The sequence below is a fragment of the Pelecanus crispus genome, chromosome 5, assembly GCF_030463565.1.
Source record: "Pelecanus crispus isolate bPelCri1 chromosome 5, bPelCri1.pri, whole genome shotgun sequence".
NCBI classification, from domain to species: Eukaryota; Metazoa; Chordata; class Aves; order Pelecaniformes; family Pelecanidae; genus Pelecanus; species Pelecanus crispus.
The window spans coordinates 12730244-13264839 of record NC_134647.1 but is presented as its reverse complement, the minus strand read 5'-3'; the positions used below and the strand labels follow the sequence as shown (position 1 = coordinate 13264839).

The window sequence follows — 534596 nt, the reverse complement described above, 5'->3', positions numbered from 1 at the left end:
AAAATGGGACTTGTAAGACACAGATTTATCCAAATGCAGTTTTACATCCTTGTGAAATAGTTACATGCTCTTCAGTGAGATTTGGGGGAACAATTTTTAAGGTGCTCAGGGATAAATAAGGAAGGTATCTGAGTTAATGAAGACATTAACATTGACCAGTCCAGATCTGTTGATTTCATTTAAATCTCTCTGGTCTTTAAATCAGGACTGTTTACATACCCTTACAGAATGCATTGAGTGAATTAAGCCAAGTATCAAAAAGCAGCAGAGCATGGGTAAAATTAAACTAAACCCTCCTCTTTTGGCATCGGTGTTGTCAAATGCATCTGTAAGTTGTGGCAGGAGTGATTATTGTGTAGGGGTATACAGTTACCCTTATAGGGTATACACTATCCCTTCAAATTATGATTGGGTCATATCAAATATGCGTGGGAAAGTGTTATGTTCAACTGTTTTGATAAATGCATAATACTTTTGATAATGCAGTAATTATGTATATTACGTGTTTACATTCCAAAAGTTTATCTGCATTTGTATGTGGGATTTTTCTTTTTTGCTCTTGAAGGAGTTACATAAACAATCTCTCTCTGACAAAATTATCACTGTAAAACCTGTATTAGCAGCAGTTGAAATGTGTTACACTCTTGATGCTTTAGAAAAAAGAGATATTTTGATCTGGAGGTACTTATGTCTTCACAGGCGGGGAGAGGGAGGGACAGGAAGTTGTGATTCACTTTGAACTAAAAATAAATTTTAAAAAAGACAACTATTTTTATCATTAATCAGCCTTGTTTAGCTTCTTCCCCACTGGGTGCATGTCCGTAGCTGGTGGTGGTTTAGGAAGAGCCAGCACACGCATGGCGGGTGCCCACCACCCCTTTGCTGGGGACAGCCCGGCGTCCAGGTGTGCTGGGCAGCACGGCGGGGTGAGGGTCGGCCTCCATCTGCCTTGGCACTCAGTGGGTGGACGAAACAGCTTTTTACAGTGGGGAACGCTGCCTTGGGTCTGAAATCTTCCCCTTGCTCCTCAGTCTGCCCGTCTCACTTTCTTTTGCTAGTTTGGACCCTCACTGAAAGCTGTGCTAATGGACAACTCGGTGCCGTGCTGCTCAGGAGGTGAATGGCATCTCACCTCCTTCCTGGATATTTTTTCCTCCTCTCTCGCCCAATTAATGGCACTGTATGTTTGGCACTCGTTAAGCTGCTGAAGCTATTAGTGAGTAATCTGGAATACTGGTAGCCTGATTGGCCTTGTATGGTAGCCAGCTTGTTAACCATGACATCAATTTGAAAAGTGATGGAGCTGTGCCAAGTATCTTCTCTTATTAGGCACCTGATGAGTCTTTTCACTCAAAAAATCAGCTGCCATAATATCCTAGTGTGAAAGTATCTTAATTTATTATGTCTCTTACTGTGGTTTTTTTTCTTTTCTGTTAGCATAGTTACTTCATGTTGTGTTTAGTACTTTTGCATAAGATCATGGTAATTCTTTCTTTCAAGCTATCCTTGCATTAGTAGCAATCATTCTGCCCTGCATTTAGGAAATAATACATACTGATGCCATTTGATTTCAAACAGGAATTCTTTTGCTTACCAGAAAACTATGAAGTATGATCAGTCCAGAACTTACTGCATTTTTTTTGATCTCAGAGTCAAAGCAGCTGGCATTAAAGAATGTTTGAGCATTTCTGTGCATAGGCTGTGCCTATGTTTGTGCTAATTGGTGAGAAAAGTAGACTTCTTAAAAAAAAAAAAAAGAAAAAAATCATAGCTTGCCAATGGTGACATCACTAGTCAGGATCATTCTGAATTATAGGCTTTACTAAATGTTTAGGATAGGATAATTGCACACTGTGCTTCAGACCAGTAATTCCTTACAGCTGGTTACACCATAATAAAATTAAAATTAAGGATTCTCGTTTTTCCCTTCAGTCTTTTGTCAGTTACTTCTTGGACTTGGGCATTCATTTTTTCTTGGCTAATCGTGTGTTAATGCACAAATATAAAATATTTGAGAACAGTTTACCTTCTGTTACAGGGTCATGACTCATCTGGTTTATAGTCTGAATGGTTTTTGAAAAATACCGTTTTGAACACCATAAATGATTACATCAAATGGCTGACAAAAGCCTTAGTTACTGTGAACTAGAGTGTACAGTGAGCTCAGAGCTTTGCTTCCAAGCCTTTTTAATTAGGAGAGCAGCTCTGGATCTCAGTTACACTGTTGTAATTCTGTTGCCTCCAGTAAAGCAAAAGTCGGTGTTTATATTTGCTAGTGAAGTCAGTTTATGTTTATTTGCATCAGTCAAGTTGAAATTGAAATACTTATTTTTTTCTACAAACTGTGAATGAAAAGTATTTTATGTGTAAGAGCTCTTATTTTGTGTAATTAAACGGTTGGTCATTTCACACATTCAGACTTTCCAGCCTGTCGTAGTAGATGCATAGCCCAGGCGTTCATAACCACATAGGAATTTCTGCCATGGTTAAAAATGAGTAATCTCGGCTTTCAAATCATGAATCATTTATCAGCAAGAAACTTAATTGCTGATAACAAATGCTTTGCACTGAATCAGAGATTCCACTCTTGGAATTATGGGTTTGGTCTTTCAGCCTTTTTAAGGTGTGATTCAAAGGTCTTGGACATCCGCTACACAGTTAACCCTAAGCAGATTAATTCTTGTTGAGGAAGGGTAAAACATGTACACAGCAGAGAGGCCGAGCAAGGTTTGTGTACCACTTTGTTCCTCAGGGTTGGCTTAAGCAAGATATAAATAGCCCACAGGTCTGTGTTAGTCCTGTTGTGTAGTTGGACCAAGAGACGAAGGGGAGCAGGACCAAGCGTTTTGTGCAGACTAGTAGCAGCTGGATAGGAAATGGTTTTCCCATCTAATGAAAGAGCCTGAGATGTTGGATTTGTTTCACCCACCAAAAGGAAGGAAAAGGGAGCCCGGACAAGATCCCAGGACAGTGAATACTCTGGGATATGAGAGACCCAGTCTGGAGTCCCAAGATGAGCATAAGCTTACATCCCAGTCCCCTGCAACCCAAGATGATAATTTGCCTTCTGTGGTAAAGGAGTTGTCCATCTATCTCTGACCCAATAGCTACATCCTCATTTGTTCAAACTAGAGCAGCTCCTACAGGAGAGACTGGAAGAGACTTGATTTCCAATCTGAATCAAGGAAAGCAACCTAGCAAATCTCCATTTTCTCTTTCCTCTCCCTGTAAAATTGCATTCTGGATGTGATAGCCCCACTGATCCCCAAGCCCCTCCTAACTTGTTGCAGTTGGGTGAAACAGCCTTGGGAATTTTTCTAAGCTCCCACCCAGACCAAATCAGGTCCCTGAATCTTGCTGACTTAAAATTCTCTCAATAGTCATCCACAAAGATGGATTGATATTAATGGTGAAAAAAGATTAGAGGGGTAAGGTTTATGTTCTTACAGCATTTGACAGTTGGACTACTCAGTGGATAAGGAATTGGCTGGATGGTCGCACTCAAAGAGTTGTGGTCAACGGTTCGATGTCCAATTGGAGACCAGTGATGAGTGGTGGTCCTCAGGGGTCAGCACTGAGGCCAGCACTGTTTAATATCTGTTGACAACATGGACAGTGGGATCGAGTGCACCCTCAGCAAGTTTGCCAATGACACCAAGCTGTGTGATGTGGTTGACACGCTGGAGGGAAGGGATGCCATCCAAAGGGACCTTGACAGGCTTGAGAGGTGGGCCTGTGCAAACGTCATGAAGTTCAACAAGGCCAAGTGCAAGATCTTGCACATGGGTTGGGGCAATCCCAAGCACAAGTACAGGCTGGGCAGAGAATGGATTGAGAGCAGCACTGAGGAGAAGGACTTGGGGGTGTTGGTTGATGAGAAGCTCAACATGACCCAGCAATGTGTGCTTGCAGCCCAGGAAACCAACCGTATCCTGGGCTGCATCAAAAGAAGCATGGCCAGCAGGTCGAGGGAGGTGACTCTTCTCCTCTACTCTGCTCTCATAAGACCCTACCTGGAGCATTGTGTTCAGCTCTGGGGCCCCCAACATAAGAAGGACATGGACCTATTGGAGCGAGTCCAGAGGAGGGCCACAAAGATGATCTGAGGGCTGGAGCACCTTTCCTGTGAAGAAAGGCTGAGAGAGTTGGAATTGTTCATCCTGGAGAAGAGGAGGCTGCGAGGAGACCTTATAGCAGTCTTCCAGTACCTGAAAAGGGCCTACAAGAAAGCTGGAGAGGGACTTTTTACAAGGGCATGTAGTGACAGGACAAGGGGTAATGGCTGTAAATTGAAGGAGGGTAGATTTAGATTAGGTACAAGGAAGAAATTCTTGACTGTGAGGGTGGTGAGGCACTGGAACAGGTTGCCCAGAGAAGTTGTGGATGCCCCATCCCTGGAAGTGTTCAAGGCCAGGTTGGATGGGGCTGTGAGCAACCTGGTTTAGTGGAAGGTGTCCCTGCCCATGGCAGGGGGGTGGGAACTAGATGACCTTTAGGATTCCTTCCAACCCAAACCATTCTATGATTCTGTGGTTTAATTTGGGAGTAAAAAAGCAGATGCAACTCCTATCATGAGTAAGCTCTAAGAGAACACTTCGGACTTGAGTCTTATTTCAGATGGAATTGCTTCATGGGTGATTTTGATTTTAGAGGCTAATTGCTTTTCAGAAGAAAAGTCAAGACCTGGCAACTTAGCCTACAGGTGTTTTCTTAGTCTGTTCTCCTTTTAAAAAATAAAAAGCAAAATCACTCTCCATATTCTTGATAGTGCTGTATTACGAGAAAGAAATGTTGCCTATATGGATTTCCTAGAATAATACTAAACCCCCGCCAACTGCATTTTACAAACTATGAAACAAGTCATTTGCTCAAAACAACACTCAGGGGAGTGGGACTGTTGTCCATGTGCACCTCATTTTAATTTAATAGGCTTACTTTAGTGTGATTGGGTCTGTAATGGTACACTGGGCTTGCAGGAGTAAATCCTGAAAACTGAGAGGGGGGAGAAATTAGCTTTTATCAGCAGGTGTTGAGCATCGGGGCCAAACGCTGGCATTTCCTTTGCCTTTGGCAGCCCAGCATCCCTGAGCGTTCCATGGCTCTGCTGGAATGGAGTGTGGAAGGGTGTGCAGCCCTTTGGCTAATCCAGTTGGGTACATAACTGTTCTGTGCTGGAACTGATTGGAAACCAGTTATTTTCTTTGGCTGGTTGTGAGAAGATGCTGTGCTTTCTCTGTGTATGCTGCTTTTATTTACTGATTAAGGAAGGGGGGTACCTGGGTGTTTCTGCAAAGGAAATGACTCCAAATGCCATTTTAGCTGCTGGCAACCAGGACTCCTGGAATGTCTGACTGACCGGTGCTGCTGAAATACTCCCTGCGAATCTCCCTTGACTGGCTCGGCTTTTGCCAAGGTTTTGGCAGGCACTGTATGATGTAATTCTGCAAAAAATCTCAGTATCTAAGGCAGCAATTTCCAGACTGTGGTTTCCGAGGAGTTAAGCTGAACTGTAAACTCTGTGTATTCATCAGCCCAGTGTAGCTGGTTTTGAGGTCAGAAAAAAGATGGTCTGTTAGCCCAAAATTTAGGGAATCACAGCTCCAATGCTGGCCTGTAATTAAAGCCAGGATTTCCTGGCTTTAAATAAATAATAATAAATATATAAATAAATAAATAAATAAATAAATAAATAAAGCCTGTAATTTCCACCCAGCTACTGGACCTGGTCCTTGGTTTGTAAGATTCCTGCCCCTGGATGTCCTCTGTCCTCCTGCCCAGAGCCACTCATGTGGGGGAACGGTGCTCCTTAAGGAACAGGTATCCTGTGTTTGCTTAGAAAGCATCATACTGCTAATTATTCTCATTAGCTTTGAGCCACTAATAAATTATCTTTCCTACTGCTCTTCCATCACTCAGTAATGAGAACCATTTAGTCAGATTTTGCAGATGCTGCTCCCTCCCTCTCTACAACACATGATTCCCTGCAAGCATTCATCATAGGAAAAAAGCTTCTACGTGAACAAAATCTTTTCAAATTAGTCTCTGGTGCCCCAGTTAAGTGGGTGTCTACATCGCAGGCATGCAGAAGAGCCTTCTTCATTAATATGTGCAGTTCTGCACAAGGTGATTAGCTCTTGCAGCTCATTTGGTAGCAAATGTGTAAATCTGTCACACTCCAAATGCCAAATATGCGCACAGCTAAATTACGGAGAAGTAAGAAACGCTGCAAGAGTTGGGCGTCTTTACTTGGGGAAAAAAGATCCTTATCCCATGCATTAAATTGGAGCTCTGGATTTATCTAGAGCATTTGTCACGCCTCTGCTTTGTCATTTTTCTGCTTGCAAAATAAATAACTCTTCCTGTCGTGTTGATGGTCCTTTCAGTATGTGTGGGTGTTTAATTTTGTGCCTAACATTTGTAACAGACTCCTGATATCTAGTCTCAGTTCCCATAAAACAACAATAGCCACAGCACAGTGCAATCTTCCTTGCATAGTACATGAAACCAAATTAATCGGTTACTAACTATGTATTATTAATAATCCAGTTACCATCACTTATCTTGCTCTTTTTTGTTTGTAAAAAACTTGTGAAGAGGAAGGCAGGGGGATGAATTTTTTTTCTTTTTAAATGACTCTGTTTTTTAGCCAGGGCAGCGTTGCACAACTAAATTAATATAATACTGTATCTGCCAGTACAAGGGAAGCACTAAAAAATGTCACCTGCCTATGGGGAGGGGCTGGTCTACTGCTGCAAGCATTAAGTGCACTCAGTCGGTTACTCGGGGACAACAGAAGGAAATTGGCCTCAAGAGCTCCTAATTTATGCATGTTTTTACTCCTCTTCATGCCAAGTAGCTGCAGAGCCAACCCAGCCTCAAGGCCTGGACTCAGCAGCGCAGGCCAGCCAAGCACTCTCCATTTTACTTTCTCACGGTGTGCAGAGAAATTGCAGCGCAGACCCAGCTTGATCTCCAACGAGAGCAATATTTTGGCATTATCTTCTGGCCATACAGGTTATGAAGACAGAGCTTCCCAACTCCCCAAAATTCTGGCGTGGGAAGACATCTTTTTCCAAGCTGAGCATAAACTCTCAAGATAACATTTCCTAGGGAAATGTGCAGTGTACTAATGAAGCTCCCATCCTGTAGTCGCCACGTTGCTGGTGAGGGGACGCTTATTACTGTAGCCCACCCCATGAGCATGGAACAGGGTGATCAGGTCCAACATTTCCTGTTGCACCCCGGAATGTACTGAGACCTCTCCAAGGGTGTAGGATTTGCTTACTGAGAGGAGGAGGACAGCTCTGTGCTTGGGCTGGCCTGCAGTGGGTACGCACTCCTCCCCAGTGACAATACGGACACGCCACTACGGGCTGAGGCCTTTTTTCTCCCTTTTCGAGGAAGAACAGGCTGCCTTCAAGGCAGACCTTCCCTGATAAAGCGGCAGAGAATGGGGCCACGGGGGAGCTGCTGCAGAAGCGCAGAGCCTCTGCGTGATGCTGCCCAGCTCCTTGCAAGTCCCTTAGGACTTTGGGGTCCATCACTCCTTCCACCTGCAGGAGACCATGAAAGGATAGCCACAGGACTCCCAACTTTCCTAAAACCCACCCCTCTGCCAAAGCCTTCCTTAGGCGAGAGAGAGCAGAACAAAAGGAAGGACTGCAGAAGTCACAGAAGCAGAGTTCACCGTGTAATAAAGTCATGTTTCTCTCCTGAGGTACCACAGTATTAGGTGCATTAGGTGTATTTTGGATAGATGTATAATCTTAATTGTTGTGTATTTTTGTATTGTAGTCCCAAGATCCAGGTCCTCATTATGCTAGATGCTGTACAAATATATGAGAGACTGTCATGCATGGAAAGGCTTTTATTATGTAAATTGTCAGGTTGGGAAAAAAGTAGTGTTATCTCTGTTTTACAGATGAGGCAGTGAGAGGGAAAAAAAAAAAAAAAGGAGAAAGCATTTTGCTCAAGGACACTCAAAGTCTGTGGGTCAGCAGTGGACTTGAAATTCAAGTCTCGATTTAGTTTCTTACCAGCTCTTCTTTCAATTTGTGTACTGCCCAACAACAAAATTAAAAATTAAGCCCAAAGAAGACAATACCATGTGTAATTTATCTCTATCTGGAGCAATCATCCAGTATGTCTCAGCCAAATCCTCCCCAACTCTTCCCTGTTTCTTCAAAACCTGTATGTTTTCCATGCCCAATGCCTGTGATCACCTTACAAGTCAAGTCACTGTACATGTTATCTGCTGATTTTCTGCAACATATATCATGTTTGAGTTGGACTACAAACCTGTTTGGGAACAGACCCTGTTCCATGTGGGGCCACGTCTCAGTCAGAGCAGCCTGTTGAATTTATACTCCAATCCTTTTAAAAAGTGGTGCTAGCAATATTTAGAATAAAAAAAGGATGCATATACATTTCTGCTAGTGAATATAGTGAGGCATCCAACATGTTCATAACTGCTGCTCAACCCTACCTGCTAGTCAAAAATACATATTTATGTAAATAACTAATCTATACCAAAGACAAATAAAACATGGATTTCACTCAAAAGGCACAATGTATTTTGCTTTGTGTATATCAATGTTTTATGTCAGGCTTTAGGAAAGAATGTGGGAGGACAGAATTATAGAAGTCATGACAGTCACTGAAAAACAGAATAAAATGGAATTGGCATTTACTAAGGCTAGATAAAACCAGACTAATTCAATAGCTTTCTTTGATGCAGTAATTAATTAGCTAGACAAAGAAGGGAAATCTGACTGTCTGGACTTCAATAAAGTAGTTGATGAGGAGCCGTGTATAAAATTATATCTCCTACCTGGAGAAGCCTGAGATTTATAGAGGAACTGCAAGGCATACACAGTGTTAGAAGAAGAGAAGCTGAGCTGGGTTGAAAGGGAATTATTCAGAGCTCCTAAAAAGTAAGTCTTAAGACTGATTATTATTATTTTCAATAATGACCCATTTGGAAAATAGAGGTGTCTAATCATTAAAATGTATTGAAGTCACAAAGTTAGCAGGTATCATTGGTGTAGAAAAAGTTCAGAATATCCCACAGCAAGAACTGAATGTCCTTGAAGCATGAGGCCACAGAAGTAGTAAGAGAGCTAGCAGCAGAAAAAATTCTGCAGGAAACCAGCAACGACACAGAAAGATTTCTAACTGTTTGGCCCAGTGTGGTGTGGGCATGGAAAAAGCAACTGAAACTCTAAAATGCAGTAGAAGAGGCATTTCCAGAAGAGCAAGGGAAGCATGAACATCCTTTTATAAGACCCCAGTAAGATTTTGTTTGGAATAAAACACATGATTCTGATCAATCACGTTAAAGCAAGCTGCATTCTTAATGAAACAGGTACAGAAAAGGGCTGCTAAGATGAGGAGACCGGAGAACCTTTCATGAGAGCTCATTTAGCCTAGCAGCTGAAGACCAAGATGCGGTTTGGTTACTCTTTGTAAATAAGTCAGGTGGGGAAATATTAAAGGTAGGCAATCTTGGCATATGAGCAAGTGCGTATGAATTGGCCATGAATAATTTAGACTATCAATTAGGTGTTCTTTATCCACCTGCACAGTAAGGGTGTAAAAATTATAGGGACAAAACCATACCTGGTTTTAACGTGAAGCTCACAAAATGTATTAAATGGATTATGTGATCCAGTTGCCTGCAGTACCTGGGGACTGGATTTGATAACCCAGAAAGTCCTGCTAGTCCTATGTCTTAGTATATTCCTATGTCTTAGTGGGTTTCTATTATAGTGAGCTACCACCTCCATCTTATAATCTTATTAGATATTACAGTACCTAATAATCCTTTCAGTCCTAAGAAACCTTTCTATCCTTCTGAATTAAATTTCAAATAGAACATCCTAACTGTGGATTACAAAGCCATATGTGGTTTTTTTCTTACTCAAGTAAGTTTGTTGTGGCTCTTACCATAAACAAAGACAGATTTCTTTAGGGACCAAGAGTTCCTTGAAGATAAATTATAGTGTTTATGGCACAACTGTACTACCAAATAATGATTTTCTTATTTATTGTAATTGTTTAAATGGCTCCTAATGAAATTTTTGGCCTCATGAAGTGATCAGCTTGGAATGAGTTTCCCTTCTATGAAAATATTTAAATACAAACAACGTCTGCCAATGTGTTCAATTACAGTCATGTAGGGAACTAAAGGGATTATGTGCACTAGGAGTATATTCATGTGGCTTTCCAGATCAGCTGCTTCTACCAGAGAGGGAATAAAGTAAGCAGAAAAGCCCCAAAGAGAGAGCATTACTGTTGGAATGGCTTGGGACACGATCATCAGAAAAGCTCACTTGTGTTATTTCCATAAGCCCACAATGCTGATGGCCCTGTAAATAAAAATGCATTAACAACATGTCGCTTTTCCAACTAATTGAGATGCAGTGTGAAGATTACTTTTCAGAAATATGATGTTCTTTATGCAGAAGATCATGCTGGGCCCTGCTGCAACAAGAGCCATTGGGATAATGCTGTATTTTGTTCTAACATCTGCATTTATTACCAGTGAGATACTTTATGTGACATTACGAGGTGGCTTCAGACTTGTAAAGCCCTTGAGAATTAAACACTATTGTTCCATGAGAGAAACTCTTCTGCCCAGCACAGGCCCTTATGACTGAATCAGCAGAGAAGGCTTTTACAAGAGAAGCAAGGAAATAAACTGGGTACTCTGCTGATGATTTTGATGACCTTGCTCACACTTCTGCTGATGCTGTGTTAGCAAGAACAGTTCATTCCAGCAAATATAATCTTAGCTCTTGTGATTATGGACACAGGTTTCTCTAAAACCTCTAAAATCAGATGCAATTTTTTTAGAGTGCAGAATTGTTAGAAAGTCACGGGTTCTTAGCCAGCGCCATGATTTCAGGAGCCTGATTCGGAGTTTTAAGCACTCGTGATGAGGCTGGGCTGCACTCAACATAAATTCACTGATTCAGCATACCTGTTTTTTCATGGGACGTGGCATTACCATTCCAGAAACAGGAAGCACACTAATGGATTATTCGTCTGGTTTCCAGCTAAAGTCCCAGCTTGAGTAACACCTCCAGCTTCAAGCACCAAACTTTAAGAAAGACAGAGGAAAAAAAAAAGGTCCAGAGAAAAAATAATAGAATTATAAAGATGTGTAGTAAACAGAAGTTTTTTTTAAAAAAGAGGAAAGGCTTTGGGTTTAATTAGTCTAAATCGGAGAAGGCTTTGGTTTTCCTCATAAAAATGGGTTACAAAGTGGATCAGCAATCTGATATATTCCACAGTTTGATGTATTGCAAAGAAAACTGAAGTTGAATTTTCTGAATGACCTTCTGAGGGTTCTTTCAGACCTTTACCTCTGTGCTTCTCCTGTGACTCCATCACCGATGAGCACAACTACTGCCAGCTCCTCAGGCTGGGTATTTTTTCTTGTGGAAACTTGATTTAAAAGTTGTGTTTAAATCCAATGAACAGAGCCTAAGGGTTTGTCTTCCCTACCATTAGTCATCTAAAACTGAGGCGTATAAATGTGGCTGGACATGTCCACTCCCCCTGCAGTGACTAAGGAGAAAGAGCAACAAAGAGTTTCTTCACAGTGGGCAATTTCCAGATCATTAAACTTTGGTGAGATAAATCCTGTCCTAACGTGTCTCTGAGTGTTCGCAATTGGGTTTTGGCTTCAGCTGGCTGATGACACATTAAGCAAGCATATGGCTTCATTATTTCGCTGCACTCATGAAGACGCACCTTGCCGCCATCTCTGAGGGGTCTGACACCACAGGGACTTCTTTGGCACCAGTCCTTCCCATTCAGCTCTCTCCTCAACCTCTGATGCTGTCCGTACCCTGTCTCGTACTCCACTTCATCTCTTCCCCTCTTCTCCTCCTTCTGAAACACCTACGTACCTCCACTTCGGTTTCCCTTTGCACTGACTGGATTTACTTCTTACGGATCTCAGTTTTATCTCTGGCTGCAGCTTTCACTAATTCATTCACTGCGTGGTGCCCCTCTAACAATGTTCTACTGCTCTCATGTCTTAGGGGAGTCAATGGCACAAGAAAAAAAAGCTATTTTAGGTGTAACTGGCTTGTTAGCCATGCAAATTCTTGAATAACAGATATAATTTAAGTTCACTGTGAGAGCTGGGAGCACTGGAGCTGTAACCCCACTTCGGACTCTGCCACTACCTCCTTCGGTGACCTTGTGCAATTTATTTAGCCTCTTGGGGCCAGGTTCACCTGAAAATAAAGAATATTATGATTTTTTTCCCCTAGGAATGTGTAAGTCTTAACTAATAGGTGTGTATATAATTTTTGAAGTCCTGTTTATGTAAATGTAAAATGCTTATCTTTTTTCCTTCAAAACATTTACGAAAGGTCAAGAGAATTTTAGGGTTGAAAGATAAACAGTTCACAAGAACCAGAAAAATTAAAATTACACACGTATGCACTTATCACAAACCTTTAGGCAGCCTCTAATTAAGCAATCACTACTTCTCAGCATTACAGTCGATGCTATCAGAGGCTGTTAAATTGCGTAGCAGCTTGTAATACTGTGCACTCTGTTTATACAGGATAAGGACTCTCTGGAAATTATTCAGATTAACGTATCATCTTCCGAATGTATGCTACAGTTGCGCCTAGTCAGTCAGGATTGAGTTGTTCCCATGCTGAGCTGTACAATAGCCTGACAAGGAACACAGTTTCTTCCCAACAGGCCAAGATACTAACTTGTAGATGCGAAGGAGCTTATTCAAACACGCAGACCCTCCATCCCTTGCGAGGCTTAAGCAAGACTTGTTCGTGGTGCACGTCTTTGGCAGCTCCCCGCAGCAACCAGCTTTCACTGTGAGAAAGATGCTCAGAAAAGGGACGTTTTTCCCTGGTCTCCAGGATATTACTTTTTCCTTGCCGCTATTATGTTCAGAGCAAAACTCCCTCACCAAGCACCTGCAGGTGACCTCTCCTGCAGTGGCCCCTCTGCTCACCTGTGCCTGCTTTCCTCTCCCACATCTCCATGCCACCCACATCTCCTGACCCCCGCCTCACCGTTTCCCCGTCTCATTTTGAGTCTCCTCTGAAAACAATTTTTCTCTTTTTGCCAGTCTTCCCTCCACCTCTGCGTCACTCAATTCTGTGACCACAGTTAACCTTGTACCCCTTGCTGCAGCCTTGTTTGACACAGAGAGCTCGATTCCTCAGCTTGGCTGAGCTTTGCTCGAAGCATGGAGGAGAAAGAGGCTGAAAGGGCAAAATTAATCTCCAGCACAAGCAACTTACACTTGGTTGAAAGATCCAAGAGATCATTTTACCACACTTGGATCACTGGCATTCACAGACACTCTCTCAGGGGTAGGGAGCGAGGTGATACCCCACCGGTATCTGGGGTCGCCATAGGTGTCCACTTAAAATAGTTTATGCTGCTTAGAGAAGGCAGACTTGAGGCTGGAAAGCGCTAATGTGCTTCAGTGCCATGCTCCTGATTATCTTGCTCCTGGGTGAATCTCAGTAGAGCCCCAAAGTCCAGAGTGCGAGGTATACTACCTCTACCCCAACAGTCTTTGCAGTACTACAAGCACTTGGATAGGGAAGCAGTAACAGATGGAAGGAGAAATTAAAAGGCGTTAGCGAGGAAATAAGCTGCTTTCATTTGAGATTTGAGCCAATGGACTAAAACTGTATGAGACGGTAGGAAAACAGCAAAGTTGAAGAGCAATACAGGGAGAAAATTATTCTTGTATCAGTAAAGAAAGTAGTTTTAAAATAGGAACCTCACTTTGGGATTAGTAAAGAGATTTGCAAAGTTTCATTTTTGTATTGCCATTTATTGTTGAAACATGCCCAGCTGATTTGTCTGGAAACAAGTGAAATTAGTCTAGCAGCCGGTGTCATCTCAGTGCACTTTTTCTGGTGACAACTACGTCACCGTCGCACATCCTCCCCACCAGCAGTCACGTTTGCTGCCCCATCAGAAAACACCTGTTACTCATACCTCGTCAAACGTATACCAAGTTCTATATGCGTCCATTAAACCCAGCGGAAATTGGCCCAACTACAGTCAAAAGCTATTGCACAGCACAACCCAATTGTTGTGGGGTTGTCCACATGTCCACATGTTGTAGAGCGCAATTACTAAACCTCAGTTCTTTTGCGAACGAGGCTAATTAACAATTCGCCAAAGATGCACGAAGCAGCGAACTAGCAATAGCGAGGCCGCCTCCCCGCCCCGACACACCGGGGGCTTTCTGCGACACGAGCGGCGTCGGGACGCTTCAACGCATTTGACCGACGGCCACAAACCCAACCCAACCCAACAACTCCCCAGCAGCCCAGCACGCCAGCCGGCATTTCAGGCCACGGGGACAAAGCTGAAAGAGGCGTCGGAGGTTAACCGGGCAGCCCTGCTCCGAGCGCCGGGGGAAGGCCTGCACCAAGCGACGGCGCCCACCGCGGGCTGGGGGAGGCAGCCCCTTCCCCTCAGGGGGCCCGCGCCTGAGGAAACGGCGGCTCAGCCGCAGCGCCGGGGCCGCTCCGCAGCCTCGCAGGCCCCGCCGGCTGCTCCCGAGAGCCCCCCGAGGGCGCGGCTCCAGCGCGGCCACCCCGCAGCCCCCTCAGGGCCGGCCCGGCCGTGTCGCCATGGCGACGCCCCAGCCCCGCCCCGCGCCGCCCGCCGAGCAATGGCGCGCCCGCGCCCGCGTCACGTGAGGGGCGCTCCCCCGCCGGCGGGGGGGGCGCGGGGCGGACGTGGCCGGTACCCAGAATGCCTGGCGGCAGGCGGCCGCCCTGGCCGCGCGCCGGTGCCGGTGCCGGTGCCGCCGCCGCCCCGCTCCGGTGAGCCAGGTAGCGCCAGCCCCTCCCCCGCGGGGCCGTTGCCAGGCGACGCGGCCCGCCCGGGGCCCGCCCGCCGGCGTGAGGGAGGGCGAGGGACGGACGGTGCTGGAAGGTGCTGCCGCAGGGCCCTGCGTCTGCCCGGTCTCCCCGGGCCGGGGTCTCGGTTGCCGCCTGCCTTTCGGTGCCAGGCCGGGGGCGGGGGGCTGCCGGGGCACCGCAGGGCTCCCGGTGTGGGCGCGGGTCTGGTCCTGCGAAGCGAAGCGGCTTGTCCCCGGTTTCTCCGCCTCCCGGGCCGCCGCCCTGCCGGGGGCTGCCGTGCGCTGGAGGGCGGCAGCCCGGCCGCTGGAGCCCCAGGGCCGCCTGCGTTTGCTCGTCAGCCGGGGCGGGAGAGGGCTGCCGGGGCGGGAGAGGGCTGCGGGCGCTCCCCCCGGCTGCGGCTGCCTCCGGCGCTGTCGCTGGAGGTTTGCTGCCGGCAGCGAGCGCGGGTGCAGCGGGCAGCTCGGGGGCGGGAGGCCGTCGGTGGCGGCTCGGGCCTGTTCGTAAGCGTCGTGCCGTGGCAGGCGCCGCCTGCCCTGGCAGGGATCTGTTTCTGTCGCCCTCCTGCCCGGCTGCGTGGGCATCAACGTTTTTCTCTCTAAAGTTTTGCAAGCTAAAGCGGTGCGAACCCGTTTAAGTCAGTGACCGCGTGACCTCTTCCTGCGCGGGCTGCCGTTGCGAACGGTGCAAACGATCGTGCCGAAGCCGCCGCGTAAGTAGGTGGTCGATGAAAGGGTCACGTTCCCGAACTTCGGGATGCAGCCTGTTCCGTTCCCTTAGTTTTTCAGAGTCTTGATCCTGTTTCTGAGGTGTCTTTTTCCTCTGCTTTATGGGAAGGATTATATGGGCTAGCAGTGGTTTAGGATTATTTCCTTGTCTGATCATACCTGATGATGTCAAAGTGGCTTTATTTGTTGTGTCCTTCTCTACTGCGTTAGTTTGTAATACGGATTTCTGAAGTATGCTGTTGAGTGGAAAAATTAAGACTCTTGTCTGCATAATGCAGCTGTCACAACGCTCAAAAGTGGGCAGAATAAATTGTCCAACACTATTATGTACACTTGAAGTAGGCACAGAAACTGTATCTTCATTCTGTGTCAAGCAGGTGTGCAGCTTGCATCCACTTCCAAATTTATATTTTATGGAAGACTATCATGAGAGGCCGACATCCTGGCAAGAAATGCCTTGATTAAGTTGGTGCTGAAGGCTAGCAGGTGCAGGAAGGTAGGCTTGCTGTTATACTAGATCCATGTAGAATCTTTCCATTTTTGTGAAGCTATAGACTATTCTGAAAAAATGGAAGTATCCTGAGCAAACCATATTCACAGCTCACTTTCAAACACGTACTTGTAAAACAAGTAATGAGAAGATGTCAGATAGGTATAAAACAATTACTGTCAGATCACAAGTTGGAAGACCGATTTGTTACAAAAGACTGGAAAGTATACCACTTTCTAGGACTTTTCTAGATGCTGCCTCAGGATCAAGTACCACCAGAATGCAAAAATAAATGATAATTGAATCTGTCTTCAAAAAAAAGTACAGTAAAACAGGCTCTGTTTCCATCATCTGAGATTTCCCGCTCGTGGGAGGAAATTAAACTGAAGCCACATGTGATAATTCCTATTTGTGAAAGCAGTGGAGGTTGACATGTGTATGATAAATTGGACAGCTTTAGGGAGCGTGGAGTAACAGAGGAATGGCCATTTCATTTGACTCTTTTCTGTCTGTTACCAGCTTTCTCCATGTTCCTCTTTTCCATGAGTTCTCCCAGCCCTTATTTGCAGGGAGGGCTGTGTAGTGTCGGTGTAAGGGGAAGTCAATAAAGGTGGGCCAGAAGTAAGTGCACACAGGGAAAGGTAAGAATAGTGCAAGCATGGAGTGATGCTTCCGTGGTGTGCTCTCCCTGTTGGTCATCGTTTGGGGCTCAGAATTTTCCTGAGCAAATGGTAGTGGTTTAGTTTCAATAACCCTTGTAGTTTTTCTGTGAACTTTTCCAGTTGCCTCTTGAATTCGCGTAACATTTTAGCATCGACAACATCCTGTGACAAGCAGTTCCACTGGCAAACTGCATGTTTTGTGAAGAACCATCTATGGTACCCATGAGCCTAACACCTGCTGGCTGGATTTGATACTCCTCAGTTCTGTCATAGAACATTTCTTTGCACCTGTAATGGATTTATACACCATTTGTAATGGAAGTGCAGTCTTTTGTCATCTTCAGGTGTTTGATGGATATAGAATTTTTGGAGGAAAACCTATGAAACTTGTAATGGTGTGGTGAATCACTTTGTACAGTTTTGAATAGATGTTTAAAAAAGACATTTAAAGGTAGTTCTAAAAACACTACAGTATCTTTAATGTTCTTTCTTCAATCTCTACCTATATAACTCTATATCAAATTTACCACTTGGCTCCTTCTGTAGAGCCTTATTGTTCTGAGAGCTGAGTAAAGTAGCTCTTTCATTTAGAAGATTTAGTAAACTTTTTTCCTATATTAACACATTTTCAAGTAAGGCTGAATGTTCTGTTACAGTATGTGTATTACACATCTCTTTGCATATGTGTGATCTTGTAACCAAAGTGACTTTCTTTTATTAGCTTCATTTTTTAGATAGCTTTCTGATTCCGCTGTTAGGAAGCTGAGAAAAAAGTACGTATTTTCACTGGGCGGGTTGTTAAGATGATGGTAACCAAACCTGGCTGACTGGTGATCTTGACTGTTCATCTAAACACAATTTTAACCTTGTGTGATTTGATAGCACATTAAGAGAATTGGCAGGTTTTAATGGAGGCTTATCTTCTGTTACAGAGCCTAATTTCTCTAAGTAGGAGTCTTGAAGAAAGTAACTGGTTTTGTTCTAGGTTTACACAAATATTTATTTACGTATAGAATAGACATAAAAATGGAAAGAATACCTCTAAAGGGGTCTTTATCCTTGGCTTTGTCTGTTGTCATAGAATCGTTTAGGTTGGAAAAGAGCTTTAAGATCATCCAGTCCAACCATTAACTTAACACTACCAAGTCCACCACTAAACCAATTAAGCATAGAGTAGCAATTTCATGTTTCCTGGCTAGGTGGCTGGATTATTTTTTAATGAAAGTAAAAACTAGGAATCATTAAGGGTGGAAAGGATCTCTAAGATCATCAGTCCAACCATCAACCCAACACCACCATGCCCACTAAACCATGTCCCAAAAAACCCTTGTCCATGCATACATGCTGTTGTTAGTGATATTTATATTCTTTGTCCTTAGATGTAGGAGTAAAGCAACTATTGTTAGATTGAATATTGAAGACCTTAATGCTTTGGAAATGAAGCTGTGGTTGTGTTGTATTATGTTGCTGAAGTGTTCGGGTTTCTGATCAGAGGAGATTATAGATTAATTAAGCTTAGTGTTTGAAGTGAATGATGGGATTCAGAGTCAAAGGTTGCGTTACTCTGAGTTACTCATCTACTGTGCAGACAGATAACATATTTTCCCATTTTAAATGGCTGAATTGATGGGACTTCCTCAACTTCACTTAAAGAACATAGAAACATTTTAATATTTCTATTATGCTAGTTTTCTAGTGCCTCTTGACTGGGGTGTGTTCAGGCCTTTCCAATAAGCATGCTCTCACAAAAAGAGCTGAAGAATATTGTTAGCCAGTAAATACATTTATTAACTTTTTCTGTTTGTTCTTATCTCATCAGATAGCTCAACATGAACTTTAACTATCAAGATCATTTAAAAAGTGAGCAGAACGATATTTTTTCCTTCTGAGAGCTGGCTACAGGATTCTGAGTTTCTCCTGCAGTGCTGTCCTATTCACTACCTTTTCCTAAAACAGGACATGGAGCTATGTTCCTTTCTTCATGCTAGGTGCTAATGAAGTTATTTGCTTCATCAGAGGAAATGCATGTCTGTGAAATTACATTTTGTGCAAGTAAGTTAACGAGGGGAATTTAAACTTTGCTGTCACATCATTGTTCTTACGGTTATATTGATACAGCTCCTGGAAGTCCCTTTCAGGATTGAGTTCCAACGGGTAGAGGTGGTTACCTGTGCCATTACAATTTAAAGCTCCTCTGCAATTTTGTCAAGCTCTTGAGCTGCTGCCGTGGTTATATGGTTAGCAGCATAGTTAAGGACACGGGTGCTGTGTGCATTCCGTGTGAATTGTCCTGCTGGGAGCACGTGCATGAACTCAAATAGAGATAGGTAAAAGTTTCTAGAACTACAGGTTTAATTTCTGGAATGCTTCACTCCAGCGAGCTAATCTAGAGCGAGTCCTCAAGTTGTTTTGTTTTCTGGTTTTGTGTCCAGCTGATCAAAACACTTTGTACAATAGCGAATTCTGTAGTGAAGCGCTGAAATAACAAGTGTACCTGATAAAAGCCCAGAGGTATTCAGCAGACTACAGGCAACAGTGACTTCTGCTGCTGTTATGACTTTGGTGAAAGTCTGATATGCTGTACAAGTAAAATGCAAGGGTAATAACTTGGAATTTGTTTAGCTACTATGATGCATCTCAAAGCAGGTTGAAGTTTGACTGCTGGTGAAGTTGAATTTCTTAAATTGAAAATTACAACACATTTTCAATGTTTTCATTATTATATGCCTCTTTCTCTCTGAGGAGTTGTCATGGTTTAACCCCAGCTGGCTAGTAAGCACCACACAGCCGCTTGCTCACTCCCACCCCCCCGCCGGTGGGATAGGGGAGAGAGTCAGAAGGGTAAAAGTGAGAAAACTCGTGGGTTGAGATAAGGACAGTTTAATAGGTAAAGCAAAAGTTGCGCACACAAGCAAAGCAAAACAAGGAATTAATTTACTACTTCCCGTCGGCAGGCCAGTGTTCAGCCATCTCCAGGAAAGCAGGGCTCCATCACGTGTAATTGTTACTTGGGAAGGCAAACGCCATCACTCTGAATGTCCACCCCCTTCCTTCTTCTTTCCCCAGCTTTATATGCTGAGTATGACATCATATGGTAGGGGATGTCCCTTTGGTTGGTTGGGGTCAACTGTCCCAGCTGTGTCCCCTCCCAACTTCTTATGCACCCTCAGCCTACTGGCTGGCAGGGCAGTATGAGAAGCTGAAAAATCCTTGACTAGTGTAAGCACTGCTCAGCAACAACTAAACCATCAGTGTGTTATCAACATTACTCTCATCCTAAATCCAAAATACAGCACTATGCCAGCTACTAGGAAGGAAATTAACTCTATCCCAGTGAAAACCAGGACAGGAGTAAATACCCTTGAAAAAATGGAATATTGATTATTATTCAATAAGTATCCTGATGTATATATAATCTTTGGGTAGTGGGAAATAGGGGAGGTGAGAGTTCAGGGATAAAATAGCTATTTCCTTGCTTTTATGAAGCGGCAGTGCTATTTTTGGGAAAATTTGGATTCCTAACATTTCAGAATACAGTCCTTTAGTTGCTAAGGCTTGTAAAGCACCCTTGATGTCATAGTTTGAAAGGTGCTGCAAACATGTCAGTATTGCACTCAAAGCATATTTCAGCTGTATTCAGAAATCTGTTTTCTTTTGCAGTAGTGAGTGTATGGAACTTGAGTAGCATCATCTGAGGGAGGCAAAAATATTTTTTTCATAATCTCTTAAGTGATAGGTGTAGTATATGGTAGGAGTCTGCAGAGCAATGTTAAGAGTTGAGGAAGTGTTTGTTTTTGGCTTCTTATAAATTCTAGCATTTCGCCCACTTGTAAGAGGACAAATTTGTGTAGCGATACTTAGCAGATAAGTGATCCTTCTTTTAATGCTTGTCTTGCTAAACTTTTGGATGTTTTGATTTAACGTAAGGTTTGAAGAACTTGAAGGTTTTAAAAATGTGTTTTCATTCTTGAAAGACTGTCTGCAGGCTATGTGTTTATGCTGTTAAATGCCTGCTATCAATTTTCTCCTTCTGACTGAGAAATGTTTAATACCCAACTTTTTAAAGTGACTGTATTCCACAAAGGTTTAATTATTATGCTTTGAAAATTAAATACTCTAAAAGCTGTAGGCTTTGCAAGCACCATTTCAACCTGCTCAGTATTTGTGTAATACTGATAGACCCATTTTGAAGATTTAAAGAAAGTGGTGACCCAGATAAGAAAAAAGACATTTCATATTTCAGAAATCGTTGTGAGTTGGGAGAGCTGGATTATACTCCTTGCTGTCCTGATCCTTGATTTCCTATTTGATAGTACATAAGTTGTGTAAGTTTCTGTTTGTCAGGGTACTTAAGCAGGTACTCAGTAACACAGTTTCATGAAAGCACATTAATATTATTGCTTGATCAAGACCTGGATCACTTTTCCATCTGGCATACCTTTACAGTACATGTTTTTCCTATTGTTCTTGTTTGTTTAGACAATCACTGTTGTCTCACTAAACAAGAAGACTCACAGCTTGAAGGGTGCAAGTGCTACAATAGTACTAAGGCTAAGTAATAGTGTTTCAATCTCCACAGGTATCTCTAGGTGAGGGCTTATGGCAATTCAGATAAAAATGTTTGAAAACATGACATTGATGTCAGATGTGCTGCTGCTTTGTGGGTTGCATAGGCTAACAGGTCCTATTCAGTTAGGACTCCAATCTGAGTTACGGTTGAAAATCTTCCCTGTGCCCCATTTTAAGCCTGAGACCAGCATACAGCTTGGGAAGTTTGATTAATCACGTTGACTCTTTTTGTTTTTGCTTTTGCCTTAATTCTGATTCCTCCTGATTTGTGTTTTGTTGTAGGTTGTCGTTAACTCTATTGGCAATGTCTATGATTTTATCTGCCTCTGTGGTCCGTGTGAGGGATGGACTCCCACTGTCTGCATCTACTGATTATGACCAGAGCACGGGAATGCAAGAATGTAGAAAATATTTTAAAATGCTCTCAAAGAAACTTTCTCAGCTTCCTGATAGATGTACTCTGAAAACTGGGCAGTATAATATAAAGTAAGACTTCTCTTTTGTATATTTGCAACGTCCTGGGTTGGGTCTGTTGTTAAGTTAAAAAGGTAACAGTTCACATTCGAAATGATTAATCAAACTAAGATTAATTCTTGGCAGTACTTACGTATCAGAAATTTAAAATTGAGAAATTGTAGAAAGATTTCAAACCTACTCAAACTTTGGTGGAAGTTCTAGTTTGAAATAGCACAGTATTTTTATAAATATCAAAGTCCTTGACCTACTAGAAATACTCCTTTAAATTTCAAGGTTGTTTCTTACATGAAAATGACCAGACTTGTTCTTTCTCATGCTAGTTGAACTAGTATTCATTTGTTTTCTCTTTTTAGTCTACACAAATTTAAAAAAGTACCCAAATACTTTTCATAACCCAGTATTTCTGAAAACTTGTGGTTAGGATGTTATGGAATTGGGCCCTTTTATTGTACCTTCAGGATTTCTGTTGACTTCAGAGAAAACATGCCCTGAAACCCAAGCATAACTCAATAATTATTTCATATGGCACACAGGGAGCGAGGGAGTGGGAAGGGTGGGAATGATTTTTCTAGTGTGAAGGCAGTGTGTAGTAGAGTCTTGAATGGTTGAGTGGAGCCTACCTATCCTACTGCTCCATCCAGCACTTTCACAACAGTGCTTTTTGTTTTCACGCTTCTGTGTGTTGACTTTTTTTTTTTAAATAACTATTCCTAAATTTTTTGAGCTAGTCAATTTGATAGTGTGTCTGCATGACAACACCGATGACGTAATAGTTCAGAAGATGCCCTTTTTTTCCATTTGCAGTGTGAAACTTAGATTATCGCGAAATAATTGAATCCATTGTTTACTCAGAATTTTGCTTTATATGTGACCTTTCTCCTTAGTATTGGTAACTAGGTGCACCTGTGCATAGTTGGTAATTCAGTTGCACTTCAGCTGACCTAAATTCTGATTCCCATTTAGATACGCTATTTTAAATGACAAGAGTAATTTCATCCTGACCCCTAGCAAATATGTAGAAGTTACAGTGGTGGAAAGTATACCACCTGAATGATCCTAGAAAGTGCTCAGCCTTCTCCATCTCCCATTGGTATATGTGAGTTTTCAGCATTTCTCAGATTAGGCCTAGCATGGGCTAAATTTTTCCAGTTGGTGTTTTTTAAAACCTCAGCTACAGTTGGCTTGTAAACCGATCAGCTTAAAAGAAACTTCTAAGAATGAGACATAAGGCTTAGTCAGGATGTTTTTTATTACTGTTGTCTTTGATTACTTTTAATAGTGTAAGTTATCCATCAAGATTTTGAAGAAATTTGAATGTGTCATGAAAATGTGAACTCTAATGAATTGCCTAAACGCAATAGGGACATGTGTATTGAAAACTGTCCCTTTCTAATTTCATATTTGCCATCTCTGGTCATCCTTGCAACTGTCTTTGGAGAATGATGAATCTTGTATTCTACAGAACTGTTTTATTTCCTCACATATTTTGGGAAGAACCAACTGTCCTCCCTCCCAATCTGAAGATAAGTTTTTGCATTTTTGGGATGCACCAGATCACATATTTTGCATTTGAGATGAATGAAAAGCTATTATGGGACAAACCTGCTGTGTTTCTGTATCCCAAAAATGTTATGGTTTTTTTCTGTTCCATGTATGTGAGTGCGTACATATGTATACACACACACACATATATATTTACATACACATAGATGTATAACACAGCTTCTCATATGATTGTACAACATGGTGTTAAAGTAAAACATTGCCTAAAAGTAAATTATTTTTCTTCTAGAATAGTGTTGGACTTTTCAGTAAACATTAATTCTTTTGCTAGCCCAGAGCAGTTTTGCTTTTCTGATTATAGAATATGAGATCAGACTAGCGAAGCCGCGAATTACCTGGATTTAAATTTGAAATTGTGAATTTGTTGTCTCAATTGTAGCTTTATAAGTTCTCTGGGAGTAAGCTATATGATGTTGTGCACTGAAAATTATCCCAGTGTCTTGGCTTTCTGCTTCCTGGATGAGCTTCAGAAAGAGTTCATCACTACCTACAATATGATGAAGACAAATACTGCTGTCAGACCATACTGTTTTATAGAGTTTGGTAAGGATCTGACTTTCTTTTTCCTTGATTGTCACTCTAAGACAAATGAGTATTTAAATTGATGTGCAACTTAATGCACACAAAACAGAAGTTCAAGGCAGTTTATAGCTGTATTTCACGTGGATTTAGAATCTGATTTAACTCCCGTTAGAGTCAATAAAGAAATACTTCTGTGGGCATTAAATTAGGCTACTAGTGTTTTATCCAAACTTGTTTATAACCTCTCTGTTCATTCCAGTAGGTTTTGGTTTAAGTGTTGTGTGACCAAATTTGTAGTTCGTCTTCTCCTTGTTAATAATGCTAGGAGTTGTTTGACTTCATCCCTGTTGAAATACTTAACCTGTAAAGGCATTGAGCTTCATAAATTTCTCAAGAAAAAGATTGCAATTTCATGTTTGCTCTTAGCTGTCCTGTAATTTTTGTTCAGTACATGAAAGGGAGAGATTTTTATTTGTCTTACGATACAGTGAAGCATTTAGTCTTCTGTCATGCAAGCTCCAAAATACAACTAATCTCATATATACCAGATAACAGCTGTTATGGATTCCATTAATATCTGTCGCTTTAATACTGTGTGTTAGGCACTCTTTAAAATATTCTTATAAAACACATTAGAGGGAAAAGAACTGTGGTTTTAGAAATATGGGGGAAGATATTGCAGTTGGATAATTCCTGTCTATAATTCAGTCAGGCAATTTTTAACAATTTCTGTAAAACATCGCAGTCTTCCTTGTGAAGATTTCTATGAACGCTCTTCCCCCCCTCCAATGCCTTCTTTGTTCTACTAGTTGTTAAGTTAGAATGTAGGTCTATTACAGTCTTTATATCTGTGTGATATGGTATTAATTTTCTCCATCTGAATATTTTGCAATCACGTTTCGTAAGTAAGTTTATACTTGAATGCAGAAGTTAATTTTTTCATAAGGATATTTACTAAACTAACAGAAAAGTTAGAATAAGGGCAGTAAATGCATTGTATTAGCAATGCATTCAGTCTCGTGCAGTGAAAAGTCATTAGTTTATTCACAGCTATTAAGTAATTCGATTTCTAGAGCTTAAATTTTTTTTTACGGCAGAATTAAATAGCCCATGATATATTAGTCACAAAACAGAAATAGTATTAAATAATCCAAGATAAATACAAGCATTTCAAACAATGTATTTTGATTTGTGAAGTATGTAGTACATAAAGCTGCATGGTCTTGGATTAACAAAAATTAACAAAAGTCCATAAGGATATACCTTTTTATTTTAAAATTTATACAGATAATTTCATTCAGAGGACCAAACAGAGATATAACAACACACGTTCTTTGTCAACAAAGATGAATCTTGCTGACATGCAGACAGAAATCAAACTGAGACCACCTTATCAAATTTCTGTGTCAGAACTTGGTTCAGCTAATGGGTTCACACATTTATCTGTGGCGGAATATAAGGGTACTGGTAAGATATCTGCAGGTAAGTTTCAGACTGTTGTTTTTGTATCCTTCAGTGAGACAGATGCAGGGTAGTAGAATTACTCTTTGATATTTTTTCTTTATAAAAACCTTTTCCACTGCTGCGATGTTCTTAAAGCATAAAGCTGCCATGACTTGTATTTTAGTATAGATGTCTGTTTTGTCCTCTGCTCAAAGTGCCTGTTTTCCCAAGATGGGGCAAGGGGGTCTATTCAATGGACTGCTTTGTTGCAGGGAAAAAAAAAAAAATGTGCATGAAAATAAGCAAATGAAGATGAGCACTTAACAAGATTATCTTCTTTCTTTTACTGACCTTTTAAGATTTATGAAAATTTTTATTATTTCTGCCCAGTAAGACCCAATGATGACATAAGCTAAGAGCATAGTGTCAAGAGTTAGAGCAGCTGGAATGAGAAGCATCACTTTAGGGAGCATCTGTGATGGTGAAAATCCAAAGAGCTGCACTGGCTAAAAGATGTACTCTCTGAAATAAGAGCCTTGTGTACGATGTTAATAATAGCAATTTTGTACATATGTGCCACATTCATTTAAGTGCTCATTAATTTTTAAACCTTTATTTCAAGTAGGAGGTAAACATGGAATTCATAGAATCATAGAATCGTTTGGGTTGGAAAAGACCTTTAAGATCATCCAGTCCAACCATTAACCTAACATTACCAAGTCCACCACTAAACCAATTAAGGGTGGAGTAGCAATTTCATGTTTCCTGGCTTCGTGGCTGGATTATTTTTAATGAAAGTAAAAACTAGGAATCATTAAGATTGGAAAGGACCTCTAAGATCATCAGTCCAATCATCAACCCAACACCACCATGCCCGCTAAACCATGTCCCAAAGTGCCACATCTACCCGTTTTTTAAATACTTCCAGGGATGGTGACTCCACCACCTCTCTGGGCAGCCTGTTCCAATGCTTGACTACCCTTTCTGTGAAGAAATTTTTCCTAATATCCAATCTAAATCTCCCCTGGCACAGCTTGAGCCCATTTCCTCTTGTCCTATCGCTTGTTACTGAGGAGAAGAGACTGACATCCCCCTCACTACAACCTCCTTTCAGGCAGCTGTAGAGAGCGATAAGGTCTCCCCTCAGCCTCCTCTTCTCCAGGCTAAACAGTCCCAGTTCCCTCAGCTGCTCCTCATAAGGCCTGTGCTCCAGACCCTTCACCAGCTTCCTTGCCCTTCTCTGGACACGCTCCAGCACCTCAATGTCTTTCTTGTAGTGAGGGGCCCAAAACTGGACACAGTATTCCAGGTGCGGCCTCACCAGCACCGAGCACAGGGGACAATCACCTCCCTGCTCCTGCTGGCCACACCATTTCTTATACAAGCCAGGATGCTGTTGGCCGCCTTGGCCACCTGGGCACACTGCTGGCTCATGTTCAGCTGGCTGTCGACCAGCACTCCCAGGTCCTTTTCCACCAGGCAACTTTCCAGCCACTCTTCCCCAAGCCTGTAGCGTTGCATGGGGTTGTTGTGACCCAAGTGCAGGACCCAGCACTTGGCCTTGTTAAACCTCATACAGTTGGCCTTGGCCCATCGATCCAGCCTGTCCAGGTCCGTCTGCAGGGCCATCCTGCCCTCCAGCAGAACAACACTCCCACCCAATTTGGTGTCATCTGCAAACTTACTGAGGGTGCACTCAATCCCCTCATCCAGATCGTTGATAAAGGTGTTAAACAAGACTGGCCCCAAGACAGAGCCCTGGGGAACACCGCTCGTGTGGTTGAACTGAGGTAAAGGTTTGTGCTGTTTGAGTGAATGCTCTGAATCAGTTCGAGGCCCACCTTTAGATGTTTCCCAGCAGGACAGAAAACTTAAAACTTGCCAAGTCCTTACACTAATACCTGGACTCCACACATGAAACTGATATAATCTGATTTCAGTCTTTCAAGTTTAGTGAAGCAAGATCATAAATAGAATAAAAGGAAGTGTTGATTTTAATTATTTAATATCTTCCCCTTTTTTCCCAAAAGTACCTCTGTCTCTAAGGCTAGTTATCCTGGGCAGACATACACTGATGCCGTTCACTTTACAGTGTCAAGGTGAAAATTGCAATTGTAAATCTAAACACCTCCTACAGTTCTGGAATATAAAAGATCAGGTTGATTTTGTGCAGTTTATATATATATATATATAGGATCTCTTTGTCAGTGTATTGTCCTAATTACTTTACTTATAAGGATTCCTCTAGAAGATTGAAAACTACTTTCTTCTGAAGATGAAAAACAAAATCACCAGAGTGCCCTATTTGTACTGCTGGGACCCTGGCCCTGAGAACTCTGGGTGCTATGAGACAGTGTAGAAGTAGCTTACGATCTCTGTATTTGCAATTTAACGGTATTAGAGATAGATTCTGGAAAATTAATAAAGGAAAAGTGTGAAGGTGTTTAAATTGTTTAGAAGAGTGGAATCTTTTAAGCAGCACTGTACATACTTTTAATCATCTACTGCTTATATGTGTGGGCTGTTTTTAAAGGTATGTAATGTACTGATATAATTCTTTTGCCACTTTTGATGCTTACATTGTTGTTACCTCCTAATGTTCTAGTGTAATCCTGGCTTGTGGAAACGGTTATAGTGACAGAAGCGGCAACTGGTTAACTCTGAAAATTGTCTAGATTCAAACTTCCTGCAACTGGAAAAAGAAAAAACGATAAGCATGAGAGAATTTGGCCTGTGACAAAATTGGCTGTATTTTTAAAGTTGTCCATGTAGTGGGCAAGGAGGTTTTTATCACTGTTCTGAGTAAAAGTGTTGAAAGATCGTATGGGCCCAAGTTAAAATGTGTAAGGACCATTTCCCTTTTTACTATGAAGTAAAAGTGAACAATAATTGGCAGATGATGTTCCAATGTTTTTTCACCTACCTCTCCACAACTTTCTTACAGAAGCAGTTCTGTTGTCCTCTTCTCTTTCCATGTCAACTTTCTTCTGGTTTTTTCCCTCTTTCAGTTACTTTAACTTCTTCCTCTGAGTTCCATAGATCTCTCTGTTCAGTTATCCGCTTCCTTCCTTGAATTGCTGTAGACACTCACCATCAAAGGGCTGTACATTGAGAGGTTTGCACTTGGCTGCTTCTTCAGCTCTTCAAATTTTAGGTGCTATTGAATAGCAGTGTCTTTTTTAGCAAGTCTGCTAATAGTTTTGTAATTCTTTGCATTCATCGCTTCTCTCCATCCTTGAAAAGAACTTTCTCTGGATGTTTGCTACCCACTCAGTTGGCTAGACTTCAGAGTTCCTCCTTTGCTCTGAGGACAAATTCTCACAAAAAGATGTGGTTTGCCTAGTGTAATTTCCTGAATATGCTGTCCTGTTAAAAAAAAGGACTTGCTGTAAGTGAATTAAGTGTGTCAAATCAAGTTGGATAGCATGCAGAGGTAGGAAGTTAGGTAGACGCAAATCTTGTTTTGTTACACAGAATAGCAGAATTTGATGCATTGGTTTTGGCTGTGCTGATGAAGCATTGTCTGTTACTTGCTTATACTTGTAATTGGATATGTATCCAAGGTGTAGTGTCTAGGCCTCTTATATTGTTAAAGTAATTGAAAAGAGCAGCCCTTTTTCTTTAGTGAAATTTGTGCTGTGTAGTGAGGAATAGGGGTAATTATTAATGTGTGAAGCAGAAATTGTGCAGATTATGGGTAGAATTTTGCTTCAAAGGTGAATGTAGGTGTTGGCAGGCGGTAGAAATAGGGCGACACCATGCTGATGTGTGATGTTTTAGGTATTTATTTGGTTAGGATAAACTACTTCTGAGCTTTTTTTCAACAAAGGAACAGTTCTCAAATCAAAGTTACTTTTGGCCTGATGGTGTACTTGATTTTTTTTTTTTTTTAACTTTTTATTTTTGAGTAAGTGTCATTACAAGTAGTGCAGCTTCTGATGTTGGGCAAATTTCCTAATTTTTTATTTAAATTTCAACATTTTAATTCACAGTTTGTGTTGTATTTGGTCCTTGTCTTGTGTTAGAGAGTTTTTGGTATGGCAGTTGTAATCTCTCTAAGATTTATGGATGTACTGACTCAAGGTCAGCTGTCCTTTACACTGCCTTCTCTGACGCTCTTTCATTCTTCTGGTTTTGACTTTATTTTTTTTGTATTCAAATGGCTCTTGTTGCTTTGATTGTAACACTAAAATTTATTAAGCACTGGAGAGCTTAATGACATCAATAGCAGTATGCAATGTTCTTTAAAGTTTTTGGGTTTGTTTTCGTGTTTTAATTAGGGAGAAAAGTTGCTATTTTATCATCCTTCATAGACTGTCTTGATTTAGCTGACAAGACTCTTTAATTTTCCCCTCATGGTTCTCAAAGAGGTGTTTTAAATACTGTTTTAACACATGATGTTTTAGAGTTACCCTGATACATGGGGAAAATGAGATTGCCTGGAGAGCTGTGCATGGAGAGCAGTGAACTAATTTTATCCATGAGTTAATGAAATGCAATGACTTTTGGCTAAAAACAGTCACATACACCTTCAGCTTTTTGACATTCTCTAGATGAGACGGCTTAAAAAAAACAACCCAAACCAAAACAACCAGTTACGAGTCACTGAAAAAGAATGGTTTGGTGGGCAAATGCTGTATCTAACCTTAACTGAATGATTGCTGGTAGCGTTCCTCTAACATGCACTATGGTTAGAAAAGCAATAAGCTCTAAAAGGTAAACGTGGGTTATGCTTTTGTTTAAAAAAAAATACTGATTACATTATTAAGTTCAGCACAAATGAGTTAACTGCACTAATTTTGTGTTTTATTTTTAAGTTATCACACACTCATAGTTAGACAGCCCTGTCTGCTTATCAACATGGAATAGCTTCTGTCGTTATTCTTTAGGTTCTGTAACTTCATAAACTGTTTGGAAAGCCTTTTTCCTGGATCTGTGCAATGCAAACAACCAGGATTGACACCCCTCTCTCTATTAATGTTACAGTTCATTAACCTCATTGTTCTCATCTTTACGCTTCGTTGATTTGAACAGAATGATTTAAGCATGGCACAGTAGTTCTATTGTTTTCCCAATGTTGCCTAGACTGTTAAGAGTTTTGCATTGTTTTTTCATATTTGCTTTTTGTTATTAGTTATGGAAAGGGATGATAATGAGGAACATACACAACTGTTATGTACTTCTGACCCTAGCTAAGCCCAAAAGAATGGGTGTGCATGGAAAGAAAGTGGTTTTTAATTTTAATGTGTTTTGTAAGAGACTTTCAAGCACTATCTGGAAGGTCTGTATAAGGTTGTAATAGAGACACTAGCTTAGTTTCAGAGCTGTATTTTTATTTGTGTCTTTAGTAGCACTCACTGGCTGTATTTTTTAAGGTAAGGGATTGTAATAGCTTTGCCTCATAGTGTTCCATTCAGCAAACAAACTAAATCAGTCTCAATAGCTCTGCTAATGCATTAGTGTTCAAAAAAAAAAGTGGAGGTTGTGAGAGGAGCTCTTAAGTATGTGACTTACTAGCTGGCTGTTAATTGTGGACAAATTTCACTAGCAAATGCATCATTTGCCATCAATTTCCTGGCATATTTGAGCAGCTTTCAGTACCATACTGAATAAACTGAATGTATTGAGTTAAAGGCTAAATATAATAAGATAATTATATATGTGAATTGAAGGGAAGTGTACTTCTTGTTAAACCTTGTGTTGAAGTATTTAAAATTTTTGTTCTTTTTAGAAAAAAAATTGACATTTTGTGGTTTGCTTCAGTGATCTTTTCTTGAGCTAGAAGCCACTATTTTACTAAATTCCTAAAGACATTGCTTTGACCTTTGATATCTTTTTTTGATCTTCTGCTTTGCAGCTCCTCATCAGCGTCTGGAACCTGTGACTCTGCCAGGGATTGTCTCATTTGTGCTTAGTCTGTTATGTGGGGCTTTGAATTTAATTCGTGGCTTTCATGCCATAGAAAGTCTGCTCCAGGTATTGTACATGTTTATGAATTTAAGAGTTATGCATCGTAGCAATCATTATATCAACTTAGAAGATGCTTGCTATATGAACTAAGTCCTGCTAGTTTTATTTTCAGAAATATTGTTTGTGAGGTCAGACCTCTGTTTATGAAACTTGTATTGTTTTGTGATCTGTGCATCCCTCTTGAGTGTGATGCATCGTTCATCAAGGCTGTGACTTTCAAAAGCAGTGGAAGGTGGGTGGCTGTCTTCTTCCCTAGGTACCTTGGTAGCAGTGAGTATGTGAACATAATGTTCTGTTTTCTAAATTTATGCCAGGATGTGAGACATTTAATTTTAATAGATGTTATTTAAAAACACTTGAGAGAAATGATGAACAGCTTTGAAAATCTGGCCAATTTTTTTGAAAGGTCCACAGAGCAGGGATCTTTAAACAGGTTTTGTAAAATTGTTTTGTAGAAACCTTCTTTAGTTTTTGTTTGTTTGTTTTTAGTAAACTTTCTTAAGTAGGATGCTTATTTCTCTTTCTGTGCTGAAAGGATCAATGTAAGGGAAACTGTCAAGTGATTTCTTCTAAACACCCCCCTCCTTCCCCCCCGCCCCCCCCCCCTCCAAAAACAACACCCCCCTTACTGAACAACCTCCCCAACATTTATTTGTTTATGTAACTCTCTGCTCTGACCCTCCCTGTAGCCTTTCAGTTTCTTTCTATTCCATTTCTTGTGCTAGTTGTGTTCTCATTGCTACAATGAAAATAATAGTGCTTAATGATATCAAGCAATTCAAGTGAATGTGCTGGTAGAAAGTTCATGTGTGTTACCATGAAAAAAAGACTTACTTAGCATTAAGTTGCTCTACTGTTGTGTTGATGGAGGTAAAAACTAAAAATCCCATGGAAGTTTTCTGAAAGAACATGAGAATCCTCCTGCTTGACTAATAGATAATGTTTTTATTCAAACATATACCTGGACTTTATAACTGCAATGATACTTTTGATACCTAATGGATTTTTTAGGGAGGTAAGGTAGAGAAGATGACCTGTATTCCAGTTGTCTTACATAATTGTTGATATATGTAAAGATCTAATAAAGCAGTAATGTTTGAGGTCTCGGCATTTCCCAAAGGCTGATGAATAGATGAACAGGGTTCATGAAAGTGTTCCGTGCTAGGTCTTCCTTTTGAGTTGTTTTTGGTTGTTTTTTTAAAGAAAAACCAAGAATGAAATAGTGAACATACATGTCTACTTTATCCCTAATTAGATTTTTCTGTGTTATGCACAATTCTCTCAGTTTATAAATAGGAATGAATTTAAAGTACCCTGTAGTACAAACAGTATTAAACAGATTTCTACCACTTAGTGTAATGTTTCTAAGCTTGTTTTGTTACCTTCCCGCAGCTGATTTTTTAAAAGGAAATGCCAATGTTAGATTAACCTATTTAAGTAACAGTAAGGCCAGCCAATTAATTTTATTCTACATGTTATTGCATCTGGAGGTAATAGATGGCAGTACAGATGGAAGATTTTTTTTCATTTCTGACAAATGAGGCACGCAAAAAATCCATTAAAGTTTCTCTTCATTTACTTTATTATGGAAAAATCCACAAGGTTTAGGGAGAAATAACCCAAAACATGATTAATGGAACTTCTTCTGAGAAGTCATTCAAAAGCTTTTGTCCGTTTCCTTTATGATAAGTGTTTTTATTTGGCTGTTAGCAAAACTCTTACAATCTGTAGCTGTGCTCCAGCAAATGTGCGGTGACACCGAGGCAAAGATTTACATATGGTTTAGGAGCGTAGTGCATTGCGTAGGTAAGTTTTACGTGCAGACATACAGACTTGTTCCGGCTCAACAGCGTAGATGAAAACGCTTCACGCTGAACATACCCTGAGCAGAAGCAGGGGGTAGTTCCTAGTGGACCACCTTCTTCTCAAAATTATATTCTCCTTCAGGGGAGAACATTTGCGCGAATACTCACTGCTTTCCTGGGAAGGTTGTTGATTGTTGCGGATGTTTGCTGGGGACGCAGTTGGGATAATCGCTGCGCGTGCAGATTTATTCCGCTCGGCTCCGTAGGAACTATGAGAACCTGTTTGAGTGAGTTAGAAGGCATTTTGTTTGGCTTTGTTTTTAAGCACGTAGCAGCAAGATCTATCACTTCGAGGGAGTTTTTCCAGCTTTTCCTTCGAGCAAACTTAATTCCCCACGGGCCTCCCTGAAGCCCGGTGCTCGGGCGGGTTCTCGCTGCCCCAGCGCCCGCGGCCGGTTCCGTGCCTGCGCGGGCCTCTGCCGCCCCCTGCTGGCCGGTGTGTGCCCCTCTCGCCTCGTTCCCGCCCGCGGCGCCGCGAGGCTGGCGCGCGAGGTGGCCGCCGGTCTCCAGGCTGGAACTGCCAGCCGCGCCCGGGGAAGGCGGGGATCCAGCGCGAGAGCTGCACTGCCTTCCCGGCGTTTGCAAATCTCAGCATCCGTTGCCTGTGCCGAATAAACATTTTGGCCAGGCGCCAGGCCACGGTGGGTTTTTTCCAGGCGTAAGCAAGCAATGATTCGTGCTAACCTTTTTTTTTTTTAGCGTAGTATAGGAATTATTATAAATCTCCATGTGCGACTATTTTAACATACAATAATTAATAACTTTCATACCGTAAATACCCGGTATTTCACTGAAACATTGTAAAATACCCTTTTTTGTTTTATTTTCGCAGAACGAAGGTGAAGATTTCAGCTACGTTATTGCATTTTTTCTTGGAACAGCAGCCTGTTTGTACCAGGTGCGTTCTTTTGCTTGCATAATTCACTGGAGTTTAGAAACATTACCCAGTCACGCATAAATGTCATCATGTTTTCTTAAATGTCACAGATACTTGAACAGGGTGATTATAAAAGTAATTTCTGCTCTGTTTTATTTCATTAATCATAAACTGTCATACAGTAGATTGATACAAAGAGCTTCTGTTTGCTGGCATTTTTCTCCAGTTAGTTAATTAAGAGATTTGGTGTACGTTTCTGTCTGGAGCGTACATTTTATCTCTAAAGTCACAAGCAGTGGAGGTTATATCATTTCCTTAAAGTAGTAGTTTCATAGTTCAAGCCAACTTAACCATCTGAACAGATGCCTTACTGCTTCTTTCCTTTGGGAAAGGTTTGGAGTAAACACAGTAATACCTAGGCACTACACCCCAGAACTTTCCTCACTTTGTACATTATTCTGCATCTCCTTCCTTTCCAAAGCTTTCAGCCAGTTTCCACTATGTTTTCCGTCTCCTGATATTTCACGTTGTGTTTCATGTCTGTAGGTTTTCCATTTCTGCATCTGAATTCAACTTTCCTGTATAATTTGTAGCAAGGTATTCTGGTGCTCATGGGCATTTGTCATTCAGTGACACTGCTGTTACGTTTAGCTATGACTATAACGTCTGTCATGCTCAATTGCTGTTACTACAATTCTTTCGACTTTTACTCTCTTGCACTTGTGGAGTGTGCAGTTTCTACTTGTTTCCGTGTGCCAATGTTTAGCACAGTGTCAGACCATAAAATAAAATAATATAAAATAATGTCTCCAGATTTTCCTTTTATATCAGCCTTCCTATCAGTCAGCCTTTTGTTCAGGTTACCTGTAATCTCTATTCTCTGTAATTTATCTCTAGCAAAATGTCACAGTACAACTTGTGTTCTTCACCGCTTGTTGACTTTTCCTCAGCTTCTGCCTTAAATAATTCTTCAGATCGTTGTTAATTTTCCATGCCAAGAATCTGCTCCATATCAGATAAGGTGGAGCTCCTCCATTCTTTTTTTGTGTGAAAAATATGCATTCTTCCCTCCTCTCCCAAATTAGAAACCTTATTCTTTATAAAGTGTTCATGTCTGTGCATTGAGACATAAAGACATATGTCTTTCCCCCACTGTCTGACTTGAATAGAGCTGTTTGAAAGAAAGAATCCATGCAGCTTGGAATGTAGGCTTTTTCTTAATATTCAAAATATATCTGTTGAGACTCTTGTTCTGCACCCTCTGGTGTCATTCCTACAATATGCAATTGGTCAGTTTTCAGAACTCAGAGGGCTGTCAGTTCTCTGGCATGTTCTGATGTTCTTTTGCCACGCTTAGGGGTTCAGGAGATTAATTCCCTATGTTACAGGACAGCACATTTCATTGTCATTCACCCACAAGGTGTCCATAATGCTGTATTGTCTTGTTCAGTTAATAACAGTGTAGCAGTGTGTTTCTCTTTCTAGTTTCCAAGAAAATGTTTGTAACCCAGGTGTGCAGGCAAAAAACAGGACTTACATGGAATATGATGGTTTAGCTTGCTGATATGTCTGGTGTTCCTCCATGGTTTCTAGTCTCTTCTGAAGAAGACAATGTACAAAAGTAACAACTGTCTCAGTTGTACCTGAAGTGTAAAGCATCAGGAGCTGAGCCTTCAGTCATTTCTTAACATTTATTTAAAAAAAAAAACAAACAACCACCCTTCTCTGAAGTAGCACATACATAAAAGCATGTTCAGTAATTGCCATGCTAACACTTCCCTTTATTAGAAGAAAATAAAAACCCTCAGGAATTTTGTAACAGCACTCGTTATAGCAAGGTGTTGAAACCACAGTGTTTTGGCCTTTTGACTGGTGCTCTGTTTTGTAAGTGGCAAATCTTCTAGCATCTCAAACCTAAACTAATGAAAAGATAAGCCTCAGGTTTCATCTAAAACAGATCTTCAGTAAAATTCACAGTCATTCAACATCATGTTGCAGTAACATTTTTAAACTTACATAGTATTTTTGGTTTTTAAACCCTTCATATTTATTAAGCATTTTGATGAGGCGTATCCTGACTATTATTTTAATCCTGGAAGCAGTTACACTAATTCATATGTTGTCAGTGGAGGCGGCGATGCTAGGAAATTAACTGAGTTCTTATTACTGAGATACTAGTACCAACTAATTGCTCTTTTAGATATGATTTGTAAAACTGTCAGCACAAGTAGGTTGCATTTGCTGTGCTCAAAATGGCCAAGCAGGTTCAAGGGAATTCCATCTAGATTCTGAAACACGCGGATTACTTATCTCTAGTTTTACTTTGCTTTGGAGGAAGGACATACAGATCTTACTGATGCTGTCAGTACTCGCATCTCTGAAGATATTTAGATATCCAGATATTACAAGTAGTTTTGTTAATCTCAGCCACACTTAGAGTGGAAATGCATGCTTTAGAAGAAGGTGGTTGACTTTTGAATAGAATATAAAGTAACCTCAATAAATTGCATGGTTTGGTTGCAAATGTACAATGCTTTGGCCCTCTTTTGAGGAACATGAAAAACGAAAAAAAATTAAGTATAGTTTCTCTGACTGATAAAATGTGGCAAATGCCCAAGAAGAACAGAAATGACACTTAGATAATCCGATGATGGATGCTGTTAAAAAAAAATTGTGAGCATGGTTATGTATCCACTGGGAACTGATTTGGAGCACAAAGTAAGTCCAAGTGATGTTGTTACCTACCTTGAAGCACAGCAAAAACTGTCTTCAGCAGACAGAAATGGCTAGAATCCAGAGGGGGGGCAAACAATTTTTTCTATAGAAGTCAAGGAAGTAGTTTGAACAATAGCTGAAGTAAAAATAATGTCTGTGTAAAAGCTGTGTCCTTTTAGAGATGAAAACTGAGGTGAGAGTCTTGAACAGATTTCTGGCTGCAGTAGGAAGAAGGCAGAGTAGGGAACTGTGGGCAGTCCTGACATTCTGTGTTGCACCATGGCGTGCACAAACTGACCCTTAAAACACGGTAGAATTACAGTAGAGATGTGTATTTCTGTCCACATGTGATCCATCTTGCACCAGCTGAAGAACGGCAGTGGGTATTTGTGGACCTCTCCGTATGCACCAGTTAATGGTCTGCATGAACCCTAGCAGGACACTGGGCTGGTATCTGGGGGATTGCCCTGTGCTGAGCATTCCCGGCTGCAGGGCCCTGGTATTTTCCCTGTCCTTTCCATTGCTTTGCCTGAATACGACAGCACTGGCTCTTTTTCCTTCTCCATTGCTCACATGGAACAGTGTATTTTGACCAGAGGTTGCCATGAACATCCACTTTCCTTTGTCATGGACCACTCGTTATTGCACGTTGTCATCAATTAATACGAAAGAAGTGTTCTCAGAGAGGGTTTAATGGAAACAAAATGTAACCTTGTATTGATGTTGGGTACTTTCCACCCTTCCTTGACTGCTAAATTGATACTGTTCTTACGTGTTTGATTTAGACTTTTACTTGGTTTGGGTTTGTAATTTCTTGATGACCAGATAGTGTTTCTTCAGTGGAGGTTATTTTCCATGCAGTAATCTGATTTCTTTTTTATTTCCTGACAGTGTTACCTGTTTGTATACTACACGGGCTGGAGGAATGCCAAATCCTTCCTGACTTTTGGGTTAATTTGCCTGTGTAACATGTATCTGTATGAACTGCGCAACCTGTGGCAGCTCTTCTTTCACGTGACTGTGGGAGCGTTTTCTACCTTACAAATTCGACTGCGACAACCACAGGGAAAGTCCCCTGATTACAATGTCTGACAAGTCCTGGAACATTTAGAGGCAGTCTTGTTCCAACAGTTATTCACTCTCAGGAATGTAAAGCTGTTCTCCAAAAGAAGAAGCTGTCTGGATGGGGCTTTTTTTTTAAAAAAAAAAAATAAAGCAATGTAAGATGTCTGTGGACATTTTTCACTTGATGGTTAAGCTTTTTTTTAAATTTTTTTTATTTTTTTTAAAGAAGGACCCAAAAGGATATGGGACTAGAGGAGGAAAATGGGTCATACCAATGCAGTGAAATGTATCTAGGGACACCAAGACTGGGGAATTTGACTGGTGGCATAAAAAAGCTTCATTTGAAAGTATGTTAATGGAAGGAATGTATAGAGTATGTTATGTGTTCTGCATATCATGCAAGCTCATGCAAGCTCTTCACTTCCAAAATCAGTTTTGCCTTTGTGAGGCAGTAGGGGATAGGCTAAATAAATAATAATAATGCTATTGCATATTAGCAAACTAGATTTGGAATATGTGAGAACTAAATTTTGGAATGTTTTGCTTCACATTGACATATATATGAATGTTTCCTTAATTAAAAAGTTACCTGGAAACTCGGTTTCTGGGGATCAGATCATCTGGGCACCTGTGACCCTCTGTCTAGTGCTATGAATACTTTAACATTTTTTCATTTATAATTTCCTTTTAATTATCCTTTGAAAGTGATCTATGCGGACAGCGTTTCTTTCTAGTAATCGTTCAAAACGTTCTGCCACTTAATCTGGGATTTTTGTACGCTTCCTGTGTTTTAACTCGGGGAAAGGTTGAAAGGAAATGGATTGGTGAGTAAATGGAGTGACTTGTACTTGTTGGACTATTGTTGTTCTTTTTATATACTTTTAGAAATGGATGAATAATTAGCTCAAACAGGAGATAAAACAACTGGTGACAGGAAAATAATAAATTGGTCTGATTAGCTTAAACAAGAAAAGACCAGGGATTTTGTTTATTCTTGTGGCTTTATGGATTGGGTGTTTTTGTGCTGGGGTGGAACCTCCTTGATCTAGACTTGTGTTTGAGGAAACCGTTGTATACTCCTGAAGTTGGGGAATCAACTAGCAAACCCCAAACACTTAGAAAATAGAATAGCAACCATATAGTACGACCATCAGTTACGCTGGGTTTTGTTACAATATGACACTAATTTATGATGTTTCATAATATATAAATAAATAGATATAGATTTTTTTATATGTGACCTGGAATAATGTAAAGCTTCACTTTACAAAGTGAAAAAAAACAAGCATTAATGGCAGGGAGGTTGCCATGCTGCATGTGGTCTTGGATTTGAGGATTGGCAGAGCTTTGCTGTGCTATGAAGTGTTGCTCCAGGCAAATTTCTTTGGGCACTTCATACCAAAATGTTATGTGTTTCAGTACGTTATTTAGTGTCAGATTGTGACCGAGAAGAAAGGAATTAGCTATTTTATTTTCTTTTTAAATAGGTGGTGTTAGTCAAGAAAATTATGCATAATACAACCAAGAAGAATTAGAGAATGAAATTGTAATCTGAAGTGAACAGCAGCAGTATGTATTATATTCTTCATAATGAGTTTCTCAGACTCATGTCTGAGATCAAGACCTTGCAGATGCCTTGGGGCAGCCTCAAAGATTGGTGTTGGAGGTGATGTGCTTTGCAGTTAATTGTCTTCCCTCCGCACTTTGAGACAGAGAAGAAGAATGCATTCATGAACATGGTCTGCTTCTGTTTTGGGAATCCAGAAGATGGGGAAAGGATAAAGAGGAGGACTGGATTGAAGCACACAAGAATTTTAGGAAATGTTTACGCTATGAATGTTTTAAAAATCCAGAAGAACAGAAAACAGCCTCTGTTTAGCACCGAGAAGTTTGCTTGTATTAGCATTCAGTGCACCTTTCTGAACTCTGGACACCAGAAAAGGTGAAAAGCAGTCCTTTACCATTTTCAGTCAATGATTGAGAAATATAGCTATTCATGTTTCAAGTATGAAAACAGGTTTTATCTTGCTTACAAAGGCTAGAAGCGTCCTTATACCTATCTTTTCACTTCACTTACATTGATAGGCAGGGAAGCTATTATGAATGCCTGAAGTACTGCTTAGTTTTCAACTCAGGCTGTTGTGCACATGAAGAATTTTCTGTTGCATCATTTTTTCAGTTGATATGTTGGCAGAGAATGTTGTTTTCTCTGAGACACCTTCCCTTCCCGCTATTCCTAAAGATGCATTTTTAAGGAATGAAAACTTCCTTTGTCGTAGCATCTGGAGCCATTAGTCCATTCCAGCTATGCTGGCATTAAACTAATTGTTGATTAGCAGGTATAATGAACAAATGCAACTGTGAGTGTAATAGAAGACAGTTGGGGTTTTGTTTGCTTGTTTTTCTGGCACTGATAAAAATCCCATTTCACAGTGAAAAGTTAATGAGCATGACTGTTCTTCATTACCTTGTATTACTAGGTGTTAAAAACATAGCTTTTGAACATACTACTTTATGAAGTAAAGAACTTATTATTAGAACTTATATTAGAACTTGCTGAAACTTTGTGTGAGATGAGAAACAAGACGTGCAAGGCCAAGTTGGAGGTGAAAATTTACTGAAAATTCCCAGGATTTCCCGTTTGCTTATACAAACTCAGCATTCAGAGAAATAGTAGGTGCTTCCCTGCTGATTTTACCAGATACACGAGTGATTAGACTTATGAAGATGAACTTCCGAAAGATGACTACTCTCTTATAAAACATGCTTTATTTTAGTTTGAGTTGCACAAGGCCATTCATAGTTGCTTGATTTTTCTGTGGGATTTAGTAGAAGTAGAGCCCGCTTTGTGCTGTATTTATAAAGCAAGCCCTCTTTAAGGTTGGAATGGGTCCATCCAACACCCACAATACCTTTTTTTCTTTTTTTTTTTTTTTTTTAAACAAGGTGTCAGTGTTTACATTCACTTTCAGGAAGGGGTGGCCAAAAGTTTGACTGACTTCCACAAGGTATATGTAATGCGTGAGGTTTGATTACCTCAGAGTCCCCTATTTGAGCTTCTAGAGATTTAATCACATTCTTGCTTGCATATTTTTCTTTAATATCTCAGGTTTTTTTCATAGTGGTCTGCTCTCTTGTATTCAGTGTCTGGGCCAGTAGCTGGGGATAAGAACTCATTTGTGATTTTGCTAGAAAATAACTTCTCAGACCCTGGAAAAAGACCCTGGAAAATGTGTAAACCTTTTCTTCTTTCACACTAATTCATGGAAGACTGACTCACACACGTGTATAAGATATATAAGAATGTATATAGAGTGGTGTAGAAAAGAATGCAGCCTTCTATGAGGGCATATATGTATGTGTTTCTCGGATTGATTTTTAGCTATATCAAAGTTAGCAGAGAACTAGATGATGATAGAAACTGGTTTCCTTTGCAGACATCGTGATTACTTAACATTCACTGTGGATTCTTTAATATATTGATAGTCTCTTTGTCAAAGGACTGAGGAACATCTGTTTAGGGCTGTTACCTTTCGGCCTCCTGCCTTTCATTCCCCATTTCCAGTGCAAGTACTATGGTATGATTGTTTTTTGCTTTCATGGTTTGTATTGAAAAAAGAAGCCCGTTAACATTTGCAAACACTAAACACACGCTATTTTGAGTCAGCTTTTTGTCAGAGTAAATGACATTCTAGATATGTGTTATGGCTTGCAAAAATCCATGCTTTCTGAATGGTGTTAGCATAAAGGGATGTATTGCAGGAGGGTTTTTTCCTGATTGGAGGTAATTGATGAGAAGGGTAGCAATAGGAGGTCTGCTTCAATGGCAGTCGCAGCCCTGTGCTGACCAGAGTCCAGCTGATCCCTCAACAGGGGTTGGAGGAGCCCTGGAGCATCCACCTGGGCATGCAGTTCAGTCATAGCTGGTCAGATATTCTGGGTACCGTTTATTTTGGTAAGGCCAAATGGTCTCACAGTGTCTGTACCAGCTTCTTAACAAAATTGTGGTTCATTAGTTTTATTGATCAAATTGTTTGCTAATGAACTTTACGGAGCACTTTTGTCAATTGGTACACCCCCGTTTGCTATCCTGACTTTACAGAGCTGTCCAAAAGTTGTTCAGACCTCTTGGAGCATTTACGGAGTCTCTGTTTTCCTGGATGACGTTTCTTCCTCAGAGGCAAAGCCTCCCGAGACAGGTCGATGACAAGCATGTGTTCAGAAGGCTTAAGGTACGCTTAGCGAGGGCTGCACAGGCACAGTATGGGTACCTGGCTCCGGTGTGGCATGCAAAGCTCCGACTGGGCGTCCAGCTCAGCTTGCACTAGGAACACGCGAGTGATTAGCCCCTAACCTGTATCCTGAGCAGAGCTTAAGAGCACACCCTAGTTGTCAAGCACCATGCAAACTTGAAGGCAAATGAGAACGTGCTCCATCTCTCGTGCTGAAGCTGCTGTGGAAATGCCACGAGAAAGGAGGGCAAGAGAGAAGGACACCATCAGCTGGGCGTTCCTGCATTCGCCTCATTGGGGGAGTCGAGGTGCCCACTCTCAACATGAAATGTGACATTAAATAATTCCAGAGCCAGCTCTAATCTGCCTTCTTCCTGCCCTTTTCAGGACACAAACTGCATCTCTAGTTCTAAGGCGACTTGAGGTGAGCCCTGTTTCCTAGCAGGTGTGTAGCATCACGACGGCACGCTGTGGCTCTCTTCCCGTGTTCTCTCCCCATCCCCACAGCTATGCCGGGATGCTGTGCTGTGCTCCTTGCTGAGCAGGCGGAAAGGAGAGGTAGGATGTCCCTTGGCCGGTATTTTGTTTCAGACTGAATGGCAACAGTCACTTGAAGGGCAGGAGAGCACCAAGCATACCTGAGTGGTGAGAGCAGGAGATTCTTGGCTCTTATCCCTTCAGGACGGAATTGAAACCATTGTCCCGATCCACGGCAGGGTCGCTGGTAACGGCTTCGTCCTGGCTTTGGTGGGACTCACGGTTCGCAGTGCCAGATTTGGCCGCTACAGAACGGGCATTTTATGGCTCCTGTTGGAACTTGGGCTGCACCATGCAAGCAGCTGTTCGCTGTTGGGCGGAGAGGCCGCCTCTGGAGCTGCCCAAGGGCAGCCTCGCAGCGGGCGCAGCAGCGTGCGTGGTCGGGTCTCGTGTTGCACCGTTGCCTGCTGCGCTGCCAGGATGCTGCGGGGGGTTGCGTGGTGATGCGCAGCCTGGGATGGTTGTTTTTCACTTACCTATGAGTTGCATTTCATGGTTTGTGTGTAATCGGTTACTTTGGAAGGAGTGGCTGCCTTTCGGTTGTGACGTGCTCGCCGCTCCCCGCCGTGATGGAAGGCGCTTTTGTGTCTCAGCCTGATCCCGTGGGGCTGCTCAGCAGCACTGGTGACAGCTGAGGCTACACGAGTGTTTCCAGTAGATGGCAATAGTTATTTGCAGCTGAAATTCTGTGTTTAAAGAAAAAAAAAAAAAAAATCTCCGGGGCCAGCTGCTTACAGGGGAAGCTTGCTTGCTCTCACTGTTCTCCTGCAGAGCTTTTTATTCAAATGGCACCTGTGGTGCGCTGCACCTCTGAGGCATTGCCTCGGAGCCGGCCAGCGCTGGGCTCTTGCCGTGCTGCGCCGCTGCTGTAACTCACCCCTCGTGCCCACCGCCTGCTCACCCCTCGCACCCACCACCTGCGTACCCCTCGCGCCCTGCTCACCCCTCGCGCCCACCCCTGCGTACCCGCTCTTCTCCGCGCCGGCTTTCGGCGGGAGCCGCAGGGGACGGGGCTGGCACCAACAGCGCGGCCGCGTCGCCAGCGCTGCAAGCGAAGTGCCAGGGCAGAGCAGGACGGGCGGGGACAGTGAGGTGCTCGGGGACAGAAATAAAAAAATATTACCCTGCTTTTTACGGCAAGCTACCCGGCTGCCAGATGGCAGGAAAATGTTGCTGCTGCCATTCCCCCATCCTGCCTGAAATTCAGTGTTCCCAGTCCTGCCCCCCCCCGCCCAGGCGCTTCTGGCTGCTTCAATGGAAAAGCCTGGGATAGACAGGGTCAAGAGAATGGAAATTGAGTTTTTGAGCTCTTTTTCAGGCTGCATCCCAAGGTATCTCTCCCTGCCAGCCCCCAAACTTCAGAAAGTGATGGTGCCTTGAGGAGCAGTCAGGAAAGTTAACAAAATGAAAATATTTGCCTCTGGGCATAGCTTTTGGCCAGACATTGGTGTCCATGCGTGCCGGGTAACGCACGGACAGCGAGGCCAGGGATGCTGGCAGTGCAGGACACACACAAGAAATTTGGTGCATCCCAAATGTATCATTTTAGTATGTGCAGGCAGATACTTGACGTAGCCAGCTTTGTGTTGGGCAGAAGTGGCTAAATACCTTACAATTCATCAAAATGCTTTCTGGAGGGGAAGAAGATGCATTTGGGGAAAATAGTTCAGCCACTCGGCGTGTACAGCGAGTCAAATGAGAGGGCACGGCACCAGAGGCTCCTGGCTTCCCTGGGGCATACCCTTCTCCAGATAGTTTCAAAAATTGCTTGCATCAGGGAATGTCCTAAATTGCTGTTTGAATGATTACGTAGGAGAAGATGTGAAGCATTAACTAGTTCTTTGCCATCTTTTTTTTTTTAAAGATTGATACTTTAAGTACTTCATGGCTTTTTGTTAATGCAGCTGTGTTCTCAGCATGCTTATAAAATCCCCCCAACAAATAACAGATTATAAGTCATTTGGTTCTTAGTTGCCTGTGTAATGTCTCCTCTAAAAAAGTCATTTGAAAGCTGCAGCTTTTTGCTGCTCAGTTTTACTTCAGGCTGCTGTTAATTGGTGTAGTTACACGTAGCATTTACTTTTACCTGTAAAGATTGAAAATGTTGCATTGGCAAGCACTGCTGCCTCCTTCCAGGTGTCCTTGAGAGGACGAGTACCGAGGTACCTGGGGAATTCTTTGGCAAAGGTGATGTACTTTTTAAAATACACACGATTTTTTTTTTTTTAAATAACGACAGAAGAAAATATTATTTTTTAAAAATTATTCCATTATACCAATATATTTAACCACTGCCACAGCAAGGCTTTGTCAGCTCTCCTGAGAGTAACATTTCAAGGCAAATGGGTGCCCTAGAGGGTCCCTGGGCCGTGCAGCCGAGCCCTCGAGGCTCTGTAACTGGGCACGGCGTAGTGCCAGCGTGGCCCAAAGGGCCGGCCGGCCACCGCTAGTCAAAACTGGACGTTTCTGTTTGCCGATTCAGTATGTGCTACGCAACTTATGGCTGTCTCTTTGCTAGCCAGATGCAGCTAAAATAAAACAGAGCCACTTTACCAGTGAAACAGTGTTTAATATAGTTAAATTACTTAAATAGATTTCAATTTCCATGGGAAATCATAACTGTATCCATTTTCGCAAGATCCAGAGTAAAGAGCGTGTGAATACCCCTTGAAATGATCATGACACACTGTCAACAATCACAGCTAGAGATACCGGGGACTTGAAATTTCATTGACAACACAACTTCATAAGATGAATCAAAAGGTAAGAAGACTGCAGACTTTTGTAAAGCAGAAAGCAAACCTAAAAACCGAGTGTATGGCATGAAGGTCATGAAACTCAGTGAGGGGGTAAAAGGGATGGAAGGTGGGGGGTAGGGGAGAAAGGCGTAACAGCGTGATGCAACTGAAGTATTTTGCAAACCAGGAAGGATGTAAAGGAGCAAAAGTATAGTACAAGGGCAGACTTGGCAGTTTTACAGAAGTCAATATACTATACTTTTCAGAGATGTTTCCTAGTGGAAGGGAGAAGGAAAGGGGCGATGCCATTTAAGCTTATGTTTAAATGGCTTAATGCTCGGGTTATGCTTAGCAATATGGCAAATTAATTAAGACAGGCCCATGGATTTTCACTTATTCTTGTTGTCAAGTAGGAAAAAATAAATCACCACCACCATAGTGCAATCATTAAGCTGTTAGTACTACAATAGTTCTGCCCTGAGAAGAGTGGAAAAGAATTTTATTAAATGTCAAAAGATTGGAGTAATTTTTAGTGCTAGCCAAATTCAATATCAAAACTCTCCCCTCATAGAATATAAAAAATATAGCTTTTTTTTTAAAACTCTTTTCTTTTTTTTTAATAAAATATCAAGGGAATTTTCTTTAATAGTTAAAAAAGGTACATAAATGATAACAGTGAACTATTCATAAACCCCCCCACTAGTGATAAAGATGTCCAACACAGTATCAATGGCACTGTATTTTAAGGTCGACCACCTCATACACACACTTGCCATCATAACCTTTTTTGAAGATCACCTAATTCCTGAAAATTGAAAATCTGTGACTCAGTTTAGATAAGTGCCTACTACAGGAAAGTCAACTCGATGCTGCAGTACATAGTTCCTTGTAACGTCAAATGGCAGTTACAATATCAGACAGCTCTCATATCAACAGGTTTCTATTAAGACCATCTATGAAAAACGATTTTTTAAAAGAAAAGTTCAAATGAGCTTTTTTTTTTCTCTTCTTATAAGAGCTCCTGTTAGAGTTAGTTAGAAGATTTGCTTAGAGCTCTTTTTGACATGTTTGACTGATACCGTCTCAGTAGCTAAAACTCAAAGGTCCTGTTTCCATTTGTTAAGATGCCACCCGCCGCTTGAATGCTGCATGGAACAACTGTGTGACTACTGCGTTTTTGTTTTTTCCTCTTCTTTGGGGTTGTAGATTTTTCTGGATTTTCATTTTAAAATGCATCTGATTCAGCCTGGAAACTCACCTGTTTGTTGTTGGTTGATTGTATAGTGATAATCTGAAAACTGCCAAGTCTGTATTCAGAGTATTATGCACAAAAAAATGACACAAAAGTCTACAGGTTATATACACCTCCCACCACACCTTGGTGTGGCCAGCCTGCCTTCTAATTTATATATAATTTACAAAATATAGAATTTGGTATATCTGTTAGATCTCCATGTTTTCAATATTACAAAATAAAAAATACAAAAAAAACCACAACAAATTTCAGGGGAGTTCCCCCCCACAAAGTGTCTCTTGTTTACATCTAGTCTTTCCCATGTAAACTGATATTTACCAAAGAAGAGCACAGAAGACTTTTTAATAAATACGGTTGTAGAGCCATCTTTCTTTATCTTGATCTTCCCCTTCATCAGATGTGCCAGCCCCACTCAGAAGAGCAGTCATTTAGCCACGTAGAAGAAGGGAAAAGAGGGGGCCAGGGCTCTAATGTCTTTTCACACTAAAACGTTACCGATGCCCTTCTAAAAGGCCTTTTTGTGTGCTGCAACAGTGGGTGTCAATTTTGAAAGCCCATTCAAAACAGCTAATAAAAGCACAGTGGTACACTTCAAATAGCTGGCAGTATGGGATGGAAACATTATGGGAGTGCAAATCCATTCCAAAATAATGCTTTGTAGTGAATCATACATTCCTTCAACCAAGTAAATGTTGTGTTGCGTCAATAAATACTTAAATAGCTTCTTATATCATCCTGTGGTAGCAGCCTTTTTTAAAAATTCCAAATTCATGTCTTATCTGTGAACTCTGTAGTACACATCTTTGGTCGACTTAGCACTCAGCCAGGAACAACTCCAAGGTGGTTTCTTTCGATTGCCTCTCGTGATGGGTGGCCAAAGAGCTTGCTGATATCAGCTCTAGAGTCACGGTGTGAAATTTCAACTGCGTTGCGTTTTCAGCTTCGCTGCCAAAAAAAAGTGATTCTTCTCCGATTCACAACCTCGTGTAATGCAAATTCCATCTTTGAGTGACACTGCAATCGGTGCTAACTAATTGGAGGCCCTTCATTTAGAAAGTAGGTGGTCATTTCTCCTTTGCCTTTGACCTTAATGACCCCTCGATATTCCAGCTGATAGTTGTTGGCTGCTAAAACCTGGTACATGTCTGTGGTTACCTGCAGAATAAACAAGAGGAAGCAGATGCTCGTCATGCCTTCCACACAAGTCTTTTCATTTGCTTTTGGAGTAATCCACAGACAAAATTGAAGTAGGTTCAACTATTTTGTTTCTAAGTCAGTCAACTTTTGCATATTGATCACTAACTGAAAGGTTGCCACAAGTTGCAGAACAAACACAACCTTTAGAAACTGAGAAGCTACAGAAGGTACACAACTGGGGGAAACCACATTTTTCAAGGAGGTCACAGGATAGAAAGAAACAAATGAGCCACGTTTTTAAAAACACACCTGGCAGTTCAGTCTACTCAGATGCATTCATTATATCACTGGAGTGGTAGCAGGAAAACAGGTTAAACATATGTTAAAAGTTCTCAAAAATTACATAGAAATTACACAGTGAATGTACAGTTTAGCAGGAGTCACTCAGGGGTTTGTTTTTATGAAGGAGAAGGTAGCGGGCAATGAGAAAGACTGAACAACTAGAATAATCTAGCCAGCATCCAAATTCTCTCTGCAGATGCCATTCAAAAATAATCACTTGTGCTGCAGAATAACGGAAGTTTAAAGACCAGCTTTCCTGAGATATTTATTTATTACAATGTATTTTCTCACCCTTTTTCAGGCGGCTTTAAATATTTCCATTTCTGGCTTCCTATTGCTGTAACATTGCTGTGCTGACTTGCTTAACTAGAATGAAAATTGTTCACGGACCATCTTGTAGGAAAGTTTAAAGGGTGTTGGATAAATATTGATCCAGTTAACTGACACCTTCATTGGAAAGAAACAGCATTGAAAAATGAAGAAAACCTCTTGGGTTTTACATCAGTTACTCTAACTATTTTTATATCCCTTCAGTACTTTCCCAAGGAATGACAAGCTGTTACTGTGGACATTGGCTCAGCGAAAGGCAGCCAGTGGAACTGAATCACGGGGAAGGTCACTGTCTGAAGGCCAAGGAGATGTTTGATTACAAGACAGTTCCCATCAACCCCTTAAACCATCCTCTTTCTCTAGTTACATATCCCCATCCTGCTGACGCCTGGATCCTTGCTAGCCTCACAACACATATGGCATTGTGAACAGAATTACACAAATACGTATCTGAATCAAGCCCTTGGAAAATAAACCAGCCTACAGTTGCACGTAGCCGAACAGCAGAGCTGGCAGCGTCACAGCAGGACTGTGCTCCTAGTGCCAATGAGGCACTCAGGGAAGGAAATTTAGCTCAACACTTCCACCCAGAACTGAACTGCAAGTTTCTGACCAAAGGTTGCAAAGTTGGTCAAGATTAAAAGGCAAAACACTAGCACAACCCAGTTGGCTTTTCTTTCAGTACTGTGTAAGTAAATGTATGGCATAAAGGAACAAAATTAAACCAAAATTCTAATTCTGATTAAGTTTCAAAACCCATAGGTGACACGGGGCTGGCAATGTAAGTTTTCCAGTGAATTCCTTACCTGAATCCTGTCAGGCACACCCGTACTGTCCATTCGGCTGGCTACATTCACCGTGTTGCCCCATATGTCATACTGGGGTTTGCGTGCTCCGATCACCCCAGCTACAACAGGACCAATATTGAGGCCTGGAAGGAGAGGAGAAATCCCACAATACTTAGATCCATCACGTGTGAACCACATGATGCTTGAGGCAAGTTATTTTTCAGACAACAAAAAACATCCTGAGGTTCACTGGTTCTAGCTGTGGGCCAAACTGTAGGGAAGGAAACTTTTAAAGAAAAGGGTTCTTTGATCCATTATGCCTGTCTGATTGGCAGCATGGGCTGGATCTGCTCAATTCAGCACTACTTTCCAGTACCAGATAACAGGATAAGGTTTATTTGCCAGCCGGCTGTTCACTTGAAGTCAGCACGCAGCCGCTGCAATGCTGAGCGCCTGCGAGGCAGCAGCCCGCCGGCCTTCCAGAACAAATACCACACTTGACATCCTCACATTTCTTCGCCTTCTCCTTTCCTGTCTCTTTTTATTCCCTGACTTGAAAGGCAATTTAATGTCCAAGAATGGCAGAACTGGGGACCACAGGGGGTGTCGGCAAGGAGCACATCACAGGCAAAATGAGCCCAAGCTCAACCACCATGTGAGACCATGCTGCGGTAAGAGCCTCTCTGCACCAAGGTTGGTTGCCCAACTGCTCCTAAGCTCCAGGGAGCTTCAGTAATAATGCTGCAACCCTAATAAAACTCCTCTGATGGTTCAGAGAGGGCAAAGTGGTCACCAGGCAACGAGACAATTAACATCACTGTACAGCTAAGGTAACATCTATGGTTTTTACTCTCCATAAAATCCCCAGCTCAGAATGACCACTACCTATGCTTAATCCTGTAAACACAGTGACATTACCTATCTTCATCTGGAAGTTGTTGAATGAGTGTTCATTAATGTATTTCATTTGGTCCATTAACCTCATGGCAAAATCAGCCAGAGCTTTGATATGTGTCTTCCCTTCCTTGTCGTAAGTGGAATCATTGAGGCCTGATGCAGCCATGTATGTACTGCCGATGGTCTTGATCTTCTCCAGCTGCCGAAATTGGTCTTCGCTTATTATCTGTTTCACAAGAGCAAAAGAAGTGAATAAACCTTGACAAATCCTTGACATGCTGGTAATGTCCTTGCCATGTGTCTTCCCTTGGTACAAGCACTACAAAGTACTGGACAGAGCCTCCACTACTCAAAGTATAGGAGGAAAGGGGATTAGATATTTGGAGGACTGACAAGGGAACAGAGGGATTTTCATGTGAAACAAAAAAAAAAGAATTAAAAGACTTCTAGAGTGAGAAGAAATGAACTATGGCACAAGGATTTAATAAGCCACCTTCCTTCAGGAGCTCAGCAAAGCCCCACTAAACTAATTGATTCAGTTCACTCTGTCCACCCAGATTTTCTGCGACTTACTTCATCAAAATCGGCAATGATCTCGTTGAGCAGTCTCAGACACTCCACCCCTTCGTTGTTGGCCTCCAGCTCCACGTAAAACTCTGAGAAGTTGCTTATGGAGGCGAACATGACAGCCACGCACTCACAGGACTGGTAGTACAGTTCATCATTTCGCCGCTCCTGAGCCAAGAAATGGGCTGCCACGTCCTTCGGCAAAATGTTGTGGAGGAGGCGTCTATTATAGGCCTGCAGCTCCTCCATTTCTTCTTTCTCTTCTGTGGCCTAGTTTAGGAGGGAGAAACAGTGATGTGCTTACTCTTTTGTAACTGCTCTGGGGAGGGAAAAAAAAAACCTGAAAATGAACTTGCAAGGAGGACAGAAACAGAAGAAAAGGGGAAACTGCAAAGGAGGGCAGAACCAGAGAGATGCAGAAACTTATGTTTTGCAGTGGAAGATGGTCTGTCTCTTTGTGTGCACATGTGTATGTAAAAGCAGGCACAGAATAATGCCAAAATCCAATGTTGTTATATTTCTGGGCCCTGAATTGGGTAACCTGTACAAGGTTTGTTCCTTCTGGGGAACTCCACTACCATCCACGAAAACACATTTGGCTTTCCCAGTCAAGCGCAACAGGTTTCAGGAGAACAAAGACAGCTCATCATTGCTAAAGTCTGACTGCATGAGTGGCACTGAATTATAATCTTCTCCCCGCACCCTCCAAATACTCATGTAGCTCAATAAAAGGACCCTCCTTTTCCACAAGGTCTGCCGAGGTGCAATGATGGTTGTGAAGTACAGTTACCATGGAGCCCATGAAACAGGCCAGTCCGACACTCTGGGGAGGACTTTTCACCCGCCTGTAAAGCCCATGTCTCCTGTGGTAGTGGGGGTATGCCCAGGCAAAGGGAAGCATGAGGAGGAGGGGTTATCTTGTTTCTGCACTAATGGGTGTGGATTTGGGTTTACTGTTCAGATGGAACCAGAGGAAGGACGTACCTAGGCTGTACCTAGGACACCTAGGATGTACCTAGGCCTAGGTGACTAAAATAAAACAAGCATTTAGAGTTCACTAGATTAATCAGACTTCAGAAACAGATTTTATTTCTCTTTGCAGACTTGCACAGTACCAGCATTATCTCAATTCATTGCTTCTGGTTTGTACGTAAAGGTACAGAGGTGTGTGTACTGATGACTTCTCTCTCCCCCATTACCTGATGGCACCAGTATTTCCCCCCCTCGTTTTACTTTTTGCCATTTTTAGTATTTCTGAGCAAAGGAAAAAAACAGGGTCAGGCAAGGACTAGGGGAAGGTGCAGCTGAGACAGGGGTCACGCAGAGCGGTTTGGCTTATGGGAGCCCTGAAGAGCTGTCCTGCGTACAGCACCCTCCGCTTCAGCAGAGGCACCAGGCACAATGTACAGCCTTTTGAAATGGGTCTTCTTCAAATCTTTTTTTTTCCAATGACTTTTGTCATTGCTGGAGAGCTGGAGCCAAAAAAAAGGAAAGACTTTGTGGGCCTTGGTTGGGCTAGATGATCTCTCAAGGTCCCTTCCAACCCAAAGCATTCATTCTATGAGATAGGTCTAAACACAGCTCAGCCATACTCTCCAGCCCTCACTTTGTGAGGGGAGAAAGTATAACCTCCCCACATCCCTTAAGTATGTGTTGGTAAAGGCACAAGCAATACTTGTAAAGCACTTAGGACTTTGCTTGTGGATGCTGGTTTCTGAAACAGGACATTGGAAACTGGAAATGACAAGGAAGCACCCTTTAGAAGGTGATATGTCTGGACAGAACAAGGAAAACACTTGGCTCTGCCTGAGGAAAGAAATGCTTCGGCCAGCTGAGACCTGTCCTGCTTGCTTGAGAATCACATATGATGGCCCAACATCACACATGGGCATAAGTAGTGAAAACATTAACACTGAACCCAGAGACAGGAGTACAGTGTGGCATTATCCGTAGTGTGTTGGTTATCCAGTACTGCTGCTATGAAGTAATGAAGGCTGGATATCAAGCCAGTTCCCCCTGCTTAACAAGAAAATGAATGAAAATGCAAATGTGAATCTTTCACACCCTTGAACACAGCAAACTAAAGCTCAGTGAACTCTGGGAAACAATTCATCAGTGAGTATGAGCTTCTTACATTTACAAATCATGTTATATTACAGGTTCCTGCAACAGTGACAGGCTCACTTGCCCAAATTCATTAACCTCGATCTTCAGATTTATAACCCTTTACTGCGGAGACTATTCAAAGTGCATTTACAAGGAAACAAGGGGTTAAAGTAAATAACCAGGCTGAGAAGCACTGAGTATGCAAAGTACCAAAGAAGAGCAGAGCATTACTAGCATGCCCAGTTATATGCCAGATGCAGATTAAATTCAAAGGCACTTTATAACACTCGACAGTGAATAGCTCAGTAGTTTTATATTAACACAAATGACTATGTGTATTCCTCCAATACAGCAAACACCCACTAACCTGGAGCTTCCAGAGGAAATCAAGCCTTGCAGTGGATTCCACTTGCTGCGCATGCAAGTACAGTGCCAGGACAAAGACAGTAATGATGACAGGGGTCACAATCTTCAGCGCGACTCGTGTCATTGCTGGAGAGCTGCAGTCAACAAAAGAGCAGAATTTCCCAGTTAGTCTCAGCGTGGAGGAACACAGCTTAGCCACACTCTGCAGTTCCCACTTTAAGGCTAACCAACCTCTGAAGAAAAGGCTTTTTTCTTTCCCCTCAAAGCACGTGTTGGTAAAGAGACAAACAATACCTGCAAAAAGCTGAGGACTTTGGCTTACAGGTGCTGGTTTCTAAAGCAGGACTTTGAAATTGGAGATTTAATCCAACTTCTTAAAAAGGGTTAACATCAATATAAAAGCCATTTTTCAGAGAATGACCATACATGCTCAGCCACCACCACTGCTTAGCAAGACTGAAATGCTGACAGCTCTTCAGACTGTATTATTCACTGTGTCTCCTGTACTGGCTTCCCCAGCCTCCTAAGTCTGGAACTGTTCTATATGTACTGCTTCTCTAATTAGTCACTTCTTAATGGCCTTTTGTTTGTAAGTATTCTGTAAGCTGAAAAGAGCACTAAGACACATTCCCATCCCTTCTTACAAGCAAGCAAATAAAAACTGTTAAATCTGAATTACAGAGTTATTCAGTATGAAAATATTATTTTGATAAAACCTTTGACTTGTAATTACAAGTAAGCTCTATGAGATGCTCTATAAAGCAAGCTGACATAAGTCCCACAGGGAAGAGGATGCTCTGAGAGTAGCTATACATACAAAAGGGCAATACTCAGTCCACTTAGGGCATTAGCACTGTGTTGCACCAGCTCACAGCAATGCACAGTCAAATGCCAGACACTGCTGGTAAGTCAACGTGCTGATATTGCACCTTGTGAACAGAAAATGCCTACCAACAAAACCCCATAAAAGTATTTCATGCCAAAGTGACTCACCATGGTAACGTTGCATTCGCAGACATGCTGAAAAAAACCCACAAACACAAGGTTAGCAGAGGGTTTGGCTCCCTCCAGCACTCGTCCTTTCGTACATCATGCAACAGCACCTCTGCAATGTGGCACTTCTGACACTGTGTGGGGCTATCGCCCTTTTAAAGCAGAAAACTCCAAAAAGATGGGGGGGGAACGTCGTCTGAGCTATACTCAAAAATCCAGAGTGATGGTGCAACATGGTTAATGTAGTTAAAGAAGCATTAAGAGCTACAGAATCATTTGGGATTTTGATGTCAGTGTGGGATGCTGACCAAATGCTTGTGCATCCATCACTACTTCATTAGGTCAGGCTGGAAAATTTGATCTAAAGAAGAAAGCTTTGGGCTAATATCTTGTTAAGGGATAGCTCCTCTTTTCCCCATTTATTGTAGCACGGAGACGCATTTAATTCCTTTAACTCTAGCACTACTCCCTTCTTCCACAAGTCGCTCATCTCCAGTGTTGTGCCTAGCCATGGGTACCACACACAAGTGCACTAAAGAAAAACCCTTATGCGGATTGCTATTACTATTCACAGTACTGCAAAGTACTCGTATGAAGCAGAGCTGCTGGAGAAGATGGAGGGTGTGCTTTTCTTACAGTGAAATGATGAAAAGGAGCTTTCTGGTAGGTAGTAGCTGTCTGAGTTCCTGACTGATTGATTACTTAATGCTGCTGGGTTTCTTCTCAAGTGTGGGTGGAGTATTAGGTGGCTGCGAACAATGCACAGGGATCTTTTAAAACACTATTTAAATGGAAAGAAAGAGAAAAGGTAATATGATAGTAGCTCTGTGCATCCAGTTATACTTCATGTGTCACCACGCTGGTGTGTCGCTGCAGTCAAGTCTAGCAACTCCCAATGTCCTATAATCAGCCTTTCAGTTGCTTGCATGCTGGACTGGTTTGTACACGGAAGTGTGAAGCGACATCTGTATCACTTCTAATTAGTCAGAGTACCATAATGGCTGCAGAGCAGACAGTAATTATGTAGCTACAACGGGCACCCAATTAAAGTAGTATGAGGTCATGTTCATTTTTTTTTAATATCAGCTGGACAATAAGGTACATCTCTGAACTATGTGCTACATGCTGACCTCCCATTTCCCACAACACACAAATGGACTGCCAGACATTGGGACAATAAATAGCTGTCCATGGGGCTCTCCGGACAAAACAAATATCATTTAGTGAGAGATAATATAGCATCACAGAAAGAGATTTCTGGGAAAACCTTCTCCACTTTATTACTGACATTTTGATTGTGAAGTGACGTAAATTATACTTCTAAATGCTGTAATTTTGCTTAGTGCTTGACTTACAAGAATGAAGTGATATTTGGGATATAAAATGCTGTTATTTCTCTAATTCTGTTAGAAAATGCTAAATAGGTTCTGCTGTTGGAACACCTAAAGTGCACAAAAACGGAGGGAAACTTCATTCGCCCCACACCTCCACAGAAAGCTCCATGGGGTTTCCTACATAATTTCGTTCGCTTGAGTTAAGAAAATAATTTAAGTGATTACTGTAAAAGTAATGTACAGTGATTACAGTAAAAGTAAAAGTATGGCAGTAAAAGCCATACCTCCATTAATTATTACTGGGCACACATGAATGCTAAAATCATGGAATATTTATGTGAAGGACAGAAGTAACCAGGTCCATCCAGCTTGAAGGTGTTAATGACCATCAAGAAATTTGAGCAACTACACAAGCTATTTCATAACCTACAAGATAGCACTGGGAAGGACCATGGGAATCTTCTCAACCGCCCTCCTGTCCAAGACAGGAGCAACCACAGCTATCATCTTTGACAAATGCTTCACCTAAATTGGTGCTTTCCAGATCTCTGATTGTTCTTTGCTGCTCTGGACTCTCCATTATCGTGAACTGCCTTCTTGCCCCAAACTGGAAAACATATTCCAGGTTAGGCCCTCCCATTCCTAATTAGAGCAATGGTCCGCTCCTTGTGTGTTACAGGCAACTCTCCTTATTATACATCCTAGCATTATGTCCACCTTTAGACAGCACCATGACTTTGTTGACTCACATTCAAATATAATCGTTGCCTACAAGGGGAAATCATCAAAACAAGTAGTTAACACAACAACGCAACTCCCCGTGAGAAATGAAACTTGTGGAGGAGGGTGGGTTTGCGGATGTGCCAAATTTCCCTCCCTGGCGTGACCTTCAGGAGAGGGGTAACCATGTCAGTGGAAGGAGGTTGTCACCATGATTAATGTGTGACCTGGTGATCATAAACTACCTTTTGTAAGTAAAAGGGCAACTGTCTAATCCCACTTAGCCCAGGCCCTTCTGCTGGGAATTGTGCTGAGACCTGCTGTGATACTGGCTTGTCAAATGTGGACAAGTGTCCAGCAGCAACTGTCAGGGGATCACTAACCAAACATCAAACACCACCATTCCACCACTCCAACCTGGGTTTGATACACCAGATAACATCTCAGTGGTTCATCATCACATCCCTGAGCCAGCTCAAGTTTGTTGGAGGTTTTTTTTTTCTTTTTTTGAGAAAAGACATTTCTACATTGGGAGTGTAATACCAGAAGAAGTGAGAATGACTAACTACAACTCCCCATTTCTGGAAGAAAAAGAAATACAGAACCACTCTGATTCCAGTTATATTATGTTATTAATAGATAGTTCATTAGTCAAGTTCCACATTAGTCAAGTTCCACATTAAAAAGGGAACTGTGTTCTCCTACTCTTCAGAGGTGAAGAGCAGCATTGACAAAGCCTTTAGTTTACAGCCATGCCTTCTCTGGTATCATGCACTTCCCTTGCTTGCACCACAGCCTCGGTGCTCCCCTCCACCTAATGCAACACTGAAATCATTGGGTGAAAGAAATTAGGTGAAGATTTCAGAAGTGAAAGGCACTTACTAGGTGTTAGCTGTAACCAGGAGATCTGCATTGTCAAAAAGGTTGACCCCTGGCACTTCCACAATGAGAACATATATAAATTCAATGATTAACATAAGGATCAGTTTTCCAATACAGCTGATCTGAAGGAACACAGAGCAGGCCAGGAGACTCAATAAGACACTGTAGGTAAAATACTGTATAAAGACAAAAAGGGGAAAAAAAACAGAAAACAGATGAACGTCAGCTGGATAAATCAAAACTGAAAACAAAGGAAACTAAACAGAGGGATAGAAAGGGATTGGGAATTATGTAGTTGAGCTGACCGGACATGTAAACCTGGGGCTGCCTGTGGGATTCTCCCACATTACAGGAGATTTAAGTGTTAAAACTGAACTGATGGAGAGGAAATCTCTTGCATTCTTCATCAGGCGTTACTTGCTTTACACTCAGGAGGCATAGGGCTCACAGCTGTATGCCCAAGGTTGTGATGTAGGTTTGCCCTGGACACGGTTATTGAAGTAGCAGAAAGCATCATCCAGTTACGCTGGAATACTTCATGCTTTAAGGTCAAATTCTGGACTCGAATTCGCACATCTGCACAATGCACAGGACCAAGGGTAGCAGCAATTCACACCACCAGGAAAGATACCCACTTGAGGCCAATTGGAAAGTATTGCCCCTGCTGATGTGACACACTGAATCCATTGGCAACGTACAGGCTGGACAAACTTCTACCAATGCCCAACAGCACGATCATTTTTTCTGCCAGCAGTCACAGAAGTGTGCGCATGTGTGGTAGTGGAGCCCTCTGCCACACCTGGGTGGTGGGGCAGCAACTTCTGCCAATCTGAGAGCTGAATGTTTAGCATGCCGGTGCTTTCAAATGCAATTGCAGGCTGCAGGTGCCATTTATGGCTCCTGGGAAAGCTAGGATGGATGTAAAATGAAGACAGGCATGTTATCCAGCTCATCACCTTCCTCCTATCAAATCTGTCAAGATTTAAGCTTCCACTCTGTCCGGACAGGCCTATTTCTGGCAAAAAAGCCTGTATCAGATGCCTGAGGCAATCCATCCTTTCAGTTAAAAGCAAGCCCTAGCTGAAGTAGAAATACACTTACGTTCTGAGCTCATTTATTAATAGTTCATTGCTGATATATTAAATTAGAGAAAATAACTTGTACAGCTTGTAACTTGACTCTTCAGTTTCCAGAAAATGGGTGGATGTTCCCTGTGGCTGAGGGGTGGGATCCCACCATCTCCTGAAAGCACACTGGGAGCAACAGACAACACCTGTACCAGATCCAACACCTGCCCTGCAGAGCACAGGGGAGAGACTCCTCACTTCTTAGCCCACTGACCAGCAGGACCTGCCTCAAGGCTGCCATAGCATCCTCAGCATGCAAAATGCTTGTTCCTCATTGCTTAAAATTCTTCTCTGTCCTGAACCAGCACTCCTGACAACCTCATGATGGGCACAGACTGTGTCTAGTTCTCCTTTGTGCCAGATTTTGCTTCTGGGTCTTTCTGCGGACACACTAAGAGCCTTTGCAGGATTGAAAGTCACAGTAACGGTGGTCTCAAAAACCTCACTGCATCAGATAGGGACCATATTCCTGTTAGGTTAAATGGAAATAGGTTCAGTGGGATACCAGGGCTTTCAGTAGCACCTTGGACATCTGGATGATAACAGATCAGCCATAAATCTGTCAGGTCCCCATAAACCCAGATGACCTTGACATAAATTCTGCCCCCATCCTAGACAGATTTTTTCCATTTTCAGTTTCCAGTAGACAACACATGTAATGGCCATGACCTAAAAACTCAGAGAAAGGTCTTGAATAGCTATGCAGAAAGATGATTTTTTTGGCAAAGTATTCTACCAGTGTGTAAAACATATGTTGGGGTTTTTTTGCCATTAGAAGTGTTTTGATTTTTTTTTTTAAACAAGTTATTCTGAGGAGGTAGGATTTGCATTTGCAAATTGAAGCAGACCACTATCAGGGCTGCTAACCCACCTGAGGCCAGCAAAGTTTTTCATCAGGATCTAAAACAATGGAGGGAAGGGTTAAATCTATGACTAGACACTGATTTTCAGTGAACTGATTTTCAAGTAACACTGAGCACCCACAAACTCCTTTGAAATGACTTGCAGTTCTGCATGCCATTAAGGACTTCATGGAGAAAGGCCATTTATCCTGCTACAGGGAGGATCCAGCAATTATAAAAGTCCACTGATTATTCAGCCCCGAAGGAACTTAAACATTAATGTGGTAATGTGATAATAACTTCAGACACTTCAGCTTGTGCATAGTAGCCTGTGTCAGTCCTATAACATCAGTCAGGAGCAACCTTGCTTTCCTCTGAATCACTGAGATTTATCAGAAAGGTTTTATAGCCCCTTCTCAGATCAAGCTCTGCAATCCATTTTTTTCAAGCAATACCTCTGGAAAGTTGCAGTTGGGCAAAGGACTGTCACAGAATCCCTGCAAGGTGCCCAGGCTGTAGTTGGAAGTCAGGTTGCTGATAAGGCATATGTCCACCCGGTCAGGAGTGATGTTGTATTCTGCAGCCATGCAGCTGGCAAGATCCACAGTGCTGCACAGGAACTGAAGAAAAAGATGGTATTAAACTCAATAGCATAGACAAGGAGAAGAAAACAAAACAGTTCACATCAAGTAAAAAGCCCCTTGAAAATGGCTGTAGCAATGTGCAAAATATGCAAAATGAAATCACTGGCTTACATTTTGCTGCATGTGCAATGGCTATGTTTTTTCTCCCCCAGAATATTAATTAATAAAGTCCAGGCTGTGCACTCTAGAAAGCTAGTTTCGTGCTCAACTTCACGTACAACTTTATGTCTGAAGGTTCACAGGCAGAGGGGCTGTAGATACTACACATACAAATATATCCTGCTGTCTGTGATGAGGTCCTGGTGTTGCTCTATTTCTGCTGATGGGAATTTCTGAGCTGATAACTTTCCCCTGCCATCTCTAAAACTTCTGCTGTGGGTCCTTCTACAGGGAAGACTTCAGCAGCAAGGCTTAAAGGCTGGTGGGCTATGTTATGCTGAGGAAGCAGCAGAGGCCCATTCTGATCTCCTCCATGTGCTGCTCTGTTTGTCCATTTTGCTAATTTTTATACTAAGCAGTTCACAAATGCAAAGAATCACACATTATGCAGAGAAACAAATCTCTAATTTCTGCATGGTGCTCAGCAACCCACACCAGCTCTTTGCAGGTGACTATGGGGGAAGGTGGTGGGGTGTCAATGCCACTGAGCTAGCGCCTCCCATTCAAGTACCTCAACAGAACATAAAATTGTTCCTAAACCTCCACTATGTGTATAGGGAAGCTGAGGCAAGAGCAAGTAGTGGTCTGATTTTTAGTTGTTTAAGCCTCTCCATGGCAGTGCAAATCAGCACTGCTGCAGCTGAGGCCATGGCTGAGAGGAGCTGAGGGCCATGCGAGGTCTTTGTAGCTACCACCAAGCTCAGGGCTTTAACACCAGGCCCATCTCTCCTTTTTTTCCCCACTCTCTTAAAAAAATGGAATAGATGAATGCAGGGTAGAGAATATTCAAGTGGTTTCTTTAATTTACATTCAGCCATCAAGCCATTTGTACAAGTGAGAAACCAGCAGCCACAGGGTCCTAGAGAACAGCCCGTCTCTCTCCAAGTCTGAAATCAGCAGTGGCATTTGAATGCAAAGCTAGACCACCCTGCTCCCAAAAATGCAACTCAAAGCAAAGTCTTCACAGTCCCTGTTAGGTGATCACTGTACTCAGAGCAGGATGCAGCACCGTGCAGAAGGCCGGCACAAAGCCTACGCAACATTAAGTCCCACTCAGTACTGTGGGAGTTAAATGACGCATCGGCCTTGTGCTGGCCCTTCACGCAGGGGTACGCTTCAGGCTTGGCTTATGTACTTGGAGCAGAAGCATGTGAAGAATCAGAAAAGAACATGGGCGCAAATTGGTGCCAGGTATATAATGGGCTATAGGGATGCAGCTGTCGGGCTCCCATTTCTTTTCTGTGCCTGAAAACCAAAAGGGAAGTGACCTCAGATACTATAAGCATTAGGCAGGATTACATTAAACCCAGTGGTTTGTAAGGGTTACGATGCTGCAGAGCACCAATGAGAAAACCATGCAGAAGTGAGTGGGTCAAAAGGAAATAATGCACATACCATGTTGACAAAGGCAGATAGAAAAACCAGGATAATGGCAAAGACTCCAACTAAGGTACTATTGGTCCTGGACTGTACAATCTTCTTAGAAAGAGTCTGGAGCGGAGCTGGGAAAAGCTGCATGTGTGGGGAGAAAAAAAAAATTAAACAAACATGTAAAATCATTGCTTGTTTTACAGATTACAACCTGCATTTGAGCTGCCCACATCCTTCAGAGCGGCATCTGTGCGGATGCTGCACAGGGGTTAGAGAATGGTGATGGGCAATGGCAGCTCCGGGACAGGGGCGAGCAGGAACGTGACCGCCTCGTGGCAGCAGGCCCAGCTGGCTCACCAAATCTACTTAGTCCTTCCTAATGGGGATGATGGCTCCTGAGCCAAGATAGCATGGCTTGCAGGGCTGTGCTCATCCTGTCGTGAGAAGCAAACCACAAGCCATCTGTAACTAAAATAGCCAGGAGCTCAAGCCTGTAAATAACTGGATCAAAAATTTAAAAAAGCAGAAATGAAAAAATACATGTCATCTCCCTTTGATCACAAAGGCATATTGTAGGATTTTCTGTTGCCATTTCAGAAACAGACTGTTAAAAAGCCCAGGCTAGTCTCATGATCTGTCAGACCCTCGGTGAAGGCTCTGGAGAAATCAGCTGGCCACGTCTGGTCTATGGCACTCGGCACCACAGGCACATGGGGCTAAAAATAACTGCTGGAGAGGGTGGTCACAGAGCTCCCCTAGACAGACTGTCCCAGTGATTCACTACTATCAGAGCCAGAAGCTTTCTTCTAATTGCTTTCTGACTGCTTTGCTTTAGGTGCTGCATCGTATTCCGGGTAGAAACAGTCTCTGTGTTGAAGCAGAGACTAACCAGGTGCTCTCTGTAGCAAGGGTCACCCCTCAGTATCGCATAAGGTCTCCTTCCATTGCATTAGCTACAAGAGAAGCCCAGAAGACAATGAAACCAACCCTTTCTCTTCATGTGCCACCACCATCCCAGTGCAAGCTCAGGGCTGGGGCAACGAGAGATGGATGCCAGGAAAACCTTGCGCACCGACACCCTCCTGCTGGAAATCATCAGCCCCGCAGTGTCCTTCCCCTCCACGCCACCGCGCTGGGGCAGAGGGGCTCTGCTGAAGACTGCTGAAGTTTTTTCCAGAACCCAACTCTCCTTTCCCTACCAGCACGCTGCATGAATAACCAAGCCACTAGAGGGTATTTTTAGAGACACAAAGAAGCTAGCAGCGCAGCAGCACGGCACTGCAATTTAACTATGACTAATGCTTCTATTAAAAGTCTTGCTTTTCCCTTTTATCCTTCACTCTTACATCTTCAGAGATTCAACATTTTGTTAGTGCATAGCTTCCCACACAGCAGTCCTAGTAATTACGAAGCATTTGAACGGCCAATGCACTGATTAGCCGGTGACTTTTGCAGAGGGAGAGAGAAGTTGTGGCAAAGAGTTTTGAAAGAGCTGATTTCACCTGCTACCAGCACACGCACAAAAATCCAGCTAACTCCAGGTGAGAGGAGAGGGCAAGGCTCTGTCGGGAATGGGAAGAAAGGGGAAATCAGGGTTGTGACTTATTTGCACTGAATGAGGATTGACTGAAATTCACTGAAAGCTTATGCAATCCTTCAGGCTCATGCAGCCACTGTAAAACAAAGCAAAACACCTCTCTCTCGAAATAAACCTTGCTGATATAGAAATCCTTGGCTCTGTTGATAAACCATGAACCAAAATACCTCTTTGCCCTACCATGTCCAAGCTGCTTCCACACAGACATCAGCTAGCAGATCCCTACCAGCACAGGGATGTGGGAAATGCCATGGGGCTTTCCCCTGCTCTAACCTTTATAGGATTTAGAGGGAGAAGGAGGATTTGTGGTGCATTTAGACAGTTTTCTCACTAGATTAGAGCAGGACAGGTTTTCCTGCCACCCATCTGTTTAGGCCTCGAGGCCAAGCTCCACAAAGGTATGCACGGACCTAACCTCCTTCTGTAATCTCTGGGAAACCAGGCACCTAAATAAAACTCGGGAGTGCTTTGTTGTGGATCTTGGCTCAAATCCCTGTTGCCAATGATCTCAAAAAAGCCTGACTTTGAACCAAGCCTGAGATATCAAGCAAAGCTATCAGTGGAAGACACTTAAATTGTAATGAAAACATGTTTTCTTTGTATTAATTTTGGTTCTCATTACTTTGCAAACTAGGGAATATTTTAGGTCAGTAAACAAGTACAGCTGGAAAAAGTCCTGAAGAGGCAACAAATGCCAAAACCCATAGGAGGTCAGGATTGCAATAGAGAGCGCAATGGCACAGCCATGCCGCATATCTGAGGAACCTCTTCCTTGTGAACAGCATTCATGGAGGCTCTATAACGTAGGTAATGCTCTCCCCATTTCACAGGGGCAGACAGAGACCAGGAATAATTGCAGCTTGGAGGACTTCTGTGACAGAAATGGGGGACCTGTCCAGCTCTGACAATTCAGCTCCACTCTAGCAATGTTCCCTCCATAAAAACATCCACAAATCAGGGGTATAACAAAACAGAAGAAAACAGAAAAGAAGATGACTTCCACTCCCATACTCCAACAAAATAAAATTGAATCCCTTCTGTCCTAGGAAAAGCAGCAGAACATCAGGACGTTATAGTACAGTGAAAATCCAGGCACTGTTGCTGCTTAGCCCATTGCTTTGTACTGTGCAACATCATTCACTCCTCCTAATAACACTCAGTCTTGCCTGAGTGAAGAACAGGACAAGGGAAGGTCTGATGAAATGACAACTCTTAAGCCCACACATGTACTACTGAGAACAGGGGCTGAAAGAAAGGCTGTGATCCATTTGGGTAGCTGAGATTAACATTCGGGTTGCCACACAAGCTTGAGGTCACTCATTAGCCCTCTTAAAATCCCCATGTAAAGAAAAATATCCACAGTGTAAAGAAAAACATCCACAGTGGGAAAAAGGAAATTGGATTGTCCAGCTGATTCCAGTTCATCTGAATTGAAATGCATAAATGCTGCTGGAAGACATTATCTCCCAGAAAAGAGAGGCTCTGAAAAGCATGCAGGTACTAATAAATATAGAAAGGGAAGGTAGGGCACTGTTGTACAGGTGAAAGTCCAAATTTTAAAAGCGATCCAACAAGTACACTGGTGTTATGCACCCTCCACGACCTCCAGTCATTTACATGACAAAAATACACTAAATAAAAACTGTACTTTGCAATAACAGCTGATCACACACAGAAGAGTAGTATTTCTCCTTTTTGTCTTCTTAACATACATTGTGGACATGGAAAACTGCTTAGATAATTGCTGTTGTGTTGTGAGATGAAAAAAACTATGAGGTCTTTAAGTTCTGATTTTTCAATTTGTAATAAAAGCCTTTGAGTCATTTTGAAGTACATTAAGATGCTTCTAGAGTAAAAGACAACATCTCCAGGCAACTTGATGTTGCAATTCCATTTATGTAACTTATTTCACAGTGATTTATTAGTCTAAGTAAAAAAGTACAGTTTTCAGAGGTATTTTTTCCCCTGCTTGAGAAGAAGAAAAAAAAAAAAAGCTTTAGTAGCATCTGGACCAGCTTTGGGAGGCAAAGAAACAGGCAGGCAAGCTGCAAATATGTAAAGCTACAGAAAAACTTATTTTCTTGTAAAGGATAACTTGAAATTTCTCTCATACATGCTCCCAGGAACATGCAAGAAGTTGAATTCCACACAGCAGTGCAGATACCAGAAGTTAAGGATTTTAAGAAGAAACACAAACTTGGTAAGTTAGTAGCAAAACAGATGTCTGTCAGTGGAGTATTTGCGAAGGGACCCTGGTTCCCATGACCTTAGACTCTAGTGGGAAGGAACACCATCTCACAGTGGCCAAGTCTTCATGGAGCATCAAAGTGAAGAACTGGAACTCTCTTGTTTATTACAGCTGAAGAAACTTGGAAAGCCAAGCTGGCTGCGTTGGCAGTTCCAGGATCAACTTCTAGTCCGTGGAGAATTTTATAGTGGAAGATAATAATGACAGCAAAAGAAAATAAAACATGATCAAGCTGTCCAGAAAGAGCCTGCTGGCCACTGTCAAAGCCAGAGATGGAGAGGCCAAAACAAGGAAGGAAAATCTCACATGAAAGCTGGAAAGAGGAAGAAAAAAGAGCCACTTAGCATGTAGCAGCACAGCAAACAGGCAAAAGTTATGCTTATGCAGATATCCTGGGGTGGACACCTGCTTTCCAACTTTGTGTGAAATGAACCATTGGTATGTAAAACACATGCTCTCCTATCCCACATCCAAGTGTGAAACAAAACAAACAACGTTGACCTGTGTCTTAAAATTTTATCTAAAGGATCTGTAGAAGTGCTTTCCTTGTGCATATACGTAAAAATACTTCCTGGAGCAATGTGGAGTACAGAAATAAAGTAACACCCCTTAACCGAGGGCTGGGTAAACCCATTACTTAAAAAACTCTTGACTTGAAACACCAAAATCTTTAATGACAGAAGCAGGTTGCAGCTACTGGGAGCTGCTGCCATCAGACAGTAGCTGACAAGCCAGAAGTACCCATCCCCTAAACAAGCCATCTCATAATCAGATGTTGTCAGCAGAGGCTAATTTGGAGCACTAAAAAAGGGGTAATCAAAAAGGTACTGGAGCTAGAAAGCCCGATATTTTCAATATTTGCAATCTGTGCACACAAGGTGCCGGCCACACTGAATGTTACACATAAGCACTTTGAGGGTCTGGGCCAACATGCTGAAAATTCACTTTTGAAATACCAGGAGCTTCATAAAATCCCATTAAATTCTGATGTTAGTCTGAATTCCCTCTGATGCCTTGTATTTCCATGGCCTGTGCACTGAGGCAAAGCCAGCCTAAAAACAGTTGCAGGCACCACTGCATAGACCTCTTCTGCAGGAATTTTGAAGATCAAGGCAAAGAAAGCAAGACTGAACATCTGCCTAGGGTCACAGGGGCTGAAAAATCCTGTGTGCCTTTTAAATTAATTGTTAATTAAGATCAGTAATAATAGTAAACCAAAAAGCCCAAACCAAAACCAAAACCTTTGAACGATGACAGAAGAAATGAGTGCTGCTGTCAGCATGTGGAAGCAACCTAAGCCTGTAAAAGCCAGTGGGCGACAAAACAGCTGTGCACCTTGAAATCCGTCTGGTTGCAAGTCAGCCAGCTTGAATGCTTCAGACGTCTGGGTCTGCCACACCTCTTCCCCCAATATTTGCACAGCACCAGTAGAGCTGGTGTGATGGTGTGGCTCTGCATGGCTGGCGGTGCGCTGGGATGTTGCTGCCAGTGGCACTGCAGCAGGAGCAGGCTCCAGCACAGCTCTGCACCGAGTTTCCAAGTCCTTTGTGGCTGTGACCAAAAGCTTTCCACATTGGTTGTTAATTAACTGCTAATCACATTAACTGCTGATACCAGTTTACAAACTAATGACAGTAGCATCCTCACATACAATGGACACACCATGTAATAACGAGGCATCTTTGGGTACCATTTCTCAGCTCAAGAGACCCAAGCCTTCCTATTAGCACTGTTATTTCTGACTCGTAATTCTCATTGCTGGTAAACCAGCAGGACCAATGGGATGCTGCGCTTATGAACTAGGCTCCCTTTAAAATTGTCATAAGCCCAAGGGAAGCCCTGTGAGTGAGTTGTTAAGTTCAAATATAACCTGAAGCTTCTTTCACTGGGAACAGTTTGTAGCTCTTATTAAATGAAGGCAAAGCTTAATTCTCCAAATCTAACTTTCAAAAACCAAAAAGACATGAAAGGTGCAAGTCTGTCAAGAGCACCCACATTCAACTGTTGAAAATGGCACAGAGAAGATAATTAAAGCGAGGCAAATCATCTGCCTGACATAATCCATTACCCCATTGTTTCTTCTGCAGGAAACATAAAGCTACTGAGCTATTTTATTCCAGACTCTGAGGAGCAAAGCTCAGCTTGGGCTAAGGAGCCTGAATCTGAACGTTTTCCACTTTCAGCCACTGCTAGACTGGAAAGATCCCCAAAACTGCAAATACAATCAACTAGCATCAACATTTTAATATGAATACCTTTGAGTGAAAAAGATGAGGACATCACCCTTCCCAAAGTGCTGACTGCCAATTTACCACAGAATACCAAGAACTAACTGTTTTCAGATTTCACACAACATATTTCTTCGCTTACCAAAACCAGTTACAAGAAAGAGCCCACCGAATGCTGGAAGCTCTGTACACTCATCTGAGAAAGGCTGATAAACTCCTATATGTTTACAGCTTTTATTTCCCCCCAGGACATTTTTCCTTGATGATATTCTGCTTCTGATTATCTGCCTACCCAAACATGCGTATGCAGCAGGGGCCAGTACACAGGCGACTCCGCAGCAAGTTTACAGGGAGGAAACGAATGGTCAGTGTTTTGTTCCACATTGGGAAATGTATTCTTCTTATATCAATATGAGAGTGCCTGCAGGGGACTTAATAGACATGCAGATCCACACAGTGATTACTTCTCGATGAGCTAAAGAGATGCCAACCCTAACATCTGTTTGCAGTTCATTCTGCCTTATCAAAGGCTTTTTCTGTAACCCTTATCGCATAGTGTGGAAAGGATGGCTATCAAAACACGCTCTGTTAGCTGAAGAAACAGATTGCTGATCCAGTTAGCTTAGGCAAAGGACTCTACAAAGAAACCACAGTACTCACCTTTACACAGGAGTAAATGACGGAAACAAACACCACCGTGGTCAGGATCAGGAAACAGGTCAGGTAAAAAGCCAGCATAAATGTAGAGCTGAAATCAAGGAGATAATTTTTTTTAAATGCACACCATAAAGAATAGCTACAGCTCTGCTCTCCAGAACATGACATTTGTACAAGCTATGACACATTGCACGGGCTTTCCAATTAGGATAGCAGTAGGAGATACGAGGTGCCTTGAATACCAACGGATACTCTGTCCTATTTCGAATTACTCAGGCAGGCTGCAGAGCAGAGAATACTGCATCTTTTATAGCAATCACCTTCCTGCCAGGGTGACAGCAGAGGGACTGAGAAATATTTAATGTGCTGGAGGAGTTGATAGAACAATTTGTTACAGCGGATCAGCCCCGGCTGGCTGTGGGCAGGAGACCCCTGGGAAGGAAAGCATGCTGAGTGCTGCAGTGCAGCTGAGTGGGAATAGTCTCAATAGGAATAGCTACCCATCCTTGCTGTGCACAGGGAACGTCTGTGCTGCACCATCCTCCGTGCTCTGTCTCGTGCATGGCATGAGAATAGTCAGGGAAAACGGCTTTAGCCTGGTCAGCTTGATAGGTTCCTGTTCCTCCCAACTTCGAAGTACAAACAGGACCCCAGGGCCAACTTTGTACTGTGCATTTTCATGTGTTTTGATCATGAAGATATTCAACAACAATTTCCCAGCGATTGGTCTCAGTGTGACAGGACAGGCCCCCTCCCAGGAGTTAGCCTTGTTCATAATTTAAAGGAAGTATTCTCGCGACGTGACATTGAGGCCAACCACACCAAAGCCAGCTGGTCTGTGTTCTCTCATGACTACTAAGATAATTGTACTTGCTAATTCACTGTTTGAGCCTTTGAGAAATTCATTAAAGCTATTCCTCTTTATCATCATAAATTATCGCTGCCATTTTGTCTCTATTTTCAGATTCAAATTCCATGTTGTGTCTTTCATGAAGCTCTCATGGTGACACATATACACCGGGGATTTCAGTTGCTGCTTAACTGTTACCTTCAGTAAAAGACCAAAACTAGGCAATTGAAATATAAGGAAAACCAAACCAAAAGGTGAAGGGAAGTATATCTGACCTGCAGTTAAAACATGAAATTTTATTTACTCTTGAACCAAATCATCTTTCAGACAGGCCAGGCTGCCTAAGGACGCTTCTGAACTTACCAAAACACCTAACCACCACCCTCATGGGTGGCGTGGAAGCAGACTGAGCAGCATGACATTTACACCACGCTGCCATAAGGGATTGGCTCCCGTGTAATACAAAGGAGTCAGCCATATGGTTGCCACAGATCAGAAATTGTCAGGTTGTCATTTAAATGTTAAACTGGGTTTTATGGAGACAGCTTAGTGGCTGCTTAGGGAGTTTGATGAGCAACACAAAGGCTGGTGGAGGACCTCTGCAGGTGTGAAGTCACAGCAGTAATATCCAGAGATCCGAAGTGTAAGCCCTCACTAAATCAATTACTCTCAAAGAACACTTTTGGCCATAATTAATTGTTAATTGCTGGGATTGATCTAGTTTCAATTTTGACCCTCTTCCAGCTTCGCTTCCAGTTTCCCAAAGTGGATCTGTCTGTTTACACAGTGCATTTGTTCTGATGTTATTTTGCTGATTCAATCTTTCTGTGAGCAGAAATGAATGACCTCTTGCCTGGGAGAGTGAGTGACCTCAAACATCAGACTATGCATCGTTTCTGTGACCTTCCAAATATCTGATCTGAACGGTACAAACCAATCTCTACTGCGAAAAGATCTGTGGTGCGAACAGAAGTAGAAAGCAGTTGTAATGGCATAGAAAAGTATTGGAGCTCTCTGTAAACAATTCTTTGTCTTCTTGTAATGAAGATGAATTTGGAGCATTTTCAGAGCTTCTGTGATCTTGTTCTTCAAATTAAAAATGACAAACTCTAAATTTATTTCCAACACAGGAGTACTCAGTGAATGCTATATTATTACTACTAAACGAGAGCACAGGAAATGCAAACTTGCTTTAATTTTAAGGGATTTTTTAATGAACTCTTTGAGAAGAAATACCATGTCTGCAGAGCTCACTGCTGGAAAAGATCCAATGGTTTACACTGTGCCTTTCAGAGAAAGCAATGCACTGCAGTGGTCCAAGAGCACTGTGCCCCACAGCCCTGAGGAGCTTATGCCGCTCTTGCCTGGGGAAAGAAAGGACTGCAGCCCCTAAACCCAGAACGAGCTACCCAAAGCGCAGGCATGTGTAGCTCAGCTCCTGTACCTTTCTTCTTGCACTGCTACTCTGAGTCCAGAAGAATAAATACATGAGAAGTTGTGCCTCATCTGTGAAGCATACCCTGAGACCTCAGTGCTCTGAGCAACGCGGCTGTGATGGGGTTTTCACCTCTCCATCTCACTGCGTTCAGACAAGAGGACAGCCTAGCCTCATGTTGTGAATGTGTACTATGCCTTAGGTGCATAGTACTTTAGGTACTTAGTCATATTTGTTTTCCACGGGCTTATAAACATGCTGAACTGAATTTCCTAAGATGGAGGTAAACGGTAAGAGAAATCATGCTGGGAAAACAGAAATCCTCACGTGCCAGTGAGGAGGTTTTAATCTGCACTAGAAATGAGTGAAAACAATAAGCTCTACACATCACTTGAGCATGAATTATTTAAAGATTTTTCTCTTCCCCTTGGTGCTCTGAATTCTCAAGAAAAAAACAAAGAAAAGTAGGCCAGAATAGAGGAGGGGAGCAGATGGGAGCAAAGGGATTAAAAGATACTCACTGTGGCACAATTATGATTTGAACAAAGCAGATGAAGAGGAAGACTAGGGAGGCACAAGCCACGTAGGCTCCAAACCTGTCATCCACCTGCTTGGAGTACTGCAAAAATGCAAACAGGGTTATGTTAGTGGGAAATTTCGCTGGCTGCCTTCTCTTCACAAAAACTTCTTTCTTGGCTTCTGTTTAGGTCCTTGGAAAGCAGCGCTGGTAGGAAACGACTAACATTACAAACTCTTCTTTTCCCTGGGCAAGCTGTAAGGGCTTGAACAGACCCAAAGGCCAAGGAACAAACCCGTACAGCTGGGTGGAGAGAGGATTCACCATCTGCCCCTTGCATGAGAGGAACATGAATGGATTAACTGGGACCAGGATTCTAGGTCACCATCGTCAGGCCTAAACTTCTTCCATGGGAAGTTTCCTCCAACAGGGATGAATGCTGCTAATGAGAAAACCTTGTATTTTGTGCAGACGGTTTGGCTCGTCCTAATGATAGTGCGAGGATGCTGCGGTTTTCACACAGTCACTCTTTCCAACTACTTGTCAACATATTGGTCACATGGGAGCTGCATCTGATTCCCAAAGACGCTTTATTTAGCTTGAAGCATGGTTCTCAGTACAGACGGTCTCAATATTTGAACCACAAAATAAAAGGTGCTCAGAACAGGTGAACCGCTAATTTCCCTAGCAGTTTTCAGCCATAAAATTGAAGGGAAGGAGTGGGGGAAAATTACATGCTTGAGCTTTTATCCTGTCCCACACTGATTCATTTGAATAGCTGTAAATCCTGCAAAGGTATGCTTTTGCAATAGGGTGTAATTCCTGTCATTGAAAGAGTGTTTCTAAATAAAATGCTAAAATAGTGCAAACTTAATTACTGAAGCTTTTTCTATGGAGTAATGAGTTTAACCTGAAAACCACTCAAGTATCCCAAGGATCTGTGCTTGGATAAAAAAAAAGAAAAAAGATGACTTTGACTTTCTTTGGGCAATTAAAAACAGCAGTTTATATAGTATCCTTAATAATAGCATCTGGGTACCTCTGGACTTAGCTGAATTTAACTTTGCAGCCATCTAGAGCCGATGTTGTCTCTATTATACAGACAGAGAAATTGAAAAGATCTTTGCCTCACAACAATGTTATTGGGAACAAAATCAGGAAGCAATCAGCTGTTCGGGAGCTGATTTCAGCTCACATTTGTGAGACAGAGAACTCGTTGCTTAAAATTGGTACCCTAAAATTGCATCCCAATGAACCTTAGTAGCACCTGGTGCTCCCTTGGGGGGCAAAGGGCATAGTAAAGCCCCTCCAAAGGTGATCTGGAGCTCAGGCATGCTGAAGCAGGTTTCTCCAGTGATTTGAGGGAGATAAGGGGTGACTGCAATCTCAGTTGGGACGGCTCAAGGTCAGAGAAACAAATCTGGCTTATTCTGGATTCCCTTTACAGCTCATCATTGTATATTCATGTGTGTCTGACAGAAATGGCTTGGTTTTCCTGGCAAGTGCTCCCTTCAGATGACTGTGGCTTTCTAGGCACATGGATGTTAAGGTTTCCATGAAGAAGCATGGATTTTTTAAGGTCACAACCCCACCTCAAACACCTAAAATCTAGCTTTATCTATAGATATAAAAGCTTGACCTTATGCAGGAGTATTAAAACTCAACAACAAGCTTGACTGACACGTTACAATGATTTCTAGACAACGTTACCTTTTTCTCCAAGTCAGGTTCCCTGAATGTTAAGAGGAACTTGCGCACATGCTCAGAGCGTAACCGATCAATACTTCTGGCATCGATGGCACGGCCCAGAAACTCATCCACTTCATCTTCTGGGTTCATACTTTCCTGTGTATTCCTGAGGATGTCACAAAAAGGGAGCGTAAGAGGGCAAGATAATTTCCCCCTCTTCACCATATGTTATCATTTCACTCTATAACAAGCTGGAAGTTAATGGCATTTTGCTTATGACAGCTGCAAGTTGGAAAATTGGATTATGAGCTGAGAGGAAAATGATATCGGCTCTAGAGCTCATTGTCAGTCCTGAGTCCACCAGTGAAAGGATTTGATTTACTTGCCCTTTTTCTATACTATAGCCATCTGTTTTCTTGCCTTGCAGTCTCTTTACTGTCCTTCATTCTCTAAAACCAGTCAGTAGTCTCCTTCCACTAGTCCTCTAACTTATTCTTCCCTGCACCGCTGTGCTGTCATAGCTGTTAGTGCCTGAACTGGCAAAATGATTTATGTAACCAGTCATATTTCTTGCTTCCCAATAATAATTTCTGTAAATATTTCTTTGAAAATATGCGAACTTGAAGAATTCTCCATTTTTGAGAAAAAATTGTTCATAGAACGAACATGTGGGGAAAAAAATGTGGCCTGATGCCCCACTGCCTCCTCTTCGTGTAGTTATTTATGAGTATAAAGCATAAATCAGACAAAATTTTCTGTTTACAAGATATTTACTTAACTCGAGGAAAGGTTGCAAAAGAAAAAGGTAGCAAAAGAAGAAAATACAAATTAGATTCTGCTTTCTGAATATGTGGAACAAGATTTCTAAATTGCTTATAATCTTTAGTATCAGTGTGTTTCTGATGCTCAGCTACAGCTTCAGAAAAATGAGGCTGATTTTCAAAAACTGTTGAAAAAAATGACACTGAAAACTTAATCACCCTGAGGCATTTTGCACTGAAGATCAGGAAACCTGAAGTACCTCCCCAGACTCTCTAGTTATTTTAAAAATCTAACAGGATTTTAATGACTTGATGCTGTCACTTTAATGGCCTGCCTTAAAACTAGCTATAGGCAGAAATTAGAAGCTAACCCTGAAGTGCTGTTTTTCTGCTCTGCTTGCCAAGGTTATCCACGGGATATACCAATAGTTACCCATTGGAATACGCCCCCCACTTGCACAGGGGCATATTCCAGTGGATAACTATTTCTATGTGCAAACCCCAGGACGGCACAGGAACTTACGGCTCATGTTGTGTGACCTTCACCTTAGGCGCTCTGGAGAAAACATCCCAAGGTCTGACAAGCATGATGAAAAGCAACACTGCTTTATTTTCTTTGTACTGCATAACAGTGCATAGTGCATACTGTCTTGCAGCCACTGGGCACCCTACAGGTGCTGTAGAGCAGAGACCGCTCAAAACAGCTTACAAAACAGAGTGTGACTCTGTTTTAAAAGTTAAAGGTCCCTTTCCAAAAGCTTTCTGCAAAACTGGACCGGATTTCAAGAAGCCCTCTGTACCCTAACTCTACCATGCACTTCTTGCCAAGAGAAAAATAAATCAGGTCCATCTACTCATTTCCATTCCAACTTCCTTTGCCCCAGCCAGCAAGTTGAATGTGTCTACACCTCAGCTAGGTCATGTTGACACACCATCGGCATCTATTTAGTGACCATATAGCAACTGCAAACCTAGTTTGTCTCAAGGTCTTATCTCTATTTTAGCCAATCTTAATATTTCAGCAGGGTTGGGGAAAAGAGTTTTTTATTTTTAGGCTCTAGAGTTATTTAATTCCTTGAACTTCGTATACTCCACTTTGAAATTAAAAGTGGTTTTGCCCCTAGAAGGACAGGACGTTCAATTTACTTCTAGATGCCTCCTTAGAGGACGCACAGCTGCTTGAGCATTCAAGACAATGCTGCTTATTTTCATTCAGTCTTCACAATGTCTTCTGGACTCATAAAAATGAGCAAGGAAATAATTAGGCTTTGTATTTACAGAATGTCTTCCAAGATCCTGCAAGATATTTACACATTTGGGTCATTCACATTTAGTCATTTCATACCACGTACAAGAGATGCAATACATTTTCCCCTAGAACCGAAGCAAAAGAGTTGGCTCAGCATCTTGGTGAACCTCAGTTAAATTTCAAGTTCTAGTCTAAAAGTCTCACTCAGGAAGATGCGAAGAGAAGAAGAAACTGCCTGCTTGGGCTTTCGCCTTGGCTGCCTCCAGTTTTGTAATAGGTCACGATACCGCTGAGGGTATCTCTAATACTACAGTAACTTCTGTGGTTGCAGATTGCGTAGAAATACCCTTGCAGGTTTTAAATTGCCTTGCTGGGATATTCACAGTGAGGCAGGCACCTTCACGTAGCCTGCAGGGAAGCTGTCACCTTGCATATACCTCGCTGCTTGGGTGACTTTCACAGCCAGTTGTACCCAAACTAAATTACTGTACAGCAAGTTTGGGACATTTGCATAAATGTTATTTTAAATTGAAACACAAAATTTCCCTGTGCTAAGGAGTGCCCTGGAGGCAGTGCCTGTAAGTCAGAGCTGAGGTACTGCCATAAACTAATGAAATTCATATGTGGAAACACTTATTGATATATTGATAGTGTGGTGGTGGTGGGGGAAACAAGGATTTCAGGCTGCCACGAAACACCTCTTAAAAGCACTGCTGAGATTTCTCCAAATGCAGCCAACAGAAAGTTGTTGCAAGGGACAGGAACAGCATGAACAGAGCTTGGAGCAACTTTTGCACTCTGCTTGCAAATGTGAAAGCAAGCAATTAACCCAGAGATGCTGGCTTCAGAGTAATCAAAAAAAGTTCTGATTTAATTACTTTCTGCAAAGGAAGAGTGTGACCACTGCCAAAACTACATGTATGCCATAATTTTAAATGCCTCATGCCTAGATTCAATAACTAAATCTGCGTTTAGGCACATAAGTGTCAGGTCCTGTCAGAGATGCGTGGTGCCTACGTCTTCCTTCGCTGTAAGAGAAAAGTACTGATGCTCAGTGTTTCTGCATGTTGCACTGGGTTGAGTACTTGACATGGTTTAGGTATCTGATTTTAACCAGTATCACCATGAACATTTTCTGCTAGAGATTTTTTTTGGCTAAATCTTTGTTCTTGAGTTAAACAGATTTCTGGATCAAGAGAATCTAAGGCAAATAGTAGCTTCTTTTGGTGCTGAACAGAAATGCAAAAATCCTGCAATCTGTATAATAAGATGGCGTCACACTGAATCAGCACTGTAAATACACAGCTCTTAGCATTGGCCGTAACAGCTCAGGTAACCTTTTCAAACTATAGGATGGAGGAGAGACATTATGGTCCTTGGAGCAACAGTGGAGATGCCGTTCCTTGCCAGCTGGGTGACTCTGTTGTGGACCAACACTGAGGGAGTTGAATTTATGTTTTCTTGCACAAACTATGAGGAGAGATACTATTTCATGAGGCATACTTAAAATTTCTGTACTCCTAAGAATTATTTTGTTGTTAGCTCTTTTCTGTCCAAAGCATATCTAACATCAACTGAGTTCCCGGCAGCCATGGATGCAACAAGAAACCCTGGTGACTTCCCCTAGACACCTTGTGGCACCAGTGAAACATCCCAGGATGCACGGACCTAAACGTTATGAAAATCAAGTTTGCAGTGAAGGGCGAGGGAAGGGGAGAATGAGTCTTAATATTGCTATGTTCAAATTTATCACTTCCCTTTACTTTTAGGGAGTTGCTCTCAATGCTCAACCATCATAATGTGAATTTTCCCAAAGCCAGATGCTTAAGGCCCACAGAAGCATCTACCTGTCCCAGCTCACAGAGGTATGCTTAGCCCTGAGACCAGCAGCCTGAGAAACGTGATAAGGAGCAACAGCAACATATTTTAGGCATCAATCTCCTCTACTGTCACCTATCTTGCTCTAAGCAAGCTTACAATTAATGGCATTCAGTAGGACTGAATGTGAAATTATTCCAAACACCTTCAATACAGGAAATGCTTTTGTTATGTCCAGCTGTATTAGTTAAAAAGTGAACACGGTTGGGTTTTTTCCCCTCCAAAAGCAATTTTTCAAAATACCACTCTTGTTATTTTAACCAATGTTTTTTAAAGTTCTATATGAAAAAAATGAAAATGCTGCTTTAATGTGGCTGTATTTTAGAGCATGAAAGTTTGAATTTACTTTTTCAAATAAGCTGTCATTTCTGAGTTCATTTTTATATATAGAAATAAGTAACATGTAATAATGAATAATATAAAATATATACAAATAAATTCAGAAACTATATATATTTCAGTACATATCTAATTTTTTCTTATCTGAGATGTTCAACACTTAGACATACTTTACAGGAAGATTTTGTTCTTGGGATATTTTCAAAGCAGCAAATAGCGAAGAATATTGGGGGCAAGGAGAAGAGCAGCAAAAGCATTTTAATTACAAACGCAAGTTAGAACCACACAAACGAATAAACGTTTTGAGGGCAGCGACAGTTCTGAATGCACATCAGTCAATCCCATGCCCTCAACTGGCCGTCCCTCCAGGAGAAACCTCTGGGGAGTCCAGGCATTATTCTTGGCTGCTGGGCATTAATTTTTGTCTTTTTTTAATGTGAGAAAAAAATCCCAAATGTGCAAACATAACAGTGAATGACAGAAGTAAATTTGCTTACTTGTCCTTGGGGTCCTCAAAACCCTGAAAGAAAGGAAAAGGACACAAGGGTTAGGAAACAGGCTGACCCTGAGAACACAAAGTATCCTGAGAACAGCATTTTGCAGAGGAATTTTCAGGGCGCTCATTTGTTAGGTGTGGATGGATAGCCTTACCCACCCACAGCTATGTTTTGTGCTGCCGTGTCATCAGACAGACCCAGCAGTTTTAGAAAAACACATACCTTCAGACATAAATTTATGGAAGTGAAGGTAAGGGAAATGCTTCAGCTGACTGCTGGCACACTTTACTTCAGATGTCTTCTTTTTTGCAGTCACCATTACAAATGATACAATGCAAATTATGCTGATATTATAACTGAGGATGTATTTTACTTGAAACAAAACTCAGAATGATAACACAGGTCAACTATTCAACAAGGTTGCACGTCTCTATGTCGGGGCTCGGCTAAGGGAGCTGGATGCATTTTGGTTTTCATCTCTTCAGGAGGAACCTCAAGGGGTCTCCTTCACTCACTGCATGCACACACAAAACATGTTTTCTTGAATAAGATTTCAGGAATTATTTATGATATTTGTAACAGCCAAAATGTTCACAATTCCTTCAGGGCCACCTGAACCGAGTAAGTGTATGTATTTACGGGTCATCCATAGTTTAAGTGGCTAGAAGACCTCAGAGAAAAATATGTACGGAGGCATAATTTTATATGTTTAGCATTAACATACCTAATAGACCAAATTGCATCAAAATGGCCATTTTGCATGGGCTGCATTTTGCATGCCCTTTGACATCTTGGCTTAAATTTAACTGAAGTCAAGAAGAGTTGTATATTTGACAAGTAGGGTCAAATACTCAGGCACAGAGTTTGTACCCTGTGTTCCAAAACATAAAAAAAATGTAGCTGGGAGATAGGAAGAATTCCTTTTGTTTTCCTCCCGGAGACCTCAGGCCAAAACTGCTCAGAGCACATGAAGATATTCCAGCTGCTGGACCTGCAGCCGCTACCGGGCTGGGGGCAGCAAACAGATCCGTCCTGACTATAAAAAAGTAAAAATCTTTGGGGAAGAGTCTTCCCACACCCGCCTTGTCCAACACCATCAGAAACAAGAACATTGACCAGGCACTAAATGAGAACAGATTTTGCCCTTGCAACTAGTTAGCAATGTGGTGACATAGCAAGAGGCAGAAATAAAGCCAACACAGTCTCCCTGAAGAGCATCAGCTTTGCAAGAGGGAAAAAGTGGCTCTCGTCACTCAGGTCAATGGCCAGGACTGTGATTCACTGAGAGCGCAATTTCCATTTTTACATAGTCCATTTTAGACTAAAACCACACTTCAAAATAGGAACTGCAACTCCAACTTAACCCATCAGAAAAGGAAGTCTCTCAGTCCCATGTAGCAACCACCAGCAGATCCAGTGGGAAGAAGGAAATAGTAATGTTGATTCAAAGTTAACATGTCGATTTATCCAAGCCAAAAAAAACATGTACTTTTTGATTTCACATTAAAGAGTGATGAAGCGATCATTCAACTTTTTTTGTTATGTGGCTTTTTTTTTCCCTTTGCTTAATCATTTTACAGTTGTCAGGAATATCTGATTGATTTATTTATTTATCCTCTAAGCAATGCTACAACACAGTGCCAAAACTGAAAGCTCACTGATTAATCACGGAGACGAAATGCTCACTAATTTGTCTGGTGTCATAGTCAGGCTGAAAAAAAAAGAAGAAAATCAGCTGAACATGAATAGCTACCAGCCAGAAAATAAGGAGGGAACCGATGAGAAAACAGCCAGTACTTGCTTATTAGATAGAGATCAAGTTCACATTTCCAAGCTTAGCCACATGGGAACTGGAAGACTGACTGCAGTGGGAGAGTCCCCTAAAATGGTCTGATTTTCACAGACAGCTGTGTAACCATTCATCCCACTGAAATCCTGAAACTAAACACAGATCTCATACTCCAGCCTTCTAGGTGCACAAGTTTGAGGATACAGGCCAACCAGGTCAAGTTACCAAAGCAAGCATATCCTCAAAAAATTCCCCAACATTTCAAGCATGGAAAAATACATAGGCTGCATATTTAACTGATCACTTATATATATGGGTGATCACTTGATCAACTTGGAATTTGATTCTGCTCTGCTTCTCTCCCCTAGCAAAACTGTTATAAGGAAAGTCTCTAAAATAATACAGAATTAATTGATCTAGTTTTTAAATTTAAAATACTAAATTGTGCTTGAAACCCTGGAAATTAGTCATGCTGGTAGCTCAAATCAAATTGGTGTTTCAAAATTAAAAACTCAAAAAAGGCATATTTCAGGTAAAGCAAAAACGGAAAAGATTATTACATTTTCTTTCCTGGATCTTCACTTAATGATGCTAAATATTTAAGAGTGACTTGAACTTTAATTAGAGGGAATCAGCTTAAAATTAAATGTAGGAACCTCTTTAAGTTAAGCAAATTAAATGATTCACTTCAAACGTTCCCATTTCATATGAAAGATTCTTCAAGCAGAATTGCCAAAAATGGAATTGTTAGGGAGAAAGGTCTGCAGGACTATTTTAGGAAAAAACCCCTCAAACACAGCTTCTTGAAAACTCGTCATTTGTTACAGATTTTTCTTATTTGCACTGAAAGACTTTACCAGGATACAGAGCAAATATACCTCTAGGATCTGGCTGTGACCAGAGATTTTCTTCCCTATCCACTAAAGCGTCCATGTTGCAATCACATACCATGAAACCTTTTAAGTGGAGAAGATGATTGCACGCACAGGGTCACGCTGCTCACCCTATTTTGGGTTGGGAGGGAAATTTCCCCCTGGGTTTTGGTTAATGTGTCTTCACCTCCCCCTACTTCATGGGCGTGCTCAGTCCATTGAAAAATCTGCACTTAAATTATTTCCTTCCCCTTGCACAAGGCTTGGGCACTAATGACACATTGGTCTTTTTTCTTCTCTGCAGCTGGCAAATAGTTTAGTTTCTTTAGGAATCAGATGCTTTGCTCCAATTAAAGCCCTTTGGCTCAGCATAAGGCTGCTCGCATGAATTGTAAGGGTCTGTGTTACACACAGGATAAACACTACGCACAATCAATCCTGCAGAAATATGGTCTATGCGGCTTTGCCTTCATTCCTAAAGGACTAACACACTCACGATCTAGTAGACAAATTTCCAGGCTCAAGCAGGAAAGTGAAATAATGGGGGCTGCTGTCTATAAAGCCACTGTCCAGCATCCCTGATCCCACCTGTGTGTGCTTGCTGCTGGAGGCTGGGTAGCTGGGCTGGGGCTGTACCCAGCCTCTTCGGGTATAGAGCAGGTTTTGAGCGCCACAAAGATATGTAAAGATTGGCATTTCTGCACACACATGTACAGAAATCTGAACGCCCAGAAAAAATAGCTGATAAAAGTGAGGTGCCTATCGTTTAGGAAAGGGGGACTAAGGGGGTAGGAAGAGAAGCAGCCAATTCCTGGAGTTAAGTATACAAATCCCCTCTTGACTGCTCATGGATTTGTGCCCAGCAGACTGAAGCAGTGCCGATGGCTTTCTAGGCTGCTATGAACAAAAGGCTGGGAATCGTCAGCAGGGATGAAAATGGCAAAAGTGGTGATGGCTCCAAGAATCAGACAGATAGGAGTTCACAGGAGTTCAAGAATAGCTCCATAATCATGATGATGAAGTAGCCCTTGCAAAGGCCAAAATTCCTTTTCTCTGGAAGGGAACATAAGGCATGAGATAGGTCTTATTGTAGCGCAGTACTAATGGACTGCTGCATATAGGACCTCATGCAATTTTTATTCGGTCTCATTTTAAATATCCCTGATACTGGAGTTTTTCCCCTTCCCCCAGGAGGCTGGATTCTTCTGCCATCAGATTGCAAATGTAAAGGTAATAGCATTTAATAATTGCTCTGAGACTAAGTTCTCTCTCTGACTTCAGGAATATTAACCCAAACTTAGCTGAATCAGCTCCTTCAAAGGCACTCGTACCTACCAAAGAACAGTCCTGCTCTTCCTTTCTACATGAGATTCTTAAAAACTGTATTTTTTATGGCACTTACTTTTAATGACCATCCTCAGTGGGAGTAGACATGTGCAGGAGTTAAAAAAGAGGGAATGTTATATTACTGCATCTGTCCCTAAGGCTTACTACTTTATGGGGGATATTTTATGAATATATATTGTGCTAAAAGCTCATATGACTGCCATCTCTCTGCTTGACTTCTAAATTAACTAAGCCCTTTTCTTTGAAGATTAAAACCGGTTCCTTAAATAGAATGATAAAGTGTTTGTCAAAGCCATGACAAGCTGACTGCTATACGATAATGCTTCAAATCAAGAACCATTAGAAATAATAATTCTAACTTTGAGAACATTAGGGGCAATTATTAACATATTGAAAATATGCAAAGGAAAGTGGAATAGACTTTACATCCTTCTAACTTTTCATTTTGCTCCAAAAATAAGACAGTAGAGGGGCTGATGAACTCTATGACCTTCTTAATGGCAATGTGGCTGGGAAGCACAGATTCTACCTTAAAAACTCGCTGGCAACTCCATCAAAGATCATAAGAGCAAAAATGACAGAGAAACTAATTTATCTCGCCCCTTTTCCATCTCTAGAACAAAGTGGAAATGGGACTTACATGATGTTAAAGCAGGAATTGAAAGAACTTTAGACTTAGGGACAAAATGAGCTTTCCAAGAGGTCAGGCCAACTTGCAAAGCAAAGGTGCTTCACAGAGACTGTCTCTGCGATCATGGAAAACAGAAAAGGAGAGTGACAGCCTGAGAGTGGATGTAGTTAAAAACAAACCTGGTTTGGCTCCACTGCAATGTTATACATTCTGCTTTTGTCCCTGTGGTCAACAAGACAAGGCTACGAAGATAGATGCCGTCAGGTGCAAAAGCAGAAACAAAACTGAAGGACTTCAGAGCACTCAAGCCAGAAATAATGCAATTTCTATACCAGAGTCCAGAAAGAACTGGCACAGAAAATACTAAGCCTGATAGGAAGGATATTTAGCAAGCATCTAAGTGTAGAACAACGAACTGGCAGAAAACCAGTTTATGAAACAGATTATATGACGAGTGTGTCTGCTATAGCTGGAACACAGACTAATGAGCTCCGAAAAGGAAAGTTGAAGTGCTCCCTTTCTGCAGCCCACACCACTTGATAAATAGAATTTCATTCCTCTGCACTGCTCACAGATGGTGAAACCCTCTACTTTGTTCTACTTGAAATGATTTTGTACACAGCCCCCAGCTGGTAGACCAGACCTGGCCAAACCCATGGATTTATTTGGCCTATCAGATTTATATCTATAGGACATAAGTGGTTGCTTTTGAAATAGGTATTCCCCCCTTACTTTTAATTAACTTCTGGCTCTGAACTCACACCTCTGAGAAGTGCAGGTTGCTCACACTTCCCAGTTTTCTGTGAACTCCTAATCTAAATTTCTTCAGTTCAAAGGTCACGTTTTCAAGTAAAATGGTATGCAGTTCTGCGCCTCGCTTGCGAACAGTTACCAGAACTTGCACAACAGAAAAAGACATAAAAATATGTAGTCATAGAAATGCTCTGAATCAGTTCCTGTCTCCCTAATCGCTGTCCTTTCATCTCAACACTCCAAACGATGATAAACATAAACTTCTACAGAAACTACTGTCAAATAGCCTTCTAATCAGATGAAGACAGACTGAATCCCAGCTTAACCAGCCTTAACTGAAACTGCCCACTGGCGCTGGCTGGAGCGGCTCACCCTCTCTGAAAATCAGACCCAAACCTGCTGACCTGCATCCTTTTGTCATTAAAGCTTACTGTCTGCTTTAGGAAGGTTTGGAAATTGTTCTGGTACGTGCCATAACTCCACCTCTGATGCCCCCCTGTGCAACACTGCCATGAACATCAGAGGAAACGTTTCTGTGAATAAAGGGGAATTGGTATCTTTATTTCTGTAGGATTAATTTAGTCCCACTCAGAACTGTCTGACACTAGAGTCTTGATCCAATCCACCTTTTCCCATATGACTATGATTTACTCTAGAAAAGGGTATTGAATGGTGGAAAAATTATCAGTGCAAGACTTCCAAGCAACTATTAAACTCTACCTAAATTTCACAAAAGCAGCTGCAGATCAGCTGTTGCATCTCACTGACTCTTATCCCTCTTTTAAAGAATTTAATAAAGGATGATTGCAAGCCCTGATCAACTAGAATAAAAGTTAGGTTTGCAGATCAGGATACAAAACTGTATGAAGCCTCTGACAATCTGAGCAATATACAATGTTTTATATGGCTCCCACTCATTTATATGAGATCACACAGAACATGTGAATGATGCAAATCCTCTTTTCAGAAGCACCAAAGCAATTATTTAGCATAACTGCAGGATAGGATTCCTCCCCTTGCTGTTTGTGAGCTATCTAAACCAAACTGGCTATATAAAACCCAGACTAGACTAACAATTTCCTCCCAGACCTATAGTAATACACGGAGATTACAGCAGAAAGGATTGCTCGAGGGTTTCTACCTGCTTGATTACAAGTTCAGGGGATTCTGCATACTACAACAGCAACAAAAAAATAGTGGGTCAAATTCTTCTCCATTGGGTGCCCCTGCCCAGCTCTGCTGATGTCAATGTTGCTATTACCAGATTTGGCAGATGATTGCTGGAAAAGAGGAGAATGGTGACCTTCAGTTAAATGAAACCTTTAGAAGGAGGGTGAACCTTTGGTGCCTCATTCATGGACTCCAAGCCGCTTCTCTTTGATGAGGCTGCGCTATTGACTGAGGAGAACTTGCCCTACTGAGCTTTATTTTAATTTTTTAATAATTTCTGATGGTTAAGTGGTAGAGTTGGCACAGCACCACCTATAGCGTCTGTTCCTCTGGTGCACCTGTTTCCCAATTTTTATTTCCAAGTAACAAGAAAATCTATTGTAAGGGCAACTTGGAGACATAAAGGGAGGAAGTGAGCTGTATTTGCAATGCAACATGCAGAGAATTGTTTGATTTAGGACAGGGTGAATAGGACAAAGCATTATATTTTATGGTTGAATGACCATGCTTGCAGATGAATGCTATTTCACTAGAAAGTAAACACCAAGCAATCAAATATCGTGTAGAAGACCATGCAGCGCTCTGAGCAGTGCCGCAAGGAATCAGACAATGCCTACCTGAAAGAAGAGCTTGTTCTTTATTGCACTGGCCATATCCAGGATGCACTTTTATAACCTTGTCTCACATGTTTAACATCTGCATGCAGTCATATTTCCTACATGTGTATAATCCCTATTTGATTTTATTTTGGTTTTTACTTTGTTACTAACATTGACATCATACACGATTTCATTGCAAATTAAATGCTTCATTAGTTGTACTCAGACTCATGACAAGCATGGTCAGACTGAAATCAGTATTGCAGATCTTCAGGGTTTCCTCTTTCTGTTCCTAAACTTCCTAATGTTAAACCTTTCCAGCAGCTGAAAAAACAAAAGGAAATCTGCCAGGCATCTACAACCGGGTTCAGTAATCACGTTAGCCACTCCACTTACATTTGATTATAAGGACTCAGAGGTACCTGTTTCTGAAGTAAAGCATGTATCAGTGGAACAAGCTAAGCTGCTCAGTCATGCTAGCCAGTGTGAAATAAATGTAATAGCTGTATGGCAGCCTTAAGATCCAACAGCAGGACTTTCCACAGCTGAGCAGATCTCATGACACAACTAATGCTTTTTTTTTTTTGGAAGCCAGACAGCATTAGGCTGTGTCAAGTCTGGTTGTAAGACCTCAAAAATGACCAACGTCTTCTGGGCAGCACTAATAAAACCTCAGTAGGAGTGCTGGGTTCAGTGCAGGCGCTGCCTCTTATCGATGAAATGGCAAGTGCTCAGAGGGAACAAGAACAACCGCTGGGCTGGAAAGCGCCAACTAGGGAACAAACTTGATGAGGGAATCAGAGCTGTGCAGAGACATGGTAATAGTCTTCAAACACAGAGAAGATAACTGTAAAGGAGAGAAAATTAAAATGTCCTCTGTCTACTGTGAATAGTTCGCACAGCACTGTGTTTTAGAATTGAAGTGAGGGAATACAAAGCGAAACATCAAGAAAAATAATCAAACTGTTGAAAAGGATGCCCGGCAAGACTGTAGGATTTTCATCCTTTGAGGTTTTTAAACAAGGGCTAGACAAATACCTGTCAGAAATGTTGTGGGTATAGCTGGCTCCTGTACAAGGGGGCAGATCGATGCCTCAAAGTTCTGTGCTGCCTAGATTGGAAACTTCATAAAATCTTTACATCTATCTCATATTATTCTTATATTCTTCATTCCATCCTTACAAATCTTCATGTATTTGAAGACTTTTGTTTCTATTCAGTCTTCTCCCTTCTAGACTAAACAAACCCAATACTTCAACGCTTCTTCACAGGTCACACTGTTGAAACTCTCCTAATTTGTAATTTTCTCCACTGGACTATCTCCAGCTCATCCACATTCTCCTAAAGGACTGTAATCCCAAACCGGATGTGGTTTTCCAGCTATGACCTTAATAATGCTGAGCAGGGTAAAAGATGCAAGAGAATCACTTGTCATCTAGAACAGCCCTGTTATTTTGGAAGGTATCAATATTTGACTTTTTATCGCTGTTTACAATAAACCTCTTTCAATTTGTAGTCAACTACAATCCCCAAATTGTTTTTTTTTTAATAGAAGTTTTGTTTTGCTGATGAAAACTGAGATATGAGCATTATTTTCAGAAGTCTAAAATCCATCGATATTTATAAAAGCACTCTGAAATCTATACTGGGAAAAGCAAAGTATTTCTTAGTGGTGTATAAATATTGTTATAGCTATAAATATACCTGTACTCTCAAGTGCTTTCAAGTCCATTTATTTTTTACCCTTTTGCAATTAAAAACTGGACCAGAGAGGCAGTGGGCAAGACAAGGCTGATGCACGGAGACTTGGGGGAATGCTGCTCCTTTGTGTACATCACGAGCAGTACAAAAGTCTGCATTTCCAGAGATACAGTCATTGGTCCTAGACTGACCGCTTTGTTTAGGAAACAAGAAAACATGCTGTAAAAAGCAATAAAAACAGAAAGCAGCTGTGCTGCTCTTCTGCCACGCTCTGTCTCTTCTCATACCCCGTATACAGCCACAAAGCTGATCCTGTCCAGGCTTCTCTGCCTGCCCAGGGCGAGCGAGGCAGCCCTCCGCCCGCTCCACGCCGGCAGTGTCACCCTGGCCACCAACACGGGCTCCCAGGGCCCGGGCTCCCAGGGCCCGGGCTCCCGCAGAGGCTGCCAGCTCAGAGCACGGCTCTCTGCCCTCCCACGCCATTTGTATCTGATCTTCCTCTGCTGCAAATTCACCAGATTTTTAGGGGCAGCCACTGACCCGGCAGCACAACTCAGCAAAGTCCCCAGGCCAGCTTTCTCTGGGCAGTGGCTCCACCAGCTAATGGGGGTCAGGGTCTGCAATGGGCAACGCCGGTGTCTCCTGCTTGCTGCCTGCCTGGAGGCTCTGCACAGCAAGAAAGACCACTGCTAAGCAATGGGAGGGGAAAAAGGAGGATGGGGGATAGTCTGGAAAGCAGACCAGTGCATGAGGGAGATGGAGGGGCTGTTGGGCAGGTCGGGATGAGCCGGCACAGTTGCAATCCCAGCTGATTCGGGCCCCAGTTAGCTAGGGTAGGATTAGGCAAGTAACTCCAGTTTTCCATGACATTTTAGATTTCTGCTGCATGGACATGTGTAGGATATTTTGTCTTACTTATATGTGTGTGCAAGTGCTTGAACAAACTCCTCTGTGCCCAGGGAACAACTTAGCCTAGGAGCACTGTGAAAAGTCAGCTGGACCCAGCAGAGGTTAAATTCCGAGCCACAACATGGAGAGAAGCAGGGACCAAAGATGTCCCCATGCAGCCAGCTGGGCTGCCCACCCCAGCAAGCCCACCAGATGCACTGCTGATGTGCCCAGACATGGCAGCGTGTTGAAATGCCACGACAAAAGAGGAGTCGGGGGGAGGAGTATACGGCTACCACTGATACTAATCTGTCTCATTCAGGACTACTCCTAACATACCCTAGGAATAGAGACAGGTACCAGAGCCAAAGTTCGAAGGAAAGAAAAATGGCCAAAGTAATTCTGTTTTCTATTAAATATAACAGTTCCCTCCCAAAAATGCAATTCAGGGAACTTTAATATTCTCTTTTGGGGAATTTTAAGTAGCGCCACAAAAAAACTCTCTTTTTTCTGGAAATATCGTTGTCTTCATAATGCAAAACGTTCTAAGTTTGTGACAAAAAACTGTGTCCTTCATAACCATCCATATTACTCCTTCCACACAAATGTATTCATTCATATCAAATGTATATCAATATAATGTAACTGCCCATCACTGCAACGTTACCTGGCTCCTGCCTGAGGACTATCTCACAATTATCCTTATAAATACCTGTTTTGAAATTACACAGCTAAGGAGCTTCAGGTTTTAAAGAGAAAGGCAATGTTGCACTGCCTGCCTTTGGCATACTACTTTGACTAATCCAACTTTACATGTTCATAGTTTCCAAGAAAAAAGGCTACATATAATTACATGCAAGAGGTCTAGGGGAAAGGTGGGTGATGTGGAAAAAAGAGCACATTTTCAGGAGCTTTGAAAGCTGGTGCTGTGTATGAAGATCAATGACATGTCATCCCAGAGGAGCACTGAAAAAAACCTTTGTAGTTCTGCTCCCCTTCTGTCTGTCTGTATTTTGTATTGCTAAGCAGGCACTTTGCAGACAGCGTGCATGTGCGTGCAGCCAGCATGCACTGTGCATGCATTTAAGCACACACAGCACCCACGTAACACAATGTTAAAGATTACAGACTATAAATAAAGTACTGTGCAAAGCTGGGTGGTACAAAGAAATGCATATTTAAATTAGAAGTTAACACAGAAATAGTTGAGACAGGAGACCGAGAATTTTTTCCTGTGATCTAATCAATAAAATGTCCATCTTGCAGATATTAAAATGGTCTCTAGGCCACAGAGCACAGCATGTTTTCATTTTGACTAATGCATCTCAAACATAAAGCAGTGGAAAATACTGTAAATAATAGACTTTAAAAAATAGTCCCCAAGAACAACAAAAAGTCTAGCTGAAAATAATACATCTGAATCAGGTTTAAACTGTTTTTCAAGAAATAGCCTGACACATGCAACATCAGCCTCTCAAAAAAGAGCTTAATACGAGAGGCAGTATGGAAGCAGGTTGTGTGGAAAAGATTTTTCTGAGCTGCTGAATTTATAAAAAGGTAAATACCATCCCAGGGAAAGGTTCAAGATAAGGTTTAAAAAAAAAAAAAGAAGCTTTTCCTCCTGCAAGTGAGGGGCAGTGAAGTTTTTAGAACTCAGCTTGATATTTCAATAAATAATTATGTTTTTCCAACTGAACAACCAGCTAGACACGACAAACTGTAATTAACACCAAGAAGCATAATACCGTTTGGCATGCTTACACCTTGTTTCTGAACAGGAGGCTGCAAGAACCCCTTAAAAGCTATTCAAAGAAACTTATAATTATAATTATGTGCTAGTGTGATTATGCTCTTCTAATAATGTCATGCCTATTGAGCACACCCTATTGAAAAGCCCACATAAAAAACGCACAGTTCCACTAATCTGTACGCTTATGTCAGAAGCCCTCATTTGGAGATCTGAGAAATGAAAGAAACATTACTATGGAGATTAAGAAATTTGGTTTAGCACTGCAAAACAATATTATGATTGAATAATATTAGCACCAACTATTAATAAATGTGCCAGCATTTCCTATTAGAAGACACCATGTGCGGTTGCTTATAGCTATGCCAAAAGTTTTAAGCTGTGGGAGTGAATCTCATGTTAAAAAGTTCTTTGAATACTTTAAGGCTTTGGTGATCTGGAGCAGAACTTTGATTATGGGCAACAAAGTGGGCAACAAATACACACTTCTGACTGTGCATGAAGGGTCAAAACAGCATTAATAAGGTCATAGAGCAATCTGATTACGCATGCAATTATAGAGGTGCTAAATATTTGTATTATTGTTACAAATAGCCATTATAATAGCAACTCTTTTCTTCATCTTTATTGCAGGAAACAAAGGTATCATATACAACTTTATGTTGTAAATAAGCCATAAAAGTGCTCTCAGTCCAACTGCATTGGTAACTAGCTCTTGTTCATTTTAATTTAGGAGGACTGAAAGGTATAAGCAAGAAGTGAAGATGCCTGCTACCTTAGGCCAATTAACCCATGTACTCAAGAATGCATTCTCCAGAGTTAAACACAGTGGCATGATTCCTTGGGACCCATGAGCATACATGGCCATGTAGCTTACAGAAGGTGAACAGCATCTGGCTGTTACAATGCAAGCAAGAAACCTTTGCAGGTGCTGAAGTCTGTAATGATCTAGTAGAAATGTACGTCAGCTGCTGTTTGAATGCTTGGGTTACTGACCAGTTTTTGTAGATAATCGCATCTTCTAGCACAGCCTGGATGAGTTTTCAGAATGTGGGACAAGTCAGACAAAAGAGCCTTCTTTGTGCCATTCAGCCTCCCTTCCCCTCTCAAACAACCCCGCGCCTCATCTCACAATCACCTCCAGATGTACCAATTATTATTTCTGGAGTCAATGTAGAATTTACCACCCCCATTTGGAAAATGCCCTCGGGGCTGCAAAAACCTTCAGACAAAGCAGGAAGGGATATATAATGCTGTATTAAGAAGAAAAAAAATTATGTCCATAAAGCAAGGCATTACCATTCTCTTCATCTCCTTGGAGACCTGGTGAGCTCCAAGGTGATTATAAAAGGGCCGGTCAACACCCCAGTGTGGAGGGTTATGGCTGATGGAGTTAGCACGCTGACGGTTCATCTTGGCTATTGTGGCTTTCTCATCTTTCTGAAATACAAACAAGAGAGAAACACAGAATAAATTTTGAAACATTTACATGGCAGTCATTCTCCAAGCATCTCTCACTTCTGATCTCTCACTCCAGAAGTTGACTTTGCGCCTTGAACTTTATGAAGTGGCCGCTGATCAGCAGCAGTCCCAGACCACCATTTCTTTTTCTTCTCATTTTTTAGAACACTTGCCCCTAAGTGGTGCCCACCATTTTACTCCTTTGCTTGTTTTGAATAACCACCATAACCTGTGTAAACACAGGGAGCATCCCAAAATGGAGACATCTATTTTCTTTTTTAGTAAACTGAATCAAACTGAATAATTCCAGATAGGAAATTGCAGTTCCAAGCTGAGATACTACATAGAGGGTCCTCAAAAAAAAAAAAAAAAGAAAAGAAAAAAGACTGGTGCATCTGCAAGAGAAATGACACACGGAGCAATCTGGTCGAAGAACAGGAGCCTTGAGGAGCCTTGAAGCTCCTTGAAGCTCCTTGAAGCTATGGGAATAAAGGACACATTTCTCTGTAGGTACAAGTAAATAATTTTCCACACTTGCAAAAGCATCTTCCCAGACATGCTATGCAAAGCAAGTAAGTCTTGCAACAACTTAACTGTGTATCTGTTAAGGGTAATGGCATTGCAGAGTGTGACAAAATGGTCTCCTCTACCCTAACGCCAGCTGAAAATTTTATCATTGACACTAACTTTCCTGAAGTTTGGACAAAGTATTTGGTTTTGTTATTAGAGCTGTTTTTGAATCTTGGTTGTAACTGGACCTTACTGCAAAGATTGCACAGGATCTGTCGGAAAGGTTTCATTCAAGCTCAGTGCCAGTTACAAGAGCACAGAGGTGCAGCATGTAACTAGGCTAAACAACAGGCTGATTAGTTCCTTATTTTGAATATATTCTCTAGCTAAAAAGACAGGCAGGTTTCCACGTGGAATGTGTTCTGCAGAAAGACAGGAGTTTTTTGCACAAGATCAAACCCTTTACTCTTGTCTAGAAAGGACTGCACTAGAGACTTGTTCAGTGAGGTCTGTGTGATTTACCTGTACTGACTCAGAATGCAGAGGGGTGGCAATTATTACATCCTTGCTTAAAAGAAGCAAACTCTGGAGAGCTTGAAAATTCAGACAGTAGGGATAGCTACAACTTTGCTCTTTATTACTTGAGAGATTAAACTTTTTCAAGAGAATCACTGCATCCACGAGATTAATGAAAAAATTAGACATAACAGTTAATTTTGGATTTCAGAAAGTGCTCAGACAACTGAATAATTTAAAAAGAAAGCATCGGTTATTTTAGACTCTAGAATTTTTGGTTCAAGTGTTGTATGACAATACAGGTAGGTCCGCATCTTTTTTTGCCTGGAGTCTGCTTTCCCTACCTGTTTATTTTGATTCCCCACTATTCATTGTAACTTGTACCTGTCAGGAGTTTGCAAAACACCTGGTGTTATTTCCATAGTAACCAGAGAGTTAAATGTCAAGGGTTATGCTGTCTTAAATTATTTTTTTTTAAAGAAATTTTAAAAAGCCTGCTAAAATACAGTGCTAGGGAAAGCTGCCTGATTGACGAGCATGGGAAATCATCACCTCTTTTGCAAAGAAGAGACAATGACAACATTTCCCATGAGACCACAAGCTCACCAGGCAGGCACCAAACATTCCCGGGAGTGTAGTGCTGCAGGCTTCGCGGCCACTAGCTGGAGACACGGTGCCACTTGCGACAGGAGCCCAGACAGTGCTGGACACCCAACTGGCCCCGTGACAGTAAGCAGCATTGGTCACTGCAGCCCCAGGCTGCCAGCAAAGATCGTTTTCCACCCAGCCAGGATGACAAGTGTAGGATCTCAAGGAAACTCAGTGGGAGCAAACCTAGGGGAGCTGTCAGCTCCCCTGGATGTTTGCTGGGGACAACCATACGTGCTCCCACATTGCACGCCCCCAGGACAGCAAGTGCCTCCCACATTGCCTCTTCCCTGCATCAAACCCACCACTGTTTCATCTGCAAGAGCTGAAAACTCCATCACTTGGCACCAGCTGAATTTCACACGAGCAATCATGACAGAGCCACTTGGATAACCTCCAGGAGAGCTGTGTTTTAAATGTTTCTAAAAATGCACTAATGTGATGCAACACTGATGTCCAGATTTGAGTCGGTTTGAGGTTTTGTTTTGTAAAAGTCATGCTCTTTATGGTCCCTGCCATCATTTGCAGCACTTTCTTGTGTTTTTTCAGTTATGCAATCTTTTTCATAGTTATGCTTCTTTCTTCTATGATGTGGTGCCAGCAAACTAGTAGGAAATAGAGTTTCATCATCTCTGAGCAAATATATATTGTTTTCAATAATAGAAGTGACACTGTCAATCCATTTTATAACAACTTAGTGAAAGGTTTTCAACCAAAAGCAATCAAAAAACCCAGACACTGAAACTAGTCTGGGGACCTATAAAAGCAAAGCTATTTGGTTGCATTACAAACGCTTTTACATCAACAGATGATAAAAGATACAAACAGCAGGTTTCCCCTCCATGACTTAGTAAATTTGGTTAGAATTTGAGAAAAGCCTTAATGCCAAAAATTCAAGCAGATGTACTAACCCCTCTCAGCCAGTGAGTGATCCTTCTACCTGCTGCTAGTGTTGGTGACTCTGAAACATCACTTGATTAATTTGAAGGGAATAAAAACCCTCATGTTTATTGATACATCTGGGTTGAGGTAAGGGTGGGACAAATGGGTAAATATATACTTCTGAGATCTTTTCTAACCATGAGGTCAGGCACCATAAATTTCCATGGCTACATGAACTCTGGCAGTATTTCCCTCCACCCCCTGTAGAAGGTTTCCACTGGATTGCAAATGATGTTTCAGCAATATTTCCAATCAGATCAAAACACATATATACAAGCATAGTGGATTTTTGGTTTCCCAAATTACATACTGTGCCACTACATTATCCTGCACAATAGGACTATTGTTAATATCAATACTTATTCAAAAACATTTTTTTAAACCTGGTATTTTTAAAAGCTGAGCTAATTTATTTTCTGAAAAATCACTTCTTCAGTGGCTGATGATAATAAACTTTAAAAATGAAGAATTAGAAGGATCACAGCTCCTCTGTGGAAATTCATGAGGAACCCTCCTTTGTTTCTTCCTGGCTAAGTGACAGCATGAGGACAACTTGCACACAGGGCTACCTAAGGCATAATAAGACTGGAAAGAAGGATAAAGAAAAGGAAGAGATGATACCTTTCAGTCCTATTCATTACAGGTACTACCAACAGGAGCAGGTACAAAAGTTTCTGACAGCAATGAATTCTTCAGATTTAAAGTGGCTAAACTCCAGAAAGCTGTTGTGGGAACTTTCCAAATCTGGACTCGCAAAGAGACTGTAAATCTTATTCCCAGAGGTTTTATAGTGTTCCCACCACCAGTTCCCACACACTGAGCTACAGTAATGCTATAGCAAAACTGCAGAAAAAGCTGGGATTTTCTTATACTTATCAATTGCATCAAGAATGCCTGTTACTTCTTTAGTGTGTGATAGCATTTTCCAACATATTGATCACTGCCAGTGCAGCAAAGCAGTGAAATCTGAGCATGGATCAGTCATTTCAGATTCAGCTACATATTATTCTTTAAATTGTCTTGAGGGCCTATTGACATGTGAATGATATTTCTTGCAGTCCTACATGCTCCAAACCATTGCCTTCATAAATCTACATGAGTGGAACCCTGCCGAGCTGTGATTAAATTTGTTAAATTGGGGAATCATCACATTAGATTGATTGTGTTTTAGGAGAGTCACATGCACAACATTTAAAGGACCGTTTTGTTTCTTCAGCTGGATGGAGTTCCAGGACGCTATTTAGAAAAGAATGAGAATTGTTTTTCTAGGAGTTATGGCCAAAGTTTTGTTGAGCTGTTTTAAGGCCACCATCAACAATCCTTTCTGAAACTGTTGTGTACCTGCTATTGTTAAAAGAAACACCCATGTTTACTGCAATTAACAGACATTAGAAAAAAATAAACATTTTTTCAGTTTGCCAACTTTGTGCACTCAGCACAGTGTGTTTAGTCAGCAGTATTGCTCATCTGTTGACAGCCACATTTTGTTTCCACTTGTGTTCAAAGTAAAACATTTCCCCAGACTTCTGACAATGCTGAGGACAGTAAAACTAGCTGTAAACCTAATGCGCTGTTAAAATCCTATTCACCTTAAGGTCTGTTTCCCACTCCTCCAAATACATGCTTTTCCACCCTTCTCAGAGTCAAGCTTTTATCAATGATTAAAAGTGATGAGAAGAGTAGCTGCAAATTAGTGCAGCACCTGATCTCAAAGAACAGCAGAAAGTTGCCAACAACCACCAAGTGACACTCTCCTGTACAAACTCCAGAAACTTGGGCAGCACAAGAACTGGGACTACTGGATACTACAACAATAATTAAACTGAGTACTGTTAAGAACAGCAGGGATGTGATAGGATAGCTGTATTGACTGGGACAGATGTTTTGAATAAAATGCGGAAGGACAGATATAAAAGCGGTGGAGGTACAGAGCTGTGTGTTAGGAACGCTACAGTCTGCAGGGTAAACTTATAAAAAAAAGTATAACAAGAATAAAACAAAACCACTCTATAGAAGGAGTAATGTTGGGTAGTTCACTGCAATGCCTTGGGGTTGAGTTTGGGAATCAGTAAAGATCTGGGTAATAGTATTAGTAATTCTAGCTGATAATTCACTGTTTATCTGGAAACACAGACTTTCAGATAAAGAATGAAGATGCGAAGCTAGTAATGGAGGAAAGGCAAAGATCTCCTTGGAGAATTCCTGTATTTCTTTCATGCTAAGGTTAAGTCCATTAGAAACACATATCCAAATGAATGAGAAAAATACTGAATAAGGACAGAAGTCACCCTGTGTAAGTCACCCTCTATCATGTGAGGATAACAGAAACTGAAAAATGTACATTACTCTAGAACTGCAGGAACAGATTATTTCTCTTCACATTGTCACTACAGCCACAGTAGAGGCAAAAGGGAAGAGGATCTTAAGCGTAGGGTTATAAATGGAAAACATGACTAAGCTGGAAGCAAAACTTAAGTACGATGTGCTGAAGTCAGAAGGACAACTTCCATCCCAGATGTGTGCAAAACTGCCAACTGCAATTTCAGTTCTGGTAACAGATACTTTTAATAACGATTTTGTCAGGGATCATGACACAGAACTTGTAGAGCAGCAAATGCTGGGCTTGGATTAACAGCCTTGAGAGCATCCAAGTTTTTCTAAACAGAAAAAATACAGTAGCTCTCACTGGCCTTGTTTTTTCCATAGAGCATTTGACAGAGTGCTGTGCTGGAGACTAATGGAGACAGATGGGGAATACGAAGATGGGCAAAGAGCTGGTTTCCAGTGAAATAGCAAGAGATGGTTTTGAATGAGAAAGTATTAAGCTGGATGGAAGTTACTAGGAGAGTTACTCAATGATTAGTCTCAGGGCATATTTTGTTTAATTTTTTTCTTATCGCATCTGGCACCAAGTGTGGCAATGACAGACTTTGCTAATGAGAGAAGCAGAGGTAGTATTTGATAGGAAAAAAAAGCACCTGACATTTGAGGACTGACATAGTAGAAATGGGACCTGAGACACTCAAGTGTACAAAATGCATGATCATTCACTTAAAGATTACAGTCAGAAACATCACTTAATTATCAGGAATCACATTAGTTCATCACAGAATAAATATCAGACATCAAGATAATGCAACTATGCAAAAGGTAGAGGTTTCCTTTGATGATCATGAAAATGAAAAGCGTGCTGTGAGAGCTTGTGTTTGTCTCTTCTTCATTGTGAGAAGACATTAGAAGAGTTTATCTTAGGGCAAAAAAGGCTGAGAGGGAGAGAGGGGATACAGTTGCTGTGTGACAGCAGACACCAGACAACCAGAGCAACCAGGCACCAGAGCAACCAGGTTTTAGAGCAGCCCACTGTTAGCATTAATGGGCACAAACAAACCACAGCAAAAGATTCAACAGACCTTTATGGTAAAGCCTGATAATTTTATGACAAGAATTTTTTTTTTTATATATATATACACACAGAGTTATATATATGTATATGTGTCTATATATGTATAGGTTCACCTTACAATGACATGCATGGCACCCTTTGTATCTCACACAGTTGAGAGTATTTTATATTTCAATTAACAAAACCCTGGCTTCAGGAATTGAAAGCAAACACAAGGAAAACAAATTTGGAACTTTGGATCTATGCGTTCAAGAAAACCCACAAAAACTTTCATCTAGGGGAACATAACACTGCAATAATAAAGTCACTCCTGCACCGTTCTGGGGTATCTGAGCACTGCCTTCTTCCCAGGCAAGTGCTCACCCACAAGAGCAGCAGCATTGCAGGAGAGGGCAAACAGAAAGGTGAAAGCAGATCTGGAGGTAAAGATGAGGAGAGAGAAACCTAAACAGACTGGATTTTAAAACTTTGCAGTTTATTGTCTTTCAACAGAAAGCAACTCTTCTGTGTACCAGATAGAAAACAAGGACTACATTTTCAGCTCCAGGGATGTTATTTAAAGACTGAGTGATCAGAATCTAGCTTTTTCGCCCCTAAAACTCAACTAAATATATTCCAGTTAACAGCATCCTTAACAAGGAAAAAAACTTATTTTCAAAGACGGAGCTAGTCTGAGTTCCTGGAACAAAAATATTAGATAAATGTTCCTCCCATTTACTCTGTGCCAAAGAAATGGCATTAACATGATGAAAAAGTCAAATAAACAAAAAAAGACAGGAAATTCAGAGTTATAGCTCCCCATGGCAACAGTAAGCAGAAAGGGTATGGAACAGATGCTGTTACATTTTATACATTCATCATAACTCCTGGTACTGTTGGGTTTCGATGGCTGTGGGTCTGATGGACCACATAATTCCAGGTATTCAGATAATTCCAGTCTGCCTGTGTGAACTAAGGAATAGCTCAGGTGAACAGTTACTTGAGTCAGCTATGCATCTGCTCTCAGGTCAGTGCAAATCCTGTGCCTTGTGTGTGAGGATAGCAGGAACTGAGACACGACTCACAGGAACCCGTTACTAACTTAGGTGAACATTTTATGGCCTTTACTAGAACAGACTGAACTGAAAACCTGGCTAAATACATCACAGGTCATCATTAAAATCAAGTAGAAATGGAAGGAAAAAGTGAAGTGCTAGACCTTTGCCTAGCATCAGGCAAAATAGTCAAGACTGACTGAGCTGACTATGATGGAGAGCTTTTCTCACTTCTGATCCTCACATTATGTGAAAATGAGTTTTTAAAGAGGGAGAGAACTTTAAACTATTCACAAAGGGATACAAAATGGCTACGGGAGCAAGAAAGTTGCAGCACTATGGGCAAACTCTAAACACTAACATTCATGACCTTGGGTAGCAGTTTCTTTATGTTTCAATTTAGCACAATAATTACATAGGCCACGCGCATGTCCCAGTTCTTAGCTACTCTGGGATGCAGTACGTTAGAGCAGCATTATAGTAGTGCCTAGAGACTTCAGCTAAGGGCTACACTGTGTAACAGAGCTGCAATAAATACATATAAAGCAGTGAAAGACTGCGGGGGCCGGGGGGGGGATCAATTTTATTTTACCATGGAAAATCAAGGCACAGAGATGCAAGTTCCTCAAAATCTGAGTCTGGAATGGAATCCACATCTCTCCTGAGTCTCTGTCCAGTCTCCTAGTCAAAAGACAGCCCTGTGTTCAAAAATGAAGTCAAGTCCCAAGTGCTCTGTGCCTCTGTTTTTTAGTTTTTTGTCTACAGGAGCAAGGAGCAGAATCCTGATCTTAGGTTTTTCTTTTCTCTCCAGAGAAACCTTCAGTTCTCCACAAGAACATGCAGACAACCTGGTGAGTGCATGATTTAAGAAGTCAATATAGCTTCTCCACCCCAGGAGATGAGGCCTGACCATGAGGGTATTTTGGTTTATGTTCTTAAATCTACCCAGCAAAGAAGAAGTGGTTTAGGTATAAAAATCATCTGGCCCACTAACAGGCAGTGATGCTCAGGAAACAATAATCTTGCACTGTAAGCTCTAATCCTCTTTTGAAGATTGACAATTGTTAATGAGATTTATCTTATGAGCAGATAGAAACCAAAACATCAGCTTCTCTCTTTAGCAGATGATAAGGGATTTTCTTGGAGATTTTTTTACACAATATCCATTAAGGAGATTCGAGGCTTCCATTCTCCCAGGAAATGAGGCAATGGTAGCAAAGTATTTCTGTACAGGTGTTATAGTTATTCAAATCAACCATGCTACTGGAACATGTCACAAACACTGATCCATTTAATCTCATGGTAGTCATATTTACAGCTGTGGGAAGGTTTAATTGGTCTTAGATTCAGAAATATTTGAAATGATTTTCAATTCAGGCCAATCTTTATATGCTTGCCTGTACTGTCAATAGAAAAGTAGTGTCTATAATGCAGAAATTACTTAGAGAAATATTATTGGCTAGGCTCAACTAGATGTTCAAAAAGGTCCTTTTCTAGTATTACAGTCTACCATGATTTAAAAGAATACAAACTAGTGATAACATCAACCTATTTTCTGTTATTGGCAGCATCACAAAAAGAAGATATATTGGCTGAAGTCCACTTGAGTTTGACTTGACTCAAGTTCAAGTCAGTAATGCCCTAATAGCCTTATTTTGTGCAGCCTGACCCGTGTCATAGCAGTAGGTATGATCTCATCCCACTGTCACAGTGGTCACCCATCATTACAGTGGACCAGATTTTCACATCTTCAGAAACAGAGGCTGAAAAGTAATGATAAGAACTGCTCTAGTCTTTATGTTCATAGTGATAAGGTGAGCAGGTGGACAGAAACACCTCTGTCTGAAATATGACAGAGAAGAGATCTTTGTGGTTTTAATCTATTACTTTAATAGCTTGTACAAGTATCAAATTTAATTGAAAAAATACGTATCTATATTAACAACATTCTCCCAAATGATTTTGAAAACAACTTACAACAGTTTCTTTGATAGAACGAGAGTACTTGGTGCAGAAACCTTCTATGCGTGCAGAAGTTCAGGAAGAGGAGAGAGAAACAGGAATTTTTGTTACGGAAGGTCAGGTAGTCAATTCACTCATCCATAAAGGCTGGCATTCACTCTACTTTGGTGTGTTGGAGACCATCTAGTTATCAAAAGTATCTAAACCTGCATTAGTTTGTTTGGTCTTACCCGTTTCTGGCTGCACCGTACAATCAAGAAGGTCTCAATACTGTGCTCTTTCAGATAAGCGTTGCGTTCTCCTCCAAAGCCCAGTTCCACCTCGTAGTCTCCGTTGAGATAGTTCAGGGTTGCTTTTGTTATGTGGATGCGCCTTGAATGAGACAAAAGACAAGCCAGTTTTGTAGGCTCTGAAAAATTGTCACCTAAAAAGCCAGTTCCTGTCAGTGACAGGTTCCATGTACTGGAACAAACAAGCAATAAAACCCAATTTATTTAGCCATGCCACTACTCTTACAGATGTAGTAATGGAGTTTCACCTATTTTAAAGGGAGCAGGCCAGGAGGCATCTTCTTAAAGAAGGAGGTGTTCAGATTAAGCATCTTACATATCCATTTATAAGCACCTCCTCAGATACAAAGCACTCATTCTTTTATTCACTTTGCTCTAACATGCAGCAGATATATTTTTTTGGCAAACACAGGCCCTTCACAAGGACATGTTTACTCAGTGGACACAGGTAGTATATACAGTAGCATGTATCTTTTTTGTTGTATCACATTAATCACTGTGGTACAAGAGTGCCTTGTAGAGGTATCCTATCAAGTACCATAGTCTTATGCTTTCTTCCAGAGCAGAGAAAGGATGGAAAGCCACATAGAAAAATTATCTCACGGAGTCAACTTGGCAGCAACTCTGTCTTCAGTTGGTCCACACAGTGGTGAAACAAGAACTGATTCTGCTCTCTCACATGAATGTTTCAAAACAAAAGGCTGGTCTGAAACAACGCTTCATACAATATCCATCGATAGCTGGGATGCTCTCCAGCAAACACTGTTAACACACAGTCACATCTCTTCGTAACCATGACCAGCTCTGGTAGCGTTCACACAGACCTGCTCATTTCTGTTGTATCTATCAGCTTTGTTTCACAGAGAAGGGATTCAGTTCTTACCACAAAATGATATGACCATCTTGGGATTTTGTAGACTTTCTGTAACCAAAGACATGTAGACAATGGAATGGAATAACCTTGCTAATGTTTGTACATGCTTAAAACACTACACTCACAGTTCATTTTACAGCAGACATATAGACTCTCTGAACCTCTGTCCTCCATTACCCCACCTCACTGTGACAAGTCAGACACAAAACAACACACGGATTAACACGACAGCTTTGATGAAGCAACTTACCCAGCTTTGCCCCCTGCTTCCATGTGGTTGGCTAATGTAACGTCGTTGGACCACACATCAAACTGCCACTTCCTAAGGCCCAAGACCCCGCAGTGAACTCTCCCGCTGTGGATTCCAACCCTCATGTTGACATTTACTCCTGTCACCTCCCGGACTAGTCTGAAAAGAGATATGGGAAAAAAGGATATCACAAAGAACTGCATGGTTGTAGTCGGTGGCACAAACTTGCACCCAGAACACAAAAATCCATAATGACCCATAAATTATTCATGCATACACACAGTGCTGCTCAAAACTAGACCAGCTGTACTGCTCTTGGATGGCCTGGCTGGACAAGCAGGGTACTAATTGGAAAAGGGAGCCTTTGGAGTAAATCCATGTACTCTGACCTCATAGTCAAGTTGAGAACTCATAAAAAAATCTTTGGGGCAGTAAAAGGAATAAAGTGCTGGTCTCTGATTTCCATACCAAAGCTGGACATAACCTGCCAGCACTCAGCCTCATTAAGAGTAATAGCATGTTGCAAAGAGAAAAAGGAAATGATTTCAGAGATCTTAATTTGTCTGTACGGCACCAAGCATGAGCTCTTCCACAGTTGAAATATGATATGTGTGTGAAATACCCCACTGCAGTTGGAAAGCTTGAACGGGGCTTACAGCTGCAGTCAGAGCAGCAAAACCAGAGAACCACATCTATTGCAGTCACTCCAAACAGGCAGCTACAAATACTCAAGCTCTGATTTTAATGAGGTTTTGGATGCTCTGTTTACTCCCAAAATGACTGCTGGAATACTTTGTGGGTTTTGCCCTTTTAGGGCAAAAGTTAACTTCAAGAGCCGTTCACATGGAAAATATATTTAGGAATGTGGGTAGGGGAAAGTCTTGATGAGGCCATCAGAACAACTCTGCTTCTCGTTATTGCTGAACATATCATTCCCAGAATGCCCATGTTTCACAGGCAAACTCACCTACATCACATAGCACAGTCCTTTCCTTTGAGTTGTTAGTTCCTTGCAACATGAAGTTGTACTTTATACCTGTCAGATTTCAACCTCTTTGGTTTTCAGGTTCATCTAGTCCTTTCTAGATAACATCCTTTGGACAGGTTAAGTCCTCCCAACTTTCTAACACCAACACAGATCTAATATTTATGCTTTAGTTATTAATGAAAATGAATGATTAAAGATAGACCAATTCGGGACCCTAGTTCACTCTTCACAGTGTAATATGACCCTTAAAAGACTGTTCAAGATGACCTCTTGTTGAGACAGCTCTTACCCTCTTACAGTTCCTATTTCCTTACAATCCTTATTCTACGTTTCACTACCTACTCTCTGAAGTGACATTCATTATTTTTATTAACAAGCAGCATAGATTCTCTAGCAGGGAAGGGAAGGGAAACTGCGTATGAGTAAGGTGCCACAAGCTTACGAACTGAAAGAGCTCCAACCACAACACTTGGGAAAACAACAAGAACTGGGATAATGAAAATGCAGCTGCAGCCATAACCCTTGCAAGGACAACAGCAGCTGCAGTGTGGGTACAGCACTGGGGAAGGAGGAAGAACATGCTGCACAAGTGCTACAAACCCTACTGCACCCTCTGCCAAGCCACGTTACTGACACAAGACCAGGGAACTTCTCCCAGTAGAGTTGTTGATGAGAAGATGACTTTCTCCAGACTTTGCAGCAAACAAATGAGTTTGGTTACCCTTCATAGACAAATAAAATATCCTTTGTTACCTTCCTTCTTTTTTAGTTCACTTATATCAGCAGTACAGTGAATATAATTCTCTATTTCTGATCTGGGGTAGTGCTCCCTGCTGTTATTGCACACAGATGAAATCAGCCTACAGACAAGGCCCAGTGTTGTGAAGCTTGCAATCAAATGTTTGGTAGCTATTGGTTACCTTAATTGTGAAACCTCTTATCTTGTTCCTTGGTGGAGGAAGAGGTGGGGGGGGAAGCAGGGGTAGTGAGAATAGAGTCACCTTCCAGACTTATTAAGAGATAAGATTGTTAAATGCATTCATCACACATCAAGTGGGAAACAAGTTTTAAAGGCTGCTGAAGAGCTATTTGTAAACAAACATTGAGTGCACTTCAGCTCCATGTTTATTTCAAGGTAAGGTGGGTTGCAGTTAATCAATGAAGTCTAGACATCCTGGTGTTACTCGGCCTTGTGGGGGATTACACAGCAACGTGTCAAGGTCTCTTGATTTCATCAGGCCAGCTACTGCAGAAAGTGAGACTTTTCTGGGCAATGTACACAGTATCTTCTTTGTAGGGCTGGTGGCTATGAATTGCTGCTTCTCGTGTTTGACAAGATATTTTGTCACCTGCCACTTAATTGTACTTCATGTGGAAAAACCAGCATCCTTTCAAGGGCTATTGAAAACTGGTTACTTGCAACTCCTTTTATTTTGCATTTTGCATACAAACCCCAAAAGGAGACTGGTGCAAAGCAACAGAGTTTAAAATGAGGAAAGTAAAGGTAGAAAGTCCTGACAGCATACACTATATATAAAGCAAGGGAATGCTGCTGCGCACTGCTCTTTGAATGGGGTCTCCTGGGTGGAAACACTGCTTTTCAAACTGTGGGTCTGTGTTATGAAAATGAGGCTGAAAAGTGTGGGTGTGTAGTCATGTCTTTGCAGAAGTTCAAATGGTAAGGATGTACTGCACAAAGCTCAGCAAATAGGTAGTTTTTATCAAGAAGGGCTCAAGCTGCGCCAGGGGAGGTTTAGGTTGGAAATTAGGAAAAATTTCTTCAATGGAAAGGGTAGTCAAGCATTGGAACAGGCTGCCCAGAGAGGTGGTGGAGTCCCCATCCCTGGAAGTGTTCAAAAAATGGGTAGATGTGGCACTTTGGGACATGGTTTAGTCTAGTCTACCCTTGATTGGTTTAGTGTGGACTTGGTAGTGTAGGTTAATGGTTGGACTGGATGATCTTAAAGGTCTTTTCCAACCTAAACGATTCTATGATTCTATGATTCTATAAGATGAAGTGGAAACTCCATCAATTTACTGAACAGGATGAGAGAAGAACTGCATAGAGATCTTCTACTTCTGTGTTGGTACCACTGATACTTTAGAAGATGCTTTCACAAAATAAAAAACTAGAAGAGAAGGGAAAAAGAAGCTGAGTCTCTGTGCAGCAGGGATGGTGTAGATAGTAAGGTCAGCTCAGTTACCATCCAAAACTGACTGAAATTTGTGCCTAAACTCGCATACACTCAAGATGACCAAAGAGATCTTCCCTCCATGAATTCTGAAAGAATTGGCCTGTGAAAGCTCATGTCCAGGCCAAATAATAATCAACATTGTCTGCAGTCCTCCAAGTAATATAACTAGATACAAGTCTCACATTTGTTACTCTCTGAAGACAGGAATTGTCTGGACAAACACAGGATTGCTAGTCTGACCTCAGGAGCAGGCAAAGCTTCAGAACAGATTTTAAAAGAAAAAAAAAAAGATGGGGAAGTGGAAATAAAGGAAAAAACACCATGGATCTGTCCCAGTCTGTGCCAGACCAACCTTATGGTTTTCTTCAATAATTAGTTAAACTAAAGTAAGAAAGTATTGAATCTGACCTTTGTGGCATAGGGACACATGGAGAAGGATTAAACTAGACAAGACAGACCTTAGCAGAGGAATTGTAAAGTGAGTAAAAAGCTGGTTTAAAGACAGATAAGTAAAGAGTGACTGAAACTTAATAAAGCTATTATTAATCCTCTGATTTCACATTTCTGTAATCCACTGGAATCCTCCTTTGGGAATGAGACTTCCAGTAATTACAGTAACCTTTGCTTTTCTCATCAGGAGATTGAGCTCTGATATTCATGTGGCTGTAGTGGACTCAAGCATTTGTCTTTCTCCTGTCAAACCTTTACTGCATTTTGTTTTCCTGTTCCAGCTGGTCTCCCTTTTTGCTGGCATCAGTTCCCTGGTTTGGCTACCTTGCTACTAATGTAAGGAAGACCTAATGGGAAAGAGCATCTACTTGCTATTTGTTCTGAAATTCTCCATGGGGAATATGGTACTTACGAGATGGCCTCTATCATATCCATTCCCATTTCAACACAGCAGTGTGCATGGTCAGCTCGTGCTTCTGGCAACCCAGACACACAGTAATAGCAATCACCCAGGATCTTGATACGTAAACAGTGGTTCTCCTAAAAAAATAATAACAATAATAAAGGCGAGAGAAGTACTCAGCTTATATTCATGCTTGCAATAGCTTGCCTTTTAGGGCAGTGAATATTTACAGAAATCCAGTGAACCAGCACAGTATGTCATTCTTGCAACAGGAAAAAAATATATCAGAATTATAATAGAAAACTTACAGCTGCTAGCTTATCAAATCTGGCAAAGAGTTCATTCAGCGTCATGACCAGCTCCTGAGCAGTGCACTGGGAGGCCAGACTTGTGAAACCCTCTATGTCTGCAAAGAGGATGCTTGGGAAAAAAAGAGAAAAAAAAATATGAAACTCTCACAAAATTTGTTGGTGATATTTGTCTAAGTTCTGGGGTAGAAGTCCAGGGATGGGGAGGCATGTAAGAGTGTCCCAGCTCTACAGCACCAAGGAGATGAGCACCTGTTAATGCCACCTTCTATGACAGCCTCTATCACACATAAAGCCCTGAGGGGCATGGCCTCATCTTCTCCAGAGATTAGAAAAGGCGGGAAAACTCGACAAGCCTTTCAACCCCCAACCCTGCCCCACATCCAGAAAACTTACAGTATGCTGGGAGCTGGTGGTGGCATGATAATGTTATCAGTCATCATTAACAACAAGGCACTCCCACACAATGACCAGATTAGCCCAGCTATAAAATCAACACTTACCCATTTTGTTCACATTCCCCAACCTCTCAGCTCAATAACATTGCCTGGGTCTTAACTCTACTGCAGAAAATCCACCCTCCTCTGCCCGCTTCCCCTGCTGCCAGAGGGCAGCCACAAAATAAAGTCCCTCTCTAGTGAATAACCTTAACCTGCCTACCACAGCTTTCACTCCCGCTTCGGTGGTCTGCTTCCATGCACCCACCCCAGCCCCGTGGCTGGCAGCACCCTGCCCTATACTGTGTTCTTGCAATGTTATAAATGCACAAAGCCAGGTGCGATGGCACCGCGTGCTGCCGGGGAAAAGGCTTGGGTGCAGCAGGGCTGGCTGGACGTGCCCTAACACACTCAGCTGTCCTGGTGAAGACTTACCATCAGGCTTTTATACTCTTCATTCTCTGGAGAAGGAATTCTACACTGATTTACTCTACTCTACTCATCTCCCAGCTGTGCATGCTTCTCACTCATTGCTTTTTTTTTTTTTTTTGCTCAGCTTCTAAAGAACTACAGAAATGAAACCTGCCATTCATACCACACCTTCTAGCTGGCTTAGCCCCTGAAACGCTCTAAAAATACACACCTACAGCATGCAGGAGCTCCTCTCAGTAAGGCTGCAATCACCCAACTTTCTGCCGAATGAGAAGCACAGCCCTTGCCAACTGAGGCAAACCTTTGCTGTTGTAACAGGGAAACCGAATCGCTCCCATCTGCCCAGGACGGACTGGGAAAGCCCTCTGAAAGCAGCCTGGGCTGTTTTGAAAGCACAATTATTTGAATCACAAGTATTAATAATGATTCCTTGATTTGAATTAATCAATTTTAATGTTGTACTGCAAAGATTTTTTTTAAACTGGAAAAAGAATCTAATTGATAATTACAACATTGAAAATATTGATTTGCAATCAAACACAGCCATTATGCTAAATTTAAACCTATTCAGTAAACAAGAACCAACTATGTCTATATAGATCTAAGATAAAATGTATATATGCACACACGTTTATATAAATATAAAATTCATGAGCTATACTTGTATATTGGAACATTTATCAAGTAGTTGGTTTCTTCTTTGAAGTTGATTATTGCATCAAGCTGTACTTGAATAGGAAGAGAAATTAAAAGTGTAAATAACAAGCACTTTGGAATTGTTTCTTCTTTGTAAAATAAAACTCCAACATGTTTTAGGCAAATTGCAGAGGCTATATTTTCAGTTGGAATTCCCTGCAATGTCTTCAGACAGAAAGCAAAGGCAACAAAAATATTTTCACAAGCATTTTTTGCAAAAATCCTGTAACACATTTCAATTCTAGCATGCTTTTTGTATTTTCCTTCTACATTTCAACTCCAATAAATCATCAGCCAAACATACTGTATTAAATATTTCTTTGTTAGTCAGACTGAAGCTAAAATGTATAAGAAAAAAGCAAGACAGGAATGTGGGGATGTCTGAATCAAAATATACTTTGCCAGTTTTGAAACACTTGAGAAAATACGCAAAAAATAAATGGAGATTTCACATATTTACAAATAAAAGTAAACCTCCCAAAGAAATACACTTGAAATCAACTGAAATGTTAGAGATGTCTGTATTGCTTGCTAAGCAACTTAAGTATGTGTTAACATGTAATGTACAAATAGGAAATGTCTCCAGTTCTTGCAGCAATAACAAAATATATCTTGTTGCAAGCATGTTCCTCTTCCAGCATGGGGCAAATTGCATATTCCTCACTTGTGGACACGTTCACACTCTGCCTGTGTGCGTGTTGTAACAGCCATGTGTTACAACAGGAGGAATACAGAGCAATTGCTGCTCTGATGTTCAGGTAGCAATGGGTATATCTGAAAATACTACTCATGGATGCCCTCAGCGTTCTCCTCATGTCCGATTCAGAAAATTAGTGCTAGCATAGTGTCCTAATAAACATGGAGAAATGACTGAAGGTTGCCCCCTCCATTCCCCGTTACTATCATGCCAGATAAATGGATCAGACATTCCTAGAAGTGAAATCGCAGCAATATTTTCAAGCAGGCAAATGAAGTATCAGCAGAGACCTATGGAGCCAACCTACGCACAGATTTATGCCTTTTCAAATTGAAACTACTTGATTACAACATTTTCTCAAACTTGTAACCTTCTATGGGTGACCAGCAAATTGCTTTGTTCAAATTCAGCAGCTATCTCCATCTCGATCCTTGTCTTGCACTTCTAAGGACAGCATGGTTGCAGCTCCATATGCAGCTCTCTGGACGAGTTCTAGAAAACTACAATTATAAGCACTACAAAAGGGTTTATTGTGTGAATAAAACCTGGAAAGGCTGCATGAGAGGAATCAGAAATGCATTCTGCACATGAGCTGGGAGCAATATTGGGAAGTTAACATTGTCTGCCGCCCCTGTTAGGAAGCCAACATTTACTACATGATATGCTTCTCAGAATGAATGTTTTGTTTGAGGAAAGAAGGATGCATGAAACAATTTCAACAAAGCCTGTTTGATAATTATGGAGAAGAAAGTCAAGGAAAAGGAAGTTTGGTTTTATCTAAAGTAAAAGAATGAATTACAAGTATTTTTTTAGATGCTTCAAGTCTCCTTTCACTCTTGAACATGGACATGACCCTCAGCAATAAGGGGAAGACCTTCACCTGGCGCATGCCTTTTCCTCTTTATATGAAAACCTACTCAGAATTGGTTTCATGTTAAGTCCTTTGGATGACTTAGTTTTTGCGCACTTCATGATTAACATGAAGGCATCTACCCGAACACTCCATCCCTTTGCCCGTCTTCCATGTCAGCTAACCAAGTAACATATGCGCCTCTTGCAGCACCTGAGCATATTCTATTACAGGCTTGAGACAGCTGTGTGACCTGCTCTGCAGGCAAACAGCTATGCCACTGAGCTATCAGAAGACACTGCCTGGGACACACACGATGCAGGAAATGGAGTGCCTCATCAGGGTATGGAAAGGATCACGTGGGAGATGGCAGAGGACAGAACAGTGATCTGGGAATTGAAGACAGAGAGGGGAAAGACACATTTGTGGCAGGAGACTGGAGAAAGAACAGCACACAACTGTCAGAGAAAACAGCCCTTGCAAACAGGAATCCAGCCTGAAGCCTCTCTGTCCTCTGCTCTCAACAGAGAGCTCTGAAAGCCACTAAATCACATTTTACTTCTCCTGCCTATTCTGTTCCCTCCACACGCTCCTGCTAGCACTGCAGCTCCAGCAGCAGAGACAACAACCGGGTTTATCGCTCCCAACCCTGCTAATGACCCGCAAGGGAGGAATGTGGACCAGTGTGCGTGTGTGCTGTGCCATGCCACTTCTGTTCCTTTTGTTATTAGCCCCCAGTAATCCTTAAATTCAGGCTTCTCCCTGTAAAATACCCAACAGCCCAGAAGCAACTAGGGAAAAAGTAGATTTCTCTTCCAATAGCCATCAGGGAATAGCACATGATTCTCATCCTGTGTTTAGTCAGGGCTTTTCTTTAAAAACGAAGCCTGCTATATCTCCTTACACACACAACACGCACACAGTGAGTTTGCAGGAGCATCCCCCAGTCCTGCCAGGGCACCTTATCCAGACTAGGAGTCTTAAGAGTTTAAACACACAGCTTCCCCACTACCCTTAGGTCCTCACTTGACACTTCAGTCCTTCATGTCCGACTACCCTTAGCAATGAAAAGATTTTTAAAGGATGATGGTGATGGATGATTGTGCTGAAGGGCACAACTCAAGCCAACTATTTGTCAGTGTTCAGAGGGCAAGGCACTTCCTTGCTGGTGGGAGCACAATGCCAGTAATAGGCCTTCCTTGTGCCAAAATGTGGAGTAAATGACAGTGGTCAACAAAAGGTCAAATGAAATAATTATTATAGCTATAAAATATCGTGAGATAAGTAAGGCAGTGGTTTAGAAGTACTATTAGCTGAAGCTGACTGGAAGGGATTGACCACACACTCTGCAGCCTGGGCATCAGCAACTATTATCAGCCCTGGGTCCCTTCATCTGGAAGGCTACTGCTTTGTGGAAAAACCAGTTTAGTATGTAATTAAAATGTTGTAATGGCTTCAGAGCTCTTGATATATTTTCCACTCTGTCACTGCCTTCAGATTTACCATCTGATTGGGTTTTGTCCAGCAGTAACCAGGGTATGACCTCAAAAAAGACAAAAAAATGATTTATTTCTGGGAAAGACAGACAAGAAAAAGGGAGTTATCATTCATTTTATAAGTTTTTTAAAAAATTATTTCTGTTTAATTTTGGTTGAAAAGTACCACAAATTGTGTTATGGGGTAGAGGTGAATACTTTCCTAAGCTCCTATTTCAGCTCCTATTTCCAGCAAGGACTGGCTCAAGATTTCATAGCTGTACAAGGCAAACTCAGTTTTGTGCCTGTTGCCCTATGAGGCTCATGGTGCTGACAAGGAAGAAAGATGAAAAGGAGCTTGGGTAGCTTCCAGACCCTTCCATCCTTCCCTCTGCTTAGGGGCCAGCCTGGTACTTACCTGCTCTTGCCGAAGACCCAGGCAGGGGAGCTGGAAAGGTGGATGCACAGACTGGAGAATCCCTGAGCCCAAGAGCTCGGGGCCACCAGGCAGCATAGAACAAGCTGGGCACAAAGGTCTAGCTGCTGCTGCCACTGGGATACCTACCTGTGCCTGAGTTTGGCCCTTACCAAAACCACCACCACCACTGTGGACTGCGAGACCTTCATGAGCAGGATATCTACGTGCTTTTTGCAGAGTGCTTTGCACAGCTGCAAAGGCAGAGTGGGGTGAAATGGAGAGAGGGGCAGCTAAGATGCAGAGCCAAGAGGAGAAAATTCCCAAAGTGCTGAGCTTAGCTTTCCTATTTTTTGGTTTATAATGCGTTCATAGAGTAGTTAAGATACACATGGACAGGCAGCTCAGATACCAGCAGAAGCCTCAGTGTAACACCGCAGAGGTCAGCAGCATGAGTCTGCTTGGCTTGGGCTGCTTTCACAGTCTGTGCTCAGGTCCACCCCACTACACCTTGGGTCCTACCACTGCAGGTCATTTAAAACTAGCTCCTGTAATTCAGGTGATCCTTGCTGTGACTGCACCGCTAACATACCCTGAGGCATAAGCATCACAGGATCTTTCGGATGGCAAATGAGAAGGTTCTTAGCAAAAGTGCAGGAAGGGGAGAGATCTTGGCAGAAAGCAAAGAACAATGTAAGGAGTAGGAATAGTTGAGGACAAGGTGGGAAGCAGGAAGCCCACATGAGACATTTAAAAACCACACACACCTACAGAGAGTGATTTTGAAGCGCAGCCTTAAATATCTTTAGTTAGTAGAGTTATCAAAGGAGGGACACAACACAGCCAGGTTTCCCTGCAAATGCAGGATTATTCAAAACGTTAAATTAAATCATCAGTGCTTCTAATGTAAAAACAAAAAAACAGTTGTGTTCTATTTCAAGACATGTGCGTGCATAGCACGCCAGCCACAACATAAATCAAGCAAGGCAAGAAACACAAACCCTATCACCATCACAACGGTAATGCCAGTCATGAATATAAACACCATGTGTTACTGGAAACCGAACACCACAGGCACTGCATGGGAAACAGAACAAAACCCCAGACTCGGTGAGCTTTAATGACTTATAAAAACAGCAAAGTGCATCTGACTGCATGTGAATCAGTCACGATATTTTACTGCAATGAACACTACCTACAAGAGAAGAAAAAGTTCATGTACCATAATAAAATAATAACTGTTCACTAAATACAAGCTCACTAATTTGCATTCACGAGCAAACGTGTAACAAGAGAAAGCTACTTGCTGTAGTCACAGTCTGCCCTTCTCAGTGAATTCACTAGGCTAATTGGTGACGACAGTGTCTCAGGGTGCTTCTTATTTTACAACACCATCCACTGCTATTGGTTGCATGTCATTAAGTCATCCTATGAACAAGGAAGAAGAAAGAAGAAGGATGGATTGGGATGAAGGTGACAAAACTCTCAGCTGAAGGGTTGGGTTGAGCCAAACTAGGCTTTCACAGAATCACAGAATAGTTGAAGTTGGAAGGGACTGCTGGAGGTCATCTTGTCCAACGCCCCTGCTCAAGCAGTGCCACCTAGAGCTGGTTACCCAAGACTGTGTTCAGATGGCTTTTGAGCGTCTCCAAGGTGGGAGCGTCTCTTGAGCAGTTTGGCAAATGAGTCAATTTTCACACTTGAACATCTGTTTAAAAGCCAGTTCCCCGCCAGCACTGTAAGCTCAGAAGTTATTTTCCCGCTCCAGCGGCATAAACATAGTGTTAAGTTCATCTAGAAGTTTCCAGAATAGACATGGCATCAAGACACACCCAGCCTCTCTTTCCTAGCTGTAGCCACTTGGGGATGGGATGATAAGGAGTTCCTCTGTGTGCTCTCTCTTCTACCCACCCTATGCACAAAAAGGATTTCTGCTTCCAGAAACACTAAGTGAGGACATCTCATAATGCTCTCTCCCTCCTGAATTTAATAGCAGCAACCACAAAAGGACAAACCAAACCAAGCTGAGGACAAGTTCACAGCCGTGGCATGGTGACTGCAGTCAGGCAGCATGTCTAGGTAAAGCAGCACAAACATGAGCAAGGGCAGCAAAGCCCACCTAAGGAGGGTGAAGTGGCCCTCACAGATCACCATGCTGAGTGACAGCCCAGTGACTGGTCCAGCAAAGGCTGCAAGTTACTTCCAGACTAACTCTTGCTCTCTAGGAAAGTCTATGCAACAGGCTAAGGTCTTAGCCTTAGCGATACAAAAAATGTCCTCCAGAACAGCAGGACATCAGACAGACCAGAGGTTAAAATATTTCCTTTTCCTACAGTCATGGAAAAAAAAAGAACCCAACAATAAAAAGAAACACTCTCTTTCCTAAACTTATATGGTCATTTCAGAGAAGATCCGTTTACTATTGGAAATCACCTATTGTTTCAAATGAGCGCTAGCACTTCTGTGACACATCAGCTACCACAGGTCCCTCTTGGGAAGCAGGACTCCGTTGTGCACTGTGACAGTGCTCCACCTTAAGATCAGTCATGCTGGCTCCCACTTGCACAAAAGGGTGGGTGAGAAGGCAGATACGTACACAAATGCTGTGATAAGCAAAGCAATACTTTTTAGAGAGAGAGATTAACACAAAATAGGAGGAAATACAAACAAAAACCCTACAAAACCAAAACTGCAGAAAACTGAGCCTTTTCACCTTTTTCTTTACAGCAAAAGGCAGAAAGCCTCCTGTCCCTCTTCCAAAGTAGCCAAAAATGTAAACCAAATCCACATCCCATATTTGAGAAGTTCACTCTGCAAGACCATACCAACTGAAACTGGTGACAGAGTAAAAACCGACAAAGAAGCAGAAGACCAGATGGCTCTCGGAGATTTTGGTGGCAACGTGCAGCCTGCCATCCACAGAGCCACTGCATGACGACAGCAAGGCTCATTGCAAAGACATAAACTGCAGAACCCTGCCTTTACTTGATTTTCCCATGTTTGCTCTCAAATGACTGTTACCAGAGGTTAGAACTGCCTGGGGGACGCAGCTGGGAGATGCACATCTCCAGCACAAACTCTCAGCATTTACGGTTGCAGCTCTGTCTGCGTTAGCAATGTGCTCCTGGGAATGCCCTGCTGAGAGTGTCTGACCCTGCTGGCACTCAAGAGCTGCTGCGAAAAATGGCACCATACTTTCCGTCATGGTCAGTGCTCCTCACCTCGATGCTTGTGGTCTGTCCTTCACTGTCAATGCAGGAAATGAGAAGAAATTAAGATCCTGAGATCACCATCCAGAAGGGGAAGACTGCACCAGTTACACAGGGAAAAGTTTTTCCATGATCTTTCTAGGTTTGCAGTTTACAAGCATAGTAGCAACCCCAGTTATTGGAACTTAGTTATAGCTAACCAGCATCAGTACTCATTTTTTATTTTAAACATGAAAAACTTGTTATACTCTCCCTCTAAACATCTTGAGTTAAAACATTTTCCTATTTCAGCAGGCTATATTTAACCAGATTGAGTCTTCACTGGAAACAGGAGTAATAAATAGCCTTTTGGGAAGAAAAACTATTTGGGGAAGGCAAAACAAATAAAGATAGACATGCAGTGGCTACCAGCCAAACCATAGGTGGAGCATGTTATAGATGTCTTTGAGATGAGTGGAAGGAATTTTATTACTCCATCATCACAAGCCAAATTAGATGCCGCTGTCTGTCAAACATAAAAAAGAAATCCAAGCAGCCTAAATGAGATTTTGGGTTATTAAGAAGGAGGGACTTCGGACCTTTTTCATGTATCTAAGAAGGGACTGATGGGAATGTGAAAATTTTTCCAATCACTCTGGTCAAGGGAAAAACCATGTAAGTGAGAAAGATGCCAAATCCATTCCAGCTCTAAGGAAGTTTAGGAAGGCAAAGTGGAAGGATATGCATGGCCTTTTGCAGAAAGGCGCAAAGGAACCATGCATACTGCTGACCCCGACCGTGTGTCTTTGCTTTCGCCCCGAGCAAGCCCAGACTCACCAGGGTCTGCCTGACCAGTGCAAAAGAGCTGGCAGGTCTGTCCAAACTGGAGCTGGATCTAGCCCACAACAAAACAAATCTCAGATTCATTTGCCTCACAAGACAGCTTGAAATCCAGAACTGCATACAAAACAAAAAGGAAAAGCCATGTTATTTTCTGGTTTTCAAACTTCAGGCATGCTTTTTGGTGTGAGCATACTTGGAATCTATTTTCTGGCATTAGAGCAATCTCTGATGTCAAAATCCTGCCAAAAACCAACAAGAAGGAAGACAGAGCTAAGAGAACTCTGCAAGAAGGGACTATCCATTACCACCACAGCTGTAGGAGTCTGGCACTATTCCTCCCTGCCTTCCTTCAAGGGAACGGCTTGCAAAAGTGACTGAAGCCATAGAAGCAGCACAATAGGGAAGAGAAACAACTAAAAACTTAAGCACTAAAACAAAAGACAACCTGTTACATAGATGCTGTGTGCCAGCAATCAATCAGTTGTCAGAGAAGGCAACAGAGTAATAAATTTTGGCACAGACAGTTAACAATTTCACATGTGTATCCCAGGTCAGGGACATGCGATAGTGATTGAGTAAGTTGCATCTAATCAAGTTTGGGATGCTTTCTGTTATATATTGCTCAGGTCTTTGTCTTTGATGGTGAAAGAATGAGCTCTTCATGGCTGTGCAAATTGCATTCAGTCTGTTCTTCACTGGTATGATGGATACAGAATCATAGAATCATAGAATTGTCTAGGTTGGAAAAGACCTTTAAGATCATCCAGTCCAACCATTAACCTATACTACCAAGTCCACACTAAACCAATCAAGGGCAGACTAGACTAAACCATATCCCAAAGTGCCACATCTACCCGTTTTTTGAACACTTCCAGGGATGGTGACTCCACCACCTCTCTGGGCAGCCTGTTCCAATGCTTGACCACCCTTTCGCAGTCAAACAACGATGTTTTTGTATTCCCTACCCAAAAGCTGCAGTTATTTTGCATGCAGCAGTCATTTCAACCTAGCCTTACTTCTTCCTCACTCTCTCCACTAGCTTCCCCAGTGTCCTGTCCTTTTGTGATTTATTTACTCTGCAATTTTGGTAAGTCAGGGTTTTCCCTCTGGAAAGTCACTACATAATGAAAACATTACATTAGTATATAAATGTCAAAAATTAAAACATTAAGGAGCAACTCTGCCTTTCTTATAGTTAACTCATTTTCCCAAGGAGAGTAGGTACCAAAATATGCAGACTGTTTCATGGATAAGCTGAAAATGGACAAATGATGTGGTGTTCTGTATACACAATTACCATTCGTGTTTGGGAGCTTACTAGATCAATAATACTGAAGTGGCCATTTGCTGGGAAAACTGATTGCTGAAGAACAGGAACATGAGTCTTACTGCCCTTTTTGGAACAGTCAACATGAATTGACTCGCTGCCTCCTCATTTCTATACTTTTAAATGTACCTGAGCAGTTGTGTTTTTAAATGACACTGATGAAACTGAAAAGAGAAATGGACTCAAAGCATATAGAGAAACTTAACTGTGCACACTTTGTAATCACGACTTTTCTGAGAAAGACCAATGCAACATCAGTGCACAAGAACATTAAAATGAAGACACAATCCTTTGTTAGCTATTCTAAAAGCTAAAATGGCTGACCAAAGGAAATGGTACAGCTCATTAACTAAGGGACCAACTTGTTATTAATTAAGAATCAAACCTGATAATAAATTTAATAATAAAACACATGATGTTTTCAGTGAGAAGGGAGATTGGCTGCAATTTCAGAATTAAATGAAAAGGAAAAAATCCTGCAGGAAATTGAACTTGTTATCTGGTTATTGTACACTACATTAATATTTCTTACCTGATAAGAACCAGTAATGAATAGATATGCTCAAGTCACCAGTAAAGTTCTCCCAAGTTTATAAGGGTTACAATTTAATGTTAAAGGTTTTCTTTCCTTTTTAAGATGTGATCTACCATCACATCACAACTGATCAATGGCACTTGAGCTGACGTGTATCTTTGTTTCCCTTTGGTGACACAGACAACTCCAGCTGCCATAGAGAAACAATGTAAATATAATGAAATTCTGTACTATCAATATCAGCAGTAAAACCACTCTCCCTTGGAAGGCAGCATAGGTGAGCTCACTAAATGAGTATTTCCATGCAAAGATCATCCTTGAACAGGGAATATTGAATTCTAAGCACCTCTTTAGTCCCTGACCTACCTCATATTCCAAATACTTTGCATATGTCCATTATTTCACAGACATTAAGCAGTGTTAAATCTACTTTATGGCATTCAGATTATAAACTGTAATATCAGAAAACATTTACACAATTTTTATTATATAGATCAAGAAACTAGGTATTAAGACACCTTGAGTCTAATCTTTGACAGCTCATCATTTGACTCTGTGATCAGTTACTAGGCTGGCTCTGTCTTAAATGTCTGTCTTTATAAAATAAAATGGACGACTGCATCTCTAGCTTTGTAAGCATATGAAGTCTTCAAAATGGCATTAAGCAATTGTTGAAACATCATTGGTGCTGGAGAATCAACACCACATTATTTTGCAGAGACAGCAGCACCATTGTCCTGGTTTCGGCTGGGAAAGAGTTAATTTTCTTCTTAGTAGCAGGCATAGTGCTGTGTTTTGGATTTAGTAGGAGAAGAATGCTGATAACACACTGATGTTTTTAGTTGTTGCTAAGTACTGCTTATGCTAGTCAAGGACTTTTCAGCTTCCCATGCTCTGCCAGGTGCACAAGAAACTGGGAGGGAGCACAGCCAGAATAGTTGATCTAAACTGACCAATGTTATTATTATTATCATTATTATATTATTGTTATTATTATTATCATTTTACCTTATTTCAATTATTAAACTGTTCTTATCTCAACCCAGAAGTGGTTTTTTTTTTTCACTCTTACTCCTCCGATTCTCTCCCCCATCCCATCGGGGTAGGGGGAGTGAGCGAGCGGCTGCGTGGTGCTTAGTTGCTGGCTGGAGCTAAACCACAACAACGGTATATAAAGAAAATATATAAGGGGCTCAAGGTCATGTAGGAAAACCATGGCAAAGCACAAATGTGAATCCTGGCCTCATAAATCCAGGGAACATCTGCACAAAACCTACTCCTGAGATGCTGGAGCAGGGAGCATGGTGAGGCAGGTCTGCCCACTGCATATGTAAGTCTTTTTAACTTTCCACTGAATCTCCCCTGATTTTTGCAATCAGTGGTTTCTTCTCATAATGAAGCAGGCACATAATTTTAACTTGATTTCAAGAGAATTACTCTAATTGCCACTACCAGAATAATAGATCTGTGTATAAAGAAATGGCTTTTCTCTTGCATTTTCCATTGCAAAATTTAATTTCTGTGTTAATGCATTAAGATATTTCACTAAGCCATTTGCTTGCTACTCTCAATATTCGCAAAGTATCATCTCCAAATGAAGTTCCTGTAAACAGTTATTAGTTTACCACTGAACTAATACCAATAAAATCAATAGAGTCTGACCAGATCTTTTCTATAGCATAGAAAGCCACCTTAGAGAGCACTTAAAGTATGTATTATGGTAATGTGTCTTAGATCATAAAAATAAGAGAAGAGTTACTGTGTCAGATCTTTCTACAATTATGCAAAACCATTCTAGCTGATTTCTGCTTACGTTCTATGCCACTACAGTAGCAGCAATTTTGGCTTGAAGATTAAAAACAAAAAACTGAAATAAAGTGCCTGGCATTTGAAAAGACGAGTTCAGTTCAGTTCAGAACAGTGGGTGTCATGACTTCAAAACACTTCTGTATATTCATCTGTTATATATTCCATAATCCCAACTGCTACTTCAAGCAAGGAGTGAAACTGGAGACACAGCTTGCTGGTGTCCCAACGTCACAGTGGCCTTTCACAAAGCCGCACGAAATGGAATTAAAGTGCCATGGAGGACACATGCCCATCTGAAGGCTAAGACAGCTGGCAATAAAATTGTGGCTAATGAGTCACAGGACAAACAGGTCGGGACTTTCCTCATCGGGTATTCGGGGAATCCAGAGCTAAATTCACTTGCAGAGCAGGAAGAGGTTTGAACAAACTGTCTCATGTGAAGTGTCTTAGAGAGTATACACGTTAGCAGCAACACAGCTCCTGTCCCTAGCACAGATGCCTTCAGGTTTCTAAACAGATGCCTTGGATTAGAACAATTTGCTCTTCCAGATATGAGTAGCCATGACTGTAGTAAAGTTTTTCTAAAGCAACATATCCGTGCTTTCCCTCAGGGAAGGCTGTACCACTGTAACTGCACCAACTAACACGGTACAGGTTTCCAGTGTGAACAGGGCCTGTCAGGCAGATCTGGAGCGATGGAGAGGGGAGCGGAAGGAAATCGAGCACGCAAACAAAACACAAGCCATAAAGATCTTTGAACAAACTGGAATTTGCAAGACGTGCATGAAGGCAAATAGCAGCTGTGGTATTTGATGTTTGTGTAGCTGTTTTTAATGCTCCTATAGTTCAGATATCAGAGATGATTCTCTATTCTTAAGTACCAAGCCACTCTCCGGAAGCCTGAAAATGCTTAGCACAGCTATTCTATTTCTTATATACCACAATAAACAAACTTGCAAAGGAGCTGGATTCTAACAGCCAGTGCAAAGAAAGAAAGAAAGGCGGGAAAAAAAAAGCAACAGCCCACACAGCATCAAATGCTGGTAGGCTCAGTGCTAAACAGCAGATGATTCTTACTGAATAACTGCCCTAGATTTTGCAAACAATACAGGGAACAAAAATAGAAGCCCATTTACATATTGCTGTTAATAACTTTCTTTATAGTGTCACAGCTAGCGCACAATAACTGCAGCCATGGCTTAACTTGAAAGCCATTCACTGTGGAAGAGTCAGACAGATATTGTTTTCTCAGTCCTTATGCAACTGAAAAAAAATCCTGCTGACACCAGCCAGTCACCAGAATCCTTACAAACAGAACCAGAAAGAAGATAACAGCAGTCAAAGGGAAAGCAAATCATCCCCAGGACCCCACTGGCCTCTGCCCCTCCTGGTTACTTCAGACATGCTGTGGTTAATCAAGGACCACTGACACTAGAAAACCTGGCAGATAAATTTTCACTTCAGTCTGAGCCTCCTGATAGCATCTTACAGGAATACTTGACTGGTTTTTTTGGTTTGTTTGTTTGGGTTTTTAATTAAGAAACAGAGACAGGGCACAGACTAAGTCAGCAGCTACAATAAAAAAGGATACGTGTCCAGCATTTAAGAACATCCCTACCACATCCACGCTGCCTGCTACATGACTGTAGCCAAATCTTTGCTGGGAGCTCATATTCCTGCCAGCTAAAATACCACTGGCCCGTCACAACAGACTGGCACATTTTTAAGGAACAGAAATGTACACATAAATTTGCATCCTTGATTCCTCAGTATTCCTGCAAATGCCTGCTATATATAAGTAAATGGAGTGAGAATGCAAGCGAGGAAGACCCTCCGCCTGAGAAGTGAGAAAACATGGATCTGATTTTTCCTCTGCCTGAATCCAGCCTGAACTGGACAATGGGCTATTTTGGACTAGGAACAGGGGTGCCCTCAGGACCTCATGCTGCAGCTGCTCATTTTGTATAAAATACTTAGAATAATTAGAGGCAGAGACAGCAAACGCCCTGCTCTGCCCTGCTGATTATGGTGCACTCTGTGACACGGGACAGTGCGATTCAAGCCGCTGCTCCAGGGTTTGCTTCTTTTATATAAAAAAATGAAACAGAGTTAACAAAAGAGATTGAGGATGCCTTCTTCAGTTAGGGCCTCTCCTAGGAGATGTGGCCTCAAACGCCCTCTGGCACATGGGAAAACTGAACCTGGATAACCTACACCGGCATGTGGGTCAAGCTTCTACGCTCCTGGATGAGCATGGCATGCCTCATCACTTGTGTCTCTCCAAATCTTCACCACCCCTGTGTTTTACTTTCTGCCACCTGGAATGTCAACTGAATTAATTAATTTCTCTGGGTTTTCATTTTAGTGAGGAACAGAAAGATGTCCATTTGGTGTGGCAGCCCAGCCAAAATGTAGTACTATTTCCCCCTGCAGATACAGCCAGTGGTCACGAGAAGTCCCCAGCACAAAGAGCGCGTGTGTTTGTGCACACTCCCTGCTTGTTCCTTCTGCACAATTCCTCTGCAGCACAAGCAGGGCAGAGCCTTCATGGTCTAGTTGTTAGGACTTTTCTGTAACGGGAGCCAGGCATTTCTGAGCTCTAATCAGCCTCACTACCAAGTCAAACTAAGGAAATCACTGCCAATCTCAGCCTCTCCATTCCCCTGCCCTAACCTCCCCTGTGGGGTTGACTGGTGGCAGTAGATACTTACACAAGAGTTTGTGAGTGTAAGGCACTAAAAATGCAAGGAGGTGTTTCTAGGCAGTGCCCATTATCCAGTGAGATGACTTAGAATTTGTTCAGTTATTAGTAATACAATAAATGCTGTGTCTGATATACATAATGGAAAAATAAAAAGCTGCAGGACATGACAGACCAACAAAATATAGCTTTTATGATCCTCCACTAGAAATGCTCCTTGAATCTGCAGGAAAAATAACCAAAAAGAGATGAAAGAATACACAAAAGACACTTAAATATATGCATTCACTGGCTTATTTAAGTGAAATACACTGATCTAATAAATGCTAATGAAGCCTGTATTTGGCTTCTGTATTACAAAAGTGTAGCCCTGGAGGATTCTCAGCAGACATGCCATTTTATAGTGGATGAACAAATATTTTCACTGTCCTACGCTGTTCTCCAAATCAGAGATTCTCCCCCCCCCCAAATCACACATTTCATCCTTAAACACAGCTTTAGTTTTGCACAATTGTTCTCTCTTTTTTTCAGTTGTTTTCAAGTTTTCAGAGAAGATACCATTTTCAATTTACTCCTTCCACCATTACATAATTCCAAGGAAAAGGAGCTCAGCAGGTAAGTCACATTTGCAATTTCAAGCTTTCTGGGCTTTGCAAGAAATTTGTAATCGCTTCCAATTTCAATAATAAAGTTTTATTCAGTTTGCAGCTGAAAATGACAGAGAGTACTGGATCATAAAAACTGAGTATCACTTACCATTTATATTCTGTAACACAACTTTGTCTCTAGGTTAGACCTGTCATCCTAAACTGTGACCTGCTGGCCACTATTCTGCAGAAGGGAAGATCCTTAAGGAAGAAAGGCAAGGACGACATGGGTTTTTTCTCCTTTTTAGTTGAAACGAAGTAGAACTATTAAATCAAAAGGCCTTTTTTTCTCTTGCCTGGAAAGAAAAAGAACCTCACAAAGGGGCTTACAGTAGTTTTGAATGCAATCCAGAACAAAAGGTTCCAAATGAAACAGAATAATTATACTTTTATGGATCAGCATTTGGCTTCTGTTGAAGCGTGATCTCTAACTAGTATTGCTCAAGTTCCCCTGAGCAGAAGCCAAAGTTTTGTTTGCTTTGTTCTACAAATTGATTCTTATTAGCTCATTCTTTGGAAACAACCACAGCAGAAAGCTGCACTGCATTGGTGTGCATACTCCCAAGATGGGAGGTTCTCCACCAGAACTGCTCTGGGACATAACCATCCACTGTCTAAAACTGTATGCATCTGTTTTCCATTCTCTCATCTCTTTTCCTCCAGTCACTACTAGCAATCGCTAAATTTGCTCCTTGCTTTCCAAGGTTTTTTGGTCTTCCCCGTCTTTTTTGCCTACATCCCCACCCCACAAATACCCCATCAGCTCTGTGACATAGGTCTCTCATCTCCTTCATGGTCCAGGATGTTACAAAGCATGTCTCCAATTTGATACTACATTCAGCACTGATGTATGGGTCTGCCAGGCCTTGGAGATAACTGTAATTAAGTAGTCAGAAGAAGGAGAGTTATGCTAGTAACGTCCTATTAGCAACACATTCCCCATAGTAAGTGGGAAATGGAGCCAATGTATTATCAGACTCTGCAAAGAATCCTCCTTAAAGTTAAAAAAACCCACCCAAAACAACAACAACAAAAACCTAAACAAATGAGCTGACATGGTGGATCAACAAACTGTCGCTACTCTATGCTGGAAAAATTCATCACTGCCTCACACATTTAGCCTTCCTCTTCATGTGGGAGGGCAAGTTGTGCTTCCAGATGCTCTGCACAGCTACTGATGGGGACAAACAGGCAGTTATGGAGGATCTTCCAACTGAACAAAGCCACCGTCATCCAGCCTTCTGCATGCCGCTTACTGGGGAGATCTCTGCAACGGCAGGCTAGAAGAGAGTATTTTGCTGACAGTCAACACAGATCCAAGTTTCATGAGTGGTCATTACATAGGTTTTTGGGCTTGGGGGTCAGCTCTGTAGAGCTGGAGTTGAGGGAGCTGTTTTCAAACCCTGATGATCTTCCTATATATTTAAGGGGTTCATTTAGGAGTTTGGCTCAAACAGGGACATGGTTGCAGGTCAAGAACATCCTGAGAATTTCTCAGTGCCTTTGAGAGCCTCAGATATTTGCCAAATACACATACAGCAGCCACAGACAAAGATCCGTGCTGGCCATGGTATCAGGGAAGATAATACCTATATTCCTGTATTTTGCTTGTGTTTTAAAGCGTATCATACGTACAATTCTTTCCGATTTCTGAAAACTATTTACAAACTTCCAAGTCCTCACAACCTACATGGTCTTACAAATTCTTATTCCCATGATTGAAAACTGGGTGCATCTTTCTAGGGCTTTGTAACAGAAACACAAATGGACACAGAAAAATCTCCATTTTCTTGAAAGAGCACCTTTATCATTCCACAAGGCCAATGCCCTGCCAACGGTGTGTGTGTGCTGAAATTAATTTAACCTCTTTGGTCTTTTTCCTCCTTTGCAGCTTTGTGCAGTTCTCTGTTGCTTCTCATTTCTGTTAGCTCTGTTTCTGAAGCGACCTGTTCTTAGCCTGGTTTCTTATAGAAACACCATTTGTGGAATCATGCAGTCTGCACAGTCAGTACCAGCCTCTCCCTAACTTTTTAATCACTTAGTATTAAGCAAAATTAATAAAAAAGAGGAAGTTGAAAAAATATACTATGACTTTCAGTGTCTGGAGGACATAGCGCATTGCTAACTTGAGTCACAGGATACCAGACCACTCGAGAGCTCTTCTCCACTAATTGGTTTCAGCTTTTGTCTCTTCTTCATCATTTATCCAGTGTCAAAATTATATATAAACCAGTAAGAACAGATGCACAAATTAGCAACAATTGTTGAGGGATATAAATTTAGTATAAGACAAGAGAAGTTAATCCATCCCCATCCAAAACTGTGCCTCTGTTTTACAGCTTCTGTAAGAGGGCTTTAAATAGTTTTGCAAAGTTCAGTGCATTACAGAATAAAAAGTTTAACCGATTTTTGCTTTTCAGCCATTATAGTCTAAGGAGGAGGCAAAAAGGTAGGATGATTTTAACAAGAACCTCTTCAAATGTTACATAAACTCAATGTTCTTAAACCCACTTTGCATGTTAACTACATGACAAAGTAGTTCGTTAACTGAAATTTAACCAAGTCTTTACAAGAGTAAAGCAAGTCTGTACAAGCAAGTCTTTACAAAAGTAAAGTTTTGGTCAGAGAAGACTCAATTTTTCTTGTCAAGGTTACTCCGGAATAGAGAAGACTGGGGGTGGATCAGTTTAATAAACATAATTTGATGCACTTTTTTACTGTAAGTTTGTTACTATTAGGCCAATCATCAGTCAGACTTACATTTTTTTTAAACTTTAATTTATTTTTAGTACTATCGAAGAAAAAAGAGAATCCAAATAACCTTGATGAGTTAAAATACTGCTCTGTAAACTCCTGCAGGCACCTTCAGTACTCTCTCCAAATTACTATTCACAGTATTTCATCATTAAAACATCTAACACTCTTCAATCCATCACCCTGTGAACTTTACAGACCCTTGTGTAAACTCAGAATAGCAGGGTGTGAATTATACATCACAGTCCCTTCCTAATTGCCGATGCCTTGCTGGTGGCTGCAGATCTGCAGTCACCTGGCATGCTGCACTTTTGGGATGTGATCTTTATTAAAACACACGTGTTTAAGTAATGCACCCCGCAGGGTGCCTTGCAGCCAGTTATTTATCTGTTTTGTTCTTCAGAGGGTACAAGGTGCTCTCATGCCCCTGAAGACACCAGGAGTTCCCAGTAGGGACCAAGATCACAATATATTCCCAGTTCAAAAAGAAAGATCTGCAGACAGTCAGATGAATACTTAAACAAGTTAGCATGCATTTGTTCTTCTTAAAGGGTGCTGTGCACATGCACAAAGAGGTAGATTTGATAAAATATATAAACCTGCTCTATTCTTTGGCTTAAAAGTTTTCAAGACTGCACCATCGATACACATGTATTGAAAAGAGGGAGTGATCCTGGGTCAAAACACCCCCTTTAATACCAACAGCCAGACTTATTGCACTGCTTTGATGTCAAGTTCAGGTGTAACAATGGCTGCAAAATAAGCAAATTCCTTTACACATGGATTTTAGCTTGAATGGCTTTCTCCAAAAGACACCGATTTTTCCTATCAAAAACAACAAATTGGCTAGGAAGAGTCAAGCGATTAGTGGCAGTAAGAGCAGAGTAATTCACCTTCACTCATGGGTGAAACCTACTTCCACACTTCCTACAAGTTATTGCTAACTTAAAAAAAAAAAAAAATCATTACACTTTCTGGAAAATTAAAAAGCCAAGATTCACTTCAGGTAGACACAGGTGAAGTTCGCAGGAGCCGGCTCTTGACAGGGAAACAGAAGAGTTCCCGTGTAGGTAAAATTCACTGCTTCATTTAGGGAAAGGCGTGGGAAGGCTGATCATTTCTCTCCTACTCACTTTTCTCAGCCTACAGCCTCAACCAGAATTTATGGCAATTAAATGCAGGGGGGCCCTGAACCCACATGAAACCCACACAGTTTCCCCCCACCTACTTGCAAAAAAAGCCTTCTACTGCTTGTGAGCACATGCCTTGAATGAAGAAAAGGAGGCAGAGGTCTTGCTAAGACTTGATGCTGAGAAACAACCAACCGACCCATGAACAAATTTTGGGAGGAGATCGAAGCTCACGGACTGGCAGCGAGAGCAGTACCAGGAAGCAAGACATGGATAAAACCTGCTCTTAGGCTTCCTCCTGCTTAATGGTGCTCTTCCTCATCCTCAAACATAAACCATCAATTTTCATTCTGCCTCGCCCCAAAAAGGGGAGAAGACAAGGAGGGAGATGGATTATTATGTAAATATTAGAAAGAGTTACTGTTCCTGCCCTTTCTTGGCAATGAGGCCTTCCATAGAAATTAAAGCTACATAAACTCTGGGGAATCTTTGAAAATATCCATGGAAGAACTGTCAGAAATTTATACATGACACACTGTAGTTTTATTTATTAAAGATGGTAAAATTATACTGGTTTCTGCTTAGCTTCAATAACCTCTCATGACAAAGCATTAAAACAGAATCGGGATGAGCTCCTGAACAAAACCAGCCCCTTGGCGCAACTACCTCCAACAACCTGCTGCCTGACCAGGGCTTGGTAGGATATGCCTCATTATAAAGCCATTTAGCATTTCAAAAGACACTGTTAGCAAGCCAGAAAAAACAGCCTCGTGCCTATACTCACCAACAAGAATATACCACTAAGCAGCACGTTGCTTTGGCAAGCCATGGCACTAATATGTCTAGTTACAGCTATATCCTGGGAACGCTCCTACCAGCTGCGATCAGAGCTCAGCTTTGTGCTACTATTTGTATTGGTAACTCCTTTAACACCAAGAAACATTAAGACTAGATGTCCTGTGCCTCAGGACAGTAGAAGGAGGAAGGAAAAGGATGTTTGCTTAGTTGAAATTTTCACAAATTTCATAGGGCACAATTACATAGCACCTTGCCATCTAAGAATTTAACACACTTCATAAGCAACTAATTAAGCATCACAACACCTATAAGGCGAAGAGGATAAGTTGACACAGCTGGTCGAATATCCTGACACTCAGCCAAAGCGCAACTTTGGTCATTTTTAAGGGGAGAATTTTTGGTGTTAGAACATAATTAAATCAGAAAACTAGTTAAAAATGTTACAAAGCTGAAAGCAAATGGACTGTTTTGTTTCTGCAAATGGTTTAGTTCAAGTTGTCAAGGTGTTTAAAGAACTTTGAGATCAGGTTAATGTTGTTGAGTACGAGACTCATGAGAATTATGTAAAGGGGAGAAGAGAGGAAACTGTCACTTTCACCGCACTTGGATGCCAGCCCTAAAATAAGCTTCTTGAAACAGTTCATCAAAGGAATTTCAATGACAAAGCCAACCTTTATCCCTTCACAGAGGACTTCAAACCTCTTTTTACGGCACAGAGATTACTATATTTGGCCAAACCCAGATAACATTAAAGCCATTATCATTGCAGTGAGATACTATAAATAGCAATAGTAATGTAAAACATTTAAAATTCTGCCTGGTAAGCACGCTAGATAAACAATATTATCTATGTGTATTTTAGGGTTTGTCTATCAGGCATAATCTCATTCATGATAACGTGAACCAATTTAGTTACATAATTCACCTTGTTGTTTACCCAAAATTACTTGCATAGTCTTGGGAACTCCTTTCCTGATTGCATTTGACAATAGACTTTATATTTAACACACACATGTGGGAAAGGTCAGATCATGCTCTAAGGTTGTGGATTTGTCAATGCTAATTCTCATTCAATAAATCAGGATGGGAAACCGGTTCATTCTCTGTTAAAAGGTGCTGTTCATTTGCATCAAAAAAGCGTGTATTAACCCCCAACCTCTTCATCTTAGTTTCGTCATCACCCTAAATTCTTCAAAGTACATAATCCTGAAACAAATTTTGCTGCCAAAAAATGACAGGAAATTCCATTTTAATTGTGGATAAATTAGTCTCTGAACTTTACTTTCCATAACAATAAGCAGGAGATTATGAACTCATTCACAGGAAGTCCTGATAAGGCTCTAAAAAGATTTGCTTTTACCCATTCAGGTCAGAAAGACCACTGTATTTTGCATAAAAACATCAGCTTTCCCTGAACAGAGAGATAACCCACCCTCTAAAAGAAGCGTAACATAGTCAGCAATATCATGGCAAAACTGCCTCATATTAAAGGATCATGGCTGTGTTTTACAGACCTACTACTTGTACCTGAGGAAGATGTCTTTTCTACATAGGTTTTAAATTCTTTTTTTTTTTTTAAAAAAAAAGCATGTAACCTTTTTAAAAGAAAAAAAGAAGCATGTAACCTAGTATCTAAACCCAAGCATATCACAGCAGAATGGGACATTTAAAGGCTCCTCATTTTAAAACAGAAAAAAATACCCCACACGGTAACTTAACATAATTTTAGAATAGCATTTTCTGCTGGTACAATGGTTTGGGTTTGTTTTTTAATTAAAATTAGAGGTGGTCCCAAAAGCCCAGACCCAATCATCCCTGAAAATTAAAATATTTAATCTTGTCTGGAACAGAATTTAGTAAACCACTTCTCCCACACAAAATGTCAAACCAGGATAAGTGCATGAAGCCTGCGCCTCCCGAGTTCAAACGGCCAAAGTTAAACCTGGACGGATGGAAAACTCCAGTGTCAGTGAGACTCATTATTTCCACGTTGACTGTGAAATCGGTCAGCAAGCTCATCCTGAAGATCCAGTAATAATGAAGATCTCATGCTCCAGGCATTACGATGGCAAACAAACTTTCAAATCAATGACTAGTGAAAACTCCCACCGATTATACTTTCATATATAATCTACCTTTTTAACTAATCTGGGAGAGCGGGGAAAAAAGAATCACTGGATACAGCTGATGGAGGAGGGAAACCCGCACCCCTGTGCAGACACACAGACCTTCCCACTTCTACGAACTGCGGAGGAAATGCTCCTGCTCATAAATCATCAACAGGAAGCCAGATTCAATGGCTGGGCACAGCACCCTTGCACTGACAACATACTTCTCAATTGCCTTGACACAATAACCTCTAGCTCATAAAAACTTAGATCTTATGACATTTTTGAATAGTGGCAAAAACAAAACAAAATTGCTTGGGAGTGTTTTCATCTCAAAAGCCTCCCCTTGAGCATTTCCCCATGAAAAGTAAAAAGCACGCTTGCTTTTATTAAGCCTGTTCATTAATCCACATCATTGAGATGCTACCCCCCACCACCAGTGTGTTTCTGTGTGCATGTAAATGCTTCAAAATCATCCACAGTCATTCCCACTAGAGGTGGTTTCAGTGTACCCAGGCAAGAGCAAAGGCTCCATGCTGAACTCCTAGTGTGAAATGAGTCATTTGTTCCAAACCATGTTTTCTTTTCTCAATATTCATACTTAGTTATTCATTTCCCTAAAGTACATGAAGATGAGATGTTCCTAAGTTACCTTCTATTTGCTCTCAGTACATATACTATTTTATTCATATTTCTTATCTCCCTTTTCCAGCCTTTTCCATGATCTCAGTGGGCTTTGATTTAGGACCTCATAGGCACAGGCAACAAAGTCCATACTTTGAGGAAGATACCATTTAAGTTGTTTCCCCTTGCAAGATCTTTTGAGACCTCAGCCCCCATTTGCACTGGAGACAGCACCTGCAAGGGCTTGATTGCTAAGCACTCATTACCATGAGGAACAAAGTTGAAATGACTTTTAGGCTGCAGAAGATAATCTATTATGGAAATGTTCATATTATTCAATAAATATGCAAGATGTGAAAATTAAATGTTTGCAAGCTTCCTGTTAGCTACCCATCAGGACAGTCCAAGGAACTGATTGGTGCATATATCCATTTATGTACACGTTTCACCTTTCACATTACTTTACAGCCATAACAGAAAATCATAGCAAACTGTTTTCTTTTTCTATACTCCGGGTCATGCATGATTTTTTGTTGTATTTTTTGACATCTCCATGTCTCCATACCAGTCATTATCTTTGGGCTATTTTTTCCCATCAAAATCGTTCCATCAGCTTCCCCTCTCCCTTTAAAATTGTTCATTGTAAATTTAGTTTATTATTAATTCTTTTTTGCTTATTCAGTGCTACCTTTGAGTACTGGAAAAAAGTAATTTCTCTATCAAGAAAATTCACAAACAGCATCTATCACAAGAAATTTACACACCTTCTTGAACAAGCTCAGTGCCATTAAGGAAAGAAATCAATGTAAAGACACAAAACCTCATCTAATCTACTGTAGCACATACTCTGCTGAGGGCACTCTGGATGACCTCTTCCCTTCACCTTCATCACCGTATGTATATTCTTGATTATTCATCAAAACTGGACACAGTATTCCAGGGTGCGGCCTCACCAGCGCCGAGTACAGGGGGACAATCACCTCCCTGCTCCTGCTGGCCACACTGTTCCTGATACAAGCCAGGATACTGTTGGCCTTCTTGGCCACCTGGGCACACTGCTGGCTCATGTTTCTGCCTTCAGTATTGCTAGTGGATTTTTATCTGTTTACTGAGTCACAACCAAAAATATGAAGGGCTGAACTGAAGTCCATCCAAGCCAGCACACAGACTTGCCCTGATTTCAGTGAGTTTTGTATCAAACTCTACATTCAACAGTGAGCAACCTCCTCCCAATCTTCTGCTTGTACATTACCTCTCCCCCCTACCCTCAATGCTAAGAAAATGTCTTCAAATGCTTCAGAATTTCATGTGAATTTCACCGCATCATCTATTGGAGATTATGCAGGGCGCAGTATATTAGAGATGGAAGAAATCCACTTTTATTTGTTGAGCACCAAATATCAGAAAATGTAATTCACCAACATACTTAAAGCTATGTAAGAGAGAAGGCTACACAAGCAGCTTACAGAAAAACCTCTTGTTGGAAGGGGAGATGGAGAGGGGAAGAAGGGAGCTCTCTGTCCCCAGTCCCTGTGTCTCAGCAGAAGTATTTATAGACTGACAGAGCTGTTACACAATTCCAGGACCTGGCTTAGCAGAGACATAAGTAGTGCCCAAAGAGGTCAAGTACAGCAGCAGAGGTAAAATGCATCAAGATTAACTTAAACTTAACTTTGTAACTGCAGCCCATAAAGATATCAAGCAACTAAAATACTATTTTATTGCCTCTTCCCTGGGAAGTGGACAGTAGGAACCTGGCGATGTTCAGAAGCTCATGGGGCTGGACTACACCAGCAACACGGACTGGGTTTGATTTGGCATGACTTGCCAGAGATTGGCTCTCGATTTCTTCCACTCATCCAGGTAGACCAAGGAGCAACACATCACTGGGTGACTAAGCAGGTGCCAATAGCTGTCAGTAATGGACCCCCTGCTTGTAATTCCAAACTGGCAAAGACCATCCCAGGTGATCTTAACCTCAGCTGGGCTCTGCAATTCACCCCATGGGAAAGCGTTGCCAATCTTTAACTTGCATCCCATCACGGATTATCAGAAGGGTGCTTGTAACTGTCAAAAAATGACTAAACCCAAATATACCACCTTCTCAAAACCACCAAGACTCACTCCAGAAAAGGAAGGGGGGGAAAAAAAAAAATCTAAGGAAAGAGATCAATTAAAGTTGCTTCTCAAAGGAAGATGTTGCAGGAATGTGGCAATCCTCCTGCCATCCTATAAACAAACTTTCAAAAGTCAACTGGTGACACTTTAGAGTCTTTACACTTATTCTGGATTACGTGTTGCTGTCATCTTCGTCCCTGGGTGTTAAGTGCTAAGCACTGGGGGGGGTCCCTCCACCCCAGCAGCTGGGAGACAGGCTGCTGTTCTTACCTGACGTTGTCATGCTTCTGGATGTAGATCTTATGAAACATCATATCTTCCTGTTTGGCATTAATGTCAGCTTTCATCTCCATGGCAACATGTCGAGGAAGCACAGAGAGCAGGAGACGCTCCTGTGGAGTCAGACAGATGAACCAATTAAAACACCTGCTGCCCAGTTAACAAACACACTTTGCTCCTTACTGGGGAGAAATGAGTCATCAGTTTGGTGAGAGATGAGTACAACCAAGCGAAACAGTCTCCATAAACCCAGCAGCTGATCCCCTAACAAGTCATATGCAATTCTGTCCCAACCCCACAATAAGAATTCAATGATTTTAGAAGAAAATTACGATTTTTCATCCCAGCTCCAGTGGGCTTGTGATTTGTGGTCGCCGGTTCTTGCAAATGAAGGAGCCATGCAATTCAAAAAGTGCCTGTGCACCATTTGTGGAAAGACTGATAAAATGATACTGTCTGACCTCCCACACAGCCTCTCCACATGACCATGAAGTCCTCCTTCATATAATACCAGAGGACTGATACCCCAACACCCTTGGGCACCATTTAAAATTCCTTCCTTTCCTATCTAATCATCTAAGCACATTCCCCCAACAGGCACAAACCTGTTCTTAGCAGCTAAAAAGTCAATAGGAACGCCCTGATAAAACTAGCATGAAAAGTTAGCCCAACTATACAATGCAGTATTACACTTCTACATTTAAAACTGCTATTAGTGCTCAATTGCATTAAGACCTGTAAACCCACCCACTCACCTACAAGAGTATTTTCAATAACCACCTCTGTCATCAACAATTCATGGCTCTCTACCCTCACCTGGCACTTTTATTTACTGATAATAGCTTTAGTGTGACTTTCATAACATTATTTTGTAAGCTGTTCCGAATATAGTTTTGCATGTTAGGCAAAAATTAGTTACATGACAAAATGAGGACTTTCTGGCAATTTTCCTAAAAACTCACACAAAAGCCTGTGCTTGTTATTATTCTAAATTTGGTGGCGATTTCATGCAGAAGCTATAGAATTTAAATCTGCAGGTAATATGCACCCCAGGGATGCATTTGTGTATTTCAGGAATCACACCTGAGAAATTCTGCCCAGACCTTTATTTTATTCCCACTCACAGTCTGCTCAGTTCAAAAGAAGTTTTTGCTACAGCCGAAGAAGGTGGGGAGCGTCTCCTTTGAGAGTGGCTCCACTGTGGTCCAACCTGCAGGCAGTGCTCTGGAATAGCTGAAGAATCCCAAAAGCTTGTGCTGCTCTCATCTTTATTATTTTTCTTTACCTGCAGTGAGCAGAGGAAAGAAAAGGGCCTTCCTTCCTGACGACACAGACGCAATATGGCATAAACGAAGGTCCCTAACCTTATCTAACAGCTCATTAATTCTCAACAACACAGGGAACAGTAGGGCTCAAACGCAGTCCTGACTCAGAGGGGTCAGCAATCCTGTACTAATTACTCACGTCACCAAACCTCTTGCCCATACTATAGTTATAGGCACATTCCTAATTTTTAATTCCTAGTTTTGACTGAAAGTTCCCCATTCATTTCTTCCTCTAAGGAGAGAGATGAACTTTGGGGGAACCAGAGGAAGATGAATTCACTGCAAATGTGCTCAGCATGCAGTGAGACATTTTATAGTCTGCGGCACTGCCCAGTATTTCCTTTTTTTCCACTTCAATGAGTACCTTAAAGAGATTGATTCTTGCCTCCAGTCTCTGAAGAGGTAGTAATAACACAGAATAAGATGTGTTGGAGGGACTTCCATCTCCTCTGCTCAAAACTGCGGTAGTCCTGACAAGATACCAGTTTTTTAAAGTACTCTCACCTTCACTAGCATACTGTAGGTGCTAACAGTTACATATCCACATCTTTTTTTAAAAAAGATCATGAATCATGCACATGTCCTCAGGCTTCTGCCAGCTATTAGTGTACTCCTTGAGCACAAAAGCACAACACATTTGTATGCTTTCCAGAGTAACTGGTGTATATGCTGTTGTCATTTGCATATTATAATAGGCATCCTCAAATGTGTGAAAGCTGCTATTTTTTGTGTGATTTTACACATCCTCTAAATAACTCGGAGCTTAATGGGAGGTTCAGGGGCACCCACCGGTTTGGCACATTCCCTGTAGGCGCACAAGCATGGAGGGATGTTTCTTTTTTTATTTGCTTGCAAAACGGGGACACATTCAGGGGACTGAATTTCTCTTACTAGTACTCCAAGAGATTTTCACATACATTTCTGGGTAACTTTTGCTTGAGAGCCCCCACCCCTACTCTTCCTGACACCACAGGCACTTGCCAGACTAAATCACCCATATTTTCAAGACACCTGAGATCTCCAGGAGATGAACTAACACCACTCTGAACTACCACTGACTGGGGAATAAGATAAGCTTATCAAGTGAAACAAATGCATGTAGTACCACATCCCTTCATGCAGCAACTAATTAGGAAGGTGAGCCATGTCACAGAGTTGGGCATTATCTTTATTCTGTTTGTTGGGATCACTGAAAATAACCTCTGATGCTAACAGGAGGAGGCTGTAACAGGTGCCTTTGTAAAGCACAAGCCACGTTAAAAGACCTTCAAAACAACAAAATCCCTACATTTTATTTCAAATGGAGCATGGAAATTAAAAGTCTCTGTTAGAGTACAATTTTCATTTTGCTATAATGACTAGAAAGTACTGCAGCCCTCACTGTAAAATCACTTATTATGCACCAGTGAGGTGACTGGGACTGCTGTTTTACAAGTATAACAAGGCAGCATTCCGACCTGATAAAAAAAGCAAGAGCAAATTCATATATAATTCTCACTTCAAAATAAGATGCAAGTATAGTTCCACTGAATCATACATTAAACAAATGCATCCTGAGGAGCACTAGTCTCTAGAATACGCACAGATGAAAGAGTACAATACCGATCTACTCTGTTTACGTACGTACACATAGATATATGTATACGTGGGCACACACATCCCTACAACTCTGTACTACATAGGAATTTTAACTATTTATGTCATACTCTCCCAAGATGACCTCAAAGCACTACAAATATTTAATGTCTTATGACTATTCATTTGTCCTCAGGTTTAATAACACTTATTTGTCACCACAAGTTAAGTGATGCAGAGATGAGAAAGAGGAGGGAACAACTTTTCAGAGACAAAAGACAAGCAATGCTAGAAGTAAAACTGTGCAGTCCCGATAACCCATCTCTTACTCAAATCCAAAGTATTTGCTCACTACAGATTGTGGAGAACACCTATTTTTTCATCCAAGAGTATTTTATTCTGGGCAAGCAACAGCGATTTCTGTTATGGCTCTGCCCTAGGTTATCTCAAATAATGAAATCACAAGAAGTGTCTCTTCTGCATTGGACATTCTGGATTTTTATTTACTTTATTGCTAATTTTGGGTGCTAGGAGATGCTTAATAAAGGAAAATCCACATTTCTTTGCTGGAGACAATCTCCCCACCTTTAATAGAGAACAGCACACAGGAGCACCATCAGATCTCCAGAAACAGGCAAGCAAAGGTAACAGTGTTGGGCTGTGCAGTTGTCTTTCCCTCCATCCCTGTTTGGAGACCGGCTCTCCCAGAAGCGGGCTGAGCTGCCTTTATTTGTGTCTGCCGTCACCTCAAGATTATCTCAATGCATTATGCATAGGGATGCATCTGAACTGAACCTGGACATCCACGTCAGCGCAGGCTGTAGCAGCAAATATTCTTATTAGGAGTCCCCAGGACCCACAGCTACTGCTGGAAGTACTAGAAGGTACTTCTAAGTGACTGGCTTTGACTCATGTTTTTCTGATGTCCTGGCTTTCTTCCGTATAGTAGAGTACTTTCTGGGGAGGGGGAGAAGAAAAAGGCATAAAGTTAGGGCATTTGTCAGGGCCTTTTTCATGAACTGCTTCTGACACAGAAGCTCCTAAACCCAGAACAGCACAAGCATTTGAGCCATGCTGCTAAGGCAGTCTCTCAGCAGGGAGGACAGAGCTGTAATCAATACGTAAAATGGGGTACTCTCTTGGCTCAATCCTTTCCTCCATTTCAAGGTGCAGAAGGAGGAGCAGCAACTCATTTTACTTTTCTGAGACTACATTCGTCACAAAGGAAAAAGGAGCCTTGAGCATGAATCTCCTTTTCATACGTATATTATCAAAATAAAGCATGTGTACACATCATTTCACAGTGGGTTAAACAGCAGGTACGTCAGCCAGAAGTACCTCACGAAACACTGCTGAAAGACAAATCCATAGATGCAGATGCACTGAGACATGAGGGAAAATTAAGCTGTGTCGCCACAGAGCTGCAAAGACACTCCAGTTGATTCATTCCCCTGACCTCTTCCCTAAACCCACAACCAAGCTCTGAGATACCTCCCAAGGAAGTGTGGAAGCCCCGTTCCATGACTCATTTCAAATTGGACTGGACAGACCACTATGAGATGTACTGCTGGGCAGAGATGTGTGTTAGCCGGGGAATAGTCAAGCTGTCCCAAAAGGTCTTTTGTATCTAATTCTGAGGACACAAGACATTCATTGCAAAAGAACCCACGAGTGAATGAGGGGAGCGGATACATTTGGTACCCTTGATGATTAGGCTGTATGCTGGCAGCAACAGGTCTTTTTATAACAAAAAAACATTCAAGTTGGTGATGAATCTTACTTTTTGAAAAAATACAATTCACTTGAGGCCTGTAAGGTATACAGAGGTGTGCAAGCAGGTAGGAACCTTCAGGAAAGGCAGGAAGAGGACCCTCTTTGTAGGCATCAAGGGACAGTACGTTCTGTGGGCCAGTTTCTACCTTTCACTTCTGAAACCTGCCTTACAGCTACCTGTTGGCAGTGCCTTTGCTGACAAACACACCACGCTTTGACCTTACAAAGAGGGTCAGTCTGAAGCCTGTATATTGCATCTGCATTCAACACATGGCTTCAATGATGGGTGCAAAAAAACTATGCGGACTCTCTGTGTACTGTGTAATTTTAATCCACTGAGCATAGACCACAGGATTTGTTGTTGTCTGCAGAGAAGTCCATCAGGGTATTGGGGAAGAAATACTCCCCTGAGCTCTCTTTCAAACCTTTAAAAATCCTGTCCTCTACCATAAGCCTATTCTTGCTTGGATTAGTCAAGAAGCAAGAGGCCTGCAAATCCCACCCTACAGGAACAATTTGCATGCTAATTTTGCTTCAGCAATTTCATTTTTTATTTCCCACTCTTGCACTTACCTGCTGCTGGTTTTCCCTTTGAGAATGCAGCCTGGCTTGTATGCATTCCCTGGTCTCCTGGAAAGCCTGTCTTTGGGACACCTCTGCTGGGTAGTGGGTACACACGCCTACAATGTTTGTACAGGAGAAGATGAGAATGTTGGAGACCAGCTGCAACAAAAGAAAAAAAAAAAAAAGAAAAATACTTGGTTACACTTTGGAAATCTGCCATCAGTAGAAAGCACCAGCCAGAACCCAGCCCTTTCCATGACTCCTTAATCCAAGCCACGCTTAAACCTCAAGCTCTTAATTCCAGTGTATTTTACCTCTCTAGTCTTTAAAATACAAAACTTCCATATTTGGCCTCAAATATATGTTCTTAACACTGTGTATTACTTCACTGGTAAAAAATACAAATCAACTGCTAATTCTGTAATCTTGCTTTTGAGACAAAAATCTATCTAAAAATGCATCATTGCTCTGTCAGCTAAGACCGTGCAGACAGATCTGACAGAGGAACACAAATATTTCCATGTTTGTGTACCTACATATCTGGCTTGAAAACATATCAAAGATACATTAAACCATTATTTTGAAATAGCACTTAAAATACTGAAGGGAAAAGTGTTGGTATTCACAAGGTTTAAGAGCAACTGAAATATTTTTTTAAAATCTAGTTCCAACTCAAAATTTTATGTTACTAGATAAAAAAAAATACATTTTTTTACATTTCTGTTAACATGACTACAGAAAGAGTTGTTAAGTCTGAAGCATATTTGGACTGGACAAGCATGAAGGAAAAGCTACATAGCTCATCTGCTTTGTCAGGAAGCAGTCACATAACTTTTGCTGAAAACTAGTGTTGCAATCTTTTATTTCCTAACTAATTTTTAATAAAAAGGAAAAAAAAAAAGATCCACACCCATTGGTGGCATTTGGTTCATGCAAAATGTTCAAAACTGCTTCTGATGGTATCATGTAAACATTTGCCTTGACAGACATCAGCCACAGTATAACTTTTCGAGAGTTGCACAAGCTGTACTCGTTCTCCCTTTGAGGACAGTCTTTTTTGAAACACCTCTTATCTCTTCTAGGGGGAAAGACTGTCAGACCTGCAAGATTCTTAAAAATAAGGATCTTTGGTCTATTCCCTAATGAGTCCAAATATACCCTTTGCCTTTATTACTTTTTTACTGCAGAATAAAAAAAGTAATTTCCAGACCAGCCCATTCTCTGAAAATACGGGGCCAGGCTCTGAAGGACAGGAGGGGTGCAGGGCACCCCTCAAGGCCTGAGCTCACAGGGCATGCTCAGGACACCCCAAACCAACTCGGTCACTGTGCACTAGAGAGGAGCCACCCCTGTGTCAAACATGGACCCACATCCTGAAGAGTAATAACCTCTCCGAGAAACTCCACTGGGATTACTCTAACTCTTTGACTACACCCATGCGCTATGGACACCAACAATTATTTTATGAGCAACTCTGCCTTGAAACAGGATTTAGGCAGAAAAACCTCATCTTTCAGCTCAAAATAAGCAATACCTTAAGCTACATCCAGCTGAAGGACTTCGCTCTGTGGACAGCTGCCAGTAGATGGCAACACGCCAACTTCCCAAGCTCCTGCATCAAAATGATGCATTTTGGGCTACATCCCCGCAGTGAATTCCCACACGTATGTATCATACTATAATACAATAACCTGCAGGTTATAGACACCCACTTGTGATTATCATCAATGCCAGCTATATGTGTTTGCAGATAACTGGTTTCCAAGGAGGAAACTATTCTCATCCCCTACAGATTGCTCCCTCCATCCAAAGGGTCCGCACTTCAGACAAATATAGGGCTAACAAAGGTGCAGGTCATATACATGAGCATGAAATAAACCCTGATCCTAAACTCACACATTCCCTTCACAATTATTCTCTTATTCAGCTCTTTCTAAGGCTGGCTGGATCCTGCCAGATCCAAGGTCCTCCATCTCTCCCCCAAGCCGATCAGACACCAGCCAGCTTCCACCCAGATCCTGCCCAGTTACCCCAACCCAGTGCTGCATCCAATGGGCATTTGATGGTATTTTTTTGCTGATAATGATAATTTTTAAGGGTGAAAAGTCCCCCCATAGTATAAAAAAACCCACTAGTGCTTATTATAATGAAGAAACAATTTAAAAAGAGAGAAGAAATAGGGTTTTCCTAGGAATTACTCTGATTCCTGCTCCACAGCTGCACTGATTGTGACTCACAGCCTGTGAACAACACTCCTACAAGTTCAATACAGTTACTACGTGCTCAAAGGGCTTAACAGTAAATGGCATCTTTTGCATGGCCAGATTACAGCAAGACTCCCAAATCCTCTCTATTGGAGCTATTCAGCTGAGTGCTTAAGTGGAAAATTTGTCAGGCCATATAAAACAGCATAAGCACATATCGTCTATCTGAAATGGATAAAACTGAGAGCACAGAAGATTTTAAGGAAATAGGCAGTTTTCTTTTTTAATCCCAAGAATCTGAGACTTCATTTCACTTACGGTCAATAGCGCAAACCCAAAACAAACTCCCCAAAACAGTGACTCAACTCTTGCACCAAGAACAGGAGCCAACATGTCATTTAGATGGCAGGCAACACATCAGGAGTTAACTGAGCAGAAAAGAGGAACACCTCAGTCCTGAAAACAAGCTCTTTTTGGGTATATCTCGGTGCCAACAAAAAGTCCACCCAGCGGGGCCCACCCATGAAGATACTGTTGTCGTGATGATGCCTTAAATAGCCAAGCTGTACCGTTCAAGGCACGCAGTTCATATTGTGCATCGAGACCAACATTGTCAAGAGAGTACACAAAACATCATCAGACTTGACATTATTGATAACATTTGTGGAACACAAAGCAATTTAACTTTTCAGCACTCACTGACGTAATTTTACACAAACCCAAGGGACTTCACAAACTGATTTACAAGACAGACTCAGATGACCATGCTTCATCAAGTAGGAACAAAAACTATATTGCAATGTAATTTTTAAGTAGCAGAGGACAGACATCCATATTTATTCTGTTAAACAGAAGCTCATTTAATTCACAGTATGACATCTTTGCAACACCCTGAAACATAAGGGGAGAAATTACAGTGTAATGTTGAAAGTATCAAAGATCTGCAGAGATTTAAAACTGAAGCTCCTACTATTTGTAGTAACACTTGTTATGTGAGCAAGAGCATTTTGTACAGTATCTGCTCATAATAATTTTCTTCACAGGTATTTTAAAATGTATAAAAGCAAAAAAAAAAAAAAAAGAAAAACTATTTCTGATCTGATTAATTTTTTTCACAGTCCTCTGTCTTAATAAAATAAATTTATATCTTGTTTGCCAAATGGTACTACTTGCTTATCAGCTTCCTTGCCATTTTGCTATGGTAACCAGCTTCAGTCCCAGGAGGAAAGAGATGATGTAGATATTAAAAAACTGATTCCCTAAGCTCCGTGGCCTGAAAAGTAAAAACATATTATGGCAACTATTTCAGACAATCTGTGCTTGAAGAACTGTTCAAGGCAATGGGAAAATATAGTTGTCTATTTTGTAGTTGATTTCCCTCCCCTGCCTAGCTAGAGATTTAGACGAAGAAGATTCCTACCTTTCTGATTTTGGAAAATAATAGTTCATAAAAGACTATTTCACTTACATAGAACTCCTAGGTAAGCTATTAAACCTGCCTGCAGTATTGCCATATTTGAGTATTTCATAAACTAATATGTTTACTCTTACAGCATCTGCATGTGGCAGAGAAATGCCATTATCCTGATGTTACTGAGGTAGAGTTCTTTAAAGGTAATTCAGTACCTAAGGAAAAGCTATGTACTATGAAGGGTTTTCAAAAACCATTGCAACTGCTTAGTTCCACTGAAATAATAGATCACTCAATCTCAGACAACAAAACAGACCAGACAGTTTGTAGTCACTTTGATTTCATCACACAAATAGAACACTGCAATGCTTTTGTTGAATCTCTTGTAGGAAACTGTTTTCAATATTTTTTCCCTTGGTGACTGAAGGAAAAAAAGGGATGGAAACATTTTAGTTCCACGTGTTCTAGGAGTTATGAAAACCTGGTATTAGAAAATCAAGATCAACAGCTATATTTGGCCTGACAATAGTGTTACAAAATTGATGTTTTGGGCATTTCAGGCCACGCTGAGGAAGAACCAGGATGGCTCAGTGACCAGGGGAGAGCCTCCAGACCACCATAAGCAGAAAAAGTATCAGCTTGCGTCAATATTGCCACGCTTCTCCCTGCTGTGTTTCTATTCAATTGTTCTTCAAACACCAGATGCTATTCAATATGTAATTAAGAGACAACAACATGCTTAAGAGGGATAGAGTCGAGAGAAATTTTGTTAGTTCCCTACCTCTGCCAGAGCAAACAAGGCCAGCTACTGACATGAGAAGGTGGGCCATATTCCTCAGAATATCACCACTTATTATAAAAATCATAGCTTCTGGTTTTTGCCAAATTACTCTGCTTTGGTCCACTTCTCTTGCAGAGGCTCAGGATTATTTCTGTTCTGAGATCACAGCCCTAGGCTATTCTCTGTTAGTTTCCAACGCCACTAAGCAGTATTTTGGTTTTCTATTTATTTTTCATTTAAATTGAAATATTGTTTTGATATTTTCATAAAGTCCCATTTTGAAAACAACTACATTTTAAGCTTTTACTGTGGGGCAGTAAAACTGTCACAAGGAGAAGGAAAGCACAGACATGGAGATGAAAAAGTCATGCAAAACTATCTAGAGCAAACAACAAACTACGTATCCCTTCTTTCCAGAGTGTGACACTGCTCTGCCTCTGCTTTCTATCTCACATGATACTCATCCAGTAGCAAATTTTTTGTTAAATCTATTATCAGTGCAACAGCTAGGTTAAAAGCAGATAACAACTGAGTTTCTAGATTACATTTCATAGTGGTTGTATAACGAATTGACAAATTAGTCCCATTATTAATTGCAGGGGCAGACACTGAAATTAGCTTTAGAGAGTCCCTTTTTTTAACCGTGAAAAACTATTATAAAATCTTTAATACTTATCTGAAACAACCTAAGAACAAAAATACGATGGACTACAAAAGCTCTAACTATCCAAGATATTTCTATAGGACCTATGTGTGCAATCCTGAATTGGAAGTACGGATAAATTCTAAAGATAAAAAGCACAAACATTATGAAAAAATGTTGTTGTTATAAGGTATAGCTGTTTTTTAAACACTTTCCCTGAACATCAATTAACCCTCTATTGCCTCTTCATATACTACTACCTAATAAAAAAATTGGAGCAGCTACAGAGCCAAAGGCATAATGAAAATTAAAACAGAAGACAACATCAGCTGGCTCCAAGATCAAATTACTCATGTATTTGTGCTGTATATACAACAACATCTTTCATTCCCAGAGCTACAACTAGCAGACTTCTAAAACAGTGAAAACTTGTAGATTATGCTAGAAAGATAATCAAACAGTTAAAGCCATATGGTCTTCTCCCAGTGTTTGACCAGTATAGAACAGGATAAGTACTGTCTTGTTTAATATCCTTATCAATGATCTGGATGAGGGGATTGAGTGCACCCTCAGTCAGTCTGCAGATGACACCAAGTTGGGTGGGAGTGTCCATCTACTGGAGGGCAGGATGGCCCTGCAGACGGACCTGGACAGGCTGGATCGATGGGCTGAGGCCAACTGGATGAGGTTTAACAAGGCCAAGTGCTGGGTCCTGCACTTGGGTCACAACAACCCCGTGCAGCACTACAGGCTTGGGGAAGAGTGGCTGGAAAGCTGCCTGGTGGAAAAGGACCTGGGAGTGCTGGTTGACAGCCGGCTGAACATGAGCCAGCAGTGTGCCCACGTGGCCAAGAAGGCCAACAGCATCCTGGCTTGTATCAGGAATAGTGTGGCCAGCAGGAGCAGGGAGGTGATTGTCCCCCTGTACTCAGCGCTGGTGAGGCCGCACCTGGAATACTGTGTCCAGTTTTGGGCCCCTCACTACAAGAAAGACATTGAGGTGCTGGAGCGTGTTCAGAGAAGGGCAACAAGGCTGGTGAAGGGTCTGGAGCACAGGCCTTATGAGGAGCGGCTGAGGGAACTGGGGTTGTTTAGCCTGGAGAAGGGGAGGCTGAGGGGAGACCTTATCACTCTCTACAACGACCTGAAAGGAGATTGTAGCGAGGTGGGTGTTGGTCTCCTCTCCCAAGTAGTTAGCGATAGGACGAGAGGAAATGGGCTCAAGATGCGCCAGGGGAGGTTTAGATTGGGTATTAGGAAAAATTTCTTCACAGAAAGGGTAGTCAAGCATTGGAACAGGCTGCCCAGAGAGGTGGTGGAGTCCCCATCCCTGAAAGTGTTCAAAAAATGTGTACATGTGGCACTTTGGGACATGGTTTAGTGGGCATGGTGGTGTTGGGTTGATGATTGGACTGATGATCTTAGAGGTCCTTTCCAATCTTAATGATTCCTAGTTTTTACGTTCATTAAAAATAATCCAGCCACCAAGCCAGGAAACATGAAATTGCTACTCTACCCTTAACTGGTTTAGTGGTGGACTTGGTAATGTTAGGTTAATGGTTGAACTGGATGACCTTAAAGGTTTTTTCCAACCTAAATGATTCTATGATACTTGTGAAGAAATTAGGAGGAGTTTTTTATTTTAAATGTGACAAGTACTTTTACTGAGTACTTGAAATAACTGCAACAACAAAAGATTACATCAATACACCAGAGTCTAAGAACAAATTTTCTGAAGTTGCTATGTGGTGCCTTCCCTCTCTGTCCTGCTGCCTCTGTGCAGCAACCACTTACTTGCATCTCGAGCAGAACAGAAAACTGGCTACAGCCACTATCTTTCAAAGACTTCTCTAACTGTGCTTTATGCACATGAGTAGTGCTACTGAAGCCAGCTCTGAAAATATAAATGCTTCCCTAAGTCACAGCATAATTTGATGATCCCAAAGTAGCAGAATTTATTAGAGAGTGATGCTCTAGATATGCAGTAAATCTCTTCAGTTGATGCTGAGAACAAAAAATTTCTTTGCAGAAATACTTCTGGAACTTTTTTGCATATTCCTTCTATTTAGGAAGCCTACAAGGAGCAAAAGCTGCCTACTGTAATCTTTCAACTAGAGTCTATATTCAGGATAAAGTTACTTGCTGAGAGCGAAGCAGTGGTATTTTGGCTGAAAACACTGAAAGAACCCTTATGCCACTTGTGAATGTCTCTGTTCAAGAATTACAGTCAATAAAAACATTACACTGAAGCTATCCATTCTGCGTATTTCAGTAACCATCTCACCTTTCCAGCCCCGGCATATATTGAGCTCTTACATGTGATGCTCTGTTCTCCCAGAGGAAAGCCAAACAAATATTTTGCGCCACATAAGTTCATTCTTTCTTTAGAATAAAAAATTATTATCTAATTTACTTTTAAATACATAGTTGCAGGTAGAGACATAGTACACTACACCTCCCATCCAGAGCAAAAAATTAAGATTTTCATATTTTTCAATTCTTCCAGTTGTTTCAGGGGACATCAAAATGTTGGATGCTGCTTTCTTAATTTTAATGCCTCACACCTTATTCTATACAAGATTTTAATTCACTTATTGATTGCTATAATTGCAAACCTTCCATACATATTTTTCCCACTGATGTTCTTGTTGTCATACAGAATACAGTATTTATGATTTGGGTTCTTTTTATAATTAAAACCTTTAAATCGTGATTTTATTAATGAACAAAATATTACCAATAGATGTATTTTTACTAAGCATCTCAAGAGGAAACACTTCTACATCAAACTGATAAATTCTACTTCCTCATCACTGTTTTATCAATTAATTTTTTCTGCTGGGTTTTTAGTGAGATCCTATTTTCTTTGGTTACTGAGTGATAAGGTTAAGAAGAGGAGAATACACTGTCCTGACCAAATCTTGGCATAACACCAGCTAAAAGAAGTATTTCTATGTCTAAATTTTCCTGGAACTCTATCTTGATCCCAGAAAAGCATCCTCTGCATGGTGGCACAGCCTGGTGGGGAGGAAGTGCTGCCCTTCACTAGCAATAAAATAGTCGGGAAGGAGAACCCTGGGTCTACCATCCATCCTCACTGAATCTCTGTGGCAACCAAGTTTCTGTGCATCTTCACACTTAACATACTTTACAAGCTACGAATCAGCACTGGTTTTCATGCAAAGATCCTTGATGGTGAACTGGATGAAGTGAGCTGACAGTCTGTGGCTAAGTGGGAGAGACAGCTGCGTGGGAAGCTGCCACTCGAGAGGAAACATCCAGTGGCCCTTGGATGCAGGAGTGAGACCCTGAAACAACTTAGGGGAAGGCTTCTTCCACTGAAGCAGGGACATTTCCCCTTTCCCCTCCCCTGTTAACAATTCAACCCCTACTTTATTATTTAAATTATCACCTCTTAAGTTTTTGCAACCAGGCTGTCTCCTTGAACTCCAATGGCTTCTTATCTTAAGAGATGGCACACCAGCCAGATGCCTCTCATCATCATGTACATAGCAGCAGAGACCTGAGCACAACCTCCAAGTCTGGCCGATTTGAAATCTGCTAGGGCAGCCTGCAGAAGGAACAACATGCTAGAAATGGAGGGCTGCAATTGCCACAGCTCTCACGAGCAATACTGCACAGCAGGTTAGTCAGGGCACGTTTAACACTCCAGCTCAATTAACCTGACCCTAGTGAAAATGCACATGTACCATGAGTGAATTCATCCCCCTGGAAGTGTGTTTATTTCTGATCCACAGAGGTATCTATGTGTCAAAGACTTCAGCAACCAAAGAGAATCTTCCTGAAATAAAAGCTCTTCAAACAGGACTTCAAACATTAGGTACATCTCTTTGAGATCACAAAAGTGGATGAAAGTTCCTAGTCTTTCTGTGCATGACTCACAGATGTCATTGGGTAAACATCTTCACACACAAGGTATGTCAAGATAATTTTGACAACTGTACAAAATTTGCCCAGATGCATGATAGCTTAGGCAATTTAGACAATGACTTTAGTTAAAGAAAATTAAGCACAGCTCTGATATTCCAGCAAAATCAGTTGTTCTGGAAATTATTATAAGCATATTTGAGTTTGGGTTGTCTTCATGCCAGTCCCACCTGCCTGTGTGGTCCCAAGGCAGGAGGAGCTGTTCAGATAAGAAGATACAATAGGTGTTAATTTAAAATGTGTTAATAGAAAACATTGTAATTGAATAGGATTTGGATTAAGAAGTCTGGTTATGCTTTTGAGATTCTCCACAATGCCTCTGAAGCTAAAGGAAGCGGTAATCAATGAGGAGAAAGGTCAAGAAATGTGCTTGATACATCTTTTATATCCTATTTTATTCCCTATCTGGTGGAAGGGATGCAAAGGAAGCCAGCCAAATGCTTAGTTTTCCTATCAGACCCTCTTAAAATTAGTCCACTACACTGAAACACACAGGAAACTCCATTTAATATACGCTAACTCACTCAACAGGCAAATACATATGCTGTTTTGACCCATGATGGGAGCAGGATTTTGTTTACTTTGCTTTTCTGCATTTGTGTGTGTTTGTTCTGGATCAGGTTGTGCCTGGCAGCCAGTGTTCATCTATATGATTTCAGCATCCCATCCTGCAGGATACCAGGTCTTCACAGCCACCTACACGGCGGCCACTACCTGCCCTCTCCATCCTCCCGGCAAGGGGTGGCTCTGCCTTTCCTACAGCCTACACACTGCCAGCAAACACACTTCACAGAGAAGTGCATTCCCAAAACCTGTGGTTGCTTTCAACAGCTATGAGAAAAAATATCTGTACTAAGTAAATAAAATCATGAAGATCAACACCCCTCTGCTTCCCCTCCATCACAGTGCACCCTGGGCCTTAGCATTTCTGGGAAAATTTCTGGGAGCCCTGGACTCAGATACATCCCTTATCTTCCATAGTCATTTGAGCACAGGCATCACCTCCAGGTCACTGGGAAAACAAAAATATTTATCTAGTTACATGAAAGTCTTACTTATCTGGGAAAAAAATAACGTTCTCCAATTGCTCAGCAGGCAGAAATGAGTGCTCTAAATATGGTCTGTAAGATATAAAAAATCATTATTTCCCAAGCATTTAGAATGTGTGTTTTTGGGAGGTGGTGAGTTAGGTTGGTTTTGTTTGTGTGGGAAGAAATGTAAAATTGGAGAAAGAATGGAATACAGATGGATTTTTTGGTTTTGATTTAAAGATTACCTCCTTTCTTCTTCTCTTGCAGGATTTCAAATCAAGCTGGTGCAGCTTGCCCACAAGCTATGCCACCTCTTATTAACAACCCTATCCCAACATATATTTTTAATAAACAAAACTTAGCAAGCACTACCAGCAAAATTTGAACTCTTGAAGTGAAGCAGTGGCTTGTACCAGATGAGATGAAGGAGCAGTATTCATAACAGATAGCAAAGATTGTGCACAGCCACCACTAATATAAAGTCAATCTATAAGGCATCTGACTGGATCACAACTGAATACTCTGCTTTAAAAAGCTGATGTGCGGTTTTGCCAGCTATTACAGTAAACTAAGCTTACTTTTGAATGAGAGGTTGCATAGAAGTCCGAGATTCATTACCATATCTTATAGTTTGGCTGCTTGAGCAGTTGAGCATACTGATCTCTAAACAGATTTGGTTTCAACAACACAAAAGCTATCAGTAGGCAAACTCCCAGCCAAATTTCAACTGAGCACAATGGACAGCTTGAAGGCACATTTCTTGGCTTTCAGCTTTGTCATACTGAATTTCAAAGGTCTACAGTAATACAATAAAGATTTTATAGAGAAGCTCTAAAAGACTCTTCAGAATTCTTTAGGCAGACAAGTTTAAAACAACTTAATGACAATGGTTATGACTGGCTCTGTTTATAACACAAATTACAGAACACAATTTAGCCTGCCTTTATTTCATTATACACAACCCCTCTTCCCTCTGCCTTTGGAGCTGCACTACTTCACTCTTCATGTGTCCTTCATTCCGCCTTCTTTATATGGCAACTCTCATTATTATCCACCCTGGACTTTCTTCTCAGCTCCCCAGTCCTGTCTTTCCCACTAACACACACAAAAACACAGGGCCTCATGATTCCAGGATCAAGCCAAATGAATATTTTTAAATTAGCCAAGATGAACCTCATTCTTTTCTGATAGCTCCAACAATTTGGTTACTCTGCTACTACATGAGCTTTTCACAGCATATATTACAGGGCACAGTTTTAATTGCTTTGCAGTATCTGAAGGAAAACATTTCAAGGCATACTTTCAAGGCATATGTATTGAAAACATTATCCAAGTCCCACACTGCAAGACTGCATCATTAATTTCTGTAATCATTAGGAAATGTCAGGAAGCTGGATTCCTGAATCAAGATATGATATAGCCGAAGGTTATTTTTGCTGGGATCCTAAACCTGCCTTTTCTCGCTGTCGAAAGTGTAAGATGAATACACTGAAAATATTGGTATTACGATACTGCAAAAATTCAAATGTTTAACAGAAACAAATAAATTAACCTCACTTCACTGGAGATGCACAGTTTGGAAGAGTCTTTGAATCTTGACAATTGAAATAAGCTGGGTCTGCTGAGAATTGGGCAGGATATAAAGAAAATATATCCAAAATTCTGTAGCTAGTGGAAAATTCTGAGCCTGTAATTGAGCATGTACTTTTATTCTCCCAAAGATCGTTACCAGAGATTATGCAGCTGAATAGGTTTTCTGAGGTGAACTTAAAATAGACCTAATATCATACTAACCTCCCCAAGAGGATACTGTACACCACAGAATTGGACTTTGAAAAACAGTGAATTACGAATAAAGTAACCTAATCTGAGGAAGACAAACAGAAAAAAATAGGGAGTACTTATTTTCAGAATTTTTTGTAATATGACAACAAGACAGCAAAGGACCTAAGAGACCTCACGGACTATGTAGCTCATTCCCCACTTGCCTCTTAAAAAACTGTTGTATCCAAAAATTGACACAACAGTTCTGTTGAAGTTTAAAGGGCACTGAATAGCACTACTTGCTTTTGTTGTATTATATACAGTATTTCTCTTAATATATCCCAAAGAGACACTTACTTTTCCTGGAGTGGACAATACTGATCACAAATAAATTAGCTTGCAACCTACTTTCCCTGCCATCATTGTCTGTTGCATCGCTGCTTAAATATTTAGTCAAGGCATTAGATTTTTCGTTTCCAATAATACAGTACCTGTGCACTTGGCCTTGCTTAGTAAGCCCTTCACAAATCAGCACTTGTATTATGTAGATATTTATTAGTATACTTCAAAACAAAATGAGTTTATGAAAAATACTTCAAATGTGGAAGATAACTGGATAAATAATTGCTTAAAGAGGAAAAACATGGCTGAGAGAGGTTTTGCTCTCTACTGAAAAACAGTTACAGTTATTGCCTTTATGTCTGGGAAATGACAGCCACATAAAAACAAATAAAGAATTTATCAAGAGATAATAATAATAAAAATGGTACAAAGTGGTGTAAAATCTTTCAGTATGTGATCATTTAGTTCCATGACTGTGGTTTGAAATCACAGATTGGTTCTTTGCAATGCTACCATAATGTGATAGCATTTGTCAGTCTAAATCCAACACGGAGATCCTAAGCCGCTTTTGATAAGATAAAGATATTGGATCCAGTTCTCTATTCTTATGAGTTTAACTCTATCAACTTAAGATAGATAGGATGGGAGAAAATGATTAATTTTATCTCTAAGATCTTATCTCATCAAATACTTGTCAGTGTTTTATGATAATCATAAGCAAATATGAGATATCCCTTTAAAGGCAACGTAAAGGTGGTCCTTGACAGATAGCAGTAAGAACTGATACATCATCTGGCGCAGAGAAGGCCCAAATGCTCTAATACGTATCCTGCTGCAGAGCTGGTAAAATAACAATAAACAGAAGAAAAAGCGAAAGGATGGTGAAAGTCATAATTCCAGACATGCAATGCGAAGCCAGGAGAATACGGAAACAGAACAGACTAGAACAGAAGACTTAAATGGGTCTTTTCTGCCATTGACTTCCCTCATCCATTGAGGTCTCCAAGACAGTCCTTAAAACTAGCCAACTGCTCTTTTGAGAACGTCAAATAACTTTCCTAAACAAAGAGTAGAAAAGTTTTTCAAAATGGTTCCATCAGAAGTTCGTCACATAACTCTTAAAAGACAAACCACAAAATACACTGACTCAGATGTATCTCGTTTGCTTATGAATAAAACCACCTCCAAACCTGATTCCTTTTTAAGAAACTATTTCAGAAATTTGTAGCAGAAATCAACTGATAAACCCAACTATTTCAACAATATGATGCTAAGCCATTGGCATAATGCCAGTCATCACATAGGCATCACAAAGAGTACCTATCACAGCTAAGTTTATCTAATACTTTTGTTATTATCAGAAGCTGGGCAGAAATTTCTCATGTGGTTATCTATCAGTTTGTTTGCTGTGTTCATGTTTCACTGAAAAGTTCACAATGTCTATGTAGTTTTGGAAAACGCACCCAAAAAAAAAAAAAAAAGGTGGGGAGAGAGAAGGGAGAGTGTGGTGGAACCTCAGAAGAGGCAGAATCCAAGCCAAACGGCACACAAGAGGGAAATGGAGATGGAGAAGCAGAGATCAGAACAGAGGGCCAAGACTAGTAAGTTATGGACAGAGAAGCACAAACATCTGCACTTCTTCTGGCATGATTACAAATGTCCTTCTTAAGAACCTGAAATCAAACCACTATTTTTTTCCCCACTGTTTTTTCTGCCTCCAAAATAAGTTCTGCTCAATAGCAAACTATGTGTACAGTCCCTTTACCTGGCAGGTCTGCAAGAACCAAATGGTCTCTGTTGCTACAGCTTGCTAGCAGAAAATATAAGTATTAAACACTGTGTTCGTCCTGGGGCTGCCTTAAACAAGGGAAGAGAATTGAGGCTGCAGAGGCCACCTAAATGCTGAATAATGTTCATCAGCTCACAGGCAAGTTTTTATCGGTTTCAAACAAGGCTCAGTAGGCAATCTGTCACATTTCCTAGCATGAGTGCCCAACTTCACAGATTCAATTTGCCCTTAAAATTACACTTTTACAGTGTAATATTGCTATATCTGATTATCAGCACTGAACAGATCAGGAAGAACTATCTTACAAATGGCTGTTTAATTAGTTCAGAGCAAGCTGTGCTCCCTTCAAAGAGAAACTAGTTGGAAAATCAGCACCAAGTTTTATTGGACTTTCAATATGTATTTGATACAAGTGAATATCCAGGACTTGGACTCCATGGAGCATATTTACCTTCCCCACTGTTTCCTGCCACTACAGATGGGTCAGTTGCTAGTATCTAATCATGATTTCATCCAACTATGCACGTATCAGGTCTAAACAACAGGAATTAAAATGCTAGAAGTTACCTATCCACAAGAATTACGGAAGGGAATTAGAGACTGAAAACAACAGAAACAGGAAAATAAGGCTGGGTTACTTCCCATACCCTTCTTTGATTCAAGGAATGCGAGCAGAGTGATTTCTCTGGGGGAGGGGAATGGTAGAGAAAGAAAGACCTAAAGAGTACATTGTCCTAAGTCCACCATCCTATATACTATCATAAAAGCTGCTAAGAGTGGAAGTCAATGTAGCTGACACTGAATAGTAAAGAAACTCGGTTGATCATGAAGTGCCTCTTTGCAAGCATGCCTTCTCAGCTCTGCTCCTGCTTCTCAATTTGAGTGTCTAACCGGCTCCAGCACCAAAGGAACAAAAGATGCACCTGGCAGTAACAGCTTCCACTTTAGGGGGAAAAAGGTTGGCCCTTGGTCTGAACACAGATAGAAAATATGTTCAAGTACACCAGTTCCTAAAGTGTCTGGAAGCAGTCAAAGATCCCCAACATCATAAATCGTCTTATTAACAGCAGGTGCAATTCCCTCAGGGGAGGTGAATAACTCTATGCCATGGCATCTCAACTTTCCCCCAGCTCTGCAGAACTGCCTCAGTCCAACTACAGTTAAATTTCACCCACCAGGTGTTCAATCAAGCCCTGTTTTAGCTACTCTGCCTGTAACAGCTGTATCAAACAGACAACACACATTTCTTCATGCTATCTCATGATTAAAAAGACAGGTAGTCTACATCTCTGCTCATCTAAGTATGTAACGTTTCTATTTCTGTACTCCAGTGTTCCTTGACACAGCTTATACAATAATTCACCACCAGCAAGTACTAGGCAATTAAATACTTTTGGTCCCTCTAAACTATTTCCAATTTCACCATGCCCAGCTACTGAATACTTGATAGAGGATGCAACACTGGAAGGCACAGCAAGGAGATGGACAACGTGGGAACTTACCCTATTAATGAGAAAGGTTTTAGGCAAGCAGACAGTGGTCCCTACCTTCACCTCTGTCCTTAATACATACCATGGGCATGTCCATCATATTTTTCGACACCCGTACTTGAAACCTGCTCAATGTGTGGAGATCACCACTGATCAAGGAACTAATGCTGCTTCTACACTGTACCATGGCTTGAAGCGAGGCTGATCTGAGGGGATCCCAAGGATGCAAGGCATTGCCAGAGCTCCTCCATTACCACTTCCTTTCCCCAGAAGAGGCATTTCAAAGAATTTACAGGGAAGTCCTTTCTCCTCCTCCAAGGAAGAAGGTTGAATTCACCAACTCCAAGCTTGAATCCTTGCAGCTGCTTACCCAAGGGAGGCTGGATGCCCTTCCTCCTGTGGAGAGCAGGTCTGATTTGCAGAACCCCCCTGCTGAGCCAAGAACAGCCTTGTTCCAGCTCATGAATTACATCCTAAGGCCCCACAAGCTTTTGAGAAAGGCCGAATTCTGCTATTGTTGCATCTGCACAACTCAAGCAAGGACAGCAAAGGTACATAGCTACTTAGATATTATGTTGACTTCTGCTGTTCTTATTTGGGACACTGGTCAGGACCACAAGACTATGTCAGTTCTTCTCAAAACAGGGCAAAAGAACTATTGAGTAGCTTATAATTACCAGATGTGTTGCCAGTATATGCTATCATTTTCCCCACAGTATGATTGCTATATGGGTCTTCAGAGTAACAACAAATATTTGATTAATTCTCTCTCTACCTTTTACCTCAGGTAGTCAAGCAGTTTGTGGTAAGACTCATTAAATATTGACACCATCACAAGCACTTTATTCATACAGAACAGAATTTATTTAATCACTGAAGCTATCTCCACTAATTTTTACAACTATCAGGTGTTTTTTTATCTTTTAAAGAAACTACTATGCTTCAAAAAATAACTTTTTTCACACATTCCCCCTTTCACCAGAGCCTGCTCTGATCTGTAGGCCCCAATTACACTCTTTTCTGCCTACCTGAGCGTAATTCTAGTCCTTCTTGATTTGGCAAAGCATACAGAAAGTAGAGGTACAGTCAAAACCTCTAGGATTATGATTCAGCCAGGATTTTAGCACTTCTAGGAGACCTTCTATTGACCAGCTATCATTAGAAGAGGTTCCTTTCCATTTTTATTTTGGTAAATCAGTCCTTCCCTTCTGTCATTTGGCTATTACCTCCCTTTCCACTGTGTGTATTACAGAACCCATTTTTAATTGCCCTTCAACACCTGATTTAAAACCATTTTGTGCATTTTCAAGGTATGCACATTGGATTGGAAATACTCTCCAGATCCTGTGCTGCAGGACTCAGTCACGAATCCATTTAGGCAGCATGAAGTGATAGGAAAGTCAAATGCAAATTCAACCGGGGGATAAAAAAATTGCTTTTTTCTCCTGGCCCCAGAGGGAAATCAATTTTTGGCATTTGTGCCCACACACTCAAAGATTTTCAAGTATATAGCTGTCACCAGTTCATTAAGATGCTTTGATGATGTGGTTTTAGGAGCTGAAACTCTGTATCTGTATAAAAAGTTCAATTTTTAAAAGCAGTTTAAGTAAATGAGCTGCTCCTACAGTAAACCATAGTCTTTGGGCACCCAAAATCAAATGTAATTCATGTACTTTTTTAAATTTCAGAAAATCTTAGTTCTTGTTCCCCTGCATGTTCTGGCCTAGCAATTATATCCTGCGTTTCGATGGAGACAGATACTGAGAGGAATTAGCAAACACAGTTGAGGGTCACTGTTCAGAAGTGGAGAGGCTGTTGATTTTATTTCCCACTGGAATCCACTGGGAATAAAAGAACTACAGGATTCCAGAGGAACAGCTCGTTCTCCAGGCTTTGCGCTGTTCAAACACGAAAAACATAAGTTATTAAAATACATACACAGAACACGAGGACTGAAAACGGGCTGTGAGGTCTTTTGCTCTCAAAATCACAAGCACAAATCCAGACTAGTGCTGGTCAAAGCAAGTGCCTTTATTCCTCTTACTGCTTTACTGCTTTTTAGTATTATGCTTATTATTAGCAGTGGCATGTCAGTATTGCTGTCCATACTGCCTCCCTCATCACACTATCAGAGACTGCCCATATCACAGATGTTTCCATTCAAACCAAGCCTTCATAGTGGTTCCAGCAAGGAAGCTAATGACTGAATAAATAAAGGGTGGCAGTCCACTTCAAACAGGCTCAGTCTTTCAAACCAGCACTCAAACCATCATGTATTGCTACCTCTACTAGATAGGCAAAACTCCAATCCTGATACTTCAGAGAAAGATACTTCAAGAAATCCTGATTAGACCAATCTATCACTAGGACAACCCACACAATTTTCCTCCAAAATCCCATTACTTCAGTATTGACTCTTCAGCATGAAGGCTAATGTTTCTTTTGCTATCCTAAATGCACCATGTAAGCAGGGGAGGAGGGAGCCCTGATCTTAGGTAGTCTTCTTGGTACTTATCTGCTACAATCTCTCCCCTACCTCCAAACTCTAGATTTAGTTTCTGATTTTAGCTGTAGAAAGCATAGAGTTAATTTTGTATCATCAGAAACCGCACTAACAAGTGTTATATGATTTCCTACTTGATCATTAACCTGTCAAACTCAGCATAATAAACCCTTCACCAATTTAAGGAAATACAAAAGACTTGTCACGGAGAGAATTTTAAGAACACGACAATCATGTATAAATTAAAAAAAAGTACTGATGCTACTTTCTACAGCTGAATCCGCAAGAAATCATTTTCCACCTTCACACTGTAAAAACAACTGCTTCTGCAAGACGTTTTTTTCTTTTTTTAAATTTCTTGAAACTTTCTGAGCTTCAGTCTTGCAAAGAACTCATCTGAATCACGGAGTCAAAGTGACACTTTAATGCTTTTCAGGAACCAGGCAATGGTCTGGTATACATTAAGTTTATGATCTATATTTCCTTGTAGTCTATCACAACCTAATAAAACTATGTCAACAAGCATTAAGGAAGGAGAACGAACACAGTAATTTTCCAGCCACATTATGCCAGCTCTCAAATGCCAACTTCTACTACCAGTGTATCTGCAGAGCCTGCAGAGGCAGTGCATTGAATATATTGCAGTGTAAGCTGTAAGCAAGTTACTGCTGGCTGATTTTCTAATACAGTGTTCAAATGCAAGAGATAATTCCAGGATCTCCACAAGCAGTAGGAGGACAGTATTCCAGGTGCAGTCTGCACTCCTGAGTTTGGAAAAAGCTGCATTATCAGATAAAGAGCCTTTTATAAGCAGTACCAAGTTAATGAACTTCTCCAAACTGTAAAGAGAGCCAAAGAACAGAGACCCTTAAGTGGTAGCACACTGACAAATGAGGGCTATAATTTTGTGGGAGGAATTGCAGTGTAACTGTTTTTCCCTCACTCAGTTGTTTCTTCTGGTGGCTAGCTCCACTAGCTACAGCTTTCCTAGAAAGAGGGCCAGGAGGCCAGCCAGGGGTTTCAGACTGCTAGGTCTACCTGACCATGCATCCAAGCCAGGCAATCAGTGACTGTTCAACATAATCTGCATAGTCTTTTACCAATATCCTATCCTGCCACAGGATTTAGCACATCAATCATGCTGAATCACCTAATAGAAACGGTGAGGTTTGGGACCCTGCTGCAGCAATGATAATTTTCAGTAGCCCAAACACTGTACGTCTTTCTCTTGAAGAAAGGTCAGTCCTCAGGACTTAAGAAGAGATGGTCTTTAAGGATATCTCTGAAGGCTTTCTCTTCTCCTCATTCTGAGTAACTGATAAAACTAAACTCTTTGGGTATTGATGGAAAAGAGGGCTTCTGGCTATGGACTGGGTATCCCCACTAAGCACATCTTTATACAGACAACAATTTCACTAGTGAAGTGAGCAGACAATACTTACAGTGGCCTTGTCTGATAGCGATGGACGAGACTGTCCTTCCTCGTTCACTCACTCCTTTGCTTGTAGCCCTGCTTGATTTATTTGTAGCAGCAATATGTTAATGTTATCTGACAGCTGCTATTAAAGTGTCACAAGCATGCGTATGCAATAACGTACATGCTACAGGGAATCCGCTGCAGGCCGCTATCTTCCTAGCACAGAAAGCAAGGAGAGCAAGGGAAAATACCTTACAAAACAGAAACGTTCTGCTACTCCCTACCACTCTTACTCAGAGGGAAAATTGTCAGGGGAAAAAAAGCTAAAGAGGCCAAACACATGCAGAAGGCATGGCAATGTTTGGACAAAATGAACACTGCAAGCTTTCCCACCTGTGTCCCGATAATTAAAAAACCCAGCAAAATCAAAATTAAACCCAACCACCCAAAGGGCACCACCCCACTCAAGTACCCAGTACAAGAAGCTGGGCAGACTGATGGTGGTGCTATATTGAGTAGATGGGTGATACAGGCTGTCTAAATTTTAGGAGACATAAGAAAAATCTATTATTTTTAAGCTTCTTCCTCTACGGCAGTATATGATATGGTGATAAAATGGCGTAAGTTTGGTTGATGATATTTCCTGCCTCCATGACCCCTCAACTACTTCCAGATCTATTCTTATGCCACCCCTGAAAATGAGAGAGATATTACCCTCATGTCTCATATATATACAGAGCAAGAAAAATATGTGTCCGAGGTCACAGAAGAAACCAAAGGCAAAGCCAGGATTTGCATACAGATTTCTCAAGCACCAGATTGCCCAACACTTCAACAAAAGCATTTACCACTTTCTTCTCTGTCTCAACCTCTGTGAGAACAGCAATACAGGAAGAACCAAGCAAAATATTCTTGCTATGTCCCTTGAAGTCAGTATTGTTAAAAGACAAAGAATTTGCCTTAACCATATGTTAACCAGATTATATAATCTTCACTTTATGAACTCTGAGAAGGGAAAGTGATTCCAGGTCCATAACTCATAAAGGGCTGGAACACTTGACAGCTGTAAAAATCTCAGATAAGGATAAATAAAGCTGTTTTGATCTAAAGAACAACTTCATAGAAAGAACCAGGGAATTATTTCTATTCTGCATGAGACAGAGCTTTCATCTGCAAGCGTGAGGAGGACGTGTAAGAACCTCACTGGCCATTTTTCATGGTCTCAATGAAACCATAAAGCAGTTTGTCCTCAGTATCCAAAGGACTATGGATCAACATGATTGCTATTATATTCACAAAAATTCAATGCACCAGGTAACACAGTATAATTCTGTGGATTTTTCAAGGAACACTGAAATTAGCCTCCAGAAAGTCAGTCTGAGCTGGGATGTTTGTAAGCTTATCTGCCACACAAGCACAAGTCCTGCTAATAACCTATGTCCTCTCTTTCCCTACTTTAAAAAGTTCTCACTGCAGATACTTTCTATCACTGCTTTCTATCACACAAATAAATAAATAAATAAAATTTAGCCTCCTTCTTGTTGCTTGAGTGAGTTGACTGAGTCAGTTGATTTGGCCTGCTAATCACAAAATGTAGCAACACTGATAATCAGGCAGGGAGTACAAAACAAGGACAAAAAAAGGTGCTGCTTAGTATTTATTAGTGCCTGTGCCACCAGTTCGATGTGGTTTGCTACAGATTCCACCACGCAGGGTCTACCGAATGTATGGCTGAAAAGATGACTCCATTTTCTCATGACAGAGTACTCTTAAACCCCACCTAACAGGACATAAGTGCAACAGAAGTTTTGCACAATGGTTAGGACAAGCCAAAAGGCTGATTCAGAACATTTACCCAGGAGAGCTGTACCTGTGTCAGCAGTGGTTCCTGCAGAAACACAGCAGGGAACTAAATCCTCCTAGAAAAACTTGCAGCTTAGCGCACTTTGCTTAGCCACCGCCATCGCTGTCGAAGCACCTTTTGTTGTACTTGGCACCATCAGCAGGAAGCCTGATGCTCCCAGAATCAATGGGGAAACAAGCTGTAACCTATTAACTGCATAATCTACCTTCTCTCCTTCCAACACCAATACGGTTAAAAAAAAAAAAAAACCCCTACGGGTCAGATTTGCACAAGTATTTAGGCCAGATGTGCAGATAAGCAGCTACACTATTTAGACATACATTAAATCACGTTATGTGCCTATCTGCACTTTTTTAAACTGAGCTTCTTCCCCTTTATCAGATTCATAGTAATTTAATAGGAGCTGATTAGAAATGAAGGTCTCCAGGCCAGCACATAAAGTTTACTTCAGTTCACACCAAGCCACAAAGCCAGCCACAAACTACTTGTTGCCATGTGAGCGGAGACCCAGTGCATGCAAAGGGATGCCAGGCGAGTAAACCGGGGAGGTCGGGAGACTTGTGTCATGGGGAACACAAATCGTGAGTGCTGAGCTCTGCAGAGAAACAGAAGATGAAGCTGATGATGGCTACGTTAGTGTGCTGCAGCCCGCTACATGTCAAGCTGTGCCTTGGCTTTGAGTCCCCCTAAGGGGAGAAAAGTGCACTAAAACCAAAGGCCAAATAAAACATGCTTTAATACTCAGTCATTAAAACCCCAGCTGCAAATATAACTGAAGCATGTTTCTTTTTAAAGAAACAACACAACACTTTCTCCCTGCAGCCTTGTTGGCTTCAAAGGCTTCAAAAGTAACTTGATGCCACGACTAGAGGCAAAGCTACCATTAAGCACCGACTCCTGCAGTCACGGAGATTTTGAGGTCCCGAATTGTGTTTTGATTCTTTACCTTCAAATGAATTAAAACAATAAAAAGAAATAAGAGAAATAAGATGGGATGTGGTATCCAACATGGCTGTTCAAATGCCTGCGTGTATGACAAGAGCTGTGGGGTGAGTAAATGCACAGAGCCCATGGTTGCAAGACATGATCTTACAAATACTTTGGGTACACTCCAGTGAGGACCATCTCTCCTTGCTGCTGCATGATTCATCACAAAGGATTTCTTATGTCCCTGTCCCTTCTTTTATCACAGTTTGTGCTACCAGGCTTGATCAAGTTCAGCACTGGCAGAAAACAAGCCTAAAATTCCTTTTAGAGTGACTTCTCCAACATGCATATTTCACAACCCACTGAGTTTAAGTCAACAGAGCTTTAATCCATGGCTTTGCACATCAACTTCAACAGAAACCGAGTTTCTCCATCCACATGACGCACGCAGACTCAGGACTCCCTGAATTCAGCTGCAGACACTGGATGGCTTGCCCTGATCCCTAATTTAGCCTCATGAAACCCTTCCCTTGACCTGGAGCCGCAGGCCAGGGTCCAGGTGAGCTGGTAACTTTAGGAGACTAAAGGCAAAGGGGGACATGGCACCCACCACATTGCACCGTATCAATACTGCCATGCCAGTGCTTCCACCTTTGAAAATCAACCAGAACACAAGTCCCTGCACTGTCAGTACTGCACCCAGCCTAAGCACTAGTGGCACGTCCATGTGCTCAACTGCAGAAAAAAGAGTTAGAGGGAACAGGGAGGGAAGGAAAAAATAACACCAAAAAAGGGATTGAGCCCCGTGGCTACCACATACTTGGATGAAAGATTGATTCCTTGCTTATGCTGATGATGTTCTGGTACAGACTGCACATGAACAAGGCATTCCCAAGCTTTTAATTTATTATGGTGTTCCAACAAGCACAAACGTAAAATTAACTTTTCAGGCTTTCCTGTCCCTGTGCACTTAAAACCAATGCAGCCACACTGAACCTCCTTGGCCACTGCTGGGTCTGTGGAAAGAGGGATCAATCCAGACAACAGCCCCTCCTTCCTTTCCAGTTCTTCATCAAACAGATGGGAACACAGGGACAGGAAAGAAACTGAGGAACAAACAGCTGAGCCGACTCATGCCTTCAAAGTGTCCATTTAAAAGGACCAAGTAACTATTCCTTAGGTCAAACCAGAATGAATACAAGTCCGCATATAAAAGTATCTTGCATAAATGCAGATGCTAATCACAAAAGCTTAACTGCAAAAGAAACACACTCAAGGATGCTTCCCATTCCTGCCAGTGCAATATCCAGGCATCTTGTAATCTTTCAGTTATGGTAAAAGGGATAGTAGAGGACTGAGAGTAAACAGTCTTGAGGGACAAGGCTGTAATCCAGCCACACTTGCATATGCATCTACACCATTCTCTGGACAAGAGCTGATGGAATAAATTGGAGCAGTTAAATGAGAACAAATATAATAAAGATTTTTTTTTTTTAGCACATAATGACAGCACAGAGGACTTCAGCCCAGTTTCCACCTCTGCAGCAGACCTACTATACAACCTACAGCTACTCACTTAATATCATCATGTGCCAGAGCTTGGTTGTGGATTATTTTCATTTCATATCCCTTCTCGCATTTAATCAGGCCGCTCAGAGAACAGTTTACAGTTTGTTACTATGCAGCTTCACAGCATCTAGCACAATGTGTCTCCAGTCCTGGTCCTAGGGAGAATAGATTAATAACAATTTATTATAAACAGCATGGCCCGCTGGTGGCAGCCCAGAAAGCCTGGTGGAAGGCACAGCATACACAGAGCAATTACTCTTCCTGATTTAACCCTGCGGTCCTTTCTCTCAGGCAAAGGCTATCTTAGTGACTTCAGTGGGAGTCTGGTCAGAGTAAACCCTTAATTTCTAAGAAAATAAATCAATGCACTTGCAGCAGCATAAAGAACAGTTGTTTCCTATCATCTACCTCTAAGACAAGCTGCTGAATCCACTCTACCACCCCACACCCCAAACAACTTGCTGAGTCGCAATATGCAGCCATGAAGGCTACCTTCAAATAGCAACCAGAAGTATTGTTTCTTCCTTCCAGGCCAGCCTTGTCTTCCCCAGAGACATATTTTCCTATGAAAATGAATAAAACCTGGTTTGTTTTGTGTTCTGTTTTAAAGCAATTTGTAAAAAAGAAGCAGTGAAAATGACAAACAGACAATGCTTTCTTCTTTAAATCTTTCCAACATAAAATAGGAAAGCATGGCTAAGGGTTTCCAGACCAGCAGAGTTTTCTTGTTTTGTTTGTTTATTTTAACAAAAGTAATTTGGAAAGCATGAGAGCAGGACGTAATGGTACCAACTATGTTATCTCAGCAGTGCTGCAATTTCCCATAGCCTACACTATCTGCAGGACCTCTGTTTCTTTCTGGTCATGAATTCAGAAACGACCGAGCTGAATAAAATTGTGTGCCTTGATGAATAGTAGACATAGAAATCCTGCATTTGACCAGGGCTTCCTGGCTGGTGCCTGTACAGAAAAAGCTTGGCATGGGAGATGCCTTAAAAACTCAAGTACTTAGTATTCAGAAGTCACAGAAAACCTGTACTGCCCTGAATCCAACCTTATCGCCAGTCTCAAATTTTCCTCAGTACCCTTCATCTGCAAAGGGAATTGAGGGTGATCAGTACATCTACAGGGTATTCGCAGGCAGAACAAGTGAGCATCACAGAAGGTGCAGATGGGCAGAAAGCCACGCAGGTGCCCTAATGATAGCAGTGACCCTCCTAAACGGAGCTCAGGAGCCTGTTAAAGCAGCCATGTGAATGTTAGCTGGCCCAGATGGGCTCACATCTGCCTGCAAAACATCTTGCAGATGTAGCCTAGTTCTCTCTGCCGAGGCCGGAGAGCTCTTCTGCTGTTGTCAGTTAACAGCTGGCCCTGAGCAGGACACCCTGAGCAGCGAGAACAAGAAATATCAGGGTCTGACCGGCTGAGCCTCCGCTACTTCAAAAACCAGTTTCGCATTGACTAGCAGCTCCGGATTGTGAATGAATGGCACAGCAGGGAACCTGGTGGGGAAAACCCCACAAGAATTCCCTTAGTTTTAAGCTGTAGTAGAGAAGTCTGCATTTCCCCAGATCAGGGAAAGGAAAATGTGAGGGGATGACCCTACCATACTCTATCGTTGCCCAAGTCTAGAAGACAGCAAGTTAGCAACAGCACAGTGTGGAGCTCACAGTGTAATTTCCCTCCGGACTACTCTAAACTTGGAATGGGGGTTTTTCCAAATTTATTGCTTCTCTGATTTCATAACAAATTAGCTCCATGTACCATTACAAGAATTGCTTTGCTGTCAGCCCTGCAGGCTTAATTTGGGGTCTGGGAAGAAGAGGGCTCTTCCCTTCTCACACATTGTCAACAGCCATACAAGGTTTTGAACACCAAGTTCCACCCACGCTTGTCCTTGTACAACCCCAGTGAAGCCTTTCACAAGGTTGGACAGGTGTAAAATGACAGAACTTGACCTAAAACAGCACTAAAAAGACAAAGCCGGGGAAGAAAAAAAAAAGCTGTTGCTCTGACAGTACATATTAGACTTGAAAAAACTGAGGGTTTTCAGGGTTTGTTTTTTTTTTAAAAAAAGAACATCAACATATCAAATCAGAATGAAGATAACCGAAGGAAAGAGGTAGGAGGAAAGAGAATTGCTGCCAAGAGTCAATGCAATACTACTGTTTTCGCAGAGCATGTGTTCCCTTTAAAAGTGGTCCGATAAACTAGTGCTACAGCCACCCTGCTACTCAAGCACTGCGAGAATGTAAAATAGATGGTTAGAAACTGGGACCATGATGTTGCAGGCAATCTTTCACAGATTTATGTAGATGACTCTTGAATCTAATTTTCTTTTTTCATTTACTACACAGATCTCTCACTGATCCTAAATACTATGCATCAAACTAGCACAGGAACAGCTCCTGGTGGGTGCCCATGCTAGCTGGGATAATGCTCATAGTGACAGGGAAACAGAAGCAAAGGCTCTATATTAAAATAATCCAAGTGAGACTTGGATTTAATTGCATACACTAATTGAAAAGATTGCCCCAAAGCTGCAGTAGTCCTAAATATGCTGAGTACACGTGCAGACAAGCATGTTGTCATGATGCTGACAGATGATGAATTTGTTTGTGTAGTGAATACATACAAGTAAGAAGCGGCTGGAAACATATTATAATGCTGCTCTGTACAAATTTAATCTCTGCTAATAGTCCCTGGATTCTAGCTGCTGGCCAGCTGGGTGCCACTGAGTGACAACTTCGGTATAAATTTCTGATTGTGGCTAAAGGACCAAGGAACTCTAGCTGAAGGTCAGATATTTGAGGAAGGGCCAGCATAGGCCATCCTAAAATAATGTTGTTTGAAGAGGTAAAAACAATACTCTAATCTTCACCTCAAATTACTCACAGACAGGGTTTTTTGGTTTGAACACTGTCCTCTTTCCCAGTTGTCTCATATTTATATGTGAAACAGGGTAAACAACTGTATTTTAAAATACTCGGCATTAGTTTTTTGTAAATAAGGAGAAGCTACTTTCTTTTACTTTCCCTATGTGAGAGAGTCTCTCCATTCTTTTGCTAACCCCAGAAGCCCTATTTCTTACACGCCTAGTTTCAGGTAATTAATTCCCAAGCCTGGCTAACCAGACCTGTATGCAGTATTCCCAACACCGCAAGGTCTCACTCACTGTATGACAGAGCTACTAATCCCCTCTCGTATTGGGAGCACTTCACCAAATGCATCCCAGGGTTGTACTTGTCTTTCACAGCTGCATCGCTACAGCAGCTTAGTCATTCTCAGACTGACTCATGCACCGTGGTCTTTCTCCTTTTCTGTCATTTCCAACTGATGAAGGCTAAGTGCGGAGCTGAAATTAAATCTAACATGATTTAACAGCTATCAACTGGTAAGACCCTACCTCTAAGAAGAAAGAGTGCACAACTGTAAAACAAGAATTAAGCCCAAGGTTTCTATTTGTCAATTAACATCACAACTGAAATCACCCAGGAGAGCATCCTGACAGTTAACTTAGATGAATTTGCTTTCTCAAATATCCATCTACATTTGCTATTCTTCAGACCTATGGCATCCTCTCCAGTATAATGCATTCATTAAAACTCCTTGCAATTTAATGTACCACTGTTTGCCTGTTTGGGGTTTTCTTTACTCATTTTCACCCCTCCCTCCATTTGAGCATGCTTAAAATTTGCTTACATTCAGATGTGGCAACTCCAGCATCACTTCTCCATATCTCTTAGCAATGTTGCTTTCACCTCTTCTCCCCTTCTCCCTCTCCCCTGCTGTTCAGCAGTACTGTCCCGAGGCAAAACAGTTATTCACCTTTAATCCATTCCTAGGTGGTCTTTAACTTAAACCCAGCCTTGGCAGCTGCTGTTCTTTCCTTGCTCTATTTTTATCTCTGTAAGTACATTCAGGCAGGCAAAATAAGAACAACAGAAGTGCTGCAATTAGGTGGGTAGTTAAATGACACAGTGCAATGAAGAAAGTAAAAGTTTGTAACACTTCAGAGCCTCATCTACTGTAATGCAGCACAGAACTGAACTGAGAGGCAGAAACGCTGAGCCAGAGACAGGTGAGGTACTGCTCACAGCTCTGCCACAAGCGTGGTATCATTCCTAGGAAATAACGGGGCACAAGTAGTGTGCTTGTATTGTGTGCAGTTAGAAATTACTGGCTGGCAGTTCACCTCGTGTTTTTGATTATTGCTCAGATCCATTTTTTCTGCTTCTGTAAGGTCAGTTCTAAGAAATAGTAAAAACTGATTCACACTAATGAACCAAACTTGAAGCAATCACAGAGCACAGAATCTTTTGGCAGTGTCTCTGGAATTAAGTATTTACTGGACATATTTCTATTCTAGGGACTTAGCCAAAACGAGAGAGGAGGCATGTGAAGCCAGCCTTTTCCAAAGCAAGCATAAAACTTCACACACATAATGCCACACATCCCCCGCTGAGAGATCACAGAAACCTGGCTGCCTCGGAGATCATTCATCTGAAAGGAAAAACAAGAGTGGACTGGTAGGCTGGGAGGCACATCAGACAGCCATCTCGGCTGTGGTGTGCCAAGGAATAGCTGATTTGACCCTGCCCCTTGCTCCTTTTTCTCTAGCAAATACTGCTTCTTGCTCCACCAAGGCAGAACTCCAGCAAATGTTTACATTATTGCATGATTAAGGTAAGGTTTAAAAATACCCTGTTGAAGATTTTACTCTACGTGTGATGAGAGCTTGTGATTGCCATCATGCTCTGAAACTAGCTGCTTACTTTTGTTATCACCTTCCTTCTCCCATAGCAACCCTTTGCAACCAAGTAATGCTAACTGATCTTGGAAATCAATCAAACTCCTATTATGTTTACATACAATAGACCACCATGACTCACTTTCATTTACAGCCCTTCAGCTCCAAACACTGGTTTAAAACAGGCCACAGATTATTATAATCATGTTTACACAAGGAATATAATATGCCAACCTGTCAAAATATTGTCAATATTTATTCCACATAAATTCGTCCCCAAAAACTGAAGCAAAAACTTAATGAAACATTAGAACTGAGGCAGGCTGGGAAAAAGGTAGAAGCAAATATTTGAATCAAATGCAAATAATTCATGGATGAAGCTTAAAAAAGGTTGAGTATCAGAGAGAGCATTGTCCCAAATAAATTGGGCAGCTTCACAACAAACAGTAAGGCACGTGAAATGAAAACTGTCATGGGCTATGGAAGACATCAAGGCCAAAGAGAAAGCACGGTAGATTGCCCTTTGAGTCAGGAGAAACTCTTTAAGTGCAGCGCAAACTTGTGTAACAAGAGAAAAAAAGGCTACCTATACAGAAAAGCAGCTGTAACAGCGAGTAACATGCCTTGCTTTCTAAGGATAAAAAAATGAAAACTAGATGGCCAAGCATCATGGCAAGATGAACTGTATTTCTATAAAACTGGAAACTGGACATACCTTTTTAACTACCACTCCTCGAGGAAAAATGCATGTAGAAAGGGGTTACTTTATGCCAAAGGGCAGGAAGGAATCTTTACAAACAGACTAAGCTCATTAGCGACTCCACGTTCCATCTCTCCTTGAGGAACCATTTTTTCTAATGCTACTGGGGAAAAACGGAGATGATACTTGTGTCATTTAGTACCTTTTCTAAGGGATTCTGCTCTGTCCTATGCAATGCAAGCTTGGATGGATTTCAGTGGGAGTTACCAAGTGAAGCTTGCAAACAAATGCCAGGAAGGAACTCCATGTTAGTTTTACTTAATCTTATTTTTCCCTGTGAAGTCATCTGGGGCAGATTTGTTCCTGCTGGAACCCTGTAGTCTGTGGGAGTTTCAGGTAATCCGTATCTCGAATTAAGCACTGTACAAACAAAAGGGCTGACACATTTGAAAGTTAAAGTCCCTACCCATTTGCCCAAGTTTCAATCTGTAAAATGTGGGATGATACAAAATGAACCTGAAGGTTCATGAGCCAGTTCCTATTTCTATAGCTAACTTTTTAAGGAAATAATCCGTACTCTCAGTTTTGAAGCACAACTTCTCTCAGTTCTATGTGTTCCCACTAAAACCCTTAAATCAGAAAAATCTGACACTAAGATGAATTCAGTGGCTCTCAAAGGTGTGTTCAGCACAGAACAAATAGAGATTAACACTACTTACTAGTCACCTCTTATCTTCCTATGTGCTAGATAAGGTGTTTTGTTAGGAGTTTGCACAGTACTCACTACATTAAGGTCCTGATCCCTAACTGCACACTTACAGTGTAATAGAAAAATAATGTCTGTAAGGAACTAGTTAATAGTTATCTCAGTCCCCACCACCTAACAGACAAACACACATGTTGTGGGGATAAGATTATTTCACAACATCAGTTATTCTTATGGCCATTCTCTGCTGTTACCTTTTCAATTTATCTACAAAAATCCTCTAAAAAACAACGTCTTTTCATTACCAAATTATTTTAATTGACTTCTGATCTTGTTCCCAGTTTCCCTCTCTAAAATTGTTAGGGTCTTCAATATTTGCACTGATGTAAACAAGCCTTTTACTGCCAAAAGAGTTTGCAGCATTGAATGCAAACCTCATGGGTTTTTTTACTCTTGCTTAAAGAATGCATGCAGAATAGCATCCATTTTTAATTTTTCCTTGTTTAGTTTGCTCCTTAGTATTCAATCAAGTTTCTCCAGATGGGGAGCTAAAGCATATACAGAACTGGTCACCAATGAAAGGCAGTTCGATTTGGTGTTGTATCAGATATGAAAATACTTGTAACAGAAGCATACATAATCAACACAAAAATCAATGCAAGTCTGACCAGTATCCAGTAATTGATCATGGATAGTAACAGATACAGTAGAAGGTGCAAGAAACAATTCAAAGTAAAATTAGGTGAAAAACTGTATACAGAAGGAAGCATCTTCCTAACCTCTACCACTTGCCATAATTTATGGTCTGAAGCATAGAAGTTTTTCTCTATGAAGAAAAAAGGGGGAACCTACCAGTGGACATGTTCCAAACCGTGGGTAGGCATTATTTTGTTCAGTTCTCATCACTTGTCTACAAAGGGATGCAGCAGCAGTAGAATGGGATCAGTGACAGAAAATGCCTACTAATAATAATGGGAAGTATTATTTGCTGTCCTCTTCCTTGTAATTCTGACATATGTTCTGTTAGAGCACCACGACATACTGAGCAGACATGTTCATTCAGCTTCCCACAGTGGAAGCTGTGGGAATAAATATTTGTATTCCCAAAAATATTTTTCCACCCACAAACAATGGCAGTTAATTTAAAATCCCGCAACACACACAAATCAGTCTTGTCACTCTTTGTTCTGTGCCTAGCTTGTGACAAAAATGCTTTTCATGTGCCATCGTGTCCATTCACCTCATTTTGCCCTAGTCTTCCTTAATCTTCATTAACCTCTACAATTCCCTGTCATATTCAGCTACTACCTCTCCTCCATCACATTTTCCCAGCTATATGCCAAATATCCATGGATCACAACATGAAATACCATACTGAAGTCCCAACCATTCACTTACTTTGTACAAAAGTAAGTATTCTGAAACCTTTGTTTCCTGTTTCTTGGCAGGATGGTCAAAGTAATCCCACCATTCGGAACAGCAGCAACTCAGAGAAGAGGATAATAATGGCAGTGAGTAATTTTACAAGCATATTCTGACCTAGGGGACTCCCCACCTGTGATACAGTTATTGGCTTCAGAGAAATAGAGAACAATGATGTTTGGAAGCCAATATTTAAGGAAACTTTATGCCCTCTGGCATCAGGGCCAGCTGGGTGATGAAAACTTCACTCAGCTTCCCAGTAGTTGGAGATACCTAAAGCATAAAGGAAACATAGGCCTTTTCCCTGACATAGCCTATCCCATAGGTGGAGTTGGTAATGAGTGGGGTGCTAAGATGGATACGTATTTGTAGAGGGGCTAAACTGGGTAAGACACTACATGAGCAGCTAAAATACACAGCAGTATTTCTTCACTGAACAAGAAAATATGCTGAACTTTCCACAACAACTCTGTCAGATACTGACCTCAGGTGTTAAGCTGACCTGGGAACAAAAACCTAGGATAGATTACATAGCAGTTTTCCCTTTCTCTCTCCCACCAGGGAACCCACATTTTCCTACATGCTATTTCATGACAACGTGAGCTTAGACTACTCCTTTTATCCTCTTTATTCCCAAGTGTTGGCTTTGGGTGCGCCAGCACTATTTGTGCCCAGCTATCTCCTGGTCACTTTTTCAGTGCATACCACTACGCTAAATAGCAACAGGCATGAAAGTGAACATCTTAAAATTCTCATTGCAATACAAATGGCAATTGCTATTCCTCCTGAGGATGAGACAAATTTTTTTGCCATGTTATTTCTCTCATCTCTTTTAAATTCTCATGTCAGTAGATTCTTTTTCACCAATAAATCTTCAGATACACTCTGAAGCTTTTCATTTCAGAGCTGGGTTCAACAATAAGGACAGCGGGTGCCTGTCTGCTTTTGCTTTGCTGCTTAAGTGGTAACATATTTCAAATTACACTGGATTGCTGGGTTCTAAAAGTCTTTTCCTTACAAAATGTCAGTACGATACATTACTTCAGCTTCTGAGCCTGGTTCTTAACCACAGTGTGTTCTGCACACATCCCAGAGCTTTACATCTCCTAAGAAACCTTGACAGCCTTCATTCCTGCAGCTGTTCTTTGTGAGGTTCAGATCTTGATAAGTGTTTTGGTCTCAGATGAAAGATTATCTGAATACCCTTTTCTTTGACTGTTTTACCAGCACACAGTACAGATCATAATTTGGACATAACTCTGAAACTAAGCAATTCTATGAAGCTTGAACACATGCCCAATTCTGTTCAAATTCTGTTTTTAATCTATAATTAATAATTAATCTATTATATCTATATAGTTTGTCCTATTTCAATACTCTCCATGTTGCCTGTGGTCCAAGACGCACTGTGAAGGAGAGAAGAGAAAACCTTTTTCGGTTGCTTTCAGTTTAGATCATGAGATCTACAAGCTTTTCAATGTGAACTTCAACTTGCAGACTTTTTCATTAGGAAAAGAGTATTAAATTAGAGGTGTCAAAATAGTTTTATGCAGAGGGATTTCTTATAGGCAAAGGAATAAATAAAATTGTAAAGGAATACCTTAATGGGAAATTTGAAGTCTGCTCTGTTTTTAAAAATTAACCATTTATAGCTATCTATGTTTCCCTTCTCTTGCATGTTTTAGAATTAAGAGGGACAATTGCATGATGATAAATTTTCAGTGAGATCTAATACAGAAGCACTGTTTGCAAATATTGAGATAATAAGGAAGAACTTTATTAGTCTGAACTTTCTCATTTCTTTCTCTGTTTTATTCTTAATCTATTTTTCTATGCAATTTTTATGCCTGAAACTGAAGTATTGTGGGTGTGACACCTTTCAGAGTGAATATGCTTAGGAAGTCACAAAAGTTGATGATTACCTGAGTATAAGCAACTGTGAAAGAACAGAGTGCTAGTCATGCAAATACCCTTTGTAGAGTTGGACTTCTTAGCACATGAACCTGAATGCTGGTTTACCTGAAGACAGCGTGTGTCACATATGTTCAAGATTGCATTAGATTAGCAATGCTGCCAAACTCTCCTGAGAGCTCCTTTTTCACAGCTTTCAAGCAGTCATTTATCTCCTTTAGATCTGCCATGAAATAAAAATTTATTGGAGTTTTATTCTAGTTATGGCAGTACATAGAAACCCTAAGTTGTTCATTCTTCTTTTAAGACATCTGTGAGGCAGTGGACAAGCTCACATGACAACACAACAGTGCAGAGATACCCGAGTTACTGCAGGCTCAAGACAGTATATCTGGCATGGCATAGTTCAAAGCCATGTAGGTTTTAATAGCTCTAGTTTAAGATACAGTGAGTTTATTAGGTTGCACTAATGCTAATTCTAAGGAGTTCATTTGTCAGTGACATTCAACCTGACTGCAACCAGCCAGCTCAAGTGTCTTTGCACTGAATTCGTTAACACTTTAGGTTGCAAGGTCAACAGAGACAAAGTAGTTTGGGTGCGTTTGCAAATGCTGCTATTAAGAGTTCAACCCATGTAGCTAGACTGCCTGCTGGGATCCTCAGCTTCGTCTCCATGTCAGGCTTAACAAGTGTAATTTGGGCTCCCTGATCGCCAAAGAACTACTACAGAACGTCCAACTGCACTTACTACTTATGGAGCAAAATGGTCACATTCACCACACAGCACACAAAAAACCTCAGTTTCTCTTCCATGTCAGACTTCTCCTGTTCTATCTGCACAAGCTTGTCTTATCCACCCTCAACCCATCCACTCCCTTACCTCATTATTTGTCATACTTTTCAAACAAATGTTTTTCTGCTTTTCCCTTGTTCTGCTCCTTGCTGTCTCCCACATATGGGCAGACACTTCCCAGAATGAACTGCAAAGCCACGTCACAGGCCTCCTTCAAACCCTCCCCTTCGGACTCTCCATTTTCAGATTTGGTTTGGTTGGCTTCCCCACAAAGGTTAACGACATGGGAGCACTCAGTACGCTACATGTCCAAAAAAGCAAGGCTGAAGTGTGTCTGCCCATCATACGGAACAACCTGACTGTTCCTTCACACTCACCATCCCACCTGTACCCAACTGATGCCTCTTGCCTTGGGTTTCAGGTAGAAAATCTTTGGGGCTGCAGCATTTCCTATCCTCTAGTCATTTTTATGTGTTTCTTATCAGGAACCATAGCACCTTGTGCTAAGAGCCAAAAATTGGTTAGGTGGGGAAACAAAGCATCTCCTCAAGGTTACAAGGCTCATCAATGCCTGAGTAAGAATTAAAAAAAATCATCTGTTGATGCCCAGTCCAGTTGTTCTACCAGAGCAGCACTTTCCAGCTCTTCCACGCTGATGCCCTTTTGGCAGGAATAATGAGAGGCAGATGGGGAAATAAAGCTATGTGGGACTCTCCCTTTAACTTCCATAGTCAAGGAACCAAGAAAGAAGATGACTGTTGTGTCCCTTAAATTCTAGTCCTTACTGACTCCCTGACAGCGATCATCACCTTAAAAAATGTGAAGACACATACACAGTTTACTAGGAGAGTGTGCAACAGCTATTCATTAAACTTTCATATTCTTCAGCTTTTTATGGCCATGGCACAGAATTCTTCTCTTTGTTGGCATCACACACAGAGAAAATACCAGCTCTAGTTCTGTTTTCTGCACAAACAGTGCGATTTTCTTCTAAATCACCTAGAATTAACTAATCTCATCACAAAAACAGTGACACTCAAGAGTTATCTTCAGCATCTTAAGCTATAAAACCATAACAAGATCAGGACTATAACTGACATTCATATTTCTTAGGCATGTTATAAAAATAACTTACCTAAAGACATTTCAGTTACCCTAAACACATGGTTGATGGTATGTAATTAACTTTCTGAAGTTTGGATCCTTTGAACATCAGCTGAACTTGACTACATAAATAACTCCCAAGACTAGATAAAGGAATAAATCATTTACCTATATGACAGTTTCTCCAACTAACACCACCCTGGCGTTCAACAGAAGCAAACTGTGAGGTCTTCTACATCTCCTGCTTGGACAGTGGCATATGACAGAGCATCCAACAGTTTGCAGCTTTCTGTAAAAATGATAATGATTGCTTAAATTAAGCTGTGGACTGGAATGTGCTAGATGTCAGAAGATGGCCACAAATAGACAGATGAAAGTTGTTGGAAGAATGGAAATGTTTCCTCATGCCTTCAGTGGCAGCACTGATAGGCAGTTTTACAGTTGATCTCTCTTCAGACTAAAAAGTCTTAAGCTTAAGTTTTTATCATTCTCTCCAAGTCAACGAAGTCAATCAACTCAGGCTGTGGTGCCTTCTGGGTTTGTATATTCTAGTTTAACACATCTCAGGAACATGAGAAATACTGAGCTGCCATAATACTAAATGACATATTCTATGACATCACAAAAATGTTCTGATGCTCAACAAAATCGAGGTCCAGATTTTTAGGCCAAGCATTAAAAATGTGCTGAAAACAATTCAGAGGTCATTGCTGAAGAATCACTTCACCTCATTAAGAATAACCAAAACCACAATACAAGACACTGTGAGTCAGTCATTTATAATTATTAATATTAATAAATTCAGAACTAATAAAACACAGCATAAACGGTAAAAAACATAGTTGCTACAACTTTTACTATCTTTCCTCTGTTCCAGCTCTTTATTGTTTCATTGTTCCCAGTCTACTTCCAACTTCATCTGATTTACTTTAAATGAGACTGGCTAAGCCTTGTATTTAAATTAAAGACTTTTTCCTGAAGACAAGGTAAATCAACCAATTGCAAAGTTATGAGCAGTTTCTTTGATTTATCTCAGTGGCCACAAGCAACTATCATTTAAATAAGAGAAGGTCCACATTTACCAATGTTCCCTATAAGAACTACAGCAAAATTGTAATGTTAGAAATAGCATTTAAACTACGAAAATATTCATTCCCCCTTTATATACCCAAGCCAAATATCTCCACCTCTTTTTTTAAGCACAACACCACGATGTAGTTGACATGTTTCATCACATAAAAGGAGATGAAATGAAGTCAAATAGTAATAAAACAACAGAGACTCTGGTACTGGTATATAAACAGGAATATGGTCCGCATGACATATATAGCAATGCTGTTATTCGCCCCAGCATTTGTTGCCCACTGCTCCAACAGGAGAACAACAAGGATGATTACAGAGATAGAAAACTCATCCTGTAAGAAGTACTACAGTTGCTTGGTTTAGGAAGAGGAAGCAAAAGCGGCATGATAATATATTCTTCAATATATGAAAGGCTACTGCAAAAATGTAAGGAAAATCATCTGTTCCTCATGTCACTGTTAGCCAGGACAAGAAGTTAATTGCAAAAAAAGCGGATTATCATTATCATTAGCTTTCTTTTCTTTTTTTTAAGGAACAAACACAACTTTCTAAAGGTGAAGATAATTAAGCAGTGAAATAGATTGCCTAGGGAAGCTGGGAAATCTCAAACTCCAGAGATGTTATGTAATAATTTAGACAGGTCAAAAATGACACGAGCAGATACTTAATCCTTCCATCTTGCTTTTTAAGTTATTATCTTATGAGCATGACTTTTTAAATGGCACAGTTTCTTAATAAATATGGTGCATCAATTAACGTGTCTCGGGATTATACATTTCAGTTGGCTTATGCTAGGAGAATGAAACAGACTGAATAAAAGCTCAAATTATTTTATTTATTAGAAACACTTATTTCCTAATTAAGATGAAAATGCACTCTTGCTTGTATAACTATGGGATTCAACAGTGTTCCCAAAGAGGCCAAAACTCTCACCAATTTCGATGAAACAGCAGTAATTATGAACATCATCATCTATATAAGGCTTTTTAAAACAAAATCAAAAGAAAAACCAAGCAGAACAATCTCTCGCTTAAGAAGAGAAAAAGCACCCTCGTGCTTTGCCAACAGAGGTTGGCATGGATGATGAGTTCCTGCTCTATGAGAGAGAGCAACGTACTAGCTCCTTCCTATGATATGCTTATTTTCTTAATTACATTATTCAAAAGGAATTTAATTCCATCTGCTTCAGTGGTGACAATTTGCTTGTACTATGGAGTTACTACGGAAGTCAATTACACAAACATAACATGTGAAACAATAAGACAAACATGCAAAATAAGAATGACTCTATTAGTTTAAATGTTCATGCTGTTTTTGATGTGCCAGTTTCACATTATAGTGAAAAACATGGTCATCTTCCTAACCACATAATTTATAACACTGTTTTTGTTCACTGCTAAAATGTAATCTCTTCAGACACAAAAGTTTTGATAGGCCAGAAGTCATTTACCTGGTTAAAGCAATCTCAGTCTTGCAATTTGGGTTCTGACCGGACTCCGCTTCACCGAGAACTTTGTATTTAATCACAGAACATCCAAAATGAGAATTTTATAGCAGCAGGGCTTAAGGACAGAGCTATGGATAAGGAAACCCATCTACCTTCCAACTGATAAGTGCTCCCTTTCCATAAAGTTGTAGCAAAGACTTCTATAAATCACTGGTTCACTCTCATCTATTAGACTGCGTGCCAAAGTATTCCCTCCATTAGAAGACACTGAAGAACTGAAAAGGATTCACAAACAGATGACAATGATCAAGGGCATGGGAGGAGAAGGGTTTCTCAACAAAATGACATGGAAAGACTGGAACTGCTTACTTGAAATAAGAAGGGGTGTCCAGAGAGGTGTCTACAGGTGTCTAGTTCAGGAAGGGTGAGTGCTGTAGGAGTTACATGTCTAACACTTAAAAGTTTATGTTAACTTCCAAGCTATTGGCTTTAAGAGGAGCAACTTTCTTGGGCAGATTAACTGCTTTCTTCTGTGTTCTGTAAATTGACCTCTGAAGTACCTGGGACTGGTTACTGTCAAACAGACTGCAGATGTAATACCATATGCTGCTTCCTACGCTTTGTTTCCAGAAACAGTGCCATGGAGATGCCCTGAAAACGCCCACTTACTTGTATTTTTCCTCAAAGAAGAAAGTCTTTCTGCTAAGTTTCCTCAAAAAGAAAGCTGAATCATTACCATTTGAGTAAACCTGTGGTTTTAAATCAATGCAACATTACAATAATCAAATGTTACTCATATTATTTAACCATTAAACAGAAAGTTAAGAAGCTGAAGTTGTAATAACATCTCCATTGTAAGCAGAGTTCACATGTCAAATGACTTAGTCCATTCTACTTTGTGACTGCATACTAAGTGGCGTTATAACATGTTTGGCTACGAACCTCAAAATTATTAAACCCTCACCACTTATTTCAATGTGGGATACTCAGCTGCATTCAAAATACCCTCTTTCCATGAATTTCAAATTGACTTGTGCTGTGTAATGCAAGTGAACTGCAGAAAGATTTTATGTTTTCTACTGGTAAGGAGAAAAAGGCTTTTCTCTCACTACCATACAGCAGATTCCTACACTTCAAGATGGAAAGGGTCTTTGAAAGGCAGGCCTGCTGCCTCCATGTAACAAGCAAATGCTACCTCACTGGAATTAGCAGTGAGCCCTTGATACCTAAGGCTGTGTATGGGTGAATACTATTTTAACTACCCTCATTAATTTACAAAGAGGTTTTCTGTCCTGTGGAATGAACAGATACAATGACAGACTGCCATCTGGGTTGAGTCCTTAAAACCTCACTGCAATAGCTTTTCTGACTGTCCATCAAAAGAAATTTTAATTCTGTCTCAAATTCATCTGTTTATCAAAAAGGGATACCACTTCCTTACTTTAAAAAGAAAGGGAAGAGTAGTGTTAATTAGTAGTACTCCTAACACACGAACCCTTTGCCCTCTCAGGTGCAATACTGCCACTGAAAAAGCAATGCAAGATGTTATCACTGCAGTAATAAAACCAAGAAAACATTTCACGAAAGCGGAGTGCCTTTATCCCAAAGGCCTTGCAGAGATACCAGTACAGGAACTGCGGCTCTCTGAAATGCAGTACACATACACTCAACCCGGTGCCATTAGATGAACCTGTTGGAAAAGGCTAAGGCAGCTCAACCATACACAGGACAGCAGAGAGGAGGAATTGAAGAGCACCATCTCAGAGGGAAATTCCAGTGGAAATTTAGGTAGGCTGAATGCAACCTGGTACTTAACCAGGTCTAACATCTCCCATTATACAATTTTATGAATAAATATACCTTGCCTATTCCACATGCCCCAGAACTCCCATTTTCCAATCTGTTACAGAATATATTGGTCTTGTATTTAAATGGACTCAAAGAGAAAGAAACCCTATCCACTTTGAAGGCTGGAAAAAAGTTACTTGGCAGAAAAAAACCCACTGCACAAACTCCTATAGCTGGTAGCTGGCCTTTCAAAGGTCATTAACTACTGGTATGACTGACAAGCTTTCAAACAGAAAAATGCCAGATGGAAAACTATCCGAGAATCAATATTTCAAAGGATATAAAACACTGTCTTCAGCTGTAAAATACATCCCTATCCCTCTAAAGCTTTTGTGTATGAATCATGGCCTTTTTGTTTGGTTTACTCGTATTGTAATGATGAGCTGGAAGACAGAGGGAGGAGACAGAAAAGCACAAGGGCTCCTGTACCAGCAGGCCCCTAAAAGAGCTCTCAGTTCATTAGAAAAGCCCTGGAGAGTCCCCTTCCTTCAAGCTAATCATCCTGGAGAGCTCATTTCTCTCAGCCTGTCTGTCCGAGACCAACTGAACGGGACTTACTTTGTGACCCTTTAATCTGTGCAGCCTAAATTGAACCAACGGGGGCTGGCTGAATCATTAAATTAATGAATCATTAAAGTCTGTTTTTTGTGAGAAGCAAGTGTCTTGAGTAGAAAAATAACAGTAAGAAAGGTAAGAGCCCTGAAGTGCAGTGGTCTCATGCTGGCTGCACAATATCCATCATCACAGGATTTAGAAATCCAATGCAGATCTTCATATAATGTTTCATACCACTCTCAGTAAGGCCCTGGATAGGTCCCATCTCTCAAAGTCACATAGGTCAAACTGTATTTATTACCAATTCAGCCTGAGCAGTGCAACAGTATTAACTCCAGCATGAAATACCACAAGCAGCAGATGTCCAGCAACAACTGTTTTCCTACAAATAAACAAACTGGTGTGTTGAATTCTTGAGCAGCATCTAAAGGACACCAAACTCACCCAGAGACCCAGCAGAGAACTAAAACAAAGCAAAGCATACTGCTGTGAGACGCTGAACTTCCTTATAGGGGCAAAAAATGTCTAAGAAAGTCAAATGAAGTCAAGTTTATGTCCTAGAAAGGGGGAGAAGGAGGAAAATATCAATAGATTGAAATTGCTTATTTTATTGAACTTTGTGTAAATAAAGATAAGCTTATGTAAGTACATCATTGTTCACAAAAAAGTTCTCGGAGTCAGTTAAGTAAAAACACTTGAATTACTGCTTTGAGTAGATGCTTTCTACATATACTCATTTCAAGCACTATTCTCTAAAAACAGAGGTATCAGCTTTACAAAAGGTTGGGATGAAAGACTGAAGAGTCAAATTATTCCCTTTGTTTAGAGCAATGTGCTAAACTCCCATTTTTCCCCAGCTGCCATGCATAGCTTTCCTATAGAAGGAAACTACTTTGGCTAACTTGAGCTCAGAAGTAAAAAAATCTTTTAGACCCTGACCTGAGAAGTACCTGCAGCAAAACTCTGAAAGAGTGGAACATGCTAGGCAATTTTCAGGATGAGACCTAATGTTCTCCCGATGATGGGACACCAGCATGGTGGGCTGAGCCGCAAAGAGGAGTTTTCAACCAACAGCACCCGGGTGAAAGCACTGCTCTTACAAAACCGCTCTGGGATTAACGCCACCCACGCAGAGCCTTACTGCATCCAAGTGACTCCAACGCACAGAGCAACAGGATTCGCTGCCACTTCAGCACCTCTAACGAAGTCAGGACCGATTAACCCTACTGATACTCTGTACCTGTGTGTCAGAGATCAGGTTTCTACAGTGTGCCCAGCTTAACCAGTTTGAAACATGGTGAGCAGAAAGCCCTATTAGTGCTGAGCTACCAGACAAGACCATAAAGTGCTCCTTGTTTTACACTTCGAGGTGCAGGGGATGAAGGACAAGGTTCCTCTTCTACCCAATTTTGCTACACGCTAAGCTCGCACACTTCATTGTGCCCATGTTTATCATGCTATGCGATGGAATAATCCTCACCTCCCATGGAGGATGGCACGTGCTTCGAGATGGTGAGAAATACAGCACATACTAAGCGCTATTGGCAAAGCTCTCTACAATCGTTCCCTGCTGATACAGTGTTTGGTACATTCATTGCTCGATACTGAGATGCACTACTATGATTAGTTCCCATGAGCAATCTAATGCTGCTGGTTAACCGTTTTCATGTTTCTGCCCTCACAAAAGCAAATATTTCCTTAAATATAATTCCTGTGTGTATTTTCCACAGCTGTCTTGTGAGCAAAGAAAACATTTGTCCACTCAGGAGCACTTTTCTTTGGCAGGCAAATTATGCAGAGCACTGTTCCTGCTACAAAGCCATCGCACACTACCATCTTTTCCCCCTTTTCTGCAAAAAGTGGGGTGGTGCTTTAAGTGTCAGCTGAACAAGCCAGTTCCTCACCATGCACTGTGCACCACTGCCACACACCAGACACAAACACTTTGTAGATGTGCCTTGCAAATTCTTTCTAGAACCGATGTCCAGCACCAACTCTCTCAGAAATTGCGCCACAGTTTTTTAACTTACATTTAGAGGTCACACACGAAAGGAGCATGTTCTACCAGTGGTACTGGTATCTCATTTAATACATGGGACTGCAGCTGAGTTAGACTTCCCTCAGCAACACTCACAACACCCGTTTGATTTCCTGAAACTCCTGTCTTTAAGGACTATGCTGAAGGCAAACTAGTTTGAAAACAGCATGTATTGTATGTACAATATGGCCAGGAAGAGAAGGAAAGAAACTAAGGGACAACATCCACAAGCTAAATGCTAAAGCAAAAATAATCCTATGCTTTTTATTTATTTACAATGAAGCCACTCAATTCAGAAAAGATAGCTGTCATCTACCTTCACAGCCTTAAAAATATATATTTAAATAAACAGTGCAGCTGGCAGCTGAAGTTATTGATTTTCTAATTCCTGTGGGACAATAAATCTAAATAAATTGAATTAGGTACTTTAAAAATACAGACCACTTTGTTCCTTTAAAATCAGTGCAGAGGACAGAAATACGAGCTTTTGATTTCAATTTAATCCTGGTTCAAATAGAAGAGAGATTTTCTATCAAAAAAGTACAATATGAGATGTGAAAGCTTCCTGCTGGAAAGCACTGCTAAAGGAAGAGATAGATCCTCTTAATTAAGGTTGTCTTGTATTTGTCTCCCTAAAACAGACATGATCAATAGGCGGCAGAATAAAATTGATTGCTGCAGCTCATTTCATTAGGTGAAGCAAATGTCTCCATAGAGATTAAGCATGTCTTTAATATCTGAAGGTGGTACATCTGTCTGGTTGAAACTGTGATCTCTCTGAGGCAAGGTTAAAAAAAAAAACCACCAACCAGATTAGTAGTAGCTGCAGAATTCTTACTGCTGTCTCCCCCACTCCAAATCACCGAACCCCGTATTACAGAAATTATCCTTAGGGCTCTTATCTAATTGACCCTCTGTACTAGCACTAAATGTCACATCCTTCCCTAGCAACAGCTGCTAGACCGAGCAAGGTCTTGTCTGTCATGCATATTTCTGCAGAGCAGTCAGCCGGGAGCTCCAGCAAGAAAACAGCTGGGAGGACGGGGGAAATGGCGCTCCTGCGCGGCCAAGACAGGAAGGCGAGGAGGGAAGCTGCAAGCTGGAGGAGCGCAGGGGGGAGCGTCTGCAGAGCAGCATTTGGCAGCGAAGGAACCATGCCAGAAGAAGACAAACGGCGAGGAGAGTTATCAAGTAAAAGGCTGAGCACAGATTTACTGCAATTACCGCTACGTGTGTGCCCTCTCTGCTTTTCTTCTTGCCCCAGTTGTTTGCACGTTGCCAAGCCCCCATTTTAAAAGTAATGCAGCCAAATGGTGCGTAACAAACCAGTGCGAGGGGATGAGGCAGGCAGGGGTGGATGGATGGAGAGAACACAACCCATTTCACTGCATGTGGGGAGTCTGACTTGACAAGCTTCACTGTCAGTTCTTGTTTCCAAAACGGGTTCTTGGTTACTCTTCTGTTTTCACCAACCACCTCACCTGTGCAAGCAGGAATGTAGAAGGCAGGAGACAAGATGCATCTGTAGTGTGGGAAGTGTTTTGCAGCAGTGTAGATGACTAACAGAGGATCTGAAGCCCTGAGCAACCAATCCCACCATTGTTTCATGTTTTCATTTGAGGAAGGGTAAATAAAAATGCTTCTTGGAAGCCAAACAATAGGAAGGGATTAGAATGAAAAGCAGCCAAGCCAGCATTACCCCTTCATCCTGCATCTTTGCTGAGGTGAGAAATATTATAGGAATCAAGCTACCTGGAATGGCATAATGCAATTTCCTGCCAGCAAGAGCCCCGAACTGAGGGATTACTCTGAACTCAGGCCCAGATCCTGCTAAAGCTTCCACACAAGCAAAGAGACATAAAACGTTCCCCCACCCGTGTTTAAGGAATTGTTTTCATTGTAACTACACTCGCACCATCTGTCCGAGTTGCCTAAACAGTACCATGTGTGCAGTTTGTGCTACCCTCTCTGTACAGATATTTACATACTCTTGCACAATACACTTGCTGAAAGATGGATGAAAAGAAAGCATAATCCCACTGAGGCAGCTGCAGGGAAAAATTAGAGGCAGGCATTCGGACTTGGCATGACTTGGGATGTTCAGCAATTTGGACTTGGCATGACTTGGGATGTTCAGCAAATCATTAAAATATTCTCATCAGCAACTCACAAACACATCCATGTACTCTGGGAAGGTAGGGGCCTGGGAAACAACATTCCCACTTCCCCCACTCCTCCTAAAATTTACATTTCTGTTGTTGTCAACTGAAATTTTACATCCTGCAAGAGTTGACTAAAAGGTGGTGGGCTCTTCATTACATGCAGACTTTGACTTGGGAAAATTTCAGTCAACTTCTGATATCTGCATTGAAAGAAACATCACTGTAAATCATTTTTTATATGGTGCCTTTCCAAAGTAAGGCTTGTGAGCACTTCACTCTTTTCATGAAGTTTCTCCTTCCACCTCATTTTGGGGGAATATCAGGGAAGAGAGCTGCTTGCAGTGATGCAGCGGGCCACCAGCAAAACCAGAAACAAAATCCAGGTAGCCTGCATCACAGTCTAGTCCTCTGCTCATCAGGACACACCATAAGCAATGCTTTATAGTTTCAAGAGAATTTCATCTTTGGGTTTCAGGTTTATTCAAATGAAAAGCCTCAGCACCAAGCTGCAGGGAGGCATCCCCCACTCACCCAGCCTACTCTATCTGATAACATACAGCTGTGTCCAATACTTGATAAATGTTTAGTCAAAGGTCCTGGAATATGGTACAACTTACAAAACAGGACATTTTTAAAGAAAATATGATGAGGTTTTTTTTTAAAAAAGCGTAAGTAAAGGCATATGACATGGAGGGATTGTATACTTTGAGGAGGAAAGTCTCAAGTCAGCAGCCAAGGTTGCACTGTCAATTTTTCAGAGGTAAAGAGAAAGTGAGTAAATTATTGTTGTTCTAAAAAAGAGTATGTTCACTTTTGTATGAAACTTTGGAAAAGCAGAGAACTAAATAATTAGGCTGGTGGCAAACGGGATTGAGAATAAGCCCAATCCTTGTGCATGACAGTCACCAGGCTCTCACACCAAAAAAAGTAGAAAACTTATAAAAATAATCAGGAAATATTACAAAATCAGCACTCTTCTCTTTCCTGGTTGGTTTTAAAACAGTTTTCTCTCTTTGCTTTCAACACAGAAAAAAAATTAATCCCATGAACAATTCTGAAAAACTCCAAACTTTTAGCTGAGCATTTAAGCGTGCGGTTCTGGGACAGGTCTCTCTGTGTGCATATGCCGTCTGCCCTTGTTCCCACACTGTTTCAACACCCCATATTCCATTTTTGCCGCGCTCTAGTCTATGGAGTAATACAAACTTAAACACCACAACCAACCTTTCAGCAAACAGTAAACGCTCCCCATAAGTTATGCAGATGATAACGAAGAAGCTGGTTTGCCTGATAATTTTCTAAGCCTGCTGTCAGATGTCTAAACATTTAAGTTCCCTCTGAAAAGGGAGCTTCAACAGGTCAAATGCACAGTGAAGGGCCCTGAAATAAGATCAAGGTGCAGGCAGACCAGCACTGAAAAAAACCACACACTTAAGCAAAATCCACACAACTGGCATGGAAAGACTAAGAGGGTAACTGTAAGCACCATTCACCCGTTCCTGGGGCTGAGGTTTGTGTTTCCACACTCTCAGACCTAAGAGAAATTCATGACAAACGTTTTCTGGGTTGTGACTAATCATTTCCAATGAGAGGAGATACTGGCCAGTCTTGTCTAAACAAACCAGATGAGGCATGTTTAGGAAAGGTGTTAGCTAACGTTTTAAACACCACTTAGCACCTACTGTAGGTAAACGATTTAGCTAAAGCAGTTGGTAAACACTAGCTGCTTCCCTCGCCTAGACAGTGGCAGAAGAAGCTGCTTTGTCGAGATTTTTACTCTGGTGGTTTATACTAACAGCTACTTTGCTTTAAACAATTCTTCAAATGGAATAGGCTACGATGTGCATGAGGAGTTTTCTCCTCAGGCGTCGCAGGGCTACACTACCAGTGTCAGTGGGCACATCCATGACATTCCCCTCCCCACCACCTACCCAGAAGCAAGGGTGTAGGCTGCTACAAGAGGTGGGATGAAGTAAGTCCATCCTCTAAGACAAAGCAAAGCTTGTAAATTGAGGTGATATATTTTATTAAACTGACACGGCAGAAAAAGCAGCTTTCAGACACGCAAACTGTTGTTCTTCACTTCTTCTGTCTCTGCCCTTGGAGCATCCCACCTCCAGCAACATTTCTTCTTCTAATGAGGAGACGAATTGCCCTACTGGTACCTGTTTCTTACCGTTGTCTAGATGACCACCCAGAAGCACTGCCCAGCCAGCAGCAAGACCTTAGGTATCTACAGTTTTCAGTATCTACATTTAAATAAAATTACTCTCAAACTCTTGACCATTTATTTGAAGGAGACTCACAATGGGACTAACTTTGTTTTCAAAACTGAAGGAAATTACAATAGATGTGATTGTTTTAGATCTAATTCTGATTTACTGGGAAGAACCGTCTGAGAGTTCAGAAGGGGAAGGTGACTGATACTGATATTATCCTCTGAGCATGGGGGGAAACAATAAAAGCAACAGAATGAGGACGATGGACTTCAAAAGGCTTCAGTAAATTCAGGGAACCAGCTGGCCAGGCTCCTGGAACAGAAACTTCAGCGGGAAAACACTCAAAAGCTGCCACGGGGGAAGGCTGGAAGCAGGACAGTAGACAAGAAGGCATTAGCTGTTTAAAAATCAGAATTTTGAAAATCCAACACAGAAGCAACTTCTTATGGCTACGAATAAATGTAAAATAACAGCAAAGTTCTCCTATGACAAAATCGGAACCTACGTCACAAGAAGAGCATCACAGGTATTGAGGGACATAAAAGATGAAAAGAGAATATTCTATAAATATATCAGAAGGAAAGTACAGCCCTACTGCTTAATAAGGAAGGAGAAAAAATAATTCATGACAGAGAGACTAAAGTAATCCATGCTTTCATTGCTCCACGTCTTCACAAAATAGGTTAGCTATGACCAGAAACGTCACACCATTATAAAAATGAGTCAAAACCACAGACTAGAATAAGGAAAGAAGCAGCTAAAAAATGTAAGACAGGTTAAATGTAGCCAAGCCCACAGTTCTGGTGAAATCTAGTACTGAATGAAATAAAAAAAACACAAACCTTTGAACCACTGCCAGTCATCTTCAAGAATCTTTTGTGAACATTAAAGACACAGCAAAGTGGGAAAGTAAAATGTTGCAAGTCTCTCTAGAAAATGAAGGCACTGGGGAATAATTACTAGAAGTAGGGGTGAAAGATCCAGATTAGTTTAGTTTAGGAAAAAGGAAAATGTAAGGAGTGCAGTAACTCTTGATCTACATTAGAGATATTTAAAGACAGCAATTAATTGCTCATCACATTTACAGAGTAAAAGACAAGCAGTTGGCTCCATTTGCAGAAGAAGAGGTTTATGTATGTCAGACCCTACGGAATTTTTCCCTAGGTATGGACAGTTGAGGATGGGAACATGTCCCAGGAATACTTGTGGAACTGCCCTCACTAAAGATGCTCACAAATAAGAAAATGCCTATCAGGAATGCCTTGGGATATTCAGTTGTGCCACAGAAAAAGGGAGGAAGTCATGAAAAATGAAGCTACATAGTTTCTTGAAGTCTCTTCCAGGGGTACATTAGGTTTCTGTGATTCCCTAGGGCTTCAGGAACAAACCCGAGGTGATACTGGAAGGGAGGGGAAAATAAGAAGGAATGAGCAAAAAGCAAAGCCCACCTCCAGGTTGCTGCTAGTCTCTCAACTTCTGGTTCTTGTAGGAAAGCTGAAATGACTTTGCAAAAGGATTCAGAAGAATATGCTTTTTTTGGACAGGGATTCAAAGCTGAAGCTGTGCTGTAGGTGCTCTGAATTGCCCCCAGAAAAGCCTCCCACTTGGCTCATTAGGCTGAGAAAACAGCCTTCACAGCTAAATCAACCCTCCTGAATACTGCTTTTGGCTCTTGATAACAACGACGCATCTTAGAACAATGTTAACTACTTCACTTGAAAAACAAGCAAAATCCTGCTTGCAATGCAGGATAATATATGCGACCTGTATTAGACATGGACTGCATACATGAAACCAAAGTTTGCTTTCTCTAAGCTGTCAGCAGCTTACAGACCCTTGCATTTAATCAACTACTGGAGCTGGGGAAAGGTTTCCTTTGCCTGAGCATCACTGAAGTAACATGCACTGGTGTGAAGAAGAAAATTTGCAGTGATTGCTACCAGCTGTTTCTGTGCCGTAGCTGGGGTGGCCTTCAGAACAACTGAACAGAAACTCATTTTGCCACGGAGAGGAATGACTTGCAAAATATGCTCCAAGATAGCCTTTGATCATTCACTGTGTGCCTTGTCTATCAAGGATTCTCATAGTCTGTCCTCCACTTGCAGAACAACTCCTGTAGTTAATAACCATGGAAGCAAGGACTGCCTTATAACACTCGCACACTAAGGGCAGAGACAGGCAAAATTAACCATGCAGCTTGTAAGGTGCAGTGCTAAAACATGGTGATTTACCACAAAATAACTCAATTGATAGAGATTTTTAAAGAAAGGAAGAGAGAGGAACATGGATGCTTTGTTTGTTTGGATATAACTAGGGACAAATGGAATAGAAATCCAGGCAAACAGCTACCAGGGCTAGAGGCGACAACTTAACCTGCAGGAATAAAATACTGTACATCAGATAACTACGAGCTTGCTTGTCACATTATTTGGAGTTTCTACAGGCCTCTCAGTATATCCTTGCCCTGAGGTAAACTTGCACCCGCCTACAGAAATACAGCCAGGAAAGCAGAAAAGTCTATACTTAAATTCAGCTCTTAAAATTTAGTAGGCATGTTGTTGAGAAGCTAGTGTCCTTTTAGCTTTTAACAGTATGACATTCCCAGAGGAGGCGGATGATGCAACGAAACAGGAAAGGCTATCTGGACAGAGATGTGCTATTTATTATTATCAGCCAGACAACAAAATTTACGGACACTCTCTTTGGTGGATGGACTCTAAAGTGTACCTTTTTTTTTTCCCTTCCCAAAATAAGAATGTCACCACAGTGAAGAAAAACTTTTCTCTTGCTTTGTGTGTAATAAAAAAAAGACAAGTGTTTTTGCAGGGGCAGGTTCCTGTAACAGGAGGAGGCGTATCTGTGTGCGACATTGTACCTTATACTATTACAGTAAAATTATCTGCAACAAGCAAGGCTTCTTGCATCTGAGTAAAGAACACTGCTTACACCACCAGCTCCTGCCTGCACTACTTGTAGGAGTCAAGGATCATCTTTGCTCTGCCCAGGACTAGTAAATGTTTCTAATAATAGCTAAACCCCCTCCCTGGTATGGGCGGGGTGGGGGGAGTCTGTGTCTGCTATAACATTTGTACTAGTAACACACATTAAAATGTTGGAGAAATACGATCTAGTGATATGGTCAAACTGGCTCAGCAAGAACTGCTGCAAGATTGCGAGGCCGATACAAAGATATTTTTGAGTGAGCAATTGAAACCAGTCCTCCAATAGCTCATTTGCTGCTCATCAAATAAATAAGGCATAGAAAGAAAAATCTTTTGGGAAATTTAACTTCAGGATTGCTAATGTGGAAAAAAGAACACACTCCAGATGACTGAGGCTTTGGTAAATTTATTGCTAGCCATGTATTGTAGATACTCTTCTATGAAGCCACACAGCTACAACACAGTGTGGTGAATACAGACTGTGTGCCAAGTTTGACATGTTTGGTTTGTATGCAGATAGAACATTAAGCTACGAGTAAATCTGCTTTGTGTTCCCTTTCTTCTGACGGTTCTTATTCTGAAACACAATGAACTGAAAGCAAAATTGAATTATAGGCTGACTCAAGATCTGTATCTCATTTTGGATCACTTAAGCTGCATCCCTAGGTTTTTACTATGCTACTCTACAGCCATTACAAATACAACAGATGCCCAGTATACTTCCATTGCCATCAGCGGCTCTGCATATTCCTATAGTTGTCCTGAAACACAAATGCGTAGAAAAGCTTCCTGAGGAAGCTCTCCAGTATATGGTTTGGTCAAAAGGAAAAATGAGAATTGCAAACATATACCTTACAAAACAGCATAACGGAAACCTTAAATCAGCAAACTGAATACCTTTGTCAAAGGAGAGAACCAAAGCCCAGCAAGGGGCCCAGTTCCTGCAATAGCCATTGGCTCCTACCTGCCTATACCATTATTTTATCTGTAGTATAATATTATCTTGAAGAAGTGCTTACCAAGAATTGAGCTCAAACTATAGTTTCTTGAACTAGCAGATATTCACAATTCCCACACATTGTACAAAACCCAACCACAGATATTCTGGGGGGACACTAGGCATTAAAGAAGCCCTACTCATGAAATTCAGTTCAATTCAGTGAGGAATGACGCCCTACAATCAACACCTTCAGGTTATTCCGTATGCTAAAATCTGTGCTAAAAATCCCTCAGGAGGACAAGTTGATAAATGCTGTTGTACACCTTAGGCAGGGACTCCACAAACATCATTGTGGGATCCACTGAGGCCATCCCTCAGTAATTAATCTAGAAAGTTTGCCAGTACAAAATTAGTCCATGCAACCTTTCCTGCAACAGGCAGCACACAGGACCTGCATCATATCAGCATCATCGTGGTGGCTTTGATACTAGAGTATTAGAAGACTTACAGCCAGATTTACTCTACTATTAATCACAATCTCTGAAAAAGTTGAACTTATAACAAAACTTTTATAAATGCTTTCTGTCATCAAATGACTTCCAAGTAGTTTACACACGTCTAATCTCACAGAAATCCTAAAAAGTTTAGGTCAATATAATTCCTATTTTACAGCTGCATATAAAAAAAGCATACCCCAGTGAAGAATTCAACATTGTTTTCCCAAATCTGTCAGCTTTGAGTGCTATAACTTAACCTTAAAGTCACACCACTGTGAGATGCAGATGCTCACTAGTTGTAAAGATTCAGTGGTAACAGTTATTTTAATTTGCATTTCCAAAATAAATTATTGTTTCTGAAAGCTTTCTGTGGATTCCTCAAGGTCAGGAAAAAAATTAGAAGTGAGCGTACAAACAAAATCTAGGTGAAGGTATTTTCAGTTATGCACTTCACTCACAAGACACATTGCTTATTTTTGCAAAAAAACCACTTAAGCTGAAGAAGAGACATTCCTCTCTGGCTAATGCAGTACACAGCAATACATTAGTGGAGTATTCTCTTCCCTTACGTTTGAAAAAGTTGATTTCACTAGCAATGCTGCTCATGGATGGCCCCCCATCACTTTGGTCTCAAACAACTGCCAGGTCTTTGCAATTTGGAGAGAATTTGATGGAAAACAGCTGCTAAAAGTTTCTGAAACTGGCAGTTAAAAAACACTTTCTACAAACTTGGCTTCCTCCTACTGCACCCTCTCCTGGAAGCCATGCTACTTGTCCTCAGGCTAGCAGGGTGCTTCCCTGTGGTGACACTTGGCTGAGAAGTCCCACATCCTTCACACAGAGCAAGGGAGTGTTACTTCTGGAGAAAGAGCTGCACCAAAGCAGCTTTGCAATGCTCAAAGCTGGGAGCCTCAGGAAAAAACTGCAGTGCCATCTCATAACATTATCGTGCTTCTGCACCACCACAGCATTTTTGGGACACATCCACCTTCCCCAGAGGATGCATGTGCATGTAGACCGACAGGGGCAAACTCTCCCAGTACCAAGGGAGCCACACGCAACACAACAAATGACAAATTTGCTTTCACCTTTCAAGGAATACGTGAGGGATGTTTCTGCTTGCTCTGCTAGAAATAGTGCCACAAACAGGGCTTGTACGTGACTGACTCATGTCCCAGGGAAAAATACTTTACCTTTTAGCGGATGTCATGGGAACAGATTAAGAGCAAGGATACCACCGTGTTCCTCCAATGCTCAGCAGAAGTTAGCTGCAAAGAAGCTTTCTGTACCTGAGTTATTGCGATACCCTTACCCGATTGCCAGCAGGCAACTGGGTAGCGAGGTGACACAGGGACCTCATTGCATGAGCTAGGATTTTTCTCTTGTGAACACAGGGGTCAGTGAGAGGCTGGCTGGGATCATGGCACTTTCCATTACTCGAACATGTTACCTGCCAAAAAGGCTCCGGTTATGTGAATTAAACTGTGACTGGAGAGGTGTGCACTGTGAGGTCCTGAGGTGGCTGAGCAGGACGCCAGGCCCCACTTCTCACCTTCTCCATCCCCTCATAAGGCCATGCCTCATGTGAGGTAAGCACCAAAGCCTGATTTTCAATAAACTCAGCTCTTTAAAAGCTCTGTATAAAAGAACAGCACAGACACTCACTCTGCGAGATGAAGAAGGGAGGGAGACAACCGAACTCCAGTACGCAAGGAGGGGTTGATCTACACACCTACACATAACCCCGTTTCCTTCTCTTACTGTAGCACCCCCATTCCTCTGCCTCTTGGCAAGGAAGGACCTGCTGGGCCTGGCTCGCAGCAATGGCCACTGGGCCACCGCCCTCCTTCCGACTGGACAGCCAAGTGCTGCTTCTGGTCCCAAGTTATGCCTACCTTCTCCTCAGCAGGGCATGAATTTGGGTCACCTTCCTCTACCCAGATGCTGTTTTACCCAACTGCTGGGAGCCTCGTAACCCTTGAGACCTCTTCTGCGTTGTCAAATGTGGTGGAAAACCAGTGGGCTAGTTTAAATCTATCCTGGTGAGGGAGCAGGGTGAATTCACAGACAGTGCAATCAGAGAGCCTCGCTTCCCTAGAAAATTGGGCTGAAAAACCCAAATATAAACGGCAGAACTTTACAAAGATTTTCCTCGTTTCTAAGATGTACTTCAAGGAGAGTGTCGGGTGTGAGGAAGAGCTCCAGGAGCTGGCCTGCTTCTTCCCCCCATCCCACACGCAAGTCTATGGCCAAAGGTAAATGCCTCTCCACCCTCACCAGCAATGCAGGGGATGTGGCCCCCCTGGCCTGCCCCCAAAACAGAGGGGTCTGGGTCCCAGAGGAGACTCTGTGCATTAGACAGAAAATGAGCAGACACAGGGAGGGAGTTGATGAGGCCCCTCCTGAGGTACAAAACCACATTACTTCAGATCCAAAACAACATGTTCTCCTCAAATGGTCAGGGATTCCCCCCCTCATTTATAAATAATCCACTTTCCTTCACCTCTCTAAAAGCAAAATTCAAACCAACACCCAGCAGTAGCTCATGATCCAGCAGGTGCTGGGGAGGTTTCGAGTTTTGCTTTCCCCAGCCCTCCAAGGTCACCCTCTGCGGGGTGGCCTCCTCCTCGCGCTCGTCTGTGCTCGGCACAAAAAGGCAAAAAGGTAACCCCCAGGGCCCAGGGGAGTCCCAGCCACCAGCACTGCTGCACCCGCGCTCCGGACGGGACTATGCACGAGGCACGACGACGATTTGTTTCCAGTAATGCACAAATGCTAGAAAATACCCCCTAGAAAAATCTCAAAAGTAGCACAGGGTGAAGCTCCAGGGATTCACAGACTATTTACAGAAATACAGCCACGCTAGCAGGGCTTCATACGCAATCTCGAATGCCCAAACTGTAAGCATTTTACTGGCATACAACTGACAAAACCACTCAGCCTCTTTTGCAAAAATTTCTAATCCTCCCATGATGTTCCAATTAGGTCTGCTACTAATAACTGTCAGCTTTGTGAATAATATCACATAATTCACTCGGGCAGAAATCTTCCCTACAAATCTGCAGCTAGGATTGAAGTAACCGACCATTACTCACTTTCACACCGTAATGCAGTCACATCTCATCCCATTTACTTTCAGCTTCAGTGCCCAACAGTGCTGCCCTGGTGACACTTTTCTATGCGCTGAATTACAATAATACACGGGAACACGTGTAAGTAGGTGGACCCAGAGCAGCAGCTAATCATCTTTGGATCCAATGCAACCTCCTTCACTGCTGAAGGATCTTCTGAAGCCTCTCTAAGGACTCTCTCCCATACTGTATTCAAGAGAGCATATCCACTTCTTAATGCTGATGTTATCAGAGTCTTTCTTCCTCCTAATATGAGGAAAATGATGAAGAGTTCCAAATCTAGCCTGGACCAGAAAAGCACAGATATGAAAGCATGTTCAGTGCTTCCATAAGCATGACCTGGAGCGTATTTAATCTTACTTTTTGCAATAATAGCATTTTTCTCTACTTTCTAATTTACTTTGACTCAGAGGAAATACGTGACGGTCAGCGCAGCATGCGAAATTAAATCTTGGCCTAGCAATCAGAGACAAAGCAGTCAACAAAAGCTGAAGAATTTCTTTCATCTTTTGTTTTTTGTTTTAAGAAATGCATATCTACTCTGAGTTTTAGATTGGGAAGCTTTTGATCTTGCAGTGCAATGGAAAGGAAACCTCTGCTTGAAGTTTGCAGCTAACACTCTGTTTGCAGAGGCCAAACTTTCCCCATAAGTCCTTATCAGAGCAGGCAGAGGATAGGAGCACCCATCTTTGGCGGCAATTTGTAGCTGTGGCGTGGTGTATACATATATTGTTACCTGACCTGAACTGTTGCACAGTGGTGCAATATGCTTCTAGTAAGTGGCTACATTCCTTTTCAGAGGTGGGGTGAAATGATTCATCTTCTATATATAGACCTGTTGAAGTACAAAATGATGCTGATTTTCTCCTTGCAGTTGTTCTCAACATTCCATTTCACATTATTATGATTTTGAAAGGGTATGTTGAATATTTATCAGGCTAAAATACAAACTAGCTGTGCCATCCCTCATAAATGTAGATTTTCAGTTTCTCATCTTTACTGTAAAATTTGGCGATTCAGAAATAATCTAACAAGAGCATTCCTAGACAAATAATTTCCTCTACCAGTTTGTCAAGTCCAGTTTAGTTGTTCAAGGGTTACAGGGTTTAAAAAAAAAAATCCATCTATGTTTATATATAGTAATACATTAGAATATAACGGAATACAGTCAACAAGGTAAATCTCTTTTGTATTATTTTCCACTTGTCTGTAAGCCATCTGCAGCTGGGAAGTTTCATTGTTAGAGGTCCATTAATGAGATCAATACAAGTTATATCCACAAGGGATTAGCTGGCTCACATGCTATTGAAAGACTCTTGGGTTCAGCAAACTGTTTTGGTTCTCACGTGCAGTTATGCCTAATCATGCCCCTCCTTTCCTCCTTTCGCAATCCAAAACCTGGAAATGAAAGCATTCCCGTTTTTCCCCAGTATCAACTTTCACACACAGAAAAATCATACAATAAATAGATTCAGAGATTCTAAATTTATCTTCAGTGGATGCTCTGGGAATGACGAGGGGTAGGTAAAAGGGAAGGGTCTCTGCCAGATATTTCCTCTCCTGCATTTATTAACTGACTTTTCCTCTGCTTTTCTTTGTGGCTTGTCTCAGGTTTAGTTACGGATTCATCAGTTTTAGTTTTGGTTCCTGAGCAAGCCCAGCTGCAGTCTCTGTCACCTCATATCAACAACATTTAATAGCTCTCTTGTACCCTCCACTCCTACCCAAGAAGTCGTAACTTGTATTTCTGGATAATAATGGGGCAGGTGAAAAAATAAATTAATAGACAGCAACAATAATTTTAAAGACACTCCCTCCACTTTCATCCCCTAGTATAAAGAAACAGAAGGACAATAAACACAGAGCTGCGGAGCACAAGAGTCTGGTTGTTTCTCTGGGGAACAAAAAACATCAAAAACGTGCATTTGCTACGGAAGAAAGACCGCCTTTCTGGTTGTGTCCATGCTCACATGACAGATACAAGTTGACATAACAGTGCACTTGTTTATCACACAGATGTTTAAAGATACCTCTTAATAAAAGATGATAATCACACACAGTGTCACAATCCACCAGACCATGAAAGCTAATATTTACTCAATACTAAATACCTAATGGCCATGCAAGCCTTTGAGGAACCAAATTTAGTTACTGCTTTACTACTTGGAAAGCCAGTGCTTCAGAGAAAATAGATTATTTGGGTTTTTCACCCAGCTATTCAGCCTTTACATTTTCCATCAAACACTCAGTCACAGCACACAAGTTTTCCACTTTCAGAAATACCGTGCTTTCAGCGCTTCAGATGCCAGTAAAATGGATTTTCACCTTTGCATTTAGTTTTGCATCAGTTTATTTTTAACACTGATACAGAAACTGGAAACAGAAAGGGAGTGATGAACAATGCAGCCCTTGAGCTGCAGGAGAGAAGGGTCCCTTGCTGCACCCTTTCTCCTGTTGACAAACTGCTTTTCCTGTGCTGGTGGCATTTCCTACCTTGCCTTTGTGAGGGACAGCATGAAGAAGCCTCCATCCACTTTTCATCGGTTTATTTAAGGAATGTATATGGCCATACTATGGTCCTATATGTGCCACATAAGCTTTAATTTTTTTTTAATGTATTGTTAACTGTAATTTTTATCACTGAGATAGGAGAGTGTTACTGAGAGAGTGTTTTCCTCTCTGACCAGTTTCTGTACAGGTACAGACATGCTAGCACAGTGCAGGGCTATGTAAGAAGTCCTGGGCTAGCCTGGGTACTAGGAAAGGTATAAACAGATCAGTGTGGTTCTTTGCCTGAGCAAATGTCTCATTTCCTCCTTACCATTTGATGTTGCTTTGTACAGCAATGGCAAAACCTGAATTTGAAGACTTTGCGATTTACTTGAAGCAAGCAACAACTGAGGCAAAAATCCTTCGGATAGGTTATTTGCTCATTTCCACCCATTGTGCAAGGATAAACGCTATAAACAGCAGAAAAGGAGAAAGCTGCTTTGGGCTGCTGGGAAGTACAGTGTCAGTAAATGCAACAGGCTGTACATGGATAAAACCCACTGAGTTTGTGTATACACAGCTATGTGATCTAAATCACGCATTATTACTCAGGAAAGATCTTGGAATCATAACACAGAGTTCTCTGAAAGCATCAAGTTGAATGCTCAGGAATGGTAAATGGGAAAAACAATGTCAGGGATGATTACAAAAGAAACAGAAAACATCATCTCTGCTTATAAACCAAAGTTTTGCCCACATCTTCAATACTATGCACAATTCTAAAATGGATTTGAGATAATAAGAAAAAGACAGGGAGAAGGAAGACATAAATAGCAGAGGTACAAAACAGCTTCTTTATGCGAAGAGATTATCCAGGGAAGGACTTTTCAGCCTGCAGGAGAGATCATTGTGGAGAAGAATATGATTATGGTCTAGTATCATGAATAGCATAGAGGTAGTGAGTGGGAACAACTGTTCTTATGATGCAAGAAATAGGGGGCACCAAATGAAATGGTCAGACAGTTAGCTTAAAATGAGAGGGGCCAATTTTATTTTTTTTATTATACACTACATAATTAAGTTGTGGAACTCATTGCCACAGGATGTCTTGAAGGCCAAAAGCATAAATGGATTAAAAGAAAAGCAATTAGAGAAATTCATGGAAGAAAGTTCCATCAAGGGCTACTAAATACAATGATGTGGATACAACCTCTGGCTCAAGTAGTACCCAAATGGCTGACTGCCAGAAGCTGGGAAGGAATGCTGCTGCTGCTTTACATCAGCTACTAGCAGATGCTTTGGGAAAACAGAGTGAAGGACTGAGCTACGGTCTGAGTCAGGATGTCGGATTAGATGGGTCTTTTCTCTGGCCAAGTATAGCTGTTCTGATGCTCTTCTGAAATGGACTAATTTGCCTTTGAGAATCTGATGCTTATTAATATCCAAATTTAGTTCCGTCCCTATAATAAGAGGGTGTGACCAGAAATTACGAGAAATATTACAAACAACAATTATTTAAAGTAATGCAGTTACCTATACTTCATACTTTTGGACCGTCTTTAATCTGGGAATTGCTATGTGATTTAAAAGCCACTCAGCTAAACTTACTGCTGCTTGAAAGTTTGTGACAAAAGCTTTACACAACACTGTGATAATGCTTCTGTATTTAAATACACAAGAAAAATACCTCATTAAACGCACAACAGTTATTGCTTGGGGGGACAGAGATGTATAAAAGCAACAAAAGGCCCCATCTTCTCTCACATTTATCAGCATGAACTAAATCAACTGCACTGAATTTCCATACATCAGCAGTGCCGTAGAAGAGCAGGATCACCTCATAAAAGCCATTAAAGATGTATTAGATTGTTTCAACAATACAAACTAATGTTTTCATTCTTGCAGGTTTCTCTAAGGTTGCAGAAAAATCAATTACTGAAATAATACCTAATCAATAATTCAAGTCTGTGCAGAAATGCACATGCACCAGGCTGCGCAAATCACTGTCAACTTTTTGAGATCATCTTCTGTTTCTACTTTAATATTTCCCTACCGTAGTTTTAGCATACTGAGTTATTCAGCTGGTTAAGGAACAAGATGAAGCAATTTCATCAAAGTGAGATTTGTTCCTCCCCTGCGTTTTCAAAAAAAAGGAAAAATGAGATTCAGGTAGGTGGACAGTTTTGAATTGAGAGTGTTTTGCACTAAACCTTTTACAACTTTGTAAAAGTTTTCAGTATTTGAAAAGCGTCCACTCCACTTCTTTCAGACACTCGTCCCAAGACAGGCAGGAGAGGGCCCTGTTCTGATGTATTCTACAAAACATTTGTGGGGGAAAAATACATACAAAACAAAGCAAAATGTAACATCACCATGAAAGCATAGCTCTTAAATTCAAGATTCGCATTCAAAAGAATTAACATGGTTGGTTTCTAAAGCAAGTCCCTAAAATAAGCTGTAATACATGAGACAGATGAACTTAAAATTGATCTCGACCCATGTAACACTGAAAGTTCTCACAATATAAATGTGGTCTCAGCAAAGTGATGAAGGGAGATGCAGGCAGGAGGGAAACGGATGCTACAATTAACATACCCACAAAGTCACATCTTCATTTGCAAAGATGCCAGAGGAATCCTCGTAAATACGATGTTCCTGACTGAGGTTGCATTCCAGGTGTTCACTTCTCATTGACGTCATCCCACCCCCCTACAGTTTTAATGGGAGTGGGTATTCATCTTTACTCCCCATCCTAAATTGCTGCACAGCAAACTGCAGCTCAGCTCTCCTAAATGAGACTGTCAGATCCCATCACACACAGCACAGTGTTTTGGTGGTGGGAAAGGAATGATTTTGGGGTGTGTAATCGGCACGTTGCCTCCACTGAGAGGGAGGATGACAAGTAAATGCTAGAACTGAACAACCATTTTAACTGAAAATGGATAATCCTGAAAAAAGGGATGAGAATCCCATGTTTCCCTGGGCCAGGTGAGTCCCCTCAACATTGTGCAACAGAATAACTCTCCTTTGCCCACTCCACGTCTCCATTCTGTTTTCTGTGAAGTGACATGCTCCAGCAGAAATGTGGAAATGTTTCCTACCACCCTGTTTCCTGCTTAGAGACAACTTCAACTCCACTGTGGCTGAGAAAGCCATTTCATGCACAAGTGCTTTATTAGGAGGTTCTTCACGTAAAAGGGGCAGCTTAACCCCAACTCTGCCTTCTTTGGTTCTTCCACCTGGAGTTTAAGGTCTGTGAAGGGATGGTTGCACACACCACTCCTTCAAGAGGGCTTCAAGCTGCAGACCTTGGATGCAAAGAGGAGTGTGTGGGCAGCCAGTTCCCAACCTCCAGAGGAAGGATGCTACTCAGACACAACACTATCCATAGCTTTTCGTAGGAGGTAGATGTCCCATACTCAGCATGACAATGGTGTAAAGCTCATTCTCAGAGGCCTCGCTTCCCAAAGTTACATGCAATATCTAACTCTTAATTCCTCTGTGGGCTGAAGTCCTGAAACATTAGGTGCACGTACTGCAAAATATTTTATGGTATCTGTAAAACAACATAATTGATTACTCATTAAAATACTGAAAGCACAATGCTAAAGCAGATAAAGGTCATGATGCAAAGTTCTAAAGACTTGTTCCTTCATAGTCTAAGCAAACGATCAGAAACGCATAAGCTGCATGCCCTACAGCTGCACAGTAAATACGGTTCTATTGCTAAAATCCCCAAAGCCCACAAAGCATCATGTTGTTTCCAGCAGCATCTTCACAGCTAAGAGAGACCAGGTTATCCTTCTTCCTCATGTTGAAAAATCCCTGCATCCAGATTAATATGATTCAAACATAATGAGCCCTTAATGTTGGGTGAAAAAGTTGTAGTAAGGGACCATAGGAAAGACACACCTTCAGCTTCCACTCCAGCTCTGGGTAAAACAGCTTTCAGTTACCATGGGAACACATCCTCCTGCAGTACCATAATCTCCCATCTACCATGGTAAGTGCAATCCAGCATTCTGAAACAACTCCTGCTTTGCGCAGTTCACCCTCTCCTCTCGCGAGGGCACACAGAAGCATGCATGCACACACACGCACAGACTGACAACAGCCTGACTCTCTTGCTTTTTCCCTGGGGCAGGTGTGTGCAAGACAGGCTGCCTTCTTCCACCTCAACTTTCTCAGGCTTGAACCTTTTTCAGGTTTGTGACAGATGAAGATAGATTAAGCAAAAGGGATGCTTTAGTAGTTTGATTCCAATCTGATCTTTGGAATAGCTGAGGCTGACTCCTTGCTTTGCCTGATACTTCCTTTCAGGTAAGTCATTTCAGCCTCTCTGTGCCCCAGCTGTGCACAACACAAACCCAGTACTTTTCCCTTCCAAAGGAGGCGGAGGGAAGAATAGCATTTCCTGTACACAGATGGAAGCTGCGAGAGCCCATCATCTTCTTATGTAAATTACTGCAGCGTTTGGGGTTTGTGGGTTCTGGGGACTTTGTTTGTTTGCTTGGTTTGGCACCACTGGCATACATCTGCCTTCAGATCCTGAGCCCCCAGCCACCCTCCTGAAGCCGCATGCCCAGAGAGCTGGGAACGATGTACCTAGAGACCTGGCAGACCTGATGAAGACAGCCATGGAAAATAAGCGGCACTTTGAACTACCGGATCCTTGCTGCTACTGGCTGGGATACATGAGAACAGTAGAGCCAGAGCTATGCACAAAGCAAGGGAAAAGGTCAGGGAAATTATTTATATTTTAACCATCTGACTTCGGCTTAAGGACACCACAACCACAGCTTCTCCAAAGGAAATCAAGGGGGTAATATGCTAGCTAAGGAAATGCAGCTAGATAGGCCTTTTTGCACATTCCAAACTTGTTTTCTTGCAAAGGAGCCTGAAACTTTCCCAACTGACCATCATCATAAGAATATGAATCGTTTTTTGAATCTCTAGACAACTAGGGCAAATTTATGGTATTTGGGAGTAGCAACTGTCCTCTGACCTTCACGTATTAGAGCAAGAATCAATGAAGTATTTAAATCCATACAACCTTCTGCTTTAAACACACATCAAGTCCTATTTGGAAAGAAGCATGGTTCACCTGGAATGGTTCATATGGAAATATGTGCTGGGGGTGGGGAGGAGAGGTTATCCATGGCACAGTGGATCTAGTTCATTTAGGACTGTACATCACACATTTTACTAAGCGAATTGGTGAGGGACAAGAGATGGCCCATCATTCCAGTTGTTCATCACAATGAAACTTTTTCATCATGCCACATTGCAATTAGGTGCATGGACAATTCAAATTGAAAAAGAAGCAATTTCAGGAATCCTTACAGAAAATGATTACTCAGTATCGCTAATTGTAGTGATTTATAGCTCATGAGCTATCTATCTCCAGACCTACAAACACTCAAATTATTAAGCAAGAAACAGTCTGATCCTAGACAATAAGACAGGAGCACAATGACTGAGGGAAATTATTTTATCAATAAACAGATGTCAGTATTTAGCACCAATAGTCTATGACCCCTTTTATCTCTGGGCCTCAGAGTACTTCACCAACATTAATTAGCCTTGTGAGATAGCTCTGATACCCATTTTATGGGCACAGAGCAATTATGCCTACTTTATGGGCACAGAGCAGTTAAATGGGTCTCTCAAGGTCAAAGAAGAGTTCCAGTAACCAGCCACCAAATCTGTCCAGCAACTCATTCCACTAGTAATATACTTAATCCTTATTTAGTAGATCAGTTCCCAGGCTTGAGTGAACCATCTGACTGAAGTTTAGATGATCTGGTATTTCCCACAGGTAGACAACTAGGAACTGCAAAGCATTCCCCATAGAGTAAATCTACACCAATATCCCACTGAATGGCAAGTCTCAGAACCAGCATTTGAAGCCTCAGAAATCTATTTTCCCGTAATTGCAGTCAATATCAGCATTTAATGGAGAACACCTGACACCATATAGATAACCATAGCACATTCATTCTCTTCCTAACCTGCAGCCACTAAATAGCACTGAGAGACTATAACCAGTCAACACCACTACAAAACTCAAGTTTTGCATAAATGATTGCCAATGCACCATGGCTGAGAGGAGGTAGGAGAGTTACCATAGCATGAGAAATGAGCCTTAATACAACCCTTCTACTAAAGTGTGGCACAGGCACGAAGACAAGTTCTGCTCAGTCTATCAGCTACAGATAGGTGTTTACTGCGAGAGGGAGCAGTGATCAAGACACTCAAATGTATAACATTTTCAGTTCTGTCACCAACGTGGTGCAACCTTTCATATACTGCTTTGCCTTTGTGTTTGTTCCTCCTTTAATAAAAACTGAGGGAACAACTCTTTTTCCAAATTCAGCCTCCTCTGCTTTTCAGTCTGGGAGATCACTGGCCATTCAGCCACTCAGTTATGCATGGAGCTGCATGAATCAAAGACTTCTCTTTTTTTGAAAAAGCTGTAACCAAATAATCAAAAATCCTACCCACAGATGTATTTTTTTTTCTTTTTGTTGAGGTTCACAAAGTGACTGCTTTATTATTAGCATTATTATTATTAGCTTCAGATATCCAGATCCCTTTTTAAGATTCAGGTCAATTTAGAGGTAAAGACACCACTTCAAAACAAAACAGAAAATACAATTTACATCTCCTCTCATGCCGTTTTTCTTCTTAGACAAACCTGAATGAATTTGTGGATGGGTCCAACAGCGCCAACTCAAAAGCTGCACTCCATCATCCTTTTGAGCTTGCTAAGTTCACTGACAGTTTCTGCCCAATTTTGCCTGTCTACTTTTGTAGAAAACAAATCAGCATTTAATTAGGTGCATGTGACTTAAGAGCTACTAGGTAGTTGGACCATGTTGAGACTAAGAGTATCTTAATGCATCACAGCTACCCAAAGCTTTCACAGAAACCCTTAGATTTGTAACATTTTGTAGTTGCAAATACATGACGTGCCACAAACCCCCTTCCACAAATACTGCCTGCAAGCACTGGCCAAATAAGAGGGTCTTGGGCACATTTGCAGGTATGCAGAGTACAGAAAGTGCTCTTTGACATGTTGGAGGGAGGACTAGATACTAGTATAAGAACAGAGCATCTTTTTTTTTTTTCCTTGCAATTGCATCCCAGGTTGCTTAAGCCAACAGCTTAAACCTGTTCTTTGCATAGGTAGACAATCTGTTTATTTAACCTGCTTAAATTCTGCGAGTGAGTATGTATTATAACTTCTTTTCTCCTCAACAAATGTATAAATCTATGGTCTACATACCAGCCAGTTTCTCCCAGAGAGGAAAGTCTCAAAAAGGGCCAAGGCTGGAACACAGCCTTTATACAGACGTAGTGACAGCCCCTCTTGGTGAAGAGAAGCAGTTCAGGAGCTCCTGGAAGCCATCAAGCTTACCAACACGCATGGAAGAGCAGCTGTGAGACCAAAGAGCTGAGGAAAGAAAGGTGAGAGGAAAACCCATGACAGTAAGCAAATACCACTTCCCTTGGGGATGCTCCACTCTGTCCTACCCCTCCTCACTCTTTTTTCATCCTGTGACCATCAGTGACAGCTCAGCTGAGCTGGGCAGGACAGCTCTGGCCTGGTGACACCGTGCCACGGGGTTCAGATGCCTTCCCGCTGCTCTCACCTGGCACAAGACACCAAACTTGGACTGCCATTTCCCCCAGATTAGAGAAAGACAGGTCAGCAGGTCCTGGGCACTTCCAGGATCTTCCTGTAGCCTAGCAGGTGGAGGGATTTTAGCAGATGAAAGCCATTCCCAGCTCTGCACTGTCATCTTCTACATCATGCACAAACAAGAGAACAAGAGATGTGTTTGTTCCAGTTCTATTAGAAACACAAAGGCATTGTTTTGGTGGATAATTTGTTTCCTCAGGAAAGCTCAGCTCAATTGCAGGAGTAGCAATTGCTGTGAGGTCCTGCAGCCGATTTAAACAGATAAAGTTAAAACCCCCACATTCAAAATTATGTTGAGCAAGACACAAAGATCATAGGCCTTATTTTTATCATGACACAGAAGTGACCCTAGTTTGCCTGCGCAACTACCTGACTTTTCCATGTAAGATAATGGAAATTAGAAGATGAGGCTTCCCCTTAGATTAATTTGTACAGTCACTAACTATGTTCATAAGCAGCTGCACCCACAACAGATACTCATCCTGCTTGGAAACAAGACTTGCACTAATTCTCCCAATGTTTTGTCCATGTACAAACAGCACACATTGGCTTTGCTTTGCCTATCTCGTGGATTAATCCTTAGATGACACATTATGTATGCATGTCTTACACCATTTATTTTTTATATTTCCAGACTTTCCAGATAAAAATGCATAAAATCTAGAAAAACAAGCACAAACAATTTTTTAGAAGTTGTTAGAGCTGTATTCACTTATGAAGAAAAAGCAGTCACATCTGTGCTACATAAGGATGTGTTGGAAGGCCAAGATACAATTATCTCATTGGTGGTTTAAATATAGCTTTCACCAGAGAGAGTTCATCTTCACCCATGCTGTAAATTGGGTTAATTTTTCAGCATGCCAAGTGGCAATTTGTTCTCTTAACATGAATGGCTTTTGTAGCATCAGCTGCAGCTTCACAATATTAACATCTACCCTTTAGAAGAACTCTGAAAAATGAATTATTCACCCTAACTTGAACAACTGCTTCATTCTCAAATCAAGCAAGGAATATTAACCCTAAATTATTCTGCATTAGAGTAAGCAAGAGCTGTCTGAAACAGGGATTAAGTTAGTATTTACTCCACTGAAGAATTAAGCATCTGTTTAGACATACAAGGCTGTGACAGGTGTTACCTACGAGAGTGAGAAGTGCTGAGCTGTGAATGCGTAAAATTTTGCAAAGGGACTGCTCAGCTAAAAAAGCATTGGCTCAGTCCTCGCAGGATACAGCAAAGTATGTATTTATTTAAATGAATTGCAAAACTAGTGATGGAGTAGTTGGCAGATACTTCCACATACGGAACAGAAAATGATGGAGAGTATGGAGAGACTCCAGCCTGTATCACTCCGCAGGATAATGGCTGCACCTGGTTGAGTAGTTTACAGGGAAAAAGATCTTCAACATCAACAAACCCCTCTCACCGCATTCATGCTGCCGGACACTTCATAGTTGCTAGACTGACCACAAAGAAAAAAAGAAAAAAAACCAAACCTCTCAAAATTTTACATTTCTTTGTGGGAGAGATGAGGGAGGGAAGTGGCTGTTTTCTAGTTGCAGAAACACTTGGCATAAACTGGCAAAGGCAGCTAGTCTGCATTGCTGACAAGGCAACCTTAAAACAAACTTTTCTTGATTTCAGTGAAAGTTCCATGATACAAAAAAAAAAAAATCCCAGAAGTGTTTTCCAATCTTTTTTTCTTCCTGTGGCAACCCAGATTCTAAAACACAATCTTCTAACGGGGAAAGATTCTCTTTATGTTTTTCATGCAGTTGCCCTATTCAGTTCTTCCAGTATTTTATCTTGCTTTTTTAGAATATATTTATATTTGAGGGCTAGGCTACTTTTATGTGCAATGAGCTGAGATGACTTAACTCTACAAAAAAAAAAGGTAATAATCCTACCTCTAGATATATAATGTCTTCAAAATATGTTTTCGAAATTATTTTCAAGGACAACCTTTTCCTCCTCAGAACCTCTGATGAGACTACACATTGTTCCAAAGGCATTATTTAGCATCTAATGAGCCTGAAAAGTGCCAGGTCCTCTTCCCCACATTTACACCTCCAGACTTGTACACCTACATGGGTCTGTACAAGTGTGGAGAGGCAGGTCAGGTACACCTGCTTCTCGGAAATCAGAGTTGAGAAAGGGGAATTACACTATTGCACAAAGGCTTTCCTGTCTTAACCCCAGTTGATACTTTGTACGTGCTACAATTGTAAAAAATTCCACGTCCCACAGATTTTTACATTTCATCCTCCCTAAGGAGCAGGGAGGAAATGAAGATCTTCTCCGAAGCACCCCTGACGCATGCACTTAAGACTTTTCCTGATTCAAGTATTTCTGACCTCTCAGACAGGAAGAGTCTTCCTCTGCAGGAGACAATGGAGGTATTCCAAGGATGTGATAGAGCCACCTGTACATTTCACACCTTGTCCGTCTTCCCCACTTGACAATCCAGTATTTCCAGTATGACCAGGCTCCACACGAATTGTGGGAAGCAGAGGTACTACCATCTCTCTGTTAGAAGGACTGTGTGTGTGCACCAGCCTCCCTTGAGACAGAAGCAGATGCAAACCTGTTGCCAACACACTGCAGCTGCCAGACCTGGTCCAGAAAAATTAGGATTATCTGAGGTATTCTGTTTTCAAAGCACCCTCATCTGGGAAGAAGGGGAATTAATTCTACCCAAAGCTGACTGATAACATGAGGTCAATTCAGTGCAACGCAGCAATACAAACAACTTTCAAGGACTACTGTTACTGAAGTGAAACCCTTCTCTTTCAGAAGAAAGACCTGACTCATTAGACACATCACCTCACCCTCACCTCACCCTTCTCTTGTTCTCTCCTGCCTATCTTTCTCTGACTACAGGTAAGTATACTTTTACACAAAGGCTAGCAATAATAGGCTCTCACTGTAATTTAATGAAAGATAATTTATCTTTGGAGTCTGGGTAATTGCCAGAAATAAAATCTGGTTTAAATATTATGGTTTATTTAACATTTCCCTTATTCAAAATGTACTGCTCTATTTACAAGCTAATTAGAAGGTTTTATAGTGTTTAAAGAAAATCTATTCACATTAGCAAACCATCAACAACACAAGTCTTGTGCAGATCTCTGTCAGACATCCAACGGAAGTTGGCAGCGTCAATCACCTGTCTTCATTGTTATTATAGTTAGTATATTATTACTATAGCACAGTACAAGAGCACAGAAGATCTAGATTTAACCTAGGAAAACAATTGAAAGAAACAGATTGAATCAACAACAATCTTCCCCGTACCCCTGAATATGCATATAGTCAACAAAACTCTCAAAGTTCTGCTTTTTATCTTTTGTTGGGATTGTGTGTGATAGAACAAATTAATACAAGATACTGACAGCTCTGCAAAATAAAACCCCCTGGTCCATCACAAGAAGCCAATGTTTTAAAGTCTCCCCTAGGCTAGCTCGACCTTGCAACAGACAGTGAACACATTTTAAACATGTAATTTCTTCTAGGTCTTGGGAAAATATGTTAAGTTAATCTACTGACCTTGGAAACCCATCAGAAACATGGAATGTCTGTGCGAGTGGCAAGCCCAGTCTCTAACCTCTCTGTAATGTATCTTTGGGTTTGAACGTCCCATCTGCAATCATCTGAGCATGCCACAAATAAAAGCAGATTAGCTGCTGTGCATTTTCCAACCTATTTCCTAGCATCGCTGGCTCTCCACTGCAGGTAAGAAACGATGGTTGCAGAGTCTGGCAATGGGGTTCTGACTGTAAAAGGTGAGTTACACTGAGGTAGGTGCAGCTGCTTGGATACCATTCTGCCCTCACACGCTGGCCATGATGCTAAAAGGCGATCAAAGCAGGCACCTGGAGTCCGGGTCCATCCTTCCTTTGGGTTACAGAGCTCAGCATGCACACAGTCCCTGCTGGCAGTAAAGGTGTGCCTGACTGCTCCCTAATTAAAATCCCCTCCAGCAACACACACTTACAGTAACTTGAAATGATAGACCACTGCACTGTAGCTACAAATCATCTGCACTGTGCTGAACTGTAATTTTAGCGTATCTGTTTGCAACACAATCTGGGTCTGTGTAACAGAACCATTTTGTATCTGTGATTGCATGTGGGAGGAGGTATGGGCGGATGGGTGACAGGTGCAGTAAAATAAAGCCACAAACTAAGCAATGATGAGGTTGCCCATAAATAAAAAAGGTCTTCAGGTAGCCATGCTTCTCAAGAGCAGTGGCAATCAATCAGCCATAAACAGATGACCTGAAAACATCCCTTGCATTCCATTTTACATAGACTTCTCCCGGTATTTTTCTTACCCCATATTCGGGAAAAGGAGAGCTTAAATCCACTATCCCAAGACCATCAAGCTATCCGGTGAGCAAATAAACAGAGAGTCCAAATTCAAGAGATAGCACTGGTAATGTGCCCACAGGGCCTCTAGCTAGTGAGATCAGTGAGCACACCTGCACACAAAGATGAAGTTGCAGTTTAAGATGAGTTACCTATCGCAGGCTGAACCATAACTGCCTTATCGATTGTTATGGTTCTCTCTCATCATCGTATTACAGCATGCTTGAGAGACTTTGTAGTGCTAACCAGTATGAGCATAAACAGTGGAATATGGTCCACTGAGCATTAGGCTTCTCATGCCACGGACTACTGTCTCAGTCTGTTTCATTTGCTGTGTGTCCTTTTTGGTTATTCCAATTTCAGTATTTCTAGGGTTAGTCTTCCTTGGAAGGTTTATCTACACAAAGCCTTTGTTCTGGAATGAGGCATAGTTTTAAAGTGCAATACCCATTTTAGAATATGAAATAAGCAAATTACTCTTGCAAAGTAGTTTATTTTGCAACAGCTACTTGGGTCAGCTTCCCCTTGCAGAAAAACTTGCTGAAGTTTTACAGGAAAGAACAAGATGAAGGAAAGCATCTCCCCCTTCCCATGCCATAACAGATTTCTTTACACCCTAGTTCAAATTCAGGTGTCTCAAAACTTTGTCTGTGGAGAGACATCAACTCTTAGAATCTGCTTGTTGCAACGAAAAGTATCACTATCCACAGCCACTTGTCGCCAGGCCCTTCCTAGGTTTGCAGAAGAGCCTGTGGGAGCAGTAGGGCAGCAGTGGCAGCAGGCACCGGTCTTCCCTCACACAGTGGGACACAGAACCCACGCAGACGTTCTCCATACGGCCCACAGCAAAGGTGGCAAGGCACGTGGGTGGGAGAAGTCCTGCATATTGCCTTTAAGTGGTTTGCATGTGACTGGCAGCATATGTAGTTCAGCTTGAGGAGCTCTGACAGCTTCAGAGAGCTTCAGGGGTTGCAGCTGTGCTTTCACCAAGGATGCCGTCCCTAGTCCCGAGGCAGATGAACTGCGTGGGCAGAGCAGTGCTGTCCATGAACTCCTTCCCTTCCCAGCCTGCTGCAGCACTGCAGGTACAGGCAGTGCCATCGGGTATCAACCCAAGGTACTTTTCATTCACAGAGCATACTGCACACATCCTGCCCTACAAAGCAGCATCAAAAGGCCCAGGGTATCAAGTCAGTGAATGTAAAAACAAAGATGACCCATGACAAAATTTTCTGCTTCCCACAGGCCCTTCCCCTGTACATTAAGTCACACCGTCTCCTTCATAAATCAAACAATTCACCTTTCCTAAAATAACACACTGGCCATTTGTCCCACCTGCATTATGCTCCCTTTTAAGCAGAGCTAGTATTTTGTCTTTTTTATTTCTCTTCAAACAGTCACCGAAGCCTGATGAAATCCCAGTGCCTCACCCTTTCAATCACCTCCTCCTCCTCAGCAGAGAGGCTGGGACGTCTCTCACATTTGACCTTGCCCCTACGGAAATATGCAGCGCTGCTTCATGTCCCTTTTATGGTTTCTCTGCTTATTGCTGATGATGGTAATTTTAGTTTGTATCAAATCACAGCTAGACTGGTATCCTGTAATGTTTACATTCTCCTATAATGTATATTTTGGAAACGCTAATAAAAATAATTTTTGAAGAGGAGAAAGGAATGGCATTCAAATTGCTCACAGAGCGTGAAGAAAAAAAATACTGTCTTGTCAAGATTAGCTGTGGGTCTCTAACATTATCCTTTAATTATTATTGAATGGCATTGTCACAGGCTCTCACAGGGGAAAACCCTCCTGAGCCTTCTAAAATTCCCACCCCCTGTTTAGATTTGAAGTTTTGTAGAGTGTGGGCTTTGAACCTGTCCCTGATACCCACTGTGATCACTGGTTGCACATGAAAAAATTGTTTTCATTAAAAACTGGAATGGTCTTTTCGAGAAGCAACATGCTGCACATTCAACACGTGCACTGAATACAGAGGCATTTCCAGGGGATGCAACTGACAGCTGAGAAGAAGGAAAAATATAGCTATGGACACAGAATAGCTGGATCCTGCACTCTGCTGCCTTTGAAAGGAATGCCCTGCACAAAGGCACAAGATTGATTACATTGTTCTTTTCTGCACAGAGCTGAAGAATCATTTTTCAGCCTAAATTAACAAATATCTACAGTATCAGTGCTCTTAAAGGAAACTAATGAACTGTTCTATATTCATCTTTCTCATTACAGATTTGTTACAGCTTATCACATGAATAATATTCTAGCTCTTAAGGGGAAGAAAAAAAACCCCTGTGTCAGAGAAAAATACTTTCTCACATGCACTTAAACACTAAGTTAATTAAATAGTAAGAAGTCATACAAGTCACTTTAAAGCTGGTAATGCAAGATGAACTCCTGCCTTTTCTGTGTACAGGATGATTTTTTTAAATGAGGTACTCTCTAGCTGCTATCACAGATAAGGCTTTTGCAACAGTTTTGGACAGAAATTGATGTAATTTTGCAGCATTATGCATTATTCTGGGAATGAAATAAGGGCAAGATTTCATTCTACATCCATAAAGAGGAGCAGTTTAGAATTCAGAGCCTAAGGACAGTACAAACTAAAGGGACTTTGTGTCACCTGTTGGCACCCTTGCTTGTGCTCTCCTTCAGCTGCTTCGACCTTTGGGCCTTTCCAAATTACGGTAATTTCGTGAGGATGTCCTATGGGCCACAGCACCGTTCAGAGTCCGTACTGCATTATGGATTATAGATGTGCCTAATCACATCAGCCCTGCCTACAAAATCACTGCCCTCTGAAGCTTTTATGCTGGAGGGATCCTGCTGCAGCCACAAAAGGAACTAGGGCATTTACAGCTCTCGGTAGCAGTTTGAGATTGGAGGAGTGTCAAAGGGCAAGTATTTCATCCAAAAGTGCCAACAAAATGGCACTTACAAACTCATTCAGTCTGCCACTTGAAGGACAACATGAAGCTACAATTAAAAAATATTATAACTCTGCATCAGGGAATACAGTCACACCTGCCTATGCAAATCTGACAACATATATGCAAGCTGCATATACACAAGCATAGACTTTCTGGGCTATACACTTAATGAAATTTATTGCTAATGTGGTTAAAAATGAGAACAGTCCCAGAAAATTGTATGTCTCCTGAGGCAGGCAGATGTTCAATTCTCATTCTGATTCAGTACAGAATTTGAACACCCTGAAATCAGCAGGTTTCCAAGTCCACCAAGCCAAAGCTAGTTGTCCCCAGATCCTGGAAGTTGCACCTTCAGCAAAACAAGAAAAGACAAAAAAAGTTATGGCTAAATGGAGACAGGTATCTAGAACTGGCACACCCAGATGCATTTAATTGTCACCAAGGTTTTTGTTGTAACACTGGCTGCCATCTGTCCTTTGGAGAGAAATACAAGCAAAACCCTCAAACAACAGCCCTACTCTGCCATGTCCGCGAGAAGCAGTTCTGATGAACAAGGAGTAGACTACAAAAATAGCTTTCAGAGGTCTACCAGGATGGAGGTAGCTCTGGACCTCACAAGCACCACTGAATTAAAGAGTCCCATTACAAATAAGACACTGGGCACTGAACACCTAGTATTGAATATCAGCTCTGCTTGCACGTCCAGGCAAGTCACTTCACTCTCTGCCTATCGTACTCTCTTGCCTCAATTTTAAGTATAAATATGCCAGAACATACACAGCTTCTCTCTATGATATTGCTGACAGTGAAGATACAAAAGCCCAGATTTCAGTTAGGCTCTTGAGGCACTCGAGTGACAACAGCACGGTGTTCAGAAATCATCCTTTCAGCACAAGTGACAGTTTCTACTCCAGTAAGCCCTTAACAAGGCTTCCATATGCTCAAAAAGTTTACCTGTCTGAAGTTGTTACCATGCATGAGTAATTTTAGATTCACGACTGTTGTCTATGAATCTTTGCTAGCTTAACCAGCTGAAAGGCTAGAAATTAAAGAGATTGGTATTAAGGATTTAATTTGGATTAGAAATTGATCTCAAAGAGTCTATTCCAAATACTGTCAAATCTTTTCTAAATGAAATAAATTATCTTTAACATTAACTTTTTCCTATCTAGAGGTCATCTAGTCAAATAAAAGTTTATTTATTAAAACTTCAGATACAAGTTTTTCCCTGATTATCAAACAATTTCAATTCTCTAGTTGAAGGATAAACATTCATTTACATGCAACATATAATCACTGTTTTTTGCCCACTCTGGTATAAATATGCTTAAACTAGATTACTAGAGCAGCAACTTGTTGAAAGTCAAACAAATTTCTCAAAGATATGAAACAGCATTTTCTAAATAATAAAAAGACCACAGCTTTCATCTCCAAAAGTCACACACATCACTGGAGAGAGAAATGGACATTTATGAGATAAAGGGGTTTGTTAAGTGTTCAAAAGTTCTTTTGATATCAAAACTGATTGATGATGTTTGACCTTAGCAGTGTCGATCAATCAAAAAATGAAAGCATTTTGAAGGATTGTTTTGAAACCATAGACCCATGAGAAACCATAAGAAGTTTCAGCCATGGGACTTTTCTATTTGACATCCATAAGGTAGTAAGTTTGCATCCTCATTCAAAGCAACAAGCAGCTACAATATTCCTAATATTTGAATACATTAAGTCAACCTACTTCAAAACATATAAAACTGAACAAGGTGCAAAATGAATGAGGTTCCAATAAATTTTTCTGAACAACATTTATTTTAGAGAACTTCAAAGTTTTTAGAACTTGTGACTTCCAGGTTGTTTTGGTATCTAAAAAAATTCACTCCCAAAAAATCACTGTAATTCTCCCTATATAAATGACAAAACTCAATACAGCAAGCAATGTATACCTAAAATATAGTAATTCCTCCAGAGGCTTCATTGAGATAGCTTAAGTTCCAGCCAAATCTGTAGGCCACCAAAATAGGATTGCTATTGTTTTTGCAGAGGTAAAAAATTGCTACAAGGTATTAGAGATCAATATGAAGATTAATCTGTACGGAAATACGTGGTAGGCTTTCCAAAGACCTGCGGAATCTGGATTGGTCCGTTTATTTTCATGCAGGATGCATCTCCCAGTAAAATGGGAACTGCAATGTTAAATTCCTGCTTGCTGGTTTGAGGTTTTAAAGGAGATATGTCAATTATTCTTTTATTTATTTAGGAAATACTTCTCAGAATGTACCCAAAAAGGAGCTTAAAAGGCACTACTCCATTTTATGAATTTGAATAAAGGACAGCATGATAAAAGATTTATGCTAGCTACACCCAGTAGTAAGATCCTTCTCTTCAGCTGGTGCTCAGATTACTCTCTCCCCTCCTCATCTTTTTTCCTAGTTTCCCCATTTCTCTGCACTAAGTTTAGCTTCTATTTACCCCATCTTCAAATGTCCTTTTTCAGTCAGCTCCCCTTTTCCTCGTAACCTTTTCTTCTTACTTTTTCACCTTCCTGAGCCAGCAGTACCAGTGCATAAGATCTTTCCACACAGCTGACTGAAAAGCAGCTAAAAACTGAGAACCTCACAGGAGCTGAAAACCACAATATCAATATATTGCTATACAGATGGTGTTTTGGACAGTGGGCAATGCAAAATGCTGGGAATATATTCTAATCCACTATCTTTCCCTTGGAAAGAATGGAATAATAATGATGGAGCTTGAAACCATCATTAACCTTTGCTCTCCACTTTCATCCTTTAAAATTGCAATAGTCACAGTTACCACTGAGCACTGCTTTTAAATGTGGCTGTGAACAGGGCTGTTTTAAGCTCGTATCATTCTTTGAGGCTAACCACTCTACTCTGGGCTCCTTAAGTTTGACAACGTTCATTTTTCCTAAGCGTTTTCTGGAACTCATCATTGGGTAAAAATAGTAAAGCGTTATTCTGAGGAGCATTTTTTCCTGCCTGTTAATGTATTTCCTGATATCTCTGTCTTGTGAAGCTAAACATGCGCTCAGAAAGGAGTCTCTGCTAAAGAAGCTTCCAACAGTTCATCAGTTCGAAGCCGACGTGGTATTTATTTCTTCTGACAAAGCATCGTCCCTGCTTTGAGCAGTCAGGCAGTTTCTTTATCACATGGCATATGAAACATCTGTACAGCAAGGCCAAACTGCTCCTGCTGAGTTCATTATTTTGATAGCTTCCCAGGCAAAATTAACTGCTTTGTCACCATATTCATTTTGACTGCCCCACAGACTAAAACCAGCAACCAGCAATAATTACTCCCCATCCCTCCAGCACTTTCCATGGTAGTTGTACTGTTTGTTCTCACACTTTATCTTCATGAGGTGGTGTTATGCCACTGCTGATGCAAACAGCTGGTCAGTTTTTACGATGGGTGTATTATCATTTGCTGCTACTGTGCAATCTGTAACACATTTGATTGCCTTCTCTCCTGCTGTCAGCAGAGATCTACCCATCACACAGCCCACACAAACTTTCCATTAGAAACACTTCTACAAAAATTAGATGATAAAGCAACATGACATAAGAGAGTGAGAAACATGTCGTATAATATGCAAGACCATATTTCAATAATACATTTAGCCAGATGTTATATGGCCTAATTTTCAGGGATCCTTCATACACCCACAAGTGAAATGTGAATCAGTGTTTTGCAGAGAAGCCATCAGCCAGGCCAGGATCTTACTGTATGCTACAGTGTTATAAAATAACAAGTGTCTAACTGAAGTAAGTTATAGCTTAATATATATGGCTATACGACTAACAGAGGAGAGGTAAGTGGGCAACAGGGATCAAAGTAATGACAGGATGCTTCAGTACTTGCTACAGTTAAAACTTACTGAATTGTTTTTTTATTTCCAACGACTACATTATTTTGAAGACTCACATGGCAAAGTGCAGAGAGCTCGCTCACCTTGGACGCCAGTCCTAGGAACTGGCTCTGCTTCCCACCTGCAGTCACCATCTGCACCATCCTAAGACTGCAGAGGAATGAAGTTCGAGTGAAGTGTTTGCCAGTTACAGGAAAGTGAAGGCAGAGGAATGTGGGGAAGCAAGGGATGAATTCTGCAGAGACCAGCCTCACCGCACAGTGCACAGCTCACCAGGGCAGCCTAAAAGCTTTACTCGAAGTCAAGCCTACCTAACTAGCTGGATACCTTTTGTGCCATGGCAAGATTTGAATCAGCATTTCTGAGTCTACCCTGGGGCTTCCGATGTTCTTAACACTGGGTGACCAGTTCATATTATAATGGCTGAGTCAAGGAGCTGAGGACAATTACACCACGTAACACCATTTTGTGGATCAATAACTCATTCAAGTAGTGGATGAAATAGCACAGCAGGACGCTGGCTGACAGCCCCAGTGCGGGCCACAGAAAAGGATGCTTTTAGCACAGATTAACTAAAAACATACAACAGAGGAGTTTGGCTGAACTCCACTGACAGGAGCAGAGCTCTAGTAAATGAGAATCTGGCTGAATATAGTGAAGCAGTTATTTGCAGCACACACTTGCAAATTAACAACCCAGAGAGCCACAGAAGCTCCAGTAATCTCAGATTTTAACTTTTTTCCCTTGTTTCCAATCTTGAAATTTCATAGGCAAAGGTCATCAAGAAAACTTTTTAAAAAGTAGCGAATATCTTTTGCATTTTGGTATTTCCATGGAAACCTATAATATGTTGTGCAGCACAATATGTTCTTTAAATGTGCTAAACTCATGAGAGACTGCACTTTGTCAAGAGAAATGGATAGGCTTGTATTACAGCTGGCAACACACTTAATATAAACAATGTCTTGCACTTTCCTTCAAGTGTGTTTATACTACGTTTTCCTCTGAAAGAAAATGACCCCACAACATGGAAAAAGGATACCAAATCCCAGCGAGTGGTTTAGGTCTGCCTCATGCAGCAGAATTGCCCAGTGCAATTCCTCTGTGCAGTCAAGCTGCAGGATGGCTCAGACAGCTATCTCTGACATCGGTCTGGTGGCTTATTTCTCCCTGGCAATTTGTCCATAAAAAAAACTGGCATTCTTATTATCAAGGCTGGCCAAGACTTGAGTGGGTGTGGAAACTGAAGCTGCAGGGCTCATTGTTCCAGGTCAAGGTGAGTACGCATCATGTCACAGACACCTGGAGATGGTCGCCTTGCTCCTGTCTGTGCCGTTCATGCTGTGTAAATAGAGTTAAACTTCACTTGCCAGAGGGGTCGGTCCAGTGCATGTCCCAAACATTAAGAAAAAGTCATTAATATAAATTACAACCACAGCTGCCAAGTACTGGAAAAAGCTTTGCATAGCTGTAACTGATAATTGTGCAATGCTGTCAAAACTGTATCAGAAACTAGATTATCACACACACCCCAAAAAAGTATCCTGTTCCACCTCATTTTTGTCTTAAACGGGGTGAAGAAATTGCCATTTCCAAAGAAACTCATACTTCTTCCTGATCATCTCTGTCGCGTTTCAACACACACATATTCAGGAATACCAAGGATTACCTGTTTGTTCTCATATCGTACCCGCCAGACATGAGGTGCATGCTGCGGCATATTGCACTTGTACTTCCTCCTACTGTAAATAAAATAATAAGTTTGCAACATAAAAGATCCATAAAGGCTATAACTATATACTGCAACCAACTGAATAAATTTAAGCAGTCTATTGTTTGCCACCAGTAGAAGAACATTTAAAACTGACAGGAGAGATGGCTTTTACAGAAGTTATATTCTTAATGCAACTACTATTTGGGGAGGGGTGTAATTAGCATTGCCAAGTGCTACTTCTTTAAAACCACATTTTTTAGTAACCTAGTGAATATTCCTCTGAGTTCTGGTCAGATGGGTGGGGAAGAAAAAGAGATAAATTAAGGGGGGATAAAAAGGATGTCATCACATCAGTAGGTCACCACAGAGCTGTCTTCCAGGCACAAGGTGAACCATCAGGACTCTTTCTATCTTGCAAAAAGGCAACATTTTAAAATTCACTCTCCTTGAGCCTAATTCTGTTCCTATTTAGGTAAAAGGCAAAGCTCCCATTGACTTCAAGTGGGAGCAAAGCAGGGTCAAAAACGAGTGTTTGTGAAAAACATTTCCATAAATGCAAATCCAGCCTCTTTAATGTTGCTCTCTTGCAGTCCCCTGTGGATCTTAACGAAATATCAATACTACGTTTGCACCAAAAGACAGAACCAACATCAGGAACTTTTGCTATCTAACATATCATCACAATGAGATCATTCATGGCCTAGGGAATTCACTATCTAAATAAGCAAAAGCAAAAAAGGTAAAGATTTTCAAGCCAATTGTCCAAAATTGCAGAAGGAGTCTGTGGCAGAACTACCACCACAGATTTTTCCAGCCCTGGAGAACCATGCTCAGTCTTGCTGTGCTCCACCTCCATCAACAGCTTCATGCTCTCTGCATTGATAAAAATATTAACAAGAACTTTCACACTTTTTCCTGGTGAAAACTAGAACAGCTTCTTTCAGAAAGGAGTTTTGGCACCGAGGCAGAAAAGTGATCTGATAAAAGCTGGGGAACACAGTTTTCTCTACAAAGACACACCCCGTAAGCTAGAAAGACTTCAAGCTGGGGCAGTCAGGACTATTTATACGAATGACAGCTCTGCATTGAATTCTTCAATGCTCTGTCTCACCCACGCAGGCTCAGTTAGCTCAGCTACACTCCCAAAACTACGGGCATAGATAATACCACACAAGGAAGTAAACAAGAAAAAAAATCTACTTAGCTTCTTTGGTAGTAAAAACAAGGGAGGCTCCTAATTAAAAAATGGCAGCAAGAAAGGAAGTTTATAGGGACACAGGTTTTTTCCATCCAAATTCTTCAAAGGATAGCATTGCAAAAGAGGACAGAGTTTAAACATCAAGTCCAGTACTGCAGTTAAGAACATAAATCTACTGAATTTAGACCCAAGAGACTTTGTGCCTTCCCTTGCAATGATGTGCCAGTCCATTCCTTGGATGCTTGTTCCTGTTCAGGATTCTCCTTTCTTAAGCAATAAATCCAGTGGGCTTGTGTGCTGGCAGACTCTCAGGTTTAGCGCGTTCCCAGATACAGCCATGTTTCTGGCTTGTTTTCCTGCTGCCAACATTCTTGTGCCTCCAAGGGAGCCTTTGTAAACATGATGTTAGAAATGGCTTTTGAGACAGTTTCCCTAGGTAAAAAGTGGCAGATATAAACCCAGCGAGAGACTGGCAAAAAAACCCTAAAACAAAACAGGGACTAAAAAAATCTTGCTGCACTGATTAAACTGTCAAGCAATACAGAGCTGAGTTCATTATAAGACTTTTTCTGTATCAGTACATTAATCTCAGATTTCTCCAGATCAGGTGAATTTTACATTGAAAGAAATGCCAGTAGAGAAAGCTGAACACTTACTCTTGATCCTCTGAGTCTTATATTTTATGTATTTAAACGGAACAAGGCACGTATATGTATATTTATTTCTATCTCTATCATGCAGATACAAGGCATGTATCTCTATCATAGCAACATAAAGGCCACTAAGTACAAACAATCTGTCTCGTGGAATAGCGTATTCCTTTGCATTTTCACCTACCAAAGTTTAATCATTGAATGTTCTGATCTCTCTGATAACAAGTTCTCATTTTGATAAAAATAGCCCAGTACAACTTTACATGCTGGCATGTGTTCACACGCAGTGACTAACTGGTCCAAGGAGGCTCTCAGGAACTATTCAGTCCTCTTCAATTCTCCATCAGCACTTGGAACACACACATGTTCAGCTTACAGCTGTACACAGGAGAGATTAATAGGAAATCCAATGCCTCAAGCTTCATTTGAAGTACAGTTGTAGGAGTTAGTTATCTGCTTGTCCGGGTAAAAGAGCAGCTTCAGTCAAAAACGACTCATTTCTACTCTTCATCACTTCAGTTCCTTCCATCCTACTGGCTGGTTTTGTTCGTAAAAGAAGGTACCAGCTAAGACTGACCATACACGGAAGATGGTGCATTTACTGGAAGAAAGATGACAAAGAATGTCCATTTTGCCTTACTTCTCTAGAAAAAGCCTTCAACAACTCTAAACCTTATGGAGACAGGAAAACCAATGGAAAAATGGCATACAAAACATGCAGCAGAATGAAACAGAGATCTTTGCAGATTGTATTTGACAGTTCTCTGCATCACATATTCTAACTGTACCACTGTACTGCTGCATGCACACATGCTCCCAGTGGTTCACAACTACAGCTTACTAAACCAAAAAATGGATATATTACCTACATCATTGGCTCAGTGACCAGAACTGTTGGCATTTTGATGCTGTTGATGGTCTGTATGACAGTAACTGAATCTTAAGTCACTTCCAAGCAAATCCACTTGACTTCATGACATCATTGGTAAGAGGAGCACGCAGACACTCTGCCACAGCAGTTAATGGTTTGATCTTGTAAACCTCTTTCCTGAGAAGTAAAACCTCCAGCAAAATATGCTGCTGATCAGCACTGGGAAGTCTGCGGTACTTCTTCACTCAACTCGGACTCATCCTGTGGAAATAACTCCTCTACTGTATGCCAGAAATTCCATTTCACAGCCTTTGATCACAACCAACGCAGTACCATCTAGGCTTTCTTGCAAAAACACTCAGTATTTGTAAGCTTTTGAAGAGAAACAACAGGAGCTAACTGCACCTTAGCAGATTCTTTCTTTACGAGCTACTCCTTTTAAGACCACACTGCAGAAAATTTAGGAGAGCAGCGCATGATGGGACAACATGGATCTTAATCAAGATACACGTTGTGGCAAAACCTATAGAATCAGACACATAAATCCATATTCATTCCATATTCAACACCCTCAAGCAGAGGGTGTTTTTCTTCCTACCCATCCTTCTCCCATCTCTATATTCGGAATTACAGTGAAACATATGTTCCCAGTACCATAACCACCACTGGTTATCTTTGAAGCTTTACCATATAAAAAGTCTGAGACACCAGCTACTCTCAAAATGACTTACTATGAATTATTCCCTAAACAGGACCAGTCCTGTTTTATGGCTTATGAGCAAATATCAGGATAGCCTGTTCACCAAAGCACATGAAACCTATTAAAATATGTTCATGGTTTTTCATACCATAATTTTGACCTTTTCATTTCCCAATTATTTCTCTCAGTAACTGAAAAGATTTGGTTTATGATACTCATAATTTAGGGGACCTTGGCAAGTGTGTACAGTACCTTTCAGCATTGCTGCCAAACAACTTGAGTTAAAGTAATAAATCAAGTCATAACTGTCCTCTGCTGATAAGCAGAATTACCAGCAACACATGCTTTATAGCTTAAGGATACTAGTTATTTGTATAATTTAAGTCCTACCATCACCTGGGAGAAAAGCACACAAAATATAATCATGAAGCAGCAGTGATGTGTTGCACACACACAGCTAATAATTTTAACTTTATTGCTCTCCTTCCCGTTGTGATTTGGAAGAACTTTGCTAGTTAGCAATTGCAAGCAATGGTAACTTCATTCAAAGAAAAATGAGGTAGAAGGGCAGTTTTATTACTCATCAGGACACAGCCTAGTCCTTTCATACAATTTGTTTTTGTTTCAGCTGTCTGAACTTTGGAAAAGCAAATACTTTAATAAATTGACACAAGGGCATTGTAATGTCCTTGACACCTCCGTAAGCCTCATGTTAAGGTCCAATCCTGCACCTGCTTCCTCCCATACAGCTGTATGTATTTCAAGTCACCGGCCCCTTTTTCAGTGTCACATTTTCATCTGAGGGAACAGCATAAAGGATGGGGGAGAAATGCATCAGCAACTACCTGTATACTACCATGACTGGATGTATTTTGTGTGCAGTCAGGATCCAGGGACTAGTATTGATTTGTACAGTATCATATAATGCTAAGGCATGAAACAATATGCAGCATGCATATCCTTTGCCCTACTCTGAGGTGAGCACAGCCAACCTGGAATGAACTGCTTTAGAAAAGCTTTGCAAAAAGAAAGGTATTACTTGTCTTCAATGTCTCACAAGCCTGACTTGCTGCTTTCCTTTGGGTAACCTGTCTCTGTCTTGCTAGGTGTCCCTGCTCAAGAAACAGCACTTCACCCAGCTGGGGCTGGCTCCCCTCCTCAAGAGATGCAACGCTTCCTCACCAGCTTTAACCATGTGGGGTTTGTGACTTCTCATGCCAGCCAGAAGACTCACCTAACATAAGTGACAACAAAGAAGTGCCAGATTGTATCTGCCCTAGCAGAGATGAGCCCATGGGCCAGCAGCAGGTAGGAAAGCAGCTTGTCCATCATCTCCAATCTCCCATCTCCATTTCACACGGTGCAGGCTGGAGACAGGGAATGCCAGTCTACACATGTCGGGGCCTCAGGAGAATCTGAGGTGGCAGGTAGGGAGCAGATGACAGCAGAGCCATAGCTACCGCCCCTTTCCCAGTTTGCCAGTCCAAAGAGCTGTGAGTAGGCTTGCAGTGTAGCACATGGACAGTGCAGTGACCTGCCAGTAAGGGCCAGCAGCTCTCTCCTATGAGGGATTTTAGTTGAATTCTCCATTCCTACTGGCTGACTTGCAGGTGTTGTCTGGCTTCCTCAAAGCTGAGAGGGCTGTAATTTCACATCTGGAAAGGTTTCCATGTTTTGTTAGAAGATGAATACAGGCATGACCATAAAAGGAGTATTTTTACATCTAAAAATGTTGTAAGAAGGGGTTCAGATTTTTTTTGCCAATTATGAAGACATTTATTTCAATCTCTAAATTCAGAGCAGGGAGGTTTTGCAGCAAAAGGCATGCTATTTCAGTGCCAGAGAGTTCATTTTTCTTCTTCCCAGTGGAACATATTTTTCATCCTGACACTTTCTGAGTACAGAAATGTGCAACAGAGAAAGCCTAGAGATCTAGCAAAATTCCATAGGACTGAAAGAGCCACAGCCTCTCCCTGCTGTGCAGCTCCCCCATGAACTGGGGTACACTTACCTCTGTAACTGCCCTGCAGCTTTCCCTAGTATTTTGCCACCACAGAAAACAAAGCACTGTAATGAATTCATTTCTAAGCAACTATTTTAACTGGAGAGAGTAAAAGCACTATGGACAGAAGGGGAAAGATTAAACTATTCATAGAAAAACTTGTTTTGGGAAAAAACAAATGTTGAAACAGTGGAAGCCATACAGTCTAACAGCATAGGATAGATCTGGAATCTCAAACATAACCTTGATTTGCTGCAGGGCATCATTTGTCCATGCTTCTGTCTCCCCTCACCCACAAAACCAGGATTAAATCTTCCTTTGCAGAACTGTTAAAAATGCATTGGCATTTACCATCTGTTCAACATCCTACTTAGGTAAGTCTTGACACAAAACACCTTTCTCCTAGTTCTTAGAATAAGAAGCAGAGCTGCAAGAGTTGTCAAAGATTCTGCCTCTCCCCGAACATTACCATCCTTAAGAATTATATTAGCACTTCAGGAAATTAATTCCAATTAGCTGGCCTGGCAGGTTGCTTGGAATGGAATATAAACTTAGTTTAGGAGAAATATAGGCATCAGGGAGGGAGGTGATATTTTGCTTTTAAAAATGCATCCCCAATGAAATCAGGACAAGAAAGCAGTAAAACCACACATTTGTCTGGCATTTTTTTGTTGACTTGATGACAATTTCGTTGACTCAGAACTCTGAATTCTGACATCACCTTGTTACAAAAGAAGCATTTTCAGCCACGTTATTTTTCTACAGGGATTTGACTCATTCTTCCAAACTTTAATTTAGAATCAATTGTTTGCTGTGTTATTTTCACACATAAAAGGCAGCACTGGCTCTTATTACCCCACAGAGATTTTTAAAAGCCTAGAACATAGTTGTGGAATAAGTAGCTCCTTTATTTAGGGAGAGGACAGAGAGGGGGAGGAGAAGCAAAAAAACACCTTCAATTGCTCAAATCACTTAGTTAGCCAAACATCCTAATGCCTTTCTTTTTGTTTCAAAGAGCAATTCTCTAAGCCACTACGGGTTGCAAGTTCATGCAACTCAAAGGCTAATAAAACCATTTGACTGTCATTTCTGAGTGGGTGGAAGCTCTCTTCTGAATCCATTTGGAAATGAAGTCACCCACACATTTCCATACTTGATAAAGACCATAGGGTAAATGACCACCTGCCAGCAGTGAGTGGGGAAAGGAGGAAAGGAGAAATAGAAAAGAAAAAAATCTAACACAGGTTTTCCAAGCTATATAATTGTGACAATATGCTAGAGACCAACATTAAACTGCTTTTTATTCCTCAGTAAACCTACTGGGCTATGGACAAGTAGGCCTTTCATCAGGATTTTTCTCCACCCCTCAAATAGGGGTCACAACTACACACAGACTTACTATAAAACAGTTCCACAAATTCACCAAGATCAGTACTGTGCCTTTTAAGAGCTGTACCAAGCAAGGTTTTGATCTGCGAATCAAAACCTTGCATGAAAAGGACATGGGGATAATGCTGCTTAGCAAATCAAACATCTTCTCTAAGTTGCAAGGGTTCACATAATCAACTTCTTATCATTATGAGAAACACTGACTGTCTGGAAACCCACAGTCAGCTGAAGCAACAACATTATACCCATTTGTATGCTGAACTGATAAGGCAGGTGACATCTTCCCCAAGTGGGGTGCAGAAGATGCAATGAAACTTATTTAAAAAAAAAAAAAACGACACCACAAAAATGCATACAAACTTTCCTGGAAATGTGTTATTCCCCCCTCTGCACTGACTATCTCAGCCCTGACAAGTGTCCTATGTGCATTATGCAGTGAACTGCAAATCTGGGCTTAATCTAGGTCTAGTGTCTGGCCCAGTAGCCCTGGCTGCCTTGGCATCCTGGAAGGACAGTCCTGGCATGTCTTTTAGTAGAAGGCCCCATCCTACTCTAAAGCCCAGCCTGCACAAAAAGAGACTGAAAATCTGAAATGGTTTCAAGGAAAAGTTACTAGCATGATCTGATCTTGAGGACAGATCGTAAGGAGCTCATTTACGCAGCTTAACAGAAGCAAGATGGGGAGGCAATTATTAATATGCAGAAAAAAGAACTGATGCCACAGAGCTCTTAATCATGGAGATAAAGGCAGAACATGATCAGAATGTTTTCCATTGAAGCATTCCAGTGATCAGAATTTGAGAAACAAGATATTCAAGCTGGAAACAAAAGGCACCTTTTTACCACACAGGTAATTCCTTATTGTGATGGCTTACAGAGGACAACAATAATTAACTGTCATTTAGAATCCACTTTAATCAAGACTGAATATTTTTCATGAAGATCCTTTAATTCATCAGTACACAGCCCATCTTAAAGCAAGAATTAGTTGGTGGAGTCATACATGTCACATAAGAGGTAAATCTGTAAGCCTGCACATAACCATGACAAACTAGGAATTAATCTCTGTAGGGCTTTCCCAGCTTGGAGTATGAATGAAATCAATCCCAGTTACTTTGCATGGATATGCAAACGAGCTGTTATCATCTGCAGGCACACTCCCTTCATTGTGAAAGAGATGGCTGCTGAGCAGGGCGGAATTCTGGCACATGCAGGGAAACCTGCCTGTACTGCCTTGAGATGAGGTGAGGTGGTGGAACTGGACACACGGTTCCTGTCGCACAGAGCTTATTGCTCCTCCACTGCCATCACCAGAGCAACACACAGTTCTCTTTCCCCACAGCAGTACCCATAAACACTCAATTTGATTAGATCAACACAAAGTGATGCGGCTTTCTAGACATTCCCCATTTGATAGATTAAAAAAAAATTATTTTTTTTTCTTTTCCACAATCACTCACTAAGCATGGCCACAGCACCTAGTAGAAGGTCAAATAGAGAGGTCTCATGTTTTTGAAGGTGAAGGCTATGGCCTCTATACTATCAACATCCTGTAGTCAGAACAATGTCAAAAATTTACACCTGGATGCAAAATAGCGTATGCCGATTTTATATGAACAGAAAGCCCAGATCTGAAGTCTTTGGGCTTTAGAACAAGGTTGTATTTTTGCTTATGTTGTACAGCTGATTTCTTATAGTAACAGGATATAACAGAACTAGGGCAATCTAGCTTGCTCAAGAAGTGATGACAAAAAAAAAATGTAGCATCACTAAGAGATGCTCATTTCTAAATACTGGATAAACTGTACGTATCCATGCTATAAACTAAATGTGCCATAGTGGAGTGCATATTCCTTTTATTAGCAGACATTCAGATTATGCTACACTGAAGTAACTTCACTGCTGGCAAAGAATGCAAAGAATACTTTTGAACTTTCTGCAATAAAAGCTTTATACCACACTGTTATTAATTTATTTCTCTCAAATTTTATTATCTTCAGGATGCTCTTCTTAATTTGAAATTGCAAAACCTAGCTGAGCGCCAGCCATAGTGACACTGAAATTAAAATAAAAGATTCCTGAAAGCTGAAACATAGAGCGATACTCATCAAAAACTAAAGCAAAATGTCAGTGTATTTTAGCTTTTGACATTTTAAGTAAACCATGACCTTCTCCCTCTGAACACTTCAATGTAATTGTTATATAGAACAGGTTCACCATTAAAACTTCAAAAGACAGTCATTAAAAACTCTGGAGAAAAAACAACCAGCTCATTCAGCATAGGAACATTGCATTTGAAAATCTCTCATGCTTAAAACAGTATAATTTGGTGGGTCCCCCTGCTACACTTGTATGCTTGTAACAGCTGAAGAATGATGCAGAGCCATAGAGAAAATAAATGCCTTGGCGTGAACTAGGAGAGGACAGTAGTTATGAAGGATAGGCAATCAACAAGGTGTGACAAAGACTGTATTGCACGTAGGTCCTAATGTAAGGCTGTTCTCTAGGCATTATCAAGATGAAACTTCAAGTGAGGGCATGCAACTTGACAATATGTAGCAGAGCTCACCACTAAACAAACAAATGGGGAGAAGCTGCGAGTCAGAACACTTAGCCTTACTTCCTACTGCTGCTGTTCAGTCACAAAAACACCACAGAAGTCATAGGATCTCTCCAAGCCCCAGCTTCTTGCCAATGGAAGTTAGAAAAAAGCATCTCAAGAATGTTTTTTTTTCTTTTGTGGGATAGAAACGACTCATGCTTGTACCAGTGATGCAAGGACAAGCAACACAACTTGTTGAGCTTGTGCAAGCACAGTTACGTGTGCTTGGGCAGAAACACTAGTTCTTTCACTCTTATTTCAGGACATCTCTTCTGAGTTATGGTGAAGCACACAGAAAAAGAATATAATTGAGGGACAGAGAGAAGGCGAGACTGAGTTTTGTTAGGGAGCTCACCAGGGAGGCCAAAGGGAGAAATCCATCTGTCTTCCTCTTACGACTAAGAGCAGAGCATCACCACATGACTCATCTGAAACGCTGTGATTCTCCATCAGCAGAGATCAGCACAGTGTTACAAAATAGGGAAAGTAGTAGATAAGGCTGTGCAAGGCCAGTGGTGTCCAAGCAGACAGAAAAGGGAAGGCTGTTTAGGTCATGCAGAATCTGGTCTCCCATTCACTGCTGTGCAGGGATGACTTTTTAAAATGCGAGGCTCAGGGAACTTCACCTATCTTGAACTCAGTAACAGAATGACGTCTCACCCCAATTAAAGTAATGCGGGATTGAGAAAGTTTGCCTGTCTGATACAATTATCAAACTGGGGGGGATAAATAACTACAAACAAAGCACTTAACCAGTTGTCACTGATATTCTGAGTGCTTTCCTTGACCTTTCTTTCCTTGATGGGAAAGGTAAAAAATAAGAGTGTGTTTTAGCAACAGTGCAACAGGCTATGAAGAATCTCCCTGCTGAGCAATCCCAATATGTACCAGACTTTTACTAGCCTCAAATTTGATACAAGTCTGATATCCCAATTTTGTCTTTCAAAATTCATGTTCCTATTACCGAGGTTTATGTTCTTACAGAGGCTGTTTAATCCTGTCACAGCCAGGGCACCCTGAGGCAGCTGTATGGGTCACATAACTAGTACATAAGGAAACTGTGATCAGGACAGAAAAACAGCTGGAAATGGATTTGATCAACGTGGACTGGGAGCAAGGATGAAGCAACTGTAAGTGGAGACCAAACTAAAGCTAAGAGGAGAACTGGGATTTAATGAACTGAAGGAAGATGCTGCTTTCTCCTTACCAGTCCAGAAGGGAAAACTCTTTCAGGCTGTCTGTGATCCACTCTAGGATGGGCTTAGATTTGTATGATTTTCAGGTGTCACAGTGATGACAGTGAAACAAACACAAGGAAGGAAGGCTAAAGAAATAAAATTGGGTTGTAGTAAATAAAAACAGCACCTTTAGTTAAAGCCCCAACTATACTGTATTTGATAGACACTAAACACTGGCTTACAGATCTGCTCACGCCAGCATCCCAGTGAGCTACCAACACTGTTAAAATGGAAAGACAGTTACACCACACACTGTAACTGAAACCAGCTTTTTCGTCATGAAGTCTTAGTTTTACATAGCATTTTAGACCTGAAGCACAGTACAGTGAAAACATCTCTCCAAGTACTTATAATTCAGTAGATAGAAATGAGAGTAAAAAGCTGGAGAAACTATCCCACAGCTTCTTTCTACCTTCACTGTGAGGTTTGCTTTTTCAGGCAAATGCCTCACACTTGAAGGCAGCGAGGCTGGCTGAAAACTCACTATCACAGGAATTATTTAAAATACCGAAAGAGAGGTGGGGGAGAAACAGACCAAAAAACATCACTCAGAGGCTATGCATCATGGAGATGTGACTGTAAAACCCAGGAGTATAACTAGGATTGCTTCTGCTTTGAAAAATTGTTCAGCTGTATTTCTCGTTTCCAAAGAATAAAGATGTCATAACAAGAATTAGAGATTGTCAGCAGTAAGAACAACTGAAGGAGGATTTATTTATTTGTTTGAATGAGACAGAGACAGCACAAACAGACCCAGGAGGCCCATCTGAGACCCCAGCCTTGGGGTTAGCAGTGGCTTCCAGTCTAGTTTCCAACAGGAGATCCTCACCCTATAGAGTACTGCATATAAATGTGATCCTAATGTGAGGCTCAGCTACAAACACAGATAATGCTGCCTATCGATATAAAATGTGATTCCCGAGTACTGGAATTAAGGAAGTGGTTTCCTGCCAATCTGCGTGTCGGGCTCAGTGACGTCTCACAGCACAAGCTTTGAGCAAAGCTCTTCCCACAGCTGGGGCCATGTCGCAGGGCTCTGGCCTGGGCAGATTCTCTAGTGTCCATAGGAAGCAGCTCATCTGTAGTAACACAGTTACCCTTGAGAATTCTACCAGTCTGTAAAATTTGGCCATGATTGGCCAATGGGTTAAAAAAGGGAGAGGAAAAAAAGAAGGAAGGAAAATATATGCAGAGCCAGCTTCATCTTGTATGCTTGTTTCCTATGGAAACAAGGCTAAACCCAAGACATTACAAAATGAACACTCAGTTTAGTGCCAGTTCTGTTTCAGAGCATAAGATGACAGAGAAACCTCAAGCAGCAGAAGGTATTTGTCCTTCACTGTCTCAAGCATGAATCTCTGTAATAATTGCACTGATCCCTTTTTCATGTTGTATTGCATTATGGCAGTGCAACAGGGAGGGGAGAAAGGAGAGTGAGCAGATGTCACTAGATTTTGAACACACGCTTAGCATAGAGATACTCCAACACTGAAGCGCTGCTGAAGAGCCAGGCAAATTAATGATCTCTAACTGGATGGACTAGATTTTTTTTATTATTTTATGTCCTGCACAGAAGTCATACAGCTTGCTCCTCACTGATGTGGTTGCCATATAAAAACATTGCATAGTACACAAAAGGAGAGAGTAAAAAAATATATGGAGATCTGTATATTTAAGCTTGCCAAGTTTTGCCATTTTCCTACATGTACAGTTCTCAGAGCTATGAAAGAACAGGAAAAGCTCAAAACACCTTTGCATTTCCAAACATCCACTCTCTTCTCTGTAGAGTGACACCTCTTTTAATGTCAAGATGAACGAGCATCATTTTTAGTCAGCCAGTCACATTCTAACCCAGAAGAAAGGAATTACTTTCCAAGCCCCTCCTAAGTCACTTGCTCTTAGTGCCATGTAAAGCTCTGAATCACCCAATACATATAACATACTTTTAGGGAGGCAGCTTTGCAGAATAACTTAATTTCTGTTCTTCAGCACTCACAAGAAGCCATCTAAATTACCCACCTGGAGAAAGATACTAACTTCACCAGGCAGATAACTAAGCTTAACACCAAAGGCTCAAGCATCTTGTACATGCACAAGAAGAAAAGTCCATTAGGTGAAATCAATAGCAGAAGACAAAAAGTATTTAAAAGACCCTCGGTCTACTTCTAGTCAAGTTACTTACCAGTTTAGCAACTGCCTTTTCCAGATCTACCACCTACCTGCTCATCTGCTCAGGACAGAGACCACTATCTGCTGCCTATTTCCCTGGGGCCCAACACAAAGCAGCTTTGCTGGTGGCTTCTTCATACTACCAGAGAGTAGACTGTGGGATCTGCCACTAGGCAGATAAAAACACCTTCAGCTTGCATGGAATTGCTTTGTTGCAAAGGAAATTTTGTCCAAGAACAACAGCCCTTCAGTGCTCTAGCACGGTTGCAAAATCCTCTGAAAAAGGATCTTGCAGTATTGGCTCTCAAAACACAGTTCCCAACACACAGAAAGAAAGGCTCCTCTTTGGCAACGCTAGGAGGGAAATCATGACTTCCATTCAGCCAGCTACTAGGCAATGCCACATCATCCTTCTATCTTCCAAGCTTCACCAAACACCATTGAGTTGTAAGCGTAACATTTTCCACTGTAAAACATTGTGATGCCTCACCACAGTCAAGTCTGCCATCACATTTCCAGAAGTACTCCTACCTCTTTATTAAGGACTTCATGGGCAGGACATGACCAATCTTCCAGTTGTCCGTCAAAACACACAATTCTTCTTGTTTCTTTTTTGTAATTTCAGGTTCCTTCTCATTAGTGATTATGCTGTACTCCAGAGAGAGATGTATTCTACCACCAATTGATAGTTATCCAAAAACTGTCTCAATATCCCCCTTGGAAAGTTAAAGGACACCATTCTGACATATAAACACTGTGAATTAACTACACATGGCCTTTTTTTCCAATAGAAATAGTAATTCACATATTTGCCCAACCCTCCCTAAAGATTAAGCTTTTTCTCAGCCAGCCACATTGTCAAAATGCACAGACCTTAGGCTATTCCTAATTTATTGTATAATTTTACCAAGGAACTGTGTAGCTTCTTCAGTCAGTAAGTCAGTAACTTTTCACCCAGTCAGACAAACACAGACCTGCACAAACCTCATTTCTATGCCCAGCAAAACTCAGTTTTTAAGAGCAATCCACCAACTCATCTGGTAACAGAGAAGTCATCTGTAAGCCAAGGCAAATCTCTTCATTGCAGCCACTGAGAACTGATAACTCGGATAGTCTAGGAGAGGACATCTGGATGTAGAAGATAAGCAAGTGCTGATTCTAAAGTGCATTTATCATAACAGAAGTAACCTGCTTTTCCCCAGGGTGACTTTGAGACAAACAACAGAGACAACTTTGAGACAAACAACAGATCCCTAGCTGGAGCCCCTTCTGAAACACAAAGCCTGAGTTTCCATGTCATCTAATAGGAAGGTGTCTTCTTTCCGTGGTGACACTTACTCACTAGCTAACACCACCCACGCCACTGCTAGAGAGGACTCTCAGCTCTGCAACGGAGCAGGTTTTCCCCCAAGCATGGATGCAAACAAGCCAAGGTGCTAAAACATTCAGAGGAGAGAACTGACAAAACCTCCATTCAGGCTGCATACTGCCAGTCTGCTCTGGAGTGCTCAGAGCCCACCTGCTCTTGCTCACATGCAAACTCCATACCTGGAAGGCCAAACCTCCCCAGATGCCATGTTGGCCTCTGCCACTTCTGATCCTCCCCACCTAATGTCGAGCATTAGATTATTTCAGATCACTTCCAATTCCCTCAGGAGGTCTCTGTCATCATGATGCAGTGAAGTCAAGTAAGTAATCACTAGCTGGGATTTCCTTTATCTGTCCTCTTTGACATTAAAGGAGACCAGCGTGTTCGATAAGCCCTTAGCCCTGACTCAGGACTCCTCAGAGAACAGAACCAGATGTTCAGGCTCCTGGCAGTCACTTAGGGGAACTGGATATCTCAAATAGTTGGCACTCCAGACCCTCACGCCACAACAGGGATTCACTGACATCCCACTAACAGGAGGTGTTTTATACCTGAATGTCTCTTAAGTCCTCATTTCTCCCTAGCATCCAGGTGTTGGAATGAGGGCTGAGCACCAGATGTCTTCATGTAGCTGGACATAGAACATGAGGCCCTTGCAAAGAGATGCCTGACTGAGCAGGGTTCACCCTCAAGATTTTTTTGGCACGTGTGTCAAGTGAGGAGGAGGTCATGCTGTCCCTGCTCAGCCTTAATTAACAGTTTAGAGTATTCAGCCAGGAAAATGATAGATGCCCTACTCAGCTAAAGAACATCTAAATTTATTGAACCCACCTCCCTGCACTATCAGGCTGATCTGGACAAAGGCACTCTCTAAGTGCAGTTGGAAAGCAAACACCATGGGACCAGAAGGAGAACATGACACCACAGCCCCATGGTTAGAACACTCTCATGGAAGCTGGAGAGCTAGGTGCAAGGTCTCATTCCTAGAACCATAAAACACCCAAAGTGCCTGGAACTACATTTAGGTTTACCCAGCTCTCCTCTCTAGGGATGTGGTTATTGCAATAGCACAGGATGTTGAAAAATCAGGACTGAAGCATGCAATTCTGATGAATGATGGCAATAAACTAGCATGTGATGCGTCTTCATCTTTTAAAGGGAGCTTTCTCCACTCTTCTGTAGTGCTATGGATCTTTACATCACTTTAACAAAATGCCAAGATAAAAAACACTCCAAAAGCATTACTTAATACTATTTTCTCCTCTCTCCCCTGCTTCAATTTATATGTGTCTCATCATTTTGCCAGTGCAAATCTTCTTATTTGATAATCTCTTTAAAACCTTCTGAAACAATTTTAGAAACCTGAGTCAACTGGATGTTGAATTTTGACAAGCTTTTGAGAGAAAGAGTTACACTTAACAAGTGATCCAAAATGGTTGTCTCAAATACTCTGATTTTGAAAAGAAGACTAGGTCTGTAAAAAACAACTTTGATTTTCTTTTAGACTTTTTAGAATGTCTGTCCTACCTCAGAGACAGCTGCTCCCTTGTTAGTAGTAGCAGAAGCAAAGGGACAAATAAGGCTTGGTGTAAGCCTTATGACTGATGATTTGCACCACATCTTGCCACAGTCACCCACTGAAATGAATCTCTAAGACCAAGTGTGTCATTAAAAGCACCTTATAGCTCTGCGATTGGCACCTGTACAGGAGGCGGCAGCAAGGCTGAGAGACTAAAAAAGCATAAAATCGCCTAGAGCATCTGGTAGAGCACCAGTAGCACCGCGTGGCCATTTAGCATGGAAACAGCATCTCAGTTGTGTTGTCCTGGTTGAGATACAGAGGGATGTTTATGAAATGACATTTTCACTGAGCATTAAGTTACCAAAAGCCAAACAGACAAATCCCAGAATCCATGTGTAAGTAAAATGGATATATTTTACTAATGTATGTGCACGAAGGAAGGAAACTGCGAAGGGTATCATGACTTCACCAAATGATAAGCTACACATGCAGTGTACCTTTCGATGGACTGCTAGGAGTTGTCAGGGCATAGGAACTGCAGGCAGACTGATAAGAGCATCAAAGGAGGCTCTTACCATTTGTATTAATGTAATTGGCTGCAGCACAGGGCTGTGGACAGAAGATAATGATGGCAGTAGTTTGTTATATTCACTCATTGTTCTTCCTTCTCCTCCTGCAATTAGAACAACTATACACATAATGCAATGCAAAATTATATTGACTGAATTTAGTCTACTAGCCCCAGCAGACAGCTTCTGTTTAGTATGTTGTCTTTCAACATGCAGCACAATGCAATATCAGAGGCTTAAGATAGCAATAAACAGCATGGGCTCATTACAAAGATTCATTACTGATTATGTCATCAGCATTGAGCTCTGGTTTTTCCAAAATGAAACATTTGTTTTCTAGCAAGGGAAGCATAGCTATTTCTGTGGCAGAGTCCTGTTGAAGTATCCTGTTTGTAAACAGGGCCAGAACATGTCAGGTCTGTTTAAATCCGGGATTGGATAAAGTCACTCAAGTTTTGCTGGAAGGACATATTCTCCTGTTATCGGGGACAGCTCCTGTGTTCTGTCAAGATGCAGGAGTGATGACAAGGTGGCTTGGCAACCATCTTGTCAGAAGCAACAACAACAAGGAAAGAATAGCACAGCTTAGAAACAAGAGAACAAACACACACCGTTTCCACCACTGTGACCTTTTCCTCACAAAGGGAGAAAAAGTGCTGTTATCACAAAGATATTAGAAGGGACCTTGGAAAAAGAGCACTTCTTAGCCAGCTGGTGGAGACTGTTCTGTCCTCATTTAAAGTGTTCAGTGGAACTCTTAATTCTAAGAGTACAGCAAGAAATTCCTAAAAAACAAATGCGTAGTAACTGATTATCCACAGAAGTGTGAAGAAGGATCTTTAGCTGAAGTCTTGCATTACAATTCTATGATTTTAAACAAAGGGAGTGCAGAATACACTAACACCTCGGTCTGCAACAGAACAAAGAATCAAACCCTATATATAGTTAGGTGGTTTATAATTTGAGGACTGCCACTAATTCTCCATATGAGTGCCAGGCATGTCCTTCATCTGTTTATACAACAAAAGAGTCATTATATAGGCAGAGTTTGCTGAAGCTACCATCAAAGTTAAAAACAAATGGAAAAGCTGGGTGCACTTAAGGATAACAACATTCATCCCTTATGCTTTCATTGACCTTGCAGCAAGGACTAGAGCTGGTGCTTTTTCTGGATTTCAAAGGAAAGTGTAAGTACCCATGCATGTAAGAGCCATCTCACTGCACCACAGCATGGGAAAAGGTCCTCTGTCTGTCCATGCTGGCAGCTCAGAGGTTCCATTTACTGCATTCCTCACCCTTACAAAATGACAGATTATTAGGAAATAAAATCCAATCATACACTGAAATTAAGAAAGCCAAAGAAATGACCTGCCCTAATTAAATCTTATGATCAGTTCTATTTCAAAAGTGAAGGTTGGTTTTTTTCCCAGCTTGCCTAACTCACGCATTCTTCAACAGCCTCTGTTTTGCAAGTCAAAATGCCTTGGATAAGATTTAGTCAGAATCAGCACTATTTAGCAAGGTGCTATTTACCAGTTGTTCTTGCCCTGATAGGCGAGAGGATATAGGTCCTCAATGAGGTGTTTTCAGTTACCTTGCTTCCCCCTTCACATTACTGAATTCTGGATGCAAGATAGGCAGAAATAATGAATTTCTCAGTAATTGAACCCTCAAAAGCAAAGCACATCTGTGCCTTAAAGACAGGGATCTCACCAACCCCATCTAAAGAAATTCAACCCTGGCAATGAGTTATTGATCCAGAAATACATCACCTTCCACCACATGGGATTTACACTCTAGCTTGAAAACCAGTTCCTGATGAATGAACAAAGCTTCTGCTTCAGAAAGGCTTTATATGGAGCTGAACCTTAATGATCACCACTCAAACATGAAGGCTCAATTCTTATTTCTATCAAAGCTGTTTAAAGGTTCCCTATAAGAAGGTCCTGGTTCCCTATCCAGAGAAAAACAAGACCTAAATACAAGTGGGAGTCCAGCATCCTGAAAGAAGCAGCATTTGTTGACTAAATTCATTTCCAAAGTAAAATTCTAGGAGATGGAAACTTCATCCATGTGTGAAAGATTTGAATGCCTTGGTGATGGCAGTGGGAAACACAGGTTCATCCTCTATTAAAGCCTTGCTGCTTGTCTAGAAGAGTCACCCTGCACTCTCTCTGAGCAGCCTGAATCCTCCTGAAAATAAGGAGTCTTGGTGATAGGAGGTGAAGAAAGAGACATTCAGGAAAACATGTTAAAGTCAATATGTAAAAGCTCTAGCTTAACTGGTGTGGCTAGAACTCAGGGATGCTTTATCCAAACTCCACTAATACAAGATATTTTAGAAATCTTAATAAGGGTAGCTAGCAGCCACTAATAGCTGCACTACACAACTGAATCCAGAAATGACGGACTATTTCCAGCTCTGCCACTGACTGGAAGCATGAAAAAGTCTGAGTGCCAAGGCAGCATCATTAATACAGCATCAGTATGAGTTACCCATTTTTGCTGCTTTAACACATAGGAAAGATATCTTTGTAGATTAATAGGAATAATGCTAGCTCATCTTCCTGCTTGTGCCCAGAACGTGGCATCTGTTTCTCCCTACTTCATAAACAGAGTGTAAATTTTGCAATATGCATCCTCTCAGTTTGTATTACCAAGCAGGTACACGAATACACCATGCCCAGGATTAAAAGAACATGACATATTCCAGCCCCCCAAATATCTGGTTTTGTTTAAATGAAACATACCCCAAATTCATAATTTAAATAGTTAGGGAAGCAATATAGCAAAACTTTGGGAAAATAAAGATAAAATTCATTTTCTTCTCTATCTCACTCAGTCACCATCTTCTTTATATGTAAATACAGATTTGTTTTAAACTCACCTCTGGTTCAGTCACCATCCTAGTAAGTTCTTCCCCACACTTCACCAATGTTCTGCTTTCTCCCTCTATCACTTAAAGTCATGGTCCACAGCTTTTAGGACCTCAGTATGAGCAATTTAGTTTCATTATTGCCATCAGTCTTCAGCATGAATTGTTATCTGCTAAGAAGTTGTCTAAACCTACAAGCAGCCATCAGAGGAAAAGAAACTTTCAGCTGCAGCAAATCTAGTCTGAACAACTACAGATGGCAAAGTTGAAAGCTTATTTATTTCTAGGTAATTGCAACACATTCAGCACCTAAAACTGTATCAAGTAGCGAAAAGCAAGGCATCCTAACACTGGTTCCTTTTCTCCTTTGCATAGTTCACCCCAACCTTTCTCTGGGAGAAGGGAAGGCAGCTTGCAATTATGGTGCACAAGCAAAATAAATTGTAAAAGTTCCTTGGGTTGGCCAACAGGGAAGAAAAAGAGACACTGCACACCCACTGTGTCCTTCTGCCCCCGTCTAGTGGTGCTTATTCCAGAGATAAAACCTGGCAAACCAAATCTTTCAGCTCAAGCAGGAAAGCTTCATGGGATTTGGGACAGAGACCCTCAGCACAGAAAACCTAACAGACTTGTGCTCCAAGATGCAACCTGTGCCAGAGTTTGACCTGGGCGAATGTAGAGCCAAAGTTCTCAGCTTTGTTAGCAACTGCTGGACGTCCCTAGGCTAGAGAGAGCACCATGTTAAGCTCAGTGATGGTCAACCTAACAGAAGCAGAAAAGGTACATCATACCAGATTTAACTGCTACCAGCTGTAGAGTACTTCTGCCAAGCTGAAACAGTTTACACTGGCATGCAGTACTGATTAGCAATGTTCTAATTAAATGTATTACATGTGTTTCCAATATAGCTCATTTTCAAGCTATAGGACAAAATTAATACTACTTTCCCCTTTTACACAAAGAAGAAATGGGAACAATTTTAACACAACAGGATAGCATTGTACATTAAGGGGTCAGAGAAGTACCTTTAAATTACCTACAGCAGCTTGTCCTCAAATTTTCATAGTCTAGACAAAAAAGACAGATACAAGTACTAGGGGAACAAGTGATCCACACAGAACTCCCTCCAATATCTTCATAGCAGCTGCTTTAAAGGTATTTTATCACTAGAACAAGACATTATTAACAGAGGTCATCTCTAGGGACACCACTCCGAGCTAACAGCAAGACTGGAAGCCTACTCACAGTTTATGAAGTAAACTGTACTGGGCACCATATGAGACACACAGAAATGAGCCTACATACACTTTTTAACACAGGAGTTGAGCTGCTCCCAAGTCACTGAATTTTCATCACTAAATTCAAGAGAAACAACCAAAGCATGATTAAAACCATTGAGAAATACACTACTGCTTAAGCGTTCTTCACTGATGGTAGCACACAGGAGTCTGGTTCAGAACAACTAAATGCACAGATCAGCATCGCAGGGGAAGTTTGCACTTCCTGCTCTTCTCTTCTGTATGGCTGAAGAGGAGCAATGCCAGGTGATAAACATGTTTCAGACACTGGTTTTATGCAAATCCTCTGGAGCCAGGAAACTGCCTGCTGGGAGGTCGGTTGCACTCGCAGAGCCATTCCAGCTTCTGGTTCTCGGGTACCAGCCCTGCAAACACTGAAGGGGGAGCTTCAGTATGTGCCAGCTCTCTATAGAAATTAATCAGCAGTTCCATGAACAGGGGAAGTAAACATGGTTTCCTATAAATTTATGGTTTGGTTCTCTGAGATTTAATTAACTTGTTGATTCAAGCTTTTTTTTTTGCAGTTGGGAGATTTGTAACACCTCTTTCTTCTCTAAGGATTCTCCAAAAATGGCAGAGGTCAAACTTTCAATGTTATCATCTGTCTGAATGGGCACTAATGCATGGGGGATCTTGTCCTCCGCCTGCCTAAGTTCACGAGGCTTTATCTGAAATTGATAGTGTTTCTCTGTTGTATTTGGTTGAAAATAATCAACAGATTTGAAACTTAGGGTGAGGAAGGAGGGAAGACAGAAAGATCATTTGAGCCTAATTTTCTTTGGAAGCCAGGCCAAAACCAGCACAAACCTATTTATATTAACATTTTATACTTTCGATCACTTCCAGATCTGTAAGCTGGTCCTCTGAATCCCAAGAGCATCCTTTAAGAATGCCCTAGAAATCCATGTTGTGTTGCATTTCTTTCAGCACCTTATTTCAAATATGCTAATTAGAGTGGAAGCAATTGGAACAAAATTAATTTACCCATCTATATTTGTTGTTCAAGCTTTCTCCGAATGCTGAAGAAAATTGACAAATACTAAGCATGTCAAAGAGCTATTTCTAGCTTGTCATATAAGGTGTGAAGAAATACATGGCATTTGACTGGTTTCTCCTGTCCCTACTGAATTTATGGCTTTAAGGATCAAACTGTCAGAAAGGGTGACTGTCACTGACTGTAAATGGTAATTGCTTCCAACAGCCCATGCGATGATGCTTATATCGCTTTAACTAAGACCAGCTGTAGACTAAAAGAAAACAACTGTTTAACAAAACCAAACAACTTGGAACTTTAAAAAAAAAAAATCAAAAGTTAAGGATCAAATCTATGACTGGTATTTCTCTTTCTGTTGGGACAGCTTATTTGATGTGCCGTCTCTTATGAGATGCAAAGTCTGTTGGGTCAGCCAGACGCTAGCCTGGTGGGGTGACATGGGGAAGGAACAGGGTAACTGAAGAGCTCTGTAACCTCCAGGTGTCCTCACCTCCCAACAGAAGGCAGGTCTGGCTAACCTCGGCTTCAAATCTCTACTCCTAGTCTGGGACAAGATCAACAGATACTTGTCAGTGAATACAAGCGGTTAGGATTTTATTTCTAGCCTTACCAATAGAAGCCAGAGGAAACGTTCATTCCTGCGACAGCTCAGGTTCAAGGAGAGGCTTGCTGTATCACCACTAGTACTGACAGGCTTACAGTTCTTCCCGGGGCTTTGTCACCTACACATTTGATAGGTATATCTCTTCTGCTAAACACTGAGTAGAAGCAGACCCAGGAAAAAAACCTTTACAACAGCACTAGGATATACAATCATTTTTCTCTCTCCTGCTTGACTCCATATTGGGAAAACACACTTTAGATGCCGTTTGCTTCTGAGATTGTTGTATGAGACAGAGTCAGAAGCCAACCTACAAGATGCAGGACATTATTATTATTACTGTTATTATCATTTCTCTTACTGCAGTTGCAGAAGGAAACGTGACTGGTTGGATGCCGTTTGTTCTCAGCAAAGCCACTTTGGATGTTATTCATCTCTGTGTTGTGTCCCCGCTGCTTGCACACTGTGCTATTATTTCTTTCAGATTTTTCCAGGAACTGAAGTGAAGCTTGATGGATCTACAATTGCCCAACACTTCTCCTCACCTCCCCCTTTTAAAAAGGCAGACATTATGTTTGATACTTTCCATTCTTCCACTATCTCAATGACCTCTCAAATATAACCAGTACAGTAACAAGGGGGTTTCAGCCACTTCTTTAAGGGTTCTAGCAGGCCTTCTCCTGACAGCAAATGCCGCTTTTAAGAAAATGGCTCTACCAACACTGAGAGAAGCACCAATGCTCCATGCCTGAGAGGCATGACAAACAGTTTTCTGGCAGTTTCATCAATCTCTTCTCCCATCATGTGAGAGGGTCATTGAAGGTTTGTAACACAGGGTCACGTAGTTGCCCCTGAAACAAAAACTCTGAAAATCCAATAGCCTGGAATGAAAGCCTTGTTAACATCCTGACATGGTGTATCTAGTTCTACCACTCTCATGAAAAGCAGTGCAACTTCCTTAGCATGGATGAAACTACATTATTATGAGTACACTTAAAACATTTTATTTATGTACAAAAACACAAGCCTCTCTGTAAAAGGTACTGCATACTGTCACACAACTACAACACAAGCTAAGAGCCATGTTGATACAAGCCATCATCATACTTCAAAATAAATACTCAGCTGCTAGAAATCTCAGGTATAAGCCAAGCCTAACATGCCTCACAGCCAAAACCAACATTTAAATTATTTGTTTAGGTGGATTGCTTTTTCTTGTAACTGTGACCATAGACTCCCACAATTTTCTTAACACTTCTATTTAATATGGATATACATTCTGTGTCCAATTTCATATCTATAAAAGAACAAAATAAAATTTCTCAAATTGATTACAATGAAGTACTTGCAGAAAATTCACACCTAATCTTGCTGTCAGAAGAACAGCAATTTGCCAACTATAATATTTAGGAACTCATCCTCCTCCAGGAGAGGAAGTTTAAAAATATTTATCTCAAAGAGTTCATGAAGTTCTGTACATCCACTTGGGAGTTTGTCCTAGGGGGTAGAATTAGGAGAAGATGAAAATATGAATTGTTTTGCACATGAGTTATCCTGGGCTCATCTAGAACACCTTAGGTTGACAGCAACCTAGCTGGTTTCCCTAGTAACTAGAATCATAGAATCATAGAATGGTTTGGGTTGGAAGGGATCATGTAGTTCCAACCCCCCTGCCATGGGCAAGGACACCTTCCACTAGACCAGGTTGCTCAAAGCCCCATCCAGCCTGGCCTTGAACACTTCCAGGGATGGGGCATCCACAGCTTCTCTGGGCAGCCTGTTCCAGTGCCTCACCACCCTCACAGTCAAGAATTTCTTCTTTAATCTAAATCTACCCTCTTTCAGTTTACAGCCATTACCCCTTGTCCTGTCACTACATGCCCTTGTAAAAAGTCCCTTCTCCAGCCTTCTTGTAGGCCCCTTTCAGGTACTGGAAGACTGCTATAAGGTCTCCTCGCAGCCTTCTCTTCTCCAGGCTGAACAACCCCAACTCCCTCAGCCTGTCCTTGCAGGAGAGGTACTCCAGCCCTCTGATCATCTTTGTGGCCCTCCTCTGGACCCGCTCCAACAGGTCCATGTCCTTCTTATGTTGGGGGCCCCAGAGCTGAACACAGTACTCCAGGTGGGTCTCATGAGAGCAGAGTAGAGGGGGAGACTCACCTTCCTTGACCTGCTGGTCACGCTTCTTTTGATGGAGCCCGGGATACAGTTGGCTTTCTAGGCTGCAAGCACATATTGCTGGGTCATGTTGAGCTTCTCAATCAATCAACACCCCCAAGTCCTTCTCAGGGCTGCTTCTCAATCCATTCTCTGCCCAACGTGTATTTGTGCTTGGGATTGCCCCGACCCGTGTACAGGACCTTGCACTTGGCCTTGTTGAACTTCATGAGGTTCGCACCTAAATTAGATTAGAGATACCTAAACAACCACCAATGTTTGAGGAAAAGTGCCTGGTACAAAACCATTTGCACAAACAAGAAACTATTTTGAAAGACTTGAAAAAAGTCATTGAAGAGGAGATTTCAGTATGGTAAGAAATCTGCTGTTGCTCTGGCTCTTAGGCATCCATGCCTTGATGAGCTATGGAAAAGACATCTAGGAAATGCAAGCCTGCTGTTAGTAGGTTTAAAATCCCTCCACCGTTGCCTTGGAAGCAAGGGTTTTTCTCAAAGCCCTGAAAAAAAAATGCATGGCTACTGCCTCAAACTGTTAAATTATTACCTTCTCCCTGACTACGCTTTAAAGAGTATATATAGGTGCCTGGTTCAGGAAGGTTTCTGTGCTCTGGAACAAGTGCCTAAATGCATCCCTTTAATTACCTATTTAAATAGAGAAAACTCTATAAGCTTCTTCTCAGCATGTTATTGCTTGTTTGCATCATCCTACAACCTTCCTTGTGCAAGGAGCCCATGATGCCTACGTCTGGACTTCTGATTCCATTCTGGGGAGCAAACGCATAAGTACCCAAGACTTTAATCCAGTTTAATCTTGAGGCATCAGAACAGCTTTCACCTTTGCATCATTCTTTTTCCTGAAAGAATGCAACTGTATTAAAATACCTTGCTTTTAGGACAGATTCTGATTTTGAGAGATTTCCATAAAAAGTACTTCTATTATTCCAATATTTCCTCACCTATTTTACATACTTTGGGTTTAAAATATTCCTATCCATGGTCCTAAGAACCTTAGTAATTAAAATGTCACAATCCACAACAATAGTATTTGTCAGTTATACCACAAAGGCAATAAAATACACTAGACACTATCCAAAGCCTGTAAAGTCAGTCATATAGACAGTCCTTTGCTCCTGATAGAAGTTGCTCCATTATTCTGAAAAAGCCCTTATTAAATATGTAGTTTTAGGTAAAGGTCCCAAAGGTCAACCTACTTTGGCAGGGATTATTATAGAAAGGACAATTAAAGTAGACTTACATCCATGTGCAACCATTAAGAGACAGCAAAAAACAAGAGCTTTAAATTGGGAAATGGCACCTATGGTATTCAGCGGAGTTCCAAATTTCCATCTCCATTCCAGCATACCGCTCCTTCAGGAAAACTAATGAACCTCAGAAATAGTAAAGGGAGGGAACTGTCAACAGGAACTATTCTGCTCTGCTGGCTAGCCCAATTTCCTACAAAGGCAATGGAAAGATTCCTAATGGTTTCAAGAGGGAACTAGATCACATTTGCATAATGCATCCGTGTAAGTCTGAAATAACTCCACTTCCTCAGCCCATGCAAGATGCACACTGGCTTAAGAGAGTGAAAGCTGTTGCACAGCATCTGCACATGTCCCGTCTGTGGAAAGCTTTTTGCAAGTTTCTTAGTTTCAGGTAACTTTAATACATAGCCTCACATCTGCCTATATCCTATACAAAGATATTCAGATCACACTTTATACACATCAAAAAGGTTTCTTCTGGTGTCTGACCCTTTTATTTGATATACCAGAAACTGTACTGATACCGTGGACTCCCACCCATTTTTTTTAGGCTGATCAAACTTAGCCTTTATTTATCTATTTCCTGGTGTATCTTTCTATCGCTGTAACAAAGGTCACTTTGCCACACAACAATGTTGATAAATATAATTAAAAATTTCATTTTTTGACACAGGAGATAGGGAGGGGGAAAAAAAGAGGCTCTGAGTAGTACAGTCTCTACTAATTAGCTTGTTATCATCTTTCTTCTACAAGGCTAAAAGTGGACAAGCCAGCCTGTAAACCAGAAGGAATTGTAAGTACTTCCCTATCCCTCCACTGACGGTGGTGAAGTGCTGCCAGCTAAAATTCAGTTCTTAGTTATGCGTTTGCAGGATTGTTGCCTCCTGACCCGTAGATACAGTGGTGTTGTTGGTGGCGATACACAAATACCCAAGAGCAGAATGGTAACTGGGTATAAATCACCAACAGTAAAGAAATTAAATTTATATGACATTCAGGAATTCTAGAGAAATCTGCCACCCCACCTCTTATCAGAGGATCTGAGAATACTTTTCAATTCATTTACCCTTTAAGGTAAATTAACTGTATCTCAAATCAGTCAATATTGTTCTTTGATTATAAACATGGAAAATAATTTTGGAAAACGAAGTGGAAACATGGAAAATAGAGTGAAAAGAGGGGAAGGAACTCAGTCAATGTCATGGTCACAGACAGAAGAGCCTCATCCAATTTCCCTCCTTGTTCTCTGTAAAGCAAGTTGACTGAAAGGAAAGTACACAGGCTTCACAAAATACTGATGTTCATCAAAAAAATCTTATAGGAAATTCCCAAGCAGTAAGGGTTAGGTTACCCTTATTTCTCTGGAAAAGTTAACACTACCTCAAATATTAAATTAAGAGCACTGCCATGAGATGGAAACATTGTGCAGCACACCCCTTCGGAGCGTGGACTTTGCAGCTTCTTTCACAATGGGAAGATTAATTGAAGAAGGAAATACTTAACAGAGAGCATAATGCAAAAATTTTGGAGTATAAGCAGCCAAGTCAAATGCAAAACAAAAGCAAATTTGACACACAGAGAAAGCAGCAACAGATTACAAGAACATTTTTTGTTTACCTCAACATAAATATTTTTAAAAGCTACTTTATTTTTTAAACATTCAAACATTACTCCATATCTGAAAGTATTGCTCTCCAGACACACACTTTCATGTTTCTCATGACTTGTAAAAGCTAAACAAGTTAATGAAAGGTAAACAGCTTTAATTGCAGCTTTCAAGCACATGTTCAGAGACTCTCATCGACTGTCTGATATTATTTCACTAGCACCGTGCCATTAACTGAAGAATAGGTGTGCTAGTATCTAGCATCAGCTGCTGTAGCAGTCTAGCTGCCTTTTACAAGATGCCAATTTTTCACATTCTTCAAAGTTCATACTTTTCTAAGCTAAACTGGACCATTACCACCACTGCCACAAGATAAGTGTACCATAAGATAAAATGGACTCTTTTACAAAATGTCGTAGGACTCGGTACTTTTCACTAGTAGGAAAAAGGTTTTACAAGCTTCCTCATTTTACAGATAGGGACCACTGAGCAATGAGGCACCCCAAGTAAATCACTGGCTTAGTGACAGCCAGTACAAGAGCCACGGTCTCATCCCACATCCCTGTCCACTGTAAGCCACAGTTCCTTCTTCCCGGTCTGTAAAACCACAACTATTTAAATAAAACCTCCAGTGTCTTCCCTGCTCCTATGGACTCTACCTACCTTCTAATTGTCAAGAGAGGCAAATCCAATAATACAAAAGTTGGTGGCTAGAGGTATCAGGAAGACACACTGGGACAGGACAAACAGAAACAGGGAAAATTGACAATGAAAGAGAAGGTGATGACCACCAACCAAACCATCTGGTTACAGGGAAGGAGTCAGAGCTACTGGAAGCAACAACAACAAAAATAGTGATGGGACACAGCAAAGACACTCCCTTCTCCCTGTATGCAGCAATAGCTTGGCAAAGGGACAGACGCTGAAAGAACGGATCGGTCTCTTGGACAGAGGGGTGGTAAAAACAGCAGAGAAATAAGGCAAAAAGTTAACTGAATCAACAAAGTGGTGACAACTCCATCAAGAAAACAACATGGGATCTGTCAGCGGAAATGCAGACAGTTGCTGTTGGTTGCAGTTGAAAGGTCTTTGCCAAAGGCTATGAAGTTTGTTTCTTTGCAGCAATGACCAGGCTTGGTGAAAACAGCAGCTCAAGGAGCCGACCACCACCATTCTTTAAACAGCAAGGGACCCCAGAGCATGGCATTGGTTTTGATGGGGTTATCCCAGGCATCAACCGGCCCTTCACCACTGCTGTGAGCTGCAGGCTGTGCCTCCCTGAGGCATGGGGAGCTGAAGTCAGAACAAGCTGTTCCCTTTTTGTCTACTTGCAAATGTCTCCTGGTAAAGAGATAACTCAAGTGGGGGCTGCTCTGCAGGATTCTCCAAGGAGTGCCATCCAAGAGAGCTGGGATACATGGCAGGGGTGCTCAGCCAGCTAAGCAACAGCCTTTCTTTCCTAATTACACTTTTTTGCCAAGATGTAATTAGTTTGCCTGCTTTGTCTTCTGCTTGACAGCCTGCTGATCTCAGTTACCACCCTGCATGCTGACCTGGCAGGAGCTCCTCTCCATCCCTTCCTGGCATACGGGTATTTTTATTTGAAGCCCTTATAGACTAGATAGACTTCACTGAATCAGCAAAACTACTCCTATGATTCCTACTTCTGTAACTACCTTTTATTTGGGTACAAAAATCCACCCAGCCCTTCTTCCCACACCTACACAAAGGATTTTGTTACAGCTATGCAGGGAACAGAAGCTGTAAGTACATATTATCAGCATTATCCCAGGCCCTCTGAAGTCAATGAACTATTAAGTTAAGCAATCACTGCAGCAGGGCCCGAGTACTTAACTATTAACTAACTGAAATGAACCAACTGTCTTAATGCAGGGTTGCCCCATGTCCAGGTTAATACCAGGTGAACTGCTGAAGCACATAGGGTAAGAGCCTGTTACGAGAAGTACTTTAGTCTTCTGAGAATTTATATTTAAATATTTCCTCTATGATGGCTGCTGAACCAAAGGAAATCCATCACCTTCCAGCTTATGTAGGGCCACAGGTCATGACCAGTGTTATACAACTTAATGTATTTCCATGACAAATCAGTCAAATCAGTCCAATCCCACAGACCAAGAAGGACAAAGACTCTCCCTGAGATGAGACCCACTTTGAGCTCTGAGCTGTATGGGCTTGCTCCAGCTAGAAAGCAGCCCTTGCTATTTACTCACCCCATCAATACTACACTAAAGTCCTGAAGGAGGTCTTGCTTTTTCACTGATGTAGTATGTGCATTTGGTGCCAAGGGAAAAGAGAGCGCCCTACCCTGCCACTTCAGCTTTGTAATAGAAACTAAGGGCTCTCCCCTCTAGAAGAGTGTTTACAAAGTGCTCAAAATTCACACTTGGTTCTTGTCACTCTGCAAAGGGGTATGGAGTTCCCAAGTACTGAAAGGCTCCAGGGATGCAACTAAAGCCACTGATTTTCTCGCTGCATCTGCTCCTTGCAGGAGTGGTGCTGGTTTGCTCCCTAAATTCCCTCCCTAAATTTGGTAGCTGACAACACAGGCACCCCAGAGGTCCTTTGCTTACCGGCCTCTCCCAACACACATCTTAGATTGCTGACTCTTTAAGGCTGCTTTAGTTTGAGTCATTTGCCTTGGAAAGATCAAGCACCAACGTTTTACCCAGAGTTCACTTATGCTCCTCCACAGATTGGCAGACTTTTATAAAAACAGCGGACAGATAAATGAAAGTGGGCACGGTAGGCTTCTAAATGCATGGTTAGGGAGAAAAAGCTACAAATAAGGAGAACTGTAATTCTAGTCCATGCTGAATCACAGATCTTCCTTGGATATTCTCAGTGCCCCTTCTCTAGAGGTCCTTTGGTCCATCATAGCTGTTAAAGCCCAAATCGTGCATTCCTGCAGCCAGAGCCCTGGACAGGTGGGTTGGTGTTGCAGTAGCTCCCTGATTCACCACTCTGCCTCCTTCGGAAACAATGTGCATCCCCAGATGGCCCAAAATGGAGTAGACATCTCAGACCATTCAAAGGGATTTCCCCTTCCTAGTTACCCCATATCACCTGAGACCGTCCCTGGTGTTGCGGCCAGAAGTATTTTAGGTACCTCCTCTTCATGAGCCTGCTGGCCAACTTCCCCTCTACCGTGAACAACTTATTTTACATACCAGCTCCAGGTGAGACTACTGACAGGCACATCCCCAGGGACTGGCTTGGATGATACAAAATCTGAAAAGTGCATTTATCTTTGCTACTTTGCCAGTTCTCTGGGCCACATGTTGTTAACACAGATGATAAAGCTAAGGAAAAAAAAAAAAAAAATACCATGCCCAGCCTTGCCAGCAAAACAAAGGTACCATGCCCCAAACCAGCCTTTGCTGGAATTTCCCTGCCTGTACCAGTGCAGCAGGTGTATGCCGATTTGGGGATGTTTGATTATCCCACACTAAGGGGTTTTAAAGTCTGTGGGAGCTACAGTTAAACCCTGTTGCCATCAGTTCCTACTGTGAGGACTCTTTCAGATACATGCCTAAAGAAAAGCAAGTCTGAACCTTTTGGAGGATTTAAAATAGCTATCAACCAACTTGAGCAAAGGAGGGCTGGTTTGGGGAGTGTTCCTGGCAAGGCTGGGTGAGAAGGCACAGGTTTGCATTTGTACTTTTGACTTCTCTGTTGTAGGTGCGATGCTGCAGGAACCGTGCTGATCATTGTGTGCAGATAAGTCCAGACAGCTTTGCTCTTCCAAGCCCTGTCCCTTCTCCTTAAAGGAGAAATCCCAACTCTTTTACTCAATACCTTCCCACCTGCTGGCAGACTGTTTCTCACCAGAGGGCATGCATTTTCTTGGATAATTTCCCAGATATTCTTGATAGTGGTAACTGCCTGCCTAGGATTCAGATGGATTTCTTTCAGCTCCTGGAACCATATGCTGTGAATATATGGCATGATAGGAAATGGGAATATAAAGGCATGCAGTGTGACAGCTCCTACCCTGAGATATAACTTGGAGATTGGGGTGGGACATCACACAATGATAAAGTCATGCTGGGGATTAAAATGGAGCCCATGTAGCATCAGCCAAAAAAATCAGAGCAGACTGAACAGACCGAGCAGTTAGCACTGCAAATGCCAGAACTCACAGGGGCTGGTTTCCTCCACCCTTGCATCTTGTGGCCAACCCACTTGCTCCAGCTGAAGCTTTTCTGTGGTTTTGGCACTTTCAATAGTCATGCTGGAGTTGATACCCCAACCTTCGTTCAGGGGAGCACTGACACTGCAGCCTTTTGCCTCTGACCGGGCGCTCCCCTCCACTGCTGGGCTGAGAGCCCCCACATTCACACCGAAGCCCTGGAGCCCATGCTGGAGGATAGCAGGCACAGGGTGTTATCTGAGGTGGGGAAGGGAAAGGCACTTTTCAAAGAAATAATCTGAACAGACCGATGTGAGCGCCATAGCCTGAGTTAACTTTAGATTTCAAGTGGAAGAGCTGCTGGCAACTCGCCCAGATTCCCTGGCCTGCTGCCTGCCGAGTCCTCAGAGACTATTTTTATCATTATTTATTTATTAAATTTAACCGTCTTGGGGCTGGACCGCAGACAGACGGAATCTAAAAATGCAGACACTCAATGGAAAGCTAGCTGGGAGGTAGGGGGAGAGGTTAATTATAATATCTGGTCCTGTCCCACTGAAAAGCAAAAAAAAAAACTTCTAAGAGAGTTTGTGGCTTAACAGGCTTAAATTCTTGCAATTCTTCTAGGCACCACATTGCCTAGAAACAGAAGGTGCCGGCTCACCTGGCAGGTACATGTGCCATTTCCATACAGACTGGCAGACTGGGCAATAGCTTATGAATTCTGAGAAAGGTCATGGACTGGCAAGAGCAAGAAAATGATGCCATGAAAGCTGACAATCCACTGTACCAATACCAAGCAGGAGAGACCACTTCTAAGGAGCAACCTGAATCAGCAACTGATTCTCCACTACGAATCAGTTTTATCTGCTGGGATTCTCTACAAGAAAGGCACTCTGCATTTTTTTTTTTTTTGGCTGCCTGAGACCACCAAATTATACCACACAGGCTGCTTGTAACTAAGCACTCAGTCCAGCTTCTGCTACTAGATACCTAGTGCTTTGCTTATGCCTTACAGGCCTAAAGAGAATTCCTTTCAGTCCTTCCCAACCTGTGCTGGAATCAAGCCAAAGAGGCCATATATCCCATTATAAAGCCCAAACCACACTCTGCTATTTGGAGAATGCAAATCCAGCCAAAGCCACAAACAATACGGAATATTCCAAAATGCATTTCCAGATGGATTGTGATGAATGAAATACAGAACACCTACAAAGAGATTTCCATCTTCAAAAGGAACCAGTGCATCTGATCTCCCTGAAAATCAGGTCTGGGAACGGGAAACTATGGCAAGTGAGACTAATTTTTTCTACAACAGAAATGCTTCACACTCAGATGAATGCTTTTCCACCCACAGACCGTAAAGCGCTTTTTCTAAGAGCAAGCACTATTCTGGTTTCACTCAGAATAGCAGAAGCAAGGCATGTAAACCACTCGCTCAGGGTCACGCAATACAATATGGTATTGTCAGCTCTTTGACCTTGCTTTTCCAGTGCTTACCTTGCCCTGTTGTGCTGCCTGGACAATGTGTTGATAGACAACAGGCTTTTTATTCCAACAGAGCCCTGTAAATCAGAGATACCAGTCTGCCCACATCATGCCTGGGTTTAACCGAATCAGGAGCTGGTGGCTGTTGCTAGCACAACACCGATGCAGGAAACCTCGTCGTATTCGCACATTAACAGCATGAGCCTTGCAAGCATGACACAGCATACCGCTGGGAGTGCCACACAGAAATCAGAGATTCACTTTTGCTGCTACTGGACAGCCACTCTTCCTCAGGACTAGAGCGTGGGTCTCAGTAGTTCACATGGCTCACGCGACTCTGCATGTCCCCTTGGTAAGATGTTTCCCTTGGTTTCAGTGGGATTTCTAGATGCAAAAGGATTCACAGGTATAATGATGCTGAAAAAGCCAGGATATGTGTGGATTATCTGAGAAATTTGAGGTCTCTCCTTTTTGCACCAATCCAGGCCTGGAATTTGGGTACCTCCTTAGGCAGGTCGAAATTACAGCCCAAACCACCATGATGCTATCAGTACAAGATTTTAGCAACACCTTACAGACTATATACCAGTACAAGATTTTAGCAACACCTTACAGACTATATAAAAGTATCCCACTAAAGAAAGTTTTATTTGTAGTCCAAGCCTCACAGCCTATCAAAGGTAAAGCACGAAATCCCATTTAGAAGAACACTTTAGCTAGGAAGGCCATTTCCATGAGATGTGCACACATTTCAAAATGTAAATATAGCAGGACAGGAAAAGAAAAAGGACTGTTTGACTGCTAATGAATCACCCTTGTTGAAATTTTCCTTTGGGGCATTCTGCCATCTCAGTCACTTTGCTCTGCATGCTTTTTAGCTTGGCTTTCTCCTGGCTTTATTCACCTGACATACATCTCTCTCTAGGTTGTAGGGATATACATCTCAGCCTTTGTAATACTGTATGTCATTAGCTGGGCAATGGATGAATATATGACTATATTTTAAGCTCATTTGCAAGGACAATGATTAAGGGGACAAAAGCATTCTTTAAAATAGCATTTTTCTTCCAAGAGTAATCTCAATACAGTCAGAACATTGTATATCATTCCTCATCTTCAGGAGAACTTTGCTAAACATTAACTAGTTGCTCCTCATATCACTTGTGGTGTGGTCTCTATTATAAACATGCATTAATTTCCTCATCAGTTTAACAAAGATGGGATTGATAAGTTAAAATGAGTTCCAGAGATTAAATTAAAGACATGCCTTCTCAAGCCCTGTGATCTGGCCTCTCTGTTAACAGTGTGTTAACTGCTTTCTCCTCTTTTATTCCAGTGCGGTCCAGGTCAGAGCCTGTTCATTAGATGCATTAAACCAGAAATAACCACCTCAAGAGCTGTGTTTTGGCTAGTTTCACTCATACGGAACCCATACATAGCCTCACCCATACGAGCACTAACAAGCATGTTATGTGTCCTGCCTTCCCCTGTTACCATCTATAACTGTCCTCCTCCTCCCCCTTCCCCAGCTAGTTTCAAATCCAGCCAGTTCCCAGATTTGGGTCTCCACATGCCACAAAAATACTTGTGCTGCCACAGCAAACGCTTCTTTTGGTGGCTGTGCCAGGCTACACCGGTTCGTTGTGCGCATTAAACAAGGCCAGATTTCTCTTCTGCTGAGAACAGCACAGCTCATTCCCTGTGAGAGCTTCTCCTTCAACAACCCCCCTCGGAGTTCCCCATCTTAGCGAACTAAATTGCCACTCCTTCATCCTCAGCTTCTCTCTTTTTCCCTCCATCTAGCCCTTGCACCCTCCACATCTTCCTTCTGGAAGAAGCATCAATAGGTGAAACATGACTTCAATAAAAGCATGAGAAGAAAGCTGTGTCAAGCCTACCCTATGCAAAGGCACAAGGCCCCACAGTCAGGATATGCTTATAACACAAGACTCCATCCCCTCCAAGTAACACTTCTTCACATAACTGCTGACCTATGCTGCTGGGAAAGGTGTGCAGAGGGAAAAGAGATTCTGCAGAGGGCTCTGCTTTGCCTGCCAAGGATTTCCTGACAAGAGTAGACGCTGTAAAACATTCGGCAAAGAGAAACTGAAATGCACTCTCTCAGCTGTTGAGCCTGACTCACTCACAGAGCCACACTAATATCCAGCTTGGGTGCAGCTGAACTGACACACCAGCTTCGTACATTCATGGGTCTGTCTGCTTCTAGCAATTTTGCATATGCAGGAGGGCACCGTCACCACACTGCGGAAAGCCTGTGATCTGCAAAGTTAACTTTGCCCAATTCCGCAGGCTTAGAGCCTGTAGGAAGACGAGGGGATGGCAGCAACACAAAGACAGGGCACAGGAGCCTGCCAGCAGTTTGCGTTAGATGGATACTGACCCTTGGATGATAAAGCTTGCTAGCGGTCTGCTGTGTTTACAGTTATACAGCAGATGGTTCCTTTAAAACAGAAAAGCTCAAGAACAAAACAGGAGGTAGACCTACCACCAAGTTGTTTGGTGAAAGTTTCCTACAATTTTTTCCATTGCCAGTCCCAGCTGAGAGATGTTTGTTACGGAGAAGACACACGTGAAAAAGAGGACAAGCACGTGCAAGCCAGAAAACTTCAATAAGTGTTATTCCCAACAAAAGATCCAAGCAAGACATTCTGGGTCTCATCTTCAGAATACCAGGCTGTTTCTTCCATCCAGCCCCTTGTTGTCTCCCCCCTCCACCCTCTTCTTTGAAGCCTCTTTCAGACAATTTTGAGCAATCATTACCCACTCAGCCAGTTGCCACATACCCACTGCCTCCTTCCAAGGCAGTGGGAGGGCTTGGGTGTACTTGGCCTATCTTGGTAGTCGGGCACCAAGATAGGTGCCCCACCCTTTGCCACCGCCAAGGCTCTGTGCTTCACTGCATCCTAGACAGCACACTTTCAGACTGCTAATTCAGCTAGCTCATGATATTTTGCTCAGCAGGCACCAGGTAACACTTCACAAATCATATTAATCACAACTTCTTTGTAATGTTTTCATTTGTTCGAGGGAGAGAAGAAAATTAAAGAATTGGCTGATCAGGTCTATATTATAATACTGGTCCAGATCTAAAGCAATCCTTGCTTTCAAAAGAACAGAAATAAGTTTACTCTCAAAAATAACAACCCCAAGTGATGTCTCACAGCTGCCTCTCCTCAGCTCCACGCACCATCCTACTGATCTTCCTGGTTTCTCTTCCAGTCTGCTGTCCACACCACCTCCATACAGGCCCATAAGCCTCCTCCATCTCACACACAGTGCCTGCTGTCTCCTCACACATGCACTCCCCTTCACAGCCCATTTTCAGTTTGATCTTCCCCGGAGTCCCACAGACTGAACTCCACCGTCCTATATAACATCCCACCACTTCTCAACAGGGAGCTGCCTTCTCTTGCCATGGATGGCACAGAACAGGGTGGAGAACAGAAGAAAACAGGCAGGCAGGACTGCAAGCACAGAATTCAATAAGGAAGCTGCAGCCCAACCATTAGCATCCCTAAGTGCTTGCCCTTCACCTGCATTGCAGACTATGCCTTCCCTCTTCAGGCCAGCACATGAAGGATTTTCAATGGTAACCTGTTCCCTTTTGCTCTCCCAGTGTTCAAATTCAAAGCTGTATTCCCATTGAAAATGTTTCTGTGCTTTAACAAAACCCAACAGACACTTAGCCTCTGAGTCGACTGTATTTTCTTTCATTTCTAGCAGAAGTCTTCTGTTCAGAGTTTAGTCAAAGGTGCTGTGAGAATCCTTTCTGCTCTACCACATCAATTTCCCTGCCAATCACATAAGTAATCAGTGTGCTGTGGTATACAAGACTGGTCAGGCAGCTCATGCTTATTCAAGTGCAGCTACATCCAGAAGCTTGACTGAACGGTACAAAATACAGAAGCCCACAAGCTTATTATTTATTCTGTAGAAGTGACTAGAGGCAAGAGGAGGCAGTCACAACATTTAGTCAATGAAAAGTGCTCTTTAGGAAGATTTTAGATGCCTAAATTCAGAAGACCCACTTGGGAGCTTTCAGATGCCTGAGGCATCCCATGTTGAGTACCTAGGCACTACAGGAAAGAGTGGGTTTGGAAACTTCATTTCACAGGTTAACCAACCCAAGATGATGCAAGAAGAAGGTTTTACTCCTTCCTCAGACCTTTCCTCCCCCCCCTCATTACTACAGCCAGAAAGCCAAGGACCTCAGGAAGCCATAACCATTCCCCTTCCTCTGCAAGGTAGATAGGTCAAACCAGCTGTCCCATAGGTTCACTGTGACAAGTATGGAATGCTGCACAACATACCAAAACCCACGTCCCTCCAGCACCACCTTCCCACCATGATCAAGACAGACACACTCTGTGCACACTCATCCAGGAGGATCAGATCACTGTCCTCATCACACTCCTCAAACACCTCAGCATGGAGAGGGATTCTGCTGGCTCAAGGGGCTGATCAAACAAACAGAACATTGGAGCAGACACACAATCACTGCAGAGGACGAGAATACAGTCTCCCAGACTCAAAGCAAGGGAATGCTGTTCAAAAAAAATCTCACCGTTCCATATGCTTATCCCTTAAGAGAAGTTATTCTGGTCTGAAAAAAAACAATGTTGGTTTTAGAAAAAGTAGCTAAGTTCAAACAAAGCCCAGCCACTGTTTTCTATACCACAGTTTCATAAAACCCATTAAGGCAGATGCTAACATACAGCTGTGCATGCAACAGCCACAGAAACACTGTGAACAAGAACCAGTTCAGAGCATGGTTATGGAAAGAGGTGCCAGCGCAGCTTCCTCAGCCACCGCTGACAATGCTGTTTTGTTCTTCCATAAAGCTGTTCTGTTTAGGGCCCTCTTTGGAAATTCCATGACGACACACGTGCAAGGCTCCAGCACAGATACATGTGCTCCTCCAGGACTGTTTTCACCACGGTTAATATTCCACCCCCCAAGACTGCCTCAAACACGGTCTGTTCCATATGCTCATTACTTCAAAAGCAGGGATATACAGTCCCATCCCCACACAGTTTCTGTCCGCCTGTCCCCGCTCCTCCCAAAAGTCACCAAGCACTTCTGTGGCAGCTCCTTTTCATGAATTTTGGAGCTGGCTTTGGAGGCAGTCACAGTGATGGGGTTCACACATCCTTTGTGAACTCCATCCCCCTCTGTAAATCACACAAGCCAGTGGTCCCGATGACACAAAATCATGGTCTGATGCACACTTCTGTTACAGAAACATTTAGCAGTGTAACAATGTAGGACCTCAGCACAAGACAGTTAGGAAACAGTATTAATGCTAGCTAAGTAAAAATCTCCCCATTTCCTCAGTAAAACAGCATTTGACTCACATTATCTAGAAAGCATCAGCTTGCTTGTTACTCTGTGCAAACCCTACTTAGAAAGAACAATAAACTGGCCCACATTTGAACTGTCTCAATAACCAGTGGTGGATAAGAAAAAGGCTCCCAAAGTAACACCATTAACCCAGTGTATCGTCTTCAGTGGAGGGGTTTTCTAAGGCATTTTTTTCTTTTGCAGGGACTAATGCTGAACTTTTTCTTCTTGCCTAGAGCAACCACTCAGAGTAAAGCTGGTTACTCCATACTCCTGCCCCATGAAAAAAACAGCTTCCACCTCAAAAACGTATTTCATAAACTACCAGCTTCCTATTAAGAGACATATTAGGAGACACTGTAAAGATACTATTTGTCAGGCATTCAAAAAACAAACCTAGATGGGTGGTCCATGGTGCTCTGCTGCAATAAGGAAAGCCATACAAGGAGGCCTGCACCAAAACTTTGTGATCAAATTAACATGCCCCACCTACACTTCCATGCCCTCCTTTTACTGTCAATGACTTGTAAGGTCTCTTGTGTTTTAACTCCTTACTTTTCCTATAATCATTGAGTATTCAGCTGCAAGTTTGCTTTGCCAGACCCTTCCTATGCATTTTAAAAATCATTTTAAAAATCTTTTGGAACAGTTAATATTCTGCTTAAGAGTCACATCATGTAACTCCATATATATGGAGTTTATACACACACCATCTATACTCCAGCATATACACACTCCAGAGAGTCACCATTGGTCACAAATAAACACTGGATATCACGGATATTTTAAGGCCCCTGTCACTGTGATACTTAAATCAAAAAGATGGATAACAGGAGAATTGCTCTGCAATTTCCCACCTGCACATTCCTTTGCCAGGCAATGCCACTTGCAGTGCAGTTAATCAGAAACCAGCCCAATGTTCTGCTGAAAAGAGGTCAGAAATTAAGAGTGACAAAGCACGTCAGGGAGAGATGGTGCTGGAGGTCTGCAAGGCCCAACTGCAGCACATTGGGCAAGTCGTGGCCTGATTTGCTAGAAATAGGTATCGTTTCCTCTGCAGCACTGGTAGCAGAAACAGGCAGGTGGGCCAGGCTGGGCAGCAGAAAAAAAGAGGCAGAATGCCAAGGTAAGCCTGAAGCAAATTAAATATCAGAAGGCAGCAGGTTCCTTTGAGACTGCTTGGTTGCTCTTTTGGCAGAAGAGGAAAGCAAGCCATTAAAGAGGCAGAATACACCCGTGTTGACTTCATTTGAAGCACTAATTGCCATGCACGTGCACTAATTGCCCTCACATGAAGTGCAAGAGAGCGGGCACTACTTGAATCCCATGCAGTAGGCGAGGCTTCCAAAGTAATGCTTGTTGGATCACACTCTCACCCCACACTCCACTCATACCAAAGCAAAATGGAGGGAACCGGGGCAGTGTCCTTTTTTAAATAAAGTTATCCATTGCAGTTTATTTAGAGACCAAAGGGAAAACTTTCAGCCGGACCATCAGAGACATTCATGACATTAACAAAGTTTGGAGCTTCTTACCAAGGCAAGAGGAGGTAACAGCCACTGAAACACACTGTTCTCTGCTGTCACTTCAGAGCACAGGGCAAGGGAGATCCACTCTGCAGCTACAGGTACCTTATGCAACTTTTGTCAGTAAGCAACACCATTTGATTGCTGTCAGTGAACACTGACAGCTGCCAGGGCTCATCCTAGCTACCTGCACAGGTGAAATGCACCAGAAGAATAAGCACCAGCAGCAGGAACACAGAGCTGCACTGCCTGGGGCCTTCTCCTGCGGCTGTTCACATCACTGAGGAGGTGAAAGCAAGGAAACAGGAGAGGAAGGGTGGGCTGCAGCAGGTGGGAAGACTATGCTTGACCATCCTCTCTCCTGTTATGTTAAGGGTTTCCTGGAAATAGGGCTTTATGCCCTTCCCTCCAGCAAAGTCTGAAAGCGGCATATGTCCCTATCAGGATGTTGTCCTTAATATCCTTCAGCTGCACCTGTGTTTGCTCCTAGCTCCTTGTTTTCTCACTAGATGACACCCATCCTGCTGATCTGCCAGCTCAGGTTCGTATGTGTGCCTCCCAGACTACTCTGGTCCAAATAAATGGGCTAAACTAACCTTGGCTGAGTTGGGCTGAAACCAGGCTGGGAGCAAAAAACATTTCAGTTACTGAGCTTGACCATCTCTTTGGCAGGTACTGCTGCTGAAGTACATGTGACCAAAACTCTGGAAAACCAGAGCCTCTGATCCATTACCACATGGGTGAAGAAGAAGAAAATGTACCTCTCGCTACTAATTTTTTTTTTTTTTTTTTTTCAGTATTTCTTCTCAAGGTTTTTTCCCCAGGACGTACAGAGGAGTCAGGCTGGGAGAGAGACAGGAGACATTGCAGACGCATCTTCCACCAGCATCTCTCTGAAAAATGTACACTGCAGGGTGGCTAGTACAGGACAGATGCCTTTCAGTAATGTGAGGATTGATCAGTGTGAATCAGTCACTATTGTTCTACACCAGCTGTCCCTTCATACAGAAAAGCCCTGAGGGGAGTTAAAGGCACTTTTCAAGCAGCCAGAGGGAAAAAGGTATTTTTGGTGATAAACAGAATGCATTTAGATACCAACTCATTTCTTGTGGTGCTAAATAAAAACTAGACAAGGCAACAAGGATTTAGGGTATGGTTTGAACAGAGGTAAGACTTCTGTTAGATCTGGCTGGGACAGGGAATAGCAGAGGGAGAAGGAGGTATTCTGGCCATTAAGATTCAAAAGTTGTTTAACTTGGCCCAGGAAATTGCAGTCCCGCCTAAGGCCACTGTTTGTGCAGAAGGCACCTTTCGGGTATTTTTCCTCTTTACTGAAAGGAAATCAACACTTTCTCTCACTCTGCCCAGACCCAAACACTAAGTTTCCACCAGAAAGCCAATGTTACAATGCCACCTATTTGAATGGAGCACAATATTTCTCCAATAATCTTCATCTGGAGATTTGGCAGGTGGGGAGCTGTCAGCATCTCTCCCCGTGAAGTTTTACATGCAGTGGATATGCTCACGTTGTGGGAAGGCACTGGCTGAATAGCACGTGCAGTATCACAAATGGCTTAAACAGAAGAAGAGCTGATAGAAACCAAAGGAGCTTCTCCCAGGAAACACACAGAAGAGCATCACCTGCCACTTCAGTGTTTAGCAACCTGGGATCCTAGACCTACATCTTATTACAGTATATTGTCACACAAGCTGCAAAGGAATTGGCAATGAAAAGGTTTACTCTCAGCCCCAAGCAAGAGGCCAGGAGCTCTGAAAGCAGATCATTTCTCTGCAAAGGATGAGTTGTGAGCAGCCGCAGCAGCCCCTAGCACAGAAGCAGTCATACCGAGGAGACACTTGTGACCAGGCTTCTGAGAAGCACCTTTGGTAACGGGGCCAAGGGCTGGCTAAACGTGACAGATAAGCTCCTCTCTTGACTCTGTCCCTATCACAACTGGCCCCAGCCCTTGCCAAGGGGGTAAGCACGTAGCAGAGAGGGTGACATTATCTCTTCTAATAGAAAATGGCATATATGGGCAATGCGCTAAGTTAACAATATAAAGTACTCCTGACTTACACAAGCTACAGTCTTACCCTGGAGATATTACAGTAAAGATTGGTCTGTTCAGAAAAGTTCATCAAAGTAAATTGAAGAAAATTATTTAAACCTGTGTGAACACTCCTCTTAACAAGTGTTACTTTATTTAGTTTGCATTCCCTCTGGATGTGAATTAAATTAACTAGGTCCATTTGCATCTAAAATAGAATTGTAAGGCAATTTCAGTAGTGGACTACAGTCTCTATATAGTGGGCTCTATATTGTGGTTTAACTAATCCACCTGGGGTTACCTTTCCTAGACATCATTACTTGGACAAACCTTTAGTGTCATGACTACAGCCAGATACTCATTACCTGCATTAGGGAAGAAGGAAAACAAAATGAAAAAAAAAAGCAGTCTCCTAACTTTCACTAATAATGAGATATTAAAATATTTTCAGGAAATACTTCGTTAAGTATTTGTTCATAGCTATTTTGACCACAGCTGCAAAAAGTGTACACTTTTAAGAGCCCCTGGAGCACTAACAAGTTAACTAAGTACACCTATCCTAATAGCTGAGAAGGACTAGGCACTAAAAGGGAAGTCACCTGTGAAAGGACACTTAAACTTCAAGCTTATTGCTTGTACTGCAGTGCTTACAAGAAGGTCTCATTCAGGAATGAGACCCAGCCCTGCCAGATGTCATACAAATGTACTGTTTGTGACAAATAGAGAACTGCAGGCTTTGGGTGGGGTGTGAACTAAAGATAGGTGAAACAAGGAAACTAAGAGCAGGTTTCAGCTAAAGCAGACAGACAGCTCTAGTCATGGCCATCTCTTCTTTACTATCTACTCCTACCCAGGGCCTGACTTGCTTGTTTGCTTAAAAAAAACCCAACAAAACAAACAAACAAGAAAGCACATCAGTACCTTTGTGACCCCAAAGAACACATACACAAAGGAGGGTTTTTTTCAGATGGGTCTGTGATTAGTGCCTGCCACAAACAGTTTAGGCTGACTCGGTCTTGCCTTGGTGCAGTGGGATGGCATAGCTGACCTCCAGAAGTATCCTTCAAGCGTATCATCTCTAGTTTTGCAGTTTTCAGAAGTTATCAGTGCATCCATCATACGAGGGGATGACACTTGCTCCAGAACACCAACACGACTAAGATACAAGCCTGAGCAATATTCTCTCATTTTTCTGGCTTGTCAACAGCTTTGCAAATTTCTCAGATATGATAGTAAAACCCACATATGCACAGCAGCTATTTGGTGGTGTACTGCTAAAGAGTCCAGAATAGAAATGGAGCAAAGAAAAATGCCATATTCAACATCAATTAAGAAGGCAAGAACATAATTACCCAGTACAAAATCTGGGCACGATGTCAGAGCCCCTTTACAAACTAACATGACCATTTGTGTTATGTTTTTAGTAGATGCCGCCACCTTGAGCAGGAAAATACCCCCAATATGTTCCATCACAGGGTGTTATAATGCTGTCTCACTAAGAGGAGAGAGGAAAAAAAGTACTGGTTCAGTTGACCTTCAGTTCAGAGATCACTGCAGATTGCGTTTTCAACTGACAAGTACTTTGCAATTCAGCATTTCAACTTTTTTTTTTCCTCCATACCATCTGAACAGAAGAAATCATTATGTGTAAGAGAAGGATTGTTCAGCAAGTAGTGTTAAACAAGCTCAGTAGTCCTTCCTGGCCTTAAGATCCTGAGAGTTCACCACACAACAGCAGTTCCCACACTAGTAACCTACTTCATGTTTAACGGTTTTAAAGACTGCAGTTAGCTTTTAGCATGAGCAAGACTGACATTTTAATTACACAGTCTCCCACCACACTGCAGAGTATCCTCCTTTCCTAGTACCGCAGAGCATTTCTTCCTTTCCTCTACAAGATTACTAGTAACCACCTGCCCAAAAAAAGGAAATCCCATTCAGTTGGAAACATCTTCATTAATGATGTATCCCTTGGTCCACCCGTTTGTGCAACTCTGTGCATAAATACCCACACATTAAGCAAGAATACTCACAAAGCTGCTGGCGGGTACCTCCCAGCAAATGGAAAGAGTTCATCACTCAGCAAGCATGTCTGAGTAGCTCTGTCATCTGTGGGCTGACCAGCAAACTACTGTTTTTAGAAATTCTGGGTTGAGTAGTCCCTTACCACATTGCTAGCTCTAAGAATTCAGTTTTCAGAGTCTGAGGGACGCAGAGATCAGTGCGTGTAGCATTTAGTCTAGAGCAGGGAATAAAGGAAAGGAGCCATGGTGTTTTCTGGAGGGGGCAATACAACCAGGGAACTGTCTGCATTAGCAATATTTTATGACAGATTCTTGCAAGCAATGTCATAGCCTTTTCTTTTGACTATGAAGTGAGACAGAATGTCTTACACAAGCTGCAAACACATTTAAGGAATAAACACTTTGCATAAATTGCTGCTTTGAGAGATCAATTTCTAATGTCTGGGAGAAAAAGAAAAAAAGAAAACACAAACCTTTCTTCATTTATATTCCCCCTCTGTTGCATCAGCACAGTCCTTTGTTTACTGTCTGCAAAGATGCACTCTGATACTAGTGGAATGTGTATGTTAAATTTGTAGCGCAGCTTTAATCCCCAATTCAACCTCCCAAAAGCAAAGTTTCCCAGGAAAAGGGAGGATGATAGCCAGGCACAGCAGTACCACAAAGGCTCAATTCACAGTAAAAATTTTTATGGATGTTGCATAGATGTGTAAAACTTTTCATGAAAAGAAAAGGAAGTTTAATATTTCATCTGAAAACTCATCACTCAAACTGCAGAATAAGCAGTCTAGCTAGAGGAATTAAAACCAAACTCAGGCCAGGATTGAGGACGCTTCGAAATATACTTCTGTTCTGGTATTTCGGCTGCTATGAAGTAGGAGAAGCCACAAATGATGACCATACAGCGCACACTGGATTTGTTTGATGCTATTACTACAGACAGTCCAGATAAATCATGTTTGTGTGTTTACGATGTTGTGTTCTTGATGTCTGGTGAAGACAGTAAGGATACATCACAATTGCATTAGTGACTTATAAATATGAAGAAAAAAAGGACATAAAGGTATTTTATTTGCAGAACAAAGCCTGACAATACAATGAGGCTTTCTATAGCGAATGCTGTAATGAAAATCCTACTCAGCATCAGCGAGGCCAGCCTGGCACTAGAAGCAATACTGTTGGTGATGCCAACACTGTCCACGAATTCTTAAACTGTGGGGTCTCTTACCACTCGTAATTGCATCATCTTTGTGGTGCAAAACTGACTGCGCTTGGCTGAAGCAGTTCACAAGCTTGTTTAACTACCAGGCTTCTGATGGGAGAAGGGCTTCCCGAACGTTCTAATGCAAGGTTGAAAGCAGAAGGCAGAGCTTTAAATTGTGTTTAGTCCATTTGTCCGACTGTCAGAACAAGACCATCTCATGCTAAATTCTACTACAGATTTGTTCAATGATACCATTCCTGTACCTGCCAGCGATGAAGCTAGCAAGACGTATCACCATCGTAAAATACCAAGTACAGATACAGTCCCACAACTTGGGAGTGGTCCAGTTGCAGGTGCTAAAAAGCATTTTGACTCTTGCCTTGGCCTGACAGCCATTTTATGTGTGATCTTATTAAGTGCTAGAAACTTCAAGCTTTCCTATGATAAGGTGAGAACATTTTAGAGTTCAGGAGACAAATATTAAAATTCTTGTCTGTTTCTCACACCCCCTCATAACCAGATTATCCTTTTTAATATCTTTGGGGTTGTGTTTTTTCATTCACACAAGATTTCCCCTTGGGTTTTTACCTAGCCTGAGGACTCCATAATAACGAATCAAATTAAATTTCTGGCAGCAGCAGGATACATCTCAGGTAAAGACAAAAAAAAATTTTTTTTTAAAGTATCATCAATGTCAAAACAAAAAGAAGAAAGAGCATCCCTTGGATGCAAGATATCACAAGTTCAGATCACTAGGCTAGACTTCAGAAGGAGGGAAGGAACTAACACTGACTATATCCCACATCAAAACACAGGACTCACAGGAAATGAAAAAAGTCGCACAGCAGTCACACAGGAACCCCACCCACCTCCCAGAAGCTGTGAATCTTCACATTCCTTGCACACACTAGTCACTGTCCTACCCCTCTGGGCCACGAAAAAAACCCGATGTAGCACATCATGAAATCATGTAGCAGCTGGAGGGCTTGAGGGAAACTCTGGTGCACTCCAGCTGCCTCTGCACTACATTTTCTGGGCACATATTACCTGTGCAAGGTGCCATGTAAATCCTGCAATATAAAGCAGACGGGATGATAAAGCTTGCCCAAGGCTAGCAAAACTTGGAGCCCTGTCTTCTACCTCCCCAAACAAAAGCAGGTATTTTCTCTGAGCCGCACCCACCTGCACGGGGAGGGGGGGGAGAAGAGAGGAAGACAGGAACTTTTCAAAGCACAGGTTCTCAGAAGCCACTACCAGCTACAGGGTGGACCACTTTACCACACACGTGGAAGGTGCTGTCAAAATAATTTTTTTTACCTCTTGATGTTTCAGCTGCTGCTGGAGATTTTTCATTGCATCTTCTAACCAGGACAGAAGGAAAATTCCTTTAGTTTGATTAGAAAATGAGAGTAATATCCAGTACCAAAATATGAAGACAAAACCAGCTATTCCCAAAAGACTGTAACTATTCCAATTACTGCAATGGCCAAAAAGTTAGCAATTGTTCCAATTTTCTTAAGAGACTGAGAGGGAGCTATGGTGCATGACTGAAAGATTAGCTAATCAAACACAAATTAAATGCATTTGGAGAAGTGTGGTGCCCAAAGTTCACATTCCAGCTGGGCAGAGTCCCAGTCCTCTTCTACCCCAGACCTCAGTAGTGCTGCCCAAGCAACAGCGAACTCAGAGCAAAAGGGCATTTAGGAAGCACTGAGCCGATTCAGGCTCCGAGAGGGCACAACCAGTTCCAGAGAGCCTTTAGCACTAGGATAATCAGCATTTTGTTTCCACTGCTGTTCAAGTTTATAAATCATCTGAATGCAGTTAATCACAAAAGACCATGTAAATAAGATGTCCTGCCTTGGACAGGTCTCTGACAGAGTATAGGGGTCACACTGGTGTCAAACCAAGCCATCGAGCCCAGGACACTGAAGGGCAAGTCAATGACTGCTTTGTAAGATTAGGGCATGGAAAACTATCCTTCTGCCTCACGCATCTTAATGAATCCCAATGTTTTGCTGAAGTATCTTCACCTCTCCAGAAATAAACAGAACTAGCATACCCTGCCTTTTCAAGTGTGTCATAAAAATGCCTAGAAGGACAAGCCTTTTGCTAGAATTAGTGCATCTGGCAGAGCAATGCACCTAAATCATACCCATCACGTTTCATCTTCAATTCACTGAGATCCAAGCCAGCTATGACTGTGATTGCTACCGCAAGGCTAAGAGAAATGAGTCAAATGGGTCAGTTTACCGAGACAACGAACCTACTAAGAATCCAGAAACACAGAGAACTTAGATGCACAGCACTCAAATGCTATTACACTAACAGTTATCGATACCAGTGAACATTACAGTGCAATGTCAAAGTAATGCAGGGTGGTGGGAAGGAGGATAAAGCAAGGCGGGGGGGAGATTAGGAGGTAGCAGGATCATAGGGTAATTTAGGAGATAAGAAAAACAGATACTCCTTTGTAAACCTCAAGCAACACATGCATTCCCAAGAGATGCAGACAGTATTCCTACTAAGGACTAACTGATATACAATATCTCAGGGATTTAATTAATTACCTCTGTTACAGAATTACACCAGCGAGGCAACTATCAATGCAACAGTTACTGACCATTTCAGGTTGCCATATTTTACCTGAACAAAAGACTGTAAATCATCAATTTTTACTAACTTCAGTCAAACTGCTACTCAGGCAGATTCTTCAGTTGTTAGCAGTGCTGGAGCACATCTTACTGTATGAGAGCTCTACTGATATCAATGTTTATGCAGAACAGGACATTAAGTGCTGTTTGAGGCACACAGTATCTGGCCCCATGTGGCCAAGTGCCTTAAAATCACATCGTAAGTGAACATTACTCAAACTTATTTTCCAGGTGGACAAAAGTAGAACAGGCAGCAAACAACCATAAGAAAAGTGAAACACAGATCTATCTGCATTTCAGGTAGCTCATCTCCCCTTTTTTATGAATAAAGGCCACTTGAAGACAATGGAAGCGCAATACAGTGACTTGAGTAACACACTTCTGAGAATCCGTTAGTCTCAAAATCAGTCATCACCTACATAGCTTAAGCACGCTGAGGCTGAGATGGAACATACAGTACTATTTCTCCTGCCTGCTATGTGACTTGCTTCTCGTTAAATGCCATTTAAATTGCATCTAAAAAGCATCTTTATGAGATGCTAGAAGATATCCATAAGACTCAAGTTGATATTCTATTACAGTAAGAAGTTGTTTTTAGCCCTGCTGAAGTGACAGTTGATTTAGGGAAAGGAAAAAGAGAGACTGCACATGTTTTCACACCAACATCTTCCTAGAAATGGTTAAACTGAAATGCTGCACTTTTGAGAGCCACCATGCAGCTGCGGATCAATCACGTACCATTAACGGATGGACAGGGAGAAAGGCCAACAGGTACACAGTTCTCAGAAATGAAGGATAAGGAGTACTAATGTAACGTTGTTACAATGGAGGCGTATGGAAAGGGGCTGAGCAAGAAGGAGCTCAATATCAGGAGCCTTGAATCAGAGTGCCATAAACAAGAGCCATGTGCTGGGGCAGCTGTTCAGAACTGTGCTATCAGAGATCCTTTGCAGAAGGTTTGCAGTAGTATTTGGGGAGGAAAGAGATCAGAGCATTTCAGTTTCTCTTTCGATGAGGTTACTGACACAAGACAAAAAAAGAGTATTTATCTTTCCCAGTCTTCTGTTTTCGTGGTACCTTAACAGTCACCTACTCACACTGAGTTAATAAACTACAAAGGCTTAACTGTATCTTTGAACAAGGAACCTCAGAAAGTTACAATAAAACAGGTTTGGATGGGAAAACAGGAGTAAATCTAACCTCAGTCCACGGGTTTGTTTGATGTTTGTATATGGCACTCTTATCGCTTACCCCTGGCCCCCCACCCACTCCCACACACAATCCCCATCCCTTTTAAAGTCTGATTCAAGGCCCAATAAACCCTGTTGTGAAACTCCCTGTCCCTTAGCCCCTAGTCTTACAAAAATGCCAGTGCTTACTCAAGACTATCTGCACTGAGGGCAGCTGGTCTACTCACATGACTTCAGTTAAGCATCTGCAACCCGTACGCTCCAAGTTCTTCCCATGCATCTGTACAAGTTCGTGGGTCAGCTAGGCAGTTTGTTTCTACCGGCACATAGAATAAATCTCAGTATCATCTTTGTTGTGAATGCGAGACAGTTTATTGATAAATAGTATATTACTTTCTCAGTTAAGTATTAGATAGTCTCATTCACATGTAAAATACTTCTTATATGAATCCTGGAGTAAATGTGGTTTTGGAGCCTGGAAGCGTATCAAAACCAACACATGGAAAAGGCTGGCCCAGAAAGAGAGACACTGTATGTACAAAGAGAAGACAACACAGACTTGTGTGCATTGAAACACATTTGTAATCTGAACTGTCCCAGAATAACACAAGGACACAGACCTGAAGACAAATGCAGTCATCCCCTCCCCAATAAATCCAAAAGTAGTCCCTCTAGAAGTAATTCATCATAGGTACACAAGAAAAACCTTCAAGCAATCAAGATTTGTAGTTGGCGGAGTGTCATACGTTTAGGATGCACTGCTTCCAGCAGCAGTCTTTGGATGCAAGTAAATTCTGAAACACATGATTTCTTTTTCTCCCCTCCCTCAGCATTGGAGAACTTTTGAATATAAAGCAATAATTTGTATTAATTAGCATTCTTTTGTTCCAATCAAACATCAGTTCAAGGAGACAAGATCATTGCCCCTATCCGATCAGACTGGCAGAGGTACCAAGTATACCTGCTGCTTTTGCTAGGGGTGCTCAGGGCGCTCTTGAAAGACAGACCCCAGACTCCTCCAGGTAGCAAACAGAAGTCAGAGTCTACTTTCAAAGTCCAGTGACCCCAGAAGAATTATTAAAAAAGCAGCTCAGCGAAGACTGAACAATTACAACTACCTTTACTCCTGTCACCTTATCGATTCAGAAACAGCAGACTGCCTTATGGTTAAACTGCCCTCAGAAGTTGCATGAAGCCCAACTAGCACAGCCTCAGACCAGAGAGTTCAGTGACAGAGAAGTCCAGTGGTGCTAGGAGAAGGTAATTCAGACAATAAATCATGCATCCTCTGCAAAGGAATCCAACAAGTTGCCTTTCTCCCGAATGGGACCTATAACCAAGAATTTCACTCTCTTGAGAAAGAGGAGCAGCGAGTTTTTTAACGGACTCCTGAGCCTCACAAAAGTGTTCAGGAGTCTACACAAGAGTCACTCAGCTTTGAATGTTAGTGGATCATAACAAGCGTGTATGATTTTTCCTGGCTTGGAAACAACTGGGAGAAGATTAAAAGAAAAAAGCCCACACAAAGAAGAACTCCTTTAAGCATTATGGTTAAAAATGCCATGAAAAAGAGAGGAAAGGGGATACACATCCTAACCAGCCTTTCTTCTGTGACTACCGTGGATAAAGAACCATCTGGTCACGTAGTCACAAATGCATTTACATCCACTCCTGCTCCACAAAACCCAGGCTGATGTGACTGCCAGCGTGAAGTCACTGAAAACAACTTAACCCCCTCTTCTCGATTTATCTGGTATTTGTCTACCTTCGCCCCTGTTAGTCTGAAGGGGAAAAATAGGGCTTGCGTGCATCAGTGGGGCAGAGCTGACCACAACAGATTTCCATGGCAATGAGATACAACCCCAGTGAGGAAGGCCTGTTAATAGCTGTGAGGCAATGTGCTCAGCAGAAAGAGATTTTTCTATCAGACAGCCAGAGATAGCAGCTCATGTTCATACGCAAACGTGCAAGGAATCCGATTCTTGGCCTTGTACAACCCCACTGAATTCAGCCAGAGCTACGCCAACGTAGACCACAGCAAGATAGAGACCGGCATTTGGTGTTAGTAGGAAAAATAAATATGCAATATGGGGAGACACTCTGCCTTTAAAAACAAAGTAAGAGTATTCCTAAGACATTCCTCATTAACTGAACATTTATTGCCAAACGGCAGGAAAACCCAGCGCTAGTATGAAAGGGAAAGCAATTGTATAATGCACAGATTTGTGCATACTGTACCATCACCTACTGCCTGTGCTTTTACCTTTGGCAAGAGGACATTTATACACAAGCTCAACCTCTTATAAATAACCCTGCTGCATCTGGGAAGGGAGGGAGCTATCATTGTCCCAGATTCTCCACTGAGGGAGTCAATCATCATTTGGCCTTCATGATTTAGGCTCCTTTCTGTTAAAGTACAGTTACCAACACAACAATATTTTATGCACTCGTTAGTATCCTCCAAACTCAGCTTTGCTCGTAACAGACTGCTAAATCTTCTAGCCACAATCGTGATGAGCTTTGCCTTCATATGTAAGAATACAGTCTCCAAATATACTGAATTCAATAGGACAAGTCTCGGTTTATAAAGTTAAGAGCACGCACAAGGCTTTGCAGGACCAGAGCCCCAGCGAGGAAGAGCTGAGGCCATTAGCAAACTTTTCCAAGTCAAGCAGAAAAATAGCAACTGTCCTGCTTACGGTGTACGCTCTGCTGGAAATGTACAAAAAGCCATTTATATCAAGCATAAGAAAAATATGCCATGTACAGTTTATAAAAATATCTGTAACAAACTAAGAACAAAGCCAGAAACTTTCCAAGCAGGCTTAACTGGGTGGGGGGGGCAGAAGAATAGAGGTGGGGAAGAAAGAGGAATTTCATGGGCTATTTTGTAGAGCAGAGCAGCAACAGCCCCATCCTACTGAAGTTTTATTTAAGCCCTACAACTTTTCCTGACGCTGCAATAGGTAGAACTCAAAACAACTTAGCAGTAAGACAAGGCAGGCACTGAAAGCGCAAGGCTTTATTTTTTATTATGCGATAAGGCTGTAAAGCTACCAAACACCTGATTTTTAATAAACAATCCCCCGTTACATCCGAGTGTCACGGCTGACTCTGTGACAGGCTCATCCTTGTTCAGAGCCCTGCTCATCAGAGGGATGGCGATTACCACATAGCTACGACGTTTTAAGTCAATGGTTTCCCAATTGCCAAGCTGTCTGTGAAGCTTAAAAGCACTTGAGCCCCAAGGCTGCTTGCTTTGCTTGAAAAGAAGAGTGACACCTTGTATTGCCACTGTTTATACAGATATGGTAATTAAAAATTGCACTGTAACGCATTCAGTGATAGTCTTATTGTTCCCGTGAATTGAGCTGCTCCAGTTAAACATGGTATCACAGCTAAATAATAATCTGCATTTATAGGTTTTTTTTAAACTTTTTCTTCTGGCTGCATATGAACTCTGGGCTTCTTCACTGTAGGTATTTCCAGCACATCTCCAAGCAAACACCCTACTGCTACACCAAAGGCTTATTCCACATTCCCATGGAGCACGCTCTCCGATGCCTAAGCAAGCACTGCGCTGACACCGAACCCAGACTCGAGAGTGACACAGGAGAATAACCTCCAGCCGATAAAAATGGCAACACTTTCCACACATTTCTCAGTAACATGGCAGCACACACAGATACCATTCCACAGGTGTGCTTAGCGCTGAACTGTTTACATTAAACATCAAACGCAAGTGAAGGGCATTAGCTGACAGCGCTGGAGCAGCGGTCACGGCAAACCAGTAAGGTGCATTTCTTAAACGTTTAGAGCCTTAATGCAAAGCAGCAATGAGGAACCGCCACCGCTAGAAAAGAAGCAAGATTACAGGCTGGCCACCACGTTGTCCAACATCCCATCTCGTGGCAGGTAACCTCGCGGTTCGACTGAAAGCGCTGTCAGCCTTCCAGCATCAGGCAGGCCTGTGGAAGTCAGACAGCCCCACTTCCCTCACCCTACAATGCAGCGGGCAGGTGGGGGCTGCCGAGCACACACCCGAACTGGCCCGGGGCTCGCCTACCTGCTTCAGGAGGAACTTATCCTCCGCGTTGATCTTGAGGGAGACGGCCAGGTGGATGGCAGAGAGCACCACCCCGCTGATGACCGCGGCCCTCATCCGCACCGGCAGCAGCGTGTAGATGCTGTAGATAAAGAAGACGGTCCACCAGATGCCCTCCGAGGCGCTCCTGGGCCACACCAGCAGAACCCCTACCACTTGCACTGCCAGGATCACCAGGATGACAGAGTAGCACGCCAACCACATATGGTCCTGGTGGAAGTCGTTGCGGTTGCACACTACGCACAGCACCACCATCAGCAGGATGGCCAGAGAGAGCACCACGACGTAGGATACCTCATAGCGGCCGTGCGCGGCATGGAAGATCAGCATGACCACGCAGACCAGCACCAGCACAGCCATGAGCATGGTGAGGCTGCTCTGGTTGAGCCGGAAGAAGTAGCGCTGATAGAGGCGCTCCAGTTTCTCCGACTGGAACTTCTTGGACCTGAAGATTTGCAGCAGGCTGCTGCAACAGCTGCCCATGGAGAAGGCCGCCTCGGAGTCCCCCTCGTCCCCGTCCTCCTCCTCCAGCTCCTCAATCTTGGCCTTGATGCGTTTCTCCTCCAGCCCCAGCTCCACGGACCGGGGTCGTACCTCCCCCTGCTCCCCCAGCTGCCGGGGGCTGGCATTGTTGGGGGCAGCGGGGGAATCACCGGCGGGCGGGTGGCGGGACCGGTGACGTCGGCTGTCGTCACCGTGCTCCTGCCAGGCGGATTTGGACCTAAAGCTCATCATCCTGCAGCCGCTCTCCCCGCGGCTCCGGCTCGCCTGGGGCTCGTAGTCTTCCTCGCTCCTCCACCTGCTCGACATGCGGGAGGCCTTCTTGCCCGAGGACCGGTTGGGAGGTGGCGGGTAGGAGTAGCCATTGGCCCGGGCCTCCGCTTCGCCCCAGGCCGAACGGTGCTGCTCGGTGCCTGCCCAGGGCGCGGGGCCGCCGAAGCCCGGGGGGCTGACGCTGTTGGACCGGGACATGCCCTGAGGGAAGGGGCTGCGGGCGAGGGGACAACAGCCGGGCAGGCGTAGGGGGCTGCCCCGCCGCAGGGGATGAGCAGCTGGGAGAAAACCCCAAAAGACAGCAGAGGGAGGGGGAAAAAAAAAGAAGGGGGAAAAAAAAAAAATAAAAAAAGGCAAAACCCGCAAACGCCCCCAAAGGCTCCGGAGCGGCCGGGCGTCCCCCAGAGCCGGGGTCTCCCCGGCGGGGCCCTCAGGGCAGCGCGGCGGTGGCGGGCGCCATCGCCGGCCCCGGTGCTTCGACACCCCCGAGCGAGCTCGGCGCCGCCGGGGCCGGGACGCCCCCGCCTCAGGGCAGCCCGCCCTCAGCCGAGCCGCGGCGGCCGCGGGGGCTCCGGGCGCCGCGGGGGAGCCGCATCGCAGCGCGCCGCGCCGGCCCGGCACCCACCGCTCGGGGCCGGGCGCGGGGCGGGCGAGCGGCGGCACCGGCCGCCCCGCGGGGAGGCGGGCGGCTTCGCCGCGGGCCGGTCGGCGGGGAGGGCACGGAGGCTCAGGCTCGTCGGGCCGCGGCAGCCGGCGGCGGCGGGAGCATCCCCTGCCGGGGGGGCCCTGGGCGCGGCGGGGGGGCTGCCCGGGGCGGGCCGGGCTGCGGCGGCGGCGGCGCCCCTGCCTCGCCTCGCCTCCCAGCGGCGGAGCCCCGGCGGCCAGGCAGAGCCGGCGGCAGCCGCGCCGCTCATGCACACGGCCGCCGCCGCTCCGGCTGCCGCTCCCGCTACGCCGCGGTGCCTCCGGGCGGCGGGAGCGCCTCTTCCACGGGCAGCGGGGAAGGGGAGAAACGAGCAAATCTGAAGGAAGATGGGAAAGAAAAAAAAAAAAAAAAAAGGCAAAAAAAAAAAAAAAGGCGTCGGGGGGGCCCGGCGCCCCCTCCCCTGCGCCGGCAGAGGAACGGAGCCGCAGCGGCGTCGGCGCGGGGCTACGGGCGGCAGCGGCCCCGCGCGCGCCTCTGTCAGGGACGGCGGCGGCGGCCCGCCCCGGCCCCGCGCCTCTTTGTACTCCCCATTCAACCGGGCGCCGGCCGCGCCGGCCCCCGCCGGCCCCCATTGGCGCGCCCCCCGCCGCCGCCCGCCGCCATTGGGCGCCGCCGCCGGCCGGCCCGCCAATGTGCGCGGCCGAGGGGCGGGCCGCCGCGCAGCGGCCGTTAACTCCTTCGGCGCTCCACGCGCCGCGCCGGCCGTTGGCGCCTCCCGAGGGCGCTCCCTGAGGCCCCGGCCCGGCGGCCCCCAGAGGAGCCCCCCCAAGGGAGAGCGGCCGGGTTCTGGCAGCCCCCGGCGTAACGGGGGGAAAACGGGGTTGTCTGTGTTCTGCCTCATATGCAAGGCTGCGGGCTCTTGCGCGGTAGCTTTCCCTGGAGGACGGGGGGAAAGGGGAACTGCCTCCTGCTCAAGATGACAGAAACGTCGACACCAAGCGCCGGTGGCCGAAACCCTGGTGAACAGAGGAAGGCAAAGCCCCAAGGAAACCTCTCCCAACCTCAGTACCTACTACTGGACCTACTGCTAACACAGCAGTTAAAACTAAAATACGAATACAGGCTTTTGTTTTTTCTTTTCCAACGACCTAAACTGCAGCTCACATTTTCATCTGACAGTGTTGTGACACGGTCTTACTGGAGGGTTCATGATCTTAACCTGGTTAGCCAGACTGGCCGGGGGGCACGGGGAGGATACCACAGCAGTTCTCGACCCGTTTCAAACACCAGACTCTTCTACAATGTTCTTTCAGATGATCCACTCGTTCTGCAGATGTGAGTTAGCCAATTAATGATTTACAGTGTTTTGAAAGTAAGCATCATATGTACTAAGAATAATATTATCGCTTGATGTTCTGTATCATGTTTTATTAAAAACAAACTGTCAAATCAGATAAGCTAAGCGGTTAAGTAGCTGAAACTGGTAATTGTCTGGATGTTCGTCCAAACATCAAGAACGCCTGCTCACAAGTAGCCCTGAGTAGTAGTAGTGCTGACGCTGTGGTTATCAAGGGACAGAGATAAGGCAAGGCTTGTAGAGAGGTAGCATTGGTGGATACAGTTGGCAAAACCAGACAACCTTCCAAACACAAGCCCTTCATGTGTCCTTTACACTTGCAAGTAACTCCACAAACTACAGCAATTTAGGCCTGTCTGCATTTCAGTGAAGGTTTGTAAAATCACATGCTGAATTTTCAGCAGCTGCTTCCACAGAGCATCTTTTACTCACCAGGAACAGTTAAAGATTTTCACTAAAAAAAAAAAAGAAGCATGCAACTATTACAGTGGTGCTCACTTATGCGACATTTTCCTGCCAGATGCTACATACTGCAGCTGATCAAGACTGCATTCAGTTCCCCTTCTATGAGGAGACATTTTTATATAAAAATACTACTGTCTTTCAGATGGAATTTATCTTTTCTTGGGATATTATACAACACTGTCACTATCCATACACTAGAGTAGAATAAAACTCAAGAATTCTGTGGTTGGTTACTCTGGCTGCACAGTGCCTGAACTCTAGGGATAAAGACAGTGAAACAATTCTTCAGCAAGTTGTAAATTGGGACAGGTCTTCTTGTTTTGTACGGAAAGTCCCATTTTGGAGTTGTTCTCTCAAAGCCAGCAGAAAAAGATCTCGCTTTTTCACAACAATGTGCAACTCTAAAACCAAGTAAAGGGAGAAAGACGACCCACAACAACTTAATGTTTAAAATTAATTCTGCTTGACAGAAAATGACTTAACTAAGTATGTATAAAAACCAGGCACGTTCCAGATCCAACATCGACATCTTACTACATTTAGTTCTGGATATCAACAAAGCATTCCTCAGGTAATGGGCCAAAAAATTTTAAGACTCCCAGTGGTGGAACATAACAAGTCAGGTCTGTCTTAGTTTTTGCATCATGATAGCCCCTGGAAGCCTGAATCCAAGGCAGGATTCCACTGTACAGTAAGCTCTCACCCCTTCTCCAGAAACTTTACATATACAGGTACCAGAAACCAGTAGTTTCAATTCTAGACTATCATTCATGTTTCTTTTCATTATGTCATTTTGTTTGACAGATGAATAGTTTTGCTTTTTTCCAATGTTACAATAGTTGATGCTAAAGCTGAAGACAAAGTTTGTTTGTTTTTAAAATTCTTTAGCCAGAGGGGGAAAAAAGCTTTGTCTTTGAGTGTAAAACAAGTCTTCAACCGAAAGTTTGTATCTTTAAAAACAGGTAGGTAAATATGAGGTGGCAAGTTTAAAGAAAGGTAAAGGAGCAGTTAGAAGAGGTTCTGCAAGAAATCTGTAACTTGAGAAAACAGTAAGAATGCTGTATTAGAAGCAGACTAATGCCAAATAATTGGGCACTTCACACAATAAGGACATATAGGGCTACAACAAAGATGATGTAAGATTCCACACGGATACTAAAAATCTTAAAACTAATGCCTACTTTTAGGTGATCATATTACTGGATCTCATACCTTGGAACTGTAGTAGAAGAAAGGTAACTAGTAGGATATTGTAATATTAAAGATACAGATGATAATACGGACAGCTTGCTTACGGCTTTCATTCTAACATGCAGTTTCTGCAAGCCCTGCCTCCTGTTTCTAATTCAGGAACTTGATTATACATGGCAGATAAGGAACTATGTCTCACCCAAAAGAGTTATGAGAGAAAGCAAAACAACAGCATATCCTGGGTGGCTGTAAAGTAATTTTAAAATGTCTAACATTTATTATAAGGACATTGAGGCAATTATTCTCACCTTCCACTCTAGCTTAGCCTTTCCAAATTCTATTCACCCAATCATAAAAACTTGGGTTTTGTGGGGGTTTTTTTCGTTTTTTTTTTTTTGGGGGGGGGGGGGCGGCAGTAAAATTCCATTAGGTACCTTCAATCATAATTTAATCAAATCCTGGATTAAAATTGAACCCTGCCTCTTTGGGCTTCTCTTTTTCAAAAAGTATTTCTCTGGTTAAAATTATACCTAAATAGAAGTAGACACATGGAAGATTTAGAGAATGCTAGCACAAAATTACTAGAATGGTATCAATTCCACAAGATCCTTCAGGAAGCCATGAGAGAAACAACAAGTATAGTCAGAGAGCTAAGTGAAGCACAGATCTAAAGGTCCTCAACACACAAACAGTTCACACAAATTTCAGATGCAGCCTCATAAATCTGTATCAAAACATTTTTTACTTTATTATTATTACAACAGGTGCAGTAGACAAACATTAGCATTCTTTCTTTGCATTATTTACTTAAAACAGCAAATAACATCTAGACAGTGACCTCAGAACATGCATCACACATTTCACTTTTCCTAGCCTTCATGCACTACAAGATTCATGAGAGTATTAAATCCAGAACTCTGAAATATCTATGCTCCTTGAATTAGTGAAGCTTTTATAAAACAGGTTCTTGGTCCATTCACTGACTATCATTGCAGAGCTAGTAAAAGAATCCAACTTGGAGGCATGAAATACTGAAACTTAACAAGCTGCTATTATGTATTCTCTTGCTCCCTGCCCCCCCCCCCCCCCCCCCATCTGATGATTCACAAGGAATAGAACTAAAAGTAAGTAGAAAACTGTGAAAACACAAAGCCACAGCCATTTAAAAAATAAACAAAAAGCCCAACCCAAAACAACCTGACTCATCACTGACTTTTAGGTTTTTAGGGGTACATAGAAGCCTAGCAAGACAAGGTGCTTATTGAATCGGGTTTATCAGCTTTTTCACAGCAGTATCCACAAAATTTCACCCCAAATGCAGAACTAAAAATATTTGCATTCCTATGCTGTTTAGGACAAGCTAGAGCTGGGATGCACATGCATATGAACACATGCAATACAGGAGGATTGCATCATGAAATTCACCGTAACGCGCAAATTCATGTGGTCATACACAGGGATTCCACATAATCCTGACATTAAGAAAAAAGTAGCCAAGGATTCCAGTTCTTTACAAAGACTGTAAACGCAGCAGCTCATTTGTTAACTGTAGCCTATGTATACCTACTCAGTATTCAGCCTTGCTAGCTCACCTACAGGTAACATCAAAGCAATGTTAGCATGACTGAAATATTTGTCCCAAGCGGACTCCTGTAGCCTGTATGAAGCTCAGAGCAGAACAATTGTGCTTTTGGCACATGAGCTATACGGTTTTAAGCTAGTTTATCAAATACCTTTACACAAGCTGTAGTGAGGCTCAGTCTTAAGATCCACTTACAAAATTACTATACTTATCGGCAGTACAAGCACAGTTAAGGGGCACCAATGCCTAAGGTCACACATGCCTAAAATGGAAGTGCGTGATAGGCCTTGTCATTAGAGCACTAAGCACAGCAACAACTCATCAACTTCCACTACCAGGAAGCCTAACTTCAGTACACCTGAAAACAGGGCCCAGAGTCAGGTGGTTTTGCCCAAATTTACACTGAAAAACCAGACTGGTACTGTCCTAATTATGCAAGGAACCACAAGAGGGTGCATGGAAAAGTGTTATTCTCTGCACAAGACTAGCAAAACCTAGTCTCAAATGTTTTTATCTTATTTTCCATGTCCACCCCCCCTCCTTATTAACTCTGACATGAGATTAGCACATGCTGTAAATGGTCTGGAGCTAAGCACAAACCCAAGTTGTAGGAATTTCTCTGAGACTACTACCCTTCTTTCAAATCTGGCTGACACTTTTTAGTGACTGTAGTCCCAGTCAGGAACAGGTAAATGGGCTGGGGAAAAAAAAAAAAATTCTTGCCTACCCTGTTTTCATGAGAAAGCCAGGCTTGAATAAAAATATAAAAAAGACAATTTTTTTTAAATTTAAGTCATTCTGAATTACACAGCTTCAATGGGCAGATTAACAATACATTGTACAGTACATTTACTCTTAAGAATTCATGTAATAGGACTCCAATGATAGTTTATTATGCCAACAAGTATCAGTTTAAAACATGTAACTGAGAATAACTAAATCATACGATTTTTAACACCAGTGGTACGTAGTAGTTTTACATGTTTCCACCAGCAGTTTATTTCTTAAAAATGTGGCAAGCTATGGCCCAATCTGCAATCATGTATCACCAGGATCCTGGAGCACACTGGCCCACAAATGCTTACATCTGCCCCATGTTTGTATGCACCTGTATGCCTAGAGCAGATTTCCACATATCCTTGGACTTGACAATACTTTTTGAAGAATAATTCAGTTACCTTCAGATTGGACAGTTTACTTCTGGTAGGGCTTTGACAATATTAACCGTTAATTTCCAGTTTCAGTAAGTAAACTAACCAGCAATGTCTGTCTTCCAATTTCATATCTATTTTCTTGCTCATGCGAGAACGAGAAAGCTTTTTCCACTGTTACAGTTTGCTAACTTCAGAACAGTTGAAGTTGTCTACTTAATTTAAAATTGCACCAAAACACTGAGTAAGGAAACACATTTAATACTCAAACCAGTAACTTTCCCCAGAAGCAGTTTTATACACAGGAACAGAGGACTAAAACAGAGCACCTAAGCCAGTGCATCCAGTTCCCCATAATCATGCAATAAATACCTGGTAGAGAATGAAAGGGACTTCATGTCATCAGCACACCAGGCAAAGCATTGCAGCATTTCCATTGAGTGCCGTTATTCTGCCTTAAAAAAAAAAATAAAAACAAAACAACAAAAAATCCAACACCCCCCCCCCCCCCCAAACCAACTATTAGATACCAAAGGAAAAAAAAAACCAAGAAAGTTTCATGTTTTGTCAACTCCCAAATAGTCTTTTGGAAGCACAACGGTAGCGCCATATCCTCCAGTACCTCTCCTCTTCTTCTTCACCTCATCTTTTTATTGACTGTCATTCAGTAGAGAAGACCAGCACTCAACATCTTTTTCTTATCCAGTCAGTGAAGAGGTTGTATTTTATCTGAAGAAACCTTTAACTAAAAGGCAAACTGATTTCATAAAAGCAACCTTGTGTTAGGCTGACAGGAAGGCCCTCCACTTCCTATATCCTCTCCACAACTCAATTTTTTTGTGGGCATGCTAGGTACAGAAGAAACAAAGAGCTGACCTTTAAATGGACATCCACTTAAAACTAATTTTGAAGAAGATACCTGAAATGCCTATATATATATATATATATTTTCTTCCAATTATCACTCACTATTTTTAGAGACTAACCCACTGTAGTGCCCAAGAGGCTGAATGTAGATTACACAGCAAATACGATACTGCGAGTTCAAGTGTTCAAACTAGAAAATGTCAGTATGAAAGTTTCTGATGGAGACTTGTGATATTTATATATGATGACTATAATATTTCACAGTGCCTAGATGACAGCTACAGATGGTTTGCAGAAGATTGTGCAGACTGTCTGAAGCAGGAGTTGAAAAGACAGGACAAAATGCATTTCAGTGTTCACAATTCAGCTGAATAAGCCCCTGCAAAAACTTCCACTAATGAATTTCCCTATAACAACATCCTCATGTAGTACCAGGTAATGTAAAATTTTTATGTACAAAGTATATGGAATTAATTTAATCTACAGAGAGGCAGTTTGTTGTGACACAGAGTTTGTGCAAGTATAACTAGACATGGAACTATTTCTAAATATTTTGAATTATGCTTTTATAGTGGAAGAATGAAATAATATGCATCTACTTAAAACACTAGAAAAATTAAGATATATTATTCACAGTAACATCTCTTTCCCTAATATTAGCACATTATCAATGTCAGCACATCAAATAGAAAAACCCACCTCTGACAATACTAATGCCCAGCTAATTTGTGAAGACATAAAAAGGGCTTTAAGATCTTTCACATCTGTAAAGCAAAGTATTATTCTGGAAATCAGTGACCAACAGTATTAAGAGAGTTTTAAATTTTCCATCCACATTTTTAATCCCAACTGCTTCAAGGTGGCTTTCAGAAACAACCCCAGAAGCTTTATTAATTCTCTCACTACAATATTAGAAGTCTTCTGACAAGTGTGAAAGAGTATTTGTTTAGGAGATGGGAAGCAGAATTTAAAAGCCACTGGATATTGAATTGAAGTTCCAGGCAGTCAGGTGGCTTGAATCAATCAATCCCAACTCTAGTAGTGCTCAGTCCCTACCAAATGAAATTGAATCACACAGGTATTCACACCTTTCTATTTTATACTCAGCACACCAGCACAGATCCTTCCTCGAGTCTTAAGTCAAGAGCTGCCAAAGATTTAAGATGAGCCTTAAATACTATTGTGAAATTAATTTGCTTACAAACACAGAATCCTTACGCTTTTCAGACTTCTTAATGTTACCCTAGGTAACTAAAATTGTTTCCACACATACCATTTTCAAAATGCAAAGAGGAAACACAAATAACCAATAATAGTTATTCTAAGGCACAGAGTTCAGCACCACTCTTCATGGCATAACATTTCAAAGTGAAGTTTTTTATTACACAGTAGTGCTAAGTCACAGCTATCATGCGTAGGACATGTGCTGATGCTGGGCATGACAACATCATTTCATCCCGTCTGCAATCAAACAAAAAGATCACTGTAGTTGTGCAATCTTATGACAAGCATATGCCTAGAAGAACAGCACTCACTCTGCAACTACTACTCAGTTCCTATTAGAGGATTGTAACTTGTTATTTATGAGCATTAATGACATCTAGACACAGTATTTAAATCTCTCTCAGGAAGTATTAAAAATGCTAAGAGCATTGCCATGGTAGCAGACATACTATATTTAGTAAATAATTCTGAAGTATTCTGTTGCATTAGTTAGGCATTCCGCTATATTTACAATAGTCAAACAATTTTGGTTTTGTAGAAAACCATCACCATCTAGAGTACAGATAACCACAGGAGAACAAAGAGCTTGCGTTCTATTGAGGATCCTTCAGGAAGTTCTAAGTTTGAATGTTACCATAGTCAGTTAACACATTGTTATGAATACCTCTTTCAAAAGTGAAAAGCAGAGCATTCGTAACAGTATCAAGTTGCTTAATTCTTTTGTTTGAGCGCAAAAGTTAATGTATGCCAAAAAAAAAAATCTTTGCAGGTACGTATTATATACTGATGAATAAATTTACAGCCCTAGTTCACATTTATATAGTATCTGCTTTTGTTCCTTAAACATAACAATACAACGTATTTTGTTCAGAATTATTTTATTTGGATTATAGCAATTAGTATCACTGATCAGTAGGCCAAATCCAGGCAGAGAGCACAGAATCAATTTCACAAGGCAACAACATGGACTAGTGTTTTAGCATACAAACCATTTCACTGCATTATCAAGTAGAAATATCTTCCAAACATGCATAAAAAGTCTATGCTTAATCTTTCAGAGCTCCATGTAATACCAGACTCCTAAATATACAAAAAATACATTTAACTTATAATAATCTTAGTGAATCAGACTTATAAAATCACAGTTTTATTCTTCACAACATAGAAAAAAAATACAAAAATGACTGTATATAGTTTTCACCCAAATTTCACTGACATAAATATACATCAAAATGTATGATTTGATGTATACTCATGAAAATTTTAAGCTGAAAGATAGGTTTTAAGATGACACTGCAGATTGGTCCACACAAATGCCAACCTTTCTACCGATAAATAAAAACTTTGATAGAAACATCACTTTGTGAAAAATTACAATTTACCTGCACTGTAACCTGCATCTTACTGTAATTTACAATATGAACATTTCTACAGTTCCAGCTGTAAACTATACACTGGTAAGAACCTTGGTCTTTTAGAGGGTAATGACTAACTCGGACAAAGCTGGCATGGTAGAACATGAAGTATTGTCCACTGAGCCAGTGCACACAACACAAAGACTACCAAAGCAGAAAACATGTCTGCTGCAGAAGTTTGGTGATGCTGATGGAAAAAATGCAAGCCAAGTAAATAGCCGGGAGGGGGGTGGGGGGGGGACCCAACCCTCTAGATTTGTGACTAAGAGTACTAATCAAAGCTTCTATTATAAAGTTCACATAAACCACATTACATATTCAGTGACAGATGTGGGGAAATTTGTTCTTACGATGAAAAAACCCACGTGTGACCAAAGTCAGTAGTAGGGAAAAACCCAAACAGTATTAGGGCATCGCACTACAGTTCTTAGTCAAGATCACTTTCCAGTGATTTCCATGGAAGCCAACCTTGCAAAAGCACTGCAAGCTGTAGTGCTGGAACTCTTGTACATACTAACTGCATGTTCATACTTCAGAATATAATTTTTAAATCAACTTTGCTGCTAAGATTTCTTATTATCAAAGCAATTTTTCTTTTAAAAGGGAAAGTAACTCCATTTTCTTTTAAAAGGCTGTAGTGTATTTGCATTTGTGTGGTAAATTAATATTTCAATTAAAGTACATATTCCATAATAAAGCTTATTCAGTAAAGACGTTGGTTGTACAAGCCTTCTCCCTACTGGCAGCTTGCTCTGCTTTTCCATAGTGCCAATGCTATCTAATACAGATCTGTACTACATCTTTCTCATCAACAGAGCTATGAGTTTGTTTCATATAGGAATATTACACAGCCATTTTTTTCTCCAAACTGGACTGACAAATTTGAAACCAAATCTTTTATTCGGGCACAGAAATCGAACCAAGGGAAGTTCAGGAGTTGAGCATCGACAACACCCAGTAACCTGAGCACCCCAGGAAACCAGATCTTTTAGATGATCTCCTTCAGAAATATTGACACTAACTCCTTTGATAGAAAGTATAAGCAGGAGGAGATTTTTGTTCAGAGGTAGAAGTTTACACTTTTGCACAATGAGTTCAGTATAATGCAACATTTCTCAGACCACTACAACAGAGCACCACATAACCTAATGAAGAAATGAATTGAAATTGTTGCATCTTTGAATGCAAAACCACTTTGAGGTTGTATATGGCCATAGCGTTTTTTATTACAGCCAATAACTGTCTCCAAAAGGTTTAAAACAGAAGCATAGATCATTATTGTCTCTTACCCTCTCCCTGCTTACAATAGTCCTGTTTGTGTTGAACAGGAAAGGTGTTATATGTGTTACTGAGCACTAGGAAAATTCAGACTTTTTGATCAAGCCAAAGGAAATTACTGAAGAATGCAAAGTTGGTGGGGTTTTTTGTTTGTTTGTTTGGTTTTTAATATAGCTCTGACAAACGTAAACCAAAATAACTGTAAATCCAGCTCTCCCCAAATGCTAGAACAGAGCGCCTGTGCCCTTAGTACTTACTGGCTATGTTTAGGGAGAGCTGCGATGCGTCAAGCACAAGTAACTGGGACACAGATAGGGGCCGCATCCAGGGGGAGGTGCTGGCAGGCACAGCACGACACTAGTATTGCAGGTACCATGGTAGTGGTCACACCTCATTTATGCATTAAATCATGATGTTACAAGAGGGAAGCCAGAGAAGCCCTTGCGCTGTTTGCTAGTGGCTCTGATTCAGTAAAGACAGAATTATTTGACTATCAATTCCTAACAGAGCAAAGACCATAACCTACATTTCCTTTTGCTTTGCTTGGATATCTGTTCATTACCCTGCTTCTTTTGTCCCTTCCATTCCTGCCCCCAATCACCAGTTTGTTCACAACTTGGGGCACTGCTCACACAGCATTAGCGCATTCTACCTCACCACAAGGTTTTCTCAGTTCTTTCATTTTCTGTTTTACCTCAAGGGAAGGCTTAGCCTGAGAGCCCAGAGAAAGCACCTAGGAAAATTTAACTTTCTGTGGTCTTCTGCTCTTTCAAAGGAGCGGATGAGAGAAGGCTTGTGCAATCTGCAAAGCAGCATGTAACACATGAGATAATCTGCTTTCAAAGAAGGAGCTTATGGCTTTGCAACATTTCGGAAGCTGAGTGCCTGGAACTGCCTGCTTGGATGTGCCAGAGTGATACACATTAGTCACTTCAGAGAAGTTAGGTTGAGGAAAAAGGCCCCACAGTAGACCAAATAGTCCTCAACAATGAAAGATCAGTACCACTGAGATAGTGGACAGTGATTAGAGATGATAATTTAAAGTAAAAAAAAAATGGAGACCTGCACTTGTTTCTGGGTGACCTGCCTCCTTATATTGTTTAGATTCATTACTGATATCACTAGAAATATTACAGTTAGTATTATTTTTTTTTAAAATATTTAAAAAAGTATCCAGGGATGCAGTACTTAGAGGAGTTTTAATGTTTCAGATAAGCATTATAGCCTCTGAATTAACATTAGCATTTGAGTAATCAGCTTAAACAAGATCTTCAGAGAACACACTTCGGTCAGACACCCTACTGTTAAATTCCTAAAGAATCACACATTCCCCTCATTTCCCATAATTGGTTTCCCATTCTTGTTCCCATCACCTTTTAAATACACAACCTACCTTTCTAAATTCAAATACTTTGCCCAGATTACATTGTCCATTGGAGTCTCTGACAAAATCCTAACGTATTCCAGAGCATATTGTTTGCTTTCACAGCAATACATACAGTTTCTGGCATGCAGTCAAGCACTTAAAAAAAAAGAGGTATCAGTAATATAATCCCAATTCAAGCATTTAGTGGGTACAACTTCATCACTCATACTGAAACCTTCAGGCATTTAGTAATAAATGAAAACCATTTAGCACATCATTTAAGGAAAAGGCTAACTGCCAAGCCATATAAAGTTTGAAAGTTTTCTGAAGCACTGCAAGCTGAAAATTATTTCAATGTTTTACATTGTGGAATTTCAGTGAAATCAGATTTATTGGTTATTCTTGCTAAGTTATTGGTCTTTTACCTCTGACTTATTTTATCCTGGTACATTCTTTACAAATGTGCTGGGTATTGAAAATCTGCAGCATTTTGATGTTTGAAAAGTTCTGAAAAAGAGCTGAAATTACTCTGACTTCTTGTGTTCTTCAGTATGGGAGAGTACCTTTCGCCTCTGATGTAGCATATGAAAATACAGCTGAGGAAAGACTGAAGAGAAAACAGACTTAAGTAAATAAAGTACAAAGTGAGGCCTACGTGTCAATGTAAGATGCATGGTCACATGCTCAAGGTCACCAATTCTCTATTAAAAGAAAACATGCCTATTCGCTTTCTGCTCAAGTCATCCATTGTCTTTTATTCTTAAGGAGAATAAGTGATATTGTCCTTAGGCTTCAGGTACTATTTATTTTTTGCTAGAGCAATCACACTTTTAATTAAATGCAAAATGCCTTATTTAACTCTGCATGTGCAAGCAGGATGACAAAAGTTTCCTGAACTGCACACACACAATAGAAAGAAAATACATTGCAGGGAGGAAAAAAATCCTTCCAAAAGAATGAAATTTCCAGATTTGTTTCATTTCTTATAATTCTAGCGTCATTTTTCCAGGATCTAAGGAACTTTATACCAACTGGTGCCTCTTTCATCTCTTCTCTCTTTATGCTCCATGCAAAGCTTTTTCTCCTCCTATTTCTAACACTACATTACACAATATGTTTGCAGAACTACAAAGTAGGGGATAGAAAACATACATACATAAACAGCAAAAGCTAAAATTGCCATGAGACACTAAACCTTTGTGAACCATACAAATATTAAACAAGGTCAGCATAAGCCTAAATTATATCAGTTACACATGCAAAAATGTTTGTCATAAACATAGGCCAAAGACTATTTAATTTGTGTACATTTTTTTTTTTTTCAGGTCAACATTTTTTCTTTTGGCCTTCTTTACCCTGTATTTAATTTCCTGATTGTCTCCCCCATCCTGATTCACTCCACCAGTGTTAAGGAGTGAACACAGCTGTCCAGAGACATAACAGAATACAGAGCCATGTGGTTTCTCCTTTAGAAGTCTAAATAATGGGGACCCATTACATGCGAAGAATTTAATGACATCATTTCTAGCAAGATGTCAATTTTGACAGACAAGTACTAAATTAGAGATTTAAAGTGACGTAAACAGTAAGATGCAACTATCAAGAATTTAAAAAACTCAATTTTTAGCAACAGTTTTCAAAGCCTGCTTTCCTTGAGATATCAACATTCCCAACATTTCCAAGATCTTCAGTGGGCTCAGAAGGCATAACTCCTGCATAGGTAGCTTTTACAACTGAACTATGGTGCAATCAGTGACTGCAATGAACATTGCTTTTCTTGTATCTCAGGAATAGCTTCATGTGAAAAGGCCCTTAAGACTGCTTGAGTCTAAGCAGTTGGTTCTCAGACTTAATGTACCAATTCACAATAATAATTAGAAACATAATTAAAAATTTCTTAAAAAGACTGCATTCAAGTTACACATCCAGCAAATGATAACATATCACAGAAAACCACCTCATTTATGAGACAGCAGTTTTAATGGAGAAAGCGGGCTCAAATTGTTACTTGGGTTCTCTCCCACGTGGCCTGTCAACTGTGATCTAGTTATCGCACAAGTAGTAATGAATACCCGTGATTATTTTGACTAAAACAAAAGATACTATTCTGGCTGCTTGGGGTTAGTAACATCACCATTTTTGGAGGAGGGGGACAAGGAGAAACAAATGCATGAGAAGTTGTTTTTTAGGTTTTGGTTTTTTTTTTTTTTTAAAGAACAGCTGGAAAAAACTCAGGAACCTTGATGTCAGAATTACAAGACGGTTCACTGAAAGTATAAATGCTTGTCAGAGACAGCCACATTACAGAAATTTATATCTTTGCATATGGTTTATCATTCTGCACAAACAAGGTTCATACAAAGACAGCTGCAGAGATAGCTAACAGCAGCATCATCACTACATTAGTCTGCCTGTTAGACTTTATTTGCACATTGAAACTTGCTAAAGGCTTTCGTGTTCCTATTCCCCATTTCAAAGCAGCTAAGCCAAATCTTCACTCCATCTATAAAAATATCAACTAGAGATTATGTCAAGTTAATTCAACAGAAATGGTTCCCTACTCACTAATGCAAAAGCAACATTCTTATTTCTGATTAAAGAACCAAATTTTTAGAAGCTGTTTTGAACTTTGTTCTCCTAGAAGTCTGTAAGTGTGGGGGAAAAAAACCATGAAGATGTCAACATTTGCCAAGAAGTACCATAGTTATATAATATTCCAAGCGCAAGAGAAAAACCATGTATCAGTGTTTTGCAGGTGTTGGTAGAAAGCAGTCCCTGACTTTTTTCTTTAGATAATTGTCAAAATTAATTTTGCAAAATTAGTTATACGTATGTTAATCCCACAATTATGAGCTTTTCCTGTTACAGCTTTTAATATTAAAAAAACCCTAACAAACTCATACTTACTTGGAATGTAAGAGATCATAACCAGGATCAGGAATGTATAGTAGTCAAAAGAAAAATTGTACTTGTTAGGTAAACTAATGGAATACAAGCCAGACTGCCTGACGAAGGGTAACGCAGCATATATTGTGAGTAATTCGCCTGAGACTCCCATTGGATACAATATTATAAACAAAGTGTACCTGGAACAAAGCATTTACAGAAAGGATTAAAAGTTATGACAAACTCTGACAAAGTATTTGTTAAATGCTATTATGGATATTCAAATTTTAGATTCTCAACTCAGTATTTATTTCCCTTAGCTCTTATTTGATTAGAGCATGGCAAGGTGTGAACATTATTGCAAGATAAGTCAGCATTCAAAGCAGCAATCAGTTTGAATTATTTAAAGATTACCTTTGAGAACCTGAGAACTATCTTTAAAATTGTTCTCCCCCCCCCGCCTTGTTACTTTCATTTCTGAACTCTTTGGTAGAGGTCGTATTACTTAAAATGGGGTCAAACACAGTTGATATTAATCAATGAGCTTATGGAGTGTTTCAAGTACAACCCCTGGATCCAAGGGTTACTGCTAAATGTCAGTTTACTTACTGTTATCCCTTACTGCTAAATCTCAGTTTCTGATAACACAATCTTTGTAAACACTTTGTAAATGGAACTGCATTCTGACAAACTACTCTTTCAGCTTACAATGTCATAGACTTTTTTTTTAAACCCAGAAATCTGCTGGAAAGAAGCTAGGAAGTCACATTCACAAACAGGGCAATTACCTCAAGGTAGAATCTAAATTTTTGTACTGCAGCTATTTTACAAGATAAATATCCCTGTCAAATTAGTGCTTTGAGGCTATGATTTCTATTATGCCACCTACCTGGCCCATTTGATGAGATAAGGGAGATGGTTTAACAAACTAAACGTATAAAAAGAGTAACGGATTATCTCAGTGATTGTCCAGGCCACCACAAACAACAGGACACTATCTTCAGTTTGTACCTGTAAGAAAGAAAAAACGCTCAATATGAATTCAAGAGTTTCTAATTACTCACCAGACCCAAGAAAACCTCAAAGAAATCAATTCCCATGGGTTGCTTTACTGCATCATTTTAGAGAACAGACTCCAAGAATGAGCTTAAAAGCAATATTAGTAACAACAGTAAAAAGCCCTTCTTCTAATGCTCCATACTTTTCTAGGTGCTTAAGAACAGCTCTGCTTGCTGATCAGAGAGCTTAAGATCTCCCATTCTGTGCAAGGTAAATTAGTACAAGAAATCCCTGAAATGCTGAGGACAACTCATAACTCCTCCCACTCCTACACAGTACCAGCTTCTATTTCAGTCCTATGATTGCTTCCTAGTGCAGCAAGCAGAAAGAATGCTAACACAATAGTCTAACACTTGACATCTGGTTTAGACTTTTTATGCCAATCCTAGTCCAAGCAACTTCTGAGTAGAAGCACTATTTTCCTCTCTCTACAGATGAGAAACTGGGTCCTAATTTTGAGCAGCAGCAAAACACATAACACCAGGACATAGGTTGGGAGGAGAGAAGAAACAGATGCTCACATTGTCTCACCTCAGGTCTCAGGTAAGCTTGACAACTACCTGCTTCACCATTCCTTGCTCCTTTTTATGCTTATTGTATCCAGCATAGTTCCTCTAACGCTACACTCAAGGCATTATGTTTCACTGCTTTACACCTCCTAGAGCTTTTATTTCAGACACGCATCATCACTGAACCAGCTTTTACTCCCTTCATATTTTGAAGGTTAATCTTCAAAAGCATGTATTTTAAAATGAATTATTAGATTTCTTAGATTTGGAAGCATAATTATGAGGTTTAAGTTTCAGATGGAATAACACTGAGGAAGATATATATGGGGCCACACACCCACGCTACAAACTCTTGAGAAAGCAAACATGATTTTTATGCAGCCTTCCCCCTCCTTCAGCAGAATTCTCAGCTGTATGAGTACCTTGAGCCCAAATTCAGTGGGCCATGTGAACAAAAGGAGCTCAACCACAAGGGCCTGCACTTTCTTTTTTCCCCCCCAACTCTTGAAAAAAGGGAAAAGGAAGTCAGTAGGTGTGGGTGGTACAGTCTATTCATCTTGGGCAAAGTACATGTACGAACAAAAAAAGGAACAAGAAAGTATACAGGCAATCAGAAACCTTTTAAACAGAAGGGAACTGATCATATATTTGCGTGTAAAAACGCTCATGAGGATTACCTATAAAAAGCTTTCTGTCACAACTACAAAACCCAGAAAGATTTATACAGAAATCTTGGGATATCCTGGAACACTGAGCTGCTGTTAATCTATATTCTGCTGCGTATAGCATTTCAAGTCACTTTCATTGCATTTTGCAGCAAATGCACCTTGTTCTCTTTCCACATGAAACTGATAATTTGCTTATATACTAATCTCCCTTACATCATCATAAAAGAACAAAATCCAAAACTTACTTGAAGATTTTCAGAGAAGAGACCAAATCTATTTTTACACTGCTACAGGATCCTAACCTTGTCTGGGGTCTGCTTTATAAGCAAGACTTAGTTCTCAACCTGGAAAAATTAACAGCACTTCACAGATGACGCTATTCCCAAGGAGGAACATGTTTCAAAAGCACTCCAGAGCTGCATCTTGTGGTCAAATCAGGAGTAGCAGCTTAGTGAGTTCATCTAAACCTATGCATCACAGACTCCAACCTGTGCTTTGAAACCCCACTTCTTTCCCTAACTACGGAAGTCAGTAAAACCAACAATCACAAACTTGTAGCTTGAAGTAGCACCCAAGGACATAAGCAAGGACAAGAAGCTGTGAAGCTAACAGTGAACGATACACTTAGAAGTAGAAAATGTGGCAGTTACAATCCAGTTCTATCACAGGACTTCTGTAACACTGCCTTCTCAGGTCTAGTCTTTCCCATCTACTTTAACATTAGAACTGTGTTTAGAAGTTATTAGAACAGTTCACACCATTATAAAACACACACACAACGCTGTTAAGGTCACTTAAAGAATCACTGTGCCTTTATTGCTTGTGTCCCTATTTAAGGAAGAAAGAATACAGGAAACTGGTGGTAGTTTTCTTATAAGAGTGACCTATACAGCTTTCAAATAGTTCCACTCTGTGCAGTAAGGAACAGAAGACTACTGTGCATTTTATCATCATATTTTAACTACATTCCACAGCTCATCATTAAAAAGTATGTTTCTTACCAACAGATCTGTCAGAAGTCTGTCACTATTAGAACATCTCTTTGAGGACTGACAATTTTTCAATACTTGAAATAAAGATATCCAAGATGCACATTATCAAACCCCTGGGAACTGATTTGCAGAACAGTCTCTCGAGTCTTATTCATTTAGGCGCTGCTAATGCTGCATTTGTATCGTTCCTCTTCCAGTTTGAGGATAAGGGGGCTAGCACAGCCAATAAACAGTAGACCCTTAATAAACCACTAAGCCCAATGCTGCCCTCAGAATTCAGTTTCACTTCCTCTACTTTTTCATGCGAGTCTTTGAAGGAGGTGTTAGACAAAGTCAAAGCACATTTTACACTTTATTTACAACTTATTTGTCCAACTGCCTTAATAAGGGTCAATCATAATTTTTTGGCATGTGTTTCAAACTAATTTATCATAAAGAAGGGTCCTGAATATATTTTACCTTATCTTCAATACTATGAATACCAGATAATGTTTGTTAAAACATAGAGAAACCATAGCCTTTTAAGATGCAAAAATAAGAACTGGGAATTGACAAAATAAAGCCAGAGAGGTTTTTACTGTTCTCCTTATGCATGAAAAGGGAAATTCCATAGATTTCTCCATGTTAAGAGTAACAGTTTGACAAATTATTTGCAGAAGAATTCAGCTAAACACATAATTAAGCAATCCATCCAGTGCAGAAGAGTAAAACCAGCAGCACTATGCAATTGTAATGATGAAACAACACGTCTCCCTCCAGAGCACTGCTTCTCTGGTACATCAATTAAAAAAAAAAAAAAAAAAAGGAAGCTTCACAGTAGGCACAAAGGGCCCGACAGACATTTGTGTTACACAGTATTACTCAAATTTTACATAGATGTAAAGCAGTGATGAATTGAGGCTTTTCAACTGCACTCACCCATTTGGAGTTCTGAACTTTCCAGTGTGGACTTCTTTTACTACAACTTAGTCTTAAATATCATAAATTAACATGCTCTTCCCTCTATAAGTATGCTTTACTACTGATTGAAGATGTCAATTCACAACTGCAGATACTGGAGTCTTAATTACCAGCTCAATATTCTGTACATCATCTTCACACCACCCCTTTTGACTGTTCTAGAAACATTCCTCTAAATACATGCTATGCTTATCTGCAACTTGTCTAGAACTGCACCCAACTGGATAAGCATTAAATTTCTGCTGACATCATTTTTTAATTACCCATCAGAACTGGGTGTGGAATTAATCTCTCAGAAAGGAACTCTACGAAGGCCTACCACGATGTCATCAGATGATCTCACTGTTCACACAAATTCAAAATGACAACTTTGAACTGAAGGGCACCTTCTGTTCTCCTATGCCTGCTTTCTTCTAGCCCTTCATGCCAGTCTGATCATTCTCTTCCATCTTTTGTAAGAGAAACAGTAAAATTCACCAAACCGATTCTTTTCTGATGCAATGACAAAATGATTACAAGTACTGTATTACATGCCAGGCCCTCCTCCACTAAGCTAACAGCTACTCATATGGCAGAGGTAAGGGGAAAACTCATTGCTACCTAAAGAAGTGTGCAGTGCTTTTAACATTTGCCATGCTTTAACATTTATTATAAATACCTTCATATTGAATTTAACACCACATCAGCACTAAAGTCAACAAAAAGCACAAACATGTTAGTGGCAAGAAGCATGCTTCAAATCACATCACATATCTAGAAGTGTATTCTGACAGAAAGGAGGGATGCAATACAGATGTTTCTTCTTTTAACTGTATTATATATGAAAACAGTCTGGAAAAGCAAGATACTGAACAAGTCTCACTCAAAAAATTAAAGAGGAAAACTGCATTTTATTTTACAAGAACCTCATCATGCAACTGCATAGCTTACAAGTTCCATAAAGCTGTGTGAGAATTTAATCCTGGACTTCACCATGGAGCTCACTTGTGCAGACAGCCTTTAGAAAAAGTAGAACACTCGTGACACTTTCAGTACATCTCCCCAGGTGAGACTGCATGCTCTCTGGTTGGGGGGAAGGGGAGGGGTCAGAACACAGCCTCTTCATTTGATTTATTTGCTCTAAGTCATAGGTGAAAAACTCATCACAGGATTCCTCACCCTTACTGTTCTTATGCCCACTTTCTAAGATGTTAAAAAAAGTAACACGTAATACAGTCTCTCGCAAGTCTTCAACCAAAAGACCACACAAAAGTGAGGAAAAAACCTGTGTGCAATATTGTTGGAAGAATCCTTGTTAAAGAAATCCTTGTTTAAAATTGAATGTTACGCTGAACTTGTTGCTCACATTTTCTCCCATTTTGCTGGTTTTCTGTGGTGAGAATGTGGGCATAAGTTTCAAAAAACTTAACCCACAATCATTTTACAGACTTCCCTTTGACGTCTAGCAGACAACATACGGAATAATTCTAACCCATGCAATCCAATCTTTAACATTTGGGTTACTTCAAAACCAGGAGGCAATTCATAAAAACAGATTATTGCTGTTCTTTATGAAGCATCAGGTACCCCAACATTATATAGGTAAAAAGCAAAACTACAGGCATATTTCTTTAAAAATATTTTATACATGTCTCTAAAATCTAATGTCTTAGGATTATGGCTTTTTTTTTGTTCAAAATCTAGTATTTATCTCCAGCAAATTAACAGACACTGGAGTACATTTATTCACACCAAAAGTGAAATCCATACAGAAGGTTAAGTATTTACAAGATTTTGAGTTTATTGAGAAAAATAACATTCCTCCACTTTAAATAGCACAAAACTAAGGCTCCACATGAACAAGCATCATAATATCAGAAAGGCCTGTTATTTATTAGGAATTAGAGTGATTTATGTTACTCTACATGTGGACGAATGCTCTGACAACAGGTTTGGAGTACAGAAAAGAAAGCAGCTCCCCCGAAGACTTGGTAATAAGACAAGCTCCTTAAGACATTCTCCATGTCAAGTCACAAAGGATCTTATGCATGTAATGACACTAGATGAGCATCACTTATTTCAGGCATCCATGCTGACACGGGCATCGTGACTAATCTCTTTCTTTAATGAGAAGAAAACCAGTAAGACTGGTTGGCTAAAGTAACAGCACAGATGTGGCATATCTTGGCTACTACAAGGTATTCAGATGACATGAGAGAGTCAGTCAGCATGATCTGTATCAATTAAAGCATGTTTAGATTTTAAAATAACTGTCAGGAATAACTTTCAAGTAAGATTCCTTCCAAAAGATTCTGCAGATATTTGTATAAAGTACAGCAATATTTGGTGTGGTAAGCAATGAAAAATAACACACAGGCCCCAAAACCCACCTGCGCTTGAAGGTAAGAAAAATGAGTGAAGGACAGAGGGAAGATTACCCTGGAAAGTGATAATGGAGAACATCCAGGCATTGTTGTGCACAAACAGCTGAAGGGGAGCTTCCACATGCCGTAGTGAAGAAAGCAAATTGTATATGAAAGAGGGGCCAGTGAGGAGATTTTGCTATTAATCATGGCACTAGTGAGATCAATACAACGCTGTCCCAAATTCTGGGTTCCATATTACACACTGGAACCTCTTCAACTTTCAGTAAGGACTGCAAAATCTATTCAGGAGCTAGATGATTCTCTCAGTGAGAGAATCAGACCTCAGACTATTTGATTGTCAAGAAAAGGTGACATCAGATTTATTTTTATTTATTTTGATCCACAGAAATTCACATAAACCATTCCACATTGGGATACAAACAGAAGTCATTTTAAGGAAAATAAGACAGCAATCAACACTTGCTTTTCACCATGGGTCATTAGTTTTTCTATCTACTTCGTAGCTTAACTTACCTCTTTTACACTATGTGTTACTGCCCACGTCAGGAAAACCCTTGACATCACTTGGAAAGCAGTCAGAACAACAGAAGAGGGAACAATGCCTGGAAGATATTTTGCAATTAGTAAATATTCCTGACTATCAGGGTGGGGGTGGGGAAATAAAACACAGCTAAGCCAAAGTCCAGTTACTTGAAATTTTTGGAAGGAAAACATTTAGGTTTTTTAATTTGAGAGTATGAAGTCTGTCCTGTGGTGCGGTTACACAGCCTAATGCAATGCAATCCCAACAAGACTTTGTGCATCAAAATGCAAATAAAAGTAATCAGTCTTGTTGCAATCATACCACATTCCTTAATACACAACAGCTGAATGAGATCACTTCAATCAAATAGCTTTCGGGATACAGTCTTTGAAATAAACCTGTTTGATTAAAATATCCAAGATACTCCTCATTACTGTGATTTAAAAAGTAAAACCAATGAAGATGCTTTGCACAGTATTTCCCAAAAAACAGCAAGCAAAAAGTATAACTACTTTGAAGAAACACTGATCTAGCCCATATGCTGATTGTATCTATCAGCATATAGATAGATATAGCATATAGCATATAGATTGTTTATAATTCCTTCCTGGGAATACAACTTTTTTTTTTTAAAAAAAAAAAAACACACCACACCCAAGAAATAGCTGATGCATTGGTAGGTACAAAAACAATTTTAAGATTTTCTCAAGGAAGCAGATTTCACTGGTTCTTCTAAGCAAGTTCTGAGATGCTGATTAAACTGCCACTAAAAGGATCCTACACACCCAGGTCTGACAGAGTAAGAATAGTTTTAGACTGCAAGATTACACAAAATTTCTAAACTTCACAGCACAAAGTTTTAATTTCTTCCAATAGCACGATGAAGACAAATGCAAGAGTAGTCGCAGCTCCTAATACACAGCAAAAAGTGCTTCTAAAACTAATGCAAATCACAGCAAGCAACACAACAGCTTCAGAAAGATGTAAAGACCAAACTGGAAAGTGGAAGAGGAAGAAAGAATAAGAAAAGCCAAAAGCAAGTTTCATTAGAATTATTTTCAGTCACACAGTCATTATGTTAAGTCTTCTTTCAGAGTAAAAAGGAAAAATCCTACAAAGTATTCTCTTCGGTTTTATCATGTATTGTTCATAATCTAATTTCTGCTGTAAAACCTCAGGGCAGAATTTCTGTTGCTCAGACAACACAAAAGGGGGTGCTATAAAATCCCACAATCTCTACTCATTAAAGGCTCACTCCTATGATATTAACAGACCTTTTCTTTTACACAATTTAGATCATCCCTTCCTAAGCAAGATAAACTAACATTCTTGCAAAAGAATCTATAAATAAGCCAAAAAGACTGTGTGGGAACCATCCAAGCTTTTCTCACAAGCAAGACAAACAAGGTTTTTCATCACAGCCAAGACAATGCCAATCTATGCCAAAATGAGGAGATCAAAATAAGCAACTCACCAGCTACAATTTATGTAAACTTTACTTGCCTCTAATTATTTACTCATTGCACTGAAAAGGTACAGAGAATTTTAAACTTGGTATTTTTAAAAACATCTGTCACCACTTATCCAACACCACATGTGCTAGAGCAGTGCTTGACAGGGGGCTCAGATCCAGAACCAAGCAGCCCGTAAGCCATGCCCAGACCTCTGCCAGATCCTGGACTAAGCCTTCCACCTCCAACAGGAAATCCTCCAACTCCCAACAAGCACTTCCTCTCTCCCAGGGAGTTCCTGACTGAGAACAGGCTCTGTGCATAGCTAACAGGTGGAGCCCTCGTATCCCTCCTAACTGAGCAGGCTAAAGCAAAGTGAACCAGTGCTGACTTTGGCTTACCAGAGGGTTACTGGTAAGTGCTGCTACGGTAGGAAGGCTGGTACTGTAGTGATTCTGTAGGCTGCGCCTGTACTCACCAAAGCCTTCTTGCTTTTCTTCTCCATTCCCTTCACAAACTCCCTGTACTACTATTGCTTCTTCATTTTGGTGGCTCCTATCACCTTTTTCCATACCAAGTTCCTCCAGGTAGCAACTATTCCATATTACCAATGCCATTCATACACTGGGATTCTGTCTGCCACACAAGTCAAGGAATTGCATGTTCACTTTCCATTTGCCTGTCCTTCAGCCTCTCCTCTTGGTCTCTGGGCTAGGTTAATGGTTGAACTGGATGATCTTAAAGGTCTTTTCCAACCTAAAAGACTCTATGATTCTATGTTATGCCCTCTCTTCATGTAGAGCTCTCCTCCATTTTTTAAATCTTTGCCACATGCCAAAGTTCTGTTCTCAACCATGCTTGATAGAGACATTTCCCTATCAATCTTCATATTTTGAAGAACTTGCCTCACAGATGCTAACATTTCAGACTCTACTGAAAAGATGCAGAGAAAAAAGTTATGCTGATACACACAGCCATCTGTCACAGATAAGCTCCTCTATTGACGGAGAATTACGGCTCTAGTTATAGCAATCACTTTAGCATGGGCAAAGGAATCTGCAAATTTCCTGTTTCTCCTCACATAGAAACTTTTACTAGAGTCAGTAGGACTACACCAGACAGCAGCAGTGTATCCAGCTGTGCAAAAAACCCTCATTTTATTTAGCTGACAAATGCTTCCATTTACAGAAAACAAACAAACAAAAAATCCATGGGCAGTCATAAAATAAGTGGGGTTTTTGTAAAAAACTTTGTTAGGGAAAGCAAAAAGATAGAGTTATAATGGTATAAAGTGTTGCAACATTCCACTAATGGCTCTCTTCACTAACATTAAATTGTGTGACTGAGGATAACATGAGCTAAATGGATCCACACCTCAAATCAACCGAGTCAGGATTACTAGCTTGCACACAGACAGGCTGGTACAGTCATCTTGTTTGCTGTTCTGCACCAGCCTGGAAGGTGAAACACAGGAGTCTCTCCTGCTATTCACTGATTTGTGTGGACATACACTCTCTAAGTGTGAGGAAAGGATAATCCAATTAAATTTTTTACACTCTTTCTTAGATTGAGTACTAGTAAACTTTGGCATCTGCACACAAGTTTAGCTTAAGAAAACAGAGGAGCATTATAGATTTAGGATGGTAAAACAGTATTTTATCTGCACGTTTTTTTGCCCAGTGTTCCGAGATTTAACTTGTCCTTCTTGCCACTTGTTAAATAATACTTCAAAAATTTCACATTTTATTATTAATTTTTTACAATTTTTTAAAAAGTAAGTATGGTTTAATCTGGTAAAATACAGTAATTGAGATTTTATTAAACAGTATTGGAAGGACTGCCTTGGCAGCACAGGCAACTATATGATACATACAGTTTACTCCAAGAAGCCTTTACATTGATTTGAGGAGTGTATGATCATTCATTTCTTGGGATGATCTGTGCACAGTCTACAAACTGCCCTTTATAAAAGTAACTGAATTATTCAGGAAGGTCAGAACTACTTTCCCAAATACAGAATTAGATTGCCCTCTGCTGACAAATTTATGTATATGATTTTAAGTTTTCCAACTACCACATTTGGTTATTAAAAAAAAAACCTCTTTTGCATAGGAATTCAATACCAACCTACTTATACCACAGTAATACACCCTCCAGTACGTAGATGTACAATCCATGAAAAATAGCAGGCTTGTAGCTGCAGCTTTAGGAACCTTAATGCCATCTTACTCTTTAAATAGTAGCTAATAAACATTCAGGTAGGACCTCAAACACTTATATTTAAAATCACAAGACCAACTACCTGAACATAAGACTGTCTCTTTGCGAGGACTGGATTGTTTAGAAAAATCAGAGTTAAGCAAAGGTATGCAGACAGGCACTGCTCCCTTTTATAGCACATTGGCTTTGATCTTGCAGAGATTGTGACATATCACCTTTCCATGAACAAAACATCCAAATACGAGGCCAAACCGTTCACTACTCATGACGACTGACAAACCAGACAAGATGCAATCCTGTCACTCAGACATGAGACTCCTCAGGTGGATGGAACCATGACACTGCTGCTGACCCCAGGCCACATACACACAACTGAGTTCCTGCTACCAAGCTAACAAACAAGCCTCACAGTACAGGCTAACAAGAATGGTCAAGTCTTAAGGAATTCTTACTCTCCCAAACAGTTCCATTAAAGCACAGACGAATCTGGGATAAAGAGTGATCACCCCTTCCTAATTTTACAATGCATATCTATGCTCTATGGATGTGGGCAAGTTCTAATGCTTGAAATGCTACTTTCATGGGAATTTAAATTACTTCCAGCTAGATTTTTTTTTTTTTTTTTGTTAAGGAAAGATGGCTTGGTACAGAAGATTATAGGGTGTAGAGATGGAGAGTAATGATTTACCATAAAACATTTATAAACTGCTCTAAGATTTGTAGCATTGGAAGGATCTAGCCAAAATTAGAATGTCAAGTAATTGAAAACCTGTTATGCTATTTTCCTTTTTGTGATTTAACTTGTCAAATTATTTAGTAAAAAATTGGAATGTACTTCAAGCAAAAAATCAGTGAGTTATGCAAGAATTAAATCTGGCAATTCACAAACCATAATGATTTTTAATACTAATATATTGCTAAAACTGCAGTCTTCTATAAAAATAATAAAACCGAAAATTTGCAAGCTTACCAAATGCACAGTGCAGAATCTAGAACAAAAAGAAAAATTCAAATCACTAACATTTCAAACGAAGCAATTCAGAAACACATTTAATTCTATCACAAAAGCTTAAGATTTAATATTTGTATTTCAAAGATTAAGCTTAATATTTAGGTCTGCTCCCCAAGCTAAATAGCAGACAGTAAGCTCCCTCACCACTTGCTAAAAGGAAAAATTCAGCATTTGTGTGAGGCATATTTCTTATGTTTACCTTCAAATCATTCTATAAATGCTAATGAAAAACCAGGTACCTAGACAGCACTGTTCAAAGGCTGCCTTATTTCTCCTGAAGAAAACACTCACACAAATATCAGTAACTCTAGAGAAGACGACTACACCTACCTCAAGCAAAGCTCCAGTCTGGAAGAATTTCAGGGGCTTTTCTATTGAATAGTAAAGGCTATGGTAGCTACCTTTAGCCAGGTATGCTCGAACTAGACCAACTGCAATAACAAGCCATCTGAAAGAGAGAAAAAAGTCTAAGATAAGGAGACATTAAGCAGAGCATAAATACAAAGAAATCCTTAATCCCTCTTTCGGTATCTGAGAAAGCAACAGGTATATAACTGTCCTGAAAGATACTAACTTTTTGCCTACCCTCTGCAACACTGAAAATATTAAATATCTGGATTGTCTGCAAATTTAGCAAAGTTAAAGATTATGCATTTTTTAAACGTCTTTAAACATCTTTCAGCACCAATATCTCTAATGTCTAAGTTTATTTTCCAGTGAGCTGTATTTAATTTAGTTATGGAAGGTATTAATGACATTTTAAATAAGATTGGCATCACATTTTGTTTACTTCAAGCAGAAAACCATTTACTGCTAGTCGAAGATCTCTTATCATACCATAACTTAAACAAGCATGACAAACGATGAAGATTCAGAAGGCATTCATTTTAATGTTTCAGTTCAAAGTAAACCCTTACACTTTATGATAGAACATCCAGTTTAATTGCTAGCATATATTTTATGAGAAACAGTTATGGATAAGTAACTGCAAGAAAACTGAGCCTGCTATGGCCTTAAAGGCAGCGATTGCCATTCCTGTCCCAGCTTTCCTTTTTAAGCAACAAATATATCCAGGCCTACATAAGTAGTGCCTCTATAACTGCAACTATACTATAAACAATGTGACCTGTTAACCTTGATGATTTTCCCCTCAGGTAATTTGGGAAGCAACCCTAAAAATTCTTCCTCCAGTCCTGGCCAACGCAGTAACATCTGTCACCACCACAGCTGCCCAGAGCTGGTGTTTGCCCACCACCTCAGAAATTCTTCAGTGAAGTCTAGGACAAGGCCCAAAACTAAGGTGGGCGCACCCTGGTAAAACACTTTTTCATTTGCAATTAGCATCTATAGTTAACTTTAATTTCCAATTGCAAACATGAGGAGAAGGGGTTGGTCAACGAGAAGTGGGTATCCTTACTGGCAGCTCCCAAACTTTTCACTGACAGTCTCATCCTGCCTGTCTTGCCCTCAGCTACTCACAATGCCACCCTACTCTACCTCCACCACCCTCCAAACCCAGAAGTGCTGTTACAAAGCTCGTGCTAACAGTCACCAAGCATCTCTGCTAACAACGGTGCTCCTCAGTGGAAGCGTGTGTAGACATACAGACAGTCCCCTAACTATGCAATAGCTTTTTACACTTCGGAAAAAAATCTGCAGCTGTGGTTTTGTAACAGAGAAGATGAAGAAACTCCCTTAATTTACAGCATATTAGGTGCTTACAAGTACTATGCAATAGCTTTTTACACTTCAGAAAAAAAATCTACAGCTGTGGTTTTGTAACAGGGAACATGAAGAAACTCCTTTAATTTACAGCATATTAGGTGCTTACAAGTACCACATTAGCTTAGGTACTATGAAGTACATACAAATATTGTCCCAAGCTAACAGTTGTTTGAAATGCACTGTAAAGTTCAGATTTTTCAATAACACATAACTCAGGCATCCAAATTTGTGTTCATAACAACATTTGTTAGTACAACTGAAAAAAAAGCTCTTTCATTTCTGCCTGGACTTCTTAGAAGACTAGCACCAAAGAAAAGCAGTAGGAGTGGGGAAGAGAAATGGGGAATGAGAAACAAGCCCTCCTCTTTTTCAGCAGCGACAAGTTACTTCAGTTAAAGCTGTCTTGTGAAACGAAGAGACAAATGTTTGCCAAATAATTGCTGTTTACAAAGAAAGAATCAGATTAATTTTGTGTTTGCACTTCAGTGTAGAATAAACCAGTAAGTGCTATAGTATTAACGATTCTCCCTTTGCAATGCTGACTGCTACTCTTTCAGAATAGTACATCAGAGCAGGTTGATACTGTCCTGTTCCTACCTGTCAAGTTTCTCTGTTTTTCCTCATCTTCTGCGTTTGTTGAGAACCTTCACTGAATTGAGCAGTTTCTCAGGTTGCACAAGATACCAGTTCTTGGTTGTGCCTGCAAACTGTTCTCACCTTAACTGAGTGACTGGTAAAGTACGTGGGCTTCCAGAGGAGCTCCAGCCCCTTGCTCACCTCTACATTTCCTGCTGGATCACTGACTCCAGAAAGACTGTACTTTCCAAAGACCACATTTCTCTTTTAATAAGAAAATTATTGTCCTTCAAAAAGCATTTAATACAGATCAAAGTATTAACCTGCACAAAATTAAAACCTGTGCCTACTTTGCGTTGAAGTTTTTAGTACCTCTGTCCTGCTTCCATGATTCTTAAACAGTTCTTCACCCTCTATGACTAGAGAAAATAGGAGTAGGAAGATCAACTGAAAAAGAAACTGCGCAAGAAGTTTAAAAGGGCCGCAAAAGGCCCCACTGTCAGATGGAAGCCAAGCTGTAAGTTTTTCCAGCTTTCTCTGACCCAGAGACTAAAGCCTACCCGATATACCAGCTGGAGTTACACTTCATTTAATTACCCCTGCCATGCATGCAAACTTTAATCTAGACTCTTGCACTCTGACTAATCCAAACTAAGGAAAATAAATACTGCATACACACAATTTAATTCTTCTACTTTCAGTTGCTCAGACTTGATAAGCAAGCTTCATGCCTCAGGTCCTCAGTTCAATTCCCTTTATTTATCTTACAAATTATAAAAAGGTGTTTTCTTATGCAAAGTTTACTGAGGTTCTGCAACATTTATGCAAAAGAATACAGCAAAGCTATGCAGTGAATGAACCTGAAAAGGCAGAAGTGGACTTTGGCTCTCAACAACCAGTCACTGAAGATGTGGACAATGAAACTCATAACCCAGAACCCTTTGCTCAACACTGGTAACACGCACACTTGTGAATTCAAAAGCTACTACATTAAGATCTATCTTGTTGAGTGAAATCCTTTTGAAATTCATTGTTTATACCACCTTCAGCTACAGGACTTGACGAAAAATAAGAAACATAATCACATTTTAAAGCAGCTTATCAAACATTTACACTCAACTCTTAACAGCATGCCCTCCCTCCCTGCCCCCTATTATTCAGTGATTTCAGTCAATCACAGTTTTTAGGAAATAATTTCTACGCTGCATTTATGCCTCCACAACGAGCTTTCTATGCCAGGCCAGGCATGGCTACGTGACTTCACACTGTGATGGGAAAATAGCAGTTTGACTGAACGCAAGAGAAGAAAAATGCAATGCTTTCTACATCTTAATGCTTTGAACCATGGTTAAAAAAAAATGAGCAAGTACAGCTGAGAACCAACTGTAGCACTGGTTATTCCCTGTTGCGTCATGTTGGTCCCTTTTCTGGAAGAAAACATGTGAACCAAATGGTAGGTGTATGCAGCTTCATTTGGGCATCCACAGGTACATACACTTTTTCTACTGTTTTGCTCTTGCAAAAGCCATTGTATTTCTAGGAATCCACATACTACACGCACTACAGAATAAAATTAGAAATAAGTTCTATTGTTTTTAGAATCAATGTTTTCTTTAGCTGAGTCAAGATAAATGCAAAGTAAATACAACAATTATGCTGAGATTTTTCAATCATTACTTGATCCATTTTAAATAAAGCTAATAGCTAAGGCAACTATGATTTTAAAACATTTACTTTACCACCTGTCAATTGCACAACAAAGATGTTGTATGCTTTGGTTTAAGAGACACCTTTTTGTAAAACAAAACCAAAAAACCTGCTTAAAGTTTTTCACAAATCCCATGTGCTTTTACAGAACCACTTCATCATCTGGGCACCTTCAAATTTTTGGTGTTTTCTTTTCACAATACTCTTTCCAAGGCAGTGCTGTCTGAGAAACGAAGTCTGAGCACTATGATTGACACAGGGACAGGAACTAATTACTGCCACCAGCTGTGTATCCATCTTTTCATATGAAAAACTGAGCTGCTGCCAACCAACTCCTGAAAAACTACCTTATTATGAAGTCTTCTAAAAAGAAGAAAATAACCAATTGAGGGTTTTTTCCTAAGCCCAACGTTGTGTATTGTGGGATTTCAGCAGTGTCCAGAGGCAGTGCAAAATCCTCATCCATTTGAAGACAAATTATCAGTCTGAGCCCTCAGTGACCCACCCCAAAAGAACGGCAGTGAGTGACAACGCAGAGATATGAACCCTGATCACAGGAGTCCCATGGTAGATTCCCAAATTGCAGAAATCATCTAATCAAACATGCCCAGAAAAAAAACATCTCATGTTAAAGCACCGTAAGCCACATCCCACCCAAGACTGGAATTTTCTAGGGGGGTTGGTATAAATCAGGAAAACATGTAACATCATGATCGAGATGACAACAGGAAGCTAAATACAGATTTACGCTATTTATTTTCGAGTTTCCAACACTTGGATTTGTTTTCATTTTTTCTTCTGACGAAACAGAAGTTTCACATGCTCAGGAGCTTACCTGCCATGATAAAAAGTTCAGGACCTTTAAGAAAACTTTCCATTTATACCGCAATTTCTCTCTCAGGTTGTTGAGATCTTTTAAAAACATAAGTGAATTACATATGAGCAGCACAATGAGCAGGCAAATGTTTTTACTTCTAAGAAGAGCTCAGAGAGGTTAACTTCTTAACATTGTGCAGGGACACAACAAAATTGAAGAGACCTACCTCCTCACTGCCTCTACTGTGTTGTATTGCTCATGTAACAAAGTATTTCTGAAACAAGAGATTAATTTTTATCAAACTGGTGGGTAATTATCATTCCCCTCTGAGTGAAATACCCTGCACATATCATATGGAGCCACAAATCTGCTTAGCAGTTCCACGCCTACTGGGTAATGGGTGTAATGAGCACCTTGCAAGACCTGAGCTCTACCCTCTCAGCTACCTTTGTTCCACACAAGTGTAACTATCTTACAAGCTGAAATAGCACCAGCTGTCACCTGCAAAGACAACAATCATCACGTCCAATTGCCTTAATGAAATAAATCATATCTGTATTAATTCTATACTAATCCTCCCCCAAAACAGTGAGACTAGTCTGTCTGCCCGACTCCTCATCCGCCAGAATTTATCTAGCAGAAAACAGGCTCATTCAGGATCCATTTTAAAGGCTCTTTTCTCCTCCCACCCAAATATCCTCAGTCTTTCAAATGATGATTTTATTTTTATCTGGATTCCAATAAGACTCTACAGCCACTTAAAAAAAGAGAAAGAGTCTCCTTCATATGAATCTGAGAGTCCCCAGTCGTCGTTATTTTTATTTTTGCGCCTAAGAACACACCCGAGCACGCGCCAACCGGCCCAAGTCTCCATTTCGCTACACAGGGCAAGAGCGGAGCGTCGAGCAGGCCCAGGAGCTCACACGCTGCAAGCGGCAGCTTTCAACTTAACCCAAAGTACGTACCAGCTGAATCTGGGGGAATCTCGCAGGGATCTAAAGGGTAACAGCTTTGCCTTCTTAACTACTAGTATGGATAAATTCCCTGTGTTTAGGTGCACCTCTCCTGAAAAGTGTTGGAGTCCACACCACAAGACGTGGTGAGGCGAGAACAGCGATCTACGCAATCACCTGGCTGGGAAAATAGTTGCAGAGCAAATTCAGGTGTCAATTATAAACCACAGCGATTCCCAGAGAACACACACTCGTGCTGTCCCACTTAATTCGTTTCGGAAGGGGCGCGTGGAAGAGGCCACGCCGCAGAGGGGCTCGGCCGGTGCCCAGCAGGCACCCAGGAGCTGCGGCCCCGCACAGCGGGGCAGGGCCGGCACCGGGGCCGCGCTGCGGGGGACCCCCGCGCACCCAGCCCCCAGCAGCGCTGCCTCACCCGCAGCCTACGACGGAGGGGAGAGAGGAAGCGAGCAAAGCAGCTTTCCATACAGGCACAAGGACCCCCCTCCAGCACGAGGGGGTTTGGGTGGGTTTTTTTAACGCCATCGAAAGCGTGAGGCACGGCCGCTGACAGCGCGACGGACAACCGGAGCGGCAGCGCGGCTGCATCCGACCCCCGGGCAGGCACGGCTCAGGCTGCGGGGCGACTGGGGGCGGCCCGGAGAAAGGGCGCAGCGACGGAAAAGCCCTAACGAGCCCGCCCGGGCCAGCTCCCCGCGGCGCGGCGGAGCTCCCCTCCCCTCCGCTCTGCTCCTCTCCCAGCCCTGCCCCGGCCCCGCTCCGCCCGCCGGGACCGCGCCGGACCCGCCGCAAGGACCCAGCCGCACGGCGGGCGGGCACACGCAGAGGCGTGCATGCACACACGCGGCTGCGGCCCGGCCCGGCGGAGCCCCCCGCCCCGCGGGCAGCGCCGCTCCCAGGGAGCCCCGCCGGAGCCCGAGCCGCCGCCGCCGCCGCAGGCAGAGGGACCGTGAGAGGCGGCGGCAGCGGCCGCCCCCCCCCACCCCGGCAGGCAGAGGGCAGTCGGTGCGGGGAAAGTTTCCCCGGTGCGGGGGAAGGCGGCGGCGGCGGCCCCGGGGAGGCGAGCGGGGCGCCGAGGGGAGCCTGGGCGCCGGTGGGGGACGCGCCCCTGCCAGGGAGAGCCCCCGCCAGCGGCCGCGCCCGGCGGCCCCGCACGCCTCCTTACCCCGCCGTCATCACCACGTTGTAGATAACGAGGTAGGCCGTGGCCAGGGCGCCCGGGCCCTTCCTCCGCCGCGGCTGCTGGCTGCCGTAGCCGTTATCCGCCCGGCTGCCGCCGCTGCCAGACGCCGCCATGTTGCGACGCTCCCGCGGCCTCCGCCCGCTCTCAGCGTAACGGCGGGGCCGCGGGGCGGGGCCTCCCCCGGCGCCGGCGCCGCCATTTTGGAGGCGGGCGGGGCGCTCTGCGCAGCCGCGGGCCCTCCCGCCAACCAGCGCCGGGGGCGGGGGCCGCGTCCCGGCCCCCGGGGCGCTCCGGGTCCCAGCCGGGTCCTCTGGTGCCCGCAGAGGGGAGCTCGGGAACGTCGGCTGAGAGCGCTGCAGGCTCCGGGGGGATTTCCCTTCGTGCGCGGCGCTGCCCCGAGCCCGCCCGGTCGGCACGGCCGGGGCGCCCCGCGGGGAGGCCGGGCCCGGCGCTTCCCGGCCCGGTGATGAACGACCTTGTCCCTCACACTTGAAAACAGGTTAGAACTGCCCCTCTGCGGTCCCTCTGCGGGAAGAAATAGGTCTGTCATTTCTTTAGAGAAATCGATAGCCTTGGTTTTCGAGTTGAGGTTATTTTAGGAACATTTAGTAGGTTTGCACCACTTTAATAAGGTGCTGAGGCCGAGCGCAGGCAGAGCTGTAACCCCTTTTCTGCTTAAGTTTTACACAATAGGAAAAACCTGGATAGCGTTACTTTCATAGGAGCACAAATTCAAGCATGTTCTTTAGGGGACATGTAACTGGAACTACTTTTCCAAAGAGTTAAAATGAAAGGATGAAAATAAGTTCATTTTCCTACAGAAATTCTAACTATTCTGTGGAGTTACTTCTCAACTTCCAGAAACTATTCTCAATTTCTTTTTCGTACTGGTTATGGTGCAGTTCCTTTATGGGCAGTGCAGAATAACAGTACAAGCCTCCCTCCCCCTCCCAGCAACTTCTGCTTTCACCTAAGTATTTACATGGCCTAATAAATTCATGGTGTTACATGCGCATCTCTTGCAGTCAGTAGGGCTCAAAATTCAAACACTTAGGAGAATCTCATTTTCAAACAGCAGTTTTAGTACAATGTTCTCGACCTTTCTAATAAATATTCCAAGAAATTGTAGAGAAACAGATCATTCATTATTCATGCATGCAACTAAAAAAATTTCCTACATTTTCAAAGCCTGACACTCACTACAGAGGAGAGAGCTTTGAAGTCCTGTGCTGTCTTCCTTGTGAGCAAAGAGGAACAGCAACACAGAAGTCTTTGCATACCACACACACAATTAGCAAAGGTCTCTTCATCAACCAGAAATACGCACCGGATGCTTGGGTGGTGGGACAGGCCTGTAATTAAGTAAATTAAGTTTCTGCAAATCCAGAAACCCAAGTAGTGAAAAACAGTGGCCAGTCCCAAATTTTCCATGTCTCTTGAGAAGACTCAATTTTATACAAAAGAAATACAAGAAGAGTCAAGCGGTCCATCTTGGGCAGTACCAATGTCTTGCATCACCTCTGCTATCGGGGATTGTTTCAACCCTACCACACCCCACGAGTGGCTTTCTGCAAACATTATACAAGCAAGACAAGGTTTATAGGGAGAGGTAATACCTTTTATTAGACCAATTAGGATGGCTGGCAAAATGAGACAGGATTTCAAGTACATAAAATATCCGTCTTCAGTGGAAATAGAATTCTATTCTTCAAACAAAACAAAAAATTCAAGGTCAAATACAGGTTGGAGTCAATAGCTCTGAGTTGAATTAGATACGTATCACATCATTTTTGAAGTAGAGATCATTGTTTCCTGCAGACTAGAAGGGATGTTAATAGGAGGCGAGAGGGAGATGGCAAGCTAGTTATATCCGCGGGGAAAAAGAAAAACAGGCAGTTTATAGCCTGTGGGACATGGAAGGACTAGCAAAGGAGGAGAGGGAAGGGAAAATCTGTGCAGGAACACCAGTATTGGGTCTGTGGGTTTTGATGCCCAGTACATGTACCCACAGACCTCCCCACACCCACAGACCAGGCCCTCAGAGCCGGACCTTTTACCGCTTTATGCATGTGCCTACCTGAACGGAAGCCAGCAGATTCAGAACTGAACAAGTACAGTTAGGTACATTCACAAGGCAGTAGAGCACATCTTGCAAAGATGACTGTTTGAAGGGCTGAAGATTTGCTGAAGAAACGTGTTGCTACAAGCAGAACGTTTCACGATCTTTGCTTTAGGGAGTTTCTGCGTGGTCCTGCATGGTCCGTGGTGCCTTGGACTGCACATTAGAAGAAGTCTGCATAAAGGCAGCACAAGCATATTTGCTAAGTATCTTCATCTTTACAGTTTTTAGGAACATGGGTGTAAGTACACATCTACATTTAGACTTCCCTGAATTTTTTTCTTTCTTGCTTTTACGGTCTTTCTGAACTATACATTTCCCCACCGTAAGGGAATTCTCAGCTGTAAAAGAAAACCACAGCTGTCGTGGTGCCCTGTCCACGTTTACACTTCTGTTCATCATGAAGGACGTGGTGAGGCCAGAGACGTGCAGCAGAGCACACGGCTACAACTCATGTCAGCCCCAGGCTGTACCTGATAGCATTTGGGCAGAGCAGCCTCCACGCAGCGCTAGCCTGCGCCGACGGGGTAGGAGAAGTGCAGCGGCACCACAAAGATCAAGGAGGTTTCGCTGTTGCCACCTCATCCATTTTTGTGCCAAGCAGGTCTCAGGACAGAACAGGGAGAAGACCGCTGTTACTGACACACTTAGCCAACGTGAACGCAGTGACGCCTGCAATAGAGTATACAAGGAGCATGCTTTGTGGTATTATTTATTTAGGAACTGTGAGTAACTACAGCCGTAGCGTTCTCATCTTTGCAATTCTGATGGTTTAACAAACTGGGAGAACATTAGCATATTTTTATTAAGGTACAAAATACACCCCGTTGTTGCCTAAAACATTTAAAAAAACGTGAGAAAAGCTCTGTATGCTCTAAATCAGATTCAAAACCTTTCCGTATAAGGAATTGTGGCAATACTGTGTTTAGTATAACAAGAGGTTTTTATCAATTGAAAAGGAAAAGACATGCTGGCAATCTGAACTTAGCAACAAACAGTAAAGCAGTTAAAAACCATTGTGTCATCCACATTAGCGGAGCTTTGAATGTAGAAGAGCAAATCAAATGAAACACATACACAACTAGGTAATATCAAACCTAAGGTTGATATTGTACACACCTGTATTAAAATACACTGACTACTAAATGGTGAGGATTTAAGGTAATTTTTTTTTTAAAAGAGGTAACCTTTGAAATGCAAATGGTTGCACTTTACACACAAAAAGTGAAAAAGAAGAAGAATCACTTTTGGAATGATACATAGATACAAGACACACCGGTTTTGGATTATGCATGTCACCTTGCAGCCTCTGATATTACCTCTGAACAACAACCAAAAAAAGTTAAAAAGTGCCAATACTGTGAAAGGAAAGCAAAGTTAGTAAGTCTGAGTGCATTAACCATTTCTGAGAGAAAAAAAAAATGGGGTTTGGATTTTTTTGTTTTGTTTTTCTGCATTTTTTAAAAACGCAACAGCCTTACTGGTGCAGGTTCAAGACAAAAACAAGACAGTCAAGCTCATAAGGTAGAAATAGGTCCTATATAGGTTAAGATTCTTTGGAAACTGCTAAGTATAAAGGAGTTTGTAATCCAGGCTACTATCTTTTTGGCTACTCCAAAAATCTATGGGAGTTTCCAGCTTATCATCAGTTGAAATCTGTTTTGCAATCGCCAAATCAATGCAAGTAAAACTTTAACTAACCTGGGATTCCATTCACACACATGCATGTGGAAGTCACTGATTGTACAATAACCTGGGTTTTTTTTCACAGCAGCATATATATGAATCACAAATCATTATCAGACTGACCAGAACAGCAGAAAATATTTTCAGTCTTCGTTTTTCAGTCTGTTTCTTAAGTAGGCACTTAAGAAGTAACTGCACTGATGTGACAGGTTCTATAAGGGAAAGGTGACAAGGTGTGATCAGCTGGTTAAAGCAAGATCAGAAGTATCTCAGGAAACCACCTGGATGTTTAACTTTAGCCAGTATTACAACAGCACTAACAGTGCACTGAGAAAGGGCGGTAGTTTGAAGTTAGGACCGTGACACTCTGTTTAAAACAAAGGAAAAATGAACCGTACCAACACACAAATCACAATGCTGGCTGTGTCAGACCTTCCCTTATAGAAGACACTGCTCGGGGAGCAGCCTGTTTCTTGGGGCTGGAGAGATTCACTGTGTGTCTGGCAAATGATTCCTTGTAAAGTCGATCTTGGGGAGCCAACTTAGCTGCAGTTCTGGCTGAGGAAACTGATGGTATAGAGCAATGAGCTCAGTAAATAGCCATTTTTCTTTAAGACGTTCAGAATATAACTGTAGACTTGTTTTCCATGCGTGTGATTTTAAAAATAGACTGGGCAACTTAGTTGATGACTTGCTTAAAGTAAATCCAATCATGCTAGCATCTTAAAATTGCCTGCTGATTTGAATTAATGCCCGTACATAAAGCAAACAGGTATCAACTGATCATGCTGAAAAAACAACCCCCCAAAGACCTACATATCACACAAGGTGCTTTTGATAACTTGGTTTTCTGAGCCTTATAAGGAGAGTCTTTAAATATATTTTTTTCATTTTTTTTTTCTTTGAGCCTTGTTTCATTCTTCCTCCTCCTCATCTTCATCTTCTTCTTTTCCCATTGTTTCCACAAGGAGTTCTGCGGTGCACGTGGCTTCTCCAAGGCTGTTAACAGCTTTGCAGGTGTATTTGGCATCATCGTCCCCACATACTTCAGAAATAGTCAAAGAACAGTTCCCATCCTCATCATAATCTATCTGGAAGTGACGGGACTCCTTGACAGGCTGATCATCTTTGTACCACATTACCTCAGGGTCAGGATAGCCTGCAACAGTGGAGAGACAACAGCAATTGCAATAAATGAGTATTAACTAATCCGTAATTACTTTAAGCTTTAATTCCACATCTGTGTATGGACATGCCAATATGTTGATATACAAATATTTCATTGAATTCTATTTAAAATAAATGTAGATGATCTGAGCTTTTTTACTTCACATTTACCTGAAACAACTTTATTATGAACAGCAAAAAAATTGAAAGTTAGCACTGAGCTACTCACTAGATTCCACTTTCCACTACTTTAGCAGTGATTGCAGACAGCTTTTTGTGTGTCTTGGACATCAGCCAGCTAGGGACTCTTAATAGGGTATTTGAGGCTTACCTTACGTTGCAGCTTTTGTGGAAACCACAGTTCCCAGCAACGAGATTTAGAATTTCAAGGCTAAGGTGTTTTGGGCTACACCTACAATTTAATATCCTTCTCAGGTTGCTTTGTTGTGGCTATTCTGAATCTTCCTCCTCCCAATCTGCTCCTTACACACCAGCCCGTCCCATATGGTGACCGTGGCACTCCTGTTTCCTGTTTGTGTTTGTTAGGATAAGCAAGGGAGGCTAAGAAAAGCATTTTGATTATGCATCTCAGCAGGAGTTTTGGAGCCTGTGAAGCAAATGGCTCTGCTGTACTTGAAGCATCCAGAGCAGGGCTGTACAATGCACGCTGGAGCACAATCCCTTATACAGTACTCTGGGCTGCCATAACAAATTGGAGGCTTGTTGTCTTGGCCAAGTTCTGGACTGTGACGGGAAGATGACTTCCCACTGAGCAGAAATAAAGTGCAGGAATCCCTAGTACACAACGAACACTACAGTGATACATCCATCTATTTTATTCCATGCAGTACTTAATGCACATACCCCTCACGCTGAGCATCCGTCAGCAACAATAATCCATCCTCACATCTCCGCTGTGAGGTAGGAAGCACAGGCAGTGAAAGAGATTAGGAGCACAGAAACAAGCGGAAGGTCAGTGAGGCAGTTTCTGAACCTCATCTTAAGATTAGAAATTGTCTGACTTACACACATGCAGGACGGTACCGAGTATCCATGTGTTTTAACAGCTCTTTTCCTAATTTCTAGCTTTCATCAACAACCGTGATATAGAAGGTTCAATGTCATTGCAATAGAAGCACTAGCGGTCTCGGCCTTCAGACTGTTAGGCTGACTAAACCCAAGCTCCTTAAATGCTTTCTCATAAAGTTATTCTTTCTATGTGTATATTCCAGTCTGAGTTTTCTTTCTTGAACTCATTAAGTTAAAAAAACCAAACAACGATACAGTATTTTCTAGACGTGGCTTTTGTAACCAGCGCAATGATACTATCATTCCTTGTCATGCAACTACACTGTTAGGGACTTCTTTGCCTTTAATATAATGTATGTATGGCTTAAAGTTATCTTGAGGTCACCTGAAACTTGTCTGTCATTTCTGACAAGTGACTTCCTACTTATTCTTGGTTTCTGGTTAGCAGTCTCTAAGAGCGTACTCTTGCAATTTATGGTACTACATTGTGTCTTGTTTTTACTGTTTCTACCCTCAAAAATCATCTTACTGTTCCCACTTGCTATTCTGAATTAGTGATTCACACATTGACTCTTGGAGACTTCTGTTCTGTGGCAAGCACAGAACAAGCCCATGCAGCTCCAAATCACTTCTGTTATTGCAACACATTCATGCTGTGACATGCAGATATTGGTAAAGCAAAATGGCACCAACTCAACAATAATACAGGAAAACAAAATGAAAAAGTTAAACATCAGCACAATGCAGAAAGCTGGCAAGGAAGGAAGGAAAGAAACAGATAAGCTAGTTCAAAGTACCTTCAATTTTGCAGTCAAATCTAGCAGCACTTCCTTCCACAACCTCTATGTCAAGGATTGTTTTAGTAAAATATGGCTTTACATGGGGCTTTTCTTCAGCCACTTCTTCAAGGAAAGCATCTGGAGGAGAGCGAAGAGATAGTTAATTATCTTACAGGGCATGTTCTCAAAAGATGGAAGAGATAGTTAATTATCTTACAGAGCATGTTCTCAAAAGATGCATTTTAATTTTTAATTACCAGATGGTAATGAAAGCATCTTTTATTTCACTTAATTCTGCAAGGCTAATGGGACAGTGAGGACGTTAGCTGCTTAGTTTTGTGCCAATCTTTTGGAGCCGGACAAAGATTCAGGCCATAAATAGAATGAAAGCAACATGCAGGCCACCACGCTGCAAATCATCTTTATTTTTTCCTTGAATTTGTTTCTAACCGAACCCAGACTTTTGCTAGTCAGAGGGGTAAACATGTTCAGTTCAACATGCATCAGGCCCACAGTGTATACTGATATGCCAAAAAGACTTGCTTGATTTTCAGAAGTGTCAAACATCTGCACCTCTGATTGTTACACACCACAAATCCACATTTCAAATGGGGACGTAGGGGAATAATGAAGACACATTACTTTTTTTCTTAAAAGCCCCTGTCTGAGGAGCATGGTTAATGCAGAGTACACGTCTTGGTTACAGCAAGTGTTAATACTTCATTGCTTGCTCACTTGCATGAGAAGGCAATACATCACTGTAATCTTTGTATAAACATGCATTCCCAAACTGATAGAAAGTGCAGCTGACAAATGTGCCTTAATTCTTTGGCTTTAAAAAGAGAAGAGTTTACTGCCCATACTTATACTGCGGCATTTTTAGTAGCAGAACAATATGAGAACAATGAATTTTTGATAGATTTCTTTAAAAAAAAAAGAAGATAAAAGGCGAGAGAGAGAGTGCGCAGGAATAACCAACTCAGTGATTGGTCTATAGCATTTTGCTAAAAGTTTTAGTAAGATTGATTCACAGAGAGGTAAAAATATGGTGCAGCAAAATTCCTTACCTTCGTTCTCTACTTTGTCTGCATTTATAGGGCTGGTAGGTGAGCTCCCAGAGGCCTTCCTCCCACTCATACCAGAAATCATTGCCATGGACGACAGTCTTCCTATTGCTCGGACAGCATGGCCTGTTTTCTAAGACATAACATAAAAGGCTTCTGATCAATCCAGTCCAACAGGCATGTGATTTTCTGTAACAATCGTGCTTCGGACAAATTATCTGGGATCTCTGCAAACCTCGCTGGAATTGTTGGACAAACTGCTTATATATAGCTCTGTTGTTTTAGGAGAGACAGAGCAGGCTGGGCTGAATTACCAAATTTAGTTGCAGATATAAACTTCCCCTGATGAACTCATACCTAAATGAATGTCTCTGTTAGCTGCGGCTAAAAAGCACTGTGAGAGAGGAGGGCCAGCAGAAAAGCTGTGTCCTGTTTAACTGGAACTTAACTCTGGTGGCGGACGGCTCTCTCTATAGCCGTATGGGCTGGACTGAGTTTCATTAAAGATGAATAACCAGCTAATATGAAATGAATGAGAAAGTACCATGGTGGAAGCAGACCGGCTCGAGAATCAACCACCAGGAAACTAAATTATGCTCAAACTACGTTGCCTCTAGTACGGACACTTGTATTTTTCTACAGCTTGCATGAGCTCCTAAGAAACACGTACAGCAGAATGTAAGAGGAAATATAAGGTAGATTTACATAAATGAATATTTTGTAGGCTACTCAAAAGGCTGGATCCAGGATTTTATACATCAACTCCCCTAGCTATCAGAACAGCACAGATGGACCTGCTACAACGGTTCCAGCATTGAGAAAAAAGAATATACGGAGACCAAATACATTGAAGAAAATTATTAAACCAATCTGACTGAATCCATGAGAAGCTTAGTGCTCCAACAGGACAGAACTACTGGCTTAGGAGAATGAAACTACCACAAAATGAGGTACCTTTAGAGAGGCCAGGCGGATAAGCTTTTCCCTAGCTGTTGAGGTTTGCTAAGGGTAACATAATCCCCCAGCCCCCAGAGGCATGGAGAAGGCAGGGAGGAGAGATGGTCATATCCCCAAAAGAACAGGAAAAACTATATTTGTGCTCATACGCCTTTTAGTAGCCCGAAATGGAATCATCACGTGTTACATATATGCAGCTGTGCACCCTCCTACTGCTTGCCCGTAGAAACCAAACCTGCTTTACTACATTCATACTCGGGCCACGCTGGAGTTTTCACCAGCAGCAGAAACCACCTGGCACGACACATTTCTCAGAATCATTAACATTAGAAATAAAGAGACTTATTAGGATAACTAGCCCAATTTTATGTCCTCTTCATTACCTGCCATTTTCTTCTGGCCATATATTTCTTCATCCTATCTTTGGAAAGTTTTTTGGCTTCCATGTTTTTGGTGTCTTTTTGCAGCCAAGGATGCTGAAGACATTGAGTACAATTTAAGCGACTCCTGTTTTGATGTAAAAAGACCAGTCAGTGTTGCCATTAACGATAGTTGAACCTACCTGTTTTAACATTATTTTGCGCTCTCTTTTCTGAGCGCCGATTTTTCAGTTTCCTAAATTTAGCAACATAGATCACATGGCACTGCTTTCCCAGCTGTGCTCACTTTCACAATTTCTGTGGGGGGTTTTGAGAGAAAACTGTGCATTTTTAAGTGTTAATAAAACATTATAAAACAAAGCATGAAAAGCCATATGCTTTAGGCATGGAACACATACAGCAGAGCCACAATGGCAATGATTCAGCTACCTCATGCTGGCAGAACCCTGTCTCAGATCTCCCTTCCTTCACTTACAGAGATTTCCCCTTTCCCACCACTTAATGCCCTCCTTCCGTGCAGTGCTGAACATTTAACAAAACAGAAACGTGCAAATCTCCAATCAAGCCGCACCCATTCTTCACTTTGTTCATGGTACACGGATAAATAACCCTCTGTTCTCCATCCATCCGACTGCAAACTCGTTGGAAGAAGTACGTTTTCTTTCCTTGGTTTGGTTAGAGTCTGCTGTAAACAGGGCTTCCAACTCTGATTTTTTTTTTTTCCTTGCCAATTACTAGATTTATAGGAAAGCTGCCTACTCAGAGGTACCGCACTTAAAAAGCAACACATGGAAATGAATCTGGCAAAACTGCAACCCATTCAGATCAAGACAGAACATGTCATGCGGGAATCTGTGTCACACAACAGTGAAGGTAAGAGTAGCCACACAAAACCTCAGGGTGCATCTTGCTTGAGGGAAGGGAAAAGCAGAATGAGCAGGCGATTGGAAGAAAGCGCTCCATTCAGACCCTGCACTGTAAAATAAATGAGAGCTGCACACAGAGACCGATGGGCACACAGAGCTCCTAATAAAGTATGGCCAGAGGTGCCCACATCAACGTGGAGATTCACAGTGGGGAAACAAGACTGACAAGTTCAGCTAAATGCAAACATGGAAAGTGTATCAAGTCCAACAGCTTTACTTCATATCTTTCTTTAGTAGATTGCTGATAAAGTCCTTGGCATCATCAGAGATTTCATCAAAAGCCTCATCATCGAAGTCCCATGTTGCTGAGGTAACATTGGCTAGGGTTTCGTTGTCGTTGTCTCCCATGAAAGGAGAAAGTCCACTGACCCTGGGGATAGAATAGACAGACAGACACAAAACAGTCAGTCAGTTTGTGAATTATCAGAGGAGCATATTAAAATTGTGTGTGACATCTCCTGTGCTCTGCAGATCTTTCTCAGTAAAAGCTCCCGTTAAAAAAAAAAATAAAAGGACTCAAAGCTAACTACAGATAGTCTTATGGGAAGGAAACTAGAATTCTGACTGTAAAAATGAAAGGAAAATTTTTGCTGTTTTTCTCTTTTCCCAAGACATTTTTGAAGAGAGAACTAGAGTTAGGTGAAAGTGGAGCATACTAGTTTGTTAAATGACTTCTCTAGTTCTGCATAAATAATACTGCCATTTTCACACCAAATGCAGCTGAAAAGCTTTTTTTTTTTTTCCTGGTGCTTTCAGAGTGACTTTGCTGCCTTTACTGACAAACCAAGGGATTTTGTACATTTTATTCCATTTACTCCTGCAGAGAGAGCCCAAGAAGAAAGATGCATCATGAAATCGTGAAATCCACAGGGCTATTTTGTAAACAAAACCACCCTGAGTTATATAGCCCGATAAAAGAGTGCTACATCACTGCAGGCTGTAGAGTTATGTAGATGCATCCAAAAGTAGTTTGGTCTTTATGTTCTCAATCAGTCATGATGATGCATGAAATGGAAATAATATTCTTTTATAACCTCAGTTGAGCTTCCAAGGCTTTTTACTCAACATAGCTGATAAACTGCCAGTGAAAGGCAATTGCAGAACATCATGGTGTCATTTTTGCAGAGTATCTTTCTCCAGTTGAGCGTTGTCCTTTATTATGCTGTACCTTTGTGCAGCCAGATACTTTTGATTCCTGTATATATCACCCTTTCAGTAAAAACTTTCAGGTGAAAGGTTGCTTATTCCTTAGAAGTGCAAGTTACTCAGTTTTCCAGGTCTTCTTCCTGGCATGCAATTTACATAATAACCTATTCTTCATGAAATTTTACAGACTTTGCTTTCTTTGTACAATCATGTTAACCAGTTACAACAATCAGTTACATTTCAACAGTAGCACATTTTTTTTTAAATACAGAAAAATAAGTGGAACTTATTAGGGTTCTGACAATATATGGATATACTACTATATGGATATCATGATGCTACTGAGTATCACAGAAAAAGAGATTGGGATCAAATAAAGTGATCTACTAGATTAATAATATTAGTGTAATCTCCTCCTCCAAAGCTATTTTGCTACTCTTTTGTTACTAATTACATTCAAAAGCTGATTTGGAATTTGTTCCTCAGGGTTTTAGTTCTATAAGCAAAGCAGAAACACACACTCTTTGAAGCCTCAGACAAAGCAGATACTAAAACTTTTACCATTTGTGGAAGTTGTGTGCAGTACAGTAAAGTCTAGAATCTTACGTGTATACTTCAGAAATTTGCTAGCAATAATACATGAGCTGAAGATAAAAGGTTTGTTTCTTCTCAGGCAGAAAGAGGTAAATCAGAACAGAAGGTATTTGCTGTCTTACTTTCCATTATATGGGGTGCATTCAAATGCAGCAGTGAAGCATGACTTTATAAATGTATAAGGTGGCATAAACCCATTTATGAACATAATAGGCATGAGTTACAGAAAGCTGAGAGATTAACGTACCAAAAAATGCTCACATAAAACAACTTTACCACGACTGTTCTCTGTCTTTGACACTTACTTTACTGGAAGAGACGAGGTTTATGCCTGATAGCACTGGAGAGTGGGTTGCTACAGCTGCAGCGCAGTGAGAGACTCTGTTCTGCCCTCACACACATCAGCTGTCATGGCCAGGTAAATTGTTGAAGCAAAATCTCTGTCCTGGGATCTGCAAAGCACTCCTGCAGGGCCTTAAACCTATCTCCACTCCAATATTTAAGCATTTTCCTATTTATGACAATGTCATCGTTCTCTGTAATGTTTTAGAAAGTAAAAAAAATCTCATCCAGACTGTAGTTCTAAGTTTTGGGTTCCAGGTACTGGTTGTGAAGTTACCTCTTTTTTGACTCTGTAGTAAGTACAATAGTCTCTCAGCCAACTCAGCGGCTGCTAAAAAGGCTCACATTTTATACAAATGAAGGGTCTGTGAAGTATTTCTTTAGTTCGCTGTCAGTATAGGAGATGCATGTCTTCTCTTCATCCAGTTAAGCTTCCAGAGGACACACTTGGGCAGCCGGAGCAATAACAATCCCATTTCCCTTCGATACTTGATTGAAGATGGTAAAGGTGACCTCTGCATACTATAACCACAAACAGTATTGTGCAGCTCTTGTGCAACATTAGGTAATATTTTGGCCTATTTCCACAGATTAAAGCTGCAGTATTGAGAGATCATTTCCATGCTAAAGAGGCTGCTGCAGATACAGAGACTTCATGTGGAAACACCACTGCTCCACACTGCCGTGAGTGGCAGTGCTTATAAAGACATCCAGCTTTCTGGGCAAAGGGATACTGCATGTCACACACAGATTTTGAGGGATGAGTATAAACAGAAGGAGATTACAGAGGACAAAAAAAAGCTTTGGTTGTTTTGGCTGGCTTTTTTTTTTTTTTTTTTTTTTTTTTTTTAAGAATTGCATGCCAGAATTATCTGATAAAATTTTAAATGCTGTGGTAGGACTGACCCATCCCATACATTTAGTAAATTACCAGATGGGTATCGGTTAAGCCTCCACTCACTGTCATTTCCAAACACCAGTATAACAGTACCCGTTCAAACGTTTCAATGAACCTATTTTCGTATTTCTGAATGTGCTCTTGCAAATTTATAAGGCTAAAATAATTTTCTTTCTCTACCACAGTTTTACACTGTGAATCAGTTGCCTTGTTATGGAAATATTTGTAAGGAGAACCAGATCCTTGTCTATATTCAGAAAACAAAATCCAGGAACTAGTGTAGATTATAATGAGAAGTTCTTATCTTTAGGACAGATTTCACCGACCTAAATCTTGGTTGTTCATTTCTTAATAGCCATTTAAAGTAATAATGGCCCAGCAACTCTTTTGACAGATTATGGAAACAATTTCTTTTTGGAACGCTGAAGCTAAGTGATAAAGATGAGCTACCACTCCAGAAAATTAATACTGAGCTTGCACTGCGAAGTTACTATTAGACAAGCAGCAAGTTGTTTACTGAAAACATTTTTCCAGCTACTTAACCAGGCATCTTCCTGGCATGTTAAGAACCATTTGTTTAGAAAATCTTTCACAGTTTCCACTTCTAAATAAAGAAGAAAGATATTTTATCCTCTGGAAGTTCCTTAACATTTATTGGCCTGTTCTAACAAAGCTCTGAGTGCAGATTTAGAAATGTTAAGATCAAAAAGGTCCAACGTGGTCACCAGTCTCACTGCCTGTGTAACAAACACTGTAGCATTTCACTTGGAAATCTTTGCATTAAGACTGCCACTAATCCAGGAAAGACGAGTTTGCTGCATGTCTCAAGAAGTCAGACTCTGAGCATTCCTCTGCAAGCAGTGCTTGCAGCAGCAGCCGATTTGGGCTGATGACACTGAGCTCCTCCTTACTGTCTTTGCATTGCGTTAGCAGTGAAAAAAAGTAACAGATCTCAGTATGAAGAATACTATCTGCTTCTGAGAAACCTGTGCAGGTCATGTCAAATAAGCACATGATAATGCCTGCACCCTGGAGATCATGTAGTAGTGTAATTCTTTTACAAGTGAAATAAAACAAATAATAGTCTCAGGCTACCTTGTGGGGGACACGCATCCACTGGACAAAACCTCCTTTTCCTTAGCTGAGGGCTGACTGACTCCCACACCGGTCATCTCAAGGAAGAAAGAGACCACTGAACCCGCGTAAAGGAAGACAGCTCATGCTGAAGCAAGGGTGTTACTCTCTTCTCACCCTTGTTTTACGTGCCCAGTGGATTAATGAGGAATCACAATTTGCCAGTGCCACTGAGCAAATAACTCATTTTTTTTGAGCAGTACAGTCATGACATTAAAGCCCTCATAACTTGCTTTACTGAAAGAATAAGGAGTGCTCTCTCATCTTGATATTAATGAGGCTTAAATTTTTAATATGACCTGGAGCCAAGTGTAAGCCAGCAGCGTGAGTGTCTTGCCTTATCAAGGTCCCAAGTCAGCACACCCAAAAGATGAACAATGCTGGAAGATCTTTCAGCCAACCCAAACTGCCTAACAAGGGAGGAATAACAGCAGTGATGAATAACAGAATAGATAAAAAGGAAAGGGAATGTTTGAAGAATCAGGGTGCCTGTTATTAGGAAGGCGCTGAAGGAAAAGAGTATACAGCAAGATCAAATATGATATTAAAAACCAGCCTAAGATATAGCATATTAAAAAATTATTAATTGAAAGAGATCAACTACTCTGAAAAGATACACACTGCCTGGCAGTGATAAAGCAAGAACTAATGGAGAGCAAGCAGAGGTTTGAAACAGCCACAGACAGTTCCTCACTGAAACTAGTCAGATTGTGTGGTGACAGAAGGAAGAGAGCTATCCACCTTCAACGTATGGACATGCAGCGCTGAAATCTTAGACTGAAATTTGGTTTGAAACAAAAATAGAATTTAGAAGTTGTTTCAGATTACTAAATATTGAAAACACTGCCTATCCAAATGGATCATCAGAAAAGAACTAGAAATAGAAAAAACAACAAATTCAGCAATGCCCAGAAGAATAAATGGGACAGAAAGAGCTGGAAAGAATTCAGGAGGTTTAATCGTCATTAGATAAAGATAATTATAAATGCAGAAAGAAACACTGAAATGGACATAAATGGAGATGATATACACGAGCTATAATATTTGTGGCCTGTTACTTCAAAGGCAATAGATCAACTTAAGTATGTGGGACAGTACAGTGATGCAGAACAGGATAGAGGACAAGATAAAAGTGGAAGACAAAAAACATGAGGTGGAGAATACAAGCAGGGAAATCTAAGGAAGAACAAAGGCTGATGAAGAGACAGGACTGAATAAGTTATCCAGAAAGATTAAAAGGATTTAATGTGTAGCTTAGAAATGTGGAAAGGGAGCCCATAAGCTGTAGGATGGAATGAAGTCAGTCATGCCATAAGGAAGACAGATGCAGCATCCCAACAGAGTGCGGTATCTGTACTTACGCCTGCACAGCAGAAGGCTAGGAGAGAGGTTTTGCTGCAGGGTTTTGGAGAAGCGCTGTCACCCTGTTTCCTACTTGAGATTACATCCCACCCATTTGTTCTTCTGCAGGGGGAGACCTGTCACCCACCGAGATCTCTTTAGCAGCTCTTTGCTAAACCTGGTTTGTATTCATTGTTGTACAGGACATAATGGAAACACAGTCTCTTTCTAGGCAGGTTACAGGTCTCTCAACACTTCTTTCAAGGTAGGATTCTGGAGTGTTAAGTCAGGCAATAGCATGCTCCCTGCTGCTTCACTTAGGATATATGATGGACACAGCAGCTTTGGGCCATCAGCTACCTGTAGCAGACCTGTCCTTAAGGCCAGTCCTGCTGCAGTGCTCGCCTCTTCCTTCATGGCCCCGCTCACCACGTCAGGGGAAGAGGGGATGCAAATGCCAAGTTACAAGCACGGTGATGGTATGCGAGACGGGCACCAAATGAGTGAGTCTTACACTTCGTGCATGAGATTTGGCAGTTCTGAGCTTATAATCAAAACAGGAAAGCAGAGCTACAACTAAAGAGAGATGCAATTCTCAATGACTTCTATTTGCATTCTGTAATGGTGATGTGATGGTCCATTTTGGAAAATGGCTCATAGTTGTGAGTCTGCAATAGTAGCTGAGCTTCAAGGAAGTGAAGACAGTTTGGGAGCCTGTTGCTCTGGGCTGGAGAGGGAAAGTCCAAGCAATGACTCACAGATCTTCCCTAACTTCTATTACTTTATTCTTACCGCAAGGAAGACAAAAGCTGGTTATTGCTGTTGATCATTATTGCAGCCATAGCTATGCATCAAAAAGAAGATTTTCCTTGTGTTTGGGTAATGTAATTTTCCCCTCACAAGGAGTTAAATGAGCTTAAAGACACCTTAGCAAACAAGTAATTTCATAATATATTTCACAAGGCATATCGGGTCATCCGAATCAAGCATAACACCGCCCCAATCCCGTCAGCTGAACATTACAGCATCCAAATATCTTGCTTCTGGTGTCACAAGAGAAACTGGGAAGAAGCAGTTCTGCCATTGCCAGCAGACTGGTCTTTGGCAAGACATTTCACCTTTTCTCCATCTGTTTTACATGCTCCCTTTGCCTTGTCTGCTTAGACGATGACGGTGTTCTCCAGCACGTACCCTGTGGGAGCAGCAACCCTGGTTGCATGCCTTAGGAGTGCACACAACTGCCATCACCAATTTTTGCCTCGGTTGTCTGACATGTCACTGCTTATACTCCAAACACACAAAACCTCACATATGCTTTGATAACAAATGACAGCCAAAGACGTTAAAACCCCCAAATGTGCATGTCACAGTGTGGTTAATGTTTTGTTCCTCAACGTGTAAAAGGCCTCTAGGGGGCAATGCAGCATTGATGTAACTGTTGGGTTTTCCATTGCTGAGTCTGGGATCTCCATACCGCGCTTCCAGTGCTCTGTAACTCAGGAGGCCTCAAAAGCTAGAGAAATAAATGAATTTGTCATCTGAGTACTGCGTGTGTGGTCTACATTATTTGAACTACAGAATGATCCAAACGAGCTTTCAAGATTTAGAAAGAAATGCTGGAAATGAATGGAAAATAAAGGTCCTGTAAATAAATGGGCAGAGCAAAGTGACCTTGAAGAGTGTAGCATGCTTCACATAAGAAACAGAAGATAACAGAAATATTCAGAGTTTTTGCTGGGAGTAAGAGAGTTGATGTAGTAGCTTTTGCACAGGGCAAGAAAGAAGATTATGTTGCTTAGTTTGGAAATGAGAAGAGTATAAGAACAACTATAGGCTGACAAGGCAAGCAGAATCACAGAAAGGCTGAGCAAAGATGAGGCAAACGACTGTGCATTGCCAGGTGTTAAGGAAGAAGGTAGCCAGGGAGGAGGGGACTCGTCAAAAGAAAGGTATTGAGAGAAGCCTTTTAAAAGAATGAGTGCAAAGCAGATCTGCCATTTACTTACTACTGAAATGTGCAAGGGAGAAAGAACCATGCTCCAAACTGAGCTTCTCTTTTCATTTGTTTATACGGCATCAAGTGTGTAAAGTCACAGTTGGAAGAAGACCGCTTGCTGTTCTAGGCATGGAGATCCTATTTCCACATACGTTTCTCTAGACCCACAGAACATTCATAATCACGTGTTATCAAATCACATATAAAGATCAAATCAAATACTGAAATATGTAACCAAGAGCTGCAGCCAACCATCCTCTAAAATATTTCCATGAGCTTGATCCATGCTGCTTGTAAAATGTATTTATGAAGTGGTTTGTGCTTAGTAATGAATTAAAATGCACTGTGAACAGGTACGGTAATGCTGGGATACTTCAGTCTGTCCCATGAGGGATACAATCTGCATAAGATGACCCCGGAATTTCACAAATATTTTCTCTCTTGGGAATAAAAGAATGGAAATTATCAGTTATTAGTGCATGCCCAAACACTTCTCTTTAACATCTGGGAAGGAAAAATAGTTTACAGTAAATAATAAAATACTGTCACATTGTCTTTTTAAATGAGATGAAGCATTGCTGGTTTATGATGTAAGATGTACAGCACTAAATGGCTGAATTTCCAGAATAGCTAGTTCTGCAGTTTACCAGTTACACCCTTCAGAGAACAGAGAATTTTTATTAAACGTTGGAGCTGCTAATTAGAAAACAAAAGGCCTGACAACTGCAGAAGAATTCAAAACTTGATGGAAATTTCGTATGTTCAGCAATTGTCAGGATTTGTGTTAAGAATAGCAAAGGTACTCACAAAATGTAGCAGATAACTCCTATACTCCACATATCTGTTTCATATCCAATAGGTTCATAGTTTATAACTTCTGGAGCCACAAACTCCGGTGTCCCAAAGAGAACTTTCAGAGAACCTGCATTTTCTGTGAGGAATGAAAGAGAAAACCATTAACTGCTGCATGCAGATTTTTAAAAACAATTATTCCTCAGTAACAGGAAAACCAGTTTTGTCCTCATATTTGTGATTTTGTTAAAGATCCTTATCAGAAAAAAATAAATAATACCTGAACTGTTATTTTCTTAGCTGATAACATGTATAGCAATAAATAATTATTTATAAAGCATCCTCAAGCACACAACACTGCACAAGGCACATAGTAAGAAGGTTCCTATGGCAAGGAGTTTCCACAAGACCAAGTCTAAGAAAGAGGATAACTTTTAGTGTTTAATTCAGATTTGGATGTCCTGAAGTGCAAAAGTATTTGAGCCTCCATCACTTTAGCAGTTGCACAAGGAGACTTCAGGAGTCCAGTGTTAAAAAGAAGTTGAAGCTTTCACAAATTACCTAAGATTTATCAAATCTCAGGGATCTGCTCAGGGATTCTACTGTAAAGAGAAACAGTAGTGATAAAATTATAATAATAAGAAATAACTATTTTAATCCAACACATTTTTTTATAGCTTAAACAGGAAAGAAAATCAATACTGGGTTGCATGTCTCTGAAATTTGAAGTGGCACAGGTCAGTGGTGAAACAAGAAAAGGAGCAGATGACATCCACCTGTCAGATCACTACCTTGTCAGTAAAACTGGGTTTAAGGCTGCTCTCAAAACCAGGCTTGCCTACAAGCATACCTGTGGAGCTCCAAAGTGGTGAAGGGGGACCACAAATGCTTAGTCATCAGCTGCCACTCCAAGCTTTTATTCAGCTGGCCTGTAGCACAGGTGTCCTGCATTTAGCTCTGCTTAAACATGATGTGGATGCTTTTCAAATGAGCTACAATGAAGCTACTGCTAGCAGTATGAACTGACAGAATGAGGTCATGGGACACATGAACTCACTCTTCATCTTTCTTGTGCTGAGCCACCAGTATTGCCCTACTGGAAAATACAGAGATTAAGGTAGAATAACAACCTGTATAGAACCTAGTATTACCTGTTTATGCTGCCAGTGTGCAGCTACGAGTGATATGTCTAACTTCTGGTCATAGTGTGAAACACAACACAACTCATTCCGATAGAACTTACTAGGAAAGTCTCAATGGACTAATTTTCATTGACGCTTATTCTAAGTAGGATGGGAAGAAGAAGAAGAAAAGAATAAGCAAGGTCAGGAAGGAAGGAAACTAAGGAATAGAATGATAGAATCGTTTAGGTTGGAAAAGACCTTTAAGATCATCCAGTCCAACCATAAACCTAACACTGCCAAGTCCACCGCTAAACCATGTCCCTAAGTGCCACATCGGCATGCCTTTTAAATACCTCCAGGGATGGGGACTCCACCACTTCCCTGGGCAGCCTGTTCCAATGCTTGACTGCTCTTTCTGTGAAGAAACTTTTCCTAATATCCAATCTAAACCTCCCCTGGCACAACCTGAGGCCATTTCCTCTCGTTCCATTGCTTGTTACGTGGGAGAAGAGACCAACACCCACCTCACTACAACCTCCTTTCAGGTAGCTGTAGAGAGCGACAAGGTCTCCCCTCAGCCTCCTCTTCTCCAGGCTAAACAACCCCAGTTCCCTCAGCCGCTCCTCATAAGGCCTGTGCTCCAGACCCTTCACCAGCTTCGTTGCCCGTCTCTGGACACGCTCCAGCACCTCAATGTCCTTCTTGTACTGAGGGGCCCAAAACCGGACACAGTATTCCAGGTGCGGCCTCACCAGCGCCGAGTACAGGGGGACGATCACCTCCCTGCTCCTGCTGGCCACACTATTCCTGATACAAGCCAGGATGCTGTTGGCCGCCTTGGCCACCTGGGCACACTGCTGTCTCATGTCCAGCCCGCTGTCAGCCAACACCCCCAGGTCCTTTTCCACCAGGCAGCTTTCCAGCCACTCCTCCCCAAGCCTGTAGCGTTGCATGGGGTTGTTGTGACCCAAGTGCAGGACCCAGCACTTGGCCTTGTTGAACCTCATACAATTGAATAGGTTAGGGATTGGGGAAAAAAAACAATCCCAGTAAAAAATCTGTATTATAAAAGTATAAAAATGTCAGGAAATAAACTGTTTCTGACTTGAAACAGGCTTGGATTTAGGTTGAGAAACTCTTGTCCAGTCTGCACATGTGCCTGAGCAATCAGTGTTTGCCTTAAGTGAGATTCATTGCATTATGTTGATCTTTTGTGCAAGAGTAGCATCCAGATTAGGCACAGTAGAATGGCAAGGTGTGGAACGATCCCTCCCAAAGAGATTACCATCTAAAGAGAACACATATGAATGGGAAGAAAACCAGATCTAAGAGATTGCTCTCCTGCTCCTGTTAAGGTTACCACAAGTACAGAGATTTGCAGCTCTATAATCAAAAGAAAAGCTTAAAAACCTCAAACAACAGCAGATCAAAGTTTTGAGAAGACTACAATAGAAGCTACTTGTCCACAACACTGAATCATTACAGAATATTTTTATTTACCAGAACTTCCACTACCAAGTTTTGCAACATAAATGCTGATCCCAATACTGACTCCACACCTACAGTTACCTCCACTGAAAGCTGTTAAATTATTTCATAGAATGTATTCATACACCTAAGTTAATACTCTTTTGAGGTATACAAATCCCCAATTTACCAAATGAAAATTGAAGGATATCTGAGGTTAATAACTTGCTTACAGGTTGAACAGCATGTGTGAGGCAACTTCTAAGCACTACCAGAGTAATGCAGTCATGTCAGTTTCCCATTTTAAATGCTGTGAAACCCTTTTTGCTCTGCTGAGGTATGGGGATAGTAAATTAATTGCAGAAACCTCATTTTCACATTATCCCTGCTTTCAGAGACCCGTCCATGCAGGCAGTACCACTTCTAGAGACAGAAACAGACAGAATGCCTGGGAGCAGCCCCAGGAAAACACCTAGATCCTCCCATGAAGTTCACCAACATCAAGACCTTCCTGCCGGATGTCTGACTAGCTTTAAAAAGCACATTCAAAAGGTATTCTACAACATCCCCACGCTCGTATAACCAGAGTTTTCTTACCCCAAAAGGTAGGATCCTTTTTTAATATCCAACCTAAACTGACGTAGCCTAAACCAAGGGCAATGTCTTCTCCACAGTGGCAATGAGGAGTGAGAGATCACCCTCCTTTTCCAAGCACAAATGGGAAGCCTAAGATCCCACCTTCCCATTTGCCTTCTCTGTAAGGTCAACACTTAGATTTTTCCCCAACTGTCCTTATGAAAAATTACTTTTGTCACAAAGAACCTATTTTCTAAAAGCTTCATCACAATCATCCAAATCTTGGGCTCAGATTTTCACATCCAAGTTTGGAGGCTTTTCTGTGCACTGTGTAAACTACCATGAGCCACTGTGTATGCAAAAGGCTGGTGTATGAAATGTGCTGCTCATAGGTCAGAGAAATGCTTTTCTTTGAAAACATGGCACTTGAGTGCAAGCATACAGTGCGAAACAACTGATATAGCATTTTCTGTGTATAAAAGAAAAAAGAAAAGAAAATAATAAGACCTTTTCTATGCAATAATATGTCAAATCTTTGCCCAGATGTTTGCAAGCTTAGTACACAAGTAGGATCTGTGTTTGGATATCCCTTAGTTCAAACAGAAAGCTGACAAGCTAGCTGGAAACTGTTGCCAACACTGTGTATAATTAACTGATTAAAAAAAAATCTTTACAGTACTCAAAACCCATTCTCTTTTCTCCTCAAGAAGTTTATCTTAAACAATTTTCTACATGTGTTCCTCAGCACACCAAAAAAGGTCAGGAAAATATCCCACTGCAGCTTTGGTATTTCCTGACAGTGTAAGAGAACTAATTAGCTGCAGAAGATGACTGCAGAAGGAGCTGGTTCTAATCTCTTTAAAACTGATCAAAACACTGAATATTTAGAGGCATTAGTTTGCACTAGTTACAAAAGGTTAAAAGTAAATCTCAGAAGATGAAGTGCAAAATCAGCCACTGTTCCCTTCAGCAGGCACTTGGTTGCGTGGTTCTGCTCAACCAGGGTCAGGTCCATAGTATGAGGGCTCCAATCCCACATCTATCAAAGCCAAAGTGAATTTGACAGCCAATTTCAAAATCACAAGGCTTGAAGGAACACAACTGGAGGAACGTGCCCTCAGTGCACCACATCAGACAGCTGGCAAGAGGAGGGCACTTAGTGAAAAGTGGTTTTAGCAATTTTTGTAAGGAAATGAAACAGTAAGAATCATTTTCTACGTTTGGAAAACATCTGAACCAAAATGTTACGAACATCTTCATGATTAACAAGGTGCTTTTGCTTTATGGACATGGAACGGGAGGGCACTTTCTCTTCCTAGAGAAATCACACACACACTGAGTTATCTAGAACAGCAGGCTGACAAAAGATAGCAAATACCTATAATGTAACTTCGCAAGAATTAGCAACGTATTAAGCCAAATGAATGTACAGTATTGTAAAATCAAAATCAGTGTCAGTGCCCATAGCTCTCATCTTTCTACAGTTTTATACAGGTTAGAGATTTATTACATATGGTATGACTGTAGCAGCTCACAAGATAGTGTCAGCCATGCAATATACAGTGATGCCACAAGATTAACAGCAAAATGGAAAAGCTGATGGATATGAACAGGCTACTGAAAATAGGATCTCCCTTTTGCTAAATGTAGGTTTAACTGTGGTTTGAAGTTAAAAAGGTAGTTGAAGATAAAAAGGCCATTCTGTGGTTACGTTATATCTCTGCTGGTGAAATCCACTCAGTTCAGCAGTAAATGTATAGTTTTCAGGCTGACAGCTGGGACATCATGGGATGAAGTCTTTCACACACCTCTGATAACAAAAACTTCAGCACTGGAACTTACTTAACAGTTCATCTGTTTCCTCAACAAGAACAAAATCCAGTTCATGCACCCAGAAAACTATTGGCTCCATATGAAGGAACATAAATGGCAGAGATCTCTTTTTTTAATGAATGAAATAAACACCTTATCTCTGAGTTCACAGTGTCCATGTGACCAAGATTCATGTCATACCCTTTTGGAGTTGAACATACTCTAAAAATCTGAAAAGCAGATTTCTTTTCCCCTATTCATTCAACATACCATTTTTTGTTTGTTTTAGTAAAATTATATTCTTGGGTACGCAGTAGTCTGTTACTTCAGTGTCAAAAGAAGTAGGATGAGCAGCATATAGACAGATAACAAAAACCAGAAGGTTGTAATTCCAAGCTGTACGCTTACAAAAATCATTGTTCTACTTTTTAATGAGTATTAAATATAATTTGGTTTAAAGAGGGAAGGCAGATTACAAGATTACAACTAAGAATCTAGCTGTGGGCCCTTTTATATGGAGAGTAGCAATTCATATGAGTTGTCCCAATCAATTTAATGGCAGAAGAGCCACAAATCTCAGCTCTCCCAGTAGAACAGGTTCATAAAGTATTTTAGCACCTTTCAATTCCTGGAATGATATTTTTTCTCTTGTGAAAATACAAGATTAAAAAGATCACTGTGTGATGTTGTTATTGTTTAACACTAACATACATGGCTTTCAAATTGCAGAGCATGTTGGAAAGCTTAGTCCAAAATGCATGATAGGAAGCAGCTAAAAACAGCTTAGGAAGAGGAGGAGCTTGTCAAATGGAACTTCCCTCCCCCCAGTCACACTGCATTATTTTTAAGTAGTGCTATTTTATTAATCATTTTGAGCATGACCAAAACACAGCTCTTTATAGAATTCCTCCCATGTTAACATGTATGACAATATGCTGCTGTTTAGGATAAGAAATGATAAAACTAATGGGGAAATGTAAATTGAATGCAATTATCCATATCTGAAAGGCTTCTAGAACATCAGTTAACTCCTGCTGTTACAAAAGTTAAAAGGATTTGTAGTATTCATGAAGATCAAGGTTTTGTTCTATTTTTTACAGTTAGAGTGTTAGTGTTTTACGGTTTCCTGTAGCAAATGTAAATATTTGTTAACATTACTACTACTGTGTATTCTACCTTGTAACCTACAGGGATACCCTAGCCATAGAAACAGACAGGTAGCTTGTATACACTTCACTGCAAACTCCTCTTGAAGAGGAGGTGCCCCACTCTCACTCTTGAATGTCTTCTTTTTCCCTTTTCTATTTTTTCCTAAAACCAGAACTATTTATAAGAAACATGCCTATTTACTCTCTATACATGAAAGAATAAAATAGTAAGCATGAATTACTGCTTGTCATGCCCTTTTACCAATGTCATATTGAAACAGGCAGAAAAGTCATTACCTAATCTTCTTGCAAGTCCAAAGTCAATGAGTTTGATACTTGTACCGGTCTTGTTGACACACATAATATTTTCTGGCTTCAAATCCAAGTGGACAATACCCTGCTTATGGATGTACTGAACTCCTTCTGAAATCTGCTTCATATATTTAATGCACTCTCTCTCTGTCAGTTCAAAGTCTTCATCAATGATTCGTTCAAAGAGTTCTCCTCCAGAAACCCTACGAAAGACAGAATAAAAAGAGGACTTCTGTAGCATTTTCATTTTGGGAGTAATCAAACTATTTCCTTTACAGAAATACTGATAGTTAAGCTTGCAGTAGTCACTTCAGGACGCAATCCATGTTTTGTAATGGCACTTTCCATAGACACAAGGATCACATAGGAAGAATCGCCTCTTGCCTGTGGATTCACTCAATAGATTTTTTCCATTCTCAATCTCTTTCCCAGGTTATGACTGTGAAGCAAGCACTCATACTGTTATCCCAGGCAGTAGGATGTAGCTGGATTTACATCCTGCCTTTAGGCTTCAGCCACCTGCAGCTGGCAATAAAGCGTGTGCCGTGTGATTGTCACCCCGCCGACGTGTTTATAACACTGCTCCAGACTCTGAGCTCATGTTTCTCACTGCTTCCTTCCCTCCTATGCTCCATCACTACACAAGTGCAGATACCATAATTTAGAAATACAGAAAGCTAAAATACATGGGATGGGTCCCAGCAAAAGAGGACAAAACTTCTAGTAGATGAGCAAAAATTTGGGAAGAAGAGAGACAGAGAGTGACAAAGAAAGACTGAAGAAGCAAGAATTCAAATGATATGGTTAATTGGAATGCAACGCTCAAAGGGTAAATTACTGACCCAAGCAAGCTCAGAGGGAATTTCCTCCTTAGCTATGACAGGACAAGGATATAACACACAACTTTTTCATTGCTGGTATTTTTAGCTGAGCCATGATCACGCTCCTTGTAGGTCAATTCCATTTTTATGTTTATTTAAGATGTGAAATAATTGATCTTTCCAGGGTAGAATCTCCCGCATTGAACTGTTTGTGGAACTAAAGTGGGACATGTTTAACCTAGATTTAATGAAGCAAAATTTAAGTTGTGGTTTGGGTTTGTTTTTTTTTTTTTTTAAATTCTGAGTAATCACTCAACTGGTTTATCTGCTTACATCCAAAGATGGGAAATACTTTTTTGTATGCGGTGGGTAAATGACCCATACAGAAAGGAGCAAATGGTGAAGAGCAGCTTTGCTTTTAGAAATCTGTTCTAAATTAAATGATCCATGGTCTTTATATTGGTTAATATTTTGCAGCATTCACGCTCATTGCCAAATGTAGTTGCACATTTCAGTAACAGAAAGAAACTACACAACTGAAAACTGGCCTTCCAATGTTTGCAGGTTGTCAGATATATGATTATATCCCTCATGTACTAAACTGGAACTGAAACATCTGGAGTTCTGGACACATTTATTGCTTTGGCTATAAGATTTCAGAAAACATATGATCAGAAATGCTACTGCAGTTTCCTATTAACATGAAAAAAGCAAGAATGGCATAAGTTTGACAAACTGAGAGGTTACGCTGGATTATGGCACATTTGTAACATAAAGCCAATAATATGGCTAGAGCTGTTCAATAAACAGCTCTGATAAGTTGGGGATCTAGTATTCTGTTACTTCAGTAAGACATTAACCAGTATGGAGGTATTTATGAAAACCTCTGTATGCAAAATTGAGCACTCTGCAATTGCAAATGATAACCATCCTAACTCTAAAAAGTACCAGCTGTTTTTTGACTATTTAACACCAATAGCAACAACTTATTTTTACTATAAGACTGCCATACTTTTCAGATCCCTAAAGTGAAAAATATTCAGAAATCGTACCATTGTCTCAAGTGCTACTTTTTAGCATATTATTTGGAAATTAACTACTGTTAATACATCTGCATGCTGTTTTTACCCTGGTACCTCTAGACCGTCTGCTAACATCATTAGATTAAACTGCAATTGCATTTATAGAGTGCATATTTTTGCATTTATATCCTAAGCCAAATCCAGTTTAATTTTTGCCAGGTTAGGAAGCTGAATTGAACCAATGCAGATAGGTTCTATGTATACACAGAAGGAGAAGTCGGCTTTCTTCAAACAGTCACAACTAGGTCAGAATCTAAATCTCTCATTCTCTTCTAGATTCTCCTCTTTTCAGTCTTCCTAGGTTAGGTCACAGAGGAAAATATTCCTGTCTATAGAGTCACAGAATACACATTATAATTTTTTGTTTTTGTTATAAGGTTTTGTTCATGGAGGAACAGTGAGAAACGTTGGAGTTGCCCAGGCAAATATTCAACTGCATTTTAATAAATCTCCCTTTGAAAAGAAGAGAAAACCTTAGTCACTTGTTCTGACTTAAATCACACCAACTGAATGGAGTTCAATGCTGAAATTTTGCTTTAATAATCTTAATTGCAATACAATAATCTTCTTCTGATCTATGTAAAAATAAACTATCTGAAGTATGTGAAAACTTTAAAGGAATTAAGCTCCCAGTGCTGAATGCCATTCACAACATGCTACTATTTTTCAGATATTCTTTTTCCACTGTGGAACCAGTACATCTCTATATTTGAAAAGAAAATGCCTGAAATTTGCCCCTGACTCCCAGCAAATGGCAGATGGGAGGGTTTCCAGGGAAGAGCACACCAAGTGAAGGGGGCCTACAAGAAAGCTGGAGAGGGACTTTTTACAAGGGCATGTAGTGACAGGGCAAGGGGTAATGGCTGTAAACTGAAAGAGGGCAGATTCAGATCAGATATAAGGAAGAAATTCTTGACTGTGAGGGTGGTAAGGCACTGGAACAGGTTGCCCAGAGAAGCTGTGGATGCCCCATCCCTGGAAGTGTTCAAGGCCAGGTTGGATGGGGCTTTGAGCAACCTGGTCTAGTGGAAGGTGTCCCTGCCCATGGCAGGGGGGTTGGAACTACATGATCTTTAAGGTCCCTTCCAACCCAAACCATTCTATGATTCTATGATTATAAGATTTGAATCATTATAGTGTTTTATTTTAAATGAACAATAAAAAATTCTTAACTTATTATAAATATGAAATCAAACCATATAAAATAGTGGCATGACAAATATTAAAAGGAGAGAGGGTGAAGTTCAAAAAGTTGTAAGAAAGATATGGGAATAAAATTAAAATGACAAATTTAGGCTGAATATCAGGGAAGAAAAATCCAAATGTGCTTCTCATTGATAGCTCCAACTTGAGTGAACGGGGAGCTGCTAAATTCCAGTCACTGCTAAAATCTGGTTTAAAAGGAGACTGATGGCAGGTAAGCTTGATTTATTTGAAATCCATGCATTTAGACTCTGATGGGAATAAAGAGAACAGCTTGGATACTAAGAATTTTTGAAGGTATTTCCCACAACTTCTTTGATATGCAAAGAAATATTAGCTTAATAGCTAAACCAGAAATATCCATCAGTGGCTCTCTAACGATACAGGTGCAGCTGCCATGCTGGGACTGTGTCAGCTCGGTAACATGTGACAGTGGAGAGGCTACCAAGTCATCGGACACGAAGGTGTCACACAAGCATCTCGCTGCCAGACCTGCTCCAGAGCAGGGACAGACTGCTACTGCCTGCCTGCCTGCGTGCCGCTTTAAGAATGCCTCCTCCTGCGGCTCTCGACACTATGGAAATTTCAGTGTGGGGGTTCAAAAGCCAGAAAAGGTGGCCACCCCGAACTAAAATCACATCCTAATTAGACCGGTTAACAAAACTACTTTAAATTTGATTGCACTTTTCTATCTTTTTAAAAAGTAACCGCCCTTTTTTTGCAGGGGGGGAACTAATGGAGTGTAAAGCCATATGCTGTTCAAAACTCTTTATACATTTCCTTGTTTTCCATTAGGTCTGCCAGCTCCCAATTCCAAACTAAGTAGGGTTCCCTTCCCTTACCGTCATCAGCTTGCTCAACTGCTGAATCTAAAAATAAAGGCACCTTCTTGCACATAAATACCAAGGTTGTATAATGGAGATCCTGTCTCTGAAATATGCTAGTGCAACAGTAGTTTGCACATAGTCTAGCCAAGTGCCAAGCAAGAGAAATAGACATACAGTCTCTTTTGCTTTTAATAATTTATATCTTATTCAGCACTTCCAGCCAGCAAAAAACCCGCTTCTCCTTGCAGTAGACAGCGCATGAAGGAGATGTGGCAGCAGAACAGTGACTGATGTCACTTTTGGGGAAAAACATCATCACAGATCAGCATTTCATTTTCTTTCCAGCTGCTAGTATGGGAATCCCCAAGTATGGGATTCACACGAAGCAGGTGCGTTCTGGATGATGTAAATGTTGGTCATTATTGTTTCTGAAGTCTGACCATTACTTTCCATCCCACGCTGTGCAGATTATTTTCTTATAATGAATTCTGGTGCATGAACATGTTCTGAACCTTTTTTTCTGGAAGTAATTACCTACTATCTTTAAGCATAAAGATACCCAAGTCACAGCCCTGTGAGATGCTTTACAACACTGCTTTTGTGGTGCTTTTCTGCTATTTCCACAGTGGTGTGGCATAAGTAGCTCAAGGCAAACAATTTCTGGGAGGTAAAAATAAGTGTTGCTATCTTACTCAACAAGAACAAGACAGCAACATAGGCTATCTTCAAATTAGCTTTTCTTAATTGTATAGCTTTGGCTGAAGAGTGCAATGACTTTCAAGTAAAGGATAAATTCCCTTCTAACAACTGCTATAACTGACCATCATGGAGAATCTGTGTATTGACATTAGAGGCAGATTAATTCATGTTTAATTAGTTTTTTGGGGGAAACAGTGTAACCAATCTTTCTGCATCTACTGATCTAGACTTAGAACAGGTGTTCACTTGTGGAGATTTTTCAGACAGCACTCCCTTATTATAAATAAATGCTTTGCAGTCAGAGGATTTATGTTGTTGCAGGAAAAACACATCAGACTAATCCTTTAAGGTCTCTTAAAAAAATAAAAGCTGGATATAGCACCTGATGAAAATTAAAGTGTTCCAAATACCTTTTGGATACTATAAATTTGCCTGGGTGAAATATCCATGGAAATTCAACAGTTTTGTTAGAATGTAGCTTAGATGTTTGCATTCTCAAGCATATCTTTCTCTCCTACTATCTGTTGTACCCCAACATTCAATTGTCTGCAAGAGACAAGTGATCAGTGTTTAAGTGAAATATGACACAAGCTTCTTCAATACATGTTTAGAACTGCCTAAGAAAAAATATTTTTTCTCCTCCTTAAACATATTTTGGTTCTAAATGCAAGCCCAAATTGCAGCTAACTTTTTCCTCTCCCCTCCCAAGCTGGCAATAAGTGAGCTACAGAAAACCACCACATGTACCTGATTAAAAACCAAGCAAACTAGACAATAAAGACTGTAGCACATCTTCACTGATTTTTAAGAGATACAACACAGATTCACTTACACAGTTTAAACAAGTTGGATAAATAATTGGAAAAACTTGCAAGATGTGAAAACCATCCAGGCCCTGCAGATGCTGAAGCTTTTGACAGTCCCATATCTAGGTAAGTTGCTACTTTTGTATGCACAATTATTTTCAACATTATTAGCTTTGTTTGTGTGATCTGCTTTATACTTACATTTCCAAGACCATAACGATGTTGGCTTTTTCTTCAAAGGCATCTACACACTGGACAAGTTTTGGATGATGTAGACAGTTCATGATGCTGATTTCATCCCTTATGTTTTCTTTCTCCTTAGCAGAATATGCTTTGAAAAATTTTCCTGCCCAAACTTTTCCAGTCTTCTTTTCAACAAGCCTAAAGACTTGTCCAAATTTCCCCCTGAAAATATATAACTATTTCCATAAAACATTTTTGCAATGTATGGGCCACCATGAACAGCAACATTTTACTAAATATTCCAGCACAACCACTCCATTCTGAAATAAAAATGTCTTCATATCAAGTACTGTTCTGTACTGATTTTGTGCAGAGTAATCTGCAAGAATTTTTGCATGAATACCACATTCAGTGATACCCCAGTATTCCAATTAGCACATTTTATATAAGAGCGTTCAAAAAAATGGACTCCTACCAGTCTTTAATTCATGTGACTCAAGTTTTTCTGCACATGGTTTTCTATAGGTCATACACCTCTGAAGAGGCAGCAGATAGGAGACATCTCAGGCATAGGATATAGGATATAGGTGAAATCAGAATCTGAATGCTGGAGGCTTCACTGCTATTATTTCACATTGCTGTATATGTACAGTCCTACCTCTACAATACACTTATCAAGATTTGTTAATGGCAGCATTGAGGATCCCCTGGCCTTCAGCACCACCAGCAGCACAAATTGCTGAAAGATTATCATGGCATGCCAATTCACATAACCACGAGTCTGAGCACTGAGAAACACAGCCAGGCTAATCACTGACCTTCACGGAGCAATACTATTAATGCTCTTGGGATTATGACCGCTGTCAACAGAGATTCTAGCCCGTGGGCAGGATAATCTTATTACCACTAATGGCTATAATGGAAGTGCAAGTACACAATGTGTACCTTTTTTTCAGCTAGCTTTTAGAATACTGAACAATGAATTAATCCTCTAGTTTTATTCATTTGTGGGCTCCATTTTCCTTGTCAAAAATGTATGTAGGGCCTATTTAAAATTCCCAATTAATAGGAATAAAGGATCTTTATGGAGTGGAGGTCAACATATGTTAAAATCTATTTTTACTGCAACAGAGGAGCCCAGCTCAAATGTTGAAAGTGCAAGACACCGTCAAAGAATGAATGCACATGATCTTTATAATTGACTGGCAGCCTCGAAAACTCCATGTCTTCAAAAGCACAACGCAGTACTTACGATCCCAGTCTTTCTTCAATATTATAGACATCTGAAACTTTTTGTTCAGTGTTGATAGTAACCGTCCGATAGTTGACCTCTGTTTCTTTCCCTTCTACAAATAAGTATTAAGGACCATGATTAAAACCTCCATAAACCATGAATTAAAAATACAGATTTGCATTTGTCCTGATTAAAATATGAACGTCTTACCATCATCAGATAGTTCCACTTCATCCTCTTTAAGTTCTGTGATGAAAATAAAAAGACATGGATAACTTATTATGTAGGATATGGTACTTACATAAGATAGTCAAATTATTCACAGTAACATGGGCAACTGGTAGACCCTGTGGCTAAGCAGCAAAAAGCAGTCAGGGAGTTTGTGCATTAACTTCATAATTAAAATCTCTTCACCACTTCTACATGACTATTGACTACACAATCACAATCTGGTCACCATTTCTTAATAAATCAAGTTAATGTGTTTTGCAGTACTTTTCTGTTTTACCTGCCTACTAGAAACATCAGCATACTGAATCAGTTCAAAGTCATCTAATAAATAGCTTTAGGAATGCCTTAGTGAAACAGAAAATAAATTAAAAATATTAAAATCAGTAACAATACTTCTCGTTCAATGACAAGTCCTTTTCTGGCTTTTCTATGCATTTTTTTGATTGCAAATCCAAAAGTAAAGCAAGTTTGTACATGAAAAGTTTTACTGCAAAGCATCAAGACAAATTTTTCAGACTCAAGATGACTAGAAAATTTGGACAGCATGCACTTCCCTGAGCATGGCTGAATTTTGAAATCATTGAGGTCCAAATGGAGCCTCAGTTCTGCAGGCGTACTCAAAGACAAGCAGAGACATTGGCAAGCCCAGTGACATAAGAGAGACTAAAAGCTGGCCTGAGTGTCTTGATTGTCATTTTTAATTTTCATGTGCAAGAACTGTCAGTAGCACCGGTTTGTGTGTTGGTCCCTATGTTGCCTGCAAGCATGAGGGGAAAGGGGTTGTAGCTGCAATGTTGTTATGTATTACTTACACTGCTTGGGCTTACTCCTAAGACCTGTGGCTATGCCCAGTAATTTGAGAAACTGCAAAGGCAGTTGCACAGTGACCTGTACAATTCTCCTTTTAGCTGCTGAAGCTGCACATTGCCATTGTAGAGTGCAAGCTTAACCAAGTGATTTATCCCCACTGTGTCAACCGATTTATGTTATGAAACATTAATGCGGTACTCTGGATGCTGTTAGGTGCTTTAGAGTATAGAGTTATATGCAGCAGATGAGAAGAAAACCACAGAAAAAAAGGGTTCAGGGTGAGCAGATAGCTGGTCTGATGCATGGGCAGCACCTTTTCATAGCCAACACATAATGCTGCATCTGTGTTCTGGTAGCGAAGCCAATCAAGTAGATACAATCTGTTACTGAAGCCCTTCTGTCTTTTCTGGATTTGCCACCTTTCTATGTCTCAGCACAGACAAGCTGGTTTGCAGTGATTTACCAGAAAGGCAGGGAGGGAAGCGAGCCCTCCCCACTCAGGGGTAGCTGTCCTCAGATCTTCCTCGGCTAGAAACCACACTTGCATACAGCACATCACATTTTCCTCCCCTTTTAAGGGCTGCATAAGGGAGCTGATCCCAACCACACTGCCAGTAGTTAATGTCTGCCAAATACTGATTAGACAAAGAAGCCAGTTCCCAGTTCTGCAGCGACACTGTAATGAAGACATGAACTAGAAACATTTTGGTCCACCAGTGGAAGCCCAAATTAAATACGCAGAACATATCTGAGCTTGGTAAGCGCTGAGTAGCTGTGCTAAAACCTTTCTCAGAAGTGAGGCAATGGTACCAAATTTTCCTCAAACATGGCAATGCCTACTTTAATCTGTTGTGACTTACAACCTTATTTTAGTAGCTGTTCTCTTTAAATGCACAGTGAAAAGTTAGCCAAGCCTTTCTTCACTAAGATTACATTGAAATTGCTAATATGCGCTGGCCACCTCAGTATGAAAATCAGTAATCAGTCTTTCTGGCAGCAATGGAAAATCCCTAGTTACTCAGCTAAGTGTTTATATAGATGGCAGCTTAAAGTCCTGACTTTGAGAGGTGCTGAACACATGCATTTTCCACTGCCTTTAATTAAAGCACCAGTTATATTCACACACTGAAAAATCACGCTTTACATGACTTGCCCTTTCTCCACATTGGCTGCAGTACCAAGAATTAAAGTCATGAAGCCCTCATGACAACCCACCCTCTGGAAAACAGAATACGTTTTCTTCTCACTCAAAACAACTTTTTTGTTTGTTTGTTTTTTATACGTATCACAATGATTCATACACTTTCTAGCCTTTTTGTATTAAACCTATGTAAGAAATCTTGCAGTCTTAAAAAGAAAAATAGCTCATTTGCTTTGGTCCAGTACAAGCAGTGCTTGCTCTAGGAAAAACAAATGCAGGGAAGAGTCAGGTCCCCAGCTCTAGAAGGTGTTCGTCCTGCAAGTAAAGAAAGAGGGCATTCAAACACAGGGAATTTTATTATGAAGAGCCAATACCATCTAGCTTCCTTTCAAGTTTATTGCTGCTCTTAATGTTTTTTTCCCCGCTTTGAAGAGAAGCTGCATCTTGATTTAGATCAGGTTTTAAATCTTTAAAATAGAGGAAAGTAATTTCTCAGAATGCATCCAGTTTAGCACTGAAGAGAAATATGTTTTACTTTTGTTTGGAATGTCTGTTGAGAGGCTCACAGTTGTGTGATGCTGCACCACTTTGCTATTATTTTGTCTTGCTGTGGCAATAAAAGATAACAACACAAGGATTATGTGAGACACTTAGAACTCCAAAGCCCTGCATACATAAGTAAGGAGGGAAGAGATACAACACACAGTCCACTCCTCAAAGACAGGAAAAATGGCAAAACACATTATTCGTGGTCTGGGCTTTTCAGTGTGGTATTACTATCAAAGAGATCCTTGCACAGTAGGTAGATGTGGGTGTGCACAAAAATATGCATTCAGTATCTGTTTTTAAAAAATAATGCTGATTTTTGTGTGTGTTTAAAATTTTGGTACCGGTTTCCAAATGATTTCTAAAATGCTCCAGCTCTTCCCATTAGTCCTTTGAGAAGATCTTAAGCAAAAAGTAAGAGGCAAAAGATACCAAAAAATATTTTTGCAAGTATGTGCAACTGTAATCACAAACCCTAAAAAATATTTTTAGCACCCATAACACTGCAAAACCAACATGGTAAGTAGGATAGCCTTGAATTCACAAGATCAGTGTACCAGCGACAACAGGACTGAGGTGCTCTACCATGCTGGGATTTGAAGCATGGGAACTACAACTAAGTATGAGGGCCTAATTCAGTTTCTACTGCATATTCAGTGCTTGGCTAGTAGCAAGCATACTTACTTTTTCCAAAAGCAAATTTGGGATCGTGTTTATTGCTTGCTTTTCTACGGTGTGTCCAGTATAAAGTGTAATGAATCCATCAGTATTTTTCAGGTAAAGCCACCAAACATCATTTTCCAACTGGGCATGGTCTGAATGTGTAACTTATGTGTGAAAGGTTTCACCTCCTATCACCTGTGCACTGAACTACTGTCTGTCAGCCAGCACACACAGCAAGCCAGAAGCCGAATTATTGGTTGCTTTCACAAGGCAGGGTTTTGGGGTCCCTGAAACCAAGTTTCCATTGGATGCATGCAAAACTTATATGCTCAGACACCTACAAGAAGTGTGCAAAGGCACTCAGCATACTTCCAGCCAGCATAAGCATTCATTGCACAGAGAGACATGCAAAAGAGTGTCTACAGCTGCGTGACCTCACTGGGGAACTGTTAAGATATTGTTTAATTTAATTTAGATTTTTTTTTTTCCCCTCAAAAACTAACCTTCTTGTTTCTCTCCAACTTTTACCAGCTCGGATTCTTGACTGGGCTCGCTGATGCCGTACACATTAGCAGCTCGCACACGGAATTTGTACTCTCGGTCAGCCTGCAGGTCCTGCACATTGAACGAGGTGCTGCGGCAGGTAGTGAGATCTGTCCATTTGTTATCCACTGAGTTCCAGATCTCCACAGTGTAGGACTGCACCGCGCTTCCACCATCGTAAGAGGAGCCGTACCACGAGAGAGTGAGGGAGGAACTCCGTATGTCTGATGCGCAAGGTATTCCAGCAGGTGGGTCTGGTTTATCTGCAAAAACATATGCAAAGCACATTAGATGAAATCATGAGGGTAAGAGGTAGGACTTCCATTAGGGTATTACTGGCCCTAGCTAACAGCCTTTTTCTTTCCATGCCATTGCTCTGCTGAAGGAACAACTGCGGCACAGACAGACATACCTGAATTAGCTAACGTGGAGGCCAATCCCACATGGGCCTCAGCATGGGTTGTTCAGTTCCCTGGGCATCTTGCTAAGCCATGCTGAAGCCTAATGCCCTTCACAGCTATCATTACAGAAACTATGGAGACTAAGGCCAGTCACAGCTATACCTGCAAGTACTGAAATCAAATCTCCCACAATAGTGCAAACCACTCCTTGGTGAACTTCCCTGTAACAGTCAGCATAGCTGTGATGCTCTTTCTCCAGCTCCCTTCATCTGCTTCCGTACTTCAGGGTCACTGCTAACCTTTCACAGCCTCAGAATGTGCCACTCATCCAACTATACCTAGGTAGCAGAGATACTAAAACCAGTTTGTTGGCACAGAAACACAGATCTTGGAGGGTGACAACTTTGCTAACAATTTAGTGAACAACTTCGCCTGTGTGCAGTTTTTGGAAGCCTAGTGCACTTTTTGCTAAAAAGGAATTCAACTTAAAATACACCATTTAAATATTGAGATTTTTGTAATCTCATGTGCATTTTGGAAATTTTTGGGGAGGTGGAAGACAGAAGCTTCTAACTGGTTTTCATCAGTTAGAGGCTTGATCCTGCAGTCCTTATGTGCATGAATAGAGCCAAAATCACCAGAACCAGGTGTGCAGATGAGCAGCCAACTATGCAAACATCTGATACAATACAAAAACCTTGTAGTTGTATGATGTTTTCAAAATGAAGTTTAATGATTACATAGTTATTGAAATGAATATTTTCTAAGACAGAAAAATGTTGATTTTTTTTTAAAAAATACTGATTAAGAGAATAATTATGGAAATTAAGCACTTCAAAAGACTTTAAAAGGAACAAATATCTTCCTTGGGAATAATCCTCTCAGAAGTAATCTAGCAAAACCTACAAAATAATGACGATTTTGAACCAGATGAACTACCGGCCAAATGTTGAATGAGAAATCAAAGGGTGGGATAGAATGACAGAAGATGAAAAGAAAAAGATAGAAGGTGTGAGATGCTACAAACAGTGGTTACACTGTACATGGACTGATAAAATCCTGTCCCGTTTTGCTGGTTAAAACTACTAATGGACATTATCACTTTCTCCTTAAGAAAGGCAGAGCTGGCAAACTAACCAAAAAATACAGCCACTTTCTCAGCAATAAAAACATCCAAATGCTGGGGAAAACTACTGTGGACTTTGATCAAAGCCTTACTGTGGTAGGCTATATCAGTTATCCCTCCATACTCAAATTATCATTCCTAGGAAAATCACTGAGCAAACAGAACATATTAGAAGATATATAAATAGAACTTGTTAAGTATGAGGAAAAAGCCTGGGAAGGAGGAAGGGAGATGGACACCAAGGGTTTGCCGGTGCATTCAGCATGCGAATGCCCAGGCGGAAGAAAAAGTGACTGCCCGAATGTAGGTTATCTTTGTTCATTTTGGCACCATTTAAAACACCATTCCACTAGGAGTCATCATTATACACTACATCTCTTGTTAAACACAAATATCAGAGACCAGATATCCTTAACCTCTGGAATGGTTTATTGTCCTGCTTAGTTGTCACATTTTACTCTCCTCATTTTCTGGCAGAATAAAAGGGACTATTAACAAGCATGAATTTATAGTGTAGATATCATGAACTGAATCACAAGGAAATTAAATGATTTGTTCAAGATTAGAAAGAGAGATTGTAGCAAAGATGAGAAGTGAATCTTGATCTCCTGGTACCCGAACAGCAGCACCCCTCTTCCCTGTACAAGTCCTTCCCCAGCCTCCTTGGAGCTGCAAGAAGTGAGAATTCAATGCTCACACCACCCACAATATCAGAACTCTTGTACAATACTACAGCAGCCACCAGAGAGCTGGTTGTGTGGCACACATGGATTGTATGATTTTAGTCCAACAGCAGCAATAGCCATCTTCTTTTCACTACAACTTATTATGCATGCACACACTGTAGGGAGTGATGCTACCTCTGTCCTCTTCAGATTCTGTATGGAAGAAGGCTATTCAGCTCTGTTTCTTGTTTCCCTCCTATATAATCATCATTGTATCATCTCAAGATGCAGATAGAAGAACTTGGATAAGTAACAGCTGACGTAGCCTAAATCCAAACAGAACAGAGCAGTTGCTGATAGCAAGAGGAAAATACTTTGAAGAAAAAGTTAAGCCAGTAGTCTATCACCTTACAGAGGCATCTGTTCGGGTTTGTCAAAGTAGTGGAGATTCTCTGACATCTGCTATGCACACAGCTATTTCTGGATGGTGAGTGTTTGGTTTTTTTTTTAAAAAAAAGGAAAGTGTTAGCTTGCTGTAATGCTCTGCACTGAATTTTACATTGAAGGAGGAAAGAATGCATATGCTTCAGTCTTGGCAGAGCACAGGAGCCTGCTTCCCGTGCAGGACATGAAAATACAGTCTCTCTTTGGTGACTTTCAACACAATTCTGTTTCCAAATGAAACTCTGGGCATGATTTATCAGTTGCCTAGGCCAGTTACCTTAGTGTCCTCTCCTTCCATGACTCACCTAGATAACTGCAATCCATTTGGCCAGCATAGTTTACGGACGCAAGGCTTAGGTATGTGAGCACTGGAGAGAAAACATTCATGGCCAAGGGGACATCAGCGGTAAAGAAAATACTATATGGCTTTAGTCTAATAGCTGCCAGCCCTGGGAATATTTCTACTTTCCTAATAAATTTTCTCAGTAGGCAAAGACGAAAACCTGCAACCATGGCTGGACTCTCTTGAGCCAGAAAGACGCACATTTTTGTTTGAAGTCTACCATGTGCTGCTGCTTGCAGATCTGTTCAATGTATAAATACTGGGGTAGTAGCTGCTATGAGAGATCATAAACAAGAATGAAAGCCTAATCTTTCCTCTTTCTTAATATGACAGATGTATATGTCCCATTTTGCCATGCTTAAAAATTATATGATATCAGACTGCATGGTATTCTACAGCCCTGCACATTCAGAGAATTTGCAGATGGTCTCTCCATGTGTCTGTTTTGTTTCTCAGCAGTTTATTCTATGGGGATTTTAAAGGTTACCCTTTATTCATCTGTCTGTATTGAAAGCTAGGATACTTTGCCAAACTACATTCCCTTCTGGAATATGAAATCTCTATCAGCACAATTAACTGCTTCCAATAAAAATATCCAGTGGGTTGAAGAGGGGTGTGGAAGTCAAGCACAATTCTCTATTTTGTCCTTCTCTTTCACTGTTTAGCATACCATTAATGTCCTTGAGCTGCCCATCTTCAGTATTTCATTTGCATGTCACATGCAGTCTTTTACACACACAAACATAGTTCGTACTTAGGCTTATATTATGAGGGCTTTACATATGCTTCATTGGACCACAATTTTGGTCTTCTTGTTCTGGACTAAACCATAGCCACGACCCAACATGTGAACTAGAAGGAAAGGAGTACATCCAAAAATACACTGCCCCTTGTGAACATTTCTATAGGGGAAGCAATTAACTTAAAATATCAAGCTGTAACTTCAGTTTCACCATTATAGGCAACAAAAGAAAACATGTATATATTCTCCACCATAAGATGTCTTAACTACATGAGACTAGGGATACTCCAGTCTTGGCTAACTTACAGCATGCATATAACACCAAAATCAAGACTTAGCTATGCTTTATGATATTCTAGATTGCCACAGTCAAATTGGCTGTATCCATACACTCCTGTTGAAACTGGTCAGAATCCTACAAACTCCACCTTCTTTGTAGCAGACAGTACTTACACCTCTTTTACTAGGATGCATGATCACCTCATTTGCCTAATAGTATGACTGCAGAGGCTAATAAGATAGTTGGAGGTAGGACAGTTAAATGCTAAGGGGGTCTCAAGCACAAAGCTCCATACGTAACCTCTTTAGGACTATCAGTGGGGTTGCCCCAAGCTGGCTCCCAAAGCCTAGTGGCAGGCAAAGGAGATGGACAAGCAGCCAATTTGGCCTCTAGCCTGCCTCAGGGACTGTTCTGCACATCAGCACAGAGACTGCATAAAGTCACTGACACAAGTGGCACAGAGGAAACAGCAGCAGCAACTCAGACGTGCTATACACCATGCGTAGGGGAGTAAGTGGGGAGTGGAGGTGATGTGAAGGAGGGCTCTACTGTTTTCCTCCCTTTGTGCTGCAGCAAACTAGGCACAGATTAAAAGAAACCCTACTTCCCAACAAAGGGAGACATAAATTACCACTATCCCAGAGCAAGGAGGTCAGATTCCAGTTTATGCTTTGTGGCATGCATTCCTTAGGGCAGATGGTAAGGTCACGAGCTGGCTTCTCATGAAATGTATAAGCCACATTTAAGACCATACCAGGATTGAAATGTGCACTTCTTATTTACTCCCAAATTGAATTCAGCTGCACTCCTTCCTCAGACAAAATCTTAGAAATATTTTGGTAAACAGGTTTTGATATACAGCCTGGAGTAACCTTTAATTAATTTGTATTTGTACACTCTGAGAAGCATAAAGCATAAGTACGCTCGGCCTTTAAATCATTGCTATTTATGAGACAAATTTGACTTGAGGTCTTTGCCTTTTTTCCAGTGGTGTGTAACACAAAATTCCTCCTGATAAGGAAAGGGACTTTCTCTCTTTCTGCATAGGTGGTGAACCCACAGCTCAGACAGGACACCCACATAACATGAAACCGTGCTATCCAGATCTCACTGCCTTCTCCACATGGCTCAGTTTACAGAGTCTGCAGGACACAAGCACCATTCCAGGAGACCAAAAAAGGCAGCAATCTCCTTATCTAACTCTGAGCGCAGGGAAATGGAAATTGTTCTGCTACTTGATGTGAGGGTCAGGCTGAGCCAAACCAAGGCGATAGGGCTTGCTGCACATTAGGAGCTTGCAGGCTCTTAAACAGCAATGCTGTTCCAGTAGAAAGCCTCTGAAAACTGAGAACAGTATAACCACAGCCTCTGAAAAAAGTTATTTTTCTTTTACTAACAGACACAGCACTGAAACAAAGTCTCTGAAGTAGTTTTCTTTATCTGTTCTCAAAATTGGTTTGGTTTCTTTCTAAATCCAGTTATCATATTACTGTATAATACTATTACTAGCTATTGTGATATTTGTCTGCCAGATAAAGAACAGACAGAAAGAAACAATTTAATTCCATTCCACAAGCTGTTTAGCCAGAGAAGGTATTTAATATACTGCAAAAGCCAGTTGAACACTGTCCATGCCGACAGCACTGGCAAAGCCTTCATTTGAAATCCATCAGCAGGAGAAAAGCGAAACCATAAAAGGTCATAACTGAACTCTGCATTATTGCTGACAGGGCTCGGGGTCATGGCAGACCTCTCTGCTTTGCTCGGAAAACTATGCCCTGCAACTTTTCTTCCAAGGGAGAGGAGTGCTGTAAATAGGGATATTATTACCCCTTAGCACCCTGTAACACCCATTAGTACCCTTCTGGATGTTAGTGTACCACAGGTTTAGCATAAAATTAAACTAGAAAAGAATGCCTGTGTTCTCCCGCAAAACAACACAAAAGAAGTTGAAATGCACAGAAATTTTCTCCTAATGAAGCAGCCTCCCCAGCAGAGCTGAGGACCACATGGGCAAGGATATTTAGCTCAGGGGACCAGAGTTGGAAATTCATCCCTCTCCTGTAATACACACTGTGGACTGCTGCTAGCCTCCTCCAAGTGTGATCCCTCACCATACTGCCCCTCCCAACAACTTTGGCATAAAACTAAGTTATTTAAAAACTGCCCTTTTGAGACCTGCGGATAAAGTAGCTCACAAATACTGGAGGCCCAGAGCACCGCTTTGTGCTGTTGTTCCCACTTTGCCAGCTGGAGTAACTCAGGCACAGAAGAGTGAAGTGACCTTGCCCAAGGACACGCAGGAGAATGGAGCTGGGAACGAAACCAGAGCTCACCACTCCCACGCAAATGCCCTCACCGCAAGAACATCTCCTTCTGCCACAGGCCTAATGGAACAAACAAATATATAATGCATTCTCAGGAGCCCTTTTTCTAAACCATCTGCTCCTGTGCCTGAGTCAACAAGCTATTTGGCTTACTCATGTGCTACATGTTAGGCATCTGGTTTGACAACTGACTGAATTAGAGCTCCGATACCTGTCCACTGAAAGGCAGAATAAATTTTAGGACTTTCCCCAGTAAGACTGTCAGCAGATCTCAGGTACCCACTGGGGTGAGTTTGGGTCCTAGGAACCCCATGTTTGTGTGCAGGAGTCGTGATGAATCATTTCTTACTAAGACATTCCTAGCATTTAACAGCAGGTAAACTACAGGAATTTTGTTATGAGAAATACTGTCATTATATTTCCTTTTCTTCATGGTGAAGGTAGGTATCAGGAAAAATAACTGTGCAGGGAGTTCTACTGGAATTTCTCCTACCAGAAATGACATTGAAACTAGATGGCCCTTCAAGGAATATATCTGGATTAGTGTACTGGCACTGATGCATAGGGCAACGTAAGCTGGTTTTCCTCTATACATTGTTGCCTTGCTGTGAAAATTTAGTTTTGATACAGCTGCAGAGTTTTGCCACCAAACATTACTGGGGAGGCTGACAGTGGAGGTTACAACACTGCTGAACTACAACAGCAGCAACAACAGCAACGTAAGACATCTCTTTCTTAACCACCAGTCTAGTTGCCCTTTAACCAAAAAACTGGTGACAAAACTCCTCCAGCAATCTAGCGGAACTTAAAAGGCTAAAGGTTAGAGACCAAGTCCACCCACATAGTCTTAGGAAATTCACTGCATACTTGACCCTGAACATAAACAGGGAATCACATGGATACTGCAAGATAATCTGATGCTTCTTGAAAGAAGATGAAGTTTCAGAAGCATTCATGTTAGCACGTCTGAGCTGCAGCATTCTCTGTAGAAGTGTTTATTGTTGTTCTGCTTCACTATCTGCTTACAGATGTCTGCACTTGCTTTTCCAGAGAGAGAACGCACAGTTTCTGACCACTGCTGGATCCACTCAGTCTGAGCGGCTAGCTCTGAGCCAGACTTCTCAAGCACTCACAAAAAATGCTGATAGTGCCACTGTGAACTGTTGGTTATGCTACCGCATTTTCTTCTAACAGAGTTTCAGGCCAAAGAACTAATGCTAACATAGCATGTATATATGTCACTTGTTGAACCAGGACCAAGCCCTTCATATAAGCAATTAATAATCCTACTGTTATATTCAATGACTATTGGCGTTAGTGATGATCAGATCTTGTTCTCAAGCTAAACTTGTATTTTCTCATTTTTGCTTGGAAAGACTCTGCTCATACAGATTCTGCTGAAGGCGTAAAAGTAACAGTTTCCTCACAGAAAGTAACTTCTCTGTCCCAGCTCAAGTATGGAATCATAACCTCATACAGAGCAGCAGGTATTACTTAGTGAGTTCATGTTATACGACTTGCATGCCTGTGTGCAACATGCTTATATATGTGTCCCTAAGTGTTTGGTTTATCACTGTCCAACAGTACATGAGGATACAGTACACAGAACGTGCGCAAACGTTTAGAGTAATAAAAACACCATAACAATTATCTTTAGGCCTCTCAGGGTATAATGATATTGCTCTTATTCTTCTGCATATATCTATTGTATAGCTCACTAATCACCATGATAATTTTTTTAATACCACACCACAAACAATACAAATCTAAAGGATTTATAAAAGACAAACAAAGCTGATCAAAATCAGCCCCCTATGTGTTTTTACTTCTGTATTAACAAAAGAAAAAGATGTCATTAATATCCAAAGTATTCACCAAACACTGATCATCAGAAAACCCCTGTATACTAGACATGGAAACATGTTTGCCCAAAATCATGAAGGAAGCTTGTGGCATAGCTGCAGAAGACTACTTCTCTAGTGCCAAATTCTCTTTGTTGAATACTCCGTTATCCTTTTGACTCTTTGTTATAGTATCCAGCTTTAGCCAGTACGAAAACCAAGTTCCTTTTTCAAAAGTGGTTACAGATTGGGGTATTCCTGTCACATAGCCAAAATGTTCAGAAGCAGAAATTTGATAAATTTACCCATATACATCTAATAAATGGCATGAAAGGAATGAATATTTCTTGCTATCACTGTAGAGGAAGGCTCTACTTTGCCTAAATCAGTCCTGTCTTACACCAAGCTCATCACCAGCTCATTTAATATAGCTTTGGCAACAGAAGTCCACTTTAATCTGACACAGTGTCTGCTATAAATTATTGGCTCAGTCCCACATCAGGCCATTTTGGTTTTGGAGCAGAAACATGTTGCAAAATCTCCCTAGAGAGATCACTCGGCTAATGAAATTGCTTATTTAAGAGAGCTAACCATAACCACAGAGAAGAGCTCACATGGACATTTTGGGACCAGTCAACCCTTTAAAAGAAGACATTGCTTAACTTGGATGTCTCACTTCTACGGCAAGTCTCCCAGTATTGTGAGTACTTATACAAAGTTACACAATGAATCGATGTGAAACTCAAGACTCAGTCCTTGTGGCTCAGTGCTGTGTACTCATCACCACACTGCACTGCCGATCAATTAGCAAGTGTCCTCCAACTTGACTACGTATCTGTGCATCTGGTGTGTGGACTGCAAACAGCTCACACTGGAGGCCGAGTGTAATGGACATTTGGATCATTGCTATTCATTAAAATCGTAAAATTAAAAAAAAAAATCCTTAGAATAAAGCTGGGTCTTCTCCCATGGCCCAAACTGCATCAAATCATATACTACTCAAAGTCTTTAAGTGTTAGAACCCCTGTTCAGTTCAGTTAAGCTTGCAGTTGAAGTCTGAGCCTGACACTGTGAGCAGTTGAATTTAAGACTTTAGGAGACAGATTCAAAGGAATTCAGGGTAGATTTTTTCCTCTAAAAGTCATTGTCAAAAATCATTTATAATAATCATACCCAGCTATAGTTTACAGTCTAGGACTCAGGGTTTAAATCATAGCAGGATTATTTCTGATTTGAATCCTGGCAGATAAGCTCAGTCTGTTGTCCTCTGGTTGGAGGTAAGTCAGTAATGGTATTTTTTGTGAAGAAAGGTCTTTGACAACCAAAAGCATAAAACCAAGATCTTAAATATCCTCAGGAAGGTCTTTAGACCTTCTGCTCAAAGCAGGATCTGCTATAAGGTCAGACCAGATTGTTCAGATGCTTATCCGGTCTGAACTTGAATATCTCCAAGGATGGAGACTGCACAACTTTCCTGGGCAACCTTCTCGCTGGCATGTGTTACAGTCCAAATTTAATTTGGGAAATGCTTATTGGAGTCTTTCACATGAGAAGCTTGCCCATCAGCATGAAGACTTTGCAACCCACATGGCTGTACAGAGTAATAATAAAAGAAATACTTCTTTATTTCCTTATTTACTTAATTTTATATTTTAATGAGTGCCTTTGATTTGCTAAAATTCAGAACAGACAAGCCTGTTAGCTACCTCTTTGAGAAACATAGCTCTAGGTTGGGTCAGACACGCTCCTCCAGAGAGCAGATGTTCTCTATTTGTAGTTTCCCTCAATATATTCAAGACTCAGTTGTGGACTGTGGTCAGTCAGCAGTGTTTTGAGCGCACAGCATACACATAGATGTGCCTTTTATCAGTAAATTCATAGGGAGGAAGCTCACACAGAGTTTAGAGCCAACAGAGCTGATCTTTAGCACCAGGGCTTACTCCACAAATGCCTGCTATGAATGTGGGGTCAGGCCAGGGAGGGCAAGTTTCTTCCAATACTTTGGATGGAACAGAGAGAATGGACAAGTGAGAATTTAGGACTAAAGATGAGCTTTGGTAGACTAAGAGGTCTTACATTTTGCGTATTTAGAGAAGTATAGTTTCCCTATTCTGACTGGAGCAGGCTTTGGAGAAAAGTACCTTCCAATTTGCATGAACATTTAAAACCTTTGAAGGGGTGCAAACAGGGTGAAGGATTTTATCTCAGTAGTGAGATTCTAACCCACTTCCTAGAAGGAAGACATTTTTGCTCCCTTTTCCCACATTTTTGAGTACCCAGATGGAAGAATCTGGCCTTAAAACACATGTGTAGCCAACTAGGAATCTTGAGGCTTTGTCATGCCTTTGGCAGTGCTGACATCAGTGAGATGTCTCACTGAAGAGCTTGGCAATTTTACAAGAGGGAATTTATTCTTTTCAGTTGGAAACAGATTGCTTGTCATCAGCCAAAATGCATGGTAAACTCCAGCACATTGTAAAGATTCTTCACCCAACTGTCCCAAAAGCATCTCTGGGAATCCCACTGTTCTCTGGCACATTTCTTATGGAAGAGCAAAGCAGGAGGCTGAGATGTAGCTTTATAAGGCTATACAATTCAAAGACTTTCAAACCAATTAACTCCAAAGGATATAAACTAGTGACTTATATAATAATGAGTCAAGGCTCATACAGTGACAAGATAATAGAAATTGACGGCCTAGTTCAGCTAAAGAACTCCATCTTGCCCAATAACCTGCTGCAGTTAGCAGCCTGTAGCAGTTGCCTAGGGAAGAGTGAAAAAAAGGGAAATATAAAGAGTGATTAATCTCCTGCCATTCTAGCTGCTAATCAGCTGTGTTGGGGCTTTGGAACCAAAAGCTGTACCCAGAACAATGTATATGATGATACTTCAAGGACCAATTTTTCACGGTGTTTATTTTTACCCTAGCTATACTTCTGACCTGCACAGCCCGCTGTTGGAAGGGGTAGTACAATTTATCTATGCGTCATGTGAAAAATACTTATTCTATTTTCTTCTATTCTTGAATTCTTTGGCACATTGCTGGAAGCTACCTGATACTTATTCATTCAGCTATCTTTTAACTACAATTAAACTTCTCCCGCGTAGTTAGCGATAGGACGAGAGGAAATGGGCTCAAGCTGCACCAGGGGAGGTTTAGGTTGGATATTAGGAAAAATTTCTTCATGGAAAGGGTAGTCAAGCATTGGAACAGGCTGCCCAGAGAGGTGGTGGAGTCACCATCCCTGGAAGCATTCAAAAAACGGGTTGATGTGGCACTTTGGGACATGGTTTAGTCTAGTCTACCCTTGATTGGTTTAGTGTGGACTTGGTAGTGTAGGTTAATGGTTGGACTGGATGATCTTAAAGGTCTTTTCCAACCTAAACGATTCTATGATTCTAAAGCCACAGATTAGATGAAAAAAATTAATTTAAATAACCAGGAGGCCTCTACTGACAATACTTACAGCAGTATGCAACTGAGGGATATTGTACTTGAAAGTGTGATTCTACTCATTAAACTTTGTATGTTATTCACTGGATTGCTGGAATGAATTTCCAGTCCAACTTGGGTTAATGCTATTTTGCCATTGATTTAATTTGACTCAGATTTTCATCTTTGGCCTTATACCCGCATTTCTTTACTTGCTTACTAGCTCACATATCTGTTAGGACAGCAGAGCTAATGCAGTTATGAGTGTGCAATTAGGATGTGGCCTTTCTGGTTGAACTAGAATTTGTCCAAATGACTGGGCAAGCTCTGCCCTCCCCTGCCTTTTGTCAAAACTCCTCTGCAGGCCATAGATTACAGAGCCTAGAAACAGACCCATCCCACAGACTACTGTTTTAACCAAATCACCACCTTTGCTTGTAGAACTTCCCTAGATTTCCCTGGAAACCATTTGCTGTGTATCCACACCACGGTGGGTTCATTAGCCCTTTCAGAGCTAGATGTCACAGCTCTAGATTTTGTCTGATACTCAAGCTAGCTGGTCTGGATCTAGGCTGCAGTTTTATCTGCAAACATACTGCAACTGTCTACCAGTCTACAACTATCTGCAGCTGTCCACAGCCTGCTACAACAAACCTGATGGCCTGAATGTGTCATCTGACAAGGCTGAAGCTTTAAAATACATATGTGTAAAAGCCCATATATGAAGGACTCCATATTCAAAACAGACTGCCTTTATTCACTGCTTTCTGTCACAATAAAACAGTAGACTATGGTAGGAATTTCAGTGAAAAGGATAAAATGTCCCTCCCCCAAGCAACAGGATGTTTTCAAATTTACAGTCTAACAGAAACCACCTCAATCCTTCCTGAACTAACTTTTAAAATTTGCAGTCTAGCAAACATCTGGATGCTGCAAGCATTAGATGGGAAAAAGAAGTGGTATCTAACCAAAAAATGAAGACATGAGTTGGTTTTTTCATGTGTTTTTTTTAAAGTCTGAGCTATTTTGTACCTCCATCTGTAATTAGTAATTCTTCAAAATAAAACACAGTATATCTCTACTGAACTTGCTTACAGTCCGTATTACAATGTCACTGTCCAGTCCAGATGTTTTTTAAAGTACTAGTTTTTCATTTCAGTCGTCTTAACATATCTGATTATTTTATTTAATTTTTTGCATATCATCGTATATAAAGCAAATGTAGAGTGATGTCTGAAGAATGAGTACACACCTAAAACATATATACATATCTAAGAGGTTATTTGGGGTTAGCAAAGATGGACTATGGAATACCCTTTGCACTAGCAAACTGTTTTGAATTCTTTCAATTAAATACTGAGACATCTGGATTTAGAATCTAAAATTCCTTATAGGAGGAGATGTTTTTATTTATGGACTTACCAACAACTGTAAGGTTGACTTGTGCTTGTCTGCTGCCAAGTTTGTTCTCTACGACTAGGGTGTAACATCCACAGTGTTCCTGCTTTGTTGATGATATTGTTAGCTTGCTGCTGTTTTCAGCATTCTCAATTTTAATATATTCATTTTCTTCAATCTGCCAAATGCAAAAAGAAAAAAAGAAATCAAAGATTTTATGGGATAAATTCCTTCATATCTGAAAGAGCTTAAATTACAATACAAGGTTATCATATTGAGTGTTATCTGCAGATAACTCTATTACAGCAGTGAATATGTGCAGCTGGTAAAGAGTATGATCAACACAAAACATGTAGAAATGCAGTGGAACATTATAATGGCTCCAGTCCTGCAAAGGCAACAGGGAGCATTGGTGTTGCTGGGACGCCACTAAGGAACAGGAGTTTCACTTTCTAACTCCTCTTTGACAGGCTGAAAGTGCAAACTGTGTAATTGGCCAAAGAACAAAGTTTGGTCTCACATGTCTCGCAGAGACCACAGTGGAACAAGGGTTTAGCTCTGAATACCCTACCCTAATTCATTTGCCATTCCCCTTTAGAGGCCCAGTGTGCAAATCATCCATAGCTGTGACTTTTACCATCTTGTCTTAAACAGCCTTATTCTGTACTTCCACATAAATCAGGGTAACAGTTTCTTGGGTTTGAACAATTGAAGATGATGTTGCCTGAAATGGAGATGTAATGCTACAGCTGTGCAGAGAGACATACAAAGACCAGATTTAGCTTTCCTACAGCATTTTTATTTTCTGGAGAGGCAAAAATCAAAATCTCAGCTGAATACCATAGGCATATTATGAACTAGTTTTTAATTGAAACAAAGCTATCATAGCATAAATGGCCAAGGAGACTTAGATTTTAATCAGTATTAGCTTGAGACATGACAGAATATTTAAAAACCTCATAATGCTACACTGCAATTATAGAAGCTGTACACTGTGTTCTTATGAAACAGACAACATAATGTCAATGCCCTCCTTCCTCCCACCACTTCCTTCTTAGATAAGTGACTCTTCCAACTCATTATCAGAATTTCATTAAAAATGAAGGCTATTTAGTTTGCCTTATCTTGTCTCATATATTCAGAGAATAAGAAATGACAGCGCTAAGAGCAGGACTTTCCCTGCTTTCTCCTCAACTGAGATAGAACACATGCATTGCTATAGGCCAAAAAGTAGCCCGAGAAAGATGCTCCTGCAGTACCTCGAATAGAAACTTAGCAAATGGGATTATGTAGCATTACAGTTTAAATTATACTGAAAGTTGTTCCCCCCTGCCCTGTACTTTGTTCTTCTGAGATTCTACACTGGCTTATATGTTTTGCTTCATTAGATTTAGTCAAAGGGTAGTAGTAATAAAAAAATCAGTCTAGTAGAACTAGATCTGTGTTATGCGGGGAAAGCCCTGAAAGTACGCAGAGAAAGCCCTGAAAGGAAATGTAGAAATGAGTAGGCCACTTTTTAACTCCAGTCTTGAAACTAAAGAATTTTAAGAAAATATAGTAGTTCAGGAAAAAAAGGTCCCTTCCCCTAAAGTAAGAGGTTATTTGGGGTTAGAAAAGATGGACTCTGGAATACCCTTTGCACTAGCAAACTGTTTTGAATTCTTTCAATTAAATACTGACACATCTGTATTTAGAGTCTAGAATTCCTTGTAGGAGGAGATGTTTTTATTTATGTTCTATAGAGTGCATAAGGAGTTCAGAATGAAATAAACAGAAGAGCAGCTACAGTACATATTTATATTTGCTCTATCCTAACATGGCACTTCATCTTCCAGTTTGTACTTGCATATTGGGTTATTTGATTTAAAGTGGTTTTATTATTCGCTAAAGCAACTCCCTTTAGAACTGCCCCTATGGACACATGAAATATAGTTCAAGGAAATTAATTCAAGTAGAAGGAAGTTTAAACCTAGGGGGTAAGGGCACTCACGGCAGCCTAATTGTTGTTGTGCCTTGCATGTGTTTTACACAAGTGTTGTAAGACATTTCACTCAAGCTTCTGATATGGCATTTTGGCCCTCAGACATAACTTTAGACCAAGCATCAATGAAGAAGAGGTTATTTTTGATAGAGAGAAACATTTCCTGTGACAGATACTTTTCAGACACCTATATCTTTCACATCACCTATCCTTTAGTTACATGGTCTAAGGCTTTTCTCAAAGGAACAGTCATTTGTTAGAGGATGGGACAGGCAGCAACGGGTTTAAACTGTAGTAAGAAAGATTTGGGTTTGGCATTAGGAAAAAATTTCTAACACTATGGATATTTAAGCACCGCAACAGGTTGCTAATGGAAGTTGTGAGATATTCATCATTGGACTGTTTTCAGCAGAGGTGAGGAAAACATCTGGCTGGAATGACATGGATTTTGCCAGTTCCTGGGGAAGGAAGGTGGACAAGATGGGCCATTGGAGTTCCTTTCCAGCTCTACTTTTTCAATGATTGATAAAACAGACCAGAAAAAAATTTACCTGCTTACGGAATTTCATCCAGGTGCAAGTTATGGGTGCCGTTCCCACCACCTTGGCAAACAGTTCCACCGATTCACCCGCACGGACTTTTCTGTCTTCTGGGAACTGAGTAATCTGAGGAGGAGCAGCTGATGAAAATAACAAAAAAAAAAATATCTCTTTAGGTGACTGTACTTTCTACACTTCTTAAAATTCCAAACACATGCATCTCTCAGCTCAACAGTTTCGGAGCAGCATTTGAAATCCAGATTAGCAGTTATCTGTTGCTTGGAATGAAACAATTCTGTGGACTTTCTTAATTCTACTGTAGTGAATCAATAACAATCTACCCATCAGAAGTTTGCTCATGCAAGAACAAGGTATAGAAATCCAAAGGCCAAAAGTGTTAAGACCTACCACCAATTCCAAATATACAGCTTATGAAATTTTGTGTTGGGTTTTTCAGAAAAACTTTTTTTTCTTTTGCACTTTGTATTTTTGAGGAATGGCTCCAACTAACTTCGTATCAATTTGCGTGTGCTGAGGGGGTCTGCAAACCTGCTCCCTAATGTCATCAACAGCATTCAGAAAATTTAAGACTCAACACCTGCCTATGAAGATTCTGGCTTCAGTAGCCAGATGAGCATCATGTGGGACATCTATTAGAGAGACAAGGAAGGAAATTGATGTCTTTCTCCATCCCACCGAATTTCCCCATGAGCAATGACAGATCCTTTTGTTTCTGTATCTCAGTGCTGCTTTTAAATCTTGCCATCCCTTTCATACTCCTTCATGTCTGGATCAAGTATTTCTCCTCCTCTTCCCTTTCACTGCCTGAGTATCAATAGATGGCAGAACATCTCTTTTGCTAATAGTGCTACTTCCTGACTCTTGGTTGTGATGCTGAGTGTGCCAGACCACTGGTAGCTGCTAGGGACAGATGCCAGAAATATCACAGCGTGGACAACTCCAGGGTGAAACCTGTTCTGTTGCTTTACAGCAGCAGCACAGTAAAAAATATTTTAGGGGGTGTATGTGTGCAGATTTGAGGACTCTTTGACAGAAACAGTAAAAGGCATTCTCTAACATTAGAATGACCTCACTGCCAAATATAACATTCCTGTCCAAAGCACAGGGCTACTGGGCATGAAAAAAGTGCTTTCTTTTTCTTTTCAATGTAATTAAAACAAAGTGTTGGGGTTTTTTTCCCCCTAGACTTGTTCTTTGAACGTGTTTTTGTTTTGAAACATCTGAAGGAAACTAGGCTGAAGGAAAAAATCTGGCAAAGAAAACAGCTTGAACAGTTTAAAAGTCTGACAAAGTTTTACGAGACTGAAAGCAGGTTCCTATAAAGGAACATTCTGGGTAGCTTTAAGCATAGATAGCTTTGCGTAGGAGGGTGCAAACACATGAACAGGTTACCATAATGCCAGTCATGAGGAAATGTAGTAGAATCTATCAACTTCTCTGTGGTAGCTACTCATGCAGAGGTGGCATTCTGTGATACATAGAAAAATCTTTTACTGAAGGCTAAGGTGTGTTGTTACAACACTATTGCTGACATTTGGTAGGATCTTGCTATAGTTTATTTGATAGAAACTTTCTTGCATGCTCATAATTTAAGACTTAGTGCAATGTAACCTTATGAACGAGTTTAAAAAATGGACTTTGCCTTCCAGTTTTCTCCTTGTAGAACTTCATACTCACTGTTTAATCACATATGCAAACAAATTTAGTAGGCAAACAGCTGTACTTAGAAATGGGGTGTCTGTTCTTTAAAACTGTACTGGTTTATTATTTTTTCCTACAGGATGACACATGCAACAAATTACCTGCTTTTGGAGGAGTCTTTGGAGCGGGTTTCTTCTTCACTGTTGCTTCACCTAGTTAAAAAAAAAAAAAAGCAGCTAATTCAAAGGTGAGCTTTGGAAGGTACCAGCTTAACTGCAAAGCTTATATCCATAGCAATGCTTTGTTGGCAGTTGAAAATCTAATACGTTCTTTCAGCATATTAAACTCAAGAATTAAAAATACTTTCAAAAAACACGTCTATTATCCTGAATGATCCTCAGAATATTCACAGTTGAAGATGGAACTGTTAAAAGAATCAAAGCAATCTGCTACACATCTCCCATACTCCATTCCTTATAGCAGTTTAATTGGGGTGAAAACACCAGGCCAAGATCCATCTCCTACTGAATTTCTTCTCAGATTTCCAACATAATCAATGATGAATGAGGTCAGTTAAAATGAGGGCAGTTAACACCACATACTACTTCTCACACCACTTGTGAGCTAGCAAAGAAACAGCAGTATACAGGCAGTAAACATTAGTGTCACCCCTCTGCCTCATCCTCTTCCCTAGGCAGGGACAACTTTTTGCTATATTCACAGAAGGGTCAAAACAGAATTTGAAACCTGGGCACATAAATATTGGGAAGACAGTGTTCTACAAATTGTGAATGGGAGGTAGAAAGTAGAGAAGACAGGTAGGTAGAAAATGACTATCAAGTGTTTTTCACAAAACAAGAACTAGGGGCCACCCAATTAAATTACCAGGCAGCAAGCATAAAAGGAACAAAATAAGTATTTTTAAATATAGCATGCGTAATCTAGGTTCACAGACAAGTAACGTTTTGCAAGACAAAAACATAAACAGGTTCAAAAGGACAAATTCATAGGAGTTAGGTCTAGTGGTGGCCATTAAATGTAACAGTCCGGATGCCTTCAAACCACTGAATTCCAGAGGTGGAGGGGTTCATTCCTTTTAGAGCACTCTCTTTTTATCTGCTATCCTAAGCATCCTTGTCAGAGGATGGCCTCTGCTGTGAAAGGACATTTCTTATTTTCTTATGCTCAAGTAGGCAGCTTGATTGAAGTAGTCTGGCTTTTGAGATGTTATTGCCTCCAACGGAGGCAATATCTGCTAACTGCTTTTGAGTATCTGGCAGCATATACATAGGTGCCTAGTGATAGCCATAACAGTCTCAAAAGGTTTGAATTTTTTGGTTCATTGTTTACTTAAGTTATTTCAAAGTAGCAAGACACTGAGCAGCAAAAAAAAAAAAAAATTCCTCAAAAATCCACCAAACCGATACAGTCTTTTATTTTAACACCCTTTGCTACAGCAAACTACAAGCTGTGTGTGATACCCAGGGAACATATCACCTGATGCCCTTGTGCATAAGGAGCCATGAGTTGTGAACCCACTATGGGAGTCTAATGTTATAGCTCAAGCAACAGACAGATGTGAAGATGATTTTAAGTTTCAGAGTCACTGGAGATAGTAACTGATGTGGTATAGATTGTTAAAAGACCAAATGCTTTAGTAAATATATAATGGTTTAGCTGTTAACACTAGTGTTTATTCAGTTCATTCTGGGGAATATTTCACTGTGCACTGAACACAGAGGAAGTTGTTGCCACCTTCTTTTTGTAAACTTTCATTTCATAGTAATTTTCTCTCAAAGTGTGCTTAGCTTTTATATGCTCTGTCTTTATTCATTTTGTTGGAACCAGAAATACAACACTGGAGAGGTAGGATATTGTTGCAGTACTTATGGCTGAGTCAAAAAAGAATAGTTGGGTGTGTCCCAAGGAAGCCTTTCTTCTGTGACTGTCAGTTCAACAGAACTAGTTAAAGGTTTAGATTTGTATTTGTGAGGTGTTTATCCTAGTATAACTGGACCACCAGGGCATGAGCTAGATATCTGTCCTGCCACGTCTTCCATGTGGGCTTAATCCTGTTTAAATCAAGACCTTCAAAGAGCACTACTGCTCATTAAAGGCACCCATTACTTTTCAGGCCACAAACAGACTGACATGTACCCTGGCTGCTCTAGTAAGTGACAGCAAATATATTTCCAGCTCCTCTTTCCTGCCCAAGCTAGATGAGCAACAAGTGATGTTTTCAAAGCAGCTTTCCTCTTTGTCATTTTATAGTCACACCCTGAGCTGAAACTCTTATTTATTTCAGGCTGTAGTCACAGTTACATGGATGAAACTACTTATGTGATCAGGTGCAAGCTGGAAGGGCTGTAGAGTCTGGCTTATCATCTGCTGTTAAACATCCCTATTAATGGAAGTAATCCATTAGTTACTCATTAGATGCATAATCCCATGGAAACTAACTCAGTTTTATGATTTTAAAACATGTAAATATTTGTGTGTGTGCGCTCTATTTGACATCAGATTCTGTGCTCTTCTCTAAACTGAGAATGAAATAGCTGTTGGGTATCTCCTCAGAACTATAATGGCTTTTAATACAAGCTAAAGCAATGACATGAATTTGATTACTTCCACATTCCATTAAGCCTGATATGCACAAAGAACACCAACGATGAGGAAAAAGCACCATTTGTCAAGTGCCATCTTGGGTTGCAGATACTGTTGCCATTTTTCAGAAATGTCACTCCAGACAAATAGGAGAAAAAGCAAATTCCTTAATCCAGCATGACTTTCACTCAGCTATCTCCTCTTGGCCTACACTGTATATTTGTTGCACTACCTTAGTTAACAAGCAAGGTGCTGGTGGAGTCATCACACTCTCCAAATGTTCACGTTTCGCTCTGACTCTTAATATCTCAAGATTTTTTTTTTTTCCTCCTGGCTGACAAGGTCATTCTCTGCCTTTGCACAATACATGCACAGAATGGATATCTATATACTCAGGTACCCCTCTCACTTTTCTCTGCCTACTGTCAGCCACTATCAGTTCATCACAGAAGGGACCTGAGTAACATGATTTGTTCATTCACAACTACAGTCAGTGATATTCAATTAATCATTGTTAAAGAACAGTATTTCTATACAGGCTAGGATGTGTAATGAACCACCAGGTATTACATTTACCCGTAAGTGGAATAAATGCACGGTGTCCCTCCTAGCCCTGGAATAACTAAGGGCTATGCTTAAGGCAATTTAAAAGGCTCTCACCTCAATGAGGATTTCCATAGCAGCAAAGCAAAGAACATGAATCCATCACCTCATTCAGCTAGGGCACTGCTTTTTATATGTAAATACAAAATTTTTGTTTAATTTTTAGTTTTTACCCACGAGGACATTACATTCACTTGACCGAGGATATACAGACTGTCACTGGACTTCATCAAACCATGCAGATTGCAAAGGGTTGCTGGAAGGTCTGGCTGGATATCCTGTTCTGCAGACACAAATAGCCCTGAGCAGAAATTAAAGGAAAGGGCAGTGTGGAAGGGGATAAGTACAAGGATGTGTCTCTGGGTCTGTGAAGCTGACTTCTTTGGCTAATGGCATACACTCCACTGTTCTTAGATCTTCCTTAAGAATACCAGCTCATCTCATGCATCCTTTTGAAATGCAACTTTTGTTTCAGAACCTGTTGGAGACAGTTACTGAAAAAAATCTAATAAGATTACCCAAAGTTGACAAGGTCAAATGATTGTTTTCATTAAAATATTTGAGCCTCTTGGAAATGTTAGTTCAAGTCTGTCTCTGCTGCTCTTTAAAAAAAAGACAGTTTGTCTCTCTTTTGATATTTACATTGAACCTGAAAACCAGCCTGGAAGAAAAAGGACATAATACTCCCTCCTTAAATGAATTTGCCTTCTAGAAGCAACTTAATGTAAATGTTACAAGGCTGGTATTTACATAACTTTATAGGCAGGTTGGCCTCTTAGAGAACTTGTGTCTGGGGCGGGGGGACATAAACTAAAAAAGGGAAAGATCCCATACACACTGATAGCTGTGGGACATTTGGTTGTGCCGTTCTTTGCCCTGATGCTGAGTTTGTGAGAGCAGAAATGTTCAGAAGCCTCTGTCTTTCTTTTTTGTTTCCCTTTTTTGGAATTTTACTAAAAATAGGCATAGCCCTCCCCTGAAATGGCTCTCTGCACAAGTTGCTTTCATAAAGCATGAAGTAAAACTCTTACAGTCTGAAAAAACCATCAGTACTCAAGATAGCATTTCCAACCAGTCCATAATTCCTACTGTCTTCCTCGAGGGACGTGCCTTAAATTATGTGCATGTCTTCTATAGTGATGGATTTCAGCACCTGGTAAACAAGTACAATAAATACCTAACTCAGTTAACATAAGGAGCAAGACATTTCCCTGCTTCTTTCTGCTTGTGGAATAGCCTTGTTTGAGCTCAGGATAGCAGAAGGGCTAGTGACATGCTCTAATACTACAGTCACATAGGAAACCATTTTTCCCCTCATGCAAAACTTTTCAAGATTTCATCTTCTGAGAGGAACTAAATTGTTTTTTCAGAGTTTCCTTTAAGAGAAACTGAAAAAAGAAGTCATGTCTGTAATGTGTCAGATATGGTATTCAGATATAAGGAGCTGGAAAACCTAGATTCAAGTCTCTGCTGCTTCTTCCCCATCTCACTTGAATGCCTCAGACATGAAGGATGTGGCATTATGAAGTCTCTCTCTCCCACATCTAAATGAATCACACTGTAACCTCCTTCAGACCCTTCTAGGGATAGATATCAGGGTCTGAATCAAAGGTGATTGTTATCTGTAAAGCTTTACTACCCATTGTACACTAGAAAGCATGGAGTAACTGAGACCTAGAAGTACAGAAAAAATAAAACACTTGTCCTTGTGGTCAAGGCAATGAATTATTCAGTTCTACCCTTGCTTCTGTCACAGACTTCCTTGAAGGTACAAAAACTTATTACAGGTATTACTTAGCACAGACAAGATGAAATAGGAGAAAGATGATGGTTACATTTGTAGTAGAAAAAGACAACACATCATTACTTACCAATTTATTCATTCATTCATGAACCTATGCTAATTGCCACAGAGAAAAATGACAGTGACAATGCACTAGCACCAGTAGCCTGAACACCTCATCAAGGTTTGAAAGCTTAAAGAGTTCTGCTTCATTGCTTCTCAAAGAGCAAGTTCCTCATACTGTTTCCAAATAACTGTTTATTATCTAAATACAACATAATAGAAAGCAACCCTGGCTTAAATTTGACGACAAAAAGAAATTAGAAAACTAAATGCCATAAAAGTCAGTTATTTGAGTTTGCATGTTTCAGAACAGTTTTTAATAGCTTTTTTTTTTCATTAAAAACAACTGTCATTTTGTTGCAACATCCCATATTTAGTTTCTAAATCATGCGGAGATTGTCCTCTAGTTGAAAAAAATCCAGCCTCCTCCTTCTCAAAACAAAAATAAAAATCCAGGAAATACTCTTTCTTGCATTCCAGTCAAGAGAGATCTAGCATATACTAGCACACTCACAGCTTCAGTAATACAACATAGTACACTGAAAGTAACTCAGTATTTTAAAACAGCTTGGCTGGAGGAAGAAACCATTCCATAGCAGTTTTGTAGCACAGTGCTTGAGCAATTTCTGCAATTAAAGCAAATCTGAGCAGTGCAGAAGAGATCCAGTATCAAACAGAGCTTACAAACAACCCAGGTCATGTGAATTCCACTAAAAGCTCTGGTGGGAGCAAGGCAACAATGTTAACTTCTTAAATATAGATTTAATTTTTGTATTTCTCATGTCCTGTGAGAACAGCTACAATTAGATGCTAAAATGCTGTGCCCAAGTGTGTACGAACAGCAATCTAAACTAGGTTACTAGCCTGTTACCCAGTCTATTTAAAATAGGAAAATATTGGCGGGTCATTTGGTCATTCAGGACCTCCAAATGATTTAAGTGGGAAAAGCTAGGTGTTATGTGCTTTTGCACATTAATTAAACCAATGGATTTAGGTCCCTGTTTTATAGAGAAGAAACTTTGGTCAATGCTTCTATTACATGCCTCAGGCCTCAGATCTGCAATTTCCAGTCAATGACTTAACTGGGAATTAATGGTACATGGCACCTCTTCAGTTCAAGGCCACATTGCAAAAACTGTACTCATTTTTCTCTGCATGAGACAGTCAATAAGCATTTCTGTCGTCTTCTGTCAACATACAGCTATGTAGGATGGACCGTATGAAAAGCACATGGAAAATACTGGTCTGTGCCAACATTAACTCAGAAAATGTCAGTATGGTGTGAGCTGTAAAGTAACCTGGCAGAGATTCAAAATGCATACCTGGCATTAGCTAAACAGTGCTGTCCTGGGCATCAAGAGGCGATTTACACAACAAATTAGTGTTTCTCCATTGCTCTCTTTATATGTACAGTAACTGAATTTTCTTTTCATCTGTGGAGGGAACCAACCTTCAGAGTCACCAAGTTAAATCTTACATTGCCCTTTTACTTTGGCTAGTTTGGTTGGCCTTGTTGCCACAGCTATTTACCCTTGGACCCCAGTCCTGAGGAATCAAGTCAGCAGCTTTCATTATTCAGAGTTTCAGAGAAATCATGTCTAGGTCTTAACAATAGCTCATGGCAATTTATTTACATATACTAAAAGACGAAGTTTCAGCTTCTCTTAGAAAAAAAAAGATTAAATTATTTTCCTTGAAAAACTTTGATCAGAGGCTGCCCTGGCAATGTAACTCATATTGTTCCAACCCACTAAGTACTTGCACTCACTGTGCAGAAAATGTCTTGGTTCCTCTTGCAAGAGCCAGGAGCAGAGCAGCATGGACCTTCTGGGAAATAAATGGGACTGAGAGAACGGGTTTGAATAGCCTCATTGACCCTTAAAAGCATCTCAGACTATCCCAGGGACCAAAGAGGACAGCAGCAGCACAGTCACCAGATCACAGCTGCTACACAGTGCTCTTATTTCTGCAATTAAAAGAACATCTCTGACCTGTTTATTTACTTCCTTAGTAACTGAGTTCTTCCCTTAGAAAGTGGCATGTTTTATACTGAGGACAAAACAATCTGACATGAAAGGAAGATTTTGAAACATTTGGTATTCATCAGTGCTGTGTTTCATATTAGATTGGTAGAATGGAAATAAAGAAAAAAATTGAAGTGGTTACTGATTTAGTTATATATTATCTAAACTGGACACATCAAGTTTAATGTTTTAATGACATTTTCTTAAAATGGTGCTTGTAGACTGGGATTCTCTGCCAAGATTGTTTATTAAAGAGTAAATAACAGAACTGTGTGGCAATCACTTGGACACTGACTCATGATTTTTCCATGGTAATTAAAATGCTTAGAATCCCATCCACTATGGAAAAGAATAAATAAAATGATAAGGAGCCCTGTCTGACATATTCACATTTGTGACATGCTGCTTCAGAGATGCCACTGCTCAGCCTTGCATTCAAGTACCAACAATGTTGCGAAATCAGATCTGGGAAGATAACAGTGCAGCCTTCCAGTGGATTTCATCTGGACAGTGTGAGTGGCGACATTTTATTAACAACTGTCAGCAAGGGAATGCGTTGTTACTTAGCCAAAAATGTGTTTGACAGGAAATCAAACAGATTTTATATAGGAGCAGATATGAAAGATTTCTATCAGCAAGATACCAAATACTGCTAAGTAATGTATTTGGGGCCCCTTTACTTGAAGGTGTGTGGACGAAGTTCTTTTCTTTGACATAACTTTATTTTTAACTGAGCAGAAGAACTTATATTTGTGCAATCAAACTCTGTGCTGGGTTGTGGTGGTGCATCCCCCGCCCCCCGCCCCCATTCCTCTTTCTCTTCAACGGCTTTACGATCTCAGGAATTCCAGGCTGCCGCTTTTGTGTAGCGAGTTGGTCAGTTAAGCACCCCTGAATTGTGCTAGAAACTCCTACATGGTTGAAGCAGAGAGCGGCCCTGTCCTTATCAAAATCTTCGTATTATGGCTAAGGAGGGGAGCAAGAACAAACCGCTACCCCTGACCGCCTTGAAACAGAGTGGTATCATCGTTACTGCAATTCCAGCAACTACCGACCCAAACTGTGGCTCGGATGGAAATTTACTAGTGATTAAAGTCAATCATCTCACAATCCTATAAACAGCAGTCCTAAGTGAGGCCCTTTGAGCTCTCCTGGACTGCCGCGGGCTGAACCAGCACCTCCCTCTGATCGAAATGTCTCTCAGAGTCAGCAAAAACTAGCAGATTCCGAAAGTCTGCTGCTACCAGAACTCCATTGCTGGAGATCGACAACAGAGCCTGGGCTGCTGATATTCTTCACTCCTCGAGACTCTACTCTCGCCCGTTGAGAAATGCCAAGGCATTAGACATGAGTATTTCACTAAACTCGAAGGGAATTTTTAACAGGTATACCATTTTCATAAATGCATTTAATTTGTGAGTGTGCATGCATGAATCAATTTAAGTAGTTTGTAGATGTAGGATTTAATTTTAAAGCGAGTTTTATACTGCTGTATTATTCTTATAGCATTACTCTCCTAAACCATTGACCAAGTCTGAGACTAAGAGTGGACCCAGCCGCACCTCGGCTCCTCTCTGAGAAGGAGTTTAGAAAGCAAGGGGGTCCATTCTGAACCTCGTGACTCAACGGCAGGGTTTCCATATCCCCTACATACAATTTCTCTCTCTCTCTCTCTCTCTCTCTCATATAACCCAATTTCCTTTATACAATTTTCCTATGTACTAGATATACATATATACATATATATACGTTATCCTTATCCATATAAACCGTTGACCAAGTCTGAGACTAAGACTAGACCTAGCCACACCTAGGCTCCTCTCTCAGAAGTTTAGAAAGCAAGGGGGTCTAGTCTAAACCTCGTGACTCAACGGGAGGGTCCCCCTTATTCCATATATATGCTATCCCTTTATGAATCATTCCAACTCAGTGTGATTTAAGTCTCTTTTATGCGCTTCTATGTAGTAATAGAGTGAACCTTGCCATCTTTGAATCTGTAACTAAGTCACTGTTTTGATAAATTTTGTCTAATCACTTTATTAATCATTGATGATTGAGTGCTATTAAAAATATTATAATCAAATTCTGCGATTTTCTACAAGTAAATTCTAACTGTTACTAAATCAAACTGTGTAAAGTCACTCATTCATAGTGAATTGACATAATCAGCAGGATTCACAAACCTGCATTCGTGACATGGGTCATCCCTCCAATGTAAATGGGAGCAGTGGGTTTAACAAGTGTATTACTCAGATGAGGGAATCCAGGATATCCTGTTAGGTATTCATACCACTGATTATGACAGGTGGTAGTTGCCATTTCTTAATATTTACTGGAAGTAGTGCTGTGAATTAGCCCTACAAAACACACTGGGCATTTCTTTCCAAACACTTTAATCCAATACTTAGATTTAGGAAGGTTATTTTCTAAAGCATTAAAGCCAATACTTTTCTCATAGCAACAATTGGGATAAAGTTTTTTCCTACTACAGTAAAGTTACATTGCTCTGCTCAGCCCTGGTGAAGTTTAAGAAATAACATCTACCTGTTGTAATATGCCTTTTCCCCCAGTACATCTTGAATAAAAAAACTTTGAAAAAGAAATCTGCTTTTTGGAAAAGTCATGTTTTATGTAAATTTTTGGGATGTCAGTTTAAAAAATCTATAGTAATTTGGATGTGGCATACAAACTACTCACAAGACTGAGGATCAAGAAAGTTTGGTTCTAGGCCTGCAAATGAATGTATGATCTTGGCCTAATTGCTCAAGCTATGATTTACTGCTGGTTTGGTCCTCAGCATAACACACATGAAAGAGGACAAAATTTTAGGAAGTGTGGAGTATTAATAGATTTTAAATAATTTTAAATAATATTTATTTATAAACCATCAAATCCTTATTTACTCTTAAAAATCTCAAGCAGCACTTTGTTTTTTTCCACAGTCTGTTGGGCCAAAAACATTTATTTAATAGGGACTGAAGATTTTGCAGGTGGCCTTGGTAATTTAAATAAGGAATTCCCTTTAAGCCTAATTTGAAGTAACTTCTAATTTCAAGGGGAATTTGGTGCCCAAATTCCTTTACAGCAGATGCTTTCAAAGCTCCCTGGTGAAATGTTCAAGTGGTGAGAATTTTTTGCTTAGTACTTCTGCTGCAGGGTTATGTCAAACTAGAAGAGCCTTATATTATCCACTGATTGTTCTGGCATAGCATGGAGTACGCAGTATGATAAATAATGAAAGGTTTCAATTTTCCACTGCCTATTCTAGTCTTTTGTATCTGTGCAGAAGAAACATAACACTTTATTAATCTAACTCAGTAGTATTTGACATCCACCTAGCAAAGACACAAGTGACAAAGCCTAAGTCAGTACAGTCAGTGAAGACTGAACCAATTCCAACATTAAAAAAAGAGGGGTCCTTCTTCCATTCTTCCTCAGGATTGGTTTCACTCAGATTCAAAGATGAATCTGTGTTATTCTCAGAAATGCTATTTATTCTATTTATCATTACAGAGTTGCATTGTGCAGAGTCTTAATTATTACTAAATTCTGGTGACAGAACATTAACTGTAAGCAAAAAGAAACACATCGTAATTTTCCCAATTTGCTAGCATGGGAGCAATCTTTCTGCATGTAAACACTGCAAGCATCCATTCAGAGATACTGTTAAACACTGAATGCTACAAAGCTGCCTTCATAGATGCTTTTCTGAGAATAACTGCTTATTCTAAACCAGATTCTAGTATGTATTGCATTTCAATAGAGGTAATGCCCAAAATTTTACTTACTATTGGATTTCTGTAGCTTACAAACCCAAGCTTCCAGCAATAAAATAATGTTGTCAGAATGATCAGTCAAATGACCAGGGTTAGCAACTATTCTCACAGTGAGATGAATTCTACAGATTAACATACTGACAACATTCATTCTCTTTCACAGAAAGAAATGTATTGATCTTCGCTTTCAGGAGCTAAAAGTTAATTACTTTCCTGGACATTTCTACTAGGGCAAAAACCAAGGATCACTTATAATTTACCTGAAGGGAGAAAAGGTTGACATAGCTGCTAACCATTAAGTTTGACTTGCACTTTCTTACAGAAAATGGAAAATATTGATTTTCTTTTTTCCCCTAAGAAGTATTTGTAAAAATGACAGAAAGTATATAGCTTCTGTACTCCATACAGTATATACTGTTGTGACTGAATTCACTATTCAAAATTCAGAATTTATTCAGTGGGATTATTAGGAATTTTTGTTCTCTGTTTCTTCAGTATCATTCCTTCCACTCTACTTGCCATTAGGATTGATGGTGAGTTGATGTGACAACAAAGACTAGAAGAGATCAGAGTAAAAATTTATCTCCTTGTTAGATTGGGACATCTTACTTTACAGTCATTCTTTATTAACCTTCTTTTTGAGAGAAATACAGTAAAGATGCACAAATATCTGACTTGTTAAGACCATTCTCTTTCATGTAAGGAACTTTAAAATCTCTACAACTGAAAGGGATTTCAATTTAAATTGAAACTGTGAAGTCTACTAGATCAGCTTTGTATATTTTGCCCCTGACAAATGTACAAATATAACACTCATTTCAGGCAGACAAATACCCATAGCCCTCAGAGACTGAGGCTGAGATGTTAAAAACCACCTGTGGAATCTGTGCAGCCAAATCCTTTTAAAATGAAATATGTATTTTTCCAAAGTTTTCCAAAAGCTCTTCCAAAGCCCTGCTTCCTAACATTCTGGTTACCTTGATGTTTTCAGTGCAACAGGAAAGATGTTTTAAAGGTATTTTGAAAAAAGAACTTATGAGAAGTTCAAGAACTTTAAACACTGATATAATATACCATGGAGCAACCTTAAGAAAACTATCCACCATTATTTCAACCTTCTTTTCCCAGTCATTTCTGAAGCTAGTTGCTAGCTTCTGTTTTGCTACCTATATCAAATTTCAACTAAAATCAACAGCAAGACAAGCAGTGATTTCAGCAGGATGTGGATCAGGTCATACATCTGCATATTTAGACTTAGTTCCCAACTCACACTTTCTCCTGGGAAAGCTGCAACTGATAACACTGCTGGGAGGATCAGAGGAAATGTATGCGTTTGTGTGCACAGAAAACACTATTCAAAACACTATCCTGTGGAGCTTTAAATGGCTTTAAAACTTTCTTTTCTATTGAAGTTCAAGAACAAAATGATTGTTCTTAATTGCTATTATTTACAGCATTTGAAGCTCAGGTGCGGAGGTGGAGCATGTGGGTGTGACCCCTCCCACACCCCCAAATGATTGGCTAGAGGGAAAGTTATAATGCTCAGACAGCAACTCAGAAATAGCTGTAGCCCAGGGCATAGCTCTATGAAAGTCAACAATTCCAGAAGCACAATTATTACTTGTGATCATCAATCAGTACAAAACTGCACTGAGTCCTGCTGAAAGCAGCTGAAAATGTTCCATGCTGGAGAATCAGATTATAGTTTCTTTCTTTTTTTTTTTTTTTTTGAGAGCGAACTGGATAAAATGTTTCATGTTTCCATTAGAACCATGTCTTTACATCTTTTTTTAGGAACTCACATTGTGGACATCTTAGATAGACAACTTTCTAAGTCCAGTGTTTGATTTAAGAGATATTTGTATCCCATGGACACTTGATTTCAAAAGTAGTAGTGGTATTAGGAATTTCTAAACTGACATTGTTGTGCTGCCTTTACCATTTAAAGTTTCCTTTTAATCAAATGCATGTATGCAGAGTAGCAAACATGGGAATTTATAGCTGATTTGTTATTTCAGAAAGCATTAAAAGCAAGTAAAGCATTTAGGCTTAAAACAAGGAACGTAAAATTCACCAAACCACTCCCCATGGTCATGGAAAAAAGGACAGATTATGTTACAGGACATTTCAGTCAAGATACCTTGCCTACCAATGGTAAGACAGTATATTGTCTACACAGGGCACAACATGACTTGAAACAAACTACTCAAGAATTCCTCCGTTCCTCTTTGGGAGGCAGCCAAAAATAAATCTGTGTCATAAATTTATTGCACCGTTATGAAAAACTGGGAATAGAGTGGGCTAGGTCCAAACCCACAGTTTCAGCACGCACTTCCAATCCCCACAAGGCAAAAATTTATTTCACATGACTTGTGTGCAAGGGTTAAGGAAACAGCATAAGCTTCTGATAGTATGCCTGTAAACAGAAGGGAATGACCACAGAATCCCAAAGCACTCTTTAGTTTCCAGTGAAAAGGAAGTAATCAAAATCACTGTCACTTACTCTCTGTTGGCAGCACAGGGGGAAGCGTGGTCTTAGGCTTCTTGGTCTTCTTCTCAGTAGGCTTTGAGGTCTTTGTGGATGAGGCATCTGCAATTGAAACAAATAATAAAATACAAATCCTATTTAAAAATCAATAATGAAAAAGCTGCCTGCTGACATCAGTTTGTTTTGGATCTTTCTGCAAAGTTAGAGGAAATTGCTGTCCTTTTGGTTTTTAAGAAAGATTTTCTGCACAGACTTGCTGGAGAATGTCACATTCTAAAAGGAAGAGGGAGCAGAGAGGGAGAAACCCTCTATGAAAGCAGCTGCACTAAGAACCTGAGAAAGCAACTAGACAAGAGGCACCATCTAAGCTCATAGGTCTATTTTAACTTAACTACTTAAGTACAATGTGCACAAAGCTGCTTTAGGCATTGCATGGAAGAGGGAAACAAAGGCATATTTGAAGCATCTTTTCATCCAAAAGAATCTCTTGCCATGTCATTCTTCTGTTCCATTGTCTATGTGATTTATACAGATGAGCACATTTTGAAAAGTAGCATTTCCTCTGTACGTTTAAATCTTTCCAAGAAGATATTATTACACACTGGTTCATTCCTAAAGAAAAATGACAAAAGGGACACAACAGGACCCAAGTTTGATGGATTTCATTATTCTCAAGATTGCACAGTTCATATCCAGCAACTGCTCAGCATTGCAGGCTCCACCGAGAGCTCAGAGTGAATACAAGTTCTCTTTCATGTGTAGCCCATATGACACAGACGTATGTAACTAGAAGGTGCTACCTTTTTTCAGCAAGGTTATCCCAGGTCGAGCATGTCATATAATGCAAATCCTAACAAGCTCCATGTGTTAGATTGTTTCATCCTGACATTTCTCTTTGGAAGAAAAATCCCAAATCTGGATTACGATCTGAGCAATTGCTGTATCAATTTATATCTTTCAAATATTCAGCTTTCAGAGGATTTGTGCATGAGATAGCTGTTTGAAATTTAGTTACCAGAGAAAAGGTAACATGTTACGGAACTACCTATTTCAGTCATCTACTTGTAGGTGCCAGAGCATGAAAGTCGGTCTCTCTAAGTTTCCTAAAAAGTTAACAGGGGAAGACAAATCTCCCAGAAAACAATTCAGAGCAAAAGGCTGTGCTAGATCTGAGTTCAGACACGCAGATTCTAAAGATTTGTCCCTGAGCTAATTTGACAACTGAAGTAAAATACTCCTCCAATTTCATTTGAGTCCATGGGGCCAAAAGGAATATAATGATATTTATGGTTACTTGTTGAGTCTAAAAATCAGCATCTGGGATGCTGACAGCAGACTGAGTAGAAGGCAGCAATTTTAATTGTTGTTTTAGATCACAATTCTAGTTTAAAAATAACAGTCATCCTCTCTGCCAGTCACAGACATGGGATATCAAATGGCGTCTCTCCTAAATAGCTGGAGTTTGCTGTAGTGCCTTAAAAACCTCTTAGCCATACAAAGCAGCATGCCAGTAGCGAATGGAAAAGACAGATGAGGCAGCCAGTATCAAGGTAAGGAATGTGGTCATTCTGGTGTCCAATATTATGTGAGCAGACAGCTCCTAACACCATGGATGCCACTACCAGGGTGAGCCAGACAGCTGATGTAATGCCATTCATGTCATCATGCAATGAATATGCCATGAGCTGACAGCCTCCCATAATCAAGACTTTGCAAGCCAAAGTGTACCTCCAGCCTCCTAGAACATGCATTGCCCAGCAGGAAACTGGAAGTGGGAAATATGCTAAAGGAGGCTTCAGGAAGAAAAGCAACTACCTGAAGGAGATCAGAAGACAAAGTCAAAGGAAAAAACACATAGGTGACTGAGACATTTAAAAGATGCAAGGGCAGCTCTGGAGAACTACTGTGTGGTAAGCACTTGATGATCTGATCCTTTAACCCTCTGCATCTGTGGTTGTTAAGGTGTTACAGGGTACTAGATTTTGCTTAAACCCTCTTCTTGATAGTCGTCTTTGAACTTCAGTGCTTGGTAAAATGTATTACTTCCAATCACAGAAATACAAACAATAGTTTATCAAACATCTAAGCCAGACTACACTGTGACCATAGTATCATGGAAGGTGCCATTACATGAACCAATATAAATAATTGTAATTATATGTATAATTAATTCCTTTTCCAGCTACATGAAGACTGACCCTTACTGATGAAGTTACAGGATCATGTTCTTACCTTGTGTCATGCTACATTAGGTAAACAAATAGTAGTTTTCTTTTCTAGACCTTCTGCCCCAAATACCACATCTGCAACACATTTGTGAAGGTTTAGTGCCCAAGATCTATGTCATCAGGCCTGTTGTTTAGTTTTGTGTTCTTTTTAGTTACAATGGAAAGTATCAGAGTATGCAAGGATGAGCTCACCAGAAGGTGAGCTGATAAGAAGCACATTTGGTTACTTAAAGTCCATGACAGTTTTAAAAGTCTGTGCTCTCAACCTCAAGACAAAATATGTGCCCAAAGCCAAGACTACTGGGCAAGAGTACAGTGTCATCAGCATGACTGAGGCCGAAAACGGGTACCTCAGTCTGAAAATTGTCCATGTTCTAAGACTATGGCATACAAGGGTGGTTGAGCTGCTAATTGGTTTATTTTTTACTCACTTCCATTAGAAAAAAAACAAATGACCAAATGTCATTGAATGCAAAGGATTGAAAAGTTCTAGACTGAGAAATGTGCCATACATAGTCCTGAAGCAGACCAGTACCCAAGCTCACACACCAAATTCTTACATGCTCTTAAAGAATGCATACATCTCAGAAGCAAATCTTCATGGGTTCAACTTAACGGCTCTAAAATCCTTGTAGAATACAGTGGGCAGCAGGAGAACATAGATTATTCCACAAAGCAGCCAGAGCCCTTGGCTCTGTACTGTCTCTGAGGCTCATGCTCCTTTATGCTAAACATTGAATTACGTATTGACCAAAAAGTGTAGGAGGGAAGCAGGCAGAGTTCTTTTTTGTGTATGTGGTTCATAAAGGCCAGTATTGGGAAATAAAGGGGGGAAGGAGTAAGTTCTAAGGAAGGGTTTTCCCATACCCAGCAATGTACTTACCTTCTACCAGCACTTTGCAAGCACATTCAGCTTTTCCTGCTGCATTCTCAGCTATGCATTTATATTCGCCCCCATCTTCAGGCATGGCCTTCTCAATGGTAAGTGAACACAGCGTCCCTAATACAAAGGAAGGAGAGATCAAATGGATGTTATGTTGGAGTTCACAAAAATCTTAGTGCTATTAAGGAACACAATGCATCAAATGATCCAATCCTTTACTACAGGTGATCTTCACTGCTAGAAAAAAGATGTTTTGTCCTTAAAAATTTAACATCGGAATTGGAACCTTATTAATGTTGAATAAAATAAAAACGGTGATAGATAAATTGAGTCTTATTGCTGTTCCCTAGGATACTCAAAGCTGTGCCTGCAACCCTAAAGTGGTTAAGGGATGAGGGCAGAGAAGACCCAGAGCAGAATCTCTGCTGCTGTTCTTTGTCTTACAGCAGAGATAAGAAGTCCTCACTCTGATGATCTTTTTCCAAAAATGCTAGTAGTGTAGGACTGTAAATAAGAGGGCTTCTGTCAAGTGACCATCTGCAATATTTTGATTCAGCCTTATCTCTAGCACTCCCATGAGCATCCACATGTGAAAGTAGAACTTCAGCTTAGTGCCCAAGTTTAAAAATGACACTGAGAGCCATTTTCTTCTTGCTTTAATTACTCAGAGAACAAGCATCTGATATTGTAAAACATCTGTTAGAAAGTCCAATATATGAGTGGCAATCAAATTTGTCACTGCAACAAATCCATTTCTTTTCAAGCAAAAAAGCAAAATTTTACTTCATTGGGTTTGAAGAAACAGGATGCGACATAAGCTCTGTAGTTTCCAAGGGAAGCTTGGTATGACCCAAGGGAAATACATTTCCTCTTAAAAAACAAAACTCTGTGAACCAAAACAGAAGCTTTTCCCAGTAGTTGGGGGATGAGGAAGGAGAACTGTGGTTTACCTAATCCCTTACATTCACTTGCATTGCTTAGAACAACGAAGTACTTTGCTCCGTGGGGAGAATCCCAATTAAAACACTCCAGACTTTCCCCTTCCAAATACCCCTTGTTAAGTGAGGGTGAGATGTGGACTGACTTTCTCCTTCCTCACTGGAAAGCCTGGCCTGTCCCCTAAGCACAGCCTGAGACATCGTGCACTTCCACCCATTGCTGTTAGCTTGTCCAGAATGCCTCCACCCTCCACTTATTTCAGCTGCAGTAATACCTTCCCCCCCTCCTCCATTTACCTTTCTCACAGTCTCTACTAATTGATGGCAAGATTGGATAGATGATCTTTTTTAGACATTTCCCCTGTGTCCTGAGAGATAAGGAAATTTCCCAGCATCTCTTGCCACCTTTCTCTCTATGTTAACTGGAGGCAGCCTTCTGCCTTCCAGAGTGCCTGATCCCAGGCTCCCCATCAAATATATCCCTTGTGATGTGGGCAATGGCACAGACACAGGTGACACTGGTCCTTGAAAGGTACTTAAAAAGAACACCCCTCTATCAGAAGAACTTTGAGAGTTTACTGGCTCTCCTTGGAGACTAGACCTCAGTTATAACATGACAATTATGCTTTTGGCATTCAGATTTTCCCTCATTGTAAAACTGGATGTTATTATTCAAGCCAAATCATATAAAAAACTTTGAAATGGTTCCCCACAAATTTGGTTTGCCCAGACACACACAAGGGTTAGAAGAAAATAAATTTTTCCCACCTCCTCATCCTGCACAAAATCAAGAAGCTCTAAATAATGACAATTTTCTCCCTGAGAAACAATGTGAAAACTATCTCAGAAGAGAACTGACCCCTCACTCACATGTGTTGTGCTCAGCCAACCACAGGGTGAAAAGAAAAGCCACGTGCCTTCCCTGAGGCAACTCATCTCCATGGGTCAGGCTGAGCCAAAAATGTCAGAAGCCGCAGTTCCATTCCAAATGGAGGAGGGACACTAGACAAGTATTCTTGTAGGCGTCTAGCAAATATAAGTTCACGTGTCTCTGCTGTTTAAAGAGACAACTTGGAGAGCAAGCCAAAGATAACTTCCAGTCTAAGAATTTGTATAAGTCTATATAACATGATTAGAAAAGATCACACATCAGAACCTAAAAATGCTATTGCAAAAGAACATAAACTATGGAACAGAGGCACATACATATGAAGGAGATCTGTGGCCACCTTACTGCAGGGAAGGAGTCTGGCTGGTAAGGATAACTGGATCATTAAGGGACTGGAACAAAGCAGCATTTACTTTAGTTTTTGCTGGAGTTTTCTACCTATGCAAAAGCCCTTCCTCACCTGCATACTAATCGTCAGCTCACTGAAGACTAATGTGACATAGGGTCATTCCTCATAAACTGTTGCAGTGTTGTCCATACAGCATACTACAGCCATATAAGTTAACACCTTATGAGAAACACTTCCTTATACAGCATATACAAACAGAAACATCCCACCCTAACAATAAGTCATTCCCCACACTAATACTAAAATCTAGAAGCAAATCCTAGGGTTTTCTCATGACAATCCCTGACTTGCCATGTGCACTCAGTGCTCTGTTAGTTTTGCTTTTAGAATCTAGCCCTGGCCAGGCTGCATCTGATCAAAGCTGCATTTGGCTAATTCCACTGGAAGCAGAGTCCTCATGAAATAATGTCAGTTTTACTCATTCCAAAAGAATATTTATATGTGTTGAATTTTAATTAAGTTATTTTGTGAGGAGGAGGAGAAGGAAATCTGTTTTTTCAAGGGCTGCATCCTTTTTCTCCTGAATTCCACCCCTCCTGCAGCAATAACGTGTATCCTATTTCCCTCTGCTTCTCCATACTCCCCAGCAACTACACTGGAACAGCACATACAAGGTACAGGGGTATTGCTGGGCTTCTTGCTACCACCAGATGGAATGCTGGTATTCTGCCCTCAGTGGAGGAGTGAAGGGGAAATGAGATAATTTGGGTTGTTCTCCTTTATTTAGCCACTAGCTTTCCTGAAACTGCGGATTGCTAGGACTTAGTGTGAAATAGCCAGTGGTTCAAAAACGTATTAGCCAGGCTGGGTCAGGAATGTAAGGGGAGCCTGAGAGAGCACATGGCTGTAGAAACCTAATTTTCTTAGAAAACCAGGGAAAAAAAAACCCCAAACAAATGGCAAAACTTGATGAGATTTCATAAGGACAGGAAACTCCCCAATAGGTCTATGTTCTGTGATCTAGAGCTACAGTCAATTCCCGGGGCTAGAAGGCCAAATGTCTTTCAACGAAGTATTTGGTATTTCCTCTGCAAAAATCCTTCATGACCTGAAACAAGCTTATTTTCTCATAGCTGCAAGAAAGCCCAGACTGGTTACTCCAGTTGGGTATTCTGAATCCTGGCACTTCACAAATCCCAGTCAACTAAAAGAATTTGCTATCAATTTTGTCCCCCCATCCATCTCCTTTTCTTTTTTTAGGAACCAGCCCACGGACAGTCTTTAAAACACTGTCACAAGGGGCAGGATTGGAGTAAACATGAATACTGGGATCTTCCACTTAGACATCAGAACTGGTGCAGCTCTAGAAAAGAACTTAACAGCCACAGAAGCTGACAGTTCACTGGAGGCTCTAGTTTAGATACACAAAGCCTTTCCCTTGCATTTTGAGCTATTAAAGGATTTTCTGACTTACTCAAAAATAGCGCAAGCCAGTTTAAAATACCTCTAGGCTTCTGCATTCTTTCCATGAAACTCCACAGAAAGTCAACTTCAGATATAAAACAAATACACAAACCAACAAAAACCAGCTCCTGAGTCTAATTCCCCACACTGGCATCTAGCTGGCCAACCTCCTGACTCCTATCTGTGATGCAGACTGAAGTTTATGTCTTTCTCATTTGTATCCCATGGGATAAAAAAGTACTATGGAGTATTTAGGCAATATTAATAAATACTAGGTCATGAGAAATTGTGCCTAGGAGTCATAACAAATTTGTTAAAGAGCTCATTGGCGCACTGGTGTTATTTTTCTATAAATCACAAATTGTCTGGGAAAGTGTGAATATATGCTAGTGTCACAGTCATGTTTAAAAATGGCAAGTGGGTTGACCTGGAAAATATTGACTACAGTTACAATGACAACAGGCAAAGTAATGAAAAAACACATGAGTTTCAGAGAAGAAAAAAGGTCAAATTTAATTATTGCTAATTGACAGAGTTTTAAGGAAAACAATGTAAGAAACTTACTTTCATTATTCATGAGATTACACATTTAACTGGCAAATGTATCTGTGTAAAGGTAGTTTTCTTAGTCTTTACTGGAATATTTGTGTTATCTCACATTATTCTGTTTGCTACTAATGTTACATTACTGTATTAATGACATTCATGTTAGGAAGAGTTAGAGCTGCCAAAATAAAGACCTCATGAAGAAGGTGACAATAGGAAATCATCACTTGGTATGTTTCCAGTGGATTTCCTCTGTGATCAGACTAGGTCCAAAGTTATTAAATATTTTAATCTGTGATGTAGAAGTATTCATAAATTAATGCTGATAAACTTAAAGATGATAGAAAGAATGTTGGAAAGGGAAAAGACAGAAAGAGAGAGAAAACAGGGCAGTCCTCATAAACAATCTCATTTACTTGTTAAGCTGAATCCTATTCCCTCAAAGAAAACGGGCTTAAGACAGTGAAATGACAAGCATCCACTGACAGCAAGGGATGCTCTATTTTCAGAAGGTTTAAAAGTTTAATACAGAAGTAACAAACATGAGCTCCATGGTGTTGTGAGGTAGAAAGAGGACCAATGACCTCCAGTAAGCACAGCAATAGGAAGGTGACCTCCATCTCACTGATGCTGATACTGATGCATGGTTCTGCTGCCTGTTTTCTAAATACAATAATAAACCAACAAACGGCAACTGAAGAGGGGGTATTAAAAAGAAAAACAAAACAAAACAACCCCAAGCCTCCAAGGGCAGGATAAAGTGCAGTATGGAGAGAAAGTTAGTAAGAGCTTGACTTGTCAGGTTTCGAAAAATGAGAGAGAGAGAGGTATCTTGATTACAGATTCAAAACCATTCCATCAAGTACAAACAGGCTCTTCAGCTTAGCAGAGAAAGGAAACAAGTGTATGGAAGAAGAAACCAGATAAACTAAAATTTGAAATCAGACATTGCTTTGTTTCTTTTGAAAACAAAACACTTACAAGAACATTGCAATAAATTACCAGCATTTTTATATTTTATATATATTTTTATATATGTAATTATAGATTACCAGTGATTATAGCAAATGTCTCTCTTTTGCTATATTTAAACCTACACTACATGCCTTTCTGGCAGAAGGAAGATTCAGACAAAGATGGCAGTACAGAGGGAAATCTTGTGGCATGTGACAAACATGGAGTTGTGTCAGAACTGATATTCAGATGATCTCCCTACCTTAAACTTGCTGAAGAAGCTTTTTTTGAGCTGCAGAATCCATCTACTTTCAGCAGTACATAGACTTGTGTTCATTACACACCAAACTCTTGCTCAAAGTTAATTAAAAAGAAATCAAAAAAGTCACGGCAGATCCTAGTTAGACTGACAGACACAGATTTGCACAACTGATAGGAAGATTTAGGAGTTATGTTAAGTCACAAGAAAGTTGTTAAGGCATTATTGCTAACGAGATTACCAATTCTACATGCTGCCAAGATTCTTAGAAGAAAGAAATGCCGTCTTGCACAAAGCAGTACAAACTCTGGGCATTTTCTAAGCTACCTGAGCCTATATTAAGTAGTTCTTCTTCAATCTATATAGTCACATGGTACTAAACCTAGCCAAAAAAGGCAGAGCAACCTGATTTAAAAGATGGCAAGTTTGCCAGTTTTGATTTATATTCACTGTGCACCTCAGTTCTCCAGTCTAGTAAGGATGCCAGCTTCCAAACGCGTTTCACTGTTGCCTCCTAGAACAATTTCTGTAACCATGCAAAAATTTTCTATCTGGATTTTCTACCCCAGAGCGAGTCACATAGCAGGATGCTAGCACAGAGCACTGCTGTGCCAAGTACTATACAAATGTAAAACAAAATGGTTCCTGCTCTAAAGAGTTCACCGTGTGAGGAGCTTGTTCTACTCAGTCCTTATATGTCTAACTCCACTGTAATGTCTGCTAGAGCCTTAAAAACATTTTTCCAAACGAAAAGCCTCCTGTAACTTCAAACAAAGAACTCTCTCATACTAAAATCCACTGCCTGTTAACTCTACTCCATCTAACCTGCCCATATAAATGCATAATGCTCTAATTTATGAGTACCCTCTTTTGTTTGTTTCCTACGGTTACCATTTATTTTGAAACTTCACACGCAAAACCCACATTAATATCTATCCCAGGAATGTAGATAACCACACTCGGACAAGTGTTTAAAAGAAGAAAAATATTAAATCAAACCATTATTAAACTCCTTCCAGGTCAGACATGTTTGTAAAAGAAAAATGGTGTAAGAGCTCACTTTGTCATAAGAACGATACTTTAAGCAACAAATCGCTCATGCCAATCAACTGACAGAATACTGTTTGGGGAATTATTAAAAGAAATGGAGAAACAAGTATTGATGTTCACGATTTCAAAGGGAAACAAAACAATATTAATAGTTGACACGTAAAATGGAAGGAGTTAGATTGATCTTCAATATGTTGTGATTGTGACATTTAGTACAATGCTGCACAGATTCTGACTTCTAATTGCTAATGTAAACTTAACCCTGGTATAATAGAATATACTGCAAGCCCTAGATTAAGTACTGGAATACAGCACAAATACTGCATAAATATGCCTTAAGATGAAGGTCTGTTTTGGAGCAGGATTTAATTTTTCCTTTGCCAAAGACCTTACCAATCAGTGATTATTCTGATCCTGGTGTTTGAATTTGGGCTTCTCTGATGGTACAGAAGTGGGGTTAACACCCCCCCTTTTCTTGTACACTAATGGCTAAACTGCCTTGGACAGAGCAATGTAGTGTTAGCCTCTTCAAACACAGAGGAGACATGTGAATAGAGTTGTTTCTAGCACGTAAATGGCCTCACTGTCAGCTAGGACAAATATGCCAAGGAAAGTTACTTTCAGTGAGTGACTACATAAAGGGACCAGTTAGTTTGCCTATGCTGTGAACTTGTTACACAGAAATATACATGTAAGGCTGACCTTCCTGGCCAAATATGCCACTTCTTTTATCAGCTGGGCATGTTCCTGAAACCAGATTTTATGTATTTGTCTTTGCAATACATTTGGCACCAGGAGATCAACAAACTGCTATCTCTTTTTGCTTTCTGGCAATGATGGAGAGGGTTAATTTAATTTCCAAAAGACAAATGCATGGCATTCTGCAGGTTCATGTGTTACTTACATTGAACAGTTTGCAGGCTAGTGGCCCATACTAACTAAGATGGGCTTATAGTATGGTAAGAAGCAGACAGACATGTCTCACTCTAGACAGAGGATTTGCCAGTGTCCAGCTCACTAAGAACAAGTTGTTCTTCTGTGAGACACCTCTGATAAATTTTCTATATGCGAGAACCAGTGGTCACCACCAAACATCACGACAGCACAAAACCAGTTGGTGAAATAGCCAAGAATAGACCCAGTCTATCCACTTCCATAGTGGATTTTGTTGCTGAACACAAGAGGAGCAAGGTCATACTGAAGAAATAAAAAATGGCTTTGCAAGATCTAAGCCCATTAATGTGAGCTAGGTCCATTTGCTCTAAATTCCTCTCCTTCCCCACAGACTCAACCTTCTTTCAGCTGAGAATGATTCTAGGGGATTATCTCCAGAGCCTATTAAATGCTGCTCCAAGATTGGCCAAAGGCACTGCTGCTGAAGGACATGACACCTGTGGGCGTGACAAAGCTGCCTTTTCAGCATTTGGGGCAAAAGATGGAATCTGGGATGTTGTCATTGGGTGGCTGAGTATTGCATCCAGTTTTATTGTTGCTCTCTATGTTTAAAGCCACTCAAAACACTTGATGTGAGACTAATCCATAGTTTATTGAACAGTATTTCCTGATATTCATCCTGAATTTGTTATTTCTCAATTCTAGTCTGTAGTTTTAATTATTCCTTCTCCTCCCTTGGTTCCTTCAACTATTTATGTGTTCCTAATTAGGGGAAAAGAGAATAATCAATCTCTAAGAAAACTAGAACTTACTTAAAGTAAGTATCATGCATACCTAGTTAATTACTTAACAGTTGGCATGAAAGCATCTCACAGTGGGAGAGCAGCAACACATTATTCACCAAGTGCCAAAGCTAGCAGGTACTGTCAGGACAAAACCTAAATTGACCATTATGCAATGCATCCCCTCAGTGTACCAGAGGGTATGTAATAGGGTTAAAAAAAAAGATAGTTCTAATCCTCATTCCATTTCTTTCCATTAAAGGAAAAAAACTATAGCATTTACTTCCCTGTGTAATAGTTCTTTCTAAGATCCTCTGCAAATAGGTGCAAAAGAAAGCATAACTTTGAAGTACCAATAATACTGACTACCTAAGCATGATACTAGTGTAATAATGCAGGTACAACTCAAACATAAGAACAGCTTCTTCACTCTCTGCAAGAAGCTGTCCTGAAACAGTGGATTCTTTACCCAGTGGTGACCTTTGTTCCTTACCTCAATGGAAAGGACTGCTAAGTCCTTTAAGTGTGACAAAATGCCAGCTCTGGGGTGTTATGACCAAGACTGTCACCTAGCCCAGACAAACTGGATGGGATAAGTCACATGCCCTGCTCAGGCAGGTGGTAAAGCATTTCTGCACATGAGGATCACTTCACTGTAAACACAACTACACTGGATCTTCAGCTCCACAGTACCATTTTATAAAGTGAATATGAGCTAGGGGATTGTAACAGTCAATTACGCAGATTATTTCAGTCAAGAAAACAGTTTTCTGCAGCACTACAACACTAAAGCTTTGGGACTTCAGGAGGCTCCACCATAGCTCAGAAGCTTTGATACAGAGGTGCTGTCTATCTGATGTACTTTTAAGAGACACGAAACTTTGAGATGCATAATTTTTCACTCTGAGCAACTCCAAGAAAACCCTTGAAATCTTGCTTCCAGTGTAAGGCTGATTAAATTGCAGTCTCCCACCTTCCTGATCCCATCAGTGCTTTTAACAAGGATGGCATTTCCACCAGTCAACTTTTCCTCATGTACGTGACAGTTACCCCTACTCTATACAGTCCCCTCTGGTGAAAATCATCATGTACTCATAAATAAAATTTTTATGCTACTTCAGACATATGCCAGACGCAACGCACCTGCTACCATCTCCCCCTCTCCACCTACTTGCTTTGGTATCCCCTTAATGTATTACTCGGGTACGTTTTTTCCCCCACCCTATCTGAAGGCCGTGTTGTTTCTGACTGCATCCACTTTAAAGGAATACTCATGCTTCGGTGCTTGGAACACTGCACAAGGATTCACTTGTTGTGGTGAACCATTGTGCATATTCATTTGGTTCTCGTTTAATAACACTGAAAATAGTCTGGATTAAATGAAGAAAGATTCACAATTAAAAGTGCAGACAGCTGTGTCAAGCTATAATTCTTACTGTGAACATGAACTTTTTTATTACAGTGTGCAGGACAGTGTCATTCTCCATATAATTCCCTGTGTTTTATGAAACAAATATGAAGTAAAGAACTTTTTTCTTATTATCAGTTATCCACCCTATTTTTGTCCCAAGGAAAATATATTTTATCTAGATACAGTATTAACTTTCATACAAAACCAGTCTAGTAGGTTTGATTATCCAGAATGTGGAATATAAAGAAATCACTCAATTTGACAAGAGTAAGTGTTCTGTCTGAGGACTTTTACTAAAGTCTGTACTGTTTTGAAATTGGTTAAAAGTCATCGGGCCAGTGGGGTTCAAATATTTCGATGTCTGTAAAGACAACAGAAGCATCTGTGGTGGGGCATTAAATACATTGGAAATCAATTCTCAACTCTGATCTTATCTATGGAACCTGAAGTTGTAGTAATTTCTTCTATAACACAACCCCTCTTTGCTTCTGCATTTCTTATTGCAATAAAAAGCCTGAAATATTAAACATACAGAAGAATTAAATTAGATTGTAAACCAGCAATAATATTATTCTGTTTTCAATGTTCTAAATCCTTAAAGTTCAGCTTAAATAAACGTCATGCACCAGCTCCTTAAACAGCATTAGCAATGTAAACAGCATTTAAAAATGCAAGAAGTTCAACTTTATAAAAAGTACATCTGCAGGCTGTTAAAGGAAAACCTGCAAGAAATGTCAAACAATACTGTTCCTTGTGTACTCCACTGAAATAACAAGAAAGTTGCATCTGGAAACAGTTACTGGCACAGGACTTAAATAAAGCATTGCGTTACCTTTAATGAACTAAATATTATTAATCAAGAGCTGGATAAAATAATGTGCCAGCCAGCTGGCTTGTAATTCATTTAGTTTACCTTCTCGGGAGATGACAATGGACTTTGATGATTTGATAGTTTTGCTGTCTAGAGTCCAGGTGACAGCTGCAGGGGGATCAGAGGAAATCCGACATTGTAAGACCAATTTTTCACCATCTACTACTTGAGCATCCTGAAGCTTCTCTGCAAAGGAGGGTGCTGTTCCTTTGCTTGCTGGTGGTTTGCTTGCAGTGGCTTTGTTTTCAGCTTTTTTCCCAATTATTCCGCCATCCACCACTGCGCACCCATGTTCACAGTTTCTGTCATTCTTCTCTTCTTTTTTCACTGTTGGTTTGGCAACAGGGGCTTGAGAATTGGGAGTCACATTCTGGGCTTCAGAATTGGTGCGGGCATTTGGTGCTGGGGTGCTAGCGCTTCCATTCTCTGCAGGTGTTTTTTTCTTTGAGCCTAGCACAGATCTGAAATCTGTAATGGCTGGTTTAGGAGGTGGCACCTTCTCTGGCAATGGGGTTTTTGGGGTGCCTTTCTTGGCCAGCACAGAGCGGAAGTCCACCTGCTGAGGAGCATGAACTTTCCTTTCCTCCTCTGACAAGGTCTTGGGTTTGACCTGCCGCTGCAGGTTTGCTCGGAAGTCCATTTGCTCAGCTGGGATTTCTTTCAGTTCCTCCTCAGAAAAACTTTTGGTGCTGACTTTCTTGCCTAAAATGTCACGGAAATCAAGTTGCTCAGCTTCCTGCTGCCTCAGGCTCTCCTCTGTGTGTTCCCGAGTTTCCACTCGCCTCTTCAGAACACCTCGGACGTCTTCCTGTTCTTCCTCAGCTGCTCTGGTTTCACTGCCGTTCTTTTTGAAGCCACTTGTTCTACCAAATGTTAGTTTACCATGAACTCCACCATCTCTTCGCTCTCCAGAGCTGGCTGATTCCCTCCCACTATGATCCCAAAAAGAAAAGAAAGAGAGAGCCAGGAAAGGGGCTGGTTTAAAAATGTCAGGGAGCAATCTTAGAGCAGGAACAAAATGTGTTTATAGAAGGGGAGGTTGATTAGAGGAGCACACTCCATTAGTTTACTTCATCAATGATGACTTCAGGAGCCTTATAAGGGCACAAACAAAAAAGATCTTCTCTACTCTGGCTTGGTACAATGTACTTAGCCTGTGTGATGAAAACAATTTGTTGGGTCACATTTGGGGATTAGGTTGAACAGCAGCCAGCCTGGGTCTGTAAGGGCAGGGAATTAACGGAGCAAAAAATAGAACCCACCCATGCAAGTCCCTGGGAAAAATACTCACTCTCTGAGCATTTCTGCTCTGGAAGCTGAACTCTCCCGCAGCATCAGAGACACCTGGCAGCTGCATTCTCCAACTTGGTTCCTGAAATATTTAAGTGAAATCAGAAAAGCAGAGGTTTCTCCCTCCAGAACTGTAACTTGCCTGAGCTAAGGGATTGTGTGTTGCAGTAAAGTAGCTCAAACCCAGTGTGGCATTCTCCTTTCCTATGCCCAGCATTGTGGTGGTTGACTGAGTGGATTTGGTCCCCTTATATTTGGAGCCAAGTTATCTCAAATAGCTTTTACTGATCTGTTGCTGTCTACACTGGGAACAACACACTCCCTGAACAAAAATCAAAGCAATTTACAGAATGAAACAGCTGCAAACAAACAGGCTAAAGGAAAATAAATACAAAAGCTGGAAAATCAAGGCAGAGGAAGGGGCTATTTTGCAAAGTTGAAAATCTTTCCAACTCTCCCTACTGTTTATTTATTCAAACCCAAGCTCTTAAGTATTCTAATGTTAAGATATTAAAAGCAGGGTCTCATTTCCTTCCCTCCCCCCCGGCCCAACCAATCAGCAAAACCCATCTACAAGGATTGCTCCAGCCTGTACATGTTTATATTAAAAAACATTAAAGTGTCACCATATATGGTGCTGAGTACTTATTCTTCCTTTTGCAGAGGAATACCATGGATGCCTTCTGGAAAGGGCTCCCATTAAAGAATTCATTTAAAGTGCTCCCCCCCACCCCCGCTGCTCCCTCCCTCCCTCCTGCAGATATATATCATTCTTCTAGCCCCAAACGGCTCTTCTCCACTTAACACAGGAGATGCCAAAAGCAAAATTTGACTCCCCCAGGGCAGCAGTTGTGTAACTGTTGCCACCACTCCCCTGAATTGCTATTAAAAAAACAGACTTGAATTGATTAAGGACTAGAGATATGTTTTCTTAGTGAAAACACTTTCATCCTTCCCAGTTTAAGAATAAGCTTGTAAATGGACTACAAACTCCTGGATGATTTTTCTTTTTCAAATAAAAATAATTTTTGCTACTGAAAACGTTTCCTGGACATGAACAAAACACATGTGCACTGGGGGGAGGAAGGAAAAGAGAGGTGGGTTTTCCCAGCTGTGTTCTCCTTTCAAAAGACTTGCTACGTAAGAGCACCTTCAAGTACACATTGCCCTGAAGTTTAAAACACAGACTCAGGAGTGCCTTTTTGTTAGTTTGCCATAAACATATTGTCTGGCCTGTTTTTTAAATAGTGCATGGAAATACATTCCTAGATATGATTCTGTTTGGATGAAAAAACTATATTTTCACCCATTTGTAACTTGCAATGAAGTCACACAACAGGCAAGATCATTAACACAGATGCAGCACTAAGTTACGTCTGTGTAATAGCAATCAGTGCCATCACCTTTTCAGATGGATTTCCCTTGCTTTCTGTTGCTTTAGAAAATGAAACAGTGGATCAGCCTAATATGAAAATCAAGCCTTTAACACCAAGAAGAAATTGGTGGGGTTGACCGAAGTAACTGGATTGAAGTAAAGGCCCTGGTGGTAGGAACACATCTTACTTGACCTTAAGACCATTAACAACAAGGAGCCACGGAAACATTTTCAACACTTTATATCCAACAAGTCAGAATATGAACACGAGCAACTGTTATGAAGGCAATCCATAAGGACAGCACTGAAAGCCACAACCCTAATTTCCTTCAATACAAAAGACTAGAGAACATCTGAGTCCCAAACAGAAACTGCCCAAATGGCAGGAGAGGATCCAAGTCAATGCAGAGAGTATTTAACTCACTCCTGCACTGGAGACCTGCCATTCTTACTTCCTCTTATGTGTGACCTCCATTTAGAAGCAAGAGAAATAGAAAGAAGGAAAGACAAATGGAAAGGTAATTAGAAAGAATTGTACGTCACCTCTCCCAACATACTGATTGGCATCAAATGATGGCAGGAGTTTGCTGAACACCTGTTGTATTCACACAATGCATTTCAAACTGGCCCCTTTTGCCACTATTGAACCTCATGATTTTTTTTCCTGCTTCTCAGAAGCTTTTAAGAAAAGCAGACACACTCTGAAACTGCTCAAGTACTTTCTCATTCACCAGTGCTACAGAGCTGTTAGCAGGCTGTTGCTTTACCAGAAGATCCCCCCCTAAGTCTCCTAGAGCTCAATTACTCTTCCTTTAGGACTTAAACCCAATCCAAACCTGACAAAGTAGGAGAAGCCATGCAAGCTCAAGTATAGACAATTTACAGCATACATCAAATAGGGAGGCACCACTGCTCAGCTTCTGTCATGATTGTATGGTAAAAATATTTGCCCACGGGAATCATGTCACCGGTAGGAGATGTTAAAGTAACAGAGACAGCACTCTCCCAGGAGAGGATCTAGGGATACTGAATGTGGTCCTGATCCCTGTGAAGAATAATAGCATTTCTGCAGGACCCATTTCTGCAATGCATCTTTCCCTCTGCAAATTCTTCACACACGCAAAGAAGCAAATAAGGAAGGCAAAGTAAACCTCTCTAAACCGAGCTATTTTTCACAGGGTTTGGAAAATAAAGGAGGGGGTAAGAAAGCAGGAGAGCATTTTGTTCTTTCTATTTTTAAAACCTTGGGAAGCACTTGCAAATTATGGCAACAGTGGGACATAGAAGTACCTAGATGGAAAAATGATTCACAAGGTAGTTTTTTGATCCTAATTAGGATTTCTGATTCAAGTGAATGGCTGAAATCTAGATTGGTGGATACAAAGCTGGAGTCTGTGTCTGATTCATCATATCCCTGTTCAAAAGTGTAGCCTTCTCACAGCAAGTCCTGCTCCCAATGAAATCGAAGTGAGTTTTGTTACTGATTTTAGGAGCAGGGAGAACATAATTTTGTCTTCTGAATTCAGTTGCAGAGTCTAAAAAGGTGAAGTTAATAACACGGACCCACCTTGGATATCACAAGATGGAAAAAGAGAAACAGGCCAAGAAAAATTAAGGAGGACTGGATGGTTTAGATGCTAAATTCAATCAAGAATAATTCTGGAAACTTTGTAAATATTTTTACATTTACGCAATTTCAGAATCTAGGCAAGGCAAGATACATAGGGGCAGTTAGAAAAAATAGAGCTTTGCAGTACACAAGCACTACTTCAAGTCTTTCACATCTCTGCTGTTTTGAACCTTGGCAATAACAGTATTCTGCAACTTGAGGTTCTCCGTGTTGGCATTTTATTAACAAAACCCTAGACAAAGATCTTTGTGGCTCCGTTATTGTGGAATAATGATAGACATGGATAAAACCTATGCTTAGTAGCTATACTGTAAAGAAGTGTCTGGAAGTGTTCACTTTTGCAGTATTGTTCTGCAGAATGCCCATGCACAGGACTTATCTTTAAAATGTCAAGGAATGATAATAAAAAACCCCCACCAAAAACAAATAAAACCCCAGCTGCAAAGCCTGAAGCAATTTTAAAAATAGCTCTCTGTCCTATTGTGGGATCAGTTTTCCCTGGAATGGCTTTTATGTTCAAAATATCTTGAAATACTAGTTTCTTGGCAGAATCTACTCAAATATTTTCACTGAACCTTAGATGAGACTTACTGTCTGCATTTCACTAGGAAGCACCCTCTGGAGGAAGAGCTAAAAAAGCACTGTTAACTACAGTGTGGGGACACACCGAAAATTCCTACTGGCCTATCAAGTGTGAAACAAGTGTTGCAGAGTAAATTACATTTTTTTAAGAATGAACTGAAAGGGGCAAAGAAGTTGATCCCTAGCTATAGCTGGTGCTTCAGTGCAGGTAACTGCAAAGCCTCAGAATAAGGTTTTGCAAATCTTTTGTAAGTTAGTTGAATGGAAAGTCCAGACTCCATGAAGTTTTAACCCCAAAGAAAGCAACTAATCTACTGGATCACAACTTTAGCTGACATAAAGCAGAGCAGCTCTGCAGCCTTCAAAGAGGATGCACTACTTCACCTCACTTGAGGGTTTGGCCAAAAGCTTTTTATACCTGAAAGACCAATCATTTTATTTGCATTTTACAGCATTGAGTGGGAGAATGGAATGGGAAGGGGGTCATGGTTTTCTTTCCTAAAAACAGACAATGTGTTGACAGCAGAAAACAAGGCTTTCAAACTGTATTTTACAGAAAGACAGAACTATATTTACTGTTTGGTGTAATGGAATATAATCTTACAACTGCTTTTATATAACCTGAATTGCAGAGTATTCGAGGTACCACTGATTTATAAGATGAATGAATGAATCAGATTATCAAAATCTCTAAATAAAATTAATCAACACAAACCACAGTAGTGGGTGAATCTGTTGTTCTTTTTATATTTATGCAACACCATTCCTTGAGGTCTGAGCAGTAACAGGCTCAATGGAACATTATTAGGAAAAAATTCTTCACGGAAAGGGTAGTCAAGCATTGGAGCAGGCTGCCCAGAGAGGTGGTGGAGTCACCATCCCTGGAAGTGTTCAAAACATGGGTAGACGTGGCACTTTGGGACATGGTTTAGTAGGCATGGTGGTGTTGGGTTGACAGTTGGACTGATGATCTTAGAGGTCCTTTCCAATCTTAATGATTTCTAGTTTTTACTTTCATTAAAAATAATCTAGTCACCAAGCCGGGAAACACGAAATTGCTGCTCTACCCTTAATTGATTTAGTGGTGGACTTGGTAATGTTAGGTTAATGGTTGGACTGAATGATCTTAAAGGTCTTTTCCAACCTAAATGATTCTATGATTCTATGATTCTTTTTAGCAAGGTCTGTTGTGACAGGACAAGGAATAATGGATTTAAACTAAAGAAGAATAGATTTAGACTGGATATAAGGAAGAAAGTTTTTACAATGAGGGTGGTAAAGCACTGGCACAGGTTGCCCAGAGAGGTAGTGGAGGCTCTACCCCTAGAAACATTCAAGGTCAGGTTGGATGGGGCTCTGAGCACTGATCTGGTTAAAGCTGTCCCTGCTCACTGCAGGGGGTTTGGGCTAGGTGATCTCTAAAGGTCCCTTCCAACCCAAAGCATTCTATGATTCTATGATTATTAGGACAATTAAAATGAAGAATGCGAGTGTAGAGGAATTAGAGGTCTATGTAGGTTTAAAACAAGGACCAGAAGAGGCTACAATGACTACCCTCTTAAAAATCAGACTTAGTAGTCCGCTATATAGTAAAAGACAAAGCAAACACATTTCTAAATAGTGCTGAGGAAGGGAAAGACAGAAAGCCAACCAGCAATCATTGATGGATCACCCTAGGATCACACTGGACTACATACCCTTGTCAGCTCACTCTGATGAAAGGAGAAAGAATTAAGAAGAGACAAACAGATCTTTTGTTAAACCCAAATTTTTAAGACCAGAGTTTTCATTTGTGAGTAGCCAACACAAAAGGAGAATTGTGGAGGTATTAGGACAGAATTTAGAGCTTAAGAATAATGGAGAAGAAAATTGGAAAATAATTAACACTGGTAGGAAACCATGCCCAGACTAAATTAAGGGGTTGGAGAAGGAATGACTCCGTAAAAGCAGCTACGCAACATGCTTCTAAAAATTAATACATGAAAAGGAGCTGCACATTTTATTTGAAAAGAAAATGATTATGTTTAAAAACAGCCCACTGTCAACTTCTCTATAAACTCTTCAGTGAATTGACTTGTGGTTTCTCAGTTATTCCATATTTTTAATGGACTTTGTATGAATTTTTGAGAGAAAGACACTAAACGCAGCTCTCCTCAGGTACTGTTAAGACCGTTTCTGAATATGTAAACAATTCTCAATCAAGTATTCAAGACAAATGCAGGCAGTTCAAAAGCTATTTAGACAAGACTATTCACTGCTGAAAATTATTTTAGCTCTATTGCAAACTTGAATTTATACAGCTGACATTTGGCTCCTTGGATATTCCTGAGGCAGTTACTTCTCTGTTACTCATAGCATATAAGCAATTGCCTAAAAGCGTGTGGCTTTCTGTTCCCTGAAAAGTAACTGAAATTTTACAAATGACAGTAGGGTAAACGAGGTATCAGCATTCCCCTTGCTCTAACTGCAGCATAGCTTTACTCATTATGGATTAGAAAAAGCCAACATGAATGCACTGATCTTCGTGGGATCCCCAGCTATTTCTCCAGTAAAAGGATTATGGAATAACTGAAACTAGCATGTAATCTGCTGTGTTCTAGCTACAACTTTACTTCTCCGCTCCCGCCCCCCCCCAATTCTTCTCCTCCACTAATTTTCTGAAATAATTTATTTTCTAAGTGTACATTCTGTTATGTTCTAGAGTCATGATATTGTCAGGCTTTCACTTTGACAAATGTCTTCAGTGATGAATTTGGCCTGGGTGATCACCAGCTACACCTGATCATTAAGGTTGACTTGCTCAGGTCAGCCACAACAAAGTCTTCCACACAGCCCTCTTGGCTCTCCTTTGTTCTTCCTGTTCTCTTTCCTTCTTTCATCCCTGAAGTTTTGCTGAAATATCTCATTCGGTTTCAGTTCAAGTGAAACCACCAGCCTATTGTAAGAGAAGATGCCCATGTCCAGGGCACACAAACCGAAGTGTGGAAATGTACCAGTAGAAGGTAGCAATTCTCACAGTTTGGCCTGCTCTCCCATGTAGAGGTTAGTGACCTTAATGAAAGTGAAGTGGCATTTCCAATCCTGCCAGAGGTAGTGTTAGAAACGCCACTGATCCCCAAAGAGACTTTTCTTAGATGCAAGGATATATGTAGACATGACCTGCAAAAATCAGCATTATGAATGTCACACAATATGTTGCAGAGTACAAAGGGTCTAAATCTGCCAAAGAGCTTATATGCAAAAAGGTCATGGCACATATGGCTCTACCTACATAAATGTTAGTAACAAATCTTGAAATTAAGTGTAGAAAAACTTCATTATAGGAAATCTTGACATACAACAGCTATAATTTTCTAAAGCACCCTTTTCTGGTGAAAAGTGAGTGCCTCATCTGACTTTAAATACTAAAACATAACTGAGGCTAGTTTGTGGCTGCCTGTGATAGTCTATGGAAACATACCTTAGAGCTAGGCATCTACACAGTGACATGTCCATCATTCACGCAACACTGGTTGGAAAATAAACCATAACTATAAAAGTTTAAACTCACTATTTAGAGGCTAAACGGGTTGAATTTATTAAGAAATGCCCTCCTTTCTTGGTTTAGGAAGACACAATTTATTTGCAAGCAGGCAAAGGACAATTCAGTTTTAAATTTTGTACTAGACTGAAGTGTAAGAAACTAAAATAACTTGTTTATAGCATGAAGAAAGACAAAATCCACCATACACCAGGCAAGTGCAAGCGGTGCAGAACTGCAGTGCTAACACTTCTAATACTGGGCAGTATCTGTCTAAACTGCCTGCTGGACTAGTCTGCCTGGACTAAAAAGCCAGCATGTGGAGCAGAGCAGGTAATTTTTTTCCAGTGTAATGGATTCAAATGTCCATGATGCCTAAATAAACTTTAACAAAAAAAGCCACAAATATTAGCCAAGTAAGGCAATACATCTATGCACAGTAAATAGCATATAATGATAACATCAGTTTAAAGTTGTACACTATGTTTTCTTAGGGGGATATGTAATTACGCCCAATCTTCACCATTGGAGGTGGAAAATGCTGTGGCACTTTCTACAAGGCAAAGAACCAGAAAATCTGATTCTTCATTTAAAGGACAGTTATTTTACCAGAAAAAAAAAAAAAATTAAAACAGCTCTTCCAAATTTTGTAGGAATGACAGGAAGTTCAGAGCATCAGGGTGCCTCATTTCAGAGATACATCAGAAAAAGGAGACTACAACTTCCACATAAAATTCAGACATTTAAAACATGGCCAGGAAACACTTTCTCCCCTTAAAGGTATGGATCATAATCTTGTGCAATGGCTGTTCCTGGTCAAGTTGTTCCCATGGAAAGCAAATATCCAGAGAGATGCCAAACATGATAAACATGGTAAATATCCAAAATCAAGACACTGATTGTGGTTTCCCTTGCTAGAAACCCAAACTGCTTCCCATACTGCTGCCACAAAGCTGTGTTTTTCAGGATCCCCAAAAGAAACTCTATACTGCTTTGTCCTTCTTTCTGATTCTTCTAGTGTTTCCTCTTTCCTCTTTGAGTTTTATTAGTTCTTTTCATCCCTCAGAAATATTTTGTTCCTTTAGTACCCTACTGTTTTGTGCGAATAGGAGGGAACTCTTTTCTTCAGGTGGGAATTTCAACTTGAGGGTAAATACAACTAATTGTTCCAAGGGAACAAGCTCTTTTCATGGCAAACATACCTGAGCTGAATTTCATACTGCCCTGCATGACGAGACTGGACATTCCTCAAGATTAGTGTGAAGATGTCTTCATTTTGCAGGATTTCACATGCTGTTCCCGGCATTATTTCTTGCCCATCTTTAAACCAGTGAACAGTGGGGAAGGGATCTCCAGCAATGGCACAGGATATAAGGACATTTTGCCCAGGAGCTGCTGTCACTGATCTCGGTTTGCTAATGAACCAGGGCTGAATACCATCCTGAGGTTCTGTAGTTTACAAACAACAGTTTACAGATCAGGAGAAATGCCGACCTTGAATGTAACTAATAAGCTAACTAATTTCAGGGAAAGCAATCACAGACAAGCAAAGTTATTTTGAACTTGCAGGGTGTAAGTTTTTAATCTGACAATAAGTCAGGCTTTAATTTTGGAAGTAACTTGTGTGGGTACTAAAATTAATCATTTACTTGGCACATTACTGGCTCGATCCAGGTTTATATTAAGAGCAAAACAAAGGGACTTTAAAGCTGCCCTAAAAGGAATCCTGAAGATTTGTCCTTAGAGAATATGGGTAGGAATAGCTTTAAGGGCAAGTGACAGTACTATGACTGCTGTGCAGTTCAGAGCTTATGTAATAAATCATCATTAACAATTGCATAAAATTGTATTTAATATAGAAGACTGACCCTGAGGCTAGATCTCAGCGGAGTTTAGAGAATAGGGGAAGGTCTGAATTCAGAGCAGACAGTGACAACAGACTACAGACCCACCCCTGGAGGCACAGCTCTCTGAAATCCCGGGGTTAAGATCCTTTACATTAAAAATAGTAAAAGTCTCGCATTTATTTCCAGTAATTCTCAGTAATGACTATGGGAAAATGTTGGCATACAGTAAGATTAGATGAAGTCCCCTGTCATGAAGGTAGTGAATGCCCAATCACAGGAAGTTTGTAGGTACTTCAGTGTTTACTGTGGGACTGACTTACATCATACATGGAGATTCAAAGCCAAATTTTTTGCAGCTAGTTCTCAGATTGCAGAAATCATGTGTTCCTCACCTGCTACCACTACAATGCTAATATTAAAGCCTGGATACCTGGCTCCTAGACAGCTTTCCCAAATACTCAGGGCTTTAATTAGAAAGAAAAACATCATTAAATGGTTTACATTAAGTCCATAGCTAAGTAAGGCTTATAGTTATAATCTGAAGCTGCATTTAGCAGAATTTTTGCACTGTCCCTAGGAATAGGACTCAGGAATGCATTTTTTAAATAGTAACATAATGTTCCAGAGTGAAAAGATTTTTTTAAAGTTGCTTCTGCTCAATATCCTTTTTAATTCAGATGCAGAGACTAAGAACTCATAGCATCCTTCACAACAGACCTTATAAACACTCCTGTACTTTAAATAGACACTCCTCCAGCACATTAGAATTATTTTGGTTTGGCATTTCCTAAGGTGGAGAAGAACTTTATACCTTGCACTGTCAATGTAGCCTGGGTTTGAGTTTCTCCTAATTCATTCCACGCTTCACAGGTGTATTTGCCTGTGTCTTCAGGAAATACTTCCTGGATGTACAGACTGTACTCATTGCCTTTCTTCTCAAAGTGGAAATCTTCTGTCTCCTGGATTTCTTTCCCATTGTGCAGCCAGATAATTTCAGGAGGCGGGTTAGCTGAAAAATAGGAAACAAGAAAAATCAGACACACACACAAAAAACCACTATACACTGATTAAGAAAATGAACAAGGTTGGTTGTTTTCTCTCACCTGATTCTGCAATTTCATCTTCAAAACATTCAGGAATTTCATTAACTGTCAATGTTGTGTAATGTGTAATAGTTCTAAGTCTGTCTTATTACAGTTAAAATACAAATGAATAAGGGAAGCAAGTATACAATAGAGAAGGAGAATGAGTTCTAGATCCCATGAAGGTGGTTATCAAGGGTTTCTATTACCAAAGTTCAGACCAGGACTGCTCTTTTTTGCAGCTCTAATCTTACCCCAGCTGACAGGAATTCAGTCTTGTTTTGTTCACAACAAAAGCTATTACGAGTCCACTGAGGCTTAGTTTTAGTTCAACAGCAGGACTAAATAATAACATAATTATTATTATTCTTCCAATAAACAAACAGTTGTACAGGTCTGAGCACATTAACACTGGACAACGTTCATCCACCCTGAAGATCAGATTAGACAAACCTAGCTTTTACTTTTTAAAAATTGGTTCCTTGAAATATTATTTCCAAATGCAAAGACACCTGCTAAAAGAAAAGGACAGTGGAAAAAAGCACATACTTTGCAGCAGGACTTACAATTTTTAAATAATACTGTTTTATAGCTACGTACCTGATACCTCGACAGTCATTATCACTTGACTTCCATCCATTACTTTGAGGTCAGTCAGGCCTTTAAGGAAGACGGGGGCAAAAGTCTTGTTTAACTTGGCAGCCTGCGCACTTTCTGCCTTTTTGCTGCTCTTCTTTTCTGTGAAGTCAAGAACAGAAAAAAATGGGTCTCTTACTGAAATTTTCATGACAAATTTTAACTGACCTTAGGTTCAAACTGATTTCGAGTCAGTGGTCTTGTTTCAGCTCTCAGAAGGCAAAAATCACTGAAACCACCCAATATATGTGTTTTGCCTTGCCAGTAGTCCAAGCAGAAAGGCAAGAAATGGGAATGAAACTTTTTCCAGGGATCGTCTTAACTCATTGTTAACAGAGATCATAGAAATTTACCCTCATTTTTCCCAAGTACACATGCTCAGGTGCAAGAAATTCAATGCCTTTAATCACTGCTAAATTCAATGCCTTTAATCACTGCTAAATTCACATAAAAATCTTAAGATATGTTACAAGTTGCTACTCTCATGATGGGTGAGTTAAAAACATAAACTCACAGGAATATAGGATTCGCCACTCTGTATGAAACTACAAACCATTTATATTGTTAGACAGTCAATATGAAATGGGTTTGAGTCCACCATACTCCTCTCCTGTATTACACTTAGCCAAGTGATTGATGATGGGAAAGATTGAAATCTGAGGTTATCAACATATATCACAAAACAAACTGTTGGATTAGAGCTTTTTGGAGGGGGGTGGTGATGGTGGTTTTTTTCTTTTTTTTTTTTTTTTTTTTGAGGCTGTACAATCAAATGGTAAGAGCTGGAGTTAAATTAATCACTCCTAAAAATAAAATCTATCTGTGATAGATGTGTAATTTCCAGTATCCACAGTGGTCTCCTCTGTCTTGGATTCAGAGGCTATGAAGCAAGATCATTTAACTGTGACCTATATAGTACACTAGCCCCAGAAAGATACTTCTGCTCTAAAAACCTGAGCAAAGACACTTCTGAAGTCAAAGTAGTGATCATGACCAAATGTAAGAAGTCATAAATATTTATCAGTCACTTGGATACACTTTTTATTTTGTTTAGCTTGAGTTCAGACCTCTTACATCTTGCCTTTAAAATGCCAACCCTACTTTCTGTCCATACATGAAAATAGCTTCATTTGGCCTATTCCTTCCTTCAAAATTTTCAAAGGTATATCAAGATCATCAAAAATAGTATTACAGCAATGCAAAGTGCCAGGCTGGAAAAAAACACCATTCATAAAAGGACAGTGATTAGAAAAACTGAAAGCACCTCACTGAGGAAGCCCACTGAACCTCCCGGAGGCAAAAAGTTAAGCTTGTCCCAGGGTTACTTGAGCTCAATGTAAATTTGGAAACCGCCTGGAGAGGAAGTTTTTCCTCTTCTCCAGCAAAGCTTTTTCTAGCCAAAATCTTGTCTCGCTGGCTTATGTTGCAGGTCTTTTCTTGGCACTGAGCTGTGAGACATTGATGCATGTGAGAATGGAAATATGGGACCTGACTGAGACCCACTCAGCTCAGTGTTATGGACTTACTACTCTGAAACTGCCTGATTCACCATCAGGCCACATTGATCAGTCTTAGGGCTTCCTATAGCACCTGCTTGTAAGCGACTAATGCTGTATAGAAAATAGCCAGGAAGTTGGGTCAAGCCCATCTTCTACCCAAACCCAGTAATAAACTGCTGTGGTTCACCACATTCCTCTATTTTGTACTGTTTACTCAGGGAAACAGCTTCAAACAACTGCTGTACTAAGCAATATCAGCACATGCTCCTTCATTACTCTAATGTCTTGCAGAAAATCCCTTTGTCCCTCAAACTGAAACAGACCTTGGATGGAAAGCAGAAATCCGTATAATGGGAAAAAGGAGGAAGAGAAGAAGAAGAAAGAAGGAAAAGGAAAAAACAAGAAAGTAATGACAGGAAATTGGCGCAGAAAAAAAATGAAAGAAATGGACACTTACATGATAATATTTCCGTTACCCTTTTATTGAAATAATTCATAACTTTGCAGATTGGGAGGGCAGATATGCAATACAAGGAGAGCAAGGAAAGGAAAATAAAAGCAGATCTGGTTCTGCACCAACAGCAAAACAGACTTGGGGCATGATCAGAGACATTCAAACTTTCAGAGAAGGACAGATGACAACAAAAAGAGAGCCGAAACAGCTCCCACCAGAGAGTTAACAGTGACCAGGAAACAAATTCACCAGTAGCGGCTCTAACAGCAGCTCTCCCAGAACAGACCGAGCTGCCTCCAGCAGAACCCTGGTACAAACAGCATGAAGTACTAGCAGCACTCCGCATCCCTCGCAACTGGCTCTTTGCTTTATTAGACTGACGTGCCTGTTCCATGTAGTCTAAATAAATGTGTTTCTGTAATTAAGGAAGACAATACAATAGAACATCCTCAGCTTATTGAAAAGAAGTGGGTGAGCAACTACAGAAGGAATAGAGCAAAATCATTTCCCAAAAGGAATTTTTCAGCAGTGCTAACTCCTCCAAAAATGTGCTGCAGAAATGAAAATTTCACGTATTGGAATAAAACCACCTTCTTGCACAGAGCTGCATGAGCATTAAAAGGAAGCATGCAAATAATTCATGGTAATTGCATATATGAATCACAAACCCAACAAGACTACAGTTGGGTTTATAGGCTTTATAGGCTAGGTTTATAGGTTTATTATAGGCTTCAGTTTCTGAAGTTATCTCAGGCAGATGTATCCTACACTGGTGAGGAGACCTACTGACATGAGTGACATTAAGAACACTTACCGGGGGTGCAGGCCTCTACCCCTAAAAGAGTGACCTGCAGGATTAAAGGATGAAGAAAAACTTGCCACTGTTACTGATCGGTGCTCACTATTTGTAAGTGAAGCTGTCAAATTGAAATGAGGGGGGCAGAATCTGCCTCACCATCGCACAAATCTTAAAAATAGTATTTACACTAAATTTAAGCACTGCATAGGCTTATGCTGATCTCTTGTATGAAGATCAGAAGATTATGATGGTAAGTATCAAAAAACAGAAGTCTATGGTATATGAGTAGTAAAAAAACTTAAAGGGTACGGCTTCAACAGTGCAACAAAAGTTACTGGAGAGACGAGAGAGTTATTTCATACATTGAAATATATTCAAATATTAAAATATTGAAAACTTGAGGATTACTCCAGGGACAGAAACAAAGGCAACTTTATGTATCATAACCTTTCTGAAGACATTGCTATCCTTGTAAACCTATCACATGCCAATGCACATACACTTTGATTTAGTCCTTGAAGTATTACCTGATTTCTCAATACCTATTACAAAGTAGGAGTAAAAACGTCTCCCTTCCTATTGCTGCTGTTTGGAGCACAGGGGCAGTGAAGGCATTTCTTTAGCAACAGACATGAAATCTGTTGCTTGTAAGAGCTCAAAAATTAGAAGCTAGCATGGCTAAGGCAACCAGTATTCCTTTTCAAACATGTGACAACCAGGATACAGTAAATATATGGCTAAAAAGACTGACTCCGTGGCAACTAGAACAGTCTTTCTTCAAAACACAAGCATTCTCCCCTACTTTTAAAATACATTTTTCAATGAGGATCTCTAATCTTATGCTACTGTTGTTCAGTAGTATATGTTGATCAGTAGCATATGTTTATTGTACCAACAGCTTAAGCAGAATATCACAAAAATTATCTAATGTTTCTTGACTTGGCAGCCACAATTAAAAAGACTTAAGTTCTAATCCATAAACGCTATTTGTTCATTAAGAAACCATAGGGGCTCATTTCATGTAACATTTCTTCCTTTACTTAAAATTTGATATTGTGAATTTCTAGACTTAGAAAAAAATTAAACTGATCTACTAACAACTTTAGTTTCTCACAGATGTTTTACACAAGACAACACAGCCAGTTTTAGATATGTTATTTAGTTTTATTTAGTCTTAGTCTAAAATCATTGCTTTGTCTCAGAAGGGACTGATACAATCATGCAGAAACCAAATTACAAAGCCTGAATGTTAATTATTTTCAAATTATTCTGAAGCTTGTAAATGCTTTTAGTTGTTTATTTATTACATAGCACCATGTAGTGACTTAGTGTTCCTCTGATGAAGGCTTTAACATTTCACAATTTTACCATGAGATAGCAGCGCTGCACATTTTCATAGCTTATTTTAATATACCTAAGGGCTTCTTCAATTTTAGCCTTTACAGCTCTTGTTTGGAAAAACAGAAATCAATTTGATTTTGGAGGGTACTTGGGAAAAGAAGGGACAGTGCTCATTCAAGATTAAGCAAATAACTCCTGTTCCCATTTGTGGTGAAAAGATACTGTGTGATTCTACATCCTTTTGAAAACACTTGGCTAATTATTTTGCCAGGAAAGTAGTACAAGGAAAACCATACACAAAAAACCTGGCACTGTTTGCAAAAGGGTAGCTTCAGAAAGTGTAGAACCATAGAAGTTCACATTCCCTGGCCACAGCTAGGTGCTAGCTAGTCGCACACACCAGGAACAAAATCTGTGACTTGCAGCAGGAAAACAGAGGACAAGCAGATAAGAAAAACAGGACACAAATAAGCAAGCTGCATACAACCAAAGGCCAGTATTAGGGCTTGCTTTCCCTCATTCTTCCAAAGCCCCTTTTACCACATGAACTCTGCTGGGGTTCGAAATTCATATGCTCTTCAGTGACAGCTGGCTTCAGAGCCCAAAGCTGGGGGAAGGAAGAGAAAGAAGAAAGCACAGGTACAGCTCCCAGCTCAGATACTGCAAGTCACTATGCTTCTGACTGAAACAACCTCTTTTATAACACAGACAATTACAGACAATAAAAATATGGCACATCTGGCACCAGAAAGGAAATCTGGAACCTAAGGAAAATTTTGTCTGCCATTAGTGTAAGGGCATAACTTTGTTACATATCTATGCATCCTCAAGCTTAATCAACTGGATGTGCAAAAGAGGAGATCTGATCTCTTCCTATTATGTTAATGTGCTTTAATTGCCTATGGCCATTGAACATCTCCCTTACCACTCTTACTTCTTATACTTTCAAGTAGGAGTAGGTTTACCTCTAAGAATGAAAAGAAGGAATATAAGAATTAAAACACAGCAGTACCTCCATAGTGGTACCCCAGGCAGCTAATTTTCTCCCACCCTCTCCTTTCCCCAATCAACTTCTGCTGCTGCAGTGAGTTCCCCCTAGATGGATCATGTCAAAGCAATTCACAATTCACAAGGAATGTCAGGAAGTGCTACATAGGGTGGGCTTGATAAAACACAGGTACACTTCAATAACTTGTTTTCAGACCATGCAACTATTTTACAGTAGCCTATAAAAGCTTGCACAATTTTTTAAACACAGCTGTTGGTTTTGTGCAGGTCAAATCATGCAAGGTAATACAGAAGATACTATGATTTTCTCAAAGGCTGCTTATAGAGCACTGAATTCTCAAAGGCTCTTATAAAATTATGAGATCAAGAAGTTTAGCAATTTTTGCACAGAGCTGTGGTCTGGCATAATACATAAGCCCAGCTGGGGCATTCTCTGGTGAGCAGCGGTCTCTCTCTCATTTCAACAGGCTTTTGATAAGTCATCACACAGGGTGATAGATTTAAAAGTCCACCACAATGATCCCACTTATATGGTTCCTATGGTTTTTGCCTTTCCCCAGGCTTTAATATGCATGAATGTTGGGAAACAGCAAGTAATAAGATGCACAGCTCAGTGGGAAACACAGCCTGGGAGACAAGAAATAGTAAGCAAAGCATTTAAAGGGTACCTTATATACCCACATATGTTTCCTACAAAGCAAAAGTAATGTAGGCTTTTCCCACAGTATTGCCTTACCCCTAAGGGTTCATTTTTTTATTAGAAAGACACTCTAATAAGCATTGAAATCTATGTTTTAAAAAGCCACTTAGTGCATGAAATCCACAGAGATTAAGGAGAATTTAAAATTTTCTAGTTTCTTACAAAAATACAGATTCTCAGTATATTTGGATGGGAATGGGAAAAAGGATATATTGCCTCTGATACACAACTATATCTATTAATCTCTTATTCTGTTTTTCTGTGTTTGTGTAATCAATAGTAAGTTAATCCACCTACAACTACCATATCAAACATCTGTTTATCTATTAACCTGGATTAATAGAAATTTAAGGTGATTAAAAATGCTCTCCTATTATTTGACTTTTCTCAATCTGGGATTTAAAGAGTCCTTACAAAAATTTAAGCTCCACATATCTGCAGACTTCAAATTATTGCAAGAGGAGTCTTCATGTTAGCTGTGGGCCTAAGCCAAAATATACTTGAATTTTTTAAAACCTAGACCTGGATCAGACCTTGGTGCTCGAACACAACTGTAAACATCTGTATATTGATAAACAAAGGTGAGTTATTGTGTTGAAGGTGTATACGTAAAAGAAAAAGTGGAAAATTCATGCTGCGCTGAACAGTTAATCTACTACAAATAAATTGTAAAATACACATGCAACCAGTTTAACTGCAAGTATGCAACCAACTATTTACTTTCTCAGGTAAAAGTTATAGATAGATCTATACACTTGGAGAGAAGGAAAAAAAGAATCAGTAACTGCACTGTGGCATTTCCATTCCCAGATTTGCTGTTGAAACTGGAGTGAAGAAAATCCAGATCAGGATGCAAACTTTAAGGTTTCCGAAGACTGGACCTAGGTATTACCTGGCCTGTAGTCAAAACAGTTAACATTTTATGGACATCATCTATTCTAGTAAATCTTCTTGTTCATTTGTCTACCCAGATGTACTGAAGACTTTTTAATGTGAGCTGCAGAATGCTGACATCTCCTGTTGAAATATCAGGACTTCAGCATGCTCAACACTGCACAGAATCACACAATAATCAGGTTCAGATGGGACCTCTCAAGATCATCTAGACCAGCCCCGAGCTCAAGCAGCGTCAGCTACAGCACTGCATATATACACCTTCAATGCAGTAACTCAGCCGCACAAGATCAGGGTTACAACTGGTTACAAGTCAAGGACATGCAAAGAATAGAGAATTTGCTGTCTTATGTTCAGAACACTGCAAACAACTTGCAGTGTTTAGTCTTACAAGAGATTTAATTATACTCCAGGAATCTGTTTGCCAGAATCATGCGGTTAACTGCCAAATAATGCCTAGTCTGAGCTGTGCGAAAGGACTGCCTCAGCAACATTTACCATTTATGGTGTTTAAATATCATTTTGGCTCAGAGGCTAATAAGTCAACTGAGCTGAGGAGAATGCTTAACTCAAAAAGCAATCTGTGTGAGCAAGCTCAGAGAGAAGCAGCAGATTCCACTAAAATGTCTGAAAGCAAGCCTCAGGTTCACACACAGATCTTGAAAAGAGTTTAACCTCTCCAAATATTTTCAGTGTAAATAAATCCAGGTGTTAGCGGTTCTCACGTTAACAATGCTATCAACTCAAAAACTAACAGATTTTATAAGGCAGAAAATTGATATTAGGACACTCATCTCATCTGTCTTTCTTCCTGTAAAGTATTTTTCTGTCTCAGACCTGAAGTGACATGGTCAAAATATTTTCTGCAAGTTTTCCAAGAATTCCAAACTTGATTTATACTGGCATAAAAAAAAAAGAGCCCTCTATGTTCTTGAGACATGTAGGGACATTTCTGCTTTATTAAATATCACAGGTCGGTATGCCATTTTGCAAACTTAGGTCATGAGAACTAGATGTTTAATGACTTAGCAGTATTCTTTACACATCTACCTCCCATCATTTATTTCCGCAGTTATAATCTGGTTTGTAAATGCAAGGCGAGATTTAAATATCCTTGGGAGATGCTTTCACTGAAGAGCCGGGCCAACACAGAAAAACTGTTAACCCAAGATTGACAAGGCCCTAAACCTATACTGGCCAGGGTGGTTAGGGATATACAAAGGAGGCAGAGTTCCACTTTATCCAGTCTGCCAATCTGTTTATTTTACTGCAGGCTAGTCTTCCAGCCCTATCCTGCAGCTCCATGTATGCTCCTTCTCTCCCGAGTCTTTCCCTCTGTACGGGCTATCACCAGATCATCTGCATTTTAACCTGTTTTGTCTACTCAGTTTGTTCTGCAACCTGCAGCATTTGAAAGAGATGCCACCCCAGAAATCCCACTATCAAAAGGCTGACTACACCAGTAAGAATCATGATTTGGGAAAACCAGTCAAAACAGAATAGAATAGACTATATCAGTTGGGAGGGACCTACAGCGATCATCTAGTCCAACTGCCTGACCAATGGAGGGCTGACCAAAAGTTAAGGCATGTTGTTAAGGGCATTGTCCAAATGCTTGTTAAAACACTGACAGCCTTGGGGCACCAACCACCTCTCTAGGAAGCCTGGTCCAGTGTTTGACCACCCTCTCGGTAAAGAAATGCTTCCTAATGTCCAGTCTAAGCCTCCTGTGGCGCAGCTTTGAACCATTCCCATATGTCCTGTCACTGGATACCAGGGAGAAGAGATCAGCACCTCCCTCTCCACTTCCCCCTCCTGAGGAAAAATCTCAATTTGGAGTGCAGGGGACACAAAGTAGCCAGGCTGAGTTCATGGCAGATCACTTTGCAGTCAGCAGACCGAATTCCTCAGTGACGGTCTCACTGGAAGTTTTTGCAGCCAAAGCGGTGTTTGCTTTTGCCTTTAGAACTGCCTGCCTTATTAATGACTAACCCTGTTTGCAAGTTATTTACATCAAGCAATTGTTCTTTTGTCACTGCCACAGACAGCAACTCCATGGAAGGCCTCAGAGCATGTGTACCTACCAAATGCATTTATAAGGCAGCTCAGCTGGCCCACTGCTAACAAATTTCCCAGCAGAGATACCAGTCTGACATGGAGAACTGCAGAAAAGGAGCTTCATATATGCTAGATCAACCCAGGCTAGCTCTGCAGTGAAAATGTGCGTACTGCTAAGGCAGAATTTCACCTTCACGTGCACAGCCTCATCTTTTTGTGTGGCTGCCCAGCTAGAATTTAACTTAATTGCAGTGTATCATGATGATGTTGTATAGAGATACCACTTCCATTAGAAAAAAAACGGGCTGTGCATGAGCTGAAAAGCAATGGAAGCACAATAGGAACAGGCAGTCACATAAAGCGCAAGTGTCCCCTGAGGATGCCACTGAAATAGGGAGTTACAGCCCCTTCAGCACTTCCATCCTCTGGCAAATCCACACTGACAACAGAATAGTTACCTGTGGTAATATTAAAATAGTTCTGCTCACTCTGTTGCGTGAGTAATCAAAAGGATACTGTACTAAGAATGCTTTTAAGGAACCCCTCCAATAAGACAAATAAGACTCAGCTTGAGAGCAAGGAAACATTTGGACTAATATAAAGGGAAAAAAAAAAAAAAGGGAAAACACAGCAACATTGTATTTCCGGGTAAAAGCTGGTGTCAGAAAGGAATTCTAAAGCAAGGTTTGTTTAGCATTTAAGTCCAGAAAAGATAACGTAGTTCTAGTATGGCATTGTTTGTGGTCAGTTGTCTCTTCTTGATGCATTTATATTAAAAATCTGAAACTAAGGCATTAGCCTGAAAAAAAAAAAAAAAAGGCAAAGTCTGTGTATGTGGAATGACAGTCAAGGCTTGACAAAAATGAAGCTGCATGGAAACACCTCCAGTAGTATACAGCTATACAAGGTTCCTGCCCTCTGCTCCTTTCCTCTACTGCAAAGGAATGATCTGCTCATTAGGACTCACACTATAACCTGTATTAAGGTGCTTAGACGTCTCTGTATTGCTCATTTTTCCAGCCTGTAAAATAGAAACCATATTCTTCTAAAAGTGAGGTATCACTGCTTGACAAAATTAGATCTCAAGCAGTGCTAAAGCAGGTGCCAGAGTTGTACATCTGCCTAGTTAGATATATTTTCTATCCCAAATGTACATACAACAAATTCTGTTATGCTGCTTCTGTTACGTGGACATTTTTGCCTTTTAGGGCAAAAGAACCGCATAGACTTGCAGAACTAGCAAGGACAAGGCAGGACCTGCTAAATTTCAGCATGGGGTCCCTGTACTTTTTTTTTAGCTTGCTTTTTAGTTTGGTTGGCCATACTAACCTAGGGACTCCATGCTGCAACCCAGTTAGATGCTTGAGAAACACGTTACTAAATTTGTAAGACTAAACTGAAGAAACGTACCTTTAAGAACTTGCCATCCTTACTTGGCTCTATATACACCAGCTTATGTGTTTGAAATTTTCAGATTTCTCTTTAGTCACCTAACTCAAAGACAGATGCTTTCCTTAGGCAAACGCATCTCCTCTTTTCCTTACTTGGACCTTCCTTTCCTACAACCCTACTTCTCCTCCTGCATATGCTGTTCATAAAGCAATTCTTTAATTCTCACCCTTACAGCTCTTCTCTTTCTGCTAGTGCTGAATATCCCTTGCTTATACTCTCACAACTCTTCTCCCTGGTCCTCCCATTTCCCTATACATTTGATAATGGTATTCACAAAAATATTTACACTGAGAAGAAACATGCACATCACCCTGCTCTCAAATCAATCCCTTTAGTTCACCGAGTCCTTTGATTAAAAGCCATTTTTTAATTATTATTTTCTTAAACACATGACAGAACACTTGTGAGACCCTGACATCCTCTGCTTTTTCTGTAAGCATTGGCCATGCTCCTCTGCTTACGCAAGAATCTTTCTTCTGTAAGTGAAACTTCCATGAGATTTTTGCACTGGAGCATATATATATTTGTTTGTGTATATGTTCTACTTCAGTCAGTAATGCAAAGTATTCAACAGGCTTCTAAATACTGTCAACATGTCTGCTCCCAAATCCAAGAGAAATTAATAGAAAGGGACAAAACTCACACTAACAGAAGTGCTAATTATCTCTAAAAAAAAAGTGAAAAAAGAAGGCACAGATATATCCTTAGACTCTGTCTTGCTGCCTCTATAATTTTAATTCTAACATGGGGAAACAACCTGCTTTAAGGTGTATTTCACCTTTTCACTTGTAGTTTAAAGACAAACATCAATCCTACAGGTACTCTTCCATTTGTGACTCTCACTCTGCCTAAGTATGAGGTACCAGAGATTAAAAGTTTAGGTGTTAAAACTGGTCACTTCTGGCATTAGTTAGCCATTTTACCTGTGATGTCATGTTTTTTTTAATCGTTACGTAAGTGTTCTACAGCCTAAATTTCTCTTTGGTGGCTACTCCATCTGACGTATTGTGACTGACGGTACACAAATGACTAAAACATGCATTTGCTTTTTGTCATTTCTTTAGCACTATTTGCACAACAGGACTGTGTTTTCATAGAATCATAGAATCGTCTAGGTTGGAAAAGACCTTTAAGATCATCCAGTCCAACCACTAACCTACACTACCAAGTCCACCTAAACCAATCAAGGATAGACTAGACTAAACCATATCCCGAAGTGCCACATCTACCCGCTTTTTGAACACTTCCAGGGATGGTGACTCCACCACCTCTCTGGGCAGCCTGTTCCAATGCTTGACCACCCTTTCTGTAAAGAAATTTTTCCTAATTTCCAGTCTAAACCTCCCCTGGGGCAGCTTGAGCCCATTTCCTCTCGTCCTATCGCTAGCTACTTGGGAGAAGAGACCAACACCCACCTCACTACTACCTCCTTTCAGGTAGCTGTAGAGAGCGATAAGGTCTCCCCTCAGCCTCCTCTTCTCCAGGCTAAACAACCCCAGTTCCCTCAGCCGCTCCTCATAAGACCTGTGCTCCAGACCCTTCACCAGCCTTGTTGCCCGTCTCTGAACATGCTCCAGCACCTCAATGTCTTTCTTGTATTGAGGGGCCCAAAACTGGACACAGTATTCCAGGTGCGGCCTCACCAGCGCCGAGTACAGGGGGACAATCACCTCCCTGCTCCTGCTGGCCACAGCATTCCTGATACAAGCCAGGATGTTGTTGGTCTTCTTGGCCACCTGGGCACACTGCTGGCTCATGTTCAGCCAGCTGTCTACCAACACCCCCAGGTCCTTTTCAGCCAGGCAGCTTTCCAGCCACAACTCCCCAAGCCTGTAGCATTGCATAGGGTTGTTGCGACCGAAGTGCAGGACCCAGCACTTAGCCTTGTTGAACCTCATCCAGTTGGCCACGGCCCACCGATCCAGCCTGTCCAGGTCCCTCTGCAGGGCCATCCTACCCTCCAGCAGATCGACACTCCCACCCAATTTGGTGTCGTCTGCAAACTTACTGAGGGCACACTCGATCCCCTCATCCAGATCATTGATAAAGATACTGAACAAGACTGGCCCTAAAACAGAGCCCTGGGGAACACCACTCGTGACCAGCTGCCAACTGGACTTAACACCATTTACCACAACTCTCTGGGCTCGGCCACCCAACCAGTTCTTTACCCAGAGAAGAGTATGCCTGTCCAAGCTGTGAGCTGCCAGCTTCCCAAGGAGGATATTATGCGAGACAGTGTCAAAAGCTTTGCTAAAGTCCAGGTAGATGACATCCACAGCCTTTCCATCATCTACCAGGCGGGTCACCAGGTCATAGAAGGAGATCAGGTTGGTCAAGCAGGACCTGCCTTTCATGAACCCATGCTGGCTGGGCCTGATCCCCTGGTTGAGCTGCACTTGCCTGTGGAGTTCGCTCAAGATGAACCTCTCCATAATCTTCCCCGGCACCGAGGTCAGGCTGACAGGCCTGTAGTTTCCCGGGTCCTCCTTCCGGCCCTTCTTGTAGACGGGTGTCACATTGGCAAGCCTCCAGTCATCAGGGACCTCCCCTGTTAACCAGGACTGCTGATAGATGATGGAGAGTGGCTTGGCGAGCTCCTCTGCCAGCTCCCTCAGTACTCTCGGGTGGATCCCATCCGGCCCCATAGTTTTGATAAATTCAAGTTAATCTAGTAGCCATGGAAAGGAATCTCAGTGAAGCTAGGTTGCAAGTCAATTCATAGAAGTAACATAAGCTGGGTGAATTCATAACTACACAAGAAAAGCAGGAAAAAGGCCAGAAAATGAATGCAGATAGAAATGATGCTTAGTGTCAGAAACCAAGTCCCTTTTCCTTCAGGAAAACACACACTACATCCAACTCCAACGCTCTGGGACCAATTTTCAGTGATTAATTCCGATTAGGCCTTCCTTCCATCCTACAGCTTGCCTACCTCAAATCTACCTGCACAACAGTCATTTCTGGAGAGCTTTATAAATTGAGCTAATCCTATGAGATAGTTTGATGGCTGACTGTTTGAGTTCCTATTAGCTGGGCCAGTCTGCCACTTGGCCAATGCAGAGCTATTCCCAAGACTGTTACAATAACCATCTGTTTTCCATCATTCTGGTACATAATAGCTTTATGTTCAGAGCATTTGATCACTTCACAGTTGAGCAGACCATCAGATGTAGGGGTGGGGTTTTCTTCTTCTTTCTTTTCTTTTTAAATGAAACATTTTTTCTGTCAGCATCTCATCTTTTTCATTTATATGAAATATTAATGCAATTCCTGCCATTTAACTTTTGCTCATTCTACATACACTCATCCCTCATTTGCATCCCAACTTGGTTCCTTTTTTAGTGTAAATGATTTATATCAAGAAGCTGTCTTTAGAGAACAACGTTTATACTGATGGCACAAATCCTGTATCATTAAAAGCTTCCACACATGTTTTGCTTTTGTCCTTCATTTTTGGTCTCTAGCCGGCATTGTGTTTCACATTCAGTCCTAGGGTGCTGAAAGAAGGCAATTTTAAAAAAAGAGAAGCTTAGTCTTACAAGGATTACAGCTGTTAGTGACCCATACAGAGTGCTGGACTGAGAGCTTTGGGACATTCTTGAAAGCACTGGAACAGTTTCTTTGATGCTCACGACAGCCTACCTCTGACCTTTCAATACAGTAACAAAAAACCCCTCCCTTTCACTTAGTGCTCTGAAACCAGTTCTTACATAGCCAAGTGGTTCCACCAGGCTACTGGTCTGGAATGCCTTTTGGATGTTTAACAAGACTAGACTTGTATATTTTGGAAAGTCTTCTATAGTCCTTTATATTTACATTATGCTTGAAATATAGCGAAATGCTTTCAAATAAATAGTGACTTTGAAAAGCTGTTCACAAATATTTCATTACTGTAGGCAAGTAAGACATCATACTTTGTTTACCTTAGGCAGAAATATATATCTCAGAGAAACAAAGCTGTAGCCTCTCAATTAAGTCTTCAAAGAGAGGCTGCTTATTGCAGTGCTAACCTTCTTTAAAAGATTAATGTCTGAGACATCATTCTGAGACAGAAAGGAAAACAACCCACGACCCAAAGACAGCATCTCTCATGGCTAGACGAAAAGACTCCTACCTGAAAGCCTTTCTTCCCCCTGGTTCTATTTTACGGTCCCACTCACACCAGATGGAAGAGTGACTGGAACAAAACAAACTGGTTTTCCAGAAAGCATCTCCCTTCACTGCTCCGATAAACTGGTTCCAACAGGGACTCTGACAGGCTTTCAGGTGACTCTAATCTGCTTGTCCAATGATCAGTGAATGACTACAGTAATTGGATTGTAAGGGCTACAGGCTTCCCAGCGTAGACACTTATGCTGAGGAGGCTGCACTAAAAGAAAAACCCAAGTGTGAACAGAAAGTAGCTGGGGAGAAAGGGGAACAGATGTAAAGTCAGGAAAGTGCACTGCTGGCAGGGAGGGAGAAATGAGATCAAGAGCCAATGAGCAGGAGCAGCAATATTTGCTGACTAGTGTTTGCTCACCAAGGGAGGCACTATTAGGCCTCTACTCAAAAAAGCAATGTGCAGAAGACAAGCATCAGCAAAATGGGTGGCTGCAGAGCATTAGAGACCACAAAAGTACCATGGCTGCAAGCCTGTGCTGCTGTTATCACTACCCATGCTTCGTGCCTTCCCTCCTGAAATCAATCAGTGATGCTGCTGCATGGTGGGAGGAAGCTGGAGAACTCTCAAGGAGCCTGCAGTGGGTCAGGTATTTTGTTTGTCATCTACTGCAGAACTGCAAGCAAGAAGGACATTCTCCTAGGAGTCAGCCCTCATGTAACAAGCACTCCAGCTTGACACCATACCTAGAGAAAGCTGGAAAAAAGCCATTGACTGCCTCTCTTACATGCAGAAGCTGTTTTCAAAAAGAACAAAAGCTTCCTACACATGGTATTAATTTGGTTTGGCACAACAGCAGATTGAGCCCATCATATGTCCCCACTCTCCCTCCAGCCTGTGATCTCGTGTAGTACACCCAGGTATTGGTGTGAATGTCAGGTGGTTAAATATCCCTTTGACACATCTTTTCTACAGGTGGATCTGAGCTATAATTCCTTGTCAGTGATTAGTTACCTGATGGAGACAACCGCATATCAGAAGGCTTATCTCAAGTATGAGGCAGCCCTGACAGTTACTATGCCTAGAAGCTGGCCTTACCTTCCAACTGTACCAGTTATTACCACTAATTGTCTTGCCTATATACTCTGATTATCACTATATAGGTACATCCAAAGTCAATTAACTTCTCCTCACCTCAGCTTCCTATTCATAAAAAACTTATTAAAATGTTCAGCCACCCTGATAAAAAGCTGATTAATATTGATATTCAACTTCAGTATCTACAATCACCATCGGTATATAATAACTGTACATTTCAAGTGACCTGAATGTACCCTGCATATCCCTGTTAAGGAGCTGGTTTTTCTTTTTCAAATGGGATGCCCGGTGTATTTAAAAAATGTCTTGTATACTTACTTTCATATCACAAAACAATATTAAATGGGAACACCAACCCAATTGCCTAGCTTGCACATACAGTAACAGAAACAACTGAGTCATGCACATGTTGTTTAAAAATTTTTTAAAAAAATTGTACGTCAGCCCCAAAGCTTCCTACATTCTGATTTTCCTGTGTATAGAAAATGATGAATAAGTTTAAAGGAAAAAAATTCTAACATTTGCAGAGCAGCAAATGGTATCATTTCAGGAACATCTATCATTGAATGTTTGAGTAATCTGGACCATGTTTCTCACTTCTCAGGTTTTCTTGCATTAGACTAATAAATCTAGCATTTTATCCAGTGCACCCCACTCACTGGAGAGTTCGGTTAGAAGAAGTTCTCATGGTGAAGATATTTGTTAGGCTGGTTTTTCAAAGAAGTGCTGCTCATTCCCTGTAGTTCATCTCTACCTGTATTTCAGCTGTAAGAAACTGCTGTCACAGGGAAGACGGCTGTCAGGATTGAATTTAGTCTACTTAGTCTTTTACAAAGCCAAAATCAGCCTCACCTTGATTAACTTAGTTTCTCCACAGACTACCTAATGGATCTATCCGAATTTACTCAGCCTTCAGATCACTTAAGTGATCTGAAGATGTTATTTTCTTGTCTTAAATAAGCAGAAGACTGATTAGTTTGAATTTTTTAAGACCATTGCATTTCTTATGCCCCATCCATATGAAGTGTGGGACTTTTTCAACACAGTGCCAAAAGCCTCCTACAAACAGCTAAGTACCTTCAGTCTTTTTTATACAAAACCAAGGAAGGACTAAGGTTGCTCAGCGCTAGGCAGAATTTATCTTGCTTAATAATAAGAAAGCAAAAGACAACCATAAATGAGTCTGAGACTGATGACTTAGAAGGAATGCTATGCCACAATAAGCCTAGTTAGTTATCCAGGGCCCAATGCAAAGCATACCGAAAGTACTGGAAAAAATCCCCGCCTTGTGTTTAAGAGGACTTGGAACAGTAGTCCTTTATGGGGCAAAGGGGCTTTAAAATGTTGTATCCTACAATAATCCCACAAAAGGAAATTTCCTTTGACAAAAACAAAGCAACAGATCTTCTAAAGGACAAAGAAGATGATCAGAAAACATAGCATGTGGCCAGATAACTCATGTAACTTACTAGCAGGTTTAAGTATCATCTTGTACTATAATTCAAACATGAGGCTTACATTGTTGGTTTTGTTTTTTTTTTTTTCATTTGAACAGTTTGTCACTGACTATCCTTGCTGCCAGTATGGGACTTTTCCAAGTTATCCGTGAGCTTAATTGAATTTAGAAGGTGAAGCTCTTTGCCTTTGAAAAATAAAATGGAGTTTTACTGCTAAGACAGACAATTCACTCCAGGTAAAGCTTCCGCAATGATCACAGCAGATATGCCCCTCCATGAGACCCTTGCTGCATTAGAATAGCAAAGCCAAAATGGCAACATGAAGTGAAATGTAGACCCAGACAGACTCAGAGATGTATCCAAGGACCACAGTAGCAAGTCAAAGAAAAGCTGAATTCTGACACTGGTCTGATACTGATGATATGCTAAGAACATGCATTCCTCCTCAGATTAAATACAAATTACTTTTCACATACAAAAGGAAAATATTTCTCTAGCAATGAATGAACAAACTGAGCACTGCATGAAACCTGAAAACCTCAAATCATCTTGGAGACAAAAAAGGACTGGAGAGAGATGGGTTACCGTTTTTACAGACTTCATTCCAAAAATCAGTGTCTGGTCAGGAGAGGATTTTCGAAGGTTTCTCTCTTTCTGCACGTACACTGCTTTCCTGCTGTAATCTGTCTGCAAAGACTGAGCATTTAGAGAAGCCTTAGCAGCAGCATTCAGGGTCTGAGAGATCTCTAATGCCAATAAGCACTTGCTAACGGGTCTGATGGAAGAAAATATATGAACAGATAAGAGATTTGGAAATCACTATTTTAAATTTGGTACTATTTTTGTCAGGCAAATCCACATTGATCTGAGTCTTGGGGAAAGTTACTGTAATCCTCACGGCAACAGGGATGTAATGAGTTTTAAGGAGGAAGTGGAGAGAACAGATAAAGCTGTAAAAATGTTGAATATGTGGCTTTAGAGCCTGCCATGCATGTTCTTAATTCTGTTCTTGTTCTTCACTCCACGATTCCCAGAAAATAGAATGGGATGCAAAGCAGAGGAGCTAACTCCCCATAATAGTGGCAATGCAGCTTTCTAGCCCCAGACTAGCTAACGTACAGGAGGAATCCAACTCAGTGCAACAGCGACTACATAGCCTGAAATAGCTCAGCAAAGTACACAAGTCTAGGGAAAGGCTAGGTCACTATTGCTCCCACATTAGCATTGTATGTCAACCCTAAAATAACTCAGAAATGGTTAGCAAGAGAGGGGCTGTCTTTTTGGTTTCTCTGTCCCAGTGAAGAATCAGCAGGTCCCATGTCAAAGACAGCTCCCTTGAGGTGGAGCACTCTTGATTGGCCTTTAGCTAGTGAAGATGAAATGTTTCAGAGAAATTATAAATGACAGCTTTAAGCACAGATTAGTTTCAGGCTTATTTTAAATCAGTGTTTTCCTACTTTGTGTCTTTTGGGGGGGGGGCGGGGCAGAGCAGGGAGAGGACGACTGCATTGCCAATTCAGTAATCAAGAAATTAACTCATAGGTTTACCAGAATTACTTTGTTTTCATTTTAAGCTTGTCTAGGGTTTTAAGTGGATTCATACAGACAGAATAGGGGCAGGCATATCACTGAAGTGCTGTAGACAAACACCACACAACACTGGCAAATGAAGACAAATCTTGGGATCCCAGGGATCAGGGTACATTTCCCACCAAGCTGTGTGTACAAACGTGGGGCAGGTATTATTGGGTCACAGACAAATGGAATAGTTCCCTTGGCAGCTGTCACTCAGCAGTCTGTTGGACAGACTGCCAAACTATTATAACTTTGGGAAAAAATCATTTGCAGATGACAAATACCAAATACAGGCTTCATTGTAGAGGGAGGGAGAGTCTGAGGGAGGTGGACTGTACAGGGAGGGAGCTGATCATCTCCAGGCCACAAAACAAAACACCTGTATAAACCGATGCCAGGTGAGATTATAAGAATAAAGACCATAATACCAATTGATACTACCTCACTGTTCAATTATCCATGGGATTCTGTCATGTCTTGTCTTCATTGCAATCTCTGGTCTGTTAGACTGTGTTTGTTCAGATCCTAGTGCAGAATTATGGCTTTCAGGAGTGCAGAATCATGGCTTTCATGAGTGCAGAATTATGGCTTTCATAGACAAATCAGCTATGTCAAATCAGCACTGAGAGTATCAAATTATTGATATTTGCAGAGAGGGTGCTCTCAGATTTCAGAGACAACGGATCACCTCAATTGCTTACTACAATGTTCTTCTACTACTTTCACTACCAAAATTCTGTTCATTTAGAGACATACTGCTCCCAATTAGCTGATACATACTTCTTCAGAATTATCTCTGATAAATCCCGGCAGCAGAACAAGAATATTGGCATTTGCTATCATAATTGCAGTTCCTGGCACTGGTCTCTGTGCTCTGCCTTTCAAGAGAAAGGGGTAGCATCTGCCTCCTCACCATAACACTCTTTGCCTGATGGGTAATACTGGTGATACTGCACTTATTTTTCTTTCAGCAGCGACAGTCCTTTCCTACACTAGTACACCTCTTCCAAAACTCAGCCTCACTGCTCTGTATCCAACTAAGCCCTTTTTGGTAAGGCCAGACCATTAATAACTTTTTCTGAAACATGCATATTACCTTACTTTAAGCACTTAAGTTGCACACACCTCCAAGGGGGAGGAAAGATACCCAGCTGACAACAGCTTAGAAAAAACATGGAATCCACTTACAACCACCTCTGTTAAGGATCCAAGATTTTTTTAAAAAAATATTGTAGCTGATATAATTGTGGTAATTACAGCAGGCTGAGCTATTCACCTTTGACTGTGACCTGAGCACTGCAAGATGCCTGTCCTGTGTTGTTTTCAGCCAGACAGGTATAAACGCCGTCATCTTCTGGTAGGGCATCTTGGACAGTCAATTTTGCAACTCCATCTTCAAAGGTGGAATGGGCATACTGAATTGGCTGGTCTGCAGACAGAAAGTAAGAGAATTGTCTTAATACATCAGCCACAAGTTTCAAAAGCACTTCTTGTTTTCAGTGAAACCTGGATGCTTAACACCAACAAGCATATTAAAGTACAGAGCCAAATCTCACTCTCTGGTGCACAGCCACTGCTCTCTCATGACTACAAACAGCAGCATCCCAAGCACAAAGCAGAATATGGTTGTCAGACAAATTTCGCCATTAGGTTCACTAGGTGCTACCTTGAGTAGCAGCAAGAGGAGAAAGGTTTATCTTTGTATTTTGAATAGATTCTCTTTCAGGTGGATAAGAAAATAAATGTCTTGTGTGTTTGCTTCAGACATCGTCTCCACCTTGTACTTTGCCTGAAACTAGATATTAGCATTATTGTCTAGATGTGCAAAACCTGTTGGGCACTTGAAGTCCTCCATCAAGTACTTTGTCGTGGAAGACATTCCAAGAGAGACAGCAAAATCTAGCAGTCAATCTACACTACAGTGTGTATAGTCCAGTAACAGACAGGTACAGTCTGATCTGTGGTGACGTGACTATTGAAGAAATTCATTTTAAGAAACTAGTTCCTTGAATTGGTTTGGAACATGCTTAAATGTTATTGTAGACTGGTTAAAGTTGCCTTGCTATTGTTTCAGGAACTGTCATCAATCTCAGCCTTGCTTTCTGAAATGCTTCTGCAATCTGTTTTCCTAATATTAAATAGTTTCCACTACTGACTCACCATTGGTTGCTTTCCCAGTGTATGCAATGCTTAAGAGGGCCTGATATCTGTGCATAAACATCATGCTGGAAAGAAATGAGGGTCATATAGGAGAAGAGGGTGAAACTGCAGAGAAATTGTGCAGGACTGAATCAAAGACATCTGTCACCTGGGAAATCATGGTCAAAAGGAAAGATCAAAATTGATTTCGTTGCTAAAATAATTTTAAAAGATTAGGATAAAAACTCTGGGGTTTCTAAGAACCAGCTCTGCGCTATGAGCAGGATAAATTAAATGATGGGACAGATTCTTCTCTCATCTCTGGTTTTTGACGCTAGCAAACTCAGAAGGCAGTCATTATCTATGCACTATCTATCTGCATACGAAGTTTCATTCTGAAATACAAACATGTGCCAAAATCAGCATGATCCAATACTTACATATATTATAAAATGTGGTAGATGATCTTGTTCCTTTACTTATAAGTCATCTGTTTGTTAAGTTAGCAAATTTCCTACTGCATGAAAAACTGGGGTGAACATTTAATCAACTGCCCAGAAGACTCTAATTTTAGAATAAACTCTCTCCACCTCCTTCGCAGGCCACATATTCTTATTACCAGTTTCTTTGAGGTCCCTTTCACTCAGTTACACACAGACTGTTGTAACTGCTAAGTCCAATCACATATTTTTTGCATGTGGGAATAACATTGCATTCAAATATGTACATGTAGAGCTAAAGCCCAAGCAGACAAAGCTTTTTCTAAGAGGACATGGGGCACCAGACTGCCTTCCTGGTCTGACTGTAGAATATCTAACCTGACAGGGATCCTGTCTGGGTTCTGAAACTATTAATGGTGGCTAATGATGCTATGATGATAACCATATCAGAAATACACTCAGGACAAAAGCTGTATCATCAAAACCAGAACAATGTCTTTTTATTTCTGTTGTAAGTAAGCAAATGAATAGGGTAAGTGTTCTGTGTGGAAAAAGAAAATGTGGTCTCATTCATCACATCCTCCAATTTTGTCAGGGCATCCTCTTTTTCACTCCAGCTCCCGACAAAACTGTGATTATTTTTTAGCATTGTTCACAGAATAGTGAATTCACTTACAGAATAGCCTTTTCATCAGACCCCAGAAAACAAACACAAGTATATCAGCCCTGAGGAATAACCTGCAGCAAGATTGTAAGTTATGTTCATTCTACTTATATTTTGATCTAATAAAACCAACTCTCCCAGTAGTGAAATGTTCCCTTCTCCAGAGGCAGAACAGTCAAATCCCCATGACAGCTTGGCAGCAGGAACAATAACAAAAAATACCTTTCTGCTGGCATGTTATGCCAGAAGAAAGGAAATTTTCCCCTGGCCCATTTATTAAAAGCTTTCTGGACAGATCAGAAAGCTATTCTAAAACCAAACACTACTCACAGAATTGTTATGCTAAAGTCATGGTCATACTGTTTTTAAACTCAGCACAAAGAAGTTCAATTCAACTTAGGGGAAAAAAAAAACCTACATGGAAAGCAATACGAAAAGGAAGATATTTAAAGTACAGTCATATAGGCCTTATTCCTGCAATTTAAAAAGTTACCAATAAAGTATTTAAAGAAGCTAAAGTAAATTGGAGTGACATACTGAAGTATTGTCCAGAGAGCATGTGTAAAAAGTTATTTATAAGGCTTTGGTGAGGTCAAAACTAAAACACAAGAAGTTTACTTTTGGGGGATTTGCCTGTAAATCAGTGAAAATTCAGAAAGAAACTTAAAGGGTAGAATGAAAGCAACAGGACAGAAGAACCATCTTGAAAAAGTTGGAAAAAAGCTTTAAATCATTAAAACAGGGAAAGTGTAAGAAAGAAACTGAAGATGGTAGAGCTGCAGAGAAGAGTAAGAGCTCAGATAAAATCCATAGTTCAGTCAGGTAGCTCTTATTTGTGCAGTCTCTATGAATATGGAAAAACTACTCATCCTCACTGATGCTAAGAAGTAATTATAGACAATGCACAGCATACATAATCTATTTCTTGTCTTGGTTGACCTGAAAGGAAGGTCAATCTATATAATGGCTTGGAAAATGTTTTAAATTCGTGTGTTGTCACAGCTGGTAAAAATGCTCCGTATCTAAAGTAGTACTTGTATATAACACTGTACAAGCAGTTATTGCAAGTCTTTTAGATCTCAGGTGGTGTGGACTCCTTGGAGATCATGGGAAGGCAGACTGGACAGCATATGGGTTGTTCAGCATCAAGGGTTGGCCAGCCTAGAAGTGAGACTGTTCTGCTTTTTTCCTATTTTTATTTGTTTCTCAAAGCAGCCTTCTGTTCATGTTTCTTATGATTTGATAACCTGGTCTTTACGTTCATTATTTCACTGAGATATACATACTTTTATCTCTATTCCTTTCAAAAATTAATTCTAGTTTGTTACCATTGTCATGCTTGGAAGACAAATTGTATTTGATATTTTCTTGTGAACTTTACACATCCTGTCCCATATGATTTTTATTTCTATGGAGTTCTGCAAAAGTGCTATATTTTGAACAGTAGTGTGATTGTTCTCAGTAGATTGCTTTCTTCTCTGCTGCAGCCTATCAGTTGTCAACGTAAAAAGCTTTATATTCCAAGCATGGACAACAGATTGTAACACACCTTTTTTTAAAACAAAATTTGTCTGCCTGCCTCAAATTATATACTGTGAATATACTGTTTTCTTCATATGGCCCGTTGATGAAAAACTCCATCATGTCATTTTGCCAAAAGCAGTTATGTCTACTTGGAGTAATATTTCACAACCAGAAACACAAATTTTTCCATTATTTGGTAATGGATATAAATATGAGAAGTTTGTAGTATCTAGCTAACTGGTAGATAGGAAAGAAATGTTTGCATTCAAATGGATATCACAATAGCCAGTTTGATCCTTAGGTAAAATAATGACCCTAGGAGTGTACATGGAATTATCAGCATTAAACTACTGTTATAATCCATTCAAGTTTGTATCAAAATGGTATATAAACAGTTACATATCACAATCAGATGCAAGACAGAGAAGCATTAAACTATAGTGGTATGTTTTAGGAGTCTGGAATGAAAGTAGTTTGCTTATGTCTTTAGAATAATATATGATGTCCCTAATTTCTATTATTATGATAATTTCTTTTGCTTCTGTTACTCAGACTCATCACTGTCTTTTGATTTAAGAGCAGAGTTAATGCACTGGCTTTCACTTACAGAACCCTAATGGTTTGAAATCCAACTATCTGAAAAAAAACCACCTGCTTTTGCCTCCTTGTGATATTGATCCAAATGCAGTTAGAAGATTTGATGCAATATAAACATGGTTATACCTGAACAGGGGCAGACTCATCTCAGATTAGTGAGAAGAAAGGTCAATGCAGAACAAACATCCTGAAAAAAGGCAGGGGGGCACAGAGCATATTGGGGGCCTACTGAAACATGTTGCTTATCGATCTCTAGGCTGTATTTTTCAGGAGACAACGGTTTTCTGGTTAGCAAAGGAGAACACGGTTACATCAATGGAGAGACTGTATCTGTGCCTGATGAACTGTAACGCAGAAAGCCATTTGAGACAGAAAGATGCTCTGTATGTGGAAGACAACTGGGTATAACTACATCATTCAATGACTAAGGGACCCCTTTATGAACAGAATGTACCCTTGGAACATGAAGATGAAATGACTGACCCTATGGGCTGGAGTTGCTCCTTCTGTGCTGTGAGACACAATTCTTGCATAGGAAAACAGTGATTCTACTTACGTCTGCACAGGAATGGCAGAGTAGCCTTCAGACAGAGAAACAAATTATTTCCAATGGGAGAGTGTCAGAGCCTTTACTCACATGTTTTGTGTTGTAAATAAAGCAGTGGCCCTTCTATTCTAGACATGGAGCTATTGGGAAGGGGAACAGACCAGGCTGTGGGAACAAAGCAATCTCAAGGTCATGGTTCATTTTCCCTGCCACCTTTTTCATTTACCCCGCCACCTTTTTCATTTACCCCATTTACTCTGAATAGCTAAAGAAAAACAGAGATCGTGTGCAAATAATTAATTTTAAAACAATCCTGGAGGAAACATTTTTATGGCAAAGTATGCTCTTCTTTGTCTTTAAATCACGCACACACACATGCATGGAAAGAGAGATAGCCTGGGAGAGCCTGTAAAAAAATCAGTTTTACTTCAGCAGTAACAGAGGTGATCAAGGGTTAAGCTGAATAAATCTGTCTAGTGTTTAACAGATACAGCTCTAAACGGAAAGAGCCCTTAGCCAAAGTGTGTAGTCCCTGGATCTCTGAAATCATTTGGAATCTAAGCAAAACACTGATGTTTGGGCCCAACTCCGATATTAAGAGGGGACTGTTAAGGAAACTTGTATGTTCAGTTTTGTAATCAGGGCAGGGTAGGAAATTATACAGTCTGATAACAGTGAAAAATATTTTATTTATCCTTTTTTTGTCAGCTTTGGGCAAGTGTTAGAATATCAAGGAACATGTTTCTAGTAGAGAAGCAACCAGAAAAGCTGTGATTTTAAGACCTTGGGGACATAGCTGCTAATACCAATTATGAGCTATCCAGATGATGGAAGGGTGGAATCAGGCATGGGTTTCCTTCCTACCCTAAAGAGTGATATACTACACTTATTTTTCTTAGAACTTATTATCCCTGCAGGATCATAATGCCAACCTGTTACTCTCAGAGCAGAGGCTAGTGCCAAAGGAGTTTGGGTAGCACAGGATTCAGCATACACTAGCAACACAGGCTTTGTTGTAGTGTGGTGAAAAGCTATGTTTAACAAAACCCCAGCAAACGAATCTGCATACAATCTTGTCACCAGAGTCCCCTGCTGGACATACTGGAAAACTGCAGTAAGACAGAAAACTCAAGAAAACCACCCTTCGTTCATATTATGTGCATATAAACTAATTTTCTTCAAATATTCTAGTGGATTATATTACGGTGATTTAAAGCGCTTTGTGCAATATTCACAGCCTCGCTATGTACTGATCAGAGTGGCATTTGAGACTGTGGATGTAAGCGCGTGCATGCATGTATTGCAGACCAGGGGATTCCTTACCATTGAGAAGCCATGTGATCTGAGGCACAGGTACGCCTCCTACACAGCACTGCAGCACAAAGTCTTGCCCTTCACTCACAGTGCATCCTTTCAAGACACTGGAAAAGCATGGAGCAACCTCTTGAACTTTAGGCCCTTTAAAACCAAAATGAAAACAGTTCCTTTAACCCAAATTGAAAAAAAATATCTTTACCACTTAGTGACTTTTTCTAGGTATGCTTAGGTGAGATGGCTGGGCTAACAGATTCATCCCATGAAAACAAGAAAAAAAAAAAAACACAACAAAAAACATGGTGAAATGTTTTATTGGGAAATCAAAATAATTTTGAGCAATGGACTGGTATAAAGAAGGGGTTCTTCTATGATCTACAAGGCAAGCATTGCCAGCCCTCAAGCTGTATCTTAAGTGGTGATTTTCTATGCCAGAATCCATTTGCAGCCAATCACCAGAAGTATATGCAACATACTACCAGAAAGCTTAGCACAAAGAACAGGAAGAATAATTCTTCCCTCTTCTCATCTGTCTTCTCCCAGTCCCTCTCCCAGGTTTCCCCTGGTTGGCAGTGAAACAGGGTGACTTAAGATGCAGTTTACAGGTCTCTCATGAGACAGAAAGAGAGTATGTTGGGTATCCTGGTTTAATCTCAGACAAATAGAAAAATGTTGCATAAACATGACCATAGCTCCAGGACAAACCCTTAAACCAGGTAAAAAGCTTAGAATTGAGGACAGGATTTGCTAAGAGGCTAACCAATCTTTCAGCCAGACCAGTAAGACAGTGCCTTCAAGCTCAAAATATTTTGTCACTGGGAAGCATACTTGAACTTAGCAGAATGCAGTTCTCATTCCTTCACTTTTCTTCTTATTCGCTTTACCTCACAGGATTGGTTTGTGCTCACAAAACATTTCAGACATGCAGTGTCCTACAGAAATGCTAAGCAACTCCAAAAGAACTGAATGCAGAAGAACAATAGATCTTTGGCAACGTGTATTAAATACAACCATTAATAGAAAACCCCAGTGGGGAACAGGCCTCCCTGTGTACAAAACATTCAATTAGATGGTTTTAGCTATACAAACAACAAAACCAACAGGTCAGAAGGAAAGCTGATACAGAAAGTGGCTTGCCAACTATCCCACACCACGTTATTCACAGACCTAGAAATCAGAATTAACCTGCATTGAGAAGTCGTAAGAGAAATGTTGTAGTCACCACTCTGAAAGCTTAGAAAAGATCAGCCACAGTTTTCAAAGCACAGATGGGCTCACAAGACCTTACTTACTTCTAACAGTTAGCAACCAGCTGGTAGAAGTCTGGCCTTTGGGGTTGACAGCTGCACAGCTATAAGATCCACTGTCCCCCAAGCAGGCTTTCTTTAACCATAGGCAATGAATTCCATCTTCTTCATATATTTGGACATCTTCTCCAGCTTTAATAGGTTCACCCTCTTTGAACCACTCCACATCTGGTTTTGGTTTCCCTGAAACTAGACAATCATGTATATGAATTTTTATGAACAGGTATTCCCCTTAGTGTAATTCCATTATTTGCTTCAGTGTCAATTAGGTATAATTTACACATACATAATTATATAAACCTTAATGAGGAAGTAATACACGAAACTACCTTCAAAAAGACAGTTTGATATTTCTGATCTTCCAAAACCTCTTGGCCAGTCCTTCTTTTAAAATAACTATTATCTGGTAACTTGAAAAACCATAAGCACTTCTATCTGAAAGTTGTTGCTCTAAAAGTCACAGACAAAATGGATGTGATGAGATATTAGAGGAGAGAGAAAGAAACTTCTCCCCATTCCTTCCTACCCTGCTAAACTGGTTTCTCTGAGCACCTAATAGTATTTTGCAATCCACGGTACCTACCACTGAGGCTGTATTCTGGCACTGTTCAGCCTGGAGAAGAGAAGGCTCAAGGGGGATCTTGTCAATGTATATAAATATCTGAAAGGAGGGTATAAAGAAGGCGGAGCCAGGCTCTTTTCAGTGGTGTCCAGTGACAGGACAAGAGGCGATGAGCACAAACGGAAACAGAGGAGGTTCTGTCTGAACAGAAACACTTTTTTACTGTGAGGGTTACTAAGCACTGGCACAGGTTGCCCAGAAAGGTTGTGGAGTCTTCCTGCCTGGAGATATTCAAAAGTCAACTCGACGTAGTCCTGGACAACCTGCTTTAGGTGGCGCTGCATGAGCAGGGGTGTTGAACCAGATGACCTCTAGAGGTCCCTTCCAACCGCAAACATTCTGTGATGCTGGGTATTTTTTTCCAGACTAGGGTCCAGGTGTAGGCAAAGCAGGCAGCTTCCTAGGACAGTAAACTTTCAGGGAGCAGAAGTAAAACAGTTGTGGCTTCACTGGCTGCTTTGCCTGTGTCAGAGCTCTAAAAAACCAAATTGGGCTCCTAGTAGGGCTGAGGGAGGTCTAGGCTTCATGGCGCAGTTACTATGATAAGCAAGGAGGAGAGGTTAGGAAAGAATGACAGAAAAGGTCACCCACCCCATCCTTCACTTATTTTCAGCAAACAAGGCCCTCTGGGGCTTCCACCTTGCTGATGTTCCTTCCCAGCTCTACCCATTTCATTATAGCAAGAGGGCTCAGCCCTGGAAGGTACAGATAGTAAAAGATGGCGGAAATATCCACAACAAAGACATATGATATGCTGCAGGAAACCCTTCTGAATGGAGAAATACAAGGATAGGGGAGTTACTTATGAAGAAGAGGAACCCTTAGGTAGAAGCAGGACCCCACCTGATACAAGTCACTAGAAATAGGAAAACAAGGAATTCCTTCTTTTTTTTTTTGGGGGGGGGGGGGGGGGGGGGAGCAGTCTCTAAGTCCAGCTCCGAATCCATAAAAAATTTGGAAGGGGGCAGGTTACCATTACACCCACAAATGGCGCAAAAATGGAATGCCCATTGCATACATTGGAAAGCAGGAAATGTCCTTTTTCTGTGAGTTTTCTCCACTAGAAATTAGAAGTTATTATTCAGAAAAGATTCTCTTTCCTGCTCAGCAAGGAAAGAACACACTGGAATCCACAGACAATTAGTGAAGAACAGTGGAGGTGGGAGAACCTCCAAAAGCTGGAAGAAAAAAAAAAAAAAGCCCTGAAGCATCAAAGAACCTGGATGCTTTGTAGTAACCGTACAGACCCAGAAGCATGCTGAGCTGACAGCCTGGCAGGTAGAAGCCTCCTTAGGGTGTAGTAGCATTTCCATTGTCCATTGCAACCAGGAAGCAGAGGTGCCTGTGAAAGCAACCCTGGTCACCCTTTGCAGAGAGGATTCTCAGGAAACAGAGTTTCTCATTACTTACTAAAGCGCGCTAGGGACATTCCACTGTAACCTCCCTACAGACAACTTGCCTTTGCATATAAGAGTTTGTGCTTTGGGTCCAAAGCCAAATGAAAAGACATTCCTGGCTTTAATAAGAACTGGATGATCTCCTTGGTTTCTGTACAATAGGGACTACATTTCCTTACCAAACAGGATCATGAATTCGTTAAACCTTGCAAAGTTTTTGAGATGCTCTGATGGAAAGCAATCCATGTTCTTAGTACTTATGTACCTGAAAAATAAACTATTCAAAAGGTGCCAGGATCTTTGGAATATTTTCTCCCCTCCTTACTCGCTGGGCTTGTGATATAAATTGTATTCTTTACTCATGGGGCAAGAACTATCAAGAAATGAAATAAATTACCATGGTTTTGTTATGATTTTTTTTCGTCCAGAGACATAAAAAACAATTTCTCTCCCACTTGTGGGAACACTTCAAAATGAGAATGTTATTTTAAAAAAAATAGCAGAAAAATGCTTCAAAATTATTTTCTACTAAAATTTTAATTAAAAAAAAAGAAGCGTTCCAAATCTATTCCCTAGATTCAGCAAAACGCAGCTCTCATTACTCTTCTGAGAGGTTAAAACCCGGTCAAATTCTGAGGAGCAAACTCTAAACCTCCCTTTTAATTTTGACTTTATCATTTCAGCTGTCAGGAAGCACTCAGATCAGCACTGGGTTGACCAAATACGAAGGGTAAAAGTAGATGCCACAAGGGAAATGCAGTGACTGATTGTAGTTTCTTATCTGATAATTTTTTTGGCTCAAGGGCAATACAACTAATTACAGTTCTGGAAAGTTTACCATCCATTTTCTCTCTTGTGCCCTCATATAAGGGGCCCCAAAACTACCTCTAGAAAGAGCAGCATTGATTACATCTGGGGAAACCCCAGATGAGAGAAGGCACGGACACTACGGTATGGAATGATTTGAAAATTTCATTGAGAAGAGTATTCTGGAAACAACATGAGATTCTCCATCTATTTCCGAAATGCTTTAGGAGGAAGACAACTTGCAATGAAGAAGTGCTTCCCCACTTCCACCCACAGAACGGGAATCTGACTAACCCCAGGGCTCTGATAACTTTAATCCCTTTACCTTTGCTCTTGAATTTAATCTCCTGGCCTTCTGATGCTTCCAGGCTCTGTGGATGGCTCTCAAACTGAGGGGGAATTCCCAGATGCTCCCTCTTCTCCTCCATTACAGCCTTCCGGGCTCCAGATCTGTTTTCTGCTTCTCTACTCCTTGGACTGACTTGTTCTGTCAGAGATGGGGTTTGTTGAGCTGACATCAGGGGCTGCACAGTCCTTGTCCTGTCTTCACCGTGTCTGATGAAAGCGGCCTGGGGCTCTGCCTTTGGTTCTGGCTGCAGTTTGAAAGCTTGTAGTGTGATGGTGCTTGAAGTTTTCTGCAAGACCTGAGATCCCTTTTTTTCTTCTTTAGGTTCTTGAGGAGACACTGCATTGGCTTCTTGGTGCTGTCCCTGCTTACTGTCTTTGGCTTCTCTGACAATGTAAAAGGTCTCTTTTTTTGCTGACACCCTGTCTTTGGTTTCAACCATGAGTTCAGTGCTGCTGGATTTCAGCTCTTTAGCAATACCGTTGCTAGTTGCCTGTTTGAATTCTGAATTTTCAATGGCTTTAACAGCAAGTGTTGTTGGTTTTGATGGCATGCTGAAGGAAAATGATAAGTTTACAGATATATGACACTGTATATAGGCTAATTATTATCAGCAACGATATAAATATACAAGCCCTTAGCAAGAAGGTGCACTAATTAGCCTTCAGTTTCCTTCACACAGATTAAGAACATGGGTGAAAGAGGCGAAGTGAAAAGCTTCACAAAGTGTGATCAGTGCTCAGACACTGTCTCAACTGAGGAGTTCCTGGATACAAATCCACTGCTCAGGTTCTAACATGTTATGTGAGTCAGACACTAACCTTGCATACACTGTTTTAGATAGAGAGCAATTACGCAAGACCCTGGAATGACCATGATGTAACACTACTGTATGCTTTAATAAATTGAGGCCATGTATAATTACAGCTCAAAATGCCACATAAAATAGTTCCCTAAAGGGAAATGAAAATGTAAATTGTGCAGTGAATTTATTATTTCTAATTATGGTGTCTTGTAATTCAGGCAATTTCAAAAGAGGGCTGATCAGGAAGCTTGACTAAAGCCTAGGGGAGGGAAGTGCGTGTTAAAAAAAAAAAAATCAACTGACTGGACTTAACAATATCAGCTATGGTTTTATTAGGAAGAGTTTCTCAGAATTATGATGGATCTGCTGCTCAATACTTTGGGGACACAAGAGTAGATGACTAATTGGGAACTTGAATCTAAGTTTCCTTCATTGAAGTTGACTGCCCTGACCACTAAGCTATTACCTGTAGAGCACTGTGTCTGTGTCTCACACTTCCAAAGTATTATTCCAGGGCAGAATTGGAACATATTTGAAATACGGGAAGTAATTTCTAGCCCAGCTCTATTTTTCTCTACTTAGTGCCACTGACTTACTCACTCAGGGATATTCAGGATATTTATTGTGGTACTTTCTTCAGCCAGAGTTAAATGTACTAGAGAAATAATGCCTATGAGATTTGCAGTTACAACTGTAAGACTTTTACATTTTACAAAATATCTCTTTTTTTGTGAATAAATGATGGAGGAGGCAAAACTACTCTGGAGAACCCAGTATATGAGGAGTTCTGCCTGTAGAGCTACACAGTTTCATTTACACTAAACTTATTTTAAAGTATGTTCCTAAAAATCACACAGACCTGAAAAACAGAGTAGTGCAGCGTTTTCAGATCCACTTTGCAGTGGACATGGAGTTAGGCCAATATAAACAGCTCAGAGCATGTCATTCCTGCATTTTCTATTTATGAAGAAAAGCCATTTTACAAAATTATTTATTTAAAAGTTACAGTAATTTAACTTTAAAAATCTTCATAAAGCCCTAAAATATGAAAATTTTTGTTTCTTGTTACTTTACCCATACTTTTGCATGTATTTTCAGACAACAGCAAAGACCATGGCCATACCATGTTTTGCTTATGACAGCAAAGAAGAACCAGCTCAGTACTGACAAGATGCATGCAGGTTTTTGACTCCAAAAAGGAAGTTTGACCAATTGGTACAGAATATAATTTCTCCTCACATAGTTTTTGTTCAGATTATATAACTATTTGGCTACGTGGGAACAGTGAGCATAAAACCATCCAAATTTTGCTGTCCTGAATAGACCAGAACTCTGTGCTTCACAGTGTTGCCACCAGTTCCACCAACTATTTCATAGGAGTCTACTAGGACAGCTGAATTTGGCAGTAAGAGAGAATCTCATTCCAAGTCAACCTTTTCTAACTTCCAAATACAGACTGACCCAAAAAGATTTATCACTTTGTGAGGAAGGGTCATGCAGTAAGTGACAAAATTAGTGCACTGCAATTAAATACTCTGAGAAAGTATTCCAGTAAAAACATACCATGGTGGCTGAGCATATGTGTCAGTCTTATCTGGACCTAAATAAACAAAGAAAAAACAAGTAACTTATACATACATTACTGTACACAATTCTATAAATTTGAAAGATTTTAAGCAAAGAATATACTTAAGAACCTTCACTCTTCATGTTTGCAATCCACTGAAGTCAAGATTGACTATCACCACACCTGAAATTGGATATGGACAACAGCAAGCTGCTTAGCTGAAACACAAAGAGGTCTTGGTCCATTTTGAGACATTGGTGAGTCAACTAATTTCTCAAGCCCCTTGAGAACTAAAGGTTCTGTGAGCCTCAAAGGCTCCATGCTGGGGCAGAGAAGTAAGGAAGATATTCCAACTGGGAGGCAGTTCATCAAATCTTATGTGAATTCCACAGAGTTTGCAGAAGTGGAGAAAGAAAAATCATCAGTACTACACCTGAGCATGCCCACAGTGTAACTGCAGCTGTCCTCTGGCTAAAAGGCAAAATCAAATCAACAGTAGTAAAAACTTCCAAAATCTGAGCCCACCTGTAAACTTCTACCAACTCATTTGCTGTGTAGCAAGTATATAACACGAATAACACAAAAGCTAACATATCACATTTCTTCACTTTGCAAAACCACCAGAAAGTCTGGGAACATGGCTGAGCTATATTGATTTTCCAAGGTAGCTCATCAGCTGCATTGATATAACTGAGCACATATTTGCCCACAGTCAGTCTCTTAGTTCATATGTATGTAATCCTCCATGTACTCTCCCAAAACTTCACAGTATTTGTTTCTCTTGGGGGCAGCGTAAGATAATAGATAGTTGGGAGGAGAGAAATACCACTCCAGATCAAGTACCAACCACATCTCTCCTTTTCCCTAATTAACACTACAGGATGCAGCTTGTTTTCTCCTGGTCAGATCAAAGTTCCATCTACGCTGTTGTCAGCTGTAAGACTAGAAACTATAGTAGAAAGACATGTAACAATGAATTCACAACATAATGAATTTTGCAAGTCATCAACAAATACTCCCTAAAAACATTTTCAGAGATTTTGCCTCAGGGAAAAGACAAAAACATGTGATGGATGATACTCTGATTTCCACTGTGTTTTACAAGCAAAAATCCACATCCAAATGCTTGGACTTGCTGCACCATTCAGATTGACCAAAAGAATCTATTTACACACAAAAAAAAGTTGCAGTGAGAGAGGGAAATAACCCATTGACCACACTACAATAAACCTGTCAATAAATGGTAACAGAAATTCTTCACATAAAAATTAAAGCCGAAAAGAGACTGGATAAATGCAGAAGAGGAAGCCAAATAACTACTGGTTGCAGACAAGACAATACCATGCAACCCTGTCAATTAAAAGAGTGTTTTCTCCCTCCCTCTCCACTTTCCACTATGGGAACTTGTGGAAAAAAATGTAGCTCTTGGAATAAGATTATCTATATATGAGATTGCATGGATTTAAAAGAAAATGTAGTAATTCTGAGCCACTTGATTGTCTGCTAGCATCTTGCAGCAACTCCTGTGACCTGATTTAATTGACAATGAAAGAATTAGGTATTATATATTGTGGTTAGGTAAGTGGAATCATCTGATTAGTCAAGTACATTGCAAGAGAGTGCCCTTTTTACTGACCTGTACTAATCCAAGAAAGAATGCCCACATTATTCAGAGATGTGGTCAGCATCTGAAGCAAACATATACCACAACTGACTTCGTGACCCCAGTTCCGCATCATCTCTCAAGGCAGATGTACCCATTACACAACAGAAAGCTCACCACTTCAGAGAGAGCAAGTAAGGATCAAGTTTCATGTTTAAAAAAAAGGCTTATTGAACAAAATGGCCCTTTCTATAAAACATCAGTTGAATAGGCAACCTGTAGGAGCTCCTTCTAGAATGGCTTCATCAGATTGGAACCTACAGATAAAAAGTACAGCTTTAAGTGGCAAAGGCTAATTGTGGTTCTGAGAATCCCAAAGGCAAATCCTCTTGTTATTTATATTCTTGATATCTTACAGAGTGACAGCATTGATGTGAACCTAAAAATCTTGCATCAAAAAATTCACTGCTGGTTGCGTATGTAACCCACTGATCTTATGACTGCAGCTTAAGCCAGCAGCTGTTGATTTAACTATCTAATTGGGTCCAGTGACTGCTTACCCACTGACTGACGAAATTCCTCTTTAGTGTGGTTGCTGAAGGCTGTATGGTTTTGAGGCTGAGGCAAAGGGCACCCTAAGAAGCATCAGACTGCAAAATGAACTGTATATGGTAATGCATACATGGACTAGAATATCCTAAATTATTTACACAAAGACATTTCCTTTAACAGCAGTAAAATAAGGCGCGGTTGGGAGTTGAGAAGCCTGAATTTTAATCTCGTTCAGCTGTTTGTTCTCTCTTACAGTTTAGAGTTATGTTCTTTTACTTTACTTTCCTCATTCAACAAATATAGATACAATTTTGTTTCCCGAAAGGGAGCTGATATAAATGTACATCTGGTGTTGGTACTCAACAAATACAAAATTAATTACTGATTGTAATGACAAGTGCAAGGTTAAATTAGCTTAAATTAAAATCTATGTTCAAAACATATGGAGGTCAAAATCACAGTAAAAGTGAAAAGTTTGTTTTAAAGAAAGTTGTTACAAAGCATTTGGATAGCCTTTTTCCCACTGAACCAAAATAATGTTTTCAGCTGTAGCATGCTCCCAGCTATCACAGTATCATTTAATGAAGAGAGAGGAAGATAATGGGAAAAAGCAAATGCTTATAGTGAGAACACAACCGAAGATATTTTAAAGGAATATCTGTGGTCCACTTGTGCTCTCTCCTGTAAACTCTTTGCTATACCTTGAACAGTGAGCTCTGCAGACACAGATGCCTTCCCAGCGCTGTTTACCACTGTGCACGTGTAAATTCCTGAATCAGCAAGCTGAGCATTTTGGATTTCCAAGAATTGGATGCCTGTTTTCTCAAACATGTTGAAACGCTCATTTTGCTGCAGCTGAGTATCACCCTGCAAATATCACAAGATACCATGAGACAGCTGGCTATTGGTAAGAGAAGGGGAGCAAGAAATTTTTTGGTAAAACATCAGGTCAAAATGCCTTTCTCCTATCTTTTAGCCAAATTCCTCTATGAATAATACTCAGATGGTATAAACAAAAAACTGCGTCCAAAAGTTCTATAATTCATATCTGCAGGAGGCTGTTTTTCCCTGCATTTTGCCACCCACTCATCTCAGTTTGGTTTTGGCTTTTCATTATTTACTATATTCGTAGTCCTAGAAAAATTTCTTTTCGCTATATGTGGGCTCAAACTACTTTTCTGTTCATGTTTGTTCCAGGAAGTCAAACATCACACTCTCAAGCAAAAAATTCCAAGCTGGGGTGTAGTTCTCTGTCCCTCAATAGCTCCTTTATCCTGTATCACTTCAGGAACTGGTAAAAGTTCTGCATAAAAGGACCTCATCAGTGGCCAGGTGGGGGTGGCAGAAGGCACTAGGCATACATTAAGAGAAGCACTGCTGCAACACAGCTCCTCTGCAGTGCTACGCTGGAGTTAAATCAAAAAGTACAGCTTTGAGGCAGGGAGAAATGCATGTAGTTCTATGCTCTCTGTTACATAATTAGATGATCAGAATGATGGTTTTTGCCTTTAAATTCTATGAAATAATTGACCAACACCTCGTTTGTGAGCAAAACAGTGCTTCTGCTTCAGCACCAGCCATTAAAGAGGAGTCCCTTGCTATCAGGCACCACAGCTTTTCCTGTCCTAAGTTTAAGAAGGGAAAGCATACAAATCCACAATTTGTAGGGCTTTGGTCAGTAAACTTTTGGGAAACACTACAGTGTTTTCAGACACTGTCATTCCTGAAGTCTCTATCAACTTACTGCTATCTGGGTGCTCTAAGTCCTATTTGAATAAAAAAAGCTAGTTCATGTCAGGGGTTTGGTGATGATACAGTAGAAGCTTCTGTTCTTTGCAACTTAACAAGTAAGAAAAGGGGAAAGAAAAGAATAAGCAGAGTTAAGACATTTACACAAAAGCTTCTTTGTTAGTTCTGGAAAGTGCAATTTTAATTGTTTATAAAGCTTCCATGCTGTATGGAAGGTGGTTGTGTGTTGGCTCTGCACTAGCCAGATGTGGTCCAGCAGCCATGTAAGTTCATTTCCATGACGCTGAGGCAGAACTGAAATACCTACCACTCAGCAGGACTCTGCAGCGCCATCGTGACATGACCAGAAGCATTGTGGGCCTGAGCTTGTTTGCAGCTAGCCAAAGCATATGCGTGATTACCTGTTAATCCATACCTTATGAATAGGGATGCAAAAACATGCTCCACAACAACAACCTGCCAATAAAACTCTGATAAAGAGCAACAACACATTTGCACTTTGCAGAGCATATGAATTATTGAAAGACAGCTTCACAGTGCTCAAAATAGGTACTAAAATAATATTATGAAAGCCTAAAGAAAACCAATTAAACCAAAAATGATGGATTGAGGATAAATTCAAGAGAGCGGACTGGGTGTCTGCAGGCCGGCGATGGTATGACTACTGGACCTCTGAAAAACACACCTGTGGTATTTTACAGAATAATATATGCAGACTTGAAAGTGTTGAAATATGTCTTTTAAGGACATAAACATGAACAGAACTCATGGAGCTGCTAATAACAAACTTTGCATACTTCATTCATTTGATCAGACAATGAATGCCAGATTATAGAATAACACATTATGGAAGCTGACAATCAAAAGCAAAATATATAACATGACCACTAACAAACTGCAAAAACATGTATGAAGAAGTACTCAAGTGTAGATCCAAGTTGCTGGATTGCTAGTCTCTACTTGCTGTTCACCATGCAGCCCTGAACAAAGAGAACTGAATGACAAATCCTGTTTTGCACTGAGTTGCATGGCTGGAAAACCTTAGCGAGTCTGGTGGGACTGGAAGCAGGCTGTTGTGGAGCAGCTGCATCGCAGACTGCCTAGAGAGCCAGCAGGCCCAAAAGAACTGACAGCAGCTGGATGGAGAAGCAGACTCTAGATGGAGCCGCCAACTGAAGGAGATGTCTTAGTGAGTGCTTCCACAGCAAGAGACTGCTTGTTTTCTGAGATGTACTTGAGATTCTGACATGCATTCTTGTATTACAGACAACAAGGATAAGTCTGGAATAAAGCAGACAATGACTTGGAAGCATTTCCCTGCTCTACGAGCAGTTTTCTGGGTTTTTTTGTGGTTTCTTCCCCCTCCCCGCCCCTGAAAACCTGGAGACACCAGAAGAAAATAAAAGCTCTGAGGAAAGCTTTTTTTTTTTTTTTTTACTATACATAAGGCAACTGTCTGTTAAAGGCTGAAGGGGAGCTGGATACCAACAGAGCAGTCATATATTTGCACTTCCAAATTAAAGAAAGTAATTGTAATTCTCTAAAATACATAGTGCCAGTAAAAATGGCCTAATTAGTGTAATATTTAATTATCACCTGAATGTTCTCTCCTTACTAACAAAAAAAAGTGGTCGGAGATCTTGTGTATGCCCAAAGGGGGCACTAGGACTTAAGTCTTCAAAGTTTTTTTAATAGTCTAATGAATTTTAAATATTGCTCATTTACCAAGCTTTGTAAATGACGGATGCTCACAATTCCCAATTTTAATGCAGATCTGAAGTTGACAGCTCAAGTCTCCTTTATTTTATGTCAGACACTTTTCTGCTACCACTGTTTTAGTAGAGGTCAGACTGAAACAGTTGAACTGTTGTTCATCTGACTTGGATTTTTTTTTTTTTTAATTTGGAATAAACAATCCTGCAGGCCAAAACCCACTCATTTCTGTTAATTCCTAAACAGTTAATTTTATTTTCAACTAAATTTCATTTCTTTGCAAACATCATCTTCATTCTAATGTACAGGTAAAACCCAATGTGAGTGATACAGAAAAGGCAGATTATGACTGAGACACTGACAAGGAACTTGGGAAATACAGCTGTAATTTTCACAGCTGTCAGAGACTCCTCTGTAACCACAGTCAAAGCATTAAATCCCTGCAGGCCTTCTCTATAAAACAGTGATGATGATAATATTCACATTTCCCATCTTTTGTCTGTTTCTCGTATTTAGTTAGTAAGGTCTTTGGGCAAGTATGTCCCATACTCGCTATTTTCATAATGGAACCTGGCTCTTGTTTGGTGCTTTCAGATGATTTTTTTGTACAAATATTTTCAACAATGAGACAGATAAGGGAGAAAGAAGAGATAACTGAGAAAGAATGCTATTATCTTTTGTGAGTTTATTCAGCATAAAAATGAGGAAGAATATGGCTCTCCTTGTATGTAAATTCTCACTGTGATAATTTGCAGTGGCAAGTGCATTTCATCATTTCGAGTCACAAAATTTCAAATGAGAAAGAAAACATTAATTTTTTGGGAAATCATACCTTAAACCAAGTTACTTGAGGCTGAGGTCGTCCTGTTATTTTACATGAGAATTTGCCTGTTTGGCCTTCACGCACAACAACTCTGTTGGGTTTTGTAGCAAACTTGGGTGGACTCTCTCCCCAGATGCTTGGCCTATGCTCCACAGATGGAACAGTAAGTCTTCCCCTGGAAAGGCAATTGACATCCTGGTTTTACAGAAGAGCTGGAAGCTGTTGTGGTTAGAGCACACTTCAGGAAGTATTTCAGACTAGCGGTCTGCCAACAAGGGTATATAATTGGTGGTAACCAGGACTGTAGTTGCACAATATGTTTTTTGGCCACTGGAAGAAATGGAAATGCTGGTGATGACTGCTCTTGACTCCTTATGCAACTGAATAGTATGATGCTACACACCCTCATCCAGCATACATATAACTCACATAACAGATCTTAGGGACAATGTCAGTTGCTTATAAGCAGAGCTGGGCAAACCAAATGACAGGAAACACTGCATGCATTCAGTTTTTCCTGTTTTCTGTTTCGTAATTGCCTCCTAATAGATTATTTGTGCATTCTTGTTCACTGTTCACAGTTCTTTATCATGTAATTTGTTTTGACATTGAGTGCAATGACACAGTAATTTCTGACTCACTGATCAGCAACTTGGTTTTGCAACATTTCTGACATGTCCTAGTAAAGATTTTTGGTTTGGGGAAGGCCTCTGTTTGGATTCTTATTCTCTACAATGTTTGCAAAGCAAACATGAAAAGGGCACAAAACCGAAGTACACCCATCCCGGGTGAATGTCTGTTAAGTGTAAATGCCCAGCTCTACTTACATGGATGGCACAGCTGGGAAACAACATGTGGAATGAAACTAGAGTGACATCAGTGACTGCGGTCCAAAACCCTCGGTTACACAGCCATAAAACATAAAACATCAAGCAGTATTATAGCAAGAAAAAGGTGCAACTTCAGGTCTGTTAATGTCAAAGGGAACACTCACACTCTTTGCTCTGAAGTCCTGGTACAACAAAGACACACATTAGCAGATGGCAGATGGTGATTTCTTTTTTTTTTTTTAACCTTTAATTTCAAGCAAACAGAACCATTTTCAAGACTTTCTTTTCCAGATGGCCTTTTACCACATGCAAGTAAGATGTGTAAGTACCTCACCATTTCTACCAGGTGTCAGATACTAATAGAGACTGCATCGCCTTAGTCCAAGGTGCTGTCAAGACACGATGCTTGCCATATAGGCAGCTTGAGGTTTCTAAGTAAAAGACAATACCATAATGAAAGGATTTACATGGACAAGAGGACCAGCAAAAAGTCTTGGGAGAGAAGTGTGACTGTAATATGCTAAAATAGAAAACACTTTGTCATATAATTAAATACCTGATAGCTTTTAATGTCATCTTCCTCATGCTACCACTAAAGAAGAGCAGAAATGTGTATTAAAGAAGTCTTTTAGTGATGATCTTTAGGTGGTTTTTCGATATTTATATATCTATACACATACACTAATGCAGTAAAAGAAAATCAACCACTAGCTAGCCTGCAGCTTTATGGCTGTTTCCTAGATATACACAAACTGAAATGTATTTTTTTTCTTTTCCCTCCTCCCTGTTTATGTAAGGCATAAACTTTCTATACCATAAGATTATTAAAACTGAATAGGAGTAAAACACGTAAGAATGAAAAATGAGGACAATCCCTCTAACTCCATGCAATGCAATGAATTAGGATAGTGTTTTGGAAAGTCTGAATGTACAACAAAACCCAACATCAACCTCGACTGTCGTTTCTTGCTTTGATTATTTAGCATGTGTGTATTTCTGTAGCACATTTGTGATACAGACATTATCATGTAAAAGCCTTCCTGATTTATCAGTTTCATGTACTATTTTCACCTTTGTAACCTCAGTTAATTTCAAAATTCAAAACATACATAAACAATATTCACATCATTAATGAAGTAAAAATCTTCAGTTTTAACTATCTGTATTCTGATCACTAACATAATCAGAAACATGTATTTTTGTCTACATCCAGGGCAACTCAGTCCCAGGGATATAAATCAGAAATAATTCTGCTTAAATTCAAGCTACTTATAACAAAATTAATTTAGCTGTTGGAATAGCTAGGCCTGGGGCTTTTAAAACAGTGGCACTCACTTAATTGTAAATGCTTACTGAAGTGCAGAAAGTACAAGACAGCAAGAAGGCTCTTCGCTGTGCCAGTGTAGATCGCGCCATCAACCCATTCTTGCTAACAGTTACTTCAAACCATTCTTGCTAACCGTTACTCCAAACCGAAACAATTCTTTCTCTTGGACTACAGTTTACCCACTGTGTTGCTTGGAAATACTTAAATTATATGTGAGAGAATGTTGATTTCAAATTGCTTTTATTTCTTAATGATTTCTTTTAAAGCAGTATTTGCTCTGGATTTATAAGGCGACTGTCAGGTCATGAAAGATGTGGGGAAGGATTTCTGAATATCAAAGAGCAGAGACAAGAGGGTGCAACATTGCAGCAGAGGAGGGTGCAATATTGAAGATACCAGCAGAATGTCCTGTTTTCAGCCATATTAATTCCTGTCAGTAAGAGGGAGCTGTAGCTGTTTCAAGCTACTTATGTCCTCCTGACAGCCTCAACCATTTTACTAACACAGCAGCTCTCATGGAAGCTATTCTGCTTGGGATAAATGGAGATTTGGACTTAGAGCATTTGAGTTCACAAATATTGAAGCTGCTGTAGCTGGCACTGCCCTGCCTCTGAAAGCCCAGCCGTTCTTGCTACCCCCATCTGACAAGTGTAAGAAATCATGCCAAGCAGTTACTCTATTCCAATGCAATGCTGTACAGAACAGAGTCATTAACTACCAGGCTTTGCTTTCCTCCATTCCCTCTGATTCTTGCACAGGTAAGGAGCCTTGGGGATACGTTTCCAGTGAGAAATTACTGAGAACTGGGCAAGAATCCAACCCTGTCTGACTGGCCCTGAAAATGAATCAGAGCTAAAGACAAAATGTAAGAGGCACTTAAAACAGGGCGAAGTGGTTATTCTTTAGAAAGAGTCATTTTACTTGTTTTCCTACCAAAACATATTTAGGTGTCTATGAAACAATATCAAAGTGGACTTCTTACCCAGGGGTTTTGGCACTGGATGGCAGGCTGTATTTCTTCAAGGAGTTTCCTGTAAGCATAGGACAGAAAGACAGGAAGGCAGAAGTTTTATCAAGGCCATTGGGAACTACAGATACTAAAGACTATATAAAATATGCATTTCTCCAGGTTTCAAACATAAAGGAGGAATGCAACACCTGGAGTATAAGGTTATGTCATCTGTAGTCCAAAGTTAGGCACTCCAATTTCAAACACAAGTTTTAGCAGAGTTACCATCTAAACTCAGTAGTAACAACACTGCAGAATATTAACGCAAAAATATTCTTAAACAAGCGAATGAACACTGTGTCTAACTTCTTCGCTATTCTACCCTTAATTGGTTTAGTGGTGGTCTTGGTAATGTTAGGTTAATGGTTGGACTGGATGATCTTAAAGGTCTTTTCCAACCTAAACAATTCTATGATTCTATGATTCTACAGTGCAGCACTAATTCAAATTAAGATAGCAAAAAAAAGGTTTTTGGACTCTGGAAGAGGTCTTACTTTAGTTGGTTTGTTTTTTAGTCCTGTGCTAGCCCAGACTACTTTTTCTGTCAAACGATTCTTTTTGAAGCACAGTAGTTCATTATGCTTGCCGGTGTGAGCGTTAGCGAGGTACGTACAAAGTCGTGTAAGCTCAGCGCCATCTACTGCACACAGCAGTCCTGGCAGCTTTGGCACATGAAAAAAGGATAGTGACCTGGGGTAGATCCAAAGTGGCAGCATGAAACAAACAGCTCTGATGGCTGTGAAAAAAATTTGTTCTAGAACCTTATGAGAATCTATATTACTGTCAGATAGGACAGCCATGCAGGATGGAAAGAGTAGATTGTGTTTCAGTCACTCATTTTTTCAAGTAGCAGTCAGCCCCACGTAGGTATCTTTGCTGAGAACAGAAAAAATCTGCGCTTTGAGCTCTTGATGCATAGATGGATTCTTAGAATAAAGACCATGTAATTCTTACACTCTGAGACATTCAGTCTTTGGGTACTGCCGTGAAACTGTTTTTAAACTGCAGCAAAGCCCAGGTCAGAAAAACTGATATAAAAAGCGCTTTAAAAAATCCTCCGCCTCCATGCAAGTTGTCAATCATAAAAGTTGTCACAACTTAAAACTAAGGGAAAAAAAAGAGATTTTGGATAATTTTTACAACAGAAGGCAGTAACAAGCATGCCAGATCTACGCATATTTCAGTATGTACTCTGAGGATATCTGTTAGAGATTTGGACTCTGAATAAACCCAAATGCTGATTGTTTCAGGACTGCTGCAGATTTTTGCTTTGCTTCAAGAATTCAACACAAAGTTATGTCCTGAGGAGCTTTGATATTCAACAGATCTCTGACATGACCAAATTGCAAAGAGAAAAGCAGTACAATTGATTTCCATCCTTCCCTGGCTTTGTGTCACTCTTTACATTTTAGATTTGGCAGTTTGCAACTATCTAATATGCAGATGTTCTCTTTGAAAATTCCTGGGTTTGATCTTGGCTGTTTCCCATGTGACATTAAGCACACAATTACAACCAGGCGTTCAGCTTAGCAAATGGAAGCATGCATGGAGAACTCCAGAAACCCACTGCCTCAGTGTGCCTATCTGATAGGCTGTGAAGCAACCAAGATCGCCACCGTTTTTACTGCCTGAGAGAAAATGCTAACTTTCCAGGCCTTTGTTTCTGTCCTGAGTGGTGGCTTCCATGAAAATTACAAAGTTTATAGCACAGTCTTTAAAGCTAGGTCTTTTGTTACCTGGGCATCATCATACACATCTGAAACTGAACGCACACTTTATCTAGCTATAGACATGTAGTTCCCTGCAAAATGTGTTAAACTGTGAAATGCAACTAATGAATCTTACTCTTGCACCAGTGAGAAAGCATGTGTGTACAGTTGTGATTTTAAGCAGACATTTTAACACAGCTTGTTCATCTAATTAAACTCTATAATCATTGCAACAACAGTGTAAGTATCCTCTTACCTTCCACTGTCAGTTCCACAGTCACTTGACGAACCCCACCATCATTTGCAGCTTCACAGGTGTATTTACCACCATCACCTTCCTGTACATCTTTGATTACCAAGCTGAATATCCCCCGAATGCTGCGGTCCACGACATAATGGTCTCCCTCCGGGACAGGATGCCCATTTCTGTACCACGTGATCTGAGGCTCGGGGTAGCCTCTGACCTGGAAAGATATGAGAGAGTGAAGAAAGAAAGCAAACATAACAGATGAAAGGAAGAAATGTTGGACATTTAGCAATGCAGTGGAAAGTTCTTGACACAGGAGCTGTCAAATAAATACTCTTTGCAAGCCAAATGGCAGATCATAATGAAATGAAAAAACTCTTGGGTAAGTCAAACTGTTAAAATCATAAAACTAGTCAAGCAGATAGATACCTACACAGAAAAGTTTCCCACTAGAATGGTTTACCTGTAGAAGCATAGTGATGGTGCCAACGAAGAACCCTGACACCTGGTCCCCATTGTTCAGAGACTCAAGGGCAGTAGTGCTACTATACCTCTAAGTATGCAAGATTGCAAGGTATCTAGACCAAGAATTTCTAGCGTGGTTGCCAAGGATTAGGCTTCTATTGTAAACCCATATGGAGCCATCTAATTTTCAAATGTGCTGAGATACAGTAGCTCCTGACAGTATACAGGCAAGAAATGCAGGCACATACCAATTTTGTCTTGATCTTTAAAAGCAGAAGATAAGGAATTGCAATTTGAGAAACTGCCATTAAGGGTCATTCTCATGTTATGGTGGTAGGGGGACTATAAAGACCTAGACATATTCACACAAACACACCGCTCAACTTAAAGAGCTTTGCAGTCTACTGGCAGCCCAAACAAGAGTTTTCAACCAAATGAACAAGTCCTGTGCTCATTAAATAGCAACCATATCAATATATCCTTGCCTGCTATGGCATTAATGATAACTTCAGATTTGCAGGCAGATTCTCAGTTTGTATAACTGACAACGGAGTTACTGATTTCAATTGAGCTGTTGAAACCTGCTGAATATCTGTGTCTTTCAGAAAAAAATGGGAAAAGCAGACATACACCAGTTTCCACCAAAGAATTAACTCCTCAGGCAAAGGTTCTTCCTCTGCTTTGTGAGACATGCCATCCTCTGAAGGTTGCTGTGGTATGTGTTAACTGTTCACACACTTCCCCAGTCATCATAACAACGCCTGATTACAGTATTTCCCCCTTCTTTCCTATTCCCCCATTCTGATATGTTAGCTCTCCATCTTCCAACTCTTTGATCCTTTGCCTACATGTCATGAAGTAACTGAGTGGATCAAGATGAGCTGGGATGAGTAACAGTTGTGGCTGTGTTTGCTCATTGGGAAAGGAGCAATGTTGCATTTTGAACTACGTTATCAAATCTTGGCAACTGAACAGGAAGTCCCTTCAACCTCCAGGTGGGCAAAATATTGATGATCTGTCTTATTTGAAGAAGGCACGGTTGTGGCTTGCGCAAATTCCTCCCAGCATTCTCCTCAGTTTCCAATCCGCATTGCAGCTCTGCTTTCTTCTGACGGCACAGCACTTATTTTCCAAATTACAATCTTTGGCCAACCAACCTTACCCATTCTTAGGTTCTCTTCTTTCAAAACCTTTCATTTTTAATCCAGCCCCACCTCACTCCAGCTGGGTTTCTCATCTGTTGGAGCTCAACCTACAGCTGTCAGGAATTTTTCTCTTTCCTTCAATTCCTTAGGTATCAGTTCAGACAAATTAATTTTGCCAGTGATGTGGCGACCCCTTCCTCCTGGCACTAATTACTCAACATATAGAGAGAGGACATTAATGTTTACCAAGAGTATGAATATGCTGAATAACCTGGAGAAACTTTCCACTTGTGGTACAAACTTCTCAAGTTCTTTCTGAGTCTATCTTTACCTAAGTAAATGCCATGTTCTATGAAGAATACCTTGTGGGATCTTGCACAATAGGGAGTTGATTGCTGTTTAAAAATACCACAGCGTCTTTCTAAAGTTCTTTGCAGCCATGCCTTTTCTTTCCTGTGCTTTCTGAAAAACAGCAGCTCCCACTCAACCATACCCCCTAACACTACTCCAGCATATTGGTTCAGTGCTTACGCAGAGGGCAGGCTCCCAGGAATATCTTTCTCAGCACATCTCATTTTCAGAAAAAGGGAGTTGTGAAGCATCAATATGAGATTTTTACAGTAGTGTAACTCTTGATAGTTGATACTGTGCTCACTGCTACAGAAAGTGACTTGTACCAAAGAACTGTTTCTTACTATTACCTTGTCAATGCCCTCCTACCTATCTTTTCATTTTAGGTTAAGAAACCAACAGAGAGATTAAGCGACTTACCCAAAGGCAGAGAATGTATTAGAATGGAGTTTCTACCTCTCATTTTTGCTTCACTGGATATGAAGGTTTCCTTGAATATGAAATAGTTGAGGCAAAATGGCCTCAACTTGGCCTTACTTGAAACTGCTGTTTCAAGTAACACAATACAGTAAAATGACAGAGTAGCACTTGAACTGGTGTGAAGAAAGAACCACCTTTTCAGTGCATTACATCACAACCTCTTTACTAACATTAGTCTAGTCACAAGCCACATCTGTTTACAGCTGTTGAGATTCTGGCCTGTGAATACAAGTCATCAATTACACGTCACCTAATATATTCACTATTTTTTCCAGTTCACAATCATTCCTTCTGGTGTTTTCTTCTACATATTGTTCAACCCAGCTTCAAAGCTCCCAAGCATAAACCTTCCATCACTTATCCCAAGGAACAACTGGAGTTGAAGCAACAGGAAACACCTTCCTTCCATTTTTCTTTTTGTTTTATCATATTCTTAAGTCCCTCTTGGACCACACAAGGCCATTTTTAGCTGACCCCTGAAGCTCTGGTAGACCATTATACATGCCCTTCCAGTATCACATGGCTGAGCCTACCTTAAGTATTTTTCCATTTCTTCCATGTGTGTTCATTTTATGCTTGCTATGTCTGTATTATTTTGTTCATCCACACCTCTACACTGAGGAAATGCCACACAGAAAATTACAAATGCTGGCGATCAGCATGCCATTTCCTCTCAAAAGGTTGAGTCATTCCCTTCCCAAAATCTGTATTTTTTTTCTTTCATTTTTTGTCAAAATGAAATGATGGGAAAGCAGAAGTTTACAGAATTGCTCTGTTGCAAGGATTTATTTCAGGTTTGGGTTTGGAATGTGTTTCAAACTGAGCCAGCCCTCTCTGAAATACATAGTCTTGCCATAAAAGTGTCAGGGACCCTTAAACGAATCACTGGTTACTGGGTTTTGATCCTAATGGATCAATTCCAGAACTGCAGCAGGTTTTATGTTCCTCCCTAACCTTTCCAGAACTCACTAAAAACATCTGCCTTGAATAAATCCACAGCAAAGAGAAATTTATCTGCTTATTTAATGCCCAGCAAAGAAGGCTATAACCTTTATTTACAGCTTGGCCTGTGTGAGTATTGCCAGCCCCAGTGAGGCTACAGCTTTTCTTTACCTGCTCTACAACAATAACAAGTGGAAAATTGACAGCAAGCAGCAAATAACCATTGTATTAGCATAAATAGGACTTTTGAGTTTCTGTCTGGACTCATCAACTGCTTAGAGTCTTGCTGGAAAAGTCCGCTAAGGTAAAACAGGCCTTCTGCTCCATGCATCAACACAGAAAGTGGAAAGAGCTGAGAGAGCACCTGTTGCCTGTGAAACCTCCGGAGTTAAGATTCAGTTCTGCACCTAGGTCTGGGGGAATGTTATTGAAAAGGGATGGCGCTAGGTTCCCAAAGAAAAGAAATAAGGAGAAAACTCACAACAAATCTATTGAAGCTGTATACTAAAGGATAGTATTATTAAAAAATGTGCTGCTACAAACTAGTCCCCATCGTCACAAACCTAAAGGTGTTCAGTGACCACCAATGCCAAATATATTCAGTGACCCTTTTTCTTGTTCAAAAGTGCTAGAAAGATTTTCTAAAACTTGGCCTAAAACTATGTTCCATAAAAGACCTGTTTACATGCCAATTTCAAAAAAACCACAGGTTTGCTTACTTAAAGGTGTCAGAGTTGCAGTAGCAGTTTAGGGGAATGAGATGCGCTCTTTTTGGCTCATGCTTTTAACTTCAAAGTCATATCCTGCTTTGTAGTAACTCTGTTGCTGGCTCTAGTGAGATTAACAGTGAATACAAACCCACACCACCCAAAAAGAGTCAGCCATAAGTGACAATAAACCAACGTGTAAGTAACTGTGAAACAGGATGGGGTGTGTACTATTACTGAGTGTTGCTGACTTTGACAGTAACACCTTAAGAATATTGGAAATTATGGCAAACATTACACGACATATGCTAGCATTACATTCATTATATTGGCTGAGATGTTCAGTGCTTGACATTACGGACTAGATAAATGTCCCATGTTGCTGCTCAAGGTCACATCAACACAAAAGCAATGAGATCAGGAAGAAAATAGCTATCAAAACGATGTCTTAGTTTGCAAAATCCCCCCAAATTACATCATATATAGGCAGGCACTTCAAAAGTTGTACTAAGACTGGCAATGATACAACTATTATGAAGCTGCTATTCAAAATAACTCCCCTCATAGAGATTATTTCATATGCTGCAATATGAATTCCACTAATGACTAAAATTCCTCTCAAGAGACAATCCTTCTCCCATGAAGTCAAAATTTTAAAACATCCAGATTGTGTCAGCACATAGCGTTCAGTTGTGCCACTATTTCTGTAGACTACCTTTGCCTTTAATTCCACAAAATCCAGAATTAAGACCCTTGTATGTAAAGTATTCAATCACTGAATAAAAGAATCAGTTGTATTTGGGTGATTCAATCCATCTAAAGAAAACTGATTTTGAATTTACCTTTGAAAGACAGAAATATTCTCTATTCAACTTTTTATACTTCACATGCTATTTAAAATGTGGTTTTCAACGCAATTTGCATACCTTGCTGCTTTTTGAGGAAGGTTGTCCCCTTTGTAGGCTGTTAAAGAATAACAGGGTATGGTAGGTAGCATTTAACACATTAAAATAAGCAGATTTGCTGCTCCTGCAGCTAAGTGACACTGCTTTTTGGCATCTGGTTCTGAGTGAGAAAAACTTGGTATCGTAACTGCCCATTTATATTTGAGATGGAAAAATACAGAATATATTTCTTAGACAAAATGTATGGAAGTTTTTGTTCCTTTAATTAACATGTGCACTGATAAAAGGTTATGCAAAAATAGACTTTTCCACTTGTCTTGAGACTTTTAGGGATTTTCAGCCCTTGAAGCTATTAAAAGTGATGCTTTTAGCCTGTATGTCATTCATTGCAACACAGAGAAATAATTTATTAATGACGCTGACGGTTAGTAGTGTAGCTAGCACATAGTTAGACTGTAGTGTCCAGAAACATTAAAACAACATGAAAACAAAGTTTGCATGACATGGGTAACAAGTCTTACAAGAAGAATGGCAGTAATGAGAAATGTTTTCTAATGCATAAGGTACCTGCAAAGCAGAAGAGAATAAACTGTTTCCCACATCCACAGTGAATAGGACAAGCAATAGACTTTGAAGAGAAATTGGCCAGTGGTTTGGTAGATGATATCTGACAGCAGTGACCTCCTTTTGAAGATCAGCAGGTGTTTTGCTTATTTGGCTGCCTGCCTATCTTAACATTAAGGAATGCCAGAGAGTGAGGTAACTTTTTGAGAAGGGTTTGTAGCCTATCCTCTGTTCATGCCCACCTTCAACCAGAAACCAGTCATTTCTGGGAACTACATCTCAGAAAAGGCCACAGAGATCAGAAGTTGCAAAAGGATAAAAAGAGGATAGCCTCTGTTACAGTTGCCAGATGTTACCATTGAGATCCAAAGCGTATGCTTTGGGCAGATTGTTAGAAGTCACACCAGGAGGAGACATCAAGGGAGATGTGGAAAACCATTCAGAATATCTGACAAACTTTAACCTTTATTCTGCTGCCTGCAAACAAAAGCCTGGCACAAAAAAAGAAGGAACTTGGCCTAGCAAATACTCATTACTAGCATGGCATAAACTGCTTGCACCTTTTGCAAAACTTACAAGTATTGATCCATCAGATTGTATCAAGAAAGCACCAGAGGAAATGCAATTAAGAAGCATGAAAATTTTGTAAGTGTAATTCTACTCAAAGAAGTGAAGATACAGGAAAAAACAATGTATAGCACTTACACTTGAAATGCAGTAGAGACTGTATAGTGTACCTCTTCTTCCAATGTCTAGGTATCAGCAAAAATGGAATATTAATCACTTTTTGCAAGTTATGTATTAGATGGGCTCATCTGAAGGTCATACAGTTGAAGGCTCTCATGCAGCCCCAAGAGATTCAATCCAGACAGTAACAGCTGTTCTGTGGATGCGGCTCATCCTAGGTCCTACAAAAAAAGAGGTGTTTCCCACAGTCATCAGACTCTAGCCAGTGTCCTCTATCTTCCTGGAATCAAGAGCCAAGCGTTTGTGGATCTAGACCTTGATCAAAAGACTTGTGAGGGGAATGAAGTACTTGAGAGCAAACTTAGCAGAGGATGCTAAGAACTGGATACACCATAACACAGCCTTAGTCCATGTGGACAGAGCTGTGCTCTCTAACACGAAAAGAAGCCACTTGTTTTAACAGTTCATACTGATGTGAACTCTTAATGTCGGTCTTAGGACAAAAATACTACAAAACTGTGGAGACTACAACATGAACATTGTGAATACAACCCCACCTAATAGGTGGTATATTTTTATTTTAATTCAAACTTTTTGGTTAGCACAGGTGGGAAACATGGTTCTGGCCAGTGCAGCTCTTTTGTAAGTCTTGTAACAAAGCTTCTGTTAGGCTCAAGCTGCAGTTTGCTTTAACAAATGAACAGCAGATGTTCTTGATAAAGGAAAGTGGACATGATACATTGTTAAGCTCCTTCTGAGACTTCAAACACACACAAACCATATCTCAAGAATAGTTTATCCATTTTAAAAGCTTGCTTCTAAAACAGAGCACTTGCCTAGCAAGGTTAAACATGAAAATGTTAAATATTTGGAGACTTAGTTATGACCTTGCAAACAAAGCAAATAACCTACCTCTTCTATGGAGCAGTCTAGAATCTACAATTGCCTCATTTAAAGCAAAAATGGAATACATACTAAGACTAAACATAGCTCACTTCAAAGCATTACCTATTGTACGTACAAGAAACAATAATGGTCTTTCTGTAAACCTTGGGTATGTTTTTGTTTAAGTGCTGAACTCCAGTACACTACATCTGGTGTTTCAGTTTCTTGTTCCACATGCACACAGTCCTCATAAATTAGTTCTTTGGGCGTAACCTTAACTGGAACACAATTCTGAAGACGTAACTCTTCACAACAGGTGTGTGCAATTATCTGTTTCTTCTTCCAAATGGTGTGGAGCAGGGAGAGAAAAATGACAACACAGGCCTTCAAACAGACCTTGCAAAAAACCTCCAAAACAAAAACAAAAAACCAACCAAAGCCAGCAACAATAAAAAAAAGAATCAAAAGTAGAAAGTAAAATTAAACATCTGCAAAGCACCGCCAAATGCTACAACTTGTTCTTCAGGAACCCATCCCTGGCTGTCACTGCATTCTGTTCTTAGGCAATCTCAGACCATGCATAATTATGTCAGGCTCCTTCTCAAGGTTTCACCTATGGAAGTTTCAAACCATACACATTTTCCTTGATTCTCATTTGTGGCATTGAAAAGAAAACCTTTTCCAAACTGAACTCCTTGATATTGCTAATGTTAACATCGTGAGCAAAGGAAATCTCATATTCTTTTAGTCTCGAGTAGAAAGTTCATATACCACAGAACTAAAACAGAAAGGCTGCAAGATTTGTCGTTGTCATGTTTGCCCTGATGGGAGATGTGGAAGAATTACCTGGAGATGCAATTCACAGAATTAAATGCAAGGGTAAGGAGACCCAGAAGGCAAAAAGAGACTTAGCACTTTCTTCCTATTTATTGAAAGCTGTTCCTTTAAAATTATTACTTCAATGCAACTGTTAGTGTGCCACATGAAGTTTACCTCTTCCTAGTCCCATGGAAAAAACTGTGGCCCGATTTCAGAAGATGCTGAGTAATGTGTAGTTTTCACTGACTTAAAACATGATAGCGAGTACTGAGCACTTCTGGCTCATTTTGGCTGCTGTACCCAACTATGGGGATATGAATGAAAAACAGTATACTTTATTTTTAAAAGGCCACTAAAACCCTCACAATATCATAAACCTGCATGGACTGAGTTCAGATTATGGATCCTGGATCTAATCTGTAGATCGCAGGATACAATTACAGAATTCAGGTGAGACAGAAGCTCGGGAAAAGTAAAGAGTTAAAGGATTCTCTAAATTTTCACACGAGAGACCCTTTCATAGGGTTTCACTTTTCTGTCTGGCAACGTGCAAGGGTTTCTGCAGGAGCTTGGCAAAAAGTCCATTCATCCTAGAAAGTGTGGAATGATTTGATCACATGGAAGAATAATTTACTGCCATGTTTCTGTGCTTATTCCCTCCCTGACATGAGTACTGACAATCTACAATTCTGTAGCAAAAAGACAAAAGCTTATCTTATACAAGTTCTTTGACTCTGATGAAAACTCATTAGATCTTGATTCATTAACTCTGCAATGCTCCATTTGGCTGGAAGCATGCTTTCAGTTCAGATCATAAAACAATGCTGGCATTACATGCACTCTACTTAGATAATCTAGAAGAAAGATATGTAACTGGGTCTAGTGAACCACTAGTGCCCTTCAGAATTCCTAATTATCTAAGTAGGAATTCAGGTATCCAAGGACAAAACCTCTATCTTAAAATGTATAAAGAAATATGCATACAGAAAATGCATACACAAACACAGCCATTATGGTGGTCACGGACAAAAGATGTTACAAGAAAGGAAAGGTGCCCAAAACAGTAATGCACTGGAGAACTCATGAAAAACAGCAAGCTTCTTTGTAAGGGAAACACTTTGGACTCTGCACTTCTGTGAGGCTTTGCAGAAACGATACAAATAAAGCCGGTTTGGATTTTCCATCTGAAAATGTCAAGTTATGAGATTGTCACAAAACCAGATTTACTTCACAGATATAGTGGGAATTTAGCGAACAGCCAGAAGTTACACTCTGGAGCATACAGGCCTGAGCAAGAGCAGTACCTCAGTACCTCACTAGGGCAGGCTTAGGCAGGCCTCCCAGGCTGCGTGCAAGGCACTGTCTGTTTTAACCTTGTTGTTTGACATTTTACTGTAGCTTGCTATTTTTTAAATTTTGCAAAATAGCAAATAAACACTCTTTATTCACTTCCATGTCATTCATGATTGTATAAATCTGTTTCAAATCTTTGTCTGCTTGTATTGTTTGAGCTGAAGAGCCCTTGTTTTTTAATCTGTGCTTGTACTAGGAGCCATGAAAAAACCCTGATAATCCTTGTAAAGTTTTCTTTCTCTTTTCTAGCCTGAGATAAGGACAGATCAGAACTGCATGTAGCATCCAAAATGTGGGAACCCACAGATTTCTAGATTGACATAGCAGACCATTGGGTTTTTTTCTTTCCAATTTTTTTTTAACACTATTTGCTATTTTTCCCACCTTGAGCTGATTAGTTAGAAAGCTGTTCAGGACAAGATCTCTCTTTTGCATAGTAATAGCTAATAAAAATTGAACTAAAGTATATTTTATTTTTCTACTTCGTACTCATCAATGACAAATGGCATTTGATGTTTTACAGTCCAGACACTAAACAGAATGAGATTCTCTTGCAGATGGCACCCCACCAATTTTAGTTTTGACCCTTAAAAGTAGCTCTGCATTATCTACAAATTTTGTTGTCTCACTATTCAACCCCCTTTTGCAGACTGCAAAGGTGCTGAACACTACACATACTACCACAGTTCTTTAGGGGAATCAGCATTTATGGTACTGCCAGCAAGGAAGAATTTATGACCTACCCATGGAAGACATGGTCTGCTAACCGAAAAGCAGACAGCAGCTGCAGATCATTTCTTCTTCAATCTTCTACATTTAATCTTCTTTTTTTTTTTTTTGTAAAACCCCGTGTGGAGAGTTCCCAGAGGTGCACGGAGTATTGGCTTTGTGCTCAGTCACCAGAGTACAGCTGTTTGAATAAAGCATTGCTTTCCCAGGTACCATAACATCTACAGGTCCATTTGTCCTAAATCATTTCTGAAGGACTCAAGTGGAATTTCAGAGCAGCACTGGGTGTCAAGGTACTTTGAGTTTATTTAACTTCTAAGTTCAAACACCAGCCCCAATTAATGCAGCTCTTAAGAAAATGCTTAGGCCCTACTTATGTCTTTTGGAATTAATCACATGCATAGGTGCTTTTCCTAAATCAGATTTTATTTCATTTAAAGAGTAAGTTTAAATTTATTGCGTTTAATGTAACATTGTTATAAGAGTCTTCAGACAGCCCCAAAATAACCTGAACCATCATTCAGAAGAAATACAGAACACTATCAAGGTGGACTCTACCCTTTCCAGTACAGCGGACATGAGGGGAACACACTGTATAGAGAAACACATTTCTGTGTAGCTATAATGTCAATCAGAAAGTGAATCAGAGGTTGTAAACCTCTGTTACACTAATGGGGGCATTTTCATACAAGTGTTGCAGACTCAGAGTGGCAGTGTTTTTTTGATGGAGCTTTAATAAATCATCCTACCAGCAGCAACATCTGCCTTTTTACTTTCCCCATGTTGTAGCCAGCTGACCTGTAGCCATAAGCGCATGAGGAGAGTTTTATGCAAACCACACATATAGCTCACCTAGAACTTTTTTTTCTGCAAATACAAGTTTTCTGAACTTAACATGGGATTATGAGTAGACTGAATCTCTGTCCATCTTAGATCTATATCTATATTTACTCATTGTCTAATTTTTCCCCTTCTTAAAAAAGTTTGTCTAGGTTGGCAATTCAAAAACAGTCAGATACCATAAACCTTGGATAAAGTCTAGGAGAAAGTTTAGGCTAGCTGTTGCACATTTTTATGAATGACACTGGCACATAAAGATGCCAAGGTCTCTGCGAAGTGATGAAATTCTGACATATTATCAAAGGAGGAATGTGCAGGATACTGAGTTATGTACAAACTGAAGACAATTTCAGTTCCAAAATAGGTAGCTGTCATGGGGGAAAGCATCACTCTGACTTCATACATGAGGATCTGAGGCATGGAGACACTCAGAGACTTTGCCAAATGCACACTAAAAGGAAATTATCTTTCCATATTTAGTAATGTTAGATCAAATAATCTGACCATATTTCCTCCTTGCCAACAAATGTGTTATAGTAGCAATCAATGCAAAGACTGAAGTTGCAGCACAGGCGGGCAGCTGCTCTTCTTACCGTGAAGCCATCAACATCATATTAATATGTTTGTATACAGGTATCGAAGTGCACAGTATCAAGTAATAGTAAAGAGGGCCCAGACAGAATAGGTCCAGAGCCTTGGCAGCAAAACGAGAAGCACGTAAAATAGTGTTACAAATAGAATCATAGAATCATTTAGGTTGGAAAAGACCTTTAAGATCATCCAGTCCAACCATTAACCTAACATTACCAAGTCCACACTAAACCAATTAAGGGTAGAGTAGCAATTTCATGTTTCCTGGCTTGGTGGCTGGATTATTTTTTAATGAAAGTAAAAACTAGGAATCATTAGGTTGGAAAGGACCTCTAAGATCATCAGTCCAATCATCAGCCCAACACCACCATGCCCACTAAACCATGTCCCAAAGTGCCATGTCTACCCGTGTTTTGAACACTCCCAGGGACGGTGACTCCACCACCTCTCTGGGCAGCCTGTTCCAATGCTTGACTACCATTTCCATGAAAAAATTTTTCCTAATATCCAATCTACATCTCCCCTGACGCGGCTTGAGCCCATTTCCTCTCATTCTATCACTAACTGCCTGGGAGAGGAGACCAACACCCACCTCACTACCACCTCCTTTCAGGTAGTTGTAGAGACCGATAAGGTCTCCCCTCAGCCTCCTCTTCTCCACACTAAACAACCCCAGTTCCCTCAGCCGCTCCTCATAAGGCCTGTGCTCCAGACCCTTCACCAGCTTCGTTGCCCTTCTCTGAACATGCTCCAGCACCTCAATGTCCTTCTTATATTGAGGGGCCCAAAACTGGACACAGTATTCTAGGTGTGGCCTCACCAGTGCCAAGTACAGGGGAAGAATAAGAGAATGCTAACTCACCACCATAGGAGAATGTGAGCAACAAAATAAGATACGACTGTCAGCTCTCAGTAACTTCAATATAATGTTGAAAATAGTGCCATACAGCTCTGCAGAATAGAAGTGTCTGTAGAATGGGCCAAAGGCAAGGGCAAGCACAAGAGCTCTCAACAAACAGGGAAGATAAACTTTGCAGCCCTGTCTTGGGTGAAATTCTCATCAATTTTAACGAGAATTTTCTCTGCTTCTGAGTCTCTCCTTAAGGAAAAAAAAAAAGGCAAACTGCAAAGAAGCAGCTTTCTTCCCATGGACCAACTGATGTCAAGGCCTTTTTAAAAGTGTTACATTTTCTGAGGTGCTCAATAGTTTGAATCACTTAAAATGCAAAGAAATAGCTGATCTGTGTGCATGGTTATGAGTCATTTATGATTATGAAGAAAGAATGTAAAGGAGTTCAAAGTGAAACAACTGTGGCTGCTGAACGGAAATAAGGCTCTTGCCTTGTTCCACATAGTCCAATAAGCCCCTAAAATGTGCTCTCTTTCCCTATCCTTCTTTTCCTCCCCATCTTTGGTGATTCTGGATCAAGACGTCTATCAAATATTACTAAATGAAGCAGCTGCTTTAAGTCAGTAGCAATGCATTTAGGAGCATGCCAGAAGTTTCGTGATAGGACCAGTGTTCGTTTCAGAGAAGCAGCAATCTTTGCTACAGAAAACAAGATTTTGAAAAATCAGACCAGTGTTCCACTGTGTTGCAAGAGGTGTCAGAACAGGAGCGGTTCATTCATTTCCACTTCAATAGGACAGCCTGATTTACTGTGTTTGCTGCTATTTTTGTTCATAAATTTTATTTGACAGCACTAGAAGAAAGGCTGAAACATAAAACAGTTTAACACAATAAAAATAAATTGTTGGGAAACTATCTCCCCTCTTCCCACCACAGAAAGCTTAGCTTTTAACACCTGACAAAGATTTTAACTTTCAGTTGTGAATCCTTCATTCAGTAACAATTCAGAAAGGTGGATAAAGATTGTTTAGACCAAGCACAAGCACTAAGAAGCCCCCTGACAAGTACAGGGTGAAATTAACACCAGCAATCGCTCTGTCATTAGCAAAATGCGTGCATGTACCCACTTCGAAGGAGAACTGTAAACATTTAGCTGTTTTATCTCACAGAACTCATCACAGAATCCAGACACTCTGAGCCACAGCTTGAGACTGGGACATCATCAGGTCAAAAAACTCAGCTGATACCACACAAAAAAAGTAAAACTAAACAGTGTCAATTATTTTCAGAGCAAGGATCCCTTCATAACAATAATATTTGGGGTTTGAATTGGCAGTTGCTTTTTAAAGCTGAGAATCCACTCTGTTTCTTTCCTTTCTCAAGAGAATGATCATCATTCACTGTAATAACACTTGCAAAAAACTTATTTTTCCTTGCATATTATTTCTGGAAGACTGCAAGATTTTTTTTTTTTTTTAACTTACGGATGCAAAGCTTCTGTCTTAATAGGATGTGAACTTATTTTACACGTCACTGAATACTAGTGGCCCTATCTTCTTGTAGGAGCTATGCCTCTGACCAAAATTGCTTCATACTTTCCTAGCTTGGGGATGCTGTTCTTACAAATTCAGCATCAATACATGCTATCAACAGGTAAGGAATCTCTATAAATTTACATCAGCACACACCGTATGCATGACCTACTGTAGAAGATTAATAAAAAAAAGAAAATATGTGCTTGCTTTCTGTGCACAAAACACACAACTACTGGAAAGTATGTTTGGAGCTATGAATTTCATAATTAAGGGCAACAAACCACATCTGGAATGTAAGGTGGTAACAGAAACTCTTTGCTCTGAATGAACATGCCCATACTTTATCAATTTCCAGCCAGACAAGATTTATTTCCTGCAATTTAGGAGTCTGGCAGTGGTCACAGAAAATGTTAAAACTAGATTTTGTTGCTGAATTGACTGCACAGTTGTACGTTCATTTAAAGGCTGTCTGTTGATAGTGCCGAATGCTGCTGGCAAAGGCAGTGCTCTGGATAGGTTATAAAAATTTTCCTCAGTTATGTGTACTGCTTTGTTGTTAATGCTACTTGGTAGGTCTGGCAAGCACGCTGGGCATGAAATATCATTTGTTTTGCATTTCATTAAAAGGTAGAACTGATGTGATTACAAAGAAGTATAAAATGCAATGTTGGATTGTGAAGATATGAATATATTAGACAGTCTAAACATCTAGCATTTCTCATTGCATTGTTTATTCCGCTATGTGCAACTTACTGCTATGCATTAAATAGTTAAGACTCCCATACATAACCCTGTATCAGCCGCTCATTAGCAACTGTCAGTGATGTTTTTATCCTGTAATAATCTGTAGAATCTATCAGCTTTCCAAGCTTCAACACATAATACTTTTTAATAAAAGCTTAGCAGAGATAACTCATACAGTACAATATACAAACTGCTGTGTTTAAAATAAAAATAAAAGTCAAGGGCTGAGCAACAACTGTTCAAAAGAAAAAACCCTCAAAGCACTAACTGAAATACTAAGTATAAATTGATGTGGCTATAAATTTCTAGTTCAACAGTTCAGAATAAATATTTATAGACATGCTGAGTTCAAGAGAAATTTTGTGGGCTTGCCTCTTCTTCCTAATGCTTTCTCTCAAAACTAAAATTGCTGTGATCTTGGTAAGAGCAACACACACGTGCACTCAAAAATAGCTACATTTGTTTAGGTTGTGGAAAAAGCGCTTATTCTGCATATGCTTTCAATAGACCTCCACTTAACTGCAGTTGCTGGCATTCCTATTGAGAGATCTGAACAAATCCAACATAATGTTTTCCATTAAACCTATGAGCATGTAATAGTCTCCCAAGCAGACAAATCTTTGTCTACACTTCTGTCCATTAGCATATCCCAACAGGCAAACAAACTAGCTTTTGTGTCAAGGCACTGAGGACATAATTCTGGCACTGTGTTTTCATTAGGTCATGCTCTTAATCCAACAGCAGTCACCTAGATATTAGTGATATTTGCACCTATTGCAAATCTTAACTTTCTCTTCCAAAATCAGAAGCTATTTATCTCCAATAAGAGTAGGTTCATGTCTAAGGTACCAGATGGGAACTGAACTTCTGGAAGACAGCAGTTCAGTTCTGAATCCAGGCGTGTATTTCTGTGTGATCTTGCACAAACCAATAAATCTCACTGTGCCTCAGTACTCCACATGAAGGTCAAGGGGGGTAACAATGACTGCTTCCTCTGTTGTTCTAGCTAGGAAGGTCATCAGAGAAGGGTCCAACTCCAGTCTGGCCTGTGTACGTGTTAAATACTATCAGCAAACAGACACTAGGACTCCAGTTGAATTAGGCTGTTTAAGTGGTACCATGAAATCAGCAAAAATCAATGCCATTTACCATAGTTCTTCAACTTGTATTTCCAAGATTTTATCATAATTTTTCTTCCAGTGTCCTGGCTTTTAACATAACTTTGTTTTGAAATATTTATATTTGCCTCCCCGTAGAGACAAACTGCTGAGTTATTCTTTTATAAAGGAACACCAGAATTATATAGACAAAAGAATCAAGTTTAAGTATATTGAACCCTTGTTCTTGCTCACAGAACAGAAAATTTCTTTATTCATTGTTTGTCTGATGAGTATAGGAATGTTATATAAATGAGTTAGATTTCAGATACAAGATATCAAATACTACTCTGTGTGTGGGGGTGCTTTTACAAAGCTTTTACAAAATAGTGTGCATTACACTAATATTCTAAGCTTTGCAAAAACAATTTAAATAATACATGCACCGTAACTATAGGCTTGCTTGTGTATTATGGGACACATAGAAAGAATGGCAATCTCTCAAGCCACACAGTTACAATTTGAGTCTACCGTGCAGCTAGAGCAAAATTACCATTCTGATTCAACGTGAGACAAGAGAGCACAGAGCCGGATGAAATAAGCTCAACATTTTGTCACCAAAAGCCAAGTAACCATGAACAGTACTATTTAATTTGTCAGTCTTTGTTTCTCCATTTTCTTTGGGCTACATGTGCAGGTTTTTGTCATCTTTAAATGAAAAGTTCTTGTATACATTACACATTGGCATACAGTATGACTTTTAATTAGTATTTGAGTAAGCTCAGCTGTTGTATTTATAATAAATAGTATATTCCATAGAGTGACATTTACTATAGCATTTTAAAAAGGTGCAGAAAAGGAAGGAAAATTCTGAAAGAAAGATAAAATAATTTATTTTTCCATTTCACGTCATTCTGAACATGAATTACAAACATCTCTATATAAGCAATAAAAACATGCAAAGCTGACTTGGAATTTGTACCGGGTTTAGCCACAGTATTTTCAGAAGACAAGGATTGCTTTGTTCTGTCTGGCTGCAGGTTTACAGCAATGCACTGATTTACAGAGAATAAAGCTATCTTCATCATCAGAAAGCCTAGAAAAAGATTTTTTTTTCCCTAAAAATGGAACATTTCCAGGTTTTCACTTTCTCATGCAGAATGCTCTATATTCCTAAAACTCCACTGTAGAAGAAAGGCGTAAGAGCTTAGATCATCTCTAGAATCCCACTACAACATATCTTTAATGTAGGAAGGCTAGCCCAGACGTCAGGTTACTAACTTGTGAGTTAACAAACATGATTTAATTCCCAACCAATAACATGTCTGTCAAGTTTCCTAGAAGAATAAATTCAACATATTTAGGCAAGCAATTGAAGGCCCTTATACTGGACTAGTCATCTCAGGGATGACCAGTCAGTGGAATGCCTTGATTTTCTGGCTCCTACTAGTGCAGACAACTTTGACACATACCTCTGACAGCAATATGAGTATCAGTTTCTCCCTCATCAAGCACTATCCCAACATATCAATGTCTCTCCTCTTCCAAATGTTATTTTCTCCACATAAGAGAAGAACACAGAGACAGGTATTTACATGTGATGCTGAACTAGGATGACTTTTGGCTTAAAATCATGATGAAGGCAGGTTTGTTCCCAGACACCAAACAATGAATTCTGGCAGCTTAGGCACAGAAATATGTGCTGTTTCAGGCACCTGCTAGAGATTCAGTAGCCTCCAGTAACATAGTGATAATGTCTTGCAGGCTGCATATTAAAAACTGAACTGGGCACCTACAGAAGGACAATCTGGTCTTGCCTATTTCTGCTCCTGACTGTACCTTCTGGTTGGATCCTGAACCTCATTCATCGCTTGCCATATCTGGTACCATCAGTAGACCCTGTCAGAGCACACAGCACTGCCTGCTGTGTTTGGAGCCTGTGGGACTGTGGCCCATTGGTGATGGCACAGCCCGTGCACAGCTCACCCTCGGCTCCTGGCTCGCTTTCCTTTGGGGAGCAGCCAGCCCTGGCTGCTCCCTGTCAGACAGACTGGTTTCTCTCCTTCATGAATGGGTTGAATTGCACACAATTCACAGCAATGTTATTTTCTGTTCAGCATGCACTTAGATGCTAGGGAGTCCAGATGTTACATGTAAAAAAAAGTATGTTGTCTGGTTTTGCCCAGTAGGTTTCCAAACTTCACACTGTATCCATGAGTGAACAGACCCAAGTAACATGTCAAAAGCAGAAATTTTTAGCTTTGGAGTCTAGTTGCTACAGTGAGTGTGGACTGAGCAAAACCCCAATGAGTAATGACGTGTTTTGATTATAAACCTTCTCCACATGTGGCCTTCTACAAAGATTCTGAATGTATCATGCTTGCTGTCTATTAATGACTACTTTCTTTTCTTACAGGGGAAAAGCAGAATTATACCGAAAAACGTGATTTGGTATCATTTGGTGAAATTTAGGTCAAACTCTCAGGGACACATTTATAGACAGTCAAATGCATACTTTGCTATTTTACGTGCTCTTATAGTTACACATGTCACTGAACCCCTCCCTGACCTTTGTGGTTTCATCAGCCAGATGAAGGCAAGGTGCTGGAGTAAAGTTTAAGCCTTGCTCATGACGGGAGAAGGCAAATATATTACCAGTTAGCCAAATGAATGTCTGATCATAAGTATTCCATCCTACCTTTTGAGTCCGCTAGAAAAAGGAAATCTAAAGTTTTTCCAGCTAGGGGCATAATTCTGGAAGGAAAAAAAAAAAAAAAACCCCAACAAAAAAACCCTTTTTCCCTATTTCATAGCTCTCATGCCACTATAGGCTATTGCAGCACAAGGAAAAGAAAGTTAACTGCTCACATTGTTCCAGTTACTAGGTCTTCTTTAACCTTTAAGCCTATTATGACTGTGAAAGAAGTCAAATGCACAATTCCCCAAAAAAGCAAATTTAAAACATCATAATGATAAGTTGCAGTCATGTTTCATGTACAACTGAGAACATTTATTTAAATAAGAAAGCACAATGCTACATGATGAGTTTTATTGCCAGTGGAATTGACCACAACAAAGACTTACACACTGTCCCTGAGGAGCAAGGGAGACTAGCCTGGAAAAGATTATGATGTTTTTCAAATTAAAAACAGAATTGAAGAATCTAATAAGACTTTGTTGAAATTTGAGAGATTCATGATTAACCATCATGGGACAAGAAAAATAAGAATTATACTGATCGCTTCTACCCTGACTTACACAGACTCAATCTCTGAACGTATCTTTGTTCAGCTATTTAGGAGATGCTGATTAGCTGTTTTTCTCTTGGGAAACAGCTAGATTTTCTTCTATTCCTTTTTCAGACATTTTTATCTTATCATCCCTAAATGGTGGACTTTATGTTTAGCCATGGTATTTATTCCATCATTACTTTTGTAAAAGATTGAACCTCCTTTACTCCACCATATGAATATCTCTCCTTTTTCTCTGCAAATTTGTCAATACATAATTTAAGAAAATTTTCTCTGATTTCTATTTAAGGGCTATAGAAAAATAGCAAGTCCAGAAGTCCCTACTAATGAAGTAATTTTTCTTCAAAAACCCCAAGGATAATCCCTATGGATAAATCCTTAAGCAAACACACTTGCCTTCTTTAGCTGACAAAAAAACATGCTTTACAATGATACATCACAGTAGTGGGTGATCACAAAATGGGTATCTACAATAAACTTTTCAGAGTCAACAGTTTGTTGGTTCTCCCAACTTGAACTGGGAGCAAGTAGATGCAATTAAATCACACAGAATTTTACTGTCTTGTTCCTCGTGTGATTTTAATCACTTCCATCTCAAAATCCAAAATAATTGGAAACATGTTAAAGAAAAAGTAAAGAAAGAAAGAAAAAGTGACCAAGAGCAGCACAAATGCATGGTCTGGCTTTAGCTAAAACAATGCTGGTTTGGGTAGATACTACAGAATAATAAGATATTCTCTTTAGCTCCATATGTACATTAGCTGAAGTGTTCTAAAAAATGCCTATTATCATTATTATTTAAAAAAAAAATGGTTTTGCTGTTCCTTTAATTACAGCAGTTAGTACCAAAATAACCAAGAATCATGAGCCAGTCTTTCTGCCACTGCAGAGAACACCTGTCCCCAATTGGTTATAGATAAGCAGTTAAGGTGTGAAAAGAGATAGAAAGCAAGCAGAATAATAAATATGATAGTGTAAAATAGCACATTTCTTCTACAGTTTGGGGGTGGGCGGATTACTGGAAACAGGCTCAATTATACAAAAAAAAAAAATCAACCCTGAAATATGGCAACTGAGCATAGGGGTACTGTATGTCCAGTCTTCCCCAGTTACGGCCTCTTTCCTGCTTAGAAATTTTGTCTGGGTGGAATTTGAGGATATTCAGCATTGTCTAGGATTTCTGAACATTTGGCAGATTGGAGCAACTCTGCAAAAGGTCTGACCAAACTTTGCTGCCAAATATCCAGAAATCTTGGCTGTTGCCTCAGCGCATGCACAGATCAGTTGCACGGGATGGTGTACTAAGTCCAGCACTTTTGAGAATCATCACTCACATTGCACACAGGCTACACAAGGAATGATTAAATGCTTCTACCTGCAAAGTCCTGAGTATAGCTATGATGGCCATAGCTGACAGGGAGACAGGTATGAAGTGAATTTATGAGTTAAAAAGACTGAGAGACAGAATTGGAGCTCACAGACCACCACTGCTGTCTAAAACCTAGAAATTTCTTGAGCAGCAGCTTGCACCCCTGCATTTTTTTCTAAAGGACATCTCATACAGAAGGCAGAGAAAATGGGTGTCAACACATGGGTACTTGTGTCAGTTGATGAAGGGAAGTGTCTTTGAATAATTCTGGGTATAGATGACACTGTGCGGGGAAGCAATTTTGACTGAATCCCACCTTAACCACTTCCCAGCAGAGCAGCCACTCCCACTTTGCCTTTGTCTGAAGCTGAAAGTCTTTTGAGCCACTGTTTCTAAATGCCAATACAGAGTTATACAACAAAATAAAACCAAATAAAGTAATGCATGCATTACTCATGAAAACATGTAAATGGGTCAAAAACAGCACTGTGGTAAGTTAATATAATGGGAGGTCAATTAACAAAGGAAGAAGAAACAGTAGAAGATCCAAACAGAAAAAAAGATGTGCAATAAGCTTTCACAGCAACCTAAATTGTGTTTATTTTCCTTTATTATTTCAGCTGTCTATATCCCAATGTCTGTTTGATACAAAATGTTTCAGTAACTTCTGAACGCACCACGTTTTTCCCAAGAATGCTCACTGGTATGTGGAAAGAAAGATCAAATAAAATCTCCAGTCAAATCAATAACTTTTTCAATTCTTTGCTCCCAAAAACATGCCTCAGTGCTTCATATCGGGTTTCTGGGAGTATCACAGTGCATGGTAGTTTTACAGATCAGCACAGGTCCTCCCACAGCATTCACTTGCATCAGACAATTGTTTCCCATGAAAACATGGATCTTTCCTGAGTTCCTTCCTCATTTGGCTCAGAACAGGCACCCCTCCAGAAAGTGCAGATCCAAAGCCACTGGCAGCTCCATGCAATTAGCTGCCCAGTACATTTTGTAATAGCAAACATCTCATGCCAACAGCAAAGGATTTTGTACCATGTCATCATCCTCTGTCATTACATGGGCTTCTCTCATTTCACATCCTGCCATCTCAATTCTAGACATACAGTGTAATTGAGGCATACTTCTGGAGTGCCTGCTGAATGAGGCTTGGAAATGGAGCACACGTTGCCGCTTCAAGTCCAAAGCAAAGGGAAGATAACAAAGGTGTTGCCATGCAAAGGTGGTGCAGCACCCACAGTGAAACAAATTGGTTAGATCTCAGTTTTTCCATTAGCAGGTAGTTGAAAGGATTTACAAATGCTGTGGGGGTGTTTCCCTTCAACACTATTTTTAAGGCTTCCCTACTACTCTTTATCTCTTAACACGCCACATAAATGGCTCTCCCCTCTACCTCAGAACATGTGGCAGAACCACTGTCCATCTTCCCATTGCCTCTTGTTTCTCATTGCCTGATCCGAGTTTATTTTGTCAGGCACGATGTTTCAGAGAGTACCTGTGCAACCAGCAGCAGCAAAAGCAGCTCAGAAGTTGGCAAATTGATGCACATCATTGGACTTAACTGATTCGAACAGATACAGATAGGGTGTTGCAACAGCAGGGTGGTAGAAGCACAACCAGAAAGCACTTTAAAAAGGGGCAGGATTTGACATTCACCTGGCTTGCCTTCAAATTTACAATCCAGCTGCCTTACCTGGAGGGGGATGGAAGGGGAAATGCAGAACAGTAACTACTCAATGGGCAACAAACTGAACTAAGTACCCCAACATCTACTCAAACTATGAACTACATGTCAATACATGAAATCTAGCTCACTGGGATTAGAATACCAGACTAGATTTAGTAGTTTGATATCTTGGTTCTGGCAATGGACCATATATGACAGTTCACATGAAGCAGAAAAACAACCCATACGGCACTGTTGCCAACTGTGCAATGCTTTATCCAAGGAGAAAAATTCTTTACTGACCCCTAGGCAATCAGTCTGTGGTCTGTAGCATGACATTTGGCTGTTCCGCTCAAGCAGAGCTGTAGCACAAGTATTCCTTAGGCTCATAAAATTAATGACTGTCAATATTACCCTCAAAAATTATACATGTGTGCAGCCAAAGCAGGTTGAGTTAGCTGCTACCGCAATCAAATGCAGAGGTTAATATTACTGTGGACAGAGAAGGGTTTGTTGGAAACAGACGGTTCTTTGACTTCTTATTTTTTACTGCTTGACACTCAGTGACATTACAGTAAAGGACCAGAAGTGTCCACGCTATATTTTTGATGTAGTGAGTCTATTGCTATTTAAGTTCAGCAAAATTATGTGTGGCCAGCTAATCACATAGTTATCAACTAAAAATGCTTGTTTTGGGCAACCACCTTAATTCTTTTCAAAGCAACAACCCTGCTGCAGACTACTTTATTGGTCTCAGAACCCAAAGCTTAAAATAGGGAGGGAAAGATCAAGAGAATGTGGTTCAGTGGTTAGAGAACAGTAAAGATTCTCATTTTTTGTTCTCAGCTTCTCCATCAGTTTCCTGCAGAACCCTAAGTAAATCTTCTCTATGCCTTGAAGTACCTTTCCGTACAGAAGTTTAGCATGGACTAGGGAAACCTGGATGAGAGCACTGATATTCACTGACTCCTTATGCGGGCAGTCACAGTGCAGAGCCCTGCTGGGGACAGTCCATCCGGCTGCTCTATTCACCTACACACCTCACCAGGACTTCAGGGTCCCAGTATTTTTCTTCTGCTGCAGAAAGCCAACCTGCTTTCTAAGACTTCCCCAGCCAGTCACAAAAACTTTTCAGTGCTTCTAAACACAGAAAGGGAACCAGAGGATTACCTTGCCATCTTAATACAAACATGGCAAGGCTCACAAACCCAAGCAGAAGCTGAACCTGAGCCTTAACACTAGGATGGGCCAATTCAGGCTGAGAGCAACACATAAGCTGTGGGAATAGGTGGACGCGGAGTGGAGTCAGGGGAACATTTAAAAACTGCTAGGTTCTACAATGGAGAAATACCTTCCCCTCTAAACAGTTACAGCGGGAACTTAGAGCTGGACAAATAAAGATTCCAATATTTAGAAGTCAAATTTCTAAGCACGAAAGAGGAGGTCTTCTCAAAAAGGATGGAGTTTGAGACATAAGACAGGCTTCAGTCTTAAGTCACTGAGCCCGTAGTCTCTGAAAAACCAGTAAACAGGATACTAAGAAATCAGGTAGGCACAAAAACATGCAAAGTTGTGGAAACCTGTGGCCATCCTCTGCCCATCACAAGAAAACGAAACTTGTATAGATTTGCAAATTCCAGTGAAAAATCTTTCTAGGGGCTTCTGCCCAGCACTCATATTAATATACGCTTGCCATCCTCATGAGAATTAGAAAAGCTAGCGAAATTCATGGAAATGTTTAAAAGCTTTATTTCATTTGACTGTATGGAAAATTATACTATTTGCATCTGTATTCGTTTACTATGATGTTTTGAACCTTTGCTATAGAATAGCGCAGCTGAGTTTCGGAGAGTGAGAGGGACTGAAACAAATTCAATTTTAAACTAGATACATGGCTAATGATCTTGTACTTGTAGGTCAACATAGTAATGTGTTCCGTGTCATAATTAAAGTATCCTGCACAGTTTCAGAAAGTGAAATTTCGGAACACCTGAAGTCTGAAAGAATTTGACAGGATACTGTGCTTGGATTATGAATTGATCAAATGTTATCAGCAGCATCAAAATACCACCTTGCCTGATAATTTACAGATGCTTATTCAGGTGCTGTGGCTGAAAAGGATTTCCTTGTTCTCTCATGTGACACTTGCCACAGAAACCCCCATGATATTTGCTCCAAAGAAAGGAATCTCCTTCATTAGTATGCCATTGAGCATTATAAAATCCAGTGATGTTCAGATGAACTAGAAAGATAAAGATACACAATCATAATTTAATGTTGCAAAGCACTGATAAATATTCTAGTGGTTAATACAACAGAGAAAGAAACAGCTTAAAACAAAGCATGGTAAAATTTTGGCCTGCTCTTCTTTCCCAAGAGTTTCTTAAAGACTCTAACGGACAAGCTACAATGCCTTAGCACAAGGCAGGAGATTACTACCCTGAACTGTTCACATGATGTGCAACTGAAGAACAGCACATCAATCAATTCCTAACAAGCTGGGAACCCAAAACACAATTTCATAATCATCTGGGATGGCTTCCCTAAAAATCACCTCAGCAATTGATTGATGAACAACTGAGGTGTCCACGCAGCAGACTTTTAGGGAGCATCTAGGGAAGGTAACCTTGCCTTTGCCTTACGAAGCGGTTCCACCCCTCAGTGCTCCAGGCCAAAATCATGCTCATACACTTGAAAGATGATGAGCTAACTTTTTACTCTGAGGTCACATTGGAAAACTGAGACCTGCAGTGATATACAGATAAACTTGCTGAAATTTTAGTATGAAAACCAGGGTGGTAGTGGGAGGAACAGAAAAAAAAAGAATTCCTGTTAATGGCAACTCCAGTTCCTTTCTACCTCCAATTTCCTACGTTTATGGGCTATTTCTCAGTTTCTGCACTCTCCTTGATCTTGAATTGCCATTTCGCACAACTTCTCTTACATGCCACTGGAAAGAAAAGCAACAAGTTTGACTCTGGGGCCCTCTCTTCCTTGTTCACTTAATGAGAGTACAGGATCATCACAATATCAGATTTATATCCTCTCTTGGATTCTCAAAATGTTTGTTCTTTCTGATAAGATAAATTCCACTGCAGAGGAACTCTTTGAAGAAAATCTCCTGTCTAACCATTTTTAAAACTTTTTATTTTTCTTTAGCCTGAGTGTAGTTTAATATTGATACTGTGTGATGAAGCAGAGTATCAACCACAACCCATCATAACATCTGTAGCCTATTTTCCAGGACAGAAAAACCCAGGTATGTTCAGTGGCTACTTGTATTACTAAATCTTAATCAATTGTTTTTATTAAGATTGTCCTTCTGAACCTGCCCTGCTGAACAGGTCCACTGTCCTTCTGAACCTCTGGAACATTAAAGTGACAGAAGCAGCAATATTGTACTAACCAGATGAAGATGGGCCCAGACGATACAAGCTCTGCAGGCTGCTGCAGCTGTTAAGTGACAGTATCCTTTCAAACTCTACCGTTGCATTCTCCCTCACCCTGCCCACGTTATTAGACTAGGAGCAGAAACAAAATACTAATTTGAACCCACCAGTTATAAACAACAAAACCAAACACAATGTACCCAACCATGTTACATTATAAACAACAGATCACACAGACTAAATTTTAATAGTTGGTATTATAATTAAACCCCTCTTTTTTTCTTGTATAAGAAGATAACAAGGAGAACATGCTGTGCTCCATTACTCTCTATGTCCAATTCTTATAACATAGCTCGTTATGCAGCCCCCCCGCCAAAAAAAAAAAACAAAAAAACAAAACCAACCAAAAAAACCCCCTGCAAGTTCGTATCTCAGCCTCCAGTTAGGGTGGATTCCAAGAAATTTGGAACTAATTTACTATGACAAAGATTGGCTGGTTTATGTCTTCAGCTGTGTTACATGTTTCTTCTCACCTCTGTTAGCTGAAAGAGGTAAAACAAAGCTCCTCTGGGGCAGCAAGCTGGACTTGAACAAAAATCAGGCAATGCTCCATGCATAGCAAAAGGCTGAAGTGCCAAAGACAGTGGCTGTAATTGCGTCATCTTGGTTTGCCAAACTGTTAAGGCAGGCTACTTGCCACAAAGTAATTGCAGATCTCACATGTATTTCAGTGAAGCTGTGCTCTTAATGTTTGGCACTTAAAAAAGCACTTTGAGCATTGAAGGTTTATTTCAGCTGTATGACATGCATGCAACTAGTATATTATCATCCCCATTTTAAGGATGGAAAATTAAAGGTTTCAGCCATGCTCATATGCCAAATGGGCAGAACTGGAATTTAGATTTTCATCAAGTAGGTTCAATCCAGGACTTCAATCAAAGCTTTGCTCCTTCAAGGAACTTAAGCCTGTCAGTTTAATTAGTACTGAACTTGTGTATTTTTCCCAAGTTACTAAAAAACCCCTTCAGACTTCACCCTTCCAGCCTTCAAAGTAACTTTAAAAAGTGGATAGGTATCCCTGAAAAATTAACACTTTAAAACCAAATCTGAAAAAAATGCAAAGCAGTGATGGCACTCTAGCTTGCAGGTCATTATATTTTACAATTGCTTCCATTTGGCTAATAGTAAAAAGTCTGCAGAGTGCACTAAAAATTGGAAATATCCCACTTGAGCTTTTCATTAGGAAATATGAGATATGTAAAACCAAATCTTAGCAACATCACATGCTTCAACTTTGATTTCACTGTACTGTTATTGCCAGTTGCAGTGTTTCCTGGAAGAATCAGTCAGAGTTAGAATAGTATCATGCATAGGTGTCACATGCATAAAGTAGCAACACGCAGACACAGTGGAAAAACGGCAACAAAGCAAGGTGAAATAATGGGCAGGAAGGATAAAAACAGTAAGAAAGGGAATGCTCACTGGGACTGGCGAATGTCACACACACAGAGGGTTTCTGACTGGTGCCTTAAAATCACAATAAAAGTAAGCTAATATTTGAGAAATCTTTCTAAAGGTTTAATAAAAAACTGTCCTTTGGTCTTCATTGAAATTACCTGCTTTCTATGAAAAATGCCAACTTTTCTTCAAAAAGTCAAATCCCCGCACTACTTCTGAGTTTTGTTTTTGCACTTAAAAATTTATCTGCTCCAAAAATTGTTTTTCTGCTCAGTTCCTGTTGAAAAATCCCAGTTCCTGGCCTGCTCTTGCATACCCAACTAAGATAAATATCAGATGCCTTCTACCAGCCCTTTGTTTAAGTTAGAGCTGCAGAAGTTATGACTTTCCCAATTCCTTCTAGCCCTTGCTTTTGTTACAGTAAAGTTGCAGTTTCCTGCCTCTGTCAGACTAGTCCCACCACTTCAAAGAGTAAGTGAGGTCAGTTTGATGATATAGCTGTCAGCATGCAGTCAGAGCGTGACATGGACAGAAGGAAGCTGAAAGGGCTGAGAAGGAATACTTGCAGCTCCAAGAAAATGATTTAAGGGAGGAGAAAGGAAGATAGCTAGAACAAGGAAGACATGATATCAGGATTAAAGCATGAAAGAAATATGGATGCCAGTAAGCACAATTCAGTGTCCCAAGCATGAGGGGAAGGGAAGAACCTGGGATCCACACCCCACTACACACCCTTTTTAACCTTCTGGATTACCAAGTTTTCTTGAACAAATCAATCTTTCCTCTGAAAATGCTCTTTTTGCTTTCAGATTAACAACATGTATGGCAGGTGGTGCAGATACAAAAATGTCACAACTCTCTTTACAGATTCCCAGCCTGACTGCTAGGAATAACGTGCTGTACCAGGGTTAGATTTGTGTTACACGTGAAGCTTCATGAACAGGCAGATTTGGGATGCAGGGAGATGAACATGCAGTAGGAGAATATGTACTCTCTGATTAGGGACAGGTCTTGAACCAGTTTTCCACTGATACTAAGCTCAGTGCCTGGCATGCTCAACTAGGTTATACTTATATAGGCACATACTCAGGTTTTGCAAAACTCTACTCAAACAGATCTGTAATGCTCCTGCCTCCTCAGGAGGGTAAACACTGGTGTATTCTTCTTGAGTAAAGGTCCTGTATTGCTGAGGCAACTTCACTATCTTTGCAGCCTACTAGGCAGCTTCAGGAAAGGGCAAAACAAAATGGAGAAGCCCTCCACCATCTCTTGTTTCTTACCTTCCCCTCAAATCTTGCAGTGGCTCCCAGCTGCACTCGAATATTCCGAGGAGGAAGAGTAAATGCTGGTGCTTCAGCAGGGACAGGGGGGCTGAGTGTCAGGGACGTTTTGGAGACTCGAGTAGATGTCACCAGCTTCACATCCCCCATGATGTGGGCTGTAAAAGCGAAACAAGTGGTAATATAGAAGTTATGATGATTAATTACTTACGTTATAGTAACAGCTAAGAATCAGGAGCAGATTGCTCTATATGTATACTATATTCGTATACATAGTAAGAGTCTTCAGTCTAAGGTGACAAGTGCTATTTTCTGGGTGGGGAACGGAGACCCAGAAAGATTGCCTGGTGTGCCTACAGTTGCAGACAGGGCCACAGCCTTGAGGTGAACTCACTTTGAACTCTCAAGTCCCAGGCCAGAGCCTTAACCAAAAAGTCATCCTTTACAACTGCATTAAAAGGTAATAACTTATTTCAGGAGGATATTTTCACAATGTGACTTTGATTTTCCTGGCCTGGAATACACCAAAATCAGTAAGTCTCAAAAGCAGAGCCAGCGTTAAACAAGTACTTATGAAATAGAGAGACCTCTGTGTGCACTGGATTTAAGTTGCAAGTAGGAATGTGGAAAATCTGATTTTTCATACCATGCTTCAAGTTCTTAAGAAATATCTGGATATCTTCCTCCAAAGTACTGCTAGTACATAACAAATACTTTTGCAGAAATTCCAAGTCTCTACTTTACTGCAAATCCTTCTACAGCACAGACTAGTAAAATAGCATGAAGACCAAATTTCATAATGCCGCAGAAATGGCGTTTTAGAGACCTCATTACAGATACCTGCTTCAGAGGTGATTCTTCTGCTACACATTTGAAAGAAAGCAAAAATTATTGTACTTTTCAAAAGTAAAATGTGATGTTTTCCAGAAAATAAAGTAGTAGCTGACCCTAGCACTAATTTCTTGAATCATCTACATAAATTAGAAGCCCCACTGTAAAATGCCTATTTAATAGACAAGTTTAACAAAGGAAAAAAAACTGAGAAATGGCTTGACCCACCAGTAGGTCATGTTGAACCAATGGAGAACACTGGGCTTCCAGTCATAATCCTCTGCCATACACACCAATGCATGATAGACTATGTATTTATTAATCTGATTCTGATGAAAATTAAAATAAAAAATACTTGAGTAAACAGTGAAACTTCAATTTGAACAAGAGAAAAATCAATTAAACCAGGGTCACATTATTCCTTACTGTATGAAGGATACTTTTTCTAAAACAGGCTGCAGTGATTTGGGGAGCAGGGGAACACAAAGCTCATTCATTTCCAAATAGGACTTACACTCGAATGTCACATGTATGTATCTGAAAACCCAGTCTGAGAACACAGTTTTCCATATAGCATACCTGACTTGCTCTATAAACATACAGAAACACCTTATCCACATTGATCAAAAACAGTTTAAAAGGGCAGCTCCTCTTATGGAAGTTATTAGTCTAAAAGTTACATGCTTAATCTGAACTAGAAGTTTTGGCTCCCTCACAGTCAACAGAGAGGAAGAGGCATGTCCAGAGAGTGTTTTGTTCTAAGGTGCGGGAGCCACAGAGCTTTCTGCTTCACAGTATGCCCTCGTCAGGAACTATGGTTTAGAAGGCAAATCCTTCCCAGATATCAGTTAAATTATGTATGCACGCAGATTTTCAAAAAAATGCTTGAAGTCTCCTTCCTCATTCATTAGAATCCAGATGACATGGACTTTGGATTTCTTCTGGAATGGTGTTCTGTTAGCATTTCTGTATATAGACATACAAAAACCCAAGAAAATCCTGTAGTGTTTCTAACAATTGAATTGCTGAGACCAGCACATACATGGAATAAAGATGATTTCCTTAACCATGATGCAAAGCTTTAAACTGAGACATTCTGCCTTCATTTACGTGAGAGTTAGTCTTGCAGTGAACCTCTGTATTGGCAGCCAGTCACTTGAGAGCACAGCAAAAGTCTCCCTTTCCAGTATAAGCAACTCTTTAAAACACACACACACAAAAAAAAGGGGGGGGACGGGGACGGGACCCCACCCCAAAATTATCTTTGTACCTTATCAAAAAACTACATGAAATCATAATATAATTTAAATTAAGAAACTGACTGTATTCCAGAGACAAGAAATGAAATCAAAGACTTGCTTCTTTTCTAACAAATGTACCTAGCACCCTAACAGACAAAGAATAAGTCTCTCACAGCTATAGTCACCCCAATGAACAACCATTTGCCTGAAAAGTGAGAGAATTATTTCATTAAGGTCAAGACTCCAAACTCAGTTCTCCACTCAGCTAAAACTGCCGTTTATCCCAGCAGATTTTTAATCAATTACACAGCTGTAAACTGATGCATACCGAGTCCATATATGCCAGCATATTTTTTAATTTTTTTTTCTTTACAGAGTAAGAACAAACATTTTTCAAATCTCAAATTGCCATAAATATCAGCTGTGATCTTTTGTCACTTTTAGCATATGATGTTGATAATATTGTATCTGCTTACCTCTTCTGAATTGGCCTAAATCCCATTTTAAGGTTTATTTCTAATTTTTGTTTTTTCTGTCCTCCTTCTCAAAGTGCTTCCTTGAATTTCTCTTTTCCACAGATGATCTTCACTTTTCAACATGTTCCACTAACTACTCAATCTTCAGTTTTTCTTCCCATATACTCTTCTCCTCTGCTAAGCTACACCTTTCCATAGCCTATAAATGCCAAAATCCACAATGTCTCTCTAGCTGTGAAACTCTTAACAAACAAATCAGTCTGCCAATACAAGCCTGCAATAAAATTTTCAGACCACTAGTAGTGACAATAACGTGCCAGGTATAATACAGATGCTATGAAAATCTTCTCTAGTCTGAAGACACTGTCATGCATTTTGTTCCATAAGAAGCCAGTAACAAAACCTATCCTTCCACACACATCTGTATCAACTTTGCAGAGAGTTTACAAAACCAAAACAACATCAAAAAAAGCATATACCCCCTAAATTTTGTTTTAAAAATAATATTGTAAGAGTAATAAAATTGAAAACAAAACAAAAAAACACAACCACCAGCATCCAGAATCCAATTCAAACTTGATATTCACCCATGCAAATGGAACTCCATTTTGGTCAATGCCATTATAATGACTAAAACAAGCAAGAGAGAAAACCATATGCACTGCAGGTGCTCACAGGACTATTTTGTAGGAACCAAATGTTCATATCTATCCTCAGGTACAATGCACTGCTTATACAGGGCAACTTTAAGGAACTTGTTAGGCATGACACCTGCTTAGGCACAGAAATCTCCACACTGGGTACGCTACAAGACCAAACTCACCAACTACCTGAAACAGAGCCACCAGCATATGCCCAGAAAATACACTCTATTCAACATACGCTCATCCTCCAAGCATCACTGGGCTCAGGTATGTCCAGGTTGCATTGGATGAAAAGTCCTGTGGCTAGGAAAGACCCTCTGATGAAAAGACCAAGCTAAAGCCCAACACCAGCTTTCCACTGATTTCTCTGGCTATTTGATCAATCTCTACACAAAATGAAATAGGGGAAAAGGAAAAAAAAAAAGAAAAAAAAAAAGAAAAGAAAGAAACAGGAGGAGGGGAAGCAGAAAGAAAGAAAGAAAAAAATCCTGAACAACTAAGCCACTCTTACTGGTCAGGTTACGTTTCTATTGCATGTTGGTAAGATGCCAAAAACTGTCAACAAATTGATGCCTAATATAGCAAGACTGTAAAGCATAAAATAGAGTAATAGCTAGTCTTTTCCATAAGCACATCTTGCACAGATTTATGTTTTTCTAAATAAAGTGTCTAAATGGGATTGAATTTACAAATGAATATTAGCTCAAATCAGCACAAGCAGTTTTCTAGCAACATAAGCCTCTAATCATCCACATTTAGCAGTCTGACTTTAATTAGCTATGTATGCTGAAGATGCTTCTAGTAAGTAATTAGGAAGGGGGTTTTTTTGCAGCTTAGAGGATGTTTAACAATATGTTCCCAAAGAAATAATTCCATGTTGTGCAGTCTAGTGTTACTATGGAACTACCATGTCCAAATATTTTAAAGAAACAGTGTTCCAGAGAACAAATCTTGTTCAAGCTTAAAATTTGATAGAAAGGAGGAAAGCAGACACTGAAAAGCTATAGAATGTATCTGATTTTTTTTTTTCTTTCATTTAAGCAACTTTCTAGAATGAGCCTATCCCTACAATCTTTTTCTTAGGTATTTCAAGCTTGCTGCTGAATAAGATTTCAAGGATGCTACATGAACTCATAACATTTCATTTCACATGCTGCGTGTACCTAGACTATGTATGGTCTTTAAACAAAACCAACTGTAATTGAAGTTGCAATACAAACATTGTGGTATTAAACATAGAAAACCACCATGCAAATGTTGGCTTGTAGGGTAGTGATGTGGTTAGACGGCATTTCTAATCTGGATTTTTTTTAATTCTTAATCCTTTCTAAAAAGCACATAAATCCTTACAAATTCTCACAGTGTGCCCTCTAATCTTTCTAATACCAAAGCAGACTAATGTGTTTCAAGCATTTTCTACTGGCAACAAATCTCTGTCACTCAATACTCTGCTCACAAAAATGAACCAAAAAAAGCAAACACTAAGAAATCCACCTCATAGTTTTTTCTCCTCCACTTATTTTATGTAAGTAAATACTTACCATCAGCTTCCTACATAACCATTTAATTATACTAATTTCCTTTTACCAAGTCCTTCCTCCGAGGCAGAAGAAAAATGAGTTGCAGAGAGGGCATGTGTGTGCGTATGACAGAGCAAGCTTGTGCAAGTGAGAGGAAGCCAGAGCTGCCAGCTGAAAAACCTTTATTTGACTTACTGATACTGCAAGTCTACACCTAAGCGGCACATTTTTATTTGGTCCAGCAATTCTGTTATTTTAACCAGACTGCCTTCAATAACCTCTGAACCATCTCTGAAATCTGGATAGAACCTTTTGAGCTCTTTAAAATTAGGAGCAAAAGAACAGACAGCCCAGGGGTTGGAGCATTTGTGGGCTGTTTGGGAGTCCTGGTTGAATTCCCTGCTCCATAATGGGCTGCCTGCATGACCTCAGGCAAGTCACTAAGCCTCTCTTTTGCCATGGCTCCCCATTTGTAAAGTGGGGATTATTGTACTTCCTTACCACAAAGAAGTGCTGTGAGGATAACTATATTAGAGGGTGGGAGTCAGGCTACAGTAATAGGACCACATAAATAGCATAACTAGCAAAAGGCACAAAATTACCATAAACTTACAGGAAGCTGGATCTCATTATAGATTTCTTTTTTTATAAATCAATCAGGGGGTGTTTTCAAAAAGCACATATTTTAAAACACTAGGTAAAATTTATTTGCTTACACAGATCACTGACTTCAACAGAGTTCTGCTAGGGACTAAATGTCATCCATTATGCTTCAAAATCTTCAGTATTTAAAAGAGTTTCTTTCACTTCTAAACCTCCTTGACAGCTTCCCCTTTTCACACACCTTATTTCCTTTCCTACAGATATTTTCTTTACCACAAGGACTAACATGTGGTTACCATACTTCTATACAAATCTATAACTGAACACATTCTCCACAGAACTACAGAAATGAATTTTTGCAGGCATATGACTTGTGACTATCTTTTCAGTCTTGCCCTACAAGACCACACAATCCTGCCTCCTGTCAGCTCCCGGTACCCAAGAAACAGCATGTAGGGACAACAATGAACCACAGAGGATCAGCAAAGATGAAGTTATGTGTAGATTTAGCAGATGGGGAAAAGTTGGAAACGGGAACAGGAAGCAAGGGACTCATAACCCCACCAACCATAGCCATGGTATTCCAGGCAGCTTCTCCTTCAGACCCAATAATTACAACAGGTATTGGCCTCTGGTAAAGGAATAGCAACAGGATCATGCTGTTGCAAGTAGGACTAATTTGAACTGGCCATGCTATTAATACAAGAGAAGCAGATCATCTATTTTTCTAAGGGACCAATAGGATGCTGTCCACAGATCATGCTTTTCATAGAACGCTTTGGGTTGGAAGGGACCTTGAGAGATCATCAAGCCCAAACCCCCTACAGTAAGCAGGGATTGAACCTGTGAACGTGGCGTTATTAGCACCATGCTCTAACCAACTGACATAACTTTTGTCATGTTCAGATCTTCTTGTGCCTGTGCTCTGATATTTGTAGGTCTTTCTAAGTGTTGTGGTCAAGCACAGCCTCAGAATGTCTCCTGACACTATGGGAGCAAGCGAGATTTTGTATCAGTCCTAACTCGACTGAGGTTTCTTCCTCTGTTGTCTCATCCATAAATGATCATCATCATCTCACTTGTTTTCTACATACCTCGTTTCTAGAAAAGCCTTTTCTTCATAAAAATTTTCAAGGCATTTTCAATCCAGACCCCTAAATGTCCTATCCTTTTCCCAGTAAAATTCGATAGCAACTATTAGACATGGCAGTAGGAACAGGATCAGATGCCAAATCTTCATGCACAACTCCATGATCCAAAAATTTTGCAAGCTTAAGTTTTGGCAACACCACGCGTGTAAAATTCCTGGGTATGTTCCCACAATATGCATTTGCATAACTGTCCCATACAAATGGGAATTACAGATCAACTTGCAATTTGTGCTAAAGCTTAGGCTCACTAAAATGACAGTAAAAAAATTCTAAACCAAATTACAATTTCATTTGGGATCATGTCAAAGATTTTCCCAGAAGTAAGCAAGTTCTTCAAATCCCATCATTTCAGTGCCTTGAATTTCACACTCAGCAAGTCAGCCATGAGGCTTTGCATTAGGAAGAATCTTGCTTGTACACAGAAAAAGGAAAGAACAGGTTCAAACTGTTCCAGGTGCTCATTTTAACAAAATACTATTGCAGCCCCTATGTTTTATTCTGATACAATAATGTTCTCCAGGCTGCTTTAAAGACTGAAATGCTGTCAAGCTCCAAAGGAGATGTACACATGAGACTGTGATACAGAGTTTGAGCTATGAAGTATAGTAGGAGCTTTCTGAAATGAAGCTAGGTCATTTTCTTACGTAGCACTGTGCAATATCTTCTAGGAGTTTGGGCTGCACTGTTTGAGATAAGAGGAGAACAAAAGTGTTTTGTGGCACGTTTCCTTTAGTCCACTGTATGTCTTGCATATCCTTGCAAGAAAAAGGACATCTCTTCCTACGTACTCTTTCAAGGCTTCTGCAATGCTCAATTCATTAGCCTTTGTTGAATATGCAAATCATAACGGTGGGTACTGTAAAAGCATCCATAAGTAAAAGTGGCTAACCCGGTGTGACAGAGAACAAACTTCATAATTAATATTGAGCTGACAAGGCTCTAAAGAGACAAAAAGCTACTATCATATGGCTTGTGTGACATAGAGCTGAATTATTTTTAGCAGATCAGAGAAAGAGGTAAGATGATGATTTATTTGTCTAATCAATAAATTTGGTGCTTTTATTATATTTGCATAACTAATGTAGCATGGGCTTTAACCTGAAATGGTTTCCGTGGTACAATCACACAGCTGGGTGAGGAATTTCATCCTGATCTTACATAAAAGTATAGCTTAAGATGATGCTAAGTGACCTACATTTATTTAAAGATAGGTTTATTAGAGCACAAGGACATCAGTCGAAAACCTTTATTTATATAAATCATATAAGCAAAAAAAACCGAAAATAGAAAAAAATTCCCATGTGTTCTTATCAAGCAAAAAGAAAATCATGCCCTCTCTAGCCCTCTGTGCTGTCTAGCAAAGAAATCACTGGCAAGGATGTGACTTTCTTGCAAAGACAGACAGTTGTAAACATTCTCTAATTTTCCTCAGCTTAACAGTGCTGTTTAGGGTACTAAAGATACCAGACCCACTGGATTTGTACAGGTATAACTTCACCTACTGTCAGTAGTCATGTTGCTGCAACAGAACACATCTAACATGAGCCCTGATACGTGCCCTTGCACAATTGCGCCTTAATGGTTTATTGATATATTAAGTAGCTGCAAAGGGTATTTCAGGTACAAGGAAGGATGTGGAAAAACATATAAAAGAGAGAAATGGATGTATACCTTTGATAACATATACTCATCTTGATTATAAACAGACCTGCTACATTATTCAATTATTCCATAACCACTGAGCATTAAACTTTAAGAAAAAACATGCCCATTACAAAGCAGCTGAACATGTGTCTTAAAAGAATGCAATGACATTTTAAGACTCAAAACCTTGCATGTTTAATTTGAAACATCAGATTAAGAAGCAGTAAATCAGGAGAGACCACAAGAAACACAGCTTCTTTGCAGCTGTTATCTTAGAAGAAATATGAGTAACTAAATGTGACATGCATTAGGCAGGTTCAGTACAGCATCCATACCTAAGGATTATTTTATAGCAGCAAATTGAAGCCAGAGGGAAACCCAGATGGCAAATGGGATGCAAGCTGGGCTTGTTCTTGCTGATTCCTAAGTGGCTTCCTATAGCAGCATGTTGGGGAGAGTAATTCAATCTGACTTCAAAACCTGCCACAATTCTAGTTTATAAGCAACATTTTAAAAAACCAAACAAACAACAAAAAAGGCAAGACTGACAGAAAGGTTTTCAGTGAACTAAGCGGCAGGTCACTGGCAATAAAATTCTATTGGTTTTCCTTTAAAGGATCATTTTTAGTACTCAATATATACCAAAATCCAAACACCTTAGTCTTGGGAAGGCTTGGACTAAAAATCTCAGTCTGAATTTCATCATTGACAGCTGGCCTCATAAAGGAACAAACTTCTAATAATACCTTTTATAGTCATTAAAGAAGGATTTTCAGAATATGCAGAGCATGCACTTAAAATATCTGAAAAAAGAGAGATCGCACAAGTCCTTATCTTACCAATAAACCTTTGTACTTAATTTACACCTTATGCTTTACAAGTACAGAAAATAACTGGTAAAAGTTGGCGTTTATGATAGAAGCATGCATGTGTCAAAGATCATCCAAAATTCAGGGAGACTTCTGGGTGTGGGTATGAAGAGCAGGACCTGGACTACTAACCTATGTTTGCAGGAAGGAAAACAATTTTCCCAGTGCTGTGGTGCCTTTCAGGACATACACAAACGCAAGTAGCAGAGAAACCTGTAGGAAGACATTTGTTTCAGGTCATCTTCACACAGCAGATTAGAATTTCCAACCTGTTTCCTCTGTCCAGCTAGCATCCATGTGGCATCAGTGAGTGAACAACACAGAATACCTGAGGATCAGCTGGGAATCCCAGCTGACCATGGATTTGAGATGACTTGGGTGAAACATCTGGAATAGAGACTCTTGAAATCTTCTTGAAATGTAACTTGCAATTCTAGAATAACTTTCAGTGCCGGTGGCAACCATGTGGAGGTGAAGCATGTCAGTATAAGCTGATAATAGCATGAAGTTTCAAGTACACAAGCACAGATTTGCAGCTACAGCTCTGGCTTCAGACCTTAATACTCAACATACACAAGGCAAATAATGCTGCTTTGCTAACAGCAGTACTTAGCACTTAAACAATACTTTCCATCAAAGCCTCACAAGTCATTTATATGTATTAACTCTCCCAGTATTGAGGAAGAAGAATGATTCAGTCCTTCAGTGATTTAGTATAAGACTAAAGAGCTGTGAGACAATAAAAAAAGTAAAATCAAGATGTCAAAGATCCAAGGAGGACTGAATAAAAAATGAATCTTTTAAAAATAAAGAAAATTCTTATCTTCTATCTATTTTGTAAGGTAATTCCTTTTATCTGAGTACAGACTTCAGCAAGTCTTCTAGCAGAGCTAACAAGTTTAATTTTTGAGCAAGTTAGCATGGGGCAAGTTTTGAAAGGTCTGCCTACCATTTGATTTAAATAAAAAGTTTTATAGAAAAAGTAATATTTTTGCAATGTCTTAGCAGTGGTAGACCATTATGCTAAATCAGCAGTATACAGTGAAGTTGTCTGCTGGGTTTTTTTATATTTTAGGTTTTCCTAGGTTCCACATTTCAAAGAGTAACCACAACATTAACTTTCCTTAATGTTGATGCTGCAGGTGGCCAATTGCTGTTGCCCATTTCCAAGCCAGTAGGGCCATAAAATTGCATGAAAGGTGAGTCATGGAAGATTTGTGGTTCATAAAACACAGAATTTTTAGCCTCTAAATTTTGCTTTGTGCTTTAGTTTCAAATATAGCCAGAACTCAAAAAACAAAGAGACACCCAAGTCCGCCAAGTTCCATGCCATTTGGGAAAATGAACACATGCACTCTACTGGCTGAGGTGTGTGAACCCTGGGGTAAGATTGGAAAGAAACCTGTTGACTTCAGCCAGAGATAGACTGGGCCATGGATAAACATCACTAAGTTTCAAATTCTACTGCAAATACTTAATACTAAAGGAATTAGGTTCTTCGTTTGAAAGAGCCACTGGTTCTTCATGCTGAGATACTCTGCACAAGGCCAAATTCTGTGCTGCCTTCCATTCTATGAAGTCCCATTAACTGTCAGCAGAAAACCTAGCCCATAAGTTCTCCTGCAAGTTTATTTTTTCTGGAAACAGCAGTTTTGTTCATGTATGCAAGCCAGCATACTCCAACAATCATTGGTTATACATCAATCCTTAACAATGTATTTGGCACTGTAAAGCAAAGAGAACCACCACCTTGCTGAAAAAGTTATAATCTATATGTGAGACAGGGCTATACAATGGCAATACCTTTTTTTCATAATTAACAAAGAGCTGGTTTTATTTCATAAAAGCACTGGATAGCATGCAAAACTTATCACTGCGAGATGCTCCACACAGTCACACAGTTACAGCATTGACAAGAACATCTCCAATTAGATTGCAGAAGAAATTTTTCTACATGGATAACAGCTCTCAAAACTTCAGGATAAAGCAATGTCTACTAGAGAGAATGAGCTTATGGTTGGTCCACAACACCCTCAACCCCACATTACCTACCTAACACAGGACAGCTTCCTGTGACTTTCTTCCTCTCTCTATTCATAGAAAGAAAGCAGTGAAAGCTTTAAGAGTGCCATCCAAGAGAGCTGTACCAGAGATCATCAAGAAGTTAAAGCAGTCTTCAGATGATGAAATGTGAACCCCTTGCATGCATCCTTTGAGCTGGAGACTTCTTTTCTACTTTACCTCTACTGTCCAGGTTTTAGCAATGATGTAACTAAACAAGACCAACTCCTAACACTAAAGCCATCTGTCTGCTCTTCTCACAGCTTGTAAGGTTCCACATCCAGTGCTGCATACTGCACTCCAAGCCTGAACTAGCTGGAGACTTTGGAAAGAAGCAAACAAAAAGTGGTAGCACTTTTATAAATCCTTAAATGGAATAATTCCCCAAAGCGGCCCCACTAGGCAGAGAAGTTAAGGTGGTAATTATATTCAAACACTTAACAGCTTGCTGCAAAGAAAATGAGGATAAATTTATTCTCAGTGTACATGGGAAATAAGATGTGAAGTCACAAGCTTTTAATTGTACTAGGGACAATTTAGACATTAGGGAAAATGTTTAATAAACAAGAATTGAAGCAGTCCTGGAAGAGATTGCTCAAGGAGTCTGTGAAGCCTTCAGTGCTGGAAGCCATACAAATGTCTGTCAGGAATGACATGTACAGTTGATTTAGCCTTGTACATGGGGAAGACTAGATGGCCTTCTGAAGTCCCTTCCAATCCCATGACTCTGATTCATCTAACAAATTATGTTAAATTTGGACTACAATATAGGACTTTCATATGCTGGATATGGGCCAGCAAGACAACTATTATTCTGTAGAGAACACTAAGTCTGGAAAGAAACAACTGTTATAAGGTGAGAAAAATCAGCCTATGAAAATGACAACAATATCAATATATAAATGATTAATATTGCAGAGCTTAGCAAGAAGGAGAGAGACAGAAGGAATCTGGTTTAATCTTACTTAAGCACCAGTTTGCAAACCTCAGCCAAATGTCCATTTCTGATAAAAAGTGAACACAGCTTTCATTTGAGACTGCAGAGAGTGGGACATGCAGGCAAAGAAATCAATGCCTTTAAAGACATTCCCATTTTCAAACATAAAGAAACTTTCCTGTTACATTCAAACATCTTACTGCATAAAAAAGTTTTTACATACTTTTGACTGGGTTTGTAAATTAGATAGTTGCAGTAAGTTACTTAGATCACGTCATATTTGTTCAGCTACATTCTACAAAAGCACACAATGAAAGTTCTCAAAGCTATCAGCTTAGAAATGTATGTAAAAGAAGACTAAAATGTGAAACAGTGGTTTGGAGCCTCTTCAGATTTCAGTGGGGCTGGTATGAACAGAGGAACGGTTGAACTTAGTCTGAGATCCAAGTCTGTCCTGACTGCCCTGCTTCCACCTGGAAAGCAAGCCCAAGAAGGGCCCATTTTCCTTCTTCTGCATGGAAATTTGTTAGAATGGCTCTTCTCATGAAATTTGGGCCCCATCCAATCCTCAGCCCCTCTTTACACAGTATATCTGTTCAATGAACACATCAGCATTCACTCTATCAGCAGGGAAAAAAGTGGTAGGAATAATAAAATCTTCCCATCATGTCCACAAAGCAAGTTTTCCTATCCCCTTTTAAAAGGCTAAAACTGAGCAAGGAATAGCACTGTGATGCTCTTGTGAAGATGTTCTTAGAGGCCTGATCCTGTCTGTCACATCAACTTGTCTATCACATTTGGGAGTAACTGGCTTAGCTCTCCTCACAGGCAGTGAAAGATGGGAGGTGAATACCGTTTCATGCCACTGCCAGGCAGAGATGATCCCAAGCAAGAAGACAACAGACAAAAAAAAGGGAAATAAGAAAAGGAATAATTGAGATTAAAAACAAAAGAGAGAATAAGAATGAAAAAGAAATCAACAGCTGATTAAAAAGACAACTCTGAGGAGGCAGAAAGGCACTGAGGGGCGGGGAAGAGTACGTCACACAGGCAGAGAGAATGTAACAAAGACCATATGATGAAGGCTGTCAAAGGCCAATCAATATTCAGCTGTACTGGCAGTACTGTTGAGAATCATGATGGCTCCGTTGTTGAATTCTACACCTTTAATTGAATGAACTTCAGGACATTTTCTTTGATTCCTCCCCCCCCAACCCCCCGCCAATATAAGAACAGACAAATAATCCAAGAATGACTGAGGTTCACACAAACCTCTTTTGACTGACTTTTATCCACAAAGTCAGTTGTTGAAGAGTCATTCCCCCCCACGCCCCCCTCCCCACTTTTTAAGCTTTGTTGTTTGCAAACTGGTTTATATTTCTCCCCACCCAAGTGCCTCAATCTGTCTAGTTGCCAGTCCGGAGCAATTCTCCTTTATATGAGATCCCAACAACCGCTCTGGATGCCAATACTGAAAGTGAGCAGATCAGAAAGACTCCAATTATCCAAGTGTTTACACAGATGTGAATAAAAATGTGCAACATTGATATTGGAAACAGAGAAATGCATTCCTCACTTTAAGATAAAGCATTAAAGGCGATTTAAAAAAAAAAAACACACCCACACACATGAAAAAATCTAGTTCTTCAAATGCTGCTGACACTTCACATCCCATTACCTCTTTTGTATATCTCTTGCATATACAAAAGTTGCTCATGTTTTCTCCATTCTCTTTTTAGTTCCTTCTGCATGCAGTTCCTACCAGAGATTTCTTACTTAATGATAAAGGGAATCATCCTTTTCCTCCCCATAAATTAGCTCACCACCACCACACTGAGATACTTACACTTCTTAACAGACCAGCATATTAAAGCCTTAATTGAGATTAAAATTCGATATCTCTCTGTCAAATTTATTCTGACAACCAGTTTCAGCCATGGAGGACAGAGGGCAGAACCCAGCCAACTTCTGTGTTTTGTTCCAGCTTACACATTTTGTTCCATGAGTAGTATATCTGAGGTGAGCAACAGACAAAATAATGTTGTCTCACTTCAATTTTGCTGAAGTCAGTAGAAAGACTGCCAGTGCCTTTAGTGAGACCTGAACAGGGAACCAGGTCCAAGGCAAGCTCTTCATTTACAAGCACTTGCCAGGAGACTTCTGTGCGCTCAATACAGAGCTCTGCAGGCTCTGAAAACCAGTTTAGAACTGGGTGTACTTTTAAACCCTGCAGAGAAGCTCTAAACCAGATGTGCCTTGGGGTATCATTTATCAGCTAAAAAAGTATCAGTATGCCTCAATTCTAGAAGGTGTACATGAACAAAAGGTTCTTAACCTGGAAATAACAAAAGAAATGGGAAACCTGGTCTTTTATTAGTATCAATTAAAAATTTAAAAGTTCAAAGAATTTTGTAAAGCTTGGGGAGAGGGTAGAGAAAATATTGATAAAATCCATACCATTCTCCCCGTAAGCATAGTCTCTTTTTCTATACCAGGAACAACCAGAAAGTTACCCTATGAAATTGTCACAGAAAGTGTCAAATTGGAATGAGAGTTCTGCAACCCACAAAAATCCCGTTTTAGACAAAAAAAAAAATCTTCATGCCATTAATCTAGAAACCAGTACTGAGGGGGTAAGAAAGAAGGATACAAAACTGTGGACTCACAGATATAGCAGGGACACAATTCTAGCAAAGGATGGTTTAGCCAGTTGCACAAGAAGATTTCATTTTCTCATGGAGATCATTAAAACAGTGTTTTTCCAATAAAAGACAATTATAAAGATAACCTATATCCAGAACCAATAAATAGGGAGTAGAAATCATTGCACTGGAAACTGCAAAGGTGCACAAACAGAAAGTTCATCAGTCTTGCTGAGGAAATTCTTGGAATATTTGCACCTCGTGATACATATCCAAGTCTGCTGACCATGGAATGCTTAGGCTTCAGTTTTAAAAGATGCCTCCAAAATCACATGCAAAATAATTGATTGTTGAAAAAAATTTGTGAACACAAACACTTATGGAGAGAAACCAAGCACCTAAGTACCCAACTGGGGTGGGCAGGGAGAGAACTAAATTACATCTAAAGGCATCAGAATGAGGATTTTTTTTACCATCAGGTACAGCTTCTGAGGAATCTAGCTGTGAAGACAGAGGGATAAAGATAAAGTAATTAACAAAAATAAGACCATATGAATATGTAGACTAGGTATGTGTATCACCAAACAACTCCAAATCAATACAGCAGTATTTTGACAAGGATCAGCAAATCCTAAACCCTCAGTAACTACCTCTAGGATTCATAGCACAGGAAGCTAAGATGGCAGTAAAAGCACAAAGACCTTTTTGCATAGCATGTTAGAGGTCTGTAGTGGAATTTCTACTATGCCACAGCAACAGAGTTCTTATCACCCAGCCCCAGCAGCGCATCGTCACACAGGCTCAAACAGCATAAGGATGTCACACATTACAGGTTACACACAGGAAGACTTCCCCTATGCCTCAAATACCATTCCTGCTTTTGCTGTAACTGCACTCACTTCACTACTATTTCAATGGCCATGGACCCCTTCCCTGCCAACATGTCTCCACATTCCCCAGCTAAAATAAGTGCTGCAAAATATTTACTTGTTAATCAAATTATGCATTCGCCTGTGCTGCTGCTTAGCCAATTTTTCACAGTATCACACTGCCAGCTACTACAATGAAGCCACAGCTGTGTTAGCTTTTAGACTTTGGTTTTTGTTTTTTGGGTGGTGGGTTTTTTTTTATTTTGCATCAGCTAGTTCTCTCCCATGCATCTTTGCCACATCAGCTTCAACCATGAGCTCTGAATTACTTTAGTGAAGACCTACACTGAGTCCATATAAGAAGCAGGACCCAGTTCTATGGCTGTCCTTGGGCTCTGTGAAACACCATCTTTCCTCAGTTCTTAAACAGCAGAATGAGAAGTGATTTGAGAAGTTCCAAGTTCCCACATTTATCATCATCATCTTCCCCTGCATTTCTTCATGGCAGTATTCAATCTATTGGACTCTGTTGAAAGGCTCATCTCCTGCTTCCTGAGGTTTTATTTTGATTTGTTTGTGGGGTTTTTGAGGGTGCAAGTGTTTATTTTCAGCTTGGAGGGTTTTTTTGCTCAATACCTTCTTGATTCCTCACATCACTGCTGAGATGATCTACTGCTTCCTCCTGCCTCCTCTGTCCTCCCACAGCAATGACACAACGTTCCGACGACATCACTGTCCAATGCCTTTTAGCTGTATGGGAGTACAGTGATGTATTCTATGGACACTATTACTGATGACTGAAACAATAAATGCATGGCTTATGATGCGCCAGACTACTTAAAATAAAAGGTAAAGCACAGAGGCCAGACAGGCACAGGTAAATAATGCTTTTATGATTACTATTATCATGCTTCCATAAGGGAGAGGAATGTCTTAAGGTAAGGAGCTAAGTTTTAAGCTGGTATAAATCAGTCTATTTTCATAGGGTCACAAAAGTGAACCAGTTTACACTGGCTAGGAATCTGGTAGCACATCTTCCTGTAAAAGTTTTGGCAGCTCAGTGTAAACCCATTAATCATGAACTACAGTACTACAGTTCTGCGAGATCTGCAATCACAATGACCTTGCATTATTTATTCTATTTCTTATCTGGCAGGAAATACCAGCCTCCAGGAATCTGCCTGGTGAGGTGCAGGACAATGGATGATTTCTGCATCTGAGGCAACAGCTTCATATTTGGAATGACTAGGTTATCTGAAACCAGAGGTAGAGTAGCTAGCAAGAGTTTTCTTTTTTAGATTAAACAGCATGGTCCTGTTTTCAAACAGTGGAGATATTTCAAAGCATCTTTTTCATTGCTTTAATAGATGACCTTTGAACAGAGTAATCAAGGCAAATTCCACACAAGATCTAGTAATTCAAAGAGAGGACAGGGAGCCCAAACTTCCAGATTCTGTTTCCGATCTTGATTCCCTCTCAGTTTGTGATCTTTTCCTGCCTCCATTCTCTCAATGCATCTCCTAGTTGGTACAAGAATGCTATTCATCTCAGAGATGACAATGAGTTAATTTTTTTAAAAGTACGTTTGAAAACTCTGGGTCAAAACCCTGCTGCAAGAAATTGGTAGGGCCCGAGTCTTTCATTTTAAATCATTTTTACGATTTGCACAGTAAGTGCCATTCATGTCAACTTTGTATAACCAGGAATGATAGCCAAACAATTTCTACATAAGAAGCCCTTAGCAAGCAGTGGTTTAGGCATTCAGAAATACAGATTGGCTATAAAATAGATTATAGAAATTATGCAAGTTGTCATGAGGTGTCTATTGCAGCTTTATGCTTTGTCATTAAAGCAAACACCAGAATCCACTCTGAAGCTTTCAAGTGTGTGCCCAGATGCAGTTTTGGTTTGAGGACATTTCAGTCCAAGTGATCAGAGGCAGCATTGTTGCTTATGTGTGGTGCTACAGCATACCTCCGAATGATTTGCCCAACAAGTGAAAAAGAAAACAGCTTTTCTAGCATCTTAGAAGATGACATTACACAGTATGTTCAGCAAGGCAACAGTATTTCTAACACACACAGAGTCATGAACACAAAGAGAAAAATAATTCCTTTCTTGAGGAGTCAGGGAAAAAAAAAGAAAAAGAAATAAAAGCAAGGGCAATTCCTACAGTCAGGACAGATACCAAAAAGACTTGTTACTGCCCTATTTTCTATTTTTAAGTTTCTGATGGGGAATAACAGCAAGAACAAATAACAGGATGCAGCAGAATTCCAAATAAGAATTGGTTTGTTGGTTTAACAGAGAAGTGCAGCTTTTTCCAGCACTATTATCTAAGCCCATGAGATATCCGAAACAATTATTAACCACTTACTACAAAGAGGTAGTTGCTCCTGTGCTGGAAAAGACAGACGCTATCTGGATTTATTGGTGCTATGCATGACGAAAGATCTGGAAGAAAATATGAAGTAAACCAATTTTTACAGGTTTTTGATATCACAATGGGAAATCCTTAGAACAAAACTTGAATAAAGAAGAAAATTGCCCAATTTGAAATGGTTTCTTGTAAGTCTAAAACTTAGGCCAATTTCCTGACGCTGGCAAACATTTCAGTTACCATTGCCATCCCTAATCACAGCAAGTTTTTCCTTCCAATATTGGCTTTTCTGTGAATTTGAAACCCAAGCTTAATGCAAACCCACATCAAGCAGAAATGGGATAAAACAGATCCATGCTGAGCCTTATGGGTAAAGCTGCAGAGATTCTTGCTTCTCTAGTCACAATAATTGTTTTTCAGCTGAAAAACTACTGGTCCAATTCAGCAAGTGACTACTTTGCTCCTGCGCCACACAAAGCCACAGAAAAATGAAGCTAGCCTTCTGCTAGTTTTTTTAACATATGTTAGCTGGGACACAGCAACATAGAACCTTAGACGCTTGTAAAATGAATTAAGCAGACAAATGCACTGTATTTGTTTTCAGTTCAACAGGAGGCTCTAATATTGAATACATATGAAGGAAGAGACATGCTAAATTGAACGAGCCTGGAGGCTTAAAGTGATATTAATTCCACTTGCATTCAACCATGTGGATCCAATGATCAAAGGGATTTAGAAGCAAGAAGGGAATAATGGAAATATCAACACTCAGCAATACTCCACTGCCTCAGGGCAGCACAGGACAGTAACAGATGTCAGAAGAGCAGCAGGGCTATCTCTTCGCACATTGAAAGGAGACAAGGAGTCACACTAGATTTTCATGCACCAACCTCAAATCTTCAGGATGCTGTTATGAAAAGGTGCCTATTGCACTTCTACACTTCCGCTTTATAAGCTTAGAAACTCTCTATAAAAAGCACCACTAGTGATGGCTAGTTCCTCTTAGCATGACTTAGGAGAGACAAAACACCATTGTAGTGACTGAAAACTAGCAGATAAGATTTTGAAGAGACCAGAGACAGACTTGTTAAGTAAGCGTTTGAGCAAAAGCACTTGCCACAGGAGAGCAAACCTTTGTTTTAAGCTGTTTTAAAAAGCCTTACCAGATCCAGCATATGTATTTTGCATTATCCAGAAGTAATAATGAACTAACCTAGAAATACTAGCTGATTAAAAAAAAAAAAAATCTGGATTCAGAGCAACTTTTTGCCAGAAAGTTCCTCCACTAGCACATGAGAAATCTGCAGTTACTAATATTGCATGTTATTATGCTAGCAGTTTTCTCTTGGCGGGGGGTGTTCTTCCTATATGGTGGAGCAGAAAAGAAAAAAAAATAGAAATTCACTGCCCAAAGATATTCCAAGTAATGCTTTTCCAAACTAGATTAAGGATAGAGAATATAGAAAACAACTGGGGTTTGGTTTTGGTTTTTGGTTGGTTGGTTGGTTCCTGGATCAGAAAAAGGCAACAATACAAAGGTAACTGCTGTGAAAACCCTGATCAAATAAAGTATTCTTTTTAAAAGTCAATATTATTTCTCTTTAAATATTAAGTTCTTGAAACAGTAGATTTGCAGAGTTCTCCAACACATGCTATTTTCCTGAGAGAGAGTGAAGTAACTCCATTGGTATTTACAGAGTTAATCTAGATTTATAACACCATAAACAAATCATAACTGTAGATGTGTTCTTGTTTTCTTCCTGTCCTATATTTCTCCTACAGATATATATATGGGGAGGGGAAAATCACAGGAAAACATTCTAGGCAAAAACATAACTTCCTTGTAGACAGCAGGTGCTATCTACAATACTAACTTATTAAGACAAAGTAAAAGACTATCCAGTTGGAAGACTAAGGGGATTTAGGGCATCTGTAATTACCCACTTCATTTATTTTTATACAAAGCAGAAGCTGAGACTGCTGGTCTTGAAGTGACACGCTGCCAAATAATGCAGGATTACCAAGTGGTTATGTCATAGATTTTCTTCTTTGCTTTCTTGGCCCTGACATAATGTAAGATCTCACATATGGACTCACTGACAGGTGATCTTGTGATGTTTGCTCCTTGGGAAGAATGTTAGAAAAGACAGATTTTCTATATTGTTGTATAAAGTATGGATTTTTGATAGTAGCCTGTCTTGCAGGAGATACACTTCAGTGTTTTCTACTTGCTGCAGCGACCTACGTGCTGATGTTTTCAAGCCCAGCTACATTGTACTGCTAGAAGACAGGCAACAGGTAACAAAGCTTAAGTGAAGACTCTGGACCTCTAACCACCTCTTCCAAAGGGCTGCCTGGCTTTCTGACAGAGCAGAGCTAGATGATGCCAGTTCCTTAAAAGTCAAAAGTCAACAAATATTGTTATGTTTGAGGAGGAAACAAATCACTCAGTAGCTAGAAGGAATCAGTCAAATCTCATCCACAGGCCACTTCTCTGCCAGTCCGGATCATCACCAGCTCAGCTTGCTAAGGTTTGTCGGAGGTTCTCCCGTAAGCCTTTGTGCATAACAGTAAACAACACTGAAGGTTGCACAGAAAGAGTTTTAGCCAAGTTCAATATGATTGCACTTCTGAATCAAACTAATTATGAAAGTAGGTTTTCACAGTATTAGGGCCTAAATTGTCCTCCACATTTCTGTAGAAAGACAGATCAGCTGAAGGCTGCTATATTAAATTTCTTTAATTATATGCCAGGCCTTAATTCTGTCAAGGAACAGACCTGACATTGCCAAGGGCTGCGAGTTTAAAACAAGTAGTCAAAACTGGTCATGTAATGAATAACTTCGTACTTAGCTTTAGTATTTAACCTGCCTCAACTTAAAATTGGGTTAGTACTTCACATTCAAGTTCTGTTGAACTGAATGGGAAGGTTCCCCTGATTTAACAGACTTTTGATCACGCCTTTTGGCAGTTGCACTCTTTCAGATTCTCATGTGCTAGACATCCATCCAGAGAAGTGGAAAGTATTCTTGCAGTAACTGGAGATTGTTGGAAGATTATTTGATGAAACACTCCTCCCCAAGTGTGTTTGTTTTGTTTTTGAAGTAGCAATTGTTTTGGATGACTAGAAGATTTGGATTTTGTTGTTCTTAAGTGTTTAAGTTCTTTGTCTTTCTGCCCTAAGTTTTAAAAACGTGCTAGCGATAACCTTCCTGTTGTCTTGCTGCATTTTTAAAATATTTTAAATTTACTTTGGAAGGTCCTGTGGTACCTTATAAATCTCCCAGAGAGTAGAAAAAGATTTTTGTGGGCTTTCTTTTTGCCAGATTTCCCCATGCTATGTGTATTTTAACTACTACTTTAGACTGAAGTGCTGCCTATGTTTTAACCCCTCTTATGCAGAGCTGCTGCATCTTCTGCATGGAAGATTCAAATCACCAGAGCCCAAAATGGTCTGTTAGAGGCAAAAAAACTTACATGTCATTTAAATAATTGTTAAGATGTCCTTACTGTTCCAATAAGATATGGATTGTCAGTGTGCAAAATAAACTAACAACAAGGTCCTCACAAAGACATGTAGCTTCAGGAAAAAAGGTGAACAATGAAAAACAGATAAATGACTACTTACAGGTTTCTGGCTTCTTCAAGCTATCTGTGCTGTTACAAAGTTACTTCGTTCCCCGTTCTTTGGAGACCACCATGTTGATTTTGAAGTGTAAACTAGTGTACATTTTTTTTTTTTAATAATTTTAAATCATGGAAGAAAAAAAAAGTCGGTAGGAGATTTGTATTGTTAATGTTAAATAAATGGAACAGACAAATGTAAACCATATAAAGCATACCAGTGTGCCCTCTGGTTTGAGAATACCAGCCATTTTTCCCCTAAGTGCTAATCCTAATTAATGCCAGTACCTTTCCTTAAGGACTTTGTTGCAAGCTTCATTGCTTGCTGCACAGCCTTGTGCATACATAAAACTCTTTATGAATTTGGTGAGTCTTTTTAGATAAGTAATATTAAGTATGCACACCTAGTTGGAAATAAAAATTAAGCAACAACTATGGAACAAGGATACAAAAAAAATCTTAGTACAGCTTTCAGTCCAAAGAAACATGATCCTGTGAAGCCTTCAGATGCAATATTATTGGCATCTGACAGAACTGAATCCTTTGCAATATTTTTGCATTTGAATTAAGCAAACATTGAGGAAAGCAAATGCTTTAATGGTAATGATTGATTCTGAGCTTAGAGGGCATGAAAAGCACCACCATAACGCAGACTGGGGGCACTGCTGACAGATTTAAGGCTCAGGAACAGACATCCAATAAAATCTAAGCACATAAACACAGCTAAGTGAGACATCTGCTCCAAGCTACTCAGTTCATCCACAGGGTGAAACTGTTTTGCATTGTTTACAAATAAATATAATAAATAATCAGACAAATCTGTTGTCAGTTAAAGCATTAGGAAGAAAACCCTTTACAATGCCTCTTGCAGAAAGACATCTGTTAACTTGAGCTCTCCAACCCAAAGAGCTTAAGGAAACCTGTGCTTGCATATTATTTGGGTTTACCTTTTCTTTCTCTTCCTATTTCCTTTTCTGCTCTCACAGGTCACTTTATTAGTTATGTTTTACAAGGAAACCTGTTTCCTAGCAACAAAGAGCATCATAATTTTGGCCACATGCTTACCATTACACCAGAGGCTCAACAATCAAAACTGATTTAGCCAGGAAGAGATTCTAGCATTTCAAAATACTTTGGAGACAAACTTATTCATCTATAAAGAAAACATACAACTTGTTTGTTCTACTACATATGTAGTATTCAAGACTATTGTGCTTAAAAGACCAAACCTTTCTTTAAGGGAATCTGAGTATGAAATTCAAAATGTGAGCTAGATTTACAGCTGTAAACTCTTCCCGGGACAAGCAGTTTTCCTATTAATGCATCTTCTGCCATCATCTGCTTTCTGTAGTGTGATTTGTCATTCTGATCCCATTGAGAAGAGAATTAGCCATGGCATAGTGGCTTCTCTTGAGCTGAGCCAAGTGTGGTGCATTCAACTCTTGAGTATTAAAAGCCAGATTTAATTTAATTGTTACAACTTATTTCACAGAGGTTATTAGCACAAACCAATAAGGAAAAGCAGCGCATATGAATGTCTTCCACTGTTTTAAAGGAGAACAATCAAGATCAGCTTCAGAGTATTAATTTACCATTCTAACAAATGGTTTAACTTCCAGGCTCAACCCAACTTTCTGAACTGAATTGATTCCACTAGACACCCCAGTTATGCCTGCATATCAGCTGCTTCAGAGAAAGTACGTGATAAATCTCATTCACCGAGAAAGGATATCAAAAGAAAAAATAACATATCCAACAACACCCCAAAAATACACAGTTGAATTTTATGCTAATAAAGGTACTGCCTTATCATTCTGGAAACTGGTATATTTTCAGTATTGAAGACTCATGCAGTCTTTTGGTAACTGGCAGGGACACTGATGGCACCTTACTGTGGTTAAGCTGGAGGTGTCTACCACTGTCACCACCTACACTATGCATCTACCAGCTTCCTCTCTTAATGAGGGACCATGCATACAAGACAATTAGTAAGTGATGAAGACTTGCGTATCCCTCTAAACCCCCACATCACAGGAATAAAGACAAAAAAAGAGGGGGGAAAAAAAGACACCACAAGACCCAGTTAAGCCACTGTTAACAACCCTGCACCAAAGCACCTCCTTCCTTAAAAGCACAAAAGCCATTGACTGTTCTTGGCACATTATATGCTTCTACTAGGTAGAGACAGAAAAGGAGATATCTAACTTGAACTACTGAGCTTCTTCAGAATACCAGAAGCTATCTTGACTTCCCTTCACTTAGTATAATTGCTATTTTGTTTCTTGCTGAAAAAGCATATTTATCACTGTAACGCAAACTGGACACATGAAACCACAAAGAAATCAGGATTTTACAGCTGTTGGAAGATCAAGAGATCTGCGTTTGATCCTACAGGGATCATCAAGAGATTGGCTCTGTAGTGGAAGTACTGCAGCATTAACAAGCAGAGAAAATAGATTAAGCAATACCTGCTTATGACCAGTTTGTCAGCTCCTGACCTCTCACTAGTGCCAAAGCTTGAAAAAAAACAATACTAAATAAAAACCTAATGGCTTTAAATGCTGGAAAAATATACTTACTTCTCTGGAATGAACCTCTAATCCAAACAAAAAAAATTAACATCTTCTGCTCATGTGAATTTTGGCTGCTCCATCTATATTCATATTCTTTCTTTATGCCTGGAATGACATCACCCAATAATAGGAAAAATGGAAATTCATTGCAAGCTTAATTCACAGCCCTTTAAAGGACTCAAGATCCAAACTGTACTGAATTAATGAATTTACAGGAATGGGGCTACTACCTTTAAGAGTTTTTATACAGATGTTATTCAGAGGTCCAGACACACATGAACAATGGAAAATACAGTAATCACAAATGCAATCATTGACATTCCTTTAAACACAAGAAGGCTATACCAGATTAAACTTTTAATCTTAAAAGGAAGAAAAAGAAGAACCTCAGACCTTTCAGTAGTTTAAAAACCTGATGAGACTATAATTTGCAAAAATGTTTTAGTCTGAAATTTTCATGTTTAATGCTCATAATAGTTCATTGCTTCTCCTTTTATTGACTACATAATATAATCTCATTTATCTAACATTCCTTGGGGATTTCTGAATCCGCTTGAGAAGCAGACATTCACAAGAGAGGACTGGAAGGATTACAATCACTTGCATCAGTTTTTTGAAGAGGTATAGTCCCTTTAATGTAGGCTCCTAAAGGGAGCCTGTATTCTTTTTATTGCACCACAGGGATCTTTGGATGGGGGAGGGGGCAGGGAAGGAAAGTCTAATCATATAAAATATAGCAAACTGTCCTTTAATCATGATTTAAATTAAATGAGAGCTGAGCCATGTCTGGCAAAAATATATGCCACTCCCTGTAAAGAAACAAACCTGAGCCACTCCTAGTCCCCTTGAGATTTTCAATAACTAGAAAAATATTCCCTCATACACAGAGTTCCCCGAAGAAGTATTTTATTTCTTCCCAGAAGAACAACTGTGCAAGGAAAAGTGTTTCCCACTTCTAACAGCAAGCCTGCCCACAGGAGAACCTCTCCTCTCTCCCCATTGTCTCTAAATTCCAAGACATCCAAAGTAGACAGTGCATTGTCATATCCACAGATAATGTGCCACTGCTGAATCTCAGTGTTTCAGCCATTCTCTTTTCCCCTAGCTCAAACCTAGACAGTTTTGGTGCCTTGTTAATAAACTGAGACTTGGGATTAGTCTAGTGCAGTATCATGCCCCATTCAGAGCTAAAAGGTACAGAAGAAAGATAGGTACAATCCGGCTTTGTCTTTTCCTTTGTAATAGCTAACTCAGGTTAGACACAAAAGTGGCTGCTACACCTACTTTGCAGAAAAAAAATAGGGAAAATAGCACAAGTACAAATGAGACAACCTGCCTGGTAAGAAAGTAAGCACCTTGGCCAGAAACAGATTATCATATATATATTACTGAGCAATCTGCAAAGAGAAGGTAAGAGCATCAGACAACAGACTCATATGTTAAGAAACCACAGTTCTTTTCAGTCAAGCCTGGTGGTGTTCGGTCTATGATACCCTCTCACAGGGAATAAAACTCACCCTAAGATGCATCTAGCACAGCACTTCAACTATGGGCATCCATCTCCTAAACTGGGACTCAGCAAAATCTTCAGTTACTGCTTGTATGCTTGAGCTTTGTGAACACAGATGAAGCAAAAACCTCTGTTTAAGAACATGTTGTATGACCCCTTCTCTCTGGATGTTTCCAAGAGACATAAAAAAAGTCTGCAAGAAGAGCAAGGTGTAGAGACTGACAGCATACATAGAAAAGAATCTGCCACCTCCCTGAAGATGATCTGTTCCCTAGAACGCTCAAGAAAACAGATGCATCCTTCTTCCACATATACTAGTAACTGCAATCTATAAGCCTAAATTCTTCTCCACTGTGCCAATCACCAGACTATTCAATTTCTATGGGTCTGAGAGACCAAGGCCATTTCCAACCAAAACAAGTAAGATAAAGTTTATAGCTGTCACCCAGGATGATTTGTGTATTTTGGAATAAACACAGTCTCATGAAATAAGGTTACTTGGGGGGGGGGGGGGGGGGGAAGTGTTTACATGAAAAGTACTAGCACAGGCCAATTTTTCACTCCGTGGTGGAAATACTGTGCTGTTACTCTTGAAAAGTTTGCTTAATAAAACCTGATTGCTTTTCAGCTTTTTGTCTCAGATCAATACATTCTTAATTAGATGTTATATAGGCTTACCTGCAACTGATACAGAGGCAACTCTCTTTAAAAGATTGCAAATTACTCCTAAAATAAGTCGTTCTCCTTGTGCAATACCATACATGTTTTCATTATCAGTAGCTGACTCCTCAGACAGACTGAGGATAAAGAGAGCTTATTCTTCTTTTGTGTTTCAATTTGAGTATGAGCTGAGAAGTGAGGCATTTTAAAAGATTGCCAGTTTTCCCATAGCCCTGACAGAAAGAGACAGCAGGCCTTCCCGTGGCTGACACACCTAACAGTAATACTACCCAGCTGCTCTTTGTGGCTCTCTTCAGTCAAATCATTATTATTGTTTTTAAAGGTCACAGCTACAGTGGACAAAATAACCCAAATCACCCTCATTAAGCTTGAGTTTTCCCCACATTTCTCTGTTTCGCACAAAAAACTAAACACAAGCTTCCCTTGCTTCTTCTACACAAATCTCACACTTGAGGGTGTTCTGGGCAGACACACACACTTGTGCTCACTCACTCATAACATTTTTGACCAAAGTGAGTTCTCGAAAACTGCAGAAATGGGATTAAAGCTCCGAAGTTTGTCCCTGTCGTGTGCTCTAAGGCTGCCTGTACACTTCAGTTTTTCCCTAGCTTACCTGTGCTACAGTACAAACAAACAGAGATTCTAGCCTTCATTTGGCCTATGAGCCTTTCAACATGATTTACAGGAAGACAGCCTGCTGTAACCCAGGAGTTAAAGCAATATGGTAACAATAGAGAAGTTAACTATCAAAGTCACGTAGGCTCTAATGAGGCTTTCCCTTGGCACCAGTTATAAAGATGCTTTATAACAGATATCTATCCTCCAAAAGTAAGACAACACTAATTAGTTTCTTAATAGGTCTTTAGATAGACAATAAACTGGACCACAAACTGGAAGTTTGAACTGAATTCAAATTGGCAACTGAGAACTTACTGAGTTCAAAGTTAGAAGAGATTATTCCAATCATTTTGTCTGAGCTTGGTGGGACGCAGCCCAAAGAAATCATGCAAGAATTCCTGCACTTACTTAAGATCCTTTAAAGAAGACATCCAGTCACCCTGAGATGTCTCTAACACCATATTATTATTTTTTAAGCTCATTAAACATTTTGTCATCTCAGTTCTAATGAGAATTAAACTCTCCTTCAGATTCCAACCTCTTGGTCTAATTCTACCATCAGTAACCTCCTGCCCAGGTAGGTACAACTATAATCAGAGTCACATTTTTATCCTTTTCAAAAGTTAAATGGACTGAGCTTCTTTAGTCTCTGCCTCCAAGGCATTTTTCCAGACAATGAATCATTCTTTTATCTCTTTCCTGAATCTTTTCCAATTTCAGCCTCCTTCGTGAATTGTGGCTACTAGAATTGGATATGGTAAGTGTATAATGGTCTCCGTGGTGTTACAAAACAGTAACATCCCTGTCTCGCTCCTCTTTGATTTTTCTTTCCCTTTTCTACATCTCAATAAGGGCTTAATCGGCTCTCTTGCCTACAGCATCACAATGACAGTCCTTATTTCCTTGTTTATCCAGTACTAGCCCCAAAACATTTCCAAAGCTGCTTTCTCAGATGTAACATCCCATTTTCTGTGACCCACATTCTGCTCCCATATATGTGATCTAACAAATGACTGTTAACAAACATGAGTTTGCCTTGCAATAAGATCCAGATTAGCACATATTATTATACATGCTCCTTACATTATTGGTTAAAAAACAAATATAAAAACAAATAAACAAGGAAGAAAAATCACTCTGCCCCACTGAGGCTTCATGGTGTAAGTCCTTAGAATTAATCACTCACCTAGAATCAGAACATGGTGTACTGCAGTCAGGGTGCTTCTGATATGAGGGAATTTCCCATAAGATTTCAGTAGAAGCAAAGGTCAGGTGCCATTGATGGTTTTGTACGTGTTGTATAGAAATACTAATTTGAAACACAGTGTGGATAAAAATAAGTATTGAATCTGATCCATTTCCACTGACTCTTGGAAACAAATACTGGGTTTTTATTGGTGTATTAATAAATGAACAAAATTCACCTCTGATGCAATTGATGCCAGTGATGGATTTATTTGAAGCATTTAGCCTGCTAATCACATTAGTGAAGGTCCAGCTGATAGAAAAAACATCCCTAGAGATGTTGCCACTTTCCCTTCCAGAAATACTAAGAAACAGCTAGTGAATGGTTTAGGGATTTTCCATACATATCATTTATACAAATCTTCCATTGCTTCATGCTAATGACAGTCAGACAGGTAGCAAATATCACAAAATGGGAAAGACAATTTCAGGGGAAGAAAAGAGCAGGGATTTTGCTAAAGCTGTTTTCTACTGAAAAGCTCATAAATGGAAATTTATTTGGCATCTTTGTTGGAGCTGAATTGGCAGAGTAAGATGGAAAGCAGTTCTGTATCTCATTACTGCCTCTACTATCACTAGCTGGAAACTTTGGAAAAACAGGCCCCTTTCTGTTTGGATACAGCCATGCTGTTGCTGTACAGAGTGTCTGGCTTTCTCTTTCCTTCTCCTTAGTACAGATGACATCTGCATAGAAAGGCTCTTTGTCTTTTCAAGGCTTCACCTACTGCTGCTTATTTTCTACCTGACATCTATTTGTGATATCATAGGCATTTCCTAAGTAACAATTACAATGTCAGCTAAAGATGGATCAAATGCCACCACACAAACACATTAATTAAGTGTTCCCAACTTAATTTCAGTCTAACTTGGTGTAGTGTGCATTTTCATTAATTAGTTAAATGCAGATAAATTTAGCTTTTTACAAGAGGACTGCAAATTTGTACATAGAGCAATATCAACAGCTACCCAATCTTCAGTCGAACTGAAACAAGACTTGGATTTAAGGTGTGCGGTAAGCACTGGGAAGAAACAAGATGTGTAAGAAAAACTCTGCTTTCACATCAGGATTCCCCAGAAATAAAGGATGAATGGGAAAAGAGATCAAAAGCCGTGATACATGCTTGACTGCAGTAGGATAATTATTTCTAAATAGCTGCATTGATAAAAGAGACATAACAGCTACTTTAATGGAACAGGAAAGATGTTCTTACATCTCATGTAAGCCTAATCATGGCAGTACAGTATTCTATAGACACATCCAGGCCAGTTCCAAAGCTAAAATAGCAACATAAGCATGCTAATCCACTGGACTAATTTTCACTCATGAGACCTAAGTTAATTTTTCCAGGTGTTTCTTTGCATAAGATGTATCAGCACAGAAAGCAAAACTGTGAACTCTCAATATTTTGCCTTGCTTTTCTAGTTTAGGAAATGTAGTTTCCATCCAGGAGCAGCAGAAATCCAAATTCCATCATTACACTTTTTAGAGCCTGACACTGGAAAGACAACATGGTCTAGCAGGCAGAACAACAAAGTAGTAGGAATTCAAACATCTGACACTATTTCTGGATAAAACCATTTCATTTTTCTTTCTCTTTTTATCTTTGGTTTATGTATTGAAATTCAGTGCAAAGGATCTTTGTGCTTCTACAGAGCCTAGCACAATGGCATCACAAGCAGTCTTCTTTCAGTGCAACAAAAAATACTACATCTTTTGTTTCCAGGTTCTCACAGTAGGGTAAGGCTCTGTCTTACACTTAAAGATGTCTAGAAAATGGAATACTATATCCAGGTTAACACAGAAGAAAACAAAAAGCTTAAGTCAGCCATATAGCACAAAGAACCATAGTCCCTTTTGTACGTCCAGTCTTTCGCTACTCATTTCACAGCTAACACTGGAAATTAGACCCCCACCATCCTCTTCTCTCACTATAAATTGACTGATTTCTCTTAAAGTCACATACATTCAAAGGGCACATTTGTTACAATTGCGTCGTGTGTGTGCAGACAAAACTATCTCCGGTCAGATTGGGCTCTTTAGACACAGTGAGATCAAACAGCTCACAAAATCCTTTGATGGAAATTTAATTCTTTAAAAATATGCACGAGGTAATTGAAAACACATTTTATGATATTTCAGATTATAAAAAAGTAGATCTCTGGCTGGGTTGAACAAATAGCATTAAGCCTTTTTCTTCCTTCTGAAAAACCACAGTGCTTGGCAGCATGAGGCACTGATGCGTCTTCTATACCAGCACAGGGAAACCAGTGTTTATAATGAAGAGCTTGTGTTAGGATGCAAATTGCACTCCAACAGAAACTATTTGTAAATATCAGTTATTGTTCATTCAAAGACATTTTGTGATATTAGCATGTTTTTCCAAGATCTAAGCACAAGGCCTGGGTTTATTACATTTTTCCTCCTCCCCTCCCCCCTTTCCCTTGCACAAGTCTTCAGAAAAAAGCAAAAATAAGTATCCTTTGCTCACAACCTCCAGCCTTATCATCAATCCCATGCACCCTAGAATGCAGGGACATTAAAAATCATAGATAAAGATTCAGAGTATAAAACCCAGTTCAAGCTTTGTTCACTTGGTATTTAAACCTCTTTGTCTTTGCTAGTACTGTGAAACATTGATAAAACAAATCTGTATGCATGCTTTACAAAAACAACAGTTACAGAGGGAGGCACACTGCTTTATCCATTAACTATCACTTCCACACAGACACCAAGATCTGCTTGGTTCCCTTACTAGTACTTCGTCCATTTGCTGTATGACCAAGAAAGCTCTGAGCAGCAAATGCCACAGGCAGTCCAAAACTTTAGCGCTCCATGCTGCCAGACTACTCTAACTCTGCTTCTGTTTGTGCAACGAGGCAGACCCTTGTGTTAGGTGTTAGAGATACTACATGAAGAACAGGACAACTGAGGTCTCTTCACGTTCCTCTGAAAAAGACAGGATGTTAACTGGATGAGGTGGCGTGAATGAGGACTTTTCTGGCAAAGCCATTTAAGAAAACAGTACCTTTGTCACAGCTAAAGCATTTCATGGAAAGATACAGGCTAGTCTGAAGGAGGTCATCTCTAATCAAAGAACAAAAAAAAGTGCGAAACCAGCTTTAACTTACCCCAAAGGAGTCAGGATCCAAGAGTCCACAGGTATTCAGAGACTGTGGGAGATTCTGCCTTAAATCACATACCAGCTACGAACCTCAGTGTTCCACATGACTTAATGTATGTGAAGTGCATGGGAAGTGTCTCAATGCATTTAAAAGGTCTTTTAATAGTAAAAGTATAATGAGTCAGTGGTAAAACACTTTCTCCTGTCCTTGAGGGAAAAGAGGTGGGGGAAATCCAGAACTGTCTGGGGTTCCCTCTGTGGCAGAGCCACAGAAAAATCTGCATGCTCAACACACCAGGAGTGAGGCCTGATTTGAGTGCATATTGCTCTTCATTATCTGTCGCATTTTTGACAGACTCTAGAAGCAACCTAGTCCCTATGCTTTCTCCTCAAACTAGAGATTAAACTACCTCAGTCCTAAAAAGGAAACAGTTATGATTTTTATTTCCACCGAGTTGATGTTTCTCTTCATCTTCTTCCAAGTCAGTGGCCCTTGAAAAATACAGAAGTTTTACTCCTGAGTTGGAACAACACAGATCAAGGAAGGTTCAAAAAGCAGGCCAAGACTGACGTAGCCTTTCACTAAGGTAAAAAGCACCTTGTTGCTTGTTTCAGCTTCCTCACTGCTTGAGCCACAAATGAGAGTGCGAAGTCAAACATTTGGTGAAACAATGGTACTCACCCACTCACTCTCTGCTTCCCCTTCTGCCTACTTATGTTGACAGAAGTCTTTTCATTTTGTGGCAGTTAAAGAGAAGCCGTTATTTTACAGAAAATGCTTCCCCCACCTCAGAAGAAGCAGTTGATGTTTAAACTAAGGCTTCCTCGTTTGTTTGTTTCACCAGAACACATACAGTGACTGAGAAATCTATGAATTGGAAATGGTAGGGTATCATCCCCGTTTTAAACCAATGCTCTTGTTTTCCCTGGGTCAGTGAAAGAATGTGCTGCCCTTTGTACAACAGGAATAAGAAGTTAATGTGTGAAGTCTAAAAGACTCCACTCTTCCAAAAACTCTTTTTAAGGGATTCTTCATCATAACTGAAGTGTTGAAAAGTGAAACAATCCAAAAGGACAGTGTGTTCTAACAATAAATCAAACTTTAAAAGTGAGAGCACTCTGAAACTGTGGAGGAATTGCAATTCATTTTTAGGGAGGCATCTGCACCTAGGTAAAACCTAGCAAATGAGTGGTAAGTCAAAACTGAATAGGCTGCTTATTGTTCTGCACCACTCTCCCTGGGTGAAGTGAAAGTACAGGAAAATGAAGTCTTTCCCTCTCACAACTAAAGATAGAACAATGCAAATCCCAGGGCAGCATTGACTTGTTAAACAGTTTCTGCTGGCTCTATTTTAAATCTCTAAAGACTTTGAAGTGGAGTTGTAAACTCAATTGATTTCAAACAAAAGGCTAATGTAATCCACTTTCAGCACCAGTACCATGCTGGCAGTGAATACATCCTTCTCAGTAATAGAAATTACTTATTAGGGTTTAAAGCAATTCATTTCAGTGTTTTTAAGTCACTTCAGTTGGATAGGAATGATCTAGGCTGAATTCAGCCACAGGGAAACAAAGCTAATCTCTGGACCTCTTTCACTGGGGGGACAGTAAGGCCTCCAGGAACACCGGCATTAATATCTGACACATTCATGTGCCCTTTTTGTCCCAAACTGCTTTCCAGGTATTGTCGTTTTACATGTGAATTGCTATACCCAGCCCTGGAGTGCAGCCATCTCTGAGGTGGGATGCAGCCATCTCTGAGGTGGGATGCACAGCTTTAGCTGTACAAGGTCACTAGGATCAATTAGGGCAGTAGTAGACCCTGCATCAGCTTAAAGCACTGGGCAGCTGTCAGATTCAGACACTGGAAAATGAATGGAGAGTTTGGGAAATACTGACCACCCTTAAAAAAAATTTTATAACACAAATCATGAAAATGAACCATTTTAGGAGTTTGTGGCAACAAGATCAGAAGTCTCCAAGAACAGCCAAATGGAAAAAGATCTAGGAGGGAATTGATTAGAAGAATATGGGACAGACTGAATGGAATTACCAGTTGTAGAGAGTCTAAGAAAAACAGGAACAAGTGGAACACAGAACAGGTCAAATATTTGAAACCTTTCCAATAAGTTTCACAGCATTTGGACCCTTCCTTTGGAAAGTACATGTGATACACCAGGGAAAGTAATGACTCAAGGCAGAGTGTGAAACCAGGCAGATTTTAATGTGGCCCTGACATAGTTCTGCATATACACATGAAAGCTGCACTGCCTCTTTCACTGTGATTTTGAGTTTCTAAACAAAAGATAGGACATGTGTTAACAAACCCATTGAGCTGGGATGGAAAAACCTACAGCATAATTTTTGAAGGCCAGTGCTCTGCAATGGGCACCCAGGACAATTCAAACCCGAAGTGATTCAAACTTCCTGCAGTAACTGCAGGCCTGTTCAAGGCCCAATGAATAGAATTAAGATCAATTTTTCCGGCAAATGTATTCTGGACTAGATCCGCTATTTGACCTTCCAGGCCTCTTGGCAAAAATCTACTATGCCAAAAATGTCCAAGTGGATTTGGACAAGGCGAATCTGCTTTCAAGAAGCTTCTGTAAAGGGAGGACACAACCTAAGCAGATTTTGCTATAACTAATTATAAACATTCAAATTAATATTCCCATATTGTTGACAGTTTCCAATGTCTATCTGCTCCTGGCTTCTGTAGAACTGACTGCCATGCAAATCCAAGAGCTCTTCTTCCTGAATAATATATCAACACTGAATGTCTTGGAAAGCTTTACTACTTTCCTCTTCTACTTTCATACCACTTGACTTCATTCCAGACTGAAGCACTTTGAGGCTAGCAGTCTTTTCCCCAAACTATGACACTGAAGTCCTTTAACACAACAGCAAGTTGAAAAATGTCAATAACAATCTGTAATTAGAGCAATTAAGTCATATTTGATATAGAGAAAGACAAAGGAGATTGTTAGATGCATCTCAGCCTCTCAGAATGGTTATTTAGCAGCTGGACCTGCCTTAAAATAAAAGCTCATACTGTACATTTCTTCCATGTTCTCTAACTCAGATGAGCACAAAACCATTTTTAAAGGGCACGCCAATTCCTCCTGAGCCAGACTACATAGCAACAGCACTATCCCTCTCAAACTAATAATTTTGTGCTAAATGAAAAATAGAAATTACTCTTTTCTTCTGTCAGCAACAAAATACAGCAGGCACTTCCCTATCTCATAACCTTCTACTTATCAGGTAGGAAGCATACTTGGTGTCTCCTCCTTCAGACCAGGTAGGTAACAACCCCAAATCCAGCAAGCAGGCAAACCTTTTTGCATGCCAAGGGTGTCAAAGAATTCGGTGAGCATGAGACAGCCAGCAGGCAAAAGCATGACTAACTCCAGTTGAAATGTTATGACAAAGGTCTGTTTTTCCCTTTCTCTTTATTCACTTCATACTTTCCATTGTTTACTGCTGCTCATCTATAGCTAATGTTTCTTTAATTGAGCAGACTTGGGCTGCACAGATACTCAGAAGCCAAGTGTTTAGCTCACCCTGTGCTGTTAAAAGACTGCCCAACACAATACTACTCACCTTCACTACATACCATCCCATTTTTCTAGCTGCGTTGATGCACAATGAAACAGTTAATGTTCACCTTTAAAGTTGTATCAATGCCATTTGAATTAGCCATCCATTGAATGAACGAGAGGAATTCACACCTCAAGGCTTATTGTTTCAGGCTGCCTGCCAACTCAGGTGGCTATGACTGCAGCAGTTACTGCACTCTTAAAAGGTTTCTTCACAACTACAAAAGCTAGAAAGTTAGTTTGAAAACTTCTGGTCACAGAAAACAGAGTATAACTGTGGTATCTGTCTAGCTCCCAAACTTTAGCTAGTCCTTTTAAAGAAAGCCTGCCTCATTGGTTTAAAAGTCCCATGTTGAAGCCACAGTTCTTTTGTTTTCCTCAGGACAGCATTTTTCAACATGAGATCCTTCTTAGGAAGGCACAAAAATTTCCTCAGCTCCCTGAAGATGGCTTGCCTAGAGTTGCATACATTCACACTGTATGCAAGCTATATTTTAATATGCATGGCCAGGGAAGAAAGCGGTCACCTCTGCACCCCCAGAGGAGCGTGAAAACTGTAATATTACATAAACCACAAAAATAGGCAGTGGGCCAGATACCAGAAAGGAAAGCAATTCTCATTCCTAAGTACTTGCTGGTTTCCTATTGATTGTAGTGGGAAACTTCCAAGTTCCCACTCCCAGTCTCTGCGACAGCAGCAAAAACATACACACTTTGAGTACACCACTAAAGCAGTTAACGAACCAGCATGCCCCTGCAGCTTCACTGCACTGGCTCACACACGGCTAATGTGACACTGGCATTGACCTGGAATTCACTTATGGCAGTTACAGGATTAAACAAGCAAAATCCAGAAAAACAAAATCTCACGTGCATTTTGCCCATGTGAAATACAATTGTCTGTCACTTGTCAAAGGAGCTTTACAGAACTAACAGCTCACAGTATCGCTTCCTTCAAATTCACAAACATGAACCAGAGCACCACGCTTCCATCCCTTCCATGACAAAACCAGGAAATTCCCCCCACCCATTATTTCAAGGGACGAATATTTAAAAACCAAAAGTGGACAAAAGGAAAGGTTAGTGGCAGGAAAGAAGCATGGGTCCCAACTAGGAAAGCAACAGCTAAACTACCTAGATAACAACAGTAAATAACTTCAATAAAAAGAAGTGAAAAAGGCTTCCAAGATGATTAAAGCGACAGAAAGTGAGGCTGAAGTGAGTGTATAGATGCTGCAAGAGAGACAAAACAGAATTGGGATCAGCACCTCACAAAACAATCGCTCTCACAAAATTAATGGAGTCACACTGAATAGGTAACTCAGAGAAGTTCCTGGATGATGCTCTGGCAGACAGGGCTACTGTATGCCTCGATGTATGAAGAGAGGAGTACAGAATAAAAATAAGGATGGAGTTTGATCATTAAGTAGAACACTACCAAAATACCATGTCTGTAAATGGAGTCAGACAGCTAGAGATGTTGGAAAGCAAGCCATAAAAATGCCCCAATGTTTCATTCTTATGCATATCCTATCTCCAGTGACCATCAGTAGCACTTGCCTTGGGAAAGAACACATAAAGCCAGAGTAAGCTTACAGCAATTCTTTCCCAAATACACCCTCCTGGCTTCTGGCAGTCAGCAGTTTATGGACTTAAGAAGCCAGACCATCATGTTTCATAGTCCCTGAGTTTAACCTCTATAAATTTAACCTCTTCCTGAACCCATTTTGGCTTCCTTGCAGTGATTTCTACAATCAATTGCACATGCCTTGTATTAAAAAAATAAAATATGAAAACAAGACTTGTTTTAAGCTTGTTGTCTGAGTTTTACTGACTTCTCCTTTTATTCAAATGAAGCTATGACTGATTATTCCTTGTTTACCTTCTCCACACCATTTCTAGTGTGACACCCTCAGCCTCCAACCAAGATTTTTTCCAAACTAAGGGGTCCTTAGTTTACTCTCTGGTCCTATGGATGTCATTCCATACCTCCAATTTTTCTGCCCATCTCTGAATCCTTCTCAGTTCTATCAAGCCTTTCTGAAGTTATAGTCAGAACTGCATACAGGAGTTTTGAAAATGCCAGAATGAATGTTTCTGGTTTATTCTGTATTATAATTCCCAACTTCGTTATTTGGCCACCCCTGGAACTGACAATTTGAAAGAACTATCCACAGTAATGCCAAAACCACTTGCTCTACATAAGAATTTAAATTACATTCACCATTAACATATTGCATGGGGATTCTCAAATCCTCAGTTGTATTTATTACTACAATACCTTCCTGATAGTCCATCTAGAATTAACCCAGACACCATGCTCAGCACCACAGTGTCTCCCCAATGCTGTAAACACAGGGGAACACTCATTCCACTTCAATAAAGTCTTTTCAAGTAGACAGTTGTTTTGGGAATAAAGCATACCATGAATTAGTCTCACATCATCCCTAGCACTTACGACATTTGACGTAGAGCAGAGACAAACAGCTGCAAAAACCATTCCCTCCATTTCTTAAGAGTCAGTCTATAATGAATAGAAGCCTGAAGAAATGCTGTGTGCTCAGTTCTCACTCTTAGCACTCTTGCTTTTTCCCCTTCTCCAAGAGGATGATATAGGGACATAAATCAGTAGCCTCAATTCTTCACACACACACACACCTCACCCACCTCCCAAGTCAACAGAAAAGATGAAAACCAGCTGCCTTCTAATTTGCCTCTGTTCTCAGTAAGTGATTCCCACATTTATCAGTATTTAATCTAGCTATTTTTTGGCACCACCATTTTCCACATCACTTAGAAGTAGAGGGGTGACTAAGGATGGGAGGGGAGAACATAAATATAACCCCCACAAAAAAGAAAAAAAAAAAAAAAACCACTGGTGTCAGGTTTCAGTGGGACACTTCCTTTGCAAGATTATTCATGGTCTTTAATGATTTTCTCCCTCACAACATGACTTAAAGTCATTTTTCTCATTTTGAACAACCAGAACAAGCAAAAGTAATATAGATTCTTTTGGAAGTAGAAGAAAGCTCCTATTTCACTAGTTCTTCAATGTTAACGCAGACAAAGATTGACCAATATTAATCTACTCTTAAAAAACAAATAATCTTTCAGTATATACCTCAAAGAGTAGTTGGAAAAGGTTGCTTTTTTCTCACCCACCGAGAGCTTCCAGGTTCTGTGCATGCAGCACTGGGTTCCAAAACAACTGGCTCAGGATGCTTCTAAGATACCAAATCCACAGGCTGAATACTGCTTGCCTGGACAGCAAGCGAGAGAAATTATTTCCAAAGGCTCTTGAAAGGTAGAACTGTAGTTTTATCCTAGGAATAGAATATGTACACACACTCCCTTCCTCCATAGCACACGGAAGGTCTCTGCCAGCTCCTTGGTAACCAACTTACTGTTTTGTTGACTAGACTGTTAGAAAACATTAGGGAAATAAAAGCATGGCTTGGCAGTAATGCCCGGGACTCGGAAGACATGAGTTGAGCCACTATCCATTTGTGTGAGAAGGGATAACTACAATGACCTTTGTCAGGGTACCTCATCTTTCCAGGACAGAGTTCCTCATCTCTTTGCTTGTAAAAGGATGGGATCTTTGTGTCTTTAAGTGGAAGCTCCTTAGCCCAGGAGTTGTGTTTGTTAGTGCTTGTAGAGCAACATGAACAGGCTTCCAGTCTTCAGTCTAGAGAGATCTTGGATCCACACCTTAAGTATCAGCTGCTACCAATGACAACATTCACCTCCTCCTTCCTGTCCCACCAGCCCCTGTTCTCATACTCTTACCCTTCCCTTTTTACTAACTCTAGCATTCATCCAAGCACAGGGGGAGCTGGATCAGGACTGAAAATAAAATCACATTACATTCTAAAGGCCCAGAATTTGGAGTTTGAATATCTTCCTCTATTCCAAGATGCAACTTTTTAAAGGTCCCTGCCTACATGCTGTCTTAGAAATACGTTCTAGGTTAATGTCACAATATTCCTTAGATTCTTTATTAAGGAGAAGACAGAGTGTGGATGTCAGTCCATCATGCCAAAATCATGTCTAATCTCAAGTAAAAGCTGGTGGCATGTTTCACTAACTAATCCAAGCCTATCTTTGTGTACAGTTCAGTCAGTTCATATGCTAATATGAAATATATTTTCTGCAATACTCAGGATAGATGGAACATCCTACCACACAGTGAGTTAACAATTTGATAATAGGATGGTAATATTTAGATGACTGTGCCCAGGCTGGAGGCTTGCCAATGTGATGCCTATCTACAAGAAGGGCTGGAAGGAGGACCTGGGGAACTACAGGCCTGTCAGCCTGACCTCAGTGCCGGGAAAGAATATGGAGAGGTTCATCTTGAGTGAACTCAACAGGCAAGTGCAGCTCAACCAGGGGATCAGGCCCAGCCAGCATGGGTTCATGAAAGGCAGGTCCTGCTTGACCAACCTGATCTCCTTCTATGACCTGGTGACCCAGCTGGTGGATGAAGGAAAGGCTGTGGATGTCATTTACCTGGACTTTAGCAAAGCCTTTGACACACTCTCCCATAGCATTCTCCTTGGGAAGCTGGCAGCTCATGGCTTGGATGGGCGTACTCTTCTCTGGGTAAAGAACTGGTTGGGTGGCCAAGCCCAGAGAGTTCTGGTGAATGGAGTTAAGTCCAGTTGGTGGCCGGTCACGAGTGGTGTTCCCCAGGGCTCCGTTTTGGGGCCAGTCTTGTTTAATATCTTTATCAATGATCTGGATGAGGGGATTGAGTGCACCCTCAGTGAGTTTGCAGATGACACCAAGGTGGGTGGGAGTGTTGATCTGCTGGAGGGTAGGATGGCCCTGCAGACGGACCTGGACAGTCTGGATTGATGGGCTGAGGACAGCTGCATGAGGTTCAACAAGACCAAGTGCTAGGTCCTGGACTTGGGTCACAACAACCCCATACAATGCTACAGGCTTGGGGAAGAGTGGCTGGAAAGCTGATTGGCCGAAAAGGACCTGGGAGTGTTGATTGACAGCTGGCTGAAGATAAGCCAGCAGTGTGCCCAGGTGGCCAAGAAGGCCAACAGCATCCTGGCTTGTATCAGGAATAGTGTGGCCAGCAGGAGCAGGGAAGTGATTGTCCCCCTGTACTCAGCACTGGTGAGGCCGCACCTGGAATACTGTGTCCAGTTTTGGGCCCCTCACTACAAGAAGGACATTGAGGTGCTAGAGCGTGTCCAGAGAAGGGCAACAAGGCTGGTGAAGGGTCTTGAGCACAGACCTTATGAAGAGCAGCTGAGGGAACTGGGATTGTTTAGCCTGGAGAAGAGGAGGCTGAGGGGTGACCTTATCGGTCTCTACAACTAGCTGAAAGGAGGTTGTAGTGAGGTGGGTGTTGGTCTCCTCTCCCAAGTAGTTAGCAATAGGACAAGAGGAAATGGTCTCAAGCTGCCCCAGGGGAGGTTTAGATTGGATATTAGGAGAAATTTCTTCACAGAAAGGGTAGTCAAGCATTGGAACAGGCTGCCCAGAGAGGTGGTGGAGTCACCATCCCTGGAAGTGTTCAAAAAACGGGTAGATGTGGCACTTTGGGACATGGTTTAGTGTAGTCTACCCTTAATTGGTTTGGTGTGAACTTGGTTGTGCTGGGTTGATGCTTGGACTGGATGATCTTAAAGGTCTTTTCCAACCTGGACAATTCTGTGATTCTGTGAAAGTGACAAGTGACAATAGCACATCCAAAGAGGCCAACGCTGTCCACATACCAGTGAGGAGAGGAAAAATTACCTCCTACTGGACTGTCAGATGACCTGCCATCCTCCAAGAAATCTGAGACAAGACAGAGATAAAACTCACAAGCTACATCAAACCAAGTTTATCCTGCATGGATATACATTTCACAATTGCATTGTCAGAATCATAGCGTAACATTCATTTCCTGTTCATTAGAGAAGATTTGATCTGGCAGATAAGTATGATTTTCTCAGCTTTGTCACCTCTGTCTTTATAAAAATAATCTAACAGTATTATCTATTTTGGATTTTAAAAAGAAATATTTGTATTCAGTGTAACTTGACTCAAAGTATTAAGGATTATTTAAAGGTAAAAGGCATCCCATCCTTATAGAAGGAGTGATCAGCCTTAAAACAAGCATACCACAATGCGCTTGTCGTGCTCAGCTTTCCAGTACATTTCTCCAATATCCAAAAGATACAGGAGGCACCTTCAGTGGATTGCACTGACAGTAGAGATGTCCACACATGCATAAGCAAACTATCAAAACAAGGGTCATGTCAGGGAGCCTTCCCAGCATGGAGTGCAACAAACCCCAGCTATAGGGCTTGTGACAATAAGTCTGCTCAGATAGACTAGGACATTCTGTGGTTCTAGCTAGGAAATCTAGCTAGGAACAGGAAGCTAACCTAAACCATCATATGAGCTATTTCTGGCATTAGCCATTTAGTAACAGACTTTCAAAACAGATTACAGATGTAATTATGTGATTCAACATGTATTTTCTTTGCAGACAAGTGTTTGCCTGCAGAGAGCCAAGCTGACATTAACAAAGCACTAACGCAAGCTCCAGAGAGAACCTGAGTTATACTACTTCTGACTCCAGTCAAAAAAACAATGCTCCTTTCATGTTCAAAGAGAAGTTACCCAGTTATTACAGAAGCAAATTGTTGCAGACGCTCTAGAAGGCAGGCAGAAAGTTCAAATGCAACTATATTCCTTCAAAAAAAGGACTTCCAAGAAAAAGATGTGCTGCAGTGAGGAACACAATGCTGAATGAGATTACTGCTTTTAAAAATATACGTGATTTCACAGTCTTTAAAGTCAGGAGCACTGGTCTTTCATACTCCAAACAGCTAGGCAGGTATTCTACAGCTACCATGTCGAGTTTTAAGACCATGCATCTTTAGGCTCACAGAACATAGCAGCAGATTAAGAGATGTAAGACATTATGATTTCCATGAAAGATCAATAGACAGAGACTGTTTGTCACATCAGGAAAAACCCACAAATGAAATACGATCAAAACATAACATTGTTTGCTGAGATCTAGGAAAGTTCAGAATCGGGATGATAGAGACAGCTTCGTAAACTTCAAGTCAAATGAGCTGTCCAAATTTATAAGCTATGAACCAGGACCCCAGACAGACTGAGAGTTCACCAGTTTTAGGAGATGCTGTAAGAGGTCTTTATCTTACCTGCGGATGAGGATGAAAGAAGGAAAACTAAAACTGATAACATAATGGCAGGGTCCTAGAAATTTTAGGTGGAAAGGATCTCTACACATCCCTAACCCAATATCCAACTTGAAGCAAAACTACCATCAACTGCCAATCACATCAGCTGTGGTTTTGTCTAGACAAGCCTTGAATACCTCCAACAGAGGTGCCACAGCATTTCTGGGTAACCAGTTCCAGTGCTGCACTACCCTCCTAAGCTTCAATGCGAACCACTCAAGCTGCAACTTGTGGACACTGCCCCTCATTTTTCCATCTGCCACTACTGAAAAAAGCTTGGCTGTTTCATCTTTGTAACTCCCCTTCAAGTAACCATAGCTGCTATTTGACTGACAGTTCAGCAGCAAGACTATATATGAAATCTTTGAAAAATCTCCCACTGGAGTAGGAGACACTTAACAATGAAATCTCTTTGGAAAGGAAAGAGTGACACTGAAGAGTCCAATTTTCAGTTTCCCACTAGTATTTAATATAAAATTCTGTAAACAATAGCACAGTATAAACCAGCATCTTTCATTAAAAGCAGAGTTTAGTTAAAAGTGACATTTTTCTTCCACACTATTTAAAGAGAAATAACTTTTGCCTTGGTGTCTGTGATTCCCAGCTCTCTATCCCTCCCATGGAGTGAAATAAGAAATTTCAATGTACGCTTCCCCCCCCCCCCCCCCCCCTTAAGGTAGGGGTCAAAAAGGGGAATAATTTAATGAGTATTATCTGTTCTGTTGGCACTCAGAAGGGCTATGATTGAGAGAAAAAAATCCATGGAATACATAAAACCTGATTGCATTACAAAATATAAATAGTTTCTACAGAAACATCCATTTCAAAATGAATTCTCTTCCAAGTTTATTGTCATCATCACAAGTCTAAGTTGGATATTCAAATTTATGCTATTACAAGACATCTGTACTAGCCTGTTTCATTAACCAAAACAAACACACAGTCTAACTGCAATAGTATGTTTAAAGTTAGCATGTTCATGCCAGGATACTGCACTTCCACAGTTATTTGCTTTTCTTCCCTCTGCTTCTAAGCACCTTTGGGATATGTCTTCATAAAGCAGCTATTAAGCCAACATACAGAAAATTAATATTTTGCAATATGCATTCAAGTTACTTTAAAGGTAAAATTTTGGGTCAGCTAATCAATTTGGGAAAAAAATTAATCCATTTACCTCACTGAAGCCAAAACTCTTCCCTAGGTAATTCTCCCTAACTCTAAAGGTCAATGGATTCAATGAGTACATAATGTTTCCAATTCAAACTACTTGTGTTCTTAGATGAAAACAGGCTAGATTGGGTGCAACTCCAATGACTCCATATGGTTTCAAACACTTTGAGAAGAATAGTCATGGTAATGATAAGCCTCAGCTGATCCGTCCAAAATATGAAGCTGCTCATGTCTGAGTGAGAGTTGTCTAAACCTGGCCGTTCTCATAAAAATCATCATTTCCATACTGCCCCAGTCTTCTATGCACTGAAGTCAAGCTGCTAAGGCAGCACAGAGTTTTTCTACCCTTTTCCTACATAAATTTCTGTTCTTATTAGGTTGCTTATTCAGCCTGTACTAAAAAGTTCAAGCCCAAGAACTGCTGCAGTTAAAAAAAAAATATAAAATCTTTATTTAAATAAGAAAACATATCCTAATTTAGACAGTGATGTGACCAGTATGCTTTTAATCTTAAAGTATGTTCTATATAGCTATAACTTAAGGGTTTTGTTCTTATTTTCAGAGTACACTTAGCTAAGAAAAATCTGCAGAATGACAATTTTGAGAAGAAAAATGGAAAGAAGAACTCCAACACCACAATATTTGTAACATGAAACAGCTTTTTTTTTTTTTCCAACCAGAGCTTGACCCTGCTTTTCAAAGGGAAAAGCATCAGTTATGAAAAGAAGGCAATCCTTGGTGAATTTCCCAATGGATATAGGATGATTAGGACAGTAGGCAACATGAAATACTAAATGCACTGTGCTACACTCACACTGGGCTCACTTTTAAGTAAGTGGTTCAGTTGCACCTTTTTAATCAAGGGAGAATAAACACAGACATGAAGGAACATGCATATTTGAATCCCACACTGGCATAAAGTTGTGTTTGCTTCAGTACAGGCGAGTAGGGGGTGGTGAGGTCTATTTCTTTTTCTAAAAACATTTGAATACAGTTTTCAACAATTACAACAGTCAGAGTAAAATTTAGTGGAGAGGGCACGTAAAATGCAGAAAGCAGGAGCTGGAAGCAAGCTGTAGTCTGTCAAGCCAATTATTTGTCTAAGCCCTTGTTTTCCCCTCACCACCTTTTTCCCAAATCCAACTAATAGGGAAAAACATCAAACAACCAACAGCCAGTATCCCCACTGGAAGATTGGTATCTTCTATAGAGTTCAGCTGCAACGGTATTCATGTTCCTTTAAGCCTCTGTTTGAGCAATGTCACTATGGAAACAGATCTGTGATGCCCTGTGCCTTATCAGGCCTTCTCTATTTAAATTCTTTTCTTGCATTTTCAACAAAGCCATTCACTGAACCTCAACTAATCCACGATTCTGTTAGGCGTAAGGTTTTCGTTTGGTGGGGGGTTTTTTGGTTTGGGGTTTGTTTTTTGGGTTTTTTTGGTTTTTTTGCCTTCCTTCACTACCCTGTCTCTTCCAAAAGGTTCTCTCCCCCACTAATGCCATCAGATGAGTTTTGCTTGAGTCACATCTTCAGTTTCTAGCTCAAAAATATTATGGCTGTATTTATTGCCAAACAGATTCTATAGTTTTTATTCCCCCCTCCTCCAAGTGACATAGTTTTCAATGAAAATTCTACTCATTCAGCAGCAACTTTTTCATTTTGGCTTTAGCTGCTAGGAATCTGCCTGCATCTACATCAGATGTGCCTCTCTCTCTCTCTAGAGAATTCCTAGGTTAGAGGTATAAAGGGTTACATCTCTGTAATACCAACAGTTTATCAGTTCCAGATGCATACGGAATCCCAAATCCTGTGTTTACAAATTCCAAATATTAGAATACTTTGGGTGAACAGAGAACAGGAGGGGAGCTGGGAAGCTTCAAGGTTACTTTATGCAAATGGAAGAGCGCAAATCTGGGTTTGCCTTCACTGCATCCAAATCCAGTGCACAGGCAAGAGCCATAGCAGTGCTTTTGCAAACTAAGCAAATGCTATAGCCTCTGCAGTAGTGAAATGCATGCTATAATCCTCCACCTAAGCAGATATGAGCCAAACATTATTTAACCTTTGAGTTTTTGTAATACTTCCCATAACTGTAATGTAAAGCAAGCCTACAAGAGACATCTTTAAGAGAAGTTTCTGGTACTTTCCAGTGTGGGGAGAGATGGAGTCTTATCAGCTTGCATGAGAGTGTTGTGAAGAGGAGGATGGGAGTTTTAAAACAATTTTATTTGCTTACTAGTTTTGATATGTGGGTTGGCTGAGGAAGCAACACAGTAGCTTAAGACATGCTGTGGCTCTCAGAGTTCCCAAGGTAGACTGGTATAAATACAAAGGCAATTGCAATTAACTATCCAAATGAGCTTCACAATAAAGAACTAATCAAAACCTCCTTATGAATTCCACTGGGACAAAGCAACTGTATGTATGTTGATGCTTTAAGGGGAGGTGAAACTGGAAGAAAGCATACATCTCAAACATAGCCCCTTTAAATATTTAACTGCATTATTTCCAGGCTTTCGTTGAGCAAGCTGTCTGATGGAGGCAGGAGCAGCACAATTCACAAGCAATACTCACTGTGGTTCAGTTACTATTTCAAATGGTAATGAGAAGGACTCTTAGGAACCTCATAGCAAACCAGTTTCTTGTTGTTGCTACTGCAAATTTATATTTTTTTTTTTTTTACTCTTACCATAATATACCACCTAACAGCTTTTGTGAGGTATAAAACATTGACACATTGTAGTAATATATTTTAAGTGATATTTTTCCTGACACTTGCACAGCTTATTTTGGTTTATTGAGGAACAAGTTTGAAATACGGCCAAGGAGAGGACCTGCATACCTAAACAAACCTTATATGTTCAAGTCATTCAATCCAAAAAGGTAATCAAATTCACATTGTTCCACGCATCTAACCATGGAACAGCAGCCTTGTTTCCTATTTCCATGCAGATCAGGAACTTGCCATTCTATTTCAGCCCATACCCAGGAGAACCACAGCAAAGCAGGTAAGGTCCCTGCTTCGAAATGCAGCATTGCCTCCTTGGAGAGTCATGACAAAAGCAACATAGTTCACAGAGAACGCATTTTTCAGAGAGCTCCTCAGCTACTTTATGCTTAATTCCACTGATGTTGAACAGAACACAGATACTTCTGAAAAAGTGCTACCTACACAAAGCAAATAAGGTAGAGACCAATTAATACACATTCCAGCTTCATCCCTAGTGTATTAGCAGGGAAATTTTTAATATTAATTTATTTTTAGGAACTACTAGACTTGGCACAAAATAAAGTCTTACTTTTTGTTACCCCTCACGTTCTCAAACTAATCATTCTTCCTAAGTTACCTCTGGCAGCTGCTACTCTACATCATCATCTTTTGCTATTAAAAGACTAAACACACTGATTTTCAGGGACTTAAAAGTTGGGATATAAAATGAAGAACTAGGAAGTACCGTGCTAATTTAATTTCTTGCCACAGCTCACCTTTCACTGGGTAAGATCAGGGCATTTCCAGGGCCCCTGTGCATAAGGCCACCAGTGCCTCCAACCTCCTCTTGCACAGATGGTAAAGGAGCACAGCAAGAGGTCAGCTGTGCCTTTGGAGAGGAACAGTTCCACACCCAAAGCTGCAGTTTTGCAACCTAATGGGGTTAACTTCCACATGTACATACCCTACTGGTTCATTTTGTTTCTCACTGTAAACATCCCTCTGCTGGGTTTTAGCCCCACTCTTGACAGCATACTGTTAACAGATATCAGACAAACAAAACCAAACAGAAAAATACTTAAATAAACCAATTGAGAGTACCAAGGAGCTGGGATAACCAGAGACATAAAAGCCATGGGTGCAAAATGAACAATGAATATGTTTAGGTTAGAAATCAGAAGAATGTTTCCAATATGGCAGAGGAGCAGCTTCCCACTAACTAAAGAAGCCTAATTCCACTTAAAGATCAGAGTATGAAAGAGGTTGTATGGCACAACTATTGTAAATAATGCTGGCCAGGCCCCCCTGGACCACCAGGTTTCGTTCCCTGCAAGGACAGTACTGGAGTTGGACACTTCTGTGTACCATGTTATCCTTTCATTATGTCGTGCAGTTCCCTCTGAAATTACTGAAAGTTGTGCTTACATTTCTGAGGGCAGATCTGGGCAATTTGCCTTTAGCCTCATACCACTGAATACACTTCCCTTTATCCCTCCCTGCCCACAACTTTAAGAATTAAGCTGGGAACATAAATATCTATTTCAGATTTCCTTGGTTTAGACAGACTAAGCCAAGATGCTCCCCATCCCTCTCAAACATCTATAGCAATGAACCCATTCTAGAGTAATTTCTTCTCCTATGGAAGACACTAGCAAATGACATTGATATGTATTTTCTCTCCGCATTAATTTGATTTTGTAATCCAAACTAGAGCAAGACTTTGGTCGCTTCTATATTCTTCAGGCTGCTGTGGGTCCTCAGAAGACAACTGAAGTGGTGAAATGAATTTGGAACACTGGTTTTCCTCGAAAGCTTTCTCACAGAAAGTTTTAGTGATCATTCCACTAGAGATTGCCCACCAGACACTTGCCATTAATTACCGCATGGGAACATTTGGCCAGATATACACGAGACACAAATCACGCATTAGGGATTTAGTTGGTTTAGAGCTATGGCAGAAGGAGTTAGCTTTCTCCTTTCACGTCTTGTATGCATCATTTCAAATTCCTATGGTATTTTACTGGCCTGGCTGCAGATAGAAGCAGGTAGGACTCAGTAGTGAAGCTGATGAAGGACAGGTCACAAACTGAATTTAAGTAAAGTAGGTAAGTGGACCTTTGCCAAAACCATGACCCTCTCCCTGCTACACTGCACACTACCAACCTAGAGGCTGTAGCAAGTTTAAACCCACCATTAAACCTGTGTCTAAATAGAAGTCTCTATTTCATGGTCTAGAAGAAAATTAATTTGATGATTAAGATAAAAACAGAGTTAGGGCTTTGTTGGCACAAGCAGTAGTAGAACCAGCTGCCAGTCCTCTTGGAATGAGGAGGCATATTGCAATAAGAACCACATTTTCTGTAAGAAATCTCAGAGAACATTACTAGCAAGTTGTCTCTAACATCTCAGATTTACAGCATGGCCTGGCTCAGAACTACTGCAATTTCAGAGCTTCCTTGCAACAAAAACTGTTATTAGACTTTAAAACTCTGGCAAAGGCTTTTATTCCTATGCAGTTTATTATCTCCCTCTCTTCTAGTGCTAGAAGTCCAACAATGGTCTCCCTAGGTTATATGTTAAAACATATGCAATAACAGTTCAGAGCTACAGCATCCACCTTCCAATAAACGACTTTCTGTGCAAGCCACTGGGGGCTTGTGGGGTCCTGAGGTCAGCAAAACACATCATCTTGTTCCATCTTGATCTCTTCTGACATCAAAAGAGATCAACAGATAAGAAAGGAAGAAAATTGTGCCCTAGCATGTCCATAGGTTGAATCATGCATTTATGTGGATGTGGTGTGAAACAGTAATGCAATGAAGGTGGAAGGAAAAAAAAAAAAAAAAATCTAGGGAATTTTCCATCTCATTCCTTGTAAGTTATGATGCACAAAACGTACGTACATTAGTGTTTGCACGAAGAACAGCTCATCTAGACAGAGTTGAAGTGGTTTTAAAATGAGTTGGTGATGGTGAAACAGCACAGTTTGCAAATCCCATCAAGAAAGTAAGCTAATTTTCAATTTATTAGGATAGGGACTTCCCACTGAACCCGGCTCTTTTCCCTTCAGAGAAATGAAACACTTTTCTAGGAGAAAAAAAAACACAGATCCAAAGAAGGAACTGCACTGTGACACTCCCCAGTCTCCCAACTGATTCTTCTGCCCAACAAGTCTTCATTTTATATATTGATATATGGAAGAAATCCCCTTGTAAGGAAAAGAAGATTAGAGGTTAATCTTTGCTTTAATAATAAAAGTAAGCAGCCACTTCACAAACCATTTCAGTCTCATGGGTTAAATGGAACCAGCTGTCCATGTGGCCATCATGCAGTGTGTCACTAAAAAAGCTATTTCTTGGCAGCACAGAAAAGTGGATAGGACACTACACTGTTGTCACAAAGGGACAGGGAGGAAGGTTAGACGGGACAGTTCAGTCATTTATTCTGACCCACTGGATACTGTTAGCAATTCAGTTTAACCCTTTTCCACCTATACAGAGACTGGTCAGTGCTACCTGGGTGAAGCACAAAATACAGGAAGACAATTCCTGAACAATGGTATCTCAAGAATTTCTAACAGCTGCTGCCTGCTGCATTGACTGAACTGAAGTCTCTGAATTAAGTCCTGTGAAATCCAGTAGCTGCCCCAAGAAACACGCCTGGGATTATCCCATAGATTCCACGTGCACAGCTTCAAAAGACAGCTCCCTGCTGACTGAAGGAGGAGCAGGTATTACAGGGCTTTTAAGCCTCTGCAAGCAATATAGATATCATATCCTTTTACTGTATTACTCTATAGACTCCAATAAATCTACAGAATTCAGCTTACCACAAGGCTACTGTTTTTCAGAGCGACTGACCCAATGACTGGTATTTATTTGCTGAGACAAGCTCCATTAAAAAAAAAAAAAAAAAAAAAAAAAAGAAAGAAAGAAAGAAAGAAAGAAGAAATCCACACTATTCCCCCTCATCACCACAAAGATGACATCTTGTTGCCAATCTGCCTGCCAGGAAACCATCTGGAAGCAATATCAATACCACAATCTATAGGCATCCCTCCAATGCATTAATCAGGTCAGAGTTCAATAACTGACAGCATCTTTAAGAACTGGAAAGGATAAAGCTGTGGTAATAAGGCACAGTCAAGATCAATCCCCAGGGCCTAGTTAGTTCTTCCTCTCCTTTGTTTTTTTTTCCTTTTTTCTTTAAAAAAATATACAGAATTAGCATTTTTTCCCCCAGTGCTTGGGTTTAAATTTACCATTTCAGAGAACTTCGAAGTGCAAGCAAGGCCTCTCAGTTTGACGCACACACACGTAATGGAAAATATCTACCGCCTCACTGAAGCAAACGCAAGTCCTCTTACACATGAGCCAGGAAGAGTCACAGACTTCTGCCTGACAGTAGTTATCCATATAAACCCTTAAAAGGGCATTGAAAAAGTCTGGAGAGAATTAAATGGGGCATGACAATGATTTGGAGATTGGGAAAAATATATTAAAAAATATAAATACATACATACATGTTTATTGTAGCCAAAAAAAAAATGTATGAAGTTCAGTTTAAGATGGTTACAGGGTTTCTTGTCACACAGAACAGAAGTACTTTCAGAGGCAGACTAGCAGTACCAGATACTAAAGTTATCTCAGAGAAAAGACACACCAAAACCCAGGGGCTGGAAACTGAAGCTGCAGAAATCTAAATTTGAGAGTGCCTTTCTTCTAGAGTATAAGAAAAGGTAACAAATTTGAAAAAAAAAAGTTGCCTATGATTTTGGTCTCCTAGCTTTCTTTCATTCAAATGAAAAAACAGGTGGTTTTCTAGGAGATGTTTTAACAATGCAAGTTATTGAGCATAAGACCCATGAAAAGACACACACTTCTGAAAAACAGAGTAAAAGCAGAAGCACAGCAAATCCCCCTAGACTGAATAGTTACAATTCGTTTGTTTCTTTGGTTTTATCAGTTCAGTACAGCACTCCATAAAATATATATTAAAAAAAATCACTGCACTGGAAGTAAGCAGCTGTTCGTTATCTTGGACAAAACTCCTTGGGGGTAGTAACAAGGTCTTCCTCAGTGTTTGCACAGCAGCTGGCATAACACAACTCAAAGTTAATTGTTGTACTACGTAACTCCGTAACACAAAAGGGAGCAGTCAGCCCTTGTTCTGAATTTAAGTTAACCAGAACTGTCCAAAATAACAGCATCAAGTCCTGACAGTGAACCTAAACTCAGGTTTTGTTTTCAAAAGTTGAGATTCAATATTTGTCAAAGAGTTCAAAGCTTTTTATTTTTCTAGTAACTTTTTTTTTTTTTTTTTTAAAGTTTCCAGAAGTCTTTCTGTCTCCTGTAAGCCTGGAAACTTTGCAGAGCAGTTTTCCTGTAAAGCATGTTCAGCTTCTCTTATTTGAAGATGGAAAAGAGTGAATAACTTTGTCATCTGGAAGGAGCAAGGTACAGGCAGTCCATGTAATAAGTTTAAAGGGCGATTTTTAATCTTATTTATTTATTTTTCAGGCTACAAACTTCCAAAGGTAACTGGTAATAGCTTCATGCCCAGTCTACAGGCATCTAAAAATCTTCTTGGTCTGCAGATGGGGTAGAATAGCTATGGATAATAAGAAGTCAGAGTTAACCTCTGAAAACTGTTTTTACACTCAGCCTCCCACTGTGGAAGAAATTAATAGTTTGGCTTGCCACTAAATTAATTACACATTTTTGAGCTAATTAATCCAGCTGACCCAACAGAACCAATATTAGTGCAAGTACAGGGCAAAATCCTACATTAGTGACTCACAGAGAATTGGGTTAAAAAATTCACCCAAAAATAATTCTCCAAAGAGCTCTAGAAATTCTGCATATGAAGCATCCAGTTTAAAGGTAAGAACTTAAATATTTGATAATACCCACGCATTCTTGTGGGTACACTTGCATTTATAAATGACTTTTCTGTTTGTATTTTTTTTTTCCAGTACCTTAAGCTAAATCTAGACTAAGCTTACATTATAGGTAATGCAAGTGTATACACTCACAAGTTTTATTTGGTGACCTCCTAAACTGATTTTAGTTAGAATAAGACAACTTTGCCTTCAGACATGGAATCAGAAGATTTACTTTGCTTACCTTTTTTCAGGCCTTAGAGAAGTCCTTTCAAACTGCTTTCCCTCTGATACTTCTTTATAAAGTGTTTTGGAACCTAGTGATGAAGGTAGTAAGAACTATGTATTTGACAATACCATTTGTAAAACATCTAGTAGAAACCCTGCAAATAATTCACATTAATTTATGTATTTTACAGTTAGAAAAACATAAATTAATATGCTGTTGAAATTTTTGATACCTAAATGTCAGACAAGTGAAGTCTGGCTGGAGTAGCTACATAAACTTACCACTCTAACTGTAAAACAGAAAATGATGTCTAGATAACAAGCAAAATCCTTCTGAAGCCTGGCACCAAGAACAATTCCACAGCTAAATACCTCCAGAGAAGACAATGATCACAAAAGATCCTGACAGCCACTGATTTCACAGAATCATTTAGGTTGGAAAAGACCTTTAAGATCATCCAGTCCAACCATTAACCTAACATTACCAAGTCCACCACTAAACCAATTAAGGGTGGAGTAGTAATTAATTGCATGTTTCCTGGCTTGGTGGCTGGATTATTTGTAATGAAAGTAAAAACTAGAAATCATTAAGGGTGGAAAGGACCTCTAAGATCATCAGTCCAACTGTCAACCCAACACCACCATGCCTACTAAACCATGTCCCAAAGTGCCACATCTACCCGTTTTTTGAACACTTCCAGGGATGGTGACTCCACCACCTCTCTGGGCAGCCTGTTCCAATGCTTGACCACTCTTTCAGTGACGAAATGTTTCCTAATACCCAATCTAAACCTCCCCTCGTGCAACTTGAGGTCATTTCCTCTTGTCCTATCATTTGTTAGTGGGGAGAAGAGACCAACACCTACCTCGCTAAAACCTCCTTTTAGGTAGTTGTAGAGAGCGATAAGTCTCCCCTCAGCCTACCCTTCTCCAGACTAAACAACCCCAGTTCCCTCAGCTGCTCCTCATAAGGCCTGTGCTCAAGACCCTTCACCAGCTTTGTTGCCCTTCTCTGGACACGCTCCAGCACCTCAATGTCCTTCTTGTAGTGAGGGGCCCAAAACTGGGCACAGTATTCCAGGTGCGGCCTCACCAGTGCTGAGTACAGGGGGACGATCACCACCCTGCTCCTGCTGGCCACACTATTCCTGATACAAGCCAGGATGCTGTTGGCCTTCTTGGCCACCTGGGCACACTGCTGGCTTATATTCAGCCAGCTGTCAATCAACACTCCCAGGTCCTTTTCCACCAGGCAGCTTTCCAGCCACTCTTCCCCAAGCCTGTAGCGTTGCATGGGATTGTTGTGACCCAAGTGCAGGACCCAGCACTTGGCCTTGTTGAACCTCATACAATTGGCCTCAGCCCATCAGTCCAGCCTGTCCAGGTCCCTCTGCAGGTCACCCTACCCTCCAGCAAACTCCCACCCAGTTTGGCATCATCTGCAAACTTACTGAGGGTGCACTCAATCCCCTCATCCAGATCATTGATAAAGACATTAAACAAGACTGGCCCCAGTGGATAAGATAATTTCTGGATAAGAAATCACTCAAGAGAATGGATCAATCAGATACAGCACTGTAAGAAGTCTTCTGTATCATGAAGTCCAGTTCCTCTGTGACACACAACCATTTCACTTAACATCATTTCCCTTGCACGTATTACAACGAAGTGATGAGATACAGGTTTTCACCACAGATGTTATTCCAGTCAGCTTTGATGAAGAAATTGCTCTGGACAATTTCACTTTCTTCTTTTTTTGCAGTAACTTTTAAAGTATACAACTCTACTTCATTATTTAGCTTCTTATATTATGGGGAACTCCTGCAACTCGTCAGCAAAGTCATCACACTGAGACAGCAAGTACATTTCCAACAACTTTCTGGTCCAGGCAGATATGTCATAGGCTTAAATCCAAGACCTTCAACAACAAAGTACAGACACATAGCTAGATTTGAAACAAGATTGGTCCAGCACTCTCAGATAAAGTAAAGGCTCAAACAGACAAGCTCTGCAAATTTAGGTGTTTCTGTTTACGGAATGCAAGGTCACTGCTATAGCAGGAGACTGGATGTCACTCAAGGGGAAAAAAAAAAAAAAAAAACAAAACCACACCCAAACACCAAACGAACACTCCAGTCCTGTGCTCCTAGTAAAAAGAATATGTGACTTTACTGATACAGTGCAAAGAGAACGCTGCTAGATTTATTCAGCTATCTAGGTGTTACTGGTTAATATTAGCTTCAACTGGTTAAGCAATATTAATCAACAATAACTTGTCTGCATATCTTGTTTCAATGCTGGATTGCATTCATAAAAGCAACCCTTCAAAGTGCATCTGTAGAGAATAAATTTCTGTACTGCTCCTTCAAATGCATGCACATGCTTTATGTATTACAATCTTCCTATAACTGCACAAAACTGCACACTTCAGCTCTTGTAAACAAGTCCATAGAGACCTCTCATATAATCAGAGTATTCTCCTTCAGGTTTTTTCCATGTCTGCAGAACTGGAAAAGCAAGGCTATCTCCTTCCTTTTTTAAGTGCAGGGGTTTTGAATTTTATGAAATCCTGAGCTAGAACATGTATAACTGCAAAGTGTTCATCATCACTGCATATACTGTGTGTATGCAAAAGGTAATATGTGTAGCTCCATTAGCACCCAGAACAGCTTCATGCCCACCTTGTGCCTCTCATTTTGAATACAGAGCCTCCATGGAGTATTACAATACTAATAGCTCCCATATATCAACACCACATGAGGACATTCAGAAATACTCAGTATTTGCCCATGTGGAAAAGAAAGGGACGATATATGGATCTGGAATAATGACTATACAGTTCTCCAGTGGAAAAGACACTTCTACGTATAGGGTACAATCCAAAACAGAGAAAGCTATAAAGGCTGTTAGGTAACACAAAGAATGGCACTGATACTAAGGGTCACCAAACAAAACCAGTGTACAGATATTCAATTTTAAGAAAGGGAACTATATAACGATGTGGCAAGAAAGGAGGAGGACACTAAAAAGGAGCAGTTCGAAAAGCAAGAAGCCTCAGGGAGCCAGGAGAGTTTTGCAGGGCATAGGTCAGCTCTTAGAAAATGGATTGCTTAAGTAAAGACAGGAAAGCCCGTAAAACATGGCAAGTCAAACGTAAGCAGGAAATTAAGAAGGCTAAAAGACAATCCAGAAAGTGCCTGCCAGTGAAGATCACGAAGATCACGGTGCTAGTAAACAGCTCTTTCAATACATCAACAACAGGAAGCCAGCTAGGAAAGCAGTCGAACTGCTGGATGACAAAGGTGTAAAGGGGGCAGATGGGGATGATAAAGCTGTAGCAGAGAAGCTCAGTGAATTCTTTACATCAGTCTTTACTGCTGAAATCTTTGGGGAGATTTCCACACCCATTGCACTCTTTGTTGCAAATCTGGCAGAGGAGCCAGATCAATCTGAAGTAAATTCAGGAAATACTAGACTGAACAAGGGAGTTAGATGTTAATAAATCACTGGGACAGAACAATGTTCACACAAGTTCTGAAGTAACCCAAATGTGAATTTGAAGAACCCCTATTCAAGGCATGTAAGCCAGCATTATAGAGAGCCTCTGTACAGGAGGACTCGCAGATCCTGCCTGCCTAACTCCCAGCTACAGGAAGGGCTGTGTAGGGGAACCTGGGAACAACACTCTGTCAAGTCCAACTTCATTCACAGTACAAGCGAGCACATTAGAAAAAATAAGAAAGCAAAGAAGAGAGCCTAAGAGACACTTTTTAAGATGGAGAGGAATCAGCAGTACAATCCCTGGGATCAGTGCTGGCACTGTTGTTACTCAGCATGTTCATCAATGACAAAACAAACTGACTGGGAAAAAAGGTGGCAGGTAGGCTTTACCTTAGATAAATTTCAAGTAATTCACCTAGGCAAAACCAGCCTTAACAGTTCCTACTCAGAAGCTGGAGCCATCCTTGACAATTCTCTAAAGTCAATGGCTCAGTGTTCAGCATCAGTCAAAAAAGCCAGCAAAAACCAGGGCATGATCAGAAAGAGAGCAAGACAGGGCTTTTCCACCACTTCACACAGCCCAAGCACTCCCACAACTTCAATATTGTGATCTGCTCCCCCCATACCAAGGGCATAGTAATGTTAGAGACAGGTGCAGAAAAGGGCAACCAAATTGAAATGGAGCAGATACTTTACATGGAGAGACTAAAAAGGCTGAGATTCCTCAGCTTGGAAAGAAGGCAGCTGAGGGTGGTTATGACCAGGTATAACAAAAAACCCATGAGCTGCTGAATGCAGAGCTGTTACTTGCCAAACCCTACAACACTAGAATAAGGCAGTACTCACTGAAAGTAGCCATAAACCCATTTAAATAGAAAACATTTGTTTACCCACTAAACAAATAAACCCAGTTACAAGCTTCTGGAACTTGCTGTCACACGAGGCTGTGAAAGCAAAGGATCTCCATGGGTTCAAAAAGGGATTAAAGAAACTCCTGGACAACAGGTCCACAAATGGACACTTAAAAGACTAAACTGGTACGTATCCTCTAACATTCTTAACACAAGAGCTGTGGAAACTGGAGAGGTAGGGAGAGAAGTGGGTCTCAAAAAATGGCTGTTGAAGAATCTTCTGCTAAGTTGTCGGGGAAGATGCTGGGCTAACTGGAATGCAGAGGCAGTTTTAATGTTATTCATTTTTTAGGTAGACTCAGCATTCCCACACATTGCACCACTTCCTGAGGATAAGCAATGACCAAGACTCATTAGGACTTCAGAAAAGGACCTCCTGCCACTGTGACAACCAGACTAGCATTTATTGCATGGTTTAATACAGGAATATTGTTTGAGAGATCTGCTTTCTGCCAACATGCTGACCACTGTCTCTTAGTATCTAATGATAATTATCCATAAACAATGCAATAAAATAAAATATACACATGGCTGGTATTCTTCCTCCTGTGCAGCTTCTGGGTTAATTTTCTTATTTTATCTGTACTCTAGCTCCAGCAAAGGAGCAAGTTGATAGAAAGCAAACATATCCATTACCCCACATGGCAGGGGTGGGAGTGGGACATGGACAGATACGAACAGCAAAGAATAGGAGATAAAACAATTTAGACCAGTTACAGGTGCCAGAGCTTTTCTTTTAACACCCTTCCCCCTGAAAGCACCTTTTACATCTGTACACACAGTACAGACATCCGTAAGTAATTATTTTACCAACCCAGGTAAACCAAGATTTTAATTTAACTTTTAATTCATCACAAGGTTTCATTTTAGAAGCATTTTTTAAATGAACACCATCTTTGAAGACAGTAAGTTCTTTATAGAACAAAAAAAAAATTTAATCAGCAAAGCTGTATTTCCTGTCTTGTAAGTGAAATGTAAGCTTGGACAGAAGAAAAAAAGATACCTCACAAGAAGTGCACTTACAGCAAGTTTGTCTTCAAGACAATAAATCCCTTGTTTTAGGGTTCAATTTAGTTCATTATCTTGTAACTTTTGCAGTTTTAAAAGAAATATTTTTGTTTGGTTCTTGGGGAAAAAATTTCTATGCTACACAGATCAAAAATTAACAAGGTTTGACAAAGTTAACTCTTATGCCTGCTCTTGACACAGTTTGTCTCAAAACCTTATGCTTGTAATAAAACTGGCTAGAAAGGAACTAGCACTGGAAAGCTATATAGTGGATTCCGTTCACCACAGAACACATAATGGGCTCAAACAGACATGAAACGCCATGCATTTTTCTCCTCCTTAATTTGGTGAGAAGTAGGCTATGTTGCTGCAGTTCCCTACACCAATATCAATAACCTTACATTGCTAATGCAATATATGGTTACCTGTCACACATACAGGATCCTGCACAGTGCTCATGCGCTGATGAACAATCACAGCAAGTTCAAAGCAGGTTATTTTAGTTGTCAAGCAAAGTACAATATAATTAAAAAACCCAAACCAATATGACATCAAGTACCAAAACATATTTACACATCTATGTTTACTTTTACCATCTCAGACAAAACAAAAAAGATAAAGTGGTAAAGAGTTTGCAGCTAGAGGATACTACATTAAGTCTAAGGTCAAGATCAGGCATGTGGAAAAAGTAGTAAGGTCCATATTATTTCCACATCTGGAAAACAATTTAAACATCTCTGACTTTGTCCTTGCTGTTGAGATGCCATGCAAGTCATTAACTTTTGCAACCTCATTTTCTGGATGTCACCGTGTTCCAATCAGGAACCGAGCCCCCACTCATGTTCAGGCTAACCAGGACTACTGATTTGGTCTCCATACCTGAACATCCACAGCTACAGAAATACCTTGGAGAAGGAATAATAACTTTGAGTTTCATGTCAGAGAAGAGCTAAGTAGATTAAATGAGAACTAAATAGTTCATTAGTCATCTGAGATGAACTGGATCATGGCACAATTTCAGGTAAAATGAAGGAGCAATACTTCTGCTGACTAAGCTTCGAAGCATTTGAAGAAAACCCATATAAAACAGCCTTTCACACAGCCACACTGACTTTTACTCTTCATGAGATGTGCTTAATTGATCAGCAGGTAGCCCAATACCTATGTTCAGGTTGACTTAAGCATGTAACTTCAGCAAAATTCTCCATCAGCTGCCATAAAGCTTTGGTCCCACAGGCCAGGGCTGAGGCAAAATGCAGTGAGTGCTTTTGAGCCCGCCTGGTAGGCGCTCAGGCCCGCCATGTCTGCAGGACACGGCACAGAGCTCCTGCCTCCTCATCCGCCCCTCAGCGTGAGGGGATTCCCTCACGGATACTCACCGCCATCCCACAGGCACGCCTTTATTCGCATCGCTCACATAACGACATTGTAACTGGCGCGAGTGACGGGCCGCACGGCGGGGCGGCCTGTCGGGAGGCCGCGAGCCGCCTCGAGCTGGTCCCGGCCGGTTCCCGCCGGCTCTGGCGCTGAGGGGGGCCCCAGCGGGGAAAACCACCACACGCCAGAGCCCGACCGTCACGCCAAAACGTCCATCGGCCGGAGAAGCGCCTGGATACAAGGTGTTAGGGAAAGAAAATGGCGGCCGCTGAGGGCTGGGGACACCCTGTGGGGTCCTCCGTGGCACAGGGCCAGGGACACCCCCGAGGGACAGCCTGCCTCAGCGCTGCTGCCATTCTGTGACCTGCAGCGAGTGCGCAGCAAGCGGAGACTACGAGGGAAAGGGCTGAATAAGTATTTCTGGAAACGACTTCATGATCGGTTGTGGTGGTCTTGTTCCTCAGTATCTCTGAACCAGTGATCAGGAGTTTGTGTTGATTGCCAAGAAAATAATAAAAAATTTAGTTCTCTGACTCAAGCCTGTTTTGCCAGCAACACAGAGGTAGCTTGCCACAAACTCTCCTGCAAGAGTACTAGATGCTGTTAAGGCACATCCCTCAGCAGGGCTGGAGGAAGCGCAGAATGCAAACTCCCCTGGGAATGCTGAAGTTCAGACTTCAAAAACCAGCAGCCTCTTCCATTCAAATGTGCTCACTCCACTCACAAGCACGGACATTTTCACAGCAACATGAAAAACAGCTGTACTGCAAACAGGAAAATGAGTAGAAGAAAGAAAGGGAAAGGGAAATGAAGAAGAAAATGAAACAAACCTTCTTTCACCACTCCCCTGTCCGTGAGAAAGATGTACCTAGACATGCACAGGCACAGAAGCCAGGATCTCTTCCTAAAAAAACTGCACGATACATGCTCAGCTATTTGCTTGCCTCTCACTGATACAAGTTCAGTCAGCACTAAATACCTCCAGCTGGTTTCAAGTTACAGCCAGGGGAAGTAGCACCATAAAATTCCTCACAGCCACCCAAACCATTACTCTTCTATTTTCTTCCGTGTGGGGTCATCACACCCCCTCTGGAAAGCTTAGAGGTATGATACCACCGCAGGCATCTTCAGAGAGCGCCTGACAATGGTGTATTATGAGGCTTGTTGTAACATCCTTTCAATATTCTTAAGGTCCAGTGATTTAGAGAAGAGGGTCTTTTGTGCCTCCTGTCAGTTCCAGGAAGCTCCTGTCACTGGCATGGAGACTGCATATGGAAGAGAGCTGCTAAATAGACCAGTTAAAAGAATATAGGCCCAGTTTCGCTCCCGCATTACTGAAAACCATGAATGCTGCAACTCTGTTGAGGTCAGAGGAATTGCACTGCTCTGATGTTGGGGGTGAGACACCCATACACCAGCTGCTACATTTCAAAGCCAGGGCTCCCTCTGCGATGGTCTCGAAGGCTCTGCCTGACGTACACCCCCCCGAGGCCATCACCGCCAGAATGTCAGCGCTTGAACAGCGGCAGCATGCGTACAGGCAGATCCCACCAGTCTAACCCACAACAGCACTGGAGCAAACTTAGGCTGCACAACACAGAACAGGTTTCTCACCTCCAAAACTGGGCTGGACTTGAACTAGTGACGTGGAGAGCTAGGAACACTTTCAGACATGAAGCATTGACTTAATACCTTCCTCTTCTTCCACCAGAGGAAAGGAAAGCTTATGATCATAAAAGATCTAAAGTAAACAGCCCAAGTAAAGCAGACCATTTTTGACAAATTTCTCTTTCCTGTGTATTTTAAACACTGCCTGCTTATGGCTTCTGTTTTGTAACTTTCCTTTTGATATAATCAACAGTGTGAGACAGTGGTTCCCTGACCTAGACTTTGTGAGTGCTTCTTACAGAATATGCCCTCACACTTTTTCTTTACCCAGTCAGACTTAATCCTTGCTCGGGAGACATGGCCAGCAACTTTGGGTTTTATTTTTTTAAATGACGCTGATTCCCAATGCATGACATAAAATAAAAGATGTGAATGAAAAAAAGCCTTTACTTCAGTATTTAACGAACTGCTTGCATCATTATAAGGAATTAATAGAATGATGTATTTATTCCATTAAGAGACAAGCAACTTCATAAGAGTTAACACTGGAGAAAATATGATTACACAACTATGTACATTTTTATAATGAGGTACTAAAGCAGGCATCCTCATTATTATTTGCACTGCATGTTTACATAGTAAATGAAATTGTGACTGTCACTAAGTAGATACGGAAAATCTCACATTCGTGTCTCACCTTGTTTATTGTTTTGCACCATGAGCATTCATCAGTTTATAGCGCTTAAGAAAACAACATCACCTTGGAATCAAATGCAACAATGTCCTGATTAGAGCTAAGAGCTAGTAGCTGCAATTCCTTTGACTCATGCTGCCTCCAAAACACAACTCTAACAGTCCTTAGAAGCAAACAGGAAATTTGTAATACTTCCAGGCAGATAAGAACAGCTAACTCGCAAAGCAGGGATCCTGTCATTTGGAACATCTATGCCAGACCAAGTACCACTGTGTCTCTCCGGTCACTCAAATCCTGATCCTCTTTATAAGAGTATTTGCAACTCAGTCCTTGGTCTCCCTGTTACCCACTCATCCCTTAATATTTTGCTGAGGTTAACAATCAGGATAGTGATTTTTGCTACTTAGCAGCGTTTTCCACTGAAAGCTGGATTACACTGGTTTAGACAGTATATAAAAGGTCTTGGGATGAAACTACAGGCTTGGCGGTCAGATTATCCTTTGCTGCACAGTTCTGGTATCATTTTGGGCACATCTTTCTGTTCAGTTATCATCCTGTCGCTTTGCAAATATCCCAGATCACAAGACAGCTGAAGAATAACAGAAGACGCAGTAAAAAGACAACCCAGAGCAATGCTCTTAACCTGCTGTGCAACAATTAGAAATAAACTGCAGTGGGTGTGTAAAACAGCACATGCCATCATTCACTTTACTCAGCCAGGAGGTCTGCAGCTTCAGACCACCTGTGGACTCTCAGCAATTTTTGAGATTTCACACGAAGAAACAGTGAGTGATGCGTATGACTGGTAAGTAGAGCATCTCTTCCTTCTCCCACAGGTTGTATCTTCTACTTTCAAACAGAATGTATGGTCTGTTTTAATCCTTCTTGAGGAAGAAAATAACTGAAAACATCCCTCAGTGACAATTCTGTATCCTATGGCACATCAGCTGCATCACAAGCCCTAAAAATGCCTTTGGCACCAGGAATCCTGTCCATACAAAACCACACTTCAGTCTGAATAATTAATGTGCCATCAGCTGGCCATGTTTTTGGCAAGTGAGTGAATTTAATCCAATTACAGCAGAGGTGATGAGGTCAAGCGGACTCTTATGGAAGAATCACCAGCAAGACTGTCCTCAAAACATAAGACAATGCAGCTTGCTGGACTTACTTTGAGAGCTGACACACTGTAGTGAAGTTTAGCAATGCTCAGACTTGTTATAACAAAGATAAGTGCCAAGAAACTGCTTTGTGCCAGCAAGTAGAAGAGGAAAGGGATTCAGCAAGAACACACTTTGTAAAGCACACTGTAATCCTAAGCACTTAATTGCCTTTGGCAAGAGCTGCCTGCATCCCATTGCTCTCTCAGAAGTCATTTTATCTGCAACTTGATGATCACAGCTACAGCAGTGAATGGAGTGGGGGAGGAGCAGAAACTAGGGGAACCAGTGAGAGAACTACAGCCACCAGTCTGTCTTTGCTGAACTACCAAAGCAAAACATAAAATACCAGTATGTGCAAGGCCTGATCTGCACACCCAGTGACTCTGGAGAGCTCCCATAGAAGCAAATGAAGACTGACTTGCATCCAGGCTCTTTAATCATCTACAGAGGCAGGGAAATTTGTTGTAGAGTTACACACCTGTATTTATACTTTAGTATTTATGTAGGAGTGGCCTCACTTCCAGACATTGCGAGTGAACCCATAGAGGTCAGTGTAAATTTGAAGCTGTAGCCAGAGTTTTTGTTTCTTTTGCCAGTCTCTGCTTATAATGCAGCATTCACAAATATTTTACAATATGTTAACCCCAACTCATTGTTCCCACATAAATGGAAGACTCAAAGGTAAATAATGCACCAAGCCTCTTTAATTAAATAAGGAGTTTGGGGGAGGAGTTTCTGCAGACCCTTTTAAATCTTAAAGCCTGCCAACTGGATGAACAAAAGGTAGATTAGGCTCACATGATAAATCCCAGTAAACCTGAAAAGCCTTTGTTAATAAGTCACTAAGGGAATTTTTTCCCCCCTAGAATTTCTGCTCACCAGAAGTGAGAGTTAAGATTATTCGAGCGGGTTTGGTTTCCAGCAGCATTAAATGGGTGTATGCCTCATGGAGCTCTAATCTCCTCATTTCTATAGAGCTCAATTCTCCTTTCATTCCTACCAAAGGAGAACCAGTTATTTCTAGTTTTTATATAGGCAGCAGCTGCTGTAACTTCAGAGGCAAAAAACGTTTATGAAATTAGTCAAAATTCCCAGGAAAATTAAATTGGAATTCTGTATCAGCTTTAATAGCAACAACGGAGGTACAAATGTATTTTAATTTCATTTTGGTATTTCTTTCATGTAGCAGGTTGCAAATGATCCTTTTAAGTTTCCATTCGTAAGTTAGTGTTCAGTAGCTTGTTCATGGAGCCAAATGACATGTTAGTCTGGCAATTAGTATACTCTTCTGTTTGTAGTGAGGCTTAATGAAGACATTATTAGAGACAGACCTTGCTGTTGCACATTCAACAGACCCTTTACAATTGCTCAGGAAAGACCCAGTTTTTAGCAAAACCCATACTGTAATCATAGATATAAGTGACATTTAAAGCTGTGATAAATTTTTAAAAAAAAGTCCAGAGTCCATCCTACCTGGATCCATCTGGCTTCCCTAACAAATCCTTTTCAGCACTGTAGATTAATCATATCTTCTCTGCATGCAGTGCTGAAATCCAAACAGCATATGTAATCCTAATGTACATCACGGAAGCATTTCCATCAGTGAAGGGGATGAAGGCAGCTGTGCAAGGCTTGCTAAGATCCTGTCTGGAACAGTGGATGCAACTACCATCAGTCAGGCTCAGAAAAAGTTTTAAAAAGTCTACTGCAACAGGTGTAGCAACATGTTTCTAGAACAATGAGAGAAAGGACTTCCTACTTTCCACTGGGAGGTTAAAAATGAGTAATTTGACATCAAAGAGAGAAGAGGGTATTAACCAGCAGGGGGGGAGGAAATTACCTTCATTACCTCTTAACTCATACCTGTGGAGTAAAGTTTGGAAAAGCTATTGAGCCTAGCTCTAAACACAGCAAAAGTAAACAACTGCAGCCTGCTTTAGTATGAACTTGACAAGTTTATGAAGGAGAGGAGATGAGTTTTTCTGCAAAAACAGGATGAAACAGCCCAGGATCCCCTGCAGGCCATGCTCAGGTCTGAACCCAAACTACCTAGGAGAGTCCAAAAACCACAGACTGTGGCTCCCAGTTCTCCAGAGCCTAACCAAAAACTTCAGCCATCTCCCTACATGGCTCTGAAACAGCTTCTGAGCACACTTTCCGGATTTAGACATCCACAACTTAAGGCGCAGCATTTGGAGCAGTTCTGAACTCTATTTACATCTGCATTTTGTTTTAGGAGGGCTCTGAAAGTAATTTGTAGCTGTTGCTTTATAGTCTTTCTAATACGGTGTATTTGGTGTGCGTAAGGATATTGGTATGGATTTTGATTGACTGTAAAAATAGGATCATCGCCCAAAGGAAGTTCTAATGATCTTAAAGGAGGAGTCAGGGAGAACACGACACAGACCAAAACCTGGTGAAAAAACATGCATCTCTTACATTTAACTTAAGCCAATGATAGTATTTAATCACTGCTTATTTCAGACTTTATAAATTCCCCTTCAGCATTATACAAGCAAACCACCAGAACTTCACTGATTTCTTTCCTTCATCCTCCTTTGCACCATGTAGCACAGCAACTAAAGCTATGGAGAGATGCTTGCAACAGCAAAGTATCAGATTTCTAACTTTCTTTGCGGCAGACCTTTTAAGATTTCCCTACAAAACCAGTAAAAATTGGGTCAGTGATATTAACTGTTGTGAGCCTCCCACATTTATATAAAAATCCTAGCTGTGATGTGCATTAAACCAGGCATCTTCTTTCTGCTCGTGTCTCTCTAAAAAGGTTAAACACCATTAATACATCGCACACCAGCACAGGGCGTGCTGCCTATCCTTTTAGTGGCTGGTCCTCTGGCAGAAAACATTTTCCTCCTACGACCAAAGTCACTCCAGTTACTGCTGGAGTTAAAACACTTGTCCTGTAAGGTTAGAATGTAAAATGCTAAGGACAAGTGTAAGATAGGTGTATTACGGAAATGTGTTATAGTGAGCAGTGTTACAAAACTACAGTGCACATAGCAACAAGCTACAGAAGACTAGTATCATTTGAGGAACCAGAAAATACTGTGGATATGTGCCAGAAGAAAATTAACTATTCATGCCATCTGACAGTTATTAGTAAATATAATTCTGGTTTAAAAACAGAAGGCTCCCAAAATGCACTCTTAGAGCCTAGTTCCAGGAACATCTCAACAAATATAAAGTTGCACAGGAAGACACATACCGTATTTGGCAAATAATAATGCAAGTCATTGGGGGGGGGGGGGGGGGGGGGGGGGGAAAATGTGTGCAGGAAGCAGCAGGAGGAAGATAGTCATTCTGTTTGGGATTTAAAATGCAAGAAAAATTACTCCTTCCCTTACAGCTTCACTGACAGAAGTGGTATTTCCAGCACTCCACTAAGAGATGGCATCATTTTGGAGAGTCTTAGGGGGGAACACACCGTCTGCATGTCATGCAACTCCACGCTCACCCTCCATAGGGTTCAATGCTTGGAAACCCTCAGAAGTAGGGTGTGTGGAACCAGGTATTTGTGCTTATCCTCTCAGCCATCCCCTTTGTAGAGAGAATAATCTAGGCTTCAAAACACTTTTGATTCTGCTTCCTGAGTCTGGGAGAAGTATTCCTGTGGATTTACTCTGCAGAAGACAAGGCAGGGGCTAAAATGTATCTTTAAGCTGTTAAGAGAAGGGCAGGATTCTCTGTCTTTTCGTCCCTGGTCTCCAGCCCCTGCTAGTCTGCCATGCCTCCCCCTTGCAGCCTGAGTGCAGGGAGCGGTGCCAGGCCAGAGTCCAGATGTGCACACACAGGAAAGAGGATTAAAATGGCAAAGAATCCCAAAAAGCTTTTGCTCCTTAGCATGAAGGCAGCACGCAGAGAAGTGATTTCACACACACACACACACACACCCCCCAAGTTAATGATTTTAAGCATTCATCTCCTTCCCCCATGCTTATGGAGTATGTTTAAGTGGTGTCACCAGGATTTATCCTTCTCTGAGACCCTAAGCGTGTTGTACAACATGGTACAAATTACTTTGAGAACAGCAGAAGTTTAAAAAAAAAAACCCCAAACCCGCACACATTTTGTCTGACACATGAAAGATGTAGATGTGCAGTGAAGGAACATTTCTACATGTACCTCTGCAGACGAACCCTTATATTTGAAAGGCTCAGAAGTGCACGGGAGAGCCAAAGAGACGATCATTACAGCCTAGCCTATAAATGCTTGTTCTTAGCAATCCTCTGCTACCTGCCAACAGAGAACAATAAAACCATAACAAATCACACATAAAAGCTGACAAGTACTTACTACCAGGTTTGCTTGCTCTCGGATTAACGCACTCTGGGAGGGGAGCCGTAGGTGAGCGCTTCTCCCTGCGGGAGCCCGGCGGAGGCGCTTGCGGGGGCAGGGGCGGGAGCTGGCCTGGGACCGCCGCAGGACACCCGCGGCTCCGGTGCTCCAAGCCCGGCATGTGCCCGCAGCCCGCGCCGCCGGGCCGGCCCACTGCGACGCGGCTACCTCGTCCCTCCGGAGAAGCAGGTTTCCCTCCTCCTTCTCCGCCTACTCCGCCGCCCCCTCGGAGGATGCCCCGGTACCCCCCCGCCCGCCCCCGCCCCCGGGCTTCCCTCCGCGTCCCGGGGCGCAGCCGGCAGGCAGAGCCCCGCGGCTCCGGGGAGCGCCGCCGGAGCCACCCCGCCGCCGAGCTCCCCCGGCCCCGGCCCCGGCCCCGGCCCGGCGCCTCCGGCCGCAGCCCACCTGCCGCTCGCCTCGGCTCGGCGCCGCCGCCCCGCGCCCTCCGGGAGCGGGGGAAGCGCGGAGCCCGCGGGGGAAGCGGTGCCCGGCGGCGATACTCGCTGCGGTCGGCGCGGCGGCCTTTAACTCCTTCCCTGCCCCGCCAGCGCGGGCTGCCGGCCGCCTCGGAGCCTTATTAGGCAGCGGCCGCGGGGCCGGGGGGAGCCCCGGGCCCGCCGCAGCGAGCGGCGGCGGCGGCGGGGAGGGGCCGGCCAATCCATCCATCCATCCATCCATCCATCCATCCATCCATCCCTCCATCCATCCCTCCATCCATCCCTCCATCCATCCCTCTCCCACACACACACCCCCACCCCTGGCCAGCCCAGCCCAGCACCTGTGGAGCGCAGCTCACACAGGTGGGGTGGCTGCATTTGGGGGGGGTGTATAGAGCTGTGTATGTGGGGGGAGCACGAGGAGTGTATAGGGGTCCATCCGGGTGCTGTATGAGATGCGTGTAAGAGCATACAGGGATGTGGTAGCTGTATAGGGTGCGTGTGGGGGGTGTAGATAGTGTGCGTATGGGGACTGTACAGGGTGCGTGTATGGGGAAGCGTAGAGAGCTGTGTTTATGGCCTTGCATGGGACGTGCATGAAATACATATGGGGTGTATATATGTTTTTTGGGGTGAGTGAGTGGCTTGCAGATAGGGGAAGTGCATAGACGGCATATGTGAGGGGCTGTGAAGGACTTGGATAGGATGCCTGAGGGGTGTGTTTACAGGGGTGTGCATATGAGTATGTATGGGGAGTGTAGGAGTCTGTATGGAGCCGCAGCCCTGCCACGAACGACCCCGATCACACAATGGGGCACTCTCACAGGCACCCAGGGGACTCGGGGCTGCCCTCTGTGTCCCCCCCCCCGCCACCCCTGCCACCCCCAGAGCCTGGCTAGGGCTGGAGCACCGGCACATCTGCCTAGGGATGTCCAAATCTGGGGCAGGGGATTTAGTTTAATAAACCGTTTACTGTTAATTGTGTTAAGTGCTAAAGTAGTGTAGAAGGAAGAGCAAATGAGAGATGGGGACAAACCGAATCCTCCTCAATACTAAGGCCTTAGAACTGCTGTTTTATAATGTGGAACTACAGACCCTGAAGGGGAGGGGTAGGGAAATCCAGGTACATTGCAAACTTAAAGCCTTTTTACTCTAGTACTTTTAAAAGTTTTTATTTACCCATCTAAAAAAACCAAACAGCTGACTTTTTATCTGAAATGGATTTATAGCCAGATCATAAACACACATGGAGATAGACACACCAAAAACCCAGCTTCTATGGATAAAGCCTTTCCTTTCTGTCGCGTTGCATTCTTCTGTGCTGTGATCAAATTACTTCTAGATATCTTAAAATGTGGTTCTGAACTGCTACAGAAAAGCGAAAGCACAAGCTGCAGAGAACTTGCCTCCTCACCAGGCTCTGAAATACCTCTAGGGGTGATGGAGCAAACCACAGTCCAGGCTCTAGTTCTTTCTCTCCCCTCACTCTGTTTCCACTCAACAGCAGTCAACTCAGAAAAATGTGGCCAAGATAAGCAAGTCACAGCAAAGCTGTACTTTGCTGCAGCAACGTCAGGAGTTCTATATTTGCAGAGACCTCAATGTTTTTCATTTTGATTCTGAGGTGAATTTTTCAGCCATTGATAGAGGATGTGTCCTGCAACCTGCGTAGGCTGTACGAGGAGGCAGTGCAAGATGCTGCCTTTTCCTGGTACATCTTTTGTCTTACAGAGCAGCACCAGCCTCTGCAAAGGATGAGAGCAGTTACCACTATGAGTGGTAGAAGTTGTACCCATCCCTTTTAACTCTTTCTCCTCCAGGTGCAGTACAAAGTGAGTGAACTAGGAGGAATTGCTGCTGCCTCTTCAAAAGGAAGTTGTCTACTGGCAGTGATAGTTTTCTTACTCCTAATTCCCTTAGATTGACTATCTGTTAGGAGCACAAGATGCTTTTCCTGTTTTAAAGGCTCTGGGACTTTGAAAAAAGATAAATAGAGACTCTTTTATTTTTTTTAAAACCTGACTCACTGAAATGGGAGTCCTAAAGAAAAGTGACTTTATTTTCAGAGGTTCTGAATACCTCAGTTCTCACTGGCTCTGTTGAACCTCCCCTCTTCAGGTTTTCTTTTCTGTGAAGTCATAATGGAGTTTCAAGGAAATTTTAAGAATATCTGTAAAGTAAAGTAAACCTATGAGCTGGTACAAATAAATCTTAAAGACAGCTGCTAGGCAGTTTACTTAACAGGTAATCTGGTGCCAGGTAACACCATTCATAGCGTTAGCATTCAACTGTACATACATACTATGATAATTACATGCAGACAGGCTGTTACTCCTAGGCTTTTTCCTTCTCAGTGGTGGCAATTCTGGACTGCACAGATTAGTTTCCCTTTAGCCCAAAACAAATGGACATCTCTGCTGAAGTGCATGACTCTATAGTTGATTTCAAATGGCAGTGTGCACACACAGAATCCAACAGCTGCGTACCCATTGGCACGAGCTGTTAAAAGAAAGATGCTTGTTATATGAACATTTTTTTCTGCAGATTAATGTTTATTTGGCATTAGAATACAGAAAGAACATGAAACTCTTAAGATAGCTGCACAGATCCTGGCACAAGCTTGCTTTGACCTTCTCCATGTCACAGCTGACCAACGTCTGGACTGGCAACACCTTTTGGGAAAGAGTTTTCTTCTCAACATTTTTAAGCGTTCATTCCAAGAAGATGCTGCTCTGCATCATGCTTAGGCTTTTCTTTGCTGATTTCCAGCCTAGACGTCATGAAACTCCTTTCTTGTAAATGTTCTCATGTCTTACTAGTTGGGAATTGCTGCTCTAGACAATCTTGTAATAGCATCACCGTCTCTGCTTCCAATTTAAAATGATTGCTCAGGCCTTAAACACTCACAAAGAACAAGGCCCAGTG

The 534596-nt window shown here is 40.8% G+C and overlaps 4 protein-coding genes across 7 annotated transcripts; 1 reads left to right on the top strand and 3 right to left on the bottom strand.

Annotated features, from left to right (window-relative positions):
• The first annotated feature begins 18793 nt into the window (after window positions 1-18793).
• On the top strand, window positions 18794-37852 carry SEC22A (SEC22 homolog A, vesicle trafficking protein). The gene is made up of 7 exons (XM_075711084.1): window positions 18794-18808; window positions 21608-21811; window positions 23745-23908; window positions 25175-25369; window positions 31188-31306; window positions 33998-34063; window positions 37649-37852. The coding sequence occupies exons 2-7, from the start codon at window positions 21630-21632 to the stop codon at window positions 37847-37849; spliced, it is 927 nt and encodes a 308-aa protein (XP_075567199.1). The 5' UTR covers window positions 18794-18808; window positions 21608-21629; the 3' UTR covers window positions 37850-37852.
• A 9758-nt stretch (window positions 37853-47610) lies between these two features.
• Window positions 47611-266818, bottom strand: ADCY5 (adenylate cyclase 5). Its single transcript, XM_075710138.1, has 21 exons — window positions 265808-266818; window positions 135975-136124; window positions 130720-130841; window positions 104866-104977; window positions 104567-104694; window positions 100522-100680; window positions 99338-99479; window positions 89931-90071; window positions 77135-77157; window positions 72432-72576; window positions 70726-70823; window positions 67923-68010; window positions 61214-61330; window positions 59471-59635; window positions 57047-57222; window positions 54111-54137; window positions 53119-53251; window positions 50652-50915; window positions 50100-50304; window positions 49200-49324; window positions 47611-47739 (listed from the first exon to the last, which is right to left on the bottom strand). The coding sequence occupies exons 1-21, from the start codon at window positions 266816-266818 to the stop codon at window positions 47611-47613; spliced, it is 3660 nt and encodes a 1219-aa protein (XP_075566253.1).
• An 11945-nt stretch (window positions 266819-278763) lies between these two features.
• HACD2 (3-hydroxyacyl-CoA dehydratase 2) lies at window positions 278764-300900 on the bottom strand. Of its 2 annotated transcripts, none has more exons than XM_075711030.1 (7): window positions 300770-300900; window positions 294139-294256; window positions 293767-293785; window positions 289116-289204; window positions 282938-283059; window positions 282070-282248; window positions 278764-279769 (listed from the first exon to the last, which is right to left on the bottom strand). In XM_075711030.1, the coding sequence occupies exons 1-7, from the start codon at window positions 300898-300900 to the stop codon at window positions 279687-279689; spliced, it is 741 nt and encodes a 246-aa protein (XP_075567145.1). In that variant the 3' UTR covers window positions 278764-279686. The 2 variants fall into 2 exon arrangements, with proteins under 2 accessions (XP_075567145.1, XP_075567146.1); XM_075711031.1 differs by lacking the exon at window positions 300770-300900 and adding an exon at window positions 298227-298282.
• A 4534-nt stretch (window positions 300901-305434) lies between these two features.
• Window positions 305435-531355, bottom strand: MYLK (myosin light chain kinase). 3 transcript variants are annotated; one of them, XM_075710329.1, is made up of 34 exons: window positions 531193-531355; window positions 464561-464718; window positions 436456-436663; window positions 434464-434512; window positions 431334-431499; window positions 427741-427906; window positions 424881-424917; window positions 422492-423066; window positions 419326-419529; window positions 418043-418177; window positions 412085-412237; window positions 392333-392470; window positions 391462-391659; window positions 390006-390252; window positions 381698-381778; window positions 380449-381338; window positions 370000-370116; window positions 366904-366990; window positions 363881-363883; window positions 353709-353759; window positions 351898-352025; window positions 349390-349543; window positions 336326-336628; window positions 334688-334690; window positions 332642-332677; window positions 332450-332543; window positions 331216-331419; window positions 325562-325779; window positions 319153-319276; window positions 311112-311264; window positions 309972-310095; window positions 308635-308764; window positions 307586-307705; window positions 305435-305751 (listed from the first exon to the last, which is right to left on the bottom strand). In XM_075710329.1, exons 1-34 carry the CDS (start codon window positions 531353-531355, stop codon window positions 305507-305509), a joined length of 5862 nt encoding a protein of 1953 aa, XP_075566444.1. In that variant the 3' UTR covers window positions 305435-305506. The 3 variants fall into 3 exon arrangements, with proteins under 3 accessions (XP_075566444.1, XP_075566442.1, XP_075566441.1); XM_075710327.1 differs by lacking the exon at window positions 363881-363883; XM_075710326.1 differs by lacking the exons at window positions 334688-334690; window positions 363881-363883.
• Window positions 531356-534596: the final 3241 nt, after the last annotated feature.

Excerpts from the sequence above, each read along its gene's own strand:
- SEC22A (XM_075711084.1), top strand. The coding sequence starts at position 21,630 with ATGTCTATGATTTTATCTGCCTCTGTGGTCCGTGTGAGGGATGGACTC. Across the intron at positions 31,307-33,997 it reads CCATAGAAAGTCTGCTCCAG|AACGAAGGTGAAGATTTCAG; the intron begins GTATTGTACATG and ends TTATTTTCGCAG. Across the intron at positions 34,064-37,648 it reads CAGCAGCCTGTTTGTACCAG|TGTTACCTGTTTGTATACTA; the intron begins GTGCGTTCTTTT and ends ATTTCCTGACAG.
- ADCY5 (XM_075710138.1), bottom strand. The coding sequence starts at position 266,818 with ATGTCCCGGTCCAACAGCGTCAGCCCCCCGGGCTTCGGCGGCCCCGCG. Across the intron at positions 72,577-77,134 it reads TTTGAGGACCCCAAGGACAA|GAATACACAGGAAAGTATGA; the intron begins GTAAGCAAATTT and ends TGACATCCTCAG. Across the intron at positions 70,824-72,431 it reads AACCTGACTTGGAGAAAAAG|TACTCCAAGCAGGTGGATGA; the intron begins GTAACGTTGTCT and ends GCATTTTTGCAG.
- HACD2 (XM_075711030.1), bottom strand. The coding sequence starts at position 300,900 with ATGGCGGCGTCTGGCAGCGGCGGCAGCCGGGCGGATAACGGCTACGGC. Across the intron at positions 294,257-300,769 it reads AACGTGGTGATGACGGCGGG|ATGGCTTGTTATTGCAGTTG; the intron begins GTAAGGAGGCGT and ends TCTCTCTTTCAG. Across the intron at positions 282,249-282,937 it reads TATCTCATCAAATGGGCCAG|GTACACTTTGTTTATAATAT; the intron begins GTAGGTGGCATA and ends GCTTTGTTCCAG.
- MYLK (XM_075710329.1), bottom strand. The coding sequence starts at position 531,355 with ATGCCGGGCTTGGAGCACCGGAGCCGCGGGTGTCCTGCGGCGGTCCCA. Across the intron at positions 464,719-531,192 it reads GAGAGCAAGCAAACCTGGTA|CCCACATCATGGGGGATGTG; the intron begins GTAAGTACTTGT and ends TCGCTTTTACAG. Across the intron at positions 332,544-332,641 it reads AGTGGAACTATCTGATGATG|AAGGGAAAGAAACAGAGGTC; the intron begins GTAAGACGTTCA and ends ACTTATTTGTAG.